Raw genomic sequence first — 576716 nt, 5'->3', positions numbered from 1 at the left:
ATTCCGCCACAGCTATTGTGACCCACAGCTCGGAATCTGCCAATATTTAGACACCCACACAAGTCCGCCACACCAAAGGTCAGTGATAAACTGGCAATACAAAAACCTCCACTGTCACGCCAACAGGAATACGCCCACACTATCACAACCCACGAATCCACGCGGAGGTCTTTCAACCGCGGTATTCATTGGCGGTACACACCACTGCGCTCAAAATACACACACTCTGACAAAACACATCCACATTGGACAAATCGAAATACACACACCTGATACACATACACACACCACTCCCACACACTCAATACAATATAGAACACACACCCACATCACCCACAAACCCCTATGACAAAAATTGCGACAGAAGGCCAGAGAGAGACACCACCAGAAACAACACTAGCATCCACAGGCACTCAACACCATCACTCACACAACATCCACGCACCTCACACAACACACCCCTAAATATCACCCCAACCATCACAACGCACACCACCCTACACATCACCCACACCACCCTATGGCACCGCAAAGACACCCCAGGTTTTCTGAGGAGGAGCTCAGGGTCATGGTGGAGGAAATCATCCAGGTAGAGCCACAGCTATTCGGATCACAGGTGCAGCACATCACCATAGCTAGGAAGATGGAGCTATGGCGCAGAATCGTGGACAGGGTCAACGCAGTGGGACAGCACCCAAGAACACAGGATGACATCAGGAAGAGGTGGAACGACCTACAGGGGAAAGTGCGTTCCGTGGTCTCAAGACACCACATTGCAGTTCAGAAGACTGGCGGCGGACCCCCACTTCCTCCCACACAACTAACAACATGGGAGGAGCAGGTCTTGGCTATACTGCATCCTGAGGGCCTTGCAGGAGTAGCTGGAGGAATGGACTCTGGTAAGTCAAATCTTAACTACTTCATCCCCCACCCTACCTGCATGCTATCACATACCCCCACCCTCGCCCTCACCCCCATCACTCCAACTCCTCACACACGTACCACTATCACAAACCACACATCCCAAACCCAAGCCCTGCATGCAACACCAAAGCATGGACACCCATCATCAAGGCATGGCCACTGCACATACCCATACACCCCCCTAACCATTACAAGGTCCCACACAAGAATGCAAGCACTGGGGTACAGGGTCACCCACCCATTGCACACCATGGCACATACAGATGCAATAATCATGCCTTTACACCCCTGCAGGACCCCTACCCAACGTCACCGGACAGGAGGGTCCAGACATGTCCACTCCACCCACAGTGATGACAGCAGCTCTATCCAACTGGATTTAGATGACTAGCCCGGCCCATCTGAAACCTCTGAACAGTCGGTTCCCCTCACACTGGCACAGGCCACTACAGAGTCCCCCCTATGGAAACACCAGCACAGCACCCACCCAGCAGGCCCATACCTCTGTCCCCAGGACACGTCAAGCAGCAGTGTGTCCACCACTACAGTGAACCCAGGCTAACCCTCCACCCCAACAACACCAGGGACCTGGGGGCAGTGGTAGTGGGCACATGGTTCAGGGGACAGAGGCCCAGGAACACAGGGGAACTGGGAGGGCTGCTGTGCGACAGGGGGAGGACAGGCCCAGGGAACCCACTCTCCACGAGGCCCTCTCCAACATCATGGGAGCCTACCACCATTCCCAGAAGACGATGGCAACAGTACTGGCTAAGTTTCAGGAGACCCAGTGGCTGCAGGAGAAACAGTATTTGGGGTTCAGGGAGGAACTCAAATCCATCAACACCACCCTGGGCACCATTGTAGGGGTGCTGAAGGAACTCGCCAACACCAGGAGGGACACTGTGGCACAACAAGGGGACCCTGACAATAGCCTGGACGATGAACTGCCCACCACCTCCGCCGGCGCTAGTGGACAGGAGGCACCGCCACAGGACCACGACACCAGCACCCTACCCCCTGCAGATCAAGAACCACCCCGCAAGCGGTCCCTGAGATCCAGGACAAAGACAGAGAACAATGCCAAGACCCCGCCAAGAAATGAGTCCACCCTGAATGTCATCCTTCTGTCCCACTTTGTCACCCTGTCCATACTCAAACTACCCTAGCTCCACTTCCTATGCCCCTTTGGACAATGCACCTGTGAGACTAATAGACTGGACTCTGCCATGGACATTCCTCCACCATCACCCCTGACCAATTTACAACCCCCTCCACTATTTTGCACTTAAATAAACACCCTTAAATCACAAAACAATCTGGAGTCAGTCTGTGCTTTCACAAATGTGTATTTGCAATAACTGTGGAAAAATGCCATATCCAATGTATTGTCAACATACCTATGTCACACAGCTCTAGTCCATGCGGAAACAAAGCAGATGTCACACAGTGGGACCCACATCTGTGAAATTGAAAGGGAAAGTGACAAATCAGGGTCCATACACTGGGTGAAAGTGACAGACAGATGAGAGGTAGAAGAATTAAATCAGATGTAGCAGGCAGTGTTGTATTCTTACCTGTGTCTCACTGGAAGTATTGATGAATCACCGTGTTCCTGTTGTCTATGTCCTCTTCTTCTGCTTCCTTGTCTTCACTGTCCACAGGCTCCATAGCTGCCACAACACCTCCGTCTGGACCATCCTCCTGCAGAAAAGGCACCTGTCGTCGCAAAGCCAAGTTGGGAAGCATACAGCAGGCCATGATGATCTGGCACACCTTCTTTGGTGAGTAGAATAGGGAACCACCTGTCATATGGAGGCACCTGAACCTGGCCTGCAGGAGGCCGAAGGTCCTTTTTATAATCCTCCTAGTTCATCCATGGGCCTCATTGTAGCGTTCCTCTGCCCTTGTCCTGGGATTGCTCACTGGGGTCAGTAGCCGTGACAGGTTGGGGTAGCCAGAGTCACCTGCAAATGTCGAGGGACAACTGTTAGACACACACTAACTCTTAGGGACATCCCCAGACCCAGACACCTAGTCACACTGTATTGGGTCTATGTCCTCACCTAATAGCCACACACAGTGCCTCTGGAGTTGCCCCATCACAAAAGGGATGCTGCTATTCCGCAGAATGTAAGCGTCATGCACTGAGCCAGGAAACTTGGCGTTCACATGGGAGATGTACTGGTCGGCCTAACACACCATCTGCACATTCATAGAATGGTAACTCTTCCTGTTTCTGTACACCTGTTCACTCCTGCGGGGGGGACCACTGCCACATGTGTCCCATCAATGGCAACCATGATGTTGGGGATCTGTCCTAGGACATCGAAGTCACCGTTCACTGTAGGTAAATCCTCCACCTGAGGGAACACGATGTAGCTGCGCATGTGTTTCAGCAGGGCCGACAACACTCTGGACAACACGTTGGAGAACATAGGCTGGAACATCCCTGATGCAATGGCCACTGTTGTTTGAAAAGACCCACTTGCCAGGAAATGGATTACTGACAGGACCTGCACTAGAGGGGGGATTCCTGTGGGATGGCGGATAGCTGACATCAGGTCTGGCTCCAACTGGGCACACAGTTCCAGGATTGTGGTATGATCAAGTCTGTATGTGACAATTACATGTCGCTCCTCCATTGTCGACAGGTCCACCAGTGGTCTGTGCACCAGAAGATGCCGCCATCTCCTCACCTGCCCCAGCGGACGTGCTTTATGGAGGAGAACAGCGAGCAGAGAATCAACCAACACTGAGGTACATAAACACAAATTTATTCCATAATTTTTGTAATCTATATATGCCTGTACTAGTGTTTATGCAAGGCCTAGATATGTGTGACACAGTCAAAATTAATGCCATGTGGCCCCCTGAAATGGCGGCTGCCTGACTTGTAAGGTGGGTCAAGGGGATATGGTGCAACTGCGCTGGCGTTGTACACCGTCGCGGTAGGCAGTCGAAGACAGCGGCGCAATCCTGCATTGGTTAACATTGGACCCTATAGGTTCCAGGAGCCAATGATGATGTACGCCGGCGGTGACGGTACGCAGTGCCGCGGACGTAACCGCCATTTTCTGTCTGTTCACTCACTTGATACCTGATCTTCGACAGGAGAGGACCTACAGTGCAAGTGCTGCTGTGACCTCAGTCTGGAAGAGACAATGGCTCATGTGTCTGGGGAAAGGGCCCCTACCTTCAGCACGGAGGAGTTAGAGAAACTAGTGGATGGGATCCTCCCCCAGTACATGCTACTCTACGGTCCTCCAGACAAACAGGTAAGTACAATGTGAGCATGCCGAATGGGCAATACCTGTGTGGAGTGGTGTGGATGAAAGATGGGGGGGGAGAATGAGGCGTGCATGAAACGACAGTGAGTGCATGTGCGTCATGGCAAGTGTAGGGATGTGGGCCAATGACTCTGACGGTGCGGACGATTATATCTTCTCCATTTTCCTTGTACTAATCCTTTAGGTCAGCGCCCACCCGAAGAAGGATATTTGAGTGCCGTTGCCAAGGAAGTCCGGACCCTGGGGGTCCACCACAGACGGAGCACCCACTGCCGTAAAAGATGGGAGGACATTCGCCACGGGAGCAAGAAGACGGCAGAGGCCCAGCTGGGGATGGCCTCCCAACGTGAGAGGGGTGCCCGTCGCACCAAGACCCCCCCTGATTTTCCGGATCCTGGCGGTGGCGTATCTGGAGTTGGATGAGGGCATCACAGCAGCCACAAGGGGGTGAGTACACTCTCATTCTACTGATTCAGCGCGCATTGTAGGTGTCTGGGTGGGGGGGGGTGGGCTGTGGGTTCCCCTAGGCCAGGGCAAGTTTAGTAGGCAAGGTCCCTGCTTAAGGCAGGCCATGTGGCACCCCACCCCACGAGTGTTCAGAGGAAACTACACCCAGTCAGGCTCCTGTGAGTTCGATGTGTGCAGCAATCGGGCATAGGCCATGTACCCCATGTCCCTGTGATTAACGAGGGAACTCAAAGTGCACGGCGTAGTGCAGGGGGCTTCTGTGTCTGTAGTGTCCGCCAACGGTAGCAGTATTGCATGCACTGAACATGTCTTTCTTCTTTCTTCCCCACCCTTTTTGTGGTCTCCCTGTTCTTGTGTGCATTAGCATCATCAGGCAGAGCAGTAGTGGCACCGGAGCAGGAGGGAGCTGCATCCCACATGACCCTGGAGGGTGACACAAAGGAGTCAGAAGCCACCAGTGAGACGGAGGGCGAGAGGAGCTCCACGGCGGGGACAGGAGCTGAAACCAGCAACACAGACTCCTCCTCTGATGGGAGCTCCCTTGCGGTGGCGGGCCCCTCTGTGTCCCCACATCTACAGGTACAGCCGCCACCCCCCCTACCAGCACTGCCCTCCCAGTAGCCCCTCAGCGTGTGCCCCGTGGCCGCTCACCCAGGAGGGTGGGCATCTCCTTCGCCCCAGGCACCTCAGCCCCTGCCCCTGTCAGCCCTGCTGCCCTCAGTGAGGAGGCCATTGACCTCCTCAGGTCCCTCATTGTTGGCCAGTCTACCATTTTGATTGCCATCCAGGGTGTATAGAGGCAGTTGCAACAGGCGAATGCATACCTGGAGGGCATTCATTCTGGTCAGGCAGCCCAACAGCGAGCTTTTCAGACTCTGGCCTCAGCACTGATGGCATCCATTGTCCCTGTGTCCAGCCTCCCCCCTCCAACTTCCTCCACCCAGACCCAAACACCTGTACCTCAGCCTATCCCTGCCTCCACTGTGTCCCCCTCCTCCTCGTCTCCCTCCTCCCTCCCAGACTCGTCTCCACTCACACCTGCATGCACTACATCTTCAGCCACTACCTCCATCACCAGCACACCCACCACCACACTACGCTCACTTGCACTCACCACCCCCTCTACCATTTACACATCCCCTGTGTCCTCTCCCAGTGTGTCTGTGAGCCCACCTCCCAAGGTACACAAACGCAGCCACACACCCACCCAACAGCCATCCACCTCACGACAGCCTCCAGCCCATGCACCTTCACCCAAAGTCAGCAAACGTACACCTCCTACATCCACTACCTCCTCTTCCTCCACTCACAAACCCCCTCCATCTACCCGTCCCAGTGTGTCCAAAAATCTTTTCCTGTCCAACCTTGACCTCTTCCCCTCACCTCCCCCACCCCTTCAGTCCCCTAGTGCCCGCCTTTCCAGGTCCCAACCCAGCATCTCAGCCACAACATCTGTGGGAACAGTGGTGCCATTAGTAACCGGCTTCTGGAGTGCGCCAGGCAGCAGGGCAGCCAGTGTGCCAAGGAGCCAGACCACGGACAGTCCCCCACCTCAAAAACACAAAAAGTTGACCACTGCCTGGCGGGAGAGAGGCAAAACATCTACCACCAAAGGCTTTCCCAGGAGTACAGTTGGGAGTGGGAAGACAGCTACGCCACCATCCAAGGTGGGGAAGGGGCACAGAAAAACAGGCATGTTCGCCAAAAACCTGCACGGCGGACAAGACCACCACCAGCTCCGCTGAACAGGACACCACCGCCACAAGCACCGCTGAACAGGACACCGCTGCCACGAGCACCGCTACCAAGGACACCGCCACCATCAGCACCGCTGAACAGGACACCGCCGCCACCAGCACCGCTGCCAAGGACACCACGGCCACCAGCACCGCTGAACAGGACACCGCCGCCACCAGCACCGCTGAACAGGATACCGCCGCCACCAGCACCGCAGGCCAATGAGCGACAAAAGCTCCAGCGCTACTGAGGCTGTCACAAGATGGATGAAGCACTCTGGGCACCAAGCCCCCTCCAGAAACCAGTGGAGAAAGGCATCCACTACCTCAGTCCTTGGCAGGATGAAGTACTCTGTGCACCAAACCCTCTCCAGAACCAGTGGAGAAAGGCATCCACTACCTCAGTCCTTGGTAGGATGAAGCACTCTGGGCACCAAGCCACCTCCAGAACCAGAGGAGAAAGGCATCCACTACCTCAGACCTTGGCAGGATGAAGCACTCTGGGCACCAAGCCCCATCCAGAACCAGTGGAGACTGTTATCCACTTGTGAGACTGTGACTTTGCACTCCCCAGGATGCAGCAGTGGGCAAACCACCCACTGTAAAGACTTGTGAGACTGTGGCTTTGCACTCCCCAGGATGCAGCAGTGGGCAAACCACCCACTGTAAAGACTTGTGAGACTGTGGCTTTGCACTCCCTTGGATACATCAATGGGCATGGAGCTCCCTCATGGATCTGGCGTCGTGCACTCATCTGGCTAAGGTGTCCCCCCTTCCTTTCCCCCTGAGGTGCTTGTTGTATTTCTATCTGATGCCCCTGCAGTGTTCTCTCTGTTTTGATCGGGTATCTTGTGTGGGCCTCGCCCATGTATTTTGGGCCCAGTGGTCCACGGACTTTAATGGTGGAATACCTTGGACTTGTATTCTTGGTGTATATATTTGTTTATAGTGTAAATATATATATATATACATTTTTGATTACTGTATTTTAATAGATTACAAATGTTCAACTCATTTCCTTTTGTCCTTGCATTCTTCCGGGGGGGGGTTGGGGGTTGTAAATGTAATGTATCAACTTGTGTGTGTGTTGTAGTGGGTGAGGGTGGGGGTGGGAGTGTTGTGTGTTGCGTGCGTGTGTGTGTCACTCTTTTTTCCCTCCCCCCTACCCTTTGTCGTAGGTGCAGTACTCACCGTGGTCTTCGCCGCTGTCTTTGATGTTCCTGGTAGAGGAGCAGGAAGACAAAGGCAGGGAGTATCTGGAGCTCGGGTTCCATGGCGTCCTGGTTCCTCGTGGAGTGTGTAGAGGTGAGCGTTTTCCCTTCCAAGTCCTGTTTCCGCTGTGTTTTTGTTTGCGGTGAATCCGCCGCGGAAAAGGTGGCGGATTGAACTGTTGTAATACAGTGGGCGGAACCTTGTCTTCTGCCTGTCTGTTAGCGGTTACCACCGTGGTGTTTGTTTGTACTGCCGTGGCGGTTGATAGAGCGTTCCGTCCTAATAAATTACCTGTATCTGGACGCTCTTGGGTCGATGAATCTTTTGACCAAGTGGGGCTCTCTTCAACCGAGAGTAATCAATTTAATCAAATCAATAATCAATAACGAACATAAGCAATGCCCTGATCAACATAACACTTCACAATTAATCCAGAAAACATTTCGGCGAACCATGACTTTTTGGCCATGAATAACCACACCAGTTTATTCAAAATTAATGAATTTATTTCCCTATTAACAAACCTAGCACGATATAAATGTGTCTCAACACCAAATGATATATGTAAATGAACATTAATAGCTGTCCATAAAGGCGAAAAGATGCAATCTATGCAGCATTTGAATAACAATGCATTCGATGATAGCAACGCAAACCACTAAAATGATAATCTGTAATAGGCTAATTGCATACATTAGTCAGCATAACAAGGTCTCAAATTGCATTGTGCAACAAATGAATCCTCATCTAACATCAAATTAGCATCTGCATGTGGGACTTCATGCAAAAAACAATTTAGCAACATTAATTTGGAAAAACTCCTAACTAGGGCTCATATCAAAAATCAGCAGTTGGTTACCTAAAAAGAAAACACAATGCAATTGTACATTTTATCCTTTCATATTTACCAAATTCAATCAGCATTCAAAGAAGTCTTCGTCTCACAGGTACCGGTTGATCAGCATGGGACGGGGGTAAAGGGGCAGGGTGGACGGGGCAATTGCCTCACAGCGGCAAGATAAAAGGACAAAACTACTACTTTATGCAAAGGGACGAATCAAAGTTAAAGTCTCTAGGGTGAGAATTTCTTAAAGTCTCTTTCTCTCGATTAGAGAAAGCATCAAAGTCTCATTCAAAATGGCGTCGAACATCAATTGGCATCGTAGAAGATGGCAAAATGACGAGGTCGGCAAGATGGGCCATAATGTCTGCAATGTCTGCAATGTCTAATGTCCTCAATGGGTGCAATGGGTAATGGCTGCTTTCTACTTGTGCACCAGGTTTAAATAATCAACAGTTCAAATCCAGTAGGGTCTTCCATTGGAGGGTTCATAGGTTGGCTTCAAATTGTCCAATCAAAAACAACAATTTACAAGCTTCTACCTAGGCCTACATTATCCTTGGAGTCGGGAACGTAAGTTGCAACATATTTTACCAATTAATTCACTTTCAGAGCTTCCATTGTCTGCACCTGCAGATTGACCTTGGAGCAAAGAAGAAGATGCCAGGCTGGCACGAAACCTTAAAGATAAGCATGTGAACCGATCTCACTGGAAAAGTACAGCTTCAAGCAAGAATACACGTTTTATTAGCACATTAGAAAAATACGAGCATCTAAACCGTGAGACAAGGCAACTAGGCCGAAGCCTCCACTAAAGTTATGCTAAGTTAAAACATTTCAAACAAGCAAATCATGGCACACGTTTACGGTTATGTCAGATTAGTACAATTCTAATACATCACGTTATATAAAGCACGCTTATAAATGTTGGCGAACTACTCTGAGGGCACATTTGTCCCCGTACAATCTTTATTAGTTCGGTTAAAGTCACACATTATTATTATTGCAGCACTACGTTTTATGCGCTAATAAATGTAAAACCTTTGTTTCTGCGTCATCAATCCCTCCTCTGATGACTATTTGTCATCACACAAAATCATTCCCACAAATTTTATTCCATTAAAATTCTGTTAGTTCTCTTTGCCTTTTAGTTCCCCTTGTTCTTGCCTTGTATTCTTCTGCCATTCTTTTCATTATTTTCTCTTCCTTCCTTCTTTTAATTTTTTCCATGATCATTAGTATTCCCCTCTTTATTCCCCAAATCCCAAAGATGCAAATTAGTACTATTAGTATTCCCTGTATTATTTTTAGTAATATTCCATTCCAAATGCCACCAAGCCAATTTCCCACTGAAGCAACTCCCTTTCCAACCTTCTCCCAAACTCCTGGTTCTTTCAATTCCTTCAAGTCTGCACTCTCTTTTGTTAGATTTGCAAGCATTGTTTTAATCTTCACACTGTTGTCTGGTATATGCGTGCAACAGTGACGCGCACCAAGCATTTTGCAAACGCCGCCATCCTTTGCTAAAAGAATGTCTAGGGCAAGCCTGTTTTGAAGAGTCATAGCTCTTTCCGCTGCAAGTTCAGCATCCATCAGGATTATAGCACCTGAAAACTTTGTCAACATGTTATCCACTATAGTAGACAACTTTCTTATTTTGATGGAATTCAACACAACTCCCAAAGACGGAATTATGGCTCCAAATATATCTCCTACCACAGCAGCTGCGGTCTCTCTTTTCTGGATATGATGAGATCCAGACGTCTTTGGAATCACCGATGGGTCATCCAGTTGATAAACCTTTGGGAACACTATACCCAAATAACATCTCCCCCACCATCCCTTTGGAAGACGATAATAGGCATTATGCCCACAAATGTAATATACACCAGGTATGACAGGGTCAAGTCCGTTCAGCATGAATGTCCATTTGGCCTTAAAGATAAACGTATGTTTACATTCACTCGCTCCCACGAAAATGTTATCATAATAAGACTCACCACGATATATACAAAATTTCCCTACATGCCAAGCGTCTAAAGCTATTTTTCCTTGTGTTTTTATTGCGGCAAAAGCATAATTATCTACTGAAGTCCTCTTACTTAGCTCTTTTTCTAATTTCGCATTCATTTGTGCCCTTCTATCATCTGTGCGATCTAAAAAGCTTATTTCTACTGCAGAGAGCGAGCAGGTAAGGTTTTCCCTATGAGCGTGAGCTGTTTCAAAAGGTTGCATTGGCTCGAAAAATTCCCTCATTATTTTAGCATCCCAATCTTTAGCAATCTGGCTTAGTTGCGTTATTATAGGAACATATGCAAAGGTAACATCATAATTTGAATAAAAATACTGTATGTTAGTTTGACCATAAAATCTAGAAGTTACTAACCTACATGTAATCCCATATGTAAGAGGCATGTGGTGATAAGTCACCCCTTCCGTTACCGATGTCGGTATCTGTGTACACACATAACAATCTTTCGCATCCATAGTCTCAACATATTCTGTTAGTAGGCGATAGAAAACATTATACGAAAGTTCCTTCTTATCGTGCAAGTGTCTCTCATCTAATTCTAGTCTTTTCAATGCGGTTAGTTCAGTGACAGTAACAGGAGCAGAAGTAGAAGCATCAATTTTCTCATTCTCACCCTTACCACGCGTTGCAAGCACTATTGCCATTATTATTAGTACACATGCAGTTATCAAGCCTATACACGCATATTTACAATATTTCACTCTACTGTTTTGTGTAGCGTACTTAGTCATGATCTGTATAGAATCAGAGAGCTAGAAGCACTTATAAAAGAAACGATTTAGCAAATTGTTACAAAGCTGAACGAGCGCAATGTTCACACAGTTTTCTTCAGGAGCCCAGTCACTTATCGGTTAGCAGCATTTGTCTCAATTCGGCAATAACTCAGTCTTTTATCAGTTAGCAACGTTGTCTCAAATCGGGTTTAAGAGTCAATCAGGTTATCAAAGTCTTATCAAGTTAGCAAACGTCTCATCCGGTTTAGCAATGTCTCAGCTGGTTGTATCACGTTAGATTATAGCAAGCAATGTCATTTATCACCTTTTCAATCAATAGTGTCCATAAAACTTTTCTTTTCTATTGGTATCTCTTCTTCTTCGTTCTCGAGGCTAAGAGATACAAATTCGTTGGTCCAATCGTCATTGACTACGTATGCCCATTCTGGACCGGAATATCTCCTGTTTGGTATCCTTTTCCTTTTCAATTTTGCATCTCTCTTTGATTCTGTCTCACTGGTACTTTCCTCTTTGGCCAAGTCTTTTCCTTCACTCGATGTTGGTACCACGACAGACACTTCCTTTTTTTTCTCTTTCACTCTTGGCCCTTCACTGTCGTTCAACGTTTCTCTAGTCCTTACTTTAACTGGTGATATACTTGGTCTTCTCTTTGCACTGTGTCCACTTTATGGACCTGCGATCTCTTCTGAAGAAGTTTGAACAGTTTCGTTCTGTTCTGCCTTGTCCCCTCCTTCTGGGGAGTCAATCAGGTTTTCCTTTTCTTTTTCTGTACCGTCTGCTTCTGGGAAAGCCCTCCTCTGATCAGGCTCTCCTGCTTCTTCACCTCTTTCGAGCCCTTTGTCACCGTTACTTTCTTCAGGCTCTTTGTCACTTTCAGCTGCTTCGTCGCTGTCTGAGGCTCCTCCTTGGCCTTCCACAAGTGAATCGGTTGCTTCGTCCTCAGAGAATATTTCTCCCTCCTCTATTTCTGCCTGTTCGCTTCTAGTTCTGTTTTGCTCTGCCTCAGCGCTCGGCACTTTGTTATCAGGTACTGGCAGTTTCAGCGCTTCAACTTCCTCATCTGTGGGACACAACACTTTCTTTGTATGACTGGCGTGGATCCAGTTGGGAACTCCCGCACACTTCACAGCGGTAGTGGTCGTCAGGATCACTTGGAAAGGGCCTTTCCAACGGGGTTCCAGACACGACTTCCTCACGTGCTTCTTTATCACGACCCAGTCACCTGCTTTCAGTGTGTGTCCTGGACCTTGGATCGGTGGCAAGGTGGTTGCTTCCACCTGGTGAGAGAAAGAGCGAACCACGTCAGCCAGACCCTTGCAGTAGTCTAACACCATATCATCTGTAATATTCAAAAGCGCGTTTGCGGGAACTGCAGGAAGTCTCATGGCCCTGCCCATGAGAATTTCGTGCGGGGACAATCCAGTCTTTCTGTCAGGGGTGTTTCTCATTGACATTAACACCAAAGGCAATGCGTCAGGCCATTTCAAATTTTTCGATGCACATATTTTCGCCATTCTTGATTTCAGTGTACCATTCATTTGTTCCACCAGTCCTGAGGCTTCAGGGCGATAGCTACAATGCAGTTTTTGCTCAATGTTCAGCGCTGCGCAAAGTAACTTTATCACCTCGTTATTGAAGTGACTTCCCCTATCTGACTCTAAAGAGATCGGGAATCCGAAACGTGGTATCAACTCCCTCAACAATAGTTTTGCAACTGTAAGGCTGTCATTTCTACTTGTGGGGTATGCTTCAATCCAGTGACTACAAATGCACACAATCACCAACACATACTTCAGACCTCCATGCACAGGCATCTCAATAAAGTCCATCTGCATTCTGCTGAACGGGCCACCCGCCCTGCCAATGTGGCTCACGTTCACAACCGTTCCCTTTCCTGGGTTCATCTGCTGACAAATGACACAACGATGGCAAACTGCTTCTGCAACTTGACGGAATCTGGGGTTAAACCAATCAGTTTTGAACAATCTTATCATGGCATCTCTCCCTAGGTGAGCCTGTCCATGATAGAACCGCGCTAGCTGCGATAAGAGACTATTTGGTAAAACAAATTTTCCTTCATTTGAAACCCATAACTCATCTGGTCTCCTTGTACATTGTGACTTAATCCAGGAAACTCTTTCATCCTCCCTGACGCTATTCTGTAATGCTTTTAGCTCATCCATTGTATCCACGACCTTCAAGGCAAATGCTTCAGCTGGTTCGAGCTCTGGCTCACTTATCAAATTCCATTCATCCCTGAGCAATATACAGTTCAAGGCACAAAATCTTGCGACTTGATCCGCAGATGCATTTCCCAGGGAAACATAGTCCTGTCCTTTTGTATGAGCACTACACTATACCACTGCAATTTCGGCTGGCATCTGAATGGCGTGTAACAATTCCCTTATTCTCTCCCCGTTTTTCACTGGGGACCCTGAAGAGGTCAGGAAACCTCTCTGTGACCATAGTTGCCCAAAGTCGTGCACAATTCCAAACCCGTACTGACTGTCAGTGTAAATGGTAACCTTCATCAATGTAGACAGTTGGCATGCTCTTGTAAGGGCGACAAGCTCTGCTACTTGTGCGGAATAGACTCCTTGAAGCCAGGACGCTTCCAAGACACCTGTTACAGTACATACAGCATATCCTGCTTTCAAAATTCCCAACCCATCTCTTAGACATGAACCATCAACAAAAATAATATGGTCATTTTCATCAAGCTTAGTATCCCTAATATCAGGTCGGGGTTTTGTGCAAAATTCAGTCACCTGAAGGCAGTCGTGCTCGACGTCTTCAGCGTTCTCAATTTCAGCATTTTCACTGGGAAGCAAGGTTGCTGGATTCAACGTAGTGCACCTTTTCAGCTGCACATTCGGTGAGCCCAGAATTATTGTTTCATACCTTGTGAGTCTTGCTCCAGTCATGTGTTGCGTTCGGGAGCGGGTCAAAAGTATCTCAACTGAGTGAGGGACCATGACTGTTAATGGGTGTCCCATCACTATTCCTTCACTCTGAGTGAGGCTGATACCAACTGCTGCTACGGCGCGCAAACACCCTGGCAGTGCTGCTGCAACCGGATCCAAAGTAGCTGAAAAATACGCTACTGGTTTGTTTATGCCACCATGGGCTTGGGTCAAGACAGACAAGGAACACGCATCACGTTCATGACAAAACAATGTGAAAGGCTTTGTATAATCAGGCATACCTAAAGCTGGAGCCCTGCACATGCATTTTTTTAATTCAATAAAAGCGTCCATCTCATCTCCTTTCAGCTCAATTTCATCCAATGCATCCTTCTGGGTCAGTTTCAGTAAAGGCTTTGCTAAAGTTGAGAAGTTGGGAATCCATTGGCGACAGTAGCTCACCATCCCCAAAAACTTCCTCACCTCCCTCCTCGTCTTTGGTGGACTTATTTGAAGTACACTTGTTATTCTTTCCTTCATTGTTCTCCGTGACCCTTTCTCTATTTGATGACCCAAATATTTCACTTTCTTCTGACAGAACTGCAACTTTGAAGGAGACACCTTGTGTCCATTCCTTCCCAAATGGTTCAATTGGGCAATGGTGTCGGCTGTGCAGTCACTTTCTGTCTTAGATGCAATCAGTAAGTCATCAATGTACTGTACTAGGGTTGACTCGAATGGCAATTCTAACGCTTCCAAGTCTTTCTTTAGAATCTGATTGAAAATTGACGGTGACTCCGAAAACCCTTGAGGAATTCGACACCAACTGTAAACTCTGTCTAAGAATTTGAAACAAAAGAGAAATTGGCTGTCCTCATGAAGAGGCACCGAAAAGAATGCTTGTGACAAGTCGATGACTGAGAACCACTCGGCATCGCAAGGGACTTGAAACATTATCACAGCTGGATTCGGTACTACAGGGCAGCATTTAATTATGATGTCATTTATTTTCCTCAAGTCCTGCACAATTCGGACCTTTCCACTCGGCTTTATTAGTCCCATGATTGGTGAATTACATGGACTGCTTAACACTTCTTTCAGTACTCCCTGTTTTACAAACTCGTCAATGAGTTGGGCGACTTTCATGAGGGTGTCTTGTGCCATATGATATTGTGGGGTCTGGGGAAAGGCTACATTGGGTTTTATGGTCACTTTCACTGGTTCCACTCCTTTCACCAATCCCACCTCTTTTCCTGTCATATCCCACACTTCCTTTCCGACTGTTTCCCGTAATTCAGCTGGAATATCTGCTTCAGTTATCATCGGAAAAAGGGTAATCAGAGGATATTCTTCATCGACAGTTTCCATCTCATCCCCTTCTACACTGTCCCCTTCTTCCCCATCACTGCTCGTCTGAATTCTAATTCCATCGTTCGAACACATAATCGAACATCCCAATTTGCACAATAGGTCTCTCTCTAACAGTGATATCGGGCTTGAGTCACATACCACAAAATTATGTGACCTTTGATAGTTACCAATTCTGACTTGTACTGGATCTGTGATTGGGTTCGTCAGGTGCCTGTTTGCTACTCCCACTACTTGAACTGTTCTCCCTGAGAGTGGCAAATTTGGTACTTCAATGCTCCTAACAGTTGAGCGTGTGGCTCCTGTGTCAACCAAGAATGAAACACAATGACCCATAACTCTTCCCTCCACATACGGAACCTTTTGATCAACTTCCAAGGATGCTGCAAGCACACAATTTCCCTCCTCATCTGAACTTTCACTCTCCCATGCATTGTTTCTTTCATTCTCACTGTGTAATGGGAACTGTTGTACTGTGCCATTTGTATTCATCACCTGACCCGAGACCTGTGGAGGAACCATCACTTGCTGCTGACTCATTGGTGCCAAAGGTATTTGCATTTGCTGATTAGGTACCATGGGAAACTGCTGTTGCATTGGCTGCATTTGCGTCATCTGCATACGGGGCATCTGCATCTGCTGCGGCTGCATGGGCTGTAATCCTTGCAGCTGATTTATGGTCTGGAAATTTGGGTTTGGACCTCTCATTTTCGGTCCCCTCATTGTCTGGAATGCATTGACATCATTGTTTTGCTGACCAACACCTGCACCTTCCTGCATCACCATCGGGCACTCGCGTTTCCAATGCCCGACGATTCCGCACACGTGACACAGCATCACCCTTTTCATTGCCTGGATACCATTCGGAATCGCAACAGTGTTCAAATCCGGACCATTACTCCCAAAGCCTCCTCTGCCTCTGCCTCTCGCCTGTGGCTGAAACACCATGTTTCCCTGCGGCTGCGGCATCTGCTGTTGGAACCCTTGCAACCCTTGCAAACCTGTCTGAGCTGCTTTAAGTTGCATCACCATCACTTTCTCTTTCAACCTTTTCTGTTTCACTTCAATTTCGTCGCTACAGTATTTCGCATAATTCAACACCTCATCAATCGGTTTCGACTGCCAACAAATCAAATGCGTCTTTATCATCTGACTTATCTCTGGTCTCAGCCCTTCCACAAATCTAAACACAAAATGGAGCATGTCCTTCGCCTCTATTGTTTCCGTGCCACTGTAGTTCTTGAACGCCTTCAACAACCTCTCATAGTAACCATGAATCGACTCTTTAGCCTCTTGGGCAGTCCGATCAATCTTCTGCCAATCCACATTTTTCGCGGAAACCTTCATCTTCAAGTGCTCAATCACCTTATAGTACAAGCTCATTACCATAGGTGATGGTGCACCCGTATCCCTGTCTCTCTCTGGTTCACTTGTCGGCCAACCTACAGCCCTTTTGCAGTCTTCCCACAAATCTGCCGGAACCACAATCTCAAAGAGGGTGTTCAGGTCTTCCCAAAGACATTTTGCAAGCTTCACAAACCTATCAGTCTGTTGATACCATTCAATCGGTTTCTCTCTCAGTTTGGGAAAATCATCCGTAAAAGACTGAATGTCGCTCCTGTGCCACGGTACATGTATTCATTTTCCCCCTGCTGTCTCCCTCATTGGTAACATAGTTATTGCATCACTACTCTGTGGTCTTTTCTCCTTGTGCTCTGGGACACTGTCTTTCTTCTTTTCCTTTTTCCTTGCCCATCTGCTCTCCCATTTGTCTAAGCACCTCCACACTTGTGCATTCTGCAGCAATTCTCTAAGGTGCGTTTTCATGCCTGCTGACCTCATGTGTTCAAAGTCTGTGGTCCCGAAATCCAATCTATAGCTCCTGCTCAAGTGTTTTGTCTTGTCTATCTCAACCCCGTTTTTGTCAGCTATTTCTTGCAACCTTCTATGTACCTTGTTCACTTCTCTCGTAATCCTGGGACATAGATACCTCAGCTCTTCTTCCGAGTAGGACTCTAACCTATTCAAACCCATAGTCCCTTCCACCAATTCTTCTGCTTCCATGTTCAACCTGACCTTATTCAGATAGTCTTCTCCCTTCCCACTGGCTGAGCTTTGTGTGGAATTCAGACTGTTGAACCACTGCGTCAGCTGTTGCGCATTCAACCCCATCAGTGTAGCATTCACATCGACTGCCATTGATGGTTGCGGCAACTTTTCAGTGTTCGATGATAGCGGTATCATCAGTGGGGGACTCGACCTCACCACTGTTGACTGAGCACATATGGGACTAAACTCCATCAAGGACCCAGATCCAGACGGCAGAGCCGCTATCGGAGTTGTCTCTGGAGTGTTTTCTATGCACCTCCTTTCCGTCCCACTCTGCACCATTGATCCTTGACCGCTCATACCTGAGTTAGGCTGAATGTACAAAGGTACCGGTGGACCTACAGTAATGGGTAGGGATATCGCATCTGGGTTCTGTCCATTCCCCAGGTTCTGAGGCATGTTCATTCCCACACTATGGGTCATCATTGCCGGCATGCCCGTCTGACTCCCCGTCATCTGAGCATGTGCGGTTCCCCCCTGCATCTGCTTTTGAGACATCAAAAGCTGGGTTGATTCAGCTTGTGCCAATGTTGGGTTGCGATCATTCTGTACTCCCATTACGGTTGGATCTAGAATCATTCCCGTACTGTTGTCACTGCTGTAGTACCTTGGGACCTGCGGCTGATAATTTTCTGCTGTTTTCAACATAGGCACATCTGGAAATATTCTCCTAACCTGCGGTATCTGCGGGGTAAACAGTAAACTCGGGTCCTTAGATCCCGATGGCGTTTCTGAATTCGGAGTTTCATTATTCTGTACCGGTGCCGGAGGGGCAGAACTGGTACTTGGACCTTGTTCACTCTCTGCATAAGGTGGTGGACGGTCGTTCAGCAATTGCATGATGAACTCCTCATCCTCTGACTCGTCTTCTCTCCTTAACTTTTTCTCGTCCTCTCTATCTTTGGAACACCTCCTGTTTGTCTTACAGGTAGCTTTCTTGCCTGTCGCCTCTTCTTCCTTAGCAATTGCGGGAAACAATTTTATCCCCTGCAATATATCTGACCTCCACATCTTCTGTGCATTATCCCACCTAGCGTCCGCTAGTGTCTTTTCTACCTTTCTTATCCTGGTCTCGAACTTCTTTTGCTGTTGCAGTCTAGCCATTAGTTCCCAAATCGCTAGAGCCTCAAACTGTGCTGGCCTTGGAGGTACCTTCATGTCGTACATCGCGAATCTCAAATTCTCTAGGATCCTTATATTGAATGTCCCATGGATCGGGAACGCTACGCTCCCATGTCTCTCTGTCAGCTTGTGCCATTGCTTTAGCCAAAGGCACGGAGCTACCCCCCTTTCCTCCATTACAATGTAAGCTGGTGTACCTTCGGGTGGCGTCTCCTCTCCTACGCTCGCTTTAATGTAAGACTCCCCCTTCATCGCACTCTTTAATGCTTTAAAAAATTTCATTTTCTCGTCTTTTATTTCACTAAGTTTGTAATCAATAAGTGACTTTAATTCCCGGAATACTCTTCGCTTGCCTTTCCCCTTCCAATCGAGCCCCACGGACTGCGTCCAATCCGTGCGCGGCCCTTCTCTGCAACCAACCTATCCCAGCGCGGCTCCTAGTGACGTCACACTCACACACACTGTGGCTGACAAAGCCTTGCGGCTTGTCCTCCTTCACTCAGCTCCTCTCGTAACAACTTCTGGCATGTATCGCGAGCAACCAAATAATAATAAAACAGATCTGTCGGTTTACTACAGGAAGGGTAACACAATCGCTTCAGGACCTTAGGGATTTTTCACTAGCCTCGGCAGTTATTCCATCTTTCTCGGTCCCCACTTTCGCAAGCAAATCCTGGCCCGCAGACTCTGCTCTCAACTTGTCAATGATCTATTCTAGTGCACTTAGAATTTGTCAAAGCCCGAAGTCGAAGTTTTCTTTCACTCCCTTAACACACGTACCGACTCGTTGACCACGCCCGGTCAACCTATTAAACCGACCAGACCACAACATAAAACAAGTGTCTCATACACTTTTCAACATACTCCGGAGTCTCTTGACCTCGCAGGGCCCGTCTCAACATCAACAACCACGTGGACATTTTTCTGCACAAAGCGCCACATGCACATGAAGTTCGACGACTTCCCTACTCTGACACTCGGAGTCGCACCTCCGCTATTCTCTAAAATCCTCGCAACCTTTTCAAACAATCTGCGGCAATAAGCTGTGCAAGTGCAAAACCCTGACTTCACTCATACCGTCACTAGTACCGCCAACGCCAATTTCACACCTCCATTCTCTCCATTCGCAAGCTCCGAGATCCCGGGAAAGTCGCGGGGGACTTAGGGCATCATCATTCTCTCAATCTGTTTTACCCAAGAAAAATCTAATTCAACACCATATACCTCTCGAGTGGGGTCTCAAAGAGCGCAACCGTTACCTCTCGAGCGGGGTCCCAAAGGGCGCAACCGTTACCTCTCGAGTGGGGTCCCAAAGGGCGAAACCGTTACCTCTCGAGTAGGGTCCCAAAGGGCGAAACCGTTACCTCTCGAGTGGGGTCCCAAAGGGCGAAACCGTCCTCTGCTACCATCTACTGATAGAGCGTTCCGTCCTAATAAATTACCTGTATCTGGACGCTCTTGGGTCGATGAATCTTTTGACCAAGTGGGGCTCTCTTCACCCGAGAGTAATCAATTTAATCAAATCAATAATCAATAACGAACATAAGCAATGCCCTGATCAACATAACACTTCACAATTAATTCAGAAAACATTTCGGCGAACCATGACTTTTCGGCCATGAATAACCACACCAGTTTATTCAAAATTAATGAATTTATTTCCCTATATTAACAAAGCTAGCACGATATAAATGTGTCTCAACACCAAATGATATATGTAAATGAACATTAATAGCTGTCCATAACGGCGAAAAGATGCAATCTATGCAGCATTTGAATAACAATGCATTCGATGATAGCAACGCAAACCACTAAAATGATAATCTGTAATAGGCTAATTGCATACATTAGTCAGCATAACAAGGTCTCAAATTGCATTGTGCAACAAATGAATCCTCATCTAACATCAAATTAGCATCTGCATGTGGGACTTCATGCAAAAAACAATTTAGCAACATTAATTTGGAAAAACTCCTAACTAGGGCTCATATAAAAAATCAGCAGTTGGTTACCTAAAAAGAAAACACAATGCAATTGTACATTTTATCCTTTCATATTTACCAAATTCAATCAGCATTCAAAGAAGTCTTCGTCTCACAGGTACCGGTTGATCAGCATGGGACGGGGGTAAAGGGGCAGGGTGGACGGGGCAATTGCCTCACAGCGGCAAGATAAAAGGACAAAACTACTACTTTATGCAAAGGGACGAATCAAAGTTAAAGTCTCTAGGGTGAGAATTTCTTAAAGTCTCTTTCTCTCGATTAGAGAAAGCGTCAAAGTCTCATTCAAAATGGCGTCGAACATCAATTGGCATCGTAGAAGATGGCAAAATGACGAGGTCGGCAAGATGGGCCATAATGTCTGCAATGTCTGCAATGTCTAATGTCCTCAATGGGTGCAATGGGTAATGGCTGCTTTCTACTTGTGCACCAGGTTTAAATAATCAACAGTTCAAATCCAGTAGGGTCTTCCATTGGAGGGTTCATAGGTTGGCTTCAAATTGTCCAATCAAAAACAACAATTTACAAGCTTCTACCTAGGCCTACATTATCCTTGGAGTCGGGAACGTAAGTTGCAACATATTTTACCAATTAATTCACTTTCAGAGCTTCCATTGTCTGCACCTGCAGATTGACCTTGGAGCAAAGAAGAAGATGCCAGGCTGGCACGAAACCTTAAAGATAAGCATGTGAACCGATCTCACTGGAAAAGTACAGCTTCAAGCAAGAATACACGTTTTATTAGCACATTAGAAAAATACGAGCATCTAAACCGTGAGACAAGGCAACTAGGCCGAAGCCTCCACTAAAGTTATGCTAAGTTAAAACATTTCAAACAAGCAAATCATGGCACACGTTTACGGTTATGTCAGATTAGTACAATTCTAATACATCACGTTATATAAAGCACGCTTATAAATGTTGGCGAACTACTCTGAGGGCACATTTGTCCCCGTACAATCTTTATTAGTTCGGTTAAAGTCACACTTGATTATTGCAGCACTACGTTTTATGCGCTAATAAATGGAAAACCTTTGTTTCTGCGTCATCACGGTCGGAGTGTTAAAGTGGCTGTCTATATTGGGGTTTCCACCACGGTTGTAATTCCATTTTTTTTACCACCGGCCTGTTGGCGGTTTTACCGCCGATTTAACACCGACCGCCAGGGTTGTAATGACCACCCAAGTATCTAGACGTGGCTTTAAAAGAATCCCACACCGTTTGAAAGGAGATATCAGAAGATTCATTTTCAATAAAGAAATTATTGGCAAACACTTTAAAAGCTTGAGTAAAAATTAGTATCAAGAAGAAGGGAGGTATTGAACCGCCATTTCCTGACCCCAGGCGTATATGGAATAAAATCCAAGTCCAACATAACAGAAATGATTCGGAAATGATTATAGAGCCAATTTCGGATTGTAAAATATGCTGTACCACAGGCTGAGAGACAAATAAATAACCAATTCTGATTTGAGAGGAATGAACAGGAGATAAAAACGTATATTCCTCTAAGGATGGATTGAGTATCAGTTAAACACCTTTGTTTTGTAGAGGAAGTAAATTGGTTGGTAAGGTTTGTGCAAATCTAGAAGTGGAATGTCTGCAAATAAAGAGATCAAAAACCACATTACAGTCACCATCAAAAGTTAGGAAGTCATCAGTAAGGGACATTTATTTAGATAAAATGTCAGGACAAAAAGATTTATCTTGTTGTGTGGGAGCGTATATATTAAAATTGTAATAGGGCTTTCATTAATAATAATAGAAAGAATAAGCCACCTCCCAACAGAATCTGACTCTTGGGAAATAGCCTGAATAGCCAAACAGTTATAACACAATATGGGCATGGGGGGATTTCACTGTGGTGGCTGGGGGGCATTTGCCTAAATGCCCCAGTCTTCTTTGCGGCAGGAGCCACCAACGCTGTTTCACCTACACCAAGAGGTGTATTTAAGCAGCCCAAGAGGCCCGCAGTGTGTGGGGGTTTTCCTGTGGTGGCTGGGGGACATTTGCCTACATTCCCCAGTCTTCCTTGCGGCAGGAGCCGCCAGTGATGTTTCGCTCGTGCCACGAGGCGCATTTAAGCAGCCTAGGAGACTGCAGTGCAGGGAATTTTACAGTGGCGACATGGGGTGAGGAGTGGGGGTTCTAACACACCCCAATCTTCCTTGCGGCAGGAGTTGCCAGTGCTGTTTTGCCCACACCAGGAGGCGCATTTAAGCACCCCATGAGACCCACAGTGCAAGATGAAGGCGGGCGTGCCTGCGCAACACTGGACTAAGACTCTTAGCCCCGTCATAGCCCATAAGAGGCCGGCTGGGCCTATTCTCTTACGGCTTCCCTGCTTTGTCCCCAGGGATGTATTCATCTTTCTACCCTTCGTTTTTAAGGTAATGTGTTATTTTGTTTATTTTGTTTTATGTCAATTGGCGTTATTGACTGGGGGGGGAGAGAAAAGTCAATGTTGGTTCTACCATGGGACCACAAACTCATCCACGCTCCTCAATTGACAGTTTTTTTAGTACAGTTGGTGGACCTTGTCTCAAATGAGATCAAACTGGCTGAACGCCGCCTTTCATTTGCGTCAGAGGATATTGATGCTCTGCCTCTTTCTAGGGTTCCAAGCCCATTGGCTACAAGTTCTTTTGCTCCTTCTGGCACTCCAGTTCACTTCTCGAATGGGTCTATTTCAAAGGCTTACTCGGTCGGGGCTGGGTCGCCCGTTGTTGAGCAAGAAGGGCCCGCTGTTAGTAACAACAGGACAGCTGCAAGTTGCTCATCAGAAGCTGGGCCGATAGCTAAAATATGGTGGGGATGTTTCAGACTTGCCTCAAAATAGGTCCCTTTTGGGTAGGCCTGGTATGAATTTGAAGTTTTTAAGCTGGAACGTTGCTGGAAAGGCCTCCAAGTTAACAATAGATGGCTGGTGGTCGTTGGTAAATAATTATGACGTTGTGTTTCTGCAGGAAGTGTGGGCCACGTCTGAAATCGTTTTTGATGGGTTTATGTGTTTTGATCTTCTCGCTGTTCCTTCTCCAGTGGGATGGGCGAAAAGGGGCCTGGCTGCCTGTTTTAAGGTTAACATTGGTTTCGAAATTGTCCCGATCATAACTGAAATGGCTGGGACTCAAGTGTTTGCTTCATATTGATTTAGTGTTCTAATGTTGAATTTTTACAATAATGATTTCACAACTAGGAGTAATTCGACCCTCATGGCCGTATCCTCTTTAATTACTTATTTAGTTGAAAAGGATATCTATGCAGGATTGCCATTTAATCTCCTTCTGGCAGGCGATTTTTATGCTAAATTGGGTAATCAGTTCTCCCAAATGATTTCTCCGTTTGACCCTGTCAGTCAGAATATCGACTTAGGGATTATGGATTTGAGAGGCTGCAAACAATATTCACTTCTGTTGTCATATGACATAGAGACCGTTATCCTTATTACAAGTAGTTCCACGAACTCTACGTTCACCGGGAGAGGGTGTGGGGCTACTATTGACTTTGTTTTTGCCTCACGAAATCTGCAAAATTCGATTCTGGGGGCTGGAGTGATTCATACAATCTACAGTGACTTTGGGGGGCTGAAGTGACCCCTACAATCTACAGCGACTTTAACCCTATAGTCCTACACACTGTAGTGCCCTTACAGCGACAATAAAGTGACATTGTCCACCGCAGTCATAAAGAGGGCCTATAACTTTTATAGAGGTACATGTAGATCTGCCGCTAAATGTGAGTCTCCTTTTTACAGAAGAGGAGTAGTTAAGGCTGTTTCCAACAGTCTTCCATACAAGGCCCCAATTTGGGATTTAGGAGACCTTGGGTTTTGGTAACTCATTCTTACTAATGTCTTCAATTTGGTTTGCCAGTTGTGGCCATTTCCCTCTTGGTGCACATCTATAGTGGTACCAATTTTCAAAGAGGGAAATGTCCTTGAACCTAGGTGCTACTACCCTCTTTCTCTGCTCGACTCCACCTCCAAAATAATTGGCAGAGTATTGGAGCGATTTATTTTCTGGGCACCTGAAAATAATGTTTTTTCCCACATGCAATATGGGTTTAGAAAGGGCCTGGGCACAATCAAACAGTGCCTAAACGTACGATACTTATTGCAAAATATAAATCTGCGAAGGGCACCTCAATCCATATGGCAATTATAGATTTAACCTGTGTGTTTTATTGTGTTAATAGATCAAAGCTATGGGGAATTATTTTGTCTATGGGCCTTGACGTAGGTCTGGTTGCTTATTTACACCTTCGCCACCAGGATCTTTACCACCTTGATTAGATATGGGCGTATGGTGACTGCACTTCACCATTTAGAGTAAATCGTGGTGTGCGACATGGGTGTGTCCTTGCCCCAACACTATTTTTGCTTTATATCAATAAGTTGGAGAGTACCTTGGTTTCTGTGGGAGCTGATGTGCTGCAGGTTGGTAATAGAGCTCTTCATGCCCATCTGTACGCAGATGATGCGGTTTTGCAGGAATCAGGTTTACATTATGTGCAAGATATCATTAATGCAGCCCGGTTGGTGCTCTGGTGCTCGATCTGGGCTAGAAAGGAAGCAGAACTCAATCAAGCCATCATTAATGACTGTCTTTCTAGTGACTATGGTCTTTCTATCACGTGACTAAAGTATATAAGGGATACTATGATATCTTTGGGTTGCCTCCATTTATTTGATAATCCCCAGTTAATTACAAAAAAGGATAAAGCCTGGGTTCAAGAATATCTTGTCACTCATAGGCAGTCTGTTCGGGAGGCCAACGAATGAATGAAGCCATCTATAAGGAATTATTGCTTGATTCAGCTGTCAAATGGAGACTGCTCCATATGTGCTGTAAGTACAAAATGTATGTGATCGAATGTTATTGGACCGGTTCATGTTGGGGTCTATACATTGGCTGTTGTGTTTCCCTCAAGGGCAATTTTCAACTGTGGACATCTGTGTGATGAGTTATCCTCTCAGTCAGTATTACATTTTCGTTTCTTTTGTAAGTTTTACATGCCTTTTACAAGACGTGATTTGTTACCTCTTTTGCAAAAGCACAGGATCACTAAGTGCAGGGTCGCATTGCTTTTCCCACAACAGTTAATGGCTAATTAAACCTGTTTTGCTGTTGGTTGTTTTCTAAAAAGTTCCCTGGCTTTGAGAAAGTCGATGCTGTTTTAGCTATACTCATGCATCTTCAATGAATTATTATGACTTATTCTGTCTTTGGCCATGAGCTTTAACTGGATTTTACGTGTAAATATGTTTTCTTTTTTGGTGTATTAACGAAGGGTATCTTTTATAACCTCTTTTTCTAAGATCGCATAAAGATTAAATTGTCAATTATCCATATGGCCACTCCATTACGTAGTATTTTACATTTCTGACCAGCAGCAAAACATTTCATGGGGACCATGCAGACAGTTCATATGTACTCCACTAATAGGCTCTCAATAGACCCTTCTATATTTGGTCCACAAGGTTTTTAGTAGTAAGGAAGTAAAGTGTTCTGCTCACTCACTGCATGATGTCATGTCCCATAACCAGTCTACCAGAGGCATCGGCCCCTTTGAACCATGTTAATGCCACTCTGCATTTGGTAGAAATAAAACAACACCAGTGCAGCCGCTCTCCTGGACAATCTAAGTAGGCACTTGACATAGCTTGTATTCAACCATCTTACAAAGTAACTTCAGCACTTAGGACCAGAAGTCTTGTACAGTTGGAAAGCACCAGGACAAATAGAAAAAAAATCAGGGATCCGTCTTGTTTATTAGCACTCATGTGTAATATTTATGGAAATTAAATGTAATGTGTCAATTCATGCCTGTAGCTCACGGAAATTTGTGACATTTTCGAAATGCGGCAGAGCCCAAGGTTCTCCTCTAGTGCCGTAGCAATGTCTTCCTTAACTTCTCTGTTCGTTATTGCTAGTTCAGTTCTCCCTTCCATCACCCTTCTATACAGTTTAGGCACCCAGCGCCAAACATCTAGCGATTGTATAATCTGTGTGTTAGGAGCTTTAATTCCACCCATTCATAAGTGTTTCCTAGAAAGGCTGCATTTTCTGCGTGTATCAATTGACAATAAATTAATATATATTATTATTTTCCAGAGATAAAACCTTTTTGTCTCTCTATAAATGTTCTAGCTTTGTCAAGCACGCTTTGTGCAATGAGTAAATAACCCTCGCCTCTTTTGTCAGCGGAGAAGGGGATTGCGCTTTAATGGCAGCACTGGGGAGTAAATGTGTATGGGACCACTTTTTTTTCACCCAACTCTCCCCATACTCAACATGAGGCTGCCACCCATTGGCGGCTTCGGTGCTTTAGTGTATCACAATCTATAAAGTGCCTTCTAGGAGTTATTCTTATTCAACAATGGAGGCTTGGGTATTGGGTCCTACCAGTGTATCATAAATTGGCCCTGGGCAACATAAAATATTAGAGCTATGGATCTGGAACTGCAAAGCGTCCTCGGTTGTATAAAAGTGTCAGTATATCCCTTCAAATTTGTGTGTGTTTAACACCCCAGATCAGTCAGTCAGAAAAGATTTCCTTTGTGAGCAGAAATGGGATATTAATCAAAAGATACAAGAATTTAGGGATCACTCTTCTTTTAATTAATGCTATTCTCTCTGCAAATGACAGTGGCTGCCAAATCCATTGGTCCATCACTTGTCCATAATCTTCTCTAATACTGACTTCACAGTTCCTGGGTTTCTTTATTCCTACATATTTGACCTCGTCTGTATGCCACCCTTTCAGATATTCAAGACATAAGGACTGTGGGAAGTACAGAAGCCAATGGATGGTTAAGTAGGTGCATTTAATGGAGCATCCACACACATAGGAAAACCAGTTACAGCTGCCATTGAATGCAGGAACAAGGGTTATCATACAAAGGACTAGTCATAACAGAGGTAGATACATGGCAAACTAAGGCCCAATTTTTAAGAAAAGTGGCGCTGTATTATATGCAGCTCCACTTTTCTTGCACACATCAGCTCCCCCCTTATGCCACTATGTGTGCGCCGTATTAAACATACAGCTTCATAATTTTTTATGCCATTGTAGTACATTGCAGGATTAGCGCTTAAAATATTGCTGCTAATCCTGCAAGGTACTTAGAGGCCCATTAATAATAATGGTGTGCCCCTTTTTAAAGCCTGCTCTGTGCAGGCTTAAAAATAGCCGCTAAAAAGTGCGCTATTTTTGCGGTCCCCCTAGCGATGGAACGCCCCCCTTGCGTACATTATGCCTGGCACAGGCATAATGTGGCGCAAGGGGTTAAGAAGTAGCGCAATGCATGCATTGTGCCGCTTTGTAAATCTAGTGCAATGAATTTGGGTTGTTGAGCCACATTAGCAACATAAAATATGACACTAATGTGGTGCAAGGAGGCGTTAGGCCTTCTTAAATCTGGGCCTAAGTAGGCTGTTACAAACATTATAAGTGAAGGTGAAGGTGAAGAATAACTAGAACCTTATAACACACCTTTCGCCTTCACAAAGAAATAATAATAAAAAAAAACCCTATACACGCACACACACACACACCAATTTGTTTGAGCACGTACATTAGTACATAACAAAATCTTGAAATCATTTGAGCAACTTACTATTCCTTCTTCCACTTTCAAATGTGCTTGAACAAATAGGAATGTTGGAATTCAACAGAACAGTGTCATCAGAATTAGAATACTCAGGTGACAACCTGACATTGGGGTCACATCACACCATGGCATAGCAAAACCCGGTTCAAAAAACAAAATCATTGCTCAGCTCCCTTTTCACTCTGGTTAATCTGGAATAACTTCACCAAATACCGTTACTAAGAAGAGCTGAAGTTTTACCTCCTCTCTCAATTTTCCATATCTTAGAAATCTTGGAACTTCCTTTTTTGACATGCCCAGGCAACTTGACTTCAACCAAATCACCACCACACACAGCATTCTCCTCTTTGGATCCAATGGTTTTTGACATGTTGCTTTACTATGATCAACATTTTCCCTGACTGTTCATACAATTTCTCCTTATCACAAATCTTATTAGCTGAAAAAAATCAACTAGGGTTTTCTTCCTTTGAGTAACAAAAACAGTGAAAATTTTGCAGCACAATGATACAACCACTATAACTCTCCTACATATTTTTAGCATCTTTATATCTCAATGAATTCCTACCACAAGAGTCTTGTTAAATCTTTCCACCAAACTATTCACGTTCGGCAAATACAATGCAGTCCTGATGTGTTTAAAACCTACATTCCTTAGGTAATCCTGAAATGTGCAGGAAGTAAATTGTACACCATTGCCTAAAGTGATAGAACCATGGAATCCATCTCTCCTTGAAGAAAAATAGTAACCCCTCTGTTTTGGGCAGGGAAATCCACTTACGTTTCACCCATTTAGAAAGGTAATCAGTCCTCACCAGTACAAACACGTTAACACATTCGATAACTTTATAAGGTCCTAAAAAATCAATAGCTAAAAACCTTCCACAGTTTCTCTGGAAAATGTGTTATCACTTGAACCCTTTATTCGGTTTTAAAACATTATCAGAAATGAGACACAAAGGACAATCGTCCACAAACTTTACAGTCATCAGCATCCATATATGGCCACCAAAACAATTCTCTAAATTTCCTAATGGTGCCTCATTGTGTAATTTTACCAATAGAAATAAGTTTCTTCTTAACACCTTGTGGAGGAACAATCTTATTCACCCTTCACTACTAAATAGTTTTCACTTGACAATTCATCCTTAATCTTCCGGTAAATCTGAAGTTCCTTAGACAAATGTTTCTCCAACTAGTTAATGCTACTCTTTCAAAGATTTTGAGGTATCATCTTCCAAAGTAGCATCGTACCTCTAAGATACATTTTAAAATGCCCCACCTACCAAGCGCAAGTCAAAGCTTCCTGTTCAATGGTAGAGTACCTGAATTTAGCCACAGATAAAGGTCTGGATGCAAAGGCAATAGTACATCAAATACCACTTTTAACTTGCACCAATACAGCTCCTAAACCAGTGGCACTAACATCAACCTTAATCACACCCAACACATTATGAGAAAAAGAAGACAAAGGTTGAGACTTAACAAGTGCCTCCCTTGAACCATTGAAGGCCTATGTATGTCCCTCCTATTAGTCAGATCTGACACATTTTTAAAGTAATGACCATAAAGGCAAGAAGGCAATACAAAATCACAAAACTTTACTACAAATCTGGAACAATATTCACAGAAACCTAGGAATGAACTAAGAAGTTCCTTATTACTAGGTTTCTCTATATTCTGAATAGATTCTAACAAATCCTTCTTCGAAGATATTTCATTCTCAGAAATATCATGTCCCAAATACTCAACTTTATGTACAAAACATTTGTATTTGTCTAAATGTATTTTCATGCCTTTCTCTTTTAAAATGGATAACACTTTGCTCAGTAGACTGAAGTGTTGATCTTCAGAATCTGAATACACCAAGGTATCATCCTGAAACACACCTACCCCTCCAATACCCCAAAAAGAAACAATATCAATTTTTGAAATACTGATGCAACAGACATGAGCCAAACAGCATCCCGATTTATCTAATGCCCCATCTGGTGTGATAAAAGTGGTACTATGTAGAGAATCATGAGTCAACTCAATTTGATGATAAGCAACCTTGAAATCAGTAGTGGTAAAATGCTTTACTCCATCTAGCTTTGCAAAAAATTACTGAACTCTTGGTAATGGATGACAATCCACTACAATCTTTTCATTGACTAACCTTAGGTCTGCGCACATGCTCAATTCTCCTGTTATATTTCTTTTAACCAAAACAATCGGAGAAGCCCATTTTGAAGCATTCAATGGTTCAATCACTCCTTCTTCACACATATTCTTAAACATCTGACATAACTCACTCCTAACAGATAGTGAAACATGTCTCAACTTATGCTTCGTAGGTACCGCATCAATCTTTAACTGAATATGGTGTGTAAAAGCCCTCACCTTCCAAAGTTCCTTCCTGAACAGACTTTTATGTTTGTTTAACAAACTTTGCAACCTATCTTGTTCACACCAAACTTCCTTAACCAACCATATGTCTTCCACCATATGCACTTGAACGTTTGCATTAGGATTTAGAGTTATAACAAATATTCCTTGATGCCTCCAACCCAGCACTTGCAACCCATCTACAGCACACTTTTTCAAAACTAAATTTGTGTTTGAAACTAATCTCAGCCACAAAATAACCAATCATGGTAATCTGTTTACCACCAAAACCAAAAACTCGAATATCCATGAGTTCCAAACTTCTGCCACACCAATTTTGGTAAAAATAAATAGCAGAAATGATGGTGTATGGAGACCTTGCATCAGTCATAAACTCCAGTGCTCTCCCATCAATACAAATTTCACATATGGGTGGCAGGTATGGTTCACTATCCACATCATCATCCAGATTCGTGTCCTTGCAAATAGCTTGAGCATTTGTAGCTTCCACATCCCACTCTGATTTACACCACGCTCATCTACACCACCTTTGCATTTTTCACGTACACACAATACAACATCTTCCACAGATCCTTCTTCATCATTGACATTTTCCTGATTAGTAGGCAGCTATTGGGAAGTGCTTAAACACATACAATGAAAATGACCAACCTCCTCACCCTTAAAGCACTCTTATACATTTGCGGGGAATGTTTTCAGCTGAGCTGAATAAGTCCCTGACCCACAACAATTACACTGAAGCTTGTTGGAAGTAGTGGTATTTAGTGCTTTCGGCTTTGTGAACTTCCCTTTTTCACCAACAAGTTTGCCAGAATCCTTGATTGCTACTGGAGCAAATCCAGTTGCAATACTGTCAACATTGATAGTTTTAAAAGAATTGATGCATCATTCCACATTCTTAGCAGTATCAATTGCTCCCTGTAATGAAGGATTCTATTGATGTAAAAGTCGCTCTTGGATCCTCTTATTAGAGAACCGTATAATCAATTGATCTCTTATATACGTATGCACTTGAGCCACAGAAAACATAATCAGCTGCAAGTACTCTCAAAGCTGAAACATAGGAATCAACTAATTCATCGAGATGTTGGTTTTGCATGTAAAAAATGTAAAAAATAAATCTTTCCAACACAATGTGTGACTCCTCTGTAAATCTATTCTTAAGCCTACCTAAAGCTTCGGAGAAATAACCTTAATCTCTGGCTTCCAATCCATGTAGTGGTGCCAAAGGTGGCAAATGCTCAAAAATATTTTCAGCCTCCATACACATTAGATTCAGTAAAATGTTTTTTTGTCTTTCTGCTCCAAACGTCTCCCCATTAATAGCCATCATGAGGTTTATAAAATGTCTCAGCCACTTCTCCCATTTCATTGGCTGATTAGGTCCAATAAATAAATGGAGGAGGAGGAGTCTTACAAGTAACACTCATGCTGAACATGAACATATAATAATGTATAATTGTGCTGTTCCCAACTCATGAAGTCAGCAAGCAACAAGGCATACAGCATGCCACGAAGTCATACACAGCCATTTATACAGCGTGTGATGCAGCAGCATGATGAGGAGAGGGTGAGGTAGACACTCCTACCCATGTGCAGGGTGCTCACGCTGTGGTTGCTCCTGCCCGCATGAAAGTGCTTGTGCTGCGGTTGTCTTCTCCTTGACAGCAATGATTAATAAAGCAGCCAAAACCTGATCCACTGCTGGTCCCCAACAACATCCACAGGATTATGATGAGTACACCTCGGCTGGACATTGTCAGGGATCGTCTTCTACCTTTGACAACGTCCAGTTAGACTCCATCCGATACCTCGTCCTCCACTGTGCTTCACACAAGTCCCAGCAGTGTTGAAAGTGGATGCTTCACAACTTCTCATCAACAAAATGTTGCAAGTACCAAATCCAATTGATGGTTAAGTAGCTGCATTTAATGGAGCATCCACACACATAGGAAAACCAGTTACAACTGCCATTGAATGCATATTAGAACTTGCAAAACTTTCATGGTATATCGTACAAAAGACCAATCATAACAAAGGTAAGATCATAGAAAACTAGGTAGGCTATTACAGACATTGTAGGTGATGGTTAACAACAGCTATAATCTTACCACAAGGATGTTTATGCTGCAGTGTGGAGGAAACTCTCTGATTTCTTCCAATTTATGGAGATGCCAGAGTAACAACCAAAGCTTATGATTGATTGAATTATTGGGAAATGCTCAGTGCAGGGTCTCTCACAAACAATAAAAATATAATCTCCGTACGTGGAAAGGAGTAGCATACTTACTGCAAATTGTTGCCCTCTTTGCATGTGCTGCTCATGCGAACTACACACAAGTGGCTCCAAGGCAACTACAAATAATAACGAGGAAAAGGGTCAGCTCTGCCTATTATCTCTACAAACGTCAGAGGCATCTGAGCTCAGTCCATTAATGCAGATCCTGTCTGAAGGCTTCCTTTAGAGTAGTAAGAGCAATTCCACTATGTACTGACCCATCTGAGGGAATTGAAAGCCTTCTTAACATTGAGAATTATCGAGACTGCCACCAACGTTGCCCTCTGCTAATGTGTGACAGTGAATAATATAGGTAGCTTATGTGTTGTGAACCTATCAGGGATGAACCCCGATTGAGTTGGCAAATTTATCTCCCTTATAACTGGGTATAGCCATCCTGTTATCACTCAGGGAGCATTTTTTAAAATCAAGGTAGAGCAGGGGACAATCTTTATTGGGCTTAGGCAAGGCAGTTCGGGAGAAGTGCTCCATCTTCAAAGCGTCACTGCATAGATATAGTACATATCAGTTTAGTAGGACTTTAAATGCCTTAAATACATTTGTTGTCCTTACCTTCATTCCCATTCCCTTGCTTCCTGATAAGCCATTTATGGCATTTTTAGTCTCTGCTGGTGAGACTGTTTCACACAGTATTTGTCTCTTGGGTCTTCCAGTCAAAAGAGGATAATCTCATCCAAGTATTTTTAGTATGTGAGTTGATCACCTAGAGCCGTAAGGGCACAGGTAGTATGCAGACAGTGCTGCCTCTATGCCACCATTATGAGAAGCCACTTCTTCATCTTTATGCCTAATCTCAGCCTGACCTATGTCCCTCAGTACCCTGTGAACTTGACCTCTCATCCTACCCATACTAGGGGGCAAGTGCTGATTGTTCATGTAGGTAACCTCTCTGCCTGCAGTTTCTCCATATGTCTGCAGTTGAGTAATACTTTCTGCTAGCACATCAGGGTAAATTTAGGATATCACTTTTTAAGATGGTGCTGTTCTGACATTGCATGCTGTACCTGTATATGCATTTCTTCAAGACTAATATATTTTTGGCTTTGGTACTACCACTTATGTAAGCTTTAAATGCCTTCTATACAGTAGAATGCTTACTAGCCAACCGTTTCATTAAAAAAGGTTTACATGTCTTCAAGAGCTGAATCTGTCATATAGTGGACCCAGCAGTGAATTCACCACTTGTAATAGTGTTAGTGTCAACTTTCCTGCATAGGTTGAGTAGCAGGTCAGTAAAGAAGGTGTGTCAGTGTTAGGGCAATATATATATATATATATATATATATATATATATATATATATATATATATATATATATATATATATATATTTATGAAGCAAGTTGGATTACGTTAACACCCTCTATGCCATGATCATGAAGCAACTCACTAGAATATTTCAGACCAGCTAGGCCTCAGCAGCCAGTCTCATCCTCAACCTCTGACACATAATTCACATCACACCACACTTAAGAGAGGGCCTCTGGTTCTCAGTACACAAATGTGCTCCTCTCGAGCTCCTAACAAAAACGTTCAAGGCACTACAAAATGTAGGCCCTCCACCTCGACAGTAGCATCTTCTTCCACCAACTACCCAGACACCGCTGGTCTTCAGGACTCCTACTCATACACATCCCATGCATACATAGAGCCAGCGAGGAGGATGGGTGTTCTCTTGCATCAATCCTAAAGCATCGAGCCCTCCCCACCCTTACAGCATCTTCCTCTCTTTTTGAAATCCGCAGAAAGCCTATAGATCTAACTTTTCAATCAACCAACCTAAAAACGGCAAGGCTAGGGAGACACACCTGCACAGTGCCAGGATACCCTCATGGGTGACAGTATGATTTACAAATATACATAGCTTAGTATAACAACATGACTGGAGTATCTAATACAGTTGCTGTTCCAATAAGGTATATGCACTCTTAGTTTATATAAGTCTCATTAGGTTTAAAGTCCAATTGATTATGTACTAATTTGAGAAACCCTCTGGCACACACACTGGGTGACGCAAAGAGCCTATTAGTGTCCTTTTTGTGCAGAGATTCGTGGATTTTTCTTAGGGTCCAGGTGAGTTTCTTCAAACATGATTAGATCTACTCCATGTCTATCCATGTAAGCCATCACACTTCTGTTTTTTTGAGGATTGTTGAGAAACCTAATATTTCATAAAAGTACAGAGATCTTCCTACTGGTAAATTAAGCTGAGTTCTCTATATGCTGTTTGGCTATTCTGCACTGCTACTGTGGCTTGCACCACTGACTGTCCTGCCAGTGTTGCTAAATACCCAGACAACGCTGTCTACAAATCATCAAATGCATGTAAGACAAAGTACACCTGAAGTTCCCTGGACTTTCTGAAGAAAGGGTTTTGCTTGCCTTTTTACATAAATCGTTGTCATTTCAAAGTTGGTCAGCATCGATCCTTCAGTTGTTCAGAACAAGGTGAAACTTATTTGGGAGGGTGATTTTGACCTCGTTGGACCACATTAGCATTACAAAATGGAGCTAATGTGGTGCAGAGAGGCGCTAGGGGCTCCTAAATCTGCCCCTAAGTTCCTTATGGAGCTAATAAAGAATTTCCAGGTTATGCTTTAAATGAGATCAATAAATCATAACACCCAGCATGAAGGAATAGAGAATTACGACATCAAAACTTCAAACAGCACATTTGGAATTGACAGTATGACCCATGTCGTCACACAAAGGAAAACTCCAGTTTGAAAGAAAGGTAAGGGTTTTATTACAGAATCAGGCTGTGATTTATATAAATGATTCTCAAAACGATGGTATAAAGATACAGAATCACCATGGGTTGACCAAGGCAACTGAAAAGATTCAAATTAACATCAAAAGAACTGAACATTTAACTATTGCAATGCAAAACATAAAAAGGATAAGCTGATGGTTAGAAAACACGTGCTGTTCAGTTCGTTTAAGCAGGAAGGCAATTCAAAAGTCATCTAAGCTTAGCTAGCTAGGGCAAAGAACAACCCTACAGATTATCAAGTCACAATCTTCACGTGCTGGGCTAAAAAACATAAAGACAAAAAGTAAAAAGAAAAAGGAAATAAAGAATTTGGAAAAACGACATCTGCGGCAAAAGATGACTAACCAAAATTGGCAAAAAGTAGGTAAAAAGAGAAGACATCAGCATGTCAGAGGCATGGTCAAGAGTCTTCTCCGTGGGTCAGGGGAAAAAGTCTAAGTCTCAGCAAACCATTTGGAAAGGAAGGATAAAGGTTGAGAGGCCTGTACCTCTCAGAGTCTAAGGGGATCCAGAAAGAAGAGTGGACTGAAGCACACTGCCTGAAGTGGAACTGGGAAACTGTGTATTAAAGTCCAAAGTGCAAGATAATTTACTCATCCATCACTACACATGACTTGGAAGGTGTAGCTGTCCAATCAAAGTCCATCATGCAACATGGAACTGCAACATAAGGCAAGATTCCCATTACCAACATGGTAAAGGCATCCATCTTAGCTCATCCCTACAGGTTGAAACAAATGTATATAGTTCATTTTCACAGTTTCTTAATCTACTGGATACTTTCTCAGGCTCATTATGCGTAAAACAATAGGACATCTATTTCCAAACTAGCATTTCATGGGAAAGAAGCCTGAAAAGAATGACAAATAAACAAGAATGACTAAACATTTTGCTGTAAAGTCAGGAAATGGGGCCTTGCAGGCCTCACTTAGGCTAACTAAAGTGAATTTAAAATGGCACATTAATTTTTATCAAACAAGGAATATATAACATTCAAAATTATGAATTTATCATACGCCTTGTCAGTGTTCATGTTAAAATAGATTTTGAAATGCATTAACTGTTAATACTTTCTATTTACTATGGTGAAGAACTGCATTTTCAACTTTTGCACGTAACATTTATAACATTACTTCTCAGAAAACCATTATCGTTTTAGTGCAAACTGTTAATTAACATCATAAAGCAACATATAGATTCTACTACTAAAAGATTATACTAAAAGTTTTAGTGCTCTACCACATCATTCAAAATTAGTATTTTACAGTGAATGCACATTAACATAGGCTTTCAGTGCACAACTTTATAGTTAATCTATTAAAACATCAAATAACAAAATGCAAAGATTGTCACATATAGGTGATCACTGTGTCATCAAGGATAGCAATAACATTTCTGCTACATCAATCACCCCTCTGCTGGTGAATCAAGCCATCACATCAGATTGCAATCTCTCACTTTCAATGAGACACGTCAAAATCTGAGACATCGATCCAGGAAACATTTTCTGGACTCTTCAAACTGCCTAACATCACTGTAATAGATACTCCTTCTAGTCCCCCATCTCAAGTTCTTCCTTTCTTTTTCCTCTTTTTTTTCTCATTTCTTTCATCTTCTTGTATGACTTGTAGAGACCAAGTGCAACTAAGGCACAGAAAGCTATTATCAATGTAAGTTTCAGGATACTGCCAACAATTCCTCTCCCTAAAGTTCCAAACCACTTTCCAGCTGCAGAAAAGACCTTCCCTATTGATTGCCAGGCTCCTCTTGTCTCTAACGCCTTTAAATCCTTCTTGAGGTTTGTCATATTTGAAAAGTACATTCTCAGCTCCTTACGATTGTCCGGAATGTAAGTGTAGCATTGTTGACGCTGTAACATCTTGCAAACTTCGCCTTCTTTCACAAGAAGGATGTCTAAACAAGACGATTTTGAAAAGCCATTGTTTTTATGGCAAGCATTTCTGTGTCTACTAACAAGAAGGCAGAAGCTGTATCTGTAGATAGCTTATCTGCACTTGTTGACAACCTCCTTATCTTGTGATCATTCAGGATCACTCCTGCAGATGGAATTATGGGACCAAAAATATCTCCTACAATCTCTGAAGCATTGACACCTCTCTTGACTCTTGACTACTCATATCAAAAAGGGTAATTGAAATGCTCAACATGATAAATCTTTGGAAAGACTATGCCTGTGTAACATGGACCATGCCATACTTTAGGTAGCTGATACTTAGCATTTTCCCATAGATGAAATAAACTCCTGGTATGGAGGGGTCCTATCCAGCTAACAGAAAATTCCAAACACGTCTACATTTACTAGTCCCTGTAAATTTTGTGTTGGTTTTCAATTTAACTCTATATGCACACAGCTTCCCTATATGTTGCTAATCTAAGGCAAGGAGTCCATGATTTCCTGCTAATAAATGTGATTCTTCTACTCTACCCAACCATGTAGCACTACTTCCTTCTCTACCTTAGCTTTAATTGCTCTTTCTTTGTCTTCAAATTGTCCTATAAATGTCTTTTCTACTAGAGTAAGAATACAGGTCAGATTGTTTCTATGGACATAGACTGTACCGAATGTCAATTAGGTTCAAAGAAACCTCCCACTGTGCCAATGGTTTTAGCTTTGGCAATGTTGCTCAAATGTTTCATGATGGGGATAATTGAGAAAACTAAGTCATAATTGGATTAATAATACTGAAAATACTCTTACTGATACAAAAGAGTCAGCAACAAACTACAGTAATTCCATATGATAAGGGGATGCTATGATAAGTGATTCCCTCACTAACTAATAAAGGCAATTGGGTGCAGACGTAACCTCCATTGTATTTACATAATCATATAACAGTTCATAATATCCATTTGTAGACAGATCATCTCTGGAACCATCTGCATGTAAATCTTTCTCATTAAACAAGGACTTTATGCTTGCTATAGGGCTTGTTTAAAGCAGGACACTTGTGGATTTAAACTTCTCTGGACTAATAGGTATGGGTAAACTAAATCCAATAAGCAACAATACTATCATTATAAATGTCAAAACTAATACTCCTACACATAAGTACTTAAGCTTACCACTTTTGTTTCATTTTGGCTCCATGAGTTCTCTAATTTTAGAACAAAAATTCTAAAATACAAAATGTAAAAATGCAAATGCAGCAACAAAAATATCAACTGTTTCTTTCAGTCCTTTTCTATTAGTGAGCAAAGTGAATATCAAGCATTGGGGTATATTTATGGAAAAGTGGCACATCATTCATGATGCGCCACTTTCTAGCGCCCAATTGCATCCCCCCCTTAATGACACCATGTGTGCGCCATATAGTAAATATGGCGCACAGTGGCAGTCATGTCCACATTAGCGTAATAACTTATAATGCTAATATGGCCCTTTTCAATGGGAGCATAATCTTTATTCCTGCCTTAGGCAGGTATTAATAATGGCACTAGAATGGTGCAGTGAAATCTAGTAAATTTCACTGTGCCATTTTTCTGGGCCTCCCTACATGGGAACTCACCCTTTGCCTCAGGCATAATGTGGCTCAAGGGTTTACAAAGTGGCGCAATGCTTGTATTGCGCCACTTTGTAAATATGGCGTGTGGGAAATGCCACCTTAAAGGTATCTGTTCTGCATGCTTCCTGAATATTTGATGATGCTAGAAGGTCAACAATATACTGGACTAAGACTGAATGGTAGGGCATTTTATGTGACTCCAGATTCTTTTTCAAGATCTGGTTAAAGATTGAAGGGCTCTCAGTCTACCCTTGTGGGACCCAGCACGATGCCAAAACACAACTGCTAAACTGAAACATGAAGAGAAACTGGCTCTCCTTATGCAACAGTATGGAGAAGAATGCTTGGCCCAAGTCAATCACGGTGACCCACTCTGCTGCACATGGAATTTGGAATTACATGGACTTCCCATCACCTCTCTTAGAACTCTCTGTTCGATCAATCAATCGGTCATGGGTGTAATTCCTGTTATTGTTTTAGGCATCATGTTATATGGGGTAATTCTTCCATACACAACATTTGGTTTTCCAGTTATCTTGAAAGTCTCAACTCCTTTAAAGAGACCTATCTCTTGCCCTGAAAAGTCCCAACCTTCAGGGGACACAGTATATTTAAAATCTTCAGGTAAGTCATTACAGGTCAGCATTGGGTACAATGTGACACTTGGGATTCAATTCACAATTTTAAATGCTGAATCTTCATCATTCATGTGTATTTCAATACCATGTTGTGTACAACTGAAGGAACAATTCAACTTGCATAGCAAGTCACGTCCAAGCAGACTTACAGGACTTGAATCACACACCACAAATTTGTGTTCATCCTCAAACAAACCTATTTTTACAGGTCAAGCTTCTGTTACTGGGTTGGACAATTCCTTATTTGCAACTCCTTCAACTTGAATTCTCTTTCCTGAAAGGGGGAAGTTTGACATTAGCTCTGTTCAAAGTCTGAACATCAACAATTCCACTCTGATCTACAGGAACACCACATCCTCTACCTTGTGTCTGATCTACATTAACTTGCACCACCTGAGTTCCCTACACTCCAATGGTATTCCCTGCAAACTGTTGATTCTGACTAGCTTGATGTGCAGCTTTCAATTGTATCACCATCATCTTCTCCTTCAACTTTTTGTGCTTCAATTTCACTTCATCGCTGCAGTATTTTACTTACCGTTTGATCTCATCAATACGTTTTTGTGCCAATAAATTAAGTGCTGCTGAATCATGTTACTTATGTCTGGTTTCAATCCCTGAGCAAATCTGAACACAAAATGACCCATGTCTTTCACCTCAATGACTTCTGTACCACTGAAATGCTTGAAAGCCTGCAACAATCTTTCATTATAGGAATGTATTGACTCCTTGGATTCTTGAGTCGTCCTGTCAGTTCTCAGCTAATCAATATCGTTAGGGGACATCTTGTTTTTCAAAAAGCCATTCACTTTCTGATACTTTTTCATCACCTCTTCAGAAGCGCATTTGTCACTGGATCTCTTGGTGGTTCACTATCAGGTCAATTGAGAGCAACCTTACACTCTGTCCAAAAAACACTCAGAACCACAGTGTCAAACAGTGTATTTGAGTCTCACAAATTGTTCTGTCTGCATATACCACTCCACTGGTTTCTCTCTCAATTTCTGGTAATCATTTGTGAATGACAAAATATCACTCCTAGTCCAAAGTACATTAACATATCCTCCACCAGGAATTTCTCTTCTGGGAAGCATTCCCACATTTCTCTCAACTTGATTTGCTCCTGCTGGAGGCGAATCTATTTTCATTTTCTTCCCATTTCCGAATGTAAGTGATCTATTCTCTAATCTACAAACTCATTTCAGGAGGTCTCATGTTCAATATATTCTTGTCACTAAAGTCTCCTCTGTAATTTCTCTGCAAGGGTTTTTGTGTCTCCAAATCAACATGATACCTCTGAGGTGATTCATCTAGTCGGACATAGGCTTGACCTGCATGTTTTGTAATGTCTTTGCACACAAATCACAATTCGCCTTCAGTGTAAATGTCTGAGTGAACTGTGTCCACATTTCCCAGTACCATCTTGTTCAATTCTAACATCAATCTGAGTATATCCAAATGGTCTGTCCCTTTCTGGGGTGCTTTCTGCTCTTGCGTTGCAATTCGTTCTTTCTGTTGCACCTGCAGGACTCAAATTATTCAGCCAGTCATTTAATTGCTGAGCAGTAAAACCTCACAAACTTATTGGAGTACTCAACATTGCTTCTGTTCTTCCAGGACCTGCAATTGCTTGATCTGGGGTATTCACAAAAGACAGGTCTTCTGGAGTGTTAAAGGGTAACCTTCTATTAGGGGTACTATGGTCAATTTGCATAGGAGGTTCTGATTAGGGGTGAGCGGGGGGAACATCCTTTTTTACGACTTTTTTTTCCCGAAAGCGTGGTTAACGAAAGCGCAACAAGGCTTTTTTTAACCACGACTCCGTTTTTTTGTGCCTTAACTACGTATGTTCTGAACAACGAACATGCGTGGTTAAGGTACAAAGAAGTGAGTTGGCGAAGGTAAGTGGTGGGTTTAGGTTTTGGGGAGGGGGTGGGGGGTCAGGGGGTTTTAGGTTTTGGGGTGGGGTCGGGGGGGGTGGGGCGTTTTTGGTTTTGGGGAGTGGGTGGGGGGTCAGGGGGTTTTAGGTTTTAGGGTGGGGTTGGGGGGGTGGGGCGTTTTTGGTTTTGGGGAGTGGGTGGGGGTCCGGGGGTTTTAGGTTTTGGGGTGGGGTTTGGGGGGTGGGGCGTTTTTGGTTTTGGGGAGTGGGTGGGGGTCAGGGGGTTTTAGGTTTTGGGGTGGGGTTGGGGGGTGGGGTGTTTTTGGTTTTGGTGAGTGGGTGGGGGGTCAGAGAGTTTTAGGTTTTGGGGTGGGTTTGGGGGGGTGGGGTGAGGGATGTAGGCTGAATGGTGCCTATTGCTAATGATTTTATCAGGAATGCCTTTACAACGAAATATCGTTGTTAAGGCATTCGTGGTAAAATCATTAGTAGTAGCAACGAGGTCGGTGTTCCGACCTCGTTGTTAAGGCAGTAGTTGTTTTTGAAGTCGTTGTTTCGTCGTACAGTCGTGAGCAGAGCTCACGGATTTCCACTAGGCGGAATTCCACAAAGTGGTTAAAAAACTCTGTGAGCTCCGTAGAACTCCATGAGCAGGGAGAATTGCTCGGAGCGCCTATTCGCAGTACGTTTTTTTCACATTCAGTAACACAATGCTCTTTCTCGCCTTGAACATATCACATGAACGGCACCATCTGGTTTGCATGAGTGCGGCCAATTTGTTTTCTCTGTGCCTGGTGCTGGGCCTAACTTTTAATACTCCCTAAATCTAAGCAATCCCACCCTTTTCTAAATTATCCATCCCTCATTTTGCTTTCAAGAGTGTGTGTCTTTGTGTTTGTGTATTTAACGTTTCTGTCATTGTTTGGTGTGTTTTTGGGACTTTTTGATCACTTTGGTGGTTTTTATGACAATAGCAGTGACTGTTAAAGTGGCGGTAATACCACCAACAGGCTGGCGGTAATTACTGCCAAATTATGACCATGGCTGCGATAACTCCCATAGACAGCCAATGTACCACACCAACGGCCAGGTTGTTAACACCACTGAACACGGCGGTACCTATTAACAGCGAGGCAGAAGACGAGGTACCGCCCACCATATTATGAGATAGGAAACCGCCACGATTTCCGGAGCGACACCAATGCCATCAAAACCCTGGCGGAAACAGAACACAGAAGACAAAAGACTCACCATCAGAGACACAGAGAAGACCAATGCCGCCATGGAACCAGAACTTCAAGTCTTCCCGTGCTCATCTATGCCATGCTCCATCTGGAACACCAACGTCGCCGCCCCCGACAACAGTGAGTACAGCCACCTAGCGCACAAGGGAGGGAGGAAAAGCAGAGTGACACACATACGCACAAAACAAACCATACAAACACACAGCATACACACAAACAGCTACAGAGGAAAACCAGTCTCACACGACACACGTTATAATAATGCAAGGACAACAATTAGCCAAAACTGATAGTGTAATTTGATGCCAACAGCCACCATATTGTCCATGTGACGAGAAAAATATGAGTCACTGTTCAAAAAGGTCCAATGGCCAGTCCAAAGTACAAAAGGCTCACATGGCCGCAGGGCACAGTCCAAGGCCCAACTTGTTCCCTGACGAAATCCGCACTACACTGTGCAGGGACATCATGTTGGGAAGGGCCCAGCACCTCAGGGGTAGGGGGTGGAGGGGCACCTCAGCTGACGTGTGGGACTTGCCCACTGGTTCTGGAGGGGGCTCCATGCCCATTTCACATTGCTAGGGAGTGCAAGGTCACAGTCTTTGAGGTGGGGGACTTGCCCACTGGTTCTGGAGGGGGCTCCATGCCCGTTTCCCATTGCTGGGGAGTGCAAGGTCACAGTCTCTGAGGTGGGGGACCTGCCCACTGGTTCTGGAGGGTGCTCCTTGTTCAACAGTCCGTGGAGGGTGGCCTACATGCCCTCTGCTGGAGGTGAGGACTGCTGTGTCCCAGTTGGAGGTGAGTGCTGCCGTGTCCCAGCTGAAGGTGAGGGCTGCTGCATCCCAGCTGGAGGTGAGGGCTGCTGTGTCCCAGTTGGATGTGAGGGCTGCTGTGTCCCAGCTGGAGGTGAGTGCTGCTGTGTCCCAGTTGGAGGTGAGGGCTGCTGTGTCCCAGCAGGAGGTGAGGGCTGCTGTGTCCCAGTTGGAGGTGAGGGCTCCTTGCCCACTGCTGTTGGAGGGGGCCTCTTGCCTCTCTTATTGATGGAGTGGGAACCTTCCCTTTCTTGGGTGGTGGAATGGGATCCTCACCTTTCTTGGGTGGTGGAGTGGGATCCTTCCCTCTCTTCGGTGGTGGAGTGGGATCCTTCTGTCGAGACGGGCCACTCACCTGAAAAGCAGGATGTCTGCAGGGGCGATGGTATGCCCCCGACCTCCTGGAACACTCCTTGGCAATTCCTGGTGGACACAGAAACCCCGGCAGGTGTCCCAAAAGGAAAGGGGGAGTGGAAGAGAAAGAGACAAAACACTGCCACGTCTTGCCGGTCCAGCCAGGCACCCTGTATCTTTGGGGGGCAGGTCGTTGCTGACAGAGTGATAGTAGAGTTTGTGTACTCAACTTCCTTGAAACTGAATCTCTCTTTCTGATATGGGCACAGGAGCGGTAGAAGAACACCGGGATGCTCCAGCACTTTTCATGGATAATAATAACTGTTGGCACAATTACTAACACTGCATTACCAAAAACCCAAACTGAGTACCATAACAATAAGTACTGCAACACTAGGGCTGGCTTCACAGAGATTCACTGTTGCACACTACAATTAGAACTGTGAATGCACTTATCATGCACAAGAAAGACAAACAAGGGCATTAATTATATCACATATAATTTCCTGCATGCATAGGGTTAAACTAAAAGGAGCAAAAACAATCCAAGAAATATAAATGTCCACTCTCAGTTTAAACAGTTAGGGTGGCACAGTTTGGTTTGGTTTCACTGTGTGTGTGAAAAACCCTTCAAAAGCAAATTCATCAAACCTGAAACACAGGCATGAATGACACAATTTAAATCCAAGAGTTATGCTATTAGAGAAAGAAAGGTCATGTAAATACTCTTTTAAAATTTCACTGTCACTTTTTGTAGTACTTGAGCTCAAGCAGATTTCCTGAATCACATTTAGGCAAGTAACTACAATAATAATGCAGAATGTTCAGAAATGCATTTGTCTCTTCAAGATAAGCACTCTGACAAAATATGAGGTCTGAAATACACCAGCTGTTCTAGGAAAGCACGGCGCTCAAAGAACAAACTCCCTGGAGAATACTAGTCACTTAGCTACAGTCTTTTCCGGAGTGCTGGAGGAATGCCTGGTGTCAGCTGGTACAGGAAAGAAGAAAAGAATTGCCTCAAAAGTCCTGAATATGAGGATGACAGCAGGGGCTGGATTTCCAAATCAGATGCTGAGATCAGGAAGCAAAACTAAGCCAAGCAGGGAGGCATGCTTCACTCTGTTATTTATAGCCAATCAGGAAAACTGTTGAGTTTCCACATGTGGATGAGTCACCATACTCAATTAGAAGCACATGTCTACACCACACCCAATTAGAAGCACATGTCTACACCTGCTCACATTAGCAAACAAGCATTGGTAAAACAAGCATTGATAAAACCAATTCGGGAACACAGCACACTATGGGGGTTATTCTAACTTTGGAGGAGGTGTTAATCCGTCCCAAAAGTGACGGAAAAGTGACGGATTTACCACCAGCCGTATTACGAGTCCATTATATCCTATGGAACTCGTAATACGGCTGGTGGTATATCCGTCACTTTACCATCACTTTTGGGACGGATTAACACTCCTCCAAAGTTAGAATAACCCCCTATGTTTTCTTAGAAACATGAAGGTTTAACCAAGAACAGAGATATGATTTAACCCTAATCCCTGGTGATGCTGACAGATAACGCAAGAGGCACCTTGGGGATTCCTGGCGCCTTCCCTTTCTTTGGTGGTGGAGTGGGGTCCTTCCTTTTCTTGGGTGGTGGAGTGGGATCCTTCCCTCTCTTGTGTGGTATAGTGGGATCCTTTCCTTTCTTGCCTTCACGACTGGGAGGTGCCACCACTGTCCCGAGGGACTGTTTGGTTGAGGTGCTGGGCTGGGTCATTGTGACCCTGCTCTTACAGGTAGGACGGGGTGGAGGGGAAGACAAGAGGTCAAGTTGGGCAAGGAAAAGCTTCTTAGGGACGGTGTGGCAGGTTGGGAGAGGAGGGATGGGAGTGGAGGTTGAGGGATTGGGTGTTGGAGGTGTATGTCTGCTGGACATGGGTGCAGGTGCATGGGCAGTGTGCTGATGTGAGGTGGATGGCTGTTGGGTGTCTGTCTGCATGCATTTGTGTCTCTTAGGAGGGGGGGCAGACAGGGCGGGAGAGGACACAGGGGCCGGGTGGATGGATGCTGTGGAGATGCCTGCAAGTGAGGTGTGTGTGCTGCTTGGTGTGGTGATGGTGGTGGTGGCTGTTGATGCAGTGCATGCAGGTGTGAGTGCGGATGTGACAGTGAGGGAGGAGGAGGAGGAGGGGGGAGACAGTGGAGGCAGTAGATATTGTTGTGTGTACAACTGTCTGTTGTTTGTGTGAGTGCTTGTGGCCTGAAGTGTGCTGCCTGCGTTTGTCTGTGCCACTCTTGTGTGATCTTTTGTGTGTATGCTTGTCTGTATGTGTGCATGGGATGGGTTGGGTTGAGGAGATTGGGACTGGGAAGTTGTAGTTGGAGGGGGGGCGGTAGGAACAGGGACAATGGCTGCCATCAGAGAGGAGGCCAGAGCCTGGAATGATCTCTGTTGGGCCGCTAATCCACTGTGAATGCACAGTGAATGCACAGCTAAAGTTCTCAATCGTGCTGGCAAGGGTTTTGTCTGCCCTGGTGAAACACATATACAGCTACATTGCTTTCCCCCAGGTGGAAGGTTTGGCCACGGTGAATGCAGGATTCTATGCAGTGGGACATATCCCCAATATTATTGGGGCGATTGACAGTACACATGTTGGGTCCCCCCCCCCCCAGAATGAACAGGTGTTCAGGAATCGGAAGAAGAGTTTCCACTCACTCAATGTGCAAATGGTGTGCCTGGCTGACCAGTACATCTCCCACGTCACTGTCAAGTAGCCTAGGTTGGTGCATGATGCCTTCGTCCTGAGGAATAGCAGCATCCCAAGTGTGATGGAACAACTACAGAGGCTCATGGTGTGGCTAACTGGTGAGCCTGACTCCCCACCGAATGTATGTCAGTGTATGCCTTCTGGTGTTAACCCCATGCCATTGTGTAAGGCTAATGATTGTCCCTCAATACTTGCAGGTGACTCTGGCTACCCAAACCTATCGTGGCTCCTGACCCCTTTGAGGAATGCCAGGACAGGGGCTGAGAATCATTACATTGATGCACATGGGCGAACCAGGAGAATTATTGAAAGGACCTTTGGCCTCCTGAAGGGCAGGTTCAGATGCCTCCATCTAACAGGTGGATCCCTGTGCTACTCACCCAAGAAGGTCTGCCATATTGTAGTGGCATGCTGCATGTTGCACAACTTGGCCTTCAGATGACATGTGCCTTATCTGCAGGAGAAGGAGACTGGAAATGCCTGTGTGGCAGATGTGGACCCTGAGGACAGTGAGGATGAGGAGGCAGAGGATGAGGATGTGGACAACAGGACATCAGTTATACGCCAATACTTCCAATGACACACAGGTGAGACAGTGGAACTGACCATTCCTCTGATTATTGATGTTTTCTGTGTGGTTGTAGCAGGATGGGATTCACTTCCTTTGCATCTCTGCTTACTGTCCCCTATAGCTTCTCATTTTGCAGATGTTGGCGATGTAACAACTGGGTACTAATTTGCTGACTACAGGCAGATACAAGTCACTCAATGTATGCTATCACAGTGTTCAGATTATTTGCACATGATGTGACTGTTTCCATATATGCACTTTTTCAATCCATAAAACAATTTCACTCAAATTGTGTTCAAGGATGTTTATTGTAGTGCAAATAATTGATGGAAAAGTGCAATGGAATGGGGTGATGGTTGAGGAAAATCCAAGGTATTGTTCCAGTCTGTTTGTAGCACAGGTTCAGTGTCCAAGGGGCCATAGGAAGGGGAGCAAAGGCAGTTCAAAGTGGACAAGGTGACACAAGGGGGACATTCAGGAGGGTCTCATTTCCTGGCAGTGGTCTTCGTCTTGTCAAGTGTCTCTGGCTTCCTTGTGGGTCGCAGGGAATGTTTGTTTGCGTGGTGGTTCATCTTCTGCAGGGGGCGGTGCTGGTGGCCTGTGGGTCCTGTGGCAGAGCCTCCTGCCCACTAGCTGCAGTGGTGGGCTGGTCAGTAGACTGGGTAGTGGTAGGGGCCCGCTGGTGTGCTGTCCATTCCCTCATGATGTTGGCCATATCTGCCAGCACCCCTGCTATGGAGACAATGGTCGTGTTGAGGGCCTGCAAATCCTCCTTGATCTCCTGATGGTGTACCTCCTGCAGCCGCTTGTTCTCCTGCATGTTGGTAAGGATCTGGCCCATATTGCCCTGGGATTGTTGGTAAGCCCCCAGGACATTAGTGAGCGCCTCCTGGAGAGTCTGTTCCCTGGCCCTGTCCTCTCCCTGGCACACAGCGGTCCTCCCAGTGTCCCTGTTCCCCTGTGCCTCTGTCCCCTGAATGGTGTGCCCACTGCCACGTACCCCAGATCCCGGATTGTCTTGGGGGTGAGGTGTGGACTGGGGCCCACAGGTGGGCACACTGCTGATTGACGTGTAGGGACGTTGGGTGGGTGCTGTGGTATTGGATAGTGAGGGGGGAGGCTCTGTGGTGGACTGTGAGTGGGCTGGGGTGTCCGACTGACCAGTGGTCCCTGATGGGTCAGGTAGTTCATCCAGATCCTGAAGTCCAGAGTTATCGTCATCACTGGGGGCATCTTCTGTTGGGGGACTGGATAATTGTGGCACCTCCTCCCCGCTGAGATTGGGATGTAAGTGGTGTATTATACTTCATGTCTGTGACATATTGTCGATCCCTAGCTTCCCCTCTTTTGTTGCTGTTGCCCTGCCACCTTTGTTTGAGTATGGTAATGCTTTGTGGGACTGTTAGTTATCCATGCTGTGCATGCTTTGGTGATAGGAGTACATGCAGGGCTGGGAGGGCTGTCCATGCATTGGTATAGCATGCAGGGCTTGGCATTGGGGTAACTCAGGTGTGTAGGTGCAGTGTGGGATGGAGTGGAGTGATGGGAGTGATGGTGAGGGGGTGTGGTGGCATGCAGATATGGGGGTGATAAGTTGTAAATATTGACTCACCAGTGCCCAGTCCTCCGGCTACTCCAGTGAGTCCCTCAGGATGCAGTATTGCCAAGACTTGCTCCTCCCATGCTGTGAGCTGTGGGGGAGGAGGTGGGGGTCCACCGCAAGTCCTCTGGATGGCGAGCTGGTGCCTTGCTGCCACGGAACGTACCTTCCGCTGTAGGTCATTCCACCTCTTCCTGATGTCAACCCTTGTTCTTGGATGCTGTCCCACGGCGTTCACTCGGTCCACGATTCTCCGCCATAGCTCCATCTTCCTGGCAATGGATAATTGCTGTACCTGTGCTCCACGCAGCTGTGGCTCTACCCTTACTATTTCCTCCACCATGACCCGCAACTCCTCATCAGTGAAACGGGGGTGCCTTAGTGGGGACATGGGTGTTGTGTGGTGTGTGTTGTGCAGAGGGTGTTAAGTGATGTGGTGGGATGTGGGATGCGGGGTGCATGACGAATGGATGGGTGTTTGTGGTGTGTGTGTGTGTAGATGTCTCAGTGGTATTCGTGTTAGTCTTGTGGCGATGATTGGTATTCGTAAGGGGTTGTGGGTAATGTGGGTGTGTGTTTTATAGTGCTGTGGGTGGGCGGGTCTGGTGTGTGTATCTGTGTCAGGTGTGTGATTTTAGTTTTGGTCAATGTTGTTTTGTATTTGGGTAGCCATTTGACACACTGCTGGGCAGACATACTGAACTGTGGGCAAGACCTGTTCGACCTGCTGGGCATCGGGGCTCGGTGAGTAAATATTTATTTGTTGTGTGTGTTCCACACTGCTATTTTTTTTCTAATAGCAGTGCCGACTCTCAGAGGTAAGTGAAGTTTACGTTATAACAAATATTATATGAGTTTGAGCTAGCCAGGTACTCAGTCAGCGCTTCCTATCTGTATACATGTTTAGGCTGATTATTTAAGAAGCCATGGAGACTGAGAGTCCTCCTGTCACCAAGAATGAGATAGTGTTAATAGTGATAAGTTAATATCAGTGAATAAGCATTCTCTTCTCTGTGCCTTTCTTTATGCAGATTATGCAGTCCCTCACAAATCTCCCAGGTATGTGTAGTATCATAGTATGCATCTATGCATTGAAAGAAATGGAGCCTTAACTACCCCATCAAAGGTGGTTGAGAAGCAAAGATCATTTGTTGCAATATGAATGCATTGGTAGTGATACATAGTTGTAAATGTAGTTTAGGAAATTTGGAGTAGGGCTTAGGTGTCAGAATTAGGAAATGACTAGGTCAACTTGAGTCAAGCCAATACTAGGCGATCTGATTTAGAAATGTACAATGTTACTGTGTTTGCCTCTGTCTGTCAAAATATTTTTCGGGACATTAAATGTACCACTAATCTATGTTTTATTTTCTTTATTTCTTACCTCAACACCCAAGGGGAAGAAGAAGGCAACATCTGAGGCAGGTCCAGGAGACAAGGGTGCCAGTGCCACCACCAGTGCAGAAGCTGGCAGATCTGCTGACCCCAGAAAGTGTTCCTGTTATATTAATATTATTATTTCCCTAGCTTTCACCTCTCCTCATTTTCAATATTTTTTCTTTTATTTTTACTGTTTCTTTCTACCTTTTTTGTGCTTACTTTCATTCTAGCTAAGCTTTTTAAAATTCTTATTATCCCTGCATTTATCTATTTTTCACGTTTATGTACCTGACTTCCTCCTAGCTGTACCAGTATGTAGCTTTCTTATGCTTTGTTACTAACCTTTTCATTCCCTACTCCCCTTATATATCTTGCAGACTGGTAATTTAATACTAAGAGGAAAGATTTTTAGGACAGGTACTCTACCGACAAGATTGCATGCCCAAGGCAGCTTTTCTACACATGTTTGTGAAGGTTACCATCCCAAAACCTATACCCTCTCTTAAACCTAAAAATGCCCATACTACCCCAAAACCTATACCCACCTAAAACCTAAACATGCCGTTACCACCCCAAAACCCATACCCACCCTAAAACCTAAAAATGCCCTTATCACCCCAAAACCCATACCCACCCTAAAACCTAAACACCCCTTACCACCCCAAAATGCATGTCATCCCTAAACCCTAAAAATTCCCTTGCCACCCCAAATCCCATACCCACTCCACAACCTAAAAATGCCCTTACCACCACTTACCACCTCAAAATGCATGCCAAACCTAAACCGTAAAAATGCCCTTACCATCCCAGATCCCATACCCACCCTACAACCTAAACACACCTTACCACTCCAAAACATATACCCAGCCTAAAACCTAAAAAAATCCTTTCCACCTCAAAACCCATACTCACCCTAAAACCTAAAAATGCCTTTACCAGCCCAAAACCCATACCTACTCTAAAACCTAAAAGTACCCTTACCACCCAAAAACCCATACCCACCCTAAAACCTAAGAATGGCCTTACCACCTAATAACCATTACCTAACCTAAACCCTCAAAATTGTGTATGTGTATATATATATATATATATATATATATACACTCAAACCACTTAATACTTACTTGTACTTACCTTTAAAACCTTTACCACACATATACCTTTACAATTCATGCCTTTACAACGAAATCCATTGTCAAGGCAAGCCTGGTAAAGGTATATTCATGGTAAAGGCATGCATAGTAAAGGCATACATGGTAAACGCATATGCGTGGTAGAGGCACTGTGGTAATTGCATTACATTGTATTTGCTGCGTTGTAAGTGATGTTTCCTATCTTAAGGTGGTGGTGCTAGAACGCTAACAGGGAATACACAGGGTGCCACTCTCACCTATGCGAACTCCAACTGCAGGATTAAACAAACGGATATCCATCACTGTCTACTAGATTGAAAAAAAACAGAGAGTTAGTGGGTTATATTATATTATATCATAATTTTGACTGAGACCAGACTGCCACAATGACAGTAAGTAAGTCACAACAAAGAAGACCTGATATGATAATACAAACTAGCACCATCAGCTTCGTCTGAGCAATGGAGATCTAGGGGCATATTTATACTCTGTTTGCGCTGAAATAGCGTAATGTTTTTTACGCAATTTCAATGCAAACATTACTCCATATTTATACATTGATGCTAGACCCGTCTAGCATCAAAATATTGGAGTTAAAGTCATTTTTTGCCTGTGGAAAACTACCTTGTGTCAACGAGATGCAAGGTAGGCACTATGAGGCAAAAAATGACTGTAAGGCCCATGCGCCTTTTTTATCCTCCCATGCAAAAATGTGCACGGAGGGAGGCAGGCCTAAATAATGCACTGAGCTTGCTTAGCACCATTATTTAACGCCTGGGTCAGGGCAGGCATTAGGGGATCTGTGGGCCTATTCCCATGGTGGAACACCATGGAATAAGTCCACAGGTGCCCTTCCCAGGCCCCAAGGACACCCCCACCCACACCAGAGGGACAGCAGAGGATGGGGAACCCCAACCCAGGTAAATATAGGTAAGTATTTTGGGATTTTTTTAAGTGCCATTTGGGGACCTGAAATGGGCCCCAATACATGGCACTGGGCGCAATGGCCATGCCTAGGAGACCCTTGTCCCCTGTGCTAGCCATTGGGGTGGTGGGCATGACTCCTGTCTTTTATAAGACAGGAGTCATGCAGTATGGTAGGTTTTGCGTCAAGAAATAATGCTAGGCTGGTTAGAGTCATCTTTTTTACTCTAACCAGCCTAAAGTCATTTTTTGGTGCAAAACCCCCTTCTCCCATACCGCCACCTCCACCCCCACCCAGCTAACGTTATTCTCTATGACATTAGCCCACCGTTTGCCCCGGATTGTGCCATTCCATAAACAAGACTCCCGGCTAGTGTCTTGGAATGGCGCTAGCCGGCGGGATACTTTTTGACGCTTAACTGTGTTAGCGCAGTTTAGCGTAAAAAAGTATAAATCAGGGCCCTAGTATTTCATGAAAACTAAACGTAGGAAATGAAATCCTTGAGTCAGAAGAAGCGGGCTCAGAGTTAGGAGTGGTTGGACAAGGTTAAGCGTTTACACAACACACACTACAAGGCCTGAATGATGATGCTGACGAATGATGTATGGGTGGGTAAGTGGGGCTGGTGTGGAATATTGCTCAGGTAATGGATGGTCATGCAGTGAGTTGGTGTTGGTGTTAATTTCACCACATCTGCCCCTGCAGGTGTGTGATCCATTTATGGTGTAAAATTATTTCACACCTCAATAATAATCACAGCTCGGGGGAAGAGGGGTAGGGGCTCAATGAATGGATGGGGAAAGGGATTTGGGGGAAGGTGTGACAAAGATAAACACTACACAAACAAAACAATGGCAAAATGCATTGGGCGCTGAGCAGCACACCATCATCAATCTGTTGTGGAAGGAAATGAAGGGATCAGTATGACACAGTTCAGTTAAATGCATTCCAAACAGTCCTTCAGCCCCAGAGAGACCCAAGATAGTATATCTCTAAATTTTCTGTCTTCTAGGTTTGAAAAATACAAATTATGGAGGTTTGAAGCTAACCCACCCAGTTCTACCATTATGATTGTTAAAAGGAAAATTATACTGTATTGCCAAAATTGGTGTTGCATCACCATACATCTTAGAATGTCCGTCACTCCTGGGTGCTTGGCTGAAGATGTCCGGTAGGTAAGCTGGAGTGTTGAGCTTTCACCAAGTTTTGTTTGTGCAAGCGAGGACTAGGAGAAGGCCTGCGCATTGGAAAACAGTAACTTTATTATAGAGCAAAGGAGAAGGACAGAAGGAAGCAAGGTAAGCTTTATGAAGAGTCAGGAGTGTAACAAGAAGACTCAAAGGCAGAGCAAGAACATAGAAGAGTTTCACGTTTGAGCCAGCAATGCAACCAACACACACTCAGCAGCATTTCCCAAATCAATGCACCTCTCTCCAGTTCACAGGGCTGAGTGAGTACTAGGCCTCAGAGTCTTCATCATCATGGTTTCTCTTTGAAGTCAATAACTTTCTCCATCTAACAGTTGAGGTAGTCCCGCCCTGGGTCCTTCCATCTTCCTTCTTCTGATTCTGAGTAACTCCGTCCCTGTCCCAAACTGACTGAGGTAGACCTGTGTAGTGCACTGCTGTTGAAAAAAAAACAAATAGAGAAACTGCATTGGAGTATTTTGTATAGATTTGTGTTTGGTAACTCAAGTGACTGGTCTTGTCTCTGAAGAACCTGAAAAGAGGAGTGGACTCTGCAGACAAATTTCGCTAAAAGGTCAATCACTTTCAGGAAAAAAAACTGATCAGCCCCAAAATATTGCAACCTATCGAAATCAAGTTTACACATTTGTTGAATTTCCTCCCTCACTTTCTGCCACCACATACATCAATCATCACTCATAATCACACAAGATATCATCACGCATTGATGCAACAGTAAGTAGTTACCTCTTCCAATCCAAGGATGGTGGTAGATACAAAATGTTATCTCCTCTTTGATACTAGCAACACATTGGAATTTGGAATTGGCACTGGCAGTCTTTTAATCAATTATCTTCTGGGGCCGCCCTGCTGGGTGATACAGAAAAATGACAGGTAATTGCATGTGAGGGAGGCAGGCATTGTTGCCAGTATCCTGAAGGGAATGCAGAGGCTTCTTCACTGCACACAGGTCAACCTCCATTCTGGCCATATATGTGACTAAAAAATGGTAGAGGCAGCATAAATCAGACACACATATAATATTCCACTAGCCATTTTTTTCTGCAAAGAAAGAAGTTCAACAAAAAATAGTTAAAACTAGAGTTTGTCCTCAAACTAAGGTGGTCACCCAGAAGTTGGTCAGCTAACCCACTTGATTCTGACCAATCATCTTCCTCCTCCTCCTGTGGTATTTTGGGAATGGTGTAATCAGATGGTATGAAATATTGGTTCATTGTGATCATGGTCAATTTCTTCACGTTTTGAGGCACGAGACTGGTCCTTCTCACTGTAACAACTGAGCCAGCTGACCTGAACACATGCTTAGCAGACACACTGGCTACAGGACAAGCCAGACACTTTATTGTCAGCCTGCTGATCACTGGCCATTGGTGCATCTCCCCAGACCAATACACCAGTGGATTGTGATCCACATACACCTCTTTGGGTCATCCAAATACAATTTTGTTGTAGCGTGGATCAAATAGGGTAGCACAAATGTACTCCTTGGATGAAATAATTTCATTTTGAACCCTTGGAGTCAAGCTCTCAACCAATGCATGCGCTTCTGTGTATTCATTCACACCTCTGAGTGAGAACCTTTCAGATACCCTCTTTAGCTGGTCCTGTAGCAGATGCAACAATGGGATAGCTTGTACTGTTCTCCTTGCTAATTTCTCATGTGAAATCCTCAAAATGGAGCAGGATCTTTGTCAGGCACTTGACTAGGCCCCATTTGTTCGCATCCATAGCCATAGCTTTCCCAAAAGCATCTCCTCCTCTTTGAATGTCATAGTCATTGATCTGCCTGTACTGCTCAAAGAGACGAGTGCAACATATAATAGGTCGAGTTCCAGCATGTTGGCACTTCCTGTATCAGGGCTTTAACTGGTACTCTATTTGCAACTGAATAATCCACACTACTACTGTGCTTTAAAATAATGGATAAAATGAGTGCAAATTCATCTGCAGGTGGTCAGTATGTTGCTGATTATGGACCTAATTTATATCTCTCTGCATGGAATACTCCATCACAAACATTATGGATAGCCTGTCCGCCATATTATGATCTCCATAGAATATAATGGGATCGGAATACAGTGGATGGGATGTCCGTCACGTTTGTGACAGCGTAGTCCCCTCCGCCAAGATTTAAATCAGGCCCTATGTCTCCTTTTTTGAGAAAGTCGCACACAACCGGGTTGATGCTGGGTGCGAAACACAGGATCCTGAAATAGTATTCAGACATCTTGCTGTTAAATTCATCCAAGATGTTTGCAACTGTATGTGATTTCTCCATGGTGAACGTGGCTACTGTTGCATGCCGCTGAACGCTCTTAAAACTTTCTTCGGGTCAAGACCTGTGGGTAGCTTTTTCTTTATCCCTACAAAAGAGATACAGTTTGTAGTGATGCACCAGTAATCAGTCACCTGACAGCTGGTCCACATGCCTGTCATCAAGTGGATAGTGTGGACAACAATTTTCTGCAAAGCTTGTCCAACCAATTGCAGCACATCGTGATTCAGTGCTGGAACAGCCAATCTGGCAAATGAGGTCCAACTTGGAACATTTCATTTTGGGCAGATGGCTGCGACAAATTCTAAGAATCCCACTCCTTATGCAAAAGAGGGAGGAGGTCCAGCGCTAACATTTTTGCCAGCTTCTTATTGTACAAACGTGCCATTGGGTGGTTGTGGTCGCCCTCCTGCCCAAACATTCCCGTAATAGTAGCATGGATTTTCTTCCTTTCTGGGGCCACTGACACAGACAACTTTTGAGAAGTAGGTGGTGGTAGACTCTGTGCGTCGTGGGGCAGTCATCGTATGGCGTGGTGTCTCCATCTGACTCTGAGTCTTCTTGTGCCATTGTGAGGTCACTGAGGTGGGTGATTCTGGTGCACTGCTGGGGACAGGGCTGCTTTGTGTGAGAATGTCACCCTCTTTTTCCTCACCTTTCACTGCGATTTGACTATTTGTAGCTGATGTTTTCCAGCTCTTCAACCCTTCACCACCACAACCACGTTTTTTAAGGTGCTCCTCCCACTGGAATTCATAATGTCTTTTTATATTTATCGTCTGACCTCCAGTACCATAATGTGAACCAGCCTTACCTTGACGAACACTCACATGGCAAATGGAGCAAATTGAAATGTTCTCCTCCTGTGTGCTAATCATACAAAAGCCCCAAACTGAGGAGAAGTACTTTCTTACTGGGCTATTTCCAATGCCTCAAGAAGAACTGGAGGTAGTTGGGTTTGTCAATTTCCTCTCTGCAGGGCATACTTCTAGTGAGGTAGGGGCTGGGGCATGTCTCAGCTGGGACCTTACAAATATGGGAGCAGGCCGTGCTCCTTGTGTCACATCCCTCGGAGCAGTTTGGATAGTAATGTCAGACTTCTCTGTTCCAGTTTTCACAATAACTGGCTTGTTGTCGTCATCCTCATCATCCTATTCCATGATTGTAAGACTTTCTAGAACTTTTATTTTCCCTTGCCTCTCCTGATGTCTCTCGGACTATGCCGGGGTCAGCGCCATGTCCTGATCATTGAGATCAGAAGTGGTGCTTGGAGAAGACGGTAGAATAGTACCCTTCCTTTTCCTTCCTGGAGATCTGGGAGTACATTATTATAAAAGAGGAGGTTCTTGCACCGGCAGGAAGTTTGACCTCCTTTCCTGCTCCAACTTTAGGAAGATCTGCTACTGCTGGCTGTGGCTGCTGTCAATATTGCTCTGTTTCCTTGAAATGATTTGGTACTACTTTGCGATGGGACGAATCCAATTCAATGTCAACTCGTCCACGTCACCATGATTGCAATGACTGTCTCACTGACAGACATGGTCTTGGGCTTAGGTGGTTGGGGTGGTGCTGTTGGTGCATGAGTGCTGCTACCAAGTTCCTCCCCAGAGGCTGATGTGGCAGGTACACGTCTCCTAAAAAAGGTTTTGGTCAGCACACCACTGGTAAAAAGCTGCTTCTTCTCACTGACCACTTCTTTTGGGAGCAATTTTCTTTGGATCCATCCTAAAGCTCTCAGTTGGCAGTGGCTCTAAGCTGCACAAGCGGAAGGGATTGGAGGACTGAAATCACTGTACATGCCTTCTCTTTGGCAGTACTACTGGTGATGTCTCTTGTTCTCTTGTGCACCTAATAGCAATCAAGGAAGAAAAAAATATGTAGTTAGTGAAACATGGCAGTTGCAGGCTGAAATAGTACAGTCAAATGCAATATTAGTGTGGTTGGGTACTTATGTAATAAATAACAATTAATCCATACATTGTAAGGCCAAGCCACACAACCACCACCATACCATAAAATGTCAATACAAATCAGGCAACACAACATACACCTAAAGCTCTTTACTTTATCTCCATCTATTTTAAAGGAGACAACTGCGGTAGTCAGAAAGGTGCATGGGAAAATGGAATATACCTTAAAAAAACCTGTGGTTGTAAGGTGGTCCATGGGAAATGGAATAATCTTTTAAAAATGAATGATGCTGCTGATGTGTCTACAGTGCATCGCAGCCAGGATGTCCAGGAGGAAATGGAATTATACCTAAAGAAACTGAAACTATAGCATGGTTGTGGCCCTATGGTCAATGGATGGATGCATGGATGGATGAAAAGATGGATGGATCAAGGCAAAATACAAACAAAAAAAAATTGAACAATCTAAAAAAAAAAACGTTACAAAAAATCCTAAGAACTTACAAGAATGAAAAATGGAAAATAAGAAGAATATACAAAAAATGGAAAATAAAAAAATTAAGAAATTAAAATAGTAAAATTAAAATTAAAGATTAAATTAAAAAAAGATCAATAATTGCCGATCTTTGCATGACAAGAAGAAAGAAACCTATTGTGAGGCAAGAAGTGCAAGAAACAAAAATGCAAAAAAAGCATGTAATAAATTAAACACTGATCATCAAAATCATATTCTTAGTATACACAGTCCATAATGAACCCCAAGCATAATATTAAACTGGTATCACATCCACCCGTGCAAGCCTATGGCGAAGGCACACTCACTGGATGCACAAAATGACTTCCATTCACATGGGCGAATAAAGGCAGAGAGCAAGAAGGCATGGAGAACAAAGAACACATGCAAGCCTATGGCAAAGGCACACCTGCTGGATGCACAAAATGGGGAACAGCCACATGATCAAACAACAGCAGAGAGCAAGGAGGCATGGAGAAGAAAGACCACATGCAAGCACATGGCAAGAACACAATAGCTAGATGTACAAAATGGCTGCCAGCCACATGATCAAACAACAGCAGAGAGCAAGGAGGCATGGAGAACAAAGAACACATGCAAGCTATGGCAAACCCCATTGGTTGTATGCACAAAATGGCTACCAGTCACAAGGTCAAACAACAGCAGTGAGCAAGGAGGCATTGGGAACAAAGAACATATTCAGGTGCATCAACATAGACTGCACAAAATGGCCATTGGCCACATGGCATTGAGAGCAAAGACAAATGGTGGCCGATGACAAATGCACACACACAGGCCAGAAATAGGAGGCAGAGTGGTAACAATGAAGAAAACACTAACATTGATCCAGCAATGCAAAAAATTAAAATTAACTGAGCTCGTATGCCATCAAATATTACCCTGCAACATATACACTTTTTACACACAAAAAATGAAATGCAAATAGTCAATGTTTTTAATTTAATCCAATTCATCACTGCCATAAATTAAGTTTTAAAACAATAAACCACAGAAACATTTATTTTATGCACTGATGACTACTAGTACTGGGCCTACTGTCTAGGTAGCCTGTTGGAAGTCTAGGTCACACATTAAAATAAATGAATATTGCAAATGTAGGAACATGGACAAAAGGTACTGAGCTGTGCAACAATTTTCCTTTACAAAAGATGGAAAATCAATGAAATGCAAAATAAATAACTAGGCTGCTACTTAAACTCCAGGCCACCCACAAAGCACAAAGAAATACTAGTGCATGCCCAAGCAAACACACAACACCCTTACTCAATAGGTTTTGAACTTACTTGTGTGATATCACAAAAACAAAGCACTTAAATCCAAAGGTATAAATCCAGGAGACAAAGAGAGGGATCTTTCTGCATTGAAATCCAAGTAAAAAGTGACCAGGAGATGAACAAAGCACTGAGAGGAGCCTGCTGGACAGGAACAGGAAGCTGGAGTCTCTGGTGCACTTCCTGTTTAAAATAAAAAAGCTTCTCATACTAAAATACAACTTGAAGGGTCCATTGGATAATAAAATTAACTCATAAATCAATTTTGACTAGATTTAAATGCATCTTGAGTAGAAAATCTACTTGAGGTGCAGTCGCGCTTGCAAGTGGCACTGTTTTTATCACCTTCGTGTCTCGAAGCCACGCGAGCGAGCACAAAGGCTCATGCATGTCAGCTAGCAGCCCGAGAGTATCAATGCACTTGCTTGCGAGCACCCAAAATAGATCTCACGTGTGCGACAAGAAAAAAACCTGTTTGCACGGGATAGTGAGGAATTCGGGAAGTCTACGCTACTCCACGTAGTGTGAAGTGCCTGAGTTCCAAAATGAGCCATACAATCCCACGTAATAAGGGCTTCAAATTGTGCAGGTCTTGGAGGCAGTTTCATCTCATAAAGTACTCGCCTCAGGTTCTCAATAATTCTTAAATGATATGTTCCAGAGTGAGGAAATGCTAATTCACCTTCTTTCTCTGTAACCTTATGCCATTTTTCAAGTCACAAAATTGCATGAAGAAATTTTTCACAAAACACATATTGACCTGGAATAACTTTGTATGTGGTCTCTAATCCCTCTCTAACTGGGATAAATACATTTCCTTTCATCAGACTTTTCAATGCTTAAAAGAAATTCATTTTAAATCAAACTCAACAATTTACAATTAACTTTTTGTTCACATCAAGAAGTCGTTCTGTACCCACAATTCTCTTTTCAGTGTTCTCAACTAATAGCAGCACAACACTCTGTGACGTAGTCCACAAATACCAGCACAGCTTCACACCAACCGACCTATACCAGCACGACACACAATTACGTCGGTCTCACTTCTTGCAGCAGCTCGCCCTCCTTTACAATTTCTCTCGCACAGTCACCTTTAATGCAAACCTAAAGCAAAATATTGTGAGCACAAAACCAACAACCTATCTGCTCACTACAAGTTAGGGTAACCAAATGCTTCAAAGCAGTACCGAGCTACACTTTCTGACAATGCTTCCACAATTACTCTGATACTGTTCCTCCATGTGCACTCAGGATTCACTTAATACCAGCCATCCACTCTCATACAAGGAAAAACTGTTGCCACAGTTGATGACATCTCCAGACAAGCACCTTACACTGCAGACAATAAATTAACCAAGTGTCTTCTACACTTGTGTATTATCCCTGGACCTTAGACCATGGCAGACCCGTTCAACAACAAAAACAACTTCTTAGCAGAAAGCGCCACAATCCCACAACTTCGGAAACTACCCAAAACACTTCAGAACATTACACTTCACTGCAATTTTTAGCCAAAGGGATGCAAGTGCAAACCCTATTAATACGCACACAAGCACACAAAAACTGCAGAGGAATGAACCATGGAACAGGAATGTTTGGAGCGAACAATTCGAATGACAAAAATTAGGAATCTCTAACACTATAGCTAATTCTCCACCCTCGTGGGAGAAACCAGACCTCTGCTACCAGATTTGATAAACCATTTCCAGCTTATGATTTAAATGAAGTCAATAAAGGGGTGGCAGAATAGAACATCAAAACTTCAAACAGCACAGTTCAGGTGGCAGATTTACAGTATGACAAATGTGCCACACAATGAAAACTCCAGTCTGAAATTAAGTTTTTTTTTTAATAGATTCAGGCTCATATTTATGTAAATGATTCTCGAAAAGAGGTTATGAAGATATAGAATCACCATGGGTTGACCAAGGTGATGGAAAATATTCAAACTAACATCAAAAGAACTAAACATTTGTTATAGCAATGCAAAACATCAAAAGGATAATCTGATGGGTAGAAAACAAACACTGTTTAGTTCTTTTAAGCATGAAGGCAATTGAAACGTCATCTAAGCTTAGCTAACTAGGGCAAGGAACATACATACAGATTAGCAAGTCACATGCTTCATGTACTGGGCTAAAACACTTGAGGACAAAATGTAAAAAGAAAAAAAACACAAAGAATTTGGAAAACTGCATCTGGGGCAAGAGGTGACTAACTAAAGTTGGCAAAAAGTGGATAAAAAGGGAAGGTGTCAGCATATCAGAAGCTTGATGAAGAGTCTTCTGTCCGGGTCAGGGGAAAAATTCTAAGTCTAAGTAAAGCATTTTGGAAAAGAAGGGTAAGGGTAAGAGAGGTCTGTACCTCTCGGAGTCCATGGGGATCCAGAAAGAAGAGTGGACCGAAGCAGGCTGCCTGAAGTCCAACTGGGGAACAGTATATTAAAGTCCACAGTGCAAAATGATTCTCTCATCCATCACTCCACATGACAAGTCCATTCATGCGACATGGAACTGCAACATCAGGCAAGATTCCCATTACCAACATGGGAAAGGCATCTGTCATAGCTTATCTGTACAGGTAGAAACAAATGTATATAGTCAATTTCCATAGTTCTTCAATCTACTGGCCTCAAGGTTACTTTCACAGGTTCACTGTGCATAAAACAACGGGACGTCTATTTCCAAGCTAGCATTCTATTGGGATGAAGTCTGAAAAGAATGACACATTAACAAAAATGACTAAATATTTTTCTGGACAGCCAGGAAACAGGGCCTTGCAGGCCTCACTTAGGCTAAAAAAACAAATTTAAAAGGGCACATACATTTATATCAAACAAGGCTCATATAACATTCAATGTTATGAATTCCTCATTAATAAGCTTTGCCAGTGTACATGTTACAATTTTAAAAAACAATAACTCTGTTAATGCTTTCCATTTACTATAGTTCAGAACTGTATTTTTATGTTTTGCATGTAACATTTAAAACATTACTTCTCAGAAAATCATTATCGTTTTAGGGCAAGCTATTAACATCATAAAGAAACATATGGACTCAAAACGAATGATTGTACTTAAAGTTTTAGTGCAATACCACATCATTCAAAATTTGTATTCTACAGTGAATGCACATTATCATAAGCTTTCAGTACACCTCTTTACAAATAATCTAATGAGACTTTAAATAACTAGATACAAAGATTGTCACATATAGGTGATCACTGTGACATCAAGGGTAGCAATAATATTTCTGTTACATCAGTTCTTGCAATGAATCATCAAACAGCTCTTACATATGTCGCACAATTCATCCCACCCTCCTATGTTCACCCCACTTAATGATCATGTTCATAGTCCCCAACCACTGTAAAGAAACACAGGGCTTAATTTTTAGAGTTTGGCAGGTGGGACACTCAGTCAAAATGGCAGATATTCCTTCTGTTATATTAAAAGTGCCACAGACTCCAGAGCGCTTGTAATACAGCATACATGCACCAAATTTGCGACAGTCTATCCCATTCTTAAAACTCTGAATAACACCCTAAATCAAATCATCTGTTACTCATTTAAGCAAACATTTTTGTGAAAAGTCCTAAGAGACCAAAACAAAGGGATGTTAGAAGAGTGTTAATTGAAAAGTAATTGGATTTCTGAAGAATTTCCTAATGCACAGGATAATCCACTGGTGGACTACTTCCACCATCCTAGCTATATAGTAGGGGGCCACTGAAATTGTGTAGCATGGGAGGATCAAATTGTGTTGAAAGGTTGACTAAATTCTGCTGCAATAAAAGGCAAATTATGCTGCACAATGCAGCACATTTTGTGATAGTATTGCTTTTTTCCATGACTTTCAGCCATGCTGAACAGCAGCTGTGTTGCTTTACAACGTCGGTAAAATACATTCACATTTACATCGTCAGTATCTCTTGCATTTCTGAGACCTATTGGCTTATTGGATTCAGACCTGCCAACTCACACAGTGCCACAGTGTGTCACACAATTTCGGCTCCATTCACACAGTCACCTGGTGGGTATACAAAATCACATGGTGGCAGGGAAGACATGCTTGGAAAGCACTGCAAAGTGGGTTTCTGTCTTGTTCTGGGACAGCCTCAGAGACCCTTTATTTTCTGTTTTTTGTGGGTGAGGGTAAGAGCATTGCTGGAGGGCATAAGGCCTCATCAATCCAATGACATGCCGTATCCTGAAATTTGTTTATAGATTGGTAGATATCTCCCAGATCACAGGCAGTGGAGACGATCCTGTGCTTCTAATCCGGTTCCAGAGCAGACTATTCTAAATGACCACACCTCCTTCCATAGATGGTCAACATTGCAAGGATTTCATGGAAACGTTATCAGGTTGGTCTCACTACGACATACACCACGTGGAATGCAATCACTGATGATCCTAGAAAAATACATTTCTATATTGTTGGGGTTACTTTGAGCTGTTTAATCACTGTCACCCTTTAACACTCTTTATTGTTCGAGTTAACATTCTCTTCAAGCCATCTGTAAGTCATGCACCCATACTATCTCTTCTAAGGATCTCCATAAGATCACACTCCATGTACCACATTGCAATATTTCTGGAATGCAATAGAGTTAAGTAATATATGTAAATTTAACTGTAAAAGGCATTTCTAAAGTGATCTGTTACTCCAAGGAGTGTTCCGGTTCTAGGCACCTGTGGTGATAACTGAATGAGAAAGATAACACTAATCCTGCTTAAACAGCCATGTTTTCAGTTTCTTCCAAAACTGGGAGGTACTTGAAATGCTCTGTAGCTCCAGAGGAAGTTTGTTCTATAAGGAAGGTCCAAAGAACGAGAAGGAGCTGCCCCCTGTTCTGGACCACCAAATCTTTGGGATTTTGGCTAGGAAGAGGTTGACTGAAAACGGACACCTGGATGGAGCATAGAAGCAGATCCTTGCTCTGACGTAACCAGCGCCAGACTGATGAAGTGCCTTATGTACCAGGAGCCAGGTCTTGAAGAGGATCCTTTTCCTAATCTAAAGCCAGTGCAGCTCCCTAAGGGAAGGGGATGCATACATTCTAAAGGGCAGGTCTAGAAGAGTATGGGCCGGTGCATTTTGGACCACATGCAACTTACTAATCAAGTAAGCAGGCAGACCCTAATACAGTGCATTGCCTTAGTGAAGCTTAGATGTTACTAAGGTCTGTACCACCAATTTCCGAGCAGAAAGAGTAAGAAAATGCAAGAAACTTATTAAGCATACATAACAGACCAAAACAGATCTCTACTACTACTGAATTGACCTGAGACAGAAAAGAGAGCTCACCATCAAACGTAATGGCTGGATTTTTCACAGAGCTAGTATGGCTCATTGGAGGAGGAGCATCTACTGGCCAAAAGGACTGCCAGGCCTCATCTGTTTTTCAACCATAAAAAAGTAGCTCCGTCTTTCCTGCATTACATTTGAGCTGGTGGTGAGTCAGCCATTGGAAAACTGCTGTCAAACAGGATCTGCTTTTTCACCAGGGAACATTTCATCCCCACCACAGGGAAAAGGTAACTGGGTGTCATCAGCATAGGAGATTACTTTTGATCCCAGGGCCTCTGCCAAGAACTCACTGGGAGTGAGATATATATTGAATAAAGCAGGGCTCAAAGCAGAACCGTGTGGTACTCCCAACGGGAGATCACAGGACGCAGATGAAAAAAATGAGCACCAGACCTCTTGAACTCTTCCCTCTAGGAGGAAAGCCAGCCAGTCCCATGCAAAACCCTTAATTCCAATGACTTAGAGATGGGCCAGGAGTGTGGAGTGGTGTACCATGTCAAAGGCTGCTGACAGATCAAGCATGATCAGCACAGCACTGCCCCTCACATCTAAGGTACCCCTGATGTAAGCTACCACCTCCACTAGCGCCGTCTCCGTACTACAAATGGGGCAAAAACCAGATTGACTTGGATGCAATACTACTTGCTCTCCAAGTAGTGGGACAGCTGATGGTTGACGTGCTTCTCCAGTACTTTTGAGAGTGCCTGAAGCAGAGAGATAGCCTATAGTTGGATGAATCACTTGAGTCAGCCTGGGGTATCTTCAGCAGAGGCAGAACTTTAGCCTGCTTCCAGGCGCGGGTACTATAGCAGATGACAGAGAAGCATTCAAGAGATAATTGGCCAGTGGATAAATGACATCTGTCCCTAAGGCCAAAAGGCGGGTTTGGATTGCTAATAGCGTTCCTTCCAAAGAGATCGAAAAAAACTGTCAAGGGGTTGAGTCATGTACTAGGCTAGGCTTCTGATTGTCCTCCGTAATCTCCTTCACCTGCATAGAGAAGGGAGGAGACCAGCTTGAATATTTACAATTTTGTTCTGGAAGTTGTGAGCCAATTGCTGACACCGATTCACAGTCGGCTCCTGACGCCCTACACAGTCCTCCGGGGACATGAAGATTTTCACAATTAAAAAATATTTCCCTAGACTTCTTGCCAGCTTTTATACTCCCTGTCATCAAAGTAAATTTCTTTGCGATTTTGATCACCTTATAATATTTTTTTTTAAAGCAGCACACCTATCCTTAGCAGTCGGGTTATATATGATGACCTCCACTGTCTTTCAAGATGTTTACACTCACTCTTAATCTCTTTGAGGCAATCAGCGTACCAGGGACAGGATCAATATAGAATCAAATAACATAGAATCATCCGTAGTATGCGATGAAAAATGTAGCATTTGCCATAACAGAAGCCACAATCTTAAAAAACATTCGTCAAAAAGTAAAACAAATAATGATTTGCGCAATACTGCTATTGTGTCACTAGGTGGAAGCAAAGCACAAGCTAAGCATTCAACAAATAATGCCTACTGAAATGCCATATCTTTCACATAGTGAGCACAGTGAGACGAGGTATGACTGTTGAATAAAAGATATTTAACGAAAACTCGTATAGTGTGGGCCACTTTATTCCTTTTTCTCGTCACCTTTGTAATAACTTGTCTGAATGATAAAACAATGCTTTTAAAGAGTAGAAAAATACATTGAAGGTTTTATTTCACAGTTAGAATAGATTTCAGAGGATTTAGAAAGATGCAGAGGAGCAAACCTGGAAACCTTCTAGAGACCTTAGTGCCAGGATAAACAAGCATTTGCAATGCAATGGGTCTCACGTTTGCTCTAGCTAGAGCTATTAGAGTTGTAAATTCTTAACTTGACTTTTCTTGCCTCATAAACTGAAAATGAAAAGTAAAACAGTTGACATAAGCGAGCCGATTGAAAGCGCTGCCGTGAGAGGGAAGAGAGAGACAAAAGGAAAAAGAAGTTCACTCAAAGTCAAAGTTATCAACAAAAGTGCAATTATCCATGTAACAGGGTCGCCGGCCAAGGCGGTAACAAAACCGCCCCAAGGAGAGACGTATGTAAAGCATTTACCAATGATAACAAAGGATTTTTGAAAGGCAAGCCCCTGAACGAGTGATAGTGATGGGCGTGCGGCAGGCGTGGTTAAAAGCCCAGATACATACCAACACGTCGGAAAAGCAGCGCTTGCGCGCTGCTATGCTCAACCTGAAAAGAGGTGTATTTTACATAATAACTTTTTTTCTACAAATATTTTTGGAGAATACCATTACCCGATGGAATTTGCGAGAGTTCCCTAAACATTCTCATCTGGAAAATATGTTTGCAGCATACATTTTCAGGAGCAGGCATGCCCAATGTTTCTTGCATGTCATTGGCCATGTAAAGTGTACAATTTGGGGTTTTTCATGTATTTTTGAGGTGAGTTATTGAACAGGACTCTTTCTGCGTTCCTAATCTAAACTTCTAACCTACATTTTTGATAATGTAAAATCCACCATGATGGCGGAATTTACACACATCTTTATCACAGTTCCACTTATGGAATTTAGAATTTCAAATGCCTACTTGCATTCATCATTTACACTTATGTCCTGCAAACGAGTATGTAATCTTCAAAGGAACGTGCTAACATTTAAATAGAACAAAAATGTTTAGTACATAGATTATTTGACCTTTCACGTGGAAGTCTTATTTTTCTGTTTCTCTGAAGAAGACTCTAATATAAGTTTCTTCTCAGAAACCGTCTAACCTACTTAGATGTGATGGGTTTTCCTTTTCTGTGTTTGGTTTAAGTGGAGACTTTTAGCAGCTTTCATAAAATTTTATCCAGAAAGTACTTGCCTTGTTAGTTCTTTACTGATCAGGATGTTCCTTACCTTGCTGGCTGTTACCCCAGAGGACTGACTTCCCCACTGAGGGCGTACTGTGGCACAAATGACTTGGAGCTCTTCTGTGGTGTGGCTGCCGAGGGTTGTGTGACCGTCACTTTATACTATGCTTGAGTCTATGTTAAGTCGGTAGTGGTCCTCCATTCTACTGGGCATCATCTTTTTCCTCCCCTACCTTCTTGGCAGCTTCAGTCCCAGAGATTACACACTCCTTCTAGTGAAGGTGAGGGATTCAGTAAGTTAGCAGCTTCCACCGTGCAAAAGGTCAGGGGATTCTGCTTTGAAAAAAAAACAAGTGCGAGCTGTGACTGTATTGTTAACCAACCCCTACTTCTTACATTCTAGCTTGTACTCTGTCATCAAGAATGTACATAGCTGTATTTGTTGAAATGGTGGAGACGGGAGGTAGAACTTCTTTCAGTCCTTCTTCTGGTCTCAATTCTCATTGAATTCCTCAAAAAGCTGAAGACCTAGCTTGTCTTATATGGCGGAATGATTTTTGCCTCTCCAGAGCCACATTAGCGTAAAACAAATGAATCTAATGTGGCGCAAGGAGGCGGTAGGGTGTTGTACATCTGTCCCTGAATGTCAAATAGAATATTACTTTTGCAAGACTAAAAATGTAGATCCAAGTTCAAAAGGAAATGGCTTTATGAATGCCTTTTCTTTAGTTACTATTTGCCTGCACTCCATTCCTAATTTGTTGCCATCAGCAGTGCCTTCTGGGCAGCATTTACCAGCAATACAAAATTAGAACATTTTAACAATTTTTAAGATCATGTTTAGAGAGTATTTATCATTCCTCTAACCGTTCCACTACTGAAGTTAAAATTGTAACTGAGGCTCCTGGACTGTTTTGGGTGGAGGGGGGGATGCGTGCCTCCTCGCTTTTGAAAGTTCAATGTATAGTTCAATATTGTTTGGCACCATGAGTGCTAGTATTATCTGAAAAAGTTGTTCAGAACAGGTGTCCCCAAATACGACTTATATGGAGCCCCAAGAATCCCTAAAAAGGCCAAGTATAGATATCTTTGTATCTCAGCACACGTGGAAGTGTCCTGGTGTGGCCTGCTGTGGTGCATGGCTGCCACACGTCTAATGATCTATATTCCTGTGGTTGTGGAATCACAATATTATTGTTCGATTCTTTGTTTCCCTGTGATGAATATACTTTGACCTTTCGGGTCTTCAGTAGATGCCGAACTGGCCTTTGCTCTACAATTGTGAAAATAGAGTTCAAGAGGGTGTCTGCATGTTCTCACAAGCCAAGGGACCTTGTCGCATTGTGTGCTTACCCGTTGGCCTTTAGGTTATCAGGAACAGGTAAAGCTGTACATTGCAAAAAGAAGTAACAGAGAATATACTGTTTTTTGTTATTTCTGTGAAGCGCTGCTTTTACGGGAATTTTAGATTAGCTAAATTGGTAGTCGAGCGGTTGCCAAGGTCTTGTTGGAACTACTAGGCCTGGACTTGGGTCTCGGCAAGATCAACCATGTTTTTCATGCCTACTGGATTAATACAAAAGTCCCATTGACTTAGGCTACAGAACTTGCACTGCTGTTTAAAGCCTGCCCGGGGCATGCACTAAGAAATTTACTAAACCATTGGTCCCAAGTTCATTGCCTTATTTGTCTTCATTGAGTTTTATAACGGCTTTTGTTTTTGGTGTGGTGTATACCATGCAGTTCCTTCCAGAGCCATGAATATGCCTTGCCCTCTGTCAGGTCAGGAACAGCTTTTAATAAAAGAAGTACACATGCTGGTCAGTTTGGGCAATTATTGCTTTTGGTACCCTGTTGCAAACCCTGTGCGAGAATGTCACTCATTAATACTCACATCTTAAGGTGTAAAACTGTTTTCTTTGCAAAAAAAAAAAAAAACATGACAAAGTCTGAAAAGCCTGTTCCTCTTTCTGCCATACTTTTCTGTGTATTCCAAAATGTCAGTCCTGTGAGCTGCTTTATATGATCTTGATCTAAATGAAATCATCTAAATGAAATCTGTATATGATAATGATATTGATGTGGTGATTCCTGTTTATATGTTGTTTCATTTCATCTTTTTGAAATGCAGCTTTTTTCTTATGCCTTGGCTAAGGCAAATCCGCTTCAGGTATTGATGGGACATACTGTCCTATGGTATGCTAGTGTTGGTATTATTCTTTGCAATTTGAAGTAGGAGAAGTTAATCTGTCGATCTCGAAGCTCCTGACTCTCTTGAGTGAGTTTCATGAGCTGGCACTGCCTATGTGGATCCTCTTCTGGCTATTTTCTCTTTAAATTTATGTCAGAGCAACTGGTGATACTAATATTGTTAACTGTGAATACCCTTGGCGCTCACATGAATAGATCACCATGAACAGGACTCTGTGTACTCAAAGTAGTTTGCTAAGTGGAAGGTGTTTAGGGCCAGATGTAGCAAAGTTTTTCCCCATTCTGTGTCTATGGGAAAAAGTGTTCGTACATATGGCCCTTAGTTCCATGGCAAAGGCAGTGGGCATGTGTGTCAGTGCATGTCACCCCTTGGGTTTCTTGATTTTGGCCCAGTTTTAGGTTCAGTTGCTTGCTGACCACTGACATCAAGCCAAGGTCATTCATTTTAGGTAGAGTGTCATTGGAAACTCAGGTCCTGATCCACAAAGTTAATTAACACTTTTGGGTAATTTACCACTTTTTGCTTATTCACAAGATCCAAGTGTAATTCCAGCACCACACATGGCCAACCACTGATCATGCAACACACTCCCATTGAAATTAATGGAGGAGGTTGGGAATTCAAATAAATAATAGGAAAGAATGCTAAAAATAATTTCAATTATTTAAAATAGTTGAAGATATAAATAAATATAATGTAATCCTAAAATATATAAAAATAGTACATATTAATTTTTTAGTTATAAAATAAGTCAGATTTAAAGTGAAACTATTTTCATTACAATATAAGTAAATTAATTTTAATTAATTGAATACATTCCTTTACATACATATTAATACACAACGCATAATAAAAATATGTTTTTTCTTTCTGGGGGAATTTATTTTTTCATTTTACACTTCAGGAAAAAATTATGTATTTTATTTTAATTAATTAAATATCTATTTTAAAATTAAGGGCCTGATTTAGAGTGTGGTGGATGGAATAATCTGTCACAAAGGTGACAGAGATCCTGTCCACAGTACTAGAAGTACATTATATCCTATGACACTTGTTAATATAGCAGACAGAATATCCGTCACTTTTGGGACTGTGTATTCCATCCCTTGATGCTGTAGATTAGGCCATAATGTATTAGTGCTGTAGCATTTTTTTTTATTTGTTCTACATTTAAAATAAATATATAAATACATTTACATTATTATTCAATATAAAATATTTTTAATATTTACTTTTGAGTTAACTTTGTTTTTAAAATTTTCCATATACCTTAACAATGTGGAGAAGGAAACTCTCTAAAAATTCTTTAACCAGCAAGGTAGCAGCTCTTCGATCGGGATACAAAACCCGGATGGGTGGAAGTAGATCTGAATCATCAAGGAGGGTTTTATGGACAGATACAGTTACACATAAATGTACATTTTATAAAGTTCATAGGAGGAAATATTTAAAGTCAGTGTTATTGACAACTGCCCATTGTAATTGCAGACCAACATTTTGTCAGCTACCTTTGATGAATTACCTTCTAATTACTTTGCAGTTTCTAAATTTTAATGAAAGAATATAATATGAATATGAATGTTAATTGCTTCATTAATCACAGCGTCTGTTCTGGAATTATACAGTTTTAATATCTTGTGTAAAATGTATCATTTCATGATGTTTTGATGAATTGTCTTTTTAATGTTTTTTTAAACTGAAATAAAAGTTCTCAATAAATATATAAACAAACAAATAAATAACTGAATAAATAAATAAGTTATGGCGCGCAACCAGTTTAGATACGATTGCTAATGCATATGGTTCAGTGGGGAATACATTCCTTCACAAGGAGCCAATGGAAAAGGAGAACTGATGATGAGCATGAGAAAACGTGAAGATGAGGTCCTTAACAGATCTCCCCGCACCGCACTGCTAAGCGTTCTATAGCACTTACAGTGTAGCGCCTCCTGCTCCCTTCTGCCTGCTTTGCTTTATGCTGCCTCATCAGGCCCCCACCACCTCTCCACCTTTCTTCACGCTCTTTTTTTTCTCGCTCCCACACTTTCAGTACCCCACCGCCTCCCGCTGTTTGTTTCCCTGCTCCTTTGCTCTCATGTCCATGCCCCCATCCCTCCCCCGCACCACTCCCACCCCTCCCACTCCTGGACCTACTTAATGGCAGTCGCTGCATGACTCCACTGTGCAGGTCCTTAACCAGCTCTCCCCGCACCACACCGCTAAGCGCTCTACAGCACTTTCAGTTTGGTGCCCCGTGCTCCCTTATGTCTGCTTTGCTTTTTGATGCCCTGGTCAGGCCCCTGCTGCCTCTCCACCATTCTACCTGCTGTTTTATTTTCTCTCCCGCGCTTTCAGGCCCCCACCATGCCCTGCTGTTTTTTTTCCTGCTCCTCTGCGCTCCCATCCGCCTCCCAGAATTCCTTCCACTCCTGGACTTACTTAATGGCAGTCACTGACCGCGCAGTGGGCGCACGCAGCAGGCATGTTGCTAGAGCACCAAAAGGAAGCCCTTCTGTGCCCGTCCATGCCTGGACCGCACCCAGCCCCTGGAATCCTGAATCTCCCTCCACCCACCAACACTCTGCTGCTGAACTCCAGGCCTTGGCCACCAGGAACTAGGACAATAACTGGGACAATGCTACATCTCCTTCCCCCGGTCCACGGTTGGACCGTTCACCTGCCGCCACTGCCACTTCACCTGAAACACCCAGACCGACACTGCACCAGCACAGCATCACTCCAAGCCCGCTTTGCATCTCCAGTGCCTGCTGATCAATGCTCACTCACTCGGCAAACACGCCACGGAAATCTGGGACACTGTATCCACGCTCCTGCCAGACCTGATGTTCATCACTGAGACCTAGCTCACACCTGTCTCAGCACGCGACATCACCTGCGAAACTCCGAAAGGATACAAACTGATCCACAAGGACTGCCACAACAAGCACAGAGGAGGCATCACCATTATGCATAAGAACAACCTCCCATGCACCACTTTCGAAGAGGAGGAGTCCCACCTCAAGGAACAACTAAACTTCAGAATCCAAAGTGACGCAAGAACAACCATCAGAGGAACCCTCGCACACAGACCACATGGACCTTGACCCACATTCTGCAAAACAATAGCTGACCTCATCGCCCCTTTAGCCATCAATAGACTACATATTCCTAAGAGATTTGAACTTTCATTCGGACAACCTCAACAACGATAACACCACTAATCGTCTAGACAACCTAAATAACATCAGACTCAAACAACTAGTCACCAGACCCACTCACACTGAGGTACACACTCTGGACCTCATCTTCACAGCCAGTGAGAAAATCAAGTTCACCCACACAAACGAGCTTACTTGGACTCACCACCACCTGGTACATTTCACCATAGCCAGCAGACCGGAAACGTCCACCACACCTCCACCTCCCCCTCTCCACGGATGAGGTAAGATCAAAGAGGCACAATGGACCACTGCCCTCCAATCCAACAAACCCAGCATCTCCAGAAACCTCAAACGAGGTGCCAGCAGCGTTACTGAATGGCTCACCAATGGCACCAACAAAGTCACCCCCGAAAGGAGCTCCGCTTCCATAGGATCCAGCAAGCCTGCTAGGTGGTTCACCCCTGAACTATGCACACACAAATGAGTATGCAAAAGGATAGAAAGACAATAGCGTCACACAAGGGACCTCGCAGACCGCACCACCTTTAAAAGTGCACTGAACAAGTACCATTGCCGCGTCAGAGAAGCAAAGAAGATCGCCCGACTCAGCCGCATCAAGGAAAGCACCAACTGCCCGAAGAAACTCTTTAAGGTCGTCAAAGATTTCTCCCACCCAGCAGCCACCGAAAAAACGATCCGACCTTCCCAGACCCTCTGCAACTCTCTTGCCAGCTACTTCCACAACAAGATCACAGCCATCTACATCAACTTTCCTCCGCCATCCACCAACATAGGTCACCTTTTGACTCTGTCTAAGGACTCCCCCAGCCACCTCAACACAGACCGGATGCCACTATCAATACAGGAAACAGTCACCCTCATGACCCTAACCCACTCCGGTGTGCCCAGTGACCCCTGCCCACACTACATCTTCAACCTGGGACAGAAGGAGATTAGCAGCTTACTCACTCACATCTGCAACACCTCCATCCAGACTGCCACCGTCCCAGAGGCTGGAAACAAGCATAGGTCAAACCGTTCCTGAAGAAACCTTCAGCCAACCCCAGCGACCTAAGAAGTTACTGCTGCATCTCCCTGCTCCCCTTCCCAGCCAAGGCCCTGGAAATGCCATCAAAAAGCAACTTTCCAAACACCTTGAAAGGCACAACCTGCTAGACTCCTCCCAGTGTGCGTTCTGATCCAATTACAGAACAGAGACCGTCCTCATCGCAGCAACGGGTGACCTTAGGACCGTCCTGGACCATGGAGAGAACGTGGCCCTGATCTTCCTAGACCACTCCACTGTGTTCGATACAACCTCCCACTTCACCCTCACCTCCAGACTCCACCACTTGGGATCCGCAGCAACATCCTCAAATGGATCCATGCCTTCATCACAGGCCGCACCCAGAGGGTCCATCTCCCACCCTTTATGTCAGAACCGAAGAACAACATTTGCAGTGTCCCTCAGGGATCCTCCCTCAGCCCCACCCTCTTCAATGTCTATGTGACGCCACTAGCCGAGATTGTCTGCTCTCATGGACACAGCATCATCTCCTACACCTACAACACACAACTAATTTCCTCCCTCTCCAAACACCACGTCACACCCATAGACAACTTTAGCAATGCCATGACACATGTCTCCAAATGAATGAGATCCAACTGCCTGAACCTGAACACCGACAAAACAGAGGTGATCATCTTTGGAAGAAACCCCTGTCCCTGGGACGACTCCTGGTGGCCATCTATGCTTGACAACCTCTGACTTCTACGGACCATGCACGCAACCTTGGCATCATCATCAACAACAAACTTACCTTCTGGGCCTGGCCAAGATGGCTGCCGGAGCGGACGCCTGAACAAGGAGCTTCGCTCACGGCCCAACCAAAATAGCAACGATCCTGTTCCCTGCAGTGCCTACTGCTGACAAATACTCCGCAGGAAGGCTCCCCCCCGTATGGTGGCAAATACGAAGAATTGATCCATTGGTGTGACGCTAGGGACTGAGAAACGGCAGCCCAGCCGGCGCATGCGGCCATTGGATTCTGCCGCCTGAGCCGGGTGTGGAGTGGTTGCCGCGAGATGCTTGGTCTGGCTTCCCCCGGGTCGCCCCCAAGACCTCTCTGGCCGCGGTGGCGGGGGCACCCGGGCCTCATTGTTGCGGTCGCTGGGGCCAGCCCCTCCGCAGGAGCTGTGCCGTGGGCGACACTGTCCGGCCCAGCTGCTCCTCAGCTGGTGGGCTGAGTCTGAGGAGGGAGGAGTGCACAGGCAGCGGCGAGGAGCTGCCTACCCGGACCTTTGGCCGGAGCGGCTCCTTTCCTGGTTTGGGCTGTGCCGGGCTTCCCTGCTGTGTGCACCCGCGCCCAGCCTCCCCTTGGTCGGGCGCGCGAGTTCACGAGCGGCAGCCGGCCTCCCTGCGCAGCTGTGGATGCGGCCCAGCTGACCGCTGCATTTAAACAGCAGACGGAGTGGCACTTCGGGCGGGGGCCATCCATCTGCTAAGTAAGGGAGAATAAAGAAGAAAAGAAAAAAAATAAAATAAAGAAGAGAAACAAAGGAAGATAAACAATCCAATAAATAATACAAAGGAAAACAACTGGCTCAGGGGGGAAGTTGACAGCAGTAACAGAAAGGACGCAGGAGGATGCAAAAGGTATGAGGATGAAACGTATATAATGAAACAAAGATCCAGGAAAGGATGAAAATGGACAACAAGAAAGAAGGTGAGCTGGGCGAGGAGAGCGGTCACACATAGGACGCGACACACGCAACGAGCTCTGAGGGGGAGAACACAACACATGTTGTGCTGCAGGCAAAGTTAATAGTGCATACAATCTATTGCATAGGGATATCACTCAACGAGCGTAAGCAGTCACGGTTTCAAGCAACCCCTCTGGGGCACCACTATTGGACTAATAATAGAACTTTACTGCGTTACCAGAGCCCGTTAGTAACACCCACAGGGTGCTCTCCCTCCAGTGGTGCACTGCATGGGATATTCTAGACCTCCCTGAACATTCCTCACTCACCAGAAGTGGTGACAAACTGCAGAGGAAACCAGAAGTAAGACGAACTAACGCACAAGTGACTTAATCGGTCTCCACCAGACCCCTCTGCGTATTTACTTGGACAATTTATCCCCTCAATAGTTGTAGTCGCCCTGCCACTGCGCTTCATAGCAATTACCCCTGGGCTCCATGCAAAACTGCCCGAAAGATATCCAATCCCTCCATTGCCAAGTTTGGCTCACACCAATTCCCGACAGCGGAATAAGTCTCTCCCCTGGGCACTCGCCAAGTAAAATGTCTGTTCCCACAATCAACAAGATCCTGATAGTCACCTATTGGGTACATTCACCATAGTACACTCCGTCCCTTGACAATTCTCAACCCTCCGCTTGGACTTGGGCTCCCTCGACTGGCCTGCCTGTGTCCTCCGGCGACCTCACCCGAGCCAATCTCGGTGCGCAGCCCGGGAGGGGCTGCTGCCTGGGGACGCCATGGTCAAGCCAAAACACCCCAAACCGGGGACTCACATGGATGGCGACTTCCCCCTCCTGCAAGTCACCCAGACCCGCATTCAGCAACACTTCTCCAATTGAGAGAAACACTGCGCACACATTCTCTACAGTTTGACAAAATCATGCAAGCAATAATGGACACCAAATCTTCATTAGAAGGGAAAATTGACGCTGGGCCCTGGAAGTCTCATTACTCTGCGCGGACCACCGCAAGCTAACAGATAAGGTACACATCGCAGGACCGGCTCTAAAAACTGTCCAACCCGAGGTGGCAGGCATGAGAACCAAAATCCAACAAATGGAAACGGAACTAGCGCAATTGCAACGCAGAGCAGAGGACGCTGAGGGTCGCTCAAGACGTAACAATATTAGATTCCTTGGCATCCCTGAACGCATAGACTCACCTAAAACCGAGGAATTTTTAGAGAACTGGCTAAAAGACATAATGAAAATACAGGACGTCACCAAAGCTCTAGTGATAGAGAGAGATCACAGAATCCCTGGCAGACCCCCGCGACCCGGAGCGCCACCCCGTCCTCTGATAGCGCGGTTCCTAAATTATAGGGACAGAGACTCAGGCGGCCATTCCAACCGCGGCGGGCGGCGGTAGGCGCCCGCATGGCGGGAACCGCCGAATGACCGCGGCGGCCATTCTGGCTTTCCCGCTGGGCCGGCGGGCGACCGCCAAAAGGCCGCCCGCCGGCCCAGCGGGAAAGACCCAGCAACGATGAAGCCGGCTCCGAATGGAGCCGGCGGAGTTGCTGGGGGTGCGACGGGTGCAGTGGCACCCGTCGCGATTTTCAGTGTCTGCAAAGCAGGGGCCCCACGACACCTGTTCCCGCCATCCTGTTCCTGGCGGTAAAAACCGCCAGGAACGGGATGGCGGGAAGGGGGTCGGAATCCCCATGGCGGCGCTGCAAGCAGCGCCGTCATGGAGGATTCCCTGGGCCAGGGGAAAACCGGCGGGAAACCGCTGGTTCCCCTTTTCTGACCGTGGCTTTAACGCCGCGGTCAGAATGGCCCAGGAAGCACCGCCAGCCTGTTGGCGGTGCTTCCGCGGTCGTTGGCCACCTGGAAGTGAGACCAGCATATCCCTCTCCCCACTGTTGGTCGGCCCAACCTCACTCCGCGTCTGGCAGACGAACTCTAAGCCCTCAGGATGGGCGCCCCTCGCGTGCCCCCAGATGCTGCAGTATTGGGTGCTGGATTCCCCCCTCTCCGTAGTCGCATACGGCAGATCGCGACTGCTCCGCGTAGGGGTCCGCTCAGTTGTTGTTTCATAAAACCCCGACTCATTGCTGCTGGATAGCATATCCACCCACAGGATCACACAGGGAAAGAAACATCCTGGAGGTGGGCCAACTAGGTGTCCGGCCTCAATAAACCCACGTCCCCCACCACCTGAACGGTTCCCGAATGGAACTGAACAGCCTGGACTCTAGTTTAGGCACCGGTTGTGCCACCTTGTTTAAAATCGGGCGCGCCCGAAATATCCTTTTTTGTTGATTCTTTCCCGTTTTCTTTCTTCTCTATCTTGGGGACTATGCCCCTTCTTCAGGGTCGATATTGCTTTGCCGGGGGGCTCGGGCGTGCGGGTGGGACGGGTGGGGAGCTCCGGGGCGGGTAGCAGTGGGTGGCAGTCGTAACTGGAGCTGGGACCTTTGGCTTGAGTCACATGTTCTACACAACACCACCCAACACAACACATAAGGAACCAATATACAATATAATAACCTGGAATGTGAAGGGTATGGCGGGAATAATTAAACGCAATAGGATATTTGCATTTCTGAAACGCCATCACATACACATAGCTATTCTACAAGAAACACACATCACACCAGAAGACATTACACAATTAGAAAGGAGATGGGCGGGACACGTACATGGCTCTGGAATTTCGTCTTTCGCCAGAGGGGTATTGATCGGGATTGCTTCAGGGGTCCCCTACACAGTACAACGCAGCATAACAGATAAAGAGGGCAGGTTCATACAATTAGTCGGCTTGCTTGATGGGGAAACATTAGATATTAATGGGTTATACGTCCTGAATGTTAGACAGGGCGAATTCCTACAAAAAACGATCTCACACTTATCAAATGACTTAACTATACCCAACATCTGGGGCTGGGACATGAACTGCGTCCCGCAAATAGATATGGATAGATCACATCCCCCCATGGTGGCCGCCCCAATAGCGAAAAATTCACTGATGCTACAGTCATGGATGACAGACCGCCGCCTGATAGATACATGGAGACACCTACACCCACACGACAGGGAATACTGCTATCACTCCCCAGTGCACCTACTACATACCCGGATTGACCTAATCCTCACTTCACAAGACTTAACACATAGAATCACGGGCGCGGAATACATAGCCAGGGTAATATCGGACCACTGTCCACTTATTGTTCATATCAGATGGGGTAGACCGCAGGCTTGCATCCCAACATGGCGTCTTCAAACCCGGCTATTACAAGACCCCCCGTTTAGAAAAGAAATAGCCACACACATTTCTTCTTACTTTACCCAAAATGCTGGGACAACGAGCTCCAGAGCAACTGAGTGGGATGCTCACAAGGCAGTCGTAAGGGGGGCATGCATATCAATGACAGTGGGAGTACGACAAACACTGACACGAGCGCTCCGCAAGTTAGAAAAGAGGTTCAAACATCAGAGTGCAATTTCGCAAAGGGCACAACCACCCACGTGGAGCTCTCTAGTATACGTACTCAATGGAATGAGGCAGATAGTCATCTCAGGCGCTTTGATTATCGCCATTACATGGCCCATACACATGCGGAAGGGGATAGATCAGGTAAACTCTTGGCATGGCTATTAAGAAACGAACGCCAGAACTCCCCCATAGGAGCCATCGGACTTGACACAGGTTTAATAGTAAACACCCAAGTAGAAATAAACAGGGCCTTCAGAGAGTACTATTGCACACTATACAAGGCTCCCCCCCACTCTGCAGAACAACTAAGCGAGTTCTTTAGCAGCATTAGTTTAAACCGCCTAACTGCCACACAGGTGGCGGACCTAGATAGACCGATAGACCTCACAGAAATACAACAGGCCCTACAACAATTAACACACGGCAAAGCACCCGGTAGTGATGGCATACCCATTGAATATTACAGCACATTCCCAGCTCAAGTGTTAACCCCATATCTAGCAATGTTAACGAAAGCCCTAAAACGTGGTCAACTACCCGATACTTGCCACGAGGCGCTGATAGCAGTACTGCCCAAAACTGGTCGTGATCCATTAGATGTTCGCTCATATAGACCATTATCGCTGCTGAACACAGACTGCAAATTACTCTGTAAAATCTTAGCCAACCGCTTGCTCCCATGGGTATCGGAAGTGGTCAATCAAGACCAGTCCGGCTTCATACCTGGACACAACACCTTCAGTAACATACAGAATTTATTACGCCTAATGGCAAATTCCCCAGAGGGTGACCATTGTCAGGTAGCATTGTCACTAGATATAGAAAAAGCGTTTGACACCCTAGGATGGCCATTCCTGATAGAAACTCTACACCGCATGGGCTTCGGACGGACATATATTGACTGGGTAAAGGTGCTTTATGCCAGCCCAACGGCGAGGGTCAAGACTGGTGACATGATTTCCGAGTCGCTCAATATAGAAAGAGGAACTAGGCAGGGATGTCCATTATCCCCACTCTTATTTGCTCTAGCCATTGAACCGCTAGCCGCTCGACTCCGTACATTGGCCCCATTGTGGAGCATCCGCGACGGTCACGCACACCGGATAGTGTCCCTGTACGCAGGCGATGCACTAATTTTTCTCCGTAACCACACAGAGTCTCTGCCTGACCTGCTGAGGCTGTTGCACCGGTTCGGCTCGGTGGCTGGTCTGAGGGTGAACTGGTCAAAATCATGCATATTCCCTATGCGCACGGTTCCTGAGACACACCGGTTGACCTCTAATCCGAGCGGCCTGAAGTGGTGTTACACCCCGTTTAAATACTTGGGAATAAATGTGTATCACGATACCCAGGACCTCAGGGACGGCAACCTCGGTCAAGTGATTAGATCCATCAGGGGATCTCTGCCCTTTTGGTGCTCGCTCCCACTCTCGCCCATGGGCAGAGTAGCCATAGCAAAGATGATAATATTACCACGCCTTTTGTACTTCTTTATGGCACTTCCACTGGTACTACCTGCCTCATTCTTCAAACCCCTGAATAGCTTACTAACAGCCCTAGTATGGGGCAGTGGACGGCGGCGCATAGCGTTGTCCAATATATATCAACCACTTACACTGGGTGGACTCGGTGCTCCCAGATTGAATTATATTATGCATCTGCCCAATTGCAATAGATATCTAACTGGGTCGGAAACCCCATCAATACAGAAACACAGACGATTCTCTCGGATCTCGGCAATACCGAGGTATTGCACTTCCTCATGAACCGCGATTGCCCTAAACACACACAGAACATACTACTGAACACTGCTTTCTGGGTCTGGGGCCGATTTGCACTATCTGGTGATAAAAATCCACAGTATTCCCCCAAGATCCCACTACTGGCCATTCCGAAACTTGCTAAAATAGCAAACAAGGTAGGCCTAAGCGCTTGGCACGATCAGGGCATACAAACAGTCGGTGACATATATAATGAAGGACAGCTCCTAACATATGAGTCACTGGCCGACAAATATAACCTGGGACAAGGTAGTTTTATAGCTTTTGGTGCAGTGCGACAAGTAGTACGATCACGCTGGAAATGTGGAAACTCCGAACCAAATGTGTCCTCCACACTCCATGATTTGTTAGAAAACATAGTTGCTCCAATAAATGTATTGAGTACATACAGAATCCTAACCTCTCACATCGAACAAAGACAGGAACAAGCTGAAAATAGATGGGATCATGTACTATCAGAACCACTCTCACAAAACGCATGGAGCCAAGCTTTGAAAATGATTCACGAAGTATCACGTAACCTTCGTTTCTGCTACACCCAGTTTAACTATGTTCACCAAACATATCTATCACCCCACCGCATAGCATGTATGTTCCCCCAATCACCACAGTCATGCCCTAGATGCGGAACCCACAGAGGCCACCTTCTTCCACATGACATGGGACTGCCCTCCAATTCGACATGTATGGAACGACATAATAACCTTACTAGCCGAGTGGACAGATATCCCACTGTCTCCCACACCCGAACTATGCTTACTGGGAATAGGTGCGAGCCTCAAAAAACGGAACCAAAGATACAAATGTATAGCCCTAGCGCTAGTGATGTATAGACGTCTCATAGCTATGCACTGGAAAGCTCCTGGTGCCCTGGGCACTGACCAATGGCGAGCTGAGCTGTTGCGCTGGGCCAGGGCTGAGGCGCAGATGCTGCAGCTCCTCTTGGAAAAAGGGATCCTGGTCAAGGGCCTGGACACCTGCAATTCCTTCGTGATAGCAGTAGAAAGTAAAGATGACAAGCGACCTCCCTGAATTTATCACTTACCAGGCTACGCCTGGCGTTTAAATGTTGCATGTAACACACCATCACACTTGGATATCCCCACAAACACAATAAAGCTATAAACTAGCATTAATAATTGTGACATGGTCAATGGGGGGGGTGCCTAATCATCTTTCACAAAAATCACAGAGGTTCATCAGCAGTGCGCTAATCAATGGAGGGAAAGTACATGGACACACTGTTTACCTTGGTTAGACCCACTGCTGCGGCCTTCCCCTCTGCCGGCTGGTTGCCCCTCCCCCGGCCTTTCCCCGCTCGGGGGCTGGTCCCTAGGCGCGCCCGACTTATTTTCAGGCTGTAGGCGTGGGTCGCCCGGCTGGGGTTCAGAGGGGGGTTCACTGGTCTATGCACCCTCCTCTCCCTCTCCCCTCCCCGCCCTCCCCCTTGCCCCCATTTTCCCGCCTGCGCTTGCCCAACCTTGACCCTATTTTCATTTTCTTCCTCGTTACTTTCAATCTCTCGATTGTTATTTTGCATGATGTGCTAGTTTTGTGCTCCCAATGTGCACCATCTCCTCAACCTTCACGCTTGTGTGCGCGGGGGCCTCCACGTAGCCGTGCACACACGGGTGGGGAGGATCCTGCACGGGAACAGCAGACGTAGCAAAACAAAGGAAATTTGTATTATCCCTCTCCCTGGTGCAAAATTGTAACCATCTTTACCTTTTTTCTGCCTTGCTTGTTGGTTGAGATAACAATAAAAATATATATATAAAAAAATAAAAAAAAAATTACCTTCAAACAGCAGATAAACTGTCTGAGGTGATCAGACAGATGCTAGATACACGTGCACTGCCCATTGATATCCCGACAGAATTTTTTGTTTCTTTAGGAACCCTGTGTCTAAAAAAGAACTTCTTTAGATACAAAGAGACCATGTACCTCCAAATAAAAGGAGTAGCTATGGGATGCAGTTTTGCACCGGAGATAGCAAATCTGGTAACGGATTGGTTTGAAAAAAAGTGGGTGTACACAGACCTCAGTACCTTTAGTAAGAATATCATAAAATGGTTCAGATATATAGTCGACATTCTGATGATTTGGGAAGGAGATCAAGAAACTTTGATATCTTTCCATGAATGGCTTAATCAATGCACACTAGATTTTAAGTTTAGAATGAATAGTGATGCTAAGAAAATCAACGTCTTAGATTTATGGATTTTATCCAAAGAAGAGCATCTTGAAGTAAGTTTATACAAAAAACTGACTGACTGGAACACTTTGTCACATTTATCCAGTGGCCATCCAAGAACATTGAAAGAAAATTTGCCTTATGGCCAATTTCTTTGAATCAGAAGGAACTGTAGTAGTAAAGATGATTATTTCGCGAATGCAACAGAGTTGATAAATAAGTTGATTAACACAGGATATCCCAGAAAATTAGTAAAAGCAGCTTCCAAAAGAGCATGGTATACATCTAGAAAATCTCTATTAACTCCCAAACAAAGAAAAAGAGATACTCCTTTAACTTGTGTTATCACATATTGGCCCTCATTACAACTTGTATCTGGCGTGCGGCCGCTCCCGCAGTGGCCATTAAGTCATCCTCGCTGGGCTGCCGGGGGGAAACCAAGTTTCCGCCCACCGGCCCAGCGGGGATGTCGGCTGCAACAGGGGAGCCGGCTCCAAATGGAGACAGTGAAAAGCTCCATGGGGCCGTGGCAAGGCACACCCGCAACTCCCCTTTCCGCCAGCCTTTTCATGGCGGTTCCTACCGCCATGAAAAGGCTGGCGGGAGGGGGACTCGTAATCCCCAAGCAGCGCTGCCCTGGGGGATTACAACCGCCGGGACCAATGTGGCGGGAAACCGCCGGTCCCGGCAGTGCGACCGCGCGTCGTAATCCCCGAGTTTGTACTGCCAGCCTGTTGGCGGTACAAACTCCAGAACAGCCCTGGTGGTCTTTGACCGCCAGGGTTGTAATGAGGCCCATAGTCCTAAAGCCAACAAAATAAGATCAATTATTGAAAAAAAACAGAGAATAGTAAGTGGTCTGGGTATCGAGAAACCTTTGTTTTCTTAAAAAAAAAAGCACGAAATCTGCGGGACCACTGGGTTAAAGCATTTTTTTCCATAGAGAAAAAGAAAGATTTGAGAATGATGCTTCAACATCCGCCAGTCTAGGGACATTACAGTTGTAAAAATTGCATAGCATGGCAATTTACAAATGATACTAATGAAATTATGTTGAACAGTTTGGTACATCAACAAGAATGTTTTTCGAATTGTAATACCAAGAATGTGGTTTATTGTATTAAGTGCCCATGGGATCAGGTGTACATTGGACAAACATCACAACCAGTTAAGATGAGAATTTTGCAACACAGATCGAGGATTAAATGTGCAATTCGAGGTGCACCATTGGTGGAATACTTTTTTTAATTAAACCATAAACCAGATGGTATCTGGTGGACAGTACTGCAAGTGGTACAGCCAAAAGGAGATGGATGTTCAATATCCAGTAACTTGCTGAGAATGGAGGCAAGACTAATTGAGAAATATGGAACAGCAAGACAAGGCCTGAACGATTTGGATGAAATTTGGTCTTTTATCTAGAGATATTTTAAGTTTTTTTATGACAGATAACCTATTGATCCGGGATGTTGTATAAAATGTTTTATATATAAGGATGTCTCTTTATACGTTGATCAAGTGACAACTATACGAGTAAATTCAGGACAGAATTGTTGTATAGTATTTACTGATGTATCTCTTGTGTCATGTATATTTTGTCTGGTATGGTAATATTCACAAGAATATTATGCTATGGAGTGATCTGTTTATAGAAACATGTAGACATATTATGAAGAACATATGCATCGAGAACTGGCAGTCGAGGCGTGCTTTATAATTGTTTGAGAATTAGGTTCAATAAATGGTGAGAGAAAACAATTGTTAAGATGATAGATTGTAAAGATACTTCCTCCAAACTGACCTGTGAGAAGACGACAGGCTTGCTGTTAAGGTTACGGGGGATTTGTTTTAAAATAGTTTTTTCCTATATGACTGTAGAAATATTAAGAATTTAACATTAGGGTTTGGTCTGGAAAAGTGTTAGACATAAAATGAAAACTGAGCCCTTTTATGATCATAATGATATCACCACTTTATGAGGTTCATGAATCGATAAAACAAGTGTCAAGATAGCCACCTCGGTTTTTGATATAATGGTTAGTCTTCCCTTTCCAAAATGGCTGCTGGAATTTTAGGTTTTAGTGTTATAAAAAGCGATTAGCGGTTATAAAAGAAGCGAGATAAATATAAATGTTACTGTCCTTTAACCATTTTGTTCAGTAACAGAGAAAGAAAGAACAGTAAATGATTGTAGAGTATAATTTTGCCTTATGGTTAGATCGACATAAGCCCGGTAACATGAAACAACTGTTAAGATGGCCGCCACGTTTAGCAACGCAATCGCTATAACTTCTCTATCAAAATGGCCGCCGCGATAGTACGATTCAGTACGAACACGGTCAAGATCGGCAGCCACGAATGGCAGCTAAGAAAGCTCCCTTAACCGTCAGTGGAGCAATGAAAAACGGCTGTTAAGTAACTATTTCAAATTTTAAGAGAAAATACAATACTTTTCAAAACCATCACTTTGAGGTACTTAGGCCCTAATTACAACCATGGTGGGTGGTGATAAAGCGGTGGTAATACCGCTAACAGGCCGGCGGTAACAAAAATGAAATAATGGCCACGGCGGAAACCACTCAGACATACAGCCACTTTAACACACCGACCACCAGGGCGGAACCAAAAAGCATCACGGCGGTAACCGCCAACAGCCAGGCGGAAGACAATGTGCTGCCCACTCTATCATGACCGGCCTATCCACCACCTTTTCTGGGGCAGTACCAACGACATCAAAAGCCTGGCTGAAACAGATCTCAGAAGTCAAAGGACTCACCTGTGGAGACTCAGGGAACAACGCCATGGAGCCAGAGCTGCATGTCTTCCCCATGCTCGTCTACCTTCTGCTTCATTATGAACACCAATGCCGGTGAAGACGACCACAGTGAGTACTGCCACGTAGCACACAGGGGAGTGGGGGAGAAAAAAGAGAGTGACCCACACACGTACAAAACCCCTCCCACCCCCAACACCATACACACAACCAGATGCAGCAACATAACATATACATCCCGTACCTCTCAGGAATAATGCAAGGACAAAATGATTTGAAGAAAGTAAGTGTAATCCGATAAAATACTATGAATAAGTGCATAAAAATCCAAACGTATATACATATTTACAAATGTAGGGACACTGCCCAGTCCTCAATGTCCGTGGGCCAAAGGGCCACAACACATAGGCCAAGGCCCCACCTCATTTGTGCAACAACACGGAGAGAACACTGCAGGGGCATCATGGCACCTCAGGGGGACGGGGAACGGGGGCACCTCAGCCGCCGGAAGATGGTACAACACCACTGGTCCTGGAGTGGCCAACATGTCCTGTGCGCTGTCCTGGGGAGTGCAAGGCCACAGTCTCTCAAGTGGGTGGTATGCCCACTGCTGGTCCTGGGGAGTGCAAGGCCACAGTCTCTCAAGTGGGTGGTTGCCCACTGCTTGGTCCTGGGGAGTGCAAGGCCACAGTCTCATAAGTGGATGGCTTCTCCACTGGTTCTGGAGGGCGCATTGTGCCCAGTGTGCTTCATCCTGGGAAGGATGGGTGAGTGGATGGCTTCTTCCACTGGTTCTGGAGGGGGCATTGTGCCCTGTGACGCAGATCTTGGGGAGTGCAAGGTCAAAGTCTCTCACCTGGGTGTCAGACCCACAGGACTTGCAGGGGGCAGGCGCACAACAGCCCATGGTTGCATGACTACACACTGTCAGCCGGCGGTGACGGCCCTGGTGCTGGCAGTGGCGGGGAGAGGCTCCAGTCCAACCAAAGTAGCCTCGGGCGGCTGCCCACTGGGGCTGCTGCTGCCGGCAGTGTTGCTGGTGGCGGTGCTGGCAGTGGTGGGGGGAGACTCCAGCCCATCCCCTGCAGCCTCGGATGGCTGCCCACTAGGGCTGCTGCTGCTGCTGAGAGTGGTGCTGCTGGTTGAGCTGGCAGTGGTGGAGGGAGTCTCCAGCCCTTCCCCTGCAGCCTTGGATGGCTGGACCACCATGGTTGGTGGTGGGGGCTCTGAATGAGTCCCAGCACCAGGCCTCCTGTCCCACCTGTCTGGTTGTGCAGGCCCCTTGCCCTTCCTGCCAGAAGCCGCGGATTGCTCCTTGCCCTTCCCTGTAGCAGCTGTGAGTGCCTCCTTGCCCTTCCTTGAAGCAGCTGTGGGTACCTCCTTGCCCTTTCTTGAAGCAGCTGGGGGTGCATCCTTGCCCTTCCTTGAAGCAGCTAGGGGTGCCTCCTTGCCCTTCCTTGAGGCAGCTGGGGTTGCATCCTTGGCCTTCCTTACAGCACCTGGTGCAGGCACCCTTTCAGTGTGGCTGCCTGGTGCCCGGTATCCTCTCCCACCTGGAGTAGCTGTCGACACTACTGTGGCCGTGGACTGGGTGGCTGAGGTGCTCCCCTAGGTTGTGACCACCCTGGCCCGACGTGAAGGACGGAGGGGGGAGTGGTAGGGAAGAGGTTAACGGTGGAGAGGAAAAGATTCTTAGGGATATTGGGGCAGGAAGAGGGTGAAGGTTTGGGAGTGGAGGAAGAGGAAGTGGTTGTAGGAGGTGTCTGTCTGCTGTGTTTGGGTGCAGGTGTATGGGCTGGATGCTGTTGTGCGGTGGATGGCTGTTCATCGGAGGATCCAGCAACATCCAGTCCCCCCCCAGAAGAGGCCCACAGTGATGACAGCAGCTCTGGATGCCTGGATCTGGATGACCAACCTGGCCCATCAATGATCTTCGGACAGTCGGTCACCCAGGCACAGTCCCAACCCACCACAGAGCCTCCCCCCTCAGGAAACACCAGCACAGCACCCACCCAGCGGGCTCATGCCACTGTCCCCAGGACACGTCAATCAGCAGTGTGTCCACCACTACAGGGACCCCAGGCAACCCCACTAACCCAGGACGATCAGGGACCTGGGGTCAGTGGCAGTGGGCACACAGTTCAGGGGACAGAGGCACAGGACAACAGGGAAGCTGGGAGGACTGCTGTGCGACAGGGGGAGGACAGGCCCAGGGAACCCACTCTCCACGAGGCACTCTCAAACATCCTGGGAGCATACCATCATTCCCAGGAGATGATGGTCCAGATACTGGCCAAGTTGCAGGAGACCCAGCGGCTGCAGGAGGGACAGTACCTGGGGATCAGGGATGACCTAACAAAAATATATACCATCCTGGTCACCATTGCAGGGGTGCTGGCTGACATGGGCAAGACCATGAGGGAGGCAGTGGCAAAACAAAGGGCTCCTGACACTAGCCAAATGGAGGAACAGCCTTCCATTTCTGCCGGCACTAGTGGACAGGAGGCCCCACCACAGGACCAACAGGCCACCAGCACCCCACCCCCTGCAGAAGGAGAACCACCCTGCAAATGGTCCCTGCGATCCAGGCAGAAGACAGAGAACATTGCCAAGACCCCCGCCAGGAAATAGGACTCTACTGATAGTCACCCTTCTGTCCCACTCTGTTACCCTGTCCACCTTGAACTGCCATTGCTTCCCTTCCTATGCCCCCCTGGACAATGCACCTGTGATACCAAGAGACTGGACTGTACCCTGGACTTTCCTCCACCATCACCCCAGCCCCTTGCACATACCCCAATACTTATATACTTATCAGCACCTAAATAAACACCCTTGAAACAAATACCAATCTGGAGTCAGTCTAATGATTCACAAATGTATTTGTACAGCATTATCAAAGCATTGCAACGTATATATACAGTGAAATATAGTACAGGCTGACCTTTGGTGGGCAGCAGTACATATAGCAGGAGCCAGAATGGGGCACAGAGATCTGAAATAGAGAATCCAAAGGGAACAGTCAGTGGCCATTGAAATAGTGTAAGAGGCTGCCTTGTACAATGTCCAACAGATTACTGAAATGTTAGGTGGAATTACAGTCTCTTACCTGTGTGTCACTGGAAGTACTGCTGTATTATATATGTTCAACATCTTCTTCCTCTGCCTCCTCTTCGTCACTGTCCACAGGCTACACTGCTGCCACAAGACCATCTCCAGGCACATCTTCCTGCAGAAAAGGCACCTGGCGTCTCAAGGCTAGGTTGTGCAACATGCAGCATGCAACGATGATCTGGCACACCTTCTTGGGTGAGTAGTACAGGCATCCACCTGTCAGATGGAGGGACCAGAACCTGGCCTTCAGGAGGCCAAAGGTTCTTTCTATAATCCTCCTTGTACGCCCATGTGCCTCACTGTAACATTGTCCTGGCATTCCGCACCGGGGTCAGTAGCCATGAGAGGTTGGGGTAACCAGAGCCACCTGTAAATATAGGGTGACAACTGTTAGACACACACTAATCCCATATCCAGACATCAACAGATACTGGGTGGGGACCTTTGGCTCACCTAGAAAATTGGCTGAGACATCCCTGATTCCATGGTCACTGTTGTTTGGAAGAACCACTTGCCAGGAAATGGAGCACTGACAGGACCTGCACTAGAGGGGGGATTCCTGTGGGCTGGCGGATAGCTGACATCTGGTCTTGCTCCAATTAGGCACACAATTCTTGGATTGTGGCACAATCAAGTCTGTATGTGATGATAATGTGTCTGTCCTCCATTGTCGCAAGGTCCACCAGGGGTCTGTACACCGGAGGATGCCGCAATCTCATATTCTGCCTCAGCGGTTGAAGCCTATGGAAGAGAACGGTGAGCAGAGGGTCTTATTTCCACATCTATTGCACTAATGTTGATTAATTTACTTTACAGAAGCAATATGTGAACTCGAGAGTCAGTTGATGTGCCAATGTCTGCTGTGACGCAGTTAGGTGCCATGCCCTGTGCCCCCCTGAAATGGCAGCTGCCTGACCTGTGAGAAGAGACAATTGGAAATGAGGTAATTGCGCTGGCGTTGTGCGCCGTCGCGGTAGGTGGGTGATGACTGCCGCGCAACTTCGCATTGGTTATTATTGGGCCCTATGGGTTCCCGGAGCCAATGGCGATGTACGCCGGCGGTGACGGTACGCACCGCCGTGGACTTGACCGCCATTTTCTAACTATTCACTCACTTACTACCTGACATTCAACAGGAGAGGACCTACACTTCAAGTGCTGCTGTGACCTGTGTCTGGAAGCGACAATGGCTCATGTGTCTGGGGAAAGGGCCCCTGCCTTCACTGCGGAGGAGTGGAGAAACTGGTGGATGGGGTCCTACCCCAGTACACATTACTCTACGGTCCTCCAGAGAAACAGGTGAGTACACTGTGAGCATGATGTGTGGGCCATGAATGTATGGAGTGCTGTGAATGTAAGCCACGTGTTGGGGGGTGCTGAGGCATCCTGGCCAGAGTGCAGCATGTAAGGTGGTCACTGTATGTGCATCAGGGCATGAGTGGGAACTGGTGGGCAATGAGTATGACGGTCCGGATGGGTGAGCAATTTCCTTTTCTGCTGTCTTTTCCCTCCAGGTTAGCACCCCCAGAAAAAGGGTATTTGGCGTGCAGGGTATGTCCCTTGTTAGGCAGGCTCTGGACCACCCCTACCCCAATGATGTAAGTGGCCATCTACTACTGGGCAGGGTCCTGTGGGTTTCTGGTGTGCAGATGCTGGCGTTAGGCATTGTACGCCATGGGCTGGTGACTGTCTCAGTAAATGGTTGGGCATGGCCTAGTGCATAGGGCTGATCCCTGTGTGTAGTGTACGCCAACGGTGGTATTGTTTCTGGCATTGACCAAGTGTATCCTCTGTCTCCCCTACCCCTTTTTGTTTTGTCACCCTGTCTTTGTGTGCATTAGCATCATCTGGCGGAGGAGCAGAGGCACCTGCGACGGATGGAGCCGCATCCCACATGGGCCTGGATGCCGAATCCACCGAGGGTGAAGACCCCAGTGGGACGGAGGGTGAAGGGAGCACCACAACGGGGGCAGGAGGGGAGAACACAGACAGCGACTCCTCCTCCGATGGAAACTCCCTGGCGGGCCCACACCAACAACATGTACAGCTGCCGCACCGCCCTCCCAGCAGCCACTCAGCGTGTTTCCCGAGCCCGCTCACCCAGGAGGGTGGGCATCTCCTTTGCCCCCAGGCACCTCAGGCCCTGCGCCAGTCAGTTCTGCTGCCCTGAGTGAGGAGGCTATTGACCTCCTGAGATCCCTCACTGTTGGGCAGTCAACTGTTCGGAATGCCATCCAGGGTGTCGAGAGGCATTTGCAACAAACAAATGCATACCTGGTGGGCATTCACTCTGGCGTGGCGGCCCAACAGAGAGCATTTCAGGCTCTGGCCTCAGCACTGATGGCAGCCCTTGTCCCTGTGTCTAGCCTTCCCCCTCCAACTTCCTCTACCAAGACCCACTCCCCTCAACCTCAGCCTATCCCAAGCACACCTTCAGACCAGCATTCACCCAAATCACCACACAAAAGTGGCTCAGCCAAACATAAGCACCACACTTCATATCACAGGCACTCACACAAGCACCATGCCCATGCAAACACACCTACATCCACTGCCTCCACTGTGTCCCCCTCCTCTCATCGTCCACCTCCCCCCCAGTAGTGTCTCCACTCACACCTGCATGCACTACATCTTCATCCACTACGTCCATCACCAGCACGCCCATCACAACACAGCCCTCACGAGCAGTTACCACCCCCACAACCATGCACACAACCGCTGTGTCCTCTCCTAGTGTGTCTGTGACCCCTCTTCCCAAAGTACACAAACGCAAGCACCCACCCACCCACCCAACAGGCATCCACCTCACAACAGCATCCAGCCCATGCACCTTCACCCAAACTCAGCAGACAGACACCTCCTACAACTACTCCCTCTTCCTCCACTCCCAAACCCTCTCCATCTTCCCATCCCAGTGTGTCTATAAAACTGTTCCTGGCAAACATTGGCCTCTTCCCTACGCCTCCCCCCGTCCTTCCCCTGGGGCCAGGGTGCCCAGATCCCAGGCCAGCACCTCAGCCACCAAGTCGGCAGACGCTGTGGTACCTGCAACTCCCAGAGGATCAAAGGGGGCACCCGTCAGGCCAGGCAGTGTGCCACCGTCCCCTGCAAAGGACCAACCCATTCCGCCACCTGCCAAGGTGAAGAAGGGGCCAGCATGCAGCACTGCCAAGGAGCACAACCCACACAGCAAGGCCTCCTCCAAAACTCCAGCTGCCAGTGCCAAGGTCCCAGCAGCATCTGTCACGGCCTTGGAAGCTCCAGGTAGGGCCTGGTGCCCACCACCAGAACCGACAGCCCCGCCACCTGTACCACGGCAAGCACCGCCACAAGCACCGCCACCTCCACCGCCATCTGCCCCGCCGCTGCCACAACAACTGTCAGCAGCAGCATCCCCAGTGGGCAGCTGTCCGAGGTTGCAGGAGATGGCCTGGAGCCTCCCACCACCACTGGAAGCACCCTCACCAGCACCAGCACTACCACCAGTTTGCAGCCTTAGTCACCACAGGATGGAGTTTGGTCCTGCCTCCATGGAGTATCATGCTACCTGTTCCCTGCAAATCTCGTGCCTCAGACACCCAGATGAGGAAATGTGAACTGCCACACCCCAAGTGCTGCATCACTGGGCACAAAGGCCTCTCCAGAACCAGTGGAGAAATGCATCCACTCCCCCTATCCTTGGCAGGATGAAGCAGACTGGGCACAAAGCCCCCTCCAGAACCAGTGGAGAAAGGCATCCACTCCCCCTATCTTTTGCAGGATGAAGCACACTGGGCACAAAGCCCCCTCCAGAACCAGTGGAGATGCCACCCACTTGAGAGACTGCACTCCCCAGGAGCAAGCTGTGGGCAACCCACCCACTTGAGAGGCTGTGGCCTTGCACTCCCCAGGAGCAAGCAGTGGGCATGGAGCCCCCTCGGGGAGCAGTGGCATAGTACCATCTTCCGGCTTAGGTGCCCCTCCCTTCCCCGTCCCCCTGGGGTGCCTGTGTGTTTACAACCTGATGACCCTGCAGTGTTCTCTCCGTATTGAGGCAGGAGTCAAGTGTGGGCTTGGCCCATGATTTTTGGCCCAGTATGCCTTGGACATTTGCAAAGGACAGTGTATGGCGTTCTGTACATATTGTAAATATTTGCATATACTGCATTTCTGTTCGTTAAGTTTATCTGCCTATTTCTAAAATATCACTGATTTAACTCAATTCCTTTTGTCCTTGCGTTCTTCCAGGGGGTAGCGGGGTGTAAATGTAATGTTGATGCATGTGTTTGTGTGTATGGTGTTGTGGGTGGGGGTTTTATGTGTTGTGTGTGTGTGTCACTCTCTTTTTCCTCCCCCCTCCCCTGTGTGCTAGGTGCAGTACTCACCGTGGTCGTCACCGCCGCCTTTGATATTCCTCGTGTATGAGGAGGTAGACCAACATCGGCAGGACCTGCAGCTCGGGCTCCATGGCGTCCTGGTTCTTTGTTGATTGTCGAGAGGTGAGTGGTTTCCCTTAGAAAAAAACTGTTTCCACCGTGCTTTCGATGGCGTTGGTACAGCCCAGGAAAAGCTGGCAGATTGGCAGGTTGTAATAGGGTGGGCAGTTCATTGTCTTCCGCCTGTCTGTTGGCGGTGACCACCGCAGTGTTTGTTGCTCCCGCCGTGGCGGTCAGAGTGTTTAAGTGGCTGTCTGTGTTGGCGGTTTCCGCTGTGGTCGTGATCCCATTTTTTGTACCGCCGGCCTGTTGGTGGTATTACTGCCGCTTTAACACCGACCGCCAGGGTTGTAATCAGGGCCTTAGTCCTAAAGCTAACAAAATAAGATCAATTATTGAAAAAAAATGAGAATAGTGAGTGGTCTAGGTATCGAGAAACCTTTACAACCATTACAGATGTAAAAATTGCATAGCATGCCAATTTACAAGTGATACTAATGAAATTATGTTGAACGAATTCGTACATCAACAAAAATTTTTTTCAAATTGTAATACCAAGAATGTGGTTTATTGTCTTAAGTGCCCATGGGATCAGGCGTACATTGGACAAACATCACAACCAGTTAAGAAGAGAACTTTGCAACACAGATTGAGGATTAAGGGCCTGATTCTAACTTTGGAGGACGGTGTTAAACCGTCCCAAAAGTGGCGGATATACCACCTACCGTATTACGAGTCCATTATATCCTATGGAACTCGTAATACGGTAGGTGGTATATCCGCCACTTTTGGGACGGTTTAACACTGTCCTCCAAAGTTAGAATCAGGCCCTAAATGTGCAATTCGAGGTGCACCATTGGTGGGACACTTTTTTTAATTAAACCATAAACTAGATAATATCTGGTGGACAGTACTGCAAGTGGTACATGCAAAAGGAGATGGACGTTTAATATCCAATAACTTGCTGAGAATGGAGGCAAGACTAATTGAGAAATATGGAACAGCAAGAAAAAGCCTGAATGATTTGGATGAAATTTGGTCTTTGATCTAGAGACATTTTAAGTTTTTTATTACAGACAACGTATTGATTCTGGGATGTTGTATAAAATGTTTTATGTATGAGGATGTCTCTTTATACGTTGATCAAGTGACAACTATATCAGTAAATTGAGGACAGGATTGTTGAATAGTATTTATGTACAATGTATCTCTTGTGTCATGTATATATTGTCTGGTATGGTAATATTCACAAGAATATTATGCTATGGAGTAGATAGTGATCTGTTTATAGAAATATGTAGACATATTATGAAGAATATATGCATTGTGAACTGGCAGTCGAAGCGTGCTTTCCAAAATGGCTGCTGTAATTTTAGGACTTAGTGTTATAAAACGCGATTAGCAGTTATAAAAGAAGCAAGATAAATGTAAATGTTACTGCCCTTTAACCGTCTTGTTCAGTAAAAGAGAAAAAAAGAACAGCAAATGATTGTAGAGTATAATTTTGCTCTATGGTTATATAGACATAAGCCCTGTAACATGAAACAAGTGTTAAGATGGCCGCCACATTTAGCGACGCAATCGCTATAACTTCTCTTTCAAAATGGCTGCTATGATAGTTTGATTCTGAACGAACACGGTCAAGATCGGCAGCCACAAATAGCAGCTAAGAAAGCCGCCTTAACTGTCAATGGAGTAATGAAAAGCGGCTGTTAAGTAAGCACTTCAAGTTTTAAGAGGAAATAAAATGCTTTACAAAAGCATCACTTTGAGGTACTTAGTGTTTGATCTTTAAATATACATTTCTTGACTTAATTGTAGAAAGTAGAAGTACAGACTGCGTATAAATGTTGAGTCAACAATAAAAGGTATGCATGAGAGATTTCAAGTATGAAAGAATTAAGTTTAGCTATTTCAAATTATATTTCACAGACACAAGGGATAATTGATCACAGAATGGGAGCTTATAACTACACCAAAGCAAATAGAGCATGCAAGTCACAATGACATTAATGTGGTTTGGTGGTTAAGACTTTATATAATGGTGAACCTTTTTAAAGAAGATTTTTCACGGTGGAGGATTTTTAGATTTTTGTGTTTCTGAAATATTTAAATTTTGTAATTTACATTCTGTACATTTAATAGGCATTGGTCTCTCCAGTAGTCCTGAGGAGGCCCAAATGTAAGGGGGCCAAAACACATTGACTTTTGTGATACTAAGAGAGGTTGTAAGGAAGATTTATTTTACCTTTAAGGATTGTGGAACACATCTCTCTATGAACAAGGATGGAAAGTATAAAGAATAGAGATGTGTTAGGGAGTACGACCATCTCATAGATGTGGATTTATTGTATAATCTATGTATATAACCACATTGGTTCCAAATAAGGAGAGCAATGAAGAATTGTCTTTGGCACATCGATTTTGGCAGTATGTGTTTGTATAATTTTGTTCATATGTATTAATGGTGATTTTATACCAATGATTTTTGTCCTTTTTGTGAATAAATGAATTTATTAATTCTGTAATTAATTTGCATTGCCGATGATTGATTAACAGTTTCATTGTTTGCAAATCAAGTATAGAGACTTTTTCCTACTATTTGACCAATTGTTTTATACTTCATGCACGCAACCTTGGCATCATCATCAACAACAAACTTACCTTCAAACAGTAGATAAACACCGTAGCCTCTTCCAGCTTCCATAATTTCTCCATGACATGTAAAATCTTCAAATGGATCCCCATCGAAACCAGAAAGAAGGTCATCCAGGCCATTATCACCAGCAAACTAGATTATGGAAACACTCTGTACATCGGACTCCTCTCCCAGCTCCTCCACTGCCTCCAGACCATTCAGAACACAGCTGCAAGATTTGTCCTAGACCCCCACAGAAATGCCCACTTCACCCCACATCTCGGAGAGCGACACTGGCTGCCGGTGCACAAGAGGTGCAAATTCAAGGCTCTCACCATCGCATACAAACCCCTCCACAACATCGGACTCAAGCTCATCAACCAGAAACTCTCCTGCCACCAGCCAACAAAGGGTTCTTTGCTCTACAACTCTCACCCTTGCGCCGGTCCTGAGAATCCAACGCAGCTGTAGCACAGGCCGCTCCTTCTCCTACCTCGCCGCAAATCCTGGAATAACTCCCACCCTTCTGCACACATCGCACACTCTCCTCGACTTCAGGAAAAAGCTCAAGACAAGGCTGTTTGAGGAGCAGCTACCAGAGCACAACAAAATTCCCAAAGCACCTGGAGACCACCCAGGGTGATAAGCCACGCTTTGCAAATTGATTGATTGATTGATTGATTGAGGTGACTGCGTGCCCTCTGTGGTTTTGAAATACTTTTAGTCTCTGCAGGAGGTAGTTGGGCAAGCCCATATCTACTGGGTTGGCATAATTAAGCCAAGACCTAAAAGGGACACAATAGCTATACACTTGTCTTCAGAGGTGAGGTAAATATTTTTTCACACATTTGGCATGAAAAGAGAGAACGCTGAGACTATGGAGGATATTTGTGAGATCAAGGACAAGTACACGTTTCACCTGATCGGTCCAATGCAAGTTAAGCCAGAAATCTGCTTTTACCCCAACTACCATGACCTTGGTTGTATTACGGTTTAACCGGAGCCACTTAACTGGCTGTTCACTCCCTTCTCGTATGTTGAACAAAACTGAAAGTTTACCTTGCCTGGGTTCATTATTAAATGGTAAATTTGATACCAGTGAATATTTCACACATAGGGGGTCATTCTGACCCTGGCGGTAAAATCCGCCAGGGCCAACGACCGCGGGAGCACCGCCAACAGGCTGGCGGTGCTCCCTTGGGCATTCTGACCGCAGCGGTACTGCTGCGGTCAGAAACGGAAAACTGGCGGTGTACCGCCGGTTTTCCGCAGCCCTGGGGAATCCTCCATGGCGGCGCAGCTTGCTGCGCCGCCATGGGGATTCCGACACCCATACCGCCATCCTGTTCCTGGTGGTTTTGGCCGCCAGGCACAGGATGGCGGTATGGGGTGTCGTGGGGCCCCTGGGGGCCCCTGCAGTGCCCATGCCAATGGCATGGGCACTGCAGAGGCCCCCGTAACAGGGCCCCACCAAGATTTTCAGTGTCTGCCATGCAGACACTGAAAATCGCGACGGGTGCAACTGCACCCGTCGCACCCCTTCCACTCCGCCGGCTCCATTCGGAGCCGGCATCCTCATGGAAGGGTGTTTCCCGCTGAGCTGGCGGGCGGCCTTCTGGCGGTCGCCCGCCAGCCCAGCGGGAAACCCAGAATACCCGCGGCGGTCTTTTGACCGCGCAGCGGTATTCTGGCGGTCCGAGCCAGGCCGGCGGCTTCCGCCGCCGGCCGGGGTCAGAATGACCCCCATAGTGTGCCATGGCTCTTTGGTAGTACAAAAGGGGCTGCAGATGCTTGTGTGGCCCCTTCTGTAATATAGAGCTGGCACCATCATAAGGGAGAATTTCCTCATTAGCATGGTGGCTTGACCCCCTTCTAATGAGGGAAACACTTTGACCCGTGACGTTTTATGGATGCAGGCACAGAGGCAAAGAGTCTGTCAGGAGTCCCCTGACTGTTTGCCACAAAAAGATGCCACACAGTCAGTGCACCCCTCCCAAGGGCTACCTCAGCAAGAGGGGAAAGGGGCCCTTTTAACCCCCAGGCATCCCCCTGCAGGCAGGTGCAACCATTCATTGCACAGGAGTGGGATGGAATCTCTGTAAAGCAGGCCGGGTGCCACCTGCACTGTGAAAGACAGATCAGCTGTTTCAAACTGCCACTCTACCTTTCACTAACTTGCCTCCCCAAGGCCATTCACGAGTTTGCAACTCCACTGGGGGCATCACATTATTTGTAAAAGAACCTACTGACCAGGAGTGCTTCCGTAACACCCACTTAAAGGTACACCAGGGTGCAGTGCTCCCTATAAATACTCCAGCCCGAGCAAATAGGCCACAATACAATACAACAAACTTTCAACTAAAGACAAACAGCAAGATGGCCTCCGTGATTGCTGCATTAGATAAATATTCATCTAAACCTATGGAGCAAACTGCTGCCTGTCGACTAATACTCTTCAGTGCCTCGTTCGTTGCTTGAAGCACTATATAAATGCGACAACAATATAGTCAATTACTCTGCCTCCATCCACAGGCTTGAGTCTCCCTATAACCTGGGATCCGCCATTTAACTCGCGGTCACAACTTCAACCTCTTCTCCATCACTTGACTACTTAATAGGAAAATAAATATTGATCAACCAACTAATTAATTACAACCTTTACATTCCTTGCCTCATCCTCTACCCCTGGCCAATGGCCGTTTCCAGGGCGACTAATCAGCGATGCAGAGTTGCTTAGGACAAGCAGCACCAGGGTGGTAGTGACTGGCGAGCCTGGGCCGTAGGTCATAAACATTTATTGCCTCCTCCACCGCCATCAACAAACCGCTGCAGTAACTGAACCTTTTATGACAGCCTCGCTAACGATTAACCGCAGGGTCGCAGCTCAGCCCAGCAACAATGAACCTCAAGTGCTGGGAAAGCCAGGCTCCAGCTCGGGCGGACATGCGCCCCGTGAGTTACATGCCCACTAGGGCGAAACAGTGGCACTGTCCACGGACAGGTCTGCTGCAATCACCGAATATATCAAGTACAGACCCACCAGCCCCTAGGAAGCGCCCTCAGCCTTTTCCAGCCTCAAAGGTGCAGTAGAAGGTGAATGAAATGAAGAAAACGGATTATTGTTCTAAATAATAAACTCTTTTATTGTGGGTTTATGGACACATGAGGCCCCTTTAGGTTTTCCACTTTCAAACTCGCTCTCTGCCTTCTAAAATGCCATATGCACTCCCCAGACTTTTTTCAGGCTTACATTACACACAGGATGAAACTTTGTAATACAGAAAAGCAGTTGCTTGAATTTGTCCTCATATAGCACCAGAAATAGTGCCATCTGGATATCTTCACGCCAGGTTGGCACATTATAAATCCGGCATAACAATAACAATTCCAATAAGGAAATGGTATGTCCTTCTCTTTGATAATATCTGACAGGACCTCAATTCATGAAAAAACACTGGTACATGTACTTGCATATCTGTTTAACTCTTAATATCCCTTGTTGTCCAATTGGCCAACACATGAATAGCAGTGGGTGCCTTAGGCCACGATTGATGTCCATTGAGAGAGCTCATTCTGAGTTCCTCCCAGTATGGGAATTTTAAGGTCAGCAGTGATGCATGTCTGTATATGTTTTTGTGTGGTCCTGAGGTATAAGAGCAGGGACTATTGTAGATCAGGAAAGAGGTACTTCGGTTAGATGTGTATGGATCCCATTACTAGATTAAAAGGAGTACAGCAGGTTAGAATGGAGATGCAGTAGCTGTACTTGAGGTACCTTCATTCTTAAGTGTTCTTTTTAGGGTTGAGTGCACAAAGCGCTCTGTCCCAGGTGTAATCTCTTGGAGCCTTTTAACCACACCCATGTAATGCCCATCAATTTGGTTGGTCTGTGGGCTTGCCTTTTTAAATTCTCTTGATTTAATTTGTGAAAGGCATGCATACAGTCCTACAGTCATGCCTTTTACCGTGTTTAGCCTGCCTCAAGCCTAACTGCCAACTACAGAAAACATACCAGGCTTCATGTTTTCTGTATGGTTTCTGGACCACTTTTTCTCTTTATTTCCTATGCTGCAGGATCTCGCTGGGCAGTAGTCGAGCACTTTGTATGACATCGACCCTGTTACATGGATAATTGCACTTCTGACTATATGGTTCACTGCGAGCGAACTTCTGTTTCCTTTTCTGTGTCTGCTTTGTGCTCATGGCGGCTGTCGGCTTGCTTATGTGAAACTGTTCCACTTTTCATTTTCAGTTTATGTGGCAAGAAAAGTCCGGTTAGGAGCAAACGTGAGACCCACTGCATTGCAAATGTTTGTTTTGTTTAATGCATGGTGCTTGTGTGTATGTATGAATGAATGTGTATATGTGAGTGCATGATGTGAATGGGTGTGTGTGTGTGTGCATGTGTGTATGTCAATGCATGGGTGTGAGTGCGTGGCCCCAACACCCCACATGCTTTAATCACCAGATTAACAGGAGTACAGCAGGTTAGAGTGAAAATGCCGTAGCTGTACTTGAGGTACATCTATATCCTGGAATTGCAAAGTGTAATGCAGCTCACACTTGAGGTATTTTGAAAGAGATGTACAGAGATTAGTGCTGATCCTCAATCTAGAAGACGTGGTTAGCAAAGGTTAAGGTATTTTGTCATATGATGAGCGTGTGTGGCATAAGTGTTTGTACAGGGCAGTCTCAGTAGTAGAAAAACATTTTCAGAAGTCTCTGGGGAAGATTTCTGAAAAGTGATGCTGCACCCAGTTTGGCACTAGCCCTGAACAGTACACAGGGGCCCATTGTAACTAATGGCGTGCCTCCTTTTAACGCCTGCTTTGAGAAGGAGTTAAAAATGCCGCAAAAAATGGGGCAAATAATCTTTTAGATTTCTTTGTGCCATTTTTTGGCCCCCCTAACAGGGGACCACCCCTTTTGTATACATTATGCTTGGCGCAGGGATAATATGGCGCAAGGGGTTACAAAGTGGCTCAATGTGTGCCTTGCGCCATTACGTAAATCTGGCGTGGTGATTTTGGCCTCGTTGGGCCACATTAGCATAAACAAATAATGCTAATGTGGCGCAAGGAGACGCTAGGCCCTCTTAAATCAGGGCCTCTATTTTTTTTATGTGAATTAGCAGAAAAGAAAGCATGTGTCCCAATTCTAAAATATTTGGACTTCAGTGTTGAGGTACATTCAGAGATCTGTGTTCCCATTGCTGGAACTAAAGGACCATCAGCACATCATTTATCAGATACCTCTGCAGAGCTACAGGTGTTGTTGCTGCTACTGAAATAACAGTGCAGGTTGTATGTTGTGGAGAGCACAACACCCAAGGGCTATGTCTGCTTGACGGCAAGGCTCTGGATGTCGCTTTAATGTAGTATGTTCCTCTAGCACTCTTTTGCATTCTGCCCACACTCTGCTGCTGCACCTTACAAAAGTGCGTGAGTGTTCGGTGTTTTGACACTTCCACCTGCGGATATATGCCTAGATGACAGCTCTCAGATGGCATCCTGGCAGACAGTTCGCAAATGACAAGGGATAGGAAAACATCTTTCTAACTGAGAGGAGCATTGAAAGGATATTTTTTTTAAACTGGAAAAGAAGTAAAGCTAGCGGTATGTCTCATGTATCCACTCTTGGGGCTTCAGTGAGAGCTACACAACCCTGTAAACCAGCTGCTTCTCTGCTGCACTCTCAAATCATGCTAGGTGGACACAGAAGAGCCAGCGTCAAGCTGCAGAAATGCATGGAAAGGTAGCACAGTAATCCTTTGAATGTGCTTTATGTATGGGAATGGCGGAGGACATTATGGGGGTCATTACGACCCTGGCGGTCTGAGACCGCCAGGGCTAAAGTGGCATCCGTACCGCCAACAGGCTGGCGGTACGGAGACCCATATTTCGACCGCGGCGGTAGCGCCGCGGTCGCACCGCCGGGGCCGGCGGTTTCCTGCCGTTTTAGCCCTGGCGGTGATAATCCACCAGGGCAGCGCTGCAAGCAGCGCTGCCCTGGGGATTATGACTTCCCTACCGCCAGCCTGTTTCTGGCGGTTTGCACTGCCAGGAAGAGGCTGGCGGTAAGGGGAGTCCTGGGGCCCCTGGGGGCCCCTGCACTGCCCATGCCACTGGCATGGGCAGTGCAGGGGCCCCCTAACAGGGCCCGTGCAGCTTTTCACTGTCTGCATAGCAGACAGTGAAAAGCGCGACGGGTGCAACTGCACCCGTCGCACGGCGGCAACACCGCCGGCTCCATCAGGAGCCGGCTCCTATGTTGCGGCCGCATCCCCGCTGGGCCGGCGGGCGTAAACTAGGTTTGCGCCTGCCGGCCCATCGGGGATGTTGTAATGGGCACCGCGGGAGTGCGGCCGCATGGCGGTTACAGCTTGCCGCCAATGTTGTAATGACCCCCTATGTCTGCCACTCTGATGGACTACCACCTGCCATAGCTAGAGATCACCGTCAGCCCAGTGGGTATCTCTATGCCTTCAGAGGAACTGTCATAACGAAGGGACTGCAACAGCATGGCACACCAAACGTTTTTGTTTTTCAAAAACAAATTCCCAAAGCAAGGGCTTGAAGGACAAGATACTCTGCCACGTTTTTTGTTGAATTTCCTGTCTGCCAAACTCTAAATCGGCCTTAAGTTTACTTTATTTTAATGCCAAACTGTGAAATGTAAACCAGGGAAAGACTTCAGCTTACTGCAAGATCTTCATTGTCCCTGTACTTATACTTCAAGCAGCAAAATATTATTTTATTCACTAGCTCTTAGATTTCAGATAAACAAGTTTAGCACCCATTTTATATGCCTGTACTGTCTGTCTACTAATTTGAATTAGGAATCTTTCATCTTGTATAATATTCATTCTGGCTTTTACAGACACCTTTAAGATGGCTCAAACTAGATGCATACCAATCAACCTGGCATGCCAAGGTCTGATGAGAGCTACTTTATCAGCGAAGGCAATTACCCTATGTTCTTTGCTTCTGCTCAGTTAGGTTGTTGTCAGTCTTCATGAACCTCTAGCTTGAACTGTAATAATCATCAATATATTTCCCCTTATCTGCCCAGAAATCACTCACCATGTCAACATCCTCAGCATGGACTCATTAAGTTATTTTTGAGTGCAGCATATCTGTGTCTCTGTAATAAAGCTTTGTAGGCCACCAGCCATAATGCCTGTGCTCCTGGCCATCCATGGAATGTTGACTAATGAAAGCAGCTGTTCTATATTTATCTCGAACCACTCTCTTGTCATGTCTATAAAAGCACTGAGAAATGTAGATCTTGCAATTTTGGGGAACTCTCTAAATATGAATAAGGATCAATTGACTCACATTCCTTCCAGCAGCGGTCCTTCCTTAAGAGCGGAGGGGCCACCCTGCCCCCAGACACTTTTTTCTCATCATAAAAATTGTTTGTCAGGCTGAGGAAAGGTCAGCCTGACAGACAGTCTTGTTCAGATCAGCCAGCCAGGTGCTAGAGATGTGCTAAATGCGCAGGTGGCAGGCTGTCTGAGCTGAACTTTACCAGGCTGAAGATGTCACTGTTTCTGTGGGTATGACCTGTTTAAACTGGCAAGGTACCTGGAGGCCCTCCTCATGAAAGCCATGGACGAAATGCTTTAGTTTTAAACCCAGAAGTGAAAGGGCCAAGTGTCTATCAGTGACATGTTGTCACAAAGTGGGGTGGGTTCAGCAACTCTCACTGACCTCATCCCACTCTGTGATGAGTTAGGGACTGCCGCTGCCTTTCATTGGCTGACCTAGGGTCGGCCAATGAGAAGAGACGGCAGTCCCAACCCTCCTGGAAACTCCGACGCTTCCCTTCAGAGACGCTGTAGCTTTAAGGACACGAGACCCCTGTAAGTTTTCCTCTTGCAAACTAGCTCTGAGCCTTCTAAAATGCCATATGCACTTTCCAAACTATTTTCAAGCTTACATTACCTACAGGATGAAACTTTGTAATACAGCAAAGCAGTCGCTTGAATTTGTCCTCAACTAGCACCAGAACAGTGCCATCTGGATATCTTCACGCCAGGTTGGCACATTATAAATCCAGCATAACAAAAACCATTCCAATAAGGAAATGGTATGTCCTTCTGTTTGATAATGTCTGTCAGGATCTGAATTAATGAAAGAAAACACTGGTACATGTACTTGCATATCTGTTTAACTCTTAACAGCCCTTGCTGCCCACTTGCCAGCGCACAAATAGCAGCAGGTGCTTTAAGCCGTGATTGATGTACACTGACGAAGCTCATTCTGAACTCCTCCTTGTGAAGGAATTTTAAGGTCAGCAGTGATGCATATCTGTATATGTTTGATGTGTGGCCCTATACTTTAAGAGCAGGGAGTGATGTAGATCAGGAATGAGGTGCATCGGTTAGATGTGTATGGATCCCATTTCTAGATTAACAGGAGTATAGTAGGTTACACTGGAGATGCAGTATCTGTACTTGAGGTACTTACAGTCTTAAATGTTCTTTTCTTGTTTAATGTTTGGTGTGTGCGTGTATGTGGGTGCATGGTGAATGGGTGTGTGTGTGTGCATGTGTGTTTGTCAATGCATTGTTGTGAGTGAATGGCCTCAGCACCCCACATAAATACCAGCCGCCGCCGTTTCCTCCACAATAATATCCCTCTAGTGAAGGAACTTCACCAGGTGGATTATACTTCATATTTAGTGTTTCACCCAGAAATTGGAGGATTTTAATTTACTTCAAACTGTAAAAAGAGGCCCACAGTAACTCAATTAAACACTTGTGGACTGTCCTCTAAGTTTCTGGAAAGGTAGGTAGAGGATTTGCTTCTGCTGGCCTGTTAGAAATTGGGAGGCATATTTAAGAAACGTGGCACTGCATCCAATGCAGCGCCACTTTTATTATGCCCCTTAGCGCTCCCCTCACTCCACCATGTGTGCGCCATCTTTAAGAGATGGTGCACCATGGCTGTAGTCAGGGAACAAGCGTCAACATTTTTTTACACTAATTTGGTGCTTTGCAGGATTAGCATAAAAAAATGTTGAAGCTTATCCTGCAAAGAACATAGAGGCCCAATATAAATGATGGTGTGCCTCTTTTTAAAGCCTGTTCTGTGCAGGCATTAAAAATTCCACTAAAAATGGCACAAATAAATCTTCTAGATTTCTTTGCTCCATTTTTGTGGCCCCCCTAACGGGGGAATGCTCTCCTTGCATACATTATGCCTGGCACCTGCATAATGTAGCGCGAGGTGTTACAAAGTGGCGTAAAAATCTGGTGTGGTGATTTTGGCCTCTTTGGGCCACATTAGCGTAAAAAAATAATGCTAATGTGGCGCAAGGAGGCGCCAGGCCCTCTTAAATCTGGGCCTGGATCTCTATTTGGCAGATGTTTGCACTCTATCCAAGACGGGGCCACAATTCTAGTCAGGGCAAGAAAGATACACACTAAAAGTTTACCTGTGCTCACCTGAGCTTGGCACAGAGCTATCAGGCTCAACTAAAGAGGCAATGTGTAAAGTGTTTGTGCACACACAATAACACAGTGAGAAGGACAAAAGGACTCCACACCAGTTTAGAAAAATAGCACATCTTTATCAAGTCAAACAAGACCAAAACAGCAAAAATCCAACATACACAAAGATTAAATAAAAATACAGTGCTTAGAAGACAATAACTCCAACTGGGGCTATCTGGTTGCACTGGACCGGGGCGAATCCAAAAGTTCAGTCGGACCGCGATGGAGAGTGGGCCTGGTACAGGAATTATGCAGACCCACTCACATTACTTTGGTTGCATTGATGCTCAGGGATGATGTGTTTTTCCAAAGGAGGGGATGCGTTGTGCCTAGAGGTGATAAGTTGTTTCCTGACCGGGCAATGCCGTTGATGTGTCGAAGTCCAGAAGCGATGTGAGCCGGCTCTGATGCATTGGTGCTGCATCGGCCAAGTCGGGCTGCGTCAAAAGTTAGGGTTGTTGCATCACACAGTCAGCAAGCGGTGTCTACGGCTTCGGTGCAGACAGGGACAAAGCATCATTTCTACAGTGGGATGCATCGGTTCCAGTTGACACGCTGGTGTTGTTGCGTCAGGTTCTTGGGTTGTAGCACCACTCTCACCTATAAGGGCGCAGAACTGGATTTGTCACCTCTTGGCAGAACAAGACTCTTGGCAGAGGAGCCCGGGTGCTGGTAGCAAGATGCAGGTGAAGCCTTTGATGTCCCTGAGACTTCAGCTAAGCCAGGCCCTTGGGGGCCTAGAGAGGTATGTAGAGAGGTAAGAGAGGTATGTAGAGAGGTAAGTTCAGTCCCCCCACTCCCAAGCAAGAAGCAGCAGGCCAAGACAGCAAATCAAACAGCAAAGTGGCTGTCCCTCCTGGCAGCACAGCAGTTCTTCTTCCTGATAGAACGTCCTCAGTTCAGAAGTGTTTTGAATATATAGTGTCAGAGTTCCAGTACTTATACCCAAAAAGGCTTTTGATGAAGGGGTAACTTCAGAGGAATTCTCTGAAGTGCACAAGGATCCCTTAAATCCAGCCCTGGCTCCAGACTTCCATTATATGTGTGTGGTTGTCTGGAAAGAATGTCTTTTTATATGGCAATCGTATCTCCTAACGTAAGAAGGTAGAACTGAAAGGCACAATCACATAGTACGATTAGGTGTAATTTTTTTTAAATTCAGGAGTAATTTAGGGGTAAATCACACATACTTGCAGAAAAACCTTAGTAAATCTTGACACTTTTATCTGAGACTGGTCGGTATGCTAGTTGATAGCTAAGCTGGTTCCATAGAAGAAGGTGTTTTAAGGACCCTCTATTAGAAGCATGCTTCATCATACAGACCTCATATACCTGTGCATGCCTGTACAAATACCCTGCATGCTTTGATGCTGACATCCGGAAAAGTAGATAGTTCATTGCAGTGATGAAATGAAAATGTATAGATCTGATAGCTTAAGGGGTCAGATTTAGAAGGTTCTGATGAAAGCCACAAGAATGAGGCAATAAGGTGGCTGAGATATGTTGACCCAAGGACATTGAAGTGCCTCAGTGATAAATGCATTCACCCAATATGCACAACACACTATAAAGCACAAAAAAAACAGGAGGCCACTGAAAAAGGTAATTCGGTAAACACTGGAAGAAAAACAAGCATGTTTTCAGGCTCTTCTGAAATGAAAAAATGCATTTCTCCTTGCATGTTACTTATAAACAATTGAATATTTAACCCCTTGCTGGCCATGGATGTAATGGTTACGTCCATGGCTGCGCCTCTCAGGTGCCACGGCCGTAACCATTACGTCCGGTTACCGGCCCTCGGGGAGAGCGCTAGCGTTCCCCCCCTGAGGGCCGCCCCCCCAGGGCTGGAAGGGGAATCGCTTCCCCTTCCACCCCCAACCCCCCCAGGGATGTCTGATGACATCAGCACGCGAACGCGTGCTGACCTCATCAGAGGTCACCTCCTTCCAGCGTGATGCAGAAAAGAAATGCAAAAAAATTCTCTTCCGCTTGGGAGGAGGGGGCCGGCAGAGGCATGAAAGCGCGATTGGGCAGCAGAAATGCCCACTAGACACCAGGGAATTTTCTTTTTTTAAATGGACATGAAGGGAGCGGCCCTTGGGCAAGGGCCGCTCCTCAGGGGGCCAAATAATTTTTAGGCCATATCTGCCCCCGGGGGGCAGAAAACCCCTAGACACCGCTCCTCAGGGAACCAAATAGTTTTTAGGCCATTTCTGCCTCCAGGGGGGCTGCAGCCACTAGACACCTGGGATTTTTTTTTATACTAACGCATAAGGGGAGCAGCCCCTTGGACCCCTTGAGAAAAATGAAATTTTCAATGTATTTTGGCTAATTTCTTGGTCTCCTTCAGGGGAACCCACAAAGTCTGGGTACCTCTAGAATCTCTAGGATGTTGGGAAAAAGGACGCAACTTTGGCGTGGGTAGCTTATGTGGACAAAAATTGAGGGCCTAACCACGAACGGCCCCAAATAGCCAAAAAAAGGCTTGGCACCTGAGGGGGAAAAGGCCTGTTAGCGAAGGGGTTAAATACCAATGCCAGTAAAAAACTGGTTGAATGATTACTCCTCTTTCACTTCAGTTGGTGAAGTTGTCGAAATTTCCCAAGACTGCCTGTCCACCACATTTTCTTTTTTGGATACCTTCAAACTCAGCCTGGTTCCAGTTTTTACAGTTAATAACTGGGCTGAAACAAAGAAGCGGAGGTTTGACAAAGGCCGGCCAAGGCAGGATCAACTGCTTCCAAGCAACACTGAGCACATGCACCAACAGTCATGGCCAGGCCAGTCGCAAGAACGGGGTGACAAAATGTTCTCAGCAAAAATAACTTGTAACTGTCAAATGGTAATATCAAGATAATCAGGAGTGACAACAGAAAGAGAAAAAACATATCTGAGGACAGTCACTGTACTGTAGGGTTCTGGGCCCTAGGCCCACGTGTTGCAAAGGTGACTGACACAGACCCTAGGAATAGGTGAGTAGCAGTGGCCCAGGGCACGTGCTCCCGGCCTCTTTTATTGACAGAGTCACCTGACTGGTGACGCCTGTGATGGATGGGCCTGGGGTGGGTGTTAAGTACAGCCATAAGGGAGGGACTGCATTATGACGTGAGTAATCGGACACTTTATGAATCAATTTATTTTGACTGTTTACAGATGGAACCCATGGGACTTCTTAGGGTTGTGGTTTTAAGTGGCATCCGCCATATAGAAGAGGATGCTCCTACTTCCTAACCCTCACTGTCGGGAAATGAAACTGGTGCCTGTAGGCCCGATCTCTTTCAGACATGCCTTCAAACATGTAACCTAACAGTTTTTCCCTCTCCTGCTTTGCCATGTTCACTATGTTTATATCAAACAGGTAAAATAAAAAAATATACCTGCGTGAGCTTCATATGTTTGTATTCAGAAATTTGAAAAACCGGAAAAGGTCTGCCATGCCATGCCAGCAATATGGACCTGCTGCCAATTTTATATTTTCTGATGCATCTTCCGCCATGTTGACAGTAGCAGGCTTGGCACAAAAACGCTAACTTCTATTACAGCTAATTCGGCTAAATGATGCCTCAAGTCTAAAATTAATTTCTGCCGTCAGTGACTTTGACCAGGTGGTTATAGTTTAATAATACTGGTTGTTGATGTTAGAGAATTATTCCTTGTAGTGATTTCACATGTGATTTTTTCTTTAATCAACTGGGACTGGTTGGTACTATTTTATAGACCCAACGGTCTACCTATTATCCCTATTGTATCAAACACTTACATAGCCTTTAATACTCCTATGTGGGGATTCAAAGCGCATGCATACATAGACAGCATGCTATACTGTAGAGGATTTGTGGTTGGAAGTGTGTTGCTTTTGTCTTGATCCTATGTGGGAAGTATTTCCATGTTAGGATTGATGTTCACCAAGGTGGGGGTATCATGTTATGGGATGCAGCACTTAGCGATGTGATGGGTGAGGGAACATGGGAGAGAGGCATGCAATTTATGGTTTTCAGAAAACTGGCAGACGGGAGCAGCTCTTCAGGTTCCTTCACAGTATTTTTTGTTCATTGTCCGCCTAGTTGGTTACTTCACTGGGTTGTCCATTCTAAGATATTTTGGCCCGTATTTAAGAAAAAGTGGTGCATCCGCTATGATGTGCCACTTTTCTTGCGCCCCCCTAACGACACCATAGTTGCTCCATATTTATAATATGGTGCACCATGGTGGTTATTAGCACAATAGCATCAAGATTTTTGCTTTGCTACACTAGCGTAAAAAACTTTGGGGCATATTTATACTCTGTCTGCGCCAAATTTGCGTAAAAAAGTTTGGTGCAAATTTGGCGCAAACCTAACACCATATTTATACTTTGACGCCCGAGCCCGCGAACGTCAAAATTCCGCTGTGTGCGTCATTTTCTGGATGCGTGAAATCGCCTTGCGTTAATGACATGCAAGGTAGGCGTTCCCGTCCCAAAAATTACTTAAACACCCGTGCACCATATTTATCCTACAGCGCAAAATGCAGCACGGCTGGGAGGCGGAGGCGGAAAATGACGCACAGCCCGATTTGCGTAAAAAAATAACGCCTGGGTCAGGGCAGGCGTTAAAATGGGGCAAACACACCACTACTTAAGGAAAACACACAGAAGCAACATCAGAGCTCAATTAGGAAGACATGAAGGTGCTATTCATCCAGCATGCACGAAGACGCAGAGCACAGGACCAACAGCAGCAGCTTCCACCACACCAGCAGGGACCCCAAAGGCAACACAGAAGGCAGGAGAGGATATTCAGGACCAGGACAACCCTTCTGGGCCTCAGGGAACATGACATCATCCAGAGGTACAGACTAAACTGGCAAGCCATTCAGCAGCTGCTGTGCAATATTGAGCCACAGTTGGCACCCAGCTTGCAGACACCCACATGATTCCACCAGAGACCAAGCTGCTAGCTGTCCTCCACATGTTGGCAAGTGGCTTGTTTCAAACCACTGGTGCCCTGGTTGCCGGGGTCTCACAGCCCTCATTCTCTGCCTTCCTACCCAAGGTATTGGATGCCATCATCTCCCTCACACCCCGCCACATCAGTTTCCCCAACACACAGCAGAAGCAGCAGGAGACCAAACAGGGCTTCTACCAAATCAACGGCTTCCCATACATGTTTGGTGCCATTGACTACACACATGTACAGATTGTGCCACCTGCTGCAACCGAGCGTCTATACCGCAACAGGAAGCACACACACTCCATCAATGTGCAGGCCATTGTGGATCACCGGGGTTTTATCGCCAACATCGTGGCAAAGTATCCTGGGAGTGTACATGATTCATTCATGTTCCGCCACAGCACCATCAATCAACACTTCCAGTATGGACGATATGGAAATGGCCTACTTGTTGGTAAGTACAGAAACCCAGTTATATACACACAGCACAGCAACCCTGTAAGACACACAGCACATACACCACTACATTGACACGTGGTCAGGAAGACACTGAGGTTGTGCCACTGCTAGTCATGTCTGATATCCTGACCCAATGGGATACACACCTATGGACAAATGACAGATGCAAATAACAACAGATGCCACTCCAGAGACACAAGGGAACATTTTAAAACCACACAGTGACAATGACATGTCCTTAACTGCCAGTGCAGCTTGGAAGATGAATCTTCCAACATCACATCAATAACACTCAATCACACATCCTTCCAAACAATATGTACTGTGTAACGGGTATGCAATGTGTTTCGCTGCAAGTCTAACACCATTACACACATAGCATGATGATGATGACTCCAATGAATGGGACATGGAATCATTGAGGCTGTACCAACATCTCACATTACTCCTGGTCTGACATTGCCCACTACCAATAAGCAAGGGCACTGTGCTAAGAATACATATTGATGTGACAATATTGCAAAGTGCACATTGCTACACATACGGATTGAGACAATTACACATATACACAACAGATGTACAGGCATATGGACCTTCTGACACTTAAACCTTCACCCCCACAACCAACTTAGCTAGCTTACCTGGACCAGGTTCAGTAGTGTAGGTACACGTTTGAACATGAGCCAACTCGGTGAGGGCAGATAAATAGGTTTGCATAGAACTTGTCACACATGGGATATTTGTGCATTGTCAATTGTCAACACGTCAGTGCTGCCAACTTATGGAGATGTGTTGTACATTATCACCTAGCCAAATCAAAGGGCCTCACTGATGTTGAACAAATTCTATTGCATATGTTAAATTGGATGGGATGTCCGGGCCATATAGATGCAACCGTGTTACCACCCCTGTGGAATTGATTCTGTGTATGGAAGTATCATGTCACCCCCAGTTAAGACACATGGACACCTCTTTCACATGACATAATGCATGGGAGTACACAAGGTACTGCAAGTCTACAAAAATACCGCTGACATCCAGTCAATCAGCCAAACACCAGTTCAGATAATGAAACAATCCAATGCTGATGGTACATCCTAAAAGCCTAGGATTCCACACAATAACACAAACACAGATGAGTCACAGACAACACAAGATAACAACTGCCATGCAAAGTGATAATCATGGTGCAAGCTCCATCAACATTTGTCACTCATTTTCTCTTTCAGCTGATCAGGGGTATGGGATCCAGCCATGGATAATGACCCCATTTGCAAACCCAAGCACTGCAGCAGAGCGTGCCTATAATGAGGTACATCGGAGGACATGCACCATAGTAAAGAGGACCTTTGGCATCCTGAAGTCAAGATTCAGGTGCCTCGACATCACCGGAGGCAGCCTCCTATACTCACCTGAAATGGTGTGCAAGATCATTTTGATCTGTGCCATCCTGCACAACATTTGTGTAAGGAGGAACCTTCCCCTCTATGAACCAGACCCACAAATGCCTGAAGAGGATGAAGAGGAGGATGTTGTCCATCAACATGAGGGGGACCATACAATCACTGCAGCAGGATTGCGTCGGAGACAACACATTGTACAAAAATTCTTTTAACTCTAGTCACCATCACCACTGTCTTACCATATGTCATTAAACACCTCACTTCATCACTAAATCATGGTCTGGGTAATTATTTATGCATCACATGATCCCTAGGAATCATAATAAGAGTTTAGCCTCATGGAGCATTGCAGATATACAGATTAGGATACTGAAAAAGCCATATCACATTTGATGGGTATGAATGTACACCCAACTTCACACACAGTGTAAATGACATATATCCTGTCCATTTCACATTTGAAGGGCAATATCAGAGTAGCACAGCTATGGCACACATCCATGTTGGCAACATAGTTTGTTGCAGCATATGGCACACAACCAAGACACCATCAATCATAAGGTAAAAAACTGCTTCATACATGAGGCAGTGGATGTGCTATTGCATTGGTAACAGGAATGGATGACCAGACCCTTGACAGCAGTAAGTGTGACATCTGCTATCTCTGCAAGGAGTATGTGTGACAAGAAGTCCATGTACGCTGCAAATGGATAGCACGAGTGCCCCATTATGACAAGCATTGCTCACAAGACATGCCCTGCGCATGCCATCCTAGGTTATAAGTCCTGCCACAGGCATGTTTTCAGTCCCCCCCCCCTTCTCTAGGGAGCCCTGTAACTGGACTATTTTTACCCTGATAATCCTTCATCTACACACACCCAGACTCACATTCTGACTCCAGTGTGCTTCCCTCTTTAGTATGGCATGCCATAGTCCTAGTTCATCTGTCTGCATGGACTTCAGGTCCGATAATGCACTGCCTGGTAGTTTGTAGGACCTGTAATCACCTGTCCATTGCTTACCATGTGAAAGGTACTGTTGGCCCCTTGGAACTTGATTCTCACCTATAGGACTTGTGAGAGACTGAAGCTGCACACACCTGTGAGCACTTCCATGCAGACCAGCCATTTGAACCTGCACTGTCCTTGCTGCTGCCTGGAACGGCTTAGAAGCTGCCATTTTATGTATATCCTTATTGTGCATTGCCGTATCAATCACTTGTGTTACACAGGCCTTGTGTTATTGTGTAACGTTGCAGCCCACAGCACAAATACAGTTTTCATTTTCCACAGTGTTGTTCCAGGTTTTCCCAGTCAGAGTCTGCTCACTGTCTATTTGCCTTGTTCATGTTAGCTCCTGACAGAGCCTCCATCCTGTTAGCCTGATTGGTTCCTGTCTTAGTGTTACCATGAAGGTTCCATGTGGCTACATTTTTCTCATAGTTGCTTTCCATGCCCTTACTTTTTTCCTGGGGTATTGTGTCTGGTAGGTCTACGATGAATCCTCAAATAGATTGTATAGTGTAATCAGTTTACTTATCGTATCATGGTCTGGGACATGTACTCAAACAGCCTAATCCCGGCTCTATCCCTTGTCTGGGTTTCATGTATGCATGAGTGACAAACAGTGACAGTGTACCATGGCTGTATGCATGGATTGGGTATGGTGCCTCCAACACAACAAACAATGTTTGCTAATGTGCATGAAAGGACAAAACATGTTTGTGCCCTGATGATCCACACACAGATTCACATTGGCTGCAACCCAATGACGGTGCTTGTGTGGTGAGTAGCTGTGCGATTAATCAGCACAGAGGCACTGATGTTCCCGGTTGCAGTGGGAATTTTAGAGGCCACCCTGTGTACAAATGTTGTGATGAAACCTGCCGGTTTTAAATTACTGATCCATTAACTTTGTGAGCACACCAAGGTTGCCTTGTTGTCAGTCTCATAAAACTTCTGCAGTGCCATAGCTGAACTCTCCGCATGTGTGTTGTCAATTTCTCTTTGGCTTTTGGTCAATTCTGCTTTGAAGGATACTCTGTTAATGCAGGGAATGTCACCACAGACTCATGACTAGACCTACATGGAACTGTGACAACATGGAGGCCAATAATGACACAGGGTACACATGGCCACACACTTGAATTGGACACCTTTGTGCAATTAACCACTGGAAATATGTGAACACATGCAGCTTGGTCTGCTGGTCACCCACTGCCACAAGAGAAACATGGGTCATTTATATGACTCAAACAGTGGAGTGACATTACATTTTTCAGTGGTGTGGAATTTATTAAAATATCTACTTGTCCAGTAGACAGGTTGCTTCTCAAATCTACTTGTCCTGTAAAAAGATCTACTTGTCCCTTTGGTGCCTTGTAGTGTAGCGACAAATTATGGCAGCAATCTCATTATGTAAGTGTTCTGATAATAGCCTCTCTGATTATGCCAGGGCTACTACCATAGTAGGGCTTGAATACTTGCAGTTTCAATCCCTACTGTAACAATTTCCTTATTTTGCCACCTTTCTGCAGATCTGCATACTGGGGCTGGAGGAAGCAGTAAGCAATAGTTCTAGGGCTGGAATGCCTTTGAGTCTGCAAACCTACTAACCTGCATGTTTTAAAGATTTTTACCAGCTTCTCTCTAATATTTTCCCATAATAAGAAAGGTTGGACATTTACTCCCGACAATGGCAGAATTAGAACTTCTTCCAGGGTTGGGAAGAAAGTGGCTGGAGGGAAAATGAACTTGCAAATGCTCAATAGATTTTTACATGAGCAAATCTACACATCGTATTTACCCATGCTAAAATACAGTTCACAAATATTTTATAGGGTACGACATACCATGGGTGCACTTTTGTGACTTTCTTTAAGAATTTGGGGCCACATGTAGGTAGGTTCAGATTTGCGACCTGCAAATTGCGAGTTGCAAATCCGAATGTAGGATGGTGTCCCTGACACCATCTGTGATTCGCAAGGGCTTCGCAAATGCCCACCTCATGAATAATCATGAGGTGGGTCCAATTTGCGACCCCCTCGCGAATGGCGGCCCTCACAGGGATGGTGGCCTGCTGGAGACAGCAGACCACCATGTCTGTGACTGCTTTTCAATAAAGCAGTTTTTTTTTTGTAATGCAGCCCGTTTTCCTTAAAGGAAAACGAGATGCATAACAAAAATGAAAAATGAAAAGTTTTTGTTTCATTTTTTCAGGGCAGGCAGTGGTCCACAGGACCACTGCCTGCTCTGAATTTTTTTTTACAGTGACATTCACAATGGGGAAGGGGTCCCATGGGGATCCCTTCCCTTTTGCGAAAGTGTTAGCACCCATTTGAAATGGGTGCAAACTGCGATTGGTTTGCGGTCACAAAACAATCCTACATTGCACTGCGAGTCGCAATTAGGAAGGGAACACCCCTTACTAATTGCGAGTCGCAAACCCGTTTTGCGATTCGGTAACCAGGTTACCGAATCGCAAAACTGGGTTTGTGCATCGCAGTGTGCTTTTTGCATGTCGCAAACAGCGAAAGTCGCTGTTTGCGACATGCAAAAAGCTACCTACATGTGGGTCATGGTCCCTAATTAGGTCTGGTGTTAACAAAGACATTTTGTTTTTATTAAACTTCTATTTCTCTCTCTTTCGGTTGGCTTTACTGTGAGTGATCGCATTCTGCTCTTCCACAAGGAGCATATTGTCACACAAAGTAGTTTTGTTCAGTGTCAGGTACTACAGTGCCAATCAGTGACGTAACTAAACTGGAGGGTGCCCCTTTGTAAAGAACATGGAGGAGCCCCCTCTCCAGACTCACTCAGGGCAGGTGCTGTGCTAAAGGGGCCCCCTGGAGGGCGGCTGCGGGGCCTTTGTTATGCCATTGGTGTGCTTTTAGAGAGTTCAAAAACTTTTTTTGGGGGGGTTTGCCAGTGTTTGTTACAATGTTGAGGGCCTGGTAGATCCCACACCAATAAAGTGTTACAAAAGCCATGTCAAAACAAGACACGCATTGATGAAACTAAAAAAACGTATAAAAATATGTCAGATCAGTTGGCTTTGTCAGTGTTTGTTTATTTTCATGCTTCCCATAATCGTGTTGAAAATGGTTACACTGATTTTCCATTAGAAATATTTTTGGGAAATACTAGCATGCATCAACACATTTTACTAAATGACACTTCATTTGCATATAATCAGAGAGCATTCTGGGAGCATTATACTTAGCCTCATAGCCTAAACTTTTCAAACATGTATATACACGTTTTTTTTTGGGGTACTGGAACCAACGTCAGTAGTGAAGTGTGACCTTAAAACATTTATTTACAGCACTCACCCTAATAATGAAGGCTTTCAAATAATGAACCATAAATACAAGTTCGAACAGCATTATCTTTTGGAAACACATTACCTCAACTGCAGAGAGTTCCACTCTCTATAATCAGGCAGCCAAAAGGTTTGTGCGGCAGGGGGTTGGGCCTACTTGTCCCAAGGACAAAGTAAACATAAAAACTTGTTTCCCTTGACCCCAAACAAGATGTCTTGGGCGATAGGAATTCCACATCCTTGGTTTTGGGATTCTGTGTCACAAACACTGTACCCACATAGCATTTTCAAATGCCTGACTCATGGGTAGTATCCAAACAAGTGACCAGGAAGTCGTATCCAACATTCCAGTACATGTGATGGCTTACTCTTGGAACATTGCCAATATCAACCGTCCTCTATCTATCCTGTGCATAGTTTGTCATGGGAGATGTTTTGTCCCAAAACTCAGGGAAGTTCACAGCATTAGTTGCTTCGTGTATGGCAAACACATATCCTGACTCATTTCCACACTGAATAGCATCTGATGGTTATCCACATTTACAACACATGCATACAAGCACATTAATGAAAGCATGTCTTGTGACGTTCACACAGAGGCCCAACTAAAATTGAAATAGCCAATTCACAGACATTGACACACAGGCAATGAGTTAATGTATTAAGTTGCATATCCTTGCTATCCTCTATTGACGCATAACCTGCTCAAACTGGGTAATACTAATTTGTATTCAAAATGTTTGGGTGTCTATTGCGTCAGTGAAGAGTGCTCATCCGGTAGAACAACTGGAGTATCATGGTCTGCAGTAGTGTGATCTGCCACATGTGCCCAAACACTGGAATACACAATGCAGGTGCAAAAGCCTATCTCTGTACAGTTACAGCTGTCATTTACTTAAAAAATGTGAGAAATTACACAAACCCAGTAAAAGACATACATTTTGATGCAAAAGCTTTAAAAACAGACGCATATGTGTCAAAAATTGCCGCATCTGCGTAGAAAAATGACGCTCACAGCCATGATACATCCATTGGCCCGAGCGGTAATTCCTACACTGTACCCCATGAAATTGGTTACCAATGTTAAATATTTTGAAATATGGATGTGGGGTAATTTTTAAGCATTTGCATGAAAAAAAAATTGACGCACAGATTGTAAGCGTCATAAAATTTTGACGCATCATAATAAAAACGCACCGCATTTGAGGCAGGAAGTGATGTAATAGGATATCCTGTTTACTGAATTGGTACAGTGGGTGTACTTTCACTTTCACTTTGCAGTCTGTGATTTTTCTAGTCTATGTGGCTGTGCTTAGAGTTTTGTCTGTCCCAATTGTGCTTTTGTCTCCTGTGTGCCATCCTATTTGTCATCTGTTTTATTTGTAATTGTCTCAGTTGTTCATTGTAAGTGTTTATTTGTCATATTTGGGCCCTCATTACAACCCTGGTGGTCGGTGTTAAAGCGGCATTAAGACCGCCAACAGGCCGGCGGTAAAAAAAAATGGAATCACGACCATGGCGGAAACAGCCAACATAGACAGCCACTTTAACACTCCGACCGCCATGGCGGTACAAACAAACAGCATGGCGGTCACCGCCAACAGACAGGCGGAAGACAATGTACCGCCCACACCATTATGAGAGGCCAATCCGCCACCTTTTCCGGGGCGGATTCAACACGAACAAAAACACGGCGGAAACAGGACTTGGAAGGGAAAACTCTCACCTCTACACACCCCACGAGGAACCAGGACGCCATGGAGCCGGAACTCCAAATTCTCCCTGCGATAGTCTTCCTGCTCCTCTACCAGGAGCACGACCGACGGCGGCGACGACCACGGTGAGTTCTGCACCTACGACACAGGGGAGGGGGGAGGGAAAAGAGAGTGACACACACATGCAACACTCAACAGCCCCACCCCCACCCTCCCACACAACAACACACACACCAACACATGCTGAAACATTACATTTCCCCCCAACCCCCCCTGGAAGAACGCAAGGACAAAATGAAATGAGTGGAGGGATTGTAATCAGGAAAAATTCATTACTCAAAAATATATATACACTATTAACAAATATGTACACCAAGAATTCAAGTGCATGTACTGCACCTACATAGTCCGGGGACCACTGGGCCCAAAATGCATGGGTGAGGCCCACACTCAATACCTGATCCAAACGGAGAGAACACTGCAGGGGCATCAGATCTAAATAAAACAGGCACCTCAGGGGGAAGGGAAGGGGGGGCACCTCAGCCGGAAGAGTGCACAACACCAGCTCCATGAGGGGCTCCATGCCCATTGAGGTATCCTGGGGAGTGCAAAGCCACAGTCTCACAAGTCTCTCCAGTGGGGGGTTTGCCCACTGCTTAATCCTGGGGAGTGCAAAGCCACAGTCTCACAAGTCTCTCCAGTGGGTGGTTTGCCCACTGCTTTATCCTGGGGAGTGCAAAGCCACAGTCTCACAAGTCTCTCCAGGGGGTGGTTTGCCCACTGCTGCATCCTGGGGAGTGCAAAGCCACAGTCTCACAAGTCTCTCCAGTGGGGGGTTTGCCCACTGCTTAATCCTGGGGAGTGCAACGCCACAGTCTCACAAGTCTCTACAGTGGGTGGTTTGCCCACTGCTGCATCCTGGGGAGTGCAAAGCCTCAGTCTCACAAGTCTCTCCAGTGGGTGGTTTGCCCACTGCTGCATCCTGGGGAGTGCAAAGCCACAGTCTCACAAGTCTCTCCAGTGGGGGGTTTGCCCACTGCTTAATCCTGGGGAGTGCCAAGCCACAGTCTCACAAGTCTCTCCAGTGGGTGGTTTGCCCACTGCTTTATCCTGGGGAGTGCAAAGCCATAGTGTCACAAGTCTCTCCAGTGGGTGGTTTGCCCACTGCTGCATCCTGGGGAGTGCAAAGCCACCGTCTCACAAGTCTCTCCAGTGGGTGATTTGCCCACTGCTTTATCCTGGGGGGTGCAAAGCCACAGTCCCACAAGTCTCTCCAGTGGGTGGTCTGCCCACTGCTGCATCCTGGGGAGTGCAAAGCCACAGTCTCACAAGTCTCTCCAGTGGGTGGTTTGCCCACTGCTGCATCCTGGGCAGTGCAAAGCCACAGTATGTCAAGTGGATAACAGTCTCCACTGGTTCTGGAGGGGGCCTGGTGCCCAGAGTGCTTCATCCTGCCAAAGACAGAGGTAGAGGATGCCTTTCTCCACTGGTTCTGGAGGGAGCTTGGTGCCCAGAGTGCTTCATCCTGCCAAGGACTGAGGTAGTGGATGTGATACTCCACTGGTTCTGGAGGAGGCTTGGTGCCCAGAGTGCTACATCCTGCCAAAGACAGAGGTAGTGGATGTGATACTCCACTGGTTCTGGAGGGGGCCTGGTGCCCAGAGTGCTTCATCCTGCCAAGGACAGAGGTAGTGGATCTGACACTCCACTGACGGTGGGGCAACATGGAAGCTGTCCAGGCCCCTGGAACTGAACACCAGCCTCGTACGAATGACCACTGGGGATGGCAGTCATGTCTGCGGTGGTGCCACTGGCACAGGATGTGGCGCGGCCGCTGGCGGTGCTGGCGGTGGGCTCAGTAGCGGCGGTGCTTGCGGCACTCATTGGGCAGCGGTGCTGGTGGGGGGCTCACTGAGCGTGCTGCTGGCGGCGGTGTCCTGAGTGGCGGTGCTGGTGGGGTGCTCACTGAGCGTCCTGCTGGCGGCGGTGTCCTGAGCAGCGGTGCTGGTGGAGGGCTCACTGAGCCTGCTGCTGCCGGCGGTGTCCTGAGCGGCGGTGCCCATGGCGGCGGTGCATGTGGCGGTGCCGGTGGCAGTCTTGTCCACCGTGCAGGTTGGCGGCGTCTTCCCTTTATTTCTCTAGCCCTTCCCCACCTTGGATGGTGGCGCAGTTGTCTTTCCACTCCCAACTATTGTCCTGGCTGAGCCCTTGGTGGCAGGTGTTTTGGCCTTCTCCCTCCGGGCTGTGGGCAACTTCTTTTGTTTTGGAGGTGGGGGAATGTCCTTGGCCTCGCTCCTTGGGAAACTGGCTGCCCTGCTGCTTGGCGCACTCCAGAAGCCGGTTACTGCTGGCACCACTGTTCTCGGTGATGTGGTGGCTGAGGTGCTGGGTTGGGACCTGGAAAGGTGGGCCCTAGGGGACAGAAGGGGTCGGGGAGGTGAAGGGAAGAGGTCAAGGTTTGACAGGAAAAGTTTTTTAGACACACTGGGACGGGTATATGGAGGGGGTTTGGGAGTGGAGGAAGAGGTAGTGGTTGTAGGAGGTGTTCGTTTGCTGACTTTGGGTGAAGGTGCATGGGCTGGAGGCTGTCGTGAGGTGGATGGCTGTTGGGTGGGTGTGTGACTGCGTTTGTGTACTTTGGGAGGAGGGCTCACAGATACACTGGGAGAGGACACAGGGGATGTGTGAATGGTAGTGGGGGTGGTGAGTGCACGTGAGCGGTGTGTGGTGATGGGCGTGCTGGTGATGGAGGTAGTGGCTGAAGACGTAGTGCATGCAGGTGTGAGTGGAGACGTGACAGGGAGGGAGGAGGGAGACGTGGAGGAGGGGGACACAGTGGAGGCAGTGGATGTTGGTATGTGTGCATGGGTATGATGCTTGTGTGAGTGCCTGTGGGATGTGTGGTGCTCATGTTTGCCAGAGCTACCCTTGTGTCTTGAGGTGTGTGCCTGCTGGTCTGATGGTGTGCTTGGGATAGGCTGAGGTACTGGGGATTGGGTCTGGGTGGAGGAAGTTGGAGGGGGGAGGTTGGACACATGGACAATGGCTGCCATCAGTGCTGAGGCCAGTCTGAAATGCTCGGTGTTGGGCTGCCTGGCCAGAATGAATGTCTTCCAGGTATGCATTTGTCTGTTGCAACTGCCTCTCTACACCCTGGATGGCATTCAGAATGGTAGACTGCCCAACAGTGAGTGATCTGAGGAGGTCAATGGCCTCCTCACCGAGGGCAGCAGGGCTGACTGGGGCAGGGGCTGAGGTGCCTGGGGTGAAGGAGATGCCAACCCTCCTGGGTGAGCGGCCACAGGGCACATGACGAGGGGCTGCTGGGAGGGCTGTGCTGGTAGGGGGGTGGAGGCTGTACCTGTAGATGCAGTGGGCACAGAGGGGCCCGCCACCGCAAGGGAGCTCCCATCAGAGGAGGAGTTGGTGCCGCTGGCCTCAGCTCCTGTCCCCGCCATGGAGCTCCCCTTGCCCTCCGTCCCACTGGTGAATTCTGAGTCCGTAGTCCCGCCCTCCAGGGCCATGTGGGATGCAGCTCCCTCCTGCTCTGGTGGCACAGCTCCTCCGCCAGATGATGCTAATGCACACAAGAACAGGGAGACCGCAAAGAGGGAGGAAAGAAAGTAGAAAGACATGTTCAGTGCATGCAATACCGCTACCGTTGGTGGACACTACAGACACAGCAGCCCTCTGCACTACGCCATGCACTTTGAGTTCCCTAATTGATCACAGGGACATGGGGTACAAGGCCTATGCCCAATTTCTGCATACATGCAAGTCACAGGAGCCTGACTATGTGTAGATGGCTCTTACCACTGGTGGGGATGGGGTGCCACTGAGCCTGCCTCACAAAGGGTCCTTGCCTACAAGGCTCACCCTAGCCTTGGGGAACCCACAGCCCACCCCCCCCCACCCAGACACCTCCAATGCACGTTGAATCAGATGGATGTGAGTGTACTCACCCCCTTGTGGCTGCTGTGATGCCCTCAAGCGCCCATCCAACTCCGGATACGCCACCGCCAGGATCCGGAACATCAGGGGGGTCATGGTGCGACGGGCACCCCTCCCACGTTGGGAGGCCATCCCCAGCTGGGCCTCCGCCGTCTTCTTGCTCCCGCGGCGAATGTCCTCCCATCTTTTACGGCAGTGGGTGCTCCGTCTGTGGTGGACCCCCAGGGTCCAGACTTCCTTGGCGACGGCACCCAAATATCCTTCTTCTGGTGGGCGCTGACCTACAGGAATAGTACAGGGGAACCTGTACCTGTTCGGACCGTCACAGTCATTGCCCCACTTTCCCACCCTTGCCCTGACTCACATCCACTCACCTTCGTTTCATGCACACCTCATTCCCCCCCCATCTCCCATTCACACCACTCCAAACAGGCATTGCCCATACAGCATGCTCACAGTGTACTCATCTGTTTGTCTGGAGGACTGTAGAGTAGCGTGTACTGGGGGAGGACCCCATCCACTAGTTTTTCCAACACCTCCGATTTGAAGGCAGGGGCCCTTTCCCCAGACACTTGAGCCATTGTCGCTTCCAGACTGAGGTCACAGCAGCACTTGCAGTGTAGGTCCTCTCCTACAGAAGATCAGGTATCAAGTGAGTGAACAGAGATAAAATGGTGGTCACGTCCGCGGCGGTGCGTACCGTCACCACCAGCGTACATCGTCATTGGCTCCTGGGACCCGTAGGGTCCAATGTTAAACAATGCAGGATTGCGCTGCGGTCTTCGACCGCCTACAGCGACGGTGTACAACGCTAGCGCAGTTACCTCATATCCCCTTGTCCCACATTACAGGTCAGGCAGCCGCCATTTCAGGGGGCCACATGACATTAATTTAAATGCGTCACACCAATGTAGGCCTTGCATACACACTAAGACAGGCACATAGCGGATTGACAAATGTGTGCAATAAAGTTGTTTATTTCGTACCTCAGTGTTGGCTGACCCTCTGATCGCTGTTCTCATCCATAGAGCACGTCCGCTGGGGCAGATGAGGGGATGGCGGCATCCTCCGGTGTACAGACCGCTGGTGGACCTGTCGACAATGGAAGAGCGACATGTAATAGTCCCATACAGATTTGATCGTGCCACAATCCAGGAACTGTGTGCCCAGTTGGAGCCAGACCTGATGTCAGCTATCCGCCATCCCACAGGAATCCCCCCTCTAGTGCAGGTCCTGTCAGTACTCCATTTCCTGGCAAGTGGGTCCTTTCAAACAACAGTGGCCATTGCATCAGGCATGTCCCAGCCAATGTTCTCTAACGTGTTGTCCAGAGTGTTGTCTGCCCTGCTGAAACACATGCACAGCTACATCGTTTTCCCTCAGGTGGAGGATTTGCCTACAGTAAAAGGTGACTTCTATGCCCTGGGACATATCCCCAACATCATAGGTGCCATTGATGGGACACATGTGGCCTTGGTTCTCCCCCGCAGGAGTGAACAGGTGTACAGAAACCGGAAGAGTTACCATTCAATGAATGTGCAGATGGTGTGTTTGGCCGACCAGTACATCTCCCATGTGAACGCCAAGTTTCCTGGCTCAGTGCATGACGCTTACATTCTGAGGAATAGCAGCATCCCTTATGTGATGGGCCAACTCCAGAGGCACCGTGTGTGGCTATTAGGTGAGGACATGGACCCTATACATTGTGAATAGTTGTCTGGGTCTGGGGTTGTCCCTAAGGGTTAGTGTGTGTCTAACAGCTGTCCCTCGACATTTGCAGGTGACTCTGGCTACCCCAACCTGTCATGGCTACTGACCCCAGTGAGGAATCCCAGGACAAGGGCAGAGAAACACTACAATGAGGCACATGGGCGAACTAGGAGGGTTATAGAGAGGACCTTCGGCCTCCTGAAGGCCAGGGTCAGGTGCCTCCATATGACAGGTGGTTCCCTATACTACTCACCAAAGAAGGTGTGCCAGATCATCGTGGCCTGCTGTATGCTGCACAACTTGGCTTTGCGACAACAGGTGCCTTTTCTGCAGGAGGATGGTCCAGATGGAGGTGTTGTGGCAGCTGTGGAGCCTGTGGACACTGAAGAAGAGGAGGCAGAAGAAGAGGACATAGACAACAGAAACACTGTGATCCATCAATACTTCCAGTGAGACACAGGTAAGAAGACATCACTGCCTCCTACATCTGATAAAATTGTTCGACCTCTCATCTGTCTGTCACTTTCACCCAGTGTATAGACCCTGAATTGTCACATTGCCTTTCGATTTCACAGATGTGGGTCCCACTGTGTGACCTCTGCTATGTTACCTCATGGACTAGAGCTGTGTGACATAGGTATGTTGACAATACAATGGACACTGCTATTTCCCTCAGTTATTGCAAATACACAATTATGAAAGCACAGACTGACTCCAGATTGTTTTGTGATTTAAGGGTGTTTATTTAAGTGCTAAATAGTGGAGGGGGTTGTAAAGTGGTCAGGGGTGATGGTGGAGGAATGTCCATGGCAGAGTACAGTCTATTAGTCTCACAGGTGCATTGTCCAAAGGGGCATAGGAAGTGGAGCTAGGGTAGTTTGAGTATGGACAGGGTGACAAAGTGGGACAGAAGGATGACATTCAGGGTGGTCTCATTTCTTGGTGGGGTCTTGGCATTGTTCTCTGTCTTTGTCCTGGATCTCAGGGACCGCTTGCGGGGTGGTTCTTGATCTGCAGGGGGTAGGGTGCTGGTGTCGTGGTCCTGTGGCGGTGCCTCCTGTCCACTAGCGCCGGCGGAGGTGGTGGGCAGTTCATCGTCCAGGCTATTGTCAGGGTCCCCTTGTTGTGCCACAGTGTCCCTTCTGGTGTTGACGAGTTCCTTCAGCACCCCTACAATGGTGCCCAGGGTGGTGTTGATGGATTTGAGTTCCTCCCTGAACCCCAAATACTGTTTCTCCTGCAGCCACTGGGTCTCCTGAAACTTAGCCAGTACTGTTGCCATCGTCTTCTGGGAATGGTGGTAGGCTCCCATGATGTTGGAGAGGGCCTCGTGGAGAGTGGGTTCCCTGGGCCTGTCCTCCCCCTGTCGCACAGCAGCCCTCCCAGTTCCCCTGTGTTCCTGGGCCTCTGTCCCCTGAACCCTGTGCCCACTACCACTGCCCTCAGGTCCCTGCTGTTCTTGGGGTGGAGGGTTAGCCTGGGTTCCCTGTAGTGGTGGACACACTGCTGCTTGACGTGTCCTGGGGACAGAGGTATGGGCCTGCTGGGTGGGTGCTGTGCTGGTGTTTCCTGAGGGGGAGGCTCTGGGGTGGCCTGTGCCAGTGTGAGGGGAACCGACTGTCCCGAGGTCCCAGATGGGCCGGGCTGGTCATCTGGATCCAGTTGGACAGAGCTGCTGTCATCACTGTGGGCCTCTTCTGTGGGTGGAGTGGACATGTCTGGAACCTCCTGTCCGGTGACGTTGGGTAGGGGTCCTGCAGGGGTGTAAAGGCATGATTATTGCATCTGTGTGTGCCATGGTGTGCAATGGGTGGTTGACCCTGTACCCCAGTGCTTCCATTCCTGTGTAGGACCTTGTGTGATAATTGTTTAGGGGTCTGTGTAGGTATGTGTAGTGGACATGCATTGGTGATGGGTGTCCATGCTTTGTTGTTGCATGCAGGGCTTGGTGTTGGGATGTGTGGTTTGTGATAGTGGGACATATGTGAGGAGTTGGAGTGATGGGGGTGAGGGCGAGGGTGGGGGTATGTGATAGCATGCAGGTAGGGTGGGGGATGAAGTAGTGAAAGATTTAACTTACTAGAGTCCATTCCTCCAGCTACTCCTGTGAGGCCCTCAGGATGCAGTATAGCCAAGACCTGCTCCTCCCATGTTGTTAGTTGTGGGGGAGGAGGCGGGGGTCCACCGCCAGTCCTCTGAACCGCAATGTGGTGTCTTGAGACCACGCAACGCACCTCCCCCGTAGGTTGTTCCACCTCTTCCTGATGTCATCCTGTTTTCTTGAATGCTGTCCCACTGCGTTGACCCTGTGCACGATTCTGCGCCATAGCTCCATCTTCCTAGCTATGGTGGTGTGCTGCACCTGTCATCCGTATAGCTGTGGCTCTACCCAAATGATTTCCTCCACCATGACCTTGAGCTCCTCCTTAGAAAACCTGGGGTGTCTGCGCGGTGCCATGGAGTGGTGTGGGTGATGTGTGAGGTGGTGTGTGTTGTGATGTGTGGGGTGATGTTTAGGGGTGTGTGGTGTTTTGTGCGTGGATGTGTATGGGTGATGGTGTTGTGTACCTCTGTATGCTGGTGTTGTCTTTGCTTTGCTGTCTCTCTGGCCTTCTTCAAAATATTTGGTAGTAAGGGTTTGTGGGTAATGTGGGTGGGTGTTTTATATTGTATTGGGTGTGTGGGAGTGGTGTGTGTATGTGTATTAGGTGTGTGTATTTCGATTTGTCCAATGTGGTAGTGTTTTGTAAATGTGTGTGTATTTTGAGCGCAGTGGTGTGTACCGCCAACGGAATACCGCGGTTGAAAGACCGCCGTGTGGACTCGTGGGTTGTGATAGTGTGGGCGTATTCCTGTTGGCGTGGCGGTGGAGGTTTTGTTATCGCCAGTTTATTACTGACCTTTGGTGTGCCGGACTTGTGTGGGTGTCTAGATTTTGGCGGTTTCTGAGCTGTGGGTCGTAATAGCTGTGGCGGAATTCCGCGGCGGTGTGTTGGCGGTCTTCTGCACGGCAGTAAGCGGCTTTTACCGCCAGTATTGTAATGAGGGCAACTGTGTCTAATTTTGTCTTTGTACTGTTGGGAGTCTGTTGTGGGTATTGTTAGTTTGGGGATAGTTGGGCTGTTTGAGGGTTACTTTTCTTTCATTTTCCTCCCTCCTTTCCCTTTATTTTCCTCTGTACCCTTTATTTTTCCTATAATTTCTGTCATGTTGGGTAGGCCACGTCTGGGGAGAATGGGTGAGGAGGAGCTGGGGGCACTCATTTGGCTGGTGTGCCTCCTCTTCCCCTTGATGATTGAAGCAGGTGGCAGGGTGATACAGGCTCCAGTGATCCAAGGTGTTGTACCATCTGCGTCGCATCTTCAACACACCGCGCAACGACCACCAACTGAAGCACCGCTGGGCTCACCTTGTTGCCAGAGAGCAAGACCTGCTGGACCACCTGGATATTGTGATTGGTGGCCCTGTTGGTGAGTACAATTCAGAGTAATGTGCACATTTAAATGCTCTATAGTGACAGTAGCAGATTTGTTGATATGCTGCAGGCAATCTTTTTGGACATGTGGAATGCAAGTTAAACATACAGTGGCCCCGAGTTATACAATAATTGCTACACATTACCGTCATTTGTTGATGCAAGAGCTGCACTAACTTACAAAACACAACTTGATCTTGTAAATTAGTGCTGCCTTCACATCAATGGAAGATGGTAATGTGGCTCAAAGATATGTTTTATCTATGGTCTGTGAGTGTACCAGGAAAGAGATGTTTTTCACAAGCTAAAGCAAAGAATTAATGTGTTCCCCAATTATTTTGTATACATGTCTGAACTGTATTCTGGCCCATACGTACCAATTTCTTTCTAACCTCCAGTAATTTCTTAGGCTGATAGTTTGACTTGGTTGTGCTGCAATTAAATTAGGAATGGATGCCAAAATAATGCACACAGGTTCATATCTAAATGTTTGGTGCTACTTTCCATAGCTGTAGCATAAACCATGAAGCAAATGATACAAATTGAGGGATAACAACTATCTCTGGCCCTCTGTTCATTGTACCTGTGTGTTTTAAATTGGTCTTGGGCACAATAGCTGGAACAGAGCTGATGCATTTCCTATCTGTGTTACTCCTTAGCCATGCACTTCTGATTAGTTATTGGGTCACCTGATGCTGGGGAATGCATGGTCACAATGTATTACTTGCATGATGTTATGATGTTGTGCAAGGGACCCCTGACCAATTCCATCATACATATAAAGTTCCCTAACACTTTGCTAGTTTACGTTTGATACACCCCTGCCGATCTAGTGCAGCATATGTACAATAGCTAACTTCCCAGTATGGAGACTATCACAGACATGGGTGTATGCTAAGATCAGAAGACCAGCATTCCTGTGACTGCTGCCATTCCGAAGGTACATACAAATTGAAACCTAAATCATCATGATTGACACAGTAGGACATTTGCTAAACCATGTTTCAATAATGGGACAGTGTCAGTTTGCTGTATACCTGCTGATCTCCCAACTTGGCAAATGTAAGATGATGAATGTGGCTAACTGTGATTTCCAAAACCCAATATGTGTACACAGGGCAATGCGTGACACATTTCAGGTGCAATGACTACACCTGTGCCTATGCATTCTGTCATGGATGACCATAATATATACTGTCAGCATATGTTTCTTTGTTGTATTACATTTTTAAAAATGGCGAATCCATGTTTTGCCTCAGATTTTCACCTAGTAACACACAGGATCCCTGCCATCATGGTGTCATAGGGGGCATATGTGGCTCAGGGTAGACTGTAAATGTAGCATATGTAACCTACACACAACACAGGCCCTACATGTAAGGGACCATAGAAAGCATAATAAATCATGAGCTTCACTCAACCCACATGAGCATTACACAGTAACTGATTGTCCCTTGATGCACAAGCCACAATACCTGAGTGACTGGTATTGCAGTGCTCCAGGAATGTGGCTTTGTATGTCTCTCATTACAACAAATGATGAAAGGAGTACACTCCACACATGAGTCTGCAACCAATTGAGGGATCATGTTTGTCACCACATGATAGTTGGGGCCATAGCATGTGTGCAGATGTGTGTGTGTCACTCACTGGAGTGACAGGGTCTATACATGTTTGCAGTGCTATGTATGTTGGAGTATCATCATGCCTGAGGGGCTGGACTTTCAGATATAGGGCCTCATTCCGACCCTGGCGGTACAAGACCGCCAGGGCCGGGGGCAACGGAAGCACCGCCAACAGGCTGGCGGTGCTTCATTGCCCATTCTGACCGCGGCGTTAAAGCCGCGGTCAGAAAAGGGAATCCGGTGGTTTCCCGCCGGATTTCCCCTGCTTGGGCAGAACCTCCATGGCGGTGCTGCAAGCAGCGCCGCCATGGAGATTCCGACCCCCTTCCCGCCATCCTGTTCCTGGCGGTTTTTACCGCCAGGAACAGGATGGCGGGAACGGGTGTCGTGGGGCCCCTGGGGGCCCCTGCACTGCCCATGCCACTGGCATGGGCAGTGCAGGGGCCCCCTAACAGGGCCCCAGGGAGATTTTCACTGTCTGCATTGCAGACAGTGAAAATCGCGACGGGTGCGACTGCACCCGTCGCACCCCTGCAACACCGCCGGCTCCATTTGGAGGCGACCTCTGTGTTGCAGGGCCTTTCCCGCTGGGCTGGCGGGCGCTCCCTTGGCGGGCGCCTGCCGGCCCAGTGGGAAAGTCAGAATGGCCTCCGCGGTCTTCTGACCGCAGAGCGGCCATTTGGCGGTTCCCGCCAGGCGGGCGGCGTCCACCGCCCGCCAGGGTCAGAATGACCCTCATAATGTCATACACAATACTTTTATTTGAAAGTGTTGTACAGTGCACAGACATTGAGCACATTTCACCCTTCCATGCTTTACAGGTGGACCTGCCCCTTACATAATTGGCAAAGTGGCTTGATTTGCAGACCCAGACATATCCAGTAAGTGTTGATATTTCTGTTCTGTGTTGTGTTTGCAACTGTTGTGTGATTGACTCCTGTATGTTGGACACTTAGCAAGGGTTGATGTGCTGGCACATGGTCTGATATGTAACTTGACTGGAGTTTCACTTTTTTTTCCATATTTGATTTGGACAATCAGTAGCGTAGTCATATTTTGGGATTGTAGTGCAGCCCTGTAGGCATGGCCATGTGAATAGGGTGACATTTGTTGTTAAATGTTTTGTTAAGAAAATTTTGCAGAGGGCCATTTTCATGATTTAGTCAGCAAGTCATACCCTGAATCTCACAGAATAGGGATGCCAAAGTATTACCCACAGACTTGAGCCTCCCTGTTCACTAATGAACATGTTCCACTGTATGTTTCACTTCCTAGCAACATCTAGCTCCACATGTTGTGATACGCGTATGTGGCACTTGAGTACAATGTAATAGATGTGCATGCAGCTCATGCCCAGATGTGTGCTTGCATCTATCTGCTTGTTGTAAGACAGGTATTGGTGGTATCAAATGATGTTGAAAATGTCTGCTATTACAAACATAAATGTGGATGCAATAGTTCAATGTTTGTGTCTATCCTAGTTGGACACCCTCCTTACGTGTGGTGGACTGACTAAACCCATGTACAGCTGTCCAAAGCTTCCTGGGTATCCTTGATGTTTGAAAGTATGTCTTGCTTGTCCATCCCCCCCTGAGGCACAGGCGTAGGGTTATGGAATATGTGTACCTAGGTGTGATTATCCAAGTGTAGACCGCAGACATGCAAATCTGTAAATCATTTGTCCCAACCTAGGATACCCACTCTTGATTAGCAACTGCATACCATCCTGGCACTTCCATTTACAAATCACACATCTTGTGGCCCTTGATTGTCATCCAGAAGATAGTCATTATTTGGCCTGTCACATGTGGAGGACTTGCAGCATTTGTTACGTGACTAATGGCAGAACAACGATGCTTAGATCATTTGAGTTGATATACATCTTTTAGAGCATTGCTGTGCTGCCAGATAGGACATGTGTAGGCTGCGTTGGCATGTACTTCCTCAGGGAGAATCTGTGATCTGTATGGTGATATGGCCTGTTTCAGCTACATTAGATGTATTGTCTGATTCTCATCAGTAGCTGTATCACACAATGATGTACCTAATGTTTGGCTTTTTCTTTTTTAACAGCAGCCAATATGGATGCCAAACAGATCCGTGAATTTCAGCGGAGGGCGATGCGTCACCGCCACATTCTGGATGTAGAGTCTGGGTTCTGTTACATGGCACGGCGTTATCGCAATGAAAGAGCCTCAGGGGTGTGGAGGGCATTTGCCCAAGGGGGCCCTTCTGTGTCCACAACAGCCGCCACCACCAGCACCACCACTACGACCCAGGTGGCACCAAGGATGACAGCCACCACTGCAGGTCCATCAACTTCCTCAGCTCCTGGACCACTGACAGCAGCACCTGCACCTCCCCCTACAAGCATGGCACCACCAACTGGACAACCCTCGACAACTGACACTCAGACCACCCCTGCTGCAGTCATTGACACTGGTGATTTTCATGCTATGCAACGTGACATGCAACGGATGTTGCACAGACTGGACAGGCTGCAGCACGAGGAGTCGCAAATAAGTAAGAGAGTGCGTGCTATTAAGAAGACCCTGCGGAGGGCGAACTTGTGAATTTGATACCCTCACCCATGATTCCCTACTCTCTTTCCTGGTTCTTTTAATTAGTGGGTTTAGGGGGCTTATTGTTAGGTTAGAATAGGCTGTTAGTTTAGTTAGTAGTAGTGGGTTGGGGGGTGGAGGGTAGGATATTTTTACATGTTTTTTTATGTGGGTGGGTGGGTGTAAGATGATGTTGGGGTTTTTGTGTATTAAATAAAAAATAAATAAAAAAAACCAAAAATATATTTTAAAAAAAGATATACATATATTTGTTTAGTATTAGATAGTATGTGTTTAGGTTAGTATATGTTGTCCTCCATGTGTCCCGTCATATAAAGGGGGTGGGGGGTTGATGTTTAGAGTGTTTAGTTAAGTGTGATAAGTAAGTTTAGCTTAGGGTAGTTAGGGCCAGTTGTGGGTAATGTGCAGTTAGGATAGGTTAGGTTAGTTAAGGTGTTTCCCCTAGTTTTAGCATCCTATTTTTACATTTAATAAATACGTAGGTACTCCTTTACAGTATCTGTCATATGCTTGGGGATCAGGGCCTAGGCATGGGTGAACAGTGTCAATTTAGTATTTGCATTTGTGTTCCATCCTGCATCCAAATCCCAATTGAGCTGTCACATTGGCAGCTACACCAAAGCTACTTCGCTAGGAATCTGCCATCCATTACACCCACCACTCAAGGTTACTATGGTTCCCAATGTGTTGTTAAGTTTGGATATATGTTTTCAATCTGACATACTTTGAGACCAGATTTGGTATTGAGGACACTGTGTTACGTCTGCCTGCAGCCTGATGTTCATGTGAACCCTGATAAGGTGAGTGATGGTATAATCTCATGTAGTAAACTATCATTTATTACATTGTACAGCCAGGTTACTAATTTGTACGTACACACATACACATCATTCCTGCTGTATGGTGTGTGTGATGAAAAATTTGAGTCAAATGTCACATACGTAAAGATTGTCTGGAAGAAAAATTTGAAGACAATGATTTTCTGCTTAGACAGCCCTTGAAGAAGACTTATTCTGTCCAACACAGCATTATACTGTAATGTTTCTATTTACCTCTGAATTAACCCTCAGGAAGGGCAGATGATGGTACAATCCAGACCACAGTGCATAGTTATCAGCCCACAATCTCTCAGGGCAGTTGTATTGACATTCTATGGGCATTGACATGAGGCAAACATCACTAATATCCCTCACTGTTGATGTGTCACATTACACAGAGACAAAGTGGTTGTGTAAGTGCTATTTATTTTAAAGTGCTGTAGTGCTATATTTACATAGTCCAGGATTGTGAGTCCATTAGTGTGACACCTTCCATAGTGATCCTACACAAGTGAAAAAGGACGTCATTGGACATGCTGGGGTGAAGTGTCATACAGTGCAGAGGGACATGAACTGCCAATGAGGAAGTGAGAGACAATCACAAGGCATAGTGACAAGGTAAACAGTGGGCTGGAGAACAGTGCTTGTGAGCAGCTGTTGCAAGACTGGCATGTTACAAAGCACAGGACCTTGGTTATAAGTGCCCATGTGGCAGGGACTAGTGCTACTAGGTACTCTTATGGGTGAAGGTGATCTGTTCCATGTCTTCATCTTCTAATGTGTGTGTTGCCTCTTCTGCCCTTGGTGGTGGTGGGTTTGAAAGGCCAACACACACTTCAGTGTTTGAAGACATGGAGCCAGAAATCCCGGTAGCTGCCAACTGTGGGGCTATTAAGGGCAGTACTGCAGCAAGGAGGAGCTGCTGGTTCTTAAGGATACATCACTGTGGTAGGCAGCCAGGTCGGCCCTGAGGGGGTCAATATTGCATTTGTGCATGCGTTGAAAGGTTTGTTGTTGTAGGTGTTGTGTCAACTCTCTTACTGCTGTGCTGATTTCCTTCACACTTTGTTGAAGTTCCTGCAAGATTGATGTTCACCCTTGCATGGCTGCTGCCTGTTCTGCAGTTGACCTCCTGCACGAACGCACCCCCTCTAGGCTGGCTGCCATATTTTGCATCCCCACCGCACCTCCTTGGCCAGCTCCCGCTGTACTCCAACTACAGTCCTCTCAAAGCTGGTGCCAGTGTCGTCAGAGTCCTCAGCTGGGTTGGAGCTGGCAGGTTGTATAATTGGGGAGGTGGGTGGGTCCTCTATGATGGCTGCTGTATCTGTGCTCTTCCTTGCAACTGAAGGTGGGGTGTGGAGGGTTCCAAGGACATCTTGGAGGGTCTGCTGGTTGATGTTTGTCAGCTCGTCATCCATGTCATCATTGAAGTCGAGGACAGGCATAGCCACAGGAGAGCCATCGTCCTCTGCAATGAGATATAGTACAATTAGTGTGTCTGTGTTGTGCCATTTGTAATGTGATGTGCCTGACTTCATATTAGTTGCACATTGTGATATTGGTTCCTGTTCATTGTTCCTGTCTTTAATATTAGCATTCTCCCAGGTCTATGCCTCACCTGCATGTCACATGTAGTGTGGGCAGTTTGGGGAATTGTCTGCGTCACATCCTCTAGGTGTAGGTTCTGCCCAAATTGTATGTTGCCACCTTCTTGTCCTACTCAACCCTCCGTCTACTTCCATTCTCATGTTGTGGCCTTGCACTGGCTGTGGGTGTTCTGATGGCACTTGCACTACACTTAACAATGTGGAACTGCCACAGTCTCTGATATTTCACGTCCAGCTATATGTTGCTAGTATATCTAGCATATACTATGTATAGCATTGGCATGACACACTACAGATGTCAGCATTGGTAGTGTGTAATGTTAATGTTGGGAAATGTGTGTTACGTTGGATTGCACTGATGGTCCTACCAGTGCTCCATTTCCTCGTCTGACTGTGCGGGTGTATTTTACTAGCCGGTAACATATGTCCTCCCCCTCAATGCTGTTGTCTGAGCAGTATAACAGTTGGGATGTTGCATGGTGTCAATGCAGCTATTGTGACCCAGGCACAGGGTGGACCCTGACATATACAGCATGGGTATGACATTACTGCTGTGTACCTCATAATGTTTATGATAATGGCTGATGTTTGTAGTGATTATGGACATTCACATTTGACAGGTTTAGCACATTTTTATTGATTAGAGGGGATTGATAATGTTGTCATCCTGAACCCTCTAATTTGAGTGTGTTTGTCCATGGGCAAGTAACTGCCATTAGCTACTTGACCTGCACACACAGCAGCGGTGGTAGTGGCAACTGTTGTCAATGTTAAATTCCACTTGCGGATATGGCCTGAGACTGTTAATGAGCCCTAGTTCATGTAGGGAGAATACCAGCTGTCGTGTGACAGCAGGCCAGTTTTACGTTGTACCCCACCCTCCTGGACTGGCTTTACCTTTCCATCATCCTTGGCATGGCAGCATACCCCAATGCAAAGGTTGTTGGTGTAGTGTAGTACTGTGCCCCAGGTTTGTCCTGCACAGCCCATGCACCCGTGCCGTGCCCCTTTGCCAATTCCACTCCCTGAATTCATGACTTCCATGCATTGTGTAGTAGGTATGTCCCCCCCGCTTACAGTTTACAAATAGGCATTTTAGTTCCCCATGCCACTTACCCTGCATCTGTGTTGTCTCCTGGTAGTCTGCGCTGTCCTGTCCTTGAATCCCTGTGACGATCTCCTCAGGGATGACGGCTGCCTCCATCTCCTCCATGTGGTCCAAGGCCTCCTGCGGTGCTGGACTCCCACCTCCAGTCTGCAGTGCTGCCTTCCTGTTCCTGGCCATCTTTTCCTTGGTCCTGCGCTTGCAGTCATGCCAGCGTTTCTTGCACTCGATGACTGTTCACCGTACTTCTGCCACACTGTTTATCTTGTCAACAATTTGTTGCCAAATTGCCTCTCTCCTACTAATTGGCAGTTTAGAGGTGACAAAACGTTAGTGCTGGTGTTCTGTCACCTCTTTCACCAGTATTTCCTGCTCCTCTGCACTGAACCAACACTTCCTTTTCTTCTTCTCCTTCTCCTGGGTCTTGTGTGGGTCCTCCTGGCTTGTTCCTGGTCGGTTGTCATCTTCCTGGGGTCTCTTAAAGCTTCTGGAATCCATGTTGGCTCTCCTTTGCACATTTTGCTGTGTTTGCACCACTTTTTGAAGCAATTGCGTAAAAAAATGTCGTCCATCTGGTTTGCAACATCATGAACCGGATCAAAGTCATTTTCGCCATGTTAACATCGTTTTTCTTCACGACGTGACGCATTGGTTTGAGTAAAAAAAAAATGACTCACACCAGTGGTTTGCGCCGCCGTGCATCAAAGTATAAATTGACACCCGAGCGGCACTAAGAAATGGCGTTAGCCGGCGTTAACATTTTTGACACAAAACTGCGTTGGCACAGTTTTGCATCAAAAAGTATAAATATGGGCCTTTGATGCTAGTGCAGCAAAGTACAAGTAGCCCCATAGGTTACTATGGGAGCATCATTTTAACACATGCTCTGAGCAGGTGTTAAGAATGATGGAAAAAATGGTGCAGTGAAATCTTTTACATTTCACTGTGCCATTTATGGGTGCCTCCTAGTGCCGGAACGACCCCTTGCATTCATTATGCCTTGCGCAGGCATAATGAGGCACAAGGGGTTACAAAGTGGTGCAATGAATGCATTGAGCCACTTTGTAAATATGGCGCAGCAGAAAAGCCACTTTAGCGCCGCCTTAGCATAAAAAAATGATGCTAAGGTGGGGTTAGAGGATCTTAAATATGCACCTTTGTTTGAAATGTATGGCCCAAAGAAAACAGGGTGAAATTAACAGAGTTAAATGGTGAAGAGATCTGCTGGAATAGACTTTGGTAATATCCCACATCTAATTGTCAATGTGAGACATCAAGAAGTGGTCAAAGTATGGAGTTTGTTGGAACCTACAGTGGTGGACTAAATTAATTTCCTCCATTGGCCAGCGACAAGTGCCAGATATCTTCAGTAACTCCTTGCCTATTCAGTTAAAGATGGGTGGTTTATTGTTGTGGACTGTTACACTACTGGTGATGGGCACGATCCATAGCAACTTTCCCTTATGTGAGTGTAGGAGTGTCAAGCTGTATAAGGAAATCACTAAGCAATCCCCTAGGACTCCATGAGGCCTTTGTTTTATTAATTAGAACATTCTGCCCTTCAGTGGGGGAGTGTTCTAATAGCCTTATAGCCCTTCATAGCTGGGCTATACCAGCCATTAAAGACCCGCTACCTTGCTAAAGGCCCTCACCTTTGGCTCTGGACTTTAATGCTGGAGCGGGTCTTTCATGGCTGGTATAGCGGGCTATAGGGCTAAATTAGAGTGGATCAGGAGGTTTATATAATGTTTTCTACCTTTGATGAGGCATTAACTCACTTTACGCGGGCAACATGCTGCTCTGAACCCAAGATTTTTTTTTTTTTTTCTGTTGGTTATTGTTGGTTATTGGGATAAGACTTGTGCCCTGCAGGAAGCAAATCCCTTCATTACTCTTACTTCTATTTGGTAGATTAAATGAATAGTAGTTAGATGCTGTTTTGATGAGAGAGTGGGTATGTGAATTCATGGAAATGGATTGGTGGTATTAATAGATGAGCTACAGGAGATTAGTTGTTCTTAAATGCAGGGGCTTGCCCTTTAAACAGTAGGTAGTGTACTTTGAAATGAGGTGTGCGCAATTTGTAGAAATGCAATAATAGGAATTAAGGAACACATGCATGTTACTTAGAGTAAACTGAGCGCTGACAGTGGAGGTATGTAGAGGATAGAAAGTAAAAAGAGGGCCATTTGAAAGAAAAGGAGAAGCAACATTTGGAGTTTTTTTTCAGGCATGGTCAATTTTCGTGGGCCTACAGATGTGGTTTTTCTGACATTGCATGCAATCTGAGGATAGCAAACTATAGAAATAAACAACATAATTTGCATATGAGGCAGTGCTATATTAGATGAGCACTAGAATCAGGCGAATGGCCTACCCTTTGAAAGCAAGGACAGCGGATCAGCTTAAGGGCTCGAAGAGTAAAGTAATGGCTGGACCCACACATAGGGAAACATGGAGAGCTTTAGGTTGTGCTCAAAGGCAGCAGTAATATAATGATTATAGTAACATAAAACAGTATATAATTGGTGTCACTACAAGTGATCAATTAAAAGCCTCCAGCCCCACAAAGAAATTATACCCCGAGTGGAGAGCTTGGGGTGCTTTATTTGCTGTAACACACAGACACAGAAGACATTTCTGTTATTGCAGTAACATTGCTAGATTTCTGTCAGAACTTTGGACCCTCCTAACCAGTGAAGTATGTCATTAATGTGAATGCAGCAGTACAATAATGATGCTACGTGTCTTTTTGACAAAACCAGTGATACCACTTTTGTTTTCATGGCACAGTGCAATCTGGGATTTATATTTGTGCTTACTTATCATATTGCGAAAGGTCCCGTCAATATGTGAAAATGTGGAAGAAGGTCATTGATGTACTTTCTGGTTAGCCAAAGCATTTTCTAAATTTCACGAGCCTACTGACTGGCTTTTAGTCATTCATGCTACTGACACAAAGTGGACTAGGAGACAGGGAGTGACACATTGTGCATCCTAGGTGATTATTTTTCCTCTTTTGTCAGCCACTGTTGATTCAATCCATTTCATCATATATCTGTGGCCCTCGCTCTCTTCCTCATTGGGGATAAATCCTATTTACCATAATCAAAGATTTTAATACTTCCTTGCATTATCTGACATCCTCTTCCTGAATTCATCTATTTGAGGTCATCTTCCTCTTCCCATCCAAATGGGGTTGCCTCAATTTCTGGAGCCAAATAAGCTTATAAGTCATTGTCAATTGGATCTCCTCCATCTCTCTTCCTATACTCATTGCATGACCTCCAACCATCTGAGGCCATTTTCCTCTCCTCAGTTACAAAAAAGCCTCTTCCACTCTCATCTCTAACCTTTAGAAGAAATCTCAATATTTCCAGGAATCACACTGTCTAATCTTTCTGAAAGTCTGTTTAACATCAGCCAGCTTGTTCAAAAGGACCAGATGTTTTGTAACCATTTGCCTCTTTGCCCTGCAAAATTGGATTGTTCATTCCATAAACATGAAAAGTCAGACCATCAAACACCACAGATTGCTCCTCTCCAGACGAATTTTCAGTGATATCCAACAAATTCTCAAACAATGCAATTTCTGAATAGGACCCACACTCTTCTTCAACACACTAGCCGGCATGGTACACAATGCAAACTGTGGATCCAAGAAGTGGTAGTGGAAACTATCCAACTTAAAAGTCTAGTTACGTTACTACACTATTCATCAGTAAGCACCACCCTTCATTCTTGTTAAAGAAAAGTTTTATCCTAACTTTTTTGCCTTTTCATTGATTTTGCAGCTTACATTCAGACGGGTGAGGGTCTATATAAGAATTTTAGAGCTTTCAGTGCCCCTCAGAATAATGCAAGCCCTTCAAAGAACTATAATAAAATGGCCTAGACACAATTCTCTGTACGATTTGGAATAAATCAAGAAATATCTTCCTGGACTGTCAAACGTGGCTCATGAAGTGAACATTGTCAGCAAGCCCCAGTAGCTCAACACTGAACAATTTAGATTTTGTACGGAAAATAATGACTCCAATCTTGTGTCAACAATGAAAACTGGTATCAACAAATACTCATTAATTTAAAATACACTTTGAAGGACAACTGACTGCGCAATTTAAAGTTCATGGTTTAAAGTTCAGGTTATGATGGGTCTGTAAATGACATCAGTTGAAGGGGATGATGCCCGTTTATTGAGGGGAAGATGATCAGTCTGTTCTATGTTCACATTCTTAATTCACTTCTCTTACACAATCCCGTTAAACTGAAATAATGGTGACTGACTCATTTGCTGTTCAGATACTCCACTTTGTAGATTTTAAAAGTCACCTCTCTGAACCAAACGTTATTTCAAGGGTTAGCCATACCCAGTTTTGAAGTAGGGGTCGAGGGACAGAACTCCCAGATCAATTTTCAAGATTAGTAGACATTCTCTCCACAAGTAATTCTTATTAAGCCTCCAAGCATCCAAACCTACGCTATAAAGATCAAACCTCCCTGTTGTTCAACAGAAATGAATAGGAATGAGTAACTTAATGTCCAGAACTGACATCACAGTCTATGTCCTATAATAGACAGGCACGCTTTCCTTCGGAGGATTTGACTCAACAGAGGTGAATGGCAGTGGAAACAATAGCACATTGTCTAATAATGGCTTGACAAAAGACATCTTATCCATGTCCTAGTTCTCATCACCAAGTCTGTTTTATGATGGACTGACCTGTAAGTACACAAACTGACTGGCCTGGACATACATCTATTACTAACACAGTGACCCGCCACAATGACTATGGTATCTGACAACCTACGTCCGATAGCACTGCCTCCAGTAATATTGTAATTTACCATGTGAGGAATCAGGTCAAAGTTTGCAAAGAAAATGGTACCAGCAGGGTATACTAGATGTGAACACTGACATCAAAATGTTGATAGAGAGACTTAATAGTCACTTCGCAGTCCTGTTTGTCCTCAGTGTCTAAGGATGTGTTTTGTGCTTTTTATCAAAGGCTGTTTTTTACTGACTATTCACAGAAGTATATGATGAGTGGGTTTCTTGTGCTAACAGAGATTTTGGTTGCACACTTTCCTGGCAGCAAATGGAAGCTTCGGATTCCCATCACACACATCCCTATGTTTTGTCTGTGTTCTTGTAATGTAAACACACGGGGCTCCAAATTGAATGCTCAATAAAGTTGGGAAATGAGAACTGATCAAAAGATTTGTCTGTGAAGAGAAAGATATCTTCCCGCAAGGGTGCAGAGCTGGAGGCAGAAGCAATGTTGCTATTTCATACTGGGTGTGTGAAATCCATAGACACACCCTTTTAGAACTGTACAGTGGGTCTGAAAAGAACCCATAATGTCTGATAACACCTTGGATGGTCCATTTTGCAGAGTAGACCATTTACAGCTAAAACAAGGTCACCAAACATAAGGACATAATGTCACAGACACTGGGACATAAACGTAACAACTCTTTACAAGAACATTCTGTGCCATCTCAGCCCCGCCATGTGAAAAGTTTTTTTTCTATGGCAATACACCAGAACGTCAGGAACTGACATTGACACTACGTAAAGAAGTAGTCTTTCTCCATTTCAGAGACAAGGCCTCTTCCACTATCACATCATGGATTCCTCCTCCTCCTCGATCTCCCTGTCAATTTCAATGGCTGTGTTTTCATAGCTAGTGATTCCCCCATACTTTCTCATATGGACCATCAGAGGCTTGGGGGATTGGCTGCCGGCAAGGGTGTTCACATACAGGCCAGTCCTGTTCTCCTCCAAAGAAGGTCCCCAGTCCAGGGCAGGTCTACTTGCTTGTCGTATTCGCTGTTGAGATGGAAAGTTTTCAAATTACTTTGTGTACTTAAAACAACATCAGCATTTTAAACAATGTACATTGCTAAATATACGTCTTATGCAACTATTACTGCTGTAAAACAAAGACTAGCTGCAAAGTAAACGTCAATTAAATGAGAGCTAATTATCTGGCTCCATCCATCTGCACTGTTTATATATGGATGTTATTAAGGTCTTATAACTGCACACATGTATCCACTAGTGATTCATTTGTCTGCTGTGTTGTGCACATTTTAAGTCTTCGTCAGGATCACAAAGGATCATCCTAGTCAACTAAGCAAAATCTTTTAGGCCTATAAGCCTAAATGATAGTTAATACAGAATGGACTCCAAGATATTTTTAAGAACGGAACTGTGAAAGTGTGAAAGTGTGAATTATGGAAAATTAAATATTGAGCTTCACCCAGGAGACATTCTGAAAAAAACATAGGGACATATTTAAGAGCCCCTTGCGCCACCTTAGCACTGCCTTAATGTCATTTTTTTAATGCTAAGGCAGCGCTAAGGTGGCCTTTTCTCCGCACCATATTTACAAAGTGGCATGATGCATGCAGTGCGCCACTTTGTAACCCCTTACACCACATTATGCCTGCACCAGGCATAATATATGCAAGGGGGGAGTTCCGGTGATAGAAGGCCCGCAAAAATGGAGCAGTGAAATTTAACAGATTTCACTGCACCATTTTGGCATCATTTTTAACACCTGCTCAAAGTAGGGGTTAAAATGATGCACTCATAGGAACCTATGGGCCTCCTAGCACTTTGCTACACTAGCGTCAACATTTGTGACGTTAGTGTAGCAAATCACCAGTATAGCGTCAAATATTTTGACGCTATTGTGCTAACGACCACCATGGTGCACTGTATTATTAATATGGCACAACCATGGTGTTGTTAGGTGCAGGTGGGGGGTGGGCAGAAAAACGGCGAATCAGCTGTGATGTGTCACTTTTTCTTAAATATGGGCCATAGACTGGTGTATGTGTTTAAGCATATACTCATTCACAAATAACACCATATCAACTATCTGACATTACAACTGGCATAAATTCGTTTTTTGCAATGTTTAATATCTCATCAAAAGAGAAGCTGGGGAGGTAATCAAGAACTTCTGTATATCATCAGCAAAAATTAGATGAATATTGCCTCCAAAATGAGATGAGGTAAAAATGTGACTAACATAAAAGTTGAGTATTGACTTGAGTTCGTTGGTCAAACTTTTTCATTGATATACATCTGTAAGTGGTTGAAAAGACACCTTTAATCCAGCCAAGCACTAGAGAAGCCCACACATGCCATAGGCTGACCTTTACAGTGCAGCCCTTAGCCCAGAAGCAAACTTGGTCCTGCTGATGAATCCATTTGAGAATGGGATGCTCACCAGTCTGGACTTCCTTCCTTTGTGGCAATAAGCAAGGTGGTACGGAGTGACCTTTGTAACTGTGGTTTGAAAGACCAGAGGCATTTAATTTTTGATGCCAGTGCTACGTCCCAACACAAAACAAGAAAGGCAACCCCCTTACTGTAAAGTAAAGGCATCAGAAAAGTACCTGAAACAGTCTTCCTTCTCAGTGACCTACTTCACAAGGTCATGGGGCAACTGCCCATTTGCAGTCAAAGCATTCAAAGGAAACATTTTAAGAAGTTTTAAGAAGAGATAATAAATTATATGTTTAGCATAGGTTTTGTACTAGGAGTGTACCATTACAGTATAAAATCCTATGCCTACACAAATGTTAAAACATTTCACACATTGAATGGGATCATTGACAGAATATTGGTAACAAAAATATCATGTGGACAGAATATTGTGTCAAAAATAGAGAGGACCAAAATAACGAGAAGGTAAGTGTAAATAGGTAAGTATAGATTTACTATTTTTAACTACACATCTAAGGCCCATATTTATACTTTTTGACGCTAAACTGCGCTAACGCAGTTTAGCGTCAAAAAGTTTTGCGCCGTCTAACGCCATTCTGAAGCGCCAAGCGGGCGCCGTATTTATGGAATGGCGTTAGACGGCGCAATCAGACCGGCGCTGCCTGGTTTGCGTGGGAAAAAACCACGTAGACCAGACAGCGCCGGCGTAGGGGGAAAATGGCGCATGGGCGTCTTAAAATGGGGCAAGTCAGGTTACGTCGAAAAAATCGTCTTAACCCGACTTGCGCCATTTTTTAACGACGCCCATCCCCCATCAACATGACTCCTATCATTGTAAAGATAGGAGTCATGCCCCCTTGCCCAATGGCCATGCCCAGGGGACTTCTGTCCCCTGGGCATGGTCATTGGGCATAGTGGCATGTAGGGGGGCACAAATAAGGCCCCCCTATGCCACCCAAAAAAAATATAAAAAATAAAAAATTATACTTACCTGAACTTACCTGAATGTCCCTGGGGTGGGTCCCTCCATCCTTGGGGGTCCTCCTGGGGTGGGCAAGGGTGGCAGGGGGGGTCCCTGGGGGCATGGGAGGGCACCTGTGGGCTCATTTTGAGCCCACAGGCCCCTTAACGCCTGCCCTGAGCAGGCGTTAAAAAGTGGCGCAAATGCGCCGTTTTTAGCCACGCCAACTCCCGGGCGTCTCTTTTGCCCGGGAGTATAAATACCACGTAAAGGCCTGGGAGTCATTTTTTAGACGGGAACGCCTCCCTTGCATATCATTAACGCAAGGAAGGGGTTCACGCTAAAAAATGACGCACATTCCGGGAACTTTGGCGCTATTCGCCTCTAACGCCATAGTATAAATATGGCGTTAGTTGGCGTTAGTTTTGCGTCGAAATTGCGTCAGAAAAAACGACGCAATTTCGGCGCAAACGGAGTATAAATATGGCCCTAAGTATCTTGAAGATATATATAATCAAAGTACGCGTAAATGGAGTTATATATAGTAAAACTTTGCTCACCTTTTGAAACTTACCTTCACAATATTCTTTCCTGATATTTTGCCTAAATACCGAATGGATATGTGTTTTAAAGTGCATCACACATGCAATTTGTGAACAATTTGGAGAAATAAATATTCTCTCAAACTTTGCCCCCTCCTCAACGGGCCATTATTGTTTGATGCAAAACCTGTTGTAACAATTTTAGGAGATAGGACATTGCTTTAAAAGCATTGGTGCTTTCACTGGAATGCCCAACTACCAACTCTGTATGCCTCCCCCGATGCAAAGTAAAGCGAAGTATCACTAAGCACCATCTGCATGGAGAAATGGTCCTTTCCAGGACAAAAAAACTGAGAGGGAAAATAAACACCGTTTCATGACTTTGCACGACTTTACAGTGGCACATGATGTTAATAACCCTGCCACTAGATTTTCAGAAAAGATGCAGAATTTTCAGAACTTTAGGAAGACGGAGAAGATGCCTGTGAAGATAGATGTATTGATAATGTCCAGGTGACGTAAGAGATTCAAATCTAACTTCTATTCATTCCCTGAGTTTGGTTCACTCAGGATTGCTGGTTGGCTCAGTCTTTTATGCATTGGGATTGTGAGAGTGTGAATTTTCTAATATATTTATTAATGATTTTTATACTAAAATGTGTAATGAATTAACGTGCAAAACGAGTGACTTTTGAAAACGTTCGCTTTTCGGTTCTTAGCTGAGCAAAATTCTCACTAAAAACTATGGTTATTTTCCGTGATTCAAAAGCTTATATAAAAGTGTTTTCAAAGTTTATGTAGATGTGTTCACAGCTACCCTGAGTGGGTTGCTGCGTTATGTCTTACAAGGTCATGTTTTCATCAAGCATTGCATAGGTTGAAATGTCCTGTTGTCTGAGAATGTTACTAATAACTGGTCTTTCCTCAGGGATGGAAGTGAGTTGAAACTGTAAAAGTTTCTTCCTGAGACAAGATATTTGAGAGGTGGTGAAACAATGGAGCTACAGACGAGACGGAAGAGGAAATGTTTCTCTTGAAGAAAGTGTTATAGTTAGCGTAGATTTTTTGTGTTTTAGGTCATCAGTTTAGTTGTTGATTGGCTGAAATGAAACCACCCCATAGACTGATCCGTCATAAGCTTATTAGGATTTAGTATAATAACTCAGGTAGGATTCTTTAGAGGGAGTGATGATTATTATTATTTTAGAGTTTGGAGAGCAGACTTGAGCAGAGGGAATTCATATTGGCTGTGTGGGATAGCTGTCGTTAGGCCATAACTGATGGTGTCCCCTGACTAAAGCAAGCTACTTTCTGTTTCTACTTTTACCATTGGTAACGTATGTCCTTGTAATGTAATATGTGTCTCTTTTGCTTTCTAGGTACCAGCTGAAACTTCTGACTTAATTGCTGCATATCAATAATTTCTTTTAATTAATAACTGAGTTAAAGAGTTTTTCTAAATTTGTGTTACTAAATTCTTCACATGAAGCCCAACATGTTGATGCTCATTAGTGGTTAGTGAGGGAACTAATTTGGAAATGCTCATGACTTATTTTGAAATCATTTGATGCTGAACTAATGTATACTCCACCATTATTACCGGTCTTTGTATTATTAATAAGTGTGATACTTTTGGAGATAATTTGTTTGTCTTGATCAGATTGAGATATATAAGACTCTTTAACCAACCGCTATTGATCTTATATGCTTATCATCTGTGTTTAAAATTTATTTTTGTGACATTAGCATTGTGCATATAGGAAAATACATCTATGAATTCTTCTTAATAAACTGGTGTGGTCATTGATTGAATTTTAATATATTGATTATTATTAATCTTTGTTGATGCTCACGACGTTCATTGATGACATCCCTTCAAACCTATGTCACTTCGATCCATCGCCCTCTAGCGCAGAATCCACTATTCACTGTAGATAATAGCTAGGATTCCGAGGCGCGTTAGCAGGACCATTCACGTGAGTTTGGTGGCGTTTGCTGTTGTTGCTTCTCAAGGAAGGAGAGGGATGTCACAAAGGGGACAATGTCAGCCTTATGCCTAAGGCCCCGCACTTTTACGACTCTGCTCGCTAAGGTAACATTTATTTATGGATTATATTAATTGCAGGCAAACCTGCTATGTTTACTATTAATGACACATGCCCTGGATGGCACCAGAAGCAATGCCTCCTCTTTCCCTTAAGTATATCTTTCCAAATACTTAGAGAGAGGTACTGCTTATCGCACCATGCCAAAACGGAAGAGACAAGCCTGGAGAACGAGGACTACAGTAGTTCACGGTTTAAAAAAAAAAAAAAGTGTCTATTTGATAGGTTGTCATTGTTCCTTTTACAGTCATCTCGTACCAGTTAACAATTTAAAATACAAAGGGCAAAGTCGGAATACATATTCTGCCGATTTTATCTCTAATCAGTGAAGGAAACCCAACTATGTTTCGACCTTACTCGACAAAATCACATAAAACGCTGGAGCTGGAGGTATTTCTTAGACACTGCAAAGATTTACTTGTATTTACTTGTCAACGAGCAGTTCTTCCTGAGGACAAGGTATTACTTTTGCCTCAAAGTGCCAAGAGTAAGTGATGTCAATTCATATTAAAAGGAAAAATAAGATTTTTTTTTCTTTAAAGGCAAAACACTTTTTTGTCTTTAGAATCAAAAATCCTTAGACTGTTCCTGCTTGTTATTGTTGTTCCTGCTAAAGTTTTTGCCCAAACGTTGAATGAAAAGGGAAAAGAGCAGGGAAGTATGGGCCAGATGTTGGTTAGGTAGCAAATTGCGAGTTGCAATTTGCGAGTCCTTCTCCAACCTTCTGCGACTCGCAATGGGGTCGCAAAGACCCCATTTCGAGTCTGGGCACTCACGGGGATGGTGGCCTGCTGGAGACAGCAGACCACCATGTCCGTGACTGCTTTTAAATAAAGCAGTTTTTTTTTTTCCATCTGCAGCCCGTTTTCCTTAAAGCTGCACTTGGAAAAAAAATACCGAAACCTTTTTTTTCGTTTTTTTTCAGAGCAGGCAGTGGTCCATAGGACCACTGCCTGCTCTGAAAAACTATTTTTGTGATCATTCACAAAGGGGAAGGGCTCCCATGGGGACCCCTTCCAGTTTGCGAATGAGTTACAATCCACTTCAAGTGGATGGTAACTGCGAGTTGATTTGCGACCGCAAAAGCGGTCGCAAATCAACTTACATCGCGTTGCGAGTCGCCAATAGGAAGGGAACATCCCTTCCTATTTGCGAGTCGGAAACGCATTTTGCGAGTCTGTTCCAACTTGCAAAATGCGTTTCTGCATAGCGTGAGGGCTTTTGCGCCTCGCAAACAGCGTTTTTCACCGTTTACGAGGCGCAAAAGCCTTGCTACATCTGGCCCTTTGTTTCATACTTTTTACATGAATTAATAGCAGTAGCAGTATGATTTTATAATATGAATTTTGATATGTTTATATGTATTTTTATTTGTAAAAATTTACACAAAAAAATAAAACTGATTTTATGCATTTTCTGTATTTTCCTTTTTAAATTACGTCACGGATGATAAATAATCATGTATGTCCGTACTAATAGGCAAGAGCATAATGTTTTGGCGGAAGGGGAGTATTTCATCCATTCTTAGGGCCAGATTTATACTTTTTGATGCAAAACTGCACTAACGTAATTTTGCGTCAAAAAGGTTAACGCTGACTAGAGCCATTTTTCAACGCCACCCGGGTGTCATATTTATACTATGACGCTGGGTGGTGCTAAAAATTGGTTAGAGTCATTGTTTTCGACATTAACCATTGCACCTTGTCGTAAGGCAAAAAGACGCTAATGGAGGAAAAATAACTCTAATCCGGTTTACGACATGTAAATACGTCGCAAAATGGAAATGTACCATTTTTGCCCGCAGTAGCGTCAAAAACAGATGCTAACATACAAAACAGTGCAAAGGGGCCCCAAAATGGACCCAGGAAGTCAGGAGAGACCCCAGGGAGACCCTATTCAACCAGGAACCAGCCAGGAGGACACAGACAAGGCCCAGGGGAGGGAGAAAAAAAAGAGGAAGCGTTGTTTCAGCACAGAGGATCATGAAATACTGGTGAGAGAGATGATGGAGCATCCACATCAAGTCTTCGTCACCTCTAAATTGCCAATTGGAAGGAGAGAGACAATCTGGCAGCAGATAGTGGATAAGATCAACAGTGTAGCAGAGGTCAGGAGAACTGTAACTGAGTGCAAGCAACGCTGGCATGACTGCAAGCGAAGGACAAAGGAAAAAAATGGCACGGAACAGGAAGGCAGCACTGCAAACTGGAGGTGGAAGTCCAGCACCACAAGAGGACCTGGACGAGATGGAGGAGATTGTTGCAGCGGTCATCCCAGAGAAAATCATCACTGGGATCGCTGGACAGGACAGCGCAGAATACCAGGAAACACCACAAATGCAGGTTAAGTTTCATGGGGGAAATATATGCTAAAATGTCAAGTGCAAGAAGGGAGAGGCCCATAGGACTCACACAATGCATGTCAAAGGAGCGCAGAGGACACAATGCACACTAAGCAAGTTGCACCATGCCAACGTAAGCTGCACATAACCTACGCCTTGGTAGTGCCATGCTCCATGACACATACACAACCTGGACATATTTAGAACACCAGACCTAAATACCTACATGTACAAATGCAGCACATGGATGTATAATCACTGTGCCACTGGTTGTGACATCACAATATCGCTTGCATGTAGTCACATCCACACCACCAACACGACCAAGACCTCAGAGACCAGGTAGTCAGTCAACACCATTCCTGGGGTTACTTCATAGTGGTGTCCTTTGCAGTAACACTTGCAACTGCCTTGCCTCATTGCCCAAACACATGTGTGCTGCATCTCACAGCACACAAGTCATTGCAACTGTCCCAACAGTGCACAGGAATGTGCCGGTAGCCCCCACACACCGCACATAGACAACACATTCACATGAGGCAGCCATCCCTACATCATGCAATCTGGGTGCATGGAACAATGAACTCGACAGGTGCTAAGGGAATAGCAGGCTGGACCTGTATCATTGGTAACATGCCACTACCCAGACCAAGTAAACTGAAGTAGTGTTGAACCACACATCTTGATCCTGAACTGAAATGTGCCACTACAGAAAATATGTACCACAGATAGCAAACTGTAGGTCACAACAGTCACAGGCTGAGCCCACAACTACTCTGACACAACCATGTCAGACAAGTGGGAATGGGGAAAAAACACACACATACAAAACATGGGGTATGACTGTAAACATAATAGTGGATAATTCCACATCAACAGGTGGGGGATGGTGCATGGGCATGCCTGGAGTTGGTAAGACTGCCAGTGCAGTGTACCCTTTGCACTTGGAAATATGAGTCACACGTTGGGGTGACGACTGGAAATCTGCCTGCTCATGGTAGCTCTGTGGGGCACTTAGTAAACATTGTTGATGGATCAAATAGAGTCAGTGCCAGATTTGGCCTGCATTGGGTGTAACAGGACACGCTACACTCAGCCCTGCAAATCAGGCAGTGCAAAGGGCCAGGGTATGGAACCCCCTGCACTGCCCATGCCAAGTGCATGGGCTGTGCAGGGGAACCCAGGGCCACACAACACCACATCACCAACAACCATTTCATGGGGGTTACACAGCCATGCAAAGGCTGGTGGAAATGCTGAAACAGACCTGGAGGGTAGTGATGAACGTAACACTGGTCTGGTGTCACAGGACAGATGCCATAGCCAGTCTGTAAGCTGCTGGTCACCTGTCATGTCCAGGCCATTGGCCCTTGGGGCATTCCACATTGACAACAGTTGCCACTACCACCTGTGCTGTTGGGGGCGGTCAAATACACAATGGCAGTCAGGTGCCCCTTGGACTGATGCACATGAAATTAGAACTTGCTTCAGGTCCTGACCTAAGTACAACTCCTGTTAAATGGCTATGTCCATAGACTCATTTTCCATCAGGCACTGTCACATACAGAATGATGTACACAGCAAAAATGTCATACCCATACTGCCTATCCCTGGGTTTAACTCTGTGCTTGTGTCAAATGAGCAGTACTGTCACCATGCTGCACTCATGTATCATAGTGCAAGGAGGGCTGCATTGAGGGGGAGGACATAGGTGTTTACTAAGGCAAACAACTCACACAGACAGGAGATGAAACTGAACTCTGCCAGGTCCATGAGTACCATGAAATGTAACACACAAACACAAACAACAACATGAGGAGCCATCAATGGCGACAAGAGCATGGGCCCTCATTATGACGTTGGCGGTAGATGCCACCTACCGCCACGACAACGGCAGCTAACATACCATTGCCATGGCTACCAGCCGGCAACTGCATTATGAGCATAGACAGAATACCACCAGAAGGCTAGCGGTATTCCATCGATGGTCATGGCGGCGGACGGCCTGGCGGTGTTTTGCTGGCGGACGCTGCTGCTGGCAGCAGCGCTGCGTCCTGTCTCCTACCGAAGGACTCCCTGCAAGCAGGTAAGTCGGGTTCTCCGACAGGAGAGAGGGGTGGGGGGTGTTGTGTGTGGAGGGGTCTGTTTTTGTGTGCGTGCATGCAGGTGTGAGTCGCGTGGAATGCGTGCGTGAATTAATTAATTTGAGTGTACGTGTTATTGTGTGTTGTATGTTAGTGTGTGTTGCGGGGTGTGGGTATGTATGTGTGCATGCGTGGGTGGATGTGGGTATGCGTGTGTGTATGAGTGTGTATGTGTGCACGTGTGGGTGTGTGGATGTTGGGGGGTCAGGAGAGGGAGGAGGCGGGTGGGGGAAGACTCTGGGGAGGGGGGGGCATGGGAGACCCCTATCAGTGCCAGGGAAGGAATTGGCTGGCACTGACAGTGCCTACCGCCATGGTTTTCGGGGCGGTAGATTTGCCACGAAAACCATGGCAGTAGGCGGGGTCATAATCCCGAGGGTGGGATTGGGACGGCCGTCTGGCAGGAGACCAAAGTCTCCAGCCCGGAGGCTATTACCACCCTGATGAACGGAGTGTCATGATTTGGGAAAAGGTACCGCCAGCCTGTTGGCAGTATCTTTCCCCAAATTACCGCCGTCCACCAGGGTCGTAATGAGGGCCATAGTGTCCTGGCAATTCCATCCCTGGGGTGGTGCAAGGTCTCAGCACAGCATGGGTGTATGTGAAACATGTAAGACTGTGACAGGTGAAAATTGCTATGTGTGGTGCTGTGCCATGAGCACAGCAACACCCATTGCAAGGCCTCACCATGCAAATGGATGCAAAGGGATGGTAGAACATGAAAAGAAGGCGTCAAGCCACAAAAAGGATAGATAACACACTTAGAAGATATGACGCAGCCAATTGTGCCAACTGGGCTTACATTCATGTGACAGGCAGGTGGGGCATAGGGCTGAAGACTGCAGCTATGATGTACAGAAACATTCCTTTGGAACTAAGGGGTGCATCATAGGCCCCTAGCGCCACAGGAGCGCCACTTTTAGTGACTCTCCTGTGGCGCTAAGCACTGCACCGTATTGACAAGGTGGTGTTTTGTAAATACGGACCCTTCCTGATCACCACTGTACGTGGAAGGTGGTGCATTGGGTGTTGCTGTGGGCATGCCACAGCAACACCAATTGCATTTTGATGCTGCCTCACATAAATGGAAATTTGTCAACGTGAGACTGGGCAAAAACTCTCATGCCAGCCCCAGGGGTGGCATTAGCAGGGTGCAACGAGGAGGAATACATTTATACCTCCTCCTTTTTTGCCTTTCAAATGTGTGCTGCATTCTGCAGCATGTATAGGAAGAGTAAAATGCCAGACACGATTGTTTATGTGCGTGAAGGAGTTCCTTCCTGCACATAAACAATCATATGTAAATGACGCTTTAGCTCTTCTGTGTGTGCTGCATTCTACAGCTCACACAGAAGTGCCAAAGCGCCATTAGTGATTGTTAATGTGCAGGAAGGGTCACCTTCACGCACATAAACAATCACACCCCTCAACGCATACATCCTTGCACGATGGTGCAAGGATGCCTGCATTGATGCTGGCAGCTGAATTTTGCACCAGCGTGGGGGGACAACACAGGAGTGCCCCGTATTCACTTACATATGGCGCATCCTTGTGTTACCAAAGTGGCACAGCGCATGCTGACAGTTTTTGCACAGCACCGCGCTGCACCACCTTTACCTAAATATGGCCCTAACATGACAATGAGCCTCAAATATCAAGTCAGTGAAGTGACTTGTCAACTGCCACAACACAGATAGACTGATTTTACACCATCTCATTGCAGAAGATGATGGCTCTCCTGCAGCTCTGCCTGTCCTGGAGTACCCTGATGACCTGGATGAACAGCTGGCAAATATCAGACAAGAGACCATCCAAGAAGTCCTTGTAAACCTCCAGACACTACCTCAAGTCGCAAGGAGGTGTATTGATGTAGTAGACATCCCACAGGCCCCACTTAGCACCCCAATAGTACGATCTGCCAGCACCAACAGAGCAGAGGACTCCGAGGACCCAGGCACCAGCTTTGAGAGGACAGTGGTAGAAGTCCAGCGGGAGCTGGCCAAGAAGGTGCAGTGGGGATGCAAACTATGGCAGCCTGCCTTGAGGGGATGAGGATGTGCATGTTTATGGCAACAGAACAGAGTGCAGCCAACCAACGCACACATTTCCCAATGCATGGAGTCCAGGACTGTCTGAGGGACATAGATGCTGCCATGAGGGAGAGGCCACAACAACTGCCCTCCCAAACTGGCATCAGCGTGCTTGAGGACAAAATTAACTCCATGAACCAGGAAATGGTCTCCCTCAGGGCATACGTGGCTGCTTACCACAGGGATGTTGCAGCTATACTTAAAAACCAGCAGCTCCTCCTTGCTGCAGTGATGCCATATGTAGTGCCACAGATGGCAGCTGCCGGGAATTGGGAGTCCACATCTCCAACCACTGAAGTGTGTGTGGCCCTCTTTACCTCCCCACTACCACCATCGAGGGTAGAGGGGGCACCACACGCATCGGAGGATGAAGATGTGGAACAGATCATCTTCACCCGTGGGAGTTCCCGGTAGCACCAGCCCATGCCACATGGGCAGTGTTTTCCTTTGTCCTGTGCTTGACATCATGGTAGCGTTAGCACTGTTGCAGATATGCACTCTTCTTCAACACACTGTTGATCTTTCTGCTATGGACTGCAATTGTCTCTAACTTTTCAATTGGCAATTTATGTTCCCCTGCACTGAAAAACACTTTAGCCAAAAATGTCCCATGACATGTCCCTCAATCCTGGACTTGTGTTGTGTCACAATTTGATGGATTCCACGAATGGAGTCACAGACCAGGACATTGTAAATATTGCACTATTACACTTGTTATTAAACACCACCTACACAACCAGCATGTTTGTGTTTGTTGTGACACATCTAGTATGCCTAGGATTTGTGAGTGTGTAACATGTCTGAAGTCACAGAGTGTCAGTGCAAGAGTGCATAAATATGCGGGCACATATCTATGCACATGGCACCTACATTATTGAACGTCAATGCTGGTCTCATCCCCTACAAGCAATTCACATGTTGAACACATGTATGCTACACCCACTACATACGGCAGGAATGGCTATGAAACAGTTCTTGGGCACTATCGTCAGCTGGGAGTACCAGCAGAACACATTGGTGTGAAACAGAGGGACTCAACCTCATCTGTAATTGCCACTGGTCAGTTTAGCAGGATAGGAATGAAATATAGGCTGCTGTCAAATGTCTCACAATGCCCAACATTCTGAAAGAAAACCCACACAATGACAGCTGAGTTACCACGCCTACCTGTCCTATACATGGTCAACATAGTCACCTTCAGTGGTGGATACACTGTATGGCAGATGCACAGACAAGTAGATGTGTTGTAGCTGCCAATGTGACAGCTCAGTCATGAGAAGGTGATGAACATGTCAAGAGAGGGATCTGGATGCAGGACGGAATCCCTAGGACAACACCATTTTCACTGTACACCCATGGGAAAACCCTGAGACCCAAGCATTTAACACATGAAGAAAGGGAGTACCCAAATTCCTTTCTTTTGGTTTTAACAAAACTAATAATAATTATGAACACCTATCCTAACTATACATTACTCACAACAGACCCTAACTACTCTATGCTACACTGACCTAACACATTTAACGACACACTCTAAACATTCACCCCTCCCCCACCCCCTTTAAATCACAAGACACATGCAGGACAACAAACTAAACAAAACATTCACTAACTATTACTAAACAAATATATATTTTTTGGTATTTTTTATTTTTATTTATTTTTCTATATTTTATTTATAAACACGTAAAAGCCCCAACAGCTCCCTCCCACCCACCCACCCACCCATATAGTAAAATGTAAAAAGTAGAAGATCCACCCCCCATACCTACTTACACTAACTAACCCACTAACCTATTCTAACCTACAACTAACCCCCTAATACCCACTAAAAACCTAGAAAAAATTAGTGAGGGGTCTGAGCTTGGGAAGAGTGACATCATGCCATTCAGAGGTTGACCCTCTTGAGTTTATTCTTAATGTACTTGAGTGTCATAGTGTTCTTGGCCACCTTCCTCTCAATTGAGTCCAACTTTTTGAGGACCTCTGTCACATGCCTCTGTAAGTCTCTGATGGAACTCATGTCCATGGCAGCAGGTGTCGTTGGCTGTGGGACGGAAGTTGAGGGTGCCACAGCTGGAGTAATTATGATGTTGGCAGCTGTGGCCCCCTGCACAGCTGTGGTGCTTGGTCCACCCTGGTTGGGCAGTGTGGGTCCCCCTTGGCTGAATGCCCACCACTCACTGGTGGATCGCTGTGAGCGTTAGCGGCGTGCCATCCTCCTGAACCAGTTTCCACAGCCAATATGTGCTGATAGCGCACTGTCCTCTTCTGAAAGGCAAGGAGTTCATTGTTATTCATGTTGGCAGCTGTTAAAATGAGACAGGCAACTATCAGTGTCAGCATTGTGTGGAGTATGTATGGATAATTAGCTTACTATCTACATCGATTTGCATGTGCACTCCTACTCACATTCCGGATAATACAATAGCCCTTATGGATGAAACGACAACGCTGCCTTAGCACCATTTTCTTGACACCATAGCCACCCACAACAAGATTAGGAAACAAACAAAATTAGATGTGCATTGATTTTGTACCATGTGTGACAATGCAAAGGCAGAGGCAACTTCACATTGATCAGGGCCACTATTCCTCATCATCTGTGTCAAATTTTCAAACATACATCACCAGTAACTTGTATCTGTTACAGGGAATATGGGATGCAGTTGCTAACCATAATGGGTCAGTGTTGATAGGTACACAGGCAAGCCTGATCAAAATGACTGTCAACTACACTGTGAGCACCACATCTACCCACAAACTTGTTGCTCCCACCTCCTGTGCTTCAGGGGGTATGGCCATGCAGATCATCATCTCAACTGTCCAAGTCATCCACCAAGGCATGCCCACTCATACATGCGGTCAGGGAGTGGACCATATGTTAGGTGATGACAACTAGGAAGCTCGTATCCATAGGTCTATTACATCTACATTCATGTGTCCAGGTGTAGACACCCATCAATACCTGATCAGCCAATACCATTCCTCACACACCCATGTCCATGCCAACACACGATTGGACTTGACCTGCATGCACGCCTATTACATTCCATATAAGTGTCACGTAAGTGGAGTACAATATAAGTCGTACCATGCTGGGGGACAATTGCCCACCCAGTCCTACATATACATTACAATACAGGGATGCACCAATATGTCTATTAAATGGTGCATCACTGTGTTCTGAGAACGATGGTGTGTCCCAGGCCCATTATTTTCACAACGGTGCACATCTAAGTCACATATGGGCCTACATGAGGCTTGTCATCACCTTGTTTATACAATGCTGCCCATTGAGCACCACAAGCCTCACAAGATATGACTCTCTGCATGTGCATGGGGAACCACTTAAATGTGAGACAGTGTCACCATCCAGCCTACTTTGATTTCTGATCATTTGACAGCTCATCACTTCTAGCATTGTGTGCAACACACATGACTCACTCACAAAAGACACTTAATCACTACACAGGACAGACAAAATCACACTTGCTGGATACCTCTTGGTCCTCAAATCTTGCCACTTCACCTATGGTTTAGGGGGCAGGTCCACCTGAAATATATGGATTGAAAACCATGGTTAATATCACATCACTGTCACTATTAGTGGAGAACATATTACAGTGTGTACTATTTCAGAGGAGTGAGCTAATTGTCCAGGTAGTGGACAGTTCAACACACACACCTCTGCAAACTCACAATGAGTCTGACACTCAGGTGAGTAGGAGCCACACATCTGCACTCTTACACTGGGCCTGAGACGCATGTAGTGCTACACCCTGCAACAACCATATGTGGCCAATCTGTAGGAGATGGAACTCCATAGATTGAGGGGGAAGTTGGGTGACAGATACATGACACTACCCTGGTGCTCTGCAAAACAACTGACTCAGGTATTCTGGCTTGTCCTGCAAGGCACACAGAGGCACTTTGTGAAGGACAAGCGGCTCAATTTGTAGTCTGCAATTTACATGCATTGAGTAATCCATTACTGATGTGTCACAGTTGGCTGATGGTATCAAATGCCCCATTGCCAGTGCCCCCTAAGGCGGGTATGCCCCCTTTGTAAACACAATGGCAGGGATTTTGTATGTGAAATTCTGACAATGTTGCGCCATACATGGATCGGTCTACTTTGTATTCACAATCCAGTTACAAATGGTATGCTGGTGGTGTCTTGGCCTATCATACATGACACAATGCAGGGGCACAGATGTTGGCATGGTCCCTGAAATGTGTGATTTAGTGATGATTGTGCATGACTCACCTAACATCTGACTTGCATTGGTAAAATTGTAGGATATCTGAACCCCATGTCTATACTGGCACAGTGACACTTCATTCTGGTTGCATGCTATCTGTCCACAAGCATTGCATGCAGCACGGCAACACATCTGCTACTGTCATTCAAGTGTGGTGAACAGTAAATAGTTTGCCAATGGGAGACTCACCAACAGGGCCACGGATCACCACACCAAGATGGTCCAGAAGATCCTGCTCCCTGGCCACCAGATCAGCCTAGGGATGCTTAAGCTGGTGGTTGTTGCGGCTGCTGTGGTACACCCTCTTCAGGTGGTGGAGCACCTTGCCCCACCACAGCCGCCTTGCCCCCGTCTGGTAGCCCTGTATCACAAGGCCACCCATATCCAACATTAATGGGAGGTAGTGGACTACCAGACACACAAAGCCTCCCAGCTCCTCCTCCCCCATTTCAGCACAGAGTATAAATATGTCCCCTAGTGCTGATATGCTTTGTTCAGTATGCTGATCATTCTATGAGAGTCCATTTCTGCTAGGGATATTCTCAATGTTCGGGGACTGTGGTGAAAAAAAAACGTGATAGTGGCCTGATTACTTCAAATTAATCTAATGTTTTTGCAGATGTTTTGAATAAACTGGCTGTTTATAAGTGGCCATTTTGCACCACAGTTGAGATTCTTGTAGAATTCAAAATGAGGAACCAATTTATTGAGTCATTAGAGTGAATCACCATGAATCAAAACCAATAGAAATATTTTGCTTACACCGCACGGCCCCTTTTCAGATATTATCCAAGGGTTTTTCCTTAGAATCAAGGAACAACAAGACACTATGCAAATATGCCAATTCGCACTGGATACTGTTCACTTCATAGGTTTCGCCTGCACAGCGCTTGCGCTGTGATTGTGAAATCTCTTGTTTTAAAAAAAATAATCTTAAAATGGGCTTACAGCTTGCCCATCACTTACCTTTACTTATCATTGGCTGACTCCCACGCCACTCTTATTTCTTTGCTTCTTTTAGGTCAGCACATCTTCCTTGCCTCCGACTTCCTCTTGTGCTTCGAGTCTTCTTCGTGCAGTGGAGCCTGGACCACCTACTGCTTCCAGTGGCCAGTGTCCTTCTACTGCAGGCTCCTGCAGTTACCCTTTTTTATCACTTTCCAGCATGCACTCCTCCAGATTGATTGCCTCTGCAGTCCCTCTTCACCCCACGCTCCTCCTCCTGCTCTCCTTGGTGATAACATCCTTCCCACCATTCTCCCTGTCAGTCTCCCCTGATGCCATCTGATCTTTTTAACCCTCTCTCCTCCCACTGCCCATTCTTCTCAAACCAACCCCCACCCGCTATCATTCTCTTAAATCCACCCTGCCGTCTCCCGTGGCACATTATTTGTTTCCCACCCTCCTCCTTCTTGTTGTTACCACTACCAACCCCCCAAGCTGTTTTACTTCCCACCCACCAATCCCTCATCAGTCCCCCTCAAACTATACGATCCTTTTAACTCTCCCTCCTCCTGCTGTCCATAGTTTTTAAAATACCCCCTAGCTTTGTTATCTTAAACCCACCCTGCCATCTCCTGCTGCACAGCATTTGTTTCCCATCCTTCTCATCTTCTTGTTGCCACTACCATCCCCTACAATGTGTTTAAAGATGTATTGCACAGCATCATTCGCGGCTCTACAGCATGGCTTAAAGTATATCAAAACAAAGCTCAGTGGCGCAGTCAATGCTAGAATTGCCACGGCGGTTTGTTTTGTGAGTTACTTTAAGTTGGCTTCATAAATGCTTCTAATGTTATTGCAGAAATTCGGCATCCCTCTAGTTCCTTATTTTGAAGCAGTGTCTTGTTTATCTACCACAAACATGTGTTCGAGCTGGAACCATTTGTAAGTTCTGCGTTTCCAGCCGGACCGGATATTCATAACTCCACTCCAGAGTGTCATCAGCGCTTCACATTGGGTTTCTGTTTAGGAAGGATGACAGGGCATCGAACGAAAATGCTCTGCAGAACCTCCTATAGATCCGCCCGTGCTGGCCCGAGAGGTTCTTATGGTAAGACCTAAACATGGTTCCTTCCATGTATTTCATGTTTACACTGCTGTCCATCAAAGTGCTAGTTAGGAGCCCGAGAACAGCACAATCAAGCACTGAAAACGAGGAGATATTTATCCAGCGACCCCTGTATCTAGTGACTGTACCCATCGGTAGGGTTGCCACTTTGCTCGGTTTTAAGAGGGTGCACTCAGGATTTCATGCTAACATGACCCTGTGTGAACTAGGAACTCAATGCAACAATCCTGTGTTTTTGTTTAGTAACCTAATCCATGTTGGCAAGTTGTAGTCCTGGTTCACGTCAGCTGATCCAATTGAACAACTAAAAATTAAACTAGTACTTTGTAAAAGAAAAGTCCAGGACATAGAGCATTACGTCCATGGTGCGGCGTTATCTGATAAGCATAGCCCATTATATTGCTCTTGTCTTTCGCTTAACAGGCTAGTACATTTTGGGACTTGTAGTCTCTTTATGTTTAACTGTAATAACTGACATACTTGACACCAATGATTGCATTATAATGCAAGTTACTAGGTGGCGTACTCACAGACCACTACTTGCTTGATGAGCTCTACTTCAACAATTAGGTAACAGGTAGATGCTCTACCATGACATTAGGGTATCAGTTCAGTAAAATATCCTGTGATTACCTTGAAATGGGAAATACACTAAGGCCCGGAATACAATAAGTTGGAAGAAGGCTCTGATATCAATTGGACGTTACGAATAACACTTTGCGAGTGACTGACTGCAATGCACACGTGGTTGCAATGAAACAGCAAAAATGTAATCCCCATAGGTTAGCTGTGGGAGAAACCATCTCTACTCTTCTTCATTGATTTCATACTGTTAATGTCTTTAAAAGCCCCTATTTGTGTTGAATCTGTCACAATTTCTGTGTATTACCTGTCTCTCCCCCAGCTCCAAATGGTTTCTCCCACCACCACCCCATCTCCTCCGTCTCTCTGATGTCTTTCTCACCCTCCTCCCTTCTCTTGCTTGTCCTCGTCAAACTCCTGCACTGTTTTTTTTTACATATTTCACTGAAGCCCTGACTGCTGTGCAAAGCAGTATGCACAGTCAATGCAGGTCATTGAGTTTTTTGCAGTGCAACATGTTAAATACATCGACAAAGCCTATAGATTTTGCATAGGCGAAACCTACTGACTTTGCCTATGTTTGTTAATATGTGAAATTACAAGCATAAGATCAGATGATGTAATCTAAAGGCGACTTTACTTTACATGTATTGTATTGTATTGTAATCGTATTTATATATCGCTTACTACCCCTGACGAGGCGTCGAAGCGCTTTTCGATGAGTAGCACGCTACTCTGGAACCCAACAAGAATTAGTGATGGATTAGTATCGTAAAATAATGAGTACAGTTTTAGTATTATTATGAGTTAATTTGAGCCGCGGATATGAGAGTTTGTTAGTTAGATTGACTGGGGTAATGGAGGGGGTGGAGGAGGAAAGACATCCAGAAGTGTTAATTGGGAGTATATCCTTCATTTACTCAACCCAAAGGCTTGGGATGAGTAAAGGGGGGTGGAGGGGGAAGAGTATGTGGAAGGGTTAGGGAGAGCATAGTAGCAGGGTGAGATAAATGCAGGAGAATTTAGTAGGGTTGTGTGGGAGGTCACAGTAGTAGAGTGAGGTTTGATGAGTTAGATGTGGAAGCGGAGGAAGAGCTTAGGCAGAGATATTTAGGAGATGAAAGTGGTAGAAGGGATTTGGGATGAGTCAGAGTGAGAATGGAGGATAGTTTGATAGAGACATGACATAAGAGTGATGAGTAGATAAGTGTGATAAGATGAGAGCAGGAATTCATAGATATCTAGTATAACAACCCACCCAGGAGCCATGCAATGATCCACGAACATGCCAAGCACAGAAACAACATATACACATACATACATATATATATATATATACACACACATGAATACACACACATATGCACATACAATACATAATTAGAATCATGGGTAAAAAATACTTAGTCAAACAGGTTTAAAGAGTGTGTGTGTATTTTATTGTTATGACATAGTAGCAATACATATTTTCTAAAGAAACAATAAATAAATAGAGATATACATATAATCTGAAAAAAATATTTATCAACATAGGCATATGCACTTCATAGTTGTTTGAATAAGGTGGTTATGAAGGAAAGAGCCAACTCTTGAGTAGTTTTCTGAAGACAAGAAAGTTATCTGTGGCTCTTATAGTTGGGGGTAATGAATTCCATAGTTTGGCTGCTTGGACGGAGAAGGATGTACCACCTATAGTCTTTTTCTTGTATGGTGGTGTTCTAAGGCAGGGTGCCAATCTTGAGCGGAGGGTTCTTTGTTGGATGTATTTGGTAATTTTCTTTCTGATAAAAAGCGGTCCTGTTCCATGTATAGCTTTGTGGGTGATTCAAAGCAGCTTGAAAGTGCATCTTCTGGCAACGGGTAACCAGTGTAGTGCTCTCAAGGCAGGGGAGATGTGGGCTTGCGGCTTTATATGTAATAGTAGTCTGGCTGCGGAATTCTGGATACGTTGTAGTTTTTTCATAACAGATAGAGATGATCCATGGTAGAGGCTATTGGCATAATCCAGTTTGGATAGTACAAGAGAGATAGTAGCTTGCACCTTGTGTGGAAATCCGAGGTGGGGGAAGATGCGTTGTAAAGTCTTTAAGGTGATGAAGCTTGTGCGTGCTAATTTGTCTACTTGGGCATTCATAGTTAACTTGGAATCCATGGTGATTCCTAGGTTTTTAACTTCCTTGGATAATTAAGGAGGTGGTCCGAGGTCGTCAGGCCAGACGCACAGAGGGTCATAATTTTTCCAGTCACCACATATGAGTATTTCTGTTTTGGAGGTATTTAGTTTGAGATGGCTCCAGGTCATCCATGGATCAACGGCTCTGAGGCAACTGAAGATTTGTGAGTTTTCAATGTTTTTGGGCCATTCTAATTTAAGTAGTATTTGTGTGTCATCTGCATAGTTGTAGCATGTGAGATGGAAATCATTGATCAGTTCTGGTAAAGATATCATGTAGATGTTGAAAAGCAAAGGTGAGATGATTGACCCTTGGGGGACCCCTGCTTTTGTGCGGTAGGGTTCGGATGAGAAGGGGGGCGAGTGGATGATATTCGATCTTTTTTGAAGATAGGAAGTAATCCAGTCGAGAGCAATCCCTTTTATGCCGGCTTCGTGGAGTCTTTGAGTTAGGGTGTCATGGTCAACCGTATCAAAGGCAGCTGAGAGGTCCAAGAGAAGTAGTGCAGCAACTCCATTTCGGTCGACTGTGTTTTTAAGATCGTCCCAGATTGCCATGAGTGCTGATTCAGTGTTTCTTCCTGGGCGGAATCCAGTTTGGAAGTCTGAAAGTATAGAATTGTCTTCAATGAATTGTGATATCTGGGCGAATGCTGCTCTTTCTATCAATTTGCCCAGGAAAGGTCCATTTGTGATTGGTCTGTAGTTGTTGGGGTCTTGCGGGTCTAGGTTTGTTTTCTTTAATAAAGGTCGTATGTATGCCTTTTTCAGGTCTGCAGGAAAAGTTCCTGAAGTTAAAGAGTTGTTGATGATTCTTCTTACAGGTGTGGCAGCAGAAGTAGATAGAAGTATGTTCTTGAAGATTTGTGGTGGGCAAGGGTCAGAAGGGCAACCAGAAGGTCTGCTTGCTTTCAACAAATCCATAAATTCATCCTGGGATATTTGTTTGAAGGACTGTAGAGGTTGGGATGGTTTATTCTTAAAGGGTATTTTAGGAAAGGGGTTGGTGCTGATGGTTTTCCTCTGTTTTAAATAGGAGTCCAATGTGTCTGCCTTGGTTGTGTAGTGAGTTGCCAATTTGTTTGTGAAATCTTGAGTAGTGGGATGAATTCCTTACATGCATGTAGGTTTTCAAAATTCATTGAAAAGTTTATAAAATTCCTTGGTTGTAGATTGAGCATTTTGAATTCTGTCTGAGTAGTATCTTTTTTTAGCTTTTTTGATTGATCATTTGTATATCCTGTTAAGTTTGTGTAGCTGGAGTTTGTCTTGATTGTTGTTTGTTTTGAGCAAGGTCCGCTGCTACTTTCTGATTTGTTGCTTTATCTTTTTAAGTTCTGTGTTTCTCCAAGGTGTTGGTTTTCTTTTGTTGTGTTTACTTTTTCTGAGTGGTATTAGGACATCAAAAGCTTCCTGTAGCCACTCATAAAGTTTTGGTACAAAATTAATTGTATCTAGATCTGTGTTTGCTGTTAGTTGTGTTTCTAAGTGATCCAAATTGAGTTTGCTCCATGGTCGATAGGTGTATGTATGTAAGTAGTTGTGGGGTGTGTTGATTTGTGGAGTTGTATGTCGGAAAGTTATCATATGGTGGTCTGACCAGGTGATTGGTGTGATGCTATGAATAGTAACCAGTTCAGGCTTAGCAAAAATGACATCTAGGATGTGACCAGCGATGTGTGTGGGATTGTGTACAATCTGATGTAGGTTCAATGCGAGTAGGCCAGTGGTGATAGCTTTTGGATGGGGCATAGTGGGTTTGTCAAACCAAATGTTTAGATCCCCAAGAATGCATAGATTGGAGTATATTGTAATAAGGTTTGAAACTGTGTCTAGAAAAGCATCTGGGAATGTGGAGTTGATAGGTGGAGGTCTGTAAAGGAGGAGAAAGCTACAGGAGGAAGTTGGAGTAGGGTGGCATCTGGTAAGGAGGGCTTCACAACCTTGTATGGAGATGTCTGTTTTACTGAGGTTCATTGCCTGTTTGAATATAATAGCTAGTCCACCTCCTCTCTTGCCTATACGGTTTTGAGTGATTGTTTGATAGCCCGGAGGAATGGCTTCGTGCAACACTGGTGCCATGTCATCTCCCAACCAGGATTCAGTAATGAATAGTAAGTCAGGTTGTGTGTCTGTGAGCAGGTCGTAGATGTGGTGCTTGTTTTTTGAGAGTGATCGAGCATTTATGAGCTGGCAGTTTAGAAAAGGTGTGTTAGTGGTAGTGTTGTTTTGTTTAGTAGACGGGTAAGTAGTGTAATTTGAGCTTGAAGCAGGAGTGTTGCTAGTTGTGATAACTGTTTGAGGCTCACAATAGTCTTGCTTTTCAACATAGTGTTCCTCTTCCAGCAGGTTAAGGAGGCATTTTGTTGGGTCTGTGTGTGTGGGTGGTGGACGTGGTGGCTGAGAGAGCCATGAGGAGTGTAGTGTTTTTTGTAGGGTAGTTTTATTATGTAACAGACAAGGGGATGCAAGGTTGCTATGAGTGGCATGTTTTTTATTTAGTTTGCGTTTGTTTAATGTAGAAGAAGGAGTATTGCGTTTGTTTAGTGTGGATGGAGTATGGGTTAGGGGTGGTGGAGGAGCATGTGGATCATGATGTAAGGCTCTAAATTGTGCAATGGAGGAGAGGCGGGTGAATGAAAGTTGCTTGGTTGGGGTGCTTGTGGTAGGTGTTTGTGAAGAGTGGGGGGGTAGGGGTGGAGATAGGATGGAATTTGTATTCTTTGTGTAGTCCTGGGAGTGGGAGTGGGTATGACGATGAGTGTAATGTAAGTTTGTGTTGCTTTGATGTGCTGATGTTTGTGGTCGGTATTGTTTTTGTGGAATAATGAGAGGGGATATTGGTGTAGTTGTTTTTGGTGAGGGATTTGTATGTGAGTTAGTGCTGCTAAGTGGAATTTGAGTGTTAGATGGGGTGTTGATGTGTTTTGGAGATGAATGAGGTGTGTAAGAGGTGATGGGTGTGTGTCAGGGGAGTTAGTATTAGTTGTGATGACCGGAAGAGGTAATATGTGTGGTGGAGTGAAATGTGGGGATTGTATGGTTGTGTGTAATTGGTGAAGAGAGGGGAAGAGTGTTTGTAGATGATGTGTTTGAAGGCAGGGTTTGGGCATTGTTATGATGACAGGTGGTCTGTGTGGAGCGAACAGCGGATAGTGTTGTTGGTTAGTATGAGCAGAGTGTGTATCTTGGAGACTGAAACTGAGAGAAGTGTATGTTGTAGTTTTGTATTGTGTGGGTGATGGCAGGTTGTGTTAGTGGGAGTGGACAGCGTAGTGTTTGCTGTGAGAATGAAGATGTTTGACTGTAGTAGTTGTGGGGGGTATGTGTATATGTGTTGTATGTAGGGTATTGTGTTGGGTGATGGGGCAATGCAATCTGTCTGTGGTCAGTTTGTGATGCATGAATTGGATGCCTTTGTAGAATATGTGTTTGCATGTTGAGGGATGTGTAGGGGCTGAAACCATTCATGGTCATATGTGAATTGGGCAGCATTTCTGGCCCTAATCCCTAGTCCCTACCTGTCCCGATCAGGCCCAAACAGACAACTGCCCTTGTCCTCTCCCAGGCCCAAACAGACAACTGCCCTTGTCCTCTCCCAGGGCCAAACAGACAACTGCCCTTGTCCTCTCCGCCCTTTGCCTCGACGCCCAGGCTGAGACGCCCTGAATCCTAGCCTTTTATAGCCCTACTGTCCAATAAGAAGCTGGTCCTAACCCTAGCCAATCCAATTTCAAGCCCTGATTCAACCAACTAATGGGAGTCCCAGCCCTATTCACCAATCATAGCCCTATTCCTGACCACCAATCACAGCCCCAGCCCTAGAGCCAACAGCCAATTAGAATCTCAGCCCTATCCACCAATCACAGCCCTAGAGCCAACAGCCAATCAGATTCTCAGCCCTATCCACCAATCACAGCCCTAGAACCAACAGCCAATCAGAATCTCAGCCCTATCCACCAATCACAGCCCTAGAACCAACAGCCAATCATAATCCCAGCCCTATCCACCAATCATAACTGCAGCCCTGGAGCCAGCAACCAATGAAACACCATCTCCCAACAACTTATCACAACAGCATATGCAACAACCAAAAGGAACTTAGATAAGGAGCAAGTTAACTAAACTCCAGTCCCTGTGGTCAGGGGGAAAGGCAACTGCTGCTCTATTCAGAATCTCCTTGGATACAGACAGGCTGAATCCACGCTTCCAAGCTAGCAGAGTCTACTTTCCAGGTAAGGGGGAGATTGTTTAAGAGACAAACACTGCAATAGTGCTGGGCGCACACTCTAAAATCGGGCTTTTTTAAAGGCAAAAATACAGGGGGGCAGACAGTTTTTAAGCACAATTTAAATCACACAAACAGATTCAAACAGTCTCCTAAAAGACACACTCTGCAAGATGTATGTAGTCTTTTTACTTAGGAGAGAAAAAAAGGGGGGGGCCACAAACTAGCAAGGCTATTCACACAAGTCACGGCAAAAACGATTTTCAATTAAATACCACTTTAAAAGAGGCCAGGCTGCCTGAAACACAGAGAGTCCACAGTAAAACACACAGAGGCTCCCAAAATGGATGTGACTTATCAGCTACAGAGAGACGCATCTCAAATACATCCAACCACCAGAGATATACTACGCCGTCGTTGGGTTGGGTCAGTGCGATGAAGGGTGCATACTTTGAGAGAAACGAAACATAAGGGGAGCTAATACTATACACCTACTGATAAGTTCAGTAAAATACAGACATACACTATTCACTCTAATGTGCAGTAGAAACAAATACGTAAAGCATATACCGATATCCACAGGTTGTTTTCTCGGTAGACATTTCACTTCACACAAATAACTCCACATGATACACCCTTCTGTATCTACTTTTCAAGGCCACTCGTCCCATCAAGGTAGATACCACCAACAGTTCATTTGACTTTTCTATTTGGATAACACTAGTGTGGCCTGCAGGTGGCGCCAAAGACTGAGTCATATTAAGCTGTATTTCCATTAAAACCAGTTTGCACCCTGAAGTGAGCTACAATTGTAAACACTGAAAGGCTGTGTACTCGCTATGAGAAATGCTACTCAAATAGTATTGGTTTGATAGCTCCTGAACGTCGTGTGGTTATTATATGCATTTGTATAGTTTGTAACTAATAAGTAAATTGTCCTGTACTGTTTAATTTGAAAACTAGTAAAGTACCTAAACACATTCTGCATGATTTTGTTTTATTTTTCCACTGATTAGTCGATTGCTGCTCCTAAAACCATGAATTTTCATAATCTTAACCCATCACCCGTCAAGAGAATGGATTTCAAATAGCAGGAATATAAGTAAAACAAACTATCATAAAAGGGAAACTTTTAATACCAAACACAGGTAAAACAAATGTTTATTTGATGAGCATGTGAACACAGGCGTTAACATATGCTCTTTACAGATGTCGCGTTCACAAATGCAGTTTATCAAGTTAAAATCTGCCCTGTTGGCTTTGCCAATGCTGAGAAAAAAGGTAGCAAAAATGATCTGTACAGAATGCATATAAGAGATAAAGAACAGCATGTGACAAATAACGAGAAGGTTGAGTATACTTTTCAGACGTAAAACAGACCCTGGCTCATTCAAATGGAAACTTTTGTGGAAGTCGGAAAGACGCACAAACTAACCAATAGCATGTGGTGATAGAGTGATGCTCAGCTGGGTGGAGACGGAGCCCACTCTGGTATTTTAAAGAATTGGGAACAATACATGTTCAGACATCTGCGCCGTGAAGCCACATTTTGGCCCGTATTTATACTCCGTTTGCGCCGAATTAGCGTCGTTTTTTTCGACGCAAATTAGGCGCAAAACTAACGCCATATTTATACTTTGGCGTTAGACGCGTCTAGCGCCAAAGTATGGGCAAAGAGCGTCATTTTTTAGCGTGAACGCCTTCCTTGCGTTAATGAGATGCAAGGAAGGCGTTCCCGTCTAAAAAAATGACGGCGACGCAAATGCGTCGTATTTATACTCCCGGGCAAAAATCACGCCCGGGAGGTGGCGGGTCAAAAAACCCCGCATTTGCGCCACTTTTTAACGCCTGGGTCAGGGTTGGCGTTAAGGGGCCTGTGGGCTCAAAATGAGCCCACAGGTGCCCTCCCCTGCCCACAGGGACCCCCCCTGCCACCCCTGCCCACCCCAGGAGGACACCCAAGGATGGAGGGACCCACCCCAGGGACATTCAGGTAAGTTCACGTAAGTATAATTTTATATATTTTTCAATTTTTTTTGGGTGGCATAGGGGGGCCTTATTTGTGCCCCCCTACATGCCACTATGCCCAATGACCATGCCCAGGGGACATAAGTCCCCTGGGCATGGCCATTGGGCAAGGGGGCATGACTCCTGTCTTTACTAAGACAGGAGTCATGTAAATGGCGTCTGGGCGTCGAAAAAATGGCGCAAATCGGGTTAAGACGATTTTTTAGCGTCAACCCGACTTGCGCCATTTTAAGACGCCCTAGCGCCATTTTCCCCCTACGCCGGCGCTGCCTGGTCTACGTGGTTTTTTTCCACGCACACCAGGCAGCGCCGGTCTGCTTGCGCCGGCTAACGCCATTCCATAAATACGGCGCCCGCATGGCGCTTCGGAATGGCGTTAGACGGCGCTAAATTTTTTGACGCTAAACTGCGTTAGCGCAGTTTAGCGTCAAAAAGTATAAATATGGGCCTTTATGAGGTAGTCTAGATTAAGGGTCATTATGAGCAACTGTCTCTGGAAATAAACTCCTGTCTATCTTTTTATCACACACACACACACACCGCAGACTCACCCGCCATTTCAATATTTTGGGCGTCTTAAAGCTCAACAGGTCTCTTCATTGACTAATGAAGGATGAAAGCCTGAGTTTATCCTGTGTAATTCAAACCTGGGCTTGGCATGCAACACACATTTCTGCAGCATGTGCTAAGCCCCAGAACTATTCAGCAATGAGTTTTGCTTTATTGTACGGACAGCCATGGGGATGTAAACTGATTTCAGCTCAGTGAGAAGCTGAAGTGCAACACTGCACCAGAGGGATAGTCAAAAATAAGTCAAAAACTTTTATATTAAGCGCCATTAAAACAGTGGAAGGAGCTCTATTGAGATAGTAGCAATGATCAATATCCCTATGTTAAATAACAAAATATTATTTTTGTCTGCTTCAAGGACCCCCGTTCTGAAAATAGAAATTAAACAATGTGGAAGTTACAAAAAAGGTTAGTTGTGCATGTATGCTCTTCCATAAAAGGTTGCAAAGTCCAAGATGAGAAACCGTGAGTGTAAATACCAGATTCCAGTAGAGGCAGGTTTGTAACAACGAGGAAGTCACGTTCTTTATTTGATTTTCGGTTCCTCTATCAGACAAAAGCTTGGGAATGTCTATATATCATCCCATATTCAAGGGATGCTCTGTATGTTCTAGCCAATAGATTCACAAAACAGGTATGTTCCTAGGACCTTCCTGAATTTGCGTGCTAGTATGCTCGACCTAAAAACTACATTATGAAAGGGTATTTTCTCATAAGCATTTGCAAGAAAATATATTTTCCCATAAACTTTTTCGGAAGGCATTTTCACCTGAAGTAGAGAGTTCACAAATTCATGCGTAGTGCAAAATTTGTCATCTTCAAACATTTATTTTAATTTTGCTCACCTTTAATTTTATGTGATGGTGGAGAAGACATGTTCCCAATTTAGCCTCATAGAAAAGTATGTTAACTTGCTTTCATGATCCAGGAACAAACTGCAACTCATTTAACTGAGACATAAAATCTTCTTAATTAGTGTATTTGTTAACTGAAACAAAGGCAGAACTATAAGTCACAAGACTCGCTTGGCCTAGTCAAATTTCCAAACAACCTAACATTTTACTTTCATCTCATTGTTAATTGATCTTAGCTCCTGTGTACAGTTGATATTATAATACCACGAGGGCGTCCAAGTCACTTGAACTATGGTTAAAATCAGTACAGTGTAACTGACAAATCCACTATGGCTACTCTGTTTCCACATGGGGACAGAATATGATGGTTTGCTTTGTAGTCCTTCCTCCCTCCCCTGTAACTAGCAATCTTGCCTAAATGGCTGCCTTAAGGGCAGAGTCAGATGATCACCTGGCTTGACTAGTTCTGGTTGGGCTGAAAGCAATGTATGTATTGTCACAACGGATACACGCCCCTAATCCATGTTTTGCAGGCAAACAGGTTGGGCAAAAGAACAGGACCAAACACTTCCTGGTTCCATTCTCATTCATCATAGGATCAAACAAAAAAAAAATAACAAAGGGGGTCATTTTGACCTCGGCGGTCTTTTAAGAAGACCGCCGAGGGACCGCCGTGCGTAAGACCGCCATTGGTGGCGGTTTGCCGCTCAGCCTATTATGACCGTTGGCAGCTCTCCGTCCTTTTACGGATGGAGAGCCGCCAACAGCCATACTGGCGGGAGGCGGGGAAGTGGAGGTTGCTCCACCTCCACCGCCACGCCAACAGAACACCGCCCAGCGAATCACATCCTGTGATTCGCCGTGGCGGTGTTCTGTTGGCGGTGTGGTGTCGGTGGAGCTGCCCCCATGGCTCCCGTCCCCTCCCGGAGGATCGTCGGACCAGGTAAGTCGATCGTCCGTGAGGGGAGGGGGATGGGGGGGTGTTGTGTGGGTGCATGGGGGTGTGCGTGTGTGTATGTAGAGGGGGTGTGTGAGTGCGTGTATTCCTGCAGGGTGTTGTGTGTATGGGAATGAGTGCGTGTATGTCTGTGGGTATGTATGTATGGATGTGTGCGTGTATGTTTGAATGTGGGTGTGCGTGTATGACTGTGTGTGTGGATGTAGGCATGTGTGCGTTTAAGTATGTAGGTGGTGCCTGCGTGCGTGTCGTGTGGGTATGGGTGAAGTGATGTTGGGGGTCGGGTGGGGAGGGGGCCCTGCCACCTTTGGGGGGTGGCAGGGGTGGTGGGGGGGTAGGGGAGGGAGTCGGTGTGGGGGTGGGGGAGACCCCTATCAGTGCCAGGGAAGGAATTCCCTGGCACTGATAGTGCTTACCGCCATGGATTTCATGGCGGTTCAAACCGCTGGAAATCCACGGCGGTAAACCGGGTCCAAATACCGGCGGCAGGTATAGTGACGGCCGCCGGGCTGGAGACCCAGGTCTCCAGCCCGGCGGTCATCTCCGCCCTGGCAGGCGGAACGGAGAACCGGCGGATGACCATGGCAGTAACCGCCATAGTCATAATTCCACAGAGTAAGACCGCCAGCCTGTTGGCGGTCTTACCGCCGGTTCTCCGCCTTCCGCCAAGGTTGTAATGACCCCCAAAGTCTGGATCAGGGATTTTAGAGATGCCGAACTGACCACCTTGGAACTCATGATCTCCTCAAAGCTCTGGACTCTCCGACCTGCCCTGGATTCTACTCTAATCACGACAAATACAACTCTATCATGACTGGAATAGGTAATGACGTATCCCTTCTAAAGCACAAAAGACTCGGTGTCAAGGAGACGAACCAGTGGTTATGTAAAGAATTACTAGAGGAACAGAATCACTCGGAGCCATCAAACTCCAAAACCCCTTCACATATAACTCTGTATTTCGCCAAAAAAATACAAGGAGTGTAAGAATAATATATTTGAGGCTAACGTTACTTTCATCAGCAAGAAAAGAACCTCTATGAAATAGTAAATAATTGAACCAACCTTCTTGCATAGCCTAAAATTCCACACAATTAAGAAAACTCTGAAAAAATGTCTAAATTTTTTCAAAAAAGTGAAAAAGAACGACATTTCACTCTTGGTCTCTGAAGGCAATACACACTTTTGGACCCCCCCCCCCCCCCCCTGCCCACCCCCCCCAATCATCAGACTCTTGGTCATCCTTCAAGAGGCAACATCTAATTTTTTAGCCATCGCAGTCAACAACATCAAACCATCCTCACACTTTCTAGAACTCATTCTGGCAATAATCATAAAAGATGTACATCTACCCATCATCCCCTACATAACCGTGGTGATCACCACTTAGCAGGCTCAAGGGATTCTCCCATACTGCAGAAAAAGTGGCAAAATGATCAATACTAAAAAAGTCAGATTCTGATTTTTTGCCCCATTTCAAATCTCTCCTTCACTGCCAACATCCTTGTAATCTACATTGCTAAACAAATACCTACCTATATTGATACAAACACCATCCTGCAGTACTTTCAGTCTGTCTTGAGACTGGTTTTAGACTCCGTTATGATACAGGGACAGGAATGCTACACGTTGTGGTGAGGCACTCCACACACTAGATGAAGATGAATCTTGCATATTCATACTTCTTGACCCACCCATTGCACCGGGCACTGTCAGCCACGTATCCCTTCTAAATATCTTGAATCCCCAGATTTAAATCCCTGGTACAGTACTCTAATGGATCAAATCTTATCTAATGAATCATTCGTAATACCTAAAATCTGCAAACTACTGCTCCACTCTCTCACCCTCCAAGAAGGGCCAATCAAGGATCAATCCTCTCCCCAATGCTCTTAATCTTATTCATGGACCCCTTCTACATCCTCCTGAGACACCCTGTGTACTCTTTTATCTGTATTCTGGGGATACCTATTGCCAGAGGATGTAGCCAATGTGGCAAAGACCTTAAAGATCATAAACTCCTGGGAGACATTTCATCATCTAAAACTCAATCCCTAAAAATCTTGGGGCCTGGTCTACCACGATTCAATGTACAAAAAGGGGATGCAAATTGGGCACCAAAGGTTTTTGAATGAAATCTGATTTTGTGAATCAGCATATGCACTATAAGGTTAATTCCCAAAGTCAACATTCGCAACAATCACAGGGTGAATCTGCCACAGCCTGTCCTTGGCTGCAAACAGAGGGGCGGGTTCCAGCAAGAGACAGCAGACTCCATATCTATATTTTCACTTCCAAAAGGGTAACTTTTTTTTAAAGCAGCCAAGAGTTCCTTAAAGAAATTGGTACCATTTTGAAAAGTTTTCTGGTGCACAGTTTGGGAAAACTTCAGCAGGAGCAGGCAGTGTTCCCTTTGACGACAGCCTACTTCCCCTAAGACTGCTAACTTGATTCACAAAGGTGAAATGATGCCTTTTGCTAATCAGTTACCACTTCCATTGGGGAGTCTGTAGCTTGTTAACAGTTTGGAACCGAAATTGCAGTCACAAACCATTGATACATAGGTTACCAAATCTCAGTTTGGAAAGATCACCCTTTTTATGCCCTTCCAAATTGTAAGCAGTACTGCTCATAAAACCCATTTTCTGATTCATGAATTGGGTTTTGTACACCATAAATATGGGCTTTGTAGATGCAAATTCAGTGATTTTGCGGCTTGCAGGGTTTGTGTTTACAAAATCCTTTAGTAAATGAGGCCTGTGCTTCTTTCTACTTTCCCCACGGTACAGTCACATCACGGTCCAGGCTTTGCTGGATGCCTTCCATTTATTCACCTGCTAGTCTATCCCTGCCAAGAGTGCTTAATCCCTGGGCCTTATTTCGGATATATATATAAAACTGCACTTTTATATCAACTCCCTTGCCAAAGGATCTCTCTATCAAATCAGACTCCACAGAGGAATCAAACTTTCCATCCCTGATGTACCACGATCTACACCCAAAGGACAACAGAGGGAATCATAACAGTTAAACATGTAATACTGTAATTAATGTGTTGCACAGCTTGTGCATACTACTGCCTGGTTTGCATCTGTCCCTTTACAGTTGCCACTGTGCCTGTGAATTGGACAGAGTACACTACCCTGCGAGCGGACAAAGTGGGTGGGATCTGAGGGGCATGATGTGTCCATACTTTTTCAATTTGACAGAAACAAGTCCCCTACTTTTTCTGAATAAACAACCGACCGGGGACATTTAATTCCCAGATTAGAGATGCCTCAACTGAAGTGGAAGGGGATTTTACAGTACTGTGAAGCTGAGAGCAGAACATTCAGCTAACCAGGACACAGGCTTTCTTGCCAGAGTGTCTGCTGCCTGAAAGAAATATAATTGTGTGCAATTCATTAATCTGCAAATGTAAAGGCTGCTTGGAAGTTGGGATTGGCTGATGGAATTCACTTGAAGCTTCTTGAGGGAAAAGCATCTTTTTGAGTGGTATTGCCATTGTGTTACCAACTAGTCTGTGGTGTGTATGCTTTTAATGGATAGTTATAAAACATATTTGCATTGTATACAGTCTATTACTAACATCTATATTTGGAAGCACTTTTCTATCTTATACCAAAATCTTTTTGCGCATTTTGTGGTAGCCTTTCTTCTCTGTGTTTAATGTAAGCTTAAAATAAGGACTTTCTTTTTTACAGGGGTGTCTGTCACAGGCTTGGTTCTCATAACACTAACAATAGTCCCTATTCCTCACAGCACCAACCAGAATCCAATTATGTGGCTCTCTGTTACAACATACACAGACTTCAGGTGGGGGATCCAACAAATTGACTAAGACAGCTGAGCCAGAGCCGAACCAAGGATCTGGCACGGCTCTAAGAGTCAGTGCACAAGTTGAGCCTTGAAATTATTTGCTAAGTAAATTTTACAACAAACATTACATAAAATATTATAAAGTATCTGCCTGATTCAAGCTTTCAATGGCTCATCCATCACTAACATAGACCTATGTAGTGATCACATTAACGAACAAAGGTTCATAATGTAAAATAGTGCATCACTCAATCATTAGTTTAATGTTCATTTATTTTTTATTTACGGTATGCATTATTTTTTATGCAGTAACCGGAGGGTGAAAGACCAACAAAATAGTTAAAGAATATTTTGTTCTTTTTAGCCACACCTTTGATCCCGCCCCGTGATCACTGACCCCACCCCATTGCACTCAAGATCACAGTTCCCATACATTTTTAATGCACTTCCACCTCTGTATCCAGCCAATGTCATAATTCATACCAGTACAACTTTTTATGCTAAAGTCTACACATGATGTATACCACCCACTAAGGTTTACTTTCAACTTAGTTTGAAGAACCCATTTCATTTGTCCCTCTGTTTTCTTACAGCTCAGTTTAAAAGCAAATTTTTCTAATGCATATGTGTGTACAGGTGCCACCTGACTGCAGATTCTCAGGCACCCTGGCTAGTCAGTAACACAATAGGGCCCCCTGAGGCTCACCCTGATTCTTCAGCATTTCCGAGATCCCACTGGCACACGCTGGGACGCCCCAGGGCCTATTTTATCCCACGGGATAATGAGGGACTTTAGCAAACATTAGAATGCTTTAATTGCATGTTTAGTATACATGGAAAGCTGGTTAATGAGAGCTCAGTGAGTCAGTTCCTTCTGAGAAGCTTCCCAATGGGTTGCCATGGAAACAAGTGATGGAGCCGAGCAGGCTGGAAGCAGATTGATTTCAGAAAGGGTTGCTCCGATAGCAGAGATGACAATACTGTGCCCCTTATCCTGGGCCTTGCAAGATGCTCAGCAGAAAAAGTAGGACCAATTACGTACAGAACAGAGAGAGGGTGTAAATAATTTACCTACCTCCCATTCCTTCAGAGCACTTCGAGTTGTCTCCTTGGCGATGTCATAAAAATTTGAAGATTCCACAACATGTCATCAGTGAGTGTTTGACTCTCACAGGCCGACCGGGCTGGGGCAGACTGAGTCAAAGCCGTCAGATACCGCCAATTTACTTATTTAAGTATTTATTTGTTGATTTATAAGTCAGAACTAGACCCCAATGACAGCAGATGGGATTATAAAAGTTCACCCTCTAAACCGGAGCAAGACATTGAAGGGGAAGTAAAAAGTGAAAGTTAAATATTATAAATGAATCACGTAACACGAGAGTGCAAGTTATAGGGGCAAGTCTTCCCCGCCTCCCCTCCCCCTCCCCTGGTCTTACCCCACTCACTCCCACTCCAGACCCCCCCACGAAATACACACACCTTCACACACCATCGAACACACGAATTTACACACTCATACCCACATTCATCCACGCATGCATCCATCCATTCACACACACATCCACACACACTGACATACATGCATGCACACACGCATGCACACAACACAACATTCACGCACTCACACATCCACACATGCACACACGGACAACACGCATCTCACACCCGCATACACGCATGCACAGACATACACACACACAACACCCCTTACCCCCCTCCCGTGTCGGAGCACCCAACTTACCTCATTGCAGGGGGTCCTCCGGCAGGAGACGGGACGGGGCGCTGCTGCCAGCAGGTGCGTCAGCCAGCAGAACACCGCCAGGCCGTATTATGTGTCATGATACTGTCTGCAGCAGTCTACTGGCGTGGCGCTGCAGCTGGCAGTAGTGCCACCTTACCGCCATCTGCCGCCATGGCCGCAGCTGGATTTCCACTATCCTTCTGGCGAAATTCCGGCTACAATCATAATATGGCAAACGGCCAATGTTGTAATGAGGGCCTATATTCCTATGGGATAACCAAGTATACCGCTGTACTGAATGGTCTGTTTTCCCAATGGTCGGATGTAGAAGCAATGGAAAAGGTAAATTCCCAAGTGGTAGCTCTTCCTTGTATCATCTTGCTGGTAATTGGTTGATGAGAAGTGTGAGGAAATGGAGTGTTTAACATGGTGTGGCTATGAGGCTTATCGTGTATTTACCAACCTCTGTAGGACCAGTAGTTTTTTTTTGTTAAAACCTTAGCTCAACCCTGAGTAAATGTGGCTCTGAGCAGTCAAGCCTATTCAAAGGAACACGTGTAAAGCATTTACCAGCACCCAAACAATTGAAGGAGAAATAACTGAGACACTCAAGACATCCAATTCCAATTTATAAAAATAGTTCGAAATTTTATAAAAATGTTGACACCAAAATGAAAAAGATCCACCAGAGGGTTTGGAGACACAGAATTTATAAGGTAAAGTAAATCACAGCATTTTATTTAACTGCAAACAAGCATTGGCAAATTCAACAAATTAGATCTTTAGAAATGTTTCCAATACGAACTTGGGTAAATATCAATGTGGTTACTTAGAGTTACTTTAAGCAACCAACTCCAGCAAGGAGTCACTCAGGGGGACCAACAAAGTCCACAGAAACAGTTACCTGTATATGCCAAACAACCATGTACCTTTTAAGGGTCAGAGCACATGCACTGAGTCATGATTAGCAGGAGTCAGGGCATGTCAGAGCCATTAAACCAGCTCCTAGTAGTCAAAATGGGACATAAACCTGCAAACAGCCTGTTTCCTCAGAAGAAGTGTGAAATTAGACATCAACGGTGGCAGGTGTTGGTTGAAGGATCTCAGGCCCATGATTTGGGCATAGTGTGTCAATGCACTCTCTGCTGGGTTTTAGGCCTTTTTAGGGTTTTAAGGGGAAGAGAGCTTTTCTCTAAGGACAACATTGCATGGATATTGGTTGAAAGATTGGAAACATGGTCTCAGATAGAGCACAAGGACTACTTTGATTGAACTCAACCTATAAAGAATATTGAGGTGGAAGTAGGTGATTGGCTACAGGCTACGTCCCCACTCAGAGTGAGGAAGGCAGATAACAAGTTTCCCAAACTGTGCAATGTTATACTTGTCTATACTAATACGGCCAAGATTAGGATGGGAGGGTTTGGCATTTAAGAAGATTAATGAAGTGCAACAAAGTCGTAAATTGGAAGAACAGAAAAAGTGCTATGGCTGGTGAGATAAGTTTGGATTTATGATGGAATAACGCCTGATTTTACAATGCGGTAAGTACCTCTCATGGTCATTACCACACATGCACTTACCACAAAATGTTTTTACCATGCACTTTCTTTTACCATGCATGTTTTTCCCACGAAAATTTCATAGTAAAGGCATAGTTGGTAAAGGCATATGCATGGTAAAAAGTAGAGGTTAGTATAACATACAATATATATATATATGTGTGTGTGTGTGTACATATACCGGTGCCGGCGGTCTTAATCTGTCAGGGCAGCGCTGGATTACGACTCCCCTCTCCGTCTGCTTTTGCATGGTGGTCCCACTGCCATGCAAAGGCTGGCGGAGACTGGGTGTCAGGGGCCTATGTATTGCCCATGCACTTGGCATGGGCAGTACAGGGGCCCCATGGGCAGCCTGTCGTGCTTTTCACTGCCTGAATTACGGGCATTGAAAAGCACGGCAGGTGCTGTCACACCCAACGCACCGCAGCACTGCTGCCTGCTTGATTACAGTGAGTTTCCCACTGGGCCAACGGGCAGAAATGCTGTTTCCACCCCCGCTGGCCTAGCGGGAAACTCATACTAGGGTCAGCAGGCGGAAATCCGGAGTGTTTTTTTTTTTTACCCAAACTCTTGATAAGGGCCTCAGTATCCCAGTTGCTTGGGGAAGACATTTTTAAAATATCCCCTCTCCACGTGGTAATATTTCTGAGCATATGCAAGTGCATTTCACAAAATTTAATAACTAAAGTAAACAAGCTTTAGCAAAGCCAATAGGTGTGGTCATTGTGTAGTGCAAACACACAGTGACATACAATAAAAGGGCGCAGAGGCAGGGCACACACACATGCACAGAGACCAACACATCCATAGTCATCTATTCACATAAACCGAGCAATGTAAACGTATATATGCAGCCAGAAATAGGACATACTAGTACACACCAGAAATAGGCATACAGGAACCCAAGCAAAAAGACAACAAATAGACAAGTTACCACGTACAAAGACCAACAGCCTCAAGGAACCAATGCAAACAGAAATACAAGTGTGCACAAATATGTTTTTAAGGGATACTGGCTGGTCTGCATCAAGGGGCAGAGGGCGACATACAACAGAAAGTACAACAGGGCACAGGACGGTGTGCAGTATAGCACATTACCGTGCACAGCAGATGATGTACTTCAAGATAGCAGAAGGTGATGAGCTCTGGGGAAGCCAAAGGTTGATGTGTCCCCGGGGAACACATGGCGATATTCCAAGAGGACCACAGAGTGAGGTGCACCAGCAAAGCAGAGGGTGATGTGCTCTTAGGATGCACAGAAGGATGCGCCCCAGAAGAGAAAGTGTAATTTTTCAAAGGGGAGCACTGGAATATGGGTCCTAGTAGAGCACTGGGCAATGTGTCTCATTGAGGCACTGGGTGATCTGTAGTTCAGATGCACATAGCCATGTGCATAAAAAGCATAGAGTGGTGTGCAGTAAGGGGTCCATGTGTGATGTGCACCCGGGATGCAAAGGGTCATCTACACTCAAGCTTAAAGGCGTATGTGTACTTAGTAGACATGTCAGGTGAGCGTTGTCTTTCAGTCCTGGGTTTTTCCTTACATCCTGGAATTTCTCCAGAATGCAAAGAAAACAAATCAGGAGCAAAGTAGCCAATCTAGCTTAACATAGCACAATTTGAGAATAGTTTGGAAGACACAGCGAGAATTTCAAGCTTCTCCCTTCAGTGTATTAGGGGGAGTTTTCTGAGAAAGGCAGGCCATCACTTGTATGTCAAACCCTATTTAGATCTGTTTTCTGCCTAAATGGGTTGGCATACCCTACAAATGAGGGGTTATATTTTCTGAAGTGAATGATTTTTCCTTTGCACCTCACACTCATTTTTATTAGTTCCTTTCTTTTTCTAGCTCTAGCTATGAAAGCACCCAAAAAATGTATACTGTTCTCAGTTCTCATACTTTTTCAGTACTCTTTGTTTGTATTTTTCTGTAGATGTGAAATGACCCCTACATTAAACTGTTTCAACGGGATGTAAAGATATTACTAGGTAAGAGACTGTGACATTGATGGCTCATTTAAGTCCTACAACTCAGTAATATCAGCTCACATGCTGATACGGTAAATGTCTGTTTAGGTTTTGTAGTGCTCTACTGCGTGGCTGCTACTAAAGGCAATCAAGGCTGCTACTAGAGGTAAAATCAAATTGCATTTAGAAAGTCGCAGAGAGCAAACTGAATATCACACATCCAGGACTATGTACTGGGCTGTTGCCCTGTGCTTGGTGATGCCTAGGTCATTTAAGGGACACCAAAAATACTCTAAACAGACGAAAATGGCCAAATGCTAAACAAGCCTTATGGAACTAGGGACACATTCAGAGAAGATAAGCTTCACTTTCTGGGTCCCGCTAGTTCAAAAGGAGGACTCGCCAAACTTTGGTGCACAAATGCACCAGGCTGCCTTTGGGGTGCTTGCGGCCAACTGTGGGAACGGGGCTTACCTTAGGACATGATTGGCTTATTATGTGAATGATTTTCACAAGCCAGGTATTTCTCACTCTCTGCCTCTTCAGCAGAGGCAATCTTCCATTAAAAAAAGGTCAACAGAGTGATCTCTAAAGTATTCAGGTGATATATCACTTTAAAAAGAAACCTGTTTTCTACACACATCTGTTATAGACTGATGCACCTGGAGCTGATGTCGGACTTCAAAATGTTTTTTTGTGATGAAAGTACTTTTATTTTTAACACTTACCAATAAAAACAGTGACTGCTATGGTACCCTTTTGCAATGCTAACCTTCATGGAGTGCATGACGCTTAAATATATTTTGCTACTCCAGTAGCAAAAAACTATATTTCAACATGGCACATCCCAGTCTCTTATTTTATTTCTCCCAAAGACTTAGCTTAAATGAAGGAGGCCTGCCCCTATTGTGGACCCAAAGATACTACTCGTAAATGCCCTTCATGAATTTTCAAAGTTATAAACTTAGACGTTTGGTCTAAGTTTAGACCAAACATCTGAGTTTACCTTTGTGAATCAGGCCCACAATGTGCACTTTCTGGAAAAATAGGTGGAGAAGGCTAGGGGCCCAAATCACAAAGGCAAACTTAGACCTTTAGTCTAAACATGCACATGGCTCTAGGGTTCGCTCTTCTGTCTAGGGGATATCTGTCAGCGGGTATGTCCCGCAGGCTTCTCTCTTTTTGAGGCTCCAATCGCCCATCAGGGTACTGAGGTTGCCCCCTGCTGGCAGCTGGAAACAGTCCACTTGGTGTAGCTCTACGTGCAGAGCCTCTGTCACACACTGGGCACCTCTGCCTTATGGCACCCGGCCTACCATCTGCCAGCCTGCTAATCCGGTCTCCACTCTTCCTTCTGGGCTGCGTTGGTCACCTGCAGTAGGTCATTGGTCTCCTCGGGTTTCCCTGACCCAACTTCTGTGGGTGGTGGGTGAGATACAGCCCCCGGTGGCCTCGCTCCTACCTTGGCCCTGGGCGGTTCTTCACACTCACACATCTGGCACCATCTTGGACTTGGCTACGCCCTCTCTGGTGTCTTTTTACTGTCTTATTGAGTGTCTCAACTGGGAAGAGCATTTATTCTTAGACGTGGGCTCTGCCCTCATTTTGCTTGAAGTCTAAACTTTTGCCTCACTAATGAGGACAAATAATTTCAAAACACATTTGAGGTGCTTAAATGAAAGATACTCCAGCACATTGTCGGTAATGCTCCTTGACAAAGGCCACGCTTTTTAGTTGTTCTTCTGTCCAAAAGGACTGGTAAGCTAAAAAATGACAAACTGGAATGTAACTTAGAGGAGCCAGTAGTTAAGAAAGCATTGACCCGTCCATTTCCGTCCATTAATATGTTTGTATCTCACAACAGCGCCAAATGCACTTCAGGATAACTCTGCAACCAAACACAGCATTCTTGTGATGCTGTTGAACACAGAATGCATTAAAATGCCTTAATGAACTATGCGATTGGTCAGGTCAACTCTGAGGTTTAGGGTGTAGTTTCGAGTTTGACAAATAGGGGACATCTCTCAAAAACTGGTGGGTGTCCAGTCAACCAAACTCAAAGTAGCCTACTTAGATTAATAGGCTCAGATTGTCTATGGCCATTTGACTTATATTCTTAGACTGCCTATTTGGGAATTAATCCGCTATCCCTAATAATGCATCCCAGATACTACATGCACTGGTAAAGCCCTTCACTATTTTTGTGAATACACCTTGGTAAGTGAACTGCATGTGATGGCAAACTACTCACATTGGTCCACTAAATATATTCTAGGTTTGTGGATTCCTGAAACGCATGCATTGAGAAATCACTCCATTTTATTTTGCAGATGCACCCTGGATTCCCCAACTGCATGCAATAGGGCATCACTTCATTATTCCAGGAGATACATTTTTGATTTTCGGATTCCTGAATTATATGTTTCTGAGATGAAAAAATATTTATGGGACAGATCAAAATGCTACATCAAAGTTTGGATTCCTGCGTGCCTTGAGATATCAAATGATTATTTGTTCAATCATCATTGTTCCTTGTGTCAAGGCTGCTTGTCTACAGAGATTGCCGCGCTATTGCTGAAGGTGTAACCAGGATAACTGGATTATTACAGCACTTGATTAAAGAGGTTGCCTCGCCGTCTATAGGGTTAAACCTTCAAGTCCCCCACTGCATGCATTAACAGAACACTCCTCTGTTTTTGAAGATACATCACAGAGTTCTGGATTTCTAACCTATACTAAGCTTCATGCACTTCAGCATTCCTGGAGGTGCGTCGTGAATTTCCGAATTGCTGAACTGGACTCATACATAGATTGTGCCATTAATCTTGTACATTAATCATTGCTTCATAAGCCCCTGGAACCCAAGAATTTAGAAATTAGCCAATATTCCTGGAGGTGCATGTTTGAATACTAGTCTGCATTGCTTGGAAGACAGCCTCATTACTGTTATAGCTATATACTGAATCCCTGTGTACTGCGCACTAAGACATGGGACTGTTATCTCGGGTGTATCCAGGGTGCCTAAAATTATGATATGTAAAAGTTCCCTCTAATTACAGATTCCCATAGAATGTAGCGCATGCAGTAGAAGAATACCAGTGAATTCTAGATGCTAGATTACTGCAAATGTACTTCCATTACCTTAGAAGAGGTCTTGGTTTGTTGGCGCAAGTCCAGTTCCCTGCAGTTCCTGCAGATCTGACTCCCATCACCTGTTCCTGTTCCCCTATGTTGCACAGGGGGCCCGTTGTACCATCTTACGTTTCTGCTCGCCTTAAAGTCTCTGTTGATACCCTTTATGCCCTAGCTGACACTCTGAAGGAATCAAATTATCTGTAGGCCCATTTTTCTTGTGTTCGAGCATTCATTAAAAATACATGAGGCAACAAAGTAAGCTTCCCCTGGTCAACAAACTCCTGGCCATGGAGGGATCTTTCAACAGACAGGCACACAGCAGCACTGCACACCTCTTGACCCTTGGCTTGTTTGTGTTTCACTGGCTCGAGGAGCACGCAGGCACCATTGTCCAATGCTGCAGTGATACAACTTCAAGGATACGACATTTGGAAACACCCATGACACTATCATCAAAACGCGAGAAACAGGAGGAGGGTTAAACAGAATCAGTAAACTCCAAAATGCTTATTTAGAGCTATGTGTGAGAGGGAGGAATCTATGCAAGTTTTCCCGTTTCCATAGATTTTGAGTTTTGAGGTACAATTGTATGTACTCCAATTTTGATTTTGTGGTGTTGGAGTGAATTCCATTCCATGTCCAATTACCCCAACATAAGACTGGTGGTAATAACTTTCTGATAAATGTGCACAAATATGGTAACACTGGTCCCACATTGTGTTCCTCACTGGATCTACGTTTATACGTCATCAGATACGGGGCCTGCATGACGATCAGTGGCTGAGTTTGAGACTGGTGTTCGCAAGACATCCCATTCTCTGATTAGATAGCCAGGCTCCGTGCGCTCTGTGCTCGCTGTTTCCATGGTTACCGCATATTCTAACACCATTCTGCTGGCTGTGGGTGGTTTCATGAATCATGAGTCCAAGTGTGACTTCTCCTTGTGAAAGGAGCTGAAGTGTGCGTGGCGGGTGAGACGAAGGGGCGGCGGCGCAGGGGATGGGAGGAAGAGGAGGTGCGTGTCCCACGGGTCTCAGCTACAGAGCGTGTTTCTAACTTGGGAATTCTGTGGGATGCCAGGACTTGGCATGGGTGGGTTAAGGATATTCGTTATAGAATCTGCTAGTCACGGTTATTGTAATGTAATTGTATTTATGCTACTTGCATTGACTACGTGCCTGAAAAGAAAAGCATATAACCGTAAATTTAAAAATGTATTCATGGCTTGCCAACTAGATATATTGTCAAGGGCGGCTCCTTCGCTATGGCGGAGGCAGGTCGACCCCAGCCAGCAGCAGAAAAATAAAACGATAGTTCACTATGTTGGCAGGCGTTAGGGGACCTGTGGGCATATTTCCAAGGTCAGAGACCATGGAAAGAGCCCACAGGTGCCCTTCCCTGGCTCCAGGGACACCCCCACCCACCCACCCACACCAAGAGGACAGCAAAGGATGGGGGACCCCATCCCAGCTGGGTACAGGTGAGTACCGTGAGTATTCTTAATTAAAGTGCCATAGGGGGGCCTAACTTGGGCCCCCCTACATGGCACTGTGGTCATTTTCAGCACAGTTTAGCGTCAACAAGTTTAAATCAGGGCCTATATCCCTAGGTTTGGAGTGCTAACTGGATCAGCACTGATCAAGCAACACACTTCATGTCCACAGTTGTACAAGCAGTTTGTTCAGGTAGTTTGCGAAGCACTAGGAATAGATCATCATTTTAATTGTGTCTATCGCTCGGAGTCAATGGGAAAAGGAGAAAGGAATAACAGGACAGAATAGGATTGCTAAAATTTGCACTAAAACCCATTCAAAAGGGCCTGATATGTTCCCCTAGCCTCATGGTCTTTAAGAGTGATTCCCTTACAGGAGGCTTAATTGAGTCATTATTAGATAGTTATGGGCCAACCCAAGATGCCCACCTCTAATGCCTACATTTCACTCACAAATTTAAATATACAATGGAATGGTGATGCAGTATTTAAGAAAGCTCCTAAAATGTCTATACAGTGTCCATTCTCAGATGAAAAATACCCTAACTGAGTACGTGACCAAGGCTTGCCATTACCTCCATCCTAGTGTATGTGTGAACATACCAGAGGAAGACAGCCTTACCACCTTGTAGTTATGCCCGATATCAAGCCCTGCTAATCACAAAGACTGCAGTGGAATGGTGGGGCCAGGAGACATGGATCCATTCCTCCAAGCAAGTTGATCCTGTTATTGGCAAGGTGCTTCTGTGACTGAGCCAAAGCCTGAGAAAACCTCTAAAGTATCTACCTACATTCTCTCTGCTCCAGTTTCATCACTTGCTGATAAGCAGTCTTTCCTTCTGGATACCAGATTCCATTGTGGATCAGGTCTGCTGTTTTCGCTGCTGCACTAAGTATCTGGCTAGTGGTGGGAAACTTTTTACAAAACAATGGTTTGGTATTCCTAAACCAAACGGTATCACAGCCCCTCTGGTAGAAAATCATCACTCAGAATACAAGGACACTGTCTGAACAACTACCTGCTCTGAATAAATGGAAAGAAAACTTTTCATTTTTGTTTTCGAAATGCATTCCGTTTTCCTTTGAGGAAAACGGGCTGCATTTAAAAAAAAATACTGCTTTATTTAAAAGCAGTCACAGACATGGTGGTCTGCTGACACCAGCAGGCCACTATCCCTGTGCGGGCCGCCATTTCCAATGGGGTCGCAAATTACGACCTACCTCATGAATTTTCATGAGGTAGATCATTTGCGTGCCCATTGCGAATCACAAACAGCGTCATTGACACTGTCTGGACATCTGGTTTTGCAAAGACTCGCAGAACCGGATCTTCTTGCATGTGGCCCCAAATCCTGTAACTAGCTCGGCCATTTCTCCATGAAAAAAGAGAATCCATGTTCTGGTTCTAGGGTTTTCTTCTGGACAACCTTGTCTTCATTGTGATAGTTTATTTGGTGAGTTGAAAAGAACCAAGAGTACAACTCCAAGGATGCATTAAGTTGTTTACTAAAAGCCCAGGACTGGAAAATGGAACCCCTGGTGACATTGAGTCACTTGGTAATTGTACCCCCTAAGTACAATAGCAGAGTGGTGATGCAGAGCAATATAAGCCAATTTAGTCTGCAGGGGCATGCTGACCAACTGATCACTCTCTTGCAACCTGCCTGTGGGTTCTGTGATCACTCCTTGTGAAGATAACACACTGAGCAGGCATGCCGCTGTTAGACCTGCCAGCTTTTTGGCGTGTCTCCCCTGTCTTTTTGCCTTCTGACCTCCTGTGCTTATGGTATACAGGACTCTGTTTTTGCTGGTTAATTGTCTCTGCACACTTTGCTACTGCTGATCAGTGCTAAAATGCAAGTGCCTCCTATGTAAATTGTATTGTGATTGGCTTATCCATGATTGCCATATCTGATTTACTGATAAGCCCCTAGTACACTGCACTAGAGGTGCCCAAGGCCTGTAAATCAAATGCTACTAGTGGGCCTGCAGCACTGGTTGTGCCACCCACATTAGTGGCCTGTAAACATGGCTCAGACATGCCACTGTAGTGTCTGTGTGTGCAGTTCTAAACTGCCAATTCGACTTGGCAAGTGTACCCACTTGCCAGGCCTAAACCTTCCCTTTTTTTACATGTAAGGCACCCCTAAGGGAGGCCCCAGGGGCAGGGTGCAGTGTACTTAAAAGGTAGGACATGTACTGGTTTGTTTTACATGCCCTAAACAGTGAAATACTGCCAACTTTGGGTCTTACTATTGCAAGGCCTATCTCTCTCATAGGTTAACATGGGGGCTGCCTTTAAATAACTTTAAAGCGCAAATTCCCTTTGAGAGCAGATAGAAATATGGAGTTTAGGGTCTCTGAACTCACAATTTAAAAATACATCTTTTTGTGAAGTTGGTTTTTGGATTGTGAGTTTAAAAATGCCACTTTTAGAAAGTAGGCATTTTCGTGCTTAAACCATTCTTTGACTCTGCCTGCTTGTGGATTCCCCGTCTGGGTCAGTTTGACAGTTGGGCTGTTTACACCTCTCCTCTAGACAGTGACACAAAGGGAGCTTGGGTGTAGCCTGCATATCCTGATGAGCCATCTGAGCTAGAGTGGAGGAAGGAGTGGTCACTTACACCTGAAAGGATTGTGGCTGCCCTTACACAATGTAGTCTCCAACCCCCGGGTGTGTGTCTGGGGCCTGGCCTGGACAAGTAAGGATCTTGCAAACCCTTGAGACTTTGCTTTGAAGTTTGCCAACTTCAAAGGTAGAAAGGGGTATAGGTATTGGACCCAAAACCCGAGACTTTTAGAATCTTTCTGGAATGAAGTGGAACGTCTGCCCAGGAGGAGAGCTGAAGAGTCGGAGGAGGAGTACTGTCCCTTTGCTGTGTTGCTTTGCTGGACTGGCCTTCAGTTTCTACTTCTGCCTGAAAAGAGTGCAAAGGGTGAACTGCTGACGCCGCATGGAGCCGCCCTGCCATGTTTCGCACTGCGACTCTGGTCTCACCGACGCCGTCATCGGGTGACTTCACCGAACCACTGCTTGCACCGCGACCTGTGGGCCCCGCACTCTGGCATCGCCTTGCTCACACTGCAGCCTGGGCATCCCCGACACAGCCGCTCCTGCTGACACCAGCGCCGCTGCCTGCACCGTGGCCTGTGGATACCGCTCATGAGGTAAAAGAAGCACCGTCCGTCTCGCACTGCAGCCCTGGTCCACCAACGCCAGCACCATTGACTCCAGTGTCGTCACCAGGCATCCCTGCCCGCACCGTGGCCTGTGGACACTGCTCACGAGGGTTAGGAAGCACCATCCCGCACCACTGGCTTTAGCAGGGAATTTGTGATTTCTTGTTTCACTTTATATAAATCAGCCAGGACATCAGTATCTATTAGTCTTTCCTTGTTTTAAGGCTTCAATTCTTCCCCTTTGTGAGTTTTTAAGCAGTTTTTATAAAGCAGGAACTCAACCCGAAGGTATTGGAGCACTTTACATGAGTTTTATAGGCCTGTTAGCCTTAAGAGAAAATTCACTGTGTGAGGAGAGAGCGTGGCATTGGAGGGGGCAGGGCCTGCCTTGTGCCCAGAACTACCTAGGAGGCCCTTCTGTGCCCTCCCCCACGAAACCCCTGTCTTCCTAAAAACAAGCCCTCACTGTTGCCGAAATCCAGGGGTGTTTTCACACCCCATAGTAAATGTCTGCTTTTAAAAGCCTCCAAAAACAAAAAAAATGAGCTGGAAATCCACTCTGTGCAGTGGTGTCCTGCTGTTTCTCCTGCCCCTGTGTAGTATGAACTCTTCATCAAGTGACGGTGAAAGGAGTCGATATCCTGTGACACACGGTGGCACCATGTGAGTTGGGCGGTCTGGTGTTAGGTACATTACAAGATTAGGTCCCCCATTATGTCTTTGGCTGTAAAAAACGCCTACCGCCGCGGCAAAGGCCACCAAAAGACCGTTGCCGCAGCTAACATCCGTCTGCCAGATTATGACCACAGCTGGATTTCTGCCACAGATTCAGGAGGACACGCCGGGGTAGGTGCAGAAGACGGGCTTGCCTCTACAATATTAGGGACAACCTGATGCATGTGCCTCCTATGGAGCCCTTCCTACAATAGGGGATGGGCGACCTTAATGTGTTTAGTTGACTGGACGGAAAGTACGCTTTACTGTAAGTGACTGCGACGTTTGGTTTGATTTATTGGATTCTGGATAAACTACTCAACAATGTTTAGATTTTTGTAATACAGGAGAAGTATCTAACTATGATGTATGGTCCTGAAGAAGCGTCAGTGGATCTTTTAGACCGTGAGACGCGAAACATGTAGACCTTTGTACAGGTGGCTTTACGATAATTTCTTGCCCCTATGAGTTTTGGAAAGTGTCTGAGCATTACCTCATCTTATCCCTTTCATTGCGTTTTTAACCTTGGTCTTATCCCCTTTCTACCCATTAAATGTGATTTTCTTCTATTGGGATATAGAACCAATTTTAAACTTTCTCCTGCTTTTGAAATACGACCTGCTTGTAGTTTTTCACGGCAGATGCTCAAAAAGATCTCCGGCAAAGAGCCCCCTCACGGGGAGCCCGTCAGACATTGCAGTGCCGGTCTGACGAGGAGCACCCCAATGATGAAGCATGGCATCCAATTGGATGTGTGAAGGCTCTTGCTCCTAAACCTTAGGGTTTCCCTTCTTTTCTGCCAGGAACAGTGTATTTATTTTGTCTACAGTTACTTCGGGAGATTATACACTGGACCTTCAATTCTCCCTGTTCCTCTATTTGTTGTTGATGCTTTTAAAAGCCTCCAAAAACAAAAAAATGAGCTGGAAATCCACTCTGTGCAGTGGTGTCCTGCTGTTTCTCCTGCCCCTGTGTAGTATGGGCTCTTCATCAAGTGACGATGAAAGGAGTCGATATTGTGTGACACACGGTGGCACCATGTGAGTTGGGCGGTCTGGCGATAGGTACATTACAAAATTAGGGCCCCCATTATGTCTTTGGCGGTAAAAAACGCCTACCGCCGCGGCAACGGCCACCAAAAGACTGTTGCCGCAGCTAACATCCATCTGCCAGATTATGACCACAGCTGGATTTCTGCCACAAAAAGGGCGGAAATCCAGCTGTGGTCATACTGGCGGACGGTGTTATGGTGGCGGTGCTACCACCAGCAGTGCCATGCCAGTAGACCGCCGTCAGCCGTATTATGAGAAATAATTCGGCCTGGCGGTATTCTGCTGGAGGACACTGCTGGTGGTAGCAGCACCCCATCCGATTCCCTGCCGGAAGACCCCCTGTATCCAGGTAAGTCGGGTTTCAGATAGGTGAGAGGGGATGTTGTGTGTGGGTGTGTGTGTGCATGAGTGTGTGAGTGAATGAGAATGTATGTGTATTGTTGTTTGCGTGGGTGTATGCATGTGTGAGAATGCATGTAAGTATGGATTTGTGAATGCGTGTCTGCGTGTCAGTGTGAATGTGGTGCGGATGTGTGCATGAATGAATGGATGCATGCGTGTATGCCTGTGTGAGTGGGGTGTGTATGCATGGTGCGTGTCTGCGTGTGTGTAGGGGGATTGGAAGGGAGGAGCGTGGATGGAGGCGGGAGGGGGGAGTCTGGGGAGTTGTTGGGGGGAAGGGGCCTCCTATCAGTGACAGAGAAAGAGTTCCCTGTCACTGATATGGCCTACCGCCATGGTTTTCGTGGCGTTACGAACGCCACAGAAACCATGGCGGTAGGCAGGGTCAAAATGCCTGAGGCAGTACAATAGCAGCCGCCGGGCTGGAGATTGTCAGCTCCAGCCCGGCAGCTGCTACCGCCATGGCGGTTGAAGTGGTACATTGGCGGGTTGGCACCAACCAACCCGCCAATGTCATAATGTGGTGGTATGTACTGCCAGCCTGTTGGCGGTACTACCGCCACATTACCACCAACCGCCGGGGTCATAACGACCCCCTAAGTGATTTGCCCAGAAACACACGATGTTGAGCCAACGCCAATACTCGAACCTGGTTGGCAACTCTGGCCCTAACAGTACATCCTTGTTAGAGGAAGGCAGGTAGGCAGAAACCAAATGAAAGCTCGGCTTCTTAAAGGCTTGACGTTCCAACAGGACTTTGAACTGAGCCAGAGACAGGCATCAGGCCAAGATATCAACCCATGATGTCACCCCAAACTTTGTTTTGTTGTTTGTTGTCCAAAATGACAATGTCAAGAACTTTCACAACCCTGCCAAGTTTCCCAAGTCCATGTGCGATGTGCTGCTCCAGTACATGTTTTTTTCTTTGAATTATAGTCTTATTTATGCCATTATAAAACAGGAACTCAAGTCCCAGAATTATTGTCAAGTGCCCCTTTTTGGATGGTCAGCCTCCAATTTTTGCTGCTTGATGCTGTTGTTTTTTATCTAAACGTGAGCTGTGACCTGCTAACAAGGCCCCAGTGCCAGTGCTCATTCCCATATATTGTAACTGTGAATTGGGAAGTACTTTACCACCCCTGTAAGGCCCTAGTTAATGCTACCAGGGCAAGAAAGGTAAAGGGGTCACCAGGGCTGCAGCACTGATTGTGCCAGCCTGAGAGACTTGAGTAAAAGTAAGATCTGCAGACCTGCCATGCCATCCCTGTACGAGCAGCTTGCCTGCTCAAGTTCAACTCTACCCACTCCATGGGCAGGCACAGTCCCCTTACTGCCATAACATTAGTCAGTCACTCCTAAGGTAGGCCTCCTAAAGCCCAGGAGGCAGGGTGCATTGTGTTATGAGTGTGGACATATATGCAAGCTTATATGACCCTGTGGTAGCATTTTAAACTTAATACCATTGCAATTGACCTGCGGTCCATAAGATAACATGGGATGGCATCCAGGCAAATCCCAGATGTCCAGCTCCATAATGGCCCAACCCAAATCAGTTCTGTTTGGTATCAAACACTGTGCTTTTCAACCCCGGACACAATTCTCGTGCCCAGGATTATCTAGCATCAGTGCTTAAAGCAAGCAAAAGACTCATATGGGAAAGATGGAGGAAGAGGAAAATAAAAAAGCTTCAGAAAGGGAGAAAGCAGAAAGCTGCAAGAGTGAGTTGAAGGGGCAAAGAATGGATTAAAGAGGCCTAAAATGGCTTTAGGATTATGCTGTCTCAGTATTTCATGCTCTCCCATTTAATTGCAGCAGCTACGTGTTTCAGAGGAGAGCATTTACAAATTAGGCACTGCCTAGCAGGTATCCAGGTGGCATCTTTAGAGAATGCCCACTGAGATACCAGCTTCCCTGTGCCTTGGCGGGCTTTTCCGAGTGTTTGACACAAAGACAGAGTTCCGACCTCATGCTGGGGAGTGGGTGCCACTCCCAGAGGTCAGAACAAAAGCCTGTGTAGGACAGAGGTAACACTTCCGCCCTGCCAGGAGGGCTAGTGAATGGACCCGTCACGGAGGTGAGCCTCTAAGGCTGCACTGCCACTTCTGGACAAAGGAATTTCTCCCTCACTGGAGGATGAAACTTCCCCTTGCTTCGGGTACCTTCCCAAGGTGGGAAAGTGGGAAAATTAGCTAGTCAGGTGGCGGGCACTCCACTAAGGCTGACCACACATCTAGGGCGGGCCATCTGGAGCGTAGTGTGCAAGATGGCCTGTACCATCTTGAAAAGATTTAGAAATAGTGGGTTCTGGGTAGTTTAGTGACATACACCCACCAGATGTAGTCACCTCAGGGGCAGATTAGTCGGAGGACTAGTTTCCCATTGTCAACTAGCCCTCACACCCCTTAACACTCCCTAAATCGAGAATTTCAGGCGCACCCCTGACACTAAAACATCAGATCTGCTGTGAAACAAGAAGATACCTAAATCCACAACAAGGCAGGAATACACAAAGAGAGGAGCAAAGACTGTATCTGTGGTAGCCACTGGATGCTGCTGGACTTTGATTTGCTCCAAACCAGAGACCTGTCCCAAAAAGAAGGTGAACCCCTCTGCAACCAACCCCGTTCACCAGGACTCCTTATGACTAAAGGTACTAGTCCCCTATGACAGCAGGACCAGAACGCACTTCCACAACCAGCTGAAGATCTGTTCACTGGGCCCGAAGCGTGGCCACCCAAAAGTAACTAGTTAGGAGCCTTCAGAGAACTGCAACTTTGACCGTCAGCGAGGCTCAACTTTATGCATCTTTCCTCTGGTCCTCTGGAAGAAGATTTCCCAAACCACTGTGCTTGCCGGCACAAAGGCTTGTTTGTTGTCAGCCCGACTACCACCTGCTTTACTCAATGCTCCAGGCCTGAGGATCCATCGCCACCGTTAAACTAACCACCTCTGTGGCTCCGTTGTCCAGTACTTGCATCCTCTTTCAGCCTGGGTTGGCACGCCTGGTAAAGGCAGCACCCATAGATCCAGTTCAGCAACATGGATAGCCAAGAGCCCCTCTGCAGCCAAACGCCTTGGGTGTCACTGAGCTGTGCTGCCTGGTGATTCTTGGTCCGAGGCCAACTCCAACCTTAAGAACCAAAGGGATTTACTGAACTCGACCTGCAAGTTGCCTTTTGCTAAGGTGCCTATTCCAAGACCGCAAGTTTCACTCAACACCAAGGACAGCCAGCACACCTCTGTATTCTGGCCCCACGAGCCATGTAAAATTGTACTGACTGTTGAAGCTTGGTCTGTGGACTCGCAAGACTTTAACCCCAGGTGGGTTCCATGGAACTCACCCCACAAGTGAGTGATTGCATACTGTGTTTTCTTCAATTGACCGCAATGACCGAATTTGACAGCTCTCCAAAGTACTGATTTATTTAAAGCTCTAAAATTAATAACTCCAGTTATCCTTTGTGTATTGACTTCATTTTGGTATCTAAAATTATATTAAAATCTGCTTTATTTTTATAAATTGCTGTTGGATTTCTCTTGAGTTGCGTCAGTTACTTACAGTCCTTGCTGGTGCTGTGAAATGCTTAACAAATGTTCTACCACTCTGCCACTCTACCAGGACTGATCGAAGGTTTCCTAGTATTTATCTGAGGTCTACATTTGGGTACTGTGTTAGTATAACATGGTAATATTCTACAGTCACACCACATAATACCGCCACCTTGCTACAACAATTCAAAGCAAAAAATTGGACTGGAACAACATATCACGCGTGGACATGGGAAACTTGGCAGCTATGCTTTGATTCACTGGCTCCTAATGAGCCTGAGTGCCTTGGTCGCTGTACCTCTTCTCTGAAGAGATGCTCTGCGTGCTACCCATCAGAGGGCCTTGAAGTCTGCCTCCTCTGTTGAGGGGACAGGGTTTGGGGGGTTATTTGTGTAAAGTTGCCTGTTGACTATATTTATCCAAAGTTGCCCTACTTCAGTCCTGGGCATTTGTTTTACAAATCATTGTGCTAGGCATGTTCGTTTTAATGAAGCTTACAAGAACTACAAAGAAAAGCTAATGTCACCTCCCTTTCAAAGCTCTTCTCTTAAGCACAGCTCTTGAAGCTAGCACCTTGAACTGAATCCTGTCAAAGTTAGGGTTATAATAGTCAACTCAGCAACAGTGGCTGAGATTTACCCATTATTTCTAAAACTACTCCCTGCTCCATTCTGGGTGATGTAGCTCTTCTAAGGTGGCAATTGTTCAACATATTTGTTGGAATATGAAGGCTATTTTCTTAATTGAAGTTACACCAATGTGGGCATTGCAGCGCTGTATGCAGGGAAACAATGAAAACAAAATCAAATGGTGTAAATGATGAAGTTCTTCTAGTATAACACTTGCTGCCACAATCTTACAGCTTTGCTGCACTGTCCATATCACTTATTTCGATTTCATTACAAGACCGGAATATACCATTGTGCAGTAACCTTTACTGCTGCCCCAAACATGCAGCACTTTAAAGAACCTATCATAAGGAAAACATTCCAGCTTAAAACATTCAGGCAACATATAACTCCATATCACTAAGCATCTTCCTTTTGCATTCGCTGCTCCTATACAGCTCAGTATTATGACTTTCCGTTATCCTTGACTTCTATTAAGGCTCATTTGATGTGTTTCCGAGATGTACAGCTTACCTTGGTAGGTAGACTTTGATATACTTCACCCTTCCAATTTATGGTTGGGTTTCCTTTTCACTTTTTTACTATTTCCTCCTCTGTTTACAACGGGTGCTTGGGATTCTTCCAGTGGCCTTCGGCCTTCGGCCTTCAACTTTCAACTTTTTCTTTGACACCTATGACATGTTTGGAGGGTGAAGCAAGTATCAGTAGTCCACTAGGTGATACAACTATGGATTGGAGGAGAGGTTCCCCATATGGTTAAGGCCTCAATGTAAGAAAATGTCCACTATTTATAGTTTGACAGTAGTCCATAATAAGTCAAGATGTTTTAACAATAATTTAGAATATTGGCTAAAGAGTTTAAATAGCCTTTGTACACTAAGATAAGGTATAGCACGCTATGGTTCACCATAATATCCATTGAAGACAAGTACATTGTTACTACCATGTCCTGAACTGTATTTACAGTTCAGGACATTTGGAGTATAGACACCAGGAAAGTAATTTGATTAAATCATCTTTTTATACTAGAGTTTATAATTGGAATTAATTTTGTTTTATGAGGTATATAATGGGATTATAGGAACATTCCATATAACATTGGTGAACTGTACAATGGAGAGACGAAGATGGCACCCATAGATGATCTATTCAATAGAAAGTCCAAGATGTCTCCTACTTGGTGTGATGCGCTATGTATTTGAGGTTACATATGTATATGTAGAAGTTGGTAGTGTGAAAATGGAAGAAGGTTGAAATACATGTAAATGACCTAAATTGGCCAATCTGTATCAATAAGGTTACTACATATTGATGCCTGTTACGAGAATGAACTTGGTTTAACAGGGAGCTCAAGATGGCACCCATTGCATGTAATGCACTAAACACTTATGGTTGCACCAATACTTGCAAGAATGAGTACTGTAATAATATAGGAAGGTTTCAATAGATGTAAGTGCTCAGAATTTAAATGAACTTTCTGTTATGTTGCAATATCTTTCAAGGAAGAAATTTGTTTCTGATTTTTGCATTAACATGGGGTGGAGAATTGAATTGGAACCTTATTGAGTAAATGGATACACAGTTGTTGGAGTGTGACCTTTAAAATCAACATTAACATGAAAAGCTTGCAATATAATGTATAATGAAGCTGCATAGAAAATCTGTTAATGTAGAAAATAATACACACATTTGAAATGTGCCCACGGGGAGTGGCCACCAAGGTATACGAAGACTAATGAAACTTATTAATGATGAATTAATAATATACTAATGTTTGAATTTGTATTAGCATATCATAATTAGAGCTATGTATTTGGGCTTTGTTAACTAAATTACTAGGCCTTAGTTAGCAAGGGTCTGGGCCTAGCTGCCTGGTCTCATATTAAACTGTGTTTTTCTAACGTGCAATGTGCTGTTCTCCTGAAGGACACAAAGCTGTACTTTTCCAGAAGCTAGAGATGTGTGTGTAGCCGTAGTAGTAAATTCTTTCTCATGGGACCCGACTTGCTCAAGGAGACATTCTTGCTGAATGCAACAGTGTAATTCATAACAGGTGCAAGGCTGCCTTGACTAGGAGAAGACAATGGGACTACTGACTGGAGCGTAAAGTGTAACTTTTCTTACCTGACATTCCACCTGAAGAAGATGTCAATTACAGGAGCCAATCAACTGCATGAGAACTGTGTTTTGTGGAAAATTCTAGTAAGGTGCTTGGAGAATTATTGGACAGAGATAATGATGCACCAAAATTGATCCAATAGGGAATTAAGGGCTAGTTTGTCTGTTTTGATATAACCGCATGACCCGAGGAGAAATCAGCCATTACTGGATATTCCACTTGAAGCTGTACTTTGCTATTTTGAGACTTTGCTGTTTATTCTTTTAATACTTTAAACTATTCTCTGTTCGTTCTTACCTGATACTTACTTCTCCTCCTTATGAGGGAAGAGCCATACTCTTAGATGTGCCATACTGAGACTTGCCCTGTCCTATCATTGCTGATGGTGAATCGACTGATGTCCTGAGGACGAAGACTGATGCTGTTTGCTGATTCGTTGGAGGGGTAACTATCTGATGAAATTATAATTGTCTGTTTGCCTTTTCTTTCTAGGTACCAACTGCTCTTTTGGTAGAGGCCATAGCTAGATGTTTTCCAAATTTGTGTTTGCTAAATTGTTTTGCATGAAGCCCAACATGCCAATGCTAATTCGAGGTTAGTTAAGGTGTTAACCAAAATCTGACGCAAATAGACAAATGACTGAATTCTTGCTTTGTTGAATCACGCATCATTGCAACTTGCTAAACTGTTTCTTACTAATGACATGCTAATGCTGGACGTATATGCTCTATACTTTGATTAATTGTGTTTTAATTACAAGTTTGAAGAGTTACTAATGAGATTGATCGCTAATGAGATTAACGGAGATGATATTAGATTGTAACAAATAGGGAAATAAATATTCTAACTCTTAACTAAATTGGTGTGGATATTCATGACAGAAAGGTCATGGTGTGTTTGCTTTATTTATTTATAATAAATGTTATTGATTATCTAGTTGATTAGTTACTAAGAGATTGATTGGGTTATTGAGATATTGATTGTGATGCCAGAAAGATACCTTGTACTGGGAAGTCTCCGAACGTGGTCAAAAGGTTCATCGGCCTAGGCGTGTCTCCTTGTAAGTTTACTTATCAAGGTTCTGACGTGCTATCAAGGTCCAAGATGGAGCACATCCTTTGCGGACTGGGGAAATGTCGTGAATATAGGTAAAACAAGATCCAGTCATTAGATGGGGGACTATAAAAGAGGGAGATAAGAGAAGCCTGCGAGGCACAGAGGCAGTAGTGTAACAAAACCCCCACAGCCCCTGTGATGCGGGGGCCCTTGAGCTCTGGAGGGGCCCTCAAGACAGCACCTGGCCTGAGTGAGTCTCCATGTCCTTTGCGGGGGCTTCCCCTCCAGTTTCCTTACGTCACTGAGCATAGGCTAACCCTCCTGAGCAGGTTAGGGTGAGAGGTGAAGCTGAGCTGTGATCCATCTAGAAATTGACTCATTGCAGCCTTCAAGAGCAGTATCCTGTCCATGGTGCCACGCAGCTTGTCAGGAAGCAAGCATTTTTCGGACTGCAATAGGGGTTTCTTTTCACTGGATACAGCCACTCTTTTGGTACTGGACTTGTTGGAAAACTGAAGTGCAATGCTCAATTTGTGCCGGTGATTGCGGGTGGCAGGCACCGCCAATGGTTCTCAGTCAAGCAACTCGAGGGATCAGTGAGTCGCTGCTCTTTCTGTTCTCTCCATGACAGAGATAGAATATCAACTATTATTTTTCACACATTTGTTATCCTTTACATGGACAATTGAATTAATGCGTATTACTGGCCAGTTTAAATTAACCTAATTTTATCCACCACACAAGGGAGAAAGTCTGAGTTGGACCTGCATGAATTCCAACGAACAAAATGCAGTTAGTTGCAATGAGCAATGTGAAATATGTGCAAATAGGTTGCAGCAAAAATTGTACATTTATTTGGGGTCACAAAATGGCCTGCCTGATAAATATTAATCAGACAGATTGCGGTTTGAGACCTTTTATAGTTGGCTGCAAATGCAGGGATGGAGGTTTGCAAGGGACAGCAAACATAATTATTTGTATTTACATTTTCAAACAGGATTTTTTTTTCTTTTTTAAAACAGCCCATTTCCGTTAAAGGGACCAATAGGAGGGGAAGGTCCTTTTCATGCTCCCTCTGATTTGTCATTCAGGAAACATCGCAAAGACCCTTATACAAATTGTAAAGATTTATCTGACATATAAAAGGGCTTATGCATATTAAGAAACCCCCTTTTACAATAAAAAAACCCTGTAATTTAGCGAACTGCAGGGTTTGTGATCCCAAAAGGGCGTTCTACATCAGGCCCTTAGTTACTTGATTAGCTTCAGGGTCTACGGAAAGGACAGATTCTATAAAGATTCCTAAACTCTTGTTGTTGGTGGAGTTCCAGGTTCCTGGGACCATGCTCTCAACAGATAATACTTTTCCCACTTTCTGCTTGTGAAAATCAGTTTTTGAAGCATAAGCACCAGTATTCCATGCTTCGGAGACAGTCACCGAGTCTTGAGATTTTAAATTGTTAGAATATTCCAGTTTCAGGATGATTTGTGTATCATCGGATAGGAGATTAAAGAATTTCATAAATTCCTTCAGTAGATTCAATGACAAGCTGAACATAAGGGGAGAAATAATCGAGCATTGAGGCATTGTTTGATCTGTTCTTAAGGTTGGTGGTGATCCAGTCGAGGCGTTTTGTGCAATGATGAAATGTCATCAGTCTTACAACTCTGTGTCAATTCTTTGAAGCTTTGCAAGCTATGTTAAGTACGCAGCTAGCAAATTGTTTTTAAAGTAAAACAACTTTATAAGCCTCTTTTGCAGTATTGAGCAATCATTCCTCCTGGACTGATGGGCAGAACTTCTGAGTTTAACTAACTTTGCAACCGAAATAAATATTTCACCCAGCGCTACCTGAAACCAACCGTCTCGGAAAATAGGAGGGATCCATTTACTGTCAGCTACCATTGCAACAGTAAACTTACATTTCAGTTCGAGCGTACTGAAGTGCCTAGCCTCACGATGGAGGCCACACCGTGAGGCTCGGAGGTCAGAGTAAGCAATCCGATCTTTATTGGACATATTTGAGGCCAACTGTACTTTCTGGAATGAAATTGAGGCCCCCAGATTTTTTTCACCCCAGATTGCCCTTTTTTGAGCCCACCAGACTGAAGTGAACACGTGAAGAAGCGTCCCCTACATTGGAGGCATGTGATTGGGGCATCCTGGTAATGCTGTAAAGGTACCTGAGCTGGGCTGACCGCTGCCGGCATATGGGACCGGCGCTGCCTCATTCCCACTTGTTGCTAGAGGGGGAATACATGCTGGTGGCTCCCTGGGGAATGGACTTGGGGGTGGGCGGGTTGGAGGCAGTGCACTAGGCAGACTGGCTGGGTGAAACCAACCGGTGTGATTAAAGAGAGTCATGAGGCCCCACAAGAGCTTTTTGCAGGACCAGGCGGGGAGATAGCCCAAGATCTGCTCAGAGTAGGGAGCGCCTGAGTTTTCTGTGCCACAGCGAGCATTGGCGGTCTTAGGATCCTACTACTCAAATTCCTATATGTTTGGGAGAGCAGTTGAAGAGAGGCAGAGCGGGACATGGTGATCTCCCAGAGAGGGAGCGGCCGACCCCTTGGGACTCCTGGATGTCTGAGGGCAGCTGGATCCTGGTCTAATTAGTGCTGCTGGCCCTTCGACACCGCGAGCGGTGCTGAAAATTGGCCCTGGTATTTCATGATTATTTAGCTATGGGGTGACAGAATGTTTGCTTAATTGGGACTACACTGAAGCCCTTGTGAACAATTGGAGTGAATGCTGCAGGGTCCCTGGGCCTGCTCATGCCCCGTGGAATTCCTGAGGAGAAGTGGGACCTGGTGGCTAGTAAACAGATAAACACTATGGATCTTGTGGTTTAGGGAAATGCTCACTATGGGAACTGACCACCTGGCTGAACTAAGTTTTTACGTATGCTGGGGCCGGTAATTGTCTGCTCGTGTCCCCCTGCTGCTTGTCAGTGGGGATAAGGCGAGACCTAGAGGGAGATGGTGGGCTGGTGGCAGTCTTGGCTGTCCATCATTGGAGTGCACTGCTGAGTTTGGACTGTTTAGCTGAATGAACAATGGGGAAGGCTGATGCTTAACAGGCTAAACTCTCCTTTGACATCCACAGAAAAACATACATGATGGACACCCCTGTCATAGACACCCCGGACATGGTCTGACTGGAGTGGTGAAGATGGCCCGTCCCCGGAACTGGATATCCATTCCATGTTTTTAGATTTGAAATAGAGCCTCCCTGCCATTGATCCCAAAATGGACCTACTTGCAGACAGGCTTGGCTGCTTCAAACAAAAAGTAGATAAGCACAATGACCACATAGAGCAGCTTGAACACCATATCTTGGATCTTGAAGATGGGCAAACTGTGGGCAGAGAGAAGCTTCTGTGCATGGAAAAGGTGCTAGAAGTTAACAGCAATAAGAATGAAGACTTGTAGGCCTGGTCAAGGCAAAACAACCTTAGAATCCTTGGGGTATCGGAAACAACAGCAATGGGTGGAATGGAGGACTATATGGAGGTGATGCTTAGGGAGCTCTTCGGTGAAGAACTCTTGGCACTGCTCTGTGTTGAATGAGCCCACAGATCTCTTGGGTAGCGGCTGCCACCGGGAACCCCAGATGGCCTTATAATTGCTCACCTGCTGAACTATAGAGACCAAGATGTGGCCTTGCGTTTGGCAAGAGAGAGGTGGCTGCTTCATTAACAGTGGCATGAAGTGTCTATCTTCCCGGACTTCATGTTGGCAGTGCAGACTACCAGAAGAGGTTTCCTGCACACGGAAGCTAAGTACTCCCTACTCCACCCCGCTTAGCTGTGGATAGTATGCCTCAGCAAGACTCACTACTTCACTGACCCCAAATCTGCAGCTAAGTTTGTCAGGACTCTTCCAATGAAGGTGGAGGGACTGCTACCGGGGGCCTATGGGGAGGGCTCAGGGCAGCTCAGCCACACAGATCAACCCTAACTCTCCTCTGTGTGTGCCGGTTTTGGAAATTATGGGGGGTGACTGACTGGCTTCTATGATGGCTCCCCCACTCCCCACCTGATACACTATTGACCACGGGCCAAACTCTTCCGGAAGGACATCCTAATGTACCACAAGCCAAGTCCAGCTAAGTCCAGCTAAGTCCAGCAAGAAATGGTTACCTCAGGCATGAGTTAACTCTCCCCCTTGACTCCCAAACTAGGATGGCAGGGCTGCTGAGCCTCCAAACATGGAACCTGCTGGCCACCAGCTACCCTTTAGCTGGGAGTGAACTGGACCTCTAAATTGCCCTCACAGAATGAGTCCTTGGAAAGTTTTCCTAGTTTTCAAAGCGATTACCGAACGCTCTCCAGATGTCATGCTTCTGGGATCTGTGAAGGACATGCCACAGAAGGGGCACAAGCTAACTACAGTGCTTCTTCTGGTTGCTAAGCATTGGGTGGCAATACGCGGGGGCAGACGCACAATGTCCAGTGCGGTTGATTGGCTCAAGGATGCCAATTACTGCCGGGAGCAACTGACAGCCTACTGGGAGTTAATGCCAGTGTGAGCCTGCCCCCAAGATATCTGGTATCTCAAGGCCTGGTCGGGGCTGGAAGATGCCGAGGATACTGGCAATGTGGCAGTGCCGCTTGCGACCACTTCTGCAGTAGTGTAGGCTCCATGGGAGCTTTTGTTGAGCCCCGGGCTGACAATTACGTGGTCAGAGTTGACTATTACAGTTCATCATCATGGCTGTCTCACTACGCTAACTGTGAAGTGGTTCTATTACCACTTCCCCCAACCGCCCTCTGTTTCCCCATAGATGCACTGTATGGAAAAGACCAGTACCTATTGCCTATCCTTGTGGACCTGTAGCAATGTAACTATAACGAACCGAATTTGCTTTACACCGTGCACTTTTGTTCTGTTTGAAATTCAATAAAAAGACATTTTAAAAAAACTTAAATTTCAGTTAAAAGCATATTTCTAGTTTGTTATTTATAATCAAATTGTGGTAACCTATGCGGTCCGCGTAAGCCTTCATTCTTCAAGCTTATATGCAGTAAATAATCCCCTTCTTTTGGTAGGAACTTCAAATGGAGATGAAAGTAGCAACAGAATCAACAAAAAATATCAAAGCAAAACAATAAAAAAACATGTTGTAAGGCAGTGCTCCACTGAAAAGGTCTGGGGTCGTATTATGACGCAGTGTGAATGTACTTGTTCTGTGTACCAGTGCACAAGCAGTATTAATGCCAGCGCTAGTGTAGAATGTGCTAATTCATACTTTGTCTTAGCACTTGTGCTAATACTTTTTCTACATATGTCCAGACTCAATATATTGCAAGATGAATAGGGCACAAAAAGTTTTTACAGATTCGCAAAGATGCAATGTTTGCCATTGGGACATGAACAAAAGCTGTTTCATCAGTGTACCTTCCCACAACATGGCCTCAGGCTCTCTCCTGTGACTTTGAAGTTGACCTCCACTGTGGGTTTTTTGATGTGAAACCTCTCAGAATACCAGTGAGTGCACGAGGGTGCATTAGGGTACCCAACAGGGAAGAGTATTCCATTGCATTGCATTGCATTGTATTTGGTTGTATTTGCATCTATATATTCGGTAAAGTACCCATTGCAGTACCTTAAAAGGAATTTGCAAGTCACTGAGGATTTCTGTGACCATACAGAGGAGCAAGGTTGAAGGTTGAGTTCCTTTATAAAGTCATGGAACTCTGAGGTGAAATGCAATATAAATGTCACGTCCAGTTGATGGTGGTATCTTATTACATATACTATATGATCACATCTTTACCCATAACCAAAACAGCTTAAATCCCTCATGCTTTGCTCCTTCATAGGAAAACGTGCAATAGCAAATACATACACTAATTATTGAATACGTAGTGCAAAATTAAACACTCATATTCAGTTAGCAATTTGTTGCAAAACATACTATTTGTAATTTAATATAATTCACTTTCAAAAATGGCTATCGTTCATAACATGTAGTAACACGTAAGTGCTATTTTCTTAACATTGGTCACTGCACCTAAGATTGTAGGGGAATTGACACGAAGCAAGGGGCAGAAAGCAAGTGCTCTGCATTAAATGTATTGTTATGCCTGTTTGGTCTGGTGCGAGCATTACTGTGGCCTGCGTGTGAAGAGCTGTGGTATGGACTGATCAGTAGTGAGTTTCACACCTTGGATTGTGTAGAGTGTGAGATTTACGCGTATGTAATTCCCCACCCAGAATTCGTGGACATAACTTTGCCACTGGCACAATGGAAAGTGCATGGAATTCAGGATAAACAAACAATAGTTTCCATTTACAACTCATAACATAATGTAGATATGTTATGAGTTGTAAATAGACTTGTATGTTTGTATGTTTTGCATACAGGTAAATTTTGTTGTGCGGTGGCTGTGCCAATATTGTGTGTAATAAATGAACAGGTCAGAACAGCACACCCAAAACAGAGCTGTACATAAAAACAGAGGTAAAATACTTCTTGACAACAAAAGTGCAATGCTGATTGCCAGGCGCCCGCTTATTGGCATTGTATGGTAGGAATACTAATTGAATTCTAGAAGTCAATAAGTCCTCTAGGGTACCTACAGCAGGGGCTGGAGGGAGGACCAAGGAGCCACCAGATATCTGTGGCTCGCACAAGTAGAGCCGGAAAACCACGTTTCTAATCCCATAGAGTGTGGCATGGTTTTCTTGGGCTGCCACATTGGGAGAATGAAGATTGGCCTGAAGTCCATTTGCCCATAACATCACTACAGTAGCCCCAGAAGGTAAGGACGAGGCAAGTTAAGGTGAGCGGAGAGGCCGAATATGGATGGGACATAATGCTAATTGCTCATGGCGACACGGCCTCACCGCCCACACTGTGGATGAGACAGTATAATTAACTGTGATATTTTGAGTGTGCTGTTTTGAGGGAGGTTTGCGTTTTGCTCACTAAAACAGGTCCCCTGCCCTCATATCGCGTTCACTTAGAACTTGTATCAGTGGCAACCTCTGTGTGAGAGACAGTCACTACTGAATAGTCAATAGGCTTCTGTTCTCCATGGCATGTTCTCCCCCTTAGCCGCATCATTCAGCCAAGTCAATGAAATGAGTGAACTATGTAAAGAAAACCATTAGTTTCAATATACTGATTTTGGTACATGTTCATGGTAAATTGCATTTGTCTCTTCCCTGTGTAGAGGAAAACATAACACTAAAAGTCATAAAAGAAAGAGGTACATATCACCAGAGAAAAAAGCATGGCACCGAATGAGGTATTTAACGAGTACAGAGGGTATCTCCTATTCCAAGGCCTCACTTGGAAATGAGGCACATAATGTTTAATGCGCTGAATTGACATGTTTTTCGTACTTCTTCGGGCCTTTTCCTGTGATAACGCTTGGCAGGTCTAGCCTGCTGAAATCTGTCTGGGAAAACAGACATTGTGTGATACTTATTGCACAGCTTCGAAATTCTAAGCCATATGCATACTTCACTTTGCATTAGGACAATAATTTAACCTCTAGCTCATGAGCAGGGACTAAAAATCAAAACTATAAATACATAAATGCATAGTAAGTGGATACCTTTGTCTAGCCAATAGAAAATGTGAAAATTTAAAACTCAATGGTAGGACATTTAAATAAGAAGATAGAGCTCTGGACATACACTTATCACAGCCTAAACACGTAGTTAAAAGGCTATTAAATCATCCAACAGCACCTGGTACCGCTACCTACTTACCACACATTTACATTTACCAGGCAATGCACCCATACCTCTTGAGAAAATACATAGGTAATGTGCTACAGTGTTTTGTCTCATCCACCAAAACTCATTAAAGTTGACATACTCACCCTACTCCCGACAGACCTCCACCAAAATGAATCATACTCCTGCATATGATGGAAACTTTTCGAAAGTCATACCCCGACTTACCCAGAAATTCTGTGATATCATACTAACAGCGGAGTGAGTGCTATGCATGTGCTAATTAACAATAAAAACAATCCTTTTGATGAATCCTACTGACCTGCCAGAGTGTCCCTTCTTCCTTGAGGATCGCAAACACCATCCCGGCTGGAATCAGCAAGCATGGCAGAAGACCCATCAAAATCCCAAGTATCTCAGACCAGAACGGGAAGCGATAAGTGCCATACACCGAGGGCTGGTATTTCACGATACTATACGCCAACAAGGCCTGCATCAGGGCAACAGGTATGTGTCATGGGAAGGATAAATCTATCAAGCATCACTGCCCTCTGCTAAAGGCACTGCTAGTCATTGTCACCTCTCAGCTGTTCAAAATTACAAGCCATGCAGTTTTCAGCAGAAGCTGAAGGAAAGGATTCATAGTGACGGCAGAGGCAATCAGAATTGTTAATATCCTAAAGTATGTGAGCAGTAAGACTCCTCCCTCCCATCCCCCAAATTCACCCTCTAAACAAAAACAAATCAACTTTCACCATAAGTTTTTTGTCCCTGCTTCAAACTTTAAGTGAACTTAGAATGAACGTGAGGAACAAAGTTAATGACTGCATTCTAAGCCTTCTAATTGGTCAAGATAAAATTGGTAGTTGACAGAAGCTGCTAATGAATAGTGAGCTCAATAGGCTTCTTTATGCAAGTCTAGAGTGAGCAACAAGATTTTTGAGTACCTCTAAGTGATATGGAAATGTCTACAACTGAGATATTCACTACCTTGACAAAGGGAAATGTGGCACGTCTATGTGGATTTGCTGGCATGCTTAGCCATCAGAGGCATGTCGGGCTGGGTTTGAGTCAATGACATGTCCAGCCTAACGCTGAGGTATTGTGTAGGCTTATTGTCAATGATAAGATATGGATTCACAAGTTCTGAGGGTGGTAGAAGGCCTGGTAAAGTTCATATATACTTTTGGTTTTGATGTAGTGTAGTTCTGAGAAGGTCAGCAACTCTTTCAACTCTCATTCCCTTCAGAGATGTCTTTGGTAGGTTTTCAGCTTTCTGTGATCCTAAAGCACCGTACGAGATTAGGGACCTCTTTCCAATAACAATGAAATCATACATGCCTAGATGTGGGGCAAAGCACACAAGACATTAAATATAGGTTAGCTCACCAGCATAGTGGCCGGGGACAGAAAAATCCAGCAGGCCTTGAAGTAGATCCCCGGTTTAATCCCTAGCATCATGTGGATATCACGGCAAAAACGCTTCATCCCTAGAGGAAATAAGTAAAATCTTACCACCTGATTGCCATCTCAGACTATCAAAAGGTGAAATGACACTGCCACCAAAAATCAGTGATCAGATTACGTTGCTAATCATGTCAATATGTCAAAATGTATTAGCAGGTGTGATCCAACCGTGCAAGTTCAAATAGCACCACCAATATGTTTTCGTACAGCAATATCTTCAAGAAATAATATATTGATCACGTCTCTAAATCCTAAAGAAATCACATGATTTTGTGCTGTTTTGTTTTCAGTTCAGTCTAGAGGTTTGGTTGAACCCACTTAATGAATCATTTCAATGATAATTCTGGAATACTTTGCCTTAAGACCTCTGTGGTTAACCATAATTATGCCATACAGAAGTGTATGATAAAGTCGTACTGCATGCAGATATGTGCCATCAGACTGGCAGCAGAATGTCATGTGGCAAAAAGTGTTAGTAGACTCTAGGCTGGACCTTTGATTACCAATTAAGCTTCCCTTAATGGTTTTCACAGTGAATGGTAGACTGCAAGATGCCTGTGAGATGTGTGAAACTAGCATTCCTGGTTAAATCACTGAATTACATTGGCAAAATTAGCCAACCTTTATGACATAGTGGATATGTAACACACTTGACAGACATCCACAGGCAAAAAGTAAGTCCTATCCTCGGCTAGAGGAGCTATTCCAGAGGCCAAAAGGCAATTTTGAGCTACTAATATTTAGTCAAAATATATAAGATGCTGGCAACAACGAGCTGTGATCCCCTTGACATCTTATGTGTTTTTCAATTCTCGTTCTTGTCACCCGAGAGGATCAGCAGGTTTGGTACTACGTTGTTTGGTAGCTTTTCCCTGGTAGGCTATGAGTTCCACCCCCCCTTGGAAGTCAGTTCCTTCCTATTGGAATGTATTATAACATTGTGATTGCCGCAGTGCAGCTGCCAGCTGGCACCACGATCCGACAGCAACTGGCACCCTTTTGCTGGAAGGCTTATCGGTCCCACTAGTGTCTTAATGAGTATTGCATGTACCTTACTGTGTTCTGTTTAATCACGCAATCCACAGAGTATTGTGGAACACTGGCTAGTGTCCATGGACGGACATATTTATGAATATCTTTCAAGGTTGGTTTTCTTTATGGTGAACACACTTCCATGTAGGTGTTTGAAGCACTTTACAAAGGTTGGCTGCAGGTAGACTTGGCATGAGTGGGCAAAAATTTCAGAAGCAAAGACGTTTGAGTGATCCACTAATGAAAACATTACCAAGGCAGAATCTGTATGCAGGGGACGTTCAACATTAAGGCATAAATGGATGGGATGCAGCAAGAATTTCATGGGGCCCGGGGTAAAAAGTGTGCACACATACAAGTATCTATAATGGAAACTGATAAATAATTCAAATTCCAGCTCTCTCCCCTGGCTGCGCTCACAGACATTAACATTCGGATGGGCAAACTACAAATGTACCCTTTAAAAAATACTAGTAACCATGCCTTTCAGCTTCCAGCCTGCCCCTTCTTCTGAAAGTGAACAACGTGAGAGTGTTCTTACCATAGATGCGAGACACGACGAGGCAGGATGTGATGACGACCACCATGAGTCCAAATCCAGCGCTGTAGTCATCCAGAAGAACCAGCCAGTACATGCCACCCTGGAGAGATGACATGTAGGAAAAGTCTCATTTCACCCTCTCTTGAGGTCATTCTTAAAGCAAAGTGTTCATACATTTAAGAGGACTGCGAGTATCATTTAGGCAGGGGCGCTGCAAGCTGTATGGTTTGGGTAGTGGAGGTGCTGCTGTAACCTGGCGGGACCTGTGACACTGGTCTCCCACACAATGTGGCATGGCGGCAGCACTTTTTTGTTTCGGAAGGCAGCCCCATAATGTAGGGATCCCCTCTTGAGAAACAACAAAAACAGTTTCCTGGGAGATATTCCCTTTGGTAGTGGACATTTGTGTAATTTGCCTGTCTGGGTCCACCATCATCTATACAGTGGACATAAGAAAGAAGCCAGTGGACATGGCAGCAGGGGAGATAACCAGAGCTGTGCCGACCACACAACTGGTGGTAGATCTGCTGTCAGGAAAGTCACCATCATCAGCACTTTGAGGCCATGAAAACAAGTTCAGGGGATAATTTACGATCCCGGTGCAAACATTATTTTGAACACGGATTAGAATTGCGAGCTGTGTTATAATTATCATACCCTCACTACATTTTCATCAGAGATTTCGACGGGTCAGGCCTGCCCGAATTAATTGTGGAAAAAAAGGTTAAACATGCAGAATTCAGTGTTTTAAACATCGAGTCTGCATGTTATGCTCATTTTCAAGTTGAAAACATGGAACAGGAGCCATTTACCACACCCAGTAAATACATCCGGGGTAATAGTATTTACCAGGTTTGCTAAATACCACCCCCTAGTCCGCTCAATTTAGGATTAGGGGATGCAGAAAGAGCGTACACAGAACAGCCCCCAGTTTTTGTCAGTTTTCCCACTACCACCTAGCCATCAATGATGCCTTATGTTATGAGATTGTCCCGCAAGGTAAAGGTCAGCGGACTATCCTTTCCATATTATGTTAATATAAGGTAGTTAGAGGAGAGCTCTGTCAGTGTTGGTACAGCACAGCGGATGGAAGAGAACAGCTCCCTCAGTATCATCCGTATAGGGAATGTGCTTGAAGTTCTTTATACAACGAGCTGTGGTTTGAAGGGTGAGCTTGCATGGTTCCCTAACTGGCTAAGAGGCTCAAGAGCTATCAAATCCATGTCCTCCACACAGGAGTCAGGGGCTGGAGCACCAGTACTTAATTTGAACCTGTGGTTGCCGGTGGGGGCCACCAGCACTTATTTTCGGGGACCAGCACTTATTTTTCCCATTAGATATTCACCGAGAGAAGGAGAGGGTAAAATACACAGATGGGAAAGATGAAGGAAGAGAAAGACGGAAAACCATTCATAAAGGGAGAAGGCAAGAACCTACATGAGCGAGATAAAGGGGGAGGGGTGTCTGATAGTGTATTAAAGAGGCATGAGGAGGATTTAATACTACTATCCTTGGTATTCGACGCGCTGCGGACTTCTGAGCAGAACTTCAGGCACCAGCACTCTTCTTTTTTATACATAAAGCACTGTGGACCGCAGTGCTTGTGAGAGCACATGCATAACCATCAGTGACACAAAACCCTTGAGTATCTATCGGAGTGCATTTGCAAGAGTAGACAGGGCAACAAAGTCTGGCAGAGGCCAACAAGCGCATTTTTCTTCTTACCGTAATTGTGGCCTTTGACAGTCAACCTGTTCTCCTGTGTTTGCGTTTTCAGCTGTGTTGAGACTGTTCCTGTAGTAAAATGCTTACCACATAATACAGTAGTGTAGAGGTCTTCAAAATGGGGGGAGGGCCTCCTACAGGGGCATTAAATTATCCTAGGGGAGCGCCAGCCTGTAGCCAGAAGAAGGATTATGCAGATCCAGGGCTTTGTTTTAAGCTGAAAACAATGAGCAGCAGTGAACTGCTCTGTAATGGGCCATCACTAACGTGTTGTCTTTGATATCCTAGTTGAGAGTATGTGTCAAAAGGGAAGGGACTCCAAATACTCTTCAAAACTCCTACTTCTAATAATCACACTGTGGTTACTTTTCCATGTTGGTAAGGCCTGTCCAACCAGAACTGTATGTTTGGCATCATGTATTTGACTGCATTTTTAAAACAGTAACAGAAATTAACCGCAATGTTTGAACAACTCTAAACATATTTAAACTTTGCTAATTTAATAGAATAATTGTATAAAATTCAAAGAGGGCTCCGATTTTTTATTTTCCACTGAGGGGGGGCGCAGCCTCAATACATTTGAAAACCACTGCAGTAGTGTGTCATCTTATATAGTAAAGCAACACCTTGAGACCAAGAGGTAAATTGTAGGTGTTTGTCTTGCTGAATTCTGATTGGTCTCTGGGAATCATTACTGAACAACTGCTGAAAATGTGTATCAGAGTGACTCACTGTGGACAAAAGGTGATCTACAGGCCTTGTCCAGACTTTATGGTCAAAGTGTGGCAGGTTGCTGTAAGTACTCGCTGCACCAGTCTCTCTCTGCGCCTCAGTACAAGAGGCTGGCTGAGAACATTGCCATGTGCCTCTGCAAGGGCAAACTCAGCTCTGCCCTCTCCAGGTGACACATTTCAAGACCTCTGATACAAGCACAATTACACTTTATTTCATTGATATTTTAATATTAAGATGAGTTAAAAAGTGTGTTTAGGTGCAGGTAGGAGTTTCCAGCTCCCAGCTCCTGTTGTACCTCTGTTGTCAGCAGGAGTCCCATGAGGAACAAGATTATGCATAAAAGAGCCGAAAGCACAGCCTTCTTGGGTCGCAGATAGTACGGGAACTCATCTGTTATGGACGTCACGATGGTCTCCATAAATGCAAACTGTGCACAGACAAAGAGATCAGAGTGATGTTATTACATTAACTATTTAGTGCCAGCCACAATAGCATTCTCCTCCTTTAGTGATAGGTTTCCTTACCTGGCTGTCCAATCCAAGGGTGAGGAGCATGAAGAAGAAGAGGAAGGACCAGAACGGAGAAAGCGGAAGCATCGTCATAGCCTGAGGGTACACTACAAAAGCTAGACCAGGACCTAGAAGAGAAGTTGAGGGATTTAAAGTAACAGATAAGTTCTAACTTGCATGATGTAGACAGCCAAACAGAAGCAGGATGACATCACAAAGCGAAGAGGATGTGGCCTTAGAGCAAGAGCTGCTGACCTTGGAACTTGGGGACCAGGATGTAGTCCCAGTGTCCGCTCAACATCCTGTGATTCTGTTGCCACATGACTTACTCTCCCAATGCCTATAAAAGTTAATCTGACTTTGCTGAATGAAATCTGATGCTCATGTAAGGTGCTCCAATGCCAATAGGTTGTGTTTACTTTATTTCAAACTGCAATAAAGATAAAAGGTCAGCTGAGAACCTAGGGTCCTGGTTGACGAGCATGGATGGCAGGCAAACCAAACATCAACAGGCAAGAATCACTCCGGTAGATGGACTTTTTGCAAATCATTCGGATGCTCAGGATCTCACACTATTTATACCAATAAATAACATGACTTAAGACCACAACACTATCAAATATAATATATAATACATAGCAAAGCACAGAAATGATATGGTGTCCATAGTGCTGTCAATAATAATATCCATGTTAAGATGATATGTAATGTCACCAGGGATGTGACAGATGTCATTGTGATGATCGGTCACATCATGGGTGAGCTCATGAGCATTTCATCTGGTGTGCGAGTAATGGTCTGTAAGGCAGACATGCTAGTTATTGTTTGCTGAGATAATCTTAATCAGCTAATTTCAATGTTTTTTGGTTTTGTTGAGCACCACCACAATATCCAAGAATAAACTGCCAGGTCCTAAAGGACGGGTAGATGATCTCACACCTCAGGGCCTAGGTGTAGACCTCAATATCCACAGAGACATTTCAGACCAATTAGGGAACTACACATTTATTAGAGTTAGCCCTAAGCTGAATAGATCAATCCAGGATTGTATGGAAAACTAGAATATTACATTCAAGCATGTTCTGTGGGTGAAATACAAAGGTTAAAAGCAGTAGAGGGCCTGAGGTGGCCAAATTCATGGGCACCCTTTTGCCCCTCTACTGACTCATGAAGGCAGCTTTACACTAATGTTAAGTGGCACCATTGGGCTGGCCCTAGGCTGGAGTAAATGCCACTTAATACTAAAAAAAATCTACCGTTGCTCTTTGGGCCAGGAGCAGTGCAACTGTCAACAGTGAGAGTAAGACTAAGACAGTGAGTTGTCAATGCCAGGCTTCACGCTGGCACATCCTGAACTGCATACCAATGGCTCTTTATCCCCCCCCTCTTATGAGTACTCACAATGCAATTGAAAGAAGAGGGTCTGCTCTGCAACATGGGCCACTCACTATGCAACATTTCTATGCCCTACCTTGTCAGTCACTCTGTGCTGGTGTAGTATGAACTCGGGACTTGTGGCCCAGTCTGCCATGCCAATGTACCCGACAGCAGATGCTTAGTGAAGGAGACGCATACATTTTCACAGAAGGGGAGTGAGGCAGGAAAGTTAGAAAAAATGTCTTGGATGGGGCCTAGATGTGAATAAGTGTGTGCTTGTGTGTGCATTTATGCGATCTTGCTTACGTGCCCTGACCCTGTTTCGTCCCTCCAATTGTCAATGTTCCTCGTGGCGCTGACTCTTAGCAGGCCGGGTATCTAATGGTGGCTGGTGTCCAACTGCCTACGCATAGGATGCTCTTTGGGATTTTGGAGTTCAAGCCTCAATAATGGCAGCCATACATGGCATAGGTAGGCAGCCTTTGGCATCATTTTTGCAATTCTTGGAGATTCCAAACCAAAATAGTGTTTTCATAAAAATGGCAAACTTCTAGTTGGGAGAAATGATTTGAGTTTATTTATGAAGACGATAATAATAATAATAATAATTATTATTATTTTTGTCATTTATTATCCAAAATAAAAAGTGTACATTTGGTAGATAACTGTGTCTGTTTTAAGAAAGTGACAAGCTGAACTTTCTGTACAAAATAATTACATTTCTAAAATGTGTGCAGCTAATATTTAAATGCTAATTCCTACTGAATTCCGAAGACTTATTAATGATGATGATGTTTCCTTAGTGCCAAAGGACACTCACTACCTACTATGCTCTTATTTCTTGTTTCGCCTGACCACATCTCATTAATATTGGTAAAGCTTTGTACGAAGTTCTATTTTTTACGGCTAATAAGGCTTTTGACTGAATGACCGATCTCTGTAACCTGAGTAGTAGATTTGTATTGCTCTGATGTCTGTGACCTCAGCTGGTGAGATATTTTGTAGTACTATTTCTTCCACCCTCTCCCTTTATTCCTAGAGGATAGCTGAACATTCACTTGGAAGAAGCAGAAAGGAGATATCTAAATAAAGATATTGTGGAAGAGAAGTAAGATGTTTAGTTCATCTTGAAAAAAGATAGGTCATGTGAAATAGTATATACAGATTTTATAGGAGGCTGTAGCACCGACCCCCATATTAATATTTGCTTAGCACAAAATTTGCGTCATTTTTTTTACGCAAATTTGGTGCAAACCGAACTCCAAATTCATACTTTGCGCTAGACCCATCTAGCGCCAACGTTTCGGAGTTAACGTCATTTTTGGCTCGCGGGAAACTACCTTGTGTCAATGAGATGCAAGGTAGGTGTTCCCGTGCAAAAAATTACTATATGGCCTTAGCACCATATTTATCTCGCTGTGCTAAAATGACGCACAGGGGGAAGGGGACCTTAAATGATGGTGCTAAGCTTGCTTAGCACCATTATTTTACACCTGGGTCAGGGCAGGTGTTAGCGGGACCTGTGGGCCTATTTCCATGGTCAGATACCATGGAATGGGCCCACAGGGGCCCTTCCCTACCCCAGGGACACCCCCACCCACACCAGAGGGACGCCAAAAGATGAGGGAACCCCATCCCAGAAAAGTGAGGTAAGTACAGCTAAGTATAACATAGTTATTTTAAAAGTGTCATACTGGGGCCTAACTAGGGGCCCCCTACATGGCACTGGGCCTAATGACCAATCACAGCACATCATGAGCAGTCGTACCTCACTCCCAGCACCTATTTTCACCAATCATGAAAACAGAAACCAAAGGACTGGCAGGAAGACCATATAGCGGGACATCAAGGCTGTTAGGAATGGGGTTCCTGGTTGGCTAGGGTAGGCACCTCAGCCAGGCAGTAACCACCTCTCTGGTGAGTGCAAGGGAGCTACACACCTAAGATAACCCCTGCTCACCCCCTTGGTAGCTTGGCAGAAGCAGTCAGCCTCATCCCATAGGCAATGTGTAAAACGCTTGCACAACACACACAACACTAGTGACACAGTAAATACACCACAAAAGAAAATCTACAACAGGTTGTATAAAAATAAACTGTATTGCACAAAACATCATTAGACCAAATCAACATGAATCTGTAGTACTCTGCTACACAAGCAGTTGTCAGATAATCTTACAAATTACTGCAAAACAAGCAGTTGTCAGATCATTACATACCTCACTGCAAATCTAGCAGTTGTCAGATCATCATTACCACCCAAAATTAAAGGCATGGAGCAGGAAACATTCTCCAAAGGCAGATCAGCATTAGTACCAAGATAAATGCCCATATCAGAAGAACATCTCCACATGGTATGTGCCATAATACTCACCCTGCAATGCACAGCCTGAAAATATGCTCAGCCCCTTTCAACATGGAAAGCACAACATATGATAGGAATCAGGTCATGAAAACAATGCAGGAGAAACAAGGAGGGCAAAAATGACACTCAGGCACATGTTGGTGGTCACAGGTTAATCCCCCCACCATGGGGGCACAGGGGTGCTTTCCTGTGCCCAAGGGCACAAAGTAGAATAGTAGCGCTCTTCAAGCACTAGAGTAAACAAATGGAGAGCTTGCCATGCTCCTGAACAGAGAATACAGCACTGATGCCCATCAAGCACTCTCCAGGTGCTCAACAAGATCAAGGAGCACTCTGCTCATGCCAAGCAAAGACAAAACACCCAAGTAACAGAATTGAAGGGGAGGGGGCATGGGGGCACACCACCCAGCCCCTGGAGACATCTGTGAGGGCACAAGGCTGTAGGGCACAGGCAAGCAGGCCAGCACGAGGGTCCTGAAGAAGCAGTTGCAGTCCCTCTAGTGACCTAGCAGGTAAGAGGTCAGTCCAACAGCAGAACAGTCCCAAGGCGGTTCCTCATGAGTCCCTCCAGCAGCATCTAGCATCCATCAGTGTCTCTTCCTCTATGTCACAACGTGGGGAACAACCCCTTGTACTTATACTCCAAAATATCTTTTATCTAAGAGGGCACTTCAAAGGAACTTGAGAAGTGCACAACACTCCCCTTTCAGCCTCAGCCCTGGCTCCAGACGCCAGCAGTGGGTAATCAGTCCATTGTGTGAGGGCAGGACACAGCCTACTCACACGTAGGGTGTGTACGACCCTCCCCTGCCCAGGAAGACTATCAGTATGCACATGTCTCTTCTGTCACACCCAGCCCTTCCTGTGTGATGGCTGCCTGGAAAGTATGCGCCTGGTGGAGCTGTCACTCAACCCCAGAGGTGGATTGGAGTCAAGCTGCAAAAACACAAGAGTCATAAGCACAGAGGAATGCCCACTTTCTAAAAGTGGCATTTCTATCTTGGTAATAAAAAATCCACCTACACCAATAAGCAGCATTTCTCACTACCAATCTATCCATACCAAAGATGCCCACGCCACCCCTCATATATTAGAAAATACCACTTAGCTATATGAAAGGGCATTCCCAATGCACTCCTATGAGATAGGCAGCACTCACAGAGGTGGGAAACCAAATAAGATGTTTATCACTACTAGGACAGGCCACACAACAGGGCCCATGTCCTACCTCTTACGTATAAGGCACCCTGCCCAATAGGGCTAGCTAGGGCCTACCTTAGGGGTGACTTACGTGTAGTAAAAGGGGAGTTTGGGGCCTGGCAAGTAAATTTAGATGCCAGGCCCCAGTGGCAGTAAAGTGTGCATGCAGGCATTGCAGTGGTAGGCCTGAGACAGGTTTGCAAAGCTACTTCTGTGTGTGGCACAAGCTGCTCTACAGGACCACTAATGGCACTTAATTTACAGGCCCTGGGTATAAGAGATACCACTGTAGAAGAGACTTACAGGTAAATTAAAAAAGCCAATTAGATGTAAGTCAAAGGGATACCACTGTACAAGAGACCTACAGGTAAATTAAATAAGCCAAGCATATTGAAGCCAATCATATCAAGTTTAGAAGGGAGAGCACATGCACTTTAGCACTAATCAGCAGTGATAAGGTGCCCTGAGTCCTTGAGCCAACAAAAAAGAGGTCAGAAAAATAAGAGGAAGGCAAAACATTTGCGGATGTCCCTGCAAAAAGGGCCAGGTCCAACACAGATAAACTGCAAATGAAAAGCCTTAAAGAAATTTAGAGGGATGCACACAGCATGTTCGCTGGTACAGAGTATCACAGATGACAAGTAAGGGTTTAAGGAGTGCGTTAATGGCTCTACGTGTGCTTACCCTTGAGTTTTTATATAATCTTAGGGAGTGCAGCTGCATATTCGCAGCATTACATCCGTACCTTTATCCATGCAAACTCTTATTAGGGAACAGTGGGAATGTGTGGCAGTGAGACACCACAAATTCCACCCATTCACCTCACAGTGCTTAATTTGAGCTGGTGGTTGTAGGTGGGGCACACTGGCACTCAGTTTCTGTGGACTGGCACTTATGTTTCCTCATCAGATTTTCACCAAGGGTAAGAGAGTGAAAAACACAAAAAGAGGGAAGAAAGAGGAAAAGAAAAGTGAAACAACAGTGACAAAGGGAAAAAGCAGGGATGAAAAAGAATGTTGAAAAGTGAGATAAAGGGGGTGCGTAGTGTTCTAGTGGTAGAGGAAATAGGCATGAGGTGGAAATAAGACTGAGCAGTCCTGGTATTTTGCACTCCTGATATTTGAAGTGGCCGCTGCGGGTTTTTGAGAAAATCTCTGGACCCTGGCACCTTTGTGTTGGACCTGGCCCTTTTTACAGGGCCATCCCAAATTATTTGCCTCCTTCCTCCTAATTTGTCTGACCTCTTGCGGTTGGCTCTAGGACTCGGACCACTTTATCACTGCTGATCAGTGCTAAAGTGCAGGTGCTCTCCCCTTCTAAAGTTGGTATAATTGGCTTATACCTAATTGGCAGATTTAATTTACCTGGAAGTCCCTTGTACAGTGGTACCCCCATACCCAGGTCCTGTAAATTACATGCTACTAGTGGGCCTGCAGCGCTGCTTGAGCCACCCATTGAAGTAGTCTTTCAAACCTGTCTCGTGCCTGCTAGTGCAGGGCCTGCATGCCCAGTTTACTGTAACAGGGACCTGTCATCTAAATGTACTTGCCAGGCCCCAAACTCCCCTTTTACTACACGTTAAGTCACCCCTAAGGTAGGCCCTAGCTAGCCCTATGGGCAGGGTGCTATGTATGTAGAAGGCAGGACATGTGCCTGGTTGTGTGGCCTGTCCTGGTAGTGACAAACAGCCAAATTGGTTTCTCACTGCTGTGAGTGCTGCCTTCTCATAGGATTGCATTGGAAATGCCCTGCCTTATGTCTAGGGGATATTGTCTGATTTATTAGGGGTAGCGTAAGCATGCTTGGTATGGTTGTAATGGTAGTAAGAAATGCTGCTTACTGGTGTAGGTGGATTTTTTTATTACCATTATAGAAATGCCACTTCTAGAAAGTGAGCATATCTCTGTGCTTATGACTCTGGTGTTTTGCAGCTCGACTCCAATCCATGCCTGGGGCAGAGTGGCAGCTGGGCTTTGTGCATACTTTTCAGACAGCCTGTACACAGGGAGGGTGGAGGTGTCACAGAGGTGCATCTACATACTGAATGGTCTTCCTGGGCTGAGAGAAGGGGAGGCGGGGCACACCTGCATTTGTAAAGGCTGTGCCCTGGCCTCACACAAATAGCTTGTTTACCCCCAACTGATTTCTGGAGCCTGTGCTGGAGGAAAGAGGGGACACCCCGAGACCAGTTGTAACTGGTTGGAACCTCCTCCTCCCATCTTTGTTAGCATTGTACAAACCTGAGTATAAGTACAGGGGGTTTTCCCCATGTAGGAGACACACCTTCACACAAGAAACATACTTGGAACTGGACACAGAATGCTGCTGGAGGGTCTCACCAGGAGCCGCCTTGGACTGCTGCTGCTGTGCTGACCTGTGATCTTTGATGGAGGAACTGCCACTGACTGCATCCCCCTTGTGCTGGCCTGTTGCTGTGCTCTACCGCCCTGTGCTCCGTTTGTGTCCCCCGGGCTGGGTGCAGTGCCCCAGAACTCTGGAACCCTTGGCTCCCTAGCGCAAGGACAGCGCTGTGGGGGAAGCCTTCTAAATGCCTTGTGAGTGCTTCTCTTTATTCGTCCAGCGCCTTGAGAACGCCTGGAGAGCGCTCTCTTTTTATGAAACTTCGGCCCATATTTATACTTTTTAACGCACAACTGCGCCAACGCAGTTGTGCGTCAAAAATTTTACCGCTGGCTAACGCCATTCCAACGCACCATGCGGGCGCCTTATTTATGGAATGACGTTAGCCGGCGCTGTGGACTGGTGTGCGTAAAAAAAAATGACTCATACCAGGCAGCGCCGGCGTATGGGAAAATGGGGGTTGTGCGTCAAAAAATGGGTCAGGTCAGGTCTGAGGCAAAATTCAGGCCTGAAACCGGATTTGCGCCATTTTTATTTACACCCAACCTCCATTGACATGACTCCTGTCTTAGCAAAGACAGGAGTCATGCCCCCTTTCCCAATGGCCATGCCCAGGGGACTTATGTCCCCTGGGCATGGTCATTGGGCATAGTGGCATGTAGGGGGGCCCAAATCAGGCCCCCCTATGCCACAAAAAAAATCTGAAAAAAATACTTACCCGAACTTACCTTTACTTCCCTGGGATGGGTCCCTCCATCCTTGGGTGTCCTCCTGGGGTGGGCAAGGTTGGCAGGGGGTGTCCCTGGGGGCAGGGGAGGGCACATCTGGGCTCCTTCCGAGCCCACAGGTCCCTTAACGCCTGCCTTGACCCAGGCGTTAAAAAACGGCGCCCATCAGGCTGTGCGTCGTTTTTTAAGGCCCACCCCCTCCTGTGCGTCAAAATGACGTCAGAGTATAAATATGGGGCACAGGCCTTAAAGTCATTTTTTGGAAGGCAACGCCTACCTTGCATATAATTAACGCAAGGCTGGTTCCCCCTTCCAAAAAATGACACACATGGTGGAATTTTGACGCCCGCGGAGTCGGACGTCAAAGTATAAATATGGGGCCTGGTTTGCGCCGATTGTGCGTCAAAATTTTTTACACACATTCGGCGCAAACAGAGTATAAATATGCCCCTTCGTACCTTGAGAGCGTGTCGCTCGTTGCCACTGGGGAAAAGATCACCGCCGCAGCCCGGGCGGGCTGCATTGTCAGACACGTCATAATGTGCTTCCTTAGTTGCCCTCGGGGCACAGAACGACGAAGGTTGGAGTGAGTGCACTCCTAAAGGTGCCCGCGGGGCGAAAAGCGCTGCATGGAGCACCCTGAGGGCACCAACTGACATCCACTTTGGGCCCGCTATCACCGCCGCCGCCTGGAGGAAGTCGCGCACCAGGATCGTGTGCGGGCGTGCTGGGAGAGTTAGGTGCTGGGCTCAGGATAGCTTGTGGTGCACACACTCCTTTTCCCTCCAGTAGAGGAGACTTTGGGGGTCATTCTGACCCTGGCTCTCTAAGACCACCAGGGCCACGAATGACGGAAGCACCGCCAACAGGCTGGCGGTGCTTCCTAGCCCATTCTGACCGCGGCGGTAAAGCCGCGGTCAGAAAACCGGGGCCGGCGGTTTCCCGACGATTTTGCCCCGGCTGGGCTAATCCGCCATGGCAGCGCTGCAAGCAGCGCTGCCATAGGGATTCTGACCCCCTTCCCGCCAGCCTGTTTCTGGCGGTTATCACCGCCAGGAAGAGGCTGGCGGGAACGGGTGTCTTGGGGCCCCTGGGGGCCCCTGCACTGCCCATGCCACTGGCATGGGCAGTGCAGGGGCCCCCTAACAGGGCCCCGGCTGGCTTTTCACTCTCTGCCTAGCAGACAGTGAAAAGCGCGATGGGTGCAACTGCACCCGTCGCACGGCCGCAACACCGCCGGCTCCATTCGGAGCCGGCTTCTGTGTTGCAGCCCTCCTTCCCGCTGGGCCGGCGGGAAGGTCAGAATGCCGGCAGCGGTCTTTTGACCGCATAGCGGCCAAATGGCGGTTCCCGCCTGGCGGGCGGCAACCGCCACCCGCCAGAGTCGGAATGACCACCTTTGTCTCGGGAGGCCTCCCTCAAGGATCGGTCCACCTGTCTCCCACCGCCGGCTGCATGAGAGGTATGTGCGGCCGGGCAGGAGCATAGGAGATAGTTACAGAGCACCCAGGCTCAGTGAAGTTGATGGCCCGCCTCCCTTTCTGGGTGCAGGCTCTTCTTGTCTCACCCCCGCACCCGAGGCATATTTTGGGGGACCATGGGGGCCTTGAATTGCAGGAGCATTATTCAGTGGGACGGGCGGAGGCCCCAACGGAGGCCCCGTCTCGATGAGGGCTGGTCTGTGCCCCCCGTCCTGTGAAACCGGGAGAGAGAGATATTATCTCCCCCGGAACAACAGCACAGGCGCGTTCCGCCCTGCATATATACAACATGTCCCATAGATCTGTGCAACTAGGGTGAAATGTTTTCTTCTTAGGACTTACTATGCATTTGTTAATGTTCCTTTTATGGGCAATGAATATAGTTTGGTTTTGCTGATGCACCATATACTTTCTACTGTCCCTTTTATGGGCATTTATGCTGATGTGTCTTTCATGACTTGCCATTTGATTCCTGATGTTCCTTTTAGGGGCTTTTATGATTATTTTATGACAAGTGCATTTCCTTAAGTTGCAGAATAACCAGTAACCTATGTGTTTTGTGTGACTACTGTGCTGGCTTTCGCAGGGTATTAGTACTGTGTAATATTCTGATAACTGCTTGGGTAGCAGGGTATTACTGACATGTTGTGTTTGGCATAATAATCTTGTGTACAATACAGTTCATTTTTATATAACTTGGTGTTGTGTTTCCTTTCTGGTGGGGATAGTGTGTCACGTGTGTTGCGTGTGTTGTGCAAAAGCTTTACACATTGCCTCTGAGGTAGGCCTAACTGCTCGTGCCAAGCTACCAAGCGGGTGAGCAGGGGTAATCTTGGGTGTGTAATTCCCTTGCCCTGACTGGAGTGGGTGGGTTTTTCCTGGCTTAGGTGCATACCCTAGCCAACCAGAAACCCCATTTCTAACACTATGGTTTTATAAATTAAGCCTTTACCTCACCTCACTTGTTGCAACCCACAGCAAACTGATAATATCACAAGAGCCTTTCTCAGTTGCAAGACAATGGGTTGTGAGCAGGGAGTTTATCTTAATTCACACTTACTGAGATAAATGTAGTTCAGGTCAAGCAGATTTATTTCTATATTTTGATCATTCATTGAACCTTCAAGAAAGCATTTGGAAGTGGGATGGACGAGGACTGATTATTTTCTCTATACCATATAGGGCAATCCATCTCAGAAAGCGTTTCTGATACACCTGAGAATAGAGTCATACCATTTGCATGTCTCTTGAAGTCATCATTATGTCTGTTACATAGAAAAGCCTAGTGAGATGGTGCTAATCGTGTACGCTGTTCTCCTGCAGCGTCTCAAGAGGTATATACTAAGCTTGCGATGCCTTATAGAGGGCTTCAACAATTCTACATCGTGAAAGGGAATCCAAAAATAGCTCCAAGTACCAGCACTGATGCACACCATTGTCCATTTAAGGCGGTAATTATGGAGTTGAAGTATATAGGGAGAACGCCACATACAGGGTAGGACTGGACAGAAGTTCAATTACGCCATAGTAATCCGAGTAGTTTAGCAATTTCGTGTTACTCCTTGTTGCAGAACTACCAATACTTATACGATTACTTCTGCTTGCGTAATTAGAGGAATTTGAGGGAAAAATCCTACAGCAAGAGCACATTTAGCAAATGTGAGTGGCTGCTTGTGCTCACTTTTCATGTTCTGCTTCATTTAGTGTTGTTTCTTGGTGCATAATGCTACTCATGTTCTATTGAATTCGGTGCTATTTCTTGGTGCAAATTGAATCCTTGCATCCATTTTGGATGAGAGGGGGCATTTATTGACTAAGTAATCGCTCAAACACAGAAGTATGTGTAATTCTGTGAAATTCTTAGGTAATTACACGTTCTACATGGACTGATGCTCACCCTAGTACTGGGTCTATGACCTAAAAGAAGATCTTCCTTAGTTCTCCGTGAATGCTGTCTAATGCACATTTGTTAACACTAACAAGATTGTACATGGTACTGGGGTGAAGATGTGATCTAAGCAAAATGTTGGAATTTTCTCTGCAACTGTGCTTTAAAGGATGGCACATATTACCTGGCAGGGAGTGTTACTTTAAATGAGATATAGTGGGAGAAAAATATGAAGGAGCAGGGTTTAGCAAAAGCGAGTTAGCCCTAAGGGAGAGGGGATGTTTCTTATGGCCAGATGTGCGAAAAATCTAGTTTGTGGTTTCCTAATTGCGAATCTTTGCGATTCACAACTGGGAAAACATGAACTGTGATGTACAACTGTGTGTTTAACACTGTTTGTGAATTCCAAATGGGTTGAGAGGGCCCTGCCTCATCAATATTCATGAGGCATGTCACAATTTGCAAACCATTGGGCATTGCCAGCACTCACAGCAGACCACCATATTTGTGACTGCTTTTTAAATAAAGCATTGTTTTATAATGCAGCCCGTTTTCCTTAAAGGAAACGGGATGCATTACAAAAAGAAAACAAAAAGGTTTTCTTTTCATTTTTTAAGAGTAGGCAAAGGTCTGTGTCTAATCTTAAAATATGTTTTCACTCACATTCACAAAGGGGAAAGGGTCCCTTGGGGACCTCTTCCCGTTCACGAATGGGTTACCGCCTCCTCTATGGAGCCTGTAAAAAATGAATGTTTTGCGACCGAATTCCAGACTCAAGAGATTCATACATGCCCATGCTATTCGGCATTAGGAAATGATGCCCTAAACACACCCCTTCCTATTACCGAATCGCAAAAGCAATTCAGTAATAAGTTACTGAGTCACATTTTGCCTTTTGTACATGGCAAAATGCATTTTACTGGTTGCAAACGACCCTTGGGCCATTTGTGACCAGTAAAATGGTTTATACATCTTGGGTCACAAGCATCATTATTCTAAATTGTCATTTCCTAATTGCAGTTCTCTGTAATCGCAATTAGGTATTCACTATTTGAATGTATGAAACTCCATTAGTTTTATTTAGTGCTTCCTAATGGGTAGCAAGTCAACCTGCCTCATTAGTATTAATGAGGCAGGTCGCAATTTGCGACCCGTTAGGAAACACAAAAATCACAGGGATGGTGGGGTGCTGGGCTAAGCAGACCACCATGTCTGTGATTGCTTTTAAATAAAGCAGTCTCTTTTTTAAAAAAATACAGCCCGTTTTCCTTAAAGGAAAATGGGATGCGTTTGAAAAAGAAATATGAAAGGTTTTCTTTTCATTTTTTAACCCAATGCCTGCTCTGAAAAAAAGTTTTCACTATCACTCACAAAGGGGAAGTGGTCCCCTGGGGACCCTTTCCCGTTTGTGGATGGGTTAACACCAATTTGAAACTGGTGTTAACTGCAATTGTTTTGCAACCACATTCACGGTCACAAAACAATCATACATGGGCCTGCGATCTGCAATTAGTAAAGAATGCCCTTGGAAAACCCCTACCTAATTGCAAGTCTCAATCCCTATTTTGCAAGTCAGTAAGAGGATACAGACTGGCAAAATAGGTGTGGTACACTGTACAACACCATTCTGCAGTCGCAAATGGTGAAATTTGCCTTTTGTAACCGCAAAATTGCTTTGTACATTGGAGCCCGATTCGCAAATTGGAATTCATATATGGCAAAAAGCATGGACCGTTTGCGACCATAAAAATGCATGATACATGGCCCCTTGCTCTTAGTGAAGGAAGAGCTTTCTAGAGGAAGAGGTATGATCTAGAGTTGAGGGTGCATGACTTTTGGGAAGAGAGTGGCTTGAGAAGCCAAATGTGAAGTGCTACCCCACACAGGATGAGCAACTGTGAACACGAGTGCATTTTAAGGAATGGGTGTGGGCAAGTGACAAAGCTTAGACCTTGAGTTTGAAGCCTGTAGCTATCCTTTCACAGCTTTATTTCTCACTTCCAGGTTGAGTAAGCAACACTGTGCTGCTGTCTCATTGGCCTGATGTGACTTAGAAGTTGGATTTTTGACTAAGCCCTTCATCGCTCAAAAAGGAAAAAAAAAAAACAGCCAATTCCTTTCTGAATGTTCACAGGATATAAGCGGCTGCTTTCCTGTTGAGTTTCACACGAGGCCCCAGCTCCACAGTCCAGGAAATAGGAGGCTCAGAGCATCTCTCTCACTGGGGTACACCGGGGGGCAGGTAAGGAGAGACGCACTGCCCAGGGTTTGCTGCTCAGCAGCCTCCCAGGAGCCCCTACACCGGAAGTGCTCCAGAACCTCGTTGGCACTAAACCCGAGAGGGCTTTTCATTTGTGCCTACGTGCGATCGGGCTTCTGTGTAACGTGACGTGAGACCCGGTCATTTGACTTTGTTCATGAAATCCATCACATCAATCTTTATAGAAGTGCCAGTATATGTATCATTTGCATCAAAGGTTCTTGTCAGAGCCTGAACATTTTTTGATTATCACCACTGCCTGACACCTCAGTGTAGGTCGTGCCGGTGCTTACCAAACGCTGTCTGACAATGAAAGGCGCCCTCTGGCCATGGAAGGCCGAGGATCGAGCGGCTGATGCCTCTGTTCAGGTTTCCACGGCCTTCTCTTGAATGACAGTAAAAGCCGGGCAGCCCTGCTGTCTGAACGGATAACGGAGGCGGAATCAGTGGCTGGCTGCAGATGGAGAGTGATAGGTGTGCCAAGAATGAAAGTGGGAGTGTGGTCCTGACTGTCTCCCAAATGTGCATGTCTGGATGAATGAGAAGAATTTGAGAGGGCAGCAGTCTACTGCTGTTTGTGAAGCAGCTTGCACAAACAGCTAAAACGTCCTAAAAGAGGCCGCACTGCAAAGTTTATGTAACTTCCTCCCTCGTAGATGGTCCAAAACACTGCAGTGTGAGGGATCGTTCAAGGTCAACACCTTTATGAAGATTTAATCTTCCTAAAGTTCCCTATCTCTTTATATTTGTTTACTTCACTGGAATGCACTTTATCTGTTTGTGATTTTTTTTAGGTCGAGACTACAAGCATACTAGCGGCATGATTAAAACAGCGAGAAGCTATGACAGCTATTCCAGCTATATATAACCCTGAGGGTAAACTAATAACTGAGACTCAAGCAATAGCTAATACGTTTGCAGATTATTATACCAAGTTATATAGTTCAGAAGTTGATGATGACCTCCCCAAAGAACAGGAATTCTTTGATAAAATAACACTCCCCTGTCTCAATGAACAGGACCGGCTCATACTGACTGGCGAAATAACAAAGGATGAAATTGCGCAAGCAATCTCCAGTCTCCCATACAATAAAGCACCGGGAGAAGATGGTTTTCCTGGGGAATTTTACCGTTGGGTAAAACCAGAAGCAATAGATGCCCTTTATGAGGTTTGTAAAGAAGCAGAGGAAACTGGTAGTCTCTCCTCACTCTCAAATAAAGCTATCATAACTGTCCTTCCCAAACCTGAGAAAGATCCATTATACTGCAGTAACTATCGTCCGATTTCTCTTCTGAATACAGATTCAAAGCTATTAGCCACCATTCTTGCCAAAAGACTCAAACAAGTTATCTCTAAACTCATACATAATTCTCAAGTTGGATTCATGCCAGGCAGAAACTCTCGTAGCCATCTCCGCACTTTGGCCCACATACTTTGGTTTTCCAAGGATGCTGGAGAAGACAGAGTAGCATTATCCTTAGATGCCGAGAAGGCCTTTGACCGCATTGAATGGAGCTATATGTTCCGTACTTTGCGTAGGTTGGGATTAGGTGATGATTTTATCTCTAAGGTTAAATGGTTATACAAGACACCATCTGCACAATTGAATTCTGGGGGTTTCCTTTCAAAAACCTTTTTAGTGCAAAGAGGTACCCGCCAGGGTTGCCCTTTATCGCCCCTCTTATTTCTTCTTGCACTTGAACCACTGGCTGCAGCAATAAGACAGTGTTCACAAATAGCAGGCATTCCTACACCAGCAGGCATCTCAAAACTACTTCTATACGCGAATGACATATTACTCACACTTACAGATCTACCTACTTCACTCTCGGCACTCATGTCTACTATTTCTCACTTCTCAAACATTTCTGGATACAAAGTCAATTGGAATAAGAGTGAAGCTCTCCCATTGTCCCGGGGCACAACAAAAGCAGCTATCTTAGGCTACAATTTTCAATGGAAAGCGGATCGCCTGAAGTATCTAGGTATTTATATCAACACTGGTTTAGAACGTATGATTCAAGATAACTTAGATCCACTCATTGCTAAAACGAAGTCAGAATATGAAAAATGGTCCCATCTTAACCTGTCCTTTTGGGGCAGAGTCCAGGCAGTGAAAATGATTATAGTGCCTCGTTTCACATATGTTTTAGGTATGTTACCTTTGACAGTTAAAATATCAATACTGCGAGACACTGACAAAGGTATTAAAACCTTTATTTGGGGATCTCTGAGACCTAGACTCAAAGTCTCCAAACTGATTGCTCACAGGCGATCTGGTGGCCTTAGTTTACCATGCATTGAACATTACTATACAGCCCTCCATTTATCTCAATTGGTTTATCTTTGGCCAATACAGGATGACCCCCCACTTTGGGTTATTATTGAAAAGCAATCTTTACAGGTATCTTCAGGTTTGCAAATGTTTTATACTCATAAATCGCCTGCTTTACAAAGTTCTAACCCTATTATTCAGTCTATGCTTAAGATTTGGATACACTCCCACAAACTCTTTAAGAGTAATCTGAGGCTACATAATAAGGCTCCCATATGGCATAACACTGATATTAGAATAGGTAAACAGACAATTTCCTGGGATACATGGGAGAGAGCAGGTATTCTAATGCTGGATCATTTATGCACTTTAGAAGGCGAGCTTAAAACCTTTACGATGCTTCAGATAGAATTTCAACTCCCTAGCTCTCAAAAGGGGAAATACTTACAATTGAAACAAGCTCTACTTAGTAGACTAGGACCATTTCTGTGGATACCTGAGGATTCCCCAGTCATACAATACTTAAAAACCTGGGGGAAATTGAAAGGAGCGGTCTCTGGATTTTATAATCTCATTGTGCATAAACTACATTCATCACCATTACTAGCACAACTCCACGGCAAATGGCAAGGATTACTTAATGTAGCGTATTCCAATGAGGACTGGACGGATGTTGTTATGAACATGGATAAAGGAATCAGAGAGGCAAGAATGAAATTTACTCTTTTCAAAATTCTTCATAATTGGTACTGGTCACCACAAAAACTCAAGGCAGCAGGTTTACTACACCATTCTACCTGTTGGATGTGTCCTCATGAGTACTGTGATATCCTACACATTTTATTTCAATGTCCAGTTTTGACGGAATACTGGTCTTCTATAACTTCCTCTATACACAGAGCTATACATGTGCCCATTCCTTTAACAGAAAAATGTGTTATATTTCATGATGTTACTGATCTCCCAAATCTAACAAACCATACAAGATGACTGATTGCTATTACACTCACTGTAGCAATAATTTGTATATTACGACATTGGAGAACACCACAACGTCCTACACATGAAGAATGGCTTATTTAAATGTATAACATGGCATCATATGAAAAGCTGATTTACAGATTGCAAGATAATGTTGGGATTTTCATCCAAATGTGGAAACCCTTTTTAGTTAATACATATTCTATTAATATTCACACGCAAACGTTTTCTCATTCTTTGTCTCCTATCTTTATTAAGACATTTTTATTATTGTTTTGAGACATGCTGTTATTAAGACAATTGACATCTCACCCATTAACACTGTTATTTTAAGTAGGACTTACTGTTCACCAATTCAACACTGTTGAATTGGCAGGAATATCTCCATTTGAAATGTTATATATATGGATTTGTATGATATTACTTTCTCGACTGTCTTCTAACAATCTATAATATATGGTTTAATACATATTGCATAATTCTTTCTTTCCAGATTTTCTGTTCTAGGTCTACTTCTAAGAGTTAATGCATAGTTGGATGCCTTATAAAGTTATAAATAATCTCATATATTGCATTTATTGATATATGTATAATGTTTTTTTTTTTTTGGGTGTTTAGAAATCTGAGAAGTTAATATTTCATAATATTTTTCATATATGGTCATAATTTGATGTATTGTTTCTCTATTTAACACAGTTTGTATATTGACATGTACTCCTCAATAAACATATAAAAAAAAAAGAAAAGTAAAAAAAAAAAAAAGAGACTGCAAGCAAGCACAGGTTGTCTACAAAATGCCTTTTGTGGACTTACCAAGATTTTTCAGGGGCTTAGAGCCTGCACATTGCTTGCCATTGGTTTGCTTATTGTCAATCTCATGTGCTTGATTCTTAGTCAATGGCTTTCATTGTCCCAGCTTGTTCATCCTGTGTTTGTCCCCCTTTCAACACTGCCTCTTTATCATCTCTCTTGACTCTCTGCCTTCCATCTTTCCAGCATCAAGCAACACCAGTGCCTATGCTGCCTGTTTGATTACAGCCCAATCAATGAATGCCACTACAAATTTAATCTGCCACCCTTGAACAGTTAAGGAACCATATTAGAAAACTCATTCTGAGGAGCAGACAATGACTGCTATTCACTTTAACAGTATACTTGCATAGATTGGCTTTGACCATTGAGTAGAGTGATCAAGCGATATGACTTCAGATGCTTTTGAGGCTTCCCTTATTTAAGGAAGACCATAAAGTTAGCTGAGCCACTATCCCTGTTCTAGATCCTAGATATTCCCTCCAAGAACACAGGGACAGGTATAGATGAGTGCCTCACAAGGATCTCAGACAACACTAGGGCAACCTAATATTTCCTCTGCTGCTGGGTATGTGTACAATTCAAACATAAAAAGGCCCCCAAAGGAGTTATTCAGCAATGTTATTAAATGGTTTAAGTCAGTGGTACCCTTGGCATCCCCTGACTGGCCGCTCTGCATGAGACAAAAACACATACACTGTTCGTATATTTCAATGAGGCTCACTTCATTTACAAACAGTCTTTTTTGGTTTAATTCAGTATGTATGATTCATCAACCAAATATTAAACAGATATCACACACAGGGTCATATCAAAGATCAAATAATTTGACCAAACAGATATCATAAATCCATTGAGATATGTAGTAATGACTTTTGTCATCAGATAAATCCACTTAACCTATAAAAACAAGTAATTTCTATTAGCGTTCATTTTGCTTGATTGCACAATTAATTTCTTTCTTTCCAAGACCGGTTGTAGTGGATAATGTCAACATTTGGTTTCTTTTGTTAGCATAAAGTATATGAGACCATCCTCAGGATAGAGTGTTCACAATCAACCCACGTTAACCGAATACACAGGTATATATCAGAAGGGCAGCTTGAAAGCAATCACATCGAGATAGTGTCTTCCAAATAGACATGAATTCAATTTTGTAAACTTTTCCCAAATTACAAGAAGAGACAGGTTCCAAACATGATCACTTTCTTCCCGATATATACCTGCACGTGCGGATAACACGGCTCCAGACTCAAAATCATTTATTGAGATTGTTAAGCAACTCCTTCAGTGGGATTTTTATGTTTGACTCATATACATCTCATTCTCAATTTGAAGGCTTCCAGCCCCACTGCTGTTTCTTTAAGGGCTTGTTTTATGGCATTTTGGAACTCCTGCAACATATGTTGCTGCTTGTTCTGAAGTGAGTTGTGAAGTTGGATTTGGTCCAGCTAAGGCTGAATTTTGTATCAAGCATCACAGTTTGAATTAAGATATAATCTCAAACATCTGAGATCATCGTTTCTCTCTGTGTCTAGTGACATACTGGTTTTATTACCTACATTTATAAATCTCATATTTGCTAGATTATGTTTTTGGTTCAGCTTCTTCAGTGGCATAACAAAACTTCAGGGGCCCACCTCCAAAGTATGCGGAGGACCCCCACCAGCCCACTCGAACCAGTCAGGAGCTTTCAGGCCAGGGCCCTGCCACCCGTGTAAAGTGCCAGCCAGTGTGCAGTGCACTGCTGCTGCTGCTGAGGGGGCCCCCTGGAGCTCAGGGCCCCGCACACTGCGGAGACTGCGGGGTTAATGTTCCACCACTGAGCTTGTTAGAATGAATCACATTTATGTGTGAAAGGTGTCACATAAGATGATTAGATGCAATATCTCCCTTATGCACATGCTGCTTTTCAATGACTACAAGAGACTTCAGGATCAAAGATTCAATCTTATACCTTTGCTGGTTTAAAATTCCTTTTAAAAGTGCAGGTGGGTTACTCCTTGCACTGAGAATAGGGTTTTGGGGCAACAGACAATCATAGGGAGGTCTGCCCCCGGAAGCTTTGGGGGATTGGTACAGCCCAGAGGACAGTGCTCTTTTGGGCTACTGACCATTTTAGGTCATAGCCCTGGGTTATATATGGGGCTATTTTTTGGGCTGCAACCCACCATTTTGTAGTTTAGTGACACTGTGGCAGCCTGCTTAGCTCCTGGGACAGCAGTTTTTCACACCAGCCAACCCTTGGTTTTGGTAATCTCCTCAGCTGGTGCCCTTTTGCACAGATTTTGTGTTTTTTTCGTGGGACAGGTGAGCAGGGGAGGGACGTTTCTTCCTTTTTCATCACTTTGAGACGATGCATGGTTGGTTGGTGGTTTGCTGAAAAGTTTGCATGAATTTAGATAATGTTATTGTTGTTGACATCGACGAACCAGGCTGAAAGGGAGGAGTGAACAAGCTCATACATGAACGAGGCAGGAAGTTAATGATTACGTTATACGAGGTTAACTTTGGTAGAGGCTAGTAGATCCAATGATAAACGGTAAAGGAAGTTAAGAGGTTAGCATTGCAGGAGATCAATATGTTATGGGTTAAATGCTTGATAATCATGGTATGTGGCGGGAGGGACATTTGGGGGTGGGGCTAGGAAGTTAGGTGGTCAACTTATATAGTGAGGTTTTAGTTTTTTGTCAGGCAGTATACCCAGCTATTTCTGTGCTGCACACCTGTTTTAATAAAAGCGTCCATTCAAACCTAAACAAGTGTCATTAGTCTGTGCTGTGGCCTATCACCCAAACAAGGAGCAGCTTTAAACAGCTGCTCCGTATTTATCTTGAATGTGCTGCCCTGAGAGTAGCGTGAGTTTGCAGCTGCCCAGAGGTCAGTGCATTCTTCCTGGTAGGGTGCACTTTCAATGTTTGCACCCAGCGCCCCTGGCTTAAGGTGCGCCGTAGCGAAAACATGGAAAGTGCACCCTATCTGTAAAACGGATCCTGGTGTGGCTTTGTTTCAAGTGCTGCAGGGAGTAACAAGACAGCCCACGGTTGTGCATATCAGTCCTGTTTTGGGTCTATACCAGATGCTATTCAGTTTCTTGAAGAATATGTGGCACATGCAAATAGGCAAAATTATTATGGAATCTCCCCAGTGGATTAAAAACACAAAAGAATGAATGAAAAAGAGGTAAATGAAAATTGGATTTGTTTTGAGTGGTTGGGTGAGTACGCAGGCAATGCTGAGAAAAAAGCCTGTGACCTGGAGAATGGATAGAAACCCTCATGACTAAGCATTATAAATAATGTATTGCCACTGCTAGGACAGCATGAAGTTCTCCACATGGAACCTGTAGGTGAGATGCTGGCAGGCGGCGGGGGTTAGCGAAGATTTCACAGCAAGACAGGATGTATGATAGATTCTGTTAGAGGAATAGCACAGGCATATACCAAGAGCGCGTTCAAAGAGGATGTTTGGACCAGCTCACAGGACAACTCTCCCCTTTATGGGAGTTTTTTCAGCCATTGTTTTGTTTCCAGGGTCGGACTGGACTACAGGGCAATTAGGCAGTGTCCGAAGGGCCGGTCTGATAAGGTAGTATGTGGGCAGTTTTCTTGGAGGTCAGTGGGTCTTTTTTATGGTCTGGTGAGTCCGTTTTTACTGTTGATTTCACTGATATTGCTCCAAACATTGCTTGTAGTAAACATAAATGCATGCATACATTGCAAAAACCAATACATCATGTGTTCATAAGTTCTAATATTCCTTATTTATAAATGTGGGCAATTATTTTTAGCTATCTAATATGCTAAAGGGGGGCATTTATATTTTGGTGCCCAGGCCTATGTTCTGTCTCAGTCCTACCCTGTTTGATTCTCCACTCTTCCCTTCGCGGATTGGCCCAAAACAAGGCCCTGTGAGATGTGGAAATCCCTCGTTGTTTCCTCCGCATCTCCCAAACTGGTGTTCTCAGAAGCTGGCAAATGTAACCGGCTGGCAAGAGGGTGGCAAGCTTATGCCAGTGCGAACAAGAAGCCAGCAGACGCCCCCCAGCCCACACACAGCAAGCAGGCTCTCAGATCTGCGCCATCTGCTCCTCTGGGCGCACCTTCCTCTCCTGAGCACAGAGTGTAGATAAGTATACCAGGGGAGGGCGCTGACGGGAGCCCAAGGGAGCTTCGTGCAGCCCGTTCTCTATCAACGCTGTGCTGTGTTCAGCGAGCACAGCGACAACACCATAAGCTCTGTTCTCAGCCCTACGCATGTAGATCCGAAATATACAAAGTTCCCACAAGAGGAAAATTAGGAAATTAAACTTTGCTATGGGCTATTTTTCTGTTTACTTACCAAGGCATATGTTCTCAAATTTTAGATAAAAGGTGGACCAACAAGAAAATCTATGTATCGGGGTCAGATCCTATTTAAGGGAGGTTAGGGCAGTAGGTCTGAGGCAAACTCCTCCTTATTGAATATGATGAGGTGGCTGCATGACTAGTGTTTCCAGTGTGAACGTTACAGCCCTTAGCACTCCCAGTCCAGGAGGTATTTCATGTTACGTTCCTTAGTTGTCACTGTTCAAGACTTCTGAGATGTTCTGCAAGTGTGTCCTTAAACCTTTGCACCATGCCTCGTAAGTAGAGGGATGATTACAGCCAGTGCTTGAAATGGAAAAATTAAAGTGCGGGTACTCTGTGACAGGGTACCTGCTTGTTTCCGAGAAGTGCCGGTACTCTCCAATTAAAAGTATTACGTTTTTCTTGAGATGGGCCGGTACTCTCCCTCTCAAAATAAAAAAGTGCCGGTACTCAGTACCGGACAGTACCGGCCCATTTAAAGCACTGATTACAGCTGCTGAATTGCACTTACAAAAACATTTTCTTTCTTCTCCTCTAGTTCTGAGAGGTTTCCGTAGGTGTGATAAGAGCATAAATTCTTGTGTGGAGCCACACAGTTAGTGCAAGAAACGTAATTCCTCTGAAGCCTGCCCATGATCACATCACACACTGATGCTCAACGAGTGTGACACGACCACCACGATTTTCACTGCAACCAGCTAATGGATTCAATTAAGATGTATTCCAATGGGATCTGATCACTACACAGCAGGAGTCCCAATGTTGTCTATTCATTCTTACGGAGGTGGGCATTGATTATCTAATATTTGTTAGCCCTTTCCTTTAGCCCGCCTTGATGGAACTTCTCTGGGTACTTTTTACAGTCGTACCATTGTCAAAACTATCTGCATTATCTACAAAGCCATCATGAGTGGCACTGCTGCCTATCTGGCTGATAAGCTCACCATAGACAGTCCTCTGTGAGCATGCCATGCCAGGACACTATCAAACTATACAGGAAGAAGTGAAAGTAAGTAAAAACAAGGCAATAGGTCATCTCCATTTGTGTTCTCATGATCTGAACGGTGCCCTCAGTTCGAATGAAGGTTGCTACAGCCCTGCTTCAGTTTAGGCAAGAGTTGAAGACGCACCTCTCTGAAGAACACTACATCACAATGCTGTAATAATCTTCTGGACCCTGAACCCAAACTGCTCCAATCACTGTATCTTTGCTTTTGGCCCTCTACACTGCTATGCTGCCTGTCAGCAAGGTTTGCACAATACAGATAATACATATCTATCTATCTATCTATCTATCTACCTATCTATCTATCTATCTATCTATCTATCTATCTATCTATCTATCTATCTATCTATCTACCTATCTATCTATCTATCTATCTATCTATCTATCTATCTATCTATCTATCTATCTATCTACCTATCTATCTATCTATCTATTCATATATATATAAAAATATATGTAGAAAGAAAGTTGTCCTCGGACGAAAAGTGCACTCTCAACAGGTTTATTTTGGAATGCAGCAAAGCCAGCAACATACAATTAATTATTTTTTCATTTCTTCAGGCCTAATGCTTTTCAGACATAATTAATGGCCTGTTCCGCTGAAAAGGCAGCACCTCTGCGAAAGGAAGCAGGTCTGTGTGACTCTATCACATTGTCACATATAGAACAACAGGCTGGATTAATTTTCAGCAAAACCCGGTAAATGTACTTTGAATTTGCCCATTGGTGTGACAAAATGTGCAGTATTGTGATGTTTGACTTCAGGATGCACTTTGTGACTCACTCAGAGGCTCACTGAGGGCAACACCAGTATTTAACAGAGTCCAAGGACAACTTTCTTTATATATATATATATATATATATATATATATATATATATATATATATACACACACACACACATATAAATATGTGTATATGGGTACACATAAATATGTGTAAATGGGTATGTGTGGGTGTTTATATATATATACCCATTTACACATATTTATGTGTACCCATATACACATATTTATATGTGTGTGTGTATATACATATATATATATATATATATATATATATAAACACCCACACATACACATACATACATATAATACCTACTAGCAGCTGTTAATAACTTTGGAGCCATTTGACGAATCTTAAAAATTTTGGAAAACTAGTGTGCCAGTCACTTTAACTTCTGTCTGGAAAGTATTGGGGTGATTTGTCAAGGGGGGGGGAGGGGGCAGAGAAAACATGGTGGGTCTCACAAAGCATTTTCCAGATGCAAGTTCCCATAGGGATTTTAGACAGGACTACAGTCCGAATCGCTGAACGGAATTACACAAAATCTGGCAGACAGCTAGATCTTGGTCCAGAAACATCTCTTTCTGTAATTTGGTGTAAACCTGTTCAGTAGTTTTGATGTTATTAAAGAAAAAAGATTTATGTATATCTAGGGACACAGATCCACCACAGATCCACTGCAGCCGATCCACAGATCAATGCACTAACAGCAATGCCTTGATTGGCTGGCCGCAACCTGACAGAAAAGTTGCAGCCACCATTTTGTGAATCGGATCATGGTTCACAGGGGGTGGGGAGGAATAGAGATTAAATAGGATATAAGGAGTCAGGATGGCGGTACCCTGACCCTATGGACTAATAGAGGGGTTGTGAGGAACACCTTATGGGTAAGAAATTGCCTAAAAACATTTTTATTTGGTGTGCAACGATCCGTGAACCCTCCCCAGTACTCAGCACAGCTCTCCAATGTTTGCAATGGATCCGTGGATCCTGGCCCCAATTAAAAAAAATACACCCACTCACATACTCACTCACTCACTACATCACACAAACATTCACACACTCACACACTGACTCACAGACCCACAAAACAACTACAACACCCAGATACAAACCCACACAGACACTCACACGCCCAGTTACATACTCATTTACACACCCACAAAACTACTCACACACCCACTCACACAGCCATGCAGCTACTGACACACCCACTTAAACACCCACACAACCACTCACGCACCCACTGACACACCCATACAGCCCCTCACATACCCACTTACAGATCCACAAAACTACATGCACATCCACTCACAGACCAACAGAGCCACTCATACCCTCACTAAGACACACCCACCCACTTATACACTCACAAAACCACTCACCTATCCATACAGCCACTCAAACACACTCAGACACACCCACTCACACACCCACTTACAGGCCCACACAACCACACACACCCATACAGCCACTCACACATCCACTTAAAGGCCCACACAACCACACAATCACACACCCACACACCCATTCAGCCATTTACACACCCACTCACAGACCCACTGCCTTGGGGTTGGCTGGATGTGAGGGATTGGCCGCAGGACAGGGCCTTTGGCCAACTCTCCACTGTGCAAAGTAAAAGACTGTGCGCAGCGGGGGGTTGCTGTATGTGGAGCTTGGCCACAGCTCTAGCCCTGGGACTAAATCCCCATTGCGCACATCCTTTGGCCCTTTGCGGCGGCGGTTTGAAGTAACATATGGTAATTAAATATTACTTTGTGTTCAGAAAAAAACCATAGACATTCCCTGAAAAAATGAAAGGTTACCGGGACATTATAGTTAGGAAACAGAATTGAAAAGGACTTAGACATTCACAAAAAAAAACAAAGGTTGCAAGGACATTATAGTAAGGTTCAGATTTTACACAAACACACAGAAAACCACAGAAATTCAGCAGTTATAGTTATACTTATCTCAATAAACTATAACTTGTGCCCTAAGGTAACTATAATGTACACCCTCGCCATGCACTGCTAATTACCCTACATATTACATTACTCATGACATCTTCTATGACATCATTGATAATATCACTGAAACCTTTGCAGTATAATTAATGATGATAAAACAGTGCATGGTGGGTGCACGAGTTATAGTTACCTTAGGGCAACTTTTGTTTCTGAGTCAAAAACACCACTAATTCCTATTTTCTTGTCTTCAAAGTGAAATTGTCATCCTTTGAATTCTATCTTTGTGATGGGTTAGTTTATTTCGTTAGTAAGGATTTACCCAAACTGTAGCTTGTGCTGCATAGAGTTAGCATTAACAGCTTGGGCTCCAGCGGCACAATTGCACCCTCCAGAGAGAATTTGGGTGGGATGGCCATTGTTTCACAAGAAGGAGGTAAGTATGTTTCTCATAAACCTTGATTAAAACTAAAATATGGAAATGATGGGGAAACAGTATTAGCCATCTTGAATCCAAGCAAATATTGCGTGCTCCCACATTTGCGTCATCTGCCCTTTGTAACCATTATGATCTCAGGCCCATTGGACCCTTGTGCTCTATGGACCAGGCATAGTTGGTCAGGGACATTGAGGTGTGTTATCTCACCATGACAGCCTCTACCACAGTGGCCATATTGACAGCAGATGGCAATGTAGCCCAGACTTCATATGGTATCTGTTGTTTCCTCGCTGTAGATGACAGTGATTCTAGAGAGGCAGAATAAGACCGTGTGCCTTCCCTGCAGCAACTGTAGTATGGGTCAGCACCAGTCGTGGCTTGTGGGGGCAATATTAATAGTATTAAAATATAAAGAAAAAAAAAACTGTCCTGTGTGCCTTGCCGTCGATCCTCCATCTCCTCAGCAGGCAGCACAGGCTCCCAGCCTGCCCTGCGGCCAATCCTCATGCTGCCCAGAGTCTGTGCCTGCTCTCTCCAGCCCGGCAACACAGTGCCTGGCTGGAGAGAGCACAGTGTGCATGTGTGTTTGGCTGGGATGGCCGGACAAACACACAAGCGCATTGAGGGGAGTGCACAGTGCACTCCCCTCGTCCCAGTCACCCTTAATGCCCCGCCCCTTTAACAAAGAAAGGATAATAATATCTTTTCGTTGTTAAAGGATTTGCAGCGGTTGCTGCTGGAAGGGGGGGAGGGGGTGACGCTGGTCAGCACTATTTGTCATTTTTATCTGTTACTGACAGAAATGTTCCCTCTGCCCAGGGCCATTTTACACAGCAGTGACACAGGTAAGAGTAGGTTTGGGACACGTGCATACAACTCTATGCCAATAGTGTTCTAAGATAAATTAATGTAATACTGTGTAGGATGGCAATTTTTCTGCTTTATTAAGAAAATATTTTTGTCCGGTGGCTGAAAATAAATTGTTCTTGTGTGTACGAGACAATGCAATGCAGCGTCATCTTAAGGTCATTGAAGCCCCCGACCAAGATAAATTTTGGGGGACCATGTAGGGAACAAATTTGAATTTTATTACCTGTTTTATGATACTCCATGTTCTGTGTGATGCCAAACAATACTAAGTTACATGTTAAACGTGAATAGTGTCACACAAGAGTTGAAATATGTCTTTCTTGGGACTCAGAAAAACCCTTAATATTACACTGGATATAGGGACTGAGTCAGGGCAGAGGTAGGCAGAGGAAGAGAGGTTTTGAGAGAGAAACAGAATAGACAGAGGTCAAATAGAGAGACATTTCACTTTCACAGTGGGTATTGGCAATTTCCCACTATGCCCATGCCTTAAATTGTCTCTGTGCGAATTCTGTCTTTATTTGGTTGGGGGAACACAAATGTTCAATGTTGTGATGGGTCACTTCTTTGTGGTGTTTAATCCCATTCTCTCTCACCCATTTTTTTCTTTCTTTAATGAGTGTAACATGCCGGGATCAATCTGAACAGTGCTTCCCCTTTCTCAAGTCTGGATTCTGCCATGGTGTCTGCTTAGTAGACTGAATCTCGTGTAGTGCTTTGTTCACCAGTAGTCTTTATTGGCGGATTGGTTGTTCTGCTGAGGTATTTATAGGTTATGGTTAGTGGTTAATGTTAGTGATTAGTGTTAGTAGTTAGGGTTGGTGTTTACATTTAGGCCTGGGTGGAGTTCTCAGAGTTCTCCTACACAGTACTCCGTGAAGTGCTGAAAAAACTCTGCAGCACTACATGGAGGTCAGCGTGCGGTGGCGTTTGGGTAAGTCACGCTGGTCGCACTGGTTTTCAGTGCAGGAGTTCCTCCTGTGCTGTAAAATCAGCAGGAACAGCATCATGCGGAGCACCAGAAGGTGCTAACTTCTTTCTGCAACTCGAGTAGATCTTCTACTCGAGCTACAGCTTCCTCAACATGAGTGCCAGCTTTCTCATCACGAGCTGTCGTGGCCTACCGCAACCGCTTGTGTTCAGAAATCTCACTTGCACTCACCAACTTAACGCTGGTGAGCGTGACCGAGCGAAAAAACACTGCATCACATCGCAGAGTTTTCAGAACTCCACCCGGAACGCAGAGTGGGGAAAACTCAGCGAACTCTGCCGGCGGAGCGGAATTCTTCACCCACCCCTATTTACATTAAGGCCATTTTTAGCTACATCACTTAGCATGTGCGACCATCTTTTCTCCGGCTGAGTTAGGTTAACAGAGTAACTGGGCAAAGGCTTCCATTTTTTCTTGCTCTGTGTTCCTGGTAGGATTACTTCGCTTGTTATCTGTTTGTAACCAAATGCACATGTGGATCCAGTGCTAATGGCTCATGGTGCTCTGTTTGACTGGTTCTTTGGGATGTTATTGTGGACCGAATAGTGTAAATAGTGGCAAAGGTTAGGTTAGTACATTTCCTTATGGTTGCTGTTAGGTAAATTCAATTTGGTGTTACTTTTAGGTACTCGGTTTTCCTGAGGTATGAGGCTGATCTCTGCCTGGTGGACTGTGCTTTCAATGGCCTCCTAAACAATGGTTTCCTTATCTTGTCATGCGATGAGGTTCTGTGACGGTTTGCAATGGGTTAAAGGGAACTTTAACTGAGTCTTACTTGTCCTCTTGACTGTACAGAAATCTCGTGGGAGGGGCAGTCCCTTCAGAGGACCATGATACATTTGAATGCTGAGGAAAGCCTCTTCAAGAATGTCTCTGAAGAGTTTGGCATTTTAGCCAATCTCTATGGAATGTTGTGTTGTGAAGTGTATCACGTTCCATATTTTTGCTTTTTATTGGGGTAAGTAGTTACTGATTTTGCTAGGTATTTTTGGGGTATTACAAAACTGCACCACTTGGAAAGTTCAGGAGCCAACGCTGCTTTGCTCTGATATGGTTTCCATCTTGTCAGTGGTGTGCAAAAACGGTTGTCGATGCTGCAGATGATGGTCCAACTTATGGAATCGCAAGGGCGCAGCCACGTTATTTTGTAGGTACTATGTTAAGGAACAGTAGGACTAAATGTAACAGTAATAACCATTAAAGGCAGCACAAGCATTATTCATCACCAGAAACCATACAAGCAACAGTGATGGCCTCCCTCACACACACACAAGAACTACAGCGAGGAAAGCAGCACTGCAAGCTTCACTTGGACACATATTGCATAGGATATTGTATCGGCGGAGGAGCTTCCGTAAAGGGTGTAAAACGCTTACCTTAAACAACTTGAAAATCAGGTCATGATTGAACCTACTTTGATGGGTTCAAGGAGTAGTTCGATGGGCAATTAGGGAAAATGTTTTTTTCATTTTTTATCTAGGGGTTGTATAGCCAAATGTATTATGTTTGGTCGAATTCTTGGAGCTTTATTCCTAGCACAACAAAGTAATACATCTTTCTTGCTTTCCCCTTCAATAGTATGCATCGTTATACAGTTCAGTATAGCTTTAACTGTGTTTTAGAATGCAATACGTTTGAATAGCCTTTACATGTTTTAAATAATTTGAGAAACATGTTAAGGCTTTCATAAATTCAGAGTATAATAATAATAAATAATATCAAAAATATGTTCTGACCTGCTTTAGCAACTTGGTCCACCGGAACACCCAGTTCTTTGGACATGTATCCCAAGACAGAGAAAATGGCAAATCCGGCCAGGATGCTGGTCAGGGCATTGCCGAGGGTGACGATGAAGGTATCCCTAGGAGATCAAGACAAAAGGTTTAGAGACAGCCTCAGGCAAAAGAAATAGATCGCTTCATCAACCAACTGATTTAGAAAAGTGTGTAAGCCTTTCTTGATCAAATCTAACTAAAGATAATGAGGCTAACGTTCTTTGTTTTAAACTATATCATACTTACATGTCCCTGTTCGGGAACACATCTACAATTGTTGAGCATATTTGAAAGATGCATGCATTCAGCTGGCAGAACACCCCTGAAAGTGACAATATTCAGAGAATTCACTTTGATTCATTAATACCAAAAGCCAGAGGCGGGTCCTCTGCTGTGGCGGAGGAGCTTCACCCCAGCCAGCAGCAGCAGCTGCAAAACGTTAAAAATAAAATTATAGTAAATAATGTTTTTTATCATTTTATTTTAAAGGGACAGGGCCATGGGGCAATCACAGCTATGGAGGGGTTGGTGTGTACTCCACTCAGTGCGCATGTGTGTTTGGTCGACCGTCTCAGGATGGCCAAACACACACGCGCACTGAGCTCTCTCCAACTCGGCACTCTGCTGCCTGGGAGCGCAAAGCCAGGGCGCTCAGGCCAATCCTGAGTGCTGCTCTCATGCTGCCAGCAGAATGAGGGCAGTGTTAGGATTGGCCACAGGGCAGGCTGGGAGCCTGTCCCTGCCTGCAGTGCAGCAGAAGGCAGAAGAGCGGTGGTGTGGCGGGGTCGAGGTACGTTTTTAGTGTTTATTTCTTATTTCTTTTGTTTTGTTCCCCCCGCCCCACCACTTTGCCCCGTCGCCAGCCGCGACTGCCAAAAGCAGATTTTCCAAAGTGACAATCTGCAGAATCTCAACTTCTGAGTGTCTCTTGATTTTGCAGTTAACGACCCTAATGAAAGGGTTTCTCTGTTTAATTGACTGAAGCGAAAACCATCTGCTGCCATTTCCTCAAGGAGGAATTTTGATTCTTGTTTCTTGTTTGTAGCATTTCCTTACATACAAGTACTTTTTCTAGCTCATCCCTTGTACTTTCATCATTTTCCAAAATAGTTTTAATTAATTTAAAGTAGCCTTAAAACCAATCCTGTTTTATTTAATCCTAAATGTAACCTTTAGATTTATTAAATCCGTGTTAGTGATTTTTAACTTTTACTCATTTTAATATATTTCTTATTATGTTTTTGTTGCTAACACTAACTATAAAATTAAGGCTTGTCTTCAAATGTATGCTACTACTATTTATTTCATTAATATTTAATTATTTAAATTACTATTTCATTTATAACTAATTAATGCACCATTAACTTGGCCTTAATTCGTATCCTTGACCTAAGCCTTCCATGTTTAATTTGAGTAATGAGTTTAATTATATTAATTAAAATGTATAATTATTATATATGTTAATCAAACAGTATGTTTGAAATAACAGCAAACCCTTTACCAGCATGGCAAATACCCATTTTCCTTTTCTAACAAAATTGTACATTATGTAGCCACTGCCAATAATGAACCAGCAGCAGTTTATTATTCCCTGCATACTTCAGCGGGCCTGAGAGGACTTGAGCTGCTAGGGTTTCTTGGTGTGCAACCTGTTTTCACCTCGTCCTATATTATATTATGCATTGTTATAGTTGTACATAGGCCATAATGTAGTGTGATACCCAGGAGAACTATGTAGGAGTTGTTTCCAAACTGTTTAAACCACTTCCTATAGTGCTGAATACTAGATTCAGTCATGCGTTCTTTGTAAGGGGCTACAAACTGTATTATTACTTATATGGGTAGATGTTTTGTTGCTTCCCGGTTTGCTGAAGTCTTAAAGGAAAAACTCACCTGTAGATGTTTTGATGGAAGGTGTTATATGATGCAAATGTCAGGAGACCACCAAAGCCGACCCCAAGTGAGTAGAAGATCTGGAGTGCTGCTTCTATCCACACCTGCCATGTTGGAGCACGGAGGCAAAAGAGGGCAATAGAACAAGAAAAAACGAAAGCCATTGGTGCACCGCCCAACCTGAATCATCCTTATGAGCACCGTTGCAGCCAAATCACTAACAGAGAGAGGCACCACCTGGAAAAGATGAACATGAGGTCCCCACTTTGAGCCCAGATGTTTATTCTCCATGAAAATGCAGACGGCAGACCCATCTAAGTAAAGGTTCTACAGAAGCAGAGATTTGAGGACTCGTAAACCCCTTAAGCATGGTTGAAAGTGGTCAAACTGCAAATGGTTGAGCAAGATGGTGAATCCTCAGTGTACAACACCCAGTGAGCAATCAATTGCAGAAATACTAATATCATGGACATGTATATTCTCATGTAGTCTGGGGACCCCCTTAAATGGCACTTTTTCATGAACTCGCAAACGGTCTGATCTAGAGTGCAGAGTACAATATTTACTCCATCACGACAAAAAAGTAAAATACTCTAATGCTCTGATGGAGTACCGCTACTCTGCACTTAGAGATGCCTGCTAACCCTGTGGCATCTTTGGGCATTGACAGGAACTGCAGGTATGGTGGTTCCTGTCAATGTTTGATGGATGATGATGACTCTGTCAAAAATGAGGGCTGATTTTTTGAAAGGCGAAATCCTAGAAGCAGGATTTTGTATTTAAAAAGCAAAAAAGAATGACCTCGCACTCAATAGGAATTGTCTCCTATAGGGTGGGAATCATATTTTTCTTACGGTCCCTCACTGCTAGACAAAACAACACGTAACATCACCCACTCTAAAGTGGACAGACAGTGTTATATGTAAACCCCCAGACAGCTGGAACTCCATCGGGCTGTCAGAGAGGTAAGTCAGAGATGGAGCTGGAGTAGGCTCCATCACTGATATACATAAGGTCTACCTGCCTCTATCAGATAGGTGGACTGAGGGTTTGGAGAAAAGAGCACTCGTTGCAGTTGTGATGGAGTGCTCTCTCCGACAACCTAAAAGTCAGTCCCAGTGCTACTAATCCATAATGTGAAGGACTCTGTCTCAGCACATAAGACCGGCAGAATGACTGTCTTCCCAAATGGTTTGAATTTGGCCATTTAGTAAACCGGCCTTGTCTGTATTTTTAAGTTCATGCCAGTAAAATAATTAAGAAAAGTAATGACATTGAGTGTTTTTCCCTCAAAAAACCTAAACCTAAACAAAGAAACACAAAACTAAATCATTAGGAAAATACGTGGGACCTTCCTAAATCATTTCAAAATGAGTATTAAAGCAAACAGAGGAATAATTACAGCATTAGAAAATAGTCCTGACAATTTTACAGATTTTTTTTTTGACCTGACAACTAAAGGCTGTCCCAGAATAGCACAACTTAAACAAATGACTGGTATTTTTATACAAGAAAGTTGACCTTAATATCTGCAAATCACTGTCATGTCTACTACTGATGCCACAGCTTCCATCTCTAAAAATCTTTCTGATTGTGACAAAGGTATCTTTTATAATAGTATTAGTAGATGATATATATGTAAAGCTAATTCCATTTGTTTTAATATTTTATTAGCCTGGGCCTCGATTTCAAAATGGCTAATTCTACTTGCAGCCATCTTTCAACATGTAGTCACGGCTCACATCGTTAATGGGGAGGGAGGCAGGGGCGGCGCGCGCGGGAGGGCGGCAGTGCACGGGAGCGGGTCAAAAATTACTAAAAATAATAATAAATACAATTAAATAAAAACTTACCTCGCTCCTCGCTGCGCTTCTCCTCTCCTCCGTCTCTCTGCAGGCAGGCACAGGCTCACAGCCTGCCCTGAAGCCAACCCAGCCAGGGCGCTCCCGGGCAGACTGGGAGCTTCTGTGTTGGTGGGCTGGAGAGAGCCTACAGCGCATGTGCGTTTGGCCAGCCCATGGTGAAAGGTTTGCAGCTTCTGCTGCTGGCGGGGGGGGGGGTGACGCTCCTCCGCCCTAATGGAGGAGCCGCCCCTGCTTCTGAGTCACCATGTGTACAAACGATTCATGCACAAGCAACTTTTTAAACAAAGTTTTGAGATGTAATGTCACTTTCTCAGTCATAGAATGATGTTTCCTTCCTTTAGAGTCCTGCAGCACGTTGTTCCCCTAAGAGTGAATTTTTGAAGGTCTCACCTTTTGAAACCACAGTGTGATTCTATTGAACTACTGAGGTGCTTGAAGAGCACCAGGGATGGGAACTGCATTATGTGAATTTGTGGGATAATGTTAAGAATCTGACCCCAGAAACGGTATTGTTTTCTCTATATTGTGATTGGTTTATAGAATGTAATTCTTGCACAGTTATACTGAATGCATGACTTCCATTATATTTTGTATAATAGAAGAAGCTTCTTCTTGCAGGCATTGCTCTCATTTTCCCTTGACCTTTAGATGCAGCACCATGTAGGTCTAACCTCTTATTTCTAATTTTCATTTATTCTTCAGAACTAAACTATGGGCCTGAAATGGAACTCGGTGGAAGGGTTACTCCATCACAACGGTGACAGATATCCTGTCTGTGAAATCTAAATCCCATGGTATTCTAAGGGATTTAGATTTTGGTTGATGGGATATCCGTAATCGTTGTGACACAGTAACCCGTCTGCCGAATTCTAAATCAGGCCCTATGTTTGGTTCTGCTTATTAATTCCCTGCATTTTATTCTAATCTTCATATTACTTCTTGATTGTAATGATTGATTGACTAATTTTAGCTACATATTTTGCCTTTGGTAATGATCTGAATCTTTAAAAAAAACCATCATGTTATTTTTATTTTGTCTCATTTTCGTTGTAAGCCTAATGTGCTTTATAGATTGCATTGTAGTTTTGTAGACCATATCCACATGAGAAGCAACAAAATCTTATAAGACGAAAACAACTCTGGGTCCACCAGAAGCGCTTTAAATTGGCAATATTAAGAAAAAGCCATCAACCTGATAATCTAAATATTTCTTTATCTGAATAAGTATTGGCAAAACCAATAGGTCTTGCCTATACAAGAGCTATTGGTTTTGCCAATGTCTTTTAGCCATGTTGTACACCAACATGGCTGCTGTTCAGCATGGCTAAAAGTTAATGGTGTGGAGCACTGTGACATGGAGTGTCATAGAGTGGAATGGTGAAGAGTGGAGTAGAATGTCGTAAAGTGGAGTGACATAGAATGTTGTGTATTGGAGTGGCATAGAGTGGAGTCGCGTAGAGTTGCATACAGTGGAGTGGAGTAGAGTGAACTGATGTAGAGAGCATTGGTGTAGAGTGCAGTGGCATAGAAATTAGCAGCGTATCCAATGCAGTGTTGTAGGATGCAGTGGTGTAGATTAGAGCATTGAATAGTAGAGCGCAGTGGTGTACAGTGCAGTGGAGTGGAGTGGTGCAGAGTAGAGTAGAGTGGCATACAGGGAAGTGGTGGAGAGTAGAGCAGACTGGCATTGAGCGGGGCATTTTAGAGTGGAGTACAATGGTGCAGAGTAGAGAATAGTGCCAAAGAGTGCATAGACTGCAGTGGCATGTAGTGAAGTGCCACAAAGTGCTGTGCAAAGAGTGGAGTGATGCAGAGTAGAGTAGCATAGAGTGCAGTGGCATAGAGTATATTGGCATAGAATGCAGCACTGCAGAGTAGAGTGGCGTAGAATTCAGTGGCATAGAGTACAGTGTTGCAGAGTAGTGTTGTAGAGAACAGTGGTGTAGAGAAGAGTGGTGCAGAGTAGAGTGGAGCAGCCCACAGTGGAGTGGCGTAGAGTAGAGTAGAGTGGACTGGAGGTGGACTGGAGCGGAGTGCATTGGCATAGTGTGTTGCGGAGTATAGAGGCATAAAGTGCAGTAGCGTAGAGTGCAACAGCATAGAATTCAGTAGCATACAATGCAATGTTCTAGAATGCAGTGGCAGAGATTACAGTGGTGCATAATACAGGGCACTAGCATAGTGTGCAGTGGTGAAGAGTAAAGTGGCATATAGTGCAATGCTGTAGGGTGATGCAGATTAGAATAAAGTGTTGCAGAGTAGAGTGGCACAGAGCAGCGTGGCATAGTGTGCATTGGCATAGAGTGTAGCAGTGCATAGTAGAGTGGCATAGAGTTCAGTGGTGGAGTGCAGTGTACCAGAGTAGAGTGTTGTAGAGTACAGTGATGTAGGTTGGCATAGAGTGCAGTGGTGTAAAATGGTATAAAGTGCATTAGTTTAGAGTACAGTGGCATAGACTACAGTGATTCAGAGTAGATTGCAGTTGCGTAGAGCACAGTGACATTTTGTGCAGCTGTGTAGAGTGCAGTGGCAAAAAGGGCAGTGGCATAGAGTACAGTTGTGTAGAGTACAGGGTGTAGAATAGAGTGACATAGATTGCAATGGCACAAAGTAAAGTGGTGTAGAATGCAGTGGCATTGAGTCCAGTGGCGCAGAGAAGATTAGAGTGGCACATAGTGGATTAGAGTGCAGGGGTGTAGAGTGGAGTGGTACAGGGTAGAGTGCATTGGTGTAGAGTGTATTGGCATAGAGTGATGTGTTACAGAGTGGCTTAGAGTAGAGTAGCATAGTGTCAAGTTGTACAGAGTAGAGTGGAGTGGCCTAGAATGGAGTGGTGTAGAGTACAGTGACGAAGAGTGCAGTGATGAGGAGTAGACTGGCTTAGAATACTCTGGAATAGAGTAGACTAGTGCAGAGTTCAGTAGAGAGGTGTAGAGTGAAGTGACGTAGAGTGTGGTGGCATAGAGTGGAGTGTGAAGAGTGGAGTGCACTGGCACAGAGTGCAGCAGAGTAGGGTAGAGTGCTATGAAGGGGAGCGGTGCAGAGTGGAGTGGTCTAGAGAGGAGTACGCATGATGTGGTAGCACACTGCCATTACAGACAACACATTTTCAATAGAAATGACCATTACATTTGCACTGACATAAAGTGTTACTAATAAAACTATACAGTGCACAAACGATAATGTGTGGAAATGGCATCACCTGGTGTATTGATTTGATCTGATCATATTAAAGTATTTCATTCCAACTCAGTTCCCACTTAAGAAATAGGTGCTTCCTTTGTACTTTCCTAATTCTGATAATTCTGAAATAGTTGCATGGTTCATTTAAATGTTTTTGTGTGCTAGAAAAAAAACTTTTCCTGCCCCCAGTATCCAGCAAGATTGTCACACAAACCTCTCACTTTGAAGTCAGAGAAAGAAAATTAAACACCTAGCTCCCTGGAAGACAGAGTGTGACATTTGACCACTGTTGACATTTTAACTCTGTTTTAAATGTACATCAAATGCAACAAGAACCAGATTTATAGGCTCTCTACAGAAAGGAGAATGGAAAGTAGACATCTTACACATATAAATACGGCAGCCATCTTTGAACAGTAACACTTCAATATAATCTCATTAATCTCACCCATCACTCATCCACTCCTAGTCAATGAACATTTCTTCAGGAAATACAGACCAGCTTCAATTTAAAAAAATCAATGTATCAATCTTTCAATATATAAATAAAGAGATATGCCATCACTAATCAAATAGCTTTAGAATAAAATTCAGCAATCTTTTTTAGTGTAAAATGGCAACTGAATGTATGTTATGATTCGAAATTATGATTCATTATGACATGAAACTTAAAAAACCCTCATTGTGACTGGCAAGCATATGTCAGGAGTGTGCCTTCCTTCAAAATAATAACTTCACTGTGATTTCCGAACCCCTGTTTAATTTAGCTAATGAGCGTGTGAATGTGGCTTTGTACCAAAAGATTTGGGTAGCAGAGGCCACTTGGAATCATCGAGAGACTAGGGGTGGAAACTTCACCACTCAGCCCTCAGAGTACGTTCAACTTGTAATGTACTTCGTGATTTTCTATTATTATTGTCTTGTTTTAGAATTTTTACAGTCTGGTCAAGTCCCTTTGATCTGGTAGAGAGCTTATTAGGTCACCATACATAAATAAACATTGGCAAAGCCAAAAGGCTTACATTGCCAAGCTGGTTTCATTGTATTCTCTTTTAACCTTAAGAATGCTAACCACCTAAATATGGCCATATGATTGGATTAACAGTTTGAAAATTAAAAACAAATTAGTCATAGCTTATTATTTTGCTTTACCAGTGCAGGTCCCTCAAAGAAGACAGGAGTACTTACAACAGAAATAAATAAAAAAACATTTTAGTTTCAATGAACATGACAGGAAGATATGATTTTTGATAGACCAACAAAAAAGTAGTGTTAGCTTTGAATTTCTATAACATAAACACATATTTAAAACACACAAGAACAACAACAAAATCAAAACATGATAAAGAATGGAAACAACATTTACAAACTAAAGCATTGGTCCATCAGCACTGGCATATGTACATTGAGAGGCTTTGGGTAAGCCCCATTCAACAATGGTCTTTTCAGCTGATATTCACATTTTGGTTCTCGCCATTACAGCATACAGCATTGGACAATGGGGTGGCCTACTTTAGTCAATGGCTTTTGTGCACTGTGATAGTATTTTGCCTGATCTCAGGTGCACATTCGTTTTAGAAGAAGAGCACTTTAGTGCCAGGGTTTGAGGTGCTTCTCCCTTCATGTTGCTTTCTCTTTCATGTGCATTTCTCCATCCAATCCCCGTTTCTCTCTCTCTGCCCATTTGCTCCCTCTCGAGCTCTACATGCTCTCTCTTCCCCATTGCTTCTCCTCTCCGCTCCATGCTGGTTCTGCCACATTACATTGCTTCCTCCCACTGCTGCCCTCCAAGTTGCTTACCTCACATGCACCCTCCTTCTCTCTCCCCCATTGCTTCCACTCACCCACCTGTATTGCTTACACTGATCCCAGCCCTCCATGTAACTTGCCCCATTAGCTCTGCAATAAAAAAAATCACTCACATCATCACATCATTGTTTTTTAAGTTTATTGCTTTTAGCCATGCTGCACAACATAGGAGACACTGCAACGCAAGACTAAAAATCATTGGCAAGACCTATTGGCTTTGCTAACTTTTGTTACTCTGATCACGCATCAGTTTCAGCTTCCATTACCCTAGATTGGGCACTACCTTCTCGAAGCAAATTTGAGGATTCTCCAGTCATGCTATGGGATCCATCCTCCTCTCTGAAATGCATACCCAAATCGAAGAATGTTTTCTTTGGTTCAGGAGAGTGAGCAACTACATCCTGATAAATACCTTAACACCTTGTTAGAGGGTGAAACAAGGTCAGAAACAGGCTGACCTCTACAAGTGGGTCAAATTACCACCTATACTTTTACATCTACCCCTGGGGACCTAATATTATTGCATCAGTCCACCAATAGGTAGATTTAGTACCAATACTTGTTCAATCTTTGTGTGTTGTTGTGTGGTGTTGGGCTGTGTGGTGTGGTGTGTGGTGCATGTTGTGTATTGTTTCATGTATCCTGGCACTGGGTGTGTGAGCCTACAGTTGCCTAGGGTAGTTGGTTAATTGAAAAGCCAGGTCTTCAGCTTTGTGCAGAATTCAAGAAGCAATGAGTAGGCTCTGATGTGGAGTGGGAGGTCATTCCATGCTCTAGGAGTAATGTAAGAGAACACCTGTCCTCCTGATCTTATTCTTTGTATGCGTGGGATGTGTGCGAGTAGAAGTCCTGAGGAGTAGAGGTTTCTGGATAGTTGGTAGAAGGAGACGCAACTGTTCAGATATGTGGGCCAAAGTTGTCTAGTGCATTGAATGTGTGTGTGAGGAGTCTGAAATTAGTTTGTGTATCGTAAGACAGTGGAGTTTGCTGAGGTGTGGTGTGATGTAAATTGTGTGCATGCAGGTTTTTTCACACAGTAATCTTTCCTGCTCATCATAAGCCACAATCATGTCTGTATTATAACAAGCAACCTCAAGAATTGCACACCCTTTGTGTGTAGCTGGCAATTTGATCTTTCAGACAAGTGCCAGGAGGGGCCTAATGATGAAGCATGCTACCTGCCTGGTGGATTATGACCTTTCATCTTCTGGCCTCTGTTTTTTTCCCTTTTGACAAACAGTGCTGTTGTGTTTTGATTAAAAAGCCATTACAACATTCTTCACGCCCTCCATTCCATTCCATTTGAGGACCTAGGGTGGAAATGTGTTCTTTTGTTGTGCAGCGGAGGAATGCATGATCTGTTTTAATTATGGAATATTTTCGATGGTTGGTACAACAAAGCTGCAGCTCTCTCTATTTTAATGTACCGTTTGTCGAATATCATCCCTTAGCCTAAATCATTTTACCTCATAAAAACAAATTGTAAAAAACATAGCACACAACGCATAATACAATTAAAGAGGAAATACAAATTAATTATTTTCTTCATCATTAATCGCTGTTGTCAACTACAACGCATCTTTTTGATTGGTACCTTGAACTGCAGTGTACCGTTACCAAGGCATATTTCTGAATCTGTGTTTAGCTGCACCTGAACACCTACCACACACCTATCCAAGTGGGGAAAATGGATGCTAGCCCCTACTACACTTTATCTGTCATAGACAACCTTTATGATCACTCACTCATCTAGACAGTTGTCAAATATTAAACATTTCATTTCATGTAATTTAGGGTATCTGTAGTGGAGTTGCATTTGAAGTTACCTCCTAGTGAGGCCTTAATTCTCTATCACATTTAATTAACTTCAGTTTTTAAAAATTTTATGTTTATTTTTATATTTACTTCCATTAGCCATTTTTAGGTTGAGCATAGCAGCGCACAAGCTCTGCTTTTCCAACGTGTTGGTATGTATTGGCTTTTAGCCACGCCCACTGCACGCCCATCACTATCACTCGTTCATGGGCTTGCCTTTCATAAATCCTTTGTTTTCGTTGGTAACTGCTTTACGTTTGTCCCTTCTTGGGACAGTTTTGTTATCTCCTTGGTCATCGACCCTGTTACATGGGTAATTGCACTTTTGCCGATAACACTGACTACGAGCGAACTTCTTTTTCCTTCTGACTCTCTCTTCACGTTCACAGCGGCGCTTTGAATCGGCTTGTTTAGGTCAACTGTTTTAATTTTTATTTTCAGTTTGTGTGGCAAGAAAAGTCCAGTTAAGAATTTACAACGCTAATAGCTCTATCTCCAGCAAATGCAAGACCCATTGTATTGCAAATGCTTGTTATTATATTCTGTCACATCTAGGGGCAGATTTATACTTTTTGATGCAGGTTTGCATCAAAAAGTATAGCGCCGGCTAGCGGCATTCCATGACGCCGGCCTGGCGCCATATTTATGAAATGGCGCTAGCCTGGGCTAAGGCCCTGGTAGCATCCTTGTATAGGACGCTAACAGGGCCGGGGAGACGTAAGGGGAACCAGGGCTTGTATTATGGCGCTACACTGTATAGAGGAAAGAAATTGCCTCTAAGCAGTGTAGCGCCATTTGCTGGCGCACAAGCCCCATGGACATGGCTTCTGTCTTAGTAAAGACAGGAGCCATGCCCACCACCCCAATGGCCATGCCCAGGGGACAAATGTACCCTGGGCATGGCCATTGGGGCCAGCGCTGTGCAGGGAGCCCCAAGTCAGGGCCCTCGAGCGGTGTTGGGAGAAAAAAAAATACTCACCCGCACTTACCTAGGATGAGTCCCCCATCCTTACGTGACCTCCTGGTGTTGGTGGGGGTGTCCCTGGGGACAGGGAAGGGCACCTGTGGGCAATTTCCATGGTCTCCAACCATGGAAATCTGCCTACAGATCCCCTTACACCTGCACAGACCCAGGCGTTAAATAATAGTGCTAAGCAAGCTTAGCGCCATTATTTAAGGCCCCCATCCCCCCCCCCATGCTGGATTTTAGCACAGGGGGATAAATATGGCGCAAAGACCATATCATCCTTTTCTGTACGGGAACGCCTACCCTGCATCTCATTGACGCAAGGTAGGTTTTCCCCTCCAGAAAACGACGTAAACTCCATTACTTTGGCGCTAGATGTGTCTAGTACCAAAGTATAAATCTGGAGTTAGGACTGCAGTGAATTAGCGTAAAAACAAAAATGGCGCTAATTCAGCGCAAACCAAGTATAAATATGGACCCTAGTATCTTAATATAGAGCTTTATTCTTGATTATGTGTGACTTACAAATTGCCTTCCCATTTCTTCCCATTTCGTGCTTATTCAACAGCTGCACCATATTTGCAGATAATTTGGAAGCCAGATTTTATATACGAATTTCAAGTGAAAGAATTTTAAGATCCAAACGTTTCACATGGGTATCGTGTGTCGACATAGAATCTTAGCGCCGTATCTCGCAGTTAGAGTGTGTTGCGGTCCTATGCACGTTCACATGTATTGAGATTTCTGTTTTTGAGACTTTGCTTTTGTTGCTCGCTAGTTAAAAAGGGACGTTTCTAAATGACGTTAGGGCTCAAAGAGACCCATAAAATGTTGTTATTATTATTTTTTAAGTTCAAGGTATGAGAACATGTTTTTTGTGTTTTACAGGATACTTGGTGTTTTTTTCCAGTTCCGCATGGGAATAAGGGTAACATGTTCCAGGGGTGGTCAGTGCTGAAACATCTTATCCTGCTTGGAATGAGTCACTAGTTCAAGAGACAGCGGGAGTAGGATGGGTAGAGAGGTAACAGATCAAGGAGGTAGAGGGAACCCAAGACTACGTGACATTGAATAGCTCACCTTCGAAGTTAGCAGGTGGTCAAACTTGGGCGTGAGGTAGAACTTGATTCCTATCCAAGCTCCGTCCAGCGTAACTCCACGAATCAAGAGCATTATGAGGATGAGGTAGGGGAACGTTGCTGTGAAATACACAACCTGTGGAGACAGTGACCACAGCTCAGGAAACCAAGAACATTACAAATTCAATGCCAACCCCCAGGATTATTTGCACATGCACTTTAATGAGGAATCCCTCACACGTATGAGGTAAGCATGTCACCATCAAAGGGCCACCGGAGAGAAATGTACGCACACAAGCCTCACTTGCTCACAAATCACACATACGGAATAAATATTGATGTCTAAAAATCCCACTGCATCAGCTGTGTGTCTACATCCATGCAAGTTCCTTTCTGTACATCAAGAAAACATTGCACCATTTCTATCACAATCACTCAGTCTTAGAGCCTTGTTCGAATATGGGGCCATATGTAAGAACACATTTTCCCAAAGACACAGAATGGGCAAAACTGCTTGCTACATCTGGCCCATGGTCTCTTACTCTTATCCACCCACTTCACTTTCTCTTTCTCACGTCTGTGTACTCACTTTCTCACTCTTCCTCACTCTCTCAATGGTGCACTCATTTTTCACACTCATTTTTCCTCTCTCAAGTTCACGTGCATCACACACTCACTCACTCAATTACTCTCTTATTGGTCTAGGCACATGTGAGAAATAGTCTAGGAGCAAGGCTTAGAGCTGCCATAGAATCAAAGGGGGTTCCAAAATGTTGTGATTAATTTATAACTTGGCATCGTGGATACTCCATCGCACCAGCGGCTGGATATCCATACCGCAAAAATTTAGGTCCGACTGATCAATTTAATTGCGGGCGGAACTTTGGTTTAATCATGGTGGAGATAATTCTGTCACCGCCATGATTAAGCCCCTATGACAGCCTGATGGAGTAAGGGCAGTCAGAGGTTGACCTCTAATTCCACCTACTTAATTAGATAGGCAGAATTTGAGGTCGGTTTTCACTGCCCGTCACCCAGTCCTTAATTTGTAAAAAAAAATAAGTGCAAGGTCCCCCTTCAAGAGGCCACTTACACTTACACTGTCCATTGCTGCTGTCAGCGCTGCCAATTACAGTAACAACACAACCACTGACCATTACGCTCCTACAAGTGTGGCAATTCTACAATATTCCAGGCCCCCAAAGCTATAAGAATGGCTTCAGCTGCAGGTTTTAGTCATTTGTAATGTATATTGAATTAATAAACAACCATTGTTGTGGTTGTCTCTAAATTAGACAAACAGTGCCACCATGTAGCAGACTGTCATAAGATGCTGGTGTTGAGAATTAAGTGTTGGTGCCAAGCACCCAAAACCACTGGCTCAACTTAAGCACTATGGTCCCTGCCAGGAAAACCCTGGTTAGAAGGGGCAGTGAAAACTACAAAATGCTCCCCTCACCCTCCGTTGTCCTGAACTGCCAAACCTCCATCCACCATATTATAAATCACCCCAAAGTGACTTTCCTGTCAGAAATTTCACATCACCTCAGAAGCACTGCCACACGACTCACACCTGACATTAGGTGAAGTACAGATGATGAAGGAGTGTCTAGATCCATAAGGCTCAGAGTCACGTCTTGTGGAAAGCAGGCTACCCATGCATTTATACTTTGAACCAGTCATTTTCTCAACACTTTCTGAACACATTCGCCATGGCAAAACAATTGCTGTCCACAGCGCTTTGGAGGTAGGAATACTCTTGGACACAGGCCAAAAGCGTGGACTGTATAAAAGTTACAAAATGTAATCCCTCTCCAAACCTACCTTTCCTGATGATTTGACCCCCTTCAATATGCAGAGGAACACAATGACCCAGGACAGGAGAAGGCACAGGCACAGGTTCCAGCGGATGCCTCCGGGGTCTCCAATCCCTGTGCTGCCTTGCATGTGTAGAACATAGCGGCTGTGATGGAAATAGACATAAAAGAGGTGTCACTGATCACCACAGAGAGGCCAGAGGTCTCTACAACATGTTACATTGTCTACAGTCCTACTATCTGAAGTAGCAACCCAGACAGAAGGCCAGGTTTTATTTCACATTTCCTGTCTTTGCCATCAGCTCTTACGTCCCCCTTTTGATTACTCCATCTCTACAAGAACACCTTTAGCCACATCAGATTGTCTCCACCCCAGCCAATAGATAGAGTGCTGTTTGACAAAAAGAGGGTTTGCATTTCATGTTGCGCCCAGCAACCACCTCTGAATGATGGTATATGTAATGTTACATCGTCATTTCTAGTTACATTACAGAGCTTGCATAGTACTGTACTAACGTTAGCATTGTCTTTCAATACCATTTGGTGCACTGTACCCCTCATCATCTCTTACAAAGTTGTTGTGTCCTCCAAGACAAGTGGTCCTCTTTCTAGTCCAGTCTAGAGCATTTGTGCGATGCAAGCATTCATTTGAGTCCATTGTTGCAGGTGGGGACCACAGCACTTATTGTTGGAGATCAGCACTTATTTTTCCTCATAATGCATTGACCAAAAACAAGAGAGTGAAAAACAAACGCAAGGGAAAGAAGGAGGAAGAGAAAGATAGACAACCATCACAAAGGGAGAAAAGAAGGAACCTGCAAGAGCGTGATAAAGGGCAGAGTGTGTTTGGTATGGATTAAAGAGGCATGAATTGGATTCAAAATGATGCAATCAGCATGCCTACATTTAATAGTGCTGGCCACGGGATTTTGAGCAGAGTTTTGGGCAAAAGCGTTCATCATTTTACAAATTAAGCATGGATTAAGGGTCCTTCTAAATATAATGACTTGAGTGATTATTGCTTCAGACATTATAGATTAGAGTTGTTGTCTTCACATAGAAATTTGGCATCCTACTGGGTGAGGCGATGTTCTGGTCTTCTCAGAGATGTGGTGCTCTCATTTAGCCTCTGCTGCTTCTTCAGTGGCAATGTCACTCTTGCTATTGTTAAGGTTTTTGTGCATTTTATACTTTTGTGAATTACTAATAATGTGCAGAATGTGGATTTACTTTTGAATTTACATGTATACATTGCCATGGCGGTAATGCACTTGAAACAAATTTGTTATGACTTGTAAAAGTATGTTTTTCAGGCATATGTTAACAAGGCCTCAGTTTAGGCTTTGGAGCCATCTTGTACAAAATGGATGTCTCCTCCTGCATGTTCATTGTTCATTATTTCTGTAGTACACTGTCAAGCAGAGACATTTTTGATTATTTCTATAGAAGCTGTTCTTGTTGGTCTCAAATAAACCTTTCCAATATGGTCACAATAATGTTTAATTTCTCAAAGCCTTTCCGCTGACTCACTGTACCCCATTCATTCACAATAGTCGTTGTTGTTCATGTAACTAGTTTGTCCTGTTATCTGTGGATGACATTAGCATAGAGAGATGTATGATGAAACCACGCATGCATTTACCACGCATGCCTTTAAAAAGTGGTCACTGCAATGCCTGGTCATTACTATATATACATATAGGGGGTCATTCTGACCTCGGCGGTAAAAGCCGCTTACCGCCGGTCAGAAGGCCGCCACAATACCGCCGCGGCCAGCCGCCACGGACATTCTGACCCACAACTGCAAAACCTCCGAAAATCCGCCCTCCACTGCAGTCCGCCACATCAGCGGCCAGCGGTAAACTGGAGAAGACCAAACCTCCACCGCCACGCCAACAGAAATACGCCCATCCCATTATGACCCGCAAATCGACGCGGCGGTCATTCAACCGCGGTATTCCATTGGCGGTAGACCCCGCCGCGGTCAAAATACACACACTTTTACAAACCCCTACCACATTGGACAATTTGAAAGGCACACACCTGAAACCCATACACACACCACTCCCACACATCCAATACCATATAAAACACACACCCACATCACCCACAAACCCCTACCAACAAAAACCAGAGACGAAGGAGACAGAGAGACACATCAGAGAATAGATAGCCAGACACACAGAGGCACACCGCAACATCACACACACCACATAGAAGCACAAAGCACCACACACCAACACACACATCATCACATACACCACCCCACACCTCATACACTCCACCCCATGGCACCACAAAGGCACCCACGCTTTTCGGACCAAGAACTCCGGGTCATGGTGAAGGAGATCATAAGAGTGGAACCCCAGCTCTTCGGCTCACAGGTCCAGCACACCACCATAGCGAGGAAAGCGGAGCTCTGGCAGCGGATCGTGGACAGGGTCAACGCGGTGGGACAGCATCCCAGAAATAGAGAGGACATCCGCAAACGATGGAACGACCTACGGGGGAAGGTGCGCTCGATGGTCTTGCGACACAACATCACAGTGCAGAAGACTGGCGGGGGACCCCCACCCACTCCACCCGAATTCACAACATGGGAGCAGGAGGTACTCAACATCCTGCATCCTGATGGCCTCGCTGGAGTACACGGAGGAATGGACTCTGGTAAGTACAAGGCCAACCACTTCACCCCACCCCCAGCATGCTAACCCCCACCCTCACCCCCAACCCCCCAGCACACATCCTCCCTGAGAATGTCTCCCCAGCACAACCCACCCAACACCAATCCCTGCATGCCACCCCCAAACTATGGACACCCATCACCTAAGCATGACCACTGCACATACCCATCACCCCCCCCCCCACAAAACACCCTCACAACACCTCCCCCAAGGGAATGCCAGCACTGGGGGACAAGGGCACCTATAAAACGCAAGCTAATGCACACACAGAAACAATAACCATACCCTCTTACCCCATGCAGGACCCGAACGACAACACACCGGTCAGGAGGGACCAGAAATGTCCATCCCACCCCCGGAACAGGCCACTAGTGATGACAGCAGCTCTGTCGACCTGGAACCTGACGACCAGCCCGGACCATCGGGGACCTCTGGGCAGTCGGTTCCCCTCACCCAGACACAGGCCACTGCAGACCCAACCCCCTCTGGGAACAACCGCACAGCTCCCACCCAGCGGGCCCATGCCTCTGTCTCTAGGACCGGTCAAGCAGCGGTGTGTCTACCACTACAGGGCCCCCAGGGTAACCCACCAACCCAACAACAACAGGGACCTGGGGGCAGTGGGAGTGGGCACACCGTTCAGGGGACAGAGGCCCAGGGAAACAGGGCAACTCGGAGGGCTGCTGTGCGACGGGGGGGGAGGAGAGGCCCAGGGAACCCACTCTCCAAGAGGCCCTCACCACCATCATGGCTGCCTACCACCACTCACAAGAGACGATGGCGACGGTACTGGCCAGGTTCCAGGAGATCCAGGCACAGCAGGAGCAACGCTACATGGGGTGCAGCGACCAACTCAGCAACATCTCAACCGCTATGGGGAGCATAGTCCAGGCCCTGAACCGCATAGAGGACACGTTTCGGGACCATGTGGCATCACACAGGGCCCCTGTCACTAGCCAGGAACAGGAACAGCCTACCACCTCCGCCGGCGCTAGTGGACAGGAGGCCCCACCACAACGACAGCCCACCAGAACCCCACCTCCTGCTGAAGAACAACCGCCCCGCAAAAGGAGCCTGAGATCCAAAAAACCGACAGAGTAGGATGTCAAGTCCCCCGCCAGCATCACATACCCCCTGAAGTCCTCCCACTGTCCCACATTGCCACCCTGTCAAACCTTGAACTGCCCCTGCTCCATCCTGCCACAGGCGTATGGACAATGCACCTGTGAGACTGAGAACTGGACTCCGCCATGGACATTACTCCACCCCCACCCATCACTGTTTCACTATCATGTACCAATATCTATGCACTAATAATAAATCACACATTGCACTGAAATCAATCAGGACTCAGGCTGTCTTATTTACAAATGTATGACACATTACATATCAATTACGTATTGTGAACATTGGGAATTACACATACCGAGGTAACTTAGCATTAGTCCATGGGCCAACCAAGCCGAGGTCACGCAGTGGCTCATACAGCACAGAAAAGGGAAGGGAAATTCAAACATCATGTCCATAGGTCTGGGGGGAAACCGACAAAGTTGAGATGCAGGAGGCTTTCAGGAAATGTAAAATGGCATGGGTGATCATTACCTGTCTGCTACTGGAAATACTGTGCTATTACTCTGTCCCTGTTGTCTGTGTCGTCCTCTGAGTCTTCCTCCTCTTCACTCTCCGCAGGCTCCACAGCTACTTCAACACCACCATCTGCACCATCCTCCTGCAGGAAAGGTACCTGACGTCGCAATGCCAGATTGTGAAGCATACAGGAGGCCACGATGATGTGGCACACCTTCTTTGGTGAGTACATCAGGGATCCCCCAGTCATATGCAGGCACCTAAACCTGGCCTTCAGGAGGCCAAAGGTCCTTTCGATGATCCTCCTAGTTCGCCCATGGGCCTCATTGTACCGTTCCTCTGCCCTGGTCCGGGGATTCCTTACTGGGGTCAGTAGCCAAGGCAGGTTGGGGTAACCAGAGTCACCTATTAGCCACACACGTTGTCTCTGTAGCTGCTCCATCACATAGGGGATGCTGCTATTTCGCATCACATACGCGTCATGCACTGACCCTGGGAACTTGGCATTTACATGGGAGATGTACTGGTCAGCCAAACAGACCACCTGGACATTCATCGAATGATAACTTTTTCTGTTTCGGTACACCTGCTCATCGTCTTTTGGGGGTACCAAAGCCACATGGGTCCCATCAATGGCACCAATGATGTTGGGGATATGTCCAAGGGCATAGAAATCACCCTTCACTGTAGGCAAGTCACCCTCCTCTGGTAAAATGATGTAGCTCCGCATGAGTTTCATCAGGGCAGACAACACTCTACTCAAAATCTTTGAAAACATAGGCTGAGACATTCCAGATGACATGGCCACTGTGGTCTGGAATGACCCACTTGCCAAAAAATGGAGGACTGACAAAACCTGCACCAGAGGGGGAATCCCTGTGGGTTGGCGGATGGGGGACATCAGGGCTGGCTCCAGCTGGGCACACAGTTCATGGATAGTGGCACGGTCAAGTCTGTATCGAAGTATTATATGGCGTTCTTCCATTGTCGACAGGTCCACCAGCGGTCGGTACACGCGAGGATTCCTCCTTCTCATCCCAAGTCCCAGCGGATGGTGCCTAGGAAGGACAACATGGAGCACAGAGTCAGCCAAACCACAGGTACGTACAGACAGCTTGCACAGTTAAAGAATGGCAATGGGTTGAAAGGCGTGTATGTGTGGCAATGCAAGGCCTAGGCCTGTGTGTCGCAGTCAAAATTAAGCCATGTAGGCCCTTGAAATGGCGGCTGCCTGACCTGTGAAGTGGGACAATGGGATGTGAGGTCAATGCGCTGGCGGGGCACACCGTGGCGGTAGGCGGTCGAAGACCGCGGCGCAAAGCCGCATTGGTTAACATTGAAGCCTATGGGTTTCATGAGCCAATGACGAAGTGCGCCGGCGGTCGCGGTACGCACCGCCGCGGTACGCACCGCCGCAGGCGTGACCGCCATTTTCTATCTGCTTAATCACTCGAGACCTGATCATCCACAGGAGAGGACCTATACTGCAAGTGCTGCTGTGACCTCGGTCTGGAAGATACAATGGCTGCTGCGACTGGGGAAAGGGCCCCTGCCTTCACGTCTGAAGAGTTGGAGAAGCTCGTGGATGGGGTCCTCCCCCAGTATGCGCTACTCTACGGTCCTCCAGACCAACAAGTGAGTACACCGGGTGCACATGGAATGGGCTATGCCTGTGTGGATTGGGGTGGATGTAAGTTGGTGGGGTGGGGGGCGAATGAGGAGTGCAACGCCCGACAGATGAGAGCATGTGCCATATGGCAAAGTTGGTGGGGGGGGCCAATCACATCTAACATGCAGGTCATTGATAATTTCCTCCTTTCCACCCTGTACATGTCAAATAGGTCAGCGCCCATCAGAAGATCGAGATTTGGCGTGCCATCGCCAAGGAAGTCCGGAACTTGGGGGGTCCACAACAGACGGGGCACCCACTGCCGCAAGAGGTGGGAGGACATCCGCCGCGGAACAAGGAAGACCGCAGAAACACTGCTGGGGATGGCCTCCCAACCTAGGAGGGGTGCCAGTTGCACCATGACCCCCCTGATGTCCCGGATCCTGGCGGTGGCCTACCCAGAATTGGATGGGAGCTTTAAGACATCACAGCAGACACAAGGGGGTGAGTATCAGCACATTCTCCTATCTTTCTGCGCAGTGGAGGCGTCTGGGTGGGGGAGGAGGGCTGTGGGTGACATTAGGCCAGGGCGCTTTCTGTAGTGTAGTCCTCTCCCTTAGGCATGGCCCTGTGCCCCCGGCCCCCACCTCGGTAGGGTGACAAGTACAGCCATTGAAGGTCCAGCATCTCCCATGTGCGCGTTTGACGTCTCTTGGCCTGTTGTCCTAGTCAGTAGTACTGAGTAGTGTACCCCGAATGCGCGGCTTAGTGCATTAGGCTCCTGTGTCTGTCCTCTCCGCCAACGGTGTTGACATTGCATGCACTCAACGTGGTCTTCTTTTTTCTCCCCCCACCCTTTCTCTTCATCTTCTTGTGCATGTGTGCATTAGCATCATCAGGCGGAGGAGATTTGGCATTGGAGCACGAGGGAGCTGCAGGACACAAGGCCCCGGTGGGCCCAGGAACAGACACCGAGGGCACCAGTGATCCGGAGGGCGAGGGGAGCACCACGACGGGGACCGCTGGTGAGAGCAGCGAAAGCGACACGTCCTCGGATGGGAGCTCCCTAGCGGTGGAGGCAACATCCGTGCCCCCCGCCTCTACAGGTACAGCCGCCACCCAGCGCACCAACCCCGCCCTCGCAGCAGCCCCTCAGTCTTCGCTCCGTGCCGGTTAGCCCAGGAAGGCGCGCGTCTCCTTCGCCCCAGGCACCTCAGCCCCTGCCCCTGTTGCCCCTGCTGCCCTCAGTGCGGAGCTCATTGACCTGGTAAGGACGCTCATTGTTGGGCAGACGACCCTTTTGAATGCCATCCAGGGTGTGCAAAGGGAGGTGCAACAGAGCAATGCGTACCTGGAGGGCATTCATTCGGGTCAGGCTGCCCATCAACGAGCGTTCACTGCTCTGGCCTCAGCACTGACGGCAGACATTGTCCCTGTTTCCAGCCTCCCCCTTCTTACTGCCTCCAGCCTTTCTCTGTCTCCTGTTCCTCAGCCTATCCCATCCACACCATCAGACCAGCCTGCACACACCTCAAAACCCAAGAGCAGCTCATCCAAACACAAGCACCACAGATCCCACAAACACTCACCCAAGCAACACCCAGATGCAGACATGCCAACAGCCACTGCCACCCCTGTGTCCCCCTCCTCCTCGTCTCCCTCCTCCCTCCCTGTGAAGTCTACACTCACACCTGCATGCACCCCAACATCAGCCAGTGCTTCCATCACCACCTCACCCTCCAGTACAGTCCACACTCGTGCAGTCACCACCCCGACTGCCATTTACACGTCCCCTGTGTCCTCTCCCACTGTGTCTGTCACCCCCTCTTCCAAGACACACAAACGCAGGCAGCCACCCACCCAACAGCCATCCACCTCACGACAGCCTACAGCACCAGCACCTTCACCCAATGACAGCACACCTGACTCTCCTACAACCACCTCCTCTACCTCCACTTCCATCTCCACTTCTCCTACCCTTTACCTTGGCCCTAAAAAACTTTTCCTGGCTAACCTTGACCTCTTTCCCCCCGATGAGCTCCCCCATCCATCTTCAAAGAGTCCCAAGAGCACCGCAGCCACCACCAGCCCAGCTTCGGGTGTCACTGTTGTGCATGGGTTCTGGAGCCCACCCTTTGCCAGCAGTGACACATCGATCAGCAGCAAGGACACGTCCAGCCCCCCCCCCCGGCAAGCGGACCCGCAAAAACAAGGGCCGCCGTGCGAGGACCGACAGGGCTGCCCCCAAGGAGCAATGTGCGGCCACTTCAACACCCACACCATCTAGGGGAGGCAAGGGCCCGAGAGCCCCATCAAAGGAGCGGAAGGGCAGCAGGAGCGCGGAGAAGGTGGACCCCACATGCCACATCCCAGCTGGGAAGGAGGACACTAAGGAGGGCAGGAGTCCGTCCCCGAAGGGTCCCGAAACGTCACGGTCCGAGGGCGACTGAGCCGGGAGTCCAGGCCAGGTCTGGCTCCCTTGACCTGCTGGATGAGCACCGCTGAACAGGGCCCGCGGGGCAGAAGAGCACCGCTGAACAGGGCCCGCGGTGCAGAAGGGCACCGCTGAACAGGGCCCGCCGTGCAGAAGAGCACCGCTGAACAGGGCCCGCCGTGCAGAAGAGCACCGCTGAACACGGCCCCGCCGTGGAGATAGGCACCGCTGAACAGGGCCCGCCGTGGAGAAGAGCACCGCTGAACAGGGCCCGCGGTGCAGAAGAGCACCGCTGGACAGGGCCCCGCCGTGGAGATAGGCACCGCTGAACAGGGCCCGCGGTGCAGAAGAGCACCGCTGAACAGGGCCTGCGGTGCAGAAGAGCACCGCTGAACAGGGCCCGCGGTGCAGAAGAGCACCGCTGAACAGGGCCCCGCCGTGGAGATAGGCACCGCTGAACAGGGCCTGCGGTGCAGAAGAGCACCGCTGAACAGGGCCCGCGGTGCAGAAGAGCACCGCTGAACAGGGCCCGCGGTGCAGAAGAGCACCGCTGAACAGGGCCCGCCGTCTCAAGCACCGCTCCGCTGGGCACCGCTGTCTCGCCACCTCTCCGCTGGGCCCTTCCTGTCAAGCACCGCTCCGCTGGGCCCTTCCTGTCAAGCACCGCTCCGCTGGGCCCTTCATCTCAAGCACCGCTCCGCTGGGCCCTTCCTGTCAAGCACCGCTCCGCTGGGCCCTTCATCTCAAGCACCGCTCCGCTGGGCCCTTCATCTCAAGCACCGCTCCGCTGGGCCCTTCATCTCAAGCACCGCTCCGCTGGGCCCTTCCTGTCATGCACCGCTCCGCTGGGCACCGCCGTCTCAAGCACCGCTCCGCTGGGCCCTTCATCTCAAGCACCGCTCCGCTGGGCCCTTCCTGTCATGCACCGCTCCGCTGGGCACCGCCGTCTCAAGCACCGCTCCGCTGGGCCCTTCATCTCGAGCACCGCTCCGCTGGGCCCTTCATCTCAAGCACCGCTCCGCTGGGCCCTTCATCTCAAGCACCTCTCCGCTGGGCCCTTCCTGTCATGCACCACTCCGCTGGGCACCGCCGTCTCAAGCACCGCTCCCCTGGGCCCTTCATCTCAAGCACCGCTCCGCTGGGCCCTTCCTGTCATGCACCGCTCCGCTGGGAACTGCCGTCTCAAGCACCGCTCCGCTGGGCCCTTCATCTCGAGCACCGCTCCGCTGGGCCCTTCATCTCAAGCACCGCTCCGCTGGGCCCTTCATCTCAAGCACCGCTCCGCTGGGCCCTTCCTGTCATGCACCGCTCCGCTGGGCACCGCCGTCTCAAGCACCACTCCGCTGGGCCCTTCATCTCAAGCACCGCTCCGCTGGGCCCTTCCTGTCATGCACCGCTCCGCTGGGCAACGCCGTCTCAAGCACCGCTCCGCTGGGCCCTTCATCTCGAGCACCGCTCCGCTGGGCCCTTCATCTCAAGCACCGCTCCGCTGGGCCCTTCATCTCAAGCACCGCTCCGCTGGGCCCTTCCTGTCATGCACCGCTCCGCTGGGCACCGCCGTCTCAAGCACCGCTCCGCTGGGCCCTTCATCTCAAGCACCGCTCCGCTGGGCCCTTCCTGTCATGCACCGCTCCGCTGGGCAACGCCGTCTCAAGCACCGCTCCGCTGGGCCCTTCATCTCGAGCACCGCTCCGCTGGGCCCTTCATCTCAAGCACCGCTCCGCTGGGCCCTTCATCTCAAGCACCGCTCCGCTGGGCACCGCTGTCTCAATCACTGTTTATGGTTCACTGTGCCCACCATGCCTCCTCCTTGACCAGTGGAGACTGTCATCCACCTTATGGACTGTGGCTTTGCACTCCCCAGGATGGTACAGTGGGCAGCCCACCCACTGTAGAGACATTGAGAGACTGTGGCTTTGCACTCCCCAGGATGGTCCAGTGGGCATCCCACCCACTGTAGAGACATTGAGAGACTGTGGCTTTGCACTCCCCAGGATGGTCCAGTGGGCAGCCCACCCACTGTAGAGACATTGAGAGACTGTGGCTTTGCACTCCCCAGGATGGTCCAGCGGGCAGCCCACCCACTGTAGAGACATTGAGAGACTGTGGCTTTGCACTCCCCAGGATGGTACAGCGGGCAGCCCACCCACTGTAGAGACATTGAGAGACTGTGGCTTTACACTCCCCAGGATGGTACAGTGGGCAGCCCACCCACTGTAGAGACATTGAGAGACTGTGGCTTTGCACTCCCCAGGATGGTACAGTGGGCATGGTGGCTCCTCGTGGATCTGGCGTTGTGGACTCATGTGGCTGTGGTGCCCCCCCCCTTCCCCCTGAGGTGCCTGTAGTTTTTACATCTGATGCCCCTGCAGTGTTCTCTCCAAAGGACTCAGGTCTCCTGTGTGGGCTTTGCCCTTGTTTCTCAAAACTTTGGCCCACGGACATGATGAATTCGTAGGATGTGCAGGACTTGTTACTTCAGTTATACACTGATGTGTATGTCATTAGTTTTGTTGTGAATATCTTTCATGGTTGTACGATAATTTTCAGGAGCTTTTTGGTACATAAATATTTATTCCAAATTTGATTATGTCCTAGCATTTTTCAGGGGTGTTTGGGTGGTGTCACTGTGACTTGTTGCTCTGCATTGGTGTGTACATAGTTGGGGGGGGGGGTCGCATATGTGTGTGCCCGTAACCTTTCGTCCTCCCCCCTCCCGTGTGTCGTAGGTGCAGTACTCACCGTTGTCGTCTGCGCCGGACTTCGTACTCGTGGCAGATGAGAAGGTAGACGAGAGCAGGTAGGATGTTTAATTCGGGTTCCATGCTGTCCTCCTTCCTCCTGGAGTGCGTAGTGGTGAGCGTTTTCCTGTCCGTAGTCTGTTTCCGCCGTGTTTTTATTGGCGGTGCTCCCGCCCCGGAAAAGGTGGCGGATTGGTGAGTTGTGATAGTGTGGGCGGTACATTGGCTGCCGCCTGGCTGTTGGCGGTGACCGCCGCGCTGTTTGTTTGTACCGCCGTGGCGGTCGGAGTGTTAAAGTGGCTGTCTGTGTTGGCGGTTCCCGCCAGGGTCAGAATCCCATATTTTTTACCGCCAGCCTGTTGGCGGGTTGGCCGCCGCTTTAACACCGACCGCCAGGGTTAGAATCACCCCCCATAGTACATTATATATATATAATTACCTTGCCATCCAACCCACCCTAAAATCCATACCTATCCTAAACCCTAAACACCCTTTACTACCCACAAATCCTTACCCACCTTAAAACCTAAAAATACCATTACCACCCCATCCCCACCCAAAAACCTAAAAAGCCCTTACCAACCCAAAAATCATACCCACACTAAAACCTAAAAATGGCCTTACCACTCAAAAACCCATACCCACCCTAAATCCTAAAAATGCCCTTACCACCCAAAAACCCATACCCACCCTAAAACCTAAAAAACCCTTACCACCCAAACACCCATACCCAAACTAAAACCTAAAAATACCCTTACCACCCAAAAACCCATACCCACCCCACGATCTAAAAATGCATTTACCACCCAAAAACCCATACAACCCTAAAACCTAAAAACCTCTTACCACCCTCAATCCCATACCCACCCTAAACCTTAAAAACCCCTTTCCATGTAAAAACCCATACCCACCTGATAACCTAAAAATGCCCTTACCCCCCAAAAAAACCCATACCCACCCAAAATCCTAAAAAAAACCTACCACCCAAAACCCATACCAGCCAAAACCCATACCACCCAAAGCCTAAAAATGCTCTTACGACCCAAAAACACATATGTACCATAAAACCTAAAAATAACCTTACCACCCAAAAACCCATACCCACCCTAAAACCTAAAACCCCCTTACCACCCAAAACCCATATCCACCCTAAAACCTAAATATGCTCCTACCACCCAAAAAACCATACCCACCCTAAAACCTAAAAATGCCCTTACCACCCAAAAACCCATACCCACCTTAAAACCTTAAAATGCCCTTACTACCCAAAAACCTACACCCACCCTAAAGCCTAAAAACACCCTTACCACCCAAAAACCAGTACTGACCCTAAACCCTAAAAATGCTATTTGGAAATTATATATATATATATATATAAATATATATATATATATATATATATATATATATATATATATATATATATATATATATATATATATAAAATGTAAATCGAACCCAGTGAATAAAATAAAACACCGGACGGCTTCACAATCCCACAGGGATCGTGTTCGGTAGGGAGAAAAATTTCCAAAAAAGAGAAAGAATCTCTCAATATAAATCCAACGTCAGCAATTTATTATGAAAAAAAATCAATCAATAGTAGTAAAAATAGAACAAATTCACCATCACGCTGTCCTGGCCAAATGTCTATGCGTTTCGCCAAACGCCTTCAACTGGACATATATATATATATATATATATATATATATATAAACATTTAATACTTACCCGCACTTAGCTCCAAAACTTTTACCAGACATACATCTTTACTATTCATGCCTTTACAAACTTGAAAAAAAACCTTTCCTTTAAAACCTTTACCACACATATGCCTTTACAACGAAATTCGTTGTAAAGACATGCGTGGCAAAGGTATATTCGTGATAAAGGCATGTGTGGTAAAGGTATGCATGGTAAAGGCATATGACTGGTAATTGCTCCATGGTAATGGTCATGCGTGGTAATGACCATGTTGTAATGGCTGTTTCCAGGATAGAGTGAGCAGTATCAATATTCATTTAGTGGGATAGAGCTTGGATGCTAAGGTAATATGACATTTTATAGACCTGTGCTCTGATTTGCTGAAAGTATAACTCTTTTGCTCACACCATGATGATTTAGAGGAATCTGATGAATTCCTAGGCAAGGAAACTGTATATAAACCCTTATTTTGGTGGGTGAGCCGAAAGACTTTCCGGTCTTTCTAGGGATGCTGTCCATTTTGTTATTTGTTTTGTTGGTGACTTGGGGCTTAAAATGTTTCTGATTCTGTACGTTATCCTATGTTACTCTATTTTCTGAATGCCTTCATGGCAATGGTTTTATAACTTTGCAGTTAGGATTTCTGCACTGCACCTTTTGAATTTTTGTGACAAATCTTTTACATTTTATTCCTGACCAAGATCTCGGTTACTGAGAGTGTTCTTACCTTTTTGACTGTATTTTTGATATGATGTAAATTGCCATGTCTCTGGGACATGTTGCCTCAAAAAATTGAGGTTTAACACCGTCTAAGATTCCTTCTCCTGTGGGTGTGCCATTGAGGCAGTATTTTGTGATGGACAACTTTTAGGGCTTTCCTATGCCCACACTATGATTCAACCCATTTTTGCTTATTTACAGCAGGTCCCCCGAATGCCATGAGCCAGGACTTTAGCACTTACCTCAGTACTCCTTCTGCCATCAGTCATAGCTTAACCTTACCGCGAGTGCTCCTCTTGGCAGAAGTCAGCACTTTGCTAATTTTTAACCTACAGTACCTCCCATGCTCGATGTTAGGAATAAGCACTTCTTACTTCCTTCTTTGTTAATGCCAGTATTCCTGTTATTATGTGTTTTCAATCGCTTGCTTTGTTACCACCATTTCTCTTTTGGCTCTAAACCAGCAGTATTTTACTTCCTTTCCAGCTCCTGTTGCTTTGACACAGCACTTGGCTACTTAACCACTGTAGGAGACTCCTCCTTTTTGCACTGGTCACCCTCAAACTTTTTGGACAGATACTGGTAGTTACTGACTCTTAGCTGTGCCCTGGGTATAGCTTATCAGTCTCAGGGCCAGTGCTCTGTGTAAGGTGGATATGCAAATTAGGCTAATTATAATTGGCAGTATCAACCTACCTATAAGCCCCTAGTATATGGTAGGGCATGTAGGTTTAAGGACCCCAGCATAGGTAGTGCATAGGTGCACTGCTGAGGTGCCAGTGTCATTTTAAAGGCAGGCCTGCCTTACTGGCTGCTATTAAACTAAAGTTATATGCAAATTCGACTTTGGAATTAAAAGTACTTCCAAAGTCTTAAACTACCTTATTGTTACATATTAGTCACCCCTAAGCTGTGCCCTAATTGTCCCTATGGTTGGGTGCCATGTAAGCAGGGACCTTATAAAATTTGTTTTATAAGCCCTGGTGAGGTAAATTAGCCACATTTGTTTTCCCTCACTGTAGTGAATGACCTCCCTAGGCTAAAATGGGGAGACTTTATTTGAATTAATAAAGTCCCCATAAAAAACAGATATTCTGAATTTGGTATCAAATTAATTGTTATAATAAACCCCACAACTTGCCATTGTTGGATTTAATAGAATTAGTTCAGGTAAATAGTTTTAAAACTCTACCATAAAGTTGCCAATTTCAGCTCTGTAGTGCCCTTCCCTGATTGGCCAGCCTCTGGCAGCCTTGCCAGGCTGCATTGATGAGTTGTGAAGTGGCCTGGGCTGAACACAATGGATGTGCCTGGAGGAGGAGATCTGCCTCAGCAGATGGTGACACAGGATCGGGGGAGAGCAGCCAAATTGGTCTTCAAAGGGAGGGAAGAAGATTTGGAGTAGCTCGGGACCTTCCCCATTTCCTGCAACACCAGACAATTAGGTGCCCTCTTGATTAGAGTAGGAGAGGGCAGGAGAGGGGTGTGTTTAAGATTTTTAGCCACACCAGTGAGTGGGCTCAGCCTGACCGAATCTCCAAAATTCCGTTTTAGCCATGTTGGATTTTTAAAGAATGTTGCTCCCTGTCATTGATTTTTGCCACATTTCCCAGGAAGTGGTCATCCAAAGGGGAAGTGGCCTGCCTCTAATTGGACAGTCAAGTGCCCTGCTTTTCACCCCAGGAGCAAGGATACATATGGCAGAGCTGCACCTACAACTCAGATCTCTACAAGGAACAACATCAGAAGAAGAAGGACTGCCCTACTGGACCCCTGATCTGCACCTGGACACTGCACTCTGAAGGACTGCACCAGCTGCACACTTGGGCTTCACCACAAGAAGCACTTTGCCTGGCTTCAACTGGTTCAAGAAGGGACTCCCTGCTTGCTACAGGTGAAAAATATCTAGCCAGAATCCCCTGCATCAAATCCTGAAGAAATTGACCAGCTGACCACTGTTCAGTAGTCATTTTGGAGTTTGAGCCAAGTGCATTCTGGTAGTTGGAGTCCCAGCCCTCAAGGTGCAACTCAGAGCTTCTGGAACTTTGGGGGGAGCTGTGGACTCCTAAAGGACATTCAAAGACCTTCTGGAAAAAGATCCAGAAGATTGAAGAACTTTTGGTAAAGACCTCCATAAAGGAACCAACCCGCCATCGAGTTTTAAGACAGCTTACGTCAACCGTGTTCCGGCCTGATTTGCAAGTTCGTCCCACTGAAAAGCTCAGGAGCCCCAGACTTCCAGGATTTCACTGAGGGCTCCTGGAAAGGCAATCCAAAGACGTTGACTCGAAATCAGCTTGCTGTGGAGGTTTGTCCGACATCGGAGAGAAAAAGCTTTTAAAAAGTAATTAAGTCCGAAGGTAAAAAGTTGGCCGAGACTTCCCATGCAGTGTATCCGAAGAGGGCTCCAGGCACGTTGGATAAAGATTCAGCTTTGGCTCAGATAAAGATTTTCGTCCCGAAAAATTGCCTAAGTCCGAATGTAGAAATCTTGACAGAGGTTTCCTGTGACGTGTATCCAAAGAGGGCTCCAGGGAGGTCAGATCAGATTGCTGACTTGATCCCGCTGAAAAAAATCTTCAAGAAAAAGACAGTCCGAAGGTAAACTTTTGACCCAGGCCTCCCGCTTGCTGTAGCCGAGCAGGGCTCCATAACGGTCGGCCTTAAACTTTGACTTTGCCCCGTTCAAGATGAGACCAGATACCCTGAGTGGCGCTTTTAGTTTCTAAGCGCTAAAAAACATTACTTCTTTAAAATTTCATATCTTCAGTTCCCCTCATCCAATTTTATTCGTTTTCATGTCAAATTAAAGATAAACATATTTCCTATTGTTATAAATTGGTTTGGGATTTTTAAACTTTTTCCTGTGTTTTATTTTATTACTGTTTCATGATACTTGAATGCTTTACACACTCAGTTAAGCCTTGTTGCTCGTTGCCAAGCTATCAAGGGTTGGGCTGGGGTCAATTTATTGAGACCTAACTGAATCTAGTGGGGGTTAGCATTCTGTGAGCATGAGGGTGGATCTAAGGCCATCAACTCTCACCAGGTATGGCTTATAAGGACCGAAAGTGGCAAACTATGACATCAAAAATCCTTCATCTCTCTTCAGTAGTTCTGGGGCCATATTATAAAAAGTGCCCGGGGGCACAATGGGCATGTGCACCCTCTTTGCACGCCCATGGCACTTTGATAGTACAGAAAGGGCGGCAGATGCTTGTGGTGCACTTTCTGTAATAATACAGCTAGTGCTGATGCACATTTAGTGCCAGAGCTATCACCAGAGGGTGTGCCCTGATTTGCATGGGGTGTGGCCCCATGCAAATGAGGGAATCCCTTTGTCTATGCACCTGTGCTGTATTATAGACACTGGCGCAGAGGCAAAGAAGCTGTCAGGAGGCGCAACGACAGTGCACCCCATGATGGCACCATTCTGCAGGGAAGAAAGGGCGTCCTATGGCTTCACCCCAGACATCCCCTTGCAGGTTGCAGGTTGGTGTAGTCACTTGCTGTCCCCACCAGCAAGGGGATCTCTAATCCCCCTTAAAAGTGCAGGCGGGTTGGCATCCGTACCGTACAACATGGAGCGGCTGCTTCAAAGCTTCTCCGTTATTCACTTGAATGCGCTGCCCCCGGGCAGGACGAGTTTGCGGCTGCTGTGGGGGCAGCGCATTCAATGTAATAGGGCACACTTTCTCTGTTTGTGCCCGGCACACCTGTTTTAAGGTGCGCCGTGGTGTAGACAGGGAAAGTGCACTGTATGTGTAATAGGACACCTGGAGTGCAGGGTGCTTATTCTGGAAGATGTGCTGGTGACTTTTGGAAACAGGCACTCACAAATGACCTCAGCAAAAAGACAAGCAATAATGTCCAAGGGATCCACATGAACAGAAAATTATATATGAACCTAGGTCCAAAAAGGAAGGAACAACCAGCCTTGACTGATAGGAAGATGGAGTCTCCCAAACGGACCTGAAAGTGAACAACTAACCTTAGTCAGGAGGTTAAATTGTGATAAAAAGAGCAAGAAAACCCAACGGGAAACCTGAAGATAAATTCTCCTAGATTGGAACTGTGGATTTTTGAGTAACTGAAGACGGGCTAGTCCTGCAGATATCACGGAAGAGAATTAGGCAGTGCTAAAAGAGCATTTCCTCTTGTGAAATATAACACAGGGCAAACATATGGGCAATGTTATGCTTCATCAAAGCACGCATTCTAGTGCCTACAAACTGCAGCCGCAGCATACTGACCGCCATAAATACTCACACATTTTCTCAACCTTGCAAGAGTTTCTCCCTCTCATCTTCTAACCTACACCCCAGGACAATTGAACCAGGATCCTTACTCCAGACATCGATATCAGCTCCAGGGGCGGAGGGAGTGGTGTCAATGTCCTGGGAAGCTGATGGGTCGCCTATCAGGACTTGCACAACAATGGCATCCAGGCAAGCAGGAGTTCAAGTCAGGCACTCATTCAGATGCAGATGGAATTCCCACTTTTGTGCAGATAAATCTGCATGCCGTCCTTTGAAAGAACTAAGCAAAGAGAGATATAGCTAGGGGTGTACATGTCAGAAAGTGTTCTACCCATGCTCTGAAAGTGGCCGAGGCACTCAGGTCACTCTTTCCTGCTGCATTTATGTAGTTCATGTGGAACTTCTGTTTTCTGCCTTCTGCCCTGGGTTCTTTTTGGACCTGTGCATAGGACCACTGCGCTATACCCCCTCCATTGTACAGCACCTCCTAGGGCTGCTTGCTAGTTCTGTCTGGCTCACGGCTGCTTGTGGGAGCTGAGAAATGATCGGATACACTTTGTTTTGGGTGTAGGCGCTTGCTGTCGCTTTTGGTGGATGTTGGTGGTCACCAAGGCATACTGAGGTGGTGCTATAGAAATGAGGAAGGCAAGGATCGGTGACACTTGCGGCTGCCCACCTCCTCATAATATGTGCACAACTTAAAAAAAGTGAGGCAAAAAAATATCAGTGAAAAGGCGGACGTATTGGACCGCAGTTCAGTTATCCCTGTGCATATCTATTATGTTGACAAGTCCAAGAAGGGCATCAAGGGTATTAAGTTGGATAACATGGTAATAGGAATGGCTTTATAGCCACCCACAGCCTCCTTGGAAACTAATATTGGCGACATCAATGCCATTGCCACTATTTAGTTCTATCTCTGGTCCAAAACAAATATCTGACACTGGAGCAATCTTACATGACAGTCGCAAGACCAGCCCTGGTGTGGGCAGATTGGGCGAAAGAACTATGGCCTACTTCTTCAAGCCAGTGCCTGGCCAAGTTATCAGCCACTCTTCCCAGGTGGCCCAAAAAATCGACCAGACATCTAGCACTCTTTCATATTAAAGATGTTCTTATCTAGGACACTTGCTGTTACAAGGAAACATATATAGATTTTGGGTCTTATTGCGAGCACAGACTGCTACATCAATAACGCCAGCAGCACTGACAGCACAGACAGCTCTATCAATGGTGGCACGTATGGTCATGCACAGATGCCAATTACTGACAAGCCAAATGAAGTGCTTCAGGATTTAGAAGTTGGTCAGATGGCACTGGGTGCTTGGTTGGTCAGATGGCATTGGCTGCTCCTCACCAATCATATCTAAGCATGGAGAAGGAAAGAGGCCCGTTAATGGAAGCAATAACAAGAAGAGACAAACTGTGGACAACAGCTCACCTGCCTTTCCTAATCCTTGAAGCAATTGGTGTCATCATGCAAACATTAAATACTATCTTCAGGTCTCTGTTGGCCTTTTCACAGAAGGCTGACAGAAGAAGCAGAGGTCGATAACGGGCTTATTACACACAATACTATAGTAGAGGTGGGGCCTAAAACAATGACGATTTTCTTTGACTTATTAAAAATGTAATCCTCACCTTTAAAGACTGGAGACGTTATCAAGACGATTACATTATTCCAATTAAACATGCAAATTAAGTGATTCAACTGAAGGAAGGCACCAGAGAATTAATCTTGGAAGTATGGATGCTGGATGTACCAGTTGGGGTTACAAGACCTAGGTAGTTAAGTCCACAGCAAATGACCCAACATCAACTAGATGGGAGACCTGAGCAAACAAAAACATGAGTCAATAGGGGAGGTCCAGAGGCTTCTGTTTGTGAAGGAGAAGTAAGTCATAACGAAGCAACAATCGACTCTCCCCAAGCCCATAGGTGCCCGAAGACCTGGGTGCACATGAAGAACAAGGCACTGACCTATCAGATTTACAATCTACTTTGCTTGCAAACTGGGTGTGAATGGGCCTCAGTGTACTGATGAGGATTTCTAAGCAGTTTGAAAAAGATAACGAAGAAGCTGTGTAGACTCAAGAAACTAGGCCAAAATGTGGCAAAGGTAAAATGTACGCGAGATCGTGCACACAAGCAGCTGCTCCCTAGCTAATAAGCAAGTCTTTCACATCTTCCAGACAGAAATCCGGAAGGAGCTCTGGACTGTTATTGTGGACTAGCATCAAGAAGTCAACAGCCAGTGGCAGGTGAAGTCCGATCTGCCAACTCCGATCCACTGCTTCCTAGACATTCTTCAGATGCATGCCCCATACATGAAGACATGAACATGGAAATATTATAAGCTGCCACTTGGAATTTGAAGTAGAGACCCTACATGACCCAGGTACAGCTATTCCAACTTGCTTGATTGAGACAGCCCCTGACAGTTACCCCCAAATTTTAGAGACACTGCTTAAGGGTCAAGTCGTTAGTGAGTTATTAACTCAACTGAGCCATGTTGCCGTTGAACCCATTGGCCATGCCGTTCAGTATTACACAAAGCTCGCAGCAATAACATATCTATTTTCTTCCTAAAGAGTGCTGAGGCCATACGAATGCTGAGAAACATCCTGAAAAATGCATTGTAAACAACGCGGATGTTTCCCACGCAAGCGTAACCACGCTTGCCGGAACAACGACTGCCTTTTTATGTGCCTTAACCATGCATGTGCCAAACTATGCATATGCGTGGTAAAGGCACAGAAAAAGGCAGATTGGATCGGGAGAGGACGTGGTGAGGTAAATGGAGCTGGGGGGTAGTTTTTAGGAGTGGAGGTGGATTAAGGACTTCGGGTGAGTGGGTGGTCAGGCTTTTTTTTTAGGGGCGGTGGGGGGTGGTTTGGGTATTTTTGTTTTTAAGGGCTTAGGGTGGGGGGCAGGCTATTTTATTTTTTAGAAGCAGGCTGGGAGGTTTGGTTATTTTTATTTAGGGCTTAAGGTGGGGTGGGGTGGGGTCATTTATTTTTGAAGGGGTGGGGAAGGTTTAAGGAAGGGCGGGAGGAGGGAGGCGAGAAGACTAGGAAGGATCAGGAAATAACGCAGTGAGGTAAGTGGGGTCGGGCAGGGGTGGGGGTAGTTTTTAGGGGTGGGGTGGATTAAGGGCTTGGGGTGGCAGGTTGGGCTTTTTTTTAGGGGCAGGTTGGGGAGTTAGGGGAGCTCGGTTTATAGGGCTTAGGGTGGGGGGTCGGCTATTTTATTTTTTAGGAGTGGGAAAGGAAGCAGTGAGGTAAGTGGGTTTGAGGCAGGGGTGGGGCAGTTTTTAGGGGTGGGAGTGAATTTAGGGCTTAGGGTCGGTGGGGGTTGGGGTAGTTTATTTAGGGGGAAGGTTTTAGGGCTCAGGGCGGGTGGGGGCCGGGTAGTTTACTTAGGGGGAAGGTTTTAGGGCTCAGGCCGGATAGGGGTGTTGGGGTAATTTTTATTCCTGGGGAAGAGGTAGGGGTCAGTGTAGGTTTTTCATTAGGGTTCAGGGCGGGTGGGGGGTTAGAGTACTTTAGTTTCTAAGGAAGGAGGTGGGGGTTAGGATTTTATTTATTTTAGGGCTCAGGGCGGGTGGGGGGTTCGGGGTAGTTTAAGTATTAGGGGTGGGGGTTGTTTTGGGCCTTAGGGCGGGTGGGGGGGTTGTATGATAGAGACATGCATGCCGTTTCGCATGCCGTTTCCACGCATGCTTTTACTAAGCATGCTATTTCAACAAAAAAATTCGTAAAGGCATGCGTGGTAAAGGCATACGTAGAAACAATGCGGTCATTGTGCTGACCGCGTTGTTAATGCATGCGTTGTTCGTTCATGCGTGGTTCCATCATACAATCTATAACGCATAAACGCAATTATGCTGAAATCAACGAAAATATAAAAATTGAAATACAAAAAACTAAAATGGTTTTCAATATACTGCTGCAAATAAAATCCTGAAACGAATCAAAAATGTTTAAAAGATTCAATGCACTTGTGCTAAATGTAAGCCTAATGCTCACTCTAAAAATTAAGCCTACACTTAACCCAAAGCCTGTGCCTGATCTTAATGCTAGCATTAAAATAAATCACGCTTGCCAGGGTCTTAGACTAACCCTGTATGTAAACTCTGCACGTAAGCCTAATGCTAACCTTATGGGTAAGCCTAGCAATAAAACTAACTCTAGGTCTACACACTGACCCTAAAAGAATTGTTAGCCTTATGCTCCACATCTAGGTCTAATGGTAATCCTTAACCTAATGTCAGCTCTGTACCTGATTGGAACTTTTTCAAGTGATGAAGGGGTTGGGTGCAGACATTGACAGCTAGAAAGATGGAAGTGGTGCATTGCATGTACAAAGATGATCACACTGTGATGTGGACTAATAAATATGCTTGATAATGCAAGCAGCTGGCTTGATGTTATGGCTTCAGGCAGACAATGGTGCACACCACTTTCCATCTCGTTACGGATTTTAAAGGCCACAAGATGGTGGCATTTTGCTGGCACTGGTATGAGTTGTCAGATGCTACCCTTCACTAACAGAGTGCACTGCTCAAGTGTTTTGTTCGGACAATACCACACTCCCCTGTGATCAGTGTGAAAGAAAAATGGGTTCAGAACTTTTCTGCCTTGAAATGTGGAATCCTTCTCCGGCTGAGATGTCTAACCATTTTTCCATTTCTATTTTTTATTTGAGTATTTTTCTCGAACTTGGCACGTAACTTTACTGGCGTCATTGGCACCCACTTAGAGCCATAGGACAAGCGGTGTTTCATATGTGAGATGCCCAAATGATCAAGCATTTAATTGTACGTGATCTGTGGAGCAAGTTGAGTAATCATAATGTGGAGGAATGTAACCCAAACACTCCAGAGCAGCCCCTGAAAGTCGCTCTTAACGTCCGGTGACAGGTGCTTCACGGCCTTTCCTACAAGTAGCCCCGAGGGTAGGTTACAGATGTATAGCACTACCTGGGGCCTCTCAGGTTTCTTTCCACAGACAGGCCCCAGACTGCTTATGACAAGCTTTATTACGTAGAGTATAACCCGTATCTCACTGCAAAGTGGCAGGTTGTCGCTAAGACACTTGTAATAGAATCTCATTTTTGTGGCACTGTGGCACGTCCATGATGCTAAGGAGAAGACCAATAGTAGAATTGTGTAAATGCAGGAATGATGCGAGTTCCCTGCTTTCTTGTCAGAAATGGCTGGGCTGCAGATTATCTTTAGAAAGAAACAGGGTTAGAACCACTGACCCCAGATGAAAAGCCACAGAGACTGTGATGATGCGTGGAATGTTGGGGTCTGAATTCTAGAGTTAGGCTGGAAATAAACTACTTTTGAAATGATGTAACCTGGAAGGAACTGTGAGGCTGTGTCTGTAACTAATAGTTTTTAGTGGAATAAAGAACTTACCTCCTATCTTTGTGGCTTCTATGGACTGAATATCTTGCCCTCCATCTAGAACAAACTTATTTAGAGTTTCAAAGTGTCTAAAATCTTACTAACTTGATGCAAAGGGCTGTTGTAGTCACAGCTTAATCACACATATATTTTGTTCAGGAGTTTCATTTGGAACAACAGTTCAACTGGGAATAGTTTTCACAAAAACTGTGAGGTAGAATGAGTTTTCATTTATCAGTTTTAGTCTCAACAGTATAGTTTCCCTTTACCACCTTCTGTTGTTCCATGGGCCTCATTAGGTCATGCCAGGGCAGCTGGACTTATGCAATTCTACCACCACTCCATATTCTACATAGTTACGGATTTACTCCATGTGTCACACAACCCACTATTTGGATCATAATTGTAAGATTTTACTAAGAAATGAGTTTCTAGCCCAAACAGATCAAATGTAATAAACAAAAACTCCACACATAGGGTTCTACAGTGGCAGACACTTTGCGACAGTCACTTGGCCAGCTTTCAGTTGCTTTACTTAACTAGCAAACTGATACTAATGAAAAGAGACTTTTGCTCAGACAGAATTGATATATGTTAACATTAGATAGGAGCATATTTTTTGTTTGATCTACAGGATATTCCATCAAAAATGTGGCATCTGTTGCGTCTGTTGTTTAACAAGTTCATTATAGTCAATGGCGGTCTAAATACAGTAGATGGGACATCCATTGCGCTTTAAAATAATACCACCACGGAATATGCCATATTTTGCTGCATAATTAGCATTTTCTTGCCATGTTTGTTTAGTAAAACATACCTCAAAACTTGGAAGTCTATTCTCAAAATATTCCAGTGGCCCTGGTTATACCCCCATGTTAGATAACACCAGGGCATCTCAGCAGCAAAGTTATTGAGAACAAATACAAATTGGTGTATAAAGCAAATATATGATTGAAATGCAAACAAAAAAAAGCATTTTTCAATAGCCAGAATATTATCAAAAAAATGTCCAATGTAACTTATGTAACCAAACCTTAAGTAGATGTTCTTTTGTACCTAAAATAAATGGAATACTATGTATCCAACATTGACAGATCATGATTCGATTTAGCTATGTGCTAACTCACTGCTAAAAAGATTAAGATTTGTTTGCCCTTCAGTAATTCATAGGTGAGCTGGTTAGAGAAACAGGAAAGTGGCAGCACTATAGAGATGTTACATACGAAACAAACCCCCAGTTTTCTGGCAGTCATTAATATAAAAGTTGCAGGTTTAGCTTCCAATACTTCTCTCGTTATGAGCAGCACTATATCACTCCGTTATATCTATTACCTAGATTGCTACAAGAACATGTTTTCTTAATTACATGCGGTAGCACTCTTGTTAGGCATCGGCACGCTGCTGTATCCTTACCTCCAGTACTCCTCACTCGGGCTGACAGTACTGCTGATGTTGATGGGGACAGAAGAGTTCCCAGTCCGCATGACATGGTGGTCCAGGCAGAGGTCTGTGTTCCACCAATTGCCGCAGTGCTGCCAGGGCAGGTCGTTGGTCAAGGATGCAAAGAGGTAGAAGAGGACATAGGCAATGATCATGTTGTAGTAGATGGCCACCATCGACACAATGAGAATCATGCCCATTCCGACCCCTGAGGAAGGCAAAGACACAGGTTAGCTACATGGTGTTAGTGGTCAGGTCTCATTCACTGAAGCTAAGTCTACTTGTTGAACTTCTGTACATCATGATTTAAGCTAAGATGACTTGTACCTTTAAACCTAGAATCTTATAGCACCTGTGTTCTAGTGTTCTTGTGTGTTGTGACTTGGTTGGGTTCTCTCTGGAGTAAGTTGTTCGCTGGCTGGAGGTGATGCCTCAGCTGCAGTCACCTGTGCCTCAAATAAAATACCTTTTTCAACCCTCTTATGACTCCTGGGAGTTGAATCTCAAGATTGGCGATGAGTTCCAGTCCTTGAGACACCATGAGATGACTATGTGAATTGGTTGGTGTAACGACCCACTATGTGGGGTAAAACAGCTCTATGTGTTTTTTGAGAAAAAAGATGGGCTCCAGAGTGCCCACAGAAATACAAAACAGTTCTCTAAAGCCAAACAGCAGTTTATGGGAAGCTTTGGGAATTGTTAGACTGATGTGTGGTAAGATGTTTGGAAAGACTTACCTAACAGTCATTTCGGCTCGCACTGCAATGAATGTGTTGTGTTTGGGTTCGGTGCGCGCTCTTCAGAATGTTTGTGTTCAGTGGATTCGGGAGATGACAGTTTGCTGTTTCTCCGAGTTGCTGGACGCTAGGTCGCGCATTACCATTAAAGCTGTTTATAATACCTTTATTGTGGACCGAAACTTCTATTCACCACAGTTTGGCGACGAGGGACTTGGCGCGACCTAGGTCAGCAGCGGCAGGGTGTTTTATTGGAGATGTGGATACGATCGACATTGCTGTTTCCCGAGGGAGAAGTGGGTGCACCTGCGCCATTGTTCACACCTCGATTTTCACTGGAGTGGCGAGGCAGCTTTGAGTGTGCTGCTTCGTGTTAGCGTGCTGTGAGCCAACGTCGTTACTGTAGTGCGGAGAGCCAGCGCTGATACTGCCATTGACATTGAAGTTTTTGGGTGGAGCACCAGAGCGGTTTTCCTAGTGTTCGGTCGGGTGTGTGAGCGGAGAGCCGGCACTGAGGAAGGAGTGTCACTACTTATTACACTACTGCTGTTCCTGTGTGTGAGCAGTGTTTTCTGGAGGAGCGGAACGGCTGGGGCTTTCAGTATGCGCAGGCGCCGGCGCTGATGTGACGTCTTCGTTTTTTTACATCCTGAACCTCTTGTGCAACCGGAACCTCTTGTGTAGGAAGTAGATTCTGAGGCTATATCCCGGAAGTGTTACTGCCTTGGTTCGTCTAAGTGTTAAAACAGGTGGAGGTGGGAGAACATTATTTTGGTTGTTCTGCTCGTTCCTAGAGGGACTCTGTGAAACTCCCGACTGCATTTAAGTGCCTCTACTGTGAGAACTTTTTACCTGCTTTTATGATGTTCAAGTAATGGCTACATAGCTTTTCTGTTTACTGCATTGTATCGTTTCTTTTGTGTTAATACGTATTTGACAATTGCTATGATGGCCAACTACTCCAATATTTCTCCACCACCTTTATTTCTACCTGTTCCAGGGGTGCCAGTCTTACCTTGGGAGGATTGGGTGGAAATGCTGGAGAATTACATTGTTGCCTTGGATGGTCAGGGTTATACTCCTCAAAGGAAAAAAGCTATCCTTTTGAGTACTCTGGGGTGTGAGGGTCAAAGGATTTTTAAATATCTTCCTCCTTGTATGGGGCCCAATGGACAGCCTATGGACGATATTTATATAGAAGCAATTAAGAGGTTGGAGAACAGGTTTGCAAAAGAAACTAATTTAGTTTTAGCTAGGTATAAGTTTTACACACAACCTCAAGATCATCATGAGTCTATTGATGATTTGGTGTCGCGGTTGAGGGAATTGTCTGTTAAATGCAAGTTTGGTACTATGACAGAAGAACTGATACGTGATCAACTCATTGTGCAGTGCCGCGATAAAAAAATTCAGGAGAGGCTATGGGCGGCTAAGAATCCCACGCTACAAGAAGCAATTGATTTGGCAAAAGTGATGGAGGAATCGAAACGCTGTATTAAGGAACTGGAAAGGAAAGAGAAAACTGTGGAAGTTATGGCTTTAACAAATGATTCTAAAATTTTGAGACCAGAAACGGGAACTGCAGCAAAGAAAAACATACTTGGTGGAAGTAAGGGGAGGGAGTGCTTTAGGTGTGGTAGTACTTTGCACTTGGGTGACTTCAAGAAATGTTTTGCCATCAATAAGGAGCGTCGCAAGTGTGGTCGCAGAGGACATTATGCCCGTGTGTGTAGAGAAAATACTCGGGGTACTAAGGAGTTTAAATCAAGCATAAATTTGGTTGAGGAAGGTGGTGAGTCTCCTTGTGAGGATAGAGTACTTGTGGTTGGACAAGACTCCAACGTGAAAGTGAGTGTGAGTGATCGTCGATGTTATAGACCGACAGCCTTGTTTTTAATTGGGGAGGTTCAACTAAACCTCATGGTGGACTCGGGTTCGTTGTACACCATTATTCCTGAGAGTCTTTTTAGACGTTTTTGGGGTAATGAAGAGTTATTACCTAAGGATATATCCCCGGGGGGATATCAAGGGGTGGAAATTAGGTTGCTGGGTTACATGTTGAAGGAAATTCATTTTGGGGGTAGGAAAGTTCTGGGAAAAGTTTATGTGTCTGTTGAGGGCCCACCTATATTGGGTTGGATGCATCAATATGATCTCAACATTGTCATCAGTCCCAGAGCGTCCAATCAGGTTTTGGTGGTTGCGAATATACTTTTGGAAGATATTTTGGAAGGTGCTGGGGATGTCTTTAAAAAAGAATTAGGATGTCTAAAGGGCTACGTGCATAGAATAGTATTGAGAGAAGATGCCCATCCTATCCAACATAAAGTCCGCAAGATACCATTTGTGGCAAGAGAGGAAGTCAAGAAAGTGATTAACAACATGTTGATTGAGGGTATCATTGAACCGGTTGAGGTGTCTCCATGGATTTCCCCGGTTGTTATTACGCGGAAATCGGATGGGAAGGTTCGGTTATGTGTGGACTTGAGGTCAGTAAATCAGAACATTGTCGTAGATACTTACCCTTTACCCAACATAAATGAGTTGTTATCTGCGGTAAAAAATGGTAAGTTTTTCTCTAAATTAGATTTGAGGAGTGCTTATCATCAGATTAGACTTCATCCTGATTCCAAGCATGTCACAGCATTTGTCACTCCGGAAGGTACATTCCAATTTACTCGCATGCCTTTTGGTTTGGCTTCCGCTGCGAGTGTGTTTCAGCGATTGATGGGTCAGATGTTTGGAAAATTCAAGGATGTATTATTTTTTCAAGATGATATACTTGTGATGGGTGATGCCGTTGATGAACACAATGTCACACTGAGGAAAGTACTCAAGATCATTGGAGATTCTGGTCTAAGCTTGAATAAGGAGAAGTGTATTTTCTTGGTAGAGGAAATTGACTATCTTGGGTATTCTATTGCTAAAGGTAGTATTAAACCGAAGAAAAGCCTGTTGGAAGCCATCAAATTTGCACCTGCACCAGCTGACAAAGACCAGTTGAGGTCTTTTTTGGGACTGGTGGAGTATTACTCCAAGTTTGTACATAAATTTGCGAGCAAGACTGAGTGTCTAAGGAAGTTGTTGAGGAAAGGGAGTAAGTTTTGTTGGCTTGAGGAACAAGTGGATGGTTTTAATCGTATTAAATGTGAGATTTGTAGTGCAGGTATTTTGTCAGCTTTTGATATTAATTTACGTTCTATCCTGACTGTGGATGCCAGTGGGACTGGTTTAGGAGCTGTGTTGTCAGAAGTTCATGGGAAGCAAGAGAAGACAGTCGCGTTTGCGTCTCGTACGTTGACACAAACGGAACGGAACTATTCTGTTATTGAGCGGGAAGCTTTAGCGGCTGTTTGGGGCACAGAACATTTCAGAACGTATTTGTGGGGGTTGGAGTTTACTTTAAGGAGTGATCACAAACCCTTATTGAGAATATTATTGGCTGGTGGTGCTGGTAAGGGGTCAGCAAGGTTAGCTAGACTTTCTGCAAGATTGCAAGAGTATCTGTATCGTGTAGAGTATGTTCAGGGTTGGAGAAATGTTCAGGCTGATTGTCTGTCCAAGTTGTCTCTGGATTGGGAGAAGGTGGATGCCCAGTTGGTAAAGTCTTGTGATACAGATGATGCTGTGGCCTCTATTGGTAGTGTTGTTGAATGGGGTTTAGGTACATTTACATTGGATGAATGGAAGAATGAGATGGCAGTTGATGATTGTCTTAAAAGTGTTTTTAGATTAGTTTCCTTGGGAATTCGAAGGGAGAGTACGCTTCCACTGTCTGTCAGGCCTTTCTTGGATGTGTTGGATGAGCTGTCGTGTTGTGGGGACAGTGTATTGATGCGAGGGGAACGTTTTGTTCCGCCTGTGGGACTGAGAAAAAGTTATTTTCTTTAGCTCATGAGGGTCATTTGGGCCAGGGGATGACTAGCAGAAGATTGAAAGAAAATTTTTGGTGGCCTGGTTTGGATGGGCAGGTTAAGTGTTGGGTGGAGCAGTGTGCACTATGCAAAGAGAGTGAGAAAAGGTTGAAAGTGGGAGTGGGTAGGGTGGAAGGCCATATTGAAGATCCGGGAAAACCTTGGCACACGATTTGTTTGGATTTCATTGGTCCACTAATGGAAGTTCCCTTTCAAATGCGCTTTGCTGTTGTTATTGTGGATGTTCACTCTAGATGGTTAGTGGTTAGATTTGTACATGATGTTACCACGACCACGACCATAAAAGTTTTGGAAGACATTTTCATGGAGGAAGGTATTCCCAGGGTTCTTTTCACGGACAATGGCACTCAGTTAACTTCGAATTAGATATGTTTGTTTTTGAAGAATTGTGGAGTGCGACACACCAGGACTTCTCTGTACTACCCACAGGGTAATGGAATAGTTGAGAGGGTTAACAGATTAATCAAGGGAACTATACAGCTAGCTTTGGCTAATCACTGTAGTGTGCAGAAGATGATAATTGATGTGGTAAGAGCATATCGCTCCACGATTCATAGTACTATGGGTGTGTCTCCTTTCAGTGTGATGCGGGGGAGACCGATGGGGACGAAATTGATTCCTTCTTGGCTTCAAGAGTGGGTTGCATCTGGTGGTAGTAACAAGACGGGTGTTCCCTGTCAGCATGATCACGGATTGAGTGTGGGTGACTGGGTCAAGGTTAAGTCAGGTAGAGTAAGAGCGGGTGTTTCAAAATTTAGAGGCCCCTTTCGTGTGAAGAAGGTTGGAAGATTTCAAGTTGAGACTGAGGAAAGAGAGAAGTGGAATGTGAGAAATGTGGCTCTTTATCAGAAGGGGGGGGGAGTGTGTTTCGAGTCAGGTGGAGGATGAATGTTCTAGCTCTTTCTTTTGGAGTGTTGATGGTGAGTCAGATATAAGTCACAGTACTAATTCTGATGCTGTAAGAAATGAAGGTAGAGAATCTACTCCTGGTAGGGGTTATGTTTCTGAGGCTGGAGAGAGTGAATCACAAAGTGTAACTCAAGAGATTGAGAAGTCTCGAACAGAAGGAGTGGTTCGTGAGCAATTGACGAGGTCTCGCAGATGTCCTGGTTATCTTAAAGATTATATTTTGAAGTGATTTGGTTTTATAATTGTTTTTGATTTAAAAAAAAAACTGTATTATTAAGTAACAACTTGTTTTTGTTTAAGTTATGTTTTATGTTAGATATTTCCTTTTGTACACAGTCTATGTGAAGGCAAGAGGATATGTTGTGTTTGGGTTCGGTGCGCGCTCTTCAGAATGTTTGTGTTCAGTGGATTCGGGAGATGACAGTTTGCTGTTTCTCCGAGTTGCTGGACGCTAGGTCGCGCATTACCATTAAAGCTGTTTATAATACCTTTATTGTGGACCGAAACTTCAATTCACCACAGAATGCTGTGTGAGAAAGTGCAGTGTGGGATATCGCTTGTAGAAAACGGCACGGAATGATGCTCAGCAGATTTATAGAACAAGCTGAATTTCCTTCTGGAATCAACATAAAGCGGCGTATCGGCAGCCATCTTGCTGGATTGGGGAGTTTACTATTCATCGACGTGGCATGTGAGGTGTTCCTTTAACAAAATCTACATGAAGTGAATAGTTTTCACATTTTTCTTCAGTGCATCGGAAATAGCAGTGAACTTTGCAGCAGTGGAAGCTTTCTGGTCATTCTTTCATGTGGAGAGAGCAATGGAGTGATGGGTACACCTTTGAACTAAGTGCCTAGATTCATTCAGTAAGTGACATTACATCTCTAATTCGTGGTGATAGGCACACCTGCTGACTGAGTGCCTAATACCCAATTAGTGACCCATTAAATACCCATTGTTTGGGTATTCCTGGTATACAGTGATAGGCACACCTTGAAGACAAGCAAAGGGAACTTTACCTTCGGTGATGGGCCCAACTTGAAGGTGTACCTAGCATAATATTACAGTGAGACTGGTAAGGATGTGTGATTACAGTTACAAGGAGATACTGTTGGTATATCGGTATACAAAGGACATGGAAGCAACAATAATTCTCCTACCACTATTTCTGTCTTAACCCGGATCCCCACCAATTGAATGGGAGGAATGGGTGGAGATATTTGAAAATTATGTAGAGGTCTTGGATGGGTCGGAGTTTTAAGTGTCAAGAAGGAAAGCTCTGTTGCTGAGTACATTAGGCAAGGAAGGCCAGCACATCTTCAAATATTTACCAGCAGTGATGGGTAATGATGGTCAAACTATTACAAATATGTACTTAGAAGCCAAAGTGAGGTTAGAGAAGCGGTTTTCCAAAGATACCAATATAGACTTGTCTAGACATTGATTTTATACCCAACCACCAAAAATGGATGAGACTGTAGCAAAGTTTGTGGCCAGACTGTGTGAATTATCAGTAAAGTGTCAGTTAGGGCTATACGGGATTAAATGATCCGAACTCTATTAATAGTATAGTGGACGAATAGATACAGGATCAAGGGTGCATTGAATGACCTCGGTCACACAACAGCATTGCATAAAGTCATCCTGAGACTACTGATCATGGGGAGAAATTGGTGTCTTCAGACAGAGCATCTTGCAGAGACAGGCCACTTCAGAAACATTGTAATTTCAAGATTCCAGAAGCATCAGAAAGGTTATCGTAGAAAGACACAGGCCACTGCTGATAGATCATCATTACAAGACACAGACAACTGTTGATAGGTCATCACTTCTACATAGAGGCAACTGTTGGTGGGTTATTGTGTCAAGAGATAGGTGGATGCCTTTAATTGGTGCTGTTTTTAGCAACCTAACTCCACAACGACATCTTGTTTCTAACTGACCGTCTACAGGACCACTTCAGCAGCTGTCTTTCTGTTCCCTACCCCAGCTCTTCCATACATCTGGTGCAGGGTCATTCCACTCCTTTCCCAGTAATAATGTTTAGCAGCGTCCTTCTTTCTCATGTGCAAAACTCTTATTTAGCCTTTCAAGACCTCCTGGGAGGTGGCGTGGTAAAAGCATAAGTCTTACCTTTAAACAGAGGGCTGATCTTCCAGACAGCAAGCGGCCCCAGGCTGGAGAACTGGCCCAGGGACAACTCCATGAAGAAGATGGGGATGCCGCAGATGGCCAGCATGATAAAGTAAGGGACAAGAAATGCTCCTGAAAGAACAGAGACACATTAGATATACACAAAATTACCTTTAGTGGCACCCTCACTCCCACTACACATATGAACAATGAAGGTGTGAGAGCAATTTCCAAATTGTGCCTACATCCCTCCAGAAGTGATGGACTAATATTCATACCTCCCCCGTTAGTGTAGGCCCTGTATGGGAATCTCCAAACGTTGCCCAGGCCCACGCAATATCCGATGCAGGACAGTAGGAAATCCAGCTTTCCGGTCCAGTTCCCTCGGTCTTCCGGGTAGTCTGCGTCCAAGGCGACATCATCTCGATCCCCGGGGCTCAGCAGCAAGTCAGGGGTCACAGGCTGATAAGAGCGGTAGTAGAAAACGGAGAAAGAGGAGGAAAGCAGTAAAAGAATGGAAAAAGAGATTAGAGAGTCACTGGAAGTATTTAAAGGGAGTGAAAGAAGGAAGACAAGGAAGGGGGAGATATTAAGCAAAAAAGGGAGGCGGCATTAAGCAATGGAAGAAAATGCAGCAAAATAGAATGAAATGGGAGAAAAATAAAAAAAATGAGTTTATTCAAAACAGAACTGCGAAAAATGGAAAACAGGGAAAATTAGGAAAACAATTCAGAAAAATCGAAATTGTAAATGTAAAAAGGGCGTTGAAACGGAAAACAGGGATAGCCAATTCAGGACAAAATCAGTAAAGTGAATATTTATATAAGTCTACCACTGAGGCGCGAGGTGGATGCTGTAGTTTTAGGACAATAGGGGCACTTTCAGAACACTGGCATGGCAAGCCTGCTGATGACGCAGAAATAAAGGTTTTACATTTATTAGCGCTTAAACGTAGTGCTGCAATAATCAAGAGTGACTTTAACCGAACTAATAAAGATTGTACGGGGACAAAATGTGCCCTCAGAGTAGTTTGCCAACATTTATAAGCGTGCTTTATATAACGTGATGTATTAGAATTGCACTAATCTGACATAATCGTAAACGTGTGCCATGATTTGCTTGTTAGAAATGCTTTAGCTTAGCATAACTTTAGTGGAGGCTTTGGCCTAGTTGCCTTGTCTCACGGTTTAGATGCTCGTATTTTTCCAATGTGCTAATAAACGTGTATTTCTGCTTGAAGCTGTACTTTTCCACTGAGATCGTTCACATGCTTATCTTAAGGTTTCGTGCCAGCCTGGCATTTTTCTCTTTGCTCCAAGGTCAGTCTGCAGGTGCGGACAATGGAAGCTCTGAAAATGAGTTAATTGGTATAAAATGTTGCAACTTGCGTACCCGTCTCCAAGGATAATGTATGCTTAAGTAAAAGCTTGAGAACTGTTGTTTTTGATTGGACAACTTGAAGCCAACCTATGAACCCTCCAATGGAAGACCCTACTGGATTTGAACTGTTGTCTATTTAAACCAGGTGCACGAGAAGAAAGTAGCCATTACCAGCCATTACCAGCCATTACCAGCCATTACCAGCCATTGCAGCCATTATTGCCGTTACCAGCCATTTTGCAGCTAATATGGCCCACCTTGCTGCGACGCCATTTTGAAAGAGACTTTGATGCTTTCTCTAATCGAGAGAAAGAGACTTAAATGATTCTTACCCTAGAGACTTTAACTTTGATTTGTCCCTTTGCATGAAGTAGTAGTTTATCTTGCCGCCGTGAGGCAACTGCCCCGTCCACCCCTGCCCCTTTGCCCCGTCCCATGCTGATAGAGAAACGGTACCTGTGAGACGAAGACTTCCTTGAATGCTGATTGTAATTGGTAAATATGAAAGGAAATTGTGCAATTGCATTGTGTTTCTTTTAGGTAACCAACTGCTGATTTTTGATAAGAGCCCTAGTTAGGAGTTTTTCTAAATTAATGTTGCTAAATTGTTTTTGCATGAAGTCCCACATGCCGATGCTAATTTGAGGTTAGATGAGGATTCCTTCTGTTGCACGATGCAATTTGAGACCTTGTTATGCTGACTAAATGTATGCAATTAGCTCATTACAGATTATAGTTTTAGTGATTTGCATTGCTATCATCAAATGCCTTGTTATTCAAATGCTGCATAGATTGCACCTGTTTCGTCGTTATGGACAGCTATTAATGTTCATTTACGTTTATCATTTGGTGTTGAGACACATTTATATTGTGCTAGCTTTGTTAATATAGGGAAATAAATTCATTAACTTTGAATAAGAAGGTGTGGTTATTCATGACCGAAAGGTCATGGTTCGCCGAAATGTATTCTGGATTAATTGTTAAGTGTTATGTTGATCAGGGCATTGCTTACGTTCGTTATTGATTATTGATTTGATTAAATTGACTGATCTCGGGTGAAGAGAGTCCCACTTAGCCAAAAGATTCATCGGCCGAAAGAGCGTCCAAGTACAGGTAAATTATTAGTACGGAACGCTCTATCAGTAGATGGTAGCAGAGGAGGGTTTCGACTTTTGGGACCCCACTCGAGACATACATGGTGTTGAATTAACGGTTTCGTCTTTTGGGACCCCGCTCGAGACATACATGGTGTTGAATTAACGGTTTCGACTTTTGAGACCCCACTCGAGAAGTTGAATTAGATTTTCTTGGGTAAAACAGATTGAGAAAATGATGATGGGCTAAGTCCACCGCGACTTTCCCGGGATCTCGGAGCTTGCGAATGAAGAGAATGGAGGTGTGAGATCAGCGTTGGCGGTACTAGTGATGGTATGAGTGAAGTTAGGATTTTGCGCTTGCACAGCTTATTGCCGCAGATTGTGTGAAAAGGTTGCGAGGATTTTAGAGAATAGCGGAGGTGCGACTCCGAGTGTAGAAGTAGGGAAGTCGTCGAACTTCATAGAAATAGCGGAGGTGCGACTCCGAGTGTGAAAGTAGGGAAGTCGTCGAACTTCATGTGCATGTGGCGCTTCGTGCATAAAAAGGTCCACGTGGTTGTTGTTGTTGAGACGGGCCCTGCGAGGTCAAGAGACTCCGGAGTATGTTGAAAAGTGTATGAGACACTTGTTTATGTTGTGGTCTGGTCGGTTTAGTAGGTTGATCGGGCGTGGTCAACAAGTCGGTACGTGTGTTAAGGGAGTGAAAGAAACTTCGACTTCGGGCTTTGACAAAATTCTAAAGTGCACTAGAATAGATCACTGACAAGTTGAGAGCAGTCTGCGGGTCAGATTTGCTTGCGAAAGTGGGGACCGAGAAAGATGGAATAACTGCCGAGGCTAGTGAAAAATCCCTAAGGTCCTGAAGCGATTGTGTTACCCTTCCTGTAGTAAACCGACAGATCTGTTTTATTATTATTTTGGTTGCTCGCGATACATGCTAGAAGTTGTTACGAGAGGAGCTGAGTGAAGGAGGACGAGCCGCGAGGCTTTGTCAGCCGCAGTGTGTGTGAGTGTGACGTCACTAGGAGCCGCGCTGGGATAGGTTGGTTGCAGAGAAGGGTCGCGCACGGATTGGACGCAGTCCGTGGGGCTCGATTGGAAGGGGAAAGGCAAGCGAAGAGTATTCCGGGAATTAAAGTCACCCTATTGATTACATATTTTGTGAAATAAAAGACGAGAAAATGAAATTTTTTAAAGCATTAAAGAGTGCGATGAAGGGAGAGTCTTACATTAAAGCGAGCGTAGGAGAGGAGACGCCACCCGAAGGTACACCAGCTTACATTGTAATGGAGGAAAAGGGGGTAGCTCCGTCCCTTTGGCTAAAGCAATGGCACAAGCTGACAGAGAAACATGGGAGCGTAGCGTTCCCGATCCATGGGACATTCAATATAAGGATCCTAGAGAATTTGAGATTCGCGATGTACGACATGAAGGTACCTCCAAGGCCAGCACAGTTTGAGGCTCTAGCGATTTGGGAACTAATGGCTAGACAGCAGCAGCAAAATAAGTTCGAGACTAGGATAAGGAAGGTAGAAAAGACACTAGCGGACGCTAGGTGGGATAATGCACAGAAGGTGTGGAGGTCAGATGTATTGCAGGGGATAAAATTGTTTCCCGCAATTACTAAGGAAGAAGAGGAGACAGGTAAGAAAGCTACCTGTAAGACAAACAGGAGGTGTTCCAAGGATAGAGAGGACGAGGAAAAGTTGAGAAGAGAAGAGGAGTTAGAGGATGAGGAGTTAATAATGCAATTGCTGAACGACCGTCCACCACCTTATGCAGAGAGTGGACAAGGTCCAAGTACCAGTTCTGCCCCTCCGGCACCGGTACAGAACAGTGAAACTCAGAGTTCAGGAGCATCATCGGGATCTAAGGACCCGAGTTTACTGTTCACCCCGCAGATACCGCAGGTTAGGAGAATATATCCAGATGTGCCCATACTGAAACCAGCAGAAAATTATCAGCCGCAGGTCCCAAGGTACTACAGCAGTGACAACAGTACGGGAATGATTCTAGATCCAACCGCAATGGGAGGACAGAATGGTCACAACCCAACACTGGCACAAGCTGAATCAACCCAGTTTTTGATGTCTCAAAAGCAGATGCAGGGGGGAAACGCACATGCTCAGATGACGGGGAGTCAGATGGGCATGCCGGCAATGATGACCCATAGTGTGGGAATGAACATGTCTCAGAACATGGGAAATGGACAGAACCCAGATGCGATATCACTACCCATTACTGTAGGTCCACCGGTACCTTTGTACAGTCAGCCTAACTTGGGTATGGGCGGCCAGGGATCAATGCTGCAGAATGGGACAGAAAGGAGGTGCATAGAAAACACTCCAGGGATAACTCCGATAGCGGCTCAGCCAACTGGATCTGGGCCCTTGATGGAGTTTAGTCCCATATGTGCTCAGTCAACACTGGTGAGGTCGAGTCCCCCACTGATGATACCGCTATCATCGAACACTGAAAAGTTGCCGCAACCATCAATGGCAGTCGATGTGAATGCTACACTGATGGGGTTGAATGCGCAACAGCTGACACAGTGGTTCAACAGTCTGAATTCCACACAAAGCTCAGCCAGTGGGAAGGGAGAAGATTATCTGAATAGGGTCAGGTTGAACATGGAAGCACAAGAATTGGTGGAAGGGACTATGGGTGTGAATAGGTTAGAGTCCTACTCGGAAGAAGAGCTGAGGTATCTATGTCCCAGGATTACGAGAGAAGTGAACAAGGTACATAGAAGCTTGCAAGAAATAGCTGACAAAAACGGGGTTGACATAGACAAGACGAAACACTTGAGCAGGAGCTACAGGTTGGATTTCGGGACCACAGATTTTGAACACATGAGGTCAGCAGGCATGAAGGCGCACCTTAGAGAATTGTTGCAGAGTGCACAAGTGTGGAGGTGCTTAGACAAATGGGAAAGCAGATGGGTAAAGAGAAAGGAAAAGAGGAAAGACAGTGTCCCAGAGCTCAACGAGAAAAGACCACAGAGTAGTGATGCAGTAACCATGTTACCAATGAGGGAGACAGCAGGGGGAAAATTAATACATGTACCATGGCACAGAAGCGACATTCAGTCTTTTACGGATGATTTTCCCAAACTGAGAGAGAAACCGATTGAATGGTATCAACAGACTGATAGGTTTGTGAAGCTTGCAAAATGTCTCTGGGAAGACCTGAACACTCTCTTTGAGATTGTGGTTCCGGCAGATTTGTGGGAGGATTGCAAAAGAGCTGTAGGTTGGCCGACAAGTGAACCAGAGAGAGACAGGGATACGGGTGCACCATCACCTATGGTGATGAGCCTGTACTATAAGGTGATTGAGCATTTGAAGACGAAGGTTGCCGCGAAAAATGTGGATTGGCAGAAGATCGATCGAACTGCCCAAGAGGCTAAAGAGTCGATTCATAGTTACTATGAGAGGTTGTTGAAAGCGTTCAAGAACTACAGTGGCACGGAAACGATAGAGGCGAAGGACATGCTTCATTTTGTGTTTAGATTTGTGGAAGGGCTGAGACCAGAGATAAGTCAGATGATAAAGTCGCATTTGATTTGTTGGCAGTCGAAACCTATTGATGAGGTGTTGAATTATGCGAAATACTGTAGCGACGAAATTGAAGTGAAACAGAAAAAGTTGAAAGAGAAAGTGATGATGATGCAGCTTAAAGCAGCTCAGACAGGTCTGCAAGGTTTGCAAGGGTTGCAAGGGTTCCAACTACAGGTACCGCAACCGCAGCAGCAGTTGCAGGGAAATATGACGTTTCAGCCACAGGCGAGAGGCAGAGGCAGAGGAGGTTTTGTGAATAATGGTCCGGATTTGAACACTGTTGTGACTCCGAATGGTGTGCAGGCATTGAAAAAGGTGATGCCGTGTCACGTGTGCGGAATTGTCGGTCATTGGAAACGCGAGTGCCCGATGGTGGTGCAGGAAGGTGCAGGTGTTGGTCAGCAAAACAATGATGTCAATGCATTTCAGACAATGAGGGGACCGAAAATGAGAGGTCCAAACCCAAATTTTCAGACCATAAATCAGCTGCAGGGATTACAGCCCATGCAGCCGCAGCAGATGCAGATGCCCCGTATGCAGATGACGCAAATGCAGCGAATGCAACAGCAGTTTCCCATGGTACCTAATCAGCAAATGCAAATACCTTTGGCACCAATGAGTCAGCAGCAAGTGATGGTTCCTCCACAGGTCTCGGGTCAGGTAATGAATACAAATGGCACCGTACAACAGTTCCCATTACACAGTGAGAGTGGAATAAACAATGTATGGGAGAGTGAAAGTTCAGGAGAGGAAGGAGATTGTGTGCTTGCAGCATCCTTGGAAGTTGATCAAAAGGGTCCATATGTAGAGGGAAGAGTCATGGGTCATCGTGTCTCATTCTTGGTTGACACAGGAGCCACACGTTCAACTGTTAAGAGCATTGAAGTACCAAATTTGCCGCTCTCAGGGAGAACAGTTCAAGTGGTGGGAGTAGCAAACAGGCACCTGACAAACCCAATTACAGATCCGGTACCAGTCAGCATTGGTAACTATCAAGGGTTACATAAGTTTGTGGTATGTGACTCAAGCCCGATAGCACTGTTAGGGAGAGACCTATTGTGCAAATTGGGTTGTTCGATTATGTGTTCGAACGATGGAATAAAGATTCAGACGAGCAGTGATGGGGAAGAAGAGGACAGTGTAGAGGGGGATGAGATGGAAACTGTCGATGAAGAGTATCCTCTGATTTGCCTTTTCCCGATGATAACTGAAGAAGATATTCCAGCTGAATTACGGGAAACAGTCGGAAAGGAAGTGTGGGATATGACAGGGAAAGAGGTGGGATTGATGAAAGGAGTGGAACCAGTGAAAGTGACTGTAAAGCCCAATGCAACCTTTCCCCAGACCCCACAATACCACATGGCACAAGACACCCTCATGAAAGTTGCCCAACTCATTGACGAATTTGTAAAGCAGGGAGTACTGAAAGAAGTGTTAAGCAGTCCATGTAATTCACCAATCATGGGATTAATAAAGCCGAGTGGAAAGGTCCGAATTGTACAGGACTTGAGGAAAATAAATGACATCATAATTAAATGTTGCCCTGTCGTACCAAATCCAGCTGTGATAATGTTTCAAGTCCCTTGCGATGCCGAGTGGTTCTCAGTCATCGACTTGTCACAAGCATTCTTTTCGGTGCCTCTTCATGAGGACAGCCAATTTCTCTTTTGTTTCAAATTCTTAGACAGAGTGTACAGTTGGTGTCGAATTCCTCAAGGGTTTTCTGAGTCACCGTCAATATTCAATCAGATTCTAAAGAAAGACTTGGAAGCATTAGAATTGCCATTCGAGTCAACCCTAGTACAGTACATCGATGACTTACTGATCGCATCTAAGACAGAAAGCGGCTGCACAGCCGATACCATTGCTCTGTTGAACCATTTGGGAAGGAATGGACACAAGGTGTCTCCTTCCAAATTGCAGTTCTGTCAGAAGAAAGTGAAATACTTGGGTCACCAGATAGAGAAAGGGTCACGGAGAATAATGAAGGAAAGAATAACGAGTGTACTTCAAATGAGTCCACCAAAGACAAGGAGGGAGGTGAGGAAGTTTTTGGGAATGGTAAGCTACTGTCGTCAGTGGATTCCCAACTTCTCAACTCTAGCAAAGGCTTTACTGAAGCTGACCCAGAAGGATGCCTTGGATCAAATTGAGCTGAAAGGAGATGAGATGGATGCTTTTATCGAATTGAAAGAATGCATGTGCAGGGCTCCAGCTTTAGGTATGCCTGATTACACAAAGCCTTTCACATTGTTTTGTCATGAACGTGATGCATGTTCTTTGTCTGTCTTGACTCAAGCCCATGGTGGCGTAAACAGACCAGTAGCGTATTTTTCAGCTACTTTGGATCCGGTCGCAGCAGCACTTCCAGGGTGTTTGCGCGCCGTAGCAGCAGTTGGTATCAGCCTCACTCAGAGTGAAGGAATAGTGATGGGACACCCAGTAACAGTCATGGTCCCTCACTCAGTTGAGATACTTTTGACCCACTCCCGAACGCAACACATGACTGGAGCAAGACTCACAAGGTATGAAATGATAATTCTGGGCTCACCGAATGTGCAGCTGAAAAGGTGCACTACGTTGAATCCAGCAACCTTGCTTCCCGGTGAAAATGCTGAAATTGAGAACGCTGAAGACGTCGAGCATGACTGCCTTCAGGTGACTGAATTTTGCACAAAACCTCGACCTGACATTAAGGATACTAAGCTTGATGAAAATGACCAAATTGTTTTCGTTGATGGTTCATGTCTAAGAAATGGGATGGGAATTTTGAAAGCAGGATATGCTGTATGTACTGTAACAGGTGTCTTGGAAGCGTCCTGGCTTCAAGGAATATATTCTGCACAAGTAGCAGAACTTGTAGCCCTTACAAGAGCATGTCAACTGTCTGCATTGATGAAAGTCACCATTTACACTGATAGTCAGTACGGGTTTGGAATTGTGCACGACTTTGGACAACTATGGTCACAGAGAGGTTTCCTGACTTCTTCAGGGTCCCCAGTGAAAAACGGGGAGAGAATAAGGGAATTGTTACACGCCATTCAAATGCCAGCCGAAGTTGCAGTGGTAAAGTGTAGTGCTCATACAAAAGGACAGGACTATGTTTCTCTGGGAAATGCATATGCGGATCAAGTCGCAAGATTTTGTGCCTTGAACTGTATATTACTCAGAGATGAATGGAATTTGATAAGTGAACCAGAACTCGAACCAGCTGAAGCATTTGCCTTGAAGGTCGTAGATACAATGGATGAACTAAAAGCGTTACAGAATAACGTCAGGGAGGATGAAAGAGATTCCTGGATTAAGTCACAATGTATAAAGAGACCAGATGAGTTATGGGTTTCAAATGAGGGAAAATTTGTTTTGCCAAATAGTCTCTTATCGCAGCTAGCGAGGTTCTATCATGGGCAGGCTCACCAAGGGAGAGATGCCATGATAAGATTGTTCAAAACTGATTGGTTTAACCCCAGATTTCGTCAAGCTGCAGAAGCAGTTTGCCATCGATGTGTCATTTGTCAGCAGATGAACCCAGGGAAAGGAACGGTTGTGAACGCGAGCCACATTGGTAGGGCGAGCGGCCCGTTTAGTAGAATGCAGATGGACTTCATTGAGATGCCTGTGCATGGAGGTCTGAAGTATGTGTTGGTGATTGTGTGCATTTTTAGTCACTGGGTTGAAGCGTACCCCACACGTAGAAATGACAGCCTTACAGTTGCAAAACTATTGTTGAGGGAGTTAATACCACGTTTCGGATTCCCGATCTCTTTAGAATCAGATAGGGGAAGTCACTTCAATAACGAGGTGATAAAGTTACTTTGCGCAGCGCTGAACATTGAGCAAAAACTGCATTGTAGCTATCGCCCTGAAGCCTCAGGACTGGTGGAACAAATGAATGGTACATTGAAATCAAGAATGGCGAAAATATGTGCATCGACAAATTTGAAATGGCCTGACGCATTGCCTTTGGTGTTAATGTCAATGAGAAACACCCCTGACAGAAAGACTGGACTGTCTCCGCACGAAATTCTCATGGGCAGGGCTATGAGACTTCATGCAGTTCCCGCAAACGCGCTTTTGAATATTACAGATGATATGGTGTTAGACTACTGCAAAGGTCTGGCTGACGTGGTTCGCTCTTTCTCTCACCAGGTGGAAGCGACCACCTTGCCACCGATCCAAGGTCCAGGACACACACTGAAAGCAGGTGACTGGGTCGTGGTAAAGAAGCACGTGAGAAAGTCGTGTCTGGAACCCCATTGGAAAGGCCCTTTCCAAGTGATCCTGACGACAACTACCGCTGTGAAGTGTGCGGGAGTTCCCAACTGGATTCACGCCAGTCACACAAAGAAAGTGTTGTGTCCCACCGATGAGGAAGTTGAAGCGCTGAAACTGCCAGTGCCTGATAAAACAGTGCTGAGCGCTGAGACAGAGCAAAACGGGACTGAAAGCGAACAGGCAGGAACAGAAGAGAGAGATATATTCTCTGAGGACGAAACGACCGACTCACTTGGGGAAGACCAAGGAGAAACCTCAGACAGCGACGAAGCAGCTGAAGGTGACAAAGAGCCTGAAGCAGCTGAGGGTAGCAAAGAGCCTGAAGCAGCTGAAGGTGACAAAGAGCCTGAAGCAGCTGAAAGTGATAAAGAGTCTGAAGAAAGTAACGGTGACGAAGGGCTCGAAAGAGGTGAAAAAGAAGGAGAGCCTGATCAGAGGAGGGCTTTCCCAGAAGCAGATGATAGAGAAAAAGAAAAGGAGAACGTGATTGATTCCCCAGAAGGAGGGGACAAGGCAGAACAGAACGAAACAGTTCAAGCTCCCACAGAAAAGATCGCAGGTCCATCAAATGGACACGGTGCAAAGAGGAGACTAAGTATATCACCAATAAAACAAAGGACTAAAGAAAATTTGAACGACGGAGAAAGGCCAAAAGTGAAAGAGAAAAGAAAGGAAGTGACTGTCGTGGTACCATCCTCAACCGAAGGAAAAGACTTGGCAAAAGAGGAGAGTACTAGTGAGGCAGAATCGAAAAGAGAAGCAAAATTGAAAAGGAAAAGGATACCAAACAGGAGATATTCCGGTCCAGAATGGGCATATGTAGTCAATGACGATTGGACTGACGAATTTGTATCTCTAAGCCTCGAGAACGAAGAAGAAGAGATACCAATTGAAAAGAAAAGTTTTCTGGACACTGTTGATTGAAAGGGTAATAAATGACATTGCTTGCTACAATCTAACGTGATACAAACAACCAGCTGAGACATTGCTAAACCGGATGAGACACTTGCTGAACTGATAAAAGACTGAGTTATTGCCGAATTGAGACAAATGCTGCTAACCGATAAGTGACTGGCCTCTTGAAGAAAACTGTGTGAACATTGCGCTCGTTCAGCTTTGTAACTGAATTGCTAAATTGTTTCTTTATAGGTGCTTCTAGCTCTCTGATTCTATACAGATCATGACGCAAAACAGTAGAAAGAAATATTGTAAATATGTGTGTGTAGGCTTGGTAATTGCATGTGTACCAATAATAATGGCAATCGTGCTTGGAATGCATGGTAAGGATGAGAATGAGAAAATTGATGCTTCTACTTTTGCTCCTGTTACTGTCACTGAACTAACCGCATTGAAAAGACTAGAATTAGATGAGAGACACTTGCATGATAAGAAAGAACTTTCGTATAACGTTTTCTATCGCTTGCTAACAGAATATGTTGAGACTATGGATGCGAAAGATTGTTATGTGTGTACACAGATACCAACATCAGTAAAGGAAGGGGTGACTTATCACCACATGCCTCTTACATACGGGATTACATGTAGTATAGTAATGTCTAGATTTTATGGTCAAACTAACATACAGTATTTTTACTCGAATTATGATGTTACCTTTGCATATGTTCCTATAATAGCGCAGCTAAGCCAGATTGCTAAAGATTGGGATGCTAAAATAATGAGGGAATTTTTCGAGCCAATGCAACCTTTTGAAACGGCTCACGCTCATAGGGAAAACCTTACCTGCTCGCTCTCTGCAGTAGAAATAAGCTTTTTAGATCGCACAGATGATAGAAGGGCACAAATGAATGCGAAATTAGAAAAAGAGCTAAGTAAGAGGACTTCAGTAGATCATTATGATTTTGCCGCAATAAAGACACAAGGGAGAATAGCTTTAGATGCTTGGCATGTAGGGAAATTTTGTATATATCGAGGTGAATCTTATTATGATAACATTTTCGTAGGAGCGAGTGAGTGTAAACATACGTTTATCTTTAAGGCCAAATGGACATTCATGATGAATGGACTTGACCCTGTCATACCAGGTGTATATTACATTTGTGGGTATAATGCCTATTATCGTCTTCCGAAGGGATGGTGGGGAAGATGTTATTTGGGTATAGTGTTCCCAAAGGTTTATCAACTGGATGACCTATCGATGATTTCAAAGACATCTGGATCCCATCGTATCCAGAAAAGAGAGACCGCAGCTGCTGTGGTAGGAGATATATTTGGAGCCATGATTCCTTCATTGGGAGTTGTGTTGAATTCCATCAAAATAAGAAAGTTGTCTACTATAGTGGATAACATGTTGACAAAGTTTTCAGGTGCTATAATCCTGATAGATGCTGAACTTGCAGCGGAAAGAGCTATGACTCTTCAAAATAGGCTTGCTTTAGACATTCTTTTAGCAAAGGATGGCGGCGTTTGCAAAATGCTTGGTGCGCGCCACTGTTGCACGTATATTCCAGACAACAGTGTGAAAATTAAAACTATGCTTGCTAATCTAACAAAAGAGAGTGTAGACTTGAAGGAATTGAAAGAACCAGGAGTGTGGGAGAAGGTTGGAAAAGGACTTGCTTCAGTGGGAAATTGGATTGGTGGAATTTGGAATGGAATATTACTAAAAATAATACAGGGAATTTTAATAGTACTGATTTGCATATTTGGAATTTGGGGAATAAAAAGGGGAATAATAATGATTATGGAAAGAATTAAAAGAAGGAAGGAAGAGAAAATGATGAAAAGAATGGCAGAAGAATATAAAGCGAAAACTAGGGGAACTAAAAGGAAAAGAGAACTGACAGAATTTTAATGGAATAAAATTTGTGGGAATAGTTTGTGTGATGACAAGTAGTCATCAGAGGAGGGATTGATGACGCAGAAATAAAGGTTTTACATTTATTAGCGCTTAAACGTAGTGCTGCAATAATCAAGAGTGACTTTAACCGAACTAATAAAGATTGTACGGGGACAAAATGTGCCCTCAGAGTAGTTTGCCAACATTTATAAGTGTGCTTTATATAACGTGATGTATTAGAATTGCACTAATCTGACATAATCGTAAACGTGTGCCATGATTTGCTTGTTAGAAATGCTTTAGCTTAGCATAACTTTAGTGGAGGCTTTGGCCTAGTTGCCTTGTCTCACGGTTTAGATGCTCGTATTTTTCCAATGTGCTAATAAACGTGTATTTCTGCTTGAAGCTGTACTTTTCCACTGAGATCGTTCACATGCTTATCTTAAGGTTTCGTGCCAGCCTGGCATTTTTCTCTTTGCTCCAAGGTCAGTCTGCAGGTGCGGACAATGGAAGCTCTGAAAATGAGTTAATTGGTATAAAATGTTGCAACTTGCGTACCCGTCTCCAAGGATAATGTATGCTTAAGTAAAAGCTTGAGAACTGTTGTTTTTGATTGGACAACTTGAAGCCAACCTATGAACCCTCCAATGGAAGACCCTACTGGATTTGAACTGTTGTCTATTTAAACCAGGTGCACGAGAAGAAAGTAGCCATTACCAGCCATTACCAGCCATTACCAGCCATTGCAGCCATTATTGCCGTTACCAGCCATTTTGCAGCTAATATGGCCCACCTTGCTGCGACGCCATTTTGAAAGAGACTTTGATGCTTTCTCTAATCGAGAGAAAGAGACTTAAATGATTCTTACCCTAGAGACTTTAACTTTGATTTGTCCCTTTGCATGAAGTAGTAGTTTATCTTGCCGCCGTGAGGCAACTGCCCCGTCCACCATTGCCCCTTTGCCCCGTCCCATGCTGATCGAGAAACGGTACCTGTGAGACGAAGACTTCCTTGAATGCTGATTGTAATTGGTAAATATGAAAGGAAATTGTACAATTGCATTGTGTTTCTTTTAGGTAACCAACTGCTGATTTTTGATAAGAGCCCTAGTTAGGAGTTTTTCTAAATTAATGTTGCTAAATTGTTTTTGCATGAAGTCCCACATGCCGATGCTAATTTGAGGTTAGATGAGGATTCCTTCTGTTGCACGATGCAATTTGAGACCTTGTTATGCTGACTAAATGTATGCAATTAGCTCATTACAGATTATAGTTTTAGTGATTTGCATTGCTATCATCGAATGCCTTGTTATTCAAATGCTGCATAGATTGCACCTGTTTCGTCGTTATGGACAGCTATTAATGTTCATTTACGTTTATCATTTGGTGTTGAGACACATTTATATTGTGCTAGCTTTGTTAATATAGGAAAATAAATTCATTAACTTTGAATAAGAAGGTGTGGTTATTCATGACCGAAAGGTCATGGTTCGCCGAAATGTATTCTGGATTAATTGTTAAGTGTTATGTTGATCAGGGCATTGCTTACGTTCGTTATTGATTATTGATTTGATTAAATTGACTGATCTCGGGTGAAGAGAGTCCCACTTAGCCAAAAGATTCATCGGCCGAAAGAGCGTCCAAGTACAGGTAAATTATTAGTACGGAACGCTCTATCACTGCCAGGGGCCCTAATGCAAGTAAGGAGAATGATCCATATAACCCAGTGGTAAGGCATTAAGAAACACAAACCAAATTGGAGTGCAATGGGCCTGCACACTTCTGGGCACCAGCGCCACTGCACTAGTTATAACTATGCTCCTGCTGCCCTGTAAGACTTCATTTTCCCATACTTGTGCATCATTCCCTGTGTATCTCCAGCCCCTACTTTGATTTCTTTTCTTCTGTATTGCACTCCCTTTCACTCTTCCCTGCTCCACACGTATCTCTCCACTTTTCCTTCCACCACCCATTCACCCCTGATGGTTAAATTCCCCATGGTCCCATCCCTCCCTTGACTCCTGCAATTCTGCTGTCACTTTTATTCTGCTCCTGTATCGCTTCCTCATTTTAACTATAAATTGACAAGGAGTGGGCGATAAATTCAGCTCTGCTGGCCAAGTTGGCAGAATTTGGGCCACTTCGCGTTACACTTTTATCACTAACTTCTGGCCAAATTCTGTCAACCGCCCCATGGCAGAGTTTTTTCTCACATGCGGATCGCCAACAGTAGGTTGGTGAGCACGAGCAAGAATTGGCATCCCCTACTGTGATTTTCAGGCACTGGGGGGGACCCAGAGAGGTTTTCTCACCACGAACGGTTGCTGGAAGTCACAACTGTTCACACTGAGAAAGCTACAGCTCAAGTAGAAAATCTACTTGAGCAGCAGCAAAATCAACTCAATCAGCACCCTCTGAAGCACCGTGTAGTACCGCACTGATTTTTCAGTGTGGAACGAGCTCCCTGAGGTAAAAATCAGCATGAGCAGTGCCATATGCTGATTTTCGCCAGTTCATGGAACTCCACAAAATCATGCAGAGTTTTAATGTAACTCCGTGGAATTCCACGGAATGAAACTCTGCAAGTTCTGCCCACCCTTAATATTGACATCTTTGTATATCTTCACTCTTCGTTTCTCATGCTTCTTCAGCATCTCTTACTTTACACCTTTCACTGTACCAATTTCCCACCTGCTCATCACAACATGCCCCTCCCCATCTCTTCATCCTGCACTGGATCTACACATTAAATGCTCTCTTTCTTTTCTCCTGCTTTGCTTAATTGCTCTTTTATTCCCCTTCCTTCTCTCCCTCTTCATCCCACTCTCTTCCTCCTTTCCCTACTATCCCCTTTATCTCTGCATCCATCCCTAGATACTTTACACCTTTCGCTTTCCCACCTACCTCTAGGCTCATCTCTTACAATTCTCCATGTACAACTACATCCTTTCTCATATATCTCAGTTCTCCCCTCTTCTCTTTTCTCACATCTCACTACTTTCTGACTTTCACCCACTATCCACTCTCTATTGTATCTTTCAGCTCTTCTTCCACTATTACTATTATCTCATCTTTTTATTCTGATGTTTCCCTCCCATCTTTTCACTTACCCTTTCCTCTTTTATCCCTGACACCACCTCCACTTTCTCTCCTTATTTCCATTAATACTCTCAAATTTTCCACCCTCCTCTTTACATCACTACCTTTATCAATCCACCTTCTAACCTTCTCTCTCCTCTATCTTCTTCTTTTCTCCCTTCTACCACCCCATTCTTCTTCCTTTCCTAATTCTCTATAAGCAAACTCAAATGAAAGCCCCAAACAGGTCCTCGGGGAACACAAAGCAGTGCCGGGGCCTGTAGTGAATGGCATCAAGTTTTCCATTTCCCCCCACCTCCTGGGCCCCACTGCCAATACTTTACTGATAGATAACCCTCACCCCCCACCCACTCAATTTGGAGCCACTTTATGTGGCTCTGATAGTGTCCCCTGATGCTGGCAGAGATGGGAGCAGCTAGGATTGTGTGAATGTTAGTCAGAATGTGGTGAAAGTCCAAAGGAAATCACATACAAAACTATGCCATCGGTTTCTGTATAAAAAAGAGAACTTCTCAGATATTATAACATCTCAAAGATTATAAATTCATTTTTTTACTTGATTGTTAAAATCTTGCACTTAATCTTGAAACACAAGCAATAACAAATCGGAATGATATCGATTATAAATCTCTGACTTTACCGTGGGTGAGACACAGACATCTTTGGAGCAGCTTAAGGGCAATTGCCTAACAATGAATCTTATTTTTTAACAACTGTTTATTTCATAAAATCCTTTTCAGACCTGTATGAAATTGAGTTATAGGTTGAGGCAGGGAGGAGAGCTGAAAACCCTACTCGAAAAACAACAACCATAATACTTCTCAGGGTGAACCACAACAGTCAATAAATTAACTTGTGCTTCCATCTCTGGTAGCTTGGCCCAAGAACAGTTAGAATTAATTTACAACCACTGTGTTAAGTATTTATGCAGCACACAAACAGTAGTGAAATGAAAACAAAACACAAGAGATATCTCACGCCAATGTAGAGTCATACAATACAATCTAATTAATAAAGTGGGTCTGAATGACAAAAATGCAGTCAGTAGAATCAGATATATGCAACTTAAAAAATTTAAGTAAAAACAGCGCCAAGAATTAGAAAGCACTAATTGTAAGTATCTGGTTGCACCAGACCAGTTAATGCCAACCGCAATGGAACTTGACCCATATACAAGGACCAGGTTAGTTACCCTGAAAAAGCTACCTTCCCATAGTCAGCGTACAGAATTCAAACCTTTAGGATTTCACAGTAGGAGCACAACTAATGCCAGTCAAGAGCCCAGGACCAGGGGAGGCACCTCTTGATGATCAGGCACTTACTGCAGCAGAGGCCAGCAGTGCTAAAGCAGGTCCAGTTGCAGGTCAAGTTAGAGCAAGTCAGGTGGGCAGTTGCAGAGAGGCCTCTGGAGCTTGCTGTGTCCCTATAGCTCAGAACAGGAGGTCAGCCAACTGACCATTACAGTCACTCAGCTTAGATTGGAATGAAAAGAGAAGGCCAAGTCTTCTTTCTCAGAGAAAGGGCCAGGCCTCCAGCAGCAGGGCAGTCCTCTGAAGAACAATACAGGCCTCAAGCAGCAGGCCAGTCCTTTGGAGAACAAGGCAGTCTTTATTCCGTAATGTCCACAGGTCAGGGAATGTACTGAAGAGTTGGTCTGAGGGTCCACCATTTATACCTGGTGCCAGCCTCGGAAGGTGGAGAAACATCTAGGCTACCACCCACATCTGGTTCTGGAATTTTCCTTCCTCCCCTGCCCAGGCTCTAAGAGGTCTAGGGTGGCAAAGGACTGGTGTAAAGTTCTTTGTGGTTGTGCTGAGGGAGCCCCTTTGAAATATAGGTGGGCAGTGACCAGCTCTGCCCCTCCCATTGGAACAGGATAATCCTTCCTGCCAACATCTAGTTCCTTTGTCTCACTGGGAGGAGTATACAATGGCCAACTGCCACTCTATTCACATCCATGTGGCCCAGGATACAGACTGCAGGCGCCAAATGACTAGGGCAAGAAATGCCAACTTTCTAAAAGTGGCATTTTCAGCCGTCACTTAAAATCTGACTTTACCATTAAAGAGGTTTTTAAATTACAATTCTTTTGAGACCAAACATGATATTTCTATCTTTTCCCCCAAAAAAGTTATCATTTGGTAAATGTAATAAGGTAACCCAATGTTATCCTATAGGAACGGTAGGCCGCACAACCATGAAAAATGAATTTGGGAGTTTTTCACTATCAGGACATGTAAAACTTAAAAGTACATGTCCAACTTTTTAATACACTGCACCCAGCCATATGGCCTACTTAGGGGCTACATTAGGATTGATTTATATGTATTTAAAAAGAAGGTTTAGCCCTTGTAAAAGGTTTATTTTGTCAGGTCAAATTGGTAGTTTAAAAACTTCTCACATACTGCAAATGGCAGGCATAAGACATGTTTTAAAGAACTAGTAAAGTGGGTGGCACAATAACTTAATTAAATGTGCCAATATGGTGTAGGCCAATTTTACCATGTTTAAAGGAGTACGCACAAGCTTTTTAGCACAGGTCAGGAGTGGTAAAATGCAAAAGACCTAAAGCCAACAAAAGCTAAAGGGTAAATTTAAGAAAACTGGTGCCATTTTTCTTGTGCCCTTTAGAACTCCCCTACCGCCACCATTTGCGCGACGTATTTAAAATATGGTGCACCATGGCGCAGGGAGGAGGGCAATAGTGTCATTATTTTTACGCTATTGATGTACTCTGCATGCATTGCGCCACTTTGTAAACATGGTGTGGCCTTCAAACGCCACATTAGCGTAAAAAAATGACGCTAATCTGGCGTTTGAATGATGCTAGGAGCTCTTAAATATGCCCTAATTTCAGCAACAGGAGGTGAGTAGGCAAAATCTTTTGGGAGAAGACCACCCTAAAGGTTATCAGGTCTAGCAAGACCCTATTTTGAAAACGGTAATTTGTATGCCTTCATATAGGAAAAATTTAAGGTGAGGCCTTAATAAAGAGTTTAGGGAACTGGTTTATGATTCTTTAACAAGGATTATATGTCAGTTTAATAACTGAGCATTTTTGTAAATGGGAAGAAGAATTTGGCGTAAAGATGTCTAGCAGAATTTGGCATGAAATCTCCCAGTTTAGTTAGGAATCTTTTTGTGGGGCAAATTTTTGAAGCATTATCTTTTTTGCCAGATGGCTGATTTACTATACTTCTAACATCCTCAAACGGTAATAACCAAGTATCTCCCTCTCTTGTTTAAGGTCTAAAAGCAATATTATTGGAAATGGGTGTCATATGATTGGCTCCTGACCTAGTCTTAATTCATTTTGGGAACACATATTGAATTTGGAGAGTGTCTAGATAAATGTTGTTAGCTGTGCTGATCCCCATCCCGGATAATATTATTAGGTTATATTCTTTCATCTGAAATCCTTTGATCACTCAAGGACAGGATTTATACTTAATGGTGCACCTGTCGCTCTTTAAATTTGCAGAATTAGAAACTGATTCAGGTGCCGACCTAAGATTAGTTGAAAAAAATGTACATAGGTAAACTTTATGAATTACTGTAGGCTTCTATGATTAACAATTTGAAGAAATTCATGAAACGTATGGAACTATATCTTGAATAAACTATTTGTCACACTTTATTGATTTGTTTAAACTAGTAATTTCTGTGCGGAATGAGAGCTTGTTTTTTTGTTTGAACAGTTGAATATAGTTGTCTTGTATTCATAAAATTTGTTTTTGTTTTGTTTATAAATGCTTGTATGTTTTCCTACCCCAAAGAAGAGATATATTGTTGTGAGTAGATGGTCCCACACGAAGCTATAGAAGCTTAGAACCACAGGATAGTGTTAGGCAGAGTCTTGTGCAGTGTGGGGTAAAACATGTACTGCAAACCGTTACCACCGAGTATAGCAAAGTAGTAATTAGAAGTATGTGCCATGATTCAGTCCACACTTTTAATGATAAATTAACTATTTCTTGGATGTGTTCAATGATGGATATGTTTGGTATAGATTCCACATCCCCTACAAGGAGTGATTTATCTAATGGGAGACGTGCTCTCTACAGTCTCTCTTAAGGGATGAAGGCATAGGCAGCCCAGATTGGAGCTACTGTTTGTCTAAGGATGAAGTAAACCCTCATGAGTAAATGGGGGGAATGTGTGCCAAACTGTGATATTTCAGCTAAGGTCGGACTTCGACCATAGAAATGTAAAATTGTTGAATTTATTTGAAATGTAGTAAATGTGAGAGACATGCACATTTAATCAAGGAATATATTTCCTTACATGGTTGTAGTGCTGAATGAATGTTCATCTTTCCATTACATGCTAAGGGCTGTAATTATATTTTCTACTCCCTCAAAGCTGAAAATATTGCTATCTTTTAATTATCTCTGCGATATTAGCAGATGCCTACAATATTTAGCTATGATAGAAAAATCTAATTTTGTTATGAAGCAATTCAAATTTAAAGAGTGGCTCAATTAAGGATGTTTATTCTACGGATTTCAAGTCATATTTATTCTATTCTAACGAAAAGGTAAGGGTGAAGTACAAAGAGTTATGGTTCCAAAAATAAATGTATGCGTTATACCCGATCTCTGGAGTGGACAGACTTCCTTTGAGAGCTGCCATTTTGTGGCTTGTGGTCGAACAGAGCTTAAGTATCAGAGAGTGTGTGCTGTAGTATGAGTATTATCTCCATATCAGGCTGGCCATCCGTTTATTCCCAGTACTCCTCTTGAGTACCATTGCACTGCAAGTCCATTAGCCATGAGGGATCAATAGACTTGTCTCCTGTTTACAGCCGCGGGTCTTATAGTGAACACCTCGTGCATTTGAAGGGGTTCTGAACAGGGAGCAAAGAACAAAGCAATAGAAAGAAGAAATGAACGGAAAGGAAAAATCGAAAAATGTGATAAAGCAGGAAAAGAGGAAATATTCGTGCAACAGGCAGGGCGAGTTGTGTGCTACTGCAAGGCATTCAGGCAGTGCTTAATTTGTATTTGTTGTTTCCGGTGCGGAGCACCGGCACTTATTTTTGAGGGCCGGCGCTATTCTTCTGCCTCAAGCATTTGCTGCGAGCAAAAGACACATATGGGAAAGACGGAGCAAGAGAAAAACTAAAAAGCGTCACAATGGGAGAAAGCAAAAAGCTGCAAAAGTGAGCTGAAGAGGCAGGAGTGGCGTTAAATGGATTGAAGAGGCCAGAGATGGCTTCAGGATTACTCTGCCTCAGTATTCCGTGTTCCCACATTTAATTGCAGCAGCCGCGTGTTTAAGAGGATGGCATTGAGCACCGGCACGTTTTTATTTACAAATTAAGCACTGCTTTCAGGTACTTTCATCTTTGGAACACATTTAACAGCATCTACTCAGATGAAGCGAGACGTGTCAGCGTCTTCGAACCAGCAAAATATACTTTTTATCAGCCTCAAAATGTGGCTTCTCTGGACTAGTAGCCCGTTGGACCTTTCAGGCGCACTAGACTGTCGGGAAAGCTCCCAAGAGGCCACCGATGTTCTTTATTTCCAGACAGGCCAGTCGGCTTCTGCCTCCCTCTGTGAGAAATATTCCCGACTTGACAGAGGCTAGAGAACACTTTGTCCCTACACGTCTCTTAAACCCGCGAGAAACGCTCCTATTTTAAGAACGAGGAAAAATACAGCCAGTTACAAACGGAAAAGCAGTGCCAGATATCTCTATATTTAGACGTCACGTCACAAAACAAGGGTGTTGGCATGCAGAAATAACTGCAAGAAAAGCGGAACTTAAGGTAGAAATGCAAAAGCAGAGACTGAGTTTCGTGCTCATAAACATAGCAGGGTCTGCACTCGTGTGTATGTGCGTGCGTGTACCTCTGTGTATGAGGGAATCATGGCACTAGTATTGAAAAGAGATGCTGCAAGCCAAGACTGAACTGTACTAGCAGACCCCTGCCGGCCACATTTTAAATAGGCACTGGTAAAGCCAATAGGCATGGCAAATCAATGAAGGCTTCCATCTGTGCAGTCACTCATCCATTCATTTAATCACTCATCATCAATTCACTGAGCTACCTGCTCTCTTGTATCACTGGTGACACCCATTAACTCGTTCTTGCGTGTACTCACCTATGCTAAGAAGCACACACACAATTTCGCCAATCATTGAAAAGGTACTTCCGATTATTAGAGATGCGAGAGTTATGCTAGTAATGTTTGCTGGTCTAAGAGGGGTGTGAGTGCTTTCAGTACTATGGGACTGGTAGTCTGTAAGAGGTTTCAGCGTGCTGGCAGTAGTGCTTGACTACGAGTCCAAAAGGGGCACGACGATGCTGTCACCATTTAGGGTATTTCGGGGCATATTTATACTCCGTTTGCGCCGAATTAGCGTCGTTTTTTTCGACGCAAATTCGGCGCAAAACTAACGCCATATTTATACTTTGGCGCTAGACGCGTCTAGCGCCAAAGTATGAGTAAAGAGCGTCATTTTTTAGCGTGAACGCCTTCCTTGCGTTAATGAGATGCAAGGTAGGCGTTCCCGTCCAAAAAAATGACTGCCCCGCAAATGCGTCGTATTTATACTCCCGGGCAAAAATCACGCCCGGGAGTTGGCGGGGCAGAAAACCCCGCATTTGCGCCACTTTTTAACGCCTGGGTCAGGGCAGGCGTTAAGGGACCTGTGGGCTCAAAATGAGCCCACAGCTGCCCTCCCATGCCCCCAGGGACCCCCCCCTGCCACCCTTGCCCACCCCAGGAGGACACCCAAGGATGGAGGGACCCACCCCAGGGACATTAAGGTAAGTTCAGGTAAGTATAATTTTTTATTTTTTTATTATTTTTTTGGGCATAGGGGGGCCTGATTTGTGCCCCCCTACATGCCACAATGCCCAATGACCATGCCCAGGGGACAGAAGTCCCCTGGGCATGGCCATTGGGCAAGGGGGCATGACTCCTGTCTTTACTAAGACAGGAGTCATGTAAATGGCGTCTGGGCGTCGTTTAAAATGGCGCAAATCGGGTTAAGACGATTTTTTAGCGTCAACCTGACTTGCGCCATTTTTAAGACGCCCTAACGCCATTTTTCCCTACGCCGGCGCTGCCTGGTGTACGTGTTTTTTTTCCACGCACACCAGGCAGCGCCGGTCTGCTTGCGCCGGCTAACGCCATTCAATAAATACAGCACCCGCATGGCGCTTCAGAATGGCGTTAGCCGGCGCAAACATTTTTGACGCTAAACTGCGTTAGCGCAGTTTAGCGTCAAAAAGTATAAATACGGGCCTTCGTTTTTCCATCATAAGGGCTTTACCAGATCCAACTGGGTTTTTATTGAGGCAAGGGGTGGAGGCACAATGTGCATATTTAATAAGAGACCAGTCTTACTCAGCAATGCTGCAGAAATCCTTAGGAAGACTCCTCTTCCTCCACTTGTGAGCCTTGATGGTTTGCTTTCCCTAATGAGGCTGCCAGAGATTGAGGGGAGGAGACCATTTATGATTGAAGATGTCAATTTATTTATTTTAGAGACTCTTTGCCCAGTGATTGCTGGCATTCCACACCAACCCACGTACCCCAGCACAGGACAATGGTCACCATATCATGTGTAACCAAACACGAGGTGCACCAATGAGGTGAGAGACACTCATCCCCTGGACCAGGCCTATGTCCCTGGCCTCCATAAAGATGTCCACAGCAGTTTGTAGTGCTGCTTTTCCTGGATGAGATTGGTCCCAGTATTCCAGCTCCCACGCATACGCAAACACATTCTGTGCTTATGCAGCAAAGTGTTTTTTTACACAGACGGGAGCAGATGGCTCACCATGAAGCAGGATTACTTTACTGCACATAGGCTGAAGACCACGTACTTGTGCATGTATTCATACTTGTGCCCTAAACCAGCATAATAGAGTCAATACAGAAATGTGATCAAGTGTAGTGCTGGGGCTGGACATTATGGAGTAGAGGACAGTGGAAATTGAAGAGACTTTGAACACTAGGCTGCTAACCGACTGATACTTCTACATACACTCACATCATGGTTATTTGTGCAATTCTGGTGAGTAAGAAGTAGGAGCGGTATCCAAGGCCATTCTGCAATAACGTACATGCCTAGCAATGTGTCATTAGTTGTTGTGACTCTCCATTTGTGATCAATTTGGACCTCTATTTATCCCTCACTTTTATTGTCTTCCCTTTCAGTCCCTCATCTTAGGTTTTCCTTCATTTTCTCTCTTATTGTGCTTTCTGCTGTGCTTGATACCTTTCGGGCATCCATGTATCTCTTACATCCTCTGCTCCTATCTGTTGGTAGTGGAATCCTGGCATTCCCGTCAGTGGTGTAACGCACCCTACAGAATCTGATGAGGCACCCCTGAGTCTCCCACATCTCACAGATATTCATTGACCTTGGACTGAATGGGGCCCCTTTAACCCCTTCAATGCGGGCGTCGGCCACTGGCCGACGCCCGCACTACCTCCCTGGTGCGGGTCACGACCAGTGGCCGACACCAGGGAGGGGGTTAATAAATCCTCGGGTGCGTCGCACCCGAGGATTTATTTATTTATTTATTTTGCCCCAGGGAGACACAGAAGCTCTTCCGTGTCTCCCCCTGCCCCCCACCCGCCCCTGCTGACGTAACAAAGTTGATTTCCCCATCGGAGCAGGAAGCAGCCTTGCGGCCGCTTCCTGCTCCAATGGGGAAAACGGCCTTCCCCACGTTCGGGAAGGCCTAGTAAGAAAGGGGAGAGTCTCCCCTTTCTTACGAGGCCTTCCTGAAAGTGTTTCCTGGCCCCCGATCGCAGCTGTGCTGCGATCGGGGGCCAGGAAACACCACTAGACGCCAGGGATTTCACTTGGGGGGGTCGGCCCCCTCGGAAAACGGGCCGCCCTCCCCCCCCCCGGGGGCATATATATATTTTTATTTTAAAGGTAGGTGCCCCCTGGGGGGGGCGCGATCGCGCCTCCCCCCCCCCCGTGGCAACATTAACAAAAAAAAAAAAATGGACAGGGGGTCGTCCGTGGGCAGGGTGACCCCCTGTGTATTTTTTGTTGTTGTTGTAGGGTTTCCCTGGGGGCCATTTTGGTCCCCAAGGAAACCATACAACAACAAAAAATATATATATATATATATATAGATCTATATATGTAGATATATCTATATCTGTGTGTGGTTTCCCTGGGGGCTGCGATCGGCCCCCAGGAAAACCAGACCCACATAAAAAAGTGATATATATATATATTTATATATATATATATATTTATATATAGATTTGCCACCAGTTCTCTTGCAGTTGCAGCTTGCGTCTTCAAAGCAATGCACATACTTCAACTGACGCATTTCACCTGTAGCTTTTAGGCAGCAATAAAAAAGTCAAGTAAGTATACAGTAGTGATTATGTTTCTGCTACGAAAGGATCAGACTTTTGTCTAGTGGCAGTTTTAGTGCCATAAAGAAGCGCAGAAGGTTTATATGCCTACTGCAAAGAGCAAATCTGTATTTTATGTCAATAGCTGAGTACATTAGTAAAGTCAGCCATTAACTGCACTATAATACAAATGAAATGTATGTGCGGGGCGGCTACGGAGAGATGAAGGGCACTTTTGCTGGGTGGTAATGAGGGAATCTGAGGAGGAGGGAGTGGGAGCACCAATAATGATTGTTGGACTGGGCGCAGGAGGTGCTAAAGACTGTGACGAATGGTATGTGACAAGGTGTTTTTTGAGAGTCTTGAAAGAACGTGCTGATTGAGGGAAGAAGCGCAGGTAAGGTGGCCTCTACTGTTGCACGTATCTCACACACACCATCGATTTTGTGACTGTCTACGTAGGCTAGTGTTTTAGAGCAACAATTTAGCCAATAGCAGAGATGCCATCTTGATGGATGACTGCTGCCGGCACTCGGGTTATAGAGGACAGCTCTGACATAGGATCAGAGACTGAGACATCAGATACTGAGACAGCATCTGAGGGATAGGACAATGGCGCAGACTCTGGGAGTGATTTTTCAGTCGGAGGAGTCCCATTCGATAACTCCTCTTCCAGTACATTATGAGGGAGGTAATGAGGACAGTCCTGCTGTCCCTTCGCAAGCAGTTTGTGCAACTGGGTAATAGTGGGTTAGCCCAACCGAGAGAGCAGGTGAATGCGGCGGCAAACAGAGAGAGAGAGTGCTCTCTTGGGAGCTCCCCAATTTAGTTCAGCCCCAAATTCCACCGCCCAAATCGTATTGTGGAGACATCAAAATTATCTATCGCAAAACAAACTGGTTTTGCAAGGCAGGCACCTGTGTTTTTGGTCCTGGGTTCGGCCGCCATATAGAGAAACACACTAAACCCAAACATTTCTGGAAACTAGACATTCGGGGGAGTCCACAGAGGTGTGACTTGTGTGGATTCCCCAAAGTTTTCTTACCCAGAATACCCTGCAAAGCTGAAATGTTGAATAAAAACTCTATTTTTCTCGCATTTCTGTCACACAAACTACAGGAATATGCTGGGATCCACAAAATTCCTACCACCCAGTGATTCCTCACCAGTCCTGATAAAAACACTACCCCACTTGAGTGCCTACACCTAGTGCCTGCGTCAGGAATGGATGACCCCAGGGTCAACAGCTGCCTCATGTAAGGACCAACATTGACCGTTGTGTGATCTATTCCTGTCGCGGGCACCAGGCCTACCCACACAAGCGAGGTACCATTTTTATCGGGAGACTTGGGGGAATGCTGGGTGGAAGGAAATTTGTGGCTCCTCTCAGATTCCAGAACTTTCTGTCACCGAAATGAGAGGAAAAAGTGTTTTTTTGGCCAAATTTTGATGTTTGCAAAGGATTCTGGGTAACAGAACCTGGTCAGAGCCCCACAAGTCACCCCATCTTCGATTCCCCTGGGTTTTTAGTTTTCAAAAATGCACAGGTTTGGTAGGTTTCCCCAGGTGCCGGCTGAGCTAGAGGCCAAAATCCACAGGTAGGCACTGTTTTCTATGAAAAAATGTGATGTGTCCACGTTGTGTTTTGGGGCATTTCCTGTCGCGGGCGCTAGGCCTACCCACACAAGTGAGGTATCATTTTTATCGAGAGACTTGGGGGAGCGCTGGGTGGAAGGACATTTGTGGCTCGTCTCAGATTCCAGAACTTTCTGTCACCGAAATGTGAGGAAAACGTGTTATTTTAGCCACATTGTGAGGTTTGCAAAGGATTCTGGGTAACAGAACCTGGTCAGAGCCCCACAAATCACCTCATCTTGGATTCCCCTGGGTTTCTAGTTTTCCAAAATGCGCTGGTTTGCTAGGTTTCCCCAGGTGCCGGCTGAGCTAGAGGCCAAAATCCACAGGGAGGACTGTTTTCTATGAAAAATTGTGATGTGTCCACGTTGTGTTTTGGGGCATTTCCTGTCGCGGGCGCTAGGCCTACCCACACAAGTGAGGTATCATTTTTATCGGGAGACTTGGGGGAACGCTGGGTGGAAGGAAATTTGTCGCTCCTCTCAGATTCCAGAACTTTCTGTCACCGAAATGTGAGGAAAACGTGTTTTTTTAGCCACATTTTGAGGTTTGCAAAGGATTCTGGGTAACAGAACCTGGTCAGAGCCCCACAAGTCACCCCATCTTGGATTCCCCTAGGTCTCTAGTTTTCAAAAATGCACAGGTTTGGTAGGTTTCCCTAGGTGCCGGCTGAGCTAGAGGCCAAAATCTACAGGTAGGCACTTTGCAAAAAACAGCTCTGTTTTCTGCAAAAAATGGGATGTGTCCACGTTGTGTTTTGGGGCATTTCCTGTCGCGGGCGCTAGGCCTACCCACACAAGTGAGGTATCATTTTTATCGGGAGACTTGGGGGAACGCTGGGTGGAAGGAAATTTGTGGCTCCTCTCAGATTCCAGAACTTTCTGTCACTGAAATGTGAGGAAAACGTGTTTTTTCAGCCACGTTTTTGGTTTGCAAAGGATTCTGGGATAACAGAACCTGGTCAGAGCCCCACTAGTCACCCCATCTTGGATTCCCCTAGGTCTCTAGTTTTCAAAAATTCACAGGTTTGGTAGGTTTCCCTATGTGCCGGCTGAGCTAGAGGCCAAAATCTACAGGTAGGCACTTTGCAAAAAACAGCTCTGTTTTCTGTCAAAAAATGGGATGTGTCCACGTTGTGTTTTGGGGCATTTCCTGTCACGGGCACTAGGCCTACCCACACAAGTGAGGTATCATTTTTATCGGGAGACTTGGGGGAACATAGAATAGCAAAACAAGTGTTATTGCCCCTTATCTTTCTCTACATTTTTTCCTTCCAATTATAAAAGAGAGTGTGTAAAAAAGACGTCTATTTGAGAAATGCCCTGCAATTCACATGTTAGTATGGGCACCCCGGAATTCAGAGATGTGCAAATAACCACTGCTCCTCAAAACCTTATCTTGAGCCCATTTTGGGAATGCAAAGGTTTTCTTGATACCTATTTTTCACTCTTCATATTTCAGCAAATGAATTGCTGTATACCCAGTATAGAATGAAAACCAACTGCAGGGTGCAGCTCATTTATTGGCTCTGGGTACCTAGGGTTCTTGATGAACCTACAAGGCCTTTATATCCCGGCAACCAGAAGAGTCCAGCAGATATAACGGTATATTGCTTTAAAAAATCTGACATCGCAGGAAAAAGTTACAGAGTAAAACATAAAGAAAAATGGCTGTTGTTTTCAGCTCAATTTCAATATTTTTTTATTTCAGCTGTTATTTTCTGTAGGAAAACCTTGTAGGATCTACACAAATTACCCCTTGCTGAATTCAGAATTTTGTCTAGTTTTCAGAAATGTTTAGCTTTCCGGGATCCAGCATTGGTTTCATACCCATTCCTGTCACTAACTGGAAGGAGGCTGAAAGCACCAAAAATAGTAAAAATGGGGTATGTCCCAGTAAAATGCCAAATGTGTGTTGAAAAAAGTGGTTTTCTGGTTCATGTCTGCCTGTTCCTGAAAGGTGGGAAGATGGTGATTTCAGCACCATAAACCCTTTGTTGATGGCATTTTCAGGGAAAAACCACAAGCCTTCTTCGGCAGCCCTTTTTTCCCATTTGTTTTGAAAAAACGAAATTTTAACTGTGTTTTGGCTAATTTCTTGGTCTCCTCCAGGGGAAACCACAAACTCTGGGTACCATTATAATCCCTAGGATGTTGGAAAAAAAGGACGCAAATTTGGCGTGGATAGCTTATGTGGACAAAATGTTATGAAGGCCTAATCATGAACCACCCAAAATAGCCAAAAAAGGGCTCAGCACTGGGGGGGGAAGGCCCAGCAGCTAAGAGGTTAAAGGCTGGAGGACCCTGGAAGGTTAGGGGCCCCCTGTGCTGCAGGGGCTGCTGGTGCCTGTGTTACACCCCTGGTTCTTGTTGGTATCCTGGTCTGCCGAGGGATCAACACAGCAACATTTGCTATAGAAACTAGTAATCCTGGATCACTTACATGTTGTTATAGTTGCATTCTAGCCTGTTCCATTTGTTTACCTGAGGTCTCCAATTTACCTTACAGTCGGATCAGTATCTTTCCATTTGTCCAACACTGAGGTTACCCTGTGTCATCCCCAGGACTGTGACAAATCCATTCAGAGAGCAAGATCTAGCCCAAGTGTATCTCACTCTCACTCCAGTTCCCTGTTTCGGGAAACGGCCTTAAGGCCGACTCCCGAACAACAAAGTCCTGGTTAATGAAAGCGGAACACCGCTTTCCTTAACCACGACTTCGTTATTTTGTGCCTTAACCACGCATGTGCTGAACAACGCACATGCGTGGTTAAGGCACAAAGAAGGGAGTCGGCTGAGGAGGACGACGCAACTAGGCGACGATTCAGGTAAGTGGGGGGTTGGGGTTTAACTTTTAGGGCCGGGGGTGGGGGGTCGGGGTATTTTCTGTTTTAGGGGTGGGGGGTCAGGGTTTAAGTTTTAGGGCCGGGGGTGGGGGGTCGGGTTATTTTCTGTTTGGGGGTCGGGGGTGGGGGGTCGGGGTTTTAGGTTTAGGGCCAGGGTTGGGGGGTCGGGGTATTTTCTGGTTTAGGGGTGGGGGTGGGGGGTCGGGGTTTTAGGTTTAGGGCCGGGGGTGGTGGGGTCGGGGTATTTTCTGGTTTAGGGGCGGGGGTGGGGGTTGGGGTTTTAGGTTTTAGGGGTGGGTTGAGGGTCGGGTAATTTTAGGGGCGGGGTGGGGGGTTGGGGGGGTTTAGATTTAGGGGCAGGGTGGGGGACTCGGAGTAGTTTTAGGGGTGGGGGTTGGGGTAATTTAGGTTTCAGGTTTAGGGCCGGGGGTGGTGGGGTCGGTGTATTTTCTGGTTTAGGGGTGGGGGTTGGGGTTTTAGGGGTGGGGGTCTGGTAATTTTAGGGGCAGGGTGGGGGTTGGGGTAATTTATGTTTCAGGTTTAGGGCCGGGGGTGGTGGGGTCGGGGTATTTTCTGGTTTAGGGGCGGGGTTGGGGTTTTAGGTTTTAGGGGTGGGGGTCGGGTAATTTTAGGGGCGGGGTGGGGGTTGGGAGGGTTGAGGTTTAGGGGCAGGGTGGGGGGCTCGGAGTAGTTTTAAGGGTGGGGGTTGGGGTACTTTAGGTTTCAGGGATGGGGTGGGGGTTGTTTTAGGTTTTGGGGGTAGGGTGGGGGTCAGTTTTAGGGGCGGGGAAGGGGGGTTGGGGTTTTAGGTTTTAGGGGTGGGTTGGGGGGTCGGGTAATTTTAGGGGCGGGGTGGGGGCTTGGGGGGTTTAGGTTTAGGGGCAGGGTGGGGGGCTCGGAGTAGTTTTAGTGGTGGGGTACTTTAGGTTTCAGGGATGGGGTGGGGGTTGGGGTTGTTTTAGGTTTTGGGGGTAGGGTGGGGGTCATTTTTAGGGGCGGGCGGGGGTAGTTTTAGGGGCAAGGGTGGGGGTTGGTGTGGTTTTAGGGGGGGTCGCGGTAATTTTTAGGGGTGGGGGTGGGGGGGTCAGGGGGGACGCATGCAGGAACAATGGATGCCTATCACTAATGCCTTTACCAGGAATGCCTTTACAACGAAAAATCGTTGTTAAGGCATTCGTGGTAAAGGCATTAGTGGTAACAACGAGGTCGTTGTTCCGACCTCGTTGTTCTGGCATTCGTTGTTCCGGCAGGCGTCATTCCGACATACAACCCCCTGTTTCTCCTGATTCCTTGCTATTGGACACAAACTGAGCTATAAGTGCATCCTTTCACTTGCTGAACCTCAAGGTAATCAGTCAGAGCATCCCACAGTGTGTTCAGAGAGGCTTCGTGGGACATAAATCAGCATTATGCATAGCACACAATACCAGTAAGTAAATCAATATCCAGACAGTGCTTTTACGTTTTTTAAAAAAAGCTTTAAATTACACACAATTAAATGCTCAACATTTAATTACAAATATACACATTGAAAATCAGACCTAACAATCCGCCTCCTGAACTAGAGATCTGTGTAAGGTCGTTTCTCAACGTAAAACCTCTTCCAGTTGTGCTTGCAAGAGAGTTTACAATGTAAAACCACTTCTCTCTCTTGCTCAATATCTGGTGAGGAAAAATGAATACTGGTGGGCACCACATGCAATGACTGGCGCAAATTAAGAACTGTTTACAATGCAATGCAAAGCTCCTTCCTACTGCATTTGGCATGGTGTGCGCGTTTACAGTTTCTCTGTCAGGTAAGAGATGATGTGGCCTAACAGCCAGAGCTGCTGACTTTGGAGCTGGGGAACTAGGTTCAAGTCTCTGACTCTAGGCAAATCACTTAGGGCCATATATATACTTTTTGATGCACAACTGCGCCAACGCAGTTGTGCATCAAAAATTTTCCCTGCGGCTAACGCCATTCCAACGCGCCATGCGGGCACCTTATTTATGGAATGACGTTAGCTGGCGCTGCGGACTGGTACGAGTAAAAAAAAATGACTCGCACCAGGTAGCGCCGGCGTATGGGAAAATGGGGGTTGTGCGTCAAAAAATGGTGCAAGTCAGGTCTGAGGCAAAAATCAGGCCTCACACTTCACTTGCGCCATTTCTTTTGACGCACAATCCCCATTGACATGACTCCTGTCATAGCAAAGACAGGAGTCATGCCCCCTTGCCCAATGGCCATGCCCAGGGGACATATGTCCCCTGGGCATGGCCATTGGGCATAGTGGCATGTAGGGGGGCCCAAATCAGGCCCCCCTATGCCAATTAAAAAAAATATATATATATACTTACCAGAATTTACCTTTCCTTCCCTGGGATGGGTCCCTCCATCCTTGGGTGTCCTCCTGGGGTGGGCAAGGGTGGCAGGGGGTGTCCCTGGGGGCATGGGAGGGCACCTCTGGGCTCCTTCAGAGCCCACAGGTACCTTAACGCCTGCCCTGACCCAGGCGTTAAAAAACGGCGCCCATCAGGCTGGGTGCCGTTTTTTAAGGCCCGCCCCCTCCTGTGCGTCAAAATGATGCCAGAGTATAAATAAGGCGCACAGGCCTTAATGTCATTTTTTGGAAGGGAACGCCTACCTTGCATATAATTAACGCAAGGCAGGTTCCCCCTTCCAAAACATGACGCACATGGTGGGATTTTGACGTCCGTGGGTCGGGCGTCAAGGTATAAATATGGGGCAGGGTTTGCGCCAAATGTGCGTCAAAATTTTTGATGCACATTCGCCACAAGCAGAGTATAAATATGCCCCTTAATCTCCCTGTGCCTACTAAAAATAAATTTGTCCTTGTGGAATGTAACTGGTGCTCATGTAAATGCTCCAATACCTTTGGGTTGAGTTCGCGCTATATACAACTGCAAAAAGAAGCTGTGGAACTACTTCAAAGGGAATTTACATAACTGCTATCTAATCAGATACCCTTAAACAAGGGGGTGGGTGCAAAAACCCCTACCTGTACTACTTTTTAATTCATTTTATGATTAAATGAGCACTGGCAGACAGCTAAAGCTGGAGCTGCTTGTGGACCAGGGGGTGTAGCGGACAGGATTGAGGTTCCATGGCTGGCTTGTCGAGCAGGTACTGGAACTCTAGGGAATTCCACAGGTCAAGATTGAGATATACTAGCAAGAGTTTGTGCGCCACAGCATTGATATAATAGAGCGTGACAGGGGTCAGGACTGAGATGCCTTGGCAAAGCAAGTAGGTATTAATGACCCAGGACTGAACAGCCTTGGCAGAGCAGTGGCCGAGCTGTTTGTTGGCCTCATACTGCACCACGAGGGGGTTTGGCACATGGTTTTGCTCAACATTGACCTACTTGTGTTAAATATATGGTGTGATGCTTTGATATAGGTTGATACTTGAAAGTACATCAATAGCTCATATATTACAGGTTCCATAGTATGGTTACTAAAGTACAATAGATTTGGGCAACTTTGCAGGAGAAATCCACACGTTTCTTTTTCACACCTTACATCATAAATCGTGAGGCTTGTTTTTCTCAAGTAATGTTAAGCGATTGTACACAAGTTGGAGATACAGGCATGTTAGCCGAGAGAACATCTACAGCTTTTCAGGGGAGCACTGAAGTCATCCGCAGTTTGGTTGAAGGTCATGCACTGGTGGAGGCTGGTGCTTTATGTCACTTTTTAAGGAAAAGTGTAATAAGACACACAGTCGACTCACTCTCTGCAGGTTGGGAAACATGAAATAGTTATGAGGCAAAAGGTACGAGTGTAAAAATGATATCTAGGGAACTCTTTCTGGCACTTTGGTGTTAATAGAGACATGAGGTAGAGGCTAGAAAGTAAGGGATTCTGATACAAATTGATTCAATGATTTGAGTCAGTGATCACCACATAATGTGCTGACATTTGTTCTCATGTTTACATCAGTGGCATTTTCCCATTTCACCAATACTTTATTTTTTGCAATAATTGTCATTCATATAATGTGATCTAGAACTGTTTTTTGACATTTAATAAAGTCTGATAAAATCCATAGTGTGGATTTCTTGGGTGGGTGTGCCCATGGTTACTGAGTAGGGGGTTCTATACCTCACTAACTAATATATTTAATCCTGGTATCTCTGGCAGAGGTGATCCTTCTCCAAAACGCATTTTCTCCAGGTAAGTTGCGGTAGGTGCGTGGGTCACATCCTGTCTGACTTTCCAACTTGTGTTGGTAAGTTGGGCCACACCTCTGCTTGCTAGGGAGCTGTGACAGTCTATCCGGGCCATATCTTCAAGGGGATTTAAAAAACGTATCCTGTCTAGCCTAGATTGGGCAAGTGTAATTGAGTGCAGATATAAAAGAGATTGGCACTGTTGAAAACAGAGGCACGTGATCTAGAAGTAGGTTGCCCAGTAAGAGCTAATTAATATTCCAAACCTGTTATTAAGGACAGGCAAACAACAGTAAATTGAACATCTACTCAGCTCAAACTCAATAGCTGAGATGATAAGAGAAAATATGGGTCATCTATACTGATCGTGTTATGTTAATATGGTAGATGACTGGATGCTCTTAGAAGGCCTTGTCTGGTGCCCCTTGGGACATGTGGATGTTCCACCTGATTTCTTGAAGCACTACACTGTATTGTTATTCTTTCAATTCATTCCCGTTTTATGTGCATTAAATCACTGACTAAACCTGGGTGCAACACGCCCGCTAGACCAAAGCCCTTCAAAAAATGTCTAAAGTTATGACTGCCTCTCTAACCATCGTTAGGCGATGTTAACAGCTAAAATTATTCCTGAGCTTGGGCATTGAAATACAAAGGCAAACAGTACTCTCTTACCCCACAATTCTTCTAGACGGAGAACGAAGTAAAAAGCGTCATTTCTATTAGCTGAAGACAATAACAGATATAAATCACTTCAATAATATATTTTGGAGGTTAATTAATTAACCCAATCAGTGGTGGAGCCAGATTTGTTTTTGTCCAGGAGACTAAAGAGGTGAGCTGCTCCTCCAGTGACAAAATGTTCAGTGATGGTATTAAACTATCTGGGTGTAAAACATGAGGTAAGTAGCACTGATAGCATAGTCCAAAAAAGAAACTAAAACTAATCAAAATAAATAGATTGGTTTACAGGGCAACATTCCAAAGAAACTAGCAAAAAATTCTATATTTAATAGACTGTTCTGAAGAGACGCTTATGCATTAATTTCATAACTCACAGGGATCGTGTGTATTACTTCCCTTAACACCTCCATAAAACTTGGACCTCTTCCGCTTCCGCTCAGACAACCCCCAAAGTCTAAACTAAAACAGAAAATATATAAGTTTACCTAAAATTTATAGGGCATTTCATCCGACTTGAAATCAGAAGTCAAGAACTCAGGAGCATTCTTGCATGGATGGGTGATAACAGTCTCAAAGTAAATGGATCGATATTAAAGGTACTGGACCTGGCCCAGAATACCACCGCAAAAATAGGGTTAGGTGTAACTCATGTAATTTACTGTAGTGCAATACTCGAAATTACAGCAAAATTAAGAGAGGATATTGAATTGGGCGAGGAGTGTAACCCTGCATTTAGTGCGATTTTCTTAGAGCAAAAAGCACCTTCACATTCAAAATGTAACCCAAGGATGCATTTTGAGCAAAGAAAATAGCAATAAATGAAAGAGAACACAAACAACAGAAGCCAGAAGCCAATGGAACTCTGTTTCTGTGATCCTGTGGTGGTCATTTTCTCCCAAATTAAGTGAATGTGCACAATCATGTAATTTTTGGTAACAAGATTAAATCGAAATTACCCAATTTACCCTAGCGTAATTCAAATTTCACCCAGGACTACTCAAAAACATCAACATGTAGTTCCCTCTGCTTACGATTCTTTGTGAACAAGTGCACACCCAGAGCGGAGAGTGCTCTGGCGTGCGGATCTCAGCTTGAACCTGCAAATGAGAGTAGCAGTAAACAGCTCTTTCTACCAAAACAAACTCCAAGAAAATCGCAGCCTTCATCCCCACATACTGCCCATGGTAGTGGAAGCATTGGTCGACTTAATTCGTGTATGAGAATGCTTTGTGTCAAGGCTGGTGAGTCCACTCAATCACAAGAATTAAGATTGTGCAAAACACTGCTGGGAGACTGATTGTAGGCCGAAAGGCAAGAAGGAGTAGCAGCTCTCTTCAAAAATCTACTCTGGCGTCCAACAAAAGTGTACCAATTCATCAAATGCAAAGATGATAAAAGAAAAAAAATGTTGCCTAGACCATTACACCTTACCTACAATTACCGGGAGAGCATCTCCTGGTCGCCCACTTAACCAGAAGCAAACATAATTGATGATTCTCTGTGGCAGCCTCTTACCTCTGAGACAACCTGCTCAGACAAACCTACTTTACCAATACAGATCCCCAGATTCCCAAGACCCATCAATGCAGCCCTTGGATTAAAACATTTGGTTGCCCCCAAACTTGTACAACACATATTTGACCTCTCTCTTCTTGCCATCCCTGGAATTAAGAGAGCAGGAAGTGGAGGTTGCTCATTCGCATATTTGGTGTCCAAACTCTGGAACTCCCTTCCCATTCATCTCAGGACAAATGGAAATCCGTTAGGTTTTAGGAAGCAATTGAAAACTCATCTCTACTTTTAAACAGCATATTTCCTCAACACTTCTGTCAGGGATGGGAAGCCCAATATTGGGTAGCTGTGCACTCTACAGAAACTCATTAATAATAATAATTTATAATAATTGTGGTAAAATATGCCTTAGCTTGCTTACTGTGTAGTGTAAATTAGGCTTCACAAATGCATATTGGACATGAGTGTAATCACGACCATCAAGCCACACTACCTAGAGACTAGAAATATGTACCTACTATGGGGCAGATTTATCAGGAAGTCATATTGCTGTGCTGCTTGACAGGGAAAGGGCAGAAATGCACACTACCTATCGGTGCATTCCTACCTTTTTTCCAGCACTGGTGAACAATGTGCTGCCTAGCCCCAGCGCAGGTACTCTTGCACCATCGTGCAAGGGTGCCTGTATTGTAAGCAGGATTCTTTTTGTGTGTGCAGGAAGCGGTACCATATCTTCCTGCAACAAATGTGTGCTTCAGAATGCAGCACACACAGAAAGAGGAGAAATGAGGATAAATAAACATATTTTGCCTCAATACACCTCACCTGGGAGGTGTAGCTGGTTGGGTGCATTCCCAGGTGTACCACTTGTGGCAAATCTGGGAATGCGTCAAAATCCATAGGTTTTGCGTGAAACCCCCCCCCCACGCACCACTCATGGAACGTCTACCTGGGGCAGAGAAATGCAACGCAGCAATTTGTTCTGCATTGCATTACTCTGGATTTATCAAGCCACTCAGAGGCACGCAAGGTGGCCTTGCAGGGCTTCTTGCGTGGCTTGATAAATTACATTTTAGGGTGGCTTGATAAACTGCACTTTAGGGGTTGCGTCCCTTTTGCACCCCATTGCATGATGCAAATGCAACACAACCCTTTGATAAATTTGCCTCTACTATGTAACCTATGAAACTGCAACCGTAACTATGTATTTTATTTAATTTGAAATATACAACATGGCCTTGAACTCCATCCACATGAACCCACATAATGTAACTAGGCCTGGATGGAAAACTCTGCTCCGCTGGCCAAGTTTGCAGAATTTGGCAACTCCGTGTTCTGCAGAGAATGCGTAGTTACCGATAATCTCATCACTCTGCAATGTAGTGGAGTTTTTTTCTGTTTTTCCCCCATTGGCACGTTTTTTCTGTCATTTCAAACATGCAAGAAGTGAGACGAGAGACTCCCGGTCTCTTGCAAGTGCAAACAAGATTTTTTACCCGCTTGCAAGACTTAGTTCTGCACCAGAGATTTCCAGCACATCTTTTGTGAGGTAGGCGAGTGAGCGCGATCGACTGCTGCTGCAACCTAGCGAAGCTGAAGCAGCTAAAATCTTCTCTAATTGACAGTTTGTGTTGATATTATTGTGCAAGGAATACTTTTTTTTTTCAACAACAGGAAGTGCCCCAGAGACTCCAACTTCCTGTTCCTGTCCAGCAGGCTCCTCCTACTGCTTTGTCAATCTCCTGGTCACTTTTCACTTGGATTTCGAGCTGGAAGGATCACTTTTTTTGTCTCCTGGATATATTGTTGGATTTAAGGACTTTGTTGTATTTGAGATTTCACAAGTAAGTTAAAAAACACTTATATAAGGATGTTGTACAACTTGTTTTTTTGATGGAGGGCATGCACCAGGATTTATCTGAACTTGTATTCGATTGTTTAAATTTATTGTGGTGGGTGGCCTGTGTTTGAGTCCTACTTATAGTTTTACTTGTAATTTTTGTTCCACAAAGGAAAAATGTTTTACAGTTCACTACATTTTTCCATGTTTTGTTTTGGTAATTTTCAATATTCATTAAATTAACATGTGAATGTTAAGTGGCACAGTCTTCTAATGGAATAGGCCTTCCAACTGTAGGCCCAGTACTAGTCATGGGTGCACGATGAATCAACTGTTTGTGGTGTCTGTGGAACTGAAACACCATGGATAGCAGTGGAATACAGATAACAAAATGTTTTTTGGTGGTATTTCACATTTTTTCTGCAGTGTATGGTGAGGTTATAGTACTTGATGCCTTTGTATGATGTGTGTTGTTGTAACAATTTTAGCCCCTTCAAATTTAGTTTTTGGAATTCCTGACTTAATGCTGTTTTTTTCCTGTACCAATGCCTTCTTTGCCTGGCATGTGCATGAGAGTGTTTGCCATAGGCCACCATTTGTCTTTGTTCCCCATGCCATGTGGCCAGGGGCCCTTTTTGCATAGTCAATTATAGTTCTATACCTATTCATCTTGCTTGATGTTTGACCATGTGGCTGGTGACCATTTTGTTTAGGCAGCCAGTAGTCCTGCATGTGTTCTTCTTTGTTGTGGAGGCCATGCCTCAATGCTGATTGTTGTTTGACCATGTGGCTGTTGGCCATTTTGTGTAGGCAGCCAGTGTGCTTTAGGCTTGCATGTGTTTTTCTTTGTTGTGGTGGCCATGCCTCCTTGCTGCTTGTTGTTTGACCATGTGGCTGGTGGCTATTTTGTGTAGGCAGCCAGTATGCTTTAGGCCTGCATGTGTTCTTCTTTGTTGTGGTGGCCAATGGCCATGCCTCCTTGCTGTTTGTTGTTTGACCATGTGGCTGATGGCCATTTTGTGTATGCAGCCAGTGTGCTTTAGGCTTGCATGTGTTCTTCTTTGTTGTGGTGGCCGTGCCTACTTGCTGCTTGTTGTTTGACCATGTGGCTTGTGGCCATTTTGTGTAGCAGCCAGTATGCTTTAGGCCTGAATGTGTTCTTCTTTGTTGTGATGGGCAATGGCCATGCCTCCTTGCTGTTTGTTGTTTGACCATGTAGCTGGTGGCCATTTTGTGTAGGCAGCCAGTGTGCTTTAGCCCTGCATTTGTTCCGCTTTGTGGTGGTGGCCATGCCTCTTTGCTGGTTGTTGTTTGACCATGTGGCTGACGGACATTTTGTGTAGGCAGCCAGTGTTCTTTAGGCCTGAAGGTGTTCTTCTTTGTTGTGGTGGCCATGCGTCCTTGATGGTTGTTGTTTGACCATGTGCCTGGCAGCCATTTTGTGTATGCAGTGAGTGTGCTTTAGGCCTGCATGTGTTTTCCTTGTTGTGGTGGCCAATAGCCATGCGTCCTTGATGGTTGTTGTTTGACCATGTGCCTGGCAGCCATTTTGTGTAGGCAGCCAGTGTTCTTTAGGCCTGCATGTGTTCTTCTTTGTTGTGGTGGCCATGCCTCCTTGCCGGTTGTTGTCTGACCATGAGGCTGGTGGCCATTTTGTGTGTTATTCAGGCCTAGTAGTTCAATGTTTACTACTAAATGTACCCTATAAGCAGTTTTTTAAAATACTTTATTATGTACTTCTTTTGCATATTTTACCTCCACCACTCCTTGCCACCCAAATCCCTGTGGTTTTTCATGGTAGTCCCCTTCCCCTTGTACATCAGCAATTGAAATCTATTTTTTTTTAAAAGATTATTTTTTCTAATTAGTTTCACAAACTTTATTTTATTTTATTTCTTAATAACAGTATAATAGTAATATTTAAATATTGTTTTCATTTTTTTTCTTGGTTTTAGAATTAAAAAAAATAAATTACAATTGAAAAAATATATATAAAAAATCAAATTTTCCCCATTAGCCAGCAGTCTGCCATAGTTGTACAGTTGCACTACATCACATTACATTATTCAAAGATTATTATTGTGTTTGTCACCAGCACCTCCCTGAGTGCCACATGCCTACTTGATGCAGACAGATAAAGCGAACAGTTACATTCTGTATGTTTTGTAGTTGTTGCTCTTTCTTATCCTTCAAGTTTGTACATGATAATGAAAGTTAATGTTGGTGTGGTTTTATGAATGGATACACTGCATTTCATAATTATTTATTTATAAGTGTAGTTAGGTATCCATCAAATTATATTGTTTCTACTAGTATTGCAACTGCAACACTGCCACATTTCACTGATCCTTCTTGCATGTTTGTTTTTAGGAGCAAGAGACATCGCCCCCAGTACTGCCAGACAGAAGGCCTGTGCACGACATGACGCATGACCACACTCACAACCACATGGCCATCTCTTCAGCTTGTGAAGCTAAGTGCTACTACCAACTGACAGCTTCAACATGGCCCCAAAGAAAGCTGCTACAAAGAAAGCATCCAGTGATAGGAAGGAGCTTCCCACCACTGGTATGCTGTCCCACACCTTTTTGGGGCAAAATGTGTGTCTGCCACACCAGCCTCTGGGGATCAAGCTGGGAGCACCACCCCTACATCAGCAGCCCCATTCCAAACTAGGCCCAAGCCCATGTCTGGCACAGAGGCTGCCTCGCGAATCACAGCAACGGCGATGAGCAGTGACGTTGAATTGGGCTTATCTCTTTCTCAAAGTAGCACCGAATTGTCGTTGGAAACTCAGGCCAGTGGACAACAACAGCCGCAGCCAGCAATAGCAGTTCCTCCTGAAGCAGCAGCATATCAGGATGTTGAGCTCCATGCAGAGGAAGCCGAAGAAGCCACTCTTTCACAAGATCCACTGTCTTCCAGATCTCTGCCATTTTCTTCCTCAAGCCCCTCTTCTGATGATCAAGACTCCACTTGCTGCCGCCTTACTCGGAGACACGCCAGGAGAGGCAAGAAGTGAAAAGAAAGGTTCCTGAACGCCTTAAAGTTATGGATGAAGAAGAGGAGGAAAATGAGTCTGACGACAGGCTAGTCATCATGGATATCAGCCCAGTGGAGTGAAACATTACCCCATCTTTTCAACCTGCTCTGAGGGATGTGGCACAGATACCACCACCTCGACCTCCAATAGCTCCATATTTACAGGGCCCCGGGCGTGACCTACATCCACAACCACCTCAGTAGAAGAAGGCACTGCAGAGAGGCAAACATCATAAAAACAACATCCGCATAGCGCCACTTCTTCACAAAGCCCCAGAGTTAGAAAGTTGACATCCCAGTTTGGGACTTCTTTAAGATTCGTGAACAGGAGCCAAACATTGCCATGTGCTCCATTTGCCAAGCAACTGCTAGTCGGGGTAAGCTTGGTACAAACTATGGAACCAGAGGCCAAACAACCCATTTGGGAAAACCCCATGCAATCCACTGGGAGGCACACTTTAGAAGCCAAAAGCATGCAAGTGGTGTTAGTGAAGGTGTTGAAAGCCGGGAATCTGATCTGATCATGGTGGAAGGTGAGGATGAAGAAGAGGGTGACATTTTTGCTACACAAATCAGAACTGTCCCCAGCAGTGCAGTATTATTGTCGCCCATATCAGCAACATTGCAATGGCACAGGAACACTCAGAGTCAGGTCAAAACACCAAGGCAAGAACCTAGGGCCAGATGTAGTAAGCTGTTTGCATGGTGCAAACTGCGAAAATCGCAGTTTGCGCCATGCAAACAGCCTTCTGCGATGCACATTCACAATTTGCGAGTCGGTACCGACTCGCTAATTGTGAATGCGACTCGCAAATAGGAAGGGGAGTCCCCTTCCTATTTGCGACTCGCATCGCAATGCAGAATTGCTTTGTGACCGCGAATGCGGTCGCAAAGCAATTCGCAGTTACCACCAGTGTCACACTGGTGGTAACTCATTCGCAAAAGGGAAGGGGTCCCCATGGGAACCCTTCCCCTTTGTGAATGTTGCCCACAAGGTTTTTCAGAGCTATTCTGAAAAAACGAAACCAAATGGTTTTGTTATTTTTCTTATTTTGCAACTCGTTTTCCTTTAAGGAAAACGGGCCGCAAAATAAAAAAAAAACTGCTTTATTGAAAAAGCAGTCACAGACATGGAGGTCTGCTGACTTCAACAGGCCACCATCCCTGTGAGTGTAGGGACTCGCTATGGGGTCGCAAAATGCGACCCACCTCATTAATATTTATGAGGTGGGTCTTTGCGACCCCATAGCGAGTCGTAGACGGTGTCTGAGACACCGTTCTGCATCAGGATTTGCGATTCTGAAATTGCGAGTCGCACCGACTCGCAATTTCAGAATCGCAAATCCTGACATTGCTACATCTGGCCCCTACAGAGGCTGCCCCCCTGAGATGCACATTGAGCCTACCACCACCTTCAAAGTCTCCTGCACCAGCAAAGAAAAAAATCCAGGTTACTATTACTGTCATGTTTAGGCAGGAGAGGCAGCACGAATGTAACCACCCAATGGCACTTTTCTACAATGGGATGCTGGCTAAAATGTTTGCGTTGGACATCCTTCCTTTTTATTTTGTGGAAGGAGTGGGTTTTCTAGAATTTGTGGTGGCTATCTGCCCGAAATGGAAGGTTCCCAGTCAGATTTATTTTGCCAGTGTTGCTGTTCCAGTACTACATCACGATCTGCTGGAATTAGTTGGACAAGCTTTGCAGCAGAGTGCTATCCTCACAATCCACCTGACAACAGACATGTGGACCAGTTGCCAAGCCACTGATTACATGATCAACACTGCACACTGGATCTCTTTTGTGGGGGTTAGAGAAATGAAATCTGTAGTTGTTTACACAGCTGGAATTTTTAATGGTGCTCAGAAGCATGCAACAGTAGCTATATTCGCCATGGAGAAATCCCAGAGAGGTGCAAATATCTTGGATGACTTTATCAACAAAGTCTTTGAATGGCTGCAGCCCAGAGGGCTTAGCATTGGATTTGTTGCCGCGAACAATGGCAGTAATATAGTTAAGGCCATATCAGATGGTGGCTATTTCAGGGTCCTGTATTTGGCACACTGCATAAACATCATTGCACAGGACTTCCTCAAAAAAGAACCCAGAGTCAGCAACTTACTGTTCACATGCAGAAGAATCTGCACTCATTTAGCCATTCTTTTAAAGCCTGCAAGCTGTTGAGTATTATCTAGCATGATAATAGAATGCCAGTGAAAGCCCTCATACAGGGGGTGCCAATGCATTGGAATTCTACTTATTACATGTTACAACGTCTGTTTGAGCAGTACAGACCGATCAATGAATATGTCATGCAAAGAGGTGATGCAGCTGTGAAAGGCATAATCATTGAGATGGACCAATGGGGCCTGGTAAAATGCCTCACAGAGATGGTGCTTCCTTTTGAAATTGTCACACAGGAAGTCAGCAAGGAGGACTGCACCATGGGCCAAGCTATCTCATTGGTGCATATGCTGCAGAAACAGCTAAAGGAGGTGTCTGAAGCGTACGCAGGTGTGGATGAAAAAGCAGATGCGCAGTAGTTGGTGGAAAGCTTAATACTTCGCTTATCTGTTAACACAAGTCTTCAAGGAGACATTGTGTCATCCAAACATTACATCTGTGCCACAATTCTTGACCCACGGTACAAACAATTACTGGCCACTTTCATTCCTTTTTCAGATGGGGATGTTTCAACCCACAAGACATGGATTGCTGAGCAAGCCAGGGACCTAGAAAAAGAACAGCTGGAAATTAGAGGCCCTCTCATGGGCAGAAGTTCTGGGGTGCAGCCTACAACTTCCAAACATCCTGTGGACAGTGCTGTTGGCTCACAGCAGCCAAAATCAACAACAGCAACAACAACATGAACAGGAGCAGCAGCCCCAAATTCTGCTTTTGATTGGTTTCTAAAGGCAGGGCTTAAGTCCACTGCAGAGGCGATGGCAAAAGAGCTCGAGCAAGGTGGAGCACCAATGACTATTGAGAGGATGGTCCAGGCCTACCTGGATCACCCAACGGAGGTCTAGCTGGAGAAAAACCCATTGGTGTATTGGTATGGGAAGTGGCACCAATGGCCTGTGCTCAGCATGCTAGCAATAAAGTATCTGACTTGCCTTTTAGCCAGTGTGTCTGCTGAGCGTGTGTTCATTGCAGCTGGTGCTGTTGTCACAGTGAGAAGGACCAGTCTCTCATCACAAGACGTAAAGAGACTGATCATGATCAAAATGAATCAGCACTTTATACCACCAAATTACAGCATACCTGAAGTACAACAGGAGGTGGATGAGAGCGATGATTGGTCAGACTCAGGTCATGGTAATGTGTTAGCTGACCAACTTCTGGGTGAACCACTCTACTTCCCTGACTAGACCTGGGGCATCATAGAACCTTCTACTATTGATGAACTCCTTTGAGAAAAAAAATAGCTAGCTTATTATTTTATATTGTTTGTGTCTGTCTAAATGACTAATGAACTGCAACTGTTTTAAGCACATGTATGGCCGAATTGGAGTTGGACCAGTGTGCATTGAAGAAGCCCCCAAACTCCCCAAAATCACTTAAAGGAGATTTGAGAGACAATGCCTGCCTCCATTCTGTGTCTATCCTTCCTTTATGACACCTCGCAGGACTCCCCCACATATTTGATTTACAACTTACTGGCCAATGTGTGTTTTGTTCTCTGAATCAAAGAGGATCAGCAATGTGCCTCTATGCTTGATTGGAACAGGTAAGTACTAATGCAATATGCCTCTATGATTGATATGAGGGATACTTGTTTCAATGTTGAGATGGTTTGTGTGACTCATGTCTAGGGGTGGCATATAGTGAGAGTATGTGTTTATGTTGTTTAACTATATTACTACCCTGGCCTGTGTTGGTGTCGTGATCGATTTACAATGTTGGTGGCATAATAATAATGTGTGATTTTTTTTTCTTGAAGATGTTTTTATTTCCCTTCCCCTTTGACACTTAGCTAAATTTGTTTGCCGGCATTTTCACACTCCTTTGTTTTCTGGTGCTTTGTTTTCTGGTTAACATTTGTCAAAGAAGACCCGACCAGTCCATTTAGCTATCAAACAAAATCCTAGTCCAAAAAATAAAAATACTCAATGTTTCTCTTCTTGTTAAACACAGCTATGTCTATCTCAATTGGGTCGGAAAACTGTGACTCTCCGGAGCAGTTGGTATGGAGTTCGACATAATAATCTTTAATCAGAGTCTGGAGGATGATGGAAGGAATCAGAGCATAATTTGACAACTTAAACAACTGCCAGAAGAAAGAAGTTATCAACTTCATGGAAATCTACATGGATGATGTGAGGATGAGTCGAAGAGGCCTACTCCAATTTGTGGACTGGTGGTGAGAGGTGCGTCGATTACTTGATTTGGGAAATGCAATGCTGCTCTGTGTGTCTACTAGCTGGCTCAAATTTTAAACTATGTGGTTGGGTGGGTGGGCTGTTGTATGAAACTGCAGGAGACAGACATGTGATGGATGATAATGTCACTTTATGCACATGCTCTAGGCTAAATGTAATTTATGATGATCATAAAATGAATGATCACAAAGGTCTTTGCTCTTGCTCTGTCACTTCTGAGTCTTCTTGGTGCACTACTCCTTATAAAGCCTACCTTCCATTCCATCCTTCTTGATTCTACAATATCATGATAAGCATTTCTGTGTTACAATCTGCAGGCCTTCTCTTTTCCTGCACCATAACACTCATGCTTACCTTATCGGACTGCTTCAGGCAGGCACCCCAGAAGACTGATGGGCCAAACCAAGAAGGCTGCAGTTGCACCACCCAATTTGGCAATGCAAACTAATATCATTTTTCTTTCCCTATTCTTTTTGTTTAGAACTGTGTGTGTTAGTTTCACCCCAAGATTAATTATATGTAGTATTTTGCAAATGTAAGTGACCGAACATTTTTAGATATATACAACTTGGGTCTCACTGGGGCTGACAGAATGTAAAAGTTATCTCGGTGTCACACATATTCATGATTTTCTATTCCTCCTACAAGAGGCTGCTGATAATTTCCCAGATGAATATTGTGTTTGTGTAAAGTTTGTCTTTTTCTCACACCTTTCCAAAAATCCCTTTCCCATCCATTCATCAAATCCCTAACCCTCTTGCCCCAAACATGCGATATATTGAGCTGTTACTTAATAATTTACACCATTGATTAATCACACACTTGTTGGGGTGGATGTGGTAGAAGCAACCTCAACTCAGTGTGCAGGATCTTCATTTCAGTTCACCTATGTGGAGTGGGACCGCACTTTCGATGTCTTCACTGGTAGTGAGCTAGCATGCTACTACTACACCACCCTTGTACATTCAGAAACCATGCAGCCCTCGCTTCATCCATTCAGGCAAGAGAATTATGGATCATTGTTGTACTTTTAGTTTAGGTAATGTAATAGGCAATGGCAAATCTCTCCGCCCATTCGTATGGGTTAGATTTTGCAGAATGTACTGCAGAGACTAAGAGATATTAGGACAAGATTACCTAACCACATAAACAATTGTTATACACTGTCAGCAGATTTGTAAAACATGCTGCGCTAAAAGGAATACACCATCAGCAGATTTGAAAAACATGCTGCGTAAAGGCTGCAGTGCAAAGTTAAAGACCCCCAAAAAGATTTTAGGCATAAAGAACTGTAAATAACTATTAATTTTCCCCTGTACCTAACAAAAAGAATACATTCTCACCCCTTCCACCCACAACTGGCCCACCCCTTTCCACAAACAAAAGTGCCTTTCCACAAACAATGGTCCAAAATAACTGTCCTTTTGTCCATGGTGAACAAAAATAAAAAATAAAATAAAAGTCCCGCCAAAACCCATCCCCACCCTCTCCACCCACAATAAGTCCCACCCACCAAAATAAAAGGTTGAAAAATGGACAGAGAAGGGCATTAAAGGCGGGCCAGGATTCTTCTGAGGAGCCCCTCCATACGTGCCTGACGAGCCTCGATCAGCGCCAGCCTCCAAAGGATGCAGCATTGGAACACGGTCTCCGGGGTGGGAGCAGCAGGGATGATATGATGGCGGACAGCTGCCCTGGCACTGCGTAGAAGGTATTGCTGGTCTGGAGGTGCTGGGGCCTGGCTGGGACCCTGAGTTCTGGCAGCAACTGCTGCTGCCTCTTCCTCAAGGATCACCAGCCACTGGTACGCGACCCGTACAGCCTCTGGCTTCGTCCACAGCAGCCAGACTGCTATTTCCTGCTGTGATGGTGGACCAGCAGGAATAGCTATATCAAGAAAGAAAAAAGATAAATTGTAAACAATGCTCTGAGCAAAACACTTGTTTAGAATCATGTAGTGTAGTGGCACAGTGGCAGTACATTTGGTGGTCACCCCAGGTCATTCAGTTTTAAGGTGATAAGATAACTGTCACAGACCTAATATGTACTATGGAGTACAAGTATCCTTCTATCTTCTGTTGTGTTAATGGTGGCATTGCTAGCTCAGCTGGGGCCCTCATTACTGTCTGCAGCTGGTGCACCTGTACTAGAAAATTATTTTATTCCAATGGCCCTGTTCTTCTTTGTACCTGGACTACAAGGCCGATGAATACTAAGAATGAAACACGCCACATAGTATAATATAATCAATCATGCAGACATCTTGTCTGCCATTAGTAGGCAGTGTGAAAAGTGATGCACTGCAGTACGGGGAAAGGATTAAGGAATGATATATAGATTGTATTTGGTGCATTTGCATCGTCAACGAATTATCCCATTCAGGAAAATTGAGGCACTTACTTATGGACCACTTTACTCACTGTCCTCATGCCCCTCCTCCACCACACTTTGTAATAACTACTTTTTTCTAAAAAATAATACATTTGATTTGCAGTAAGGAAAGGAATCTTCTTAACGTACTCAACTGCAAGGGAAGGTAGAGGAGATTAAGATGAGCAGGTAGAGTATACACTTACTGATCAATCAATTCCTCATCATCATCATGTGCCTAAGGATTGGCTAATAGTGTGACTCACTGTTGTTGACAAATGTCAAAAGAGAAAAATTAGAACAGAAGTAAATCCATATGGGAGCCATATTGAATTATATTTATCACTTGGCTTGAAAAATGTGGTGCAAGCAAAGATTGAATTTTTCAAATTATTCAGAAGTCTGGGACAGAACTTAAGAAAGATTAAAGGAGTGAAGTACTAGGAAGTGACTGAAACAGAGGGCACTGGGAGGAAAGGGAAACACACATTGTTTTTGAATCGCCATGCATTAAAAAGTGTTTGACACCTTAACTTAACTTAAGCTTACAGATGCATATTGCACAGCCAACACTGCAGTGCCCATTCTGCCGAATTGAACCAGGCAGTTGTTAGGTCATCATGGGTGGCCATGGTGAAGGCCATAGCGAGGGAGGGAGATGATGGTAAATGGATGCTGGGATACATATTACCTGCCTCACTTGAAAAGTACAGTGAGTCAAGGAAATATTCTGAAATACCATCCAAACCTTTGCATCAAACCTTTGATAAAAAACATTCCAAACATATTACCTGCCTCACTTGAAAAATACAGTGAGTCAAGGAAATATTCTGAAATACCATCCAAACCTTTGCATCAAACCTTTGATAAAAAACACTCCAAATTAGTAAAGTAGGTGAAAAGAAGGCCCCTATCCAGAAGAGCTCCCTTGTTTCTTCATTCCAAGCATTTATCTATTCATCATTGCAAATTTGTTCTTTTAGTACTGTTATTAACACCCTTGGCTTTGATACACACCATTTAAGTTAAGCTTTAAATTCTTTCATCCAGTCCTTCCCCATTTAAAGCCATCCAAATTCCAAACATGGCTCTCTACAAACCTTTCACCAACATCCATTTACCCAATAACCACCCATGCATCCTTTCAGCCACTCACCCATCCAAGAGATCTAACCCACCCAAGGAGTCCATTCACCCACCCAGGCATGGAATCCTTTCAACAATACCGTTCACCCACCTGGGCTGGCATCCTTTCACTCGTTTACCCTTTCATCCATCCTTCACCCATCCATGCATCCTATCGTCCTCCTCATCACCCACCTATATGATTATGCACCCTTTCATCCACACACACATTCTTTCATTAATATTATATTTCACCAATCCATTCTACTTCCATCCTTCTTTCAAGTTTCCAAAACACATCATAGTTCAAGTTCATTTTATGAACCTTAGTCTGCTGAGTTGCAGACAGAAGAGGCCATTAATAATTACTTAACTTCCGCTGCATCTGCTAAATCAGGATGTTGATGAGTGAGTCAACAACACTGGTACAACCTTGTAGTAACATTATTACTAATTGTCAATAAGCAAGCAATAGGACATACCACCGCTCTCCACTGCCGCCACAGAGACTTTCCCCTCATCCGCTCCCGCAGACGTGTGTGAGCTGGTGCTGTTGGCCCCAGCACTGGTGGTCACTGCGGCTCGAAAAAAACATTACACAGTTTAGATGCCACATATGCTACCCCATATTGTTTTTTTATAATAGCTAAATACAACCACAATACATCACTAGATTTTGGTTACAGACTTCTCTTCTTTCAAAATATCATGCAGGCATTTTGTTGGAGGGCAGTTTTTTAGAAGCCAAAAAGTCAGGTAAAGACAAAATTGGTAATGGGGGGTAGAACTAGCTATTGATGAATCTGAGTTTTTCAAGAGAAATAAAAGGGTGCAAGAATAGGTCAATGAAGGACATATGGTCTTGGTTGGCTAACGCAATGGGGCCATTCTCCTCATACTTCCAACCATGGTGCATGGTCATCAACTGCTAGTATACTAATAATACACACACAACATTGGAGGGTACAAACACTTACATGACCATGTTCAAAAACACCTTTTTCCCTTTTTTTAATGATTAAGATGGAGTAAGAAAAAAAAAGTCTTCTTGTGAAACATGTGTAGAACACCTTACATGGGCATGCAATCTTCAGTACTTGTGTTCTCTGAGCCTTACCACCACTCCCCAAGATAAGATACATAAGGAGATAGGGAAAGCTCACTGACAAAGCAGAAGAAAGGAAGCTACAGACAGACTAGTACAGCCAGACAGTTTGAAGTAAAGAAACTTGAAATATAGAAAATAAGTAAATAGGATAATGCAGGGATAAGAAGAATTTACAAAACAGATAAATCGAATCGGAGTTGGAAACAAATTAGGAGACAGGCACAGCAAAAAGTAGAAAATAATTCTAAGTGTGTAGCTGTAAAAGGTAGGAAAATAAATATTAATATTAACAACAACAGGAGGACCTGCTGGGGCCAGCAGAGCCATCTGCCCCGGCACGTGCGGGGGCCACCTTCAGGTGCCTCATCACCACCAGCCCTCTTCCTGCCCCTGGATGCTGGATGATGTAAGAAAAACAATTAGAAAAGATAAGTGGTACTGTTAATAAATAATCTCTCCCCAATTTTTTTTTAATATTATTATAATTATAATACTAGTATCATGGACTATCCTTTTCCAAATTTCTTAACCCTATTCCAAATTTCCGAAAATACATTTTGGAATTACTAATAAATTGCAGTGAATGATTTCTACAGTTCTCATCTCATTCTCAATCTCTCAATGCATAGATTGAATGCATGCAAAACTACTACACATAACTGGGAAATTGCTTGGCAGTTGGCACTGTACGAGCTACAAAAAAAAAAAAAGGCACAGAGAAGTGAAAGAACATATGAACTCACTAAAACTAATAGTAATTATGACTACCTTAGACATGGCATGGTAGGAGTCTCTGAATTACTTCTTATTCAGCCCAAGCAAGCGCCAAAAACAAGTACAATTAGGTAGCGCCCAGCCTAGATGATGATCACATAATATTATATTTGTAACATAAAGTTAACTTACCTGCATGTGAGCAGCATGCTTGATATTTAGGAAGAAACTATTAGCATGTTAGAACACAACTAATAATTAATTACTTACTGAGCCCCCCAACCTCGAAAGCCTAGCAGGTCGAGCAGGTCCGTTTCATGGTCCAGGATATCGGCCCACCAGTGTGTAAGCTGCTGCTGGGTGCACCGGACCCCAGAGTTGCTTTGCACAGCCCCGGACACCCTCTCCCAGCATTGCTGGTGCTCCTAGAGGCCATACCAGACCCGGGCCTGCCACATGCTGCCAAGGTAGAGGGGTGATAGCGCTGCACATAGAACACCAAGGTAGCCACCTCCACTTCAAAAATATGGTGCAGGGTTGCACCCACGCTGTTGCCACCCACAAGAAAGGTGGCTGACACTTGTGTTTGGGGGCCTGGCACTGCCGCCCCCTTGCTTTTTCATGGCACTGCAGACCTGAAGGGTGGAAGAGATAAGGAAGGATTAGGAAAAAGGAAGGGAAAAAAAGAAAGTAAGGCAAAAAAAATGAAAACAAAAGTCACAAAAAAACAAAAATAAATTGAGGAAAAGTTAAAATATAAAAAGAGAAAGAGAAAAGGCAATATAATAAAAAGAAACTAGGGGAAAATAGGTTTTAAAAGTGGGAGATGGGAGAGATATAGAAAGGGATACAAAGTAGGCCCAGGCACCATAACAAGGAAAAAAAACAAGATGGCTGTGCCCATGCGAACCACGTGGTGCCATTCACATGATAATTTCACCTCAAGGACATACTTTGCGTTGCCAGTGACGTCTTGTGAACGGGTGCCAGAAACTCCGCCCGCTAGTGGACCTCTACGTAGCGCAATGGAGTTTTTTCAACTTCACGGAGTTCAGCGTAGCACGGCTACGCAAACTCTGCCGAGGCCCAACTGTAACCACTACATTACATCAGGAATCCGAACAGTATGTCTTTGTACTTAGAAGCAATTAAGTTTTGTACAGTGAGCAAAATAATGCAAGCAAAAGCGTAAACTTACAGACTCCCATTTTTCCCACAATGTAACTATGTTAAGATCAGAAGTTTAAACAGTCAAACAAGATAGCAGTTATCAGGGCTCATTCAAACCCTAAAAAAGGAAGGTATATTTTCTGAAAATATAATCTAACATAATTGGCCTTACTAAGTTGAATATTGAGATTTGTCAAACAAAATGTGCAGGCAATGCCCTCTCATATTCAATGATTTAGGTGGGTAATCTAAACCCCGATGGTCATCAACAAAATTAGGACCAATGGCAAAGTGGTTACATTTCTCTAATAGACTAGCACGTTAGGAATCAATGGTGAGCTTAAAGCCTGGAAGACAGGCACTTTGTTCAAGACATCTTGGTATATAAACCTGGCATCAATAAAGAAATTCAATTTCATGATCTGCTGCAAGTTTGGGACAATGTAACTGCTAGAAATAGGGTCTCTAGTTGGCAGTGGTTCGCACCCTGTCTCCAAGTAGGGACCCTCACTCTAGTTAGGGTAAGGGAGTCACAGAGCTAAGATAACCAATGCTCACCCCCTTGGTAGCTTGTCAAGAGCAGTCAGGCTTATCTCAGAGGCAATGAGTAAAGTATTTGTACACAAACACATACACACACAGCAACACAGTGAAAACACCACAAAAGTACTCCATATCAGTTTAGTAAAATAGCCAATATTTATCTTGGTAAAACAAGACCAAAACAACAAAAATTCAACATCTAAAAACAAAGATACAATTTGTCAAAGATTAAATCTTAGTATAGCACTTAGAAACACAATAGCTCCAACTGAGGATATCACAACGTCTTGACGGAGTCATTTCCAACAGTCCGATGCCACTTGAGGGTGTGCGGGCCGGTCACAGAGCCCCACGGACCCCAGGTACAATACCATGGAAAATGATGATGAAACAAAAATGTTACACGGAGTCGGGTAGGTGAGGAGTCGCTGGAGGTGGTATAGCATTGGCTCCTTACTACTACCGGGAAGTGAGATATTGGATCTGTACTGGTATGTAGTGAAGGTGAAGCGTGAGTTCCTTATGGTTGCAGGGGAGGTGGTGAGGTGTTGGTTTCTTACAACAAAGCAGGTTCGATGAATCCAGCAGGTCAAGAGTGAGGCATTGACTTTGCGGTGTTGGGCTCATGCCACATGAGCTGCAGCGGAGTCTGGTGCCACAGACATTGGTGACAGGGCGTTCTGGACTTACACTGTGGCAGAGCTTTGGAGGCACTGCGATGGCATCTGGTATGCCACATTGGTTGCAGTCAGTGTACTCAGTGGGGATCAAGACTCTGGTGCAGGCAGCGGTGCAGGGTCACAGAGTGGCACCGGTTCCGAAGTCGTTCTGAGGTCGATGCACTTATTTCTTTCTTGTTAAACCAGAATTCACTCCCAAGGGCCCGAGAACTGGATTTGGTATTACTTGGCAAGTCAGGACTCTCAGCAAGAGAGCTCAGGTGCTGGTAGGTGAAGTCGTTGAAGTCCCTGAGACCTCTTAACAGGAGGCAAGCTCAGTCCAAGCCTTTGGAGAACCTTTGGAAGCAGGATGTAGAAAGCAAAGCCCAGTCCTTTCACTCCCAGAACAGAAGCAGTGAACAGCAGGCCAGCACAGCTAAGCAACAGGCAGAGTGGCAAACCCTCCTACAACATCAAGCTCTTTTGTTTCAATTTTATGTGGTCAGAGGTCCAGTACTTATACCCATTTCTGCCTTTGAAGTAGGCAAACTTCAAAGAAAAGTATTTGTAGTGCACAAGGCCCTCCCTTTCCTGCCCTGGCTCCAGACACACTCCAGGGGGGTTGGAGAATGCTATGTGTAAGGACAGGCACAGCCCTATTCAGGTGCAAGTGTCAATTCCTCCCACCACTCTAGCTCAGGAAGACCCATCAAGGTATGCAGGGAACACATCAGCTCCCTTTGTGTGACTGCCTAGAGTGAATTCATAACCAGCCCACTTGCCATCCTGACCCAGACGTGTATTCTGCAGACAGGCAGAGGCACAGAATGGTTAAGCAAGAAAATACATACCCACTTTCTAAAAGTGACATTTTCAAACTTATAATTTAAAAAACAACTTCACCAAAAAATGTATTTTTAAATTGTGAGTCCAGAGACCCCAAACTCCATTTCTCTATCTGCTCCCAATAGGAAATGACACTTAAAAGATATTTCATGGCAATCCCCATGTTACCCTAGGGGAGAGATAGGCCTTGCAATAGGGAAAGACAGATTTAGCAGTATTTAACTATCCGGACATTAACAACACACCTGTATATGTCCTACCTTTTAAATACACTACACCCTGCCCATGGGGCTGCCCTGGGACTACCTTAGTGGTAACTTACATGTAGTAAAAGGGAAGGTTTGGGACTGACAAGTGGGTGTACTTGCCAGGTCGAAATGGCAGTTTAAAACTGCCCACACAGACAATGCAGTGGCTGGTCTGAGCCATGTTTACAGGGCTACTCACGTGGGTGGCACGATCAGTGCTGCAAGCCCACTAGTAGCATTTGATTTATAGTCCCCAGACACACATGGTACTCTATACTAGGGACTTACTAGTAAATCAAATATGAAATTTATGGATAAACCAATCACCAATACCATTCAGACATAGAGCACTTGTACTTTAACACTGGTCAGCAGTGGTAAAGTGCCCAGAGTCCTAAATTTAGCACAGGATCAAAAACAGTAGGTCAGAAGCCAAAAGAGAGGGGAAACCACATCATGAGCTGACAGATCTAAAAGTAACTTATTTAATCTATAAGAAATGTAGTAATAAAAAAACAAACACCAGTAGCCAGAAGCCACTCCTTCTCTGTTCCTGTGCTCTTGTGTTAGGGATTTTTCACCCAAATGACTCTAAATTGTCTGAGGGGGCATAATCATGTAGCTTTTGGTAACAAGATTACATTGAAATAACCAAAATGACCCCATCATAATAAAAATGTTACTCAAGAACTGTCAAGGACAAGATAGTGAAGATTTTTCTCGTTTGTTTTTTGATTGTGTGAGGAAAGGCCGACAATGCTGCCTGCATTTAATAAGCATGTGAAAAGAGTCAAGTATCTCTTTAAGTGGTGTACAAATTGGGTTACTGTTTGATGGGGGGGCCTAACTCTTACTCTAGCAGCAACCCTAAACCTTGTCAGAGTGAGGCACAAGCAAACCCCAAAGTAACCTGTGCTCAACCCTCTGATAGCTTGCACAGAACAGTCAGGCTTAACTTGGAGGCATTGGGTAAAGTATTTATACAGCACTTTAAATAGTAATAACATGAAAACACAACACAAGAAGAATCCCACTACAAATTAGAAAAATAGAGTAAATTTTAATAGACAAAACCAGAGCAGAACAACAATCCCATCAGTAGAACCACAGATGTGCAAGTTTAAAGACTTAAAAATAGTACCAAAAAGCACAAACAGCCAGCTGTGAATTTCTAATCCTGCTAGGCCAGGACACAGTCACAAGTTTAGGCCAACCACTATGGAGCGCAGCTCATCTACAGGAACACAGTGAAGCCCTCTGAATGAGAGCACCTAAATCCTGAGTCCCACGTCAAACATGCTTTGGGCAGCTGAAGCGATGCAAGGTCGGAAAAATACTTTGCACTGTGTTCAATTCTAAAGAGTTGTGAGGCTGAAATGCAAGACCCTGCATCATCAGCGAGGAGACCACTGATGAGAGATTTGCAATGCAAAGTCCTGTATCGCGAATGCATTGCATACCAGCTGGTTCAGAAGAAGCTGCAGGGTTACGATGCAAAGTACTACGTCACTGTTGAAGCTGCTGCTGACAAGAAGCTTGAGATGGGAAGGGCGGCATTGATGATGCATCATGCAGATACTGTTCCAATAAGGCTACAAAGGCGATGCAAAGTACTTAATCCAGACAGGTCCACACTGCAAATGTGATGTGTCGGTTCTGCTCGGGGTTGTGCAGTACAGCAGAGAAGATGCATTAGTTCTGCTGGATCCACAGATGAGCTGACAGAGCACCTTTAAGCCGACTTTCAAAAGTTAAGGACCGGTGCGGCACAACTTGGCAGGGTAATTGTTGACATACATATCTAACTGGCGGGTATATTAAAAACAATCGTGAACAAGTCTCCTATGAGGAATCAGCCTGGTCACGGGTTACCCAGTACAGACACTAATCCTTGGTTTATGAGGGACAGTAGCATTGCCAAAAAAAGCACTTATAAATACAGTGAAATCTAAATCCCCAACGGAGGTTCGCCTAGCGAGAAAGACACTAATGTTAGCACAGTGAAGCTAGGAAAATTCTAGCTGGGGTGATCTAGTGGTGGCAGCAAGGTCAGGGGATCATAGGACATTTTGGAAAATCATCGCTCATGGGAGTGCCCTTTCACAAACTCAGATTGAATGCTATCTGAGTCCGGGAGTATGGGTGGATCATTTTACGAAACTATATGAAAACACGCCTGATGAGCCTACTGTTTATTCCCACTCCTTGCTTGAATCCACTGGATACATACTATTCCCTCGAGAAGACCATGGCAGCCATAGCTGCATTCAAAATTGATAAGGTCCCTGGACCAGATAAAATGCGAGGTGAAATATGCGTCCTGACTTAACTGTTTGGGTCACTAATGTTAATTAACTAACCAACGCCATAGCGTCAGGTGCTCCGATCCGACACCTGGAAAGGTGTGGAGATAATACCTATTTATAAAAAGGTGGATTGTTCAATTCCAGGTAACTTCAGACCAATAAACCTCTTGGACACATTACAGAAGGTCTATGCGAAACAGATATTGAATAAACGTATTTCTTGGATCAACAATACTCTGACATTTTGACACCATTACAAGCGTGGTTCAGACCTAACGTAAACACCATAGACCAAGTCATAAGGTTACTTCTTATTGCCTGGAAGTACACTAGGCTGAGGAACAGTCACTTGTATATAGCTTTTGTTGATAATAGGGCAGGCTTCGACCTAGTTCCCAGGGGCTTGTTGTGGGCATCAGAGTGCCTTCTTGGCCAAATAATTAGGTTACGTGAAGATAATTACGCACAAGTCCGATAGGGTCCACAAGGGCAGTTGACAGGTCGTATTCCTATTCACACAGGGGTGAGACAGGGGTATGTGCTGGCTCCCACACTCTTCTCCGTCTTTATAAATGAAGTTATAGGTGCCCTTCCTGTAGGTAACACATATGCTCCCAAAATAGAAGAGGTGCAGGTCCCAGCTTTATTATTTGCAGATAACACCCTAATTTCCCATACTCCTACAAGACTGCATCAACTTCTGAATAATTTTAATGCTTTCTCGGTATTGAAGGGATTGGAAATCAATGTTACAAAGACAAAATATATGGTAATTAGGCCCCCATAAGTCTTTCACAAATACCTTATCTTTGGAGCAGGGGAAACCAGAACCTGTTTTTAGATATACCTCTCTGGGTATAATGTTGGACAACAGGGTTTCGTAGTCCCCGCTCATTCAAAAACAAAGGGCAGCCCTATCTCACCAAGCTTTGGCTATCAATAGAAAACATCAGGCAACATTAACAAGAGCCGTACTTCCTGCAATTGACCTGTGTAAACTAAAGGTTCAAGCTGCAGCCCTATATGGTGCTGAAATCTGAGGCCACACAAACACAGAGCCACTCGCACTGAGCAAGAACGAGTTTGTGTGCTCACTCTTTCACCTCCCTCAGGGTACGCCTCTAGTCTCCGTGTTCCTCAGTGCTGATCTCAAAACAGTGGACAATTTTGCTCGGTTAAGACCTCTTCTTTATTGCGTGAGGATTTGGGCCACAGGGAGCTTATGCCTTAAAGAAATGCTGTATAAGAATTGCTGGTGATAGACAAGAACGTCACATTTCCATGGTTTAGGCATGTCCAATCCTGGTTGCTAAGGTTGGGTCTCAGTGACTTTTGATCCGATTGAGAGCCCTAAACCCACTATCCAAACAGCTATTGAAATCTACATACTGGGAGTAAATTCTAGCTAACATTCATCAAAGCTCTACTCTAGGGAGTCTGTCAGGCCAGTGTTTTTTTTTTTAAGGACAGCCCCTATTATGAAGCTTTCCTAGATATTCCCCAACCACAGCTGGCTAAATCCCAGTACCTAAAGTTTCAGTATGGCACCCTCGAGATCGGGACTTTCACACCCAGGTGGAATACCAATACGTCCACTGATCCTACTGACAATTGCCTACTGTGTAGCCCGCCTTCTAGAGAAAATATAAGCCATGTCTTGTTCTTCTGTCCTGCCTATGCCAAGTATAGAGGTAAATGGATTATTCCACTCTGCAACTGAGTAGGCCTTAGGTGGCACCACAAAACCTATTTTCAGGACAGACACATCCATTTATGCTGTGAGTATCTTCAGTAAATACCTATTGGCAGTAGGGCTGCTGAGGAAAAAAAAAGTTCTGTTATTTTAAAGCCCTAATACCTGCTGTACTCTCGCTTCATATTCGCAGATTTTATTAGGAATGTTAAAAATGTTTACTATGTATAAATAGTTTTTATTGTATTGGCACTTTATATTGCATACGATGGATCTTAAAACTATCTTATTTATTAAATCTCATCAGCCTATATAAATGATCCCAAGAACAAGTTTCTTTTTGGTTTTGTAGTCCATTGACAGACTATTGAACTATTTGTGTTTCTTTTAAAAATGTTCTTATATTGTTACAGTGGAAATGTACATGGTTGTATATTTTTAATGAATGAAATGTCTGAAATAAACTTAATTGACTGACTTTATTGATTGACTGGAGGGGTAAGACTCACAGGTGGGTGAGTCTAGGGCCCGGGTTTAAGGTTGTTTGATTTTTCTGTCCCTGAGGTTCTGGCAGGAGGCCAGACAACTAGCCCTTGGAATCACTCTGGTGGTCGTGGAACTAGCAGATGCAGATCCAGTCCTTCTCACCTAGGCAGGAGGATAGCAGGCAGCAGGTCAGCACAGCAGGACAGAAGTCCTTCAAAGCGGCAGTCCAGCGGAGTGATAGTCCTTTTAGCAGCACAGCAGTCCTTCTTCCTGTCAGGGTCTACAGGTCCAGAAGTGTACTTAAGATTTGGGTGCTAAGGTCCAATATTTATACCTTGCATCCACGTTGAACTGGAGGAAGCTTCTATAAGTTCCTATCCCCCTGAGGTGTAAGGTATCCTCTTCTTCCTTGTCCTAGCCCAACCCTAACTGGACTCACAACAGGATGCTCAGGCAGAGCCTCTGTGATGTGCAAGTGCGATAGGTGACAGCTCCTCCCCCTGGTTAATGCAGATTGGCCCATCCTGCCAACACCTATCTTCGCTTTGTGTCAGTGTCTGGGAGATGTACATAAGACCAACTGCCAGCTACACCTAGTCATGTGACCCAGGATCAGGCTGCAGGCACCAAATGGTTAGGACAAGAAAAGCAACCTTCTAAAAGTGTCATTTTCAGACTTGTGATTACAAATCTAACTTTACCATTAAAGTAGGGTTTTTAATTATAATTCTTTAGACACCAAAATCGACCTATCTACCGGTTCCCAATTAGGTGTTACAGCTCATTAAATGTAATGGGGAATTTCAGTGTTTCCCTTTGGGAGAGGTAGGCTTTGCAGTGGTGAAAATCAACTTTAGGAGTTTTTCATGGGATATATAAAACTTAAAAGTAGATATCCTACTTTTTAAATACACTGTAGCTTGCCCTCTGGGCTGTTCAGGGCCTAGGGGTGACTTCTATGTATCAAAAAGGAAGGTTTAGGTCTGGCAAAAGGTCTATTTTGCCAGGTTAAGTTAGCAGTTTAAAACTGCACACATGGGCTGCTATGGGATGCCTGAGACATGTTCAAAGGGCTACTTGAGAGGGTGGAACAATGAGTGCTGCAGGCCTACTAGTAGCATTTAATTCATAGGCCCTGGGTACAGGCCATACCAAATTACCAGGGACTTATAGTTAGATTAAATGTGCCAATTGGGTGTAAGGCAATTCTACCATGTTTTAAGGAGAAAGCACAAGCATGTTAGCTCTGCTTAGCAGTGGTATATTGAGCTGAGCTGTAAAGCCAGCAAAGAGGAAGTCAGCAAAACAGAAGTGTTGAAGGCAAAATATTAGGGGAGAACCATGCTGAGGATACCAGGTCTAAAAAGAGGGTTTCAGCTGAGAGGAAAAAAAACACAAAGTCAGAATTTGTATTTCTTGATTGATGATTGAGAAGCAAAGGACAAAAAAACTGTCACTATTCAGAGCTGAGAAAAAGTCCAGTATTAGGTTTTCCGCAGGAAAAAAATCTAACAAGAATGCTCCACCTGAGAAAAGTGAGCAAAAATCGGGGATAAAAAATTCATCATAGGAGTATAAAGGTTATGGCATGCTGTGTGTGAGGACTCAAAACATGCCAACTTCTTTTTCATGAGGGCAAAGTCAATTGAATACACTTTTGTCTATAGATGTAAAAACAATCCACTAGGGTATATATAATATACACCTGTTAAGAAGTCGGAGCAATGCTTGATAACCTTCTATGTGACCAAGGGCCAGATGTAGCAAACATTTTGCATGGTGCAAACTGCGAAAATCACAGTTTGCGCCATGCAAAATGCCATTTGCGATGCTCATTCACAATTTGCAAGTCAGTATCGACTCGCAAATTGTGAATGCAACTCGCAAATAGGAAGGGGTGTCCCCTTCCTATTTGCGACTCGCATCGCTATGCTAAATTGCTTTGAGACTGCGAATGCGGCCGCAAAGCAATTCGCAGTTACCACCAGTGTCACACTGGTGGTAACCCATTCGCAAAAGGGAAGGGGTCCCCATGGGACCCCTTCCCCTTTGTGAATGTTGCCAAAAAGGGGTTTTCAGAGCAGGCACTGGTCCAATGAACCAAATGGTTTCGTTATTTTTTTTATGTTGCAACTCGATTTCCTTTAAGTAAAACGGGCTACAAAATAAAAAATAAAAACTGCTTTATTTGAAAAGCAGTCACAGACATGGAGGTCTGCTGACTTCAGCAGGCCACCATCCCTGTGAGTGCAGGGACTCGCTATGGGGTCGCAAAATGCGACCCACCTCATTAATATTAATGAGGTGGGTCTTTGTGACCCCATAGCGACTCGCAGTCGGTGTCTGAGACACTGTACTGCATCCGATTTTGCGAATCGTAAATTGCGAGTCGCACTGACTTGCAATTTCCGATTCGCAAAATCAGAAAATGCTACATCTGGCCCTTAATATTACTGATAGAAATTCTACATTGATGTTTAGTTTCAAAGAATGACTCACAACCCTTCTGAGTACCACATGCAGTTACAGGTGCGAGGACTTTCTTTTCAACAAATACCCAGATAGAGGCCTTTAAATGATCAATTTCTGACTGATGCTTTCGCTCAGCCTACTAAACGCTTGGCTTAAAAGAGGGCTGTTTTCTATTAATAATGCATCAACATCTAAAACGGTCTGTATTGATCAGAGTCTCGAATTCAGGGATGTAGCTTCTGGGGAGGGTAGTGTTTGGGGTGTGACACCCTCCAACTAAATGCACTTTTGACTTTGTAGATTGGTCTGATGGCCCAGAGTCTGGTCTGCTATGTCTGTGCCTGGATCTCTGCCAAAAACAAAAGACAAAACATTGACCTTTGATGTACAAGAGGGGAACGAGAGGGAGATATACATCTGGTGCCTGAATTTCAAAATGTGAAACTAGATAAGCTGGAATCAATACCCGCTTCCCTGTTTGTTCAAAATGTGTGATCCTAGACAAACATTTAATTTCACAGAGCCTCTTTTTTCTTAATGATCACATATGAGAGCTCTATTAAATGCTTGAGTTCATGACGTGCACTGTATAAGCACCTCCTATGTTTGATTTAAGAGATTGTAATATTGCTTCATCAATAATAAGAATCTAGGCCACATTTAGGCTTTACATTGCTACTGGCTTGCCTCTTAGTTCACTAATGGCACTGTCGGTGACGGTGAGCCATTATTATGTCTATGTTTGTGTTTAAAAATATCTCTAAGTAAATATCTGTGTATAAATTTATATCATCTGATGTACTAATGTGCAACGCTCCCTCAAGTAAAACAAATAAAAAAAATTGAATTTTGTAGAGCCTATGTCACATTTTCATATTACATTTGCTGCACAACATACATGGCAAACATTTTCATAGCTTGGCTCACACCCGGACTCTTAAAGAGTCAATCTAGACCTATAGGTCGTATTGCCCTATTAATTTGCCTGTGCGCCCTCCCACTGTGCTCCCCAGACAGAGGCCCAACTAATGCAAATCAGTAAGGACCCTACTTCACAAGGGAACAGTCCATCCCTAACCTTGGTCATTTCACACCTCCACCCTGTGGATCACTGCTTTTTGTTTGTTGGGAATTCTGAGATTCACCCCTCCCCCGAGCCCCTCCAGGAAGCTCACTAACCAAGCTACACACCTGGGTGGTTGTGTTGTTACACCAGATTTATGTTCCACGATTGTGAGAGGAATAGTATAAACTCTCCAGGTACTGGAGGAGTGAAAAAGCAGGGGTGGGCAGTGCTGTACAGAGAATGTAGCTAAGGCAGTCTCTCGGAAGGACTGTAAATGGAAGATGTTGCATTAGAGAGAGATTGCAGGATTGTGGCATGGTAGATGGTAGCACAAGGACTTCATCAACTGAGTGAGCGTTTGAAGGGTTTCCAACTGTACATCTAAATGAAAGGGCAGGTGACATATGGCAGAGCAAGGGCAAGAGATTGGAAAGGAAATGGAGGCCACTCACAACAGCAGATTCAAGGTCCGGCCTACATCACCACAGATGGCAAGTCCAATGTGCTTGTAGAGTGGGATGCTCTGTAAACAAAGAAAGTGTCAGAGGTCCTAATGGGATATGTGGAAATGATTACAAGGGGATAGCCAGAATGAAAATGGCTATGGAGAAAGTAGGGGGTTGATATGGATAGCAGATCATACACATGTGAAACAGTGCAATGGGAGGATATGGAGGTATCTAATGAGCAAATTAGAGGTCAGAGGACAAAGGGAATGAGGACTGGAACATGTGAGCCCAATTTGAAATAGATGGCTTGGGCACAATCCCAGGTGCAAAGCAGGCCAACAAGGTGAAAGCTGACAGAGGGAGTCCACAAGGTGTGAACACACAGCAGCGAAGGAAGGTGGATTGTCACAAAGAAGCTAAAACACAGTTGGTAATAAAAGAACCACCATGAAGAAATAAGGAGAAGCTTTATTGTGAGCACTCGCACACAGTCGGCTGGAAACTGCGACATCTCATATATCTTCACCATACACAGGTACGCAAGCAGACATTTCCAAGAATGAAAACAAAGTGGATAATCAAGTGGGTCTGATGAAACAGCAGAGGCACCCAAGTAATGTTGACCATAAATCATTGGGTTCGCATTTGATGCTACCACAAAAGCAAAGATATGGGTAGGGAGATTGTTGAAATGTTCAAATTGTAATGTAGGAAAGCGAGATGCAAAAAGAAATGAAAAAGATGGGACTATGGTGCATACATCAAGGGTGTTGATGGCAATAGTCTTCTGTAGCACTGCTTTGGCAATACATGGCAGAATTTGCTGAAGAACATTTCCAGAGAACAGTGTGGACCTATGAGTGTGGAGCTATGATGGTGATAATGCAGGCTTCTTCTAACTTTGGGAGCATGACGTGGCTATGATATGATATAAAGAGGAGTTCAGATCATAAATGGGCAAGAACATCTTGCTATATTGGCAGCAACTAGACTGATTACAGCATGGCAGGAGGTCTGCCAATGGCACCATTCACTACTAAGTATAAAAGTGAAGCTCACTCACCCTTCTTTCATTAAAGTTATGGTATGTATGAGCAAATTACACAGGGAGGTGCCTACTTCATTTTTGTATTCTTTTTATACCTACAGCTCAGCAAATGCTGTGACTTAGCCAGCTTCCACGCACTATCAAAATAAAACAATCCAAAAACATAGAAAACAATACACAGTTATTAAAACAAGTACTATAACAGGTGTTTCAAATAGTATCAGACAAACTTAGAGCCTTATTTAGAAGTGAGTAATGTCTGCCAGGGCGATTTAGTAATCCATTTCCCTGAAGGACATCATGTCCCTCAAATGTAAAGATGTCCACTGACCCGCAAACTTTTTCTAACTTTGGTAGGAACATCCATCATGGTGGCTGATGTCAACTTTGTAAAAAGGATGACAGGTGGCTCCTTTAAACCCGATGGACAGCTGTCAAACTTTTACAAAGTTGTACTTGTTTCAAAAATTAACCCCAACAGTGTATGTTTTTGAAAAAGGTAAAAGCAATGATGCCCATACCATGAGGGTTTTCTCCCATAAGGAGAGGGGGTCATTATTTTTAATTTTACTGTCCCTCACCACCTGGTTTTACCTGGCAGTGATGGACAGTAATATAAAGCCACCAGACCACCCATTCTCAATTGGACGGATGGTTTACTTCTGATAGACTGTATTCCGAGGGGTTGTTGGAGGAGTATGTCATTGATGGAGCCGGAGTAGGCTAAGTTGTTGGCATACTGTCAATCTACCCACCTCTAAATCATGAGTGTTGCAGAAAGGGTACTCTATTGCAATTGCCCTCTCACCAAACTCCAAATCAGCCTCTTAAGTATAAGAACTGTTAAATTAGTCAGTCTCCCAAAGGACAACCACGGTTTTTTCGCACACTAGATACATGGGCATATTTTTGCAGAACAAATAGAATTCAAATAGATCTATCCTAGAGTGCCTAGAGTTTAGCCATGAAATGTTGAGAAATTTTTAGGTAAACTGCCATGGAGGGAAAAGCCCAGGACATATAGCAGTTTGAACTAGGGCATTCCTATGAGTGAGTCACCTTAGTAATAGCACCAGAGGTGCAAAACAAAGGTCAGAGTCAAAGAAAGCCCCTAAATTCTGCATTTTTTTACGGGTTCAATAGGCCAGTCTAACATACGCAGGATAATTGGGCACTCAGTGTCTCAGAATCTCACTTGTTTCTTATATATAAGCATAAATAGCATTAGGTATCCTGGTTAAATGACTAATAATCATTCTGAGATGTTAGGAGTGTCAGTAGAACATTCATGCAATAGGATCTGTGTGTAATTGTAGTACATCTAACATCACAGGCAATAGGCTGCAATTATCTCTACTGGATGAACCATGTAGGTATTAAACAGGATAGTTCAATCCTGGGGTGTGCTGTTTAGCAGGATATGGATTTTTCACTCATGTTGACCTAAATAGACCTGCAGCTGTCTATTTGTTAGGAATTATTAGATCCAGTATAGCACCATACAACTCTCTCCCAAAACCATGTTTCAAACAGTTGAGAAAAATACCTCATCTATGATACTGAAGAATGCTGAAAGATTCAAGAGGTTCAAGGCCAGGACTTGCCCTGTGTCACTGATCTCCAGTAGCTGCTCTCTAGTATCAGTAACAGCTGTCTCCTAACCCATAAGCAGCCTAAAGCCAGATTGGAGGTCTGAGTACACAGAACTGATCTGAACGATTACAGATTCAATTTGTTGTTCGTATAAACAGCAGCACAGAAATAGGTATATAACTTTCAGGTAGGGGTCACCACAGCATATTTAAATAAATCATGGCAGGTCCCACTTTCCAAAAAGGCCCACTCTATCAGTAATATATTTGTCATCAGCCAAATGGCTACTGTTCTCTGTAATAAACAAGGCAGGCAAAATGCTTGGTACTGTGAGACAAGTGATGGTAAAGCAGAGGAGCAGGAGAAAGAGGTGTGACAAGAAGATGAGGAAAACAATGTCAGAGGAAATATCTCTTATTGTAGTTTTAGATTAAGGAATACCTTGAGAAGATATTCAGGGAAGTATTTTGAACCTCTTGTAAAGGATAGAAAACTGGAAGTTCACATAAAATATGAGGTCTATAAGGGAAAAATTAAGATGGTAGCCAAGAAACTAGCCAATGCATTAAGACAGGACAGCAAGAATGGATCACTCCAGGATCCAACACTGGAGATTTTAGTGATTTCACTACTGGTTGCTGCCCCAAAGAAATTTCAGGATGAATGTAGACTCATCATTTATTTGGTACCAAAGTTGAAAAAAAAGAGACCTTGATTAGAAATAAGAGGATGGCAGTGCAATGGTGCAATTTTTCAAGTCTCACAGTCTTTCTGTCAGTGTTTTGCCTCCAGGAAAAATGTTGCTTATAGGACATACAGTTTGAGTAACACAACTTTAATAAACAAGGACATGCCAATGGGATGTTCTATGTCATGCATTGTTTTTTAAATGTTCAGCACTTTACAAAAATGGATGTCAAATGGAAATACTTGGATGATGTTCCGCTTTTGGGCAGAGTACAAATGGCAAGCTCATTTAGGAAGTTATCAGACTTTGAAGATGTGCCTGAACAATGTGGAGAGGATGGACGCTGATACTGGATAAAACAGAGGAGCTCATTCCCAGGCAAAAATATTTGGGCACTGATATAGATTCAATGACAAGGGAGTTCAGGCAACTAAAAGTCAGTCTAAGGACTAAAGTGAATATAGTGCAATCACTGTCTTGGGCACTCATGCCATATCATATTAAACATATACCCCCGCAGCGTGAGATTGTTTTTAAAAAAAAGTAAAACCAATGATCCCCATACCATGGAAGTTTTCTCCCATGGGGAGGGTTTCATTTTTAAAATTTTTACTGTCCCTCACTGCCGGGTTTTACCTGGCAGTAATGGACAGCAATAAAAAGCCACCTGACTGCCCACTCTCAATTGGACGGAAGGTCAGATGGCTTACTTCTGACAGAATGTATTCTGAGGGGCCATTGGAGAAGAATCAGGGATGGATCAGAATCAGGGAGGGTTTGGGGTGTGTCAGGACTTCCTGGAGGGCTTTCAAAAGTACCTCAATGCAGACATGAAGAAACATGGTCATATGGAACATAGAATGGTTTTAACATAAAGCTTAGGGTGGCTTCTTTTAAGAGCTACTATCAACGATAATGTTATGCAAGAAAAGACCAAAACAAGGGAGGAAAGAACAAAGAACTTTCTTTCTGTTCCTTTTTAGTACTAGTAGTCGGGCAGCCTTAAGAGACATAGATTAATGGCAAGTGACCAGCATCTGAGCATCTATTTTGAACAGATTTCTGCCAATAGGCAGATGGTGGTGAGGTTTTCTGAGCACCTAAATGTTATAGTGTTTGAGAAGAGACATTGTAGTCTGTTCAATGCATGGTGCAGCACCGTATGATTGTATCTCTGATGCATTTTCTCATTCACAGAGTCAGTGATTTGCCACCAAATGCCGATAGACTATAGAAGGTTATTATGCTTGATAGAGGGATCTCCTGCAGCAGCAAGCTTAGGAGTTTACAGACAGACTTCATAAGAGGCCTGTGGTAATGGGGCATATCACAGGAGTGTGACAGGGAGGAATGTAATGATCAGCAAAGGTCTAACACTTGCCACAACTGAAAGGTATCCGGAGGGGATGACATTTTATGGGAAAATGTTTTGGCAGAATGTGCCTCCAAGGCAGAGAAGGAGATCTTGAAGAAATGGACCAAAGGAGAGGGACAATATCAAGGTGAACGAAGGACAATGGGCCTGGGGCTGCTCTGGGAAAATAACTGAAGAAATAGTACAAATTCAATGTTTATTGCAATTCAATTTTCTGTTTCCCAAAGCTCTTTTATTATGTTTTTTAGTTTTTTCAGAGTCTTGATGATGAATGGTGCAGGGAGGATCTGAGATCATAGAAGAATACAAAAAATGGATTGAAGGTCTGGGAGCATAAAACCAAAAAAGATCAGAGGAACAAAGACATTGCAATAGCACAGAAGGAGTCAGGGCAGTTGGGGACATTTCCATTCAGGGCAGTGTGGGAGTAGGATATGGTCAGCACGGGACTGTTTTTATTCATTCCGAAAGACAGGAAATACTGTATTGAGAGGCCAAATATATACATGTACTGGGATTTACAAAGCATATGCCTAGCTGTAGAGCAAAGGTCTTCAAGCTGGGGGGCAGGTCCCCCTAGGGGGACTTCAGGTGATCCCCGGGTGGAGGGGGCCCCAGACTCTGGCTAAAATAAGCATTGTAAAGATAACAGGCCTTTGTTGTAAGCAGAAGAATGTTATTGCATTTTTAAAAAAGGTAACTTAACTGAAATGTTTAAATAGGTCTAGACGTATATAAACATTGCCATCTTCATAAAATAATTGTGAAGAAATTGAGGGGGGGGAATGATTTTTATTTTTCAACTGGGGGGGCGCAGCATTAAAAAGTTTGGAGACCACTGCTGTAGAGGGAGGCGGAGTCCTGGAAGAGGCAATGTGAGATTGTTTACTATGCAAAAGACAATTCTATTGATTACAAGTGAAGAAAAATATTTGAGCATCAGCGGTTGGGCCTGGATGTAGGTCAAGAACGTACAAAGAAACCACCTGCATGTCTCTGTCATACATCTGGGAAAGCATGAAGTGGTGCAGACCACTCGCTTTTAGTGCATTAAGCAGATAAAAAAAGACCCGATGAAAATTCACAGGAGGTAGACATCGCTGCAGATAAACCGGAAATAAAGCAGAGTATAGAAAAGACAGTGAGTTACGCAGTTTGCAGCCATGAACAGTGCAGAGAAAGAAGTCAGTAGGGGAAGTGTACGACATTGAAAGAACAGGGTGAAAGGGCGGAGCAAGTATGGTGACGTTGTTTTTAAATTCTTTAATTTGCTCTGGCAACGTGGGGTTTATTTGTCTTTTGTTGGGGAACGAAATCTATCTAAGGAAAATTATGCAACTGTTGGTGCAGTTCAAGAGAGCCATGACAGGACTCCCAGCCTGCCAGTGTCCAGCACAAAAACTGAAAACCTTTGGTGAAAAAAGAAACCTCATAAACAAAGAAGGATTTTGAGCTTGAAATTGCGACACTCATAAAGCAAAATCTGGGAAAGAACTCGCAGGGGCATATTTATACTCCGTTTGCGCCGAATTTGCGTCGTTTTTTTCGACGCAAATTCGACGCAAAACTAACTCCATATTTATACTTTGGCGTTAGACGCGTCTAGCGCCAAAGTTCATGGAGTTAGCGTCATTTTTTTGCGTGAACACCTTCCTTGCGTTAATGATATGCAAGGTAGGCGTTCCCGTCTTAAAAAATGACTCCGATGCATATGCGTCGTATTTATACTCCCGGGCAAAAATGACGCCCGGGAGTGGGCGGGTCTAAAAAACCCGCATTAGCGCTGGATTTTAGCGCCTGGGTCAGGGCAGGCGTTAAGGGACCTGTGGGCTCAGAATGAGCCCAGAGGTGCCCTCCCCTGCCCCCAGGGACACCCCCTGCCACCCTTGCCCACCCCAGGAGGACACCCAAGGATGGAGGGACCCACCCCAGGGACATTAAGGTAAGTTCAGGTAAGTATTTTTTTAAAAAAATGTTTGTGGCATAGGGGGGCCTGATTTGTGCCCCCCTACATGCCACAATGCCCAATGACCATGCCCAGGGGACAGAAGTCCCCTGGGCATGGCCATTGGGCAAGGGGGCATGACTCCTGTCTTTGCTAAGACAGGAGTCATTTCAATGGGGGTTGGGCGTCGTAAAAAAATGGCGCAAATCGGGTTGAGGCGATTTTTTTGCCTCAGCCTGACTTGCACCATTTGTGGACGCCCATACGCCATTTTCCCCCTACGCCGGTGCTGCCTGGTGTACGTCGTTTTTTTTAACGCACACCAGACAGTGCCGGCGGCTAACGCTGGCTAACGTCATTCAATAAATACGGCGCCCGCATGGCGCTTCAGAATGGCGTTAGCCGGCGCGATTTTTTTTTTTAACGTATAAATATGGCCCAGAATGCGAAATTATTTCCCTCAGAAAAAAGAAGATTGCCCGTTCATAATTCTGCTTTAAGAGAGGCATCAAAGAGTGACTTACTAACCATTAAAATATTCCTATAAACCCACAATGCAACACATACACATGCATCCTAGCACGCTGTGCCTATACCAAACATTTGTAATCCCTGAATTTCCCCTTGAACTACAGAAACAAATCACAAAGTGGTTACTTCAGGTTTGTTTGAGCACCGACTCAGCAAACTCTCATGAACACACAAATAAGTGGTGCTTAGACTGAACTAATCAGATCACAATGTTTCAGAAAAAAATAATGTAAAGATAAAATATACTGGCATCCACAAGAAATAATGACCACTTTTGATTATAGTGGCGTATATATTTTACACAATTGTTTTTATAGTCATAAAACTGAACCAGTACAAACCAGCTAGCTTGGACACTGAATATCTGAAGATGCACTGCTGAGTTTGATGCTCCCCTCTCAGGCAAATTAAAAAGGCTGCATTTAAAAAACGAATGACTTATTAAAAACCAACCACAGACATGGTGGTTTTCTGACCCCAGCAGGCCACCTTCCCTCTGATGGCTGCAATTCCTAGTGAGTCACAAACTGCAATCTACCTGAGGTAGGCTGATCTGTGAACCACTAGGAATCGTTACATGAAACTCAATCTGGTTCATACATTAGGAATAGAAATGTCCTAATTGCGATTTGCAGAAAATTGCAATTGGGTAACCGCTATTCCTAAACTTTGCACATATGACCCCTTATTTCTTACTAGAGAAAAAAAATACAGCCACTGAACCTGATATTTTTGTTTTTGTCCTATCTTTGTCATACTATTTGCTGGATTGCAGACTAGCCCACTGTGAGCACTATCACCTTTGATTATATGTAGCACTTGGCAGAGCACTGCAACCACTGTCACCTTTGATTATATTTTGCACCTGGTACAGTTTTATAAGAATACAAACAATTGTACTAAATACTTAATTGAATGGGGTGCTGAACACTAAATCTTAACAGAGGTGTGGGGAAGTTAAGAGTCTCCCCGGTGGCCTGGATACAGTCGAGATGGCACAAGGTGCAGGCATTACTGTCTATTCGTGTCATCTGTGATGAGAACTCAGAATACGGGATTTACCATTCCCAGCGATGGAAAGTCCTCTGGTAGAAATCCCTTCCGTGGCAATGGAATTCATGGTGGAAATTACCTTACCAGCGCTTTTCACAGGAATACATTGCACCACTCTACTCTCAATCCTCACTTAGTTATTTCATGGCAGAATCCCACCCCCACACAACCTCATTGAATGTTCCCGTGTATTACATGGTTTGGGGTTGTTTCTTTAATTGTATTTTATTGTGTCCTCTTTTCCCTTCCAAACAGAGAGAAAGTCTCAATTTCAGGGGTCATTATTCTCTCTTTGTGTCTGTTGCTCAGCCTGGTTGGGCTGCAGATTTATCTGTGTTCTTTCTGAGACCAGAACAAATCTCACTCTTAGTTGAGGCTGACTGAAAGAAATGTATGTAAATATTTATGTATTTTAAAAGGGAAATAATGCATATCTCGCCCACACAGCAGGGTTTTATGGGCAGGTGCCAATTGGGGTAAACTTCAGGGCCTTTTATCTCAGTTAACGATACTTGAGTATCAGTGACTGCACTGAAAAGTAAGTGAAATATATGTATAATAATTTTTAACTTACAAGTGATCAATCATCAGTCATTTAGAGGCCTAGTTCCCTGCATCTTTTCCTATATTCTTCTGAGAAAGGATACCCCATACTGGAAACAAAGACAATAGTCTTCTTTGAACCTTACAGCTATGCCACAAGAAAATGATCCCTGGTTTATGACAGTATGTAATGTCCAAGGACAGTGAAATTATACAATTATGGGTCATGGGTTTATACACATAATTACTGACTTGTCATGCTTTCCTCATAATCCACCATCTGCTATATGTTTTGCACATTTTAAAATAAAAATGCTTCTAGCTAAAACATATTAAACGTTACTGGAATCATAGCCAGTTGTGCTGCAATGTAGGGGATGACACTTTGCAGTAGTTAACTAGGCAGGAGTAGCACCATAACATCATGTTTTTCACACAAACCAACAAAAATATCAACTACAGAATACTGAGTACTGCTACATTGTCAAGGTAATTGATAGAAATTGGGTTGTTGGTTGACTGGTGTGTGAGCCCTGGTTAAGCAGCAACTACAATCCTAATCAGGGTAAGGCACAAGCAACACCAAATTAACCAAGGCACCACTCACTGGTAGCTTGGCACAGAGCAGTCAGAATTAACCTAGAGGTAATGTACGAAGTATTTGTGCAACACTTTAAACAGTAAAACAATGAAAATACCACAAACAAAACCATGCCAGGGTAGAAAAAAACAGTATTTAATAAATAAAACAAACCCAACATGACAAGAATCCAATAAGTAGAACTTGAGTTACGAATTTGTAAGGAACAAAACTGTAGGGTACCACCTAAAAGCATAAAACGCCACCCGGGGATGCCTGATCTCACTGGACCGGGTCAAAGCCAAACGTTCAAGCCAACTGTGATGGAGCATGGGCCGGATACAATCCCAGATTAGTCTTCTTGAAGGTTTACCTTCTCATGTTTTGAGCAAGAGTCTTGTTTGCAGGGAAGAAATTCGCCAGGAGCAAGGAAAGCATCACTGGAGAGGGCCAGAGTGGTGCAAACGGCAGGCCAGGTGTTGCTGACTGGCAGGCTGGAGCCTCGTGGTGGCAATCTTTTTCGGCGAACAATGCTTGATGTGTGAAGAGACAAAATTGTGGTGACTCCTGCTGATTCTCTGTGTTAGCAGTGTGGTTCAGGTGAAAATAAGCCTGTTAGACCTGGCATCCTTGGTGTGGCCTTCCCTGTCTTTTTTTACCTCTGCTTCCCAGCTTTTGAGTGTGTGCCAGACTCGGTTTTGACACTCTGGGCACTTTACCACTGCTGACCAGTGCTAAAGTGCAAGTGCTCCCTGTGTAAAATGCATGTGTGATTGGTTTGTCCATGATTGGCATAAATGATTTACTAGTAAGTCCCTAGTAAAGTGCCCTAGAGGTGCTCAGGGCCTGTAAGTCAAATGCTACCAGTGGGCCTGTGGCACTGATTGTGCCAGCCACCTGAGTAGCCCTGTACACATGGCTCAGACCTGTCACTGCAGTGTCTGTGTGTGCAGTTTTAAACTGCTAATTCAACCTGGCAAGTGTACCCGCTAGCCAGGCCTAATCCTTCCCTTTTCATACATGAAAGGCACCCCTAAGTTAGGCTCTGGGTAGTCCCATGTGCAGGGTGCAGTGTATGTAAAGGTGGACATGTCCTAGTAGTGAAATACTGCCAAATTCGGTTTTTCACTGTTGCAAGGCCTATCTCTCTCCTAGGTTAACATGGGGGCTGCCTTTAAATAACTTAATTTCAGATTACATTTGCGAGCAGATAGAAAAATGGAGTTTGGTGTCTCTGAACTCACAATTTAAAAAATACATCTTTTGGTAAAGTTGGTTTTTAAAATGCCAGTTTGAAAATGTCACTTTTAGCTCGTGGGCCTTTTCCTGCTTAAATCATTCTGTGACACTTCCTGTTTGTGGATTCCCTGTCTGGATCAGACTGACAGTTGGGTTGTTTGTGAATCCCCTATAGACAGTGAGACAAAGGAAGCTGGGGGGTAGCCTGCATATCCTGATGGGCCATCTAAGCTAGAGTTGAGGGAGGAGTGGTCACTTACACCTGAATGGGCTGTGCCTGCCCTCACACAATGCAGTCTCCAAACCCCTGGTGTGTGTCTGGGGCCTGGCCTGGGCAAGGCAGGATGCTGTGAACAACAGAGACTTTGCCTACTTCAAAGGCAGAAAGGGGTATGAGTAGTGGACCCAAACCCCACATTTTCAGATTACTTCTGGGATCAAGAGGACCCTCTGCAAAGAAGAAGAGCTGAAGAGCTGAGGAAAAGTGCTGCTCCTGCCTGTGACTGTCCTTTGTAGGGCTATCCTGCAGTTGCTGCCTCTGCCTGTGAAAGGGGACAAAGACTGGACTTTGTTGTGCATTCCTGCTTGAGAAGAATCTTCAAGGGCTTGAACTGAGCTTACCTCCTGTTTTGAAGTCCCAGGGCCATCAAAGACTTATTCTGCCAGTACATGGACTCTCTTCTGAAACTCCTGCCCTGCCTAGTGGTGTCCTATCCAGTCCCTGGGCCCTTGGAAGGTGAAGTTGGCAGAACAAGGACTGAAATCCACGCACAGAACACTGTGCGGGAAAAATTTCAGCGCACCACCTGCAACATGGCTGAAAAACGACGCGCCACCCGCTTTGTGGCAAAAATCGATGCTCCACCTGCATCGCAGCTGGGAGATAGACACATCACAGCTGGAGAAACAACGCAACACCTGCTTGCCGCTGCTGCTAATGACACAAACCCCACATAGTGCGGTTTTTCATCACTGTGCAACCGTATTTCACACACCTCATCTCTGGCTATCACAAGCCTGTGCGGATCCGAGGTGCCCATCCGGAAATCGACGCATTGCTGTCTTGCGGGGGAGAATAATGACACAGCGCCTACCTGACCAGAGAAGAAAATGACACATGGTCTAGCTTTCGAGTGAGAAATCAATGCATCGTTGACTTCTTCGACGCACGCTCGCCCGTGCGCCTTTATTTTCGACACAAACCAGGCACAGGTACTAACAGCAACATCTCCATTGTTTTCCATGGAGTAAGACTCTTATTCTTTTGAAAATTCATATCTTGACTTGTGTATGTTGGATTTTTGTCATTTTGGTCTTGTTTGATTTAGATAAATATTGCCTATTTTTCTAAACTGGTGTGGTGTCCATTTTGTAGTGCCTTCACTGTATTACTCTGTGTGTTGGTACAAATACTTTACACGTTGCCTCTGAGTTAAGCCTGTCTGCTTGTGCCAAGCTACCAAAGGGGTGAGTGGAGGGCTAATCAGGTGTGTTTCTCCTTTACACTGACCAGAGTGAGGGTCCTTGTTTAGACGGGGTAACCTGACTGCCAACCAAAGACCCCATTTCTAACAAAGCCCAGTTGCGAAAGCCCACAAACTTGTATTAAAGAGCTCTAGAGCCACACTTAGGGCCCAGGACCTGAGAGGCACCTTTTGGAAGTCAGAAACTAATTAAAGACAGGTCCTGGAACTGTTGAAAGCCTGTTAAGCCCCTGAGGCTAAGATAAGGAGGCTAGCAGACTAGCCCTTTGAGTCACTCTGGAGTCCTGGGTGCAAGATGAAGGTAGAGGTCCAGTTCTTTTTTTTCCCCAAGCAAGAGGGAAGAAGGTGGCAGGTCAGCACAGCAGATCAGCAGTTCCTCGTAGAGCAGCAGTCCAGCAGAGTGGCATTCCTTTCAGTAGCACAGCAGTCTTTCTTCCTGACAGAGAACTCACAGATCCAGAAGTGTACTGGAGTTGTGGTGTCTGAGATCCAGTATTTAAACTTTGGTGTCCTGATAATGGAAGGTCAGAAAAGCTTCTAGACAGTGGCTTTGAAGTACAAGGAATTCCCTTCCTATTGTGCCCTGTCTCCAAGCTCCAAGCTGTCTCCAAGCTGTGAAAATACAGGGTTGTAAAGCCCTTTTTGTATGGACAGGACACAACCTATTCAGGTGTAAGTGAGGCTGTGTCCAGCTCCTCCCTCCCATTCTGCCTAGGATGACCCATTAACTCACACATAAGCTCCCATTGTGTGTGGCTGTTTCGGAGGAATATACAAAGTCCAACTGCCAACTACACCAAGTTATGTGACCAGAACCAGGTTACAGGCACCAAATGGCTAAGGCAAGGAAGTGCCAACTTTCTAAAAGTAGTATTTTCAGAATTGCAACATAAAATCCGACCATATTAATGTGTTATTACTAGTGAAAAATACTGCCATAAAGTGTGCTGTGTTTCACCACATACATTGTTTTTTCTTGCATCATAATTTACTCAACCCTAACTCAAAGCATGGTCCTCAATTTCTGGAAAATTCAGTGGCGGTGTTAATATGCTCTACTACTTGAACATTTGTACTGGATAATCAACTTATTCTGAGCTTCTACAGTATTTCAGCAAACTGAAGGGGATTTCAACCCAGTACCCTGGTTCAAGACAAGCAGAAAAGTAAAACAATCTGGAAGCCAGTGCAGATTGTCCTGATTGGTCACCTTGATAACAGCACTGACAAGATGAATATCAGTTGTAGGTGAAGGGATCGGACAGGCTACCTGTGTAGAGGGGGTAAAAAACTAACAAAGAAATGAGAGGCAAGAACATGTGCAGTTAGAGGATGTGATTTATGGAGGATAAGGAGAAAACGTTCTCTGTGCTATAAGCAGGGGCACGGGAATTGTGATTTTGCATCTGATGAGCCTTCTGAATAGTTTATGATTTGACGCACTTGCCACACAACCCATCATTCTGCTGCATAATCTGCTGATTAAAAAAATCTTTGCAGCTCACACAGTCAAAAGTTATAAAAATGCAGCAACACCTGTTGCCGCACAATGGAAGGCCCTTAGCAAAGGCTGATTGGTCGACTTTCTATTGCCTACTGCTGTATGTGGGTGTTAAATTAGTATTAAGAAGGTGAAACATTTTCCCACACACTGTTAATGTGTGTAAAAAATACAAAAGAATGAAGTAATACTATCACAAAATGCGCTGCATTACGCTTCGTAATGTGCCTTTTGTTGCTACTGAATTGAGTCAATACTGCTGCATAATGTGCTCTTCCCCGACACATAATTTCAGTTCCTCCACCATGGGGTGAATTGAGTCCTACAGATGCCGCCTTCAAACCCGCACGCATGCCCTCGCCATCGATGCCTTGTTTTTTAATCCCCATACAATGAAAAACCTCACTGTAGCCAGGAGAGGCTGCGGCCAGCCTCTCTGTCTGAGTCAACGACTCTGTTCTGCCTGGCACCGGCCCCATAGTACAAAGCGAGCCATAACCTTCCCGGCAGCTACCTGGACGGCTAATGAACTGGATGTTCTGTCTCTTTCGAGGGCCCCGCGCACCGGCTCAGCAGGCGCGCACCCCGCTCTCCGTTTCTATGGAAATAAGTGGCACCCAAACCGGAAGAGAATGCCGACCTGGTCCAAGTGTGTGTCTGTATGCTTGAGCATCTCTGTGAGTGTGCCTGGCTGTGAGTTTTTTTTTTTTCCTTGACGGCACGTTTGTGTGGTTGTGAGAGAGAGTGGACAAAACAGTGCCAAGAGAGGGAGTGAGAGAAGAGAAATTGAGCGCGAGAGAAATAGAGAGGGAATCCGTGATCGCGTACGAGTTAGCCGTCTATGCCAGGGCCTCTGATGACTAATCTAGATAATTCCTGTAAAGGAGCGTGCCAGCCCGCCCCCATTCACCTGAGCAGAACTGTACCGGGGAGTGGATAGTCGAAGAAGGACGCGCTTTCTTCCCTTCAGCCGCCAATGGTTCCGCCCATCCCACCCTCGCCGTTACCTTAAGACAACCTCCTCCACTTGCACGTGGGCCAGGCGGGGTAGAGTAGGTGTGCGTGGCCAGCACTCACTGAGACAGCGGTAAATATTCCCTTGCGAGAAATTAATACAATTACAAAAATATGACACTTTTAAAGCGGAAAACAATGATTTTAGACACAAGAAAGTGTACATGAATTACTAATGTGCTCCTATCACTGAGCTGCTGGCACATTACCCAGGACATCTGGGTAATGTGTGACTCTCCCACATTTGTGCCCATGTGAACGACATGGGAAATCAAATTCCCTTCGGTGTATCAGTGCACCTTCTGTCTAAACTAGGAGTGTCTGGAAGCGGGACACATACTAGATAAACGCTACACTATTCAAAAAAAAGCTGGATAGGGAGACAACTGCGAATAAAAGGCTAAACAAGAACCCAGAAATTCCAACATAAAACAGTATCGAGAAAAATCACGGAATATCATAAGAAGCTGACGTCATAAAACAGTATCGAGAAAAATCACGGAATATCATGAGAAGCTGACGTCATGACGTCAGCTTCTTATGATATTCCGTGATTTTTCTCGATACTGTTTTATGTTGGAACTTCTGGGGTCTTGTTTAGACATTGTGTCATACAATGCCCCTAACACCGTGAACGCCCCTCAAAATCCCAGCATCAGTGCAGCCCAGTACTTCTTCATGTATTTTCCACTAAGTGCGTGTATCAAAAGGTCGCCTAAAGCATCTTTCACTAACACCAGCATGTCAACCTCGGCCATGATACATTTGTTTGAAAATCCGATAGCCATAATTATTTAATGACAAGAAAAATTAATTTTAGTGCCCCTTTCAAATCAGACGTAATTGTTCCACATATTTCCACACGAACACGAAATACCCGTGCTCACTCCCCTTTAGCGATTGGAATAGGAATTGCCTCCAGTGGCAGCTTTTGAAAGGGCAGGACTGGCAGTGGGGTCCATCTGCCAAGACCTTTTCAACAACCTCCACTCGGTGCAGATGGCACTGCTCCATTCCAGTTGCAGGTTGTGGGGCACCTACCATTGGCTGCAGGTGATATGAGGTCACTCCAGGGACAATGGCCTCGGCCGGATTTCCCCCTGTAGTTCAGTAAGAGGGCGTGCACCTTTGGGCGTACTCTACTGTCACCACTTTTATCCTCTCTTCTTAACCTGCCAGGAGAGACCCCAACACCCCAATGTCCCCTAGCAACGCACGAACCTCGCCTCACTCTTTACAAGGACAATGCCCTTAAAATCTTAAGTTATACATGTGAATCTTCAATCTCTTACACTCACTCGCCTTTATTTTGGAATTGTAGTTTACTGAAAAATAGAGCGCCATTTTGGTTCCACCTTCAGGCATGTCTTTCCGATGACGGTACTTTGCTAACTTTTTGTGCTCCGGGAGAGACAGCCTGGCTGGGTCGCCTTCTACTGCAACCCAGAGCCACCTGCTCTAAGTGGGCACCTGAGGCGTTGCCACTCAGAGGCGGTGTTTGAGGTCTCACTAGAACGTAGAGAGCGAAAGATTGGGATAACCACCACTGCTGTCACGTAGCCCCGCCGCAGTACATTACCCACCGCCGTGAACACTATAGTACTTCAACCACCGCGTCCATCGGTGCACCCTGCCCCCTCGCCTCCCACTCGCACATCCTCTCCCGCCCTGTTGCTCCAGTCATCATACTGAACTTGTGATTTCCCCCACTCTCTCCCTGCCCGCCACCTCTTTTCTCGCCACCCCTCCATTCTGAGGGCTCAGACAACAATCCTCTCCGTCGCCTTCAATGCACCATTCTCCTTATTACATCCTCGGTCCTGTCTAACCTCTGTTTCACCTTGACTGAGTGACCAGTATCCCCATATTACCTCCCTCTCTCCTATCACACACACCAGTCCACTTTGGGTCAGTCCGCGATCCCCTCCAAAACAGACGGCAATAATAAATAAATAAATACATGGAAATTTAAAACAAATCACCGTTACTGGGAGCAAAAACTATTTAATCTGTAGCACACAAAAGAAAATAACAATAAAAGACTAATATCTATATTTGAGGAAGGTGCACCCTACCCCGCAACGTGTTAGACACTAATTAACCCGCATCCCCTCCCTACCTCGCAGCGTAACGGACACTTAATCTTCTCCCATCACCCCTAATTATGGTTCTGCATTCTCTTTTAGGACGGGGGAGTACCCCTCATGTGGATGGATGCAGGATGAAGGGGCGCTTACCTGCTGCAGAAGATTCTCTTGCCGCCTCTTCATCCTGTTGCTATGCGATGGACCGCTCCAGCCCTCCCCCCGTGCTCCCCTCAGCCTGACCCCCGGGTCGGGGCCCCCCTGAACATGGAGAAGCGAAAGGAGGGAAGGGGCCGTGTCCTGCGGTCCCTCGCACACACTTGGCGGGCACGGTGTGGTCCTGGGGCCGTTTTTCCGCCCCTCCTTCCTGTGAAGGTGATTGGCAGAGCCTGGGAAGGATGCTGTAACGAAGACAATATATTAACCCTCTGCGCGGGGACAGATGGCAGCACAAACTAGGGGATTCTGGTGTATATGTGTATGTATGTCGGAGGAGAGGGGGATCTTGGAGGGGTGGGAGTTAAGGGGGAGGGGGCAATTCTTCGGTCATTCCCCATCGTCTCACCCTGACTGGCCACTCTCAACAGGATATTCCAAAATCATATTGGTGTTCCCCTGTGTCTGCTTTATGCACGTTAGCATTCCTTTTCACTCAAGCTAGGTTAGTGGATTGAGTGCCTGTCGTAGAGGTCTAGTAAAATCACATAGTTAAATGTTGACTGAGTTGGATCGGCCTTTCAGCTTACAAAGGTCGATAACATGAGTTATATGGAGCAAGGTTATGATATTACATGTAATGAAAGCACCAAGAGTCAATTCGGTTCAGCGCGTGGTCCCTTAAAATGGACAGTACTATGACTGTTTATCAGTGGGATGCATACACTCGTCACCTGCACGCACAAGTGACACGCTTGTAAACATTTGATTTGGAAACGTATACAATGGAACTATCTCCTGGAGCGACCGTGGATGGGTTTTTGAGTTCCACATTATAGGTGGGCGGTGTAGTGTTGGGGGCCCTACGCCCTCATTCTACTGAAATGACCACAAGGACACATGGTTGTAGTTACTGGAACTGACCAAGTGCAGGTGCTCACAACCCCTTTTATTAGCAGGGTCACCAGACCAGTGGTGACACCTGTGATTGATAGATGTGGGTTGAGCTTGTCAACCAGTCTTAGTATGAGTCCAGCCAGACTCTTCATCCCTTCTAAACGTTATTAAAAAAAAATAACAAGTCCAACCTATGGGAAAGAATGAACACTAAAACAAACACCATTGAGTCACTTCAGGCAGTCTGCTGGACATGATGACTGGACAGGCACGCTAGGGAGCACCCGGCATCACAACACCCTTCTGTTGTTTACCCAGACTACTCTGGACACAAATGCAATGTTGACAAAGTCCGGATCTCTCAATCGCCTTTCCAGGAGGTTAGAGTCCACCAGGGCACTGTTGCTCCTGTCCCGCCTGGTCTAACGGTGTTGGAGTTTATTTACAAAGTCCACTGGGATGTTGCATCCTGAGTGGTGGTGGAGATTATTTACAGAGTTCAATGTGGGTGCATCAGGAGCAGTGGGGAGTCCACTGCTGAGATCTCTTTGAAGGTGTTCAGGCTTCATGGAAAGCAAGCCTGCAAAGATGGAGGATGACATGGATGAAAAGGGCGTCTTCCTTGAAGGCCTTGGTGCTTCCTAACACGTTCTGGTAGAGCAGCTTCAGGCTTCTCTCTCGTGCCAGGACTCCATTGCACAGGAGTCTCCTCAAGGCCCTTTTGCCGGGCTGCCACAGGACCTTGTGCGGAGCCTATTGGAGGCTGAGCAAAGGCGTCACTGAGGAACAGACAACAGGACCACATCCAAGACGAGCTTGAAGCTGCAAGGGTGGTTGTCACAGGGTCTGTGCACTCTGGCAATCAAGACTCAGGTGCACTGGCCTTCATCCAATAGTCTTTGGGTGACCAGTCTCATCTGCGACCTCCGCGCTTACTGGTGTCTGTCATGGAGCTGCTTCTGATACATCTCTCTTGGGTTTCCCTTCTCACAGGATTCCCTTGAGGCCCTTGCACCTGGATTGGCACAGGACCATGTGGGTTGTTCGAGGCCTCTTGTATGCTGTGGCAAGGGGTCGCTGCGGAACTCCCAACAGTGCCACGTTCCAACCTTGTGCAACCCCAAGGGTGAATGGTCCAGTGGTCGAGTATGCTCTCTTCAGCAGGTCTCAAGCCCATGGAGGCTCCCAGCAGATTTCTGGGTGGCCAGCCTTCTACAGTGCCTGGATGCCTTGTTAACCTCTGGTCGTTTTGCATACATATGGCTCCACTCTTGTGGTGCGAAGCTCCTAAGGTGGATCGGGTGATGCACCTGGTAATGGTGACAATCTTACCATGTAACAATTTGATCAACAGGTGAAGTTGCCTTGCTTGGAGAAGGGCTGACTAGAGGGACTTTGTAGCTACTTTTGGTTCTTGTTCGGCATGTGCAGTTACTCGCAGGGATGCCATCTACGTCAAACAGCCGGTGGCAGGATGGTCGCACTGAGAAGCGTGGGGCCTGAACGTGATTTGTGCTTGCTGGCGGCTTACAGTTGGTTCACCCATGAAGCTGTCTCCAGTGACTCAGGTGGCGGCTTGTGTTGATGGATGCCCTCTCCTGTACTGGTACAAGTCCTCAGTCTTATTGCTCTTCTCTCTTTCTCTTGCGCACCTGTGGTGATCTTGTTCTTCTGTGTGACAGGTCTGTCGCACACTTTTTTCTTCAAACCTTCTTCACAGAGTGGTGTCGTGCCATGCTCCTCTCTGTTCTTTCCGTTTTCTTGCGAGAGATGGCGTTGTGGCATGGGTCACATGTTACTTCACATAGACTTCTCGTTGGTTGTGTCCTGTACCTAGGATGGTGTATCATCTTCAGTTGCGGCCACTCTCAGTCTTAGTTCTGTTAGTAGGACTTGATTACTTCTTCTGGTGGACCTCTCGCAGATCCTGTCCCTTCCCCAGGGATCCTTTTGGTGCTCCACTCCCTGACTGGAGGATCACCTCTTTTCCTTCTTCTTGTCTTCACTCGAGGGCATGGCGCTTGCACCTCAAGACTCTCAGTCGTTCTTCCTGGGTGCCCTCTGATGGCGCTTTGCGTGTCTGTTCTCTGGGCCTCCCGTGGTGGCCGTTTGCCGCTAGGGCTCTCTATCTGGAACTTCTTCTCCCTGTTGTGTGCCTCTTCTCTCAGGCCAATGCGCTTTCAGTCTTCTCAATGCTTCGTGCTATGCTGCCCTTTGTAGAGACAGGTGGGGGCGCGTGGGCAGTGTAGCCTCAAGTGAGGTTTGAGTTCTTTTATTTTATTTAGCACTGTGTTCATGGAAATGGGGACTCTCCCATATAAAGTCAGTTCTTCTTGGGTGTTGCTTTTGTAGCCTTTGGTTGGACATTGCTTGGCTACTGGTGGCTTCGCTGGGCTGCAGCTAGGTGGAACTGCAGCTGCTTCCTCTCCCCTGCAGGCCTTGTGCATGAAGGGAGCTCTGCGCTGTCTCCCCCTGCTGGGAATTCTACCACAGCAGTGTGGTTCACAGGTGCCTGGGGAAACAACAGGCTCTGTACACATGCCTAGTAATAGGGCGGCATGTCTCTTTGAAAGTCTTAGCCTTGTCAGGGCTGCTTTATTGCGGATACTGTTGCTGCTTGCTGTGCAGTGCGCAACCGCGAAGTGTCACTGCAGTCAGTTTGGGAGCTTGCAGCAGCTTTCCCAAAGCTGTGGGCCGTTTTGTGTTCCTCTGTGGGCTGCTGGTGCGCCTCTCATGAGGCCGCTGCTCTGGTCCCAGTAATGATGCAGACCATAGGGGCTGTTTTGTGGGAACTGCCAACTCTCCAGTGTCGCTGGTTGGCAGGTTGGCTTGCCTGTTCTCAGAATTGACCTCAATCGGGCCTCTTCACATTGTTACCTGGCTGTAGTGCAATGCAGACAAGCAACCGCTAGATGGTGCTGCATTCTTCTTCTTCCTCGAGGCCACAGCAGTGCTTCCCTGACCCCGGTGGCCTCTCGTACTGCCAGTCACTTTTAATAAATGCTTCTCAATGCAGTGATATCATCTGAAGTACTGAACACTTTAAAAAAAAGAATTGAGGTGAATTAATCATATTTTAACATGACTTTTGTGCATGACTTAAATGCCAAATATTTTTCAGGGTTTGGCTCGCACAAAGCCAGACCCTTGGCTCGCTTATTGCTCGAGTCTCCATGTTAATTTGTTGGCTCACTCATCTCTATCAGGTAACCATGCATACACACATTTCCTTGATATCACGTGCAATAACTACACAAAGAGTGCCTTCATCACATATTCCCATACCTTGAATACCAACAAAAGCTTGAAACTATCCTCGCACTGCTTAACTCCAAGCTTTACTATGCCAGCAACCTATACCCAGGCACTCTGTTTCAGAATATGCAAATACACTAATCTAAATTGCAGTAGCAAGATTACTTCTCCACCTTCACCCAAGAGAACATTTGATTCCAGTATTACAATAACTTTCCTGGCTACCTGTGGAAAAACAAGCCCAGCTCAAGTTATGCTGCATTGGCTGCTGATGCTCCCAAGCTAAAAACACCACTATAAATGCAAGTTAAATTCAAACAAAATAGGATGCTCCACAGATCGTCATGCCACTTTACTGTAAGAAATTATAAGAGCCACTGCTCTCTCAGTACAAACTGTAAAGGTCTGGAACTCTCTGACAGCCAAATTTCAAACCATTCAGGTGCATGTACACTCCAGAAGACAGTTGAAATCAAGGCTATTTCCAAGCCAACTACATCCCCCACAACCCTGACTGTGATAATCACACCTTCAAGTACAATCTACAGTTCACAGCTTACAGTTTTGGAATAGGCAAGCCAATACACTATTTTATAAATCCATGTCAGTTAAGATGGGCTGACCTGTGTCTAGCGGGATATTAATGTAGTAATGCCAATTCATATATAGACCTTTTGGCCCATGCAAATATTAATACCATAACACTCAGTAATCAGCAACCAATTGTAGTTCCTACAGGGCTCATAATAACCCCCTTAATCCTCTTACACCGACATAAGATATAACTGTTATAGGTCTTGTCTGTCATCCAGTATTGTACTAGCCCATAAATCAGCCATCACGAGCTGAACAGACATGGAACAACTGAAAAGATCTGTCACATATTGATGGCCAAGAGGAGAATTCTAATCTAGTCCATAATTGAAGGTCACAACTACATACAAACTCTGATAATTTCTTTACTTCCCATAATGACAAACAAAAAATGGGATGATGGTATCAAAGCCCATCCCAGCAGAGGTACTACGCACAATGCCTCTTTTCAACCATGCCTGCTCAGGATCATAAACTTTTAAACAAAATATTTCTGATTAAACAACCCAGTGTAGTAACTGGCTAAGTGGATTATGATCATAAGAAATTCCATAAAAGGAGCTGCAAAGCTGCTAATGGCTGCCAGCCTAATGAAAAGCATAAACTTTGCTCCTGTCTCTCTCACCTCATTATCCACTACACTGCAAAGCGCTAGTTTCATAACATGATAATTCCATATCAATAGCCATTATGCATGACATGAAAACACTTTTCACATCAAGAAATGAAGACAAAATCCAACCACACACCCTACTTGGAGTAGCATGCTGTCCATTTAGGCAAGTGATTCAGTGCCTCTTACAGGGGTAGTAAGTGCTATATAAATGCTGAAATACAATATAAGACAGTACAATGTCAGTCACACATTAACAGCCTGTTCGCTAAGCGAATGTACATGCCATAATATTGTCTTGTAGGTTCTCATTATCCTAATGAGGCTACTGGATGTGGGTGGTAGGATCACATAGATTGTGGAGTACTAAGTGCAATTCCACACCATGTGACACCTGTTGGCCTAATACGGGCTTTCCTGCTGACTAGCAGTGTCACATCTCTACCCAAGAGCAGGAATGATTGTGCCAACCGGGAGCATGACAAGAGAGATTCCTCAGGGGAATCGATGTTGATCAGATTTCATCCCTTTCTCTCAGTTACATTAGTCTCACACAGGCAAGGACAAACAGAGGCAGAATATAATTCAATAGGGATTTATTGAAGTAACTGCATCTTAGATAAAATGGCATGTATTGCAATAACTAGGATGATAAAACATAATAAAACCAAAATTATGACAAGGAGAGTGAAACACTAAAACACTAGGAATGATCTAAAGTTGTCGTACCTAAGCTATGTTAGAGCACAGCACAATAAACCTTAATCCGCCCTTCAGGTTCCCCCCCCTGGGAAGACATTGTCCCTCATACCTGAGTAAGAAAGCCTGTAGTCTACGGAGACACCGTCCACATGTAGGCCAGGGGTGTGGCAGTCTAAGCAAGTAGATGTAGTGAGGCAATCAGCAATCACCATGCAGGCGTGGTCACCTGGCTGGAATCCAACTCTAACATGTATGGGACAAAGGAGTGTTTTATAATAAAACAGTTGACATTCTAAGAGAGGGTCCCTATGTAGGAATATGTGTGTTTCTGTGAATGTCGGACACACAGCGTACCACTTTTGCTGTCAACCCTATCTGACTGCAGCTTTGAATAAATCACAAAGTGAAATCAATATCCTACTGAGAACGTAATTCTTTCCTAAGCGAAAGAACAATTATATAGAGAAAATAAAACAACACTGCAAATGTGGCTATTGCAAGAAAATTAAAGCGATGCTGAATACAATGTAACTCGGCTAAAGTGCACAACGGCAGGCCTAGTTTACTAGTCTAACGAGTCTAAAATATGGCTAAAATAGCTATACAACAATATAACCAATACATGTTACTCAGGCAAGCTCCCCTACATTCACACAGCTACTTAAATACAGTAACACATGTCCTTTCACAAGCGGTTACACTAAAAGGCAATTACAGTGCATTTGTAATACACCACGCGCCAATGAAGAGTAGGGAACCTGATCCTATGTTTCACAGACACGATTTCCAGTACAATATTACATGTGATGATCTAAAGCATTCTGGTTGCTGAATCCTTAGTGTGTTTAAATCGAACAGTTTATACTAAGTCACTTGAAAGCTGTGATTTTTTAGGCTGAAAGCCGACAATCGGAAAAAATGTTAGTGAAGATATGCTATCAAAGTTGCCTTACAGCACATTCTGCTACAGTGGTGTTGTTCAGGGCCACATCCCATAGTTTTGGATTGAAAGCAATGCATACCCCAGCCTGCAAATTTGGGTGTACCAACACATAGGCTTAAATGAATTCTGTACAGAAAAAGAACGAAAGGTGCAAGGAATCATTGAAATAGTCTCAGGGTTTCAGCACACATATCAGCCAGAATGCCTGATCATAAATTAATTACAGACTTACAATGGTACAATGAATTACAGCCATACGCAGTTCAGTACTGTAATACAGTGACACAAAACATATTTTCATTTTATGTTATCTATTGAAGATGTTTAGTTAGGTGTATTGCAGTGGTTTACAAGAAACCAAAGAGCACAGAAAGACCATTGAGCACCTGAAGTAAAACAGCATTCAGATTAGGAACAATCTGTACAAGTGCACTGACAGAGATTGCTACAAAAGACGGGACTAAGAGGCTCTTCAAGGGTTTTTAGAAGGCACATAATTGTTCCATAAAAGAAACGCAGACCCTGTGTGACAGACGCGAGAATACTTTTAGAAGAGGCTTCTGATTTTTACTTGAAGGGAAAGAAGGACGTCTTGTGCAGAGAGAACTCACTACAGTGGAAGTATAATTTTGGCCTGGATGGATGGGTGAGTGGGTGGATAGCATAATTGGCCGCGCATCTAACATGTTTGGTTCATTAAGAGCTTTGCTAACAGATGGGCACCATTTTGAAAGCGTCATAAATATCACATGATAACAAACAGTGAAAATTCTTATTGTTGAGTAGTCTTTCTTTTAGTGCCATAACATAAACAATCATAATGGTTAAATACATTACAATGGCACAAATCATACTTTTGACATTTTTAAACTAACCATCACTTCAATTATAGTTGTGTTATTGAAACTGACAAACAGGATTACTTACATCACATACTGTTCACAAACTTTCGGTCAAACCATTACATCATGGGTACTCACAAACATTTTCCCAGCGGCCACAAAGTTTGGTTTGTGATGTGACCGGGGGCCGCATTGATGGTAGGCGGAAGGCGGAGGGTGCAGTATGGTGGGTGAACTGCATAATGTGAAACCAGAAAACCTGGTATGAATCCTGGCTTCCCGACTTTAGCAAAATGTGTGATCCTAGACAATTCTTTTATTTCACTTCTGCCCTTTTTCTTCATTAGTGCATATAAGAGAATCTCAAAATACTTGACTTCAGGATGTGCCCTGTGCAAAACCTTCTCCTGTGTTTAATTTAATAAACTATACTGTTCATGTGTAATAAGAACCCAGGCCACCCAAAGAGTGCCCATAACAACTGACGTGCCTATTAGTTCACTATTGGCATAGTTTTCAGGGTGGGGGGTTGAAGGTTTCCGGATTTATCTTTGAAAACCATCACTTAAAAAGCAAATACTTCTCAATGCATTGATATAATCTGATGTACTAAGTTGAAACAACTCTGTATGTTAATGAAATACAGTTTTGATTTTTGGAGACCTTATTATATTTATGCAATTTTGCTGCAGTAGGTCTTTAAAAATGAAAGCTTTCCTAAAGGTGCAGGGCAACTTAGTTACTTCCTTTTTTTTGCTTCCAATTAACATTTAAATAAGGGGTTTCCTTTAATTTAACATATTTTTAATCATTGTGCAGAGTTGAGTAAACAGCAGCCCAGTCCTGCTGTTAAGCAGAGGGCCGCATGTAAAGGTCAGGAGGGCCGCATGCGGCCCCCAGGCCGTACTTTGAGTATCACTGCATAACATCAAAGAAGGACTTTCTATTCAGCCAGATTCCATTAATATATTCAATTCACTGACATAGCGAACACTGGAAATGTAATCAATTTTATGCCTGTTGCGGCTCAAGAGTAAATCTCTTATTACCTTAGTGTGCTTTCTCAGGATTTTCTTGACTGTGAAAAGATTTGCACTGTTCCTGAGGCACCACCGTAACTGCCACAAAGCTAGATCTTTACTTGAAAATCATGATTTTTGGGATTTGGTGTAAATCTGTTCGGCTGTTTTTGATAATTTAAGCTTCATAATACAGTAATATCTCAATGGTTGGTCCCGCTGGAGTACTGTCGTAGTCCACAGAAGTGCTGATTTAAATAATAGAGCATTTTGAATGGCAGACAGCTATTGTTCCCATCGTTCCCTTTGATACTACAGGTCCGGTAAACATCCTCCAGTACTAAACAATCTGATTGGCTAGCCACAACATTAACAGTAATGTTATGACTGCCATTCTAGGAACATTGTGATACAGCGAAAAAAAAATTGAAAATGTGGCAAGGGGTTTTGGATGAGTTGTCTGGTCACATGCTGCACATGGCCCTACCCTCTACAGCGCATGGTCAAAAGGTATGCCCAGTGAGGGAGTTGGGTGACTATGACCACCCAGGCATTTACTGAACCAAAACAAAAGGTTAAAGTTGTGTTATTGTTATGTATGTAAATTAGATCTTACTTTCTGTTAAAAAATGAATTTCACCAAAAATATAGAACTTTAAAGTGTAGTTAAAGTTAGGTATGGGAATAAAATGTTATTGTACATAAAAAACAGACACTGCAAAAAATAAAGGTTCAACTGACGTTATAGTTAGGTAAGGTGCTAACATTTTATCTTACATTAAAAAACGTAGAAATCACTGAAAAAAATCAAATCAAAGGTTGTAATGTTCGTTCAGATACAGCGACTGATTTGGCATGCAGAGGTCAGCGTGCTCAAGAACAGCCAGGACACCTCAACTCTCCAAGAATGTGACAGGAGGACTAAAAAAAGTAGGTAAAAACAGCATTCAAAGAAAGCTGGACTAACCCAAAGCAGGTGTAAAAGTATTTGTGACTCAAAATAAACCGGCGTAAGCAGGCATAATAAGAGAAATCTGAAAAGTCCACTGGGGAAAAAGCTTACCATGTAGCCTCCGTCAACAAATGGAGCAGAGGTTGTAATGTTAATAGTTAAGCCCTGTAATAATATGAAAACTGTCATTTTAAAACAAAAAAACACATTTTAATTTGCATCCTCGCCATGCACTCCTTATATATTCACACATTAGATCACTCATGACATGTAAAGTGATGTCATTGATGGCATCACTAATGACATCTCAAAATATATCATCAATGACATCACCGATGACTTCATGCAATCACCCTGACATCGTCATATAGGGTTCGCGCCCTTGAAGTAGTTTAACACGCTACAGGTGTGAGCAGTTTTCTATTCATCTTAATGCGATTAGCCACTGAAATACTTCACATGACCTACAATTTTAAGTGAAGAGGATGACAGGTATACATTTGTCACTATAAAGACACTTCCTTGCAGGCCCTATGGACTACACTCTGTAGTCTAGTAAGATATATTAGACATTAGATTATATTAGATTATTTATCAATATTCAATGCCTCAAAATCTTCAGCAAAATTCTAGAAATAAACATGCACAGTTTATAAATGTCCTTCTTACCTAGAATTTGTCTATATCACTGATTACAACTATTTAATATGGGCGTGTGCATATATATCCACTGGTGGATTCTCTATTGTGCGCAGATTGTTTGGGCATTTCCACAGGTGTTTTGGAGCAGGCTTTATCTTTAAGCTTCAACGTACTTTCAAATATACCGCTGCAACCCACATTATGTGCACTGAGTCTTTATGTTATTAATCAGGAAGTAATACTTGCACCTTAAACTTTAGTGATTGTAAACGGTGCACCTTATAACATTCAGCATGCACACTCATGCTTGCCTCCAGGAAATGCGCTATTTCTATCCTCTGGCTTTGCACATGTACACTCTGGAACTCTATTCTCTATATAATTATAGTGTTATCAGTGATGTCATCAATTATTTCATTTGAGTGAAGATTCCTTTAAGAATGTAAAATCAATGCAGTCCTGAAATCTCCTGAGATATGCATAATCAGGTGAGATTGTTAGTGATGTTTAGTTAATCTGTGTGCAGTGGCTTTAAACAGTACACCCAGATGTTTTCTCTGGAGTCTCAAGTCTCCTTACCACCAACAACCTCAACAGTGAATGGATGTCAGTATAAAACTGTCAGACAAATATGGTGCATTGTTTGTTATTAAAGTAAGTATTATATTGGAGGGAATTATATAAATATTAGATACTAACAATCACAAACCTTCAGAAACTAATCCCATAGAAGACTTGATCAAAAAAATGAAGACTATGATCTGTTACGTACGGGAGCTTAAATCTCCTTTGTGAAACAAAAGCTGATGCACTTCTTCACTCTAAGCCAAGACCTGGGAGATGTTATACTATTCCCAAAATACACACAATGAGCAAACCTGGCCACCCCATAATCTCTGGCGATTACACCATCACTAAGAGACTACCTTTATTTGATGACCTGCACTTCCAGTTTATTGTTCAGGAATTTACATAATTTGTTAAGGACACCAGTCACTTCCTTCGGATTACTGAAAACGTAGACCACACACACACACACATATGATGACACTCTTCTGCCTGAATTTGATGTATCATCATTTTACATCAACACACTATATGAGAATGGTCTTATGGCATTATTTGAAGCTCTTACTAAAAAATATAAAAACTCCATCAAGCAAGGTGCTTACTAACTTTGCAAGACTTATACTTAAATCCAACAATTTGACCTTCAATGGTAAACACCATCTGCAGATACAAGGAACTGACTCCAACCTATGTGAATATCTTCATGGGCAAACTAGAGCACAATTTACTTCCTAGCTGTAGCATCAAACCACTGATATGGCTGTAATACATTGATGATATATTTATGGTATGGATGCAGAAAGTAGAAAATTGGAAGAATGTACAGATTATAGGAACAGCATCCGTCCTACCATCAAATTTCCCAGTAGCAATATTGAAAAGAAGCATCATCTCCCTTTTTTACCATACCTAACTAGGTCAACCCCACATAGCACACAACCACAGGAGTACGGCCAGTTGGAGTTCTGTCAAGTAACTATAACTCATGACCTCCGGTAACTATAACTTGTGCCGTCGCAATGCAAATATTACGTTCATATTATCAATGATGTTAACAAAGATGTCATGAGTGTTGCAATATGTGGGGTGATTAGCAGTGCACGGCATGGGCATGAGTTATAGTTACCTTAGGGCAACTAGGACTGCTGAATTTCTATGGCTTAGTACATTTAAAATGTGAGTCTAACTATAACGTCCCTAGCCTTTGGACGTGCGCAGTGAAATTTGGCCACTGGATCTGTCCTGCGGCCAGGCCCTGAGGCCAACCCCAATAACCACCCAACTCTACACCAAGCACAGCCTTTGGCTGTGCATGGTGGGAGTTGACCGCAGGACCTAGCCTGTGCCCAGGACTTGTGGCCAACCCACTACAACCACCTAACCCTGAGTCTATGCACAGTCTTTGGCCTTTTACTGAGGAGGTTGGCTGCAGACCTGGCTAGCAGCCAACCCCCTATAACCATTCAACCCTGTGCCATGCATGGCCTTTGGCTGTGCCGGATGGGGGTTGGCAGTAGGACCTGGCCTGCAGCCAGACCTGTGGCCAAGCCCCTGAAAACCACCCAACCCCACGCCACACATAATCTTTTTCCATGTGCTACAGGTGTTGAATGCAGGACCTGGCCTGTGGCCAGGCCAAGTCGGCATCCCCCTTTTAAGCTCCGAACCCCGTGCCATGCACAGTCAAAATGGTTTGGGGCTTAAATGGGGCAATATTAAATATATCTGTTTAGGGGGACCTCAGGGGCCCCCCCGGACCGTGGGGACCACCACCTCCTGGAGTCTACCTAATAAAAATTGTTGGGGGGCCTGTGGAGTCCCCCCCAGGCTCCAGAAGCCACCACCTCCCGGGGTAGCAATAAATTAATATATGGGTCCCACACACCCCCAGACACCTGGAACCAGCACCCTTCCAGGGCTTCATAAAAATAATAATTAGGGAGGCCACAAAGACCCTCCCGGGCCCCGGGGACCTCCACCTCCTCCGGACAATTTTAACATTTTTTGCTGGGGTCTGCGCAGGGCCCCTTGGGCCTCAGGGCCCACCATTTCCCTGAGGCTCTTTTTAAATTACTTACAGGGGGGTTTCAAGTACCCCCCAGGTCCCAGGGACCATCATCTTCCCCAGGCAATTTTAAAATTATTTCTAGGGTTGGCCACAAGGACCCCTTAGGCGTCAGGGACCACCCCCTCACAGGGGCTATTCCTAAATCATTTATAGGGGAGGCCAAACAAACTCCCCCTGAGCCCCAGGGACCACCACCTCCATGGGTCTACATTTTAAAACAATTAGGGGGGTCTATTTGGACCCTCCAGGCACTGGAGACCACCATCTAATTGGCACTATTTTTAGATTAATTTTAGGGGGTCGCATGGACCACCACCTTCCTGGGGCCAAACACTTATTTTAACATTTTTAATTTAAAATCCCCCAGGGCATGGCCATGTTTTAAAGGATACCCTGGCCCCACCCAGGGTACCCAGTGTAAACGTACAAGGACTGTAGGGGGAGCCTCAAGGTCCTGGTGGTCCCAGCGGGCTCCCATCTCCTGCGAGAACCGGCTGTCACGGGGTCCTTTCCTCTGGATCTGCACGTTGCTGAACAAAGGCCCACCCCCGGCGTCACCAACTCAGAAAGCTATTATAGCACAGAGTTATGGTGAAACCAGTCGGGGGAAAGGGAATTAGGTAAGGGAACAGCAGGGAGAGAGATCTGAAAAGGAAAGGTTAGAACAATATGCATTTACTCATTCATAGAAAACGTAAATCATTTATAGACCCTTGACTAAATGTGTCTCCGAGATATCAGGTGGAGACCTCTTCTGAAATGCGGGCGAAGCCCCTTGTAAAAACACAACCTCAGATTCAAGAGATGGCAAGAACGTTGAATTATGATTTTACACAGAATATCAATCCTGTAACATTTATGTATTCACAACATAAACCTTTGATTGTGACTTAGAAAATCTCAAAGAACAATGAAAATATTGATTGGATCATCTCCAAAATACATTCACATTCATAGTAATAAATGCAAAAAAAGGTTTTACTCATTAACCTCTTGGGTGCCTTGGACGAGATGATCTTGTCCAAGGCTACAGTTCCCCTGTGCCTTGGACGAGATCATCTCGTCCATGGCACAGGGGAACTTGGGGGCGTGCTAGCGCGCCCCCCGTGCACCCCCTTTCCCCCCCCAAGTCGGGGATGGAAGGGGAAGACCTTCCCCTTCCACCCCCGACCCCCCCCCACCCCCACCTGTAAAGTCTGCGCGCCCGCTGATGTGTCACAGGGGCCTCCCTCGTCGCGCTGGAAGCTCTGCTTCCAGCGCGATTGAAAAAGAAATGCAAAAGCATTTCTTTTTCAATCACTTGGGAGGCCCGGAGGGGCTTCAAAGGGAAGGAAAAGTATTTCCTTCCCTTTGAAGTCCCTCCGAGGGTTTCAAAAGCCGGATTGCTTGCAATCCGGCTTTTGAAACCCCACTAGACACCAGGGATTTATTTTTTTTTCTTTGAAATTGACAAAAGGGAGCGACCCCTTGGGCAAGGGTCGCTCCCAGGGGGGGCATTTTTTTTAAAAGGCCTTTTCTGCCCCCCCCTGGGGGCAGAAACCTCTAGGCACCAGGGAGCATTTTTTTTTTTTTGTTTCATTTTTTTTTATTGAGGTGGGGAGCGACCCCTTAGGCAAGGGTCGCTCCCCTTGGGGGAAAATTATATTTTGCCCATTTCTGCCCCCCTTGGGGGCAGATTGGCCTATTTTGATGAGGCCAATCTGCCCCCAAGGGGGGTAGAAACCACTAGACACCAGGGAGTTTTTTCTTTGCGTGAATTTCACGCAAAGGGAGCGACCACTTAGGCAAGGGTCGCTCCCTGGGGGGGAGGGCAATTTATTTTAGGCCATTTCTGCCCCCCCTGGGGGCAGATCGGCCTATTATTAGGCCGATCTGCCCCCAGGGGGGGAAGAAACCTCTAGGCGCCAGGGCAATTTTTTTTTTGTGTTTTTTTTTTTTGTTCTTTCTTTTTTTTAGAGATGGGGAGGGACCCATCAGGCAAGGGTCGCTCCCCTGGGGGGCAAATTGTATTTAGACCATTTCTGCCCCCCTGGGGGCAGATTGGCCGATTTTAGGTCAATCTGCCCCCAAGGGGGCAGAAACCACTAGGCACCGGGGATTTGTTTTTTGGCGCCAATGTCACGCAGGGGGAGCGACCCCGTAGGCAAGGGTCGCTCCCGGGGGGGGGGGGGGGGTTGGGGGGGCAAATTTATTTTAGGCCATTTCTGCCCCCCCGGGGGACAGATCGGCCTATTATTAGGCCGAACTGCCCCCGGGGGGGGGGGGGCAGAACACTCTAGGCGCCAGGGCAATTTTTTTTTTTTTTTTTTTTGTTTCTTTTTTTAGAGATGGGGAGCGACCCATCAGGCAAGGGTCGCTCCCCTGGGGGGGGCAAATTGTATTTAGACCATTTCTGCCCCCCTGGGGGCAGATTGGGCAATTTTAGGTCAATCTGCCCCCAAGGGGGCAGAAACCACTAGGCACCGGGGATTTGTTTTTTGGCGCCAATGTCACGCAGGGGGAGCGACCCCATAGGCAAGGGTCGCTCCCGGGGGGGGGGTGTTGGGGGGGCAAATTTATTTTAGGCCATTTCTGCCCCCCCGGGGGGCAGCAGAAACCTCTAGGCGCCAGCGGAATTTTTCTTTTTTTTCTTTTTTTTTTTCTTTGTTTTTTTTTTTTAGAGATGGGGAGCGACCCATCAGGCAAAAGTCGCTCCCCTGGGGGACAAATTGTATTTAGGCCATTTCTGCCCCCCTTGGGGGCAGATTGGCTGAGTTTAGGTCAACCTGCCCCCAAGGGGGCAGAAACCACTAGGCACCGGGCATTTGTTTTTTGGCGCCAATGTCACGCAGGGGGAGTGACCCCGTAGGCAAGGGTCGCTCCCGGGGGGGGGGGGGGGTGTTGGGGGGGCAAATTTATTTTAGGCCATTTCTGCCCCCCCGGGGGGCAGATCGGCCTATTATTAGGCCGATCTGCCCCCGGGGGGGGGGGGCAGAAACCTCTAGGCGCCAGGGGAATTTTTCTTTTTTTTCTTTGTTTTTTTTTTTTAGAGATGGGGAGCGACCCATCAGGCAAAAGTCGCTCCCCTGGAGGACAAATTGTATTTAGGCCATTTCTGCCCCCCTTGGGGGCAGATTGGCTGAGTTTAGGTCAACCTGCCCCCAAGGGGGCAGAAACCACTAGGCACCGGGGATTTGTTTTTTGGTGCCAATGTCACGCAGGGGGAGCGACCCCGTAGGCAAGGGTCGCTCCCGGCGGGGGAGGGTGGGGGTTGGGGGGGCAAATTTATTTTAGGGCATTTCTGCCCCCCCCCCCTGGGGCCGGCTGAGCTACAGGCCAAACACCACAGGTAGGCACCTTGCAAAAAACACCTCTGTTTTCTGTGAAAAAATATGTTGTGTCCACGTTGTGTTTTGGGCCATTTCCTTTTGTGGGCGCTAGGCCTACCCACAGAAGTGATGTACCATTTTTATCGAGAGACTTAGGGGAACGCTGGGTGGAAGGAAATTTGTGGCTCCTCTCAGATTCCAGAACTTTCTGTCACCGAAATGAGAGAAAAAAGTGTTTTTTGGGCCAAATTTTGATGTTTGCAAAGGATTCTGGGTAACATAACCTGGTCAGAGCCCCGCAAGTCACCCCATCTTGGATTCCCCTGGGTTTCTAGTTTTCAAAAATGCACTGGTTTGCTAGGTTTCCTCAGGTGTCGGCTGAGCTACAGGCCAAAATCCACAGGGAGGCACTGCTTTTTATAAAAAAATGTGATGTGTCCACGTTGTGTTTTGGGCCCTTTCCTTTCGTGGGCGCTAGTCCTACCCACACAAGTGAGGTATCATTTTTATCGGGAGACTTGGGGGAACGCTGGGTAGAAGGAAATTTGTGGCTCCTCTCAGATTCCAGAACTTTCTGCCACAGAAATGTGAGTAACATGTGTATTTTTAGCCAAATTTTGAGGTTTGCAAAGGATTCTGGGTAACAGAACCTGGTCCGAGCCCCGCAAGTCACCCCTCCTTGGATTCCCCTAGGTCTCTAGTTTTCAGAAATGCACAGGTTTGGTAGGTTTCCCTAGGTGCCGGCTGAGCTAGAGGCCAAAATCTACAGGTAGGCACTTCGCAAAAAACACCTCTGTTTTTTTCCAAAATTTAGGATGTGTCCACGTTGCGCTTTGGGGTGTTTCCTGTCGCCGGCGCTAGGCCTACCCACGCAAGTGAGGTATCATTTTTATCGGGAGACTTGGGGGAACGCTGGGTGGAAGGAAATTTGTAGCTCCTCTCAGATTCCAGAACTTTCTGCCACAGAAATGTGAGGGACATGTGTTTTTTTAGCCAAATGTTGAGGTTTGCAAAGGATTCTGGGTAACAGAACCTGGTCCGAGCCCCGCAAGTCACCCCTCCTTGGATTCCCATAGGTCTCTAGTTTTCAGAAATGCACAGGTTTGGTAGGTTTCCCTAGGTGGCGGCTGAGCTAGAGGCCAAAATCTACAGGTAGTCACTTTGCTAAAAACAGCTCTGTTTTCTGTGATGTGTCCACGTTGTGTTTTGGGGCATATCCTGTCGCCGGCGCTAGGCCTACCCACACAAGTGAGGTATCATTTTTATCGGGAGACGTGGGGGAACGCTGGGTGGAAGGAAATTTGTGGCTCCTCTCAGATTCCAGAACTTTCTGCCACAGAAATGTGAGGAACATGTGTTTTTTTAGCCAAATTTTGAGGTTTGCAAAGGATTCTGGGTAACCGAACCTGGTCCGAGCCACACAAGTCACCCCTCCTTGGATTCCCCTAGGTCTCTAGTTTTCAGAAATGCACAGGTTTGGTAGGTTTCCCTAGGTGGCGGCTGAGCTAGAGGCCAAAATCTACAGGTAGTCACTTTGCTAAAAACAGCTCTGTTTTCTGTGATGTGTCCACGTTGTGTTTTGGGGCATATCCTGTCGCGGGCGCTAGGCCTACCCACACAAGTGAGGTATCATTTTTATCGGGAGACGTGGGGGAACGCTGGGTGGAAGGAAATTTGTGGCTCCTCTCAGATTCCAGAACTTTCTGCCACAGAAATGTGAGGAACATGTGTTTTTTTAGCCAAATTTTGAGGTTTGCAAAGGATTCTGGGTAACAGAATCTGGTCCGAGCCACACAAGTCACCCCTCCTTGGATTCCCCTAGGTCTCTAGTTTTCAGAAATGCACAGGTTTGGTAGGTTTCCCTAGGTGCCGGCTGAGCTAGAGGCCAAAATCTACAGGTAGGCACTTCGCAAAAAACACCTCTGTTTTTTTCCAAAATTTAGGATGTGTCCACGTTGCGCTTTGGGGTGTTTCCTGTCGCCGGCGCTAGGCCTACCCACGCAAGTCAGGTATCATTTTTATCGGGAGACTTGGGGGAACGCTGGGTGGAAGGAAATTTGTAGCTCCTCTCAGATTCCAGAACTTTCTGCCACAGAAATGTGAGGGACATGTGTTTTTTTAGCCAAATGTTGAGGTTTGCAAAGGATTCTGGGTAACAGAACCTGGTCCGAGCCCCACAAGTCACCCCTCCTTGGATTCCCCTAGGTCTCTAGTTGTCAGAAATGCACAGGTTTGGTAGGTTTCCCTAGGTGGCGGCTGAGCTAGAGGCCAAAATCTACAGGTAGTCACTTTGCTAAAAACAGCTCTGTTTTCTGTGATGTGTCCACGTTGTGTTTTGGGGCATATCCTGTCGCGGGCGCTAGGCCTACCCACACAAGTGAGGTTTAATTTTTATCGGGAGACGTGGGGGAACGCTGGGTGGAAGGAAATTTGCGTCTCCTCTCAGATTCCAGAACTTTCTGCCACAGAAATGTGAGGAACATGTGTTTTTTTAGCCAAATTTTGAGGTTTGCAAAGGATTCTGGGTAACAGAACCTGGTCCGAGCCACACAAGTCACCCCTCCTTGGATTCCCCTAGGTCTCTAGTTTTCAGAAATGCACAGGTTTGGTAGGTTTCCCTAGGTGGCGGCTGAGCTAGAGGCCAAAATCTACAGGTAGTCACTTTGCTAAAAACAGCTCTGTTTTCTGTGATATGTCCACGTTGTGTTTTGGGGCATATCCTGTCGCGGGCGCTAGGCCTACCCACACAAGTGAGGTATCATTTTTATCGGGAGACGTGGGGGAACGCTGGGTGGAAGGAAATTTGTGGCTCCTCTCAGATTCCAGAACTTTCTGCCACAGAAATGTGAGGAACATGTGTTTTTTTAGCCAAATTTTGAGGTTTGCAAAGGATTCTGGGTAACAGAACCTGGTCCGAGCCACACAAGTCACCCCTCCTTGGATTCCCCTAGGTCTCTAGTTTTCAGAAATGCATAGGTTTGGTAGGTTTCCCTAGGTGGCGGCTGAGCTAGAGGCCAAAATCTACAGGTATTCACTTTGCTAAAAACAGCTCTGTTTTCTGTGATATGTCCACGTTGTGTTTTGGGGCATATCCTGTCGCGGGCGCTAGGCCTACCCACACAAGTGAGGTATCATTGTTATCGGGAGACGTGGGGGAACGCTGGGTGGAAGGAAATTTGTGGCTCCTCTCAGATTCCAGAACTTTCTGCCACAGAAATGTGAGGAACATGTGTTTTTTTAGCCAAATTTTGAGGTTTGGAAAGGATTCTGGGTAACAGAACCTGGTCCGAGCCACACAAGTCACCCCTCCTTGGATTCCCCTAGGTCTCTAGTTTTCAGAAATGCATAGGTTTGGTAGGTTTCCCTAGGTGGCGGGTGAGCTAGAGGCCAAAATCTACAGGTAGTCACTTTGCTAAAAACAGCTCTGTTTTCTGTGATATGTCCACGTTGTGTTTTGGGGCACATCCTGTCGCGGGCGCTAGGCCTACCCACACAAGTGAGGTATCATTTTTATCGGGAGACGTGGGGGAACGCTGGGTATAAGGAAATTTGTGGCTCCTCTCAGATTCCAGAACTTTCTGCCACAGAAATGTGAGGAACATGTGTTTTTTTAGCCAAATTTTGAGGTTTGCAAAGGATTCTGGGTAACCGAACCTGGTCCGAGCCACACAAGTCACCCCTCCTTGGATTCCCCTAGGTCTCTAGTTTTCAGAAATGCACAGGTTTGGTAGGTTTCCCTAGGTGGCGGCTGAGCTAGAGGCCAAAATCTACAGGTAGTCACTTTGCTAAAAACAGCTCTGTTTTCTGTGATGTTTCCACGTTGTGTTTTGGGGCATATCCTGTCGCGGGCGCTAGGCCTACCCACACAAGTGAGGTATCATTTTTATCGGGAGATGTGGGGGAACGCTGGGTGGAAGGAAATTTGTGGCTCCTCTCAGATTCCAGAACTTTCTGCCACAGAAATGTGAGGAACATGTGTTTTTTTAGCCAAATTTTGAGGTTTGCAAAGGATTCTGGGTAACAGAATCTGGTCCGAGCCACACAAGTCACCCCTCCTTGGATTCCCCTAGGTCTCTAGTTTTCAGAAATGCACAGGTTTGGTAGGTTTCCCTAGGTGCCGGCTGAGCTAGAGGCCAAAATCTACAGGTAGGCACTTCGCAAAAAACACCTCTGTTTTTTTCCAAAATTTAGGATGTGTCCACGTTGCGCTTTGGGGTGTTTCCTGTCGCCGGCGCTAGGCCTACCCACGCAAGTGAGGTATCATTTTTATCGGGAGACTTGGGGGAACGCTGGGTGGAAGGAAATTTGTAGCTCCTCTCAGATTCCAGAACTTTCTGCCACAGAAATGTGAGGGACATGTGTTTTTTTAGCCAAATGTTGAGGTTTGCAAAGGATTCTGGGTAACAGAACCTGGTCCGAACCCCACAAGTCACCCCTCCTTGGATTCCCCTAGGTCTCTAGTTTTCAGAAATGCACAGGTTTGGTAGGTTTCCCTAGGTGGCGGCTGAGCTAGAGGCCAAAATCTACAGGTAGTCACTTTGCTAAAAACAGCTCTGTTTTCTGTGATGTGTCCACGTTGTGTTTTGGGGCATATCCTGTCGCGGGCGCTAGGCCTACCCACACAAGTGAGGTTTCATTTTTATCGGGAGACGTGGGGGAACGCTGGATGGAAGGAAATTTGTGGCTCCTCTCAGATTCCAGAACTTTCTGCCACAGAAATGTGAGGAACATGTGTTTTTTTAGCCAAATTTTGAGGTTTGCAAAGGATTCTGGGTAACAGAACCTGGTCCGAGCCACACAAGTCACCCCTCCTTGGATTCCCCTAGGTCTCTAGTTTTCAGAAATGCACAGGTTTGGTAGGTTTCCCTAGGTGGCGGCTGAGCTAGAGGCCAAAATCTACAGGTAGTCACTTTGCTAAAAACAGCTCTGTTTTCTGTGATATGTCCACGTTGTGTTTTGGGGCATATCCTGTCGCGGGCGCTAGGCCTACCCACACAAGTGAGGTATCATTTTTATCGGGAGACGTGGGGGAACGCTGGGTGGAAGGAAATTTGTGTCTCCTCTCAGATTCCAGAACTTTCTGCCACAGAAATGTGAGGAACATGTGTTTTTTAGCCAAATTCTGAGGTTTGCAAAGGATTCTGGGTAACAGAACCTGGTCCGAGCCACACAAGTCACCCCTCCTTGGATTCCCCTAGGTCTCTAGTTTTCAGAAATGCACAGGTTTGGTATGTTTCCCTAGGTGGCGGCTGAGCTAGAGGCCAAAATCTACAGGTAGTCACTTTGCTAAAAACAGCTCTGTTTTCTGTGATATGTCCACGTTGTGTTTTGGGGCATATCCTGTCGCGGGCGCTAGGCCTACCCACACAAGTGAGGTATCATTTTTATCGGGAGACGTGGGGGAACGCTGGGTGGAAGGAAATTTGTGGCTCCTCTCAGATTCCAGAACTTTCTGCCACAGAAATGTGAGGAACATGTGTTTTTTTAGCCAAATTTTGAGGTTTGCAAAGGATTCTGGGTAACAGAACCTGGTCCGAGCCACACAAGTCACCCCTCCTTGGATTCCCATAGGTCTCTAGTTTTCAGAAATGCATAGGTTTGGTAGGTTTCCCTAGGTGGCGGCTGAGCTAGAGGCCAAAATCTACAGGTATTCACTTTGCTAAAAACAGCTCTGTTTTCTGTGATATGTCCACGTTGTGTTTTGGGGCATATCCTGTCGCGGGCGCTAGGCCTACCCACACAAGTGAGGTATCATTGTTATCGGGAGACGTGGGGGAACGCTGGGTGGAAGGTAATTTGTGACTCCTCTCAGATTCCAGAACTTTCTGCCACAGAAATGTGAGGAACATGTGTTTTTTTAGCCAAATTTTGAGGTTTGGAAAGGATTCTGGGTAACAGAACCTGGTCCGAGCCACACAAGTCACCCCTCCTTGGATTCCCCTAGGTCTCTAGTTTTCAGAAATGCATAGGTTTGGTAGGTTTCCCTAGGTGGCGGGTGAGCTAGAGGCCAAAATCTACAGGTAGTCACTTTGCTAAAAACAGCTCTGTTTTCTGTGATATGTCCACGTTGTGTTTTGGGGCATATCCTGTCGCGGGCGCTAGGCCTACCCACACAAGTGAGGTATCATTTTTATCGGGAGACGTGGGGGAACGCTGGGTATAAGGAAATTTGTGGCTCCTCTCAGATTCCAGAACTTTCTGCCACAGAAATGTGAGGAACATGTGTTTTTTTAGCCAAATTTTGAGGTTTGCAAAGGATTCTGGGTAACAGAACCTGGTCCGAGCCCCGCAAGTCCCCCCTCCTTGGAATCCCCTAGGTCTCTAGTTTTCAGAAATGCACAGGTTTGGTAGGTTTCCCTAGGTGGCGGCTGAGCTAGAGGCCAAAATCTACAGGTAGTCACTTTGCTAAAAACAGCTCTGTTTTCTGTGATATGTCCACGTTGTGTTTTGGGGCATATCCTGTCGCAGGCGCTAGGCCTACCCACACAAGTGAGGTCTCATTTTTATCGGGAGACGTGGGGGAACGCTGGGTGGAAGGAAATTTGTGGCTCCTCTCAGATTCCAGAACTTTCTGCCACAGAAATGTGAGGAACATGTGTTTTTTTAGCCAAATTTTGAGGTTTGCAAAGGATTCTGGGTAACCGAACCTGGTCCGAGCCACACAAGTCACCCCTCCTTGGATTCCCCTAGGTCTCTAGTTTTCAGAAATGCACAGGTTTGGTAGGTTTCCCTAGGTGGCGGCTGAGCTAGAGGCCAAAATCTACAGGTAGTCACTTTGCTAAAAACAGCTCTGTTTTCTGTGATGTGTCCACGTTGTGTTTTGGGGCATATCCTGTCGCGGGCGCTAGGCCTACCCACACAAGTGAGGTATCATTTTTATCGGGAGACTTGGGGGAACATAGAATAGCAAAACAAGTGTTATTGCCCCTTGTCTTTCTCTACATTTATTCCTTCCAAATATAGGGGTGTGTGTAAAAAAGACATCTATTTGAGAAATTCCATGTAATTCACGTGCTACTATGGTCACCCCGGAATTCAGAGATGTGCAAATAACCACTGCTCCTCAACACCTTATCTTGTGCCCTTTTTGGAAATGCAAAGGTTTTCTTGATAGCTATTTTTTACTCCTTATATTTCAGCAAATGAATTACTGTATACCCGATATAGAATGAAAACGCACTGCAGGGTGCAGCTCATTTATTGGCTCTGGGTTCCTCGGGTTCTTGATGAACCTACAAACCCTATATATCCCCGCAACCAGAGGAGTCCAGCAGACGTAACGGTATATTGCTTTCGATAATCTGACATTGCAGGGAAAAGTTACAGAGTAAAAAGTAGAGAAAAATTGATGTTTTTTTCACCTCAATTTCAATATTTTTCTTTTTCAGCTGTTATTTTCTGTAGGAAAACCTTGTAGGATCTACACAAATGACCCCTTGATGAATTCAGAATTTTGTCTACTTTTCAGAAATGTTTAGGTTTCTGGGATCCAGCATTGGTTTCATGACCATTCCTGTCACTGACTGGAAGGAGGCTGAAAGCACAAAAAATTGCACAAATGGGGTATGCCCCAGTAAAATGCCAAAATTGTGTTGAAAAATTGGGTTTTCTGATTCAAGTCTGCCTGTTCCTGAAAGCTGGGAAGCTGCTGAGTTTAGCACCGCAAACCCTTTGTTGATGCCATTTTCAGGGGAAAAACCACAAGCCTTCTTCTGCAGCCCCTTTTTCCAATTTTTTTGAAAAAAACGAAATTTTCACTGTATTTTGGCCAATTTCTTGGCCTCCTTCAGGGGAACCCACAAAGTCTGGGTACCTTTAGAATCCCTAGGATGTTGGAAAAAAAGGACGCAAATTTGGCTTGGTTAGCTTATGTGGACAAAAAGTTATGAGGGCCTAAGCACGAACTGCCCCAAATAGGCAAAAAAAGGCCTGGCACAGGAGGGGGAAAAGGCCTGGCAGCGAAGGGGTTAAGACCTAAAGCGCCTTACTTAACAACACCAAGAAGCGCTTTTACTCAAGTTGTCTGAATCACTTAGATCATTGTGCCAAGAACCTTTTCCTTCTGTGAATTGAAGTGCTTTATATCTGGGAACTGAAGTGCCTGAATTATCATGCCCAGAGCGCTTTACGTCTAAGAACTGAAGCGCTTGGAATTACTGAGCCAAAAGAGCGTTTTACATCTGTGAACGGAAACACCATGAATTACATGTGCACAAAGCGCGTTATTTCTATGAACTGGAATGCTTCGAATCATTGAGCTAAAAGAGCGCTTTACATCTGTGAACGGAAACACCATGAATTACATGTACACAAAGCGCATTATCTCTTTGAACTGAAACGCCTTGAATCAATGAGCCAAAAGAGCGCTTTACATCTGTGAACGGAAACACCATGAATTACATGTGCACAAAGCGAGTTATCTCTATGAACTGAAACGCTTTGAATCACTGAGCCAAAAGAGCGCTTTACATCTGTAAATGGAACACCATGAATTATATGTGCACACAGCGCGTTATTTCTATGAACTGAGACACTTTGAATCACTGAGCCAAAAGAGCGCTTTACATCTGTGAACGGAAACACCATGAATTACATGTGCACAAAGCGCGTTATCTCTATGAACTGAAAAGCTTTGAATCACTGGGGGAGGAGCCAAGATGGCGGCCGTACTGGACGCCTAACCCCTGAGCTCCGACTCGGGCTCACAGCAAATATCCTGAGGGGTGCTCCCGGAGCAGCATCCAGCCACTAAAAAACATTAATTCAGCCCGGGAAACCGCCGTGCTGCTGGGGATCCAAGCAGCACGACATGAGAAGAAGGGACGGCCGGAGCAGAGAGAGGGCCCTGCAAAGGTTGGAGCCCGTGGCGCGACGCGCTCCCGGGCGGACGCAGCAGCTCGAACAGCGCTGGATCGCTCGAGGATCAGGCCGGAGGACAGCAGCGCAAGGTGAGAGGGGTGATCCGGAGGGGGGTCCCCAACAGTGGGGGACCGTGCTTGCACGCGGCTCCTCTCCCCTCTGCCCCCCCCTCGCATCAAACAGCGTCGGCTGACGCGATCCGGACGGCTCTCAACCCTCGGGCGGGGCGCTCCCGCGGCTGGAGCGGAGCCGCGATGGAGAGTGCGCGCCTCGACCGGACGCCGAACGCGACCCCCCTGTGAGGACCTGCCGACCAGAGCAGTATATCGTGGCAGGATAGACACCGGAGCAGCAGCATTGTAATTGTGCAGGTGGAGACGGGCCGTGCAGACCCAGTGAGCGCTCACCCGGGCCCGGCGGTGATCTTTATGTACCAGTGGGGCAACTCAGGGCACACTGCCCAATATTAACCCCATCATCCCCCGAGGAGTGGGGTCAATAACATTACTGAAACAGTGAGGGGGCTGGTTGGGTGGGAGTGAATGGAGCTCTCTCCCCTCTCCTCCTCCCCCGCCATCCTTATTCATTTTTTCCTGTTACCTGGGCCCCCCCGTCCCTGTCAGGGACAGAACTCGAACTTCAGATCAGGGATCGGGGCGGGCCGGCCTGGAGTGGTCCTAGTCGCCCAGAACCTAGTTTCTCTGGCAGGGGCTGGACACGCCGAAGGAGGGAATATGCATTTGACCCAGGACACTCGTCTGCTAGTGGCAGTGTCTAACACTCATTCGTCCACGACACGAGCAGTCACGGACCGGCCCGCACAGGGAGAGACGCAGGTAGACCTGGCGGTACTACGGCGAGTAACCACACTCCGTGGGGTGGATATGCGCCACCAGTGAACTCTGACACCCAAGCAGCATATAATTACTCTGCTTTACACCACGTGTACTGCCCAACAGAAACGCAAAATGGCCGGAAAATCTAAATCCGCGAAAGGCCAAGAACGTGCTACGCCTGGGCTGGCACCGAGCGATCAACAGCTAATACCAACTCTACAATCGCTGGAAAGCACAATCCAAGCCCATTCTACACAATTTGAAAAAGTACTGCAGGCAATCATGGACACTAAATCCTCTTTGAAAATTAGAATAGACACAGTATCACAAGATTTTAACCTATTAAGGGTGGACCACCGCAATCTGGCAGAGAGAGTGAAGTCAACTGAAGATGTGTTAAACGTGATGAATCCCTCGGTCTCGGACAATCAAAAACAAATTCAGCGACTGGACGCAGAGGTGAAGACCCTATGGCGACATGCCGAAGAGGCAGAAAGCAGATCCCGGCGCAATAATATACGCTTCCTAGTTCTCCCTGAGAAACTAGCAGAACAGAGCACGGAAATATTCTTAGAGCAATGGCTAATCAAAGAAGTGCTAAATGGGTCCCCATCGAAGTTCTTCTCTGTGGAAAGGGCACACAGAGTCCCGGGGAGACCGCCGGCCCCGGGCCAACCACCTAGGCCACTGATAGCAAGATTCTTAAACTACAGAGACCGCGATTTAATACTACAGCAATTCCGTAGTAAAGGCCCATTCCGCCACGAAGATTCAGTGGATAATGCCTACCCAGACTTTACCCAAGAGGTACAGAAACAACGAAACTCTTATGTAAAAATCAAGCAACGCCTCCACGAGCATAATATTAAATATGCCCTACTGTTCCCTGTGAAATTGAGAGTAATATCAGAAGATCGCACCCATATATTTACCTCTCCTGAAGATGCCTGGACGTGGCTGCATGCCAAAAGCTTCGCACAACCTATAGACGGAACGTACGAGGGAGAGGAGTGGCTTACTTCACCATCGCAAAGGCGCACTAAGAAACGGTCCAAGGGACAACCCACGGAAAAACAGGCAGCAGAAGAAAAGGCAAAAGCACTGAAAGAAACTCCCCTGCGCACGCAAAATTCCTTTGAGGCACTCCGAGCGCTCCCTACAGCCAACTCAGACTTCCGGCTCAGTCAGCTCAGATTCCATGATAACAGGAGTGCTCAAGGGCCCGAAGTTCACCCCCAGATCAGCGGACGCACTGTGAATGTAACTGCTAAACTGCCTCTCCACCCGAACTGTGCGACAGGTCGAAGAGCGAAACAGGAGGCAGACGTGGGAATCAACCTGGAAGACGCCGTCTTTATCCTTTTTACGGTGATCAATGACTAATGTCGGGGCGCATGCGGCCCGGGATGGGTCAACAATCTGGGAGCGCCCAAACAAACATGCAGACTATGTCTGCAGAAGGATGTAAGCCCCCTATAAGAGCCACATCCGATTGCCAAAATGGCTCCCCCTCAGGTATTCTCATGGATACAGATTTTCTTAATTAGTAGTGTGTTGAGTAGTTTAGCACGAGTTCCCAGGTGTGTGAGGGAACCAGTTGGGGCGGGAGGGGGGGTAGACAGTTAAGTTGTATATAATAGGTCAACTCAAAACACAGAGAACACTGCTGCGGTTGTTAGCCCTAATTTTATATTTGGGGGGATGGGGGAGGCACGGGCGGACATCGCAGCCTGGAGTAGGTCACATTCAGGTACATTATACAACGCTACATGGCTCAGAACGCAAACCCTAACACACACCGTTATGAAATAATCACATGGAATGTCAGAGGACTGGGTGCACCAAGTAAAAGAGCACAGGTATATACATGCCTCAGACGCCAGGGGGTACATATCGCTATCCTACAAGAAACACACCTACTGGAGCCTGATTTACAAGTAAGTCGCGGGAAATGGGGTGGACAGTTAATAGGCACAACATAATCAGCCTTCGCTAGAGGAGTATTGATATGGATTGCAGGTGGTGTCCCATTTGTCCAAACCTCGCACAGGATAGATCAAGGGGGCAGATACGTGGTAATAGAGGGGCAGCTAGATGGGAGACAAGTATCGTTGATTGGGATCTATGCCCCCAACAGTGCAATAGCGGAATTCCTGGGCACACTAACCCCAGCATTATTGGTAAATCCTGCAGCCCCGGCCGTCTGGGGGGGGTGACTTCAACAGCACACCGAACGCAGTGTTAGACAGATCAAACACCCTCCCGAAAGGATTAATAAATAGAAACGCCAAGTGCCCCTTGCTGACATGGGCGGGTGATATGAGACTCTATGACCTATGGCACACAAAACATCCCCAACAGAGGGAGCATTCATTCTACTCAATACCAAATAAAGTGCTCACTAGAATAGATATAATATGGGGCACATTAGACATAAGCACACTGACCAATGGAACAGAATATCTGGCTAAGACATTGTCGGACCACTCGCCCCTTAGATTAATACTAAATTGGGGCAGGAGGTGCTCAGAAATCCCTACCTGGCGACTACAAGTGGAAGCTCTCCAGGATCAGGCATTCGCGGAAGGACTGAACACAACACTAAGACAGTACTGGGAAATTAATAAAGACACCACAGATACAAGAGCGGTTGAGTGGGAGGCACATAAAGCAGTAGTCAGAGGACATTGTATCTCGTCCACATGGGGAGTGAGACGCGCCCTGCATGCGGAGATTAGCAAATTGGAAAAGGAACTGAGAATAATGGAAATTGCAGTAGCACGAAATGAGCTTCCCTACACAGTGCTTAAAGAGGCGCGCACTAAATTTAATGAAGGAGATTCCCGTCTCCACAGACATGACCACAAATACCATCTAATGCGCTTACAAACAGAGGGAGATAGATCGGGCAGACTGCTGGCATGGCTCCTCCGCGAGAACCGTCAGCAGTCCCCTATAGGGATCATAGGGCTAGCTGAAGGCAAAACGGCCACCACACAAGAAGAGATTAAAGGGGCATTTTAGGGAATACTACGCAAACCTCTATGCCAAATGCACAGCATGCACACCTGAACAACTCGAATCCTTTCTTGCAGAGTCACCCTTAGCACAATTGTCGCAGTCAGACAGGGAGAGGCTGGAGGCCCCTCTGGGAATGGAGGAACTGGACTTAGCGCCAGCACGGATGCCCAGGAATAAAGCGCCAGGTATAGACGTCCTGCCAATAGAGTATTATTCCACGTATTCGAAACACTTAAAGCCTCACCTGATGAGAGTGTTCGAGGAGGCATGGAACTGTAAGATACTGCCTCCTACATTGAGAGAGGCAATGATAGTGGTTCTTCCTAAGCAAGGACGCGACCCCACAGACGTTAAATCCTATAGACCACTCTCACTTCTAAATCTTGATTGTAAAATCCTAGGTAAAATATTGGCTAATAGGATAGCTCCCATTGTACACACTTTGATACATGACGACCAAAATGGATTTATCCCAAAACGCAATACTTTTCTAAACATCCGTAGATTGCTGAGTGTAATGGGAGACACCCCCCCGGATGCATTCGATGAAATGGTACTTTCATTAGATATCGAGAAGGCATTCGACACACTAGGATGGGACTTTTTATTTGCCACTATGCGAGGTATGGGAATCGGCCCTAACTACATACAGTGGGTCCAGACGTTGTACGCCAACCCACAAGCTAGGGTGAAAACAGGGGGGGCTGTTTCCGATAGCTTCCCGATCACCAGAGGCACTAGGCAGGGATACCCCCTGTATCCTTTGCTGCTTGCTATAGCGATGGAACCACTAGCGACTAGATTATGCCCCATGGAAGCGAGATGGGTCATACTTAGAAGTGGGCTACATCACGTTATATCATTATACGCAGATGACACTTTAATATATGTGCGGAAGGGCAGCGAGGTGATACCCTCAGTGATCTCACTCCTGACTGAATATGGTGAGATATCGGGCTTGGTGGTAAACTGGGAAAAATCGTGTGTGTTCCCGCTAACTATATGGTCTCCGTCAAGAAGGGAAAGGGCCCCAGTGGGACACCTGAAATGGTGTTTTGACACGTTTAAATACCTGGGGGTCCACATATATCATAGACCTGAGGATCTCAGAGATGGGAACCTGGGGAGAGCACTGGCCTCTATGAAGGGTTCGCTGCATTTTTGGGGTAAACTACCACTGTCACCTTTGGGCAGAGTGGCGGTGGCAAACATGCTGTTACTGCCCCGGCTGCTGTATTACTTCACGGCATTGCCACTCAGGGTCCCCAAGAGCTTTTTCCGAGACCTGAACGCGATCCTACTGCAGCTTATATGGGGAGGGGACAGGGCGCGCGTCGCACTTACCACATTACAGCGCCCAGTAAGCGCGGGAGGTCTGGGCGCCCCCAACTTCGAATTTTATTACGCCACCGCACAGCTACAGTGGGTACTATATTGGATACCCAGACCCATATTGGCGGAATATGCTTGGGCGTTGGCGCGACTGCACAGAGAACTGTTAATCTCATGGCTAACAAATAAAACACCGAAAGGGGCGTCTAACAATCCGCTAATGTCAGTGGCACACTCATGTTGGAAGCTTTATATACAAAAAGATCATGGAGTGCTCCCTTACTCTCCGCTCATCCCACTAGGACTAATTCCTGGATGGGAAAATGTGGCTAGGACGCACTCGCTCACTGCCTGAACAGAGGCGGGCATAATGACGATAGGTGACTGCTTTGAAGAGGGGAAACTGATGACATTTGAATCCATACAAGCCCTCACAACAGTGAACCAAGGACAATTCATAGCATACCATGCCATATGTCACTTAATTAAAAAGGCATGGGAGGCCGGAGACCAAGAACCAGTGACTTCCCCCACACTGCATCACATGCTGCAATACGATAATCAAATAAAAGTAGTGTCGAACTTATATAAAATCCTGAACAAAATCCCCGAACCCAATCTGGAGAATGGAAGAGACAGATGGAATGTAGTCCTGCCAAGCCCGGTACCACAAGATGACTGGCCGAAAGTCTTATACCTCACCCGGGGGGTATAGAGTAATCCCAGATTCCGCTTCACACAATTTAATTACACACACCAAACGTATCTCTCACCAGCTAGGATTAAACGTATGTTCCCCGGATTGGCCCCAACTTGCCCTAGATGCAATGCCCCAACAGCACATTTTTATCATATGGTCTGGGAATGTGCTCAGGTAAATAGGAAGTGGAGAGGAGTGGTAGAGGAGGTCTCGGAGGTGACGGGACTTGCACTCGCAGTTGACCCTAATTCCTGTCTGCTGGGGCTGAGACCGAGGGAAAAAAAAAAAGGCACCTACACAAGTTCGCAGATCTAGCATACGTGATGTACAAAAGATTGATAGCCATGAATTGGAAAGCGCCCACAGTACCAGATTTGAAAACTTGGCACTTCTCAACATTGCGCTGGGCCCGCACAGAATCTCAGGTATTACAAAAACTAGCAAGAGAGGGTCAACAACACACAGGTTGTGAAGCCTGGGAAATGTTAGTAGATAAATTAGAGGCCAAGAATGATGAGAGACCGCCATGAACCTATCAAAGATACCGCACTGGAGGAAAACTGGGTAGCAGCCGACTACCCCTAACATAACACAACAAATTAACCGGGCAAAATATATCTCCCACTCCCACACCCTCAAATCGCTGCTCTCCCCAGCAGCCATTAAGTGATGCGTAAACAATAAGAATATGAATAACAAGCACCACTACAATATATATCGCGATTAAGCACCGGACCGACTCCCCCCTACCATCACAAACAAAGCAAGAAACAGCAGGGAATGTTGGAATCAGGCAGCCAGCTATGGGGCAATCAACACCATATTGCAAGACCCACCACCAGATGCAGCAGTCATACACTTTTGAGTATTATAACAAGACATAAGTTATGTTTTATAGTTATGTAGGAACGTATATATTACAACTGATCAATCGTATACTGTCAATGTAACTGCAAATAATGGTATCCAGATGTGTATTGAAAATTCAATAAAAATATTTAAAAATAAAAGCTTGGAATCACTGAGCCAAAAGAGCGCTTTACATCTGTGAATGGAAAACACGATGAATTACATGTGCACAAAGCACGTTGGGCCAGATGTAGCAAAATGCAAAATTGCGACTTGCAATTTGCGAGTCCATCCGACTCGCAAATTGCAAGTCGCAATTTGCTATGCAGTACGGTGTCTCAGACACCGACTGCGACTCGCAATGGGGTCGCAATGACCCACCTCATCAATATTCATGAGGTGGGTCGCAATTTGCGGCCCCATTGCGAGTATAGGTACTCGCTAACATGGAGGCCTGCTGACGTCAGCAGACCTCCATGTTCGTGACCTGCTTTTCAATAAAGCAGTTTTTTTTTTTAAGTGTAAGGAAAACGAGCTGCACTTAAACAAAAATCCGAAACCTTTAGTTTCGGTATTTTTTCAGGGCAGGGAGTGGTCCTTTGGACCACTCCCTGCCCTGAAAAAATATTTTTGGGTCCAGTCACAAACTGGAAGGGGTCCCATGGGGACCCCTTCCAATTTGCGAGTGGGTTACCATCCACTTGAAGTGGATGGTAACTGCGATGCCATTTGCGAACGCGTACGCGGTCGCAAATGGTATTGCATCCCACAGCGACTCGCAAATAGGAAGGGAACACCCCTTCCTATTTGCGAGTCGGAAATGCATATTGCGAGTCGGTAACGACTCGCAATATGCATTTCTGCATGGCAAACCCACGTTTGCGACTCGCAAACGGCGATTTTCGCCGTTTGCGACTCGCAAACGGTTTGCTACATCTGGCCCGTTATCTCTGTGAACTGAAACGCTTTGAATCACTGAGCCAAAAGAGCGCTTTACATCTGTGAACGGAAAATACCATGAATTACATGTGCACAAAGCGCGTTATCTCTGTGAACTGAAACGCTTTGAATCACTGAGCCAAAAGAGCTCTTTACATCTGTGAATGGAAACACCGTGAATTACATGTGCACAAGGCGCATTACCTCTTGGAAGTAATAACTTCCCCCAAACTTGGATTCAGCAAGGCCTTACTGCTACGAGTACGACCTACTCGTTTTTGGATGCACCATGGACTTTGGTTAGACGATACTCTGCCATTCAGAAACTCTGGACTTTTCCAGAGAAACCTCCACGAGGTGAGGCTGCATCGAAGTCTTCAAAATAGTGAGCAACGTGCTTTGGTGTGGCTGGGCTTTATAGGCCTGCCACACCCCAAGATGGCCACTGCCTCTAAAAACATGGGAAATGTAGTCCCTTCATAGGATAGCACTGATAAGTGCATCTTATCCACCAATGCCCTGAACCTGCAGCTACATGAGCTTTACCACAGGGCAGACAACGCTGATGGCCATTCTTGGAACAAGCGGGGATGACCAGTGGTGCGTATAAAGTGCCACAGAGTTGCACAGCGGAATTTCGGGCGAGACCTGGACCGCGCCTGGCCTTATTCCTGACACCCGCATTGCTCCAGCAAGCAGGGAGCTGCTTTGAATAGCAGCTCCCTGCTTGCCAGAGCAATATTTTCATCTCTTTACCTGCGCGCATGCTTGTGTTCAGGGAAAGAGATGAAAACTCTGTTTTCAGCAAGCTGGAGATGTTGGATAACTCCTGCTTGCTGAATTGGAGTTATATTTGTTGGTTGGCACCTCGGGAGGTAGCAGAAGCCGGTCCTTGGGGCTGGTGGTTCCTCAGAGCTTAGTGGGGCTGCACGCCCCACACACATTATTGCTCTTTGCCCCACGGCATTAGGGGGGCGTGCAGGTCCCCCTCCACATACATGAAAGAGCATTTGCCCTGGGAAAGGCGATGGTACTCGGGAAATGGGGGGGTATGCAGCCCCCCCACACATTATTGCACTTTGCCCCAGGGAGGTGGTGGTTCCCTCGGCTCAGGGGTCTGCAGACCCCTCTATTATTCAAAAAATATTTTGCCTCAGGGAGGTAGTGGTCCCTGGGACGTCGGGTGGCTACGCAGCCCCCTGCATACTATTATGTTTCAGCCCCAGGGAGGTGTAGTCCTCAGGGCATGGGGGGCCACGTGGCCCCTGCCTATTTTTAAAATATAGCCCCAGAGGTGGCAGTCACCATGGCTTCTATAAGCCATAGGAGAGCGGCCCATGCGCCCCCTCCTATTTTGCTCACAATGACCCCGGGACCTACCCCAACCTGCGGCACAATTAAAAGCAAGCATGGGAGACCGCACTTTTAATCAAGGCAAAATGTACAAATATTCACGATTATTGTCATGGGTATAAAAACATAAATGCATTTTAGCCCTGGGGGATTCCTGGTGGACCCCTGCACCAAGTCTAGGGATAAGATAACAGTGCCCTGCACCCCTTTTCTTTTTTTCCTGTTCTTTTTTCTTAGACTCAGCTGAAGTCAAGTCTCAAAATGGCTGCCAACACTCCCGGGTTGAAGTGTTAGCAGCCAATCAGACCTCTGCATGAGATCGGGAAAGTTTGCGAAGCCTTCATGTCTCTAGATATACAATTTTTTTTTTCTTTTAATTTCTTTTAAACTACTGAATGGATTTACATCACATAACAGAAAGCTTACTGAAAGCTACCTTTCTGCCAAATTTGGTGTAATTCCATCCAGTGGTTCGGGCTGTAGTTGTGTTCAAAACTCCTAGGGTAAGTAACATAGGAAATGCACTTTTTTGACCACCCTCTTTCTCGGGCCCCGATCACCCTGAAACCATCCATGCACAGCAAGATTCTTGGGCACACTTTTTTTTGGAAAAGTTCCTGAAGATTCGTCAAACAGTGTCAAAGACATGGGCAAGTCAAAAAACGTTTTTTTCTATGGAAACTAGGTCCTAACTGTAGCTACCTCCAGGCTACTGTACTAGTGCAATAATAGCAGATATATGTGTTGAGATAGCCTCAAACTTTAAAGCAAAGAGAAGGGGGAAATTTGTCATTTTTTCTATGACACCAGAAGGTTCTACTGTGAAAGAAACAAAAGGAACTGGGATTCAAACTCAAAAATGTGATAGATTAGAGAAGTTGAGCAAAAAGGAACTATCAAAATGGTGGGAAGTGGAGTCCTTACAACAATATGTGAAAGCGGAAAGAGTGCCTAGAGGATTAAGAATTTTTACAATACCAACATATGATAATCAATATCATGAAATGCTGATGGAATCGGCTGCTCAAAAAGTTGTTCAATGACTATGATGCACATATTAATTAAATACGCTTTGAAAGATACAGCAACATTGCTAGTGGAGATTGAAAAACTTAAACAAGAATTGGAAAACATGACAGCAAAGGAACATTTTGATCATTGTTTGAAGAATTTACAGATTAAAATGGAACAATTGGAAACAGAAATTATGAATAAAAAACAACAAACATTTATTAGAGACTGCACAGATTATCAAACAGGACGTATCTTGACGTTCCATAGAAAATATGACCACTTGTACAATGAAGAAGAACTTACAAGTCAAGTACAGTGGGAGATCAACAACACACCTCAAGCGAGTATTCAGACAGTAATGCTTCAGATGCATGAGACTTAACACATTCCCGGATGGAACAAAGAAGTTCAAAACAACATGTTTTAAAGCAGTTCCAACTTTTAAATCAAAACAAGACAGAGCTAAGGGCGGAACAGACATATCAAGGAGGCAGAGGAGGCGGAAGGGGAAGATGCAGAGGGAAGCAAAATGCCAAACTAAGATCAGGGAGCAAAACCCCTTTGGGGGTAAAGACAAGTGGCCAAACAAAAGCATGATGAATGTGGTAAATCTTTCTAACCACAATCTGATTGAGGAAGAAATCAATTTGTTATCTCTAGGCTTATCTTTTTCTCTTACTCCTTGTTTCAATTATGTTCAGAGCAGGGTGGATCTGTTCCACTTTAGGAGAAAACTAAAGTTGAAGAAATGGTTTGAACTTGAGCCTAAGAATTCAGAGCAGAGGGACTCCACTGTGACTATTAGTGAATTTCAGATAGGTGATATTGATTTACTGCAGACCTTAATGACTTTAGGAGGCAATGACTGTGAGGGTCTTTACCTTAACTTACTCAATTCAATTATTGAACTGGGTATGAATTGCCCAAGTATTTTCAAGCCTAAATCCACATTCTTGCCCATGATATCCTGCAATGCCATCAATGTGCTTGAGAAGGGTGTGATGAACGACTTTAAAAACAATAGGTATACACACTCACAAACCCATACTAATTTAACAAAGATACAATTTCACCTAGTTGAGGGATTGAGAAGGGATCCTGAGATAGTGATACATGAGTCAGGCATAGGTGGGAAGATTGTGGTCAAAGTCGAAGGACAGGTACATAAAGGAGGGTAGAAGAGAATTGGTGGATGCTACTTGCTATACTATCTCCAGCAAGTTGGAATATAGGGAGGCTGAACAAAGGTATGTGGAGTTACTAACCGAGTGGAGGGATAAAGGACTCCTCGAAGGGGAGGAATTCCTTTTTCTGAAAACAAATAAATCAATTATTCTGATCTTGCACTTCCTCCCGAAATTATATAAACATGTCATAAAACCCCCTGGGAGACAAATTGTGTCTTCTATAGGATCCCCCTTAGAAACAAATATATCTAGATATGTAGCTCACTATCTCAGACCATTCGTTTCAGCATTGCCAACTTACCTCAAGGACACCAGACACTTCCTATCCATCATTGAGGGCATACATTAGGAAAAGGAGTATGTCCTTATGACATTTGGTATTACTAGCCTCTACACCAGCATTCAACATGCTAAAGGATTGAGGGCCTGTAGTCACTTTTTCCAAGCAAGATCTCTGTCCTATCTTTTGCACTCAGAAATGTTGCTAGACATGATAAGAATGTGTTTAAATAATATTTTTTTAATTTTTGATCAGCTATGGGGATTTGTTTGCTCCAAGATACGCCAACTTGGTGGTAGGCTGGTGGGAGGAGCAGGTCTTGCATAGCTACCCAAAATTTGAAGAAAAAATCATTTTGTGGGTCAGATTTATTGACAACATTTTTGCAATTTGGCAAGGGGATGAAAGCTCTGCGGGACATTTTGTTGTGAATCTGAATGAAAATGATTGGAACTTACAGTTTACTGAATCTATCAGCAAAGAGAAAGTTGAGTTTTTGGATGTGGAAGTTAAGGTAAGAAGTGAGCAATTGGAAACAATATTTTTTCGTAAACCTACAGTAGGGAATAGCATTTTGTTTTCAACCAGCGCTCATCCCAGGAACTTGGTTAACAGTATTCCGTTTGTGGAACTACTAAGAGCAAAAATAAACTGTAGTTCACAACATGCCTTTGAAACTGAGAAACAAGTTATGGTGAAAAGGTTCAAAGAGAGAGTTAATTAGAACAAGATAATAAACAAAGCTGTGAGAAAGGTAGAGAAGACATCCAGACAAAGCTTACAATACCCAGAGCCTACACCACAGAGTGAAGAGTCCAATGTTTTGAGATTTAATACAACCTTCTCGAATCAAGCACCTAGGGTGAGAAAGATATTAACAAAACATTGGCACACATTGCACACAGATAACAGTCTTAGTAAGCACATTACTCCCACTCCACAGATACCTTTCAGGCAATCTTACTCATTGAAAGATACATTGAGTAAGAATTTGATAAATGAACAAAATACCCCCAAACAGATACAAGGTGTTTTTGTTGCAAGAACTGTAAAGCCTCTAGAAAAACTCATGATACTAAGAAATTCCTGCTACCCAACACAGCCAAAAAAGCATCATCAGAAAACACACTTGTGTAACACAGAATATGGAATGTATTGTTTGATATGTCCATGCAAACATATGTATGTGGGGAGGATCAGACATGAATTTAAGAAGCGTGTGTTGGAACACATGAGAGCCATTACACACAATGATGTTTCATACCCTGTTGTTTGGCACTTCGCAGAAATCCACTCATGTAACTTCCAGTGTGCTGCAATTTGTGTCAATTGACAAAATTGTGACTAATAGTATAGGAGGTGACAGAGAGAAAAAGAGCTGTGGGGGTTAGAATCTAAATATCTTTTACAGTTTGACAGATTGATGCCCCAGGGATTGAACACAGACAAGGAAATGGCTCTACATCTATATTGATGAAGCATAATAATTGCTGTGTTTTTATGTTTTGTCTCTCTCTTTGTTTCATGAGGATGTTTAGTAACCATGTTTTTAATCGGTTTTAAAATGTGTATTTTATTTTTCACTCAGGTCAATACATGGTAATGTGGACAAGCAAGAATGATCGAGGAAATTTGTGCAGTCTGTGCAAGCCCACCTGGGCTACATTAGGAGTACCACAAGCCACTGCTACTGTCATGGTCTTATGTGGGGTAATAGCCCACTTGGACAATATTTTTGTAATATTAGTTTATTAAGTTAATGGAGTAGATATCAGGATACTTTTATTTACCCTGCCACTACACAGTTACAGTTGTGGTGCATAACACTATGAGTGGTTGTGCTCCCGTTATACTTGATCCTGACAAAGGTTCAGTGGGACCGAAACACGTTGGGAGAGGCCTGAATAAACTTTTTTTGCACACACAGGAGATTTGAGCATTTCTTTCTTCGTGAAGATGTGTTTATGATCTATATATATATATATATATATATATATATATATGTATATCTATAGAGCGAGACAGAGAGATATAGATAGATATATTCATATATATATCTGTATCTATATCTATCTCTCTCTCTATATATATATATATAGATAGATAGATGGAAAGATAGATAGATAGATAGATTTACATATATTTATATATTATATATATGTAAACAAAGGTCTCTTCTTATTTAAAAAAAAGACTCCAGGCACTCATGTGTGTGTGAAGTTAATATTTATTCCAATACGATAGAAACACCAGAACGCGTTTTGGCACTACTTAAGGCGTTAACTTTGTTTATATTTGGCGCATAAGACTCCTCCATGCTAACTAGTCACGTGACCCCCAGCTGTGAGTCTGGCTGCATGCCGGTATAAGGAGCCCCGTGTGACCAGAAGTTGAAGCTAGAGAATCATTTTTTCTGTGTTCTCTCTATTAGGGAACGCATCAGCATTGTCATGATTTGATTCAGATGGGAAAGACCAGAATTTATAAGATCTGCGATATCAGTCACCGAATATTAAAAAGGAATTGCCCTGATGAAGGCGGTTCTACAAATCGGAGTTTTGCCGCCGAAACGCGCGTAGGCTCAGTTCCTACAGGTGTTAGAATGGAATATGAAATTCTAGGGTCCAAGTAACTTTCTCTTATGAATTAGGTGGAGACGTGATCCTGTTCTAAGTTATTATATGTTACAACTGTGAATGTTATTAAGGCTTTAAAGTAGTGCCATAGAGAAAGTATATATTCAATTTGTATTTTATTGTACTTTGTACAGTTTGGACTTCTTGTTTTTCTTCTTTTTATGTTATGTTTCTATTATCTTTTGTGTCTTGTCTTGTATAACACTTTGTCTTTGTATACTCACTATATATCAGTGTGTGTGTCTTTCCCTTTGAACATGTAAATATTTATATATTGTACTTGGATTATTGTTGTTTTGTTGTTGTACATACATATGGAATAGATATCATTTTTTGTATTATATTTATCTTGATTGTTTGGTTGTTTTACATTGTAAACAACAGCGAATATTAGCTGTAGCTCATTTTCTTTTCTTGTGTAGCACCATGACGGCACTGGTGGTGGTCTGGAGGTGACCGGCAACGCCGAACTGCAGTGAGGATATATAAATATATAAAAAGGCAGCTTCTGCCAAAACGCATCTGTTGGATGGTGTGAATAATCTAAGTATCATTGTTTTCCACTGAGTGCTCCACTGTTTGCTTTGTGATTAAAAGTGTAAGTCTCCTGGATCTTATATCCACAACCCAAAGAGAACTTGCCATTTTGTTTTAATCACTCCTAGCTGGATTTCTAAGCTCTTCAAGAAGCTCTTGTGGTTATTTTTGTGATTTCATTTTCTGGGCCAAAAAATGTTAAAAGAAAAACTCAGAGAAATTTTATTTTCTCTTAAAAAACAATATGCCCCTATTTAGTTTGACATTGTTTCAACCACAAAATGTAATATTAGAAACATGCTAAAAGAAAGAGTTACAGACATATTTTATTAAAACTTTATTATTTATAATAATAAATATTAATAAAGATTGCACTGTGAGAATTATTGAAATATGCATTTGATTACAAATATTGGTGATTTTTGAAGAAAGATGAGAGATCTGCTTCATATGTATCGATGTGCTTACCTCTTGACAAAGCCAATATGCTTACTTTTTAGGAGGTTTCGCCAACACATCTTATGCACTGTCTCTGCAAGACATGTTGTTTACAGCCTGCCCATAGCTTATTATTTGTTAGCTTCAGCGTCACTTTCATTTCTTTCATGCCCACTTGTTAAGGCATGTAGGTATCATGCCCTCTTCTTGTGTTTGGCCCTACTTTGGCACAAGGGCCAAGTACTTGTATCATCCCACTATTTCCATTTTTTAAGCTACCTTTGTCTTTGTGTTCAAACACTGCATATGAGTGCTCGTGTTTCCAGTCCATCTCCCATATAGCTTCTATTCTCTTCCATGTTGCTTCTTTGCCCTACCACCCGTTACTCTGTACTCTATGCCACTGTATTCTATGCCACTGCACCCTTTTGCATGCCACTGCACTCTATGCACTGCACTATATTCTGCACACCTCTACTATACACCACTGTATTCTATGCCATCTACTCTATACCACTCTGCTCTATGCCACTGCACTCTAAAGCACTACATGCTACACCACTCTGCTCTTCTCTACACCACTCTACTCTATGGCACTGCACTCAACACCGCTCTACCCCATATCACTCTATGCAACTGCACTTTACGCCACTCTACTGTACTCTGCACTATTTTCCTCTGTCACTGAACTCTATGCCACTACACTCTATGCTACTGCACTCTGTGTCACTGCACTCTTCTCTGCACCACTCTACTCTATATCACTATACTCTAGACCATTGCACTCTATTCTGTACACCTCTACTCTACGCCACTGCACTCTATGCCCTCTACTCTATACCACTCTACTCTATGCCACTGCACTCTATATCACTGCACCATACTCTGCACCACTGCACTCTATGCCACTTTGCTCTGCACCACTGCACTCTATTCCACTGACCTCTATGCTACTGCACTCTACTTTCTGCACTAGTCTACTCTGTTACTGCACTCCATGCAACTCTACTCTGCCTTTTACCACTCTATACCACTACACTCTAAGCCATTGAACTCTATGCACTCTACTCTGCACCACTCTACTGTATGCCACTGCACTATATGTCACTGCACTCTAGGCCACTGCATTCTACTGTATGCCAATGCACTTTACACCACCCTTCCCTACTTTGCACCACTCTACTCTATGCCACTCTACTCTATGCCTCTGCACATTAGGCCACTGCACTGCACACCACTCTACTCTATATCACTGCACTCTACACCACTCTACTCTGTATCACTTTACTCCCATTCACTTTATCCCAGTGCACTATACACCACTCTACTCTGCACCACTCTGAGCCACCCTACTCTACCCCACTGCAATCTACTCTACTCTACTCTACATGACTCTACTCTACACTACACTGCACTCTATGCCATTCCACTCAACTATATGCCACCCTACTCTACTCTATGCCACTCCATGCCACTCCACTCTATGCCTCTCCACTTTATGCCACTCCATGCTATACCACTCCACTCTATGCTGCTCTACAGTATGCCACTCCACTCCACACAGTGCCACTTTATGCCACTCTACCACACTCCACACAAAATAACTCTACTCTACGCCACTCTACTATACGCCACTCTAGTCTATGCCATTCTACTCAACGCCATTTCACTCTTCCCCACTTCACTCTCTCCTATGCTACTCTACAGCTCCTTGCTCTATGCCACTCTGCTCTACACCACTCCAGGCCACTCTACTCCACTACACTCTGCTCCACTCTACGCTACTCCAGACCACTCTATGCCATGCCACTCTACTCTAAGGCACTCCATGCCACTACAATGTAGGTCACACAACTAAACTCCACACTATATCAATACACACAGTGCAACTGCACGCTACACCACTCTACTCTACTTTGTAACTCTACTCTATGCCATTCCACTCCACTCCACTCAACTCTATACCACTCCACTCTATGCCACTCCATTTTACTCCACTCTGTGCCACTCCACTCTATACCACTCTATGTCACTCCACTCTACATCACTTCACTCTACTCTAAGCCAATTTATGGTACTACAAGCCACTCTACAGCACTCCAAACCACTCTACTCCACTCTATGCTACCCAACTCTATGCCATTTCACACCATGCCACTCCACTCTACTCCAATTCATGCTGCTGTACAACATGGCTAAAAGACATTGACAAAGCCAATAGCTTTTACGTAGGCAAACCCAATTGGCTTTGCCTTTGCTTGTTATATTTTGATGTTGCAGAAGGGCTTGCATGATGTGCGGTTGGCTGCTCACAGACTAGGCCCTGCAGCACAACCCCATGCTGCACACAGAGGGTTGGCTGCCTGTCACGCACAGAGAATTGCCTGCCTGCGGAGGCTTGTACAGCTAAATACTCCACTCATTACATTACTCATGACATATTCTATAGCATCATTTATAACATCAAAGCAACATTTGAAGTACATAATTAATGAGAAGACTGTGCTTGGTGGGTGCCTGAGTTATAGTTACCTTAGAGCGTAAGGTAAAGTTACGAGAGTTAACTATAATTGGGGGATTTCAGTGTTTTTTTAGTTTAAAACATTATCTTGCCCCTGACATTTTCAAATTTTCACCTAACTATATCATCACTTTTACCTTTTGTTTTCAGTGAGAAAAAAAAGAAATATAGTGTCGGTCACCACTAGGTAGCTATAGTTAGGACTAGGTCTGGGCGGAGTTCACAGAGTCTGCTATGCAGAACCCTGTGAAGTGCCAAAAAACTCTGCCCTGCTATGCTGAGTTTCGTGAGTTATAGAGTTGGGTAAGGTGCACTGTTCGTGCTGATTTTCAGCACCAGGAGTTTTTCCTGTGATGTAAAACCAGCACAAATGTCATCACACGGAGCGCCAAAGGGCGCTAACTTCTTTCTGCTGCTCTAGTAGATTTTCTACTCAAGAGGAAGATTCCTTAACGCTACCAACAGCTTTCTCATCGCCAGCGGTTGTGGCCTAACTTGAATGCTCACATTCAGAAATCTCGCTCGCTTTTGCCAACTTAGCGATTTCTCTCGCCAACTTAGCAATTTCTCTTCCTATAGCTAGAACTTGTGCCCTGAGGAAACTATTACTCGCGCCATCGCCATGCACTGATAATTACCCCAATATTGCAGCACTCATGACTACTTTTTAATGTCAATAAAAATATCAATGAATCATTAGCAGTTAAATTATTGAAGAAAAAGCTGTGCATGGAGGGGCATGAGTTATAGTTACCTTAGGGCGCGAGTTATAGTTACTTGGAATAACTCTAACTATAACTTCTGAATTTCTATGTTTTTGTATGGGTAAATTCAGAAGCTAACTAGAACGCTCCTGTAATCGTTGGTATTTTTAAGTATGAATACATATATGTATATATATATGTATAAGTAGTAAACATTCATATATATATGTGTGTGTATCACCTACTGGTAGTTATAGCTAGGACATAGTTTCTATAGAAAAAGCTGTTTTTTGCTTGCCTATATCTTTGGCGCCATTTGACAAATCTTCACAACATTTTCACAAATAATTTGACAGACACCTGAGCTGCTGTCTGGAAGTTTCAGGGGAGATATGTCAAACGTGAGCCTTTCCAATGTTAATTCCCATAGGAAAAATTGAACAGTGATAGTGCAAAAACCACTTGACGGAATTACACCAACTTTAACAGGAAGATAGGTCTTGGTCCAGAAAGAGCCCTTTTTGTTATTTGGTGTAAATTCATTCAGCAGTATTTGAGAAATTCAAAAAAATCCAAATTTGTATATATAGGGATGCAAAAGATTTGTGACCCCTACGCGAATCCAGGCACCACGAGGAATACTGTGATTGGTTGGCCGAAACATGTTTGCAGTTGCAGCTGCCATTTTATGAACCGGGGCATGGTCCCGGGGGATGAAAATAGGGGCTCATAATAACAGAAGGGGTTAGAGAAGTGGAACTCTGGCCTCATGTGAACATTAAAGGGTGTATGAGGGCACAGTTTTTGGGTTTAGAAAGGGTAAAACCCTTTTTTTGGCCACAATCGTAGAGTCGTGACTTCATTGCGGCCGTCAGCACGGCCCCCTGTATGAAGGAACAATGGAGTTGTGACTCTGGCTCAGCGCCCAATATATATATATATATATATATACATATCTATACAAACTCTATGTCAGACACTCTTTCACACTACTAACAGACATAGGGGGTCATTACAAGCTTGGCGGGCGGCTACTGCCGCCCGCCAAGCCTTAACCGCCGTGCGGCCGCCAATGCAGCCGCACTCCCGCGGTCCCCATTACAACATCCCCACTGGGCCAGCGGGCGCAAACCTAGTTTACGCCCGCCGGCCCAGCGAGGATGCGGCCGCAACATAGGAGCCGGCTCCTAATGGAGCCGGCGGTGTTGCGGCCGTGCGACGGGTGCAGTAGCACCTGTCGCGCTTTTCACTGTCTGACAGTGAAAAGCTGCACGGGGCCCTGTTAGGGGGCCCCTGCACTGCCCATGCCAGGGGCCCCAGGACTCCCCTTACCGCCAGCCTCTTCCTGGCGGTAGGGGAGTCATAATCCCCAGGACAGCGCTGCTTGCAGCGCTGTCCTGGTGGATTATCGCCGCCGGGGCTAAAACGGCGGGAAACCGCCGGCCCCGGCGGTAGCGCCGCTGTCATAATATGGGTCTCCGTATTGGCCTGTTGGCGGTACGGACGCCACTTTAGCCCTGGCGGTCTCCGACCGCCAGGGTTAAAATGACCCCCATAGATGTGTAAGTACAGTCATACACACACTGGCACTCACGCTGACAGACCCATTGACAGCCTCATACACCCACTCACAGATCCGGTCAGATATTCATGCACAAACCCACAGATCCACTCAGACACTCATGCGCCCACCCACAGACTCACTCAGACATTCATGCACCCATCCACAGACCCAGTCAGATGCTCATGCACCCATGGACAGACACACTCAGACCCTCATGCACCCACCCAGAGACCCACTCAGACACTTATGCACCCACCCACAGAACAAGTCAGACACTCATGCACCTTCCCACACACCCACACAGACACTCATGCACCCACTCACAGACTCACTGAGACACACATGCATCCACCCACTGATCCACTCAGACACTCCTGCACCCAAAGACAGACCCATTTAGACACAACACACCCACTCACACCCACACAGACACTCATGCACCCACTCACAGACTCAATGAGACACACATGCACCCACCCACTGATCCACTCAGACACTCATGCACCCAAAGACAGACCCATTTAGACACAACACACCCACTCACAGACACACTCAGACACTCATGCACCCATTCACACACCCATTCAGACACTCATGCATCCACTCACAGACCCAGTCGGACACTTATGCACCAACCCACAGACCCACTGAGACACTCACGCACCCACCCACAGATCCACTCAGACACTTATGCACCCACTCACAGACCCATTCAGACACTCATGCATCCATTCACAGACCCATTCAGACAGTCATGCACCCACTGACCCACTCAGACACTTATGCACCCACTCACAGACCCACTCAGACACTAATGCACCCACCCACAGACCTACTCAGACAGTCATGCACCCACTCACAGACCCATTAGGCACTGACGCATCCACTCACAGACCCACTCAGACAGTAATAGTAAAACTCTCAGATGCAGAGACTCAGGCCCTCATTACGAGTGTGACAGTCTTAAAACCGCCACACTTGTTGTGGCGGTCTTACCGCCGCAGTGCCGGCGGTAAAGACCGCTGCATTAGGAGTTTGGTGGTTTGGCCGAAGCCAAACCTCCACAACGCCGCCAGTCCCGCCGGTGTGGTCGGACTAGCACGGCTGGAATCCCCATTCCTGTCGCTGGCACACACATCCCCACATGTCCACACACTTGCAGACACACACTGCCACTCACCTACACACTTCCGGACACCCCCCCACACTTGCCCATGTACTTCCTGACCCCCACCTGACCACATGCATCCATCCAAACACCCCTACCCAACCACAAACAGACACGCACCCCCACTTGCTTGCACACAATCAGACATGAACCCCTGCTCGCTTGCATGTATATGCTTGCGCCTCTGCATTCATACACACCCCCATTCACTGCATTTATGCACACACACACCCCATCCTCTGCATACATTCACACACCCCCACCCTCCGCATTTATGCACACACACCCCACCCTCCCCATACATTCACACCCCCACCACCACCCTCTGCATTCATGCACACATGCACACACACCCACCCTCCGCATACATTCACACCTCCACCACCACGCATGCATAGAATCTCACATACACACATGCACACCCATTCCAACACACATACACATGCATGCACACATATACCACACACATGCACCTACCACACACACACCCCGATTCTGGTCAGTCCACCTACCTGTCTGGCCTGCACAGCAGCCCACTTCGAGGAGGTTGTCTGGGAGGGGGTGGATGTCTGCAGTTCTACTGCCAATGCCGCAGTGCCGTGCAAGGACCCCTGTGCCCTATTATTGCTCCTAATATGGTTGGTGGAGTCTTTCCGGCGTGGTGATGATGGCAGTGGAACTGCCTCTCAGCCACCGTCTGTCAGTCCGATGATGTCAGATTTCTGCCTGTTTATTGGCAGAAATCCTTAGGTGACACGTAATACGGTGATCTTTGGACCACCAACACTGGTAGACTTTTGGCACCTGCTTCGACAGCGGTCTTCGCAAAAGACCGCCAAAATCAAAATGATGGCCTCAGTCTTGCAGTCATAGAAACACTCATGAAGTCACTCTCAGACCTACTCTGAGAGAGAACGATTTACCTGAACATTGTGTAATTAGTTGCCTATAACATGGTCATATGGTTGTGACCACTATTTTTTAAAGCTTATCATGGTCCTGGGGGATGGAAATAGGGGTGATAGATATAGAAGGGGCCAGAGTACATGTATTCTGACACCATGGGGGTATTAAAAGATGACTGCGGGATTCCCTCTACACCTACAAAAGGTTTAAACTGATCTGGAGTCGCGACTCCGTAGCGGTGCCAGGATAAAGCTGCGATGGATTCACGACTCTAAATGTGTTTTAAAAAAATGTGAACTAGGTTTTTAAGTAATTAATTAGATTTTAAAGAGTAGGGTGGATCTAAGAAGAGCGTTTGTCTTATTTGCTTGTATATGATTAATGGAGGTAAGAGTAGATGCAGCTTTTGAAGTTATTCAGACACTCTCTGTTGCCTTCATTTGTAAATTGCACACCATCTCTTCTATGTATTGCTGGCATGTCAAAGCATAGATTATTATTGTAAATACAACCCATCTATTGGTTTTTGAGATATGCTGAAACAGTTTTGTTAACATGTGTCCTAGCTTTGTCAATCTTGAGGACAAAATGTTGCTGACCAGATCTATTTTTGTCTCTAGCATATATTTGAGAACACAAATGTTGTGTGACAGTAAAGTGTCATTAATTGACTAAAGGTATCTTTCATTAGGATTTCCAATCCTACTCCAGTAGGTCATTACCACCACAGTGCACAATCATGAGGTGAGGTGGTTGGCAATCTCTAATGCTTTCAACCAATGGAAGCAACCAATGCCACTTCAACCCTCTCTGGCCAACCCAAGTGATATCCACATTAGGCAAACCCAGGTCCCTGTTAATGCCACTGTTTCTACCATACTCACTTTGCCCAATAAACATAGCTACAATTCACACTCTCAGCATTTTGAAAAGTATAAGTAGGAGCACTGAAGAGAAAGCTGCAGTTGACTCAAGGAGTTTCCAAAAGTTGAAGTGGTTAAAATGGTGGGGCAGCAGTAGGTTGTAAAAAAGCAGAAAATTGATTGGATGCTTAAAATATATAAATATATAAAAGTAGGTTGTAATTTACAGCATGCAGTTACTGCATCTGTGATTGGTTGATGTTTTGTAGAATCAAATTACACCATTTTGGATAAGCTTAGACCTGCATATAGTCAACCACACCTGCTACAGGACAAATTGAAAGCTGGCATCCTCCTTGCAGACAGTACTGTGACCTTTTGAACTACTGGTACAGTGGAGGGTTGCAAACAAGGTTGCTATGGCAGCTGAAGAAAAAGACAATGGGGGAAGCGAGATTAGATTGAAGGGCAAGGGAATACTTTAATAAGAAACGTCTTTTGCAGGTGATAACTTAGAATAGAATATTTCACTTAGTGTGCAGGATACCTAATGGAAAAAAGCTAAGGATTTGTTATTAAACTACTGTACTCTCATCCAGAGTAACAAAACCATCGCACTTTTATATGGGGGGCTGCGCTGGTGAATGCGAAGGATTCACAATTCCAGTAATATTGTATAGCACATTGGGCTTCATTACGGGAGGCAAAGAAGGGGTTAACAGATCTTAACGATTCATATCCTGGCTAATAGAAGATAAATATGAAGCACACCTTCTGATTTGTTTAGCACCAGAATACCAGTGAGAGCAGAGTTCAGTATGTTGCCATTAAGGTTCCCCTGGTGTGAGAGGTTTTATAATTATAGGAAGAAAGAAAGAGAGAAAGAAAGAAAGAAAGAAAGAAAGAGTACAGAAACATATTGTGAGAGTATTATAACTATCAGGAGCAATTATTTAAGAGGCATGTAAAAAGGAGTAGATATATTTTTCTGTATGTATAACTTCACATATGTGCATAAATAGGATGAGTAAATACTTATAAACGAGAGAGAAGTGTATACTGTACGACATATGGACAAACAGGTATTTACATGTATAATTTTAATGTATCTTAATAGATGTATTTGCCTAAAAGTGCATGGCTGAGTGCTTATAGTTAATGAAGTTACTTTATGTATATGTGAAATATTTTTAAAGGTGTTTCTTTAGCTGTATGTGCATGAGAGATGTGAAAGTATTATAGACAATTAGAAGGTATGCAGAATGTGTTGTATACACTGTGATATGTATGTAGATATTGGGTCCAACAGTAATATAGTCAGATAAACAGATGTGCAAGCAGTCATATCTTCAGGTTCATACTAATAAAATGAGAGATGTGGATACTAATTAATTATTATATTTTGAAAACTAATAGCTATAATGATGAAGATGGTGGTCACATTGAGAAATACAAAATAATATTTGTATCTACAGCCGTGTTCACCTATATATAAGCTGTTTTAGAAAAAGCAAATGATTGCATCTTCTAATAAAGTGATATATTCAATGATATAGTAATGAATATAATAATTTTTACTGTGGCAGCAATAATAGCACAGGATGACATAGTGTGGTTTAAACAGGAAAAGGAAGATATGCAGCATGTGCACTAGCTAGTGATGTTGATGTTTTGAAAATAATGCTTATTATATACTAGTGAACAGTATTCCAAGAAAATGTAAAGGTGTTTATGTATTTTTTTTACTTTCCAGTTTGTATTAAAACATACATCTACAATGCCAAACAAACTGAAAGCTATAAAAACAAAGGAAAGCATATTATTAATGTGCAAGAGGAAAACAAAACAGTGAATATATCCACACAATAGGAAACAACAAAGGAGCTACTGGTAACAAAACTAAATGATTTCTTAAATTTGCCTGCAAAAATTGGAAAGTGTGCAAACTGAGGTGCATGAAAATAAAGATTTGAAATCAAGCAAAGATGTAGAAAAATCACGCCAAGTGAAAAGTAAGCACAAATTAAAGAAAACAGATACCATAAGCAGAAGATGGCAACAGTTCAAAGAAATTAGAGCAAAAATGTTCCATGCAAACATAATTCAGAATGCACTAAAAAGCATGAAGCAGTATAAAAAGAGAACACAAATAGTGAAAAAAAGAAATGCGTTGAGGATGTGGTAGATAAGGCATTTTCATTAAAGAGAAAGCTTTTTGTATTAATACTTATAAGAATGAAAACTCCAGACAAGTCATGGATTAAGAGATACAGCCAAAAGAAAAGATGTATCAACAAAAGTAATTTTTGCAAAATGTTTACTGGTGAGTAGAAGCATACTTCCAGTACAGAACCATTCTTTAATGAAAAGGGTTATTTGCAGGATAGCATATTAGTTCATGCAGCAGATTCAATCGGTCATTGCTATGAGATAAATGAAGGGACTCCTATGCAAAAAGAAGAGGTTGTTCCTAGAGATATGGAAGAGATAGTAACTGAAAAGGTTCAGGGAAGGTGTAGACAGGACCTGTTTCCAAATGTAATTTTAGGAGTATTTGTAAGATCCAGCAAGAATCGATCGATTTATGAAGAGTTTTTATATGTGATTTTCCATGTAGAAGTCTCAAGCAGAAGATACAAATTTTGCAAGCATCAGATCCATGCAAAGTAAGAAAGAATACTAATTTACAAATACATTCAGTAGCATGTTTGTTGAGGAAAGTGCGCCAAAGCACCTTTCATCACTTTAGGATGGTGGCAGTTCACCATTCAAAAATGTGAAATCTTGTAAGGAGACTTTACTTTGTAAAAAGAGTCCAGCATTATGTTTAGAAGAAATAAACAGAGTACTTTTGCATGGTACCAAAGAAGTGGTAGTGAAAGGTTGTGAAGATGTGCAGTTTTGTTTTTTAGACCTGAAGAGGAGTGCATGGAAAATGAGGAATTTGTAGGTACAGGTATTGAGGAAAAGAGTGCAACTGTTGCTACTGACAATTTTCAACAAGAGATTATAAAGTCTAATACAGTATGTTCTGAAAAGCCAGACATATTTGTATTTGCTGTAGATGTACTCGCTATAAAAGTCAAACATGAAATATAGATGTAATTTCTAAAACTGAAGGAGAAAACAGAGAAAAGTGGCAAGAATTTGCTGCTTATATGTATGTAGAGCAGCATTTTAACTTGTCCAGTCAGCAAATTATATGAAAGTACTGATATTGGATGGTAGAGGATCACAAAACACCAGCTAGAGCAGTGTATAATAGGTTGGAACTTGAAAGTATTCCAGCTGAACTGCAAGATCTAAATGTATATGAATCTATCCTTATACAATCTGTACATCCATTTCAAGCGATAATATAATTGGAACTGAAAACAGGTAAATTACATTCAACAGAGTTATTGAATGGCCTTAAACGAGGAATAATGTATTTGCTATTGGACTTTAAAAGAACGTTGAGACAGTAGGAATAGAGGAAGACAAAGAACAGTCACTTGTTATCTTGGTAAATGGTATGCCCACTAAGAATGAAACAATTTGGCAAAAGTTAGTAGATGTTAATAAAGTTAAGCAAGCAACTTTATACCTGGTACAAAATAATCTGTATAATAAGAATGTTAAAGTTGATCCTGATGTACCAAATGTTGATGATGACACTTTGTCAGGGAGTGGCCAAATAGAAAAGGTAGATCAGTCCAGAGCAGAAGAAATTTATGACCACTAGCATCCATCCATTACATTCTAGAGAAGACATTGGAGATGCTATTAACCTTTTCCAAGTGAAGCAAGCTAAGGGAGCTCCTATGAGTGTGTGGGAAAAAAGTTTAGAGGCTCGCTGTTTTCCACAGTTGTGTCCCACTAGAATTGGTGGTCGGTATGATAACTGACCGATACAAATACCAGCAGCTGAATACGGATCAACACAATCGTATTTAGAAGAGTCAAGATCTAGACAGTGTATTCCATATATATTTCATTTACTATTTGAAGGTGACTTGTCTGGACTTTCATATGCAGTGAAGCACATACTAAAAACAGGAATTGGTATTAAAAATATATCTGCAAGAGACTTTGTAAACAAAGTACATGAGAGGATGAGAAATTAGAATAGAACTTGATTAATTTGATGGCGTGCCTACGGGGAACCAATGAATATTGATTCCCGTGTGATGGTGATCGGAAGTATATGCTGAGAAACGCAGGTCCACCTACTTGGTTTTTGACTTTGAGTTGTGCAGAGTATACATGGGATGACCTTATTCAATTCCTAAGAGAAGCCAATAATATCAAAGATATTAATGTAAAAATAACTGGAGAACTGTGCTCATGAGATCCTGCTAATGTGTCTTGATACTTCAACCACAGATTTCAAGCTATTCTTGCTTTCATCTCTAACAAGACAAATCAATCTCTTGGAGAAGTAAGAGATTTATTTTGGAAGAAAGAGTACCAGGCAAGAGGTGCTCTACATATTCACATGCTAGTGTGGATAAAAGACCCACCAAAATTTGGATTAGACATTGACAAATCTGTGTTTGTTTTTATTGAGCAATATGTGAGATGTAGCATACCAAAACACACTGCTGGCAAAGGTCTGAAAAAGCAAGTATTGTGTTTCCAAACACATAGATGTGGAAAGTATTGTCATCGTACATACAGATCCAAAGGAACTTTTTACACAAGATGTTGATTTGGATTTCCACTACCTATATCAAAAGGAAGAGTAAACAGCTTCTTGTCCACAGTCAGACATACATTGACAAGGAAATCTTTAAAAAAATACATATAACTTAAAAAGAACGAAGAGTCCAAATACATCAATGATTAGAATCCAATCATTTTAAATATGTGGAATGCTAACATGGATATTCAATTTGTTACAGACAATTCCATTGCTGTGGCTCAATATGTTACATCATACATCACAAAATCTGAAAAAGTGAAATAAAGGAGATGTGGAAGGAGAGTTTTGCAGAGAAGACCCTCAGCAAGAAATTGTATTCTTTCAGCTTGAACATGCTTTCTTATAGGGAAAGAGGTTCATATTTAGCCTGTGCTAGACTTAGTTCAGCAAGTTTGTTCTCAAAGTCAAAAGTAATTATCTGGGTAAGTATTGGTCTATCTTGTATAAGAAACAGCATCATTCTGAAATCCTTCCCTGAAATTCAGTACCAGGCAGAGGTTGAGCCTGAGAGTACAGATATTGTAAAATCAAATATGTTGGATGCATACTATTAAAAAAGAAGTACCCATTTGGGAGACAAATACCTTTATGAAATTCTTCAGAACTACAGATATCAAAGTAATGTTACTGAAAACAAAAAAGAAGGAAAGGATGCAGTTTAAGGATGTGATGACTGTTTGGTCAAACATGAAAAACAAAATTTAATTGACCATCGAAAACTTACCTGTCAAACTCCTGAGAAAAGAGCATTTTTCTATTTAGCATTTCTTCAACTGTTTAAACCTTGTTGTAGTGAACTGGAATTACTTGGAGATTATAACTACTATGAAGAATCGTTTAATGCTGTAAATGATACCATTGAATGTCCTATGTTTACAAACTGCTTACAAATGTTAGATGATGAGACACAGCAACAAGCAATAATTGCTGCTGTGATTGCAAAGGAAAGTTCTTAAAGCAGCCAGATTTTGACACCTTCAAGTCAAGATCCTCTTTGAAAACCGTTTATTGAAAATGAATCTGCAATATCTATGAATGAAGTGGAAACTGCCATGAAACAAGCTAGATTGGAATCAGAAGATCTAGATGTGTTAGTTAGACAACTAAACAATGAGCAGCAGAAACATATTCACATTGAAGTGAAAGAAAAAATAGGACATGGATTACAACATGACAGAAAGGAATGCAGTTGCTCATTATCCCAGCCAATTCTGTTAAATATTAGTGGACAGACTGGTATAGGAAAAAAGCTTTTTAATTAAAATTATCTCTACTTACTTACAGAAAATCACAGATTCCAACTTATTGTGTGTAGTAACTGCACCTACTGGATTGGCTGCACACAACATCAAGAGAATAACATTACATAGACTATTAATACTACCGGTAGAACATGATAATAAATTGGAATATATATACAATTATTTGGGGAAGCTTCTCATGATGTAGCAAGAGTTTTGAAGATTACACTTTTGATTATTGAAAATGTAAGCATGGTTTCAAATCTAATGCTTGCCTTTGTCCACCTGACAATTCAAGAGATTTTAAAAACTGAATACAACATCTTCTTTGAAGGAAAACATTTGATAGTTTTTAGAGACCTACTACAAATAACTCCTGTAAAAGGACAGACGTTTTTTAAAACTCTCTCATGATGGCTCTCAAAATTCTCTAGAAAGTATTGGCAATGTCATTGTTTGGTAATACTTTCAATGTAAGCTACTGGTGAAAAATATGCATCAAGTTTCTGACATATACTATGGAAACATTCTAAAGGATTTAAGGGAGTTTTGACACAGGAGGCACAAATTATGCTGGAAAGTCGAATTATAAAGAAACTCTTTACTTCTAAGAAGACACTAGCTAAGCTAATGTATAACTTCTCTAAAGAGGAAAAGCAAATAGTTTCTTTGATGCCTACACCTCAAGAGTGTGCTGTGTTTAGAGAAGAATTTCTAATACTAGAAAATGAAAACATTTTGGAATTACTACTGCTGACAAAATGGAACACCAAGGAGTAACTATATTACTTAGTGACAAATTACAAGAAAAGTTAGACTCTCTGGAGAAATTGTTTTCTAGGACTGCTGAATTAGAAAAGTCTTTACGTGACTGCAAGAACTGTAGAATCATTTTAAGATGTAATTTAAATATTGAAGAGGGATTGGTAAATGGTGTCATGGGGAAAGCTGTTGACTTTATTTATTTTCCAAACCGTAATGAGGTTGAATTCTTAGCTGTAAAGTTTCATCAGGTTGATGGGCTGAAACAAATTGGACTATGAGTTGTACAGCTTTGTGTGTGTCAAAAATAGTTTCCAGTTTGTCTTGCACATGCTGTAACATTCTACAAGTCTCAAGGTTTAAGTGTTGATGCTGCTTTTATTAATATTGGAAGTACTTTTTTTTAAGAAGGAATGTCATATATGGCATTGTCACAAGTTCAAACATTAGCTGGTTTGTTTCCAATTGATTTTGATGAAAAAAGTAAGTGCAGATGTAAATTGTGTGAGAGAGTACAACGGCTTACGAAGTAAATATGCTCCTCATTTAGGACAGTACACTGTTTATGAAAAGCATATACTATATCCTAAGCGGAAACAAAGAAAACAGTGTAAAAAATAGAAAGCAAACTTAAAAAAGAAGGTTTAAAGAAAAGAAAGATGGAAAAGGAAGGAGAAATAGTTGGTTTCCAGTTGGATAACACTACTGGTGCTAACTGCGATGCTAATGTTGTCCTTAATGTTCTCTTTCATCTACCACATGTAGTAAATGCCATACAAGAAAAACCACAAAATTCATTCTGCACTGCACTTTTTAATTGCCTTCAGCGTTTATCTCGAAACAGAACTGTAGTCCAATCTGCTTCAGGAATTCGAGTAGTAGATAAATATAGTGGATCTATAGTATTTACTCTAAATGCTCAACAAGATGCACAGGAATTTATTATGGTGATCTTTGGAATTTTAGAACAAGAGAATGTGAATATTGATGATATATTTGGACTCAGTTCATGAATCATGAGTGTGAAGATTGCTCTTTCTTATCTACCACTGAAATCTAATCTGGGTGATTTTTCCTCTTAACTCTTCCAGATTGTAAGAGTGTGTCTTTTGAAAAATTGATAAACAAAGTGACCAAAATATGACCTGTTCAACATTTAAAACAAATCAATTTTCTACATTGCTTATACAGGGGAGTGGTAAATACATTATAGCAATGATTCAAAAACATAGACCAGATGGAACAAAGTTGGACACTGAAATTACACTTTTTAAAGCTGGCTAGATATCAATTTCTGATAGAACATATTGTACTTTGGCTATAAGCTTCCACAAAGCATTAGGCATTACCTCTGGACATTGTACTGTATATTTGAAGATTGAAAGTGGATGAACAGAATGCAATGATGCCCGTCTGCTATTTAAACAAAAACTACCATTCAAACTTCCAAATTCCAATTAACTATTTCTGCAACCAAAGTTCAAAGGTGGATCAATGATATAACATTGTACACAGTCTTGTTAGTATGTGAATCATTACTAGTATAGACATCATTCGGCCTAACAAGTGTGATGTGTTGAATAACATATAAAAAAGAGATATGTACTTGAAATGTACTGTATTGTAATACTTTTCAGAAAAAAACAGTTATGTAGGATTCTCTGTATGTAAATCATCTCTAGTGAAGACCTATAAAGGGTACTGTCAACAAAACTTGTGGATAATTAAACTGTGAAATAGTTTCTTTGAACTGCTTGCATAACAAAATACTTTTTAATAACTAGCAACATTTTACAAGGTTACGTAGTTTAATTTAGTGTAGTAATTATATGATAAGGACATTTTATTCCTAAAATATAGTGAGTGCTACTTCTACTTATTAAAAGAAAAATCTTCGAAAGTGAGAAGACTCATGCATAGTACTGTTAATTTTAAGTAACGTACTATGGGGGTCATTCTGACCCTGGCGGTCATTGACCGCCAGGGCCAACGACCACGGAAGCACCGCCAACAGGCTGGCGGTGCTTCCTGGCCAATTCTGACCACGGCGGTAAAGCCGCGGTCAGAAAAGGGAAACCGGCGGTTTCCCGCCGGTTTTCCCCTGGCCAAAGGAATCCTCCATGGCGGCGCTGCAAGCAGCGCCGCCATGGGGATTCCGACCCCCTTCCCGCCAGCCTGTTCCTGGCGGTGTGGCTGGCGGGAACGGGTGTCGTGGGGCCCCTGGGATCCCCTGCACTGCCCATGCCACTGGCATGGGCAGTGCAGGGGCCCCCTAACAGGGCCCCAGCAAGATTTTCAGTGTCTGCTTGGCAGACACTGAAAATCGCGACGGGTGCCACTGCACCCGTCGCACCCCAGGAACTCTGCCGGCTCCATTCGGAGCCGGCTTCATCGTTGCTGGGTCTTTCCCGCTGGGCCGGCGGGCGGCCTTTTGGCGGTCGCCCGCCGGCCCAGCTGGAAAGTCAGACCCCGCCCGCCGGGGTCGGAATGACCCCCTATGTGTTTTTAGGGTTCTTTTCAAGTCCATATCACTGGCCTTCTCTCTGCTGTTCAGTGATGAGAAGCTATACAGCATTCTTTTATAGGAAAGAAATATAGCAGCTGATAATAGTGGACAAGGGAACATAATAGGTCTACGTAATATGTGCAATTGCTATACTAAACAACAAAACATGTTTGTATTCTGTATTTTACAGGTTAGCAACATTTAATAAATACAATTGCTGTATAAAACTTTCTTTTTCTTTTAATACAACTTGAAAGACAATTTTTTAGTACTAATAAAAGTAAGTAATTACATATTGCTTCATTAATACTATTCATAATCCATATATATTCTTATTGTCCAGTCAGCCAGCCATCTATCCAGTCACATAGTCTGTCAGTTGTCTATAGAGGTAATTGTGCAAAAAGTCACTCACCCATACAGCCACTCATGCATCCATTTGCTCACCCATACATTAACTCACACACACAGACACTCATTCATACACTTACAGCTACTCATATATTCAGACAGTAACCCATTCACACACTGATATACCCAGTTACTCATCCATTTAGCTCTTCACACCGCCAGTCATGCACCCATACAGGAAATCATGCACCCAGTCAATCACCCATGTATATACTGAAATAGCAGACACCAACCCATACAGCAAAGTAAATACTGAATCACTTACTCCAACAACTACTGAGGCACACACTCACCGATACAGCCACTCAGATAGCAGGTCACTTACCAATTCAAGCACTCATACAACCAGTCAGTCACCTCTATACCAACTTACATACCTAGACAGTCACCCATTTACGCACCCAGACTCTTACCTATACAGCGGCTCATACACCCAGTCACTCACCCATACAGGTACATACAGAGCCAGTCACTCACCCATACAGTCACTCCCACATCCACTAACTTACCCATACAGCCTTTCACACACTCAAAGTCTCACCCATACAGCAGCTCATGCACCCACTCAGTTAACCACACATATACTCATTTATTCAGTCAGTCAGTCATACAGTTAGATATACAGGCACCCATTCACATATACGGCCACTTTCACAGCAAGTCACTCACTCATACACTCACTTATACATTCAGTTAGTTACCCCTACACCCACTCATGCACCCTGTCAGTCACTTACTCGTCCACTCATGCAGCCAGACACTCACACCCACAAAGCCACTCATAAACAGTTACTCACCCATACAGGTACTCACGCAGCCAGAGATTAATCTATATAGACACTCCCACACCACTGAGTCATCAAAACAGGTACTCAAACAACCAGTCACTTACCCATACAGCCACTGAAACATCCACTAACTTACCTATATCAAATTTCACAGACTCACAGTCTCAAATTGAGGCATTCATGCAGCCAGTCACTCATCCATACAGGCACTCACATACCCAGTCAGTGAGTCAAATACCTACTCATAGAAGCAGTCATTCACATACATACCCACTTATGCACCAAGTCACTCACCAAGGCAAGCATTCATGCACCCACTCACTAACCTCTACACCTCCTGACATACCCAAATATAATATTCACCACTCATATATCCACTTTTGCAAATAGACACTCACCCATAAAGGCACTTACATACCAACTTACTATCGCAACAGGTACTCACCCATACAGCTACTTACACACAGTCACTCAGTAATGTAACTAGTCATGCACCCATTCACTGACCTCTAAAATCACTCACATACCCAAACACTTTGGCCCTTATTAGAAGTTTGGCGGTTTTACCCCTCGCAGTTTCCACTGCCTGAATAACGGGCAGTGGAAAGTTAAATGGGTGTTGCTGGTTACGATCTAGCGTTAATGCCCTGTTCACTGAAGTGCCGGTGGGTGGAAATGCTGTTTCCGCCCAGTGGCCCTGCGGTGAACTCCTAATAGGGCCGACAGCATTCTGGCCACACTGGCGGCCTGGTGGCGGTATGACTTTGGCGGGCGACCTCTGCCACCTGCCAAACTCATAATGAGGGACAAAATTATTAACGCAGACCTGCACAGCTAGTCATATATTGACACACTCAGACACCAACTCACTCACCCATACAGCTATTTACACTCCTAGGGGGTTATTACAACTTTGGAGGAGGTGTTAATCCGTCCCAAAAGTGACAGTAAAGTGACGGATATACCACCAGCTGTATTATGAGTTCCATAGGATATAATGGACTCGTAATACGGCTGGTGGTATATCCGTCACTTTACTGTCACTTTTGGGACGGATTAACATCTCCTCCAAAGTTGTAATAACTCCCATAGTCACTTACACATAGACCTATTCATGCACCCAGGCAGTCGCTCATACATCCTCTCATGCAGGAGACACTAACCCATTCAGCTACTCACATACACAGTCAATCACCCATGGGAGGACTAACGCACAAAGGGGCAGATTTAAGAAAAGTGGTGCTGCACCTAGTGCATTGCCACTTTCCTTGCACGCCATAGTGCCCCCTACTGCCACCATGTGTGTGCCATATATAAAATATGGCGCACCATGGCACAGGGTCAGTTTTTTTATACTATTGATGTACTCTGCAGGAGTAGCACCAATGTTTTGGTGCTACTCCTCCAGAGTACATAGGGGCCCGGTATAATTAATGGAAGCCCCCTTTTAACGCCTGCTCTGAGCAGGCATTAAAAGTGCTGAAAACAATGGTGCAAGAAAATCTCTTAAATTTCCTTGAACCATTTTAAAGGACACCCTATGGTGCGAACGCCCCCTTGCATACGTTATTCCTGGTGCAGGCATAATGAGGCGTAACGGTTTACAAAGTAGTGCAATGCATGCATTGTTCCTCTTTGTAAATATGGTGCTGGGAAATTGCCACTTTATCACCGCCTTAGTGTAAACAAATTGACACTATGGGAGCACTAAGGTGATACTAGAGGCTCTTAAATCGCCCCAAAGTGTGTTTGTACTTTATACAATGCTGCTCAACTGCAGCAAATTTTGGCACTCTAACAGCAACACCTGAAGGATGAGCAGATCCAGATGATGTTCAAGGTTGCTGATCATCACTTGCAGTACACTCTTCAGCCATGTCCCTCTCTCTTTGCGCATGGGCCAAATGAGCACTGTGCATGCTTTCCAAATGTTTTTTCATGGACGATGTTCCACATGAATATTTTTTATCTGAGCCACGTGACAACACTTCCTTGCACAGACTGCAAGTGACTTTCTTCGCATTTACTTTCTTTTCTCCCTCTGCAATTGGAAAAAAGGTCCAGATGTTGCTCTCCTTTCTCTTTCTTGGTTGCTCTTCATCCTCAGAGTGACTGCTGAGGTTATTCTCTGCAGGTGAAGGAGCTGTCATCCTGCTGCTATGAAAAACTCTTGCAAAAAGCAAGAAAAAATAACCAATATAGAACACCAAGAACACAGGTACAAAATACCTGGTGGATAGTAATAGAATGAGAAAAACAGGTGTGGTCTTCCTGTTCAAGTAACTGAAATGTCTTCAACCAATCAGAAAGTTTTCTTTCTTGGGTCGCAGAGTCTCTGTGACGCCATCGGGCACACACCGCGTCTTAATCGCGGCTCCGCAAAATAAGACAAAAAGATGATATTATACAAATATATTTACATTTTTAATACTTTTTCTTCTACAATAGTGAATCCACAAGTTCACATTGGAATATAAATGTCTAGATATATTTAAACTTATAATGCTAAAAAAAAACAATAGATTTGCCTCTCCATCGCGACTCCGGAAGTACTTCGCACACCCATCACAACTACATAAAAAGTAGTAAAAAAGCATGAAACATTCATTTTCTATTGATTATTACATGTAGTAAGTGATCACAAATGAATGCCTTGGTATCAATTCAACTTTCAAAAGGTGTTTATAAATGGTTCAGCAACACAGAAAATATGATAAAACCACAACTCCAACGTGAAGATTTGCGATGGGAATGTGACTTCAGTAACAATTAAAAAAAATAAAAATAAAGCATATTTAAATGAAAAAAGGCATATTAACATTATATAGGTGTATAATTATTGTTAAGAAATCTAAACCTCTCTATGTATGTATTATTTTAATACTACTGAATGTAATGAAAAATAAAAAAATAACATCAAATATAAATTGTTTCATAAATGTTATAAATATGAAATAGAATATAAAAACATATAGTTACCTTAAAAAATATAATATTTCTAATTCAATATATAGGGGGTTATTCTAACTTTGGAGGAGGTGTTAATCCGTCCCAAAAGTGACGGAAAAGTGACGGATTTACCACCAGCCGTATTACGAGTCCATTATATCCTATGGAACTCGTAATACGGCTGGTGGTATATCCGTCACTTTACCGTCACTTTTGGGACGGATTAACACTCCTCCAAAGTTAGAATAACCCCCATAGTCACGTGTTTTAAACAATTTGTATAAATATAACTGCAAAAAGTAAGGACTCTTGCTCATTGTCGTCACTATTTAGTTTGTAAAAAACTATACAAATTGATAAAAATGTTGTAAGTTATTGCAACTTAATAGTTTCAAAAATAAATTTTACAAAAGGTTGCAAGGATGTTATAGTTAGGAAGAAAAATTATAAAAAATCATCGAAATTCACTGAAAAAAATAAAGGCTACAGGAACGTTGCAGTTAGGAAATAGAATTGAAAAAACATAGAAATTTACGTAAAAAACCCAAAGGTTTTAGGGATATTAGTTAGTGTAACATTTTCTACGCAAAAAAAATCTAAATTCAGCAGTTATATTTACCTTAGCTAACTATAACCTGTGCCCCCTAAATCACATCTTATAACCTCACAGATTATATAACTCAATACATGGTCAGTGACATCACTGGTGACATCTCAAATGACATCACTGATGACATCATCCATGCACTCACACACCCACTCCTTCCCACATAGAAACTTGTGTATGTCCACGCACACAAATCTACTCACATACGTATTCACACATAGATAAAACTAGTGATATAGAGACACTCAGTCACTCAAACAGCCATTGAAAGAACCACTTAGTCACCCATATAGTATGAACGGACATATTAACAGAATCATACAGCTAGTTACACACCCACTCATACACCCAGACAGGAATTAACAGACCCACTGATACACCCATACAATGACTCAGAAAACCCATTGTTAGATCACACATCTACTGACACATTCAGTGTATCAGCTGCACAACCACTAACACATGCACACACTCACCCACACAGTCACTACCATGCCCACTCACTCATCAATAAAATCACTAACTATAAAACCATTTACACACGCACTCACTGACATGCACAGGCACTCATACACCCAGTCAGTCACCAATGTAGCCACTCACATGCCCACTCATTCACCATAACAAGTACTAACACATCTGCTCATTCTCCCACATACAAAACTGACACACCCACTCACTTTAAGATACACCCACGCACACACCTACTCATTCTCACATACCATCACTGACAGAGGTACTCAGTTATAATTACATCCATTCATAGACTCAGCCAAACAGTAACTGACTAACCAACTCACTCATGAATACAGTGATACCTATTCACTTACACACAAAACCACTCTCATAATCACTCACTCACCCAAGCAGTCACTGACACCCATTCATTCAATCAAATGCAGTCACAGAGTCATTTCATCGCCCATACAGCTACTCACACATCCATGCACTGCCCCATACACCAAATAATGTAACCAGTCATTCCCCCATAGAGCCACTCACAAACCCACGTACACATTGAGACAAACACTTACACTCACTGGACGATGTCATCAGTGGTGTCATCAGTGATGTCACTGAACATGTCATGAGTTATGTAATATATGAAGTCATAAGCAGTGCAATAGGGGCCACACATTATAGTTAGCTAAGGTAACTATACCTGCTGAATTTCTATGGGTTTGTGCATAGAAAATGTAACTAAAATGTCCCTATAACCTTTGTTTTTTTTAAGTGAATATATATATATATATATATATCTATGTGTATATATATATATATATATAAATCACCAACTGGCCACACATAAATGCGCACTCTTGCTGCCGGTGCTGATGACGGAGTTAGCGACCACAACTCCTATAAATTCTCACCAAAAATAAATCATCGCACTACGGGAATTTCTTTTTTCAGCTTTTAATTATTTCGTGAACAGTGCTTCCACCACCTAACGCGTTTTGACCTCACCAGGTCTTGATCACAGGTAACAAACGTCTCCCTCCACCTCATTTATATAGACCCTATCAAATATCTATACCAATGCATTCTGGACCATGTAGTTTTTAAAAGTTTATCCTGAAAATGTGTTTTAACTTTTTTTCTTTTTCAAACCATTCTTTACACACCATATCCATCTTTTGTTATCATTATATCATTTACAATATTCATGCATTCTTCCTGATTTTATACTACATCCTAACTATGTAACATTTAAGTACAAAAATATGGATGTTCTTAAAATTATATATTTAATCTATGGATGAATTAATTGATTCTAGTTTTTAAAGTATTGTTCAAAAAGACAGTAAGATATCATAAATTAAACATTTTTCTAACAGTGTGTAGACAAACCATGTCTTTTTCCTAACATCTCGTTTATCTCTCACTAACTTTACAATCAGCCTGCATTGTCACCATTATTAGTTACATGATATCCAGTTTTCAACATTTGCAATTAATTACTATAAAAATGTGTGGATGGATGAGGTTGTTGTTTCCAAATAATAAATAATAGTAAGTGAACTGTGTGAACTATGTGAAATTAAAATCAATCCTTACTATTCTACTAGGCATGAGGTTCCTAATTTGTTTATATCATATCTAATTACATTATATACATTATTGATTAATACTCAATCATAAGACTGTCTCTTTTAATTTCTTGATAATGATTCCAATTGTTGTCTATAAATGTACAAAAAGTTCTTTGTCTGTATTCAACCCAAATGGAATCTTAGTCTTGAGTTTAATAATGTATCTTGATTCCAAGCGAAGTAATTTTAACATTCTGTTGCCCCCTCTTTCATTTTCAGAGACATGCGCCACTCCAAAATACCTCATCTGTTTCCAATATTTTTCCTGGCAATGTTTTTGATGTTTTACCATTGCATAACCCAAGTCACCATTATTAACTGTCCTGATATGTTCCAATATGCGTTTCTTTAATTTGCAGGTTGTACTACCTACATACTTAAGACTACAACCACATTTTAGTACATATACCACGTGGGTCATTTCACAGGTTATTTTTTGATCAATCGTAAAAGTTTGGCCCATTGTATCTTTAACTATTTTTCTGTTCTTACCAATTTGATAGGCTTTACATTTCAAACATTTGTAAAACCCTATCACATCCTTCTTTAACCAAGTTTGTGGTGTCTGTTCAGCAAAGTGACTTTTCAGCAATTGGTCCTTAATGGTGGGCGCTCTCTTATAAGTGATCTTTGGTCCTGTTCCCACTAGATGTCCAATGTCAGAATCATTATATATTAGGTTCCAATGTCTTTGCAAAATCCTTACAATATGATTATGTTCTTTGTTGTATGACATTATCATTCGTATCTGTTGATCCTCATTATTCTGTGGATTCTTTGACGTCTTTTTTGATGAGGTGTGTTCTCTACATGTATTCCGTGCTTTCGCCATACCTAAGCGGATGTCCTTATAATTATAGCCTCTTTTTAGGGAGCGATTTTCAACTTCCTCACATTGTTCTATCATTGTGCTGTTCTAGGAGCAATTGCGTCTAACTCTAAAAAATTCACCATAGGGTATGCTCTTCATTAAACTTTGGGGACGAAAACTAGTACCATGGAAAAGGCTGTTTGTAGATGTTGGTTTCCGGTACATGGTTGTCTGTAATGTTTGGTTTTGTACATGAACTTTGATGTCCAAAAAATCTATTTCCCTTTTATTGGTTTTGTGTGTAAATTTGAGACCCAGTTCATTATTGTTTAGTATTTCAAAGAATTCTTGAAATTCCTTGTCTGTTCCCTCCCAGATGATGAACAAATCATCAATGAATCTCAACCACAATGGTACCTTTTCCATGTATTGGTTATTTTCCTCTCTCTAAGCCACCTCTCTTTCCCACCAGCCCATCGTTAGGTTTGCGTAGCTTGGAGAGAAGGACACTCCCATTGCCGTCCCTTGTGTTTGAAGAAAAATCTCATGACTGAACATAAAGATATGATTAGTTAGACACATTTAAAACATAGTTACTAACATCTTAGAATGTTGTAATTCTTGAATATTCTGTTGCCTCAGAAAGTATTCAACAGCCTTGAGAACAACCTTGTGTCTGATAGAGGTGTACAGAGAGACCACATCCACTGTTACTAACAGGTATTCCTCCTGCCAATTGATATCTGTTAGTATTCTGAGAAAGTCACCCGTGTCCTTAATGTATGAACTCAAAGTTGGGACCAAAGGTGCCAGATAGTAATCAATGTAAGAAGACATACTCTCATATAAGGCCCCAACTTGAAATAATTGGTCTACCAGGTGGATTGTGTAGGGTTTTGTGTATCTTTGGTAAGAAATACATTGTAGGTATAACCGGAAATTTATTGTTTAAAAACTGATATTCATTCTCATAAATCAATTTTTCATCCTGCCATTGTTTCAAAATACACTCAAGTTGTTTGATCAAACCATCCATGGGATTCTCCTTCAGTCTACGATAATTGTTCTTATCATTCAATTGTCTGTACGCTTCACGTTTGTAAGCTTCTACATTCATAATTACTATGGTTCCTCTCTTATCCGCGGATTTAATCACTATTGTCTTGTTCGATTCCAAATTGTCTAGTGCTTGTTTTTCGCCCAATGTCAGGTTTTCCTTTTTACCCTCCTGATGTTTTATTTTCTTCAATTTATCCAAATCTTTAATGAAAAGCTCATGAAAAATGTCAATTTTATTGCCAGGATTTAAGATTGGACAAAATTTTGATTGTGCTTTTAAAGGAGTATATTGATGTTGATTCGTATTTATATCGAATATTTCTAAAATGTCTTTTTCTGAAAGTACCCGTTCATCCAGATTGTGTATGAATCAATTAATTAATCCGTAGATTAAATATATAATTTTAAGAACATCCATATTTTTGTATTTAAATGTTAAATTGTTAGGTTATGGTATATAATCAGGAAGAATGCATGAATATTGCAAATGATATAATGATAACAAAAGATGGATATAGTTTGTAAAGAATGGTTTGAAAAAAAAAAAAGTTAAAACACATTTTAAGGATAACCATTTAAAAACTACATGGTCCAGAATGCATTGGTATAGATATTTGATAGGGACTATATAAATGAGGTGGAGGGAGACGTTTCTTACCTGTGATCAAGACCTGGTGAGGTCGAAACGCGTTAGGTGGTGGAAGCACTGTTCACAAAATAATTAAAAGCTCGAAAGGAACTTCCCGAAGTGCGATGAGTTATTTTTGGTGAGAATATATATATATATATATATATATATATATATATATGTTTGTAAATTGGAAACAATGGAATGATGAATCAAAGTTGAGGAAAACATAATAAAGGATCAATAAAAAAACAAATAAAGAACAAAGCAATTCACACAACCTTTTGTTAAGAACCATGAAGGGATTGTCTAAATTTAAAAGAAAATTGATTGGAATTCATAGTTTGTTGTGATATTTTTGATTACTGTATTAAATTTTATATTGACTCAATTATTAAAATGCATGATTATATTTCCTACTGAATGTCACTTTGGACCACATGTAGAAAGTTTTTTTGTGGTTGCAAATAGGCCAATTCTGCAAATCGGCTCGTTTTCAAATGCAAAAAGGCTTTTTTACATGTACAAAGCCCTATTTGTGAAACGGTAACCTATGACCGAACAGCAAATTGGGTTTGTGGTTCGGTACTAGGAAGGGGCATGTTTAGGGCTTCCCTTCCTAATATCAAATCGCAGTGATATGTGTGAATGTTTTGCGACCGAAATGCAGTCACAAAACATTTGCATTTCATCACCTACTTCAAGTTTGCGGTAACCCAGTCGCAAGGGACCCCTTCCCCTTTGTGAACATTTTTAAGAGCAGGCAGTGGTCCCATATAAATAAAATAAATAAAAATATTTCTCTCCATTACACTTGCCCGGGGGAAGCGTAAGATTTTCACGCATCCTCAGGTTTACAGGCTCTCGTAAATCTGGGGTTGTGTCAAAATTCATGGGTATTGCGTGAGAAAGCCCACTGCGATACCCATGAAATGCCTGCCTGGAGCACAGTAAGGCAACACAGCGATTTGAGCTGCCTTGCCTTACTCCATATCTATGAGGCCATTCAAAGCCATGCAAAGTGGCTTTGTGTGACCTCATAGATATGATTTTATAGTATGCTCCACCTGAGCATCACAAAAAGTGATGCTCTAGTGATACACAGGGCTCATAAATATGCTCCATGGTGTGCTAATGCCAATGGGTGTTTTGCAACATATAAAACCCATTCTGCGAATAGGAAAAGACTTTCAACTTGAGTAAGGGGACCTGCACTCATTTGCGACTCACAGTCAGAAGGAGAAGCAAAAGCGACATTCCCCTTTTAATTGAGAGTTGCCTCAGTTTTTTTTAGTGGTTTATTATCGCTCTTCCATCCAAACTGTTGTAAAAAACATATAAGTACAAAACAAGTAAATACATTACAGAGGCCACAGTGTGGCCATAGTCCAGCCACAGTCCTGGTCAAGAAATGGAATAAGTAGACAAGAGATGCTCCTTTAGCAAAGATTCAAGCAAACTTAGGCCCAGATTTAAGAAAATTGACACTTCACATTGTGAAGTGCCAGTTTTCTTACACCCCGCACCCACCTAACGCCACCATGTGTGCACCATATTTAAGATACGGTGCACCATAGCAGTATTAGGAACAGTAGCATCAACATTTTTTATGCTAATATGGCGCATTGCTCCACTAGTGTCAAAAAGCCTGAGGCCAATGGAGCAAAGTGCAAGGAGGACCATTGATTCCAATGAGTGCATCCTTTTAACACCTCCTTTCAGCAGGCTTTAAGAATTATCCCAAAAATGGCACAATGAAATCCTGAAGAATTAATTCCACCATTTTTGCAGGCCTCCTTGTGCCAGTACACCCCCTTTGGATACATTATGCAGGGCACATGCATAATGTGGTGCAAAGGGTCGCAAAGTGGCGCAATGAATGCATTGAGCCACTTTGTATATATGGCGCAGCTTTTGGCAATCTAACGCTACATTAGTATCAGAAAAATGACGCTAATGTGGCATTAGATGGTGCAAGGACATCCTTAAATTTCAGCCTTAGAGTGGATGTAGATCTAACCATGACGTGGAGCAGGTTCTACAGAAGAGAGGCCAGAAGCTCAAAACAGTTGAAAAACGGGGGAGTAATAGGAGTGCATAGGAAACAAGCAGGCTGAGGCAGATCTGAGAGAGGGTTGGGGACATAGGTTGAAATTAAGCAAATTAAGTAGGGTGCTCCAGGAGAATAACAGTATTTAAACATAGTACATACAAACATGAATTTAGAGTATTTGGGAAAGATAGTCAACACTGCTGCTATAGGGAAGGGGATGTAGGAGAGCAAGGTGGGATAGCGATAAAAGAAGGTGAATTCTGCATTGACATCAGGGAAATGATGAGGTGTATACACAGAACAACATAGCATGAAGAGCAATAGTTGAAGCAGGACGAGACACAAGTAAAAAGTAGAAGCTGCAGGGAGGCAAATGGAGTGAATGGATTAAGTTTATGAAGGGTAGATAACTGAAATAGGCAAGATTTGACAATAATCTGAGGAACAAAATTGAAGATGAATCCAATATTTTGATCAGAAAGAAGAATAAGAGAATAAGATTTGAGAACCATTTGTGTGAAACAAGTATGATTGAAAGTCATGAGCAGAAATGATAATTGACAGAGGAATTGAAAAGTTAACCCTGAGACACCAAAAAAAAAAAGAGGATAAATGCCAGACCCAATTACCCTCCAAGAAAGATAGAAAAAGAGATTTGAAATGTAAGAAAAATACCAAAACAGAACAGATAGATGCCCCAACACAAGGAGACCAAAATAATATAAAGATCCACTGTGTCAAAAGTTACAGAACGATCTAGAAGAACAAAGATTGATGGCTGTTCATTGTTGTTCAACCTGGTAACCTTAGGGTGTGTCTTCCCCCAAACATTTGCCTTACTCCTTCAATTTTGTTGATCTCTTTCCTGTGGGCCTTAGGACTCTTAGCAGTTTACCACTGCTAACCAGTACTAAAGTGCATATGCTCTCTTTTTGAAACATAGTATTAGCTTACACCCAATTGACATATTTGATTTACTTATATACCCCTAGTAAAGTGGTAGTACATGTACCCATTACCTGTAAATTAAATGCTACTAGCAGGCCTGAAGTACTTATTGTGCCACCCACTTAAGAAGCCCTTTTGACCATTGCAGCCTGTGTATGCTGTTTAAACTGCCATTTTAATTTGGAAAAATAAACCTTTTGCCAGGCCTAAACATCCTGTGTATATATATATATATATATATATATATATATACATACATATATATATATATATATATATATATATATATATATATATATATATATATATGTATAGTCACCCCTAAAGTCAGCCCTAAAAAGCCCATAGGACAAGGTGAAGTGTATTTAAAAAGTTGGACATGAACATTTCACGTTTCCATGTCCTGGTAGTGAAAAACTCTTAAATTCATTTTTCACTACTACAAGGCCGACCTCTCCCATAGGATAACATTGGGTTAACATATTACATTTAATAGGTGCTAACTTTCATTTGGAAGCACGTTGAAATGCGAGTTTGGTGTCTAAAACATTGCAATTTAAAACCTTCTTTAACAGTAAAGTCGGATTTTGTGTCACAATCCTGAAAATAAAGAACATCTTTGGTACAAGAGGCATGTACTGATTCACACTAAAAGACTTAACAATTCTGAAAAATGCCACTTCTAAAAAGTTGCCATTTTCTCGCCCTAACAATTTGGTGCTTGCTACCTGCATCCTCTGTCAAATGACTAGGTGTAGCTGGCAGTTGGTCTTTGTGTATTGTTCCTAGACAGTGAGACAAAGGCAAAATAGGTGTTGGCAGGATGGGTCATCTCTGATTTGATGAGGGTGAGGAGCTGTCACTTACCACATTTACACATCACAAAGGTCCTGCCTGAGCACTTTCACAAAGGGTTTGCCACTAGTCATTTGTAACTCCAGACAAGCTGCGGCCAGGGCAGGGAGGCAAGAAATCCCAAACACCTCTGGGGTTGGAAACCTCCTCTTACTTCAAAGCTTGCACCAGGTATAAATAATGGACCCTCTGACCCAATTATTCAGTACACCTTTGGATGTGTGGAAGACTCAGAAAGACTGTTGTGCTGCTCTGCCCTAAGGACCGCTACTCGGCTGCCCTGCTGCCTTAGTGAAAAGACTGGACCTGCATCTTGAACCCAGGACAACCAGAGTGACTCCAAGGACTGGTTGGTTGGCCTCCTGATTAGGGCCACAAGGACAGAAAAGGCTCCAAGTGCCTTGAACCCAGTACCTGGTCTGTTGTGAGTCCTACACTCCTACGTAGTACCAGCCCAGTCCTGGACCCATAGACATGGGCCTGAAGGTTCTCTGCCATCTCAGCTGTGTTTCTGTGAGCAGAACCAATGCAGCGCCATGCCTGTCCTTGCAACACTTTGGAACTGCTGCAGCATGACGCATCCCTGATGCCGAATCTCGCATCGCTACAAGCAGTCTCCTCTGAACCACCGCTGTACAATGCATCCTCAACACATCCTTGATGCAGGCCTTTGTATTGCAAGCCCCTCATTAATGCCATCCTCAATGACAAAGCAGGACTCCGCAGTGCATCCCTGTAGCTTCCTCAGAACCACCATTGCACAATGCATCCTCAACGTGGGATCTCACAACACTCTGTAAACCAGGATGTAAGGTACTTCAGCGTCCTAACTTGGTGCCTGGATCTGGCCAGCGCTTCACTGTGGTTGACCTGAAATTGTGACTTTGCCCCGGTCTGGCGTGAACAGATAATCACAGTTGGTGCTTTGTGTTACTATGCATTATTTTTACTCAAAACTGTACAATTCATAACTCTAGTTGTACTAGGTGAATTTGGGTCATTTTGGTGTCAAATAATTGATTACATTCCACCTTAATTGTCTAAATTGGTGTGCAATTTTTCTTGTGTTGTGTTTTCACTTTGTTACTGCCTGAAGTGCAGCATAACTACTGCCCCCAAGTTAAGCCTGACTACTTTGTGCATAGCTACCAGAGGGGTAAGCACAGGTTAATTTGGGGTTTGCTTGCGACTTCACCCTGGCACCATAAATTGTACTTGCTGCTTGACTAGGGTTTCACCCCCCTCAATCAGTAACCCAATTTCCTACAATTGTGTTGAGAGTGGAGAAGAAAGTTAGATACTGAAAGCACTGTTTCGGTGACCAGTGGGCAGATTGAACAGGAGAAAGTAAGTAAGTTGTGAGCAACAACAAAAGCAACAATCTAGAAAAGAACAAGGTGCTAAAGAATTTTAGAAAGTGAAGGAAGTAAAGATATAGATCTGAAATTAGCAATGTCATTAGCATTGAGTGCTGACTTCTTAAAGAAGTGGCAGGATGGTTTCAGATTTGAAAGAAGAGGGTAACCTTCCAGAGAATTTGGAAAGATTGAACAAGGCACTACAGAATGAACAAGTGAGTAGTGGAAAGATTTGATCAGTAAAGAGGATCAGATGATGAGACCGTGCATTTGGCTATTTGAAGAAGCAGAATATCTTCTGAATAAGAAGTAGGAGAGAAGGAGAAGAAGATAGGATGAGAGGATATAATTGCTGCAGAAAAGGCAAGAGTGCACAGATCAGGCTAAAAAAGGAGATTGGGTAGCAGGAGAAAATGAAAGGCAAAAAAGTTAGAAATGTTTGAAATAAAGTAGCTAGCAAAGTACTCAAATTAATGTGAAGAAAAAAACATTGTATCGGGGGGGAGGAAAACACTGCCGATTAGAAAATAATCGTTGAGAGTCCTGTGCCTGTTCACTTAGAGTTGCTAGAAAGATATTTCGTCTGCACTTTTGGCCAAGATGTATAGAAGCGATGGCCGGAAGACAAATGAGAAAAAGAGACATCCTTCGATGCTTCTGCCAAAAACACTCAAAGTGACAATTGCAGATCCAAACTATTAATGAGATAACAACCCTCAAATTGGGGTAGTATCTGATTTGCAAAGGTAAAGCTGCCTTCATGAGACAGCATCCATACTGGGATTTTTTTTATTTATTTACGCTGGCCGTAAGAGTAACAGATAGTGGTACAGGGGAACACTCCATGCTTCCCAATGTCTTCCCAAATTGTAAATATTGTATTTTGTTCTTTGCAGCACCTGGGACCTCAAGGAACAAGGCCTATCTTTAAATAAGAAAAAGGTTTGCTGCCTGGGAATGCAAGTGCAGGTATGGCGCCATCTGCTCCACATTCTTAGCCAATCATTGAAGGGTTACATATAGCAATCCGGCTATTTAGTAATATTTCACCAGACTGTTTTGTGACCTGTAGTGAATGCACAATCGGAGATACAATCTATAAGTATAAAGTCGCATCATTAATTGAAGCCCTGTTCACAAACCAGTTGGTGTGCAATTTGCACATCCTTGTAAATGAACAGAGAATATTAAGTCATGCCCTCAATCCTACTCTTGAGATGAGAAAATCTCTTCCTGTTTTTGTTCTAGGAATAAGTAGTGGAGCAGCTTGTAAGTACCAAGGCCATGATTTATACTTTTTGGTGCAAAACTGCACTAATGCAGTTTTGCACCAAACAATTTAGCACCGGCATACACCATTTCTGAGCACCAGCTGAGCACTATATTTATGGAATGGTGCAAGCTGGTGTAAAGGGTAGGCTAGCGCAAAAAAATGACGTTAGCGGGTGGGGCTGGCGGTATGGAAGAATGGGGTTTTGCACCAAAAAATGACGTTAGGCAGGTTAGAGTTAAAAAAATGACTCTAACCAGTCTAGAGTTATTTTCTGACGCAAAACCGTCCATACCACATGGCTACTGTCTTAAAAAGACAGGAGTCATGCCCACCACCCCAATGGACATGGCCTCCCCTGGGCATGGCCATTGAACCCAGTGCCATGTAGGGGGGCCCATTTCAGGACCCCCAATGGCACTTACAAAAAGACAAAATACTTACCTGCACTTACCTATATTTACCTGGGATGGGGTCCCCCATTCTCTGTTGTCCCTCTGGTGTGGGTGGGGCTGTCCCTGGGGCCTGTGGAGGGCACCTGTGGGCTTATTCCATGGTGTTCTACCATGGAAATAGGCCAACAGCTCCCCTAATGCCTGCCCTGACCCAGGCATTAAATAATGGTGCAAAGGAAGCTTTGCACCATTATTTTACCCCTCCTCCCCCGTGCATAATTTTAGCACGAGGGGATAAATATGGCGCTAAGGCCATAGAGTCATTTTTTGCACGGGAATTCCTATTTTGCATCTCATTGACGCAAAGTAGGTTTCCACATCCCAAAAATGACTTTAACTCCATAAATTTGGCGCTAGATGGGTCTAGAGCCAAAGTATAAATATGGAGTTATTTTTGCACCAAATTTGCATTTAAAAAAATTAAGCAAATGCGGCGCAAAACAAGTATAAATATGGCCCCAAGTAACTCACAAATAGGTGGGTGTGCACAACCTTTCCAAGGCCTTTCTATTCGCAGAAGAGGATTTATTCCATTGTAATATTATACCACACTCTATTAAAAATATGCATGTGAATATTGCTATGCCAGTGTAAAATCACATTCAACAAGATTGTGCGTGGCAAATTCGACTTATACGCACAGCGCATATTGGTTGAGTTAAACAATTCAACAGTGAGTGCTTTTTTTCAATATTTAGAGTTCAGGGAGTACACAGCATCACTTTTATTTTTTAATATTTTTTATTAAACTATTACATTTGTAACGTGGCTGCTTTTGTGACAATGAATACAACAATGGAGGGCCTTCTTTATGTTTTTACAAGTGAATTGTACACATTTATATGATGAATATGTCACAATCTGTCTGTCTCTTGCCACCCTGGTCAGGGAAACCTGGAACACCACCTCGCTTCTTGCACGTTCTGGTCTGGCTGAGATAAGGGTGACCCCTTCCGGTAGTCACGGTGCAGCTGACAAGATTACACCAAGGCAGTCCGTACCCTCCAGAAGGAGACCCAGAAGAAAAACCCAATTGGGAAAAAAAACACCACCAACAGGAAGTGTTTGCTACGCAAGGAAAGCAAGAATCTGGTGCCTTATATACCCCTTGACAGGAAATGACATACAGGAAAAAACAAAAACATCATCTCGAATTGGGAAAATTCCATAGGAACAAACAGTAAAAGACACAATCATAGAAAGGGAAAAAGAAATGCATGCAGGGAAAACCACAGACTCCTGGGAAGAAGATAACATGGCCTTCAAGAAGAAAAGAAAGAAATTAATGGCCCATGCCAAGACCTCAGGTAAGTGACAACAGATGGAGAGGGGGCACCCAAACCCAGTAGCAACTGCCAGGCCACATCTCGAAGGCGACATGGCCAGAGACTCAACCCTGGGTTCTTTGACCACGCCACAGGCGACCAACTGGGCTGCGGCCCGCAGAATGGTCCGTGGTGAGTCCAGCAGCCCAAGAAGCAGACCGCCGATCCCACCGTGGCCTGCAACGTCACAAAATGTGAGTTATTACAGGTAATTGCAATGCCACAGTGCGGTGGGTATTGTTCTGGTGCTGGCTGCAGTAATCGCAAGTTTACATGCCTATGATGGTCTGAGTTCATGAAGATGCCATTTCATATGCATGCCATTGTGAGTGTTGATTTTGATTTTTTTTAATTTGTGTGCCTAACGTTATGAACATTGTTGCATTAAAACAATAACACTGGACCTTTGCAATACTGTATTTTCAAGTGATTGACACACCAGGACTGAACTAAGCCTAAACTACATTTTGATTCATAACGGAGGCATGATGTGCGCTCTCACTTCTCTGCTCATCGCCTGTAACAACATTTGCAGCAGTTTAATGCTCTATGTTGAGATGTTGTTCTTAAAGAACTCAGAAGGGATCATTTGCAACATTCAAGGCTCTTCCTGCCTGAGATACTGTGGGCTTATTCATTTATAACACTGTCATTCTTCTGAATGTAACTAGATTTGTTTTGACATATCCACTAACAATAGGAGTGTTTTAATATTTATTTACGGGTTGGAATTCTGATTTTGCCAGATGATGCTGTATTACGTTTTGTGTTCTGATTTGTCAGTTTCTGTAATGATGTATGATCACCTTATGTTGCCATTGAAATTTTCATTGTGTATTTTTCTGTAACAAGCACTGTTTTTTTAAGCGAGCCATTCTGGTTTTCCCAGACTCCTTGAGAGCAGAACTGCATCAGTCTGCCTCTTGATTTGGACTTAGAATATTTTTACTTTGAGACTTGATTTTATGTTACACTTTTTGCTGCATCTGATTGCTCCTTATGCTGATTCTCTATATAGATTTACTATTCTGACTTGTTTTTCCTCTGTGATACACTTATTTATTTAATAAACAGTCATTGTTTACAAACTTTTAGCAAACTCATGACCCTTTTTGATTTGAAGTTTAATTCTTTATGTTGCTACATTTGCTGTGAAAATTGTTTTCTATTGGAACATATTGCCTCATATGATCTTGAGGCTGACACTGCATATGCACTTTATCTTAGGTTATCTGATCAAAAGGTGTCAGCAGTTTTGAAGAAGAATGAGGACATCACAGAGACCAGAATAGACAAAGATCTAGTGATAAAATGTTATGCTTCCTGATTTCTGTCTATTCTCTTAGCGCCATATGTATCATGCATTTTTGCGGTTGCAAATGGCCCTATCAGGCGACCACAAAAATGCATTTTGGTATGTATTCATTCTAATTTGCGATTCGGTAGTATGTTACCAATTCACAATTTGGAATTGCACAAACATACCAATTTGGTGTTAGGAAGGGGTGTGTTCAGGGCGTCCCTGCCCAATTCCGAATTGCAGCGGCATGTAGTAATGTTTTCTGACTGACATGTGGTCGCAAAACATTTGCATCTTACCACCTACTTCAAGTAGGTGGTAACCCATTCGCAAACGGGAAGGGTCCCTTTTGAGAATGGTAGCGAAAACATTTTTCCCACGGACCACTGCTTACTCTTAAAAAATGAAAAGAAAGTTTTCAGTTTTCTTTTTTTAACGCATCCCATTTTCCTTTAAGGAAACGGGCTTATTGTAAAAAAAAATGCTTTATTTGAAAGCAATCACAGACATGGTGGCCTGCTGAGCCCAGCAGGCCAACATCCCCCTGATTTTAGCATTTTCTTAAGATATGGAGCAGGAGAGCCAAGCACATGTTGACTCCAAATGCCTACTACCTCACCTTGAAATGAAGCAGGTTCTAGTAGGATGTTACGGCCTATGGTATTACACCTGCTGATACAGCTGCTCCTAATACATTTACTACTGCAAATGCAGTAGTACTGGACAAAGCAGCAACAAGAGAGATTGATGTTCTCAAATAAAAAAATGATTTTAGAGAAATTCTCCAGGGTACAATTAGCACAGGGAAATTGACTACATATAACATAGATGAATTGAGATTTCTGAACAAAGAAGAAGCTAGGTGTGCGTCTGATGCATATGTTAGGTTGGATGAATTGGCGGCAAAGTATGATATCAATTTATGTAAGAAAAAACTGTGGCACAGAAACCTTAGAATTAATCTAGATGATGAGGGAGTGAATTAAATGGGGTTGATAGTTATATGTCCACATTTTAGAGAATTAACAGATATTATTCAAATGGTTTTAAAAATTGGTCAAATTTGAAAAGCTTTGGAGGAAAATGGAGTAAGAAAGGAAGTGCAAGGCAAAGAACAAAAAGACAGACGTTGAAAAACTAAGCAAAAGCATGTACGAGTGAGCTTAAAATGGTTATGTCTGGATAGCCTTTGCAAAGTCCTTTAATTATTTTTTACAGTTTTCTTCAACTTTAATGAATTTACAATGATGGTGCATGAATGGGCAGGGATATTGCAGGTTTGTGCAGTCCTAAAAGTAGACCAGAGTGCCCCATATGTAGGTGGTGAAATAGATGACATCCAAAATCACTTTTCAGTGCTACCTGCTTCACGGTTTGTCCCATGAAAGTTACAAACCTACCTCTCTTGGGTATACAAATCCAAGTTGTTGGAATAAGTAACAAACAGAGAATAAATCAGCTTTCAGCAATTGTTCCTGTAAATATTGGTCCCGTTAAGAATGACCATGAATTTATGATATGTGGCCTGAGTCCTGTAAATCTTTTAGGTAGAGCTTTTCTCTGAAAAACAAATTGCATGGCTTACTGTACAATGGATGGTGTAGCAATTCAAACATAAGATGAAGACTGTAAATTCAAAATAAAATTGCAAGAGTCACAAGTTAATTTGTTTCTAGTTCTCACAAAATATGATTTCCCTCCTGATTTAAGACACACTACGAAAGAGGAGATTTGGGATTTTAGAGGCAAAGAAATATACTAGTCAAAAGTGCTATTCCAGTGAAAGTTACAATGAAACCAAATGCACTTTACCCTCAAGCTTCTCAGTGGCAGATTACACAGAAAGCAGAGAAGGGCATGAAACTCGTAATTAGAAAATGTTAGAGCAGTACATTCAAAAAGAATTGCTAGAAATTCTATGTAACTGTCCTGTGATGGGAATTAAGAAACCGACAGGAAGATGGAGGTTCATACAAGACCTCTGTGAAATCAACAAAGTTGTAGTTCTGTGTTGTCCTCTGGTAGTGAATCCTGTTGTAATTTTGTTTCAGATTCCTGTTGATGCAGAATGGTACACAGTCATCAATTTGTGTCAAGAGTATTTTTCCATTCCTTTTCATGAAGATAATCAATATCATTTTGTATTCATATTCTTCAATAAAGGTCTCATCTGGTGTTGTAAACCAAAAAAGTATAAGGAAAGCCCCTCAGTCTTTATTCAGATTATAAAGAAAGTTTTGGAGATTCTGCAGCTCCCCTGTAATTTAGAGTTACACTTGAGTTGTACTATTCACTTCCAGCTAAAAGGTTTAATATCATACTTACAGTCGGAAACCTCACTCAATCTCACATGCTTTCATAGGCCTCAATATGACTGCACCATTTTTTACTGCAGTAGTCTTCACTCCAACTACAGGGATCAGATTTATAGAGCACACTATCACATTGGAGGTTATCCTGGCGCTGCGCAGGTGTGATCCTAGCCACACCTAGGGCCTAGTGGGACCACTCAAAAAGCCAGGTCTTCAGATTCTTGCAAAATTCAAGAAGTGAAAAGGAGGCTCTTATGTGTAGTAGCAGGTTGTTTCACACTTCAATAGCAATGCAGAAGAAGGCTTCACTGCCGGATCGGGTTTTCTGTATACTTGAGAATTATGCAAGCAGGAATCCAGATGAGCGGCGGTGTCTGGAAGGTTTAGAAAGCAGATGTGATTGTTTAGCTTTGGTGGACCAGTATTACATAGTGCCTTGAAAGTGTGGGTGAGGAGTTTGAATGGAGCTCGTTTGTGAAAGGGGAACCAGTGGAACTCCTTCAGGTGTGGTGTGATGTGAGTGTGGCATTCGAGGAGTATGCTGTGTGGCAGATGATATGCCTTAGTATCTGACTGTGCATATGGTTAATAGAAAATTCAAACACTTGTTCCTGTCTGCATATACCTCCCCAGACAGACGCCAAGCCAGAGCAGAAAAAAGGAAGTTAGATTACACTCCATCAGTTATCATGCCGCAACTCAATACATCTACATCACACTACTATTACAGGTGAATAAATATGTCACAACTCATCTGCAATAAGGAAATAAGAGACATGTTTTCACACTAGTATTGCGGGCTTGAGATTAATATATGACCAGACTGAGGCACACAAAAGAGCTGGAAGGGCAGAGATAGTGTGCTGCCCGCAGCCATAGAAGGGTGACAGTCCCAAGATATGTGTAACAACGAGCATAGCCACTGATGCAAGTAAGAGGCCCCGAAATCCGCATGCAAGGGCATGGGGGGCGGAGAGGGGAGGCGGGGTTTATGTGTGAATGTGATAGATTTGAGCAGTATGTGTATGGTGAGAAGTCATATAGCATATATGCATACAATGCATCGGTCTGTATCAGTAGAAAAGCTGATCTGAACACGTGTGACAGTTTTGCATATGTATGAGGTCGGTGTCTGTGGGTCTGATACATTTTGTATGAGTAGCCTCTCTGTGCTCGTTAATAACAATATGAAGTGTGTGTGAGAAATAATTCAGTAGTTTTGCTTTTATGATCTCAGTTTGTTTATACAGGTCTGTGTGCTTTCTTGACTGGTCTGTATATATGTGATAGCTGTCGACGTGTATGTGTGTATGTGATATGTGTGCCTAAATGTGTTATGTCCCTGTTGTTGTTGTGGTTGTCCTGCAAGGGTACCTAAACACATGTCTCCACCCCTTGCTTTTCTTTTTTGTAATTCATTGTTTACATAGATGCTATTACAATTTGTTCAGTTTACATGACCAGGGACAGCATCTCCCAGAGCGCAACTTGTGTTAAATAAATGTGTCCAATGGAAAAGCTTCCATGCGTGCGCGTATTTGGATACATAGGGGGTTATTACAACTTTGGAGGAGGTGTTAATCCGTCCCAAAAGTGACGGTAAAGTGACGGATTTACCACCAGGCGTATTACGCGTTCCATAGGATATAATGGACTCGTAATACGGCTGGTGGTATATCCGTCACTTTACCGTCACTTTTGGGATGGATTAACACCTCCTCCAAAGTTGTAATAACCCCCATAATTCTGTCAGTGGAGTAACAAAACTTGAGGCCTTCCCCCCACCCCCCCAGGGGACCCCTCCCTCTGGACCCAGTACGGGCGTGCAGGCCGTGCACAGTGTATTATGGTGAGTGAGCCCCTTGGAGCTCGACCCGCTCCCGCACCGTGGGGGCTGGTGGGACATTTGTTACGCCAGTGAATTCTGTGTAGCACGTTACTGAGTAAGGATAGTCTGTTAGATGCACTGCTTTTGTTAAACTACTCTTGTATAGAGCAGAATGACGTTTATACAGTGCTCTAAGCGCCGTGGCTCTAAGCGCTGTAAACACAGGAAAACAGCATTAAATAGTACTTATTTTGGTGGCCCTGGAAATAGAATGTATCTGCAAGATTCAAATCGGTGGCATTTGAATTCAGATTCTGAAATTAAAGCTTAAGTTCTGTTGTGACTTAAGTTACTAACCTGTAAGGTATTATGTGTATTTATTTGAATGATACACTTGTAAGAATTTACCTGCACAGTCTGTCTAAATGTATATGAAGCAGGACCAATTAGAATGTAAGTATTTGCTGGGATAGTGTGAGCGGGTATATTGCAGGGCAACAAAACACGTTGGGCCAGATTTAAAAGAAACTGGCGCAGCGTGGTGCTACGCCAAACTCAACAGCGCTGTGCTACGCCCATTCTGAAACGCAGGGCGGCGCCATATTCACAAGAGTACGGCACAGCCCTGCATTTCCCCCTGCACCAGTGCTAAATTAAGTTGCCTGTGGCAACGCAGCCAACCTTGCACCATAGTGGAAGGGTGTCTGCGTTGAGGGGAGTGAATGTGCATGTACAGGAAGGTAACCCTTCCTGCACATAAAAAAATCTATAATGGTGATTTGGCACTTCTATGTGTGCTGCAGAATACAGCACACATAGAAGTACCAAAGCGTATTTTTTGAATGACTGTTTATGTGCAGTAAGGGACACCTTCCTGCACATAAACAATCAATCATGGTGTGTTGCTTCTTCTGTGTGTGCTGCAGAATACACCACACAGAAAAAGTGAAAAATTAGGAGGAATAAAAGCATTCCTCCTAGTTTTGCCATGCTAACGCCACTGGGGTGGCGTTAGTTTTTGGCGCTGACACAGATTTACGATTTCTCGTAAATCTGGGGCAGCATCAAAAACAATGGGTGTTGCAACGGAACGCCCCTCTGCGCCGCTCTGATGCAGAAAACTGCATTGGAGCGGCCATATTTACAAGGAGGCGCAGCACCACAAAAAGTTTAATCACACCTCCTTGTAAATATGGATTAGTGAAAAGCGCCACCGGAGCGTCACTGGAAGTGACGCTCCGGTGGCGCTAGGGCCTTTTAAACCTGGCCACTTGTACCTCCAGGAACAGTGAGTTCCCATGTACTTGCGGCACTGAGAATCAAGATACCCAGAGAAACTTTGAGATTATATGTACCAGCAGGACGTTGAGAAACGTTCTCATTTTTATTGCAGGGTGCATGCACAAAAATGTGATTTCTACCTGAAAGAGAAAGGGCACGTGCTTGCTTTGACAAGGAAAGCCTGGGCTTTCTACAGAAAGTAGCCACACGTTGCTATAGTGACAGATGCAATCACCTACCCTGGCACTGGAAGTGTATTGCCTACATTCCTATAGCTTGAGGTTAGACACCAGGCATGGAAGTGGGAGTGGATAGGTAGAGGACTCTCTTTGGAATTTCAGTGAGGGCCTTTTTGGAAAGGAGCATTTGATTGCTTGTCTTTCTTAGCATTACAGGTTTGGTGGATAGCAGTGTGAGGGAATTGGGCTGCATTTTCTGTGGCTCATGTGAGAAAGTTTTTTGGGCAGGGCTTATCCTTTTGTGTGTCAGTTTACTGCTACAGAAAGGTTGATTGACAGCCAGATGCAAAATGTTACACTTCATTGGGCTCATGTTGTGAAAGTCACAGACTGGAGACCCGGTGCTGCCTGCCCTGAAAGGCAATACTTTATATGAAAACAGACTCTGTTCTTCACAACACCATGATCATTAGAGGGAAAAGCGGGACCATATCTAGCACAAACATTTAAAATACAACATTCCTGTTTGCAGTTTCCTTACATCAATTTTATCAGGAAATTAATCTGTGTTTATTTTAATTCTATTTAAACATGGCTGACGGTGGTACGCATGTTAATGTGTTCTCATGTACAGCAGTGATATTGCACAACATGCAGATAAGGCAGTTTCCTTCAACAGTTTTGCATGCAGTTTCGAAAAGCCTCCACAATATTCCTTATAACCCTGCATGAAAACTGACTTTGACTTAAAAATTCTTAATGTCGACTCTCCTTTTCTATCAACTGACTCTTTCTTTTCTTTCCATTCTCTGCATGCTTCCTCTGAGCACAGCTCACTATAAATCACATGCATGTCCGCCATAAACCCTACTATTATATCTCTGCAAATGTTTCACCCCTCATTTCCAAGATAGTAGCCTTCCTTTACAATTCATACCCCTGCAACCTAACAATACCTAATGTCCTGCAGCTCATTTATTAATCCCACAAACCAATGCATGACTTCACAAACCCCCTCAGCCACTAAAGAACACACCTAACACCTAGTAACACCTAATAATTTAATCTACCACAGAAACTGGAGTAAATGCATGGCATAGTTTCCTTAATAGTGCAGGACTACATCCAATAACCAACAATAACCACAAAATGACCCAAAACTAATCCTGGGTTCTGGAGCAGAGTGCTGCCCGGTGTAAAGTGCTGCATTGCCTCATCGGCGGTAGTAGGTGCTGTATAAACATGAATGCAATACAAAACAATTTAGAACAAACAATAATATTAACACTATAACAGCAGTCGAGCAGTCAACTGTAGTTCAAACAGGCTGCATAATAATTTCCTTATACTGCTTAAACAGCCTTACGCTCACATAACACAAAATTGCTATGGGTCCACTCCATGGGACTGTAATGTACCAGTCACCAGCATCACCCACCTGTCACCAACTAAACAGGCATGGAATAACTGCAGAGATCTGCCACATGCTATTAGCAGTAGAGGATGTTTAAATTTAGTCTACCCCTGCAGGTCCCAACAAGTTTTATACTTCGACCACTTTGTGGCATCTCACAATGATAATCAGATAAGGGATGATTTTAGCAAAGTCTATCCCAGCACATCCCTCCACCATTTCTCCCTTTAACCTAAGCCTGCCCAGGAAAATAACCTTTGAACAAAGTATATCAGGATGGACAACCCGGTGCAGGAACCAGCTAAGTGGACTATGAACATAAGAAATATCATAAAGGTGCCTGCATAGCTAGCCAAAGCTGCCAGCTGACTGAAAACCATGAACTGTGCATCTGTACCTCATACGTCTTCATCTCTGCTAAGCACTGCACCCCATAACACAATAACCACACTTTGGTGGTCATTACACACAACATGAAAATACCTCACATGCAGCGTCAAAAAGGAGACAGCACATTTCTAGTGTAGTGTGCACCCAGGAAGGCAAGAACTTCAGCACCCCACACAGGAGTAGTAAGCACTACATAAATGTTGCAACACACTACAATACAATGGTCTCATTTAATACAAAATAACATTGCAAGTTGGATACAATTGTGCTCTTGACCCATTTTGCTGACAATGGTCATAAGGTGTCTCCCACAGAAATGCAGGACTGTTTGAAAGAAGTTATTTATCTTGGCTACTATATTGAGAAAGAGGCAGGAAAAGTCACTAAAGAAAGCATTTCTGAAATCCTGAGAATGCATCCTCCAAAAACACAAAGACAGATGCGAATGTTTCTGGGAATCTGTCAGACCTATATTTATGAGTGCGTTCCTTAATTTGATCCTCACGGATTTTTGAACTTGCAACCCAAAGGGTTTGCACTAAAGATACAGAGTATTTGTTAAGATGCTTAAAGTCATTTAAAATGTGTTTGAGTTTTTTTCTTCTCTTGGGTTCCTTGAATTTCAGGAAGGCATCCTTCAATGGTAATTTGGTGGAGTCAGAAGAACTAAGACAATTGTTAGGTGCAGTGTTCAATCGTCAGAAAGGCCATTAACCAGTAGCTCACAATTTTGGCGAGATGGAAACTGATATCATAAAGTACTTAATCCTGGTTTTCGTCCCATGAGCACTTGACAGAAATGTACACAGTCTGTCCCCTGGCTGTGTTAAGTACCAGTGTTCTAGAAGAACAGTCACCTAGTAGATCCCGTAGTACTCCTCTGTCCACTTCTATACCAAGTTCCTGAGGACCCGTTTGTTTTATGATTGGATCTTGGGTGAATTCCTGTTGTGTCTGATGATGACCATGGTACAATGAAATTCAATCAAAACCCCTGTTTAAGTCAGAGAAGATGTCTCCGTTGCTGCTACTGGGGGCATATTTAGAGCCAAGTATCATGTATGAGGATTGTATTTCGAATTTGGTGAAAAAGTATCTGCCATTGGCATCCGACCGTGCTCTGTAAATTCCAGCTGGCAGGTTCTAGTGCACAAGAATTACATCTCCATCCTTTTAAAATTGTGTATCAGAGGCAATTGGAATGTGTTGAACCCAGACTCTCCATAGTTTGTCGGATTTTGGATGAGAGAAATATGTCTCCTGTAGGAGAGCAATATCCATCTTTGGTGCTAAATATGTAAGGATCTTTTTCATTTTAATTAAATTATTCAATCCATTTACATCAAGTGAGAGCAAACTGAAATGTTGCATGGCTCACACGACGACAGAACAGGAAGTAATATGAGAAAGTGGGTGTTGTAGTCATAGTATGTGGAGAGTACAAGTATATACGCCTCAGTGTAAGACTGAAGATTAGTGCATGAATAATGGGAAGGTATCTCTGTGAGACAAAGATGAAATTGAGTGACTTTGACTGGCGGATTAACTTTAAACCTAGCCCAGCCCAGGTCCAGCGTCATAGCATCAGCGATGAGGATAACCTCGGCAGAGCAATATTTGCATGGTGGTGGAACAATCTTAACCATTTTAGTTGAACAATCTTTACAAAAATGTCAGACTAGTGTTTAAAATCATGTTGATGAGTAGCATCTTTTAATGGAGAACAGCATTTGTCACGTTCTGAGCAAATGTTACTTGCACGTCTTCCTCCAGCAGTATTGTGCAACTTCAGCTATTTGGAATCATGATTAGTTTTTTATATTGTCTAGTTTAGTGGTTTGCAGGTCTATTTTGGCCAGTTCGTCTCTGTTACATATAGTAGGACCCTTGCTCTTACGTTGTTTCCAGGAACCTTTCAAGTTGAGATGTGTCATAATATCCGTTCTTTCTCACAGAGATTTGACTTCCTTTGTATTAGTGTGGGCTGTGTTTTTTTGGCTTTTTGAAGAATCAGTCACATGTGATCGTGTCTGAGGGTGCATGCAATTATTGGTCTTTGAGACTCCCGTTGATTTGTCCTATTAAACTGAATCATGTGAGCTCTATGAAATTCAAGCGGTAGCTCAAAATGTACTGCCAGTAGAGTTTGGAAGAATAACTTCAGAAATTCTATAATATTGTCTCCCTCTTCGGTCTCCAAAGATTCAAATTGTATTCCTTCTGCTGCAGGCTTCTAAGTCAACCACCCTTTGCTGAAGGTTCCAGAGCTCTTTTCCCAAATTAAGTGCCTCCAAGTCTCTCCTTTCTAAACCTTTGCCCATCTTATAGGTGGGACTAGGCTCGATTTACAAGCTAGCGCTGTGGTTGTGAGTAGTGGCCTGTTCAACTGTGGAGACAAAGATCTTTATTCCTTTTAGTGCAGCCAAGAGTAGAGGAGAACATTGTCATTTCCTGGACGCAAGGAGCATTGCTGGTGAGTTTCAGGGAATAGGGGCCGTCTATGTGCTTTTTGTCAGACATATGAAGTGTCGTAGCTCATAAAGTCCACACTTGAGCCCAGGTCATCATCACTGAATTAAGGCATTTCTAAAGTTTTTACGTGGGTTTCTCAGAAACCTTGTAGTCAGAGGTGAGCTCAACTTTAAACCCCAGTTTCCCAGCGTACCTGACTCTTTTTCTTTAGTTTCTGTGTCTAACCCAGATTGAGTATACCACTAGGATAAAGGAGAAAAGCGAAATTGGTAAGCACTGCTTGTTTGATTTTGGCCAGTAGCAGGTGCTCGACAACCAAGAAAAGCCATAGAGATCTATCAGCAAGAGGCAAGATGGCAGCGCCATCGGTGGTTCATGACCTCATTGTAAGGCCTCCAGCTCACTACAAAATGGGTGACACACTAGGGCCAATGGGGGTCACTTAAAGCACCAGTCATGCAGCAATGGAAGCATAAGCGCCCCACCTCTTTGAGCAATTGCTAACCACCATGTCTGTTTCACAGCAGGAGGAGTGACGGTGAAAACTGTGTCCCTGTTGCGTTTTGCCCTCAGCAGTTGATAATTCCCTGGAAGGGTGGACAGCAGCTTATGGGGCTCTCAGACAAGCTGCAGCAGCACCAGCGCTCTCTGAGCTGTACTTCGAATCAGTCGGATGTCCTTGACGGTCTCCACTAGTTGCAATTCGTTCTGTCTTCCTCCATGGGCCCATGTTTCCTGCTGGGAGTGCAGTCGTCTTTGTTGGGTCTCTCCAGTCTGCCAGATAGACCACAAAATGAAACTTTGGCAGTTTGGGCTTGGAATGAGGGCTACAGCAGGTCTGGAGGGGCTGATCTAAACTGCAGTCACTGTCTTTGAGGCCAAACTCTGCCCCCTCACTATTTCGGATTTGTGTAGCGCACAATAAAAATGTGTCAATCCTTCACACTCACATATGTTTGTCATTAGGACAAACCAAAAATAAATAAGCAAATATTCAAATTCTCCATCTCTCTCATGTTAATCTCACACAAAGATTTTAGTTTCAACTTGGCATTTAAAAAGCTGAGTTTGTGGGCACCATGATGGCTTTAGAGAAAGCAATTGTTCCCCTAGAGAATCCATAGAAAAATGATCTGGCTGTAGGAAGCACCTCAGAGTCTGAAAACAAATACTGACAGGGTACTCTCTATAGAGACCAGTATTTCGATGGTGAGTTGGGGGAGGAGAGAGACAGAAAGATGGTCATGAGAAAGAAAGGTATGGAAACAGAGCAAGGTGGATGAAGTTACAGATGCAGTGGATTACAGATCACCGGATCAGGGCTACCATATCTTAAAACTGCTAACACCATCATCGGGTGTAGGGGTGTGACGAAAATGACCAAAATAGCCTTTAGAATTGTGTTTGCCTTCCATATCCAGAGCACTGCATATAACATATCTCTTGTCCAATTACACACTTGCCTGATAGTTAAACATGCTTGAATGTATCTGTAAAGCACAAATTACTGACATTTAAGCACAAACGCCAAGTAATAATCTTGCCGTTTTTAATCACCGGCCACAGAACGCTCCACGCTATCGTCGCAATGCTGAGTGCGGTTATATCACTGATGTTGCAACTTGTGGCGTACAGGTTTAACAGGGGTTTCTGAAGTTACTTATCGATTACTTTGTGATTGGGACCTGTGATCAATAGGGTGCACACACATCTCGTCAGCCAGTGCCCTGTTACGAGTCAGCCAATGATATAATCGGTGGTGGAGATAGTGGAGCGGGAGATTTTTATTTAATTTAAATATTTAAATATTTTTGTTGTTGTTTTTGTTTTATGGGTTTTGTAAAGGGTGCAAATAGCTGTAACGATGTTCTGGCACTGCTGATTAGAGTGTTACCAGCAGTGGCATAACAACACTTAAATAGCCCCCCACCCCCTTAAAGTACCTGTAGGGGCCCTCCCTACCCCCGGACCCAGTCAGATGCCTGCCGCCCGTGCACAGTGTACTGTGCTGAGGGAGCCCCCTGGAACTTGGGCCCCCCTCGCACTGCGGGGGCTGCGGGGGCCTTTATTACGCCCCTGGTGTTCAGAGGGGACGCAGATGAATGAGTATATTATATGGGTATAAATGGGTGTTAAATGAGTATTTTATTAGATTATAGTTTTTGGAAACCGTGCAGTAACGATTCTGCTCAGGATCTCTATTCCAAATCCTGACTTTTCAGAGTTTTTGGGCGAAAATGGTCAATAATATGTTGGAACTCGAATTACTGTGTCCAATATTGCATGTAGTTTTCAAGTATGGTCCGACTTGCCAGTATTTGGTTTTACAAGGTGCCTTCCTGTACCAGATAGAACTTGAAATCAGGCCTCCTGGGGTACCACCCGCCAATCCAGAATGAGGGTCATTGATCATTTTCGCTGGCATTAGAATGAGACCTGAAGGATACACATAAATCTCTATATGTGCTTTTCCAGGTACACATTACAACCTATGATCTACAGGCCACATTTCTATGGAGCCTTAAGACAGTTTATTAATTCAAAGAACGACCTCAAAAATATACTGCCTGTGTACATTATTGCCCCTTTTCTCTCCTTGATGTCTTTGCTTGTTTTTGTTATTTTTGCTGAATTGTTTCCTATTATATTTTACTCTACTGTGTTCTAGTCTGCTCCTTTAGCTAAGTGTTACTTGTTTTGCATCTTGTTTGTATCTTTTTGGACTTCTCGCTTTGTGTCTTTTCTGTTTTCTTCCTCTGTGTGTTTTCTCCTGTCCCCTTGGGCGTAGCTTGGTCAGTAAAGTTGAGGGGGTGGAATGAGCTTCCGATTCCCTAACAATCGCGTTAGGATATCTGGTTAAAACACAATTTATGAGAAGCAGGACATAATGGGGGGCCTAATTGGCAGTGGAAAGAAGGAGGAGGGCGTATTGTTGGGATTACTTAAAACAAATTTTTCAAACTAATCAACATTTTTAAGGCCTTCATAACAGAGTGTGTGCATGTGTGTGTTTTTGTCAGTGTGGGCATATAAAAATCTCAGGTGAAATCCGACAGACACTTCACCATACCCCTGAAAGCACCTTGAACCCAACTATTTGCAACATAATACATTTTTTAGGGGGTTGTAGCACCCAAAACACTCTGAAGCTACTCCCAGCCCTTCCTTCTCTTTTTTTGTTGTCTTTTTAAATGTATCTGTCTTTTTCCCTCTTCTGTTCATTCTGTCTCCTTAATCCACTGGGACCCAAATATACTCGTACTTGGGATGTAAACAGAGTTCTCCATCTACTTATTAGCTAGTGATAACGCGTCCAGCCCTTATAAATTACCTGTACCTGGACACGTTGGAGGTCGGTGAATCTTTTAACCGAGTCGGGCTCTCCTCATCCTAGAATAGTCGAGTCACTCAGATCAATAATCGATAACTATTGCAATCGGTAATCAATACTCAATTAATAGATCAATATAGCACATCAGAAATCAATAACAGTTGGTATTTCGGCGCACCATGACCTTTCAGTCATGAATAACCACACCAGTTTATTAAAAGTTAGTGAATTTATTTCCCTATATTAACAAAGCTAACACGATGTATATAAGTCTCAAAACCAAATGATATATGTGGATGAACATTACTAGCTGTCCATAGCGGCGGAAGAAACGCAATCTACGCAAAATCTGAATAATGATACACTCAGTTATGGCAATGCAAATCACTAATATGACTAACTGTATTTGACTAATTTCATACATTGGTCAGCATAACAAGATTTCAAATTAACATGGTGCATCGAATGAATACCTCAACTAACCTCTAATTAGCATTGGCATGTGGGATTTCATGCAAAACGAATTTAATCAACACAAATTTGGAAACTTCTAACTTGGGCCCTATCAAAATAGCAGTTGGTACCTAAAAGGAAAAACACAATGCATAATACATTTATCCTTTCATATTTACCAAATACAAACAGCATTCAAGAAAAGACTTCGTCCCTCAGGTACCGGTTCGATCAGCATGGGGCAGGTTTCAAAGGGGCAAAGTTAAGGGCAAGCTTCCTTGCAGCGGCAAGGAAAATGGGGCAAAGTTACTTCATGGGCAAGACGGGGCAACTCAAAGTTAAAGTCTCTAGGGTGAGAATTCTTAAAGTCTCTTTCTCTAGAATAGAGAAAAGGGCATCAGGGTGTCGTCCAAAATGGAGTCTGGCATCTGGCTTCAAATTGGCATCAAGGAAAATGGCTGACTTCTCTTTGTCCAGTGGGTTTAAGTAAGAAACATTCAAAATTCTGCAGGGTCTTCCATTGGAGGGTTCATGGGTTGCCTTCAAATTATCCAATGAAAATTGTCTTTTTACTAGTTCTCATTTATGCATACATTGTCCTTGGAGCCTTGGAACACAAGTTGTAACATGGTTTGCCAATTATTTTACTATCTGTACCTTCATTGTCCGCACCTGCAGACTGACCTTGTATCAAAGGGGATCTAACCGGCCTAGTATGAAACCTTGGAGATAAGTGTATTAGTCATCTCTGCTGGAAAAAATACAACTTCAAGCAAGAATATATGTTTCATTAGTTCAAGGAAAAGCCACGCAGTTAGAATTTGAGACCAGGCAACTAGGCCAAAGCCCCTACTAAATTTAAGCTAAGCAAAACAGTTTCAAACAAGAAATCATGGCATACATTTGAAATTATGACGGATTACTACAATTTTCAATCCTTCATGATTAATAAAGCTCGTTTACAATGATGGCGAACTTCCCAGAGGGCACAATTTCCCTCGTACATTATTTTCTTTACTAAAATCACACTACATTATATGCTTTTGATTACATGATATGTATGAATATATGTTGGACCCTCTTCTCTGCGTCATCAATCCCTCCTCTGATGACTAATTATGTCATCACATCAAATCTACCCACAAATTTTATTCCATAAAAATTCTGTATAGTAATTTGGTACTTCAGTCAATTCCCTTTTTCTTTTAATCCCTTTTGATTTTTCTCTATATATTTCCACCATTTTGGCTTGTTCTTTTTCTTCTCTTTTTCTTTTGCGCCTTGTTTTCAATATTTTGATAGCTTTCCATATTCCCCAAGAGCCTAACAAACAAATTAATATTATTAATATTCCCTTTACTATTTTTAGTAACAATCCGTTCCAAACGTTGCTGAGTCAATTTCCCACAGAAGCAAATCCTTTTCCAACTTTCTCCCAGACTCCTGGTTCTTTTAATTCCTTCAAATCTATACTTTCATTAATTAAATTTGTAAGCATCGTTCTAATTTTTCCACTGCTGTCCGGTATAAATGTACAACAGTGACGTGTACCAAGCATTTTGCAAACGCCGCCATCCTTTGCTAAAAGAATGTCTAAGGCAAGCCGATTTTGAAGAGTCATAGCTCTTTCTGCAGCGAGTTCAGCATCCATCAGGATTATAGCTCCTGAAAATTTTGTCAGCATGTTATCCACAATAGTAGACAACTTTCGTATTTTGATTGAATTCAATATGACTCCCACTGAGGGAATCAAAGCTCCAAATATATCTCCTACCACACCAGAAGCTGTCTCTCTCTTCTGAACATGATGTGATTCAGACAGCTTTGGAAATTTCTTTAAGTCGTCTAGTTGATAAATCTTTGGGAACACTATTCCCAAATAACATCTCCCATACCATCCTTTAGGAAGACGATAATAGGCGTTAAGTCCACAAATATAATATATCCCAGGAATAACTGGGTCTTGTCCATTCAGCATGAACGTCCACTTGGGTTGAAACAAAAACGTATGTTTGCATTCACTCATTCCCACAAAAACTGTGTCTTAGTATGATTTATGTCTATGTATACAAAATCTCCCTACATGCAATGTATCTAAAGCTATTTTCCCTTGTGTCTTTATTGCGGCAAAAGCATAGTTATCTACAGATGTCCTTTTGTGTAATTCCCTTTCTAATTCCTCCTTCATTTCTTTCCTCCTATCGTCAGTGCGGTCTAAGAAGTTTATCTCTACTGGTGAAAGCAAGCATGTAAGGTTCTCTCTATGTGCGTGAGCTGTGTGAAAAGGTGACAATGGCTCAAAGAATTCCCTCATTAATTTGAAATAATAATCTCTAGCTATTTTACTCAGGTACTCGATTATGGGGACATATGCAAATGTAACATCATAATTAGAGTAAAAATAATTAATATACTGTTGACCATAAAATCTGGACGTTATTATACTACATGTAATTCCGTAAGTAAGAGGCATGCTATGATACGTCACCCCTTCCACTACTGAGGTAGGTATTTGTGTGCACACGTAACAATCTTTCACATCCATTGTCTCAACATACTCACTCAACAAGCGATAGAAAACGTTAGACGAAAGTTCCTTTTTATCATGCAAATGTCTCTCATCTTGCTCGAGTCTCTTCAGAGCTGTTAGTTCAGTAATAATAGTAGGTTTAGAAGTAGAAGCATCATTCGTCTCACTCTCGTTCTTTCCATGCATTCCAAGAACTATAGCTACAATGATTAGTACGCATGCGGTTATTAGACCTATACACATGTATTTACAACACTTCATTTTACGTCCCTGTGTAGTGTAGCCTGTCATGATCTGTATAGAATCAGAAAGTTGAATACACCTTATCAAAGCGGGTTTGCAAATATGTACAAAGCTGAACGAGTTCAATGTTCACACAGTTTTCTTTAGCAGCTTAGTCTCTTATCGGTTAGCAGCGTTGTCTCAAAATCGGTTTAAAGTCAATCAAGTTAGCAATGTCTTAGCCGGTTGAAAAGTCAATCAGTTTATCAATGTCTTTATTCGGTAAAGTTCATGGAGTTTTACTCCTCAAGTGCCAAAGTGAAGTTCTGCCTCTTCGTTCTCGAGACTGAGGGATACGAATTTGTCTGACCAATCGTTAGTCAGAGAAGACTTCCTCTTCTGTGGGACACGTCACCCTCTTTGTGTGACTGGCGTGAATCCAGTTGGGAACTCCCGCACACTTCACAGCGGTGGTAGTTGTCAGAATCACTTGGAAAGGTCCTTTCCAACGGGGTTCCAGACACGACTTCCTCACGTGCTTCTTTATCACGACCCAGTCACCTGCTTTCAGGGCGTGTCCTGGACCTTGGATCAGTGGCAAGGTGGTTGCCTCCACCTGGTGAGAGAAAGAGCAGACCACATCAGCTAGACCTTTGCAGTAGTCTAACACCATATCATCTGTAATATTCAAAAGAGCATTTGCAGGAACTGCTGGAAGTCTCATGGCTCTGCCCATGAGAATCTCGTGCGGGGACAGTCCAGTCTTTCTGTCAGGGGTGTTTCTCATTGACATTAGCACCAAGGGCAACGCGTCAGGCCATTTCAAGTTTGTTGATGCACATATTTTCGCCATCCTTGATTTCAGTGTGCCATTCATTTGCTCCACTAGACCAGATGCTTCAGGGCGGTAGCTACAATGCAACTTTTGCTCAATATTCAGCGTTGCACAAAGTTATTTTATTACTTCGTTATTGAAGTGACTTCCCCTATCTGATTCTAAGGAGATCGGAAATCCGAAACGTGGTATTAGCTCTCTCAAGAGTAGTTTTGCAACTGTGAGACTGTCATTTCTGCGTGTAGGGTATGCTTCAATCCAGTGACTAAAAATGCACACAACCACCAACACATACTTCAAGCCTCCATGCACAGGCATCTCAATAAAGTCCATTTGCATCCTGCTGAAGGGACCCCCTGCTCTTCCAATGTGGCTCAAATTTACTACGGTTCCCTTCCCTGCGTTCATCTGTTGGCAAATGACGCAACGATGGCAAACTGCTTCAGCAACTTGACTGAATTTGGGGTTAAACCAATCAGTTTTAAATAGTCTAATCATGGCATCCCTCCCAAGATGGGCTTGTCCATGGTAGAATCTGGCTAACTGTGTCAAAAGACTGTTTGGCAGAACAAATTTCCCTTCACTTGAAACCCATAATTCGTCTAGTCTCTTTACACACTGCAATTTGGTCCATGAGAGTTTCTCATCCTCACTGACATCATTCTGTAGGGATTTCAATTCATCCATTGTATCTACAACCTTTAGAGCATAGATTTCGCTTGGTTCAAGTTCTGGCTCATTTATCAAGTTCCATTCATCCCTGAGCAATATACAGTTCAATGCGCAAAACCTTGCGACTTGATCCGCATATCCATTTCCCAGAGAAACATAGGGGGTCATTCTGACCCTGGCGGTCGGTGATAAAGCGGCGGCCAACCCGCCAACAGGCCGGCGGTCAAAAAAATGCAATTCTGACCCTGGCGGGAACCGCCAACACAGCCCGCCGCATTAACACTCCGACCGCCACGGCGGAACAAACAAACAGCGCGGCGGTCACCGCCAACAGCCAGGCGGCAGACAATGTACCGCCCACCCTATCACGACCCACCAATCCGCCACCTTTTCCGGGGCGGGAGCACCGCCGATAAAAACACGGCGGAAACAGACATTTCCAATGGAAAACGCTCACCTCGAGACACTCCACGCGGAATCCGGACAGCATGGAACCCGAACTGAACATCATACCTGCTCTCGTCTACCTGCTCATCTACCACGAGTACGAACTCCGGCGCAGACATCAACGGTGAGTACTGCACCTACGACACACGGGAGGGGGGAGGAAGAAAGGTTACGGGCATATACATATGCGACCCCCCCACCCCCCCAATATGTACACACCAATGCAGAGCAGGAAGTCACAGTGACACCACACAAAGACCCTTTAAAAATACAATGACACAACCAAATTTGGAATAAATTTTCATTTACAAAAAAAGCACCTGGAAATAATTGAGCAACCGTGAAAAATATTTACAAAAACCAAAAAGATATACACATCAGTGTATCACTGAAGTAACAAGTCCTGCACATCCTACGAATCTAACATGTACGTGGGCCAAGGTTCTGCGAAACAAGGGCAAAGCCCACACACGAGACCTGAGTCCTTTGGAGAGAACACTGCAGGGGCATCCGATGTCAAAACTACAGGCACCTCAGGGGGAAGGGAAGGGGGGGCCACCACAGCCACATGAGTCCACGACGCCAGATCCACGAGGAGCCACCATGCCCACTGTACCATCCTGGGGAGTGCAAAGCCACAGTCTCTCAAGTCTCTGCAGTGGGTGGGTTGCCCACTGTACCATCCTGGGGAGTGCAAAGCCACAGTCTCTCAAGTCTCTGCAGTGGGTGGGTTGCCCACTGGACCATCCTGGGGAGTGCAAAGCCACAGTCTCTCAAGTCTCTGCAGTGGGTGGGTTGCCCACTGGACCATCCTGAGGAGTGCAAAGCCACAGTCTCTCAATGTCTCTACAGTGGGTGGGTTGCCCACTGTACCATCCTGGGGAGTGCAAAGCCACAGTCTCTCAGGTGGATTACAGAGTCCACTGGTCAAGGAGGAGGCATGGTGGGCACAGTGAACCATAAACAGTGCCTGAGACGGCGGGACCCAGCGGAGCGGTGCCTGACAGGAAGGGCCCAGCGGAGCGGTGCTTGACAGGAAGGGCCCAGCGGAGCGGTGCTTGAGACGGCGGGGCCCAGCGGAGCGGTGCTTGACAGGAAGGGCCCAGCGGAGCGGTGCTTGAGACGGCGGGGCCCAGCGGAGCGGTGCTTGACAGGAAGGGCCCAGCGGAGCGGTGCTTGAGACGGCGGGGCCCTGTTCAGCGGTACCTGTCTTCACGGCGGGGCCCTGTTCAGCGGTACCTGTCTTCACGGCGGGGCCCTCTTCAGCGGTGCTCTTCTGCACGGCAGGGCCCTCTTCAGCAGTGCTCTTCTGCACGGCGGGGCCCTGTTCAGCGGTACCTGTCTTCACGGCGGGGCCCTATTCAGCGGTACCTGTCTTCACGGCGGGGCCCTGTTCAGCAGTACCTGTCTTCACGGCGGGGCCCTCTTCAGCGGTACCTGTCTTCACGGCGGGGCCCTGTTCAGCGGTACCTGTCTTCACGGCGGGGCCCTCTTCAGCGGTGCTCTTCTGCACGGCGGGGCCCTCTTCAGCGGTGCTCTTCTGCACGGCGGGGCCCTCTTCAGCGGTACCTGTCTTCACGGCGGGGCCCTCTTCAGCGGTGCTCTTCTGCACGGCGGGGCCCTCTTCAGCGGTGCTCTTCTGCACGGCGGGGCCCTCTTCAGCGGTACCTGTCTTCACGGTGGGGCCCTGTTCAGCGGTGCTCTTGCAGTATGTCAAGGGAGTCATACCTGGCCTGGACACCCTGCTCACTCGCCCTCCGACCGTGCTGTGTCAGGCCCCTTCGGGGAGTGAGTCCTGGGACCTTTGGTGTCGTCCCTTGCAGCCGGGATGGGGCTTGTGGGCCCCTCCTGCTCCGCGCTCCTGGTGGTTGTCCTCTCCGCCCTGCTGTCCTTCCGCTCCTTAGATGGGGCTCTCGGGCTCTTGCCTCCCCTGGCTGCTGTGGCCGGTGAAGTGGCCGGAGTCACCTCCTTGGGGGCAGCCGTCTCTGTCCGCTCACGGCGGCCCTTCAATTTCCGGGTCCTCTTGCCTGGGGGGGGGGCTGGCTGTCCCCTTGCTGCTCACCAAAGTGTTACTGCCGCCAAAGGGTGGACTCCACATGCCATGCACCACTTGCACTGTAGTAGTTGGGCTGGTGGTGGCTGAGGTGTCCTTGGGACTTTTCCCAGTTGGAGGGGGTGGGTCGGGGGAGGGAAAGAGGTCAAAACTGGAGAGGTAATTTTTCTTGGGACCAAGGTAAGGGGTAGGAGTAGTGGTGAGAGAAGTGGAGGAAGAGGATGTGGTTGTATGAGAGCCAGGTGTGCTGTCCTTGGGTGCAGGTGACTGGGACGTAGGCTGTGGTGAGGTGGTTGGCTGTTGTTTGGGTGTCTGCCTGCGTTTATGTGTCTTGGAAGAGGGGGTGACAGACACAGTGGGAGAGGACACAGGGGACGTGTGAATGCCAGTGGGGGTGGTGACTGCAGGTGTGCGGACTGTAGTGGAGGGTTTGCTGGTGGTGGAAGAACTGGCTGATGTTGGGGTGCATGCAGGTGTGAGTGTAGACGTCACAGGGAGGGAGGAGGGAGACGAGGAGGACGGGGACACAGAGGTGGTAGTGACTGTTGATATGTCTGCATCTGTGTGTTGCTTGGGTGAATGCTTGTGTTTTCTGTGGTGCTTATGTTTGGATGAGCTGGCCTTGGGTGTTGAGGTGTGTGCAGGCTGGTCTGATGGTGTGGATGGGATAGGTTGAGGTACAGGAGACAGAGAAAGGGTGGAGGCAGATAGAAGAGGGAGACTGGAGACAGGGACAATGGCTGCCGTCAGTGCTGAGGCCAGAGCAGTGAACGCTCGTTGATGGGCAGCCTGACCCGAATGAATGCCCTCCAGGTAGGCATTGCTCCGATGCACCTCCCTTTCCACCCCCTGGATGGCATTCAGAAGGGTAGTCTGCCCAACAATGAGCGTCCTCACCAGGTCAATGAGCTCCGCACTGAGTGCAGCAGGGGTAACAGAGGCAGGGGCTGAGGTGCCTGGGGCGAAGGAGACGCGCGCCTTCCTGGCCGAGCGGCCACGGAGCGAAGACTGAGGGGCTGCTGGGAGGGCGGTGCTGGTGCGCTGGGTGGCGGCTGTACCTGTTGTTGCGGGGGGCACAGATGGTGCCGCCCCCGCTAGGGAGCTCCCAAACGAGGACGTGTCCGTGTCGCTGGTGTCTCCACCGGCCCCCGTTGTGGTGCTCCCCTCGCCCTCCGGATCACTGGTGCCCTCGGTGTCTGTGTCAGTGCCCACCGGGGCCTGGTGACCTGCAGCTCCCTCCTGCTCCGACGCCAAATCTCCTCCGCCTGATGATGCTAAAACACAAGAAGACAAAGATTTAGGGTGGGGGAGAAATTAAACTAAGTTGAGTGCATGCCTTAGCAATACCCTTTGCGGAGAGGACAGACACAGGTGCCTCGTGCACTAAGTCGCGAACTTGGGGTACACTACTCAGTACTTCTGACTAGGCAAACAGGTCTAGGGACAACACACGCGCACATGGGTGATGCTGGAGCATGGGTAGCTGCACTTGGCACCCTACAGAGGTGGGGGGCGGGGGCACAGGGCCATGCCTAAGGGAGCGGACTACACTACAGAGAGCGCCCGGGCCTAATGTCACCCACAGCCCTCCTCCCCCACCCAGACGCCTCCAATGCGCATACAGATAGGAGAATGTGCGGATACTCACCCCCTTGTGTCTGCTGTGCTGTCCTCCAGCGCCCATCCAAATTAGGGTAGGCCACCGCCAGGATCCGGGACATCAGGGGGATCATGGTGCGACTGGCACCCCTCCTAGGTCGGGAGGCCATCCCCAGCAGTGTTTCTGCGGTCTTCCTCGTTCCGCGGCGGATGTCCTCCCACCTCTTGCAGCAGTGGGTGCCCCGTCTGTTGTGGACCCCCAAGTTCCGGACTTCCTCGGCGATGGCACGCCAAATATCGATTTTCTGGTGGGCGCTCACCTGTTTGACATGTACAGGGTGGGAAAGAGAAACCGTCACATATCTGCATGTTTGGAGTACATGCCCCCCCCTCCCCAACCTTGTCATGGTTCCCATTCTCTCATCTGTCGTGCGTTGCACTCCCCATTCCCTCCACACCCCACCAACTTACATCCCCCCCCCTCCACACAGGCATAACCCATTCAATGTGCACTGAGTGTACTCACCTGTTGGTCTGGAGGACCGTAGAGTTGCGCATACTGGGGGAGGACCCCGTCCACGAGCTTCTCCAACTCTTCTGAACTGAAGGCGGGGGCCCTTTCACCAGTAGCAGCAGCCATTGTCACTTCCAGACCGAGTTCACAGCAGCACTTGCAGTATAGGTCCTCTCCTGTGGATGATCAGGTCTCGAATGATTGAGCTGATAGAAAATGGCGGTCACGCCCGCAGCGGTGCGTAGCGCGGCGGTGCGTCCCGCGACCGCCGGCGCACATCGTCATTGGCTCCTGAAACCCATAGGCTTCAATGTTAACCAATGCGTCTTCGCACAGCGGTCTTCGACCGCCTACCGCCACGGTGTGCCCCGCCAGCGCAGTGACCTCACATCCCATTGTCCCACTTCACAGGTCAGGCATCGGCCATTTCAAGGGCCCACATGGCTTAATTTCGAATGCGTCACACAGGCCTAGGCCTTGCAATGGCACACATACAAACATATCAAACCATAAATTTACCTGTACTGTGCAAGCTGTGTTGTACGTACCTGTGAGTGGATTGACTCTGTACTCCATATTCTCCTTCCTAGGCACCGTCCGCTGGGACTAGCGATGAGAAGGAGGAATCCTCGCGTGTACCGGCCGCTGGTGGACCTGTCGACAATGGAAGAACGCCATATAATACTACGATACCGACTTGACCGTGCCTCCATCCATGAACTGTGTGCCCAGCTGGAGCCAGCCCTGATGTCCCCCATCCGCCAACCCACAGGAATTCCCCCTCTGGTGAAGGTTCTGTCAGTCCTCCATTTCTTTGCAACTGGCTCATTCCAGACAACAGTGGCCATGTCATCTGGGATGTCTCAGCCTATGTTTTCCAAGATCTTATCCAGAGTGTTGTCTGCCCTGATGAAACTCATGCGGAGCTACATCATTTTCCCAGAGGAGGGTGATTTGCCTACAGTGAAAGCTGATTTCTATGCCCTTGGACACATCCCCAACATCATTGGTGCAATTGATGGGACCCATGTGGCTTTAGTCCCCCCAAATGACGATGAACAGGTGTACAGGAACAGGAAGAATTACCATTCAATGAATATCCAGGTGGTCTGTTTGGCTGACCAGTACATCTCCCATGTAAATGCCAAGTTCCCAGGGTCAGTGCATGACGCGTATGTTATGCGAAATAGCAGCATTCCCTATGTGATGGAACAGCTACAGAGACAGCATGTGTGGCTAATAGGTGACTCTGGTTACCCCAACCTGCTGTGGCTATTGACCCCAGTGAGGAATCCCAGGACCAGGGCAGAGGAACGGTACAATGAGGCCCATGGGCGTACTAGGAGGGTGATTGAGCGAACCTTTGGGCTCCTGAAGGCCAGGTTTAGGTGCCTGCATATGACAGGTGGATCCCTAATGTACTCACCAAAGAAGGTGTGCCATATCATCGTGGCGTGCTGTATGCTCCACAACCTGGCTTTGCGACGCCAGGTGCCTTTCCTGCAGGAGGATGGTCCAGATGGTGGTGTTGTAGAAGCCGTGGAGCCTGTGGAGAGTGAAGAGGAGGAAGACTCTGAGGATGACACAGACAATAGGGACAGAGTGATACAACAGTATTTCCAGTAACACCCAGGTAAGAATCACCCACGCCATTTCACAATTGCTTATAGCCTCCTGCATCTGTACTTTCTGTAGTTCCCCACAGATGTTTTTCATTAATTTTTGCCTTTCCCTTCCCTTCTCAGTGCTGTCTGACTCAGTACCTGACTTCTGCTTGGTTCGCCCATGAAATACAGCGTATTGACATTGGTATGTTGTCATGACTAATTGACAGAACAGAAATTGAACAGTAATATGTAATACATTTGTTAATAATACAGCATGACTCAAAACAGATTTGTGTGCAAAATGTGATTTATTTACAGTGCTAGATATCGGTACATGTGATTCTAAGGGTGATGGGTGGGGGTGGAGGAATATCCATGGCAGAGTCCAGTTCTCAGTCTCACAGGTGCATTGTTCTTTTGCCTGTGGAAGGATGGAGCATAGGCAGTTCATGGTTGGACAGGGTGGCAATGTGGGACAGTGGGAAGACTTGAGGGGGTATGTCCTGCTGGCGGGGGTCTTGACATCCTACTCTGTCTTTTTTTTTGGTCTCAGGCTCCTCTTACGGGGTGGTTGTTCTTCAGCAGGAGGTGGGGTTCTGGGGGGCTGTCGAGGTGTTGGGACCTCCTGTCCACTAGCGCCGGCGGAGGTGGTAGGCTGTTCCTGGTCCGGCCTAGTGACAGGGGCCCTGTGTGGTGCACCATGGTCCCGCAACGCGTCCTCTATCCTGTGGAGGGCCAGGACGATGGTCCCCATTGCGGTCCCGATGATTCTCAGCTCCTCCCTGAACCCCATGTAGCGTTCTTCCTGCTGTGCCTGGATCTCAGTGAACCTGGCCAGTACTGTCGCCATCGTTTCTTGGGAGTGGTGGTATGCCCCCATGATGGTGGTGAGGGCCTCTTGGAGAGTGGGTTCCCTGGGTTCTCCTCCCCCCCCTGTCGCACAGCAGCCCTCCGAGCTGCCCGGTTTCCCCCGGCCTCTGTCCCCTGGACGGTGTGCCCGCTACCACTGCCCCCAGGTCCCTGTTGTTGTTGGGGTGTTGGGTTAGCCTGGGTGCCCTGTAGTGGCGGACACACCGCTGATTGAGCTGTCCTAGAGACAGAGGCATGGGCCCGCTGGGTGGGAGCTGTGCTGGTGTTGGCAGAGGGGGTCGGGTCTGGTGTGGCCTGTGGCTGCCTGAGGGGAACCGACTGCCCAGAGGTCCCCGATGGTCCGGGCTGGTCATCAGGTTCACTGTCGACAGAGCTGCTATCCTCAGTGTGGGCCTGTTCCGGTGGTGGGATGGACACTTCTGGACCCTCCTGGCTGGTGTATTGTCGTTCGGGTCCTGCATGGGGTAAGAGAGTTTGGTTATTGTTTCTGTGTGTGCAATAGCGTGCGTGTTATGGGTGCCCTTGTCCCCCAGTGCAGGCATTCCCTTGAGGGAGGTGTTGTGAGGGTAGTTAGGGGGGGGGGGTTAGTGCAGTGGTCATGCTTAGGTGATGGGTGCCCATGATTTGTGTTGGCATGCAGGAGTTGGTGTTGGGATGGGTGGGTTGTGCTGGTGAGACATTGTCAGGGAGGATGTGTGCTGGGGGGTTGGGGGTGAGGGTGGGGGTGTGGGTTGGCATGCTGGTGGGGTGGGGGGGGATATAGTAGTTGAGATTGGACTTACCAGAGTCCATTCCTCCGGATACTCCTGCGAGGCCCTGAGGATGCAGGATGTTCAAGACGTCTTGCTCCCACGATGTGAATTCGGGAGGGGTGGGTGGGGGTCCGCCGCCAGTCTTCTGGACCGCGATGTTGTGCCTGGAGACCATCGATCGGACCTTCCCCCGTAGGTCGTTCCATCTTTTGCGTATGTCCTCCCTATTCCTGGGATGCTGTCCCACCGCGTTGACCCTGTCCACGATCCGCTGCCATAGCTCCGCCTTCCTAGCTATACTGGTGTGCTGCACCTGCGAGCCGAAGAGCTGGGGTTCCACTCTTAGGATTTCCTCCACCATGACCCGGAGTTCTTGGTCCGAAAAGCGTGGGTGCCTTTGGGGTGCCATGGGGTGGTGTGGGTGTGGTGTGGGGTGGTGTATGTGATGATAAGTATGTTGGTGAGTGGTGCTTTGTGCTACTATGTGGTGTGTGTGATGGTGTAGTGTGCCTCAGTGTGTCTTGCTTTGGATTGTCTGCTGTGTCTCTCTCTCCTTCTCTCAGTAATTATGGTTGCAGGGGTTTGTGGGTGATGTGGGTGTGTGTTTTATAGTTGGTTGATTGTGTGGGAGTGGTGTGTGTATGTGTATCAGGTGTGTGTATTTCAAATTGTCCAATGTGGCTGTGTTTTGGTGCTGTGTGTGTATTCTGACCGCGGCGGTGTGTAGCGCCAATGGAATACCGCGTTTGAATGACCGCCGTGTGGATTTGTGGGTCGTAATGGCATGGGCGTATTTCTGTTGGCGTGACGGTGGAGGTTTGGTCATCTCCAGTTTATCGCTGCCCGCTGATGTGGCGGCCTGCAGTGGAGGACGGAATTTTGGAGGTTTGGCCGTTGTGGGTCAGAATGACCGTGGCGGTTGACCGCGGCCGCGGCGGTGTTATGGCGGTCTTCTGACCGGCGGTAAGGGCCTTTTACCGCCGAGGTCAGAATGACCCCGATAGTCTTTTCCCTTCGAGTGTGCACTGCATTTTACCACTGCTACTTCTCCTGGTAATTGGATGGCATGTAACAATTCTCTTATTCTTTCACCATTTTTCACTGGCGATCCTGAAGAGGTCATGAAGCCTCTCTGTGACCACAATTGTCCAAAGTCATGCACTATTCCGAATCCGTACTGGCTGTCAGTGTAAATGGTAACTTTCATTAATGCGGAAAGTTGGCAAGCTCTAGTAAGGGCTACCAATTCTGCTACTTGTGCAGAGTAAACTCCTTGAAGCCAAGATGCTTTCAGAACACCTGTTACCGTACATACAGCGTATCCTGCCTTCAATATTACCAGTGCATCTCTTAAACATGAACCATCAACAAAAATAACTTGATCATTTTCTTCCAATCGGGTATCTTTGATATCAGGTCTTGGTTTGGTGCAAAATTCAGTCACCTGAAGACAGTCGTGCTCAATGTCTTCAGCGTTCTCAATTTCGGCATTTTCCCTGGGAAACAAGGTTGCTGGATTCAACGTAGTGCACCGTTTCAGCTGCATGTTAGGTGATCCCAGAATTATTGTTTCATACCTTGTGAGTCTAGCACCAGTCATGTGCTGTGTTCGGGAACGTGTCAAAAGTATCTCGACTGAGTGAGGGACCATGACTGTTAAAGGGAGTCCCATCACTATTCCTTCACTCTGAGTGAGGCTGATACCAACTGCGGCTACGGCACGCAAGCACCCTGGCAGTGCTGCTGCGACCGGATCCAAAGTAGCTGAAAAATATGCTACTGGTCTGTTTACGCCACCATGGGCTTGGGTCAAGACAGACAAGGAACATGCATCACGTTCATGACAAAACAATGTGAAAGGCTTCGTGTAATCAGGCATACCTAAAGCTGGAGCCCTGCACATGCATTCTTTCAATTCAATAAAAGCATCCATCTCATCTCCTTTCAGCTCTATTTCATCCAGCGCATCCTTCTGGGTCAGTTTCAGTAAAGGTTTTGCTAGGGTTGAGAAATTGGGAATCCATTGGCGACAGTAGCTCACCATTCCCAAAAACTTCCTCACCTCCCTCCTCGTCTTTGGGGGACTCATTTGAAGTACACTTGTTATTCTTTCCTTCATAATTCTTCGTGACCCTTTCTCTATTTGGTGGCCCAAATATTTCACTTTCCTCTGGCAGAACTGTAATTTTGAAGGGGACACCTTGTGTCCATTCCTTCCCAAATGGTTCAATAGGGCAATAGTGTCGGCTGTACAGTCACTTTCTGTCTTGGATGCGATCAGCAAATCGTCAATGTACTGCACTAAGGTTGACTCGAATGGTAACTCTAATGATTCCAAATCTTTCTTTAGAATCTGATTGAAAATTGATGGTGACTCCGAAAACCCTTGAGGAATTGGACACCAACTGTAGACTCTGGCCCTCATTCTGACCCTGGCGGTCGGTGATAAAGCGGCGGCCAAGCCGCCAACAGGCCGGCGGTCTAAAATATGCAATTCTGACCCTGGCGGGAACCGCCAACACAGCCCGCCAACTTAACACTCCGACCGCCACAGCGGTACAAACAAACAGCGCGGCGGTTCCCGCCAACAGCCCGGCGGCAGACAAAGTACCGCCCACCCTATTACGACCCACCAATCTGCCACCTTTTCCGGGGCGGGAGCACCGCCGATAAGAACACGGCAGAAACAGACTACGAACGGGAAAACGCTCACCTCTACGCACTCCACGCGAGATTCCGGCAGTATGGAGCCAGAGTTACAGGTCATCCCCGCACTCCTATTCCTCCTCATATACCAGGAGCACGCCCGGCGGCGCGGAAGACATCGGTGAGTACTGCACCTACGACACAGGGGAGGGAAAAGATTACCGGCACACACCCACCCACCCACACCCACTACAACACACACATCAATGCATTCCCACAGATCACTGTCACAACCCACAAACCACCCCCCTCCGAAATAATGCAAAGACCAAAAGAAGAGATCATAAACGGGCAGATATATTGAAATATGTACGCCATTAATCCCAATAAATAAATAAACTATGTACAAAATATATACAGCTACTAAATGTAGTCCAACCACTGTCCGTGGATCACAGGGGTCCTGTGCAAAGGGGCAAGGCCCAGTCCCACGACAAGAACTCCACGGAGAGAACACTGCAGGGGCATCAGAAAGAAAATAGGACAGGCACCTCAGGGGGAAGGGAAGGGGGGGCACCTCAGCCACTTGAGTACACGACGCCAGATCCACGAGGGGACTCCATGACCACTGGGCCATCCTGGGGAGAGCAAAGCCACAGTCCAAACAGTCCATACAGTGGGTGGCCTGCCCACTGGCCCATCCTGGGGAGAGCAAAGCCACAGTCCATACAGTCCATACAGTGGGTGGCCTGCCCACTGGGCCATCCTGGGGAGAGCAAAGCCACAGTCCATACAGTCCATACAGTCCATACAGTGGGTGGCCTGCCCACTGGGCCATCCTGGGGAGAGCAAAGCCACAGTCCAAACAGTCCATACAGTGGGTGGCCTGCCCACTGGGCCATCCTGGGGAGAGCAAAGCCACAGTCCAAACAGTCCATACAGTGGGTGGCCTGCCCACTGGCCCATCCTGGGGAGAGCAAAGCCACAGTCCATACAGTCCATACAGTGGGTGGCCTGCCCACTGGGCCATCCTGGGGAGAGCAAAGCCACAGTCCAAACAGTCCATACAGTGGGTGGCCTGCCCACTGGCCCATCCTGGGGAGAGCAAAGCCACAGTCCATACAGTCCATAACAGACCCCACTGCCACTGGAGGAGGCAAGTTGGCCAGAGGACATCCTGCAGCCCTGCCCGAGATAGATCCTGCCCTGCCACGTCTGCCAAAGGGCCAGCGGTTCTTGCCCTGAAGGGCCCAGTTCAGCGGTTCATGAGACGGCGGGGCCCAGTTCAGCGGTTCTTGAGACGGTGGGGCCCAGTTCAGCGGTTCTTGAGACGGCGGGGCCCAGTTCAGCGGTTCTTGAGACGGCGGGGCCCAGTTCAGCGGTTCTTGCCTTGAAGGGCCCAGTTCAGCGGTTCTTGAGACGGCGGGGCCCAGTTCAGCGGTTCTTGCCTTGAAGGGCCCAGTTCAGCGGTTCTTGAGACGGTGGGGCCCAGTTCAGCGGTTCTTGAGACGGCGGGGCCCAGTTCAGCGGTTCTTGCCTTGAAGGGCCCAGTTCAGCGGTTCTTGAGACGGCGGGGCCCAGTTCAGCGGTTCTTGAGACGGCGGGGCCCAGTTCAGCGGTTCTTGCCTTGAAGGGCCCAGTTCAGCGGTTCTTGAGACGGCGGGGCCCAGTTCAGCGGTTCTTGAGACGGCGGGGCCCAGTTCAGCGGTTCTTGAGACGGCGGGGCCCAGTTCAGCGGTTCTTGCCTTGAAGGGCCCAGTTCAGCGGTTCTTGAGACGGCGGACGGTCTATGGCCAACTGCTAAATGCCTGGTGGTGCCCTCCTGGGCAGCGGGGATGGTGCTCCTTCACTGCCCACCTGGGCTGTGGGTGGTGGGGCCCTCCTGGCCAGCTGGGCTGGGTCCTCCCTGGGCAGCGGCTATGGGGCTGGTGGGCTCTCCCGGGGCAGCTGTGCCGGTTCCTCCCGGGGCAGCGGCTATGGGGGTTGTGGGCTCCTCCTGGGCAGCAGGCCTGCTGCCTGACCTCTCCAACTTGCTGCCCTTGCCCTCCTTAGTCGTCGGCCTGTGGCCCTTTCCTCCCTTTGGAGCTGTGGCTGGTGACTGTCTCTGGGTGGTGTCCGGGGGGGATGTAGAAGGCGGGCTCCTGCGGTGCCCCTTCCGCCTTCTGCTCCTCTTCCCAGGGGGTGGGCTGGCTGTCCCCTTGCTGCTGGGCGAAGATCCAGACATGCGGGCTGGCGGGCTCCAATACCCCTGCACCCTTGTCAAGGGGGCTGCAGGGCTGGTGGTGGCTGAGGTGCTCTTCTTACCCCGACGAGAAGGAGGGGGGGGCTCAGGGTCAGGAAAGAAGTTAGTAGTGGCGAGGAAGAGCTTCTTGGGACAATGGAGAGTGGTAGGTACAGTGGGAATGGGAGTGGAGGGAGAGGATGTGGTTGTAGGTGAGTCACGTTTGCTGTCTTTGGGTGCAGGTGCAGGAGGGATAGGCTGTCGTGAGGTGGATGGCTGTTGGGTGGGTGGGTGGCTGCGTTTGTGTGGTGTGGAAGAGGGGGTGACAGACACAGTGGGAGAGGACACAGGGGACGTGTAAATGGCAGTGGGGGTGGTGACTGCACGTGTGCGGACTGGAGTGGAGGGTGTGCTGGTGATGGAAACACTGGCTGATGGTGAGGTGAATGGAGGTGTGAGTGTAGACGTCACAGGGAGGGAGGAGGGAGACGAGGAGGTGGGGGTCACAGAGGTGGTAGTGACTGTTGGCATGTCTGCATCGGAATGTTGCGTGTGTGAATGTCTGCGTGATCTGTGGTGCTTATGTTTGGATGAGCTTCTCTTGGGTGTTGAGGTGTGTGCAGGCTGGTCTGATGGTGTGGGTGGGACAGGCAGAGGAACAGGAGACTGGGAGGAGGGAGTTAGTAGAGGCAGGCAGGAGACAGGGACAATGGCTGCCGTCAGTGCTGAGGCCAGAGCCTGGAACGATCGCTGATGGGCAGCCTGACCCGAATGAATGCCCTCCAGGTACGCATTGCTGCGATGAACCTCCCTCTCCACCCCCTGGATGGCATTCAAAAGGGTAGTCTGCCCAACAATGAGCGTTCGGAGGAGGTCAATGACCTCCTCACTGAGGGCAGCGGGGGTAACAGGGGCAGGGCCTGAGGTGCCTGGGGCGAAGGAGATGCCCGGCTTCCTGGCAGAGCGGGCACGGGGCGAACGCGGAGGGGCTGCTGGGAGGGCGGAGATGGTGCGCTTGGTGGCGGCTGTACCTGTAATGGCGGGGGGCACGGATGGTGCCACCCCCGCAAGGGAGCCCCCTTCCGAGGACGTGTCCGTGTCGCTGCAGGCTCCAGTCGTCCCCGTCGTGGAGCTCCCCTCGCCCTCCGTCTCACTGGTCCAGTCTGACTCTGTGGCATGGCCCTCCTGGGCCATGTGAGATGCAGCTCCCTCCTGCCCCGATGCCACTTCTCCTCCGCCTGATGATGCTGATGCACACAAGCACAGAAAGACAAACAAAAAGGGGGGGGGAGAGAGAAATAAAGGGATATTGAGTACATGGATCTCCGGTACAGTTAGCGGACATGACAGACACAGATGCCCCGTGCACTAAGTTGCGCACTTGGGGTACGCTACGCATTCCGTGGAACATGCCCTACACGCCTAGAGTTGACAACTGCACCCATGGATGACACGGCCCAGGGATGGCTGTACTGACAAACTACTGAGGGTGGTGGCTGGGGACACAGGGGCTTACGGGGGTGCCCAGCCTACAGATATCGCCCTGGCCTAGGGGGACCCCCAGCCCTCCTCCCCCACCCAGACACCTCCACTGCGCGACAACAGAGTAGATAATGCTTGTACTCACCCCCTTGTGTCTGCTGTGCTGCCCTCACGCGCCCATCCAAATCAGGGTAGGCCACCGCCAGGATCCGGAACATCAGGGGGCTCAGTTGATGGCAGGCACCCCGCCTACGTTGGGAGGCCATCCCCAGCAGAGACTCGGCGGTCTTCTTGGTCCCGCGGCGGATGTCCTCCCACCTCTTGCGGCAGTGGGTGCCCCGTCGATGGTGGACCCCCAGGGCCCGGACTTCCTTGGCGATGGCACGCCAAATCCCGATCTTCTCATGGGCGCGGACCTATGTGACACGTACAGGGAGGGAGAAATACCACGTTCAAGTTACTCAGCATTTTCCTTTCCAGTGGCCCAACGCCCCCCATCCCCGCCAGGCCCCCCGCCAGGCCCCCCGCCATGCCCAACATGCCCCCCATCCCCGCCAGGCCCCCCGCCAGGCCCCCCGCCAGCCCCAACATGCCCCCCATCCCCGCCAGGCCCCCCGCCATGCCCAACATGCCCCCCATCCCCGCCAGGCCCCCCGCCATGCCCAACATGCCCCCCATCCCCGCCAGGCCCCCCGCCAGGCCCAACATGCCCCCCATCCCCGCCAGGCCCCCCGCCATGCCCAACATGCCCCCCATCCCCGCCAGGCCCCCCGCCATGCCCAACATGCCCCCCATCCCCGCCAGGCCCCCCGCCAGGCCCCCCGCCAGCCCCAACATGCCCCCCATCCCCGCCAGGCCCCCCGCCATGCCCCCCGCCATGCCCAACATGCCCCCCATCCCCGCCAGGCCCCCCGCCATGCCCAACATGCCCCCCATCCCCGCCAGGCCCCCCGCCATGCCCAACATGCCCCCCATCCCCGCCAGGCCCCCCGCCAGGCCCCCCGCCAGCCCCAACATGCCCCCCATCCCCGCCAGGCCCCCCGCCATGCCCCCCGCCATGCCCAACATGCCCCCCATCCCCGCCAGGCCCCCGCCATGCCCAACATGCCCCCCATCCCCGCCAGGCCCCCCGCCAGGCCCAACATGCCCCCCATCCCCGCCAGGCCCCCCGCCATGCCCAACATGCCCCCCATCCCCGCCAGGCCCCCCGCCATGCCCAACATGCCCCCCATCCCCGCCAGGCCCCCCGCCAGGCCCCCCGCCAGCCCCAACATGCCCCCCATCCCCGCTAGGCCCCCCGCCATGCCCCCGCCATGCCCAACATGCCCCCCATCCCCGCCAGGCCCCCCGCCATGCCCAACATGCCCCCCATCCCCGCCAGGCCCCCCGCCATGCCCCCCGCCATGCCCAACATGCCCCCCATCCCCGCCAGGCCCCCCGCCATGCCCAACATGCCCCCCATCCCCGCCAGGCCCCCCGCCAGGCCCAACATGCCCCCCATCCCCGCCAGGCCCCCCGCCATGCCCAACATGCCCCCCATCCCCGCCAGGCCCCCCGCCAGGCCCCCCGCCAGCCCCAACATGCCCCCCATCCCCGCCAGGCCCCCCGACATGCCCCCCGCCATGCCCAACATGCCCCCCATCCCCGCCAGGCCCCCCGCCATGCCCAACATGCCCCCCATCCCCGCCAGGCCCCCCGCCAGGCCCAACATGCCCCCCATCCCCGCCAGGCCCCCCGCCAGGCCCCCCGCCATGCCCAACATGCCCCCCATCCCCGCCAGGCCCCCCGCCATGCCCAACATGCCCCCCATCCCCGCCAGGCCCCACGCTAGGCCCCCCGCCAGGCCCCCCGCCAGCCCCAACATGCCCCCCATCCCCGCCAGGCCCCCCGCCATGCCCCCCGCCATGCCCAACATGCCCCCCATCCCCGCCAGGCCCCCCGCCATGCCCAACATGCCCCCCATCCCCGCCATGCCCCCCGCCATGCCCAACATGCCCCCCATCCCCGCCAGGCCCCCCGCCAGGCCCCCCGCCAGCCCCAACATGCCCCCCATCCCCGCCAGGCCCCCAAGCCAGCCAGTGGCCCCAAATCCATATTGAATTAAACTCACTTGTTGGTCTGGAGGACCGTAGAGTAGCGCATACTGGGGGAGGACCCCATCCACAAGTTTCTCCAACTCCTCTCCAGTGAAGGCAGGGGCCCTTTCCCCAGTCGCAGCAGCCATTGTCCCTTCCAGACCGAGGTCACAGCAACACTTGCAGTATAGGTCCTCTCCTGTGAAAGTTCAAGTCGCAAGTGGATAAGTAGATAGAAAATGGCGGTCACGTCCGCGGCGGTGCGTACCGCGGCGGTGCGTCCCGCCACCGCCGGCGCCCTTCGCCATTGGCTCCTGAAACCCATAGGCTTCAATGTTAACCAATGCGGCTTCGCGCCGCGGTCTTGGCCCGCCGCCCGCCGCGGTGTGCCACGCCAGCGCATTGACCTCACATCCCATTGTCACACTTCACAGGTCAGGCAGCCGCCATTTCCAGGGCCCACATGGCTCAATTTCAACTGCGTCACACAGGCCTAGGCCTTGCATAGCCACTCAGACACGCCATTCACTGCATAGAGAATCGTATACTGTGCTAGCTGTGAGTACGTACCTGTGGGTTGCTTGACTGTGTGCTCCATGTTGTCCTTCCTAGGCACCGTCCGCTGGGTTGGGCGAGGAGACGGATGAATCCTCCCGTGTACCGACCGCTGGTGGACCTGTCGACAATGGAAGAACGCCACATTATCCTGACCTACCGTCTTAACCGTGCCACTATCCATGAACTGTGTGCCCGGCTGGAGCCCGACCTGATGTCCCCCATCCGCCAACCCACAGGGATTCCCCCTCTGGTGCAGGTCATGTCAGTACTACATTTCTTGGCAAGTGGGTCATTTCAGACAACCGTGGGAATTGCTTCCGGGATGTCTCAGCCCATGTTTTCGAAGGTGTTATCCAGAGTGTTGTCTGCCCTGATGAAATCCGTGAGGAACTACATCATTTTCCCTGAGGTGGGCGAATTGGCTACAGTGAAGGGTGATTTCTACGCCCTTGGACATATTCCCAACGTAATTGGTGCCATTGATGGGACCCATGTGGCTTTGGTTCCCCCAAGAGACAGGGAGCAGGTGTACAGGAACAGAAAAAGTTACCATTCAATGAACATCCAGGTGGTGTGTTTGGCTGACCAGTACATCTCGCATGTAAATGCCAAATTCCCAGGGTCAGTGCATGACGCCTACATCCTCAGGAATAGCAGCGTCCCTTACGTGATGGAACAGCTACAGAGACACCGTGTATGGCTAGTGGGGGACTCTGGGTACCCCAACCTGTCGTGGCTACTGACCCCAGTAAGGAATCCCCGGACCAGGGCAGAGGAACGGTACAATGAGGCCCATGGGCGTACTAGGAGGGTGATCGAACGCACCTTTGGCCTCCTAAAGGCCAGGTTTAGGTGCCTGCATATGACAGGTGGATCCCTAATGTACTCACCTAAGAAGGTGTGTCACATCATCGTGGCCTGCTGCATGCTTCACAACCTGGCTTTGCGCCGCCAGGTGCCTTTCCTGCAGGAGGATGGTCCAGATGGTGGTGTTGTGGCAGCGGTGGAACCTGAGGAGAGTGACGAGGAGGAAGACGACGGGGCTGAAACAGACAACAGGGACAGAATCATTGAACAGTACTTCCAATAGGACACAGGTAACATTTAAAAGATAATTTAGTAAATGTTAACTACTCTGCAGCATCTCTGCTGCCTGTCTATTTGCCCCAGTGTATGATGACTGAGTTTTGGCTTTTCCCTCCCTATTTCAGATCTGGGGTCCCCACTACGAGTCCTGTGCTTCGTTTCCCCATGGACTACAGCTTTGTGGCAGCTGTTTGTTGACTTCACCATGTACAAGGACATATTTGCACTGTCATGTCAATTACAATCTATTGAAATCACAGCCAGACTCCTGATATTTTGGTGCAAAATAGGTGTTTATTGAAGTGCTCAAAATGGGATGGGTGGTTTCAAGTGGGTGGGGGCTATGGTGAAGGAATGTCCATGGCAGAGTCCAGAGTAACAGTCACACAGGTGCATTGTCCAGAGGCCTGTGGAGAGATGGAGCATGGGCAGTTCAAGGATGGACAGGGTGACAATGTGGGACAGTGGGATGACATCAGGTGGTATCCATTGCTGGCGGGGGTCTTGACATCCTACTCTGTCTTCTTGCGAGATCTCAGGGCCCTCTTGCGGGGTGGTTCTTCTCCTGCAGGAGGTGGGGGTCTGGTGGGCTGCTGCTGTGCGGGGGCCTCCTGTCCACTAGCGCCGGCGGAGGTGGATGGCTGTTCTTGGTCCAGGCTAGTGGCAGGGGCCCTTGGGTGTTGTTCAGTGTCCGCCCTGCTGTTTACGAGGTCCTGCAGCAGCCCTACCATGGTAACCAGGGTGGTGTTGATGGCTCTGATGTCCTCCCTGTACCCCCGATAGTGTTCCTCCTGCAGCACCTGGATCTCCTGGAACCGGGCCAGTACCGTCGCCATCGTCTCCTGGGAGCGGTTGTATGCTCCCATGATGGTGGTGAGGACCTCGTGGAGAGTGGGTTCCCTGGGCCTCTCCTCCCCCCCCTGTCGCACAGCTGCCCGCCGAGTTGCCCTGTTTCCCTGGGCCTCTGCCCCCTGGCCGGTGTGCCCACTACCACTGCCCCCAGGTCCCTGTTGTTGTTGGGGTGGTGGGTTATCCTGGGTGCCCTGTAGTGGTAGACACACCGCAGATTGACGCGCCCTGGAGACAGAGGCATGGGCCCGCTGGGTGGGAGCTGTGCTGGTGTTCCCAGAGGGGTTAGGGTCTGTAGTGGCCTGGGCCTGTGTGAGGGGAACCGACTGTCCAGAGGTCCCCGATGGTCCGGGCTGGTCATCGGTGTCCAGGTCGACAGAGCTGCTGTCATCGCTGACGGCCTCTTGGGTGGGGGGTGTGGAGAATTCTGGCCCCTCCGCCGCGGTGTGTTGACGGTCGGGTCCTGCAGGGGTATAGAGGTATGGTTATAGTTTCAATGTGTGGCATATGGGTGTATCTGTGGGTTCTCGTGTCCCCAAGTGCTGGCATTCGTGTGTGGGGGCTTTGGTGAGGGTGGCTTGTGAGGGGGATGTGTATATGCATTGGGCATGCTTTGGTGATGGGTGTCCATGCTTAGTGGACGCATGCAGGCCTAGGTTTTGGGATGTGTGGGTTGTGATGGTGAGACATTGGCGGGGAATAGGTGTGCTGGGGGTGGGGGTGAGGATGGTGGTGGGGGTGAGGATGGTGGTGGGGTGAGGATGGTGGTGGGGGTGAGGGTGGGGGTGAGGATGGGGGTGGGGGTGAGGGTGGGGTTCGAGGATGGGGGTGAGGGTTGGGGTCTGATTTGGCATGCAGGTGGGGGGGAAGCAGTATTGAAGCTTCAACTTACCAGTATCCATTCCTCCGCCGACTCCTGCGAGGCCGTCAGGATGCAGGATGTTCAAGACTTCCTCCTCCCATGATGTGAATTGTGGGGGTTGAGGTGGGGGTCCTCCGCCAGTCTTCTGCACGGCGATGTTGTGCCTGGATACCATGGAACGCACCTTCCCCCGTAGGTCGTTCCATCGCTTCCTGATGTCTTCCCGATTTCTGGGGTGCTGTCCCACTGCGTTCACCCTGTCGACAATCCTCTGCCATAGCTCCGTCCTCCGGGCAATGCTGGTGTATTGTATCTGTGTGCCGAACAGCTGGGGCTCTACCCGAACGATTTCCTCCACCATGACCCTGAGTTCTTCGTCTGTGAAGCGGGGTTGTCTTTGGGGTGCCATGGGGTGGTGTGTATGATGTGTGGGGTGGAGTATGTGTATTTAAGTGAGTTGAGTGTGGTGGTGTGTGTTGTTTTGTGTGTGGATAGTGTGTGGGTGATGGTGTTGAGTGGCTGTGGCTGTTATGTTTTGGATGCTGGTGTCTCGCTCTTGTCTTCTTTACGAATTTTTAAGCGTAGGGGTTTGTGGGTGATGTGGGTGGGTGTTTTATATTGTATTGTGTGTGTGGGAGTGGTGTGTGTATGTGTATCAGGTGTGTGGGATTCAAATCGTCCAATGTGGGTGAGTTTTGTTCGTTTGTGTGTATTCTGACCGCGCCGGTGTGTCCCGCCAATGGAATACCGCGTTTGAATGACCGCCGCGTGGATTCGTGGGTCGTAATGGCATGGGCGTATTTCTGTTGGCGTGGCGGTGGAGGTTTGGTCACCTCCACCTTTCCGCCGACCGCTGGTCTGGCGGTCTGTTGTGGCGGTCGGATTTTCGGAGGTTTGCCTTCTGCGGGTCAGAATGACCGTGGCGGGTTTCCGCGACCGCGGCGGGATTATGGAGGATTTCTGACCGGCGGTAGGTGCCTTTTACCGCCGAGGTCAGAATGACCACCTCTGTCTAAGAATTTGAAACAAAAGAGAAATTGGCTGTCCTCATGAAGGGGCACAGAAAAGAATGCTTGCGACAAGTCGATGACTGAGAACCACTCAGCATCACAGGGAACTTGAAACATTATCACAGCTGGATTCGGTACTACGGGAGAACATTTGATTATTATGTCATTTATTTTCCTCAAATCCTGAACAATTCGGACCTTTCCACTCGGTTTTATTAGTCCCATGATTGGTGAATTACAAGGACTGCTTAACACTTCTTTCAGTACTCCCTACTTTACAAACTCATCAATGAGTTGGGCGACTTTCATGAGGGTGTCTTGTGCCATATGGTACTGTGGGGTTTGGGGGAAGGTTACATTGGGTTTTACCGTCACTTTCACTGGTTCCACTCCTTTGACCAATCCTACTTCTTTCCCTGTCATAGCCCACACTTCCTTTCCGACTGTTTCCTGTAACTCAGCAGGAATATCTGCTTCAGTGAGCATTGGATAAAGAGTAATCAGAGGATACTTCTCATCGACAGTTTCCACTTCGTCCACTCCTACACTGTCCTCTTCTTCCCCATCACTGTTTGTCTGAATTTTAATTCCATCATTTGAACACATAATCGAACATCCCAATTTGCACAATATGTCTCTCCTTAATAGTGATATCGGGCTTGAATCACACACCACAAATTTATGTGACCCTTGATAATTACCAATTCTGTCTTGAACTGGATCTGTGATTGGGTTCGTCAGGTACCTATTTGCTACTCCCACTACTTGAACTGTTCTCCCTGAAAGTGTCAAATTTGGTACTTCAATGCTCCTGACAGTGGAACGTGTAGCTCCTGTGTCAACCAAGAATGAAACGCGGTGACCCATAACTCTTCCCTCCACATACGGACCCTTTTGATCAACTTCCAAAGATGCTGCAAGCATACAATTTCCTTCCTCATCTGAACTTTCACTCTCCCATGCATCGTTTATTCCATTCTCACTATGGAAGGGGAATTGGTGCACTGCGTCACTTTGATTCATTCCTTGACCCGTGACCTGTTGAGGAAGCATTGCTTGCTGCTGATTCATTGGTGCTAAGGGTATTTGCATTTGCTGATTAGGTACCATAGGAAACTGCTGTTGCATTGGCTGCAATTGTGCCATTTGCACACAGGGCATTTGCACCTGTTGCGGTTGCATGGGTTGTAAACCCTGCATCTGGTTTATATTGTTTTGAAAATTTGGATTCGGACCTCTCAATTTTTGTCCTCTCATAGTCTGAAATGCATTGACATCATTGTTTTGCTGACCTACACCTTCCTGCACCATCATCGGGCACTCCCGTTTCCAATGCCCGACAATTCTGCACGTGTGACATGGCATCACCTTCTTCATTGCCTGTATACCATTTGGAATCATAACGGTATTCAAATCAGGACCATTATTCACAAAACCTCCTCGGCCTCTGCCTCTCATCTGCGGCTGAAACATAGCATTTCCCTGCTGCTGCTGCTGCGGCATCTGTTGTTGGAAACCTTGCAAACCTTGCAAACCTGTCTGAGCTGCCCTAAGCTGCATCACCATCACCTTTTCTTTCAACCTTTTCTGCTTTGTCTCAATCTCATCACTGCAGTATTTTGCATAATTCAACACTTCATCGATCGACTTTGACTGCCAACAAATCAAATGCGTTTTAATCATCTGGCCTTCCACAAACCTGAACACAAAATGGAGCATGTCCTTTGCCTCAATCGTTTCCGTGCCACTGTAATTTTTAAACGCTTTCAACAACCTCTCATAATACACATGTATAGACTCTTTAACCTCTTGGGCGTTCCTGTCAATCCACATTTTTCGACGCAACCTTGGTTTTCAAGTGCTCGATCACCTTGTGGTACAAACTCATTACCGTAGGTGATGGCGCACCTGTGTCCCTATCTCTCTCTGGTTCACTCGTCGGCCAACCTACAGCCCTTTTACAATCTTCCCACAAATCTGCCGGAACCACAATTTCAAATAAAGTATTCAGGTCTTCCCAGAGACATTTCGCGAGTTTCACAAATCTATCTGTCTGTTGATACCACTCGATCGGCTTCTCTCTCAATTTGGGAAAGTCATCCGTAAAGGATTGAATATCGCACCTGTGCCTTGGTACATGTACAAGTTTTCCCCCTACTGTCTCTCTCATTGGTAACATAGTTATCAGATCGTCATTCTGTTGTGCTTTCTCATTCCGCTCTGGAGTATTTTCTTTCTTTTTGTCCTTTTTCTTAACCCACCTGCTTTCCCACTTGTCTAAACATCTCCAGACCTGTGCACTCTGCAGTATCTCTTTAAGGTGTGTTTTCATCCCTGCAGATCTCATGTGTTCAAAATCTTTTGTCTCAAAGTCTAACCTGTAACTTCTGCTCAGGTGTTTAGTCTTACTTATATTGATCTCGTTTCTATCTGCAATTTCTTGTAACTTCTTATGTATGCTGCTTACTTCTCTTGTAATCCTAGGGCACATGTATCTTAGTTCTTCCTCTGTGTATGATTCTAATCTGTTCAAACCCATTGTTCCCTCTACCAGTTCATCTGCCTCCATACCCAACCTTATTTTATTCAGATATTCTTCTCCCTTCCCACTGGATGTACTCTGTGGGGAGTTCAGGCTGATGAACCATTGTGTTAACTGTTGCGCGTTCAGTCCCATCAGTGTAGCAGTTACATCAACTGCTACTGATGGTTTCTGTAATGTTTCAGTCTCTGAGGTTAACAGTACTAATAGTAGTGGATGTGACCTTACCACGGTTGATGGAGCACAAATTGGAATTGGACTGAATTCCGACAAGGACCCAGATCCATTTGGCAGTGCCGCTATTGGAGTGGTTTCTGGAGTGGTTTCTATACATCTTCTCCCTGTCCCACTCTGTTTCATTACTACCCTTTGTTCACATACGTTTGGGTCTCCTTGTATGTACAGTGGTACTGGTGGACCTACAGTAATAGGCAGAGATATCGCGTCTGGATTCTGTCTGTTCCCCGAATTCTGTGGCATGTTAATCCCCACATTATGGTTCATCATTGCTGGCATACCTAACTGGCTCTCTGTTACTCGAGTATACTTCGGCCCTTCTTGTGCCTGCTTTTGAGGCATCAAAAACTGTGTTGATTCGGCTTGAATCAATGTCAGTCTCTGATAGTTTTGTCCTCCCTGCGCCATTGAATCAGAAGTCATTTCCATGTTATGCTCATCACAGCAGTGCCTTTGAATCTGTGGCTGATAGTTATCAGCAGGTTTCAATTTTGGCACGTCTGGGTATATTCTCTGAATCTGTGGTATTTGTGGTGAGAAAGGCATGTCGGAGCTGCTCGGCCTCTGAGATATTCTCAAATTTGGTGTTACATTACCCTGTATTGGTTCTGGAGGGGCAGTACTAATGCTTGAGCCTTTTTCGCTTTCCACGTATGGTGGTGGGCGATCATTCAGCAATTGTATAATGAACTCCTCATCGTCTGATTCGTCTGCCCTTTTCGAGTTTCTATTGTTCTCTCTATCTCTGGACTGACTCCTGTTTGTCTTATGGGTGGCTTTCCTTCCTTCCGTCTCCGCTTCATCAGTAATTGCTGGAAACAATTTAATCCCCTGCAATACATCTGATCTCCAAACCTTTTGTGTGCTGTCCCATCTAGCATCCGCTAGTGTCTTTTCTACTTTTCTTATTCTTGTCTCAAATTTCTTTTGTTGTTGGTTTCTAGCTATTAGCTCCCAAATTTCTAGTGCCTCAAACTGTGCTGGTCTTGGGGGTACTTTCATGTCATATAGCGCAAATCTCAGATTTTCTAAAACCCTTAGATTAAACGACCCGTGGATAAGGAACGCTACACTTCCATGCTTCTCTGTTAATTTGCACCATTGTTTTAACCAAAGACATGGTGCTACACCCTTTTCTTCAATGACAATGTAAGCTGGTGTACCCTCAGGCGGTGTTTCTTCTCCTACATTTGCTTTAATATAAACATCTCCCCTCATGGCACTCTTAAATGCTTTGAAAAATTTCATCTTTCCGTCTTTTATTTTCTTAAAATGTGTAATCAATAAGTGACTTTAATTCCCGGAATACTCTTCGCTTGCCTTTCTCCTACCAATTGCGCTTCACGGACTGTGTCCAATCCGTGCGCGACCCTTCTCATCAACCAACCTATCCCAGCGCGGCTCCTAGTGACGTCACACTCACACACTGCGGCTGACAAAGTCCCGTGGCTTGTCCTCTTTTCATTCAGCTTCACTCATAAACTAATTTCTGCAATATAACGCGAGCACTTAACCAAAAGAAGAAAACAAATCTGTCGGTTTACTACAGGAAGGGAAATACAATCGCTTCAGAAACCTTACGGATTTTTCACTAGCCTCGGCAGTTATTCCATCTTTCTCGGTTTCCTGCTTTCGCAAGAAAAATTTGACCCGCAAACTTTACTCTCAACTGGTCAATGAACTATTCTAGTGCACTTTAGAATTAGTCAAATCTCAAAGTCAAAATTTTCTTTCACTCCGCAACATTCATACCGACTTGTTGACCACGCCCGATCAACCTATTAAACCGACCAGATCACATCAAACAAGTGTCTCATACACTTTTCAACATACTCCGGAGTCTCTTGACCTCGCAGGGCCCGTCTCAACATCAACAACCACGTGGACAATTTTTCTGCACAAAGCGCTACACACACGTGAAGTTCGACGACTTCCCTACTCTCACACTTTTGCAGTAACACTCCTCTAATATCTTTTAGCCCCCTAAAATCCTCACAAACTTCTCAAATAATCTGCGGCAATAAGCTGTGCAAGCGCGAAACCCTAATTTCACTCATACCGTCACTAGAACCGCCGAAACCATTCTCACACCTCCATGTCCTCCATTCGCAAGCTCCGAGATCCCGGGAAAGTCATTAGGGACTTAGGGCATCATCATCCCTCCAACTTGCTTTATCAAAGAAAATTCTAACTTAACTCCGTCTATTGCTCGGATGGGGTCCCAAAGGGCTAAACCATCCTCTGCTACCATCTACTAATAACGCGTCCAGCCCTTATAAATTACCTGTACCTGGACACGTTGGAGGTCGGTGAATCTTTTAACCGAGTCGGGCTCTCCTCATCCTAGAATAGTCGAGTCACTCAGATCAATAATCGATAACTATTGCAATCGGTAATCAATACTCAATTAATAGATCAATATAGCACATCAGAAATCAATAACAGTTGGTATTTCGGCGCACCATGACCTTTCAGTCATGAATAACCACACCAGTTTATTAAAAGTTAGTGAATTTATTTCCCTATATTAACAAAGCTAACACGATGTATATAAGTCTCAAAACCAAATGATATATGTAGATGAACATTACTAGCTGTCCATAGCGGCGGAAGAAACGCAATCTACGCAAAATCTGAATAATGATACACTCAGTTATGGCAATGCAAATCACTAATATGACTAACTGTATTTGACTAATTTCATACATTGGTCAGCATAACAAGATTTCAAATTAACATGGTGCATCGAATGAATACCTCAACTAACCTCTAATTAGCATTGGCATGTGGGATTTCATGCAAAACGAATTTAGTCAACACAAATTTGGAAACTTCTAACTCGGGCCCTATCAAAATAGCAGTTGGTACCTAAAAGGAAAAACACAATGCATAATACATTTATCCTTTCATATTTACCAAATACAAACAGCATTCAAGAAAAGACTTCGTCCCTCAGGTACCGGTTCGATCAGCATGGGGCAGGTTTCAAAGGGGCAAAGTTAAGGGCAAGCTTCCTTGCAGCGGCAAGGAAAATGGGGCAAAGTTACTTCATGGGCAAGACAGGGCAAATCAAAGTTAAAGTCTCTAGGGTGAGAATTCTTAAAGTCTCTTTCTCTAGAATAGAGAAAAGGGCATCAGGGTGTCGTCCAAAATGGAGTCTGACATCTGGCATCTGGCTTCAAATTGGCATCAAGGAAAATGGCTGACTTCTCTTTGTCCAGTGGGTTTAAGTAAGAAACATTCAAAATTCTGCAGGGTCTTCCATTGGAGGGTTCATGGGTTGCCTTCAAATTATCCAATGAAAATTGTCTTTTTACTAGCTCTCATTTATGCATACATTGTCCTTGGAGCCTTGGAACACAAGTTGTAACATGGTTTGCCAATTATTTTACTATCTGTGCCTTCATTGTCCGCACCTGCAGACTGACCTTGTATCAAAGGGGATGAAACCGGCCTAGTACGAAACCTTGGAGATAAGTGTATTAGTCATCTCTGCTGGAAAAATACAACTTCAAGCAAGAATATATGTTTCATTAGTTCAAGGAAAAGCCACGCAGTTAGAATTTGAGACCAGGCAACTAGGCCAAAGCCCCTACTAAATTTAAGCTATGCAAAACAGTTTCAAACAAGAAATCATGGCATACATTTGCAATTATGACGGATTACTACAATTTTCAATCCTTCATGATTAATAAAGCTCGTTTACAATGATGGCGAACTTCCCCGAGGGCACAATTTCCCTCGTACATTATTTTCTTTACTAAAATCACACTACATTATATGCTTTTGATTACATGATATGTATGAATATATGTTGGACCCTCTTCTCTGCGTCATCACTAGTCAGATAATTCCGATCTTTTTTGGACATAACTCTTTGCAAACTTTACTATGCTACTTTGTATAATTTCATGTAAAAGGTTTCAGATGTACAAGCGTTGGACTTGTCATGGACTGTCCTTTATCCCTGAAAACCCTGATGGGGTAATGTTTGCCATTACTAAATGCAGAAAGTCTGACATAGTAACAGTTTATTACCTGGCTTTTACAGATAATCCAAAATTATGTGTCGAAATATGTTTGTAGGAGTATGAGAGGGTGTCTCAGGAACTCAGATCCAGAGAAGTTAATCAACTATTAACATCTATAACCAAGGTCCATTAGGCAGTTTTTACACTCACTATGGCTAAATGGGTCAGATGGATGATGCAGGAGGTGGACATTGACATTTTGGTGTTTGGCACCCATTTAGCAAGGGATCCCAGGCCTCAAAGCCATCGTTTTAGAAGCAAGACTGTAAGATATCTTAAGATCAGTCATTTGGTCATCAGATTCCCCTTTTTAAAAACCTTAATTCAAGCCAAACTTTGCTTGTGGTAAGTAAGCCTCAAAAGAGGATAATCAAAACACCCAGTCTTAACATGCAATTAAAATGTTCCTATATATTGTGAAGGAAAATGTCAGTTCTATTAAGGCCAGAGAGGAGAGGAATATCCCACCTAGTGTTTCTTAGAGAAACCCTTCATTTTGTGATCAGCACTCCCCTGAAGCACCTAAGCTCTGCCCAAGTCTCCTCACAGCCTCATTTCATGTATGTGGACAGCCATCTTTTGCCACTGCGTTTCTATTGCCACCATATAATTGCATAGCATTTGACCGGTGGCGAGGTCTGAGATAGATGAACGCGGTTGGTGAGAGAAACCATGGCAATAGATGCCGGCATTGGGAGGAGCACAGCATCATGGAAGCAGTCGTGCTGGGTAGGGGTGATGTCTGTAGTGCTCGTGCAAAGCTCATGTTCCACATTATAGACTTCTGCTTTGTGTTCGGTCTCAGCCTCCTTGATCAGTCTATTTGACTTACACATTTCTCATTGTTTGAGGGCCACACATGCAACCTAGGAGTGGCAAGGAGAACATTTAGCTTGCTTCTATTACAGTTTCCAACAACAAAAACAAAGGGAAAGTCTTGAACAGAAACCTCAGTGGAATAAGCACTGAGGGGTTCAGGTTCTCCTGCCATGCTATTGAGCAAAGTAGGATCCTTTCCATCAGGTATTATGCCCACGTCCCCTTAGATGCTGCAAAATATGGAAGTAGCACCAGTACAACTGAATTTCTTTAACTAGGTAATGACATCAGATTCTACTTTAGGGACCCTCCTGTGGACCCCCAGCTTGAGATATATTTAGATGAGAGTCAACAGGAGAATGAACAAGCTCCGTTGAGCAGACAATGAAGGAGGAGCTTAGCACTTTGGGCGGAAAAGAGTCACCTGATCCTGCTTTGAGAATGTCAACAGCAGCATCTCGTGGGAAAGAGTGAGATTCAATAGATAGTCAAGTCCCATTGTTTGCACTTTCACCCACCATAATAGTAGATAACAAGAAGGTCAATGGTGCATGTGCAACAAAAAAAGAGTACTTGAGAAACAGCCCCGTTATAGGAGAAAGGGACCGCACAACTCAGATACCAGCAAACGAGGCTACTATTAAAGAGCAAACGTCAACGCACGGCCGGCTTTTGGGCGGTGCGCTGAACTCAGGGGGGTGCTGTGTTTAGCAATAACTTCTGAAACTTGCAATTTAAAATGTAAAAGCACCTGCTGAAAAGTTTCTTGGACGTCCAGCCTTCAGGGTTACAATTGAAATGTCAAGCTACCTCTTGTGACTAACGTTCCTGCTTAGGGAGAGAGATGGAGGTTTAACCTAGTGGCAGCTTTGACTCACCATAAAGTAGGGCAGAGGGTTTATATGCCTGCTGCAAAAAACAGAACTATTGAGCATATTTAGGAAAAGTGGCGCTGCACACCAATTTTGTTGCACCCCTTAGCTCCCCCCTAAAGCCACCATGTGTGTGTCATATTTAAGATTCGGTGCACCATGGTGGTAGTTAGGAGACTATTTTACGCTATTCTGGCGCTTTGTAGGATTAGCGTCAAAATTTGAAAATATAATATGGACCCAAGAATGCCACATCTACACGTTGCCAGCATCTACCTGGACACAACATGACCAACTCAACTATGCCATCAGTCACCAGAACCTTATCACTCACTTTGCACTTAATACAGTTCTTAATAAAACCCTCAGGTTCACTATCCACTTTTGGGGACCAAAAACCACACCTTACTTTTATTTGGTCACTGTTGACCCTAAGTGTCTTGGATGTGCCAGTTGAAAAATCCTCTGATGAAAATATAACTGTGGAACTAATTTGTCTCCTTGCACTAATTTACAATCTTCAATGCATGCGCTATATTCCAAAACATCTGCAAATTATCTGGCATTTCTTTTACTTTTGGCCAACCTGTTTTCACAAGCGACCTAACTCAATAATTTTTCTTCACTAATGGCTTTTAACCACTCTTCTTCTTTGTTACAAATGCTTGCATCTCCAATATAAGCTACAAAACATTCCTCTATTTCAGACTTGCACTTATAATCTTCAGGGTCTTCAACACGTAATTTTGAAAGACAATCCACCCTAGAGTTTTTTTCCTCCTGGAATATACTCTACTGTGAATTCTAATACTTTAGTAGGTAACTGGCAAATCTACCAACCAATCATTTCCGTTTTCTTCCTGACAAAACAGTTACCTAAGGATGATGATCAGTCTTTAATACAAATGTACTTCTTCAAAGATATGGTTCAAACTTTTCCACACTCCATACACATACCAATTACTCTTCAATTACAGAATGTGTTTGTTCTACCTGGCATACTATTCTAGAAGCAAGTCCTATAGTGTTCTCATGTCTACATTCACACTTGGATAGGACTGTTCCAAGTCTATTCTCACACACATCTACTGTCACAGTCATTGGTCTTCCTTCTACAAATTGTTGTAGCACAGATGCTCTAATGATTTCTTTCTTAACTTTTGTTAGAAATGGGGTCTTTGGTTGACAGCCAGGTTACCCCCTGTTCAAGCAAGGACCCTCACTCTAGTCAGGGTAAAAGAGAATCACCCTCAGCTAACCCCTGCTTACCCCCTTGGTAGCTTGGCAGAGCAGTAGGCTTAACTTCAGAGTGCTAGGTGTAAAGTATTTGTACCAACACACACAGTAACTTAATGAAAACACTACAAAGTGACACAACACCAGTTTAGAAAAAAAGGAAATATTTATCTAAACAAAACAAGACCAAAACGACAAAAATCCACAATACACAAGTCAAGTTATCAATACAAATGCCAAAAGAGTCTTTAATTAGTTTCAAACATACACTAGCGCTGCTAGCATGAAAATGTACCTGGGGCGTGTCAAAAATAACCCTCCACGGGCGAGTGCATGTCAAAACGGGCTTGCGAGGTGTTGATTCCACTTACGAGCGGGACCGTGCGTCGTTTCTCCTTTCACTGGGTCGGGGCACGTCGTTTCTTCTCTCTGCAGGAGAGCGGTGCGTCAATCCGGTCAGCACTCTCGGGTCCGGGCAGGCCTTGCGTTGTTTTTCCATGCACAGCGGTACTAGAGTCGGAAATCCACCCGCACAATGATCCGAAAACCCTGCAGCACGGGTTGTGATCTCCCAGCCTCCGTCAGCGATGTTGCACGTCGTTTCTCCTGCCGCAGATTGGAGTTGCATCAATCTTTTCCCCACACGGCGCTCTGTGCATGGGTTTCCTTGTCTTTAGGCTGGCAGCTTCTCCTTTCAGGGTCCAAGGAATTGGATGGGCACCACAGGGCAGAGTAGGAGTCTCTCCAGAGACTCCAGGTGCTGGCAGAGAGAAGTCTTTGCTGTCCCTGAGACTTCAAACAACAGGAGGCAAGCTCTAAATCAAGCCCTTGGAGATTTCTTCTCAAGATGGAAGGCACACTAAGGGGCTCATTCCGAGTCCGGCGGGCGGCGGGCGCCGCCCGCCAGGCGGAAACCGACCAAAGACCGCACCGCGGTCAAATGACCGCGGGGGTCATTTTGACTTTCCCGCTGGGCCGGCGGGCGATCTCCAGAAGATCGCCCGCCGGGCCAGCGGGAAAGCCCCTCCAACGAGGAAGCCGGCTCCGAATGGAGCCGGCGGAGTTGCAGGGGTGCGACGGGTGCAGTAGCACCCGTCGCGATTTTCACTGTCTGCATAGCAGACAGTGAAAATCATGGTGGGTCCCTGTTAGGGGGCCCCTGCACTGCCCATGCCAGTGGCATGGGCAGTGCAGGGGCCCCCAGGGGCCCCACGACACCCGTTCCCGCCATCCTGTTCCTGGCGGGTTTTACCGCCAGGAACAGGCTGGCGGGAAGGGGGTCGGAATCCCCATTGCGGCGCTGCAAGCAGCGCCGCCATGGAGGATTCCCTGGGCCAGGGGAAAACCGGCAGGAAAAGCCGGTTCCCCTTTTCTGACCGCGGCTTTACCGCCGCGGTCAGAATAGCCCTGGAAGCACCGCCAGCCTGTTGGCGGTGCTTCCGTTGCCCTCCACCCTGGCGGTTTCAAACCGCCAGGGTCGGAATGAGGGCCTAAGTCCAGTCTTTGCCCTCTTACTCTGGCAGAAGCAGCAACTGCAGGATAGCTCCACAAAGCACAGTCACAGGCAGGGCAGCTCTTCTTCCTCAGCTCTTCAGCTCTTCCCCAGGCAGAGGTTCCTTTTGTTTCCAGAAGGGTTTATAAAGTCTGTAGCTTTGGGTGCCCTTCTTATACCCAATTTCTCCTTTGAAGTACGCCTACTTCAAAGTAAATTCTCTTTTGAATATGAAATCCTGCCTATCCCAGGCCAGGCCCAGACACTCACCAGAGGGTTGAAGACTGCATTGTGTGAGGCCAGGCACAGCCCTTTCAAGTGTGAGTGACCACTCTTCCCCTCCCTCCTAGCACAGATGGCTCATCAGGATATGCAGGCTACACCCCAGCTTCCTTTGTGTCACTGTCTAGTATGAGGTGCAACCAGCCCAACTGTCAAACTGACCCAGACAGGGAATCCACAAACAGGCAGAGTCACAGAACTGGTATAGGGAAGAAAATGCTCACTTTGTAAAAGTGGCATTTTCAAACATTCAATCTTAAAATCAACTTTACTAAAAGATGTATTTTTAAATTGTGAGCTCAGAGACCCCAAACTCTACATGTCCATCCGCTCCCAAAGGGACTCTACACTTTAATCAGATTTAAAGGTAGCCCCCATATTAACCTATGAGAGGGTCAGGCCTTGCAACAGTGAAAAACAAATTTAGCAATATTTCACTGTAAGGACATATAAAACACATCACTGTGGCCATCATTACAACATTGGCGGTAAAAGCCACTTACCGCCGTGCAGAAGACCGCCAACACACCACCACGGCAGTGGAAATCCGCCACAGCTATTATGACCCACAGCACGGAATCCGCCAAAATTCAGACACCCACACAAGTCCGCCACACCAAAGGTCTGTGATAAACTGGCGAAAACAAAACCTCCACCGTCACACCAACAGAAATACGCCCACACTATCACAACACACGAATCCACGCAGCAGTCTTTTAACCGCGGTATTCCATTGGCGGTACACACCGCCGCGCTCAAAATACACGCACTTTTACAAAACACAGCCACATTGGACAATTCGAAATACACACACCTGATACACATACACACCACTCCCACACACCCAATAAAATATAAAACACACACCCACATCACCCACAAACCCCTACGACAAAAACACCGAAAGAAGGCCAGAGAGAGACACTACAAACTACTACCAAGCATCCACAGGCACACCAGACCATCACCCACACAACTTCCACGCACCTCACACAACACAACACTACATATCAGCACACTTATCACCACACACACCACCCCACACATCACCCACACCACCCCATGGCACGGCAAAGACACCCCAGGTACTCAGAGGAGGAGCTCAGGGTGATGGTGGAGGAAATCGTCCGGGTAGAGCCACTGCTATTCGGATCACAGGTGCAGCACACCTCCATTGCAAGGAAGATGGAGCTATGGCGAAGAATAGTGGACAGGGTCAACGCAGTGGGACAGCACCCAAGAAATCGGGATGACATCAGGAAGAGGTGGAACGACCTACGGGGGAAGGTGCGTTCGTGGTCTCAAGACACCACCTTGCGGTTCAGCGGACTGGCGGCGGACCCCCACCTCCTCCCCCACAACTAACAACATGGGAGGAGCAGGTCTTGGCGATTCTGCATCCTGAGGGCCTCGCAGGAGTAGATGGCGGAATGGACTCTGGTAAGTAAAATCTTAACTATTACATCCCCCACCCTACCTGCATGCCATCACATACCCCCACCCTCACCCTCACCCCAATCACTCCAACTCCTCACAAATGTCCCAACATCACAAACCACACATCCCAACACCAAGCCCTGCATGCAACAACAAAGCATGGACACCCATCACCAGATCATGCCCACTGCACATACCCATACACCCCCCTAAACCATCATCACACAAGGTCCCACAGAGGAATGCAAGCACTGGGGTACACGGTCACCCACCCATTGCACACCATGGCACACGCAGATGTAATAAACATCCTTTTATACCCCTGCAGGACCCCTACCCAACGTCACCAGACAGGAGGGTCCACACATGTCCACACCACCAACAGAAGAGGCCCACAGTGATGACAGCAGCTCTGTCCAACTGGATCTAGATGACCAGCCCGGCCCATCGGGGACCTCGGGACAGTCGGTTCCCATCACACAGTCACAGGCACTACAGAGCTTCCCCCCTCTGGTAACACCAGCACAGCACCCACCCAGCGGGTCCATACCTCTGTCCCCAGGACACGTCAATCAGCAGTGTGTCCACCACTACAGGGAACCCAGGCTAAACCACCACCCCAACAACAACAGGGACCTGGGGGCAGTGGGCACACGGTCCAGGGGACAGAGGCCCAGGAACACAGGGGAACTGGGAGGGCTGCTGAGCGACAGGGGGAGGACAGACCCAGGGAACCCACTCTCCACGAGGCCCTTCCTCCATCATGGGAGCCTACCACCACTCCCAGGAGACGATGGCAACGGTACTGGCCAAGTTTCAGGAGACCCAGCGGCTGCAGGAGGAACAGTATTTGGGCTTCAGGGAGGAACTCAGAACCATCAATTCCACCCTGGGCACCATCGTAGGGGTGCTGAAGGAGGTACTCAACACCAGGAGGGACACTGTGGCACAACAAGGGGCCCCTGACACTAGCATGGATGATGAACTGCCCACCACCTCCGCCGGCGCTAGTGGACAGGAGGCACCACCACAGGACCACCACACCAGCACACCACCCCCTGCAGAGGGAGAACCACCCTGCAAACGGTCCCTGAGATCCAGGACAAAGACAGAGAACAATGCCAAGACCCCCGCCAAGAAATGAGACCACCCTGAATGTTATCCTTCTGTCCCACATTGTCACCCTGTCCATCCTTAAACTGCCCCAGCTCCACTTCCTATGCCCATTTGGGCAATTCACCTGTGAGACTAATAGACTGGACTCTGCCATGGACATTCCTCCACCATCACCCCTCACCATTTTGCAACCCCCTCCAATATTGAGCACTTAAATAAACACCCTTGGAGCACAAAACAATCTGCAGTCAGTCTGTGATTTCGGAATAGTGTATTAGCAATTACTGTGCCAAAAAGCTCTTTCAATTGTAATGTCAACATACCTATGTCACACAGCTCTAGTCCATGAGGAATCAAAGCAGATGTCACACAGTGGGACCCACATCTGTGAAATCGTAAGGGAAAGTGACAACTCATTGACCATACACTGGGTGAAAACGACAGACAGTAGAGAGGTAGTAGTGTTAAAGTACATGTAGTAGGCAGGTTTGTATTCTTACCTGTGTCTCACTGGAAATATTGCAGGATCACCGAGTTCCTGTTGTCCATGTTCTCTTCTTCTGCTTCCTCGTCTTCACTGTCCACAGGCTCCACAGCTGCAACAACACCGCCATCTGGACCATCCTCCTGCAGAAAAGGCACCTATCGTCGCAAAGCTAAGTTGTGAAGCATACAGCAGGCCACGATGATCTGGCACACCTTCTTTGGTGAGTAGAACAGGGATCCACCTGTCATATGGAGGCACCTGAACCTGGCCTTCAGGAGGCCCAAGGTCCGCTCTTTTATCCGCCGAGTTCGCCCATGGGCCTGATTGTAGCGTGCCTCTGCCCTTGGATTCCTCACTGGGGTCCGTAGCCATGACAGGTTGGGGTAACCAGAGTCACCTGCAAATGGCGAGGGACAACTGTTAGACACACACTAACCTGTAGGGATAACCCCAGACCCAGACAACTATTCCCACTGTCTTGCTTCCAGGTGCTCACCTAATAGCCACACACGGTGCCTCTGGAGTTGACCCATCACATAAGGGATGCTGCTATTCCGCAGGATGTAGGCGTCATGCTCTGAGCCAGGGAATGATGATCACATATCTTTCCTCCATTGTCGACAGGTCCACCAGCAGTCTGTACACCGGAGGATGCCGCCATCCTCACATGTCCCAGCGGACGGTGCCTATGAAGGACAAAAGCGAGCACAGAGTCAACCAACTCAGAGGTACGTACCCACAGCTTACACAGAACACGAATCCTAATCCGAAAAGTGGCCTGTATGTGTGTTGAGTCTAGGCCTAGGTATGTGTGACACAGTTAAAAATTAAGCCATGTAGGTCCCTGAAATGGCGGCTGCCTGACCTGTAAAGTGGGACAATGGGATGTGAGGTAACAGCGCTGGCGTTGTATACCGTCTCGGTAGACGGTCGAAGACCGCGCTGGTTAACATTGGACCCTATGGGTCCCAGGAGCCAATGACGATGTACGCCGGCGGTGACGGTACGCACCGCCGCGGACGTGACCGCCATTTTCTATCTGTTCAATCACTCGATACCTGATCTTCGACAGGAGAGGACCTACACTGCAAGTGCTGCTGTGACCTCGGTCTGGAAGAGACAATGGCTTGAGTGTCTGGGGAAAGGGCCCCTGCCTTCACATCGGAGGAGTTGGAGAAACTCGTGGATGGGGTCCTCCCCCAGTACACGCTACTCTACAGTCCTCCAGACAAACAGGTAAGTACAGTGGGAGCATGCTGTATGGGCTATGCCTGTGTGGAGTGGGGTGGATATAAGATGGGGGGGGAGATTGCGGCGTGCATGAAATGACGGTTCATGCTGAGGATAGGGATGGGGGCAAATGACTGTGACGGTGCAGTTGGTAATAGGTTTCTCTCCCCCCTGTACAAATCATGTAGGTCAGCGCCCACCAGAAAAAAGATACTTGGCGTGCCATCGCCAAGGACGTCCGGACCCTGGGGGTCTACCACAGACGGAGCACCCACTGCCTGAAAAGATGGGAGGACATTCGCAACTGGAGCAAGAAGACGGCGGAGGCTCAGCTGGGGATGGCCTCCCAACGTGGGAGGGGTGCCCGTCGCACCATGACCCCCCTGATGTTCAGGATCCTGGCGGTGGCGTACCCGGAGTTGGATGGGCACTTGAGGGCATCACAGCAGCCACAAGGGGTGAGTACACTCTCATCCTGCTGATTTTGCGAGCAGTGGAGGTGTCTGGGTGGGGGAGGTGGGCTGTGGGTATCCCTAGGCCAGGGCGAGTTTAGTAGGCAAGGTCCATCTGTAAGGCAGGCCATGTGGCACCCCACCACACCTCTGTAGAGTGCCAAGTACACCTAGTCATGCCCCTGTGTCATCCATGTGTGCAGATGTGGCCATTTCCCAGGGATTGAACAGTGGAGCCCAAGAGCGCGGCGTAGTGCAGGGGGCTTCTGTGTCTGTCGTGTCCGCCAACAGTAGCGGTAATGCATGCACTGAACATGTCTTCTTCTGTCATCCCCCCCCTTTTTGTGGTCTCCCTGTTCTTGTGTGCATTAGCATCATCAGGCAGAGGAGCAGTGGCACCGGAGCACGAGGGAGCTGCATCCCACATGGCCCTGGAGGGCGAGACAACGGACTCAGAGTTCACCAGTGGGACGGAGGGCGAGGGGAGCTCCATGGCGGGGACAGGAGCTAACACCAGCGACACGGACTCGTCCTCTGATGGGAGCTCCCTCGTGGTGGCGGCAACATCTGTGCCCCCCGCATTTACAGGTACAGCCGCCACCCCCCCCTACCAGCACCGCCCTCCCAGCAGCCCCTCAGCCTTTGCCCCGTGCCCGCTCACCCAGGAGGGTGGGCATCACCTTCGCCCCAGGCACCTCAGGCCCTGCCCCAGTCACCCCTGCTGCCCTCAGTGAGGAGGCCATTGACCTCCTCAGGTCCCTCACTGTTGTGCAGTCTACCATTTTGAATGCCATCCAGGGTGTCAAAAGGCAGTTGCAACAAACCAATGCATTCCTGGAGGGCATTCATTCTGGTCAGGCGGCCCTTCAGCGAGCTTTTCAGACTCTGGCCTCAGCACTGATGGCAGCCATTGTCCCTGTCTCTAGCCTCCCCCCTCCAACTTCCTCCACCCAGACCCAATCCCCGGTACCCCAGCCTATCCCAAGCACACCTTCAGACCAGCATGCACACACGTCAACACACAAGGGAAGCTCAGGCAAACATAAGCACCACACATCCCACAGGCACTCACGCAAGCATCACACACATGCAGACACACCAACATCCACTGCATCCACTGTGTCCCCCTCCTCCTCGTCTCCCTCCTCCCTCCCAGTCTCGTCTACACTCACACCTGCATGCACTACATCTACAGCCACTACTGCCATCACCAGCACACACACCACCACACCCCGCTCACGTGCAGCCACCACCCCCACTACCATTCACACATCCCCTGTGTCCTCTCCCAGTGTGTCTGTGACGCCACCTCCCAAGATACACAAACACAGGCACACACCCACCCAACAGCCATCCACCTCACAACAGCCTCCAGCCCATGCACCTTCACCCAAAGTCACCAAACGAACACCTCCTACAACCACAACCTCTTCCTCCACTCCAAAACCCCCTCCAGCTACCCGTCCCAGTGTATCCCAAAAACATTTCCTGTCCAACCTTGACCTCTTTCCCACACCTCCCTGACCCCGTCCGTCTCCTAGGGCCCGACTCTCCAGGTCCCAACCTAGCACCTCAGCCACAACATCTCCGGGACCAGTGGTGCCTGTAGTCACCGGAATCTGGAGTGACGGCCAGGGCAGGCAGTGTGGCACGGAGCCACAGCACGGACAGTCCCCCACCTGTCAAGCATCAAAAATTGGCCAATGCCCGGCGGGAGAGGAGGAAGACTCCAGCCACCAAAGCCTCTCCCAGGGGTCCCGGTGGGAGTGTGGAGTCAGCTGCGACACCTTCCCAGGTGGGGAAGGGCCACAAGAAACCCGGCAAGTCTGGGAAGAGCAGCACGGCAGAGGAGACCGTCATCATCCCCGCTGCCCAGGAGGCCACCGCCATCATCCCCGCTGCCCAGGAGGCCACCGCAATCATCCCCACTGCCCAGGAGGCCACCGCCAGCACCTGCCCTGCTGCCCAGGAGGCCAGCACAAGCCCTGCTGGGCTAGAGAGGACCGCCAGCACAAGCCCCGCTAGGACAGAGAGGACCGCCAGCACAAGCCCTGCTGGGCTAGAGAGGACCGCCAACACAAGCCCCGCTGGGCTAGAGAGGACCGCCAGCACAAGCCCCGCTGGGACAGAGAGGACCGCCAGCAGCTGAGTCACTGCAAAGGAGCCCGCCGCCTCAAGCACCGCTGAACAGGGCACCGCCGCCTCAAGCACGGCTGAACAGGGCACTGCCGCTACAAGCACCGCTGAACAGGGCACCGCCACCTCAAGCACCGCTGAACAGGGCACCGCCGGCTCAAGCACCGCTGAACAGGGCACCGCCACCTCAAGCACCGCTGAACAGGGCACCGCCGCCACAAGCACCGCTGAACAGGGCACCGCCGCCACAAGCACCGCTGAACAGGGCACCGCCGCCTCAAGCACCGCTGAACAGGGCACCGCCGCCTCAAGCACCGCTGAACAGGGCACTGCCGCCACAAGCACCGCTGGCCCATGAGCGCCAAGGGCACTGACTCTACTGAGTCCGTCACGAGCAGGATGAAGCACTCTGTGCACAAAGCCCCCTCCAGAACCAGTGGAGAGATACATCCACTACCTCTGTCCTCAGCAGGATGAAGCACTCTGGGCACCATGCCCCCTCCAGAACCAGTGGAGACTGTCATCCACTACCTCTGTCCTTAGCAGGATGAAGCATCATGCGCACCATGCCCCCTCCAGAACCAGTGGAGACTGTCATCCACTACCTCTGTCCTTAGCAGGATGAAGCACTCTGGGCACCATGCCCCCTCCAGAACCAGTGGAGACTGTCATCCAGTAGCTCTGTCCTTCGCAGGATGAAGCACTCTGGGCACCATGCCCCCTCCAGAACCAGTGGAGACTGTCATTCACTTGAGAGACTGTGGCTTTGCACTCCCCAGGATGGAACCGTGGGCAAACCACCCACTGTATAGACTTGAGAGACTGTGGCCTTGCACTCCCCAGGATGGAACAGTGGGCAAACCACCCACTGTATAGACTTGATAGACTGTGGCTTTGCACTCCCCAGGATGGAACAGTGGGCAAACCACCCACTGTATAGACTTGAGAGACTGTGGCTTTGCACTCCCCAGGATGGAACAGTGGGCAACCCACCCACTGTATAGACTTGAGAGACTGTGGCTTTGCACTCCCCAGGATGGAAAAGTGGGCAAACCACCCACTGTAGAGACTTGAGAGACTGTGGCTTTTTACTCCCCAGGATTGAACAGTGGGCAACCCACCCACTGTAGAGACTTTAGAGACTGTGGCTTTGCACTCCCCAGGATTGAACAGTGGGCAAACCACCCACTGTATAGACTTGAGAGACTGTGGCTTTGCACTCCCCAGGATGGAACAGTGGGCAAACCACCCACTGTATAGACTTGAGAGACTGTGGCTTTGCACTCCCCAGGATGGAACAGTGGGCATGTGGCCCTCTCGTGGATTTCGCGTTGTGCACTCAACCGGCTGAGGTGCCCCCCCTTTCCCTCCCCCTGAGGTGCCTGTTTTCTTGCTCTCTGATGCCCCTGCAGTGTTCTTTCCGTCATGGTCAGGGATCTTGTGTGGGCCTCGCCCATACCGTGTGGGCCCAGTGTTCCACGGACTTCATTGGAGCACTACCTGGACTACTAAGCTTGGTGTATATATATATTTTTGCGTACTTGATTTTAATATATTACAATGGTTACACTCATTTCCTTTTGTCTTTGCATTCTTCCGGAGAGGTTGGGGGGTGTAACTATAATGTAGAAATATGTATTAGTGTGTGTGTTGTAGTGGGTGAGGGTGGGGGTGGAGGTGTTGCGTGTGTGTGTCCCTGTTTTTTCCCTCCCCCCTCCCCTGTGTCGTAGGTGCAGTACTCACCGTTTTCTTCGCCGCCGGCGTTCGTGCTCTTGGTAAAGGAGCAAGAAGATGAGGGCTGGCAGGATGTGCAGCTCGGGTTCCATGGCGTCCGGATTCCTCGTGGGGTGTGTAGAGGTGAGCGTTTTCCCTTCGAAGTCTTGTTTCCGCCGTGTTTTTGTCCGCGGTGAATCCGCCCCGGAAAAGGTGGCGGATTGGTAGGTTGTGATACTGTGGGCGGTACTTTGTCTTCCGCCTGTCTGTTGGCGGTGACCGCCAAGCTGTTTGTCTGTACCGCAGTGGCGGTCGGAGTGTTAAAGTGGCTGTCTTTGTTGGTGGTTTCCGCCACAGTCGTAATTCCAATTCTTTTACTGCCGGCCTGTTGGCGGTCTTACCGCCGCTTTAACACCGTCCGCCAGGGTTGTAATGACCACCTATATGTCCTACCTTAACCATGCACTGCACCCTGTCCTTGGGGCTACCTAGGGCCTACCTTAGGAGTGTGTGACATGTAAGAAAAGGGAAGGTTTAGGCCTGGCAAGTGGGTAAACTTGCCAAGTCACATTTACAGTTACAACTGCACACACAGACACTGCAGTGGCAGGTCTGAGACATGATTACAGAGCTACGTATGTGGGTGGCACAACCAGTGCTGCAGGCCCACTAGTAGCATTTGATTTACAGGCCCTGACGCCTCTAGTGCACTTTACTATGGACTTACTAGTAAACCAAATATGCTAATCATGGATAAACCAATTACATACACATTTTGTAAAGGAGCACTTGCACTTTAGCACTGGTTAGCAGTGGTAAAGTGCCCAGAGTAACAAAACAGTTCAATCAGAGTCCAGCACACATCAACAACCTGGGGAACAGAGGCAAAAAGTTAAGGGAGACCACAGCAAGGATGAAAAGTCTAACAACTGTTCTAAACGTGATCTGACATTTTGCAGATCACACAGACTCTAAGCCTTTCTTTAAAAGTTATTTGAAGCATTCAGTCACATTGGCAAAGCATTTCATGAATTTACCCTTGAGCTTACAAAGTCCTAGAAAGGTCAACAATTGCTCCTTGTTCTTTATACTCTTAAGTTTTGGGCTTCACTCCTTGCTCCGAATAAAAAACATGACCCATGTACTCGATGTTCTCTGTTCTTAAAAATGCACTTGTCTTTACGCAATGTAGCTCTCCTCTTTTCTAGTATTCCCAGCACATCACTCAATACCCAGCCATGCTCACTCTCACTGTCTGAACATATTAGAATTTCATCTTGAAAAACCACCACTTGTGGAAGATCAGTAAACATAATTGACAATAATCTCTGAAACACTGCAGCAGCAGATGCTCCATCAAACGGCATCCCACAGAATTGAAAAACTCCTCCAGGTGTAATAAAGGTAGCTAAATGCAGAGAATCTTTATCAAGTGTCACTTGATGGTATGCTGCCTTTAGGTCTAGGTTGATGAACCAACTAGATTGCACTAGCTCCGTGATTAGTTCTTTGATTCTTGGTAACAGCAAGTTATCCTCCCATAAGCTCCACTAATACATCTTAAATCCACCCACATCCTGAGTCATCTGACTTTTTCTTAGCTAACACAACTGTGGACAACCATAAAGTTGCCTCTACTTTTTCAACAATCCCTTGCGCACACATGTCCTTTAACATTTCAGGAAGGTCTTTTCTTGCACTTAAGAGAATGTTACATAACTGGTCTTGACAGGTGGTACACCTTACTTGGCTTTAATTGTATATCAGAAATCTGTTATTTTACCTAACCTTTCCTGGAACACTTTATTGAACCTTTCCTCCCAATATTCTTTTGTGTCACATACAGACTCAATTTCACTTCTCTTACGTGTGATGGGTTTGTCCATACCTGGTCTGATAGTGACCTTAAACTCAGACTTAAGTACCATTCCCAAAATGCTGATACCTTTCCTTGCCACACACACCTTTCCTTTAATTGACTCCCCTAATACTTCAATAGTAGGCCAAAATTAACCACTTAAATCCACCTTGGATCCCTCAAATACTACTGTTGGGATATCTGATAACGAAGCTTTATCTGGCCACATCTTTTCAAATTTTTCTTGAGACACAATTGCGAGCATCTGTGTCACCTAACAGCTTATTGATCATTCTCTCAATCTTAGACTCAATGTCACGGTCAGCAATATGTTTTTCTCCTTCAATATCCTCACATCTTACTCCCAAAGCTAACTCTTTGCATTCCTCTTGTACTCCTCATTGAGTACACAGTAAATGCTACTGCTCTTTCCTCCTCTACAAACTCTGAAAAAATGGCTAATCTTTCCACGCCTTTTTGCAGTGTTGACCTTGAGCTGGGCAGTTCTTGATTGAAGATACAGGCGCTGGGGAACCACATATAAAAACCGTAGGCACTCATTACAACCCTGGCGGTAAATCCCACTTTCCGCCGTGCAGAAGACCACAACATACCACTGCGGCCATGGAATTCCGCTACAGGTATTACGACCCACAGCTCCGAATCCGCCACAATAGAGACACCCACACAAGTCTGCCACACCAAAGGTCAGTGATAAACTGGCGATACCAAAACCGACACTGTCACGTCAACAGGAATACGCCCACACTTTCACGACCCACGAATCAACGCCTTTCAACTGCGAAAATCCGTTGGCGGTACACACCGCTGCGCTCAAAATACACACACACTAACAAAACACAACCACATTGGACAATTTGAAATACACACACCTGATACACATACACACACCACACCCACACACCCAATCCAATATAAAGCACACACCCACATCACCCACAAACCCTTACAACCAAACATTTGAAAGAAAGCCAGAGAGAGAGACTACCTAAACAACACCAGCATCCACAGACACACAACACCATCACTTACACAACATCCACGCACCTCAAACAATATACACCAACACATCCCCTCAGACATCACAACAGACACCACCTCACACATCATCCACACCACATCATGACACCGCAAAGACACCCCAGGTTCTCTGAGGAGGAACTCAGGGTCATGGTGGAGGAAATTGTCCAGGTAGAGCCACAGCTATTTGGATCATAGGTGCAGCAGACGTCCATTGCAAGGAAGATGGAGCTATGGCGCAGAATTGTCGACAGGGTTAAGACAGTGGGACAGCATCCAAGAGCACGGGATGATATCAGGAAGAGGTGGAACAACCTACGGGGAAGGTACGTTCCGTGGTATCCAGACACCAGATTGCTGTACAGAGAACTGGCGGTGGGCCCCACCTCCTCCCCCACAACTAACAACATGGGAGGCGCACGACTTGGCAATACTGCATCCTAAGGGCCTCGCAGGAGTAGCAGGACTCTGGTAAGACATATCTTTACTACTTTATCCCCCACGCCCCACCTGCATGCCATCACATTCCGCCACCCTTACCCTCACACCCATCACCCCAACAACCCACAGATACCCCACTAACACAACCCACACATCCTAAAACCAAGCCCTGCATGTAACGCCAATGCATGGACACCCATCACCAAAGCATGTCCCGTACAGAGACTCACTCATGCCCCAAAATCACCAATCACACAAGGACCGAAATACTGAGACGGCCTAAACCTGAAGCCATCTCGGGCCTCTTCAATCCATATAAAGCCACTCCCTGCACCTTCAGCTCACTCTTGCAGCTTTCTACTTTCTCCCTTTGTGGCGCTTATTCGTTTTTCCGCTCATCCGTCTTTTCCATTCGTGCCTTTTGCTCGCAGCAAATGCTTCAGGCTGAAGAATAAGCCCCGGTCCTCAAAAATAAGTGCCGGTGCTCCGCACCGGAAACAACAAGCACAAATTAAGCACTGCTTAGTTCTCCGATTGAGTATTTTATTAGTTGGATTGAGTAAAATCCATACAGCATGGGCCCAGGAAGTAGCTGTCACACATGGAATTCAGATTCCCATTACATTGCTGCATTCCATGACTACTAACAATCTATAAAAACATCACCACACCTGCTCAACAGATATTTTTAATCGAAGTAACAGTTTCTTTCAATTGTTTTTGCACCAGAGTTGTGTAATGAGATGAAAGTATATAATAGTCATCTGTAATTGCATATATTTTAGTATTACCTGCTCAAACTGGCTTTTTGAATGCTAATTTCGGCTGGTTGAAATTACAATTTTTGCCTTATTTTTTGCTTTGCCCCTTCCTAGTTTTACATTAAACGCATGCTAGACTTTTAAGCCTCCCAGCCTGTTTTTTTTTTAACACTGGTGTATGTAGATTCTGTTGAGAAACATTATCGGACTCTAGACAAGGATTTGGAAATTTCACTTGTGAAATGTATGACTTTACAGTTAGATAAGTGCATATTGTTGGAAAGGTTTCTTGGATAGTTGGGAAAGAGGAAGAAATTGGCACCAAGGATGATTTGGTTAAATCCATTAAGGAAGTAGACCTATTGATAAGGATCAACTAAGATTGTTTCTAGGTCTATGTGAATTGTATTAATCTTTTGTGGAAAAGTTTCCAATGGTTGTTTTTGATTTAAGTTTTAAAAAAAGGTGGAGCCTCAGTTAGACTAGGCATGTTGTTAACCAAAACGTATGAATACAATGTTTTAGTGTCTTACAAACTGTCAGGGGAATTGGTTTAAATTATTGGAGGGAATGTGTTGTTCCTCGGTAACGGATGAAGGGTTTGAATTCAAACATTATATTAGCAAGGATGCATCCTGAACACTTTAAGAGATAATGGGGGGTCATTACGACTCTGGCGGACAGCGGTAATTTGGGGAAAGGTACTGACAACAGGCTGGCGGTACCTTTCCCCAAAATATGACATTGGCGGTTAGGCTCAAGCCAAACTGCCAATGTACCACTCTGTCCACTAGGCTGGTAACAGCCACCGGGCAGGATACTTCGGTCTCCAGCCAGGCAGCCGTCACAATCCCACCCATCGGGATTATGACCCCGCCTACTGCCATGGTTTTCGTGGCAAACCTACTGCCACGAAAACCATGGCGTTAAGCACTATCAGTGCCAGGGAATTCCTTCCCTGGCACTGACAGGGGTCTCCCCCGCCCCTCTCCCCCTCCTCCCCTCCCGAGAGTCGTCCCCCACCCTCCCCCTCCCGACCCCCCCGACATCAGCACACCCACACATGCACACATACACACACACATACCCACATCCACCCACGCATGCACACATACATACCCACACACGCTGCAATACACACTAACATACATTGTCGCACACATGCATTCACAACATACACGTACACTTACATTCAGTCATTCATGCACGCATTCCACGCGACTCACACCTTCATGCACGCATCCAAAACAGACACACACCCCCTACACACAACACCCCCAACACGCACACAACACACCCTACCCCCCTCTGCTGTCGGAGAACCCGACTTACCTGCTTGCAGTGGGTCCTCTGGCAGGAGATGGGCAGCGGCACAGCAAAACACCACCAGGCCGTATCTTGGGACATGATACGGTAGGCGGTGTCTTGCTGCCATGGCGCTGCTGCTGGCAGCACTGCCACCTTACCGCTGTCCGCCGCCATGACCGTCGATGGAATTCCGCTAGCCTTTTGGTGGTATTCCGTCTACGGTCATAATGCGGTTGGCGGCTAGTAGCCACAGTGACAGTATGTTGGCAGCTGTCGCCGTGGCGGTAGGCGGCATTTGCCGCCAATGTCATAATGAGGGCCAATGTGTTTCCTATAAAGCTATGAGAGGTTTTAGCTACCCAGTGGGCAAGGAAGAAGCATTTAGCTGCATAATATAACGTTTTATGGACAGTTAGCGATGAGATATCTTTAGAGACAGATTTGAGTAACTCTTAATTCTCCTTAAGGCCTTTTACTCTCTCATAATTTCACTGGCCCATGAAGCTCATTTGGGTGAGATGGGCACAAATAAAAACGTGAGAGGTATTTACTGGTGGCCATGTAAGGTTGAACACATTGAAAGATTTGTAAAAGCATGCACATTTTTTTCTATGTCAGACAACATTTTGAAGAAGGCTCCTTCAAATGTGATTCCACATATTTGTTTGGTAGGTTCATGGAATGTATCAGCAATAGATTTATTAGGTATTTATGAGGCGTAGTCTGCTTCTAAAAAATATGTTTTCTTCCTTATTGATTATTTCTTCAAGTGGGTGAATTGAAATGTATTCTTTGCCTTATCAATGCCATTTTGTTTTTATTGTTGTTTTTGGTCTATTTTTATTTAGTTTTTATTTAGTAGTGGAGAAGGGTGGGGGGCTGCTGTCAGGAACGGCTGGTGGGGCGGCGCACAGAGCAGGGGGTAAATATAAAAAAAAAAATGTACCTGCCGTGCCACCTCACCTCCCCTGCTCCTGTCAGCTCAGTGCTTCTTGCTTCCTCCCCTCCCCACCCAATGCAGACGTTTCTTTCATGCTTTGCTGGGATTGGCCTGAGCGGGCTGAAATGCCACTCAGGGAGGTAATGGGAGACTACACTTGGTCTCCATCTGGCTATGAAACACAGCCAGGTGGAGAGTTCTAAGTGCCCATGTCAGTTTGGCAGGCCTTGCAACTAGCACACCGTCCCCCACCCCCTGTGGCGATGAGAATTATGGCCCTACCCTGCCCTACCTAAGCAGAAAAATAAAATGAAAATAAAAATGCTTTTATTATCATTTTATTTTTTGTGCTTCCTTCTTTCAGCAGGGGGGAAACACTCCACTGCCATAGCAGATGGGCTGCCCCTGGAGGAGGGTTGTGGTTATCATGGGATCTTGTCCTTACCTGGGTACACATTCTGCTGCTTTTGTGTGTCACTGTGAGAAAGATTCCATGTCAATTGCTCCTATCTCTTGGTTTAGCTGTACCTTGTGTGTGTGTGGGATCCTTCATTAAAGCCATTTGTTTACATTAGCTGAATTGTTGTCACTTCACAGCGCTGTTCCCAACAATTCCAGGCCACTTTGAACTATGGGTTCTACTTACCAATATTCTAAACTGAATGCTGCTAAATTTGAAAACAAAAATCCTTCTCCTAGTGAATTACATGGCGATTGTTTTGAGCAGTTATCATGAAAATAAATAGTATGTGTGAAGTCATTGCCTTTCCTTGTCCTCAATAATCAATAAATAAGTGTTCCAAGTTACAAACAAAGAACAGGGAGGATTAGCAGGCATTGTGAAGTTTGAAGAGGAAGATAGGCCTGTATTTATACTTTTTGACGCTAAACTGCGCTAAAGCAGTTTAGCGTCAAAAAGTTTAGCGCCGGCTAACGCCATTCTGAAGCGCCATGCGGGCGCCGTATTTATTGAATGGCGTTAGCCGGCGCTAGCAGACCGGCGCTGCCTGGTGTGCGTGGAAAAAAACCACGTACACCAGGCAGCACCGGCGTTGGGGAAAATGGCGTTAGGGCGTCTTAAAATGGTGCAAGTCAGGTTGACGCCAAAAAATCGCCTCCACCCGATTTGCGCCATTTTTAACGACGCCCAGACGCCATTTACATGACTCCTGTCTTAGTAAAGACAGGAGTCATGCCCCCTTGCCCAATGGCCATGCCCAGGGGACTTATGTCCCCTGGGCATGGTCATTGGGCATTGAGGCATGTAGGGGGGCACAAATCAGGCCCCCCTATGCCAAAAATAAATATTAAAAAAATAAAAAATTATACTTACCTGAACTTACCTGAATGTCCCTGGGATGGGTCCCTCCATCCTTGGGTGTCCTCCTGGGGTGGGCAAGGGTGGCAGGGGGGGTCCCTGGGGGCATGGGAGGGCAGCTGTGGGCTCATTTTGAGCCCACAGGTCCCTTAACGCCTGCCCTGACCCAGGCGTTAAAATCCGGCGCAAATGCGGGGTTTTTTGCCCCGCCCACTCCCGGGCGTGATTTTTGCCCGGGAGTATAAATACGACGCATTTGCGTCGCAGTCATTTTTTTAGACGGGAACGCCTACCTTGCATCTCATTAACGCAAGGAAGGCGTTCACGCAAAAAAATTACGCTCTTTCCTCATACTTTGGCGCTAGACGCGTCTAACGCCAAAGTATAAATATGGCTTTAGTTTTGCGCCGAATTTGCGTCGAAAAAAACGACGCAAATTCGGCGCAAACGGAGTATAAATATGCCCCATAATGTTTTTTCTTCTGTGGACACACATATGATGATCTCACCCTTTTTCCAAGAAGCTGGCAGACTGCTGGCAACATGACTTGTGGTTGTGTGTATATTTAAAAATCAACTACAGAAACACCCTGATTCTAAAATATTGTGTCCTCTCCTCCATTAGTTTGCAGAGGGCCAGCCCCAGGAAGGTGGTGATCCCTGGGCCCGAAAATATTCCAGGAGGAGGTCATGTGCCCCCCTCCTTTCTAGTTGTAGGGTCTGCCCCGAGGAGGTGGTGGTCCCTGTGGTCCTATTGTGCAAAAGATGGTGGTGCATGCGGCCCCCCTCTTATATATAAGCCAAGCTCTGGTGAGGTGGCGGTCCCAGAGGCAATAAATGGCCTTGGGCGCAGGGGCTGCATAACCCTCCTCCAGCACTATTTGATTTGGCCTGCCCCGGGGATGTGGTAGTCCTTGGGAGTGAGGGCAGCAGTTGGGAGGGGAACACATAGTAAGCAGTATTTTTTTGCCCCGGGATCTTGTCCACCCGAGTCCAAGTTTACACAAGCACTGGAGAGTGCGCTTGTTTTTTAAATAACTTTTGCTCAGATCCATGGATCCTCCAAGATTTTGTAGCAAACATTTTTAAAACAAAAATGTTTTTTGACCCAAGCGGTGTCTAGGGGGTCAGGGTTTTTCCTACCCTGCTCCCTTTTCATTTTTTTAACTTTTTTTGTTGGGACTCAGCTGAGTCCAAGGTGCCAAAATGGAGGCCAACCCTTCCTGGTTGTGGTGTTGGTAACCAGTCAGACCTCAGCATGAGATCAGTTAGATCTACGGAGGATCCGCATCCCTAGATATCTACTTTTTTTCTTTAAATATCTTAAAAACTGCTGAATGGATTTACACCAAATAACAAAAAGAGATCTTTCTGAACCAACATCTACCTTTCTGCCAAATTTGGTGTAATTCCGTTCAGCGCTTCGGACTAGTCGTGTTTGAAATCTCAATGGTAAATAACATGGGGAAATGCATTTTGGCATTTCTTTATTTCTCGGCCCCCGCTTGATGGATCATCCTAAAACCTCTAAAAATTCAGAAAATTAGCATACGAGTTGAAGATTCATCAAGCAGCGCCAAAGTTATTGGCAAAACCAAAAATGCTTTGTTTATGGGCATTAGTTCCCAAACTATAATTATATATATATATATATATATATATATATATATATATACAGATATATATATAGATATGTATATAATCACTCTTTATTCAGTTAAGAACCATAAAATAGTACAATTAATTTTTTAAAAATGCGATAAATGTAGTTTGATAAAAGCTAAAACCATGAACATTATAGTTGACAAGTAAAAAGTCCTTCCAGCAATCTGTATGCAAATATGCATAGTTCAATTACCATAAACATCCATATGCAACCTTCCTCATAAAGTGAATTGTGCATGGCCTTCCGTGTAGACACAATAGTAATAAAATTACCTAAAAACTTCACCGGTCATGCTTAAAACCAGTCCAGTGCTTAATGTAGAAAACAATAAAAATTGCAAATAGTACCAAGGGAACACAACCCTACAATCAGATCATAAACAGTAATGTGCAACCCTACGAGTATTGCATAAGGTGATTTATGAAAAAATACAATACAGTCACCCTAATGACTTATCAGGTCATACTTTTTTTTATATCTCTGTTTTATTGAATTTGTCAGAAACAACCAACATAAAAATAAAACAGACAGTGCATTTTCATATGAGAAATCTGAATGCCTCTCGGGGCAGAGGCTGATGAAACCTGTAGGCAGAAACATGGGACATCTCCAAGCAGACCAGCAATAGAAACATGGGACATCTCCGAGCAGACCAGCAATAACCAAACCCCCCTCCCCTCCCCTCCTCCAGGACCTCATATGTAACCAAAGCGTTTATACATCTCATTTACAGGATAACTCTTTCACCACAGTTGGTTGTCACTTATACACATAGTATAACATCCCATGATTAAGGCTCCTCATCTGCGCTCCAATCAGAACCAGACTCCTGGGTTCCAGTGAAGCATTCTAACAGTGCACTCCAGGCCGTTATGTCCGCCAGTGCCCCTTCTTCCCTGTGTGTGAGTCTCGTATTTTGTTTTTCAGCTATACCCCATTCCAAAACATCATGGGACCAGTGAGTGTCGGATGGGCTGCGCGTGCCCATCCAACCCATAGCCACCCTTCGCTTAGCCAAGACAAGAGCAAGCTGAGTGAATCTGCACAGGATGCATCTACCCAGAGGTATCTGTATGATACCTAGGAGGCAAGCCAAAGGCATTTCCTCGAGTCCCAGACCGGTGACCCCGTCCAGCTTTGGAACCATCACCCACCAAAATTGCTGTACCTCCCTACAGGCCCAGGCCAAGTGAAGAAAAGAAGCACCCGTCTCCCCACATCTAAGGCACCCTACCTCCTTCATAGAGTCCATCTTATTAAGTCGGGCAGGCGTGATGTATACACGATGGACAAAATTAAAGTGCAATAACTTAAATCTATGGTTTTTAGAGACCGTGCGTACCAGCGATAGAGCCAAGTTCCAGTCCACATCTTCTATGGGGTTCTCCAGCTCTTGATCCCAGGTCCTGCATGCTGCTCATTCTACACCCACGCAGCGCTCTATAAAACAGAGTCACCAAATGGGAATCATCTCCCCGATTTATTAACCCATGCAATATCTTTGATGCCACAGGGGCCACTGGAAATCCGGACCAACCTCACGAGCCACACTCTCTATCTTAGCATATTGCAAGAACTGGGCAGCGCTCAATCCAAACGGATCATGCACCTCCTGAAAGGAAATAAACTCACCATTGGCATATAAATTACCCGCCAGCAAGCATCCACCCAATCTCCAAGCCTCCATTGACATGAATGTGTCCATATCCCAAAAGGGGGCTATACTCCAAATCTTCAGTTCCCTATCAAAGGGAGCACGTCAGAGTATCCTCTTAACCGCCTGTTCCCAGATCCCAGCTGTATTCCTGACCAGGTTGGGGACAGGAGTCACCGACCTACCACCTGACATTAGTGCGTGCACCAGAGCCTCATCTCCCACCATGCCGGCAAACAGCCACTTCTCCTAATTATCCATCTGCTTCACCCACTTAGCAGCATGTTGTAAATGAGCCGCATAATAATAGAGTCTGACATTAGGGATTGCCAAGCCTCCATCTTCCATATCCCTTTGTAACGTGGACAACACTATCCTGCTACGGTGGCCAGCCCAAACCAGGGAGATCAACAAGATATCTAGATGATTAAAAAAGCTGAGCCGTTAACGGAAGCAAGGAATTCTGGACCAGGTAGAGACACCGCAGCAAAAACACCATCTTGGCCACAGCCGCCCTTCCCATCACGGATAGAGGCAGCCTATTCTAGAACATGATGGAGCGCTCCAACCCTCTCACCATCCGTTCCACATTATGCGTCAGATGTGCTGCCGCCCTATGTGTAACCCATATGCCCAAATAAGGAAAACTTTCAAGTTCCCACCTGAGCCCCACCTCAGGCAAAGCCCCCGGTGGGGCATCACACAGCGAACCCGTGGGGAACAGCAGGGACTTCTTCCTTCATATTCACCCATAACCCCGACACAGCCCCAAATTCTTCCATCAATTGTAACAGTAGGGGGACCGAGACACGTGGCTCACGGAGGTACAGCAACGCATCATTGGCATACAGGGAGACAATATGAGTGGCCCGACCAACCTGAACACCCCAGGGCTCCAATTCCGCATGCAACCAGGCCGCCAGTTTGCTAAAGCAAAGAGGAGCCGTTACAATGGGCATCCCTGGCTGGTTCCCCTACCAAGCGTCCAAACATCCAATAGCTTTCCGCTCATCCGCAGGCGTGCAGTGGGAGCAGTGTACAATAAACGGATCCAAGCACAAAATCTAGAGCCAAAGCCCATTCCCCGCAGAACTGCCAATAAGTATTCCCACTCCACAGTACCAAAAGCATTTTCTAGCTCCAGTGATACCAATGAAAATTCATCTCCCACCATCGCAGTTTCATGTAAAATGTGAGTCAGTCGGCCCAAATTGTAAGTCGTACTACGACCGGTAATGAAACCACATTGGTCCTCGTGTCACTCCCCGCAATCAAGTAGCCAACATTTTTCATAGAATCTTGACATCCGTATTGAGCATAGTAAGTGGGCAATATGAGGAGGGATCCACCTTAGGCTTAAGCATTAAACAGGCAGCGCCCTGTCACATGGTCTCAGGAAGAATATCCCGTTCCCAAGCTTCCTCAAACATGGCCAGCAATCTCTCCCTCAGTAAAAGAGGAAACGCGTGATACAATTCAATCGGGAAACCGTCCCCTCCAGGCGACTTAGACCTCGACGACGCCTGCAGGGCCACACCCACTTCTTCCACTGTGATCTCAGCCTCTAGACTCTCCACCCCGTCCGGCTCCTGTTGTGGAAGGTTCGTCTGTTTCAGAAACTCTCCTAATCTAACATCCGAGACAGGTGGACCAGCCCTAGACACCACCTGCAAATACTCCACGAATGCCCGACAAATGTCTCTGTGATTAGTAACCTGTACCCCTTCTGCATTCTTAATACGTAGGATGGGAGGAGAGTCAACCTCACGCTTAAGGAGCCATGCCAACAATTTGCCAGACTTGTTTCCCTCCCTGTGAAGGCGCAGTCTATACGATCTAAGGGTAACCTTATCCAGAGTGTCCCAGCAGTCACTGACCTTCTGAAACAGCCGAAGCTGCTCTTTCTCAATCTCTGGGGTTACCGGTGTCTGCTGCTGGACTACCTCTAGTTCACTTTCCCAATCTGTGAGTTCCTGTTCCATTTGTTTGCGCACCCCACATGCCATGCCGATGCACACTCCTCTTAGGACCGCCTTCATGGCATCCCATTCCATGCCCCTTGAGTTAATCGTGCCCCAATTAATATCCAAATAGTCCTTGATGGGTCCCCGCCATTTTCTCACAACAACCATCCTCCATCAAAAACAAGTGAGGCATACGCCACCCAAGAGACACATTAGCATCAGACCCCCACAGCACACGCATCAACACAGGTGCATGATCAGACATAACCTTCCCAAATGCTTAACCTCCAATACTTGTGAAGAGGCCAATCCGCCCAAGAGGAAACGATCCAACCGACTATGGGGGTCATTCTGACCCCCGCCGGCGGCGGAAGCCACCAGAAGACCGTACCGCGGTCAAAAGACTGCGGCGGTCATTCTGACTTACCCGCTGGGCTGGCGGGCGACCCTTTTCTGACCGCAGCTTTACCGCCGCGGTCAGAATGCCCCCGGAAGCACCGCCAGCCTGTTGGCGGTGCTTCCGCGGCCGTTGGCCCTGGCGGTCCATGACCGCCAGGGTCAGAATGACCCCCTATATGTATTGTGAGTCTTAGAATGACAGGTGTATTCCCTGGCCTTTTGATGCAGTTCTCTCCAACCATCCCACAGCCCAAGATTATGCATGACCTCTGTAAGGGATCTTGACATCAATGGTTTTGGTCCCCACTTAGGGGGAGAATGATCAACCTCGCCATCCAGTATGCAATTATAGTCCCCAGCCCATATCAGAGGGGAGACTATCCCCTCCCCCAGTAGCTCAGGAATGGTGTCATAAAAAGAGGGATCATCTATGTTAGGTGCATAAGTAATTAGAATAGTAAGGGGCATTCCATCCAATGCACCATCTTCCACATCTGCTTCACTATAGATATGTGTGAACGGAACCCCAGGGGCAATCCAGATCAACACTCCACGTGCATAGGAGGGAAAAAAAAGCAGAGAACACCTGTCTCCGCCACTTTCTAGCCAATTTATGTGTTTCCTCGTCTGTCAAATGAGTTTCCTGAAGACACGTTATATGAACCCTTTGCCACCTCAGGAAGGAGTGTTCTCTGTAACGCGTAGTGTAGCTGTTCAGACCCCTAACATTCCATGTCAGTACATTAAACTGTCGACCCATGTTTTTATTGTAAAGGCACCCCTCCCACTAGGGCCCATACTCCAGCCCCATACCCAAGATCTCACACTCATCAATGCACTGCCAGTATAAACATCATACTGTTGAAAATGTACACAAATTTTGCAACCACGAACGCCCGCACCCACTCCGGATGAACAGTAAAACATGCTTATCAAAATATACTGTAGATCCATATATATGTACGCTGCCAGGCAACAGTCCACACCCCAACACCCAAAAAGCCTACCACAACTGTAGAAGTGAACCGCCTGTCCCCACCAGTAGACAGAGTGCCTTCCACCCCATACATACAGTATCTAGGATAACCTTCTCCCCCCTCAACCATACAGTGCACAGACATATGAAGCCCCTTAAAACAACTTCCATAAAAGTTCATGACTCCCAGTCATGCAGGGCAAAGCCCATATGTCGATCACAGGGCCTTCGGATGCGCCGCATAAACAGTATCTCCCACAGACCCACATAGTCAAGAATCAATAGATAGCAGCCCAGCCTACACGTCCAGCGGGCCATCCAGTTTGACAACCTGCTCAGGATCCACTCTCGCCATAGTACCATCCTGCTGTATTTCAATTCTGCTGACAGAGTCCGAGACATCATCTCGCTGCACAGAGCCCCCGTGACAGGCCATCTCCATGCCTCCTCCAGTCCTAACCATCCACTCCAGAAGTGCTAGCCGAGCCAACTCCAGACCACCCGGATGGACCCGGGCCAACCTTATCCTACATCTCCAACCACCTCCAGACGTCCTCAGGATGCTCAAAGAATTGCGTTTTACCTCCGGAGATCACATTCAGACGTGCTGGATACAACAACATGAATCTGATGTTCATGGCATGGAGCTTGGCCTTCACCTCCAGAAACCATTTGCCGGAAGACTGGACCTTATTCGTATAGTCTGGGAAGTTGGAAATCTTGTGATTATCAAAGACAGCCCTATCGGTCTCACGGGCGGTCCGTAGAATACAGTCCCTATTGCGCAATGATGGCCCTCGGCGGCGCCCCAGGCCGAGGAGGAGCAGCCAGAGCCCTGTGAGCCTGCTCCACCACAAACACCTTGGACAACCCCTCCGGCTGCAGAACTTCTCTGATCAATTGTTCAACAAAGCTTTCCACCTTAGAGTCCTCCGCACTCTCTGGAAAGCCAAGGAGGCGCACATTGTTCCATCGTGATCTGCCCTCTGCATCTTCCAGTCGCGCCTCTAATGTCCCAACAGTTGATGTGACCCGAACCATCTGCGTGCGCAGCGCACCCACCTCTGTCTGCAAGTCCACGATAGACCCCTCAACCACCTTGACCTTGTCAGATACCTTGCGGAGGTCAGCCCGTAGGAGGTTCACCTCCACAGCCACCATTTCTATTTTACCCTCCGGGCCACTCTTGCGTCATGAATGGCAGATAGCAACTCAGCACGTGTCGGCTCCCCCACTGTGGCTGGCACCTCCAACACCTCACCTGACCCTCCTGTGTGAGTCTGTCTCTGTGGCTGTGGAGTAGGGGTAGTATATTGTTCCATCGTGTTCCCCTGTGACGGCGCAGACTGCCGATGACGCCCCATCTTACCTCCACACAGGGTTAATAGGATATGTTACCACCAGGTCATTGGAAATCCACTGTTTAGTTCAAGTGTCCAACTTAAGGGCCCCCAAATGCCCATGCCGCCGTGCCAACCACTTCAGCCCAGCGTGGGCACAGATCCAAGTCCTCCACGCCTCCGCACACACTCTAGAGGTAGGAAAACAAACACCTCACCATGGCCACAAAACCATCTGTCGGGCCCCAGTATGGCCTCCCTCGTCGCCAGCCGCCAGAAGGCCCCGCAAAGGAGCACGCCAACCCAGGCCACTCCCTCAGACCCAGCCTGGGCCCCCAACCACCTCTGCTCCCGCCCTGTGGCCCACCAATGCTCCTGAGCAGATTTCTGTGGGTGTGGGGAGCGCCGCACCTGGAGGCAATCCAGAGAGAGGGGCACACGAGCACCCCCTCACCTCCCTCATCACGAGGATTCACTACGGGGTGGGTCTGCAGCCACGCCCGCCCCAGCTGACCTCAATGCTGACCAGTGGATGGGGAATGCCCCAGTCAACCCCCCCACACACTCCAATCTCCCAGTATGGGCCGATGGTCCGCTGCACCAGTCACCCAGGGCCGCCGTGAGCCCGTCACAAGAGTGCGCGCACAACCATCCAAATAGGCCCTACCCCGTGCTCCAATCTCAGAGCTCCGACAGGGGAAAAAAAAGCAGGAGGGGGCCTGCCGATGACTTCTGGGGACCTCCAATCGCCTGTGCCGGGGGGTGCTGGCTTCCAGCATTCAGGATTCCTGCAGGAGAACTTACGGGGCGGCGGAGCGCACTAGAGACGTGTCCCGCCGGCTATCTTAGTTTATCAAGTCACACTTAAAACCAATCCTATAGTCTGAAAAAAGTACAGTTGGATTTGTACATAGTGGCACTTATGTGCAACCCTTCAAACGTATCAATCACAGACTGCTCCATACAGTGTAAAAGCCTGTTATAGCAAAGCTAGGTTACTTGCCCACCATATTATGCAGCCTTACCACAGTCAAAATTAATCTGTAAACTGTGAGACAGACCATATCGGACTGTAACAATTGTAAGTAAGTTAGAACTGGTCTGCATCAGCTAATGTTAAGTGACCTGAGTAGGTAATTTAAAAAACATTTTATTGGTGCTCTATACAATTCACAAAAGAGAAAAATGTAGAAAGGATTGTGTAGATGCTGAATCACAACGACAAGACACAAGATCCTTTCTGCTGAACATACCTTTTGGGTAGGAAACCAATAGGTGAACAATATTCAAAAGAAATCTAACCAGGTAGCATCTTTGGTAGCTTGTTACAGTATTTAAATATGGCTCCCTATAATTCATAGTAGTTAATGGAATATAGGCCACTTCTCTCCTCCTACCACTTTCGAGTGCTTCTCTTTTCTTTGACAATAGAGACAAAAGATTGGTTTTGACAGAGGCTTTAACTAATGAACAGATGCACTGTGGATTGTTAAAAAGTTCTGAGCGTCCAATCGAGTAAAATTGGGCCTTCATATAAACCAGCCATTGGATGTTACAGACTTTATCCTGTTTCATACAATCAGTAATCACAGCTTGGTTTAGTGAATCTTCAGATTTAGACCAAATTGACAGCCACAGCATGGATGGTGCAATTTTTTATGAGATCATCTACATGTGGGAGGACCAGTTCCTTAACACATAAAAGTAGGTGCACTGGTAGGAATACTTAAAAAACTTTGCAAAATGTTATTTTCGCTGGTCTATAGTTGTACAGTGTCACAGGGTCTCCAAAAGCCTGCACAATACATAGCAACTGGTATACATATAGCCTTACATATTTTTGATCATCATGCCCAAGGGCAATAAGCCCAATTCGGCATCAAACTTAAATATTTCAGCAATCGACTGTTCATATTAAATCCTCCTTCCTTTTAACAAATGTCTCCATATGCCTTTATTTTCAAAGGAGGCCCCTACATGCATATATATGTGTGTGTGTATGTGTATATATTTGTTAACTGAAGAAAATCAAAGCTTAAAGTAACCTTATAACTAGGTGAAATGTCTAGGCACAATTAACATTTGAACTCAAAATAACAGAGACATTTAACAATTATAGTTATCTCAAGAAACTGTAACTCATGCCCTAAGGTAACTATAACTCATCCCCTTTCTCTCCACATTTTCCTCCTCAATAATTTTATTTCCAATGTTGGGGTGATATTATCAATGATGTCATAGAAGATGTCCTGCCCTGACCATGTTTAAATCTCCTCCAAGCTAGGCGCAGACTTCCTTATTTGCTCCCATTTGGCGGAACAAAAATATGTTTCCTTGACTGCACTAGTGCAGGCATGAAAATTACTTTGTTCAGGGGGTGGGCTCCCTGGGACACAGTCACGGCCCGGGGGATGGTAACCCTGGGGCCTTTAAAGGCTCATGGAGGGAGGTGTGGGGCCCTCTCCCTTTTAAAGAGAATTGTAGCCCCGGAGGGGGTAACACAGTCCCCTCCACTTTTTAAAGCAGTTCAGTCCCAAGGATGGGGTCCCTGGGGCCTAATCAGACTCCATGAGGGAGCCGCATACCCCCTTCATTTTTCACTACAGCTCTGGGAGTTGGGGTCCCCTGGATCCTCTCAAAAGGCTCGGAGAGGGGGCCATGCACCCAGTTCCCCAAAATAAAATCTTAGGGATTACTCATGTGTGGGAGGCAAACCAGCTTTTCCTGCCCATTCTTTCCATTTCTGATTTCCTCACATCTTTTACTCAGGTCCATTGCAGCTGCATGTGTAATAGCTCTCCTGCTTCTTCCTTAGTTGTCTTGCATAGTGCTTACACATAGAAATTGAAATTGACCATGGAGATGTGAGTTTACAGCCATGGTAAATTTCTATTCCAAAGTATATATATTCTTGAATAGTTAATAAAAACAATTACAAAAGCATGAAAGCTTCATTTTAATATAATGGTTATCATCGGTTGTAATAATATTTACAATCAGTTCCTGAGACACTGTTAGCCATAGCAACAGTAGCAATATCATATTATTCACAAGGGACCATCACTAATTTTGCATTATTAAAATCCCTAATATACAGTGCATCTGACATAGCCATTATAATTGTATGAGCAAACATTCTACTCACTGATTAGCTTTGATAAATCTAAGCATTAACGTGGGTAATAGGGAGGTGATCATCCCTTCCATTATCATGTTATGTGTGTAACAACACTAATGAGTGGCAGCTTATTGAATATCAAACCTATCCTTTTTCTGCATATGTCTGAAGTTGAAAGACAAACACAGCCCATGTGTATGCTCGGGGATGAACTCTTATCCATAATCCAGATCTTCCACTGTCTGCTACATGGGTAACTCCTTCTGGAAGCCACAATGTCAGCATGAACTGCAATATGTGGTAGGCAAGTGAACCTCAAGAAGCTGTTGCTTTCACAGGAGGGGAACGCTAACAGGTGTTAAAAACCCTTCTTGCTCAATGAAGACTTCAAAGGATTGAAGAACACCAAGAGTTTGGAATCCAATAGGGGAATTCTTCAGGAGGGAGAAGACAGGATCAGGAAGTGGAAAGAGCAAAGAAACAAGTGAAGGTGCCCAGATTTGTTGTAAGTATCCTCCTGCCAGTCTGAAGCCTTAAATAGGAAAGGAACAGAAATAAATGAATTACATCAAACATCATACAGCAGGAAAGGCAATGGAAAGGACTGGGAAAGCAAGGATAGAGTCAAGTACTACAAGCTATGACGGAAAAGGAAAAGAAAAGAGAAAGAAAACTTGAAGTTGACAAGCACCTGCAAACCCTCAGACAGGGAATTGTCATTTTGGTGCTGGAAGAACAAAGAGCAGCAGCTAGGAGACCATGAGCATGAGTAAAGGCAGCCACAGTGAGTGACACTTGCAGCCTCCAACTGATGGCTTCATTTGGCATCTTCTGATCCCCAGGAACCACAGAACCAAGTAAGGTACCACAGTTCTCATATGTGTGGGCGGCAGAGAAGTTGTGACCGCAACAGTGTACTGCCAGCTCCAACCTGTAGCCTCACAGGTTACGCTCTTTGGCAGACTCATGCCTTCATGACGAATGAAACTCCCTTTAGTTAACAAACTATGTTTTAAAATAAAATACATTTCATTTTATAACAAGCTAGAAGATCTCAAAATGAAAACATCAATGACTGAAACATAAATTTCTGAAACATATTCACCGTGCTTCCACTTTGCACTGGAAAGACGGTACTTTGCCTTGGGCTGATAATGTTTATACATTGCCTGAACACCACTTGTAAATCCTATAATATACTAGCATTCAATTATGAAACAGAATTTTTTCCAAAACTGGGCTGCATATTTCCCATCAACTTATAGCAGAAACATCTTTGTTTAGAGTGAAGTTCTTCATCCACTCTTGAGTTCCAAAGTGGCTCCCATGTAACTAACAAGTGATTGGGAGCCTGTATGTTCCCCGGTCTTAATGAAATGTATGTATACATATTGTAGGATGTTGGCTCTGTATATACTATTTCAAAGTAAGAAATAGTGTGCACAGAGTCCAAGGGTTCCCCTTAGAGGTAAGATAGTGGCAAAAGTAGATAATTCTAATGCTCTAGTTTGTGGTAGTGTGGTCGAGCAGTAGGCTTATTAGAGAGTAGTGTTAAGCATTTGTTGTACACACAAAGGCAATAAATGAGGAACACACACTCAAAGACTTACTCCAGGCCAATAGGTTTTTATATTTAAAAATATATTTTCTTAGTTTATTTTAAGAACCACAGGTTCAAGATTTACATTAAACATTTTAAATATAAGGTATTTCACTTAGATACTTTAGGAAATTTGAATAAAAGTAATCATATACAGTCTTTGTAAAAATGGCAATAAGCTATTTTCAAAGTGGACACAGCCAAAAATCAACAGTTCCTGGGGGAGGCAAGTAAAGGTTAGATTAGGAGGTAAGTAAAACACTTACAAGTCTCAGTTCTGGGCCATAGGCAGCCCACCGTTGGGGGGTTTAAGGCAACCCCAAAGTTACCTCACCAGCAGCTCGGGCCAGTCAGGTGCAGAGGTCAAAAAGGTGCCCAATACACATAGGCGCCTATGGAGAACAGGGGTGTTCCGGTTCCAGTTTTTTGTAGAGCACTCGGGGGGACACAAATAGGCACACAAAACACACCCTCAGCGGCACAGGAGCGGCCGGGTGCAGTGTGCAAAGCAGGCGTCGGGTTTCAGGTAAAAAACAATGGAGGGACCCGGGGGTCACTCTAGCGGTGCAGACAGGCACAGGGGGGCTTCTCGGGACAGCCACCACCTGGGCAAGGCAGAGGGTCGCCTGGGGGTCACTCTTGCGCTGAGGTTCGGTTCCTTCAGGTCCTTGGGGCTGTGGGTGCATTGTTGTTTCCAGGCGTCGGGTCCCTTGTTACAGGCAGTCGCGGTCAGGGGGTGCCTCTGGATTCTCTCTGCAGGCGTCGCTGTGGGGGCTCAGAGGGGTTGTCTCTGGTTACTCACTGGCTCGCAGTCGCCGGGGAGTCCTCCCTGAGGTGTTTGTTCTCTGGATCTGGAGCCGGGGGCGTCAGGTGCAGAGTGTGAAGTCTCACGCTTCCGGCGGGAAATGTGCAGTCTTTGAAAGTTGCTTCTTTGTTGCAAAGAAGTAGCTTGTTTTGAACAGGGCCGCTGTTCACGGGAGTTTCTTGGTCCTTTGGTCCAGGGCAGTCCTCTGAGGCTTCAGAGGTCGCTGGTCCCTGTCGGATGCGTCGCTGGAGCAGGTTTTTGAAGTTGGAGACAGGCCGGTAGGGCTGGGGCCAAAGCAGTTGTCGTCTTCCTCCTTCTCTGCAGGCTTGTAGGTCAGCAGTGGATCTTGTTTCTTCAGGTTGCAGGAATCTGGTCTCGTAGGTTCTGGGGAGCCCCTAAATACTGAATTTAGGGGTGTGTTTAGGTCTGGGAGGGCAGTAGCTACACCCTCTTTGTGCCTCCTCCCTGTGAGGAGGGGGACACATCCCTAATCCTATTGGGGGAATCCTCCAAACTCAAGATAGAGGATTTCTCAAGGTAGGGGTCACCTCAGCTCAGGACACCCTAGGGGCTGTCCTGACTGGTGGTTGACTCCTCCTTGTTTTTCTCATTATCTCCTCCAGCCTTGCCACCAAAAGCAGGGGCAGTGGTTGGAGGGGCGGGCATCTCCACTAGCTGGAATGCCCTGGGGCGCTGTAACAAAAGGGGTGAGCCTTTGAGGCTCACCGCCAGGTGTTACAGTTCCTGCAGGGGGAGGTGAGAAGAACCTCCACCCAGTACAGGCTTTATTCCTGGCCACAGAGTGACAAAGGCACTCCCCCCCCATATGGCCAGCAACATCGCTGGTGTGTGGCAGGCTGGCAGAAACTGGTCAGCCTACACTAAAAGTCGGGTAGGTATTCAGGGGGCATCTCTAAGATGCCCTCTGGGTGTATGTTACAATAAATTGCATCAGTGTGCATTTATTGTGTTGAGAAGTTTGATGCCAAACTTCCCAGTTTTCAGTGTAGCCATAATGGTGCTGTGGAGTTCGTGTTTGACAGACTCCCAGACCATATACTCTTATGGCTACCCTGCACTTACAATGTCTAAGATTTTGCTTAGACACTGTAGGGGCATAGTGCTCATGCACATATGCCCTCACCTGTGGTATAGTGCACCCTGCCTTAGGGCTGTAAGGCCTGCTAGAGGGGTGACTTAGCTATGCCACAGGCAGTGTGAGGTTGGCATGGCACTCTGAGGGGAGTACCATGTCGACGTAGTCTTTTTCTCCCCTCCAGCACGCACAAGCTGGAAAGCAGTGTGCATGTGCTGGATGAGGGGTCCCCAGGGTGGGATAAGACATGCTGCAACCCTTACAGACCTTCCCTGGCATCAGGGCCCTTGGTACCACGGGTACCAGTTACAAGGGACTTACCTGAGTGCCAGGGTTGTGCCAATTGTGGAGACAAAGGTACAGTTTTGGGAAAGAACACTGGTGCTGGGGCCTGGTTAGCAGGGTCCCAGCACACTTTCAAATCATAACTTAGCACCAGCAAAGGCCAAAGGTTAGGGGGTAACCATGCCAAGGAGGCATTTCATTACACATATTCTAAGTCATATAATGTCTTCTTTAAATCTGTTTTTGCTGTATAATTGTTGCCTACTGCTAACCTCAGGGTGTCCCACTGCTAATTAGGATTATATGTAACATAATTGGCCCACACAGCTGATAAGTAGGTGCCTTACCCTTTAGTAGCCATGATAGTTGACCTGGCATATAGGCAGATTTGTAGTGTATTTGGTTTATATAGATACTTAGTAAGAATCTGTGTCAGATATACTCAGTCATGGTGTAATGGATAGAGTTGATGCACAATTTGCCCTCAGAGATAAGGTGTTTAAATAAGCTCAAGAATGTTGAAAAGGGGTTAGTATATAATTCACAAATCCTTCCTTGTGTTTGTATCACCATGTGACTTAATTATACTTATGTATACATGGCAGGTAGATTACAAAAATAGTTATACACTGGAGTAAAAGTAGTTTTTTCATGGTCACCAGTTGAAAGCTGCTTTAACTGTATATCTGAGAAGGAGGGTTGGACACTATTATCAATCAAGTGTTCACATATCTGTATGGTATATGAGTCTTTTCTTTAAAATGTGATGTTCCACATTGGGGTTTCTTGAAAGAAACAATTAAAGAATAATGCATATGATCTATCACCCACAACTATGTAAGGATGACTGTACTATCCTCTTTTGAATTGTAATACTTATCCTTAGAAATTACTTAAAGAGTGAATAAAAGTGCTTATTTAATGTTGTTAAAGAAACGCTTAAGTAAGTATTGTGATGTTTCCTCGTTTGATTGACCTGAACATTTTCAAGCTTAAATTCTGAGGAAGGTGGAAAAAATAAAAGAAAATCACTTAGACATATGTCAACATTTTTAATTTGTTTCAGTGGTAGAGGATTGGAATATTATTGATTTTCCAAAACCGAGATCATTTATTAAAAAAGATCTTAACTCTAACTAGTAATTGTTTTTTGAGTGTAAGTGCCCAAGTATGCACATGTGCGTTATTTTAGTGAAGAGGATTTTCAGATTTTTTATAGCATAAATTTTTGATAAAATCGGAATATATATTCTCCATTTTGAGAATAAAATGTAAACTTGTGCAAATAATTAAATGAAATGATTCTTTATTGGTCATTGTTGCGTGCGAACCAGAACATGTGTGTGATGTATAGCTCTATAAAATTTTAAAAATAGGCAAAAGTTCCTTTTTGCTTGTTTATTTATATTGCTAAATCCTTCTTGCTGCTGTTGATTGCGGTTGTTCAATATTTTGTTGTTGTAAGAAAGCTTCTAGTTCATATCTAACACTTGTGAGCAATTTTGCCTAAGTCATCTGTAATAAAGAAGAGTCTGGTATCATTTTTGGCGGGTGAACTAAGGTGTGGATTACAGAATTTAATTTGTTTTTTTGTCGAGGCCAGGTGTTATAAGTGCCCACCCCACTAAACCACACTCAGAGATGTGTGTAAGCCTGCACCTGTTTCAAGAGCTTACCATCAAGTCGACAGTTCAAATGGGGCCCAAATATTAAGATTTTGCTATTATAAACAATGAAGCTGGAAGTGTTCAAACAGGCCAAAAGGCAATACCTGTTTAATAATCAAAGATCCTCATCAGAGTACTGTAAATCTCATTAGTCATTGCGTGATGACATTGTTCCACCGCATGCAAAAGGATCCCTATTTCACTCCTACCCCCAAGTCGAGGATATTTTTACTACAGCACTCTGTACCTAGCTAACCTGGACCTTTAAGTTGTGTGCCCCACTCAATATCCTGCCATGGAGATCTACTGTTCTTGTTTTGTTGTCCATGGGTCCCGTCCATTCCATTGGACACTACTTAGTACTGCTTGCTGGTGTCCTATTGACCTTCTCTTGCCACATAATTGCTCAACCTCTGTATTTTCCACGAGACACCAGGATGTCTTGATAGATGGATCTAGGAGACGTTTTAATTTTTTTTCTTCACGTTGGCACTCTTCAAGGTTAACACTCCACCCAGTAAGTGAGATTGCAGAATGTACCAACGTTGCTCAATTACAGGAGGCCTCATAAATAGGTTTTACGATTGTGTTATTGCATAATTTTTTACAGATCATTGGAGGGCTTTTTGAAGAAGATTTGTGCCACAGAACTTCCTGTTACAGGCGTTTTCCCTTACTACTTGTTTATTTTTATCTTTGCAAATTTGGCAAAGGTCACCAAAATGCAAGATTTGTTTTTTTTTTAAATCACAAAGCTATTTTGAAAAAACCTTTTGAGTTTCGCACATTCATGTTAAGTAGTTATTTCTCGGCTCCCTGGGATACACACGTTGACCTCTTCTCTACAGATGAGTAGCTCCTTCTGCAAACCTGCAACGTTACAGCAGCTGGCCTGGCAGTTCATGGGTGTGTCAGATGAATGTCACTGCACAGTCAGCATGTCTCCCTAGAGTACCATCACTCACAATGAATGCAACTTAAATTCGATGTCCTGGAATCCCTGCCTCGTCCCCGGAATCACACGGGTAAAATGGGACGGCAAAACATTCAACTGCATATGTTTAACAGAATTGAACAATATGGAAAAATACCTAAACAACATCACAGAGTAGGGGAATCTGGAATGGGGGGGGGGGCGGGACCGTGTGGGAAGATATAAATAATCCTCAATATTGTGGAAACCAGCTGTGACTGTGGAAAAAAAAAAACTTATCGGGCACAGTGCTGCCTGGAAACTCATGAGCAGCAACAGGCGGGAAATCTGATTACAGTGCAACGTTGTGGTGTTATCACAAATATAGCACAGCACGTACTGTGTGCAGAAGCCATAAACAGGGCGCTGTGCTAACTTTGGGGAAATGATTAATACAATGCAGTAAACGTGTGGAACTCTTTCACAGAGCACTGGCCGCCAGCAGAAACCGTGCCAGAGAGATGTATTGTGTATGCAAACAAACAATGGACCACAGCCCGCTGGGGGTAGCATGAAAAGAACGCTCAACTGGGCGGCAAAATCAATGAAAGAGTTCAGTACAGTGCACCATTTGCCAACGCCATTCCACATACTACCTTTGTGGCATCCTCCAAGATACAGTGAAAGATTTCCTAAACCTCTTCCATGTATTGGCCATTGTGATGCAATTTATAATGCTCCCTATGCTAATAACCTCCCGAGTCTCCAAGAAAACACAAACAGAATGCAGTGTTTGGCAAACCAGTTAACACAGTGTTGCACTGTGAGGAAAATCATTAATAAAATTCAAAATGTTACAGAAGAGCGCAACATAATCCTGGCATTGTGGGCCAATCATGAATAGTGCTGCTGTATGTAGACCACACCAGTGTGGTACAATCACTATTAGACCACCACGTCGCTTAGTGGGTGTATTAGGAGACTGTTGCACTGGTCATGGGATTCTTTAGGCAAGTGTGGCAATGGGCACCATTTGCCAATAACTTAATTAACATTTCCCGGGGAGAGACTTGCAAACCCACTTTGAAAGCTGAATCCAAATATTTTTAAGTAGCAGCCAGTGTGACTGGCCAAATGCACTTGGAAAAATTCGATATAGGCCACGAACGCTCCGATTTCCAAAGTCAGAAGCGTTTTTAGAAACTCTTTAGAGGAAAGAAAATCGAATACTAGAAAAATCTTCCAAAGGCACAAACGAAACAGAAACCGAAGAACCATAAAAAAGCTTTACAATGAAGCTGGAGCAAAGAAAACAAGAAGTTCTGTGCACTCCAACACGAACAACAAGCTAGAGCAAGGTGATTGTGATGCACTGAAAGAAAAACCTTGGGGTAGATTTACAAGCCCCTTCCTCTGCCTTAACGCCGCCTTTGCGTCATCTTTATGAAGCTAAGGCGGCGTTAAGATGGCCATATTTACAAAGTGGTGCAATGCATGCATTGTGCCACTTTGCAACACCTTGCGCCACAATAAGCCTGCTTCAGGCATAATGTATGCAAGGGGGCGTTCCCACGCAGCGAGGCCTAAAAAATGGCGCAGTTAAATTTACAAGATTTCACTGTGCCATTTTTTCCATCATTCTTAACACCTGCTCAGGGCGGGCGTTAAAGTGATGCACCCATAATAATCTATGGGCCTCCCTGGGCTTTGCTGCACTAATGCCAACATTTTTGGCGCTAGTGCAGCAAAACGCCACAACTGCATCAAAAAGTTTGATGCTGTTGTGGCAACAACTGCCATCGGGAGCCATATTGTACATATGGCACAACTATGGTGTCATTAAGGGGGACAAGGGTGCGCAAGAATAGTGGTGCATCGGGATTGATGCACAACTTTCTAGTAAATATGCCCTCTAGTCTTCTTAAATAGGAAGGCTATTGAACTGGAAAAGGAAATGCAGTTGTTGGGTAGTGCCAAGGGCCGCCTTGGCTAAGGACAAGATTAGATTTCCTTTCTCGAGAAAAATTGTTATCTCAATCTAAGTTATGGCTTGGAATCCTCTAACTAGATAAGTCTTTGGAATGGAGTCAGTATAAGGCAAATTGTTACTAGGCAGCCATGTTTCCATAGGTAAGTGAAGTGGATATTTTAAGTGAAAGGTTTCCTCTTTTGTCTTCTGGATCCTAAATGTGCCACTGCACTGTGAGATGTAAAGAAGGTTGCTCAGTTCCACCCGGCATTGCCACAACCTGTATCTTCCACTGTGCAGACAAGCACAACAGCAGCATAACCTTGATTCACAAGGAAGGCTTTTCTGTAACCCATTCTCTGGACTGCACTTGCTTTCAGCAATTGTAAAGTGCAGAACTCAGTTCTTCTCTGCAGCCATGCACTCTGTCCCTTCTGATTGCTGTGAGCTGAGTGTTTCCATGCAGATGCCCAAGCGGACTCTGCGGCCTTCTATATCTGATGCACTGACCATGTCTAGAAGACATGAATCTTCACTCTGTGTGTGGACAGTGTTATTAAGAGATTGAAGTACTGTAAACCACTGGCACATACTCTTAATGGCAAAAGCTGTCACCTCACTTAAAGTGGTTCCGAAATCCTCTCAAGCTCCAGTTAGTGCAATAGGTCTGATACTTCGCAGATAACCAGGATGCTTTTTTGCCAATAACCTTCCCACACTACTTGAGGTTTGATAATATCTGAGGCATAGGCGAGATCACCCATGCACCACTTCCAGTTGTAGACAGAGAAATTGGTACACTACCTCCCCACTGCTGCTGTCCATAAGTAGCTGTCACTGCAGGGGTGGGTGCCAGTTCTTGTTCCCCTGATAACCATTGTCTTTCATTGTGCCTGTTCCACGGCCCCCTGTCTTAGAGACACTGCCCATCTTACTACCACACTTCCATTTCCTTCTTGGAAGGGTTATATTTCTTCCTGGGACCAGAATGGGTGATCTTCATCACATCATGCATCGCCTCATACCTGCGATTCTCCAAGGACTGCAACCTTGGTGATCATTCCAGCCACAACAAGACCTCCCCTTGAGCCACAGACAGCCTACCATTTTGAGAGATTATCCAGAGGATGGAATCTTTTTCTCACACTTCTGGAAGCACACATGCATGCATGTGCAATCTCTCTCTAGGGCTGTGCTGAGGGAAACATGGCTGTTTCACCCACCCCTAATATCCCAGGTAGCAATAACTGGTCAAAGACATGTTAAACATTGAAATATGCAGCTGAGGTGGGAGGCTTCCTCCCTTGCCCACTGTTTCGTTGTGCAGAATAAAAGACAGGACAATGGGCCTTATATATCACAGGGTTTTTCTCATTCTCTGTCTATGAATAAATGCTGTTGGGCCAGCACTTTGCAATTATCTATCCATTGCATTTGAAGCATCCATGCCTTGGAGTTGCTCCCTGTGAAGCAACCCCTCAAGAGAACTATGTCCCCGCCTCAGTCTGGGCTCTCCTGTCGTTCACTTTCTCAATCATCTCTTTATAAAGCATCTCTGCTTCCACTCTGTGATTTATAGACTCAGGTCTATAAGTCTTTGCAAAGAGTTTGCAGTTCGTTATAGGCATTACGGAGGTAGATGACCTGACTGTTCAAATGATTGTGTCTTCCAAGCCAACCATTGTAGGGAGGATTAGTTCTTCATTCTTATTCTAGAGATATTTTCTCTTTTGCCGCTTGCTGGTGATCCTGTCCGGTCTCATTCGATAACACCAGCATTAAAAACAAGTATTTGCAATGCAATGGGTCTCACGTTTGCTCGAGTTAGAGCTAGTAGCACTGTAACTTCCTAACTGTACTTTTCTTGCTGAATAAATTGAAAATGAAAAGTAAAACAGTTGATATAAACGAACCAATTCAAAGCGCCACAGCCGCGATGAGCATGAGCAGAAGGAGAGACACAAAAGGAAAAGGTTCGCTCACAGTCAAACGTATCGGCAAAAGTGCAATTATCCATGTAACAGGGTCAATGTCCATGGCGGTAACAAAAATGCCCCAAGGAGGGACAAAGGTACAGCATTTACTAATGATGAAAAAGGATTCTTGAAAGGCAAGCCCCTTAACGAGTGATAGTGATGGGCGTGCACTGGGTGTGGATAAAAGCCCACAGATAGATTACAACAGATCTAAGCTCCTGCACACTCGACCTAAAAAAAAACATTTCTTCCACCTGGCATCATCATCTTCAGACATTTTCTTAGCTGCCCCTATTTCGCTCTTTTTGTTTTTTTAAACCCATGCTCCCTGACCTCTAAATGGAAGCACTCCATCTTTGCATGCTTTGAGCCTCTTTTAATGACTTATGTACATGCTTCCCTCATGTGAGTAATTAGGCCCGGGCCTGATATTCCTTCTGTTTTATCACATCACAAACATAATAATGTCTGAGTGGCTGAGTGACCTGAAAACTAGGATGGTGAAATTAGCATAATGTCTTGATATGTAATTGCACAACATTTCGGGAAAATTGCATGAAATTACACAAGAGGTGCAATCAGTAAATTTGAGCTGTATTTAATTGCAAAATGTGTCTTAAGTCCATGTTGGACACACTGTATGCTGAAAAACCACCACCAAATTGTTATTGCACATAGGCCCATATTTATACTTTTTGATGCAAACCTGCGCTAGGGCAGGTTTGCGTCAAAAAGATTAACGCCGGCTACCGCCGTTCCAACACACCAGCCAGGTGTCATATTTAAGGAATGACGGTAGCCGGCGCTGCGGCCTGGTTAGCGTAAAAATAAATGATGCTAGCCAGGCAGCGGAGGCGTAGGGATGAGTGGGGGTTGTGCGTCAAAGAATGGGGCAAGTCAGGTTAGCGTAAAAAATATTGACTCTAACCTGACTAGTGTCTTTTTTGACGCACAAACCCCATGGACATGACTCCTGTCTTAGCAATGACAGGAGTCATGCCCCCCAGCCCAATGGCCATGCCCAGGGGACTTCTGTCCCCTGGGCATGGCCATTGGGCACAGTTGCATGTAGGGGGGCCCAAGTTAGAGCACCCTATGCCACTTAAAAAAAATAATGAAAATACTTACCGTAGATGTGTCCCCCCATCCATGGGTGTCCTCCATGAGTGGGTGAGGGTGGCAGGGGTTGTCCCTGGATGCAGGGAAGGGCACCTTTCGACTGCTTCCAGGGAGTTCACCATAGAAATGAGCCCACAGGTCCCTTAACACCTGCCCTGACCCAGGTGTTAAATAATGGCGCTAAACAGGATTAGTGCCATTATTTAAGGCCCGCGTCCTGCCGTGCATCATTTTTGCGATTGCCGTGGAGTAGTGTTTTGCCCGGGAACACCTACATTGCATCTCATTGACACAAGTAGGTTTCCACTGTAAAAAAATGACGTTAACTACATAACTTTGATGCTAGGCAGGTCTAGCGTCAAAGTATAAATATGGAGTTAACATTGCGCTGGATTTGCTTAAAAAAAATGGCACAAATCCGGTGCAAACAGAGTATAAATATGCCCCATAATGTGAACAGCAGCTGGTCCTCTCATGTTAGTATTATTCAGCAAACAGCAGCCCAATTACACAAACTGGCATAATGGCTTAATTTTGGGCGTTTCATATAAGTGAACGTAGGAGGCTGGCCAGGCTTATAGTGGGTACCTTGTGGTACTTACACCTTGTGCCAGGTCCCGTTATCCCTTATTAGTAGTGTTCTAGCAGCCTAGGCTGATAGAGGTAGCTATAGCAGAGCAGCTTAGGCTGAACTAGGAGACATGCAAAGCTCCTACTATACCACTTATATCACTTAACACTATATCATAAGAAACACAATACTCATAGTTACTAAAAATAAAGGTACTTTATTTTAGTGATAATATGCCAAAAGTATCTCAGAGGATATACTCCCTTAGGAGGTAAGTAAAATACACAACATATACACACAGACCAAAATCAGGTAAGTAAACAGTTAGCAAAGTAGTGCAAATACTGTAGAACACAACATAATGCAATAGGAGACAATAGGCCTAGGGGCAACACAAACCATATCCTCCAAAAGTGGAATGCGAACCACGAATGGACCCCAGACCTAGTGTAGTGTGTAGAGGGTCGCTGGGAGTGTAAGAAAACGCTAACGGTGTCCAAGATACCCCACCCCAAGACCCTGAAAAGTAGGAGTAAAGTTACCCTACTACCCCAGAAAGACAGTAAAGTCGAGATAGGGGATTCTGCAAAGACAACAACTGACTGCAAAGCACTGAAGATGGATTCCTGGACCTGAGGACCTGCAAAGGAAGGGGACGAAGTCCAAGAGTCACACAAATGTCCAAGGGGGGCAGGAGCCCACTAAACCCTGCATGAAGGTGCAAAAGGGCTGCCTCTGGGTGGAAGAAGCCGAAGATTCTGCAACAACGGAAAGTGCCAGGAGCTTCTCCTTTGGTCAGAAGATGTCCCAAGGTGTGCTGGAGAATGCAGAGCTGTTTTCACGAAGAAAGACTGCAAACAAGCCTTGCTAGCTGCAAGAGTTGCAGTTGAAGGTTTTGGGTGCTGCCAGGGCCCAGGAAGGACCAGGAGGTCGCCCCTTGGAGTAGGAGACAGAGGGGGCACTCCGCAATACAGAGAGCCCACGCAAAAGCAGGCAGCATCCGCCGAAGCACCTGAACAGGCGTTCAGAAGATCTGAGCACGGCAGTCATCTCAGAACAACAAAAGAGGGTCCCATGAAGTTGGAGTCCAACTCAGCGAGTTGGGCAATGCAGGACGGAGTGCTGGGGACCTGGGCTAGGCTGTGCACAAAGGAAGTCTTGCAAAAGTGCACAGAAACCCTAGCAGCTGCAGTTCACGCAGTACACAGGATTACTGTCTGGCGTGGGGAGGCAAGGACTTACCTCCACCAAATTTGGACAGAAGGGCCACTGGACTGTCGGGAACACTTGGATCCAGCTCTTGTGTTCCAGGGACCATGTTCGTCAAGATGAGAGGGGACCCAGAGGACCGGTGATGCAGAAGTTTGGTGCCTGCGTTAGCAGGGGGAAGATTCCGTTGACCCACTGGAGATTTCTTCTTGGCGTCCAGTGCAGGGTGAAGGCAGATAGCCCTCAGAGCTTGCACCACCAGGAAACAGTTGAGAAAGCCGGCAGGATGAGGCGCTACAATGTTGCTGGTAGTCTTCTTGCTACTTTGTTGCGGTTTTGCAGGCTTCCTGGAGCAGTCCACGGTCGATCCCTGGCAGAATTCGAAGAGGGAAGTGCAGAGGAACTCTGGTGAACTCTTGCATTCGTTATCTGATGAGAAACCCACAGGAGAGACCCTAACTAGCCCTCAGAGGAGGATTGGCTACAGAGAAAGGTAAACACCTATCAGGAGGGGTCTCTGACATCACCTGCTGGCACTGGCCACTCAGAGGTGTCCATTGTGCCCTCACACCTCTGCATCCAAGATGGCAGAGGTCTGGGACACACTGGAGGAGCTCTGGGCACCTTCCCTTGGGAGGTGCTGGTCAGGGGAGTGGTCACTCCCCTTTGTCCAGTTTCACACCAGAGCAGGGCTGTGGGGATCCCTACAGACTCCGCCAAAACGAAGGACAATAAGGCTAACTTTGGCCAGTTGAGTCTCTATTGTCTAAGTGGTGATAATTGGAGAGTAGCTCTGCAATAGATTGGTTACTCCCTTTATCATCCACTATATGGTTACTTCCCTGTGGGGATGTAAACCACCCTGTTTGAAGTGTTTTAGCTAGCCAACAATGTGAAGTTATATTCTCAGAGTTCCTATTAGTATGTTTAAGTTTAGAGCAGTGGGAATTGTCCACTGGACCTATATCAAGTGATGAGAATGCCAGACAGGGATGCTGTCTCAGTAAAGCCATAGCTGGGCAAAAACTTTGTCCATATGGCTGCAAGAGAGAACAGGGTTGCTGTTTCACTTGAGTTGGAGCAGGGCAGGGGTGCTGTCCTATGAGCTCCACAGTAGGGCAGGGCTACTGTCCTAAGTGTTGTGAGGCAGTGCAGGTTTGCTGCACTAAAGTTTGTCTGGGAGGGTTGGAGGGATGCTCCATGTGAACTAAAATGGTGCACTTTTTCTCACCAATATTAGTTATCCCACAGAAAGGTACTTCCACCTCAGGGAGTACAGCTGTGTCAGCTGATATTTCCCTTGGTACAGGTGCCACCCCAGGAGAGGTTTCTCCCACCACAGGCATGGTATCCTAAATAGCAGAATGGGCAGTGGATACTTTGATGCCCTTTTCACCTATTGTTGGAGAAAGAAGGATCCTGAGTTTTCAGGCCTTTTACTCTCCTTTGCTTTTTAATTTCAGCTGAAATGAGAGGAAGCAATTCCTCAGGGATACCCAGCATGGCTGCATGGGTATTAAACTCTACCTCAGCCCAACCCGAGGCCTCTAGGTCATTACCTAAGAGACAGTCTACAGGTAAGCTAGGTGATATTACCACCTGCTTAGGGCCAGTAACTCCACCCCAACTAAACTGAATTATAGCTAAGGGCAGGAACTTAGTGGAGGTATGGACATCAATAATCGTGTACTGTTGTCCAATGATGTGTTGTGCAGGAGACACTAGGTTTTCAGTCACCAAAGTGATACTGGCACCTGTGTCCCTGTAGGCCTGGGCCTCAACACCATTTATTGAAACTGTCTGCCTGTACTTATCCATTGTAAGGGGACAAGCAGCCAGTGTGGCAAGGCCAATGCCACTAGGAGTGACAGAAACTGTCTTGGGACTGACTACCCCAGTTTCTATGATGGACCCATAAGTGAACCCAACTACACCCTTATTTTGACTGTTGCAAGCAGTCCCACCACTATTACCACTACTGCTAGGGGCACTAGAGTTTGATGTATTAGTGGTGGTAGGCTCAGGGGATTTACCTGGGCAGGACTTATCCTCTGGCCTATGGCCTTTATTTTTACACACATAGCACCAAGGCTTTTTAATGTGTGTGGGTTGTGAAGAAGAGGAAGAAGTTGATGTATCCCCACCCCATGAAGAGTGTTTAGGATTTGAAGAAAGATCTTTAGTTTTACCCTTATCCCCATGCCTATCCTGAGATTTCTCACCATCTTTCTTCTTGCCATCCTTGTCACCTCCTGTATGAACTTTTCTGTTTACTCTTGTTCTGACCCATTTGTCTGCCTTCTTTCCCAATTCTTGTGGAGAGGTCAGATCTGAGTCTACCAAGTACTGGTGCAACAAATCAGACACACAATTGTTCAAAATATGCTCTCTCAGGATTAGATTATATAGGCTTTCAGAGTCAGTCACCTTACTGCCATGTAACCAACCCTCCAAGGCCTTCACTGAACAGTCTACAAAGTCTGTCCAGTCTTGAGAGGACTCTTTTCTGGGGTCTCTGAACTTAATCCTGTATTGTTCAGTGGTTAAGCCAAATCCATCCAAGAGTGCATCCTTCAAAACTTTGTAGTTATTAGCATCACTTTCTCTGACAGTAAGGAGCCTATCCCTACCGTTACCAGTGAAAGATAGCCAAAACATAGCAGCCCACTGCCATTAAGGGACCAACTGTACAATACAGGCCCTCTCAAGTGCAGCAAACCACTTGTTAATGTCATCCCCCTCCTTGTAAGGGGGGACTATTTTATGCAGGTTTCTGGAATCTTGCTCTCTAACAGGATTACTATCAAAAACACTGCTGCTGCCACCATGGGGAACTAACCCCAACCTCTGGCTTTCCCTTACCACATCCAGAGATTCACTGTCTAAGGCCGGCTGCTGCTGTTTAAGCTTCAGCCTGGCCTCTTCCAACCTCAGCTGTCTGAGTTCCCTTTCCATTAAGTTATCCTCAGGGTGGGAGGCTTGGGAATTGTGAGACACAGAAGAAATGTGGGAATTGGCAGAGTTGGACCTGTCCCTAACTGGCTGGACTCTAGTAACCTGTCCTTTAGGAGTGAAAGGTGCCCTACTAGTGTGTGACCCCCTCCCACTACCAGTGTCATTATGTGGCCTGGTAGCTGGGAGGTCCTTGGAAGAACCCTCCCCAGCATCCTCAGGGGACTCCTCTGAGTCTGCCTGGGTAATCTCTCCTCTACCTTTTTGTAGGATTCTTACCAATTGCTAAACCTCTTTCAATGCAGAGACCCCTCAAACTTTTAAAGTTTAGATTCCCATATGTTGCCTGGACAACTGTGGGAGTAAGCTCTACTGCAGATATGATAGAAAAGGTTTAGGACAGAGAGAGAAAAACATTTTTGGAACTTTTAAAAGTACAGGAAAAACTTTTTCAAACTTTTTCATACTTTTGAAAGTTTTCAGAAACTTTTTAGAAAGTTTTAGAGAAGGAAAGTTAAACTGTTTAGATTACTGTGTATATTCTGAAGTATTTAGTATATGTTTTTCTTATGAAAAGCACCAATGACAAAGTGGTAAAGCAGTTACAAGTACTTATCCCACCGCTGCACCACCAATGTAGGAGGCTGGCCTGGCTTATAGTGGGTACCTTCTGGTACTTACACCTTGTGCCAGGTCCAGTTATCCCTTATTAGTAGATTAGTAGTGTTCTAGCAGCTTAGGCTGATAGAGGTAGCTATAGCAGAGTCGCTTAGGCTTGAACTAGGAGACATGCAAAGCTCCTACTATACCACTTATATCACTTAGCACTATATCATAAGAAACACAATACTCATAGTTACTAAAAATAAAGGTACTTTATTTTAGTGACAATATGCCAAAAGTATCTCAGAGGATATACTCCCTTAGGAGGTAAGTAAAATACACAAAATATACACACAGACCAAAATCAGGTAAGTAAACAGTTAGCAAAGTAGTGCAAATACTGTAGAACACAATAGAATGCAATAGGAGACAATAGGCCTAGGGGCAACACAAACCATATACTCCAAAAGTGGAATGCGAACCACGAATGGACCCCAGACCTAGTGTAGTGTGTAGAGGGTCGCAGGGAGTGTAAGAAAACACTAAGGGTGTCCAATATACCCCACCCCAAGACCCTGAAAAGTAGGAGTAAATTTACCCTACTACCCCAGAAAGACAGTCAAGTCGAGATAGGGGATTCTGCAAAGACAACAACTGACTGCAAAGCACTGAAGATGGATTCCTGGACCTGAGGACCTGCAAAGGAAGGGGCCCAAGTCCAAAAGTCACGCAAGTGTCCAGGGGGGGCAGGAGCCCACTAAACCCTGGCTGAAGGTGCAAAAGGGCTGCCTCCAGTTGGAAGAAGACAAAGATTATGCAATAACGGAAGGTGCCAGGAACTTCTCCTTTGGTCAGAAGATGTCCCACGACATGCGGAGGATGCAGTGTTGTTTCCACGCAGAAAGACTGCAATCAAGCCTTGCTAGCTGTAAGAGTTGTGGTTGAAGATTTTGGGTGCTGCCAGGGCCCAGGAAGGACAAGGACGTCGCCCCCTGGAGGAGGAGACAGAGGGGGCGCTCAGCAACACAGAGAGCCTACGCAAAAGCACCTGGACAGGCATTCAGAAGATCTGAGCACGGCGGTCGTCTGAGCACAACAAAAGATGGTCACACGTAGTCAGAGTCCAACTCAGCGAGTTGGGCAATGCAGGACGGAGTGCTGGGGACCTGGCCTAGACTGTGCACAAAGGAAGTCTTGCAAAAGTGCACAGAAGCCCTACCAGCTGCAGTTCATGCAGTACACAGGATTACTGTCTGGCGTGGGGAGACAAGGACTTACCTCCACCAAATTTGGACAGAAGGGCCACTGGACTGCCGGGGACAATTGGTTCCAGCTCCTGTGTTCCAGGGACCACGCTCGTCAAGATGAGAGGGGACCCAGATGACTGGTGATGCAGAAGTTTGGTGCCTGCGTTAGCAGGGGGAAGATTCCATCGACTAAGGGGGGATTTCTTCTTGGCTTCCAGTGCTGTGTGAAGTCAGACAGCCCTCAGAGCATGCACCACCATGAAACAGTCGAGAAAGCCAGCAGGATGAGGTGCTACAATGTTGCTGGTAGTCTTCTTGCTACTTTGTTGCCGTTTTGCAGGTGTCCTGGAGCAGTCTGCGGTCTATCCTTGGTAGAAGTCGAAGAGGGAAGTGCAGAGGAACTCTGGTGAGCTTTTGCTTTCGTTATCTGATGAGAAACCCACAGGAGAGACCCTAAATAGCCCTCAGAGGAGGATTGGCTACAGAGAAAGGTAACCACCTATCATGAGGGGTTTCTGACATCACCTGCTGGCACTGGCCACTCAGAGGTGTCCGTTGTGCCCTCACACCTTTGCATCCAAGATGGCAGAGGTCTGGTACACACTGGAAGAGCTCTGGGCACCTTCCCTTGGGAGGTGCTGGTCAGGGGAGTGGTCACTCCCCTTTCCTTTGTCCAGTTTCAGGATCCCTGAACCGATGTAGACTGGCTTATGCAAGGAGGGCGCCATCTGTGCCCTTCAAAGCATTTACAGAGGCCAGGAGAGGCTACTCCTCTCAGGCCCTTAACACCTATTTCCAAAGGGAGAGGGTGTAACACCCTCTCTCAGAGGAAATCCTTTGTTCTGCCTTCCTGGGACTGGGCTGCCCAGACCCCAGGGGGGCAGAAACATGTCTGAGGGTTGGCAGCAGCGGTAGCTGCTGAGAAAACCCCACAGAGTTAGTTTGGGAGTACCCGGGCTCTATGCTGGAGCCCCGGGGATGCATGAAATTGCCCTCCTCAATACCAGAATGGTATTGGGGTGACAGTTCCATGATCCTAGACATGTTACAAGGCCATGTTCGGAGTTACCATTGTGACGTTACATATAGGTATTGGCCTATATGTAGTTCACACGTGTAATGGTGTCCCCGCACTCACAAAGTTCGGGGAAATTGCCCTGAACACTGTGGGGGCATCTTGGCTGCTGCCAGGGTGCCCTCACACTAAGTAACTTTGCACCTAACCTTCACTAAGTGAGGGTTAGACATATAGGTGACTTATAAGTTACTTAAGTGCAGTGTAAAATGGCTGTGAAATAACGTGGACGTTATTTCACTCAGGCTGCAGTGGCAGTCCTGTGTAAGGATTGTCTGAGCTCCCTAGGGGTGGCAAAAGAAATGCTGCAGCCCGTAGGGATCTCCTGAAACCCCAATACCCTGGGTACCTAGGTACCATATACTAGGGAATTATAAGGGTGTTCCAGTGTGCCAATGAGAATTGGTCAAATTAGTCACTAGCCTGCAGTGACAAATTTTAAAAGCAGAGAGAGCATAAACACTGAGGTTCTGGTTAGCAGAGCCTCAGTGAAACAGTTAGGCACCACACAGGGAACACATATAGGCCACCAACTTATGAGCACTGGGGTCCTGGCTAGCAGGATCCCAGTGACACATATCAAACACACTGACAACAATAGGGTTTCCACTATGAGCACCGGGGCCCTGTCTAGCAGGATCCCAGTGAGACAGTAAAAACACCCTGACATATACTCACAATCAGGCCAAAAGTGGGGGTAACAAGGCTAGAAAGAGGCTACCTTCCTACACAAGTTTAACGCAGATGCCCGAAATTAAGAAGATTACGTCAGCGAAACAAAAATTTCACCGGAGCCTGATTAGAATTGGACAGATCCGGCAAGGTCATTCTATGAAGGCTGCTCATTCAAGGAGAGTTAAAACTGTGCAGTCACTCATGTCAGATTACCCTTAAGTCGGTGATTCTTTCCCAGCCCTTCTAGCAAGTCAAAATCACTAACTTGGCAGGACATCTTTCGATCTTCTTGCATTTAATTTACTTGGTATGGTGCTACAACATCAAGTCAAATAGAGCTCTCCAAAAACAATGTAGAAAAAGTATAACTGAAAAAATAAAGGCCAGATAAATATTTATAGGTAAGTGTAAAATTACTACATGTAATCTACATATATATCTTGAAGATCGTAAATGTGGAGCTAGGAATAATAAATTAATATTATTAATAAATAATTACCTGCGAAATATTTTGATTATCAATAGTTTTGCCACAATATTCTTGGAGTATGATAGTTCTGTAGCTGAGAAGTCTGCCTCTCCATGAATGAGCAACTTTACTCCACTGAAGCAAACTCCGTCTGCCTTTGTTCTGAATTATTTTCGGCTCTGCGAGCAAATGGACACCCATTCTTTGTGGGCATCTATCCGTGGTGTTTCTAGTGGGGTGTCAGATAGGTCCTGAGCCCCAGCTCCATTTGTCTTGGCACCCCTTTGTGTTTCACCATGATCAAGACCTAGGTGGTCGAAATGCTTTCGGTTGGTGCTGTTTTGTGCCCATACGGAAAGTTTCACCAAAAGGAAGAGAGGACACACACACACACACACACACACATATACATACACACACACATGCACACACACACACACAATGGCCATAAGGAGGCATGGTGGTGGTAACACTGAAGAAAAGCGCCTAACATTAATTCAATAATGCATTTTCCTGAGTGGAAACATCCATTGTGTTCACACACAACAAACCCCATATAAAATGTAACTATCAAAGCAAAACGTTTATTAATACTACTTAAAAACATAATTAGTCTGAAGGAGAAATAAGATACTATGAAGCAACAACCTACATCGACTTCTGCAAAGCAGTTCCAAATTATAGCTATCCTGACTCCACACATTACAAGCATTGTAAAAGTTGTCTTATATGACCTTCATTCTCCTTTTGGAAGTTGGTAAACCTTTAATCATTTTTCTTCTTGATCTGCCTCTCAGGGGCATATTCATACTATGTTTGCGCTGAGTTAGCGTAATTTATTTTGACGCTAATTCATCGCAAACTTAACTCCATATTTATATTTTGACACTAGACCCGTCTAGCGTCCAAATATAGGACTGAACGTCATTTTTTGGATGCGTGAAACCACCTTGCGTCAGTGAGATGCAAGGTAGGTATTCCCATCCAGAAGATTACTCTAAGCCCCTAGCACCATATTTATCCAGCCGTGCAAAAAAGACACACAGGTGGGAGTCGAACCCAAAAAAGTATGTTAACCCTGTTTTGCATCAAACTGTAATGCCTGGGTCTGACCAGGTGTTAAAATGAGGCACATTCACCACTATATAAGGAAAATTACCAAAGGAGCATTTGCTACCTCCAGGACAACATTGAAGTTGTACTGCTCTAACTAGGCACACATCGCAGACGTCCGAAACGGCAGCTGCTCCCTCCACAACAGCAACCCCAAACACCACAACGACACCCACAAAGGCAATGCAGGAGGCAGGAGAGGATATTTCGGCAGAGGACAACCATCCTTGGACTCAGGGAGCAAGACATCATTAAGACTTACAGTCCCAACTGGGAGTCAGACATCACAGCGAGACTGAAAACTCCCTACAACATAACACCCATCACAAATCACTTTTATTGCATATGCCGGCTTCTGGATCATTTCAGACAACAGGGGAACTAGTGGCTGGTATCTCACAGCCATTAATATCTGTTTAGCTGCCTAAGCTCCTAGAGGCCATCATCCCCCTCACATCCAACCACATCTGCTTCCCAAACACCCAGCAACTGCAGCAGCAGACCAAGCAAGGATATTATCTGATTGCTGGGTTTCTGCATGTGCTAGGTGCAATGGACTGCACCCATGTGCGACTGGTGCCACCTGCTGCTACGGAACTCCTATACAGGAACTGCAAGCACACATATTCTCTAAATATGCAGGCTGTGGTGGACTTCCGAGGGCTCTTCACCAACATCTCAGCCAAGTACCCCAGCAGCATCCGGGATGCTTACATATTCTGGCACTCCACCATCAACCAGTGGTTCCAAGATGGACAATATGGCAATGGCCTACTTGTCGGTAAGTCAACCAACCATGCAATACACACACAACACACCAATCCTGTAGGACAAACAACATATACACTACAACAAAGATGCATGGGACCACATACCTACTGGCAAAAAAACCATATGCAACATGCCGCAGTAAACAACAATGATTGGACCTCACAAACGCAGATATCCACATATACCTAACATAGCCACAAACCAACAGCCACACCACATGAAGGACAGGAAGAGATATCTAGGCTTTGCATACAGAAGAAGACCACAAACCAGTACAAGTGTTCACTGGTTGACTACTAAGTATACTTCACACACATTAGACCAAAACATCAATAGCTCAGCCTATTGCATGAGCATGGAAAGAAAGTCACATCTAGGCACATCCCCACCTCATTCATGGTGTGCAAGACTTAGGCACAATCCACATCAAATCACACCCAAGTGGAGCGAACCACAACTACATCCCATCTACACATGCCTGACATACCTGTAGGCTGCACATACATCTGTCAAATGCATCGAATTACACACATTGGAAGACTAATGTACCTGCCATCATAGACAGTGGGGCAGAATCATGAGAACTGGTGACACAACTACTAAACTGACACTTCATTTGCCCCACTTAGTGGCACATAACCCCATCATGCCTGTACTTTAGACTAACAATAGTACACCATGGTGCAGATTCACTGCTAAACTGGAATGTACATGAATGCCGTAGTAGACCCCTGTAGGAGAATGGAGGACATGACTGGCCATACTTCCACTGTACCAAGTGACCCAACAGAAATATAGCAGGTCCCCCTTTTGAAGTCTGCACTGTGCATGTGTAGTAAGTCTGGTAGAAAATCCAATTACCATAAAGACAGGACATACACCGGTACTAAATGTGATCATAATGCCAAAATATGATACACACTGTTGGACACTCATCATGAGTTTGTTGACCGGCAGAGGCCGCTTGTCAAACTTCCACCACAGTAAGACCGCCATTGTGGTCTAAACCCTGCTGGCCCAATTAGGAGTTCAATGCTGGGCCTGTCAGTGAAAACATAATTTTCCATATGCTGAGCCAGCAGGAAAGAGGCACAAAACATGACAGCTGGTTTGTAAGTGATCCGGGTGCAATGTGGTGCTATGGTGGGTGCAGCAGCACAGGTAATTATTGCATGTAATTTGTGCATTGGAAAGTACTACAGGACCGTCCATGTGGGACCTGGCACTGCTCATGTCAAGTGCATGGCCAGAGCAGGGGCTTCCAGGGGGTACCTGACACCCCGATACCACCAGCCCTTGCATGGTGGTGAAACCGCCAGGCAAAGGCTAGCAGGAAATGGAGCCCAAATCCAGAGGCCTGCGCTGCTTGCAGCGCTGCCTTGGCAGATGAAGACTGCTGGGACTGCCAGGCAGCTGGCTGTTGGCAACCTGCCAATGTTGGCAGTCCAAACATGGTGGGTCTACCACGGTCATAATGTGGGGGTCATACTTCCACAACCGCAGTGGTCCAGCTGTCACTGTGAGTCTGGTATACTTGAGAACACCAGATATGTAATGAAGGCCAAAAAAGATGACCCAACCACCATCTGCCACTAAGTGTTCCACTGTATGCGAAATGCCACATGCCGACATCGACAGAATAGGCTGGCTTTGTAGAGCAACTATGCTGGACACACATCAGACACCATTGTGCTGCAAGGAAGTGGTAGCCTTCATCCAATAGGAGGACCCTGCTACTAAAATGGACTACACATAACACGTAACATACATGATGAGCACACATATTACAATCCAGATGGTCACATACAGGTCCTTGAAGCAGTACCCAAGAATGACATGTACATCAACACAGTAAAAATGTACCATATCACGAGACCTGGAACATACAAAACACCACAAACTCCTCTGAGTTACCACTCACGTGGCAACCAACCACTGCCATGGAATATTCATGGTCCCTCTTAACTCTTCACTAAATTTCTCCCTCTTATCTTTGCAGCTGAGCAAGGTTATGGCAAACAGCCGTGAGTCATGACCCCATTTGCCAGTCCAGACACCAATAAACAGCATGCCTACATTGAAGCGCATCGGAAGACACGCAATGTGGTGGAGAGGAGCTTTGGCCTTCTCAAATCCCGGTTCAGTTGCTTGGACATGAACCGCCCGTGCTGGTATGTAGGATCATACTGGTATGTGCTATCCTACACAACATGTGTGTCAGAAACAATATCCCCTGTGATGGACAAGTAGATGTCCAAAATGAGGAGGAAGAGGATGATGTGGATGAGGACCTTGAAGGGGCCTACCAAACACAGCGGCAGGAGTCCGCAGGAGACAGACAATTGTTGATAAGTTTTATACATAGTCAACCAATAAAGTACTCTGTAAACACCTCAAATAAATTTTGTTCAACAACACAAATCTTGGTCTCCTCATTGTCCAATACATATATTTTTGGAATATGAATCTAACCTCAGGGAGTGTGTCAGAAACACAGAATCATAAAGTATGGTATACACATATTAGGTGATGTAGGGGACTCCAACTCACATATCAGTGACGGCCAAATCCTTAGCATGTGACTTCTGAAGGCCAAGATCCATGCAGCACTACATATATTGTTAAATCATGTGTGCAATGTGCAATTCCATGGGCCATTTACCAAGACAACACTATCCCTAACAGGTAGCATGCAAGGGGGGCACACATAAGGTAGGGTCTGTCAAGAAATGGAGGTAAAGTAACATCAGAACTGATAACTGTCACAACACTGGGTGAGAGCAGCTTGGCCTGCACTGTACATGTGTGTCAAGGGGCGGACATCATAGGTAATGTTGCTCCTTCATTAATTGCCCATGGTAATCAGTCAGTGTTAAAAGCTGAGCCTGGACAGTGTGTCCATGGGAATATGTACTGGCACTACAATAGGCTGTCTCCCTGACACATTGAGGACTGTAAATCATGTATGGTACATGCACATTGGCTGGGGAATGGTCAATGGCTTGGCAGCGACATGAAGCAGCTAGGAGTGTTGAATCCATGTACAAACACATTACAGATTGTATGGATTATGATTTACAGTGGGAGAATGCATCTGCCAAATGATGGTCTGGCTAGAATGTAGGCAGAGTGTGCGACACGCCCATCTACATAAGATGCACAAGGATCACAAAAATAGGCTTGGTTCACACATGCCCGCTGCTAATAATGATAAATACATGTTGACAAATGTATGGGTGTCCATCCTAGGTAGCAACAGGTAAGCCATTGTCAACAATGAAGGGCCTGTGTCTGAATGTCTACACAGTATGCCCTGTACAACAACATAAAACAGCACATAGCAATATAAACTACTCACTGTCACTTACATGACAGATCCATTGCATGGTACCAAATATAACTAACTTGCTCATACATGTAATGGCCTCCAATTTCACAATCATGTGTGGCATGTGTGAACATGTGCAGCATTCTCCCATACATTCAGGGACCCACATCACACTGAGTGGGAGTAGGCACAGCCATATCGTCAGCATCTGGCAAAGGATGAATACAGCACTAAGGAGATCATACACCTCAACATCAGTCAGTCATGGTAAGAGTCAGCTAGGTTGTGGCATGCTGGGAGAATTGCATTGCCACGTTCAACGGTGGATGTAGATGGACAACTCCGAGATACCCACAAATGTGTGCTGATGCTACATGCCATGTCACCTGGAGACTACTCAAATACTGTGGCTTGTGCTATGTCATGTGTGTCTGGCACTCATTCCATCTCACTAATGATGCCAATGGGACAATGACACCTGAGTTGACAGATGAAGGAGGAGAGAATATTCCCATGTAACACAAGTTACATGTAGTATCCCGTCCCAATATCACCTGACAATATTGCTGTAGAAGATGTGTACAAGGTGCTAGCAGAAAAAAGACTGGGCGCAATGGAGGACACAAACATACCTCACCAGTCATTGCAGACAAAAGGGATAATGACCAGACAAACCCCAAAACAGACACATTTAGACACCATTGTCTACATGTCAAACTCTAACTGATGCACAGAAAGGGTGGAAACTTCAGTACCATGACCATGACAAGTGTAACACCAACATACCATGTTAATTGCCCTTTTAGCATGGTACCAGAACAGGAGACAGTCACATACAGTTCAATCGTAACCATATTATTTGTCCAACCTTTATGTCACAGCAGTCATGCAACCCCAAGCATGGTGAAAATGGACACAACTTTGAACTCCTAAACATGTGTAAGCACAGTACCTCTGTACCTGAGAGGGGAAGGCTGACATCTCGTACTGAATTGGAATTTATCACAACCAGGGCTGTATGTCCACAATTCTGAATGTCTCCATCCGCTAGGGAGTGTGCACAGGCTGGAAATTAGACATCATAAATGTTAGAGATACCAGCTCAATAAACCCATGCACCACTGTTTTGGCAACATCAATGTATGATAATGACAGATGGTTGATGCACGTGCACAGGGAGCAGAGTGAACTGGACCCCCATCAACCTGCACCTCCACTTGCAACCATGGTTTTGTGTTGCCACACACACTCACATAGTGATGTAGGTGGGTAGGCCTGCTATCTATACTACACTGCAATACTGTGGTACGGCACTGTATGTGACAGTCATGGCTGACATGATGTTGACAGTTCATAAAACACAATGGAGGCAGGCACATATATCCCAAAGATCTCAGTACATATGTACCACCATAATGGGCCAGCCATGGTAATGTGAATGGATTCACTACAAAAGCTAACCTAGCAGCAACATAATGGCATAGATGTCATAAAACCTGCGAGAGTATGAATGCACCCATCAATTGTGCACTGACATACAGTACATATGTGCCAGTGATGTAACACAGGCAATAATGAAAAGGACAACTTCTGTCTATGCAGGGAGATGTCAATGTGAGCTTGCACACCCCCTGACATAGCAATGTCGTGACGTATGACACAAACGACACTACACATGTCCATACAGACACACGGTATATAGCATTCTCCACCAACATACGTGTCCATAACATCTGCAGCAACTAAGAAGCATAGGAAAATACATGGCAAATGTGTAGCTGGCCTATAACTAGCTAATTACAATAAGTAACCAGTGAGTAGACACACATGCACACTCAACTTGACAGGGGAGATGTGATATCAGTGTAGTGCCAGTCCACTGCATACTCTGAGTATATGGTGTAATGGTTGACACATGCCTTAGCATTTGAATGACACAGACCCATTATAACAATATGTATGTAGTTATGTAGACATATAATGCTCACTGTCATAACTATGTACTCCACCTGATACTCACTAGTCATACACATATGTGAACTCATAGCACACATGTGCAAACATACATGTGTACACAGTGTAGGACACATGAACATATGCTGAAATCATGAGTGAGTGCCTACAGCTGCATCATGATAACACGTATTGGTTGCACATACCAATGACAGCGCAATTACAGTCATGCATAGACTTGCACATGTAGCCAAAAAACATATAGCACATAGTAGTACAGGCCATGTAACATGAAATTACTCAGTGAATTCAAGGGCTTCACTGGAAAAAACGACGCTATTCTGATAAGCGTAAAAAAAATGACGCTAATACATCAACACCACACCGCAAAGTTGTGAAAATGACGCCTGGAACCTGAGCGGCAATTCAATGTTACCACTACTCTCAGTGCACCAAGTAGAAAAATCGGCGTATGACTCCCATGTGTCAAAGAAATACACATATGATGTACAAGGATGTCCTGCCTGCAAGCATGGTACAGTAAGTGTAGTTTCACTTTCACTTCACAGTCTGTTTCCCTGTGACTGTGTGTGGTTGTATTTTGGGGGTACTGGTGGATTAGTGGTATGTTTGGAGGTCTTGTTGTGTCCCTTGTGCTGTGTCCTGTGTTTTTGTATAAATTGTAAATTTACTTGTCATCTGTATTGTTGGTGTACTGTTTTTTGTCATAGTATTGTGGGGTGTCTGTCTGGGGCAGTTTAGTTATTGGAGTAGTTTTGGGAGTTTGGGATAGGTTTATTTTTCACATACTGTACTCTTTTGGTATGTCTGGGAAGAGTAGGAGGGGGAGAATGTTTCCGGATGACCTGGGGGGTTCATCTGGTTGGTGGGCCTTTACCTGCCCCTCATGCTACAACTGGGTGGCCGGGTGATCCTGGGCTACCCCACTGAGGCAAGGTGTCTGCGGTGGGGCAATGTCGTGTACTGTGGCACATCTGACAACAGCCTCAATTGGAACTCTATCCTGCTAATCTGACCAGTGGCCATCACTAATGAGGTTAGTTACCTCTGTATCACACCAATGAGTTCTTCTGGTACTCCCAGCAGGCGATATTGCCCTAGACTTGCTTTTCAGCCATGCCTGCTGTATATGGTGAGGGTACCATATATGCGTTCATCATTTGTGACATACTCAGTGAATTGCTTGTAGGTGATGGGACCAACATACACATTTGTCATGCTAGGAACCTTGTTTGTAGCTTTGTAACCTCACAGTCCTGGACTCCTGTACTGACATTCTGTGACTAATGACCCCTCGGACCCCTGCCCACACTTCATCTTCAACAAAGCCGACGACATCATCGCCCCGCATCTCCAGACCATCATCAACAGCTCGTTTGCTTCTGCCACCTTCCCCGAGAGCTGGAAACACGCGGAAGTCAACGCCCTACTGAAGAAACCTACAGCGGACCCCAGCGACCTGAAAAACTTCCGCCCCATCTCGCGCCTCCCCTTCCCTGCCAAAGTCATAGAGAAGACCGTCAACAAGCAACTTACCAACTTCCTTGAAGACAACAACCTACTCGACCCTTCTCAGTCCGGATTCCGAGCCAATCACAGCACAGAAACCGCCCTCATCTCAGTCACAGACGACATCAGAACTCTGATGGACAATGGAGAAACAGTCGCCCTCATCCTCCTCGACCTCTCGGCTGCCTTCGACACCGTCTGCCACCGAACCTTAATATCCCGCCTCCGCTCCACCGATATCCAAGGACAGCCCCTGGACTGGATCACCTCCTTCCTCTCCAACCGCTCCCAAAGAATCTACCTCCCGCCGTTCCGCTCAGACCCCACCGAGATCATCTGCGGCGTCCCACAAGGCTCCTCGCTCAGCCCGACTCTCTTCAATGTCTACGTGAGCCCCCTCGCTGACATCGTATGCAAACACAACATCAACAGCACCTCCTATGCCGACGACACTCAGCTGATACTTTCCCTCACCAAGGACCCCACCAGCGCCAAGACCAACCTGCAAGATGGAATGAAAGACGTCGCAGAAAGGATGAAACTCAGCCGTCTGAACCTGAACTCAGACAAAACGGAAGTCCTCATTCTCGGAAACACCCCATCCGCCTGGGACGACTCCTGGTGGCCCACGGCCCTTGGCACCGCACCAACCCCCTCAGACCACGCACGCAACCTCGGATTCATCCTGGACCCACTTCTCATCATGACCAAACAAGTCAACGCCGTATCATCTTCCTGCTTCCTCACCCTCCGCATGCTCCGAAAGATCTTCCGTTGGATCCCCGCCAATACCAGAAAGACTGTGACTCACGCCCTCGTCACGAGCCGCCTGGACTACGGTAACACCCTATACGCAGGAACCACCGCTAAACTCCAGAAACGTCTGCAGCGAATACAAAACGCCTCCGCCCGCCTCGTCCTCGACATACCCCGCAACAGCCAGATCTCCGCCCACCTGAGACACCTGCACTGGCTTCCCGTTAACAAAAGGATCACCTTCCGACTCCTCACCCACGCACACAAAGCCCTCCACAACAAGGGACCCGATTACCTCAACCGTCACCTCAGTTTCTACACGCCCACCCGCCAACTTCGCTCCGCCAACCTCGCACTCGCCGCCGTCCCTCGCATCCGCCGCACAACGGCAGGTGGGAAATCCTTCTCCTACCTGGCAGCAAAGACATGGAATTCCCTCCCCACCAACCTCAGGACCACCCTGGACCACCTCGCATTCCGGAGGCAACTCAAGACCTGGCTCTTCGAGCAGCAGTAATCCCCCTCCCCTTAGCGCCTTGAGACCCTCACGGGTGAGTAGCGTGCTTTATAAATGTTGTTGATTTGATTTGATTCACACAAGACAGTCATTTAGCAGAATTGTTTGGTCACAGTAGACGTAGACATGCTGATTGTGTAGTAGGTGTTTATTTACAAGTGGAGGTGTTGTAGTGTGATATTTATAATATCCAGGTCAGTGACCCCGTTTGTGAAATCCATACTTTTGTGACACAACAGAAGTCCAGGGTTGAGGGAAATGTCCTGAAACGTGCTTCAGCGTTGTGCCATCAACGTGGAGAAACAGTAATTGCCAATTGGTAAGTGAGAGACAATGACAGTCCATAGCAGACAGATCAACAGTGTGTAGGTGAAGAGTGTATATATCCTACTGTTATAACACTGGCATGATCTTTAGGACAGAACTAAGGGGAACACTGCCCACATGGCATAGGCTGGTGCTACTGGGTATTTCTTCTGAGTAAAGGTGATCTGTTCCACATCTTCATCCTCTGATGGATGTGTGTGGTGTCCCCTGTGCCATTGGTGGTGGTGGTGGGGAGGTTGAGGGGGCCACACACGCTTCGGCGGTTGAAGATGTGGAATCCTGATTCCCGGCAGCTGCCATTTGTGGAACAACATATGGCATCACTGCAGCAAGGAGGAACTGCTGTTTTTTCAGGATAGCAGCAACATCTCCGTGGTAGGCAGCCATGTCTGCCCTGAGGAAGGCCACTTCATGCTGAATGGAGTCCATGTTATTGTCTGTCATGCTGCTGCCAGTTTTGGAGGGCATTTGTTGTGGGCTCTGCCTCATGGCAGCAGCTATGTCTGTCAGACACTGCTGGACTCCACGAAGTGGGGAGTGTGTACCTCGTTTGACAGCTGTGTGTTTATTAGCTGTCACGAGGCACATGCGCATTCCCTACTGGCTGCCACGGTCTCCATCCCCACCGCACCTGGTTGGCCAGCTCCCGCTGGACTCCTACCACTCTCTTCTGGAAGCTTGTCACTGGGTCCTCGGAGTCCTGAGCTGTGTGGGTGCTGGCAGATTGTAATATTTGGGTGTTGGGTCATCTGGATGGCTGGTGCATTCGTTGTCCTCCTTGCAACTGGAGGTGGTGTCTGGAGGGATACCAGGACTTCCTGGAGAGTCTCCTGGCTGATGGCTCTCAGCGGGTCATCCAGGTAATTGGAGAACTCCAGGACAGGCAGATCAGCAGGAGAGCCATCATCCTCTGCAAGGAGATGGTGTAAAATCAAACTCTACGTTGTGGCAGTTGACGTGTCACATCATTTATTTGCTATTGGTGGTTCAATGACAACTTACAGCCCACACATTGTTCTTGTACATTATGGGTGGAATTGCTCAGCCCTTTGCCTCACCTAAGTGTCACGTCATGGGAAGCTCAGGTGGCGCATTTACAAGGTGTGATGTATTTCATTTTGGTGGCTTGACACCATCTTGTTGTTGTGGCTCCTTCCTACGCATACATTTGCATGGTTGGGCCTCGCAATAGGTGTTGCAGTGTTCAGGCCACAGCAACACACATTTTAATTTGCCCCTGTCCCAGATTTCTGTGTTTTTCACACGCCAGGGCCGCACCAAAACCTTACCCTACACCAGGGATGGTATTACCAATGAGCTACTTTGTTGTTTCCTTTGCTTACTCCTCATATTGATGTATGTGTATGTGTGCTACATTGCACAGCACACATGGACCTAGCAGATTGCCATTTCAGTTTCAGGTTGTGCAGGGAGGTGCTCCCGTTCTATACAACTATGGTCTCCCCCTCAGTGCAGCCATCCTTGCACTATGGTGCAAGAGATGCAGTATTGTGACAGTGCTGGTAATTTGACAGTGGCACAGGGGTGGACCCAGGAATGGGCAGCTTGGGTTTCATTTGTTGATGTGAACATCATTTTCTGCATCACAGTGCCTGATGCCACAAAATAATGGACATAGCCAGTTGACTACTGTTGAACTTAGACCAGGGCCTCAAACTAGTTTGATGGAGATTTTGCAGGTAGTTGTACTGGTGGATACATGGACCCTCATTACAAGTCTGGCAGTCTTACGACCACCAGACTGCCATTGGCAATATGACCATCGCCAACAGCACAGGTGGAAGTGACACATTTTGTCTGTGGGGAATGCTCCATGGGCCAGTGACCTGGCAGGTTATATTACAAACCACAGAGGGTAACCCATGAAGAACCCAAAGGGGCTAAGCAAGAGCTTTTTACAAAACAACATTTACCCTTCAGGAGACAAAGACAGACTTTACAACAAAGACAACCCTTATTACTTTCATGCAGCATAGATCCATAATCATTTGAAAAACATCCTTTATTTTATATACAAAATATATTATCTACTCATATACAAAAAATATTAATAAGAATCCCCTATCATATTACCACAAAGATGGACAGAAAAAAAAGCAAAAAAATCTAGTGCTTGTGATTAGAAAGAAGAAGAGATAATCATCTCCCACCTATCCTTAAAAAAGCAGCCTATTGGTTAACCCTTTTTCCGCATTGAATCAATATTTGTTTTTATCAGAATTCAATTCCCACTTTAGTCCTTCACTAAATGTTTGGAAAGAAACCAAATCCAGGCTAAAGCATCATCGTCAACATTTCAACCCCCTCTGGCTCTTGGGCCAATTCCGGGCTCCACAATGGGTCTTCCTCAGTACTAGAAGATAGGGGACATCCACATTTCACCACATTTCATAAAGCAACAACCTTCTCCAGTATCACTTCAACTTTCCACCAATCCGAAATATATGAGGTTTATTATTCCCAATTTCCTCCTTCAGTCATATTTTCACCAGTTTCATTCTATATATCATTTCTTTGAATCCTATTTCTTTCCTTTAACCCGCTAGTGTCTCACTCGCCTGCCTTCCGAAGCCTGTACTTGCCACCTTGACTAAAGGTGGAAGATGATTATCTCTTCTTCTTTCTAATCACGAGCACTTCATCTTTTTGCACTTTGTTCTGTCCTTCTTTTGTGGTGATATGATAGGGGATTCTTCTTATTAAGTTTTGTATATGAGTAGAGAATATATTTTGTATATAAAATAAAGGAACTTTTTCAAATGATTATAGATCTATGGTGCATGAAAGTAATAAGGGTTGTCTTTGTTGTAAAGTCTGTCTTAGTGTCCTAAGGGGTCAATGACTGGCAGGTTGCCGGCAGCTTATAGACTGGCAATACCACCTGTCTTCTGACACAAGACCAATATTACAATGAGTGCTACCCTCCAGGTATGTTCCCACTTTTCCACCAGCCTTTGCATGGCAGTCAAATCCCCATGCTAAGGTTGGTGGTTATGTGGTGTGGTGTGTCCCTGGGTGCCCCTTCACAGCCCATGCACCTGGCATGGGCAGTGCAGGGGGCCCATGCCCAAGTCCTTTGCAGTTTCCACTGTCTGATTTGCAGTAACAGTTGCAGCATGTGCTGTCACACCCAATACACCCCAAGACTGGCGCTGACTCCATTTGAGCCATCAACAATGTTGTGGTAGCTGTCCCACAAAGCTGACATGAGGATACAGATTTCCACCCACCATCCCAGCGTGTTACCCAAACTGCCAACCACGGAGGGTACACTGCACTAGTAGTTTTACCAACGCAAGACTTGCCCATGCACCATCCCCCGCCTGCCAATGTGAAATTGCACACCATGATGTTCACAAATGTACACCATATGTTGTGTTTGTGTGATTATTTCCCCATTCCTACGTGGCTCACATGGTTGTGTCAGAGTAGTTGTGGCCTCAGCCTGTATGTGTTGTGACCTACAGATTGCATTCTGAAGTTCTTATTTTCTCAAGTGGCTCAGTTCTGATCAGCGTCAATATGTGTGGCTCTACACTGGACCAGGTTAGTTACACTGGGTTGTGCCATGTTTCCTGTGTTCAGGACTACTCTGCAATTCCCCCAGCAGCTGCCCAGATTACATTTCCCTGCACCCAGACAGACATCCTTACTGCATGATGAAGTGGCTGCCTTATGAGGATGTGCTGTTTACGTGCAGGTGGTGGTGCTTTCTGCACATATCTGAGTAATGTTAGTTAAGATGCCTTTTAATGTGTGCTTCAAGATGCAAAACATGTTTCAGCAATGGGACAAGGCAGTTGCAAAGTGTTACTGCAAGTGACACAACCATGACGTAAACCCAGAAATGGTATTTACTGACTTCCTAGTCTCTGATGTCTTAGTTGTGTTGGTAGGCTTTGTTTGACTATAAGCAAGGGATGTTGTGATGACATGCCACAGGCTCAGTAATTAGATGTGCCTTCCATCCTATGTGCTGCATATGTACATGTTGGTATGTAGCCCTTGTGATTGACATATGTCCAGGTTGTGTATGTGTTGTGGTTAATGGCACAACCAAGGCATGTATACATGTGTTGCTTATGTTTGAATGGTGCAACTTGATTCATGGGCAATGTTACCCCCTGCAATCCTTACACATGCATTGTGTGTGTCCTATGTGCCTCTCCTTTCTTGCATTTTTTTACATTTGCATTTCTATTCCCCATGCAACTTACCCAGCATTTGTGGTAGTTCCTGGTAGTCTGTGCTGTCCTGCGATTCCAGTAACCAGTTATTCCGAGATGAACGCTGCAACCATCTCCTCCATATCATCCAGGTCCTCCTGTGGTGCTGGACTTCCACCTCCAGTGTGCAGTGCCGCCTTTCTGTTCCTTGCCATCTTCTACTTAGTTCTTCTCCTACAATCATGCCAGCGTTTCTTGCATTCGGATACAGCTCTCCTCTCCTCTGCCACACTGTTACTTTTGTCAACTATTTCCTGCCACATTGCCTCTCTCCTACCAATTGGCAATTTGGAGGTGACGAATAGCTGATGTTAATGCTCTCTCACAAGTGTTACATGCTCCTCCACACTAAACCGGTTTCTCCTGGCCTGCTGGTTCCATTTTCCCTCTCCTTTGCAATGTTTTCTCCATTAGCATCTAAAGTTGGCGCAAATGCGGGCTTAAAATGGTGCATATCCGTTTGCGACATATTTACGTGCCATAAAACAGGTTAGAGTCAATTTTCCAGCGTTAACATCAGTTTGCCTTACGACAGGGCTCAAGGGTTAACGTCAACATTTTTGACTCTAACCATTTTTTAGCGCCATCCTGCGCCATAATATAAATATGATGCCCGGGTGGTACTAAAAAATGGCACAAGCCAGCGCTAAACTTTTTGACACAAAAAGTTGTCACCGCAGTTTTGCGTTATAAAGTTTAAATATGGGCCTCCATCTGTTCATCCTAGTTTTGAGATTTTTCTTGCTGTGACAATAGGCCTAGAGGTGGGAACATGTCTTCATTAGGGTAAATAAGTGGTCCATCAGCCACTTTGCTGAGCCACGAGGGTGGAAGAAGAGGCTAAATTTGATTTTACAGTAATGGAACAGTGTGATTCTGAGCCCAATAGTCTTGCAGCCTGTGAATTGCATTAGTGAGAATAGAGCAATGGATTGGCTTTTTCTCTTTAATATGGCTACACCTCTCTCCACTGCCTTTGAGTATTTTGGTGTTTTTGAGGGTGTATGTTTGGAGCTTAAGGTATGATTCTCATGATTCTATGATTCTATGCTGAATATGATGTCTGGGTTGTTTTTGGTGTTAATGGTTCAGCAGTTCAGTGAGATTAAGGGGCAGACTTATGGAAAGTGGCACTGCACTGAAAGCACCACCACTTTCCCTGCGCCCCTTAGTGCCCCCCTACCTCCAACATATGTGCACTGTGTTTATAATACAATGCACCCATGGCACGGGGTAGGGGGCAATAGCTTCATTCTATTTGACACTATTGATGTAGTCTGCAGGAGTAGCGCCAAAATGTTAGCGCTACTCCTGCAGAGCACAAAGGGGCCCGTTCTAAATAATGGAAGCCCCCTTTTAACGCCTGCCTTCTTTCCTTGAGTCATTTGTTTAGCCCCACTAACAGGGGAGCACCCCCCTTGCATACATTATGTCAGGCGCAGGCATAATGTGGGGCAAGGGTTTACAAAGTGGCACAATGCAAGCATTGCACCACCTTTTCAGTTTGGCACGTGGGAAAATGCCACCTTAACACCATATTTGTGGCAAACTAAATGCCGCAAATGTGGTTTAAGGTGGCACTAAGGTCTCAGAAATATGCCCCGAAATGTGTCACTTTGTTCATGAGCGCTGGCTATATATTTTCTGTCATCTATGATCTTATGTAGGCTACATTGATTATTTGTTTTGAAATTATTCCAACGTTTTGATAGAGTAGTATTTCATGATCGACAATGCTTCATGTTTCTGGTAAAGGGTTTTTCTGAGTTTCAAGGCAAAACTAGATCAAAACAGGGGTCACCGTGCCTACATTTCCTTTAGCACGTTTTGCCATTTTACTGAAGCTTGGCACTTACAACCTGTGAGAAGTTATAGTGTCAGCTGGATCAGGTGACTAAAATTTAACACACCTCAGGGGTGTGGAATTAAATAAAATATCTTCTTGTCCTTTGGACAGATTACTTCTTAAATCTAGTTGTCCGGTAAAAAAAATCTACTTGTCCCTTTGGTGCCATGTAGTGCAGCAACAAATTATGGCAGCAATCTCATTAGGTAAGAGCTTTGATAATAGCCTCTCGATTATGTCAGAGCTACTACCATAGTAGGGCTTGAATACGTGCAATTTCAATCCTTACTATAGCAATTTACTTATTTTGCCACCTTTCCGCAGATCTACATACTGGGGCTGGAGGAAGCAGAAAGCAAAAGTTCCAGGGCTGGAATGCCTTTGAGTCTGCAAACCTACTAATTTGTATGCTTTAAGGATTTTCACCAGCTCATCTCTAATCTTTCCCCATAATGAGAAAAGGTTGGAAATTTAGTCCTGACAAGGGCAGAAGTAGAAGTCCTTCCAGGGTTGGGAAAAGGGAGGTTGGAGGGAAAGTGAACTTCTTAACGCTCAATAGATTTTAACATGAGCAAATCTATACATGCATATTTGCTCGTGCTAAAATGCAGTTCGCAAATATTTTCTAGAAGTACGATTTCCTGGTCTACTTCTGTAAGTTCTTGTGAAATCATGAAAGCCACTAATTCAAAGCCATATACCATTGGTGCACTTTAGTGACTTTCTGTAAGAATTGGGTCCCTAATTAGGTCTGGCATTAAGAAAGACATTTTGGCCCGGATTCAAGAAAAGTGGTGCTTCATATCATGAAGCGCCACTTTTCTTGCACCCCCTGACACCACCATGTGTGCCCCATATTTAAGATACGGCACACCATGGCGGTATTAGGTACAATAGCATCACCATTTTTTATGCTATTGTGGCGCTTTGCAAAGTGCAAGGAGGCCCTTGATTCCAATGGGCACTTCACTGTAAAGGCTGCTTTCAGCAGGCGTTCAAAATGACGCCAAAAATGGCAAAATGAAATCACATGGTGCAAGTTTTGTAGGCCTCCTAGTTCCGGAACGCTCCTTTGCATACATTATGCATGGTGCATGCATAATGTGCCGCAAAGGGTTGCAAAGTGGCACAATGCATGCATTACACCACTTTGAAGATATGGTGCGGCGTTTCTGGCAATCTAATGCCACATTAGCATCAGAAAAATTACACTAATGTGGCATTAGATTGAGCAAGGGCATCCTTAAATTTGGGCCTTTGTTTTTATTAAACTTTTATTTCTCTATCTATTGGCTGCTTTACTGCGCGTTATTGCATTCTGCTTTTTCACAAGGAGCATATTGGCACACAAAGTAGTTTTGTTCAGTGCCAGGAACCACTGTGGCAATCAGTGGCATAACAAAACTGGAGGTGGCCCTCCTGCAAAGAACATGGTGGACCCCTTCCTCCAGACCTCACAAAAAATGTTGTATCAATTGGCTTTGCCAGTGCTTGTTTATTTTTATGCTTCTTATAATAGTGTTGAAAATGGTTACACTGATTTTCCATTGGGAATATTTTTGGAAATACTAACATGTATCAATACATTTTACTAAATGACGCCTCAAAGAAATAGCACCTAAAATTTCATAGTAGCAAATTATTTTCCTATTTCCATTTTTCTCGGAACATTGAATTTTGAAAGCAAAGAATCATCACTCTTGCTTACAAGCTGCTGCAAACATTTGCATCTAATCAGAGAGCATTCTGGGAGCATTAAACGTAGTCTCATATTGTTAAACTTTTCAAACAAGTGATTTTCTTTTTTGTTTTTTTTTTAACTGGAGCCACAGTCAATAGTGCAGTCTGACCTTAAAATGTTTATTTACAGTGCTCCCTCTTATAATGAAGTGTGAGAGAACAGGGCTGATTGCAGAGGCCCCCTAACTTTTTGCCCACATTCTCCACTTTTTGCTGGTGTTTTCCTGACTCTGATGATGCCCTGGGTACTGCTAACCAGTCCCAGGGCCTGTGTTCTGTGTTAAATCAGTATGCAAATTAGGCTAATTATAATTGACTAAGTTCACCTACCTATAAGTCCCAAATATATAGTAGGGCATGTAGGTTTAGGGACCCCAGCATAGATAGTGCATCCATAGGTGCAGTGCTGAGGTGCCCAGTGTCATTTTAAAGGCAGGCCCGCCTTGCTGGCTGCTTTTAAATTAAAGTTACATGCAAATTCGAATTTGGAATTAAAAGTAGTTCCAAAGTCTTAAATTACCTTATTTGTACATATAAGTCACCCCTAAGGTATGCCGTATGTGCCCCTAGGGCTGGGTGCCATGTAACTATAAGCAGGGACCTTATAAAAATAGTTTTATAAGCCCTGGTGAGGTAAAACAGCCAAGTTTGTGTTTCCCTCATTGTTGTGAATGACCTCCATAGACTAGAATGGGGAGACTTTATTTTAATTTTTAAAATCCACTTAAGTAATAGATACCAGAAGTTTGGTAGCAAATTAATTGTTATAATAAATCCCAGAACTTCCAGTTGTGGGATTTAATATAACTTGTTCAGGTAAAGAGTTTTAAACTGTACCTGAAATGTTGCCAAATTCAGCCCACAGTGTTTTTGTTGCTGTGCTCTGATTGGCCAGCCTCTAGCAGCCTGGCTGGGCTGCCTTGATGAGGTGTGAAGTGGCCTGGTTCCACACAAAGAGATGTGCCTGGGGGAGGATATCTCCCCTCAGCAGATGGGGAAGCAGGTAGTGGAGGGCTGCCAAACTGGTCTTCAAGGGCAGAGAAGGACATTTGAAGCAACCCAGCAACACCCTCACATCCTGCAAACCCAGACAATTAGGTGCCCCCTTGATTAGATTAGGAGAGGGCAGGAGAGGGGTGTGTTTAGGATTTTTAGCCACACCAGTGGGTGGGCTCAGCCAGATGTAACCTCCAAAAATCACTTTCAGCCATGATGGATTTTTGAGGAATGTTGCTCCCTGTGATTGATATTTGCCACACTTCACAGGAAGTGTTCATCACAGGGGGAAGGACCCTGCCCCTGATTGGAGAACCAGGACCCCCTTGTTTTTCACCCAAGAGGAAGGACAAACCTGGCAGACCTGCACTCACACCTCAGATCCCAATCAGATTCCAACAAGGAAGAACTGCAGGAGAAGAAGGACTGCCCTGCTGGACCCCTGACCTCCACCCGGACACTGCAGTCTGGAGGTCTGCACCAGCTGCACACTTGGGCTTCACCACTAAAAGGACTTTACCTGTCTTCTACTGCTTCAAGAAGGGAATCCCTGTTTGCTACAGGTTCAAAGGAGCTGCCCAGAGTCCCCTGCATCAAGCCCTGCAAGCAGAGCCCAGCTGACCAGCATCCAGTGGCCATTTGAGGATTCTGACCAGGTGCATTCTGGGAATTGTAGTCCCAACTCCCAAGCAGCAACTCAGAGCTTCTGGAACCTTTGATCAAGTTGTGGATACTCCAAGGACCCAAAAAGGACCTCTGGAAGAAGATCCAGAAGTTTGGAAACGTTTGGAGCAACTCCATAAATTGAAGAGGTGCATTGTGGGAGTTGTAGTCCCAGCCCCCAAGAGGCAAACCAGAGCCTCTGAACCCTTGTCTGGTGCTGTGGACTACTTTCCTGAATCATGAAACACTTCTGAAAGTAAGTGTGACAGTGTTACAGTGTTACAGTGTTACAGTGATAAGGACAGTTTAGTCCTTATCTAAAGCTTGTGGGTGGCCTGAACTCTGGACTTTGTTCCTTTCTAGTGTGACCTTTTTTCTTTATTAACACTTTGAGCGCTAGTTGCTTCTATGCGCTAGAAAGAATTAATTCTTTAAAAATTAATATCTCCGGTTCCCCTTATATGATTGTATTTATTTTGGTGTAATTTTAAAGATACAGATATAGGGGGTTATTCCAACTTTGGAGGAAGTGGTAATCCGTCCCAAAAGTGACGGTAAAGTGACGGATATACCACCAGCCGTATTACGAGTCCATTATATCCTATGGAACTCGTAATACGGCTGGTGGTAAATCCGTCACATTTGGGACGGATTACCACCTCCTCCAAAGTTGGAATAACTATGTTTATAAATTGATTTTGGATTTTTAAAATGTGTTTTATTTAATTACTGTTTTGTGATATTTGAATGCTTTACGCTTTGTCTCCTAAGTTAAGCCTTGTCGTTCGTTGTCAAGCTTCAAAGGGTTGAGCTAGGTTTAATTTACTGAGACCTAACTGGACCTAAGTGGAGGTTAGTGGCCTGTTGCTAAGTGTAGGTACTTACCTGCCCTTACCAATAACCCATTTTCCAACATGAAGGGTTTTACTTAATGAACTATAAATACAAGTTGGAACAGCATTAAGTTTTAGACACACATTTTCTCAGTTGCAGACACTTCACTTCCCCATAAACCGGCAGCCAAAGGGTTTGTGTTGCTGGGGGTTGGGCCACCTTGTCCCACAGACAAAATAAAAATGAAAACTTGTTGCCCTTGACCCCAAACAATATGTCCTGGGTATTGGGTGATAGGAATTCCACATCCCTGCACACCTCTTCTTATACCTTCTGAAAATTTTCCTCTGATTGAACCTGATTGTAGAGTAAATAATTTCTTATGCTATAAGATGTATCAGTCTTTTTGTTTGTTAGCCACAGGGTTTGCCTCTAAGTCTCAACATTCATAGGTCAACCCAACAATGGCAAGCATACACACCATATACCCCACATGCATGTCCCAGATATGATGACACTAAACAAACACAAGAGCACCCCAAAATAGATATCCACGTGAAACTCATTTTGAATTAATTTAAATAATATAGCAGAAAAATCTTGCTACTGGTTAACTCAAACAAAAAATTCTTAAATGAGGACAAAAATCATCTGTCTAGAATCTTTAAAAAAACACTCCACTGACTTCAGTACCAACATATGTGAAAAACATGTTTTTAATGCTTTGGAAGCTGCATCAGCATATATTGCTGAATCATTTTTATAATCATACTTTAGGAAAATAAACAACGAATGATAGTTGAAACATGTGATCCCCAAGTGAGAAAAGAGACACCACACAAAGAAATCGCTTAGAGTTCTGTGATCTTTGTTGTATCTCACAAAGACAACCTCTTATTAAGTTATGAAGTATGCTTGTCATTCCATTGATTGATAATTCAAAACATAATCAAAGAGATCTTGTCTGATTAACATGTCGACAGCGTTTCAACCCTCATGCTGAATTCTAGGGTCTCATCAGGACAAAAAATGACCTGGGGTCCAGACTTCAGAATTAAGAAAATACCGCGTTCCCCACTGTGAGAAGATGCTGCCAGTCTACCCAGCTCTTCTTAAAGGTGACAAAAACACCATTCTGGGTCAGACAGTGATACCAATATTCGACAAGCAGCTGAGGCTTTAATAATTCCACCCTTTCACCATTCCCCAGTTCATGTTTTTTGCATACTTCATAATTTAATAAGAGGCTGTCTTTGTGAGATACACCAAAGATCACAGAACTATAAGCAATTTCTTTATTGCTTTATGGTGTGATTTCTCTTTTCTCATTAGGGGATCACTTGTTTCATCTATCACTTTTCCTAAAGTATGATTATAAAATGATTCGCCATTATATGCCGATGTAGCTTCCAAAGCATTAAAAACATGCTTTCTACATAGGCGTAGGTACTGGATTCAGTGGAGTATTTTTCTAAGATTCTAGACAGATGATTTTCGTCTTCATTTATGATTTTTTTGTATGAGTTAACCAGTAGGAAGATTTTTCTACTATAATATTTAATTGGTTTAAAATGAGTGCCAGATATGATGACAGCAAAAGATCCTATTTAAGGGAACTCAATCAGTCTTCACTGAGGTGATCAGGTAGAAAATCACCCCATAGGCAGACTGGTGAAAGGGTCAGCGCCTCTGGACTAGAATCAAGCTGCTTTGGTATCAATCACCACATAACCTTTGAAGAGATGGAAGTGACCCAATTGTTTCTCCGACCATAGCACAGATCTGATGTAATCAAGAACAGAAATCACATGGAACTTCTCCAATTGCCTTGCATATTTGAGTTGTGCTGGTAATATGACATCCCTCCTGTTGATGAGATATCAATATATCTCTTTCATCTACTACAGTCCTTTTCAGCTAAAGGAGTTTTGTGCTGATAATGTTAAATTAGAGTTTTAGAGAATTGAAAGCCCTCCTATTTCTTATGGAACGGCTAAATTTGAAGTAGAATTAACTGGTTTAATGAACCCCACCATAGCAGTAGTTTTGGAGAGAACACTCAGGTGGTGGATATTACTCCTTATCTAAAGCTACCTCCTGAAATTGATTTTCATTTCCCTTTCAACAAGACTCTGGGGGCCTTATTTACAAACACATGGCTTAGTACAGCGCCATAAGCCTTTTAGCTGTGCTGGCCTCCACCAAAAGGAAAGAGCAGGAATGCACAGTGCATTCCTGTCCTTTCAGCCAGCACTGGTGCAGAAATTGCAGGCGAGCACTAACGCAGGCACCCTTGTACCATGGTGTAAGGCTGTCTGTGTTGTAGGCATGATTATTTTTGTGCAGGAAGGGGCAATGTAAACATTTCTCCTCGTTTCTCCTGCTCTGGGGGAGGCCTAAGTTGTTGGTGCTTCTCAAGATTTACGCTATGTTGTAAATCTGGGGCAGCATTGAAATTGATGGGTATTGAGTAGGAACACACACAGCAATGCCCAGGGCACGCCTCTCCGACGAAGTGTGAGGCAACACAGTGACTTGCGCTACATTGCTTTACACCATATCTGCAAGGCCATGTAAAGCTATGCAGGGTGGCTTTGCATGGCCTTGTTCATATGCATCTGCACTTTGGGCCACCAGAGCATTAAAAAAATTGATGCTCCAGTGGTGCAGGGGCCTGTAAATAAGCTCCTATGTTTCCACCGCTAACACACACAAAGCTCCAGGAATGTATTATTACTCAGAACATTTCAACACTAGAAGCAATAGAAATTAAGTAAATAAGGACAACTACAGAAAAAACAATTCTACACAATGTTAACAATTTGTCTTTTTATTTATTACATTCATTGAATTTCTTAATATGTACTTAAAGTGAAAAGGTTTTTATACTAGTTGCCAAGGATGGAGAAAATGGATCCTGTCCCCTGGAGAAGACATGAATTGTAAAGGAGACAGGCTTATCATGATCTCTAGAGCCGTGTATATTTCTTTTGAAAATATTTCCTCATATTTCTGAAGAAGTTTCCAAGATTGAGACACCCAGGGGTATCTTCGTCCTCGTTTTCCTCACAGGGGTCGATCATGCCATCGTTCTAAGTACAACAAAGAACAATCATAATGAGCTTCAAAATGTTAGAACATGTGTAACTAGAGTTTAAGGTATGCCGTGTACCACACTAATTCGTTCTTCATTTCCCAATATTACATAGGTTTGAACTAAAATGCCACATCACCTCACTTTTCATTCGTAAATTCCCAAAGAGAAGATGAACTACAATACTCTAATTGGCAAAGACTGTCATTTGTGATTTTTCTGTTCAATATTAGATTTTGAAATAAAGAAGATCAGAAGGGAAAATGAACAGGAAGGCATTTGTGAATTAAGATGAGATATATATCAGTGCTTACTGTGGTAACTAAAGAAACAATACTTTGAAAAATACATACTTAATGCCATAGGAAATTAAATTTTACATGAGAGAAAAGGCACTTGCGCTGCAATATAAGCACGGACACCCTAATTCGGATAACATTTCATACTGAATACTTCAGCCTCTCCAAAATCCGATTAAAAATCCTTACTAGAGTCTTCTGTTTTTAATATTCTGAAATGTGATGCACCATAATTTGCAGGAAGTCATGTTAAGACACTCCTCTAAATTAAGATGTCAGTCAGTGGAATTGCTAGCTGAAATTGAATAATGAATAGGGTGGTGTGCATTTCAGACCATTTATTACAATAGTTATGTTTTCCTCATCAAATTTGATCGTTTTTCACCCATTGCTAGAAATGGATCATACTTACATGAATGTCTTGAAAATCAGCTCCCTCAACTGATGTTGTGGGTTCAGTTTCCAGCTTGTTGCCTCTTGTGTCACCATGGAGTTCACAATTCTTAGAATCCTGTCAAAGTAGAAAGACAAATATGTGTTAATAATTAAGCTTCTAGCTTTCTCTTTTCTGACTAAAGTGCTTCCATTGTTATTTTTCTGCAGAATATCAACAAATAAAATACAGTTGCTTGTTGTCCTAATGTTTTACCACACACACCCATATATCAAGCATTGCTTGCCTACACATGTTGCCAAGATGTTCATAATGCATTTCCTAATCCCATAACAACTAAGCAAATTCTCTGGATATATTAGAACATTTTGTGAAGCACATCAATCTGAAAGAAACCTATGACACAACAGGATGAATCCCCACCAATCATGCTGCCTTTCTATTACATTCAGCAAAGTAATTGGATCTTATACACAGGAGTAAACTTTACTGTTGTCTCCATCCTCATAAAGTACACCGAAATCTAAATCAGGCCCTTAAATTAAAGTCTAAGTTTACCTTTGTGAATTTGGCCCATAGCCTTTAAACAAATGTATATGTCTAAACTAATTTCAAGTCTGCAATATCACCAATGAGTTGCAATGTTGTTGATGAATTCCCACAAATCATGCTGTCTTTCTATTAAGTTGAATAGAGTGTTACACAAGAGTAACTATACAAGACTTTGCCCTCGTAAAGTTACTACTCATAACTTTACCTTTGTTCATCCCCAAAAGTACTAAACTTGGGACCTGATTTAGATTTTGGCGGAGGGTTACTCTGTCACAACGGAGATGGATATGCCGTCCGCCGAAATATTACTCTCATAGGAAACAATGGGATTTTTATTTCGGTGGATGGATATCCATCACCGTTGTGACAGAGTAACCCTCTTCCAAAATCTAAATCAGGCACTTAGACTAAAGTCTAAGTTTACCTTTGTGAATTTGTCCCATAACCTCTAAACAAGTGGAGCTGTCTCTATTCCTTTCAAATCTGTAACATCACCAATGAGATGCAAAGTTGTTGACATAAATCTTTTCTTTATGACTAAATATAGATCTACACCTTCAGTGTGAACACACATAATGGCAAATTCACATTAGAGTAATTCTTTGGCTGGTATATCAGAAAAATGTAGACATTATGGACCATTAGGAGACTCATCTTCATTTAGAAGTTGGTCAGCTTCAGTTGGGACCCTTTTGCCGGTGATTGCACAATTCTTGCTCTCACAATAGTAGTCCATAGAAGGTATGTATACTGTTAATGACAATTCTAAAAATGTTTTTCAATTCACTGTCTCTGTTCACCCAGTGAGATGGGTTGTTGACAGGATTGAAGATAGAAAAGGAGTTTGAACTGGACAACACGATATGGTCCAAATTTGGATGATGCCTATGGTATTGTTAATCAAGTAATATAAATATATATTATTCCAGAGGTATACACCGTATATTTTTCAAATTTTGGACTTTTACCTATTGGGGATGGGGGGGATGTCTGTGATGGCAGGTCAAGCATGCCATATTGTTAGAGTAGAACTGTCACAACCAATTTAGGAAATTGGAATATACAGAAGAGGGGCCACGTATCCAGCACCCACTTTACAAATGACTTTGATGTCATGAGAAATTTCTCCTAGCATGACACACCCGCATTTTGGGGCTTTTCTGTGCATGGCTGCCACCAATTATATGGCTGTCTTGCACATAAGTGACACCAATAAAAATGTTGGTGGGAAGATCAATCTAAATTGAACTGCCACTCTGATGCAACGTCTTGAGGCATCAAGTAGATCACGTCAGTATTCACAATGACAGAGCCAGGGACAACAATAATGTGCCTCACCTTATCTCTCTTTAAACGTGAGGTGTGGAATAAACATATGGAAAGATGAGAACTCTTCTGATTTTCGGTCATGTTTGCAAAATGGATTATTTAATCGACCGTTCTGTAAACTACAATATTTTTTAGCTTCTATGTTTTTATTATTTACTCTTTCTATCTTACATGTCAAGCAAGAAATTTATCATACCTGTGTAGCTAGGAAGGCAGAATCATAAGGGAAATCTATTGCTTCCTTTACAAGCAAATTTTCTGTTGGTGTGTAATGAAGTACTCTATTCTTCCTACTGAATTCAAGATGGACCATGATGGTACTGTTTCTGCGTGTAGCCTTCTGCTTCTGCCTCCTGTTCCAAGCTTTATAACACTGCAGAATGTCAAAAAGAATACAGTCACTTTGCAATTTTTACATTCCATTAATTATACATCACACACTTTATAACCACATACTTTACCAAATGTAATTACTGCCTAGAAATTCTGAGGCATGATAACAAGATTCTTTATAAATTAAGGTGCATCTCATGAACGTGCAAAAGAGATTCAGGTGTTAAGACTAACAAACACCTGACTGACCCCGCTGTTTTCAATAATAAATCACTCAATGTTGATGTGATCAAAACATGATTTAATTTTGTTTGAGAGCATAGCTAAAACAATTTTAACTCACAAACAAAAATGTCTATTTGAATATTCCCTTAGTAATTTCCTGTTGTTTTTGTAATGTACCAATTTTGGACATTCACTCAAAAATGTTTGTCTCCCTTAGCCTATATTTTATTTGTTTAGTTTTTCGTTTCAAAACAAATATTTATAATCATATAAAGTTTAAAATATAAGAATATTGGTTAGTAAAAAACATGGTTTTCAGGTCAAACGTACTGCAAAATTTTGTGAAATGGCCAGCACTGTATTATAAACATATGTTTGCTGTGAAATTCACTAGATCAACTAATTTTTGTACTAAAATACAAAAGATGAAGCCAACGTAGCAGAGGAAAAGTTGTTCCCTTTAAAATATATAGATCTGCACTTGGTATGTGTATACACTCCACAACACACAAAAGAAAAAAGTTTAGTTTAGTTGGCCATAGGAGAACCATGCAGAAGTAGTGTCCATCAGGAGTCTCATCTTACTTTGCAAGGTGGTCAGCTGCTTTCGGTACTGGTGGGTTGGTGTGAGTGGTAATGACTCTGGAAAATCTGAAAGTAGTTTCAATTGACAGTGTATATTCCCCTGGTGTGATTGGTGTTACCAGGATTTAAGGTCGATGTGGGTTTCAAATGTGGCCACATATTATGATCCAGCTGTGGCAGCAATTCCTAGTACTGTGGTTCAAGTAACATGTATTTTTTTCTGAGCTGTACAACCTGTATACAATGAGGAGGGGATGTGTATCCAAAGAGGCACCTCTTCGAAAGATAAAGATAGGAGGATCACTGTGGTACAAAAAAGGTTGTGGTGGTATGTAGAAAAGACACAGCAAATGTATGTATGGAAAATATACCACCAAATACAGGTTACATGTGGAGTACTCAAAATACAAATGCCAGTGAAGTGGTATAAAATGTCTCCTGCCATGATTTAGACTGAAGGTGTGACACAAAGAGTGTTGGGGATTTTTATTCTAAATTGGGTCTCTTGCCTGATGCAATTTCTGCTGCCAATATGGCCATCATTTCAATCTTTGCAACGGTCAACTAGTGAGGTCCAACAGAAATTCCCACCAAGTTCCTTAGATTAAAAAGCCTCCTCTTTTAGGAATGCCATATTCCTTTATACTAAAAATGAGGCATAAAATAGATGTATTGGAAAGGCAGGCAGATGAGACTCCTGCTGTTTATAGTAGAAGACCTGTTTCAACCATCTCCAAAACTAAAACCTTGATTTTTCTGCATGTGAATTATTTAATCCATCTCTGTGCAATTCATGATATTTTGATATTTTTTCAGCAGTTATATATTTTTCCACATTTTGCAGGCAAGCAAATGTACTATGCGCGCCTGCACAGGTGGGAAATCAATGCAATATGTTCCATCGTACACCTTAAAAAAGAGACATCTATCATACCTGTGCAGCTAGTCCATAGGGGAGATCTAGTGATTCGTTTGCATGCAGAATTCCTGTTGGACTTTTATGAGGCACATTATTTGTTTTAGTCGGTACACGATAGATAGTGACGGTCATGTTTCTGCTTATAGTCCTCTTTCTCAGTAGGATATTTTCAACGTTACACCACTGCGGAATGTCAACAAGAAGAATACAGTTACTTAATATACATCACCCCCCCACCACAAAACCACACTCTTTACTAACTTTCTATACCGTATTCTCATAGTCTAACTTTTTTAGACTCAACCTAAATTATGTGAAAAAGTAATCTGGAAATTCTGCCGCAATATTAACAGTATTTAGCACGTTCCTGTTGGATGTGTAACGTACCAATTTTGGATATTCATTTAAAGAAATGATCCTACATTTTTTTGGGGGGTATTCATTTCAAAACACATATCTATTATCATTTAAAAAATAAATATAAGAAATTGGATTAGTCAAAAAATCTGCTTTTCAGGTCAAACTTATGATTTCAAATGACCAGCACAATATTCTAAAGATAAGCATGCTGTGAAATTCACTATCTCAATTCGTTTTATCCCAAAATATGACAAATTAAGCCCATGTAGGAAAACAAAAGTTATTCCCTTTGATAAAAATAGATCTACAGCTGGAATGTGAAAACACTTCAAAGCAAAAGAAACAAAAACATTGTTTAGCTGGATATATGAGAAACATGCAGATATACTGAACACACTTCAAAGCAAAAGAAACAAAACATTGTTTAGCTGGCCATATGAGAAACATGCAGATATACTGAACACACTTCAAAGCAAAAGAAACAAAACATTGTTTAGCTGCCCATATGAGAAACATGCAGATATACTGGCACATCATGAGTGTCATCTGGCTGTGCAAAGTGGTCAGCTGCTTTCAGTACTGGTGAGTGGAACAGAATCATGACTGCTCTGAAAATAGGAGTACTAAGAATGGAGCGATATTGGCTCTGAAAAAGCTGTAGTTTTGTTAATTGACAGTGTATATTCCCTAGGTGGGAGTGGTCATTACCATGATTTAAGGTAGAGTGGTTTTCGAAAATGGGCACATATTATGAGTCAGTTGTGGCTGCTAGCTATAGTATTGTGGATGGATGAATAAACACCTTTTGCATCTGAGCTGTACATCCTGAATACGACGGGGAGGGGATGGGTACCCATACACCTATCTGGAAGATGGGAGGGTCATTGTGGTTAAGACGGCTGTGCAGTTATGTAGAAAAGATATAACATATATATGTAAGTAAAATACACCCCCAAATAAGAGTTAAAATGGAGTACTCAGAATGCAAGTGTCAATTATGTTGTGTAAAATGTCTCCTAGAACGTTGGAGACGTTATGAAGCTTTTCTTTGCATTTATGCCATGATTTACATGGACGTCTTGCACAGCAGAGATGCCACAAACAGTGCTGAGGGGATGTTCTTGCTAAATTGGGCAGCTGGCCTGATGCAATTTCTGGTGGCATTATGGCCATCACATAAATCTTTGCAAAGGTCATCAATGAGGGCCCCTTCCAACAGAAGCGCTCACCAAGTTCCCTAAATTAAAGGGTTCCCTTCTTCAGGGTCGCCATGTTCCCTCACACTAAAAATGAGACAAGGAATACATGGACTGGATAGGCAGGTAGATGAGAATCCTGCTTTCTATGGTAGAAGACCTGGTACAGTCTTTCCCAGAACCACCACCTTGATTTTTGCGCAGTTATTTAATCCATCTCAGTAATCCGTGATATTTTTACGTTTTTAGCACTTATGTTTTTCTTCTAATTCCACCAGCTAAAAATGTTCTATGCTCACCTGTATAGCCGGGAAGTCAGTGCCGTATGTGAATGGTATTGGTTCCTTCATAAGCAGGTTTACGCTTGTGCAATTATATGGTTCATAATTCGGCCTCATCCGTTCAAGGGAATTAGCAAACGTCTGGAATGATCCTGCAGACTTCTGCGATCTCACTAGAGATTTCCCAGCATTGGAACACTGCAGAATGGCAACATGTAAAATATGGTTCTGGTATTTGCTATTGTTCACATAACATTTTCTACCCACACTTTTCCCAAAATGTGTCTAAAGCATTTCCAGAACCTCATGAACTTTGTAAAAATTCTATTGTAATATGTCAGGAGAGAAAATACCACCTGGAAATTCTGTAACATGACAAAATTTGTTCAATCCAAATTATGATCAGTGCTGCTGGAATTGTGTGATTGTGCGGCCACGGCATCTTGCACATAAATATGGGCCTACAGCATTTGCCACATATTCCATCATATGCTGCATAATAAGCAGATTGTAACAAAAATTATGTTTCAGCTCAAATAGTTTAGTAGTTACTACAAATGCAGCAACATGTGTTGCCGCACAATGAAAGGCCATTTGCAGAGGTTAACTGGTCACTTTCATCTTGCTTATGGCTATGTTTTGGTGGTAAACTAGTACTAATGAGGTGCAAACCATGCAATGACAAAACAACAAAGTAATACTATCAGAAAATATGCTGCATTTCACTGCATAATAAGCCTTTTCTTGCAGCATACTTTAGTCAACCTTGTTGCATAATTTGGCACACTCCTGCAGCATTTTTCCAGTGGCCCTGATTATGATCCATCACATCAACATACAACTAATATTTGATATGTTATGACCATCAGAATTTGTGTTGCCCTGCACTCTTTAGCAGTAACCTCCATGAAATTGATCTGATAGAAAGTGAATTTGGTTTAGAATGCTTTTGGAATCAGCACAGAGGAGAGCTTTTGACATGCACCTGACATGTATTACTGGTAAAGCCATTGACAGTGACATATTGCTAGAGCAGAACAAACTGGATGCAAAAACGTGGTAGTCTCAGACAAAAAAACAGTGATTAATAACTTATTTCCCTACAAGTGGACTGAGCCATTTTACCACCAGGTGATGCAGTGGATTTATAGCATATTTTGGATGACCTTATTTTTTTTAGCTGCCTGTGGTTGTTTTAGCTTACTGCATAACTTCAACTTGGACTCTAACATTTAGTCAAGCTTTATTCATTAGAGTCTTCTCCATCCTTTTATACTCACTTCATCAGGTTTGAAACTAGTATCAAGTCCATAATCAAATGAATTTTCTTTCTCCTGGTCTTCATTGCAGATTTCACTCATATTTGATTGCTGCTTCTGCACGATGGATAAGGGTTGAGCACTCATGTTAACAACTTTAGTTTAATAAATTCCGTATAATTTTGAAGTACATCAACAGGACTGTGAATTAATTGCAATCCACTGTCAAATGTATGAGGACACAACAGTTTTTCTATTACATTTGCTAATGTAGCATTAGCCCTTGAAACAAAGTTGGGAGACTGTTAGCAAAGAAGGTGAGCAATATTACATACGGAAAACAACACACCATATTATACTACTTGCTTCTTTGAGTCAATAGCTGAGGATTGTTGGGAAGATTGAGCCTTATTTCAGTACCCTATTTACAATACTATTCCAATGATGCCTTAAAGGGTCTTTTTACATAAACATATTGAACAATTTAAATGCAGACCTTTAATGATTCACTTTTAATTACAACACCAAAAGAATACTTACCTACAGTGGACGGTCTTTCATAATATTTATGCTGGGCCTATTCAGAGTCTCCTGTAATTCATTTCATCTGCACACACCACTAGGCTAAGGGCAACCAAGCCAGATGGTGCCCAACATGGAACACCATTAGGAACTAAAAATACCTCCCTGAGAAACCCTGATCCCTGCTTCCCAAAGTGGTGCACTCAGAATCTATTTCGTTTTGGGAACCATTAAGGATCAGCCATTTATTGGCTGCCACACCCCATATATTCTAAGTTCTTGCTGAAGGCCTCTGTGGAAGACTTTCAAAGATTTCTTAGCACAAAAGAATTGCACACGAACATGGCAGTCATTTTGGGTGCTTCATTATTTAAACATCATCCATCCCTGAGTGTGTTGTTTGGCTTTTAGAATACTAAACAGCAATGTACCATTGATCCAAACAGGAGTCATGTCCAATGCAATGATCACTCTGAACTGCTTAGCAGTGCAGATATTTTGCACTTGGAATCAACCGTGGCAGACTTCCCCAGCAGCAAGGCCTGAATGTACGTGCAAGGCCCAGAAGAATACACCCAAACATTTGTTAAAGCTTGAGTGATCTAGGGAAAGCTTATTGTCTTCCAAATAGCTATCCCATAGACTAATATTATATAAACACGAATCCAATCAGCCATTGAGTTAACTGGTGTCATATGTACCTTCAAAGTACAACAGTTACAGAGAGCATCTACTTAGTGGTAGTTATACTATTGCACATATATTATTTGCTTGCAGACCATCTAAGAAGACTTTTCTTCCATCTTGCTGATTAACATCACTCTGCATATATTAGTATATAATTGCTGATAATGACTGACATCTGAGAACGAATGTTAGTGATATAGGCATGATCAATTGATACATGTTTCAAAAAAGTATCTCCATCTGCTGGCACTGATATCTTGAATGCATACACACATTCTTTGGCCCTCATTCCAGTCCATATGTTTCTTGCCCACAATTCCATGTTAGACAGACAGACACTAGAATTATACAAGTCGGTCTTGGTAATAAGCAACCCCAGATTGGTTTCAAACTTTGGGTTCATCACTGAGGTGGTAAACAGGACTTCTAGGACGTCCAAGTGAATGCCTCTTAGTTTCCTTATCACAAATATCTCTTAAAGATTTTCAAACCAGTCTTATCTATTCCTAGAGAATATATTGAAAGGATCACAATATTGCACTCACCTGAGGAGGTATGAAAAATGTGTAAGGTCCATTGTCAGAGGTTGTGTTCTTAAAATAAACTGTGTTGTATATTCCACTGACAAATGCTGCCTGCACCTATGCAATACACAGATGGTGTACACTGATATTCAAAACTTGAATTGCATGCATTGAATATTTTTTATATTACTTCCAAAACACTTCAATGAATGTATAATTTAATTGAAATTAGGGTCATGTTTAAAGGACAAGACATATTCCCAGGAAATGCTGAACTGCAGTAAACTCAGTATCAGCCTATGAAAATTATTCTAACAGAGAACCAAAACCCACATAAGACCAGTGGTTTCTTTAAGACAAAGCCGGCGGCCATTTGAGACACTGGGAGAACATAGCTGAATAAGCACATTATTCTTAAAAAGTATGATAGATATCAGCTACAATAAAAATCTCATGGAGTCTTACAGATAATAAAGTTTTTTTAGATAGGACATTGGGAAGGAATATTAGCAGTTAGTTTAGTTAGTGAAGTGCCCTTTTAATTAGACATTTTGCACCACTCCATTTGAAGTAGACTATTTTTACTTTCAAAACTAGAAGCATGTTTTCCCTAATAGCCATCCTGTCTGAAACCTTTCTTTGTGAGGTAAACTCACTGACGTTATGTCTGGGTATAAACATGCACCCTATGTGCCCAGCCATCTGGGGCCAAGTATGCAACATCCCTTGAAACTCAATATAAATTTCTTGCCTCATATCCTTCTTACTGTCTGGGAACTAAGCATGCACATTTTTCGAGGCTTTGAGCACTTAAAGGGGGCACATGCTCCTTTTCTGTTCCTGCCTAAGCCATTATACTCCTAGACTTACTGGAATCCGTGTTGCGGCAAGTGATAGAGTTCTTTGTCTGTCATGCATGCTTTTTGGTCTCTGCCGGACTCCACTTGCCTGGAACATCCAAAGAAGGGCAAAAACTTAGATCAGAATTGGTTTGCCCCTGCTGCAACCATACCAACCCAGAACAAACAAGGCTCTTTGGCTTTAATGTGAAGAGAGGCAATCCACTGACATATAAAAAGGGACAAATGGATGTGCCAAGTGAATTTTATAGCATTTCAGCATGCTCCATTCCTTTACCTATATGCAGCTGGAGTGGACATCCATAGCATTAAGTTATCGATATAAACATAATAGCAACTACATTAATGTCTAGACTTTGCTGTGTACTGAGAGGGTTCAAAGAAGCAGGTTGCCTTAGCTACAGTTGGTCCAAAGGCTTGCATTGAATTGCCCAATTTTACAGAAACTTTTATGTAGTGAGGTAAAGGCTCACATGAACACAGACAATACCTACTGCGGGGAAGTTATACCCAGGCATATATGTTTGCTCTGTATGTAAGCTAGAGCATACGGTGCTCATCGCTTGACTTGCTTCTTGTCCTATCACTCTATGTGCATTTCTGTTTAGTGCCTACCATTTATAACAAAAAACACATTAGCCACAAATGTACGTGAGTGTTGACAGTAGGACATGAATTAGCAATATGTGTTGCCTGATGTCGCTGTCCAGTTCCATATGTTGCTGACATGAACATGTACCGTTTCCTCATGCAGGGTGGTGAAAATGGAACACAAAGAATAGGATCCACGTAATCTCTACAGTGCCTAGACTCCTGGCTAGTGGCTGCAGTGGGCTAAAGAGGGATCATAAAATGTTAATAGTACTGAAGCCAATTTGCTAGACAAAGTCTGAGTCGGCGTAGAGAAGTGGTTTCATAAAATCCATGCTTATTCCCACACTGTTATCCAGGAACTGCTTTAGACTCCTGACATTCGCTTTGCTGGAACATAGGTTCTGACTTGACAAAATTAAGCCAAGCACCAAGGTGTCTGAAAATCAGTAATTAGGCACATGCTTGGCCGTAAAGTCTTTAAAGCCCTAGGGTCCGATTCGCAAAGAGCATCTCCTGTTGTGGTGGAGGTGCGCGGGCGTGGCAGACATTTCTCATTGCTGAGATTGTGACATGAGTGCAGAGACTCCCCACAACCATGGAGCCTCCGCTATAACTACAGATGCTCTTTGTGAAGCGGGCCATAGTAAATTGGTCTTTGAAGAAGATAAACAGCTTGACACTATCAAAAATCCTCTGAATTAACCACATTGAGTAAGCTTTGAATTTAGCTCATTCCTAAGAAGCCCCGGATTGGTTAACCCTGGACCCCGACCAAGCAATCAAAATCAGAGTCAGGATAACCTCTCCGAATATATATATATTCTCTTTTTTAATATATGGG

At 45.1% G+C, this 576716-nt stretch overlaps 1 protein-coding gene across 2 annotated transcripts; it reads right to left on the bottom strand.

The window, feature by feature from the left end:
• Positions 1-137530: 137530 nt before the first annotated feature.
• On the bottom strand, positions 137531-367586 carry SLC6A7 (solute carrier family 6 member 7). 2 transcript variants are annotated; one of them, XM_069199535.1, is made up of 15 exons: positions 337268-337354; positions 334885-335177; positions 287902-288085; positions 287624-287755; positions 279883-280117; positions 255326-255464; positions 253503-253637; positions 242784-242887; positions 240852-240976; positions 210996-211108; positions 210767-210898; positions 208012-208111; positions 206361-206461; positions 205294-205461; positions 137531-141536 (listed from the first exon to the last, which is right to left on the bottom strand). In XM_069199535.1, exons 4-15 carry the CDS (start codon positions 287727-287729, stop codon positions 141327-141329), a joined length of 1668 nt encoding a protein of 555 aa, XP_069055636.1. In that variant the 5' UTR covers positions 287730-287755; positions 287902-288085; positions 334885-335177; positions 337268-337354; the 3' UTR covers positions 137531-141326. The 2 variants fall into 2 exon arrangements, with proteins under 2 accessions (XP_069055636.1, XP_069055635.1); XM_069199534.1 differs by lacking the exons at positions 334885-335177; positions 337268-337354 and adding an exon at positions 367377-367586.
• Positions 367587-576716: the final 209130 nt, after the last annotated feature.

This window comes from Pleurodeles waltl, chromosome 7, assembly GCF_031143425.1.
Source record: "Pleurodeles waltl isolate 20211129_DDA chromosome 7, aPleWal1.hap1.20221129, whole genome shotgun sequence".
NCBI lineage: Eukaryota > Metazoa > Chordata > Amphibia > Caudata > Salamandridae > Pleurodeles > Pleurodeles waltl.
Note: the sequence above shows the minus strand (reverse complement) of the source record. Positions and strands in the feature narration are given on the sequence as shown.

Bases quoted from the DNA above. Each gene is read 5' to 3' on its own strand.
- SLC6A7 (XM_069199534.1), bottom strand. From the start codon at position 367,409: ATGAAGAGGCGGCAAGAGAATCTTCTGCAGCAG. The intron at 240,977-242,783 runs GTGAGTTTTTCC...TTGATCTCCTAG, and splicing joins TTCCATCAAAACATCTACAG to GGATACCTTCATCGTCACCC. The intron at 141,537-205,293 runs GTCAGTAGGATT...CCATCTCAACAG, and splicing joins AAGAAGGGACACTCTGGCAG to CGAATACGACAAGCAAGTAG.